The 576,716-nt window shown below is 41.5% G+C and overlaps 15 protein-coding genes, 1 long non-coding RNA gene and 1 other non-coding gene across 58 annotated transcripts in view; 9 read left to right on the forward strand and 8 right to left on the reverse strand.

The window, feature by feature from the left end:
* Nucleotides 1-999: 999 nt before the first annotated feature.
* xrcc2 (X-ray repair complementing defective repair in Chinese hamster cells 2) lies at nucleotides 1,000-7,147 on the reverse strand. Its single transcript, XM_010885818.4, has 3 exons — nucleotides 7,052-7,147; nucleotides 6,184-6,265; nucleotides 1,000-4,975 (listed from the first exon to the last, which is right to left on the reverse strand). The coding sequence occupies exons 1-3, from the start codon at nucleotides 7,115-7,117 to the stop codon at nucleotides 4,173-4,175; spliced, it is 951 nt and encodes a 316-aa protein (XP_010884120.2). The 5' UTR covers nucleotides 7,118-7,147; the 3' UTR covers nucleotides 1,000-4,172.
* Nucleotides 7,148-8,072: 925 nt separating this feature from the next.
* Nucleotides 8,073-18,156, forward strand: actr3b (actin related protein 3B). 2 transcript variants are annotated; one of them, XM_010885819.3, is made up of 12 exons: nucleotides 8,073-8,242; nucleotides 9,739-9,794; nucleotides 11,384-11,508; nucleotides 11,699-11,809; nucleotides 12,103-12,198; nucleotides 12,452-12,559; nucleotides 14,447-14,590; nucleotides 14,768-14,941; nucleotides 15,211-15,303; nucleotides 16,886-17,011; nucleotides 17,104-17,187; nucleotides 17,312-18,156. In XM_010885819.3, exons 1-12 carry the CDS (start codon nucleotides 8,199-8,201, stop codon nucleotides 17,405-17,407), a joined length of 1,257 nt encoding a protein of 418 aa, XP_010884121.1. In that variant the 5' UTR covers nucleotides 8,073-8,198; the 3' UTR covers nucleotides 17,408-18,156. The 2 variants fall into 2 exon arrangements, with proteins under 2 accessions (XP_010884121.1, XP_019897133.1); XM_020041574.2 differs by having other exon boundaries at nucleotides 12,452-12,556.
* A 67,616-nt stretch (nucleotides 18,157-85,772) lies between these two features.
* dpp6a lies at nucleotides 85,773-297,219 on the forward strand. Of its 6 annotated transcripts, XR_002195866.2 has the most exons (27): nucleotides 85,773-86,236; nucleotides 89,905-89,974; nucleotides 241,467-241,581; nucleotides 253,825-253,923; nucleotides 271,415-271,509; nucleotides 271,753-271,827; nucleotides 272,853-272,905; nucleotides 273,660-273,741; nucleotides 276,205-276,325; nucleotides 281,362-281,516; nucleotides 282,702-282,799; nucleotides 283,222-283,345; nucleotides 283,483-283,521; nucleotides 283,646-283,753; nucleotides 284,000-284,091; nucleotides 285,943-285,990; nucleotides 286,222-286,340; nucleotides 287,558-287,605; nucleotides 289,955-290,053; nucleotides 290,231-290,300; nucleotides 291,250-291,444; nucleotides 291,809-291,863; nucleotides 292,294-292,393; nucleotides 293,608-293,666; nucleotides 293,767-293,839; nucleotides 293,932-294,005; nucleotides 294,584-297,219. It is a non-coding gene; the product is annotated as a dipeptidyl-peptidase 6a (long non-coding RNA). The 6 variants fall into 6 exon arrangements; XR_002195869.2 differs by lacking the exons at nucleotides 85,773-86,236; nucleotides 89,905-89,974 and adding an exon at nucleotides 112,113-112,522; XR_002195868.3 differs by lacking the exons at nucleotides 85,773-86,236; nucleotides 89,905-89,974 and adding an exon at nucleotides 140,155-140,223.
* A 323-nt stretch (nucleotides 297,220-297,542) lies between these two features.
* Nucleotides 297,543-300,029, reverse strand: ggh (gamma-glutamyl hydrolase (conjugase, folylpolygammaglutamyl hydrolase)). Its single transcript, XM_010885823.5, has 9 exons — nucleotides 299,777-300,029; nucleotides 299,489-299,597; nucleotides 299,295-299,345; nucleotides 298,927-299,011; nucleotides 298,690-298,828; nucleotides 298,450-298,556; nucleotides 298,246-298,336; nucleotides 297,998-298,132; nucleotides 297,543-297,820 (listed from the first exon to the last, which is right to left on the reverse strand). The coding sequence occupies exons 1-9, from the start codon at nucleotides 299,862-299,864 to the stop codon at nucleotides 297,702-297,704; spliced, it is 924 nt and encodes a 307-aa protein (XP_010884125.2). The 5' UTR covers nucleotides 299,865-300,029; the 3' UTR covers nucleotides 297,543-297,701.
* Nucleotides 300,030-300,588: 559 nt separating this feature from the next.
* LOC105019601 (thioredoxin domain-containing protein 3 homolog) lies at nucleotides 300,589-312,388 on the reverse strand. Of its 2 annotated transcripts, XM_010885912.4 has the most exons (16): nucleotides 312,296-312,388; nucleotides 311,978-312,012; nucleotides 311,831-311,888; nucleotides 311,260-311,363; nucleotides 308,926-308,997; nucleotides 308,482-308,601; nucleotides 308,310-308,391; nucleotides 308,107-308,183; nucleotides 307,756-307,848; nucleotides 306,065-306,204; nucleotides 304,111-304,292; nucleotides 303,247-303,391; nucleotides 302,931-303,038; nucleotides 302,685-302,836; nucleotides 301,486-301,630; nucleotides 300,589-301,246 (listed from the first exon to the last, which is right to left on the reverse strand). In XM_010885912.4, the coding sequence occupies exons 2-16, from the start codon at nucleotides 312,005-312,007 to the stop codon at nucleotides 301,003-301,005; spliced, it is 1,752 nt and encodes a 583-aa protein (XP_010884214.3). In that variant the 5' UTR covers nucleotides 312,008-312,012; nucleotides 312,296-312,388; the 3' UTR covers nucleotides 300,589-301,002. The 2 variants fall into 2 exon arrangements, 1 of the variants encoding a protein (XP_010884214.3); XR_002195821.2 differs by lacking the exon at nucleotides 312,296-312,388 and having other exon boundaries at nucleotides 301,161-301,246; nucleotides 301,486-301,626; nucleotides 311,978-312,143.
* Nucleotides 312,389-313,894: 1,506 nt separating this feature from the next.
* rgs9bp (regulator of G protein signaling 9 binding protein) lies at nucleotides 313,895-319,245 on the forward strand. Its single transcript, XM_010885824.2, has 3 exons — nucleotides 313,895-314,367; nucleotides 317,608-317,914; nucleotides 318,086-319,245. The coding sequence occupies exons 1-3, from the start codon at nucleotides 314,272-314,274 to the stop codon at nucleotides 318,457-318,459; spliced, it is 777 nt and encodes a 258-aa protein (XP_010884126.1). The 5' UTR covers nucleotides 313,895-314,271; the 3' UTR covers nucleotides 318,460-319,245.
* Nucleotides 319,246-319,560: 315 nt separating this feature from the next.
* Nucleotides 319,561-323,581, forward strand: mcur1 (mitochondrial calcium uniporter regulator 1). Of its 3 annotated transcripts, none has more exons than XM_010885825.3 (9): nucleotides 319,578-320,149; nucleotides 320,688-320,804; nucleotides 320,898-321,001; nucleotides 321,407-321,508; nucleotides 321,806-321,847; nucleotides 321,964-322,035; nucleotides 322,200-322,253; nucleotides 322,599-322,713; nucleotides 322,902-323,581. In XM_010885825.3, the coding sequence occupies exons 1-9, from the start codon at nucleotides 319,849-319,851 to the stop codon at nucleotides 322,955-322,957; spliced, it is 963 nt and encodes a 320-aa protein (XP_010884127.2). In that variant the 5' UTR covers nucleotides 319,578-319,848; the 3' UTR covers nucleotides 322,958-323,581. The 3 variants fall into 3 exon arrangements, with proteins under 3 accessions (XP_019897507.2, XP_010884127.2, XP_019897508.1); XM_020041949.2 differs by lacking the exon at nucleotides 319,578-320,149 and adding an exon at nucleotides 320,182-320,308; XM_020041948.2 differs by lacking the exons at nucleotides 322,200-322,253; nucleotides 322,599-322,713; nucleotides 322,902-323,581 and having other exon boundaries at nucleotides 319,561-320,149; nucleotides 321,407-321,476; nucleotides 321,964-322,001.
* An 85-nt stretch (nucleotides 323,582-323,666) lies between these two features.
* Nucleotides 323,667-328,080, forward strand: dph2 (diphthamide biosynthesis 2). Of its 2 annotated transcripts, XM_010885826.4 has the most exons (7): nucleotides 323,667-324,825; nucleotides 325,114-325,275; nucleotides 325,365-325,477; nucleotides 325,655-325,875; nucleotides 326,090-326,779; nucleotides 326,964-327,152; nucleotides 327,602-328,080. In XM_010885826.4, the coding sequence occupies exons 2-7, from the start codon at nucleotides 325,126-325,128 to the stop codon at nucleotides 327,742-327,744; spliced, it is 1,506 nt and encodes a 501-aa protein (XP_010884128.2). In that variant the 5' UTR covers nucleotides 323,667-324,825; nucleotides 325,114-325,125; the 3' UTR covers nucleotides 327,745-328,080. The 2 variants fall into 2 exon arrangements, with proteins under 2 accessions (XP_010884128.2, XP_019897506.2); XM_020041947.3 differs by lacking the exon at nucleotides 323,667-324,825 and having other exon boundaries at nucleotides 324,857-325,275.
* Nucleotides 328,081-328,299: 219 nt separating this feature from the next.
* Nucleotides 328,300-334,298, reverse strand: ncf2 (neutrophil cytosolic factor 2). The gene is made up of 15 exons (XM_010885827.4): nucleotides 334,030-334,298; nucleotides 333,693-333,775; nucleotides 333,008-333,116; nucleotides 332,581-332,715; nucleotides 331,774-331,881; nucleotides 331,594-331,653; nucleotides 331,405-331,448; nucleotides 331,066-331,207; nucleotides 330,870-330,935; nucleotides 330,622-330,694; nucleotides 330,486-330,529; nucleotides 330,218-330,369; nucleotides 330,020-330,131; nucleotides 329,666-329,783; nucleotides 328,300-329,489 (listed from the first exon to the last, which is right to left on the reverse strand). Exons 1-15 carry the CDS (start codon nucleotides 334,201-334,203, stop codon nucleotides 329,398-329,400), a joined length of 1,512 nt encoding a protein of 503 aa, XP_010884129.2. The 5' UTR covers nucleotides 334,204-334,298; the 3' UTR covers nucleotides 328,300-329,397.
* A 2,162-nt stretch (nucleotides 334,299-336,460) lies between these two features.
* On the forward strand, nucleotides 336,461-344,298 carry garem (GRB2 associated, regulator of MAPK1). Of its 2 annotated transcripts, none has more exons than XM_010885829.4 (6): nucleotides 336,461-336,845; nucleotides 337,518-337,658; nucleotides 338,440-338,570; nucleotides 338,814-340,004; nucleotides 342,123-342,298; nucleotides 343,106-344,298. In XM_010885829.4, the coding sequence occupies exons 1-6, from the start codon at nucleotides 336,725-336,727 to the stop codon at nucleotides 343,992-343,994; spliced, it is 2,649 nt and encodes an 882-aa protein (XP_010884131.2). In that variant the 5' UTR covers nucleotides 336,461-336,724; the 3' UTR covers nucleotides 343,995-344,298. The 2 variants fall into 2 exon arrangements, with proteins under 2 accessions (XP_010884131.2, XP_010884130.2); XM_010885828.4 differs by having other exon boundaries at nucleotides 336,462-336,845; nucleotides 343,103-344,298.
* A 2,442-nt stretch (nucleotides 344,299-346,740) lies between these two features.
* prkdc (protein kinase, DNA-activated, catalytic subunit) lies at nucleotides 346,741-381,213 on the reverse strand. The gene is made up of 86 exons (XM_010885830.5): nucleotides 380,129-381,213; nucleotides 379,627-379,703; nucleotides 379,341-379,445; nucleotides 379,179-379,253; nucleotides 378,896-379,004; nucleotides 378,440-378,552; nucleotides 378,191-378,290; nucleotides 377,975-378,030; nucleotides 377,841-377,871; nucleotides 377,452-377,609; nucleotides 377,127-377,273; nucleotides 376,759-376,923; nucleotides 376,481-376,649; nucleotides 376,182-376,231; nucleotides 375,816-375,959; nucleotides 375,384-375,533; nucleotides 375,047-375,159; nucleotides 374,679-374,838; nucleotides 374,330-374,416; nucleotides 374,116-374,235; nucleotides 373,796-373,955; nucleotides 373,528-373,634; nucleotides 373,351-373,441; nucleotides 373,056-373,219; nucleotides 371,246-371,398; nucleotides 371,006-371,113; nucleotides 370,452-370,678; nucleotides 370,243-370,337; nucleotides 369,959-370,061; nucleotides 369,731-369,864; nucleotides 369,253-369,483; nucleotides 368,936-369,162; nucleotides 368,625-368,833; nucleotides 368,092-368,224; nucleotides 367,769-367,927; nucleotides 367,318-367,521; nucleotides 367,021-367,209; nucleotides 366,805-366,909; nucleotides 366,337-366,504; nucleotides 365,791-365,918; nucleotides 365,494-365,701; nucleotides 365,037-365,218; nucleotides 364,713-364,881; nucleotides 363,690-363,755; nucleotides 363,543-363,606; nucleotides 363,287-363,435; nucleotides 362,905-363,045; nucleotides 362,641-362,760; nucleotides 362,347-362,490; nucleotides 362,057-362,208; nucleotides 361,809-361,943; nucleotides 361,010-361,121; nucleotides 360,801-360,928; nucleotides 360,210-360,359; nucleotides 359,873-360,046; nucleotides 359,572-359,670; nucleotides 359,278-359,488; nucleotides 358,833-359,007; nucleotides 358,458-358,652; nucleotides 358,213-358,328; nucleotides 357,908-358,039; nucleotides 357,488-357,667; nucleotides 355,369-355,580; nucleotides 354,971-355,109; nucleotides 354,494-354,682; nucleotides 354,072-354,296; nucleotides 353,667-353,775; nucleotides 353,382-353,484; nucleotides 353,109-353,274; nucleotides 352,835-353,009; nucleotides 352,439-352,632; nucleotides 351,941-352,121; nucleotides 351,628-351,788; nucleotides 351,085-351,296; nucleotides 350,776-350,863; nucleotides 350,515-350,658; nucleotides 350,200-350,410; nucleotides 349,980-350,047; nucleotides 349,452-349,672; nucleotides 349,163-349,255; nucleotides 348,959-349,051; nucleotides 348,715-348,786; nucleotides 348,118-348,319; nucleotides 347,811-347,999; nucleotides 347,569-347,708; nucleotides 346,741-347,235 (listed from the first exon to the last, which is right to left on the reverse strand). The coding sequence occupies exons 1-86, from the start codon at nucleotides 380,295-380,297 to the stop codon at nucleotides 347,031-347,033; spliced, it is 12,387 nt and encodes a 4,128-aa protein (XP_010884132.4). The 5' UTR covers nucleotides 380,298-381,213; the 3' UTR covers nucleotides 346,741-347,030.
* A 1,565-nt stretch (nucleotides 381,214-382,778) lies between these two features.
* LOC105019561 (ankyrin repeat and SAM domain-containing protein 6) lies at nucleotides 382,779-390,857 on the reverse strand. 2 transcript variants are annotated; one of them, XM_010885831.4, is made up of 16 exons: nucleotides 390,259-390,857; nucleotides 389,209-389,753; nucleotides 387,999-388,043; nucleotides 387,420-387,624; nucleotides 387,175-387,281; nucleotides 386,872-387,023; nucleotides 386,159-386,393; nucleotides 385,811-385,860; nucleotides 385,288-385,491; nucleotides 384,828-384,999; nucleotides 384,461-384,660; nucleotides 384,154-384,340; nucleotides 383,992-384,059; nucleotides 383,767-383,883; nucleotides 383,508-383,604; nucleotides 382,780-383,432 (listed from the first exon to the last, which is right to left on the reverse strand). In XM_010885831.4, exons 1-16 carry the CDS (start codon nucleotides 390,585-390,587, stop codon nucleotides 383,383-383,385), a joined length of 2,763 nt encoding a protein of 920 aa, XP_010884133.2. In that variant the 5' UTR covers nucleotides 390,588-390,857; the 3' UTR covers nucleotides 382,780-383,382. The 2 variants fall into 2 exon arrangements, with proteins under 2 accessions (XP_019897157.2, XP_010884133.2); XM_020041598.3 differs by having other exon boundaries at nucleotides 382,779-383,432; nucleotides 384,154-384,660.
* A 77,046-nt stretch (nucleotides 390,858-467,903) lies between these two features.
* On the reverse strand, nucleotides 467,904-472,628 carry LOC117592762 (receptor activity-modifying protein 3-like). The gene is made up of 2 exons (XM_034289471.1): nucleotides 472,500-472,628; nucleotides 467,904-468,658 (listed from the first exon to the last, which is right to left on the reverse strand). The coding sequence occupies exons 1-2, from the start codon at nucleotides 472,580-472,582 to the stop codon at nucleotides 468,403-468,405; spliced, it is 339 nt and encodes a 112-aa protein (XP_034145362.1). The 5' UTR covers nucleotides 472,583-472,628; the 3' UTR covers nucleotides 467,904-468,402.
* On the reverse strand, nucleotides 472,625-485,335 carry LOC105019562. The gene is made up of 3 exons (XR_004575102.1): nucleotides 484,987-485,335; nucleotides 473,049-473,078; nucleotides 472,625-472,662 (listed from the first exon to the last, which is right to left on the reverse strand). It is a non-coding gene; the product is annotated as an uncharacterized LOC105019562 (transcript).
* Nucleotides 485,336-485,943: 608 nt separating this feature from the next.
* Nucleotides 485,944-491,472, forward strand: hus1 (HUS1 checkpoint clamp component). Of its 3 annotated transcripts, XM_020041725.3 has the most exons (9): nucleotides 485,946-486,119; nucleotides 486,408-486,583; nucleotides 486,692-486,819; nucleotides 487,151-487,327; nucleotides 487,662-487,769; nucleotides 487,948-488,022; nucleotides 489,605-489,704; nucleotides 489,925-490,053; nucleotides 490,673-491,472. In XM_020041725.3, exons 3-9 carry the CDS (start codon nucleotides 486,799-486,801, stop codon nucleotides 490,753-490,755), a joined length of 693 nt encoding a protein of 230 aa, XP_019897284.1. In that variant the 5' UTR covers nucleotides 485,946-486,119; nucleotides 486,408-486,583; nucleotides 486,692-486,798; the 3' UTR covers nucleotides 490,756-491,472. The 3 variants fall into 3 exon arrangements, with proteins under 3 accessions (XP_010884137.1, XP_010884138.1, XP_019897284.1); XM_010885835.4 differs by lacking the exon at nucleotides 486,408-486,583 and having other exon boundaries at nucleotides 485,944-486,119; XM_010885836.4 differs by lacking the exon at nucleotides 486,408-486,583 and having other exon boundaries at nucleotides 485,944-486,119; nucleotides 486,773-486,819.
* A 5,628-nt stretch (nucleotides 491,473-497,100) lies between these two features.
* On the forward strand, nucleotides 497,101-569,489 carry LOC105019564 (LIM zinc-binding domain-containing Nebulette). Of its 25 annotated transcripts, XM_034289249.1 has the most exons (80): nucleotides 529,655-530,485; nucleotides 530,618-530,692; nucleotides 532,212-532,280; nucleotides 532,588-532,689; nucleotides 533,372-533,482; nucleotides 533,804-533,914; nucleotides 534,094-534,204; nucleotides 534,422-534,532; nucleotides 535,721-535,828; nucleotides 535,921-536,031; nucleotides 537,083-537,193; nucleotides 537,707-537,814; nucleotides 538,074-538,184; nucleotides 538,278-538,388; nucleotides 538,598-538,708; nucleotides 538,861-538,971; nucleotides 539,109-539,219; nucleotides 539,340-539,450; nucleotides 539,721-539,828; nucleotides 540,040-540,150; nucleotides 540,504-540,608; nucleotides 540,976-541,086; nucleotides 541,296-541,406; nucleotides 541,568-541,678; nucleotides 541,856-541,966; nucleotides 542,314-542,421; nucleotides 542,598-542,708; nucleotides 543,988-544,092; nucleotides 544,371-544,481; nucleotides 544,573-544,683; nucleotides 544,839-544,949; nucleotides 545,059-545,169; nucleotides 545,492-545,599; nucleotides 545,817-545,927; nucleotides 546,301-546,405; nucleotides 546,850-546,960; nucleotides 547,136-547,243; nucleotides 547,337-547,447; nucleotides 547,634-547,744; nucleotides 548,523-548,630; nucleotides 549,270-549,380; nucleotides 549,553-549,663; nucleotides 549,751-549,861; nucleotides 550,392-550,502; nucleotides 550,667-550,777; nucleotides 550,882-550,992; nucleotides 551,317-551,424; nucleotides 551,777-551,887; nucleotides 552,033-552,143; nucleotides 552,318-552,428; nucleotides 552,649-552,759; nucleotides 552,888-553,001; nucleotides 553,117-553,227; nucleotides 553,530-553,637; nucleotides 554,353-554,463; nucleotides 554,555-554,665; nucleotides 556,255-556,365; nucleotides 556,901-557,002; nucleotides 557,517-557,615; nucleotides 558,370-558,483; nucleotides 559,172-559,276; nucleotides 559,405-559,509; nucleotides 560,629-560,736; nucleotides 560,837-560,947; nucleotides 561,103-561,216; nucleotides 561,349-561,459; nucleotides 562,161-562,265; nucleotides 562,359-562,457; nucleotides 562,577-562,681; nucleotides 562,791-562,883; nucleotides 563,374-563,478; nucleotides 563,588-563,680; nucleotides 564,208-564,297; nucleotides 564,648-564,752; nucleotides 565,226-565,403; nucleotides 565,615-565,656; nucleotides 565,770-565,862; nucleotides 566,332-566,481; nucleotides 567,228-567,346; nucleotides 567,579-569,489. In XM_034289249.1, exons 1-80 carry the CDS (start codon nucleotides 530,048-530,050, stop codon nucleotides 567,753-567,755), a joined length of 9,048 nt encoding a protein of 3,015 aa, XP_034145140.1. In that variant the 5' UTR covers nucleotides 529,655-530,047; the 3' UTR covers nucleotides 567,756-569,489. The 25 variants fall into 25 exon arrangements, with proteins under 25 accessions (XP_012995111.2, XP_034145159.1, XP_010884142.1 ...); XM_034289253.1 differs by lacking the exon at nucleotides 553,530-553,637 and having other exon boundaries at nucleotides 529,653-530,485; XM_034289251.1 differs by lacking the exon at nucleotides 565,615-565,656.
* A 6,988-nt stretch (nucleotides 569,490-576,477) lies between these two features.
* The window catches only part of ssr1 (signal sequence receptor, alpha), a 5,483-nt gene continuing 5,244 nt past the window's right edge, over nucleotides 576,478-576,716 (forward strand). For all 4 annotated transcript variants that reach the window (XM_010885842.4, XM_010885844.4, XM_010885843.4 and 1 more), the window contains exon 1: nucleotides 576,478-576,658. In XM_010885842.4, the coding sequence (XP_010884144.1) occupies nucleotides 576,592-576,658 (67 nt within the window). In that variant the 5' untranslated portion in view covers nucleotides 576,478-576,591. The remainder of the gene's footprint in view (nucleotides 576,659-576,716) is intronic.

Here is a 576,716-nt window from a genome sequence, read left to right on the forward strand (position 1 = left end):
TGAAGCTCTGGTGAATTTCATGCCCAAGAGGGTTGAGGCAGTGCTGGAAAATAATGGTGGCCACACAAAATATTAACACTTTGGCCCCAATTTGGAAATGTTCACTTAGGGGTGTACTCACTTTTGTTGCCTGCGGTTTAGACATTAATTGCTGTGTGTTTTGAGGGGACAGCAAATTTACAGTGTTATACAAGCTGTACACTCACTACTTTACATTGTACAAAAGTGTCATTTCTTCCATGTTGTCACATGAACAGATATAATCAAATATTTGCAAAAATGTGAGGGGTGCACTCACTTTTGTGAGATACTGTACATTTAAAACATCCTATAATGTATCTATTTCTCTTTAGTTGGCGGTAGGGAATCATAAACAACATGAAATCATCACGGATCCACCTGATTACACAAAAGGATCCTATTAATCTACCTCTGTCTGTCCATGATAGAGTTACTTTATCCACTGAGTTTGCTCAGACATTCCCATTAGATTTCTTTTTTCTCACTGATTACTGGGATGTTCTCTAAAGGTCAAGGAGGGGATGGAGGAAGTCCAGACTAGTCCAGGTGCAGGAGGAAATGAGCTTCATGGGTTTAAAGGGGCTCCACTGTCTAATCGGACAGTGCTTCACTGATTCGCTGAGTGCTCCGAACTCACTTATATCCTCCTCTTGTGTTCACAGTGGTGTGTGTGCGCGTTTGTGTCAATGAAAGTGTGCTTCTTCTCTGCCGTGAGAGCCTGGCTAAGTTTGTTGAGTGGGGGTAGGACTCAAATAAATATAGTCCACAGTGCTCACTTTGTTTCACCGCCCACCAGGAGTACACCACAGCCATCTCCGGGTGACAATCATTTTAGAAAAGTAAAATAAAATGAACTTCCTAAAAAAAACACGTCGACAGGCATATAATAAATTGCCTGTGCAAAACCGTGCTTTTGTCACACTTTTAAAGCCTGGATCAAACTGAAGGTTCATTGAAATGTCCCAAATAATTTTCTAATTAATTCCGGGAGGATTCATTTTGAATTGCTAATGCAGTGCTTTCGTCTTTCAAGCTCAATTGTATACACCACGATAGCAAGCTGCACCACTCCTGCCCCCTGTCATATCTCCCCATACAAACCAGTCCCTTTGAAAATTCAAAATAACAAAAAACATTCATCATTGAACATGAGTCAATCAATTGGTCTTAATTAGCCCTTCTTTGTGTTCAGTTTTCCAATTCTTTAATATTTGAGCGACTTAGGGGTAAAACATTTAGAAAGTCCCCCCAGAAGTGGATCTGGAGCTACCACTGGCTAAAACCTGCCAGATATCCAATTCATTACATGGCTAGTAGAGTATACAGATGTCTACCCTAAATCATCAGAACTTTCACTCTGATGCATGACTGCAGTGAGATTTTATATATGAGACATTATAACCACGGTAACTGGCTGTTGTTTTGTTAATTAAACCATTCATATAATGCCAGACTGATGGACTGTCAACCCGGGACACGTAAGGGAGACTCCTGAACACCAACAATGCATGGCTGAACAGATAACACAGGCTTCTCTGGTGCTACGCATGGGGCTGACATTTCAGTGCATTTTCAGCAAAAGGCTGATTGGTGCAGAGGTCAAAGTAGCAGTCCGCTTCCAAACTAGTACCTCTCCCTGGCCTCCCGCCAAAGAAACAATATCTGGTGTATTTGGCACACAACAGAGGACACGTCATTAACATCAGACCACCTGCCTCTTACTCATGACTGTTGGTGTATCTGTGCTGTCATTGATACCTCATCAGATAGAAAATAAAGTCATGTATAATTATGTGCAAGTCCTAATGTCAGCGGCAACCATTCACATGTCAATTACATAACATTTAACTGTGTGTAAAATACACACCTCCACATCACCTAATTGTCTTAAATCAAACACATTGCCAAATAACAAACTGAGGATCATTAGCCTCATATCTTGTAATTAGGAATATGTTGTTGAACACTTTGACATCTTCACCCGAGGCTTGGAATACGAAACGGTATAATTCAGAACCATAAGCTTTCCCCAGGCAACAAACCTTTTGCTTACTGCTGATGAACTCAAAAAATCAATAGCAACTAGATCAAAAAACATTAACAGAAGTACATCACCAGCACTCAACAACGGAGCAGTGGAAAATTATGGCTTGGTCAGACAACTTCCGACTTCAGGTTACTTGCGTGGCTTGCACCGTCCTCAGACCTCAGTCCAATGTATCATCTTTGGGATAAGAGAACAATCTGTTTGTAGGATGTTTGTATCACCACAGTTCAGTTTACACCAACAGTCTAATACCACTGCGTCGTACTCGACCAGCATCACTGTGGAAGCTGCCCTGGGGGCAAAGAGGTCTGACCCGTCACTATGGGTTGCTATATATAATATGTGAAACAGTCACTGATGTCCTTGGAGACTATTTGGTTAACCCCCTGAGGAGTGAGTCACATGAAAAAACAACGCAGGAAGGGTGGACGGCTAACTCCGCTTTGCCTAATCATTTCAATAGTGTTTGAATTTACACCGGCGTGTTTGAGACTTACCCCGCAGGACTGTGTCCGTCAGTCGCGGAAAGATCGGGCGACATGTACACGTACAGCACAGAAACTTGATACATTTCCGTCACAACTGTCTTAGCACTTGTGACGGAAGGGTATTGATCGATAATGTGGCGCACGCTACATTGGAAGGTGGCGTCTTGAGCCATCGACACTTGCAAGTTTACACGACAGAGTAATAATGTCTCGGATAATGTAGCGTAATGTAAAAAGCCTTAAGATAAGTCTATTTAGAATGTAATTATTTCTCTCATAATTTAAACAAGCCCTAAGTAATTTGTTGTGTATTTTCCACATATTGCTATGGGATGCTGACTGAGGGTAAAAAGTCAAAGGATAATTGGGTAGGGTAAGACTAGTCCCGCTCGAACCCATTTAAACCGCAGTGCCTCCTGGCTTGGCCAAGCACTGACATGTTAGCCCACAAGCTAGGCCTGTAAATTAATTATTGTTCAAAAATGGGGAACCAATGGCAAAACGTTAAATTATTCCCACTTTTAGAAGAACAGAGCTGTCTTAAAGCCACCCGAGTCTGGATAGCTGCGCTACAGAGGCCATTTGCTCCATTCTAGCCTTGATCTGTCTGTAAAATACGACATAGAAGCGACACAGAGACACAAACATATTTATCTACTGATGGCTTATTAAAAGAAGACTCGCTTGGTCTCTGGTTATCCCTGAAATTCTATAATTAAAAGGAGATTTCATACAACACTACATTAAATATTTCTGGTAATTAGGCTTTCATGACAATATTGCACCTACAACTAGTGTATCTCTACAGATTAATTGTACTTAGTGCTCTAATTAAAAAAGTCTTACTGCTCAATGAACAATGCATACATTTCTTAGAGACTGAAAATGTTACATCCTTAAAAAATAATATCCTAAAATGTATTTGGGAAGACATTAAAGACCTCCAGCGAATATGTATGAAACAGTGATATTATCTATCACCTCTTTACAGAAACATAACATAACCCCCTATCCCCAACTAATTAAAATAGCATGTTATTTGGGGGGGAACCAAGTTAAAAGCCTATACATATAAATGTTTCCTGTGTGTGTGTGCAGTAAATAGATTATTTGTATTGCTATTGCATGACTAATCTTATCCTAACTTTAGAATATCCATAAGCAAACTGAACACAATCCAGGGGATTGCAAACAGAACACAACCCAGGGGACGACAAACTGAACACAACCCAGGGGACGGCAAACAGAACACAACCCAGGGGACGGCAAACAGAACACAACCCAGGGGACGACAAACTGAACACAACCCAGGGGACGGCAAACTGAACACAACCCAGGGGACGGCAAACAGAACACAACCCAGGGGACGGCAAACAGAACACAACCCAGGGGACGGCAAACTGAACAGCAGGTGCTCATATTGGTGTGATTTCATTTCTTTGGAGATTTTAATAGTTGCCTTGTTTAACAAAAAAAATAAAAATAAAAAAATCCAACAAAACAAACAGCTATCCACAGCTGGTGTAACTAAATAATTTCAATATATGTAACAAAGCATCAACATGGTTAATCTGTCATACGTAGAACAGAATTCAATCGGGTGCTTGACAACATCTTCATAAAAACTGAACACCTCCTTCCATTACACAGAAGGAGGAGCATTTAGCTCCTACTGTCCTGGTGGTGGTGCATGCAGCGGAGAACAACTGCTTTTTGTCCTGCGTCACCTCTCCTTTGGAGAACAGCAACCTGTGGGTAACCAGCCTCTGCCAGGCTCTGCTGAGGTAGGGCCTGTCAAAATCTGAGGCATGGGTGGAGGACCACTGCCTCCACGAGGAGGAGGAGGACGTCTCGGCTGCTGCGGGTGTCAATGAGGCCGTAGACGCCTGACCCGAGTGTCTGTAGTTTCTCATGATTGCGTGTGTGGTGGCGAAAACCACTATGCGGCAGTCCCTCAGCAGTCGCTCCAGGAGCTCAGAACACCTCCTGAGGTTGGCCTCCTGCTTGGCTACGCTCTCCCCGCCCCCACTCCGGTCCACCCAATAGAAGGCCGAGATGCTGTCTATCACCAGTAGACACAGGGCCGGCCGGCTGCAGAAGGTGCTCTCCAAGTGGTGCAATGTGAGCAGCAGCTGGACTGAGGTGGAGCAGTGTACCACGTAGAGTCGGGCCAGACAGGCCCGCACTTGTACTTCGGACTCGGCCGCCGCAACGCCGTCCTCCTCCCTAGCCTCCTCCCCCAGGCGCCGCTCCAGTACTGTCACCAGCCGCAGCATGTCGAAGTGGTAGTCAGTGTCCACGAACATGACCTCCACCTCTAGGCCTCCACGGTCAACTGGCAGGATGCAGTGGCTCACCAGGTGGAAAAGGGTCTCTGTTTTCCCACTGCCCTCAGTGCCATGGAACTCCACCACGTCGCCTAGACCATTGAAAGTCAATAAAATACATTGTAAAAAAACTTAGATACATTTACACATATTCACCTTCAAAGTTCGCGGCACCCCTGATGAGCAAAAACAGGCCAAATGAACAACCTTGTCTTGCAAGGACAACAGCACTGAAGCTTTTGGCCTTAAGACTGGAGAGCATGTTAGAAGAGATGTAAGACCATCTCTTCATACAGAATCTTTCCAAATCCTTGGGATCATTCAGTCTCTGCCTCTTTAATTGAATCCATAGTTTTTCATAGGATTCAAAATATTGGTTAGTTAACCATGTCTGTGTGGATTTCAATGCATTCTTGGGGTCCTTAACCACTGGAAGATCTAATTGTGGCCAAGTTTCAGCCTCCTGGCAGAGGCAACCTGTTTTTTGGCTAATATTTCCTGGTGCCTTTGAGTAGAGTTCATAATAACCTATATAAGGCATTAATAACACCCATTTTACAGTAGCTATGACGTTATTTACTGCATACACATTCTTATTTTGACACCAAACCCCCAGCTGCTGTGCGTGACCACAGAGCTCTCTTTTCATCTCATCTGACCGTGGCACTATTCCAATCCACATGCCAATCCTGTTTAGCAAACTCCAGGTACTTAAATGTAGTTGTTGCTTTTATCTGTCAACCCTTCCAAGTGGCACTACTTTAATTTTGTTGCTATTTATTTGAACCCATTACTTCACTTATGAACAGCGACAATCATTGGTCTACTTGTTATTTCCCTGTGGTGATAGATGACAAATTAATTGTGCATGTAACTTCATTTTTCTACTCCAGTGAAACAGGTTGCCATGGAAGGCCACAGGTCCTTAAGACTGAGATGCATTTGAAAAAGTATATTCAGGTTGAATTTTGTGTTATTTTATTTATAAGAATCCTTATAAATTAAATAAGGTTGTCAATAATGTTGACACCTATCTTTTGGAGCAAAACACATATTTCTTAAATGTTTTCTCTGAGCATTACCACAAAATAATATTGTTTACTGCAATCTACGGCACCATACTACTACTACTACTGGTTACAGTAGTAACATACTGGTTACAGTGGTAACATACTGGTTACAGTAGTAACAAACTGGTTACTACTGTAACCATGTCTTTTCGGACTTATGATGATGCCATCAGTTATTTTCTACACTTGGCACTACCTATTTTGTACACATGGCACCGGCGCCAAACTACCTTGGACTGGTCCAGCACCGTCTGGAAAGATGTGAGGTTCAATGTCCTTCAATGACCGTCTCCCATCCAACCTAGCAAATAGCTGAAAAAACACAAACTCAGGTGGTTAATTGTTATTTAAGTATTGCATATATTCATGACCACCAGCCAAAACTGACGTCTGACTTTACTTTGATAAAGTGTATAACTGCTTGCTTCAAATTCCCTGTCAGTATTTATAGGCCTTCACAGTTGGTAAAATTGCTCATTAAAACAAGGGAACTGTAAACATTTCATTTTTAGTGGAGCTGCTACAGAATATGTTAAATAGCCAGTGAGCCCACTAAGCAGAGTTAAGGACTTCTGGTGAAGTTCCCGCATTGTTTCGCACCATGTTCAGCAGCTGATTTATTTCCTACCCGCCATCTGGCCAATCAGATACTCATAGAGACACAGTGCCCTCGGATATTTTTGTTAAGAAATCATGAAAAAAACATTTCAAAAGAAAAGTAAGTTTACAGCGATGTGTTTTCAGTTCGTACAGTCAAGGTAGTTCCTTACAGTGGTTAAGTATGTGATACATCATGGGAAACACATAGGGCCGATTTCGCGGACACAGATTAAGCCTAGTCTAGAACAAACAAAAAAAACAAGCTCAACTGAGGTTTCTATTGAACTTGTTATCTTTAGTTCTAGACTAGCTTTATCCCGTTTCTGCGAATCTGGCCCAATGTGTAACTTGGAAGGTGCGCGTTTAATGAGGCAATGGCGAAGAATATTTGTGCCCGGCGACCTACATAAAGTTGCTTTAAAATGTTATTTAACTGCTTAGCTAGTTACAGATATAACACGAGTTTACTTGTTACACTGATAGTAATTTGCAACGTACTTGTGCACCGTTCTCCATCATTTTGGCGATAGTTGTTGTCATCTCTGTTAAAAAAACAACGCGCATGATTTTCAAATAGACTTCCTGCTTCTGGTATTTATTTTACCGTAATAACTGACATCGACCAGCTACAGATATTGTTAACAGATCTACAGTTAATACGTTACACAGACGTAGTTTGAATCTATATATCAATTATGAAAATGTAATTGATCATTTTACAATACAATGTCATTTTATTTGGGTGCGCGATTTGATACTCGTCACCCAGCTTAATCATGATCAGATAGTGGGATTCACATGCCACCTTGCGTTGAGTGTCAATACCTGACTACGTTTCTGGTAGAGTGACTAATGTTAAAAAGGCAACATCGGCAAAATTGGACATTTGAGCTTTCCAATGGAATGCTATGGATGTGTTAATTTACATAGGCTTCTACTGTACCATCAACGGTCCTAGTTAATAAAAGTCACCCCGATCACGTAACCAATTAACATTTTATTCTGTAACACGATCTAACAATATTTATAATTGCACATAGAAATAGTGATTTTCAATATTTAGTATTGTTGGCTTTTTGCTGTAGTTATTTTAAATTATCATTTAATTAATGCCTTCAACCGTGTCATTTAGCGATACAAGTTTTTTTCTTTAAAAGCTGATATGGTGTCAGCAATCACTACAAAACTTGACATAACATTTTTGTTTGGAAAAATAACGCACACAGCCTTGCGTTTGACCGTGTGTGACTGCTATTTATAATGAAAAAGTTGGGATCGGAGCAAAGCGGGTCGTTCCTCTGCTTCGGTGTTTCTGACTGCTGACATGTTTTTATGGCATGGATGTGTATTTTACGCATCAACTTACCATCTGCAGAATGTCAGTCGATGATGTAGGTAATGACGCAGCACGAAACCATTGGTTGATGCATACGATGTCTCAGCAGGGGAATGGGACCATCATGTTTCTATTTTTTGCATCTTCCCTTTGACCCTGGAAGTACTCTCCCTGTCAAACTGACGTACTAGAAATAACGGTATACAGGCAAATAACAGCACTGTGCAGGGCAGTCAGCACAGGGCGTGCAATCATCCGACCTTCAATGATACAAACTGAGTTGTTGCAAATAATTTATGGTGTTCTAGAATGGCAACCCCTCTACCTCCTTGCGTGATAGATTGTGGGACTGGGTGAGTTTGTTTACACTAAACTGCTGAGCTTGCATTGAAAATAGGCTATTTGATCTGCCTCGAAAATTACATGTCTTAATGATATTATGTAAATAATGCGATCAGTCAAGTAAATATTTGCCATTCTCACTTGTTTAAGTTGAAAGCACCTTCTTAGTTTATAGTAATATTTTAATAAGATGAAATAACATAATATAACATTTTATAATTTATATAATAAAAAAATACTTATTTGTCATTCATTTATGTACCGTGTTAGTGCCAATATCTCCTTGTTCGCTGGGCTAATAATAGTAAACTCCCCTTAGTGATAGAAAAAGTTCCTCTGAAGTGTGTTATAAAGGTTTTATGGAGGATATTTTTCTCAAGGGTAGATTTGTCAAATATCCTGTATGTCACCTGCAAGATTAAAGGCCGCCATCAGAGATTAGTCAACTGTGGCTTTGCTACCACATATTGTTTGCTATATTCCCCAAATTATGTTTGGGTTAACTGTTTGTAATGCAAATTAATAAAAACATATATAAATCTACGGTATTCAGAGAGCCTGCAATAAACTACGGTACATTCAATCAAACACATAAAAAGTATCAAAAGTGACTGCTTTCTGAATTCAAAGGCTATGCCAGGCAGGTGCTGTCACAGGTGTGATTAAGCTGATGAATAGCTCAGCCTTTGGGCAGTAGCCTCCATTAGCCTCAGCCTCTATTAATAAAACCCTTGCATGTTTTGGCTACCAATATACATTTTAAATGTGATTACTTTCACCTCCATTATAAATTAGCGTGGTTATACAGGAGGCTTTATTTTAATAAAAAGAGCTGTTGTTGAGAGAGAATCTTGTTGTCAATTTATTATAAGGAGCTAATTGCTAGAGGTTTCAGGTGTTTCTGAAAAGTTAATTCCAAAATGATTGGGAGAGGAAATAATGTTAAGTGTATTCTGCTTACTTTGATGGTACAGAACAAGATGGTATACTTACAATATGGCACAAGCAAACGTTTTTAAAATGTGTATTTACACATTTGAAATGGTACAACATTGGCATCTAAAAGTTTAAATGAATTGCACAGCCAAATTATGTACCATTAACTTTATATGATCAAGTGAAGCATGGTTCATACCCAATAGAAAATTACGGTCACAGAGCAAGGATGACTGTGAGCTAGAGCCATTTGACAGTGCAACACCGGTGACTGTGATCTAGATCCATTTAGCAGTGCAACGTTGGAGACTGTGATCTAGAGCCATTAAACAGTGCAACGTTGGAGACTGTGATCTAGAGCCATTAAACAGTGCAACGTTGGAGACTGTGATCTAGAGCCATTAAACAGTGCAACGTTGGAGACTGTGATCTAGAGCCATTAAACAGTGCAACGTTGGAGACTGTGATCTAGAGCCATTAAACAGTGCAACATCAGAGTCTGTGATCTAGAGCCTTTTAACAGTGCAAAATTGGTGAGTGTCATGACTGTGTGGATTTTCTTTGAATGCAGATACACCAAGATTGGATATGCTGGAAACACGGAGCCGCAGTTTATCATGCCCTCCTGTAAGTGTACTGCGCAGTTTCACATTGCAACAATGCCAGACACTGTGTACTGAGCACAGACAGATTTTCAGAACCAAAACAAGGCACAAGCTGATGACGTAGTCCATGATTATTGCCTCCTGTTCTAAATACCAGACGTGACATTCCATTTATAAATGTAGGTCACTGTAATTATTGTGTTACATTTAGTGCAACGCCTAGGGGCAAGAGTGAATGCTAATACTTTTAAATAGACTGATGGTTTACATGGGCATTTTGGATGGGGATCCTGAATGGGCTTTTTATTGGTGCGTATTCTTGAATACAAAGGATGGGAATTTGAACCCATGAAGCGTTTCCCAGACTTTTTTGATTTGTGTATTTTCTTATCCTCTCCTAAACATTAGCTTATCAATCTTAATCCTAACCTTGGAGTTTGTAGTGTATCCTACATTTTGCGTATTCGTAACATACAATTTGTTTCGCAATTTGTTGTCAGATTTATAGATATTTTTTTAAGATGTGTTTTTTTTGGGGCAATTTAGGCATTTCCTTTGATATGGACAGTGGTAAAGGATAGAGTTTCTGTCAAAGTGTAGTGGGTTGGACACAAATCCATGCTGCAGCAGTATGTACACCAAAAGCACTGGGTTCGATCTCTTATCCCGTTCCCTAACTATATACAGTGTGTTTTGTTCAAACCATCAAAATAAACACAGAAGTAAAAAATTATATTAATTAGAATAAACCAAAAAGAGTGGATCTGACCATTATGAAAAGATAGCAACCATCACAATCCCAGTTTCTCTATGCCTCTCTGGCAGGCAAGGTAGAATGCCCACCCATTTACATCTAAGCCGGATATAAGATTGATCCTTAAGAATAGTTTGTTGTATTAGGAGAACAGATACTTAAAATGCGCTAGGACTTTGCCTCTTTTACATTGGCTGATCTAAACCCTTTGTGTTCCAAGAGGTAATAGTAAGTCCCGCCTCCCTCTTGTTTGTAGTTGTTAGAGGATCTTGCTTAATGTGTGTTCCAATAGAAAAGTGTGATTGCACCTAGCATAGTAGAGCTCCATGAGCTGTCCCCCCCTGCCCAAGCAGTGTCCGTCATACACTAATAATATATAAGCAATATTCCATTGGTAGCTAAATGAAATGCAACATCATTCTAAATGAAGTGTCTCAGAGATACGTACAGAATGTAACTAAATTCTGTGAGACCAAGTTGGAAAATGTTATAAACATTTATTTTACTCCAATTTTTGAGTTTTGAGTTTTTGGATGAGTATTTTAATCAAGGTCTGCCTTGGGGAAATACTAATTAAAAGCAGTGTAGCCTCCCATCTCATCACATGGCTCTGTAACCTTCTCCAAGCCACTGCACTTGAGCTGTAATTTCAGTCATTAACATCTATTTATTTCTCAGGGGAACAGGAAACAAAGTTTCAGACTATATTGTTTAGAACTTTGTAAACCACAGATATATGCTTGCTGGCTGTGTTAACTTACGAGCCTAGCTTTGCCACCTGTCCATGGGCTTGGTGGAAGGGAAGTCTACAGAGGAATATAACACCTTTTTATTATTCTTGTTTGCTTTTCTTTCAGGCATTGCTATACGGGAGTCAGCCGGCGTTGGAGACCAGGCACAGAGGCGACTCGTGAAGGGAGTGGATGACTTAGATTTCTTCATTGGAGATGAAGCTATTGATAAGCCCAACTATGCCACTAAGGTGAATGTGGCAACCAGTGTGTAAAAAGGCTAAGTTACTCCAACTAATATAAACTGTCTTTCATTGCTTTCTAATAGTGATTTCAACTGTTGGAAGATAAGGATGAAAGTCACCTCAGGGCAAATGGTAGTCCATAGTAAATACGGGTTCGGCTGGGGTTTTTAACCATGCGTTTTTTCTGTTTCCGAAGTGGCCTATCAGACATGGAATGGTAGAGGACTGGGATTTGATGGAGAAGTTCATGGAACAGATCATATTCAAGTATCTTCGGGCTGAGCCTGAAGATCACAGCTTCCTCATGGTGAGGCACCGTATGAAAATGTATGTCAGTGATGTTCTTTATATCATGGGGGTAACATTTATCTTTTGTTTCATTTTCTACAATTATGAGGTAATAGACAAGACGTAGAGATATTAGTATTTCTGTTCCATTTTAGGGGATTTCTTTCTTTTTTTGAAAGAAATACATACACTATGAAGTCAAAAAGATTGATCTCTTTTGTAAGCCTTAGTTTTCATTGCAAAGGTTTGCTGTCATTGCTTTTATATTGTGTCAGTTGGAATGTACAATACATTGTATGTTTGTTTCCCCAGACAGAGCCTCCGTTGAACTCCCCAGAGAATAGAGAGTATCTGGCTGAGATCATGTTTGAGACCTTCAACGTCCCTGGCCTGTACATCGCAGTTCAGGTACCACAAAGACGCGTTTCCATTCATTCCCACCAATAACCTGGGGTGGGGAATTACAAAGACCTGCTTAAACGCTTGATAGATCGGTGGTTGTACACAGATATTTACACGTGATTCATTAAGAACAAGAGTCGACTTGCAAATGAAATGCTTGCTTTCAGGTTTTTCAAGCCTTTCACTGTTCACCGTGAATGTGAAGACTGATCAGATTTACTGAAATCTGTCTCTCCGTGATCCTGTTGGTTCATTCCAGGCAGTTCTGGCCCTGGCAGCGTCATGGACATCCAGACAGGTGGGCGAGCGCACGCTGACAGGCATTGTGATCGACAGCGGAGATGGGGTTACCCATGCCATACCCGTGGTAATACATACGATGTACTGTACATGTAGATTTAGAAGTTTGGACACGCCTACACATTCCAGGGCATTTCTTTTGTTTAACCCTTGTCCACATTGTGCAATAATAGTGAAGACATCAAAACTATGAAATAAACACATGCAGAATCGTGTGGTAACCAAAAAGTGTTAAACAGGTATATGTATACAAAATACATTTTGTATTGTGTAATTCTTCAAGGTTGTTACTCTATGCCTTGATTAGGGCTTTTCACCCTCTTAGCATTCTCTCAACCAGCTTCATGAGGTAATCATCTGGAATGCATTTCCAAAAGTCTTGAAGTATTTCCCACATATGCAGAGCGCTTGTTAGTTGCTTTTCCTTCACTCTGCTGTCCTACTCATCCCAAACCATCTACATTTTGACTACATTTGTTACTATGATTCCATTCAGTATGTGTTATTTTAAAGTTTTGATGTCTTAACTATTGTTCTACAAAGTGGACAGTAGTACAACTAAAGAAATACCCTTGAATGTTGGTGTAATTGGTCAAGGACCATTATATCCACACTTAACCCATGGTTACAGATCGTTATAGATTAATGGCATCTAAGGTCATGTAGAACTGTTCTGAAACATGAAACCATCTAAGGTAATGTAGAACTTTTCTGAAACACGAAACCGTCTAAGGTAATGTAGAACTATTCTGAAACACGAAACCATGTAAAGTCATGTAGAACTGTTCTGAAACATGAAACCATGTAAAGTCATGTAGAACTGTTCTGAAACATGAAACCATGTAAAGTCATGTAGACCTGTTCTGAAACACGAAACCATCTGTCAACTTTGGGGTTGTCATAGTCCACAATGATATGAGTGTTGAAAGCAGTGCCCCTTTTTGTTGGCGTCTCTAAAGACATCTCGGCCACCTTGATTGCTTATGGTGGCTTGTATTGTTGGGGAAACAAACTGATCTAAAACTCCTTCAGTGATCTGTTTTGATTGTATGTCTGTCCAAATTCCAAGGTTTGTCAGTGTGTACAACCTAAAGCGTCCTGGGTTAATGAGAGGATCCAATGAGGAAAGACATGTAAGGGGATGTTTTATAACCAACCCTTCCCTAGTAGAAACAGCCCTATATCATGGGTAGGATTCCCACAGGACTTGCTTCAACTTCTCTTTTGTACTTTGTGAGTTAGACTCCTGTACTGTTTCGTAATAGTCCAAAGTTCCCTCCTTTTGGGCATTCACCATATTGTTCTTAGCTGTGTTCCTATGTTTGAGTCAGAGTTACTGGGAGAGAGAAAACAAGGAGAACAACACACTGTACAGTAGTGCCCGTGACATTCCTTGATACGACTCCCTCTCTGTAAACACAATGTGACATGAAGTTGTGTGTCTGTTCCTCATGATGAGTAGAATGTATGTGGGGTTTTGGATGTAGTTTAGTGTACATTAAAATGAAAAGAAATGACAAATGAATTTGACAGCTTAGAACACTACTGTGTATAGTGTGAAGCCTATGAAAAACCACTGGTGTTCCTATGTAGAGGTAAATAATGGAATTGTTGACGTAATAATCCCAGAACATACATCACACTCATGCATAAACACAACTGCTTTGTAAATGAACATGCCCACTTTGATTCTGTGGAATCCATAGCACTTTGTTTTATCCAATAATCACAGTAAGTGTATGGTGTTTGGTGTGCTACATGTATACAGGAAATGTTTGGGACATGTAGCCTGTGTGGTCCGGGGGTTACAGCCAATTGTCCCGACACAAAATCTAATCAGCATGGTTTGGCGTCTAGTAGATTTCCCTCTGACTTGCAACCCCCCCCCCCCCCCCCCCCCCAAGATTATGGTATTATTTCGTCCCACGTTTTGTAATGCTGTGTTCTGTACCAGGCTGAAGGCTATGTCATCGGGAGCTGTATAAAGCACATTCCCATAGCAGGTCGAGACATCACCTTGTTCATCCAGCAGCTCCTCAGAGAGCGAGAGGTGGGCATCCCTCCTGAGCAGTCCATGGAGACAGCCAAGGCCATCAAGGTAAAAAACTGGAAGGGAACAGGCTCGTTGCTGGACTGACAACCGCAGGCTCCTTGCTTTGAGTTATGGTCGGCGCTCCGCTACGAATTCACTGCATTTTGTACTTGTGTATCGGAAAGACCACGTTGGACCACGTTGAAATATGTTGATTCATTTCGGTGTGTTCTGTTTTCCCAGGAGAGATACTGCTACATTTGTCCAGATATCGTGAAGGAATTCACTAAATATGACACAGACCCTGGCAAATGGATCAAGCAGTACAAAGGCATCAATGGCATTAGCAAATCCGAATTTCAGATAGACGTTGGATATGAACGCTTCCTTGGTCCAGAAATATTTTTTCACCCAGAGGTATTTATTGATTAACGGAATAATGTCTTTTCTTTATGCTACACTATTCATAACATCTAAAAGGACATCAGTTGTTCACCGTAGCTGTTACTCAGTAATGTTTACATTTTTGTAATTGAAATAAGTATCTTCAAGTCCCCAGTGGTTGTCGAATAAGATATCAGTAAATAAGGTGAATATTCATTTTGTAGCATGAACATGCCAGTCAGGCTGTTCTTGTTTTGAACATTCCCTTTTAATATACAACAAATGTACCCTGTGTTTAACAGTTTGCCAACCCAGATTTCATGCAGCCCATTTCTGATATAGTGGATGAGGTAATAATGAACTGTCCAATAGATGTCAGAAGACCTCTATACAAGGTATGGCTTCAGTACACCAAATTCTACATTGAGTTGTTTGATGGGGGAAACCTTCAGTATAATTATGTGTTTAAGGGCCTTGGGGTTGAAATGAAATGGCTTTGGCAGACTCGCTAGCAATTGCTAAATTCTAATGACTATTCCAGTAAGTTAGCAGATACCGGTAAAGCTTATTACTGGCTAATACGCTGTTAGAACGGCAATACATAGCCGCTATTTGTGGGGGAGGTAAACACAGTAAGAAACTTTAGTCAGTTTAACTGTATCAATGTCATTCACGAATGGCCAGTTAACTATTAAAACGGCCAGTGTTGTAGTGGTTAACGACACAGCCTTTCACATGGTCGACCCGGGTTCAAAACCCGAGGTAGGAACATTTTCTATTGCCGGCTGAACTAGGCTTGCCTGCTTTCTTGTTAAAATGAGACTTGTAGAATCGTTTATCGTTTCTAATGTATTTTTTTATTTTGTCCACCAGGTGTCAGTGCTCACATTGTTAACATAACCAACAGATGCATATTGGCCATGTTGGCTCCTTCAGTGATCTGCTTTGATTGTATGTCTGTCCAAATTCAAAGGAATGTCTGTGGAAAACCTAAAGTGTCCTGGGTTAATGAGAGGATCCAATGAGGAATGACATGTAAGGGGACGTTTAACAACCAACCCTTCCCTAATCGAAATAGTTCTATATCAAAGATAGAATTCCCAAAAGACATGCTTCAACACTTAAAAAAGAAGTGTTTTCGCAAGTCACTGAACTTCTATTACTCAATGTCCCTTAAAGACTTTCCTCGTTCTTTTCATGAATGTATTAATGCAGCGACAGCCCTCACTGTCCCCACAATCAGCAGTCTTAACACCTTGAGGTGGACTATCAGCTCAAACCATCTCCTCCAGAAATTGAAAGGTAGTCATCTGCAGTAAAACAGTCTGCTGCTCTGCCTTCATCTCCTCTTGTGACACCGGTAATAAATGGATTCTGTGAAGAAAAAAAACAAGGATGGAAGGAAGGACGAAAAAGGGGGGGGATAAAATATTTATGAAAGAAGGTGCTTTTCAAAAAAAAAAAAATTCATTCCATTCTGGTCATGTTTCTTTCAAAAGCCTTTAAAGTGTGTTTACAGACGATTGATCCCCCTTTGACCTGTAATGACAATGGATCGCTGGCTGATCCCCTATTATCGCTAAACATCAATATTTAATTCCGGTTAAATAAGAGGCTCTGGTTTTTCCTCGGCCTTGTCTACTGCCGATGTTTGCATGCTCTCCCTCTTTCTCTCCCTCTCTTTCCATCTCACTCTCTTGGTTGTGATTTATAGCCATAGTTTAAGACTTGACCAACATAGCTTTTGCCTATTTCATATGGCATCAACAACCTCATGGTTCTCACAATGTGAAAATAATTGCCTAATGCTCTGACATTGAGTCCTGACTAGACAGAGAAAGGGGGTCCAGCTGAAAATAATACGCGCATCTCTTACTGTGTGCTTGTGTGGAGTCCCTGCTGAATGAAGACCCTACTGTTTGTTTCCATGGGTTAGGGAATCAGTTGCCTGATGTTAGTAATGTTGTCACACTGCAGAATATCGTCCTGTCTGGCGGTTCCACCATGTTCAGAGACTTTGGCAGGCGAATGCAGAGGGACCTGAAGCGTTCGGTAGACGCCCGGCTCAAACTGAGCGAGGAGCTCAGCGGGGGACGGATAAAGGTGTGTGTCTGTGTGTGTGTGTTTATCGCTGCCGGGAAGAATGAGTGTACAGTGGATGGATGGTGATCGGGCCGTCTTCCTCTTGTTCTCAGCCCAAGCCCATGGAGGTGCAGGTGGTGACACATCACATGCAGCGCTACGCCGTCTGGTTCGGGGGGTCCATGCTCGCCTCTACGGTGAGGTCGCACTCAGGCAAACGCACGCGTCTGCGCGTCACACCAATTTCTAGTCGGTCCGGCTGTTGCTGGCGGGGAGTGTCACGCGTTTCCACGGTAGTAATGTGTTTTTGTTTCTTTACAGCCTGAGTTCTTACAGGTTTGCCACTCGAAAAAAGACTACGATGAGTATGGACCCAGCATTTGCCGCCACAACCCAGTCTTTGGCATCATGTCCTAACCGGTACCTGCCGTGGTCCCTGGCCGGGAAATCAATGCGTCATTACCTTTGTTCTTTTAACCATAGCACTCTAACTGCAGTATATTGTACGATCAGTATAGGCTACTTAGAAGTAATGTGAAGAACCGAAGTAATTGAATTAGACACAGACTTGATATTGTGCACAAACGGGGATTGTTCTTTATTCTCATAGCGGCTTCATTACAGACAATTTTATAGAGTTAAACAACAACAAATATGAACAGCAATGCTTTTTGTTGAAGCCATGAACTGAAGACTGTTTAATTGCATCAGATTGATTTGTTTCACTGTAATGTATTGTAAGAAAGCACCCGCAGTAACTTCTGGAGCTGCCCAAATTCTCCAATACCCATTGAAAGACAGGAATACTTTGAAAATGTAAATACAATATATTGATATAAATATAATATTCAAAAGTGTGTATACATTTGTATTGAATATCGTTTATCAGAACAGGTGGTTATGGAACAGCTGTAGACAATGGGATGTACTACTGACTCGAAATAGAGTGACGTCAAAGAAGAGAGATTTAGTTTTATTAAATCCCAAATTATTTATTGAATTATTTTTCTCAGCTACAAAAAAATCTATCTAAAGTATATAATAAAACTATTTATCATTGTGTATTGGAAAGTTATTTCCATAGTGGACTTTGCTCTCTAAAAAAATACAACTGACAACTGCTGTTTGTGGCTAATGTGAATAAAATCACTTGTTGGCACCTTTAAGGCTTGTTGATTTATGTTTGATATCTAATATGACACTTTGTGTGACAGACATTTTTACTGGGAAACGCTTATTAACATGGTTTTAAGTTGTTTGTGTGCAATACTGTAAAGTGTATACAGTAGGTTTTATAGTTGTATACAGCCAATTACTGTGATTTGGGGCTGAGTCAAAGATCAGTCCCTTCATCCAATCTCTATGGCCAATGGCATACAGGCTAAAAAATATACATAATTCTATACAATGGAGAGTGTGTCATTGTTGTGCCGAAATATGAATCCTCACACCAGTCTGAGGTCCTGTGCTCTCTGGATCAGGTTTAATTCAAGGAACTCTATTATGCTCCATTCATCCTTTTCTCAGTCTTGAGCAGTCTGCCAGTTCCGCTGCTGAGAAATATCCCCACAGCATGATGCTCCCACCACCATGTATCATCGTAGTGATGGTATTAGCCAAATACAGACTTGTTGATAGAAATCTTCTCAATAATGTTATTACCACACAAGATAATCTGCTTTGTCACTAGCGCCCCCTTTAAAGCTCATCACTGTGACCGTTACCCTCTGATTAACATTGATAGATACAAAACACCAAACTCATGGCTGACAACTGTTTCCTCTGTTCTCTTCTAGGTAAATGCCTCCTCTAACTCAGCTCAATCCTTAATATCTGCTTCTTCAATAGTAGCCTGAGCTACGGGAAATATCTTCTTCTCATCACTTATAAAGCCTGCATATACATTAATCATCATGTGCCACTGCCAGTAATTGGAATTAATTGCAAAAGACCATTAAACCATTTGGTCACACCTCACCCTATCTGGACAATGCACCTTTCTTATAAAATGATTGCCTTTGGCCGGGTCATCATTGAAAGAGAGAATTGGTTCTACATTGTCCTGGTAAATAACAGTAAAATAAAATAGACATCATACACCATATTTTCCCTGCTAATGAAATCAGCATACCATAAAGATGTCCCTTTGTTCTTTAATGAACACTCACAAGACATTACAATGAAACTTTTTCCCAGTGAACTTGGCATACCCCCTCGGAGACAGACTGTAGCTTTGATCAAAACACAATCTGGGATTCACCCGTCGACCCTGCTCTCTGCAGCTTACCTGAGGAATAACCATGGGGGCCTTCTGACCTTCATCTTTGGATCTTATGTATGCTATTGTACGTCTCGTCAAGTTTCAACAAAAAATCTGAGGCAGGTTCCTTAAACCAAATTCCTGCTCACTGCAGCTCAGGCTCCACAGGCAAGGTTAATCAGACAATAAAACAATAATAAATATGAAAATGTGATTAAAAACATGAAGTATTTACCCCCTTTGCTACCAAACCTGAATGAGCTCAAAGTAACATAGTTAGTTGAATGGAGTCCACCCGTGTGCAGTTAAGGTGTTTGACAAATAGACCTGTCTCTGGGAGATGCCACAGTTGGTTAGTACAATTCCTATCAAAAATGACATCATGAAGAACTAGAAACGAGGAATGAGGAAAAGGTTTTTCAAAAACACCAATCAATGGTAGAATATAAGAAAATGTACAAGATATTTAATACTCCTGGAGCATAGTAAAGTATATTATTAATAAATAAATAGAAAAACTGTGAATTTGTCTAAAGCAGGTTATCCTCAAAAATATATCTAGGCAAGTTGGCCAGGGAGGCCAATAAGAGGCCCATGGAAACTAAAGGTCTTTAAACGTGTGATTACTGCAACAAAAGGCTGAGTGCTTCACAAAATTGGCCTGTATGGGAGAGTGGCAAAAAGAAAGCCATTGTTGAAAAAAGTTACATAAAATCTCAACTAGAGTTTGCCAGGAGGCATGTGGGAGACCAGGTGCAAAAATATTCTAAACACTAAGTGTTATGTTTGGCACAAGCCTAACATCACACATCATTCTGAGGACATCATCCCTACCGTGAAGCATGGTCGTGGCAGCATCATGCTATAGGGATTCTGCTCTGCATCACGGTTGTGAAGATAGAGGGCAAAATGTATGCAGCAAAGTACAGAGAAATACTGGGGCTAAAACCTGCTGAAGTCTGCAAGAGATCTCCCATGTCCTAAAGCAAAAAAGCAAAATAAAAGCACATGCAGCCAAAGCAAAATAAACGCATGAATACAAAAAGATCATTGTCCCAAAGTTTCCCAGTCAAACCTTAATCCAGTCGAGAAAATGTGGAAATAGTTGAATATTGCTGTTCACTGAAGGTCCCACCCAACATGACAAAGCTTCAGCAATTTTGCAAAGAACAATGGGAAAGATGTGCTGTGTTCAGATGCACCAAGCTGGTAGAGACTCATGGTTGCATTGAAGGTACAATCCTCATGAATACTAAACAAGCTAATAACCATAATATTGTTATTTCATCCATAATTTAAATGTATTGTCATTTAGTTAATTCGTTAATGTCAATAATTTAAATGTATTGTCATTTAGTCAATTTGTTGAAGTCCATAATTTAAATATATTGTCATTTCGTTTTGAGATTGTTGAAGAACAGTTTCCTTTTGTCATTTGTGATGAAAATGGGATGGTTTGCTTCCACTCTAGTCTGCGTGCGTCCATGCGGGGAGGTTTTTTGTGCAGTGTGTGCAACGATCAGTATGTCAAACCTTCTCACCTCTTACATCAATAAAGCTGGTTAATATGTTATGCTCAAATTCCCTCATATCAGCAGAAATGTGCTAGACTGGCAGTGGAGTGATTTCATGATCTGCTCTGTCCACAGGGAATCGTTAAATCAATGGGCCAAATATTTAAATTAAATGTTTGTGGAGAAGGGAAGTAGACTCTGTGAATTGATCAAAGTAACCAGAATGTTAAATGTTTTAAAACAGGCAGACTGTGGAAATTTAACCAACAGCTTTTCATGAATACATTTGATAATACCACATATACAAATATTGTTATTTTCCTTATTGAGTACATATGCAACTACTTAATTTTTTTTTTTTATTACTTGTTGAAATTGTTGTCTGAGAACCAGAGTGCTTTATACTGGAATAAGGGAACGTTGTGTCAGGATATATATATGCCATCTTTTTAAATTCCTCACTAATTGCCATGCAATTGGCACAGGGTTTATTTATCCTGCCTGGCTTGAGAAGTCACGTCGTAGTCACGAAACATGAAAAAGACAGAGTGAAATGGAGAAAACCACTGCCTTTGAAAATGAAAGAAAATGGAAATGGCTTTCTCCTCAGCGCTCAGCTGTCAATGGGCCAGACAGAAGGGGAATAACGCAGGTAGTGGGGCGGAGACTTTGTTTGGTTTTAAATGATAAAGCTACATTTGAATTGCAGATATGAAATGGGCATCAATCGCAGTGCAAGCCTATTTGATTACATGGCCGCACATTGTAGAGGTCTCTGGACTTGCTTACTGACACTGTGTCAATGTCTGTCTTATCAGATACTCATTATTAAAAGTGCAGTAAATTGCACTGTTGTAAACTGTCGTCTTAGACTCTTGGGTGAAGGATGGGCGTCCTATAATGAAGGGCAATGATAAGCACTTAAAGACTCTAATTGAGTTTCTAAACTCATCACCACAGGGTTTCTGAGGACTTCAGTGCATTGAAGTGCCTTGGTTTGTTTTTCTCATATCCATACTTTCTTTTTGTCAGTTTCGGGGTTCACGGATATCAAAGCAGTAAATTCACTGCCTTGCATTACAGGTGCGTCGTTGAGGCCAGGTGTTAAAGTCATGTAATACTAACTAACCACTTTGGGTGGGTGGGTGGGGTTGGTGCGGTGGGGTTGGACAAGGGTTGCTTTGTTATGTCTTGCTGTAGTGACTCCTTGTGGTATGTTGAGTGCCTGCAAGCTCATTCATGGGTGTTGGCTGGTTAATGCCTTATCTTTCAAGCTCAAATGCCTCCTGGTTGAGTAATCAGTGACAGCAGAGGCAGAACAGAAAACAAAACGTTTTCTTTTTTCCTGTGTTTAATTTTGCAAATCTAAAAAAACAATACCCAGGTTCAAATGCTTCAATACCTGGTTTAAACTCTCCATTGTCTATAAACCTCTAAACACTCCACTACCCAGGAAGATTAACTCTTAGCCACCGACTATTAAGCTTTCATCCAGATCTTGAGGCAGAAATAGCTTCAAAATCCATTAGAAAATGGAAATCTGAACTAAATACCCAGTATACATATACGCCGAACCAACAAGCCCCGAGGTGGTGGCAGCAAAACTAAATTCAACATATCAACATTCACTTCTCCTTCCTTCAACAGTACAAGTCCTCCAAATACATGCATTCCCTCTGGCATAAAACGGCCATTGTAATTTGATTGGCTTTGGCCTTCAGAAAAGAGAAAGAAAACAGGGTCATCATGCCACGATGGAGAAAACATAACCACAGCTTTTCTGAGACAGGTACACAAATGTGTTATCTGCTATTTCTCCAATGTAATTTTGATTCCTGTTCAGAATGAAGAGCCTACCTCCATCACCTCTTTGAAATGTAACACCCAAGACTTGGTTTCTGGTGTCCTGTAAGCCAACACATGCTTGTCTTCCTCTATCACCTGTATAGGAATGTGAGGATGAAGACAGGTGCTATATATGAAAGAGAAGTGATTGAAGACATTGATATTCCTCTCTGGCGAGCTTAGTGGCTAACAGAAAACACTCTTAATTTCACAGCTGGTCACATAGGATTGATCCTCAACAACCTAATAAATATATTTAGATGTAACTAACACCAATCCTAACACTATCAAAAAGGCTATGAGAGTGCTGTATCGTGTCATAGTAATATACATAAATTACTTACCATATTACAAAAGTTTTGCTTGACAATCTAACTTATACTGAAGATATTCCTGCAAACATATATGGAAATATCATGTCACTTTTTAATCTTTAAGAACTATGACGCACATAAAGTGTCAATTATAAGGATTCTGCCCATTTCTTGGACAGGCAATTATTCTATTGCTATTCAAATTCATAAAGGCTCCTATCACATCATATTTTTTATAATGACGTGTGATATTTCAGTGACAGTTTTGGTTACACCTTCTTTGCATTGTGATCCATGCGTTCCATTTTCAATTAAAACTCTCTGTAAGTCATTCCTTGTTTTTTCAGCAAGCCATGACACCCACAATCTCAGACTGTTCAAAAATATATTCCTAAATACAGAAGTTAAAATGATTGAATTCCTCACAAAGCGTTGTGGTCCATATCGTTTATTAGTTACTATATGTAATGGCACTATATTCCCCAATTTAGTCATATTATCACGGTACGCCATGGAGGCAGGACACCAGCGCAGAGGTTAACAAGGCAAATGTAATTTAATAACAGACTCAAAATAAACACAGCCGTCGACATGAAAAAAATGACCAACAGGGAGCAGAACAAACGACAGAACTAAATACAATGCCCAATGAGGGAACAGGACACAGGTGGGTGGAAAACACAGGTGAAACCAATGAACTAAGGGACGCTAAACTGAACATAGAAACAGATACACCAGAACAGAAACACACAGAACATAGAAATATAACGACCAGTGCGGCACAGGCCGTGACCGGCACTCAACATACCGCGACTATCAGACGCCATCTGCTCTGCTCTTCCGATTGACTCCACCCTCAAATCACCTGAAGAACAAGCTAAACATCTCAACACTGCTTTGTCTGTCACCTTCAACACTCTGGCACCACTAAAAACCAGACATGTTTCTTTCACCTCCTCATCCCCCTGGTTTACAGCTGAACTCCAAACCATGAAGCAAGTTGGTTGTCGTCCCTGAACGTCAGGTGAGAAAATCAGGGCTCACTGTCCACGCTGAAGCCTACCAACACCACCTTTCAGCTTACAGAGATGCCCTCAGTGCTGCTAGGTCCTCCTACATCTCAAACAAACACAACAACTCCCGGACCCTCTTCTCTAGTGTCAGCAAACTACTTCAGCCCTGCAATGACTCACTCTCTAGCCCCTCCACTAAACTTTTTTGCAGTTTTAAAAAAAATATAATAACAACAATAAACTCCTCACTATCTAATAAATCTACCACAGCCCCCACTACTGTTGACTACCATATTTGTCCGCCTGCTCCCCAGGAATCTCACTTCTCCTCATTCAGTCTGGTTGATTCCCCTTATATCACAAAACTAATAATGACATCCAAAAATACTACCTGCTCTCTCGATCCTCTTCCCATAGTCCTGCTTAAAGCCTCCATACCTGCACTCTGTCCACACATCACAAGCATAGTCAACCTCTCCTTCACCAACGGTATTGTCCCCTCCTTCTACAAAGCTGCTGCTGTCACCTCCATCCTAAAGAAACCTGGACTAGACAACACCATCCTTAATAATTTTCGCCCCATCTCCAACGTCCCCTTCCTGGCAAAAAATACTGAAAGAATTGTTGCCTCACAGCTCCAAGTCTACCTCCTAAAAAATAATCGATATGAGCCTCTTCAGTCTGGTTTCCGGCCAATCCATAGTACAGAAACTGCACTCCTCAAAGTCGTCAGTGACCTTCTCATCTCTGCTGATGCCAGTTTCCTCAACATCCTGATTCTCCTCGACCTGTGTGCTGCCTTTGACACCATTAACCACCAGATTCTGCTCACCAGGCTCAAGGGTCTGGGTGTTGAGGGAACTACACTTGCCTGGCTCAATTCCTATCTCACTTACCGAACCTGTTTCATCTCACTCAAAGGCCTAAACTCAGACTCAGCTACAGTCTCTCAAGGTGTCCCCCAGGGCTCAGTACTTGGTCCCCTACTCTTTATCATCTTCATCCTTCCCCTTGGTCAAATCCTCCGCCACTTCAACCTTAATTTCCACTGCTATGCTGAGGATACACAAATACATCTAGCCACCAAGTCTCTCACCAACCCACCTCTGACCCATATTGAATCCTGTCTGACTGCAATAAAATCATGGATGATTCCTCAAACTAACTCCTGCTCATTGGAACAAAATCCACCCTCACCAAAACTGGCACCTTCAATCTCAGCATCGATGACACCGTTGTTTCTCCATCCCCCCACGCACGTAAACTTGGCGTCATTCTGGACTCAACACTCAGCATGCCAAACTGACTGTAAAATCTCCATTCTTCCATCTTCGCAACATCACCAAACTCAGACCATCCCTCTCCCGTCCTGCTGCTGAAACCCTAATACATGCATTCATAACCTCCCGTCTGGACTACTGCAACACCCTACTCACCGGCAGGAAATCTACATCCCTCCATAAACTCCAAATGGTTCAAAACTCTGCTACCAGACTACTCACTCACACCAAGTCCCAGCAGCATATCAGCCCTATCCTCTGTGAGTTACACTGGCTCTCCCAACGCATCAATTACAAGATCCTCCTATTGACATATAAAGCCCTAAACACTATCGCCCCTGCCTACCTCTCTGACCTTCTTCTTTTATATCAACCAACACACACACTCCGTTCCAATATTCCAGGACACCTCATAATCCCCAAGTCCAAGCTCAAAGGCTTTGGTGACAGGGCATTCTCAAGGGTTGCTCCTCGTATCTGGAACTCTCTCCCCAAAACCATCCATGACTCTGAGACTATCCAATCAATCAATTAATCAAATGTATTTTTAAAGCCCTTTTTACATCAGCAGCAGTAACAAAGTGCTTTTACAAAACACCTGGCCTTAAACCCCAAGGAGCAAACAACAGTATTGTTGAATTTCAGTGGCTAGGAAAAACTCCCTAAGAAGGCTGAAATTTAGGAAGAAACCTAGAGAGGACCCAGGCTCAGAGGGGTGACCAGTCCTCTTCTGGCTGTGCCGGGTGAACATATTAATAGTAAAAATTTTAACAATTAATAAATGCATGTGGGTTGAGTCCAGAGTCTATTTAAACTTAGTCCAGGTCGGAAGCATGAAAAGATGGACAAGGACAGGGACAACACGGGGGAGGGGGAGGAGTCAGCACAGTGGCAGCTAAAATTGCCAGGTATCGTCTTGATCTGCAACACAACCAGGAGGACTTTGGACAGGGAGAGCAACGGGTCTTTCCAGCCACGTACTCCTCAGGTGTGGGCCAGGACCTCATGTCCTCCTAAGTTTAAAAAGGAAGGAGAAAGGGAAAATGTGGAAAATGCATTCCCTATATCTACAAGAATGTATAGTGAATTAGGAGAACTGACCCTACTCCCCCAGCACAATAATATAGCAGCGTAAGACCTTGGGCCTGAGACAGGGGGGTCCGGTGACACTGTGGCCCTATCCCGGGACAGGGCCCAACAGGCAGGAAATCAACCCACCCACATTGCCAAGCATCAACCAAAGGGACACCCACCAACTGCAACCACCCTGAATGAGGGCCGAGTATTGCCAGCAGAGTACAGCTCAATTGCACAAGTGCGCAACAGAGAGACAACAACAAGCCAGTGACTCCGAATTGGCATTGGAGGGAGGGCATCCCAGTGGCGATGAGAGCCCACCTGGCAAGACAGCAAGCTTGGAGAATAACAAGCCTTTCTGGTCACCTTCACGCCCCTGGGCTAGACTACACTTAATCATAGACCATGCTGTAGAGATGAGTCTTTAGTAGACACTTGAAAGTTTGCACTGAGTTTGCATTTCTAAACTTAATTGGCAAATAATTCCACTGTAGTGGAGCTCTATGAGAGAAAGCCTTGCCTCCGGCTGTTTGTTTAGAAATTCTAGGAACAATTAGAAGGTCTGCATCTTGAGATCTAAGGATATGTGTAGGTATGTATGGCTGGATCATTTCAGCGAGGTAAGTAGGAGCAAGTCCATGTATTGATTTATAGGTTAAACAATAAAACCTTAAAATCAGCCCAAACCCTAACAGGCAGCCAGTGTAAAGAGGCTAGTACTGGAGTAATGTGTTCACATTTCTTTGTTCTAGTTAGGATTCTAGCAGCTGTGTGGAGCACTAAGTTTATTTATTGATCTGTCAGGGTTACCGAAAAGAAGAGCATTGCAATATTCTTATCTAGAAGTTACAAAAGCATGGATTCATTTTTCTGCATCAGTTTTTGATAGAACGTTTATGATTTTTTCAATGTTTCGAAGATGAAAATAAGAAACTCTTGAGACATATTTCATATGTTCATCAAAAGAGATGTCAGGGTCAAGGGTAACGCTGAGGTTTCTTTCATTTTTTGGGATTCGACCATGCAGCTGTCTAGGTTCACAGGGAGATCTGCCAACAAAGCTCATTGTTTCTTGGGTCCTAAAATGAGCATTTCTATTTTACTTGAGTTTAAAAGCAAGAAGTTCTCTGTCATCCTCTTCCTAATATCTGAAATACATGCTTCCAAAGAAGCAAATTTTGGGGCTTCTCTTTGTTTCATTGAAATATATAACTGTGTATCATCAGCATAACAGTGAAAATTGACATTGTGATTCCGGATTACATCACCCAGAGGCAGCATATACAGTGGGGAGAACAAGTATTTGATACACTGCCGATTTTGCAGGTTTTCCCATTTACAAATTGTTTGCAATTACAAAGATCATATGTTTCCTTGAGTTCTTGACCAGGTTTGCACACACTGCAGTAGGGATTTTGGCCCACTCCATACAGACCTTCTCCAGATCCTTCAGGTTTCGGGGCTGTCGCTGGGCAATACAGACTTTCAGCTCCCTCCAAGGATTTTCTATTGGGTAAAAGTCTAGAGACTGGCTAGGCCACTCCAGGACCTTGCGATGCTTCTTACGGAGCCACTCCTTAGTTGCCCTGGCTGTGTGTTTCGGGTCGTTGTCATGCTGGAAGACCCAGCCACGACCCATCTTCAGTTCTCTTACTGAGGGAAGGAGGTTGTTGGCTAAGATCTCACGATACATGGCCCCACCCATCCTCCCCTCAACACGGTGCAGTCGTCCTGTCCCCTTTGCAGAAAAGCATCCCCAAAGAATGATGTTTCCACCTCCATGCTTCACGGTTGGGATGGTGTTCTTGGGGTTGTACACATCCTTCTTCTTCCTCCAAACACCGCGAAACACAAAGCTCTATTTTTGTCTCATCAGACCACATGACCTTGTCCCATTCCTCCTCTGGATCATCCAGATGGTCATTGGCAAACTTCAGACGGGCCTGGACATGCGCTGGCTTGAGCAGGGGGACCTTGCGTGCGCTGCAGGATTTTAATAAAGTGTGTTACTAATGGTTTTCTTTGAGACTGTGGTCCCAGCTCTCTTCAGGTTGTTGACCAGGTCCTGCCTTGTAGTTCTGGGCTGATCTCTCACCTTCCTCATGATTATTGATGCCCCACGAGGTGAGATCTTCCATGGAGCCCCAGACTGAGGGAGATTGACTGTCATCTTGAACTTCTTCCATTTTCTAATAATTGCGCCAACAGTTGTTGCTGTAGCCCATTCCAGCCTTGTGCAGGTCTACAATTTTATCCCTGATGTCTTTACACAGCTCTCTGGTCTTGGCCATTGTGGAGAGGTTGGAGTCTGTTTGATTGAAAGTGTGGACAGGTGTCTTTTATACAGGTAACGAGTTCAAACAGGTGCAGTTAATACAGGTAATGAGTGGAGAACAGGAGGGCTTCTTAAAGAAAAACTAACAGGTCATTGAGAGCCGGAATTCTTACTGGTTGGTAGGTGATCAAAAACTTATGTCATGCAATAAAATGCAAAATAATTATTTAAAAATCATACAATGTGATTTTCTGGATTTTTGTTTTAGATTCCTTCTCTCACAGTTGAAGTGTACCTATGATAGAAATTACAGACCTCTACATGCTTTGTAAGTAGGAAAACCTGCAAAATCGGCAGTGTATCAAATACTTGTTCTCCCCACTGTATAGCGAGAACAATAATGGGCCCAGAACCGAGCCTTGAGGAACACCTAAACATACCTTTGACTTGTCAGAGGATATGCAATCTACACATATGAACTGATATCTTTCAGATAAATAAGATTTAAACCAGGCTAGAACATGTCCACGTAGCCCATTATGGGTTTCCAGTCTCTCTAAGAGAAGGGAGTGTCAATAGTGTCAAAAGCAGCACTAAGATCAAGAAGCAACAGGACGGATGCGTATATCCCCATTTTCCAGCAACCCCTAAAGACTCATCTGTTCACAGCCTACCCATAGCCTTGCCAAATCCCACAATCTCAATCTTTGTTGTTTTCTCATAGTATTCATTTTTTTTCTGTTTGTTTTCTGTTCCATGTCACTTTTGTACAGCGTCTTTGGGTCCCTGAAAAGCGCTATATAAATATAATGTATTATTATTATTATTATTATATCTAATTGCATCCATAGCCCTGTTCTATCGCTAAACCCCCCGATGGATTCAGGAGTTTTTTTTGTTAGAATAGAAACATTACAGTTTGCATTTATGACAATGCCTCGTTACAACGACTGACAATGCCTTGTTACAAAGACTGACAATGCCTCGTTACAAAGACTGACAATGCCTCGTTACAATGACTGACAATGCCTCGTTACAATGACTGACAATGCCTTGTTACAAAGACTGACAATGCCTCGTTACAACGACTGACAATGCCTCGTTACAACGACTGACAATGCCTTGTTACAACGACTGACAATGCCTTGTTACAACGACTGACAATGCCTTGTTACAAGGACTCTCCCGCAGGGTTGGGATTGAGACGTGTCTGCTTCTTGTCACTCCTCCTGCTCAATAAGGAAGCATCAGTCAGCATGTATGCACCGGACGAAGAGCGCATTCCTCAGCCAACAACCACGATTGAGCTCACAGGTACCCAACATACCACATGGTGTAGCTAGAGCTCAATAAGTCAAGGCAAGACAAGCACCATCCCTGATAGATAAGACTCACAAGAACATGGTGTACTAAATCAGTCAAAAAATAACATTCTTGTTATTTTATAACATTTAATAACATTCTCAATACTGTACATTTACAAGTCAATGTGTGTCATAGCTCTTATAAACAGAGAAAACATTTATCTTTGACTACATCTTTTAAATACTTTACATTTTACAAGTCAGTACCCATTTTACATTTTCATGTAAGAAATGATAAGAACTGTTGTAGTGATTATCATAAATTAACATTTAATGACACTGGTTTTATTCAGGAAACTATATTGTCATGATAAATGAACACATATGAAACGCACAGAGATGAGATCACATTTTGCTGTCTCTATTACAGCAACATTCTTGGATTTGTTCATTTGGAAAAGTCAACATACAGTACATATGGTAATTTCCCATAAGGTAATGATCAGTGATGTGATGTCACACAATTAGAAACAGAAATGTATAAAATATATAAGTCTTGAATAAAATAGATTTTTTTAGCTTTTATTTGATGTGTATTGGCTCTTTAACACCACAACTTCCTACTCTTAAATCTCTCTGGATTATAGCATCTGCTAAATTACATACACATGTAAACCAATTGTAATGTCACAGTTAGTAACCAATCCAAAGCTTCAGACATTAAATCATATTGTTTTTGCTCTTTAATGCCCTTCTGTTCTCTGTCATATTATGTATAAATCAATGTAAGAGCCTTAATGAAAAGTGTATTGGAACATTCCCAGGGCTTTGCTTGAGGTACGTGTACATAAAATATAAATTCTTGCACCTAGAATACAAACTGAGGTGTGCAAAGCCTTGAGCAAAACATTAGTTTATTAGTTACAAGGGTATGTTGGTCACATGTTCAAGGTCAACAATCTGTAATGAAAACATCCATGACACACTAAATACATTTGAATCCACTGTCTGGGGATTAGTCATAACTTCCAATGCATCAAGATCGAGCTAGACATTATATTGCCATAAGTAAGAGCTCGCTGAAAGCCTCTGCAGAAATCCCTTCCACTGAATGCAGTGGCATTATCTCCTCTTTGAAAGCATTAACTTCAGGCAAAGCTTTTAAAATAGGTTTCTCCCATCTCTTGTATTTTCTTTTCAGACTAAAAATAAACATGCCTTTCTAAACCCCTCCAACTGCATTCAGCTAAGAAAGATGTTTACTTAGTGTGGAAGAAAGACTGGGAGGGAGGGAAGAAAGAAAAGAGCACGGAGGGAAAAAGAAAGAGGGGAGAGAGGAGGAAGAGAGACACAGAGACACAACGGCAGAAAGAGTTGGTTTGACTTAGTGGTCAATGACAGAGAATAGAGAGGAGAGAACGGTTAGTTATGGTTGAATGGGTTTTTAGTTAAGATATTCAAAATGGACAGCTTATGCCCTAAGCTTGACTTCCCAGGAAATGGTAAAAAAATTACTGTAATCTCTTAAATTGCCTGATATTCCATATTGAGTGAAAGCAATGCACTAGGTCCACCATACAACCTGCCCAAAGCAGGGACAGTTTCTGAAATCTTAACTGTACAAGTTTGTCACTCTAGTTTGCACAACAACAAGTGCTTGAGAATGTACTGAAAAATTAGAAGTAATCTACCATAAACAGACAATAATAAACATCAAGTGGGAAGATGGATCGCATTGTCTTTATTTCCCTTTCTTTCTATTTTTTCCATTACAACTGAAAGCATTTTTCTGGCTGGTCTTGATGTGTATACTTTAAGCTGCTGAACACAACCAGGTCCTCTCACAAAACTAGTCTACAAACAGTGAGTTGACTCCTCTGTTTGCAGAGAGGTCTGGAGTTGGGTTGAGCTACTATGCCCCTGGCATCAGGCCCTTAGAGCCTCATTAAAACTGGGGTTATGTCTTTCCAACATGCCAGAACCGCAGCTAACCCAGATGTTAGAAGAGGACTGCAGAGGTAGATAGAAAGAAGGTACAAAGGTGAAACAGCAAGTGGGAGAGGGAGAAAGGGCTCTGGTAAAACTCTCAGGCCCTACCCTGCAAATCTGCTCCCTGTAGGACAGGAAGCTTAAGCATAGGAATGGAAAAGAAGCGGAACCTGTTTCTGCCTCTGCATGTGTTTGTGAAGGATTACATTGTGCCAGAGTTCAGGGTATGGCAGAGTTTATTACCCTCCTGTTTCTGTCTTGGAGTAAACCAAGGTCATGTAATTGTTGTTGTGTGACACAAACTGTAGAGTTGACTGAAAGAGTTAGTTGGTTTTGAAAAGCATACTTTGTGATAGGGTGTGCTTGATAAACCACAGTGTTGATTCACCACAGGCAGAATGATATGAAATGCATATAGGACACCTGTAGTGTTCAGATAAGAAAAGCCCTTAAATTACGAAACTTATCCTTGGTTCCAATCTGGTAGCCTCAGTGCGAGAGCGCCCACGTGTTAAATGAGCCTTTATAGCGCCTTTACGATTTTTCGTCTTCCCTTGATGAAAATTAGGTCACGGACTGACAAATATAGAAGCAATTATCTCATCAATGCTTGATTATTACAAGTCTTATTTATTGTTCAGCTGTCAGAGTCTCTTTTTGGAGCTCTTTTACTGGCTTACTGGCTGCCCTAGTCCATGTTGTCCCTCAAGTGTGTGACAGTGAAATCACAAGAGTGTGTAGCTAGCAGCTTTTGACACATGACAGATCTGCCGTCCTCGAATTAAGGCAAAAGCCGAGATGGAACAGAAAACAACTATCCTATTTCTGCGTCATAGGCCTACCTGTTTTACATGTTTACTACAGCTAATAACTTGTCATATCCAGACATGATTCTTGTTTTTAGTATTGTAATTGCAACAGTCTTATCACTGTCCAGCTCTGGGCTTTTTATGGCTTAGCCTAATCAAAACTTGGGATGCTCTCCAGTGATACTTGTGACTCTTTTGAAGAAAGTTATATATTTTATATAGTTTATTTTCCAGTTATAGCAGCCACAGTCACACAAAGGTGATGGTATTATAGAGAATTATTTGGCAGTAAATATATTCAGTACTGCCACAGGCAATGTAAGATTTAGTTTGTAATTCATTTAATCAATTATCATAGACTATGCAGTGTGCAAAATTATATTAGCATTTGGGTCTTTCAGGAAAAAGACATGCCCATACTGATACGCTGAAGAAAAAACATCTTGGCATTGTAAAACTGCACTTCGCTTTCACAGACACATTCTTTGATTGGTGGCATTGGTGCAGTCAGGTGCTTTATCCAGAACAGTGTTCCATGGTTGTTAATGTGAATCTGTTCAATAGACATATTGCACCCTGTTTTGGTACTGCAAACTGACCAAGGCAAGAGACCGAGCAAAACATAATCTTAGAAAAGAAAAAAGCCCTTAAAGACCAGTAAACATTCATAAATGGGTAAAGTAGCTGAATTTGGGGCGACATTTTGCAGTCCCAGACTGTTTACAGCAATGTCACTGCACACAGGGAATCCAAACACAGTATTTTTGATTATTCTCTTGAGTGAGAGGACAGAGTTAAAACAAGACAGCTTACAGGTGATCTCCAGGACCAGCGTTCCTCGTAATGTAACAGTGGTTGATTGGAAAGAGCAGACACTCCCTGCTAGGCTCACATTCCTTTTCCCTATTGACCAATACCCAGGTCATATTAAATCCGCCAGTTCTGTCTCTACTGCAGTATACATGTTAGGATGACACAAGCCCTGTGGTTGTGTCCCACTGAGCTTGTCTGAAACGTCTTTAGCAGACGCTCAAAAAGAAAACACAATATAATATTTTAACTCTGGTGTTTTCAGAAGGCTGGTGGAATTATTGTCCTTGGTCTGTGCTCCCGACTAATGTTGTCATTCCTCCTAATGAGAAGTGTTTTACCCTGTGGCCGCAGAAAAACAGAGAGCACTACAGTCACACAATTTCATTAAGCAACAAACACAAGCCCTTTCAAGGTCCTTCTTTCATGATGAACGTCGGTGGAGGGCATATGTGTTGTTCAAGGTCATTGCACTGGTTCACTCTCGGCTCTGCTTCTACTTCAAAGTCTATTCGGCACAGGGTTACAAGACACTGGGAACTGTCTGGATAAAACCGATTAGGTCGCATTTTCAAGAGTCTCATCTAAAATGCAGCAACTCTTGTTCTTGGAACCTTCCATCTGAAACCAATGACAAATGAAAGGTGTCCTTTATATGAACCACACAGGGAATACAAGTCACGATTCACGGGATGAGATTTTCAATGAAGAGTGATGAGACTTCAGTGGTGAAATGTGAGTGGTTACGGTCTCACTGTCTGAGACTAGTCCATTTGTGTCAGCTCCATACCGTTAAATCATGTCATGTCAACTGAACACGACATCTGTGTGCATGTCCACTGTGGAGTCGTTAGTGGTCACAGGGCGTTAAATGCTAAATGTCACTCAGCGAGGAGTCCCTATGAAAGCGGTGCGTGAAAGCCACACACTGTGGGGTGTAAAGCATTCTACTGATGTGTCATTGTGACCTCTGACCCTCCCGATACCCCTATATGTCATGTCGTGTTCACTTTGACATGTTGGCAGAGCCTATTCTTATAGGAATTTACTTTGTGAGTGTGCTTGTGTCTCACCTTGTTGGTCTCTTTCTCTCTCCGTTTTGACTTGCACATGACATGGAAAGAAATGGAGAAAGAATGGACATTTGTTGTTGTGTGTTTGTATTAGTAGGCCTGAAGAACCTGAAGAAATTTACAAAACCCTGGTCCAAATCCTCAGTCCTCCCCTATGCAAATACTGTTCTTCGTTCATTTAGATGCATCCCATGGTTAGACGAGACTTCATAATGTATGGGCAGACAAAAAACTAATGTTTTTATTCGTTAATGCCTGCTGTCTCTACGTACCATGCTATATTAGTGTGGGAGGACAGAGATATGTTTTAAGACCCCCCTGGTAGAAACAAGCATGTTCACTTCCAAGGCCAGTCAACAATCCCCATCATCTGAAGAGTCTTATCAAGGTTAACATTCCTTGGGTTTTGAAATATGTGCAGCATCTAGCCATAAGCCAAAAGACCCTGGATTGTGATAATTGTTCATGTTCTATATGCCGAGGGAGAGATTCTGACTTTGGAGGCTTTGATCCACTTGATGGAATGGTGTGTGGGTATCGTTGTGATACCTCACACCCACATACCGTGCAAGATTAGGCAAACGATATGCATGTCATTAATGTTAGATTTAGTGATGCTTCAGATAAATGTTTTCATACCATTCCACCACTGATCAAACACAATCATATCAACAACAACAAAAGAAAACAGGGCCTACTCAAATATCTGAGTCATATAAGCAGTGGGTGTTGTGCATTTCAAAATCATTCCAGGAAACCATCTCCTACTGATGACAACTGTGCGTATGATTCCCAGGGAGCCTGATGCCACGGCTTTCGTTTCATCTCTGATAACACACGCTCCATACATGCTACATTAGAAGGAGCAATAGGGGACAGCAGAAAAGCATTTCCATAAATTGGTTGGGTTTTCATGGCAGGTTGTACCAGACCGCAACATTCAGAGACCGGGAAATATAGTAACAAAACCTGTACATTTGTGTTCTTTTAAATATGCAAGGCGAGTTCATTTGTATAGCACAAACAGGCATTGATATTCATCTACCTCTCAGCACAGAAAATCCTTTATAACAGAGGCATGGTAACACACAGGGACAGGGATATAGACTGGTAAATGCTAGGTAATGTGTTCTTCAATACAAGCATTGATATCTATACAACATTCAGGAGAAGCCCTGGTAACGGAAAGAAACATGGTAACAGAAGACTTATGGGTTCAGTCCATTGGGTAGGATACAACTTGGACAGATTGGAAAGACGGAGCATTTGAGTGGAATGACCCACTTGGATAATGACAAGGTAAACAGCGTTGCTCTGTTAGCTGAAGCATGGATCGACCCAAATGGTCAGCTTTTGTATTGTCATGGTAAAGCTAACTTGCTGTTTGTGTAAATGGCAACATACAAAAAGTGTAAAAAAAGAAAGAAAACAATGGTAATATTATTTAGTATGATTATTGTTTTTGGGAGTTTTCAAAATTTCAAATGAAGGACATGATTTTACACTTTCAAAATGTCAAAGTTAATGTGGTTGTGATTTAAGGCGGTTTTTCGATTTCTGTTTTCCCTATACATGCTGCAAAGCCCGTAAGAACCTCTTCATAATTGGGTGCTATTTTAATGTAGGTTTTTGATAACAAATACATTTGATATTTTGTGAAGTGTGATTCAATCAATAATGCATGCTGGTTGGTTTGTATACGAAGGCGGAGGAAAGCTCCTGCTACGTCAACCGTTGGAGGGCTGTGTTCGTCTCACTTCTGGAACTCACAACACATACGCTCAATCCAGCGCAGCATATGCGTTTGAAATGATTTATCTTAAACATCGGTCTGGAATTTTTTTTTACATTTAATTGAACAGAACCTACAACTTGACTTCAGAATGCATCACACTGTTACTATGAAGGGATAGTCAAATTAAATATCCATACCAGAACCTTGCATTTTACACAAAGAGATGAATTATGTAATAATTATGTAATAAATAAAAATAAAAAAACATGAAATAAAATTTAAAAACAAAAAAATGCAACAGCTCTGTTGCTACCTAAGGTCGCTGGAGTCAGGCAAGCAAAGGCAGAACCATCATTTAGAAGAGAAAGAGAGATACAAGAGAGAAAGAGAGAAAATGAGAAATATACAGTAAGACAGATAAGTAAAAGTGAAATGAGATGGACCAAGGACAGAGAGAAAGAGAGAAAGCCAACACATATTCCTCAAATATAAGTGTCTGTAAAAGCCAATAACCAGGTCATCAAGTCTCTGAGTCCCTCCAGGCACATGTTTTACATTTAAATTAAACACAGGGAAAGATGGAAAATCATTGGTGTTTCTGTTTCCCAGCATAATATTCTGTTGGCTATAGAATATAGCATTTTGTAACTTTGGCCCAGAGACACATTTTATATTCCTCCCCACATCCTCTCCTCTTCCTGCATGTCTATTCTGCCTTTTATCATCTAGCTTCACAAGGTTTTTTCCCCTGTCCTTTGAAATGGCTGGCTGTGTGTTGGATTGGCAGATACTGAACTCACCGTCTTCTTATCTTGTGTCAACGTAGGTGTGTTCTAAATAGTATCCTTCTATAGCTGCTGTCTCTTAATGCCTGGCAATAGAAAAGCATTTCCCTAAACCAGTATTGTGATTCTAGGAGAGAATAGACACTCGGTTTCATGCACTGCAATGGGTAAAGAAGTAGGCGGCAACATGAGTGGAGAACAATGAAGTGCCTGATATCTGTTAATAATGCTTCATTCTGTTCTGTCCAAGAACCACAACAAGTGTCGATTTTGTCAAATGAAGGATGACTGATATAAATTACTGGAGGAATGAATTGATAATTTAGAGAACGTGCAATCATAAATAAATAATAACATACTATACAACTGTAATTAATCACGCACTAATACATGTCAAACAACTGCTGCCACATTTTGGTGAAGTGAAGTGATTGTTGCCGAAAGAAAATATTTTATTTTGCTGTCAGAAACATAAAGAGGCATCATCTTCTTTATCTTGATGTGCTGCCTGCTGAACATTGTCTGGGGAATCATGAACATTAAACATTATTGAAAGACATAGGTAAAAGACATTGGGATAAAACACTGGTAAAGGACATTGGTAAAAAAAGGAGTATGCATGATCATTTTCAGCCCCAGAGAGAAATTAAGACTGATGTCCAATCGCAAACACATAAAATCAGTGATGAAGTCACACATCCATACAGTAGGCTGTGTTTTTCACAGACATCCAAATCCTCTGCAAATGTAGCCATAGACACACATTCATCCAGGGACACATCCACACCCACACTTACTCTTTCAGTTCGGTTTCCACGAAATCCGCGATCACTTCTGTATTTGTCGACTCAGCACATTTGAAATTCAATGGCAGGACAGGAGATTTCCAGAGATCGAACGGCATCGGAGTCTTTCATCACCAGTTGGAAGGCAACTATGTCCCTCATGAATAAAGAACGGTGTAATTCCCATTGAATCTCACAAAACAAGATTAAACAGCGGCCGTATTTCTGCGGTGCTCCCTGTGTGCTCGGAACAGATCCTTGTGGATAAATCTTGGCCCATTTCGTTGAGTGACAGTACACGGGCCCACAAACTATCCGTGGTGTTGAGCGTGGGTAATGGAATGTGAATTTGAAATTGAGAAAAATGGTTCTGGAAAGCTGTCAGCCAAGTCAGATGAAACACTTCCCTGGATGATTTATGATAGTGTTTATGAATGCTGTACATATTGTGATTATCACATCCTAATCCTGGTCATCTGTTATCAAAATAAGTTCTGATTGCCACATAAAGAACTGGTTGGTACAAACAGAAAGTAAGTCCTTAAAGGTTAATCCTGGTTATCATGGGATAATCTCTGGTACTGCACACTTTGCAATAATCCATTCATTAATGACCTGAAATGGAATGTTATTGCAATGAAAAGGTTGGTACATATAGCTACAACCCAACTTTCATCAACCCATAAACAATCAGAATCAGGTGCACCAGTAAATTATTATACGTTTTTGGGGAGGCTCCAGCCTTGCATTACGATTGGAAATGTAGCTGTGGTTCAGGGAACAAATTAAGCCAAAATAAATAAAGTCCTCCCCATGACTCTGGGAGGGGTTACTGAAACAATTCCAAGCTATGTATTTCCAGGTCTGCACTCCTCCCAGGGTGGGTCATCTACAAACGGGAAATGCTCTAAATGCAAAGAAAACACATTTTATGATTTTTAATGAGTCCAAAAAGCTGGTTGAAAATACACTTGCACTCACATGCTTAGATAGCTCTCGAAATAATCAAGTCTCTGCATTTAAATACTTAGGGATATGGCTGGATGATAAACTGTCTTTTAAAAAACACGATGAACACTGTAAAAGGCTAAAGGTCAACCTAGGCTTTCTCCACAAACAGAAAACAAATTGTGCAAGCTACTTTTATGATGGTTATAGACTATGGGGATAATATCTACATGCATGCTATCGCATCCACACTTAAACCACTGGATGTGCCCTTGTGTTTATTACCTTTGTGCACTTGTGTTTTAACTGGTGCTAGCTACAGAACTCACCACTTTAGTTTATATCAAAGTGTGGGTTGGACTTTGCTGTCCTTTAGCACTTCTAAATAAACAACTTTCTTCCAAACTTAAACTGGGGAGTCTTGTCCCTCTTGCCCATTCTAAACATTTATTGGAGGATTTGTGTTTCTGTGTTGCTTGTAACTGATTTGGGTAATGCAAGCTATGTGCCATCAGGGGAATAACCCCTGGGCAAATGCAACAATCTGCTGCTATATTTGTTTTAACTCTGATCGTTTTACCTTAACAGATTTCTATTTTTGTGTTTTACCTGAACTTATTTTCAATGCATGTTCTTGCGCTATCAGGGGAATAAACTCTGTGTAATGTAAAAATCAGCTGAACTGCTTCTGGAAATGCAAGTTTTTGTGCTATCAGGGGAATAACCTCTGTGTGGATGTAACAATATGCTGAGCTATCAGCTTAAGACATCGATGCAGGGCAATATTATCTCACCAAAGGACTGACGATTTTATCCACGGATTGAGATACCGATGTTACAATCTGCTGCTGTGTTTTATTTAGATACATCTTTCTATTTTCAATATTTCATTTTTTACTTGTTTTGTGCTATTTGTGATCATTCTGTTTTTTCTGTTTTATGTAATTTTTTCCTCATTGTATGTCTTGTTTTGTCTGTACTTTTTAATCATTGAACCTAAACTGTATATGTAAACACATATACGCAGGGCCCAGCTGTAAAAGTGACCTTGGTCTCAGTCTGTGTTCCTTGTTACGTAAAGGTTTAATAATAATTATCTCTTGCCATGATTAATGTTTAAAGGGAAAGCTAAACCCTCAAGATTTGGAAAAGACACAGGACTTCTGGAAGAAAGAAGCCTTTGTGGTAACACTTTACAATAAGGATACAGTAACAATCATTATTAAATGCATTAATTGACATGGATAGATGACTTATTAATGCATCTATGAAGTAATATGATTATGTGTGCATGTGTTAATAAACATATTAACCAATTATTAGTTAACTCTTGGAACACATATCAAGAAACATTAACTAATACATTAAAACATAGTGTAAACTAACAGTTAATTAATGCATCTACAAATAATGAACTGTGTGTGGTTGTGTCAATAAATATGTTACCAAATTAATAGGTAACTAATAAAGGACATGTTAAAAAACATCAATCAATACATTAATATATTGCGATCAAAATCTTAATAGATGCAAATTATCATTGGTGTGCATGTGTTAATAAACATGAATATGTCTTGTTAACTGTTGAATTCATACATTAATTGAAATGGTTTCATGATGACATAATGCAACTACAGATTCATGATTTGGTGTCTTTCATCATAGCAAAAACAATTAAATGTTTATTATTGAACATAATCAGTTCACATGAAGTCATTTCTTAGAAGGCAACATATAGAATAACCCTAATTCCTTTAACAAACAACACTTTTCCCCCAACTACTGTCATTTGTTGCTGAATACAGTCCAGTCACAGAAGCCAGGCTTTTGTCCTTCGTGAACATTACCTTACTTGTTACTTATAAAAAGCATCAGACATTTGGGTAATATTACTTTGGAGTTAATGAAATGCTGTTTTTTGTGAGAAAATTCAAGCATGTTTAACGTATATATATAACAGATTCTTGAAACAGCAGAATTATGTGATAATTAAGCAATACATTTGGAGTGTAACACATGAGTTCTTGAACATCATGACATATCAACAAGAAATAATACACAGGATTGACAACAGCTATTATTGTTCATGATGGACACAAGGAAAAGCAAGTAAGTAAGCAACAGGTCACTAAGTAACAAGTAAGGTAATGTTCACGAAGCCTGGCGTCTGTGACTGGACAGTATTCAGCAACAAACGACAGTAGTTGGGGGAAAGGTGTTGTTTGTTAAAGGAATTACCACACACAGTTCATTATTTGTAGATGCATTAATTAACTGTTAGTTTACACTATGTTGTAATGTATTAGTTAATGTTTCTTGATATGTCTTCCAAGAGTTAACTCACAATTAGTTAATATGTTTATTAACACAAGACTTTATAAATGCATTAATAAGTAATCTATCCATGTCAATTAATGCATTTAATAATGATTATTACTGTATCCTTATTGTAAAGTGTTACTGCCTTTGTATTTAAAGTACAATATAAATAAACATCAGGGTAAAAAACAAGACTGCTGGAATAATACATTCTAGACAGATGTGTTAAAGTCTGAGCTGTTTGACCAATTATATATCAATGGGTATTAGGGAAATATGTTATTTGAAATGGACTACAAACAGTTTATTTTTGTTGTTGTATGTACACTCAGCCGATTTTGTGTCACCTCAGTAATTTTCTAATGTGTATTTTGGTAGGCCTACAGCTGTTCACCATCACATTAAATGATTACAATTAAAATCATGTGCACCAAAACAGAGGCAAATTAGAATATCATTAGAGAATAACTTGAGTCCAGCCTTACACAAAGATTACAACCATAGTTCAGTCTAAACCATACGAGTGTGTGTTAATATATCATGTTGCAAATTGTTTGAGTTAATGTCTAATCATGTAAACTCTGAATTACTGATTATCTGAGATCTCAATGTGGACTGGCTAATGCAAGCATTGCTTACACTGAAAAACATTTGTAATCTACCTGTCCAAATTCAAAACATCCAGAAAAATCTAAAATTTATAGAGCTTATTCTTACAAATACACCTCATAAATATATAGATATAGGGTAAATTGTGAATGACATCAGTGACCCCTGTATCATTTTGAAGAGGAACTATAAACACTTCCCAGAGCAAGACTTTATCCATGACCTTGGACACTCAGAGCTTTTATCCACAAATTGCATAATGGACCCAGTGTTAGTGTTCACCAACTTCTCTTCAGTTCTTTAGCTCCATGGCTGATAAACACACCCCGCTAAAGAGACTTAGGATAAAAAATCTAACTAATCCTTGGTTCTCTGACTTGAAAAGGCTACAAAAGAATCAACAGTACAGCAACGCACATATTCAATCAAACACTAGTCGTAGGAAAGATTTCTGAAGCTTGGAAAACAGCTTTTGTTTTACCACTACACAAGGGAGTAGTGAAGTGGATCATTCCCAGCTCAACTCTAAACCTGCTGGTTTGGTAAAAATTCTAGACTAATTGGTGAATAAAGAAATAGAGTACATTTCAACGATTAACAACACTCTCACCTGCATTCTTTCTGGTTTCAGACCTAAACACAGTACCACTATGGCCACTGTTACGTCCACAGTAAGTGTTGTCAGTGATATTGCTAATGCCCTAGACAAGAATAAGTGCTGTGCCGCCATATAACGTTTCTTATTAAGTTTACCTCCACCACAAATAGCATCTATGAACTTTATGGCTTTTGCCAATGGCTGTTTTAACAGCTTATTATCCATTCGTGAATGACATTAATACAATAACTACTGTATCAATATAGGTGATGATATCGGACTTCTTCCTCAAGTGAAAAGACGAGATAATCTAATTAGCCATTTGTGAATGACATAGATACAGAATCTATCAATATAGGTGACGATAACTAGTGATGGCCATTCAAGGCTTCTTTAGCGTTATTTTAGCAGCAGGATATTATGCTGGCAGCACTTAGATATTCTTTATCATAATAAAAGCCATAACTGAAATGTATAAGGCAATATAGTTAACAATCTAGGCTGTGAAAAATAACTGACAAGAATAACATTGGAATGGACATTAAACATAAAATGTACAGACAAGATTGTTAACTATTAACTTATATAGTTCAATAATGGCATTTATTTTGAAAAAGAAAATCTGAGTTAACACTCCTAGAATAATATCCTGCTGCTAGAAGAACGGTAATAAAGCCTCGAATGCCCATCACCAACGATAACTGACTTTTTTGTCAAGTGAAAAGACGAGAGTTTCGTATAAGCAGTGAAGTTTGTCTTTCCTGAACAAATCCTAACATCCACCAGAACTGTTTTATTTTAGGCTTCCTATTCCGTAGCTATGTAAAGTTGTAGCCAGCGAAGTTTTTTCTGTCCTGAATCTCAGGCATAATGCATTTTGACTGTTATGGGAGTCGAACGCGGGACCTGTTGTTCCGGAGCCTGCGTCTCTAACCACTACGCTTTTTAACAATGGTTAGTCAGTCAGTAACTCCTGGTTGCCGACAGTCAGTCAGTAACCAGGAGTATGGCATGGAAAGGAAAGCTCCTCAGAAGGACTTTCTCTTTACAGGTTGCATTACAACTTACGTCATAGCACACTATGTCTTCATAGCGCACTATGTCTTCATAGCACGCTATGTCTACATACCCCAAAAGTATCCCTGGGTTTTAGTCTCTACTTCACTCTGCCTGCTCAATACAGAGCTTACAGAACATCTCACTTTCTACCCTGTTGACAGTTACATTAAATTAGACGTAGGCTTAAATATCTTTATGGTACTCACATTAATGAATCTTTATGACAGAGACATTGCCTGGCTTTTACCCATTAGTGTTTAATTGGTGCCTCTGTTCTGACAATCACCTGACAGCTGAGTGAACAGGATCTAAATCTTCTTGTAAAATGTGTAATGTACACAATAAAATGAAACACATTGAAATGTTCAGCTCTTTTGTAATCAAAACAACAATGGACATGCAACACAATACATTAATTCAGTTATTTCAAGTTCCTTCAGCTCAGCTCACATTTTCAGAGTCAGTGACCCCAGGTATTTACGGTGGAACGTCTCTCCCAAGGAGACAGTGTAAACCAGGCTGGAAGTTTACATTTGCAGAAATGTATATATAGAGTGCAATACTCATCTAATTGCAAATCAACATACAAGGATTGTTTACTTCAAATCGGTAATAAATACATTGCTGCTTCTTTCACAAGAATGTACACTCACCTAAAGGATTATTAGGAACACCGTACTAATACTGTGTTTGACCCCCTTTCGCTTTCAGAACTGCCTTAATTCTATGTGGCATTGATTCAACAAGGTGCTGAAAGCATTCTTTAGAAATGTTGATAGGATTGCATCTTGCAGTTGATGGAGATTTGTGGGATGCACATCCAGGGCACGAAGCTCCCGTTCCACCACATCCCAAAGATGCTCTATTGGGTTGAGATCTGGTGACTGGGGGGCCATTTCAGTACAGTGAACTCATTGTCATGTTCAAGAAACCAATTTGAAATGATTCGAGCTTTGTGACATGGTGCATTATCCTGCTGGAAGTAGCCATCAGAGGATGGGTACATGTTGGTCATAAAGGGATGGACATGGTCGGAAACAATGTTCAGGTAGGCTGTGGCATTTAAACGATGCCCAATTGGCACTAAGGGGCCTAAAGTGTGCCAAGAAAACATCCCCCACACCATTACACCACCACCAGCCTGCACAGTGGTAACAAGGCATGATTGATCCATGTTCTCGTTCTGTTTTCTCATTCGTGGGGTCTTCTGCTGTTGTAGCCCATCCGCCTCAAGGTTGTGCGTGTTGTGGCTTCACAAATGCTTTGCTGCATACCTCGGTTGTAACAAGTGGTTATTTCAGTCAAAGTTGCTCTTCTATCAGCTTGAATCATCCGGCCCATTCTCCTCTGACCTCTAGCATCAACAAGGCATTTTCGCCCACAGGACTGCCGCATACTGGATGTTTTTCCTTTTTCACACCATTCTTTGTAAACCCTAGAAATGGTTGTGCGTGAAAATCCCAGTAACTGAGCAGATTGTGAAATACTCAGACCTTCCCGTCTGGCACCAACAACCATGCCACGCTCAAAATTGCTTAAATCACCTTTCTTTCCCATTCTGACATTCAGTTTGGACTTCAGGAGATTGTCTTGACCAGGACCACACCCCTAAATGCATTGAAGCAACTGCCATGTGATTGGTTGATTAGATAATTGCATTAATGAGAAATTGAACAGGTGTTCCTAATAATCCTTTAGGTGAGTGTATATGTAGAGATAACACAACATTCAATTTGGCATCAAACCTTAATGGTTCAAACCAAAGATGTCTGACTGAGAACAAACTTGGACTTCAATGGCATTCATGTCTGACAATGATCAATTCAATGCTCTTCAGAAGGCCTCTAAGACTTCCCCAGAGTGCCCTTTGGACTTAGTACTGCAGCCAAAGACAGGTCATTCATCAAAAATGCTTTAAGCCCAACTGAGCTTCAATGCCTTATTATTCCTTCAACACAAACCAGCTGAAGCAAATAAACAAGTACTGTATGACTACAACAGTTGGGGCTGACCAGACATTCTTTCGGCTGTAGAGATGTGAAGAGAACAGCTGGCATACCCATGAGTACACATTCCATGGAGATCCCAGGATTTTTCATTTGACCAAATGAATTCCTTGGAGGACAATCAAATCCCACCTGAAATATTCAAGGCTTGCAAGGCCTGTTCCACAGCTGAGCCAGACAGCGTTGGCATGTATTTATTATGGTTTTATTCTAATACTTTTATGTTGCATTTGGTATGAACACAATCTTGGCTTCTAGCAACACAGTTGTATATTTTCAATGTTAAAGCAGTGAAAGGAGGGTTTAAGGAAAACGCCTGGATTATTGATTATTATTAAATCAAATAATTTGCACAATGTAGAGTAGTTGATGAGAGAGAGAGAGAGGGTACAAAAATGATTGTTCACCTATTATGACAGTCACTGTTGATCCCTCAAGCATAAATATTGGTGAGCTTCTCACCAACGAGAATTAGCAAGCATGATTAGTTTTACAAATGTTGTGAGAAACATCAATACTGATCCTTGCTAAAATACGTATTTTGCCCTAAAAGTAGACAAATTTAACGTTTATTGGATTGTGCCTCCTTTCCATGGTGAGAATTACTTTGACACTTCAGGCACGAAGCATCAAGCGTAAATGTAAGTCTGTTATCGCACCTTCCTTTTCGCATGCCCATTAAGATTATTCTCACTGGACTGTGTTAACCTTCAGGCTTCACATAGTACCAATTACTTTGACTGATCAGCAGCAGTACTGTTGATTTTAATTCAATCAAAATCACTTTCTGGAAAAAAGTCCCTACACAGCAAAACTACCTAATACTTCTAGCTGTGTTTCAAATGTTTCTGTGAAGCAACTGGAAGTATTGAAAAAGGACAGTGAAATCTACTAGAAAGGGAATATCCATCCATCCATTACACATATCATTGAAGTTAATAAATTTTTCTATAGGATACCACATAGTCATAAACATTCATTACATGTGACAGTGTGTGGAAGCCTTTGTATTTCATATGTGGGACCTGCTAAAACCATGCAAATGTATTTAAAAGTACGCAACTCAATGGCCCTGAATGGCGCGGCGGTCATGCCTTGTCGTTAGCTGCGAGGACAGGATAATCTGGTGCCTAAGGATTCTGGTGATACATCCTTGTTAAGCAAGCAGCGTGAAAAGAACCAGAATATCATTGGATGTGCTTTTGAAGACATATATCTCAACATCAACTGTCCGGAGTCTGCTGGGATTTGCTGCAGTGAAGCTGGGATGAGGAGAAAAACGTTCTGCTGTTAGAGCTCCCTGCTTGTTCCATGAAAACACTTCAGCTTCCCCAGAAGGCCGCAGCCCGCATGGTGTGCAAAAGCAAGTCATGTCAGAAGCTTGCATCCACCACAAGACCATACTGCTTGCTCCCTACCTTCTGGATATCCTTAAATTCTACCCAAGACCTTCATTCTGCCACCTCCGATCTTTTGACCATCCTTTCCCTGTGAGTGGGCAGGTCTCGCTCAGCCCAGTCAAACCTAATCATATGCGCCTGTCCAATAATGTCTACTTCAATGTCACGTTCATATCACGTGTAACCGCTGTAATCAGCAGGCCGCAACCCCTTTCAGCCATCTTTCGACTGCTTCTCTCTGTCCCCTCTCCTCCATCAGGTTTTAAAATAGTATTTACTTGTTACATCTGCACATTGTATACATTACAGCAATGCACAGATAGAGCAAAGCTGATATAATTTCAACGTCTGGAAAGCCTTCAACCAACAGGATGGGCCAATTGGAGTAGGCTTTTGCCAATCTGCTGTTACATTGCTTTTGGGTGCCAGCAAGGAAAAACAGAGCAAACATCTGTGAGAGGCAGGCGTGTAGTCTAACACCAAAGAAACATCTTGTCGCTAGCCTTTTTTCTTTATGATTGCACGATTCCATGCAATCCTTCTTCCAACACACAGTGGGATAAAACATTTATTAATCCCAGGTCACTGATACCAACAGATGTTGTTCAGTCATGTCAGCAAGCTAACAGCCTCCAAACACTACGTTGGGTCTGGTTAGGAAAAGAAAGATGACATGTGCACAAATAATAAGACTCATGGGCTTCCATAGAAAACTCTTCCAGACTCCTCCATAGAAAAGAAATCCAGTGTTCTTTTCAGTTTGGTGGGCAGAGTTATTCATGCTGAAGTTAGGATAATGTGATGGCACTTCCATCGATCAGAACTCTTGAAGGAGGAAGTACAGAGACAAAATTCTCTTGGCACAATTAACAGTTTATTTGCAAATAGAGAGACGCGTCAAATGCTTACAAAAATAATCATCCGAGGAGTCTCTAACTTTATACATGACAATCATCAGTACTTGCAGTGGAAAAAGGGGTTCAACATTTCTATAACAATAAACTGGATCAACATTAATGCTGATTGTTCCACTTATTGCCACAATGGCATGCAGATCATTCTTCCTTCCCCCGTTTCTCAAGGCAAGTATCAAAACTGGTATCATATCATTAGTGATACCACTCAGTATCGTAATACTTTACCTGGTATAGTATCGTTAGTGATACCACTGAGTATTGTAATACTTGACCTGGTATCGCATCGTTAGTGATACCACTCAGTATCCTAATACCTGACCAGGTATCGTATCATTAGTGAAAGCTGGTATTGTGACATCACACTAATGAGTATAATACTATTTATTTGTTTTTTAAAGTGTAGTTCACATGCGGGCATGCACCTTCACACAAACTGACAAACACTCACACAGATGAAAACAGAGACATGGGGGGGTTATCTTGGCGTTCTGAACACACACCATCATCCGTTAACCCATGGATGGTCTTCACAGAACATTTAAATACATTTGGCTTGTGTTCCCTCATTTCATTTCTTTGTATGTCTTTCCATGACTGACTCCAATCCACTTAGCTGCACATTGCAATTGTAATCTCACCTTCCAAAGCACTTCGGGAAATGTGTTGATACCCAAGAGAAACTTTGCAGACTTCATCACCGTGAGCAACAATTGTTGTTCTGTTAATGATTTTAATCTGTATTTGTTTTTAAATGATATGATATGGGGTTAGATCCACACTCTGAAATTGTAATGTTTGACAAATACTCTAACACAGATTTTAATGACTTACTACTCCTAGTGGATATGATCCCTACACCCTTAAAATTGAATAGTCAACATCCATCACTTTCACTCTCCCCAAGGATAGGTGCTCAAATTAGAATGTGAATTCATTGCAATAGATTTGTTTTGTAATGCAAATGTAATAAATTTGAAAGGAAAAGTGTTAATCATGCGTGTTACACTGTGTTTGTAGGGGTTATATCAGGTCAACAATCACACAGCCATTGGTGTGTAAGCCAATTAAGTTGCCAAAACCAGCATGAGTTTTGTTGCTTGTCTGTCATGTGGTGATGAGAGGCACATGTTGATTTTCATGATAATAAAATGCCACCGAAGAAGGGGTCGACAACCTGGGGCTCGTAAACCAATGGAATGGAAGGAGTTGAAAAGTTCATTGAGGAGTGGCAACAGGTGAGGAGAGACGGGGCATGGCCTGGGATAATCTGGAGCCATTTGAAGCCATTTGGACTGGCATATCCATGTATAACACTAGGCTAAATTCAATAAATGTTTGTGGCTGGTGAATGACGTCCTTACATGGCCTGGATAAGCTGTCCAAATGCAGCTAAAATGCTCTTGTATCTCAAAATACATAGTCAGAAGTAATAACAAGGTATAAACTCCAAATCAAACCAGATGGAAGTCTGTGTGATTGGAGTTTCATTAACAGCACTTTGTCTCATTAAATGCAATCAGTCTGTCAGATATCGAAGGAAACAAGAAGCTATTCATAATTGTCTGATTTAATTCTCTCTAACTTACATCACAATGGATGCAGATGATTTTATCTATAAATTCCTATACCTCTGATAGAAATGGGCAAAATCCAAAAGTAGCCATTTAATGGTAATCCATCTCATCACTACAGCCTGGCTAACAGTTGCGTTCCTTTTTTCTTCCTTCCATACCTTTTCCCAATGTGTTTTGCTTCAGGCAGCAGCTACCTTGCTTTTTACTGAACAAAACACAAGAGGGAAGGCATCAAACGACAACTCCATGACTTTGCACAACATTGTCGTTTTACTGTCATCCTGTTTCTTTTCACACATTGCCAGTTCACAAAGATGTGAATCATGTAATTGCTGTTTTTCTGTCTAGGGCTTCTGCCACAAACACAAAGTCTGTACTGATGAATCACATTTGCAATTCTGAGGTATGGATTAATATGATCAGGTCATGGTGTCTGTAGATAATTTTTTTTCCCAGTACATCAAGCTGAAAGCAATTTAATTAGTAGGAATGCAATTATCCTGTGTTTTCATTGAGTGCTCACTAGACATTTCGGTGTGTTAGTATGATGCCAAGGGCGACAATATAGGGAATGTGGTGCGAGAGCCTTTATGCCAGGTTTATGATGCATTCCGAGAGTCACATCACCGTAGCCAACGGTAGAAATACATATTTATTTTTCACAGAACACTGTTCTAGAGCCAACCTCAGGCGTACAACATGACAAGTCTTTTGTGACTTGAACAAGCTTGCAAAGAGCTAAATGTGTTCAAATGGTGGACACATACGGAATTGCTGAGGCACAATCTTTCTTTTGAGGGCTGTTTCTCGGTATGAAAAGCGAAGATGCACCCACGTGGGGTTCCTGATAAGAGTGTGGATGTGAATGAGATTCCATGTCTAACTGTTGTAGTATAAACCGCTAAATCTAACTGATCAAAAGAATCATGTCTATCAATCAAAACTGACACTTAGCATATTCACAAAACTACACAAATACAGGCAGGCATATTAAAGGCACTAAAATAATGTCTAAATGTAGACTGCTAATGTGTCAACTACCTGCATTAAAAGAGCACATTGAACACATTATTGTAAGCAACTACACACATTAGCAACTACATGCTTCAAAATAAAATACAGAAGAACAGTGGTTAAAGTAACAATGTGGCCAGCGAAAGAAAACTCCAGATGTTCTTTAAATGTTTGTGCCAGTTTGAGGCTCTCAAATGTTCCCTCATATGAAGAAGATTGGTAGGCCTCGATCTGTTGGAATGGATCTTTGGCAATTAAATAGTAAATTGGCAATCTGCACATAAAAAGATTTCCGACCCCTACAGCAGAGGCTTCCAGCCAAGACAAAAGTGAACTAAAGTGATCAAAGGGGCGGAAATATGGGTCATATTGAAATATTATACATATGCATACACATACACAAAAAGTATAATTTAAAATGAGATATGGTGTCAACAATGCCAAAGCTAAATAAGTTATGAACTTCCCCAAGCATCCATAGGAAGCTAGAGTTTTTACTGCTAATGGAGATAAAATAATTAATGGATCTGACCAAAATAACTACACTTTTTTTATGAGGAACCCTCTAGCTGTGGTGACAAAACACTTAAATGTTCATGTCCCAACTTAATGTGTATATCATTTGGTTTGAATCAAGGCTATATCCAACTGGGATTGGGCTAACTGAGTTTGAATGGGAGCAAATTGTTGCAAAACAGAAGAGGTACAGTTCAATGCCTCAAACGTCCCTCTGTGCAAGAACTGTCAAAACCAACAAATCTCAGGAAACATCCACGTATGAAGTCTCTCTTCCTGCAGGTGAGAAGTGCTTAAAGTGTGCTTTAAGGGTGTTATATGTCTGTACATGTCTGTTCATCGGGTCAATAACGGCCCACAAATACAACAGCCACAGGACATCAACACAGTGTGGTGGCCAGGTGGTGATGAGGGTTGTGCCAGCAAATGAAAGGACCAAGCCTGGTTTTCCCCAGGACATTGATGTAAATACGAATTTGTACTGAGCGTACCTGATAAAAGCAGAAACACTGTCTGAGGTTGTTTTTGTGTGTGTGGGTGTACCCACCAGGAGGCTTTGTGCCTGACAGTGAGAGCATTGCCGTTGCTCTGCTGCTGGATTAAAGATGATTCCACATCATTCTTCAGTGTTAGTCTTTATGGACTATTGTGATGTAAAGGCTGGTCCCCTGGATTGTTATGGCGTTTTGTTTAAAGGGGAAATGTACTTAATTTACATAATTTATATTTGGAGATATTATCATTCTTTCCTTATCAGTTATTTATATTTAGTTTATTTGTAGAGAAAATTGGTTGTCAGGTTTTGATTACTCATTACCTACTATTGACCACAATGTGTTATGACCACATGTCTAAGATTATTATAAAACATTCCAAACCAAGTCCTATTATACCAGAATCTTATTCTGTATAATGTCTCAGCACTGATTTTTTAAAAGTTATTCTCCACTGTTCCTTGAATGCATTTTTGCATATTTCTGTTTCTGGAATTAAGAACATTATGGCACAATGAAAGGAAATTGTTTTAATTCAGTGTAGATACTATAACAATAGATTAATGCATTCTCATGTGTAACTAGGTGCTTATTCAGAATCAATATATGCAGCAGTATTTTAAAAGATAATTGTATTACTGGTACAGTATATTTTTCTTTTCAGATTCTCAGATTAGCAGTAATCTTATATGAATAACTGAACCATTCCGAAATAAAACATGTGGCCGTATATAAGGAAAACCCCAAATACAGTACAGTACAGTTTACTGTAAATGGAAGCATGTTCAATTGTGCGTCTTTAAAGAGCACAGGTTTGATGGATGTTTTTGTAGGCCATAGGAGGATCCCTGACAAGTTCTACTTTGCTCCAACAACATAATGAAGGACATGGTGTCCACCACAATCCATCCAGTCAAAGAGTTCCATCTGACAAAAGCAGTAGCTCCACACAACGTGCAGTGTTACTACAATGTTGTAATGTATTGTTAACCGCCCAATGTGTTTGTTTCCAGGGATTTAGCTTAGGCTTCAAAACCTTGTGTCTTGGAGCAAATTTAACGAGATGCTTGAGGCTTTGCTTGAGGACATAATGGGAATGCTTTTGATGCTCAGTATGGTTGTGTGCTTGCTTGTTAGAACATTTTTGTTTGTGTTGGAGTGCATGCTTTTTGGTTTTCTTTCTAAACATGTTTAATGTATATAAGGCAGACAAAATAGGCTGTGTTTTTCCCTGACTAAATGGGAGACCAAAATAAATTGACAAAGAACACAGATATGCAGAGACATTACCAGAATTAGATTCTGATGTAAGATTCTGAGGTTCTCAGGTTGGTTAATGTGTAGAAATTGCTTGCTTTGTATTAGTTTAATATTTTTAAGTAGATAATGTGCTTGCTAGCAGGGAATATGGCTAAAACCTTTTTTTGTTGTTCAAGCAAGGTGAGCAGTTAGCTAGGTTGTTTGTTATCAATTTACAGTTAGGTAGTTAAGGATTTCTTTGAAAGGTGTGTCTTATTCACTGATGCTTTAAAACTGTACCTACACTGATTTTGACATTGGTGAGCTCAAATAGAATTGTATTACTGTAAATTCAGTTTTAATCTGAAAGCATACTGGGTTTTAAATGAAATTAGTATGCATTATGCTATTTTGCAAGCGTTATTTTGATAGAGATTGCCACATGTACCATACTTTTCATAACACTTTGGGGTCAATACTAAGTAATGACAACCGTTTTTGTTTTCTTTAACCAAACAACATTCTGTAGAAGAATACAATGTTATTTGAATGTGATTACATTGCTCCACCCTCATCATTCACCAGTTCCAAAACAAGCAGCTTGGCAACTGTGTTGTTATGGCTTGTAAAATCTCTGTCGCAGTAACATCAATTTATGATACAGTCTCAAAGTGCACCAAATTGCCTTTTGCTTACGATAACATGAACTTAGGAGCTGACTGGACTGTCACAAACAGGGAAAATGAAGACAAAATGGACAATGGTTTTAAGCAACTGATTTCCAGGTTTTATGCATTAAGCCTCAGATGAAGTTTTATGCATTAAGCCTCAGATCAGCAAGGAAAAGCATTGTTAGAATCGACCTAAGTAGCATGGTAAACACCACTGATGTATTATGGGATGTATCTGTTAAATCAGAGGTACGGTTTTATGGACCATTTCTCGCACTCAATATGTGTTCATTTCCGCTCCTTTGATAAATGAGAGGCCTTGGGTATAGGCAATGATTTTTATTGTAACTACTCTTCCATGTCAAATTAAGATAGAGGTAGTTAGATTTTTAACGCAAGGCAATTGATCATGCCAGATCATGTCATCAGGGTAACACACCCACCACCTACGGGTGGCAGATAGCTTAGCAGTTAGAGCTTTTGAACAACTACCAAAATGTTGTTAGTTCGAATCCCTGAGCCCAGCAAAGGTGATGAATCAGTTCCTGTCCCTGAGATTTTTTAAACCCACCTCTCTGACATTGAGCGACTGGTCAAATGTTGTTTCCAAATCTCAGTTGGATCTTGCATGTAAAATATTGCCTTTTCCTCCGTTAATAATGCTCAGAGCATAAACAGGACATATTTTAAATATTGAGCCACAGGGTTAGACTTCTCAACAGAATTATATTTCATCACAAAGACTAAATTGTTTGTGGATATGTTGAACACAAAGTAATTGGAGATTTATTGAAAGTGGTTCAAAACATCTGGTCACTGTTAAAGTAAATTTTTTATGTCTAATATGTAATTATTTGTTGATGACTACTTCATTTCAGGCCTTGACTCTGTATTTGTGCAAACTATATTATTGCTCTAATGAAAAGCAGTACTCATTCATAATGTAATTCCATTTTAACGAGTCACTGCTTAACAGAGGGTTAGGGTCAGTGTGTGGTGATGAAACCAACTCCATATTCGGTTTAATGCCATTGAATGAAAGTTCGAGAAAGTTAAATTATTTATTTCTTGGCATTGATTGGAATGTCGCCTCTTGTTTAACTCTCTTGTTAAATGGATTGTCTATACATTCACGTAGAATTTGTAAATCTCTACTCACTTTTCATGTAAAAGCAATACCAAGCATCAAAAAGTTGTCATGCATGGAAAACACAGCTTTTTATACTATTTACACTTTAGTTATAGCTACTATGCCTTTTCTCAGCTTTGAGTCCTATTTGGTGTGGGCTGAAATGGATATATATTAGGACAGCCATAATAACCAGACACATTTTTGCCTATTCACATCATACTCAGTCATCAAATAGATTGGAATAGATTTACTTCATGATCATGACACCACAGAGCAGAGCGTTCATTTTATGGATTTTAATTGTCAAGCTTAAATGCAATTAAGCATGAATGTGAGCAAAGGGAGCCTGAAAGATTTAAGTGTCAGTTTTTACAGCCTGAACTACCCAACACATGACTGTATGCCATTAGGGAGCTTATAAATAAAAGGTTAAGAAGTGTAATATTAAACGCACAAATCAATTTCCCAGGCGTAGGGCAGTTACAGAAACGCCACGGATACTTGTGTTCATTTTCAGAAGCACATAGAAGAGAGTTTGGGGCAGTCAGGTGATCAGTCAGGTGATCAGTTGCAGTAAACCAACAGGTATGGGTGTTCTACAGAGGGTGTGCCAATAGACTAGGCAACCACTGAAGTGGATAGGTACAGCAGGATGTTAGACATCTGTAGATGGTGAAGAACAGTGTAGTGTAGAATGGGGTAGAATCACCAACAGTGTTAAAAGTCCATTACAACTGGACCCTCTCCAGCGGCATGTGACAATTTGTGTCTATTTAAACAACAACAAAAATTGCTGTTTACTGTCAAGCCATGCAAAGTGGTATCCAGGCAACTACATTCAACTGAGATCTGGGAAATAGTTTGAGGGATGAGACTTTCAGTGCTGCTATTTGCTCTTCTTGCCCAACCACTTGCTCAGGCTATACAAAACATGGTGGCAGTACTAAATAATAAAACCAAAGTCACTCTAAATAAAACGTTTTGGCTCTGCAAGGCTCGCACATCACTAGTCCTACTTAGGATTGCCATCTCTGCCTGTTGGCACTGTAATGATGTACCGTGTCAGTCTGGAGAAATCACTTCATCATGATGAGTCAAGTTATACACAGGGCAGTCCATAACTGGAGACAAATGAAAGTCAACTTTGAGGAGAGATTGATCGGTTCTTTCCATGTTCAGCTTTTGTTCATCTATCCTTTTGTTGGTCCTCATTTTCCTTTCTTTTCTCCTCTGTTTTATCCTGTCAATGGAAAAACCACTAACTTTTTTGTCTTGTTTTGTGTGCTTGTGCATCCATTAAAACATATACAAAGCGAAATGTAAATGTAATGTAAATGAACTGTCGTCTCATCCAGGATCCCATTTCTGTTCCCTGAGGTATCATTAAGGAGCTAAGGGAGAGACAGTAGTGGAATGGAGCATGGCCATTACTCACCATGAAGATGGCAGCGCCAACTAATAAGCATAAATATTCAAATATTCAAATGAGACATGACGTGCTATAAATGAATTTCCACGTATGTCCAAGTGATGAGACTAGATTTTAAATATGATGAGACTAGATTTTTAAATATATCCGTCGGTATACAGTATACAGTATACATAATGACATTTACGAAATATGCCAGCGTTTTATTTTTTTTTACTGAAACCAGTTTCACTTTACAATTACATTGTGGAGTAGCAAGGTTTGCATTCTTTTTATTGCGTAAATCTGCTTGAAATCAGTACATTTCCAATGTTATCAATGCGTAAGCAGCCGGGTGAAGGGAACTGAGTGACTGGAGAGCCACTAATGATGTGCACCTCTAAGATATGGAACGCACATTGATCCATGGCACGTTCCTCGAAAACCTCACCCTCTGCACCGCCGCTCTTCATCAATGGTTTCCCCCTTTCAGTGACATCAGAGGTAGGGGTGATGGGTCTCATGAGGAACGTATAGCTTGGCTGAGAGCTGGCCTCCTGCATTTAGGCAAAACCACATAGTAGTAAAAAACTGCACACACAAGGTATTTTGAGCAACACCCCACAAACCCAAAGGCACTATAAAAAACACTTAATGAAGGAAGATAGCCGTGTGAGTGTGAGTGTGTGTGTGTGTTTTGGAAGTGAGGGAGCTTTCAAAACTATAAATGAGAGATAATATTACAAAAAAGTACATTAAGGATGGAGTGTACTTAGCAAGGTAAGGTTATAAGTTGCTGTGGATGCTTTTTAGCTAGTTAATGTTATAGCATGCCTATGTACACGGAAATGCACTGTTCGTGCTACTTGAATGTCACAGTGACATGATATTCGATGTCTAACAGTTCCCAGCAAGGCAATGATACTAGCTAAAGTTGTGGGGGCAATGGTTGTCGTTGGGCAATAAAATGCAAATTCATTATTTAAAAATTATACAATGTTTATGCTCTGGATTTTTGTTTTAGATTCCGTCTCTCACAGCTGAAGTGTACCTATGATAACAATTACAGACCTCTACATGCTTTGTAAGTAGGAAAACCTGCAAAATCGGCAGTGTATCAAATACTTGTTTGCCCCACTGTAGTTAAGATGCTACATGTGGGATTTGGGCAAATAGATCACATTCAGTCAATGAAAGATACTGTAAATAAGTCTGTGAAACACCATATTTATCTTATTACTGTAGATACAATACGATTCTATTTTTTTAAGTATAAATCTGTTGAACCTAAACTATAGTCCATTTGACGATTTTTAAGGTAGGTCAAATTATGTACACCGCTGTTACAGATAGGGATGGGCGGATTGATACCAAAGTATCGATACATTCGATCCTCACTTTTCTTTTTGAAAATCGATCTTTATATAAAAATATCGACACCAAGTGCTTTCTTTAACCAGTTATTATTATTATTCATTTTATCAACTCGATGTGTTTTCGGTGCTGAAATAAGTTGTTCATAGGAACTTGTTCTGCTGTCTCCTTCCGCTCCTAATATAACCTACACACAGGCGCGCTGTAACACTCAGTCACAGTTAAAGAACTAAGAGTTGTGAAGTCATCTCTACGTTCATGGCAAAACGGAAACGAAGCGTTGTTTGGGGTTATTTCACTCCAATAATCAAACGTGAAGCAACATGTGATCTTCATAAAAAGTCTGTACGATATTTTGGCAATACTACAAACTTGTTACAACACAAGAATCAACCACATAACATCATAGTGCACAATATTACAGTGGGTGCATTTACATGTAAACTCATATTCTGATACACCAACTAAGGTTAATATTCCCAACTATGTAAAAGTTTATCATATTTTCAAACAATATCTGAATTCATTATATCAGTTTAGAGGGAAAGCTAATATGTATTGCTCAGGATTTTTACAGCATAGAAAGTATCTCATAAAATGTTCTCAAAGTAAAGATCTCAACTCTTACGCCGGCCATTATTTTATCACAAAAGTGTCACTTATCAAATTGTGTAATGCATTTTGGAACTCTTAAACACTTTAATAATTGCATGTAGCTATTTAATCTAACCGTTTTAGGTTGTTATGTGAGTTTTACAGTCCAGAAAGACTTAAAAACTTTATATTTAGCTTGTAGAATTTTCTTCCATAGATGACCCTCAAAGAGCAGCAGAGATTACAAGAGACCTTGGAGAGATGAAGACGATTGTTGAAGACGGAGGTTTTGGCAGGGCGGCCCAACCCTTTTCCTGGAGATCTACTGTCCTGTAGGTTTTCCCTTCAAACCCGGTTAAGTTTTTCAACCAGGTAATTATTAGATGCAGGTTTGCTAAATTAGTTGGAGAGAAACCCTACAGGACAGTAGATCTCCAGGAACAGGATTGGACAGCCCTGTTTTAAGGTATTTGTAAAGTCCCTTGATTGGTACTGTAAAATCCCAAGCTGTAAAACTCATGATGGAGGGGACAATTGCAAACCTGTATAAAGACGGTCAAGACATAGTAATGGCAACTTTACAACATGCAGACAGTGCTGTTCTCACAACAGAAATTTGGATTTCCATATTTAATTGTCCTATCCTTTCATTACAGCTGGCAAATCCATACACAAGACTTTTAAAAATATCGGTATCTGTACTGGTATAGGGATACTAGCCTTGGTATTACTTAATTTCGGATCGAAAAGAAAATCAGTGGTTTCGCCCATCTCTAGTGACAGATGGACTGTCACGACTCTGTGAAGCTTCCTCCTCTCCTTATTCGGCCAGGTTTCGGCGTTTGTCGTCACCGGACGTTTAGCCACTACCAGTCCTCTTTTCATCATTCCATTAGTCTTGTCTGGTTTTCACAAACACCTGGTACATATCCTCTCATTAGTCTCTGTATATACCGGTGCTGGTCATAAAATTTGAATATCATAAAAAGTTGATTTATTTCAGTAATTCCATTCAAAAAGTGAAAGTGAAATATAATATTAATTCATTATACACAGACTGATATATTTCAAATGTTTATTTTTTTTAATTGTGATGATTATAACTGACAACTAATGAAAATTCAAAATTCAGTATCTCAGAAAATTAGAATATTACTTAAGACCATTACAAAAAAATATTTTTAGAAATGTCCAAGTGAAAAGGATGAGCATGAAAAGTATGAGCATGTACAGCACTCAATACGTAGTTGGGGCTTCTTTTGCCTGAATTACTGCAGCAATGCGGCGTGGCATGGAGTCGATCAGTCTGTGGCACTGCTCAGGTGTTATGAGAGCCCAGGTTGCTCTGATAGTGGCCTTCAGCTCTTCTGCATTGTTGGGTCTGGCTTATCGCATCTTCCTCTTCACAATACCCCATAGATTTTCTATAGGGTTAAGGTCAGGCGAGTTTGCTGGCCTATTATGTGTGCAGGTGCCAAGTCATGTTGGAAAATGAAATCTGCATCTGCATAAAGTTGGTCAGCAGCAGGAAGCATGAAGTGCTCTAAAACCTCCTGGTATACGGCTGCGTTGACCTTGGACCTCAGAAAACACAGTGGACCAACACCAGCAGATGACATGGCACCCCAAACCATCACTGACTGTGGAAACTTTACACTGGACTTCAAGCAACATGGATTCTGTGCCTCTCCTCTCTTCCTCCAGACTCTGGGACCTTGATTTCCAAAGGAAATGCAAAATTTACTTTCATCAGAAAACATAACTCAGCAGCAGTCCAGTCCTTTTTGTCTTTAGCCCAGACGAGACGCTTCTGACGGTGTGTTTTGGTTCAAGAGTGGCTTGACACAAGGAATGCGACAGCTGAAACCCATGTCTTGCATACGTCTGTGCGTGGTGGTTCATGAAGCACTGACTCCAGCTGCAGTCCACTCTTTGTGAATCTCCTCCACATTTTTGAATGGGTTTTGTTTCACAATCTTCTCTTGCGTGCAAGCATTATTATTATATTCTATCTCTGGGATATTTGCCCGTGTGTTTTTGTTTTCGATAGTAAGCCGAACTGTATTGGTTTATTGGCCAAATGAACCATTTCCTTTGATTCACATCATCCTTGCCTTGCCCCACGGGAAGTATACATCTGAATCATCACGTCGTAGTATACATCTGAATCATCATGTCGTAGTAGACATCTGAATCATCACGTCGTAGTAGACATCTGAATCATCACGTCGTAGTATACATCTGAATCATCACGTCGTAGTATACATCTGAATCATCACGTCGTAGTATACATCTGAATCATCACGTCGTAGTATACATCTGAATCATCACGTCGTAGTATACGTTTGAATCATCACTTCGTAATATACATCTGAATCATCACGTCGTAGTAGACATCTGAATCATCACGTCGTAGTATACATCTGAATCATCACGTCGTAGTATACATCTGAATCATCACGTCGTAGTATACATCTGAATCATCACGTCGTAGTATACATCTGAATCATCACGTCGTAGTATACATCTGAATCATCACGTCGTAGTATACATCTGAATCATCACGTCGTAGTATACATCTGAATCATCACGTCGTAGTATACATCTGAATCATCACGTCGTAGTATACATCTGAATCATCACGTCGTAGTATACATCTGAATCATCACGTCGTAGTAAACATCTGAATCATCACGTCGTAGTATACATCTGAATCATCACATCGTATTATACATCTGAATGTAATTTTACCTCCCAGATGAGGCCCTTCATTTCTTTTCTACTTATTTAATTGTCCAAGGTTTTGGTAACACTTTATTTTGAGACACTAACCATTAATCTAACCTTAACCCTAAACCTTCTTCGAAACCTAACCCTAAGCTTAGCATGCAATTGTTTATCTAGAGATAGTAATACTGTCAACAAACGTTCAACAAACTATCTATAAAGAACATTTACAGATGGAAATTGGGACTCTCAAAATAAAGTGCAATCAGGGTTACAAATGTTGGAGACATTGACTGGCTTGGTTTTGCTGCAGGTAACTGGTTGTTAGATATCATATAAGTGGTGGACCTCTCTGGACAGATGTTGGACTCCAGCTTTGTGATTGTTTAGCAACTGTTCAACTCTTGTCTTATTTTCCCATCCTTCTGTTTCATAACAGTATGTTTATGCTATGACCTAACAGCTAAACTACACTTTTGAAAGATATGTTCTTGAAAGTAATTATGAACTTTTAGTAAGTAGGAAAGACAAATTAGTTACTTTCTTTACACAAAAGTTTTAGCATTAGCAGTTTTTCAGTTTTTTTCAATTGGGATCAAATGATTTAAAATGTATTGATCATTGTCAAAATGAAAAATGTCCTCCATTAAAACCTCCTAAATGTACTGTTAACCTCAAACAATAGATAATTATTCAACTGATAAAATAATGTTTCCCTGCTGGATTAGTTAAGGCCCAATTGTTAAGAATCCCTGAATTCCAAAGGCCTGATATCTGCCATAACCTGACGGGAATAGACTGAGTCTTTCATCCTCCACACATAGGAAGCAGTGAGGAGCATCCTGGGGGGGCAGAATATATCAGGGCACATCAAAGGAGTTCAGGGAAGTGAGCACAGGACAGTTCTAAGGCCTCATGTTTAAATTCCGAGCGTTGCCGTGCGAGAGTTACTGAGAGTTAAAAATGGAAATAAACCCCCAGCTTCTATATTGAAATATGTGCCCTTTGTAAAAGCTTATATAGCTAAGGACTATATAAAGATTACTCTTACTGCTATTGTCAATGTACCTGTACGACAGGCCAGGCTGCCTCACAGGGCTTCACGTGTCAAGGGGCTGGGTAAAAACGGTGTCCATCTGAGGGTTCACACAAACCTAAGTGTACAATTCCAGCCAGTGTCCTACATCACTGAAGCTGCCATTAATCTAACTGCATGAGTGACAAACGGACATATTTAAAACATTTGAAGGAATGCCTTTGATTTGATTACCTGCAAATTCATTGTTTAGTGTTATATGACCATTAGGTTTGGACATCTTTTTGCACGTGTTCTTACCTTGTCCTAATGTAACCATGACATCGCCTGAAAGCGTGATTGTGGATCTCTACGGGGGAAGCACTTTTGGACTCAGTTAAGGCGTCAATATGTCTTATTCTGGACAGTCCCCATTTCTTATGAAACCTGTTCTTTGAATACACCTGTTAACAAGATAAGGAGGATTTTATATACATGAAAGATTTCAGGGGTTTATTTTCAATAACTTGGAAAAAATGCAATTTTTGCTGTATCAATCTATTCTTATGTATTAATGTAATGTAATTAATGTAATTAATTCTAAATGATGTCTATAACACAACAGATAAGCACACTGGGATTTATTACACAGTTTAAAAATACAATTAGATAGACTGCTTCAAATACTGTTATTTTGTACAGAGACAGTGGTGAAAGACAGCTTTTTTTGTGGGATACTTTGTCAATGCCAGATTATTACACACTTCAATTAATTGATCTATCACATGGTCTGCAGGCTGGGATGGTCTAGCAAATTATGTTACACATGTTCTGCTGTCTCTGGGACACCAGTGTGACTTTGATTCAGACCCAGTGCTGTTTTGGCAAATCTTGTCCCCACTCCATCCACTTTTCATTGAAGTTACTATTGAATTATATTTAAAAAGAAAAAGATTTAAAAAAAACGAATCCAATACAAGAGAGCAGAAGGCCAGAGGAAACATATGCATATTTTGGTTGACAATGCATATTTTGGTTGACAATGCATATTTTGGTTGACAATGCATATTTTGGTTGACAATGCATATTTTGGTTGGTTCACAAAGGCCACAATGTGATGTTATAGTTCCAATGCGGTGCATAAATGATCTAGAATAAATCCAATTCAATAGGTCTGGTAAGAACATTTCCTAGAGATTATACATATGCCTGTTTTACACTGCAGTAGATTTATTTTCGGTCTTTATCTTTTTGTTACCGATTGTCTCCCACCACAATTCCAAAATATAATGAATGAATCTTAGCTATGCATGTAGGTATGAACATTGTTCTCACTATGACGGTGCACTACATCGTTCTTGGTGTCATCTTCAAAAGCAGACTTCCTCACAGTTCCCTCATGCGGACCGATCTATACTTTAACAAGTACAAATGTGGCGGACTAATCCAATCCAGGACAGTCAAGGATTGGTGGTTTAGAGTTATGATCCAATCCAAAGTTGTGACAATGAACTAATGAATTGGCTCTTGTTTTTTTGTAAAAAGAACAGGTTTACTATGGAGATAATCTATTCTTTCAAATTGAAGTACTGAAACAAATTAGAATCCTGTGATTTGATCATAAAGATGTGATGTCCACACAAGAAAGTGGGCATTCTATTAACGGCAGCAGAAAAAAGGCAGGAAAAGGCAGGACCCAAGATGCAGAGCAGGAGTGGGAAGTCATTCCCTTTATTATTTCTTAACCCAAACAAAAACAACAAAAACAACAAAAGCCAACGTCCACCATGAATACTGAGGTACAAACAATAATCCACAACATAAATGACCAAAAGGGCAACTGTAAATGGGACCCCAATTAGAAGCAACACGGGGCAGCTGACTCTAATTGGTACCTAATTGGTCGCATAGAGATGCCTAGAGGCACAAACAGCATGGATTGCAAATATTGCAAGGAGGTTCAGTTTTTATTCAAGCCACAAAAAGACTCCAAGTTTGTAAAATCTGGCTGGGGTAAAAATATCTTTAGCTGAGTTGAAGATTGCCCTCTTGGCATGGAAGCAGATATAATCACCCAACTATTACCATTAAGTGCAAATATTGTAGGCGAATACCTTTGTTATTTTGCCCCTGGCTGCAAATATTAGAACCCTACTGAGATAAAAGCTGTCTGTCTCCCCCTACATTGCTTTTGCATGTACTTTATCACCCAGTTGGAAATATATATTTCTCTAACAGCAGCAACAAAATGATTTCACAAAGAATGTATGAGAGCCACCATATCTCATTTCCTCACCACTTTCAGTTATTGAAATATTCCTATTCATATTGCTATTTAATTAGCAGTTAACAGTTGTATCTTGATGTGGTCGGCTAAGTCCTGTCAGTCTTCATTTTGCAGACATTCATATGGATGGGCCACATGTGAATGTCACTTGTAAGGAACAGTTCACGTGTTGTTGATTTTTGTAATAATGTACCTTTACAGCTTGCCCTCTTGTAAAAGTGGGTGAGCAGGTTTGGATGAGCGATGGTCTTACCTGCATGCTTTCCAGCCCTGGATCCATGAAGAGTAGGTGGCCGCCTTTTTCTTCTGTGGACTGTACAAAAGGGTTGCTGATGGAAGAGGTGAGGACGGACTCCATGATTTTTATGTATGGCAGGTTCAGGATGGACTGTGAGCTTTTTTCGTTTTTCATTTGTCACAAGTGCATCCGCTGCTGTGATGTTGTCTCTCACCTGGAATTGTGAGATGCCGGACCCTGGGAATTTCAGTTCTGCAGGCATGAGAACTGGCACATTATTTTTGCATTGCAAACAGCCGAAATGAAACCACAACAACGATTTATTACTGTAAGAGAACCGGCCAAAATTAGGGTGTTTGTTTTATTTAATCATTGGTCATCGAAATAGGTCAGATTCCCAAATGATCAGTTCCAATCACCCATCACATGCACACATAACATCAGGTCTTACTGTTATGGTTGTTATTCAGCAGATAACAATGCCCTTCAGGCAACATTGATTTCTCCTCTGTGTGTAAAGCAGTCAAATGTTTGCCCACCATGGGAAACACATATCTCAGCACCTTGCCAGGGATAGATATCCAGGACCATTAATACATTTCATTTTATATTCCCTGGACAAGGCTATATGATCCTAAACATATTTGCTCCCAAACTGTGAATATAATACCGAACAAAGTATTGATGCAGAGTTTGTTTGCAGTGAGGTAGGGGAAGAGAATACCATTAAAACGTTGGATGAAATTGTACTCGTGTTTAAATGCTGGAGCGGCATTGAGTAGCTTTCTTGGCACAGTGAAACTAATGGAGTGGACACAATCCAATGCTCAGTGTTCGGATTTTGAAGGAGTTAGTACACAAACCCACGTCTGGAATCATTGGACGTTCTTCTAATTGACAAAATAAGGAGCAAACATTGAAGACTAAGAGAAACTGTTGTAAACAAAATGAACTAACCCAAACCTACCCCCTTCCCAGCTGAACTACTGCATCCAGACACGTTAACACCACCACACCACCACTCTTGCCCCCAACTCCTCTTAACCCTCATTTTGGGTTTCTCTAGAGTTGGAAAACAAGCATTCTCCTTATACAGAAAGTGAAAATGTCTTACCAGATTCCAATTAACTTTGCCTTACCTGAGTTTCTTTCAGGATGGTTGGAATACTTAGATTAGATTCAAATGTACTGTCACTGAACAAGTACAGTACAACGAAAACTATGAAGCAACGTTTTCAAATGACAAAGATGAGAGTGCCTTTGCATTGTCAATAGTTAAAAAGAAAAGGGTGATTTTGGATTTCAAATATTTCTGTCTCTGTGAGGAGCTGAGTGTTAGGCCTTCACGCTCTTGTCATTTTACTGAATCTCTCAGAGTCTCAGGGAGAAGTAAGTGGGCTGTGATCCGAAATCACAATGCCATTTCACCTAACATAATAGGAGTAGGGAACCGAGAAGAAAACAGTAATTTCACGTGAAAACATTATGGACATGACAGTGAAAGGATTTTCTTCTACGAGGGGTTAGAGAAATGGTATTCAGGAAGTCACTGGAGTTAGAGGTCGGAACGATTTGTGAAGTGGATCGATCTGAGCACTGGCAAAGTAAACCGCTTATCTCTCCTCCAATGACCAGACCACTCTCAGAAATATCTGGCATCAGGTCTCGAACCTGAACTGAGAAATGTGGTATTATCAATGTTTGGGCCATAGATTATAATTAGCGCACACAGGGCTGAGTGGATCTCTTCTATTAAAATTATAATGTAACTCATTTAGCACTCACTTATCCAGAGCAACAGTAGTGAGAGCATCCGTTTTTATGCTTTTTGTACTGCCTCATGTCGTGACATGGCATGGGTGGCAGAACACAGGCGCAGAGGACTCAAAAGCAATTTAATCATCATATGAACAACGTCCAACAGGGAGCTGAACAAACGACCGAACTACATACAATGCCCAATGAAGGAGCAGGACACAAGTGAGTGGAAAACGTAGGTGAAACCAATAAACCAAGGGACGCTAAACAGAACATAGAAACAGATACACCAGAACAGAAACGCCCAGAATTTAGAAATATAACGACCGACACGGCACAGGCTGTGACTGTCCGTAACACACCCGCTTCAGAATTAAACTCAAAACCCAGGTGTTGTAAGCCCCATGCCCTACCATCTGAACTAAAAGGGTTCACGCCACCAGTCTGCCATATATACATTTTTTATTTGCTGGAAGTGAATACCCTTCCATATCAGAATGGCCACACCTCTTGCCTTGGTGAAACAAGTAGAGTGATGGCCGACCAATCTACATTCAAGCAAGAAAGTTGTTCGGGTGGAATTCAGTATAATATCAGAGGATTTCAGATGCTGTGTGTTTCAGTAAATGTTGGCGAATGCGCCTAGCACAGGAAGGAGCTCCACTAGCAGCTCCTCCACCTGAATGAGCGAGTGCACGGAAAAAACCCCAGAAGGGCAGTGGACTAATGAATCACTTTTATAGATTCTGTGTGCTGTTCTTCCAAAAAGGGGTGGCACGCTACAATTTAGAACACACATTTAATGCAAGAGAACTGAGGAAAACAGCTCCATTGCAACCAACCTAGCAGGCCATGTACGAGAAGGGAATGTGACAAAATTGAAATTGACGCTAGTTCACAATTATCAGGCCACACTTTTACTCCCTGTTTGGATTATTGGTAAACAGTTTGCATAAATCACAATCAGGGTCAGAACCACCCACCAGAAGGATTATTTTCAGATTTCATGAAATGTAAACATTTGTCTCAATCCAACACCCACGCACTATGGCTCGCATGTTCCTTTTCTATGGATTTATCTTCCGTACGGAATTGATTTCTGCACTGTAATCCTATAGAAGGAAGTGGGGCAGTGTGCTTTCCGTGACAATGTTGTTAAGAGATGGGGACCAACGCTGTGATGCCTGTAGGGGCAGAAAGCATCACTAACATAGTTTCCTCTTTCCGTGTGAATACAACAGACATTGAATGATTTTTAAATGTTAGGAACAAAACCTGTATTCAGCATGACAGATGAATAAAGGTGAGTATTGTATTGTCAGGGTGACAGTTATGGGGCTGTTTGGTTGAGTTCAGGTCATGCTAACTGTGACCTGAGCTAGTTCTCTAGTTGTGGCTTACATTCGACATTCTGTTTTCATAAAGGTTTTACGATGAGGCATCAGGATCAGTCATAAGATTAGAAATGTCTATGTAGTGATGGTATTATTCACGTAGGGACGCTGCTGCAATCAATTTAACGGGCACAGTCAAACTATAAGAAACTGTGTGTATTGAAAAGAATGGTTATTTTAAGGAAGTGAAACATTCCAAGCTGTCCATCGTCTTCCTCTTTTTTCTTCCGCTTTCTTCTTATTTCTTGTTGTTCTTATTTCTTCTTCCTTATACATTTTCCTCTTCTTCCTCTCTTCCTCCTCCTCATCTTTAGGAGAAAAGGCCAATGTCTACTGTATTCTTAATCAAATGCTGAGAAAAAGTCACATGAAAGGCATGAGCTGCTCTCAGCTGGGACCAGAGAAGTTCCTCTGTACGTGGATGGGGTTTGCCTCAGCAAATTTTCTCATTTCCAATCCTAAACATGTTGGTGTCCTGTGTGGGTTCCCCTTAAATAGCCTCATAGATTGGCAGCTCTCTACACAATAAATTAGTCCCACTGTGGCCATGTTGAATGATGATGAATGTGTTGCCAAACTTCTGGTTCCTACCTACTGGTGGGTGAGGTTTGTGAGATAGCTCAAAGCTGATATCACACACGCTCTTGGGCAAAAAACTTACTTTTAAAGTAGCCAAGTCAGTCAAGAATGTAAAATGCACCAAAAAGAATTGTACATGACATGTTCCATGATAAGTTGTGATATTTGGGAAGTGTGGAAAGGAGTACAGAAATAAAGGAAGAGGTGCTCACTAAATAGTGTGACATCCTTTACACTCGCTCGTGTCTTCAAGAGTGTGTTTGTACATGCACAGGCAGTGGTGGACCATCCAGATGATGAGTGTGATGTGAATATGAAGTGATGACAGTGGGAATTGCGCTACAGGAACGACTGGCCTTGCTGGAGTAGCTATTTAATTTAACCCCTCTGATGCATTCCCCAGGCCACCCATCTGAGCTACAGTACCAATCACAGCACAATGTGCTTTTTCATCAATATCACAGGTGGGAACTGCAAAGCCCTTAAAACACTATGATAAGACCATGCGTCTGAGTGTGTGTAGTGGGTGAGAGCTGTCAGGGGGCCATCTTCATCATAATTTATAGGGAACTCTCCAAAACAGAGAGGTTTGGGATCAGAGGGTTTAATTCTGGAATTCAGCACAATTTTTTTTATTCCCATTGGTTATGAAATAGGAGTTTTAAAGGCAGTCCTCGTACTGTCTGTCACGTACAAGACACCGTCACACAATTATGTAAGCCTGCATGCACAGACCCAAAGGCTCACTCTATAACTGTTTTGAAGTCTTTCTTGGAGGTTGCTATTTATACTGAAATGTATTCAGGCAGTCTGAATGCTGAAGTCTAATCTTTGTAAAAATACAGACATAAGTATTTTATCAACGCAACAGAATGCTGTGTCAGTGTGTTACACTCACTTTTAAATATAGAAATGGGAAAACGAAAATGCGTCCACAGAATATGTCCATTGAAAGTTATACATTTTATGCAAAATAACAAGGCATGGATATGGCTTTTGGTTGCTTTTGAAAGTTAATAGATTATGCAGGCTAATGGTCAAGTTACTCTTGATTCTAAGGATATGTTTTAAGGTTAGATTTGATTAAAAGAATAAGGGTTAAGGTTGTGCTTGATTCTAAGGATAAAGGTTAAGGTTGTGCTTGATTCTAAAGATAAAGGTTAAGGTTGTGCTTGATTCTAAGGATAAAGGTTAAGGTTGTGCTTGATGCTAAGGATAAGGGTTAAGGTTAGTCTTGATTCTAAGGATGAGGGTTAAGGTTAAATTCTGACAGCCTAACTGTACAATAAATAAATACAAATCAGGAGGATGTTTATTGGTGGAAATAAAAGTGATACCAAAAAATCTCTGCTACCAAGAAGCAGTTGTTTGGACTAGATTATGTAACTATACGGCTTTAATGTTTTACCTTGAAACCCCAATTATCAACAGTCCAGAGGGAAAGGAATTGAATAACGAGACTGTGGCAATCAGAAAAGCAAGAACTATTCAGAAGTAGACATGGCCCATGTTTGTGTTCCCTTCCCCACTGATGGAGAGAGGGACTGCTGTTTCAGGTTTTTCCCAGTCTCAAAGGGAAGTGAGTATGGTGTGTTTTGACTGTTCGCCTGTAACCCCATCAAAAGGGTTGAAAAGGCTGGATGATTTTGGATAATAACTTCACATTGCCTCTGATGTCATATGGAAGCTTAGATTGATGGTCTCAATACATGCGTGTCACATTTGTATTAGAAAGGCAAATTGTGATCCTCAGCATAAACTTGCGGGCGATATCCATGTCTAAGTTAAGGACGAGGAAATAGTACAAAGCTGCATTTTAAATCCTGGATCCAAATCCGCTGGTGACATTGCAAGTCCAAAAGCCTACATTATGTTACTAGAGGTATAGTCACACGTCACAAGTCCAAAGGCCTACATTATGTTACTAGAGGTATAGTCACACATCACAAGTCCAAAGGTCTCCATTATGTTACTAAAGGTATAGTCACACGTCACAAGTCCAAAGGTCTACATTATGTTACTAGAGGTATAGTCACACGTCACAAGTCCAAAGGTCTACATTATGTTACTAGAGGTATAGTCACACGTCACAAGTCCAAAGGCCTACATTATGTTACTTACTAGAGGTATAGTCACACATCACAAGTCCAAAGGTCTACATTATGTTACTAGAGGTATAGTCACACATCACAAGTCCAAAGGTCTCCATTATGTTACTAAAGGTATAGTCACACATCACAAGTCCAAAGGCCTACATTATGTTACTAGAGGTATAGTCACACGTCACAAGTCCAAAGGCCTACATTATGTTACTAGAGGTATAGTCACACGTCATGCGTCCAAAGGTCTACATTATGTTGCTAGAGGTATAGTCACACATCACAAGTCCAAAGGCCTACATTATGTTACTAGAGGTATAGTCACACGTCACAAGTCCAAAGGTCTACATTATGTTACTAGAGGTATAGTCACACGTCACAAGTCCAAAGGCCTACATTATGTTACTTACTAGAGGTATAGTCACACATCACAAGTCCAAAGGTCTACATTATGTTACTAGAGGTATAGTCACACATCACAAGTCCAAAGGTCTCCATTATGTTACTAAAGGTATAGTCACACATCACAAGTCCAAAGGCCTACATTATGTTACTAGAGGTATAGTCACACGTCACAAGTCCAAAGGCCTACATTATGTTACTAGAGGTATAGTCACACGTCATGCGTCCAAAGGTCTACATTATGTTGCTAGAGGTATAGTCACACATCACAAGTCCAAAGGCCTACATTATGTTACTAGAGGTATAGTCACACATCACAAGTCCAAAGGCCTACATTATGTTACTAAAGGTATAGTCACACGTCACAAGTCCAAAGGTCTACATTATGTTACTAAATGTGTAGTCACATATCACAAGTCCAAAGGCCAACATTATGTTACTAAAGGTATTGTCACACGTCACAAGTACAAAGGTCTACATTAAGTTACTAAAGGTATAGTCACACATCACAAGTCCAAAGGTCTACATTATGTTACTAAAGGTATAGTCACACATCACAAGTCCAAAGGTCTACATTATGTTACTAAAGGTGTAGTCACATATCACAAGTCCAAAGGCCAACATTATGTTATTAAAGGTATTGTCACACGTCACAAGTACAAAGGTCTACATTAAGTTACTAAAGGTATAGTCACACATCACAAGTCCAAAGGTCTACATTATGTTACTAGAGGTATAGTCACATGTCACAAGTCCAAAGGTCTCCATTATATTACTAAAGGTATAGTCACACATCCCAGGTCCAAAGGTCTACATTATGTTACTAAAGGTATAGTCACACATCACAAGTCCAAAGGTCTACATTATGTTACTAAAGGTATAGTCACACATCACAAGTCCAAAGGTCTACATTAAGTTACTAAAGGTATAGTCACACATCACAAGTCAAAAGGCTTACATTATGTTACTAAAGGTATAGTCACACGTCACAAGTCCAAAGGCCTACATTATGTTACTAGAGGTATAGTCACACTTCACAAGTCCAAAGGCCTACATTATGTTACTAAAGATATAGTCACACGTCACATGCTTTGAGTGCCTAAATAACACTAAATGTGGTAAATAAAGCTAGGTAGGAAAGAATGGCTGTAATATACATTAATAATGAGGTGAATAAACTACAGTGTTAAGTGTAAAAAGTGTTAAAAAATGTCATTTTCAGCAGAAATAAATTAAAGCTGTGATTTCCCATGAGGGATTTAAGAGGGAAATATTATTAAATCAATGTCACAACCAGGAGACAACCTTTATTTGGGTTTACTGTTCAATAGATAATATGAAGACATCTACTTCAAAAGCCTGTTGTGGTAAATTAACCATAATGGATTACACATTTAAAACATGATTGAGTATGTTAATAATTGTGTTTCCAATTGCTGCTGCAGGTCTCAAATGGACTAAAAACAGCAATTACAGTGACTGACAAAATGTACTTCTCTACAAAGTTAGTTAAATAAAATTCTGGACAGTGTTGTCGTTCCCTCTGTTAGGGTATACAATATAACATAGTTTTTATTTGTATTTAGTTAATTGTATATTTGTGTAACTGTTCTTGTTTATCATTATATTAGTGTATTCTTGTTACTTGTCATGTTTTGGCTATAAACCAACAAGAATAGCACTTACTGGGGATCCAAATAAAGAAAGAATGTAAGGTGACATTTTGAGACCTAACAACCAATCTTGACCACCGTGCTGGTTCACACAATCTTGACCAACGTGCTGGTTCATACAACTTTGACCACTGTGCTGGTTCACACAACACTGACCACTGTTGTGGTTCACACAACCTTGACCACCGTCGTGGTTCACACAACATTGACCACTGTGCTGGTTCACACAACCTTGACCACCATGCTGGTTCACACAATCTTGACCACTGTCGTGGTTCACACAAACCTGACAACAATGCTGGTTCACACAACTTGGACCATCTTGCTGATTCACGCAACCTTGACCACCGTTGTGGTTCATAGAACATTGAACACTGTGCTGGTTCACACAACCTTGACCACCATGCTGGTTCACACAATCTTGACCACTGTCGTGGTTCACACAAACCTGACAACAATGCTGGTTCACACAACTTTGACCATCGTGCTGATTCACGCAACCTTGACCACCGTTGTGGTTCATAGAACATTGAACACTGTGCTGGTTCACACAACCTTGACCACCATGCTGGTTCACACAATCTTGACCACTGTCGTGGTTCACACAAACCTGACAACAATGCTGGTTCACACAACTTTGACCATCGTGCTGATTCACGCAACCTTGACCACCGTTGTGGTTCATAGAACATTGAACACTGTGCTGGTTCACACAACCTTGACCACCATGCTGGTTCACACAATCTTGACCACTGTCGTGGTTCACACAAACCTGACAAAAATGCTGGTTCACACAACTTTGACCATCGTGCTGATTCACGCAACCTTGACCACCGTTGTGGTTCATAGAACATTGAACACTGTGCTGGTTCACACAACCTTGACCATCGGGCTTGTTCACATAACCAGGATCCAACCAAGAGCCATCCAGGATGCCAAACCTTTTAGCTACCATTCCCCTCCCCACACTCCATGTGACGTGGCGATGACAAGCAGTGGAAAGGAGTGGAATGTTAGCCAAAGACACAGGTGCTCAGACTACAGCTTCCCCGGAGCAGTAAACTACACTGAAAATATAAGCGATGTATATGCGATGGATGTCATAGCAGAGCATTACTTGAGTCACTATGTCACAATAATTCACTTCTGAAGACTGACCCATTCATGGAAACTGAACGTGATTCAGCATCAAAACATTCTAATTTGTGGGAGCAATGTGTCATCGGAAAGTGATATGGTGGTGGACCAAAACACAATAAATATGTTTAAAGACCTACAAAGTCATTCGTAGTTGGACATGGTCTGCTTCAAAGTCTTGGTCACAGCTGTGGAAATTGTGGTGAAATAGCTTTGCACATGGAGAAGTGAACGGGATTCTTGCTCTCTTTGCATACCAGTCTCCTGATTGGAATAAGATCACACATCTAATTTCCATACATTATTTTGTTGGAGCCTGGGGGGTCAGAGCATCTCTATATCACTCCATTTCCAGACCACTATTCCCCAGCAGCAGATATGTTCTCCAATACTAATTTATGCCAATTTGATACTGACATAGATTACATTTCCACAGATTGGGAAAATGACAGAGAACGGATATGGGATTCTTTGGTTTCATAATCCAGGTACATTTTAATACTACCAATTGGAATCTTATTTTATTTAATGTTGAATTTTACATTATTTTCCTGCCAATTTAATTAAATTGCCACTATCCATGTAAAACAATCTGAAATAAAGTCTACTGTATTAATATGTAATATAAAATAAATGCTGAATCATTGAAATATAATTACAATCTCAAAGAACAAGATTCTATACTTGGAGAATTGATGAAGAATTCACATGCATGTAAAATGTAGCATTGTAGAGTACAGTATCTACAAAGTATGAACTTTGAGTTGTGATTGGTTAAAAATTTTACATTTGGAATTAAAACTTTAACGCCTGACAGAGATAATGAAATGTAACCACTTTGGCAGCCAACTCATCTTTTTAAGTATGAAATAGCTTTTTTTTTTTTCTTGCCTTTCAAGTTAGTCAGCGCTTGACAATGCTGCTTAATATTGACTAATCAATCACACTAATTCTATACATGTTTATTATGGGCAGATTGTTCATGATGAGTGTCTCCACAATATGATAGCACTTATAGTAGATACATTTACATATTTTGTCATGATATGTTTCGGCAACCAAAGCATCTGGGGACAAATAGCATTTATCCCAATGTATAATCTGAAGGTGTGTTTTTTATTTTGAATGACAAGTCTATTTCAAATGCTCAGTAGCAGAGGGAGGATTCTATAATACAAAGACTTAAAAACTCAGGGAAAGCAGAAGCCAGCCAATGACTGCTGTAATTGGGTCAGTGACAGAGCATCTCTGTGGAGAAAGAGGAGCCAGCCAGAAACAGCAAAGGTCTTTCCCCTTCACATACCTGGGACAGACTACACTTACAGGTACATTTAAACTCATTTTGCAGATCTTGTTTCCAACATGTAAGAATGTGAGAACAGCTTCCCAATGCAAACAACATGTGAACAATAATCAACAATTAAATCAGGAAAGAAATACAATGTTTGCAACCAGTATTAATAGCAGTATAAGCATTATCATTACATGTATACACAGTGTGTTAAAATAATTCCCTAACACACACAAACCTTTCATGAAACACTAAATTAACAAGCCACAGTTGAATTACTGCACAGTCACATGATTGGCATAAACCTTAAGAAAACTGTGGAAGATGCATAATTGTTTCTCACAGCGCCGTTTCCAAAAAAGTAGGGACGCTGCATAAAATGAAAACAGAATGCAATTATGTGCAAATCATTTATCCCTATATTTAATTGAAAATAGTGACATCATATTAAATGTTGAAACTGAGAAATGTTATTGTTTTTGGAAAAATACATGAGCATTTTGAATTTGATGCCAGCAACACGTTTCAAAAAAGTTGGGACAGGGGGATGTTTACCACTGTGTTGCATCACCTCTTCTTTAAACAATACTCTGTAAGGGTTTGGGAATTGAGGAGACCGATTGTTGTAGTTTTGAAATTGAAATGTTTTCTCATTCTTCAGAATTCAACTGCTCAACAGTTCTGAGTCTCCTTTGTCGTATTTTTTGTTTCATCATGTGCCAAATGTTTTCAATGGCTGACAGGTCTGGACTGCAGACAGGCGAGTTTAGCACCTGTAATCTTTTACTACTGAGCCATGCTGTTTTAATATGTGCAGAATGTGGTTTGGCAATGTCTTCCCTGAAAAAGACGTTAAAGTGTTACCAATTATTTTTGAAGGGGTGTGCATAAGAGTGACATGACATTGTCATGATACTGTCATAGCCATGACATGACATCAAGAGAGAATCATTATGAACGTTTATGAATGTTGTCATTAGGTGTCATTCAGTTGGTTATGTTGTTTTCTATGCAAGGTTGACATTGTTAGGGATGTCTTTGTTACGACAACTTGACATTAACTGATTCAACAAAACCTGTCAATGTCTTTGTTATGACAACTTGACATTAACTAAGACAAAATGTCCTGTCAATGTCTTTGTTATGACAACTTGACATTAACCATGACAACATTAGATTAGATTAAACTTTATTGGAATTGAACAAGTACAGTACAATGAAACTGATGGAGTAGGGTAGCATGTGCAACTGAAATGCAGGGATAGCAGCAATAAGGTTCCCGAGGTAGACATGTACCTGTAACAACTGAAATCTTCAGACTTTGCAAGGCAGTGTCAGAGTCGAGTAGTACAAAGGGTGGATATGGTTAGATGGGTCACAGAGTTCAGAAGGGTTACAGCAGATAGAAAGAACGTGTTCCTGAGCCTGCTTGTGTGGGAACAAAAAGAACTGATGGAAGGAGGGTAGTTTGTGGGATGGATGTGAAGGGCCCCTGATGATGCCACACACCCTGTGCAGACCCTGTGCTTGTGCTGGAGGTCTACGATGGAGGGGAGCTGGGTACCAGTGATGTGCTGGAGGTCTACGATGGCCGGGAGCTGGGTACCAGTGATGTGCTGGAGGTCTACAATGGAGGAGAGCTGGGTACCAGTGATGTGCTGGAGGTCTACGATGGCCGGGAGCTGGGTACCAGTGATGTGCTGGAGGTCTACGATGGCCGGGAGCTGGGTACCAGTGATGTGCTGGAGGTCTATGATGGAGGGGAGCTGGGTACCAGTGATGTGCTGGAGGTCTACGATGGCCGGGAGCTGGGTACCAGTGATGTGCTGGAGGTCTACGATGGCCGGGAGCTGGGTACCAGTGATGTGCTGGGTGGTTTCCACCACCCATTGCAGGGCCTTCCAGTTGGCTACGGAGGAAACGCCAAACCTTGCTGTGGCGCAGTTAGTCAGAAACATGTCATAGCAGGCCTGATTATCAAACTTGAAGAAACTATTTAGCTTTATGTGTTAGCATTAAATACAACTGTCATATGTGGTTGGTTTTGACATTGGTTTTCATGAGACCATTATAATTGGTTCATGAATATTTTTCTTGACCTCAAGTAAAGTGGCACAATTTGGACTTGTCATAAAGATGTCATGATGTGTTATAACACTGTCAAAGACTTTCATAACAGTGTCATGAATATTCTTCTTGACCTCAAGTACAGTGGTAAAATTTGGACCTTAACAAAAGCAATACATTTCCTTTATTGTTTTTGCACAACAGATGTTTTCTAAAAACAACAATCCTACTTTGGTAACACTTTCCGATAAGGGTACATGAACAACCATTAATAAATGCAGTAGGAATGCACCACTGTCCTGGCATTTTACATAGACATGGGTCTTTGTCATTGCTATACAATTACAACGCTTTTCCAACCCTCTACATACATTTTAACAGGCATGTTATCAAACTGTATTGAGAGGTCCAGTGTACTTTTGTACTTTACCGACCAGGAAAACAGGATAAATTATGAGAAAAACATGGCTTTCCTTGAAGAGTTAGGAGAACGCGCAGGTGTTTTGATCATTAACAGTCCCAACGCAACACGACCACGTCAGACTGCCCCCTATAGGCCACCCGTAGTAATATAAAAGTGTCCTTCAATATAAAAGTGTCCTTCAAAACTCCATATCAACCCCAAATGGCGACCATTCATTTTGTATGTGTCACACCTATTTGAAGACGCAAATAGCCAGTCTACCTTTTAATAATGGTTACCGCACTGTAATCACATGAACTAATTGGATTATGTATATTATCTCTTGAATAATGTATATTACTTAGCCTATTGTTCATGCAAACCACTAGTTACATGAATTGATGTCCTGCATCATCATTAACAAAATGACAGTATAAACTATGTTCCTGCAAAAAACATTGATATTAACTTGACTTGTTTTTTCACATCATGGAAAATTCTGCCCCAGACACCATTATAATGGCGTATGGCTAACCAGTGGTGCCACTATCATTTTGAGGTGAATCTTCAGTGACTCACGAGTGCGATTATCTTTATGACTCCATATTTCCAGTTTGTAATTCTGCCACGCATGCTCAATATGCTGAGTATGAGCACCAGTCTCAGGATCAGCAATGTTCCTTTTATGGCAGACAGAATACTGGCTAAATAGTTTCTTCAAGTTTGATAATTAGGCCCATGTTTATGACAGATTATGTTGTCTTGGTTACTGAAATGTTGTCATAAAAAAGACACCGACAGGTTATGTTGTCTCAGTTAATGTCAAGTTGTCATAACAAAGACATCCCAAACAATGTCAACCTTGCATAAAAAATGACACAATGAACCAGATGACACCTAATGACAACATTCATAAACCTTCAAAATGATTCCTTTATGTATCATGTCATGGTTATAACAGTTTCATGACAGTGTCATGTCACTCTTATGCACACCCCTTCAAATAAAGTGTTACCTGATTTTCTTTAGTGGTTGAAAGATTTCTGTACATATTACATAATATGTACATATTTTTCCGATCCTGTAATGCTAATCCTAACCGTAACCCTATCCCGTAATGCTAATCCTAACCCTAACCCTATCCTGTAATGCAAATCCTTCCCCTTCATAGTAAAACAAAGATCACAAACACATTTGTATTTCTATCCTTGTCGAGACCTGAGATCTAATACCGACAAAGATATCTATGTCCTCAATTCCATCACCCTAATGTTAACCTTATCCTAACCATAACCCCACTAATCTTACTTATACCCTAACTCTAACTGAAACTTAAACCAAAAAATCATCTCAGTTCTAATAATATTCCCAGTTGTAAGTTGTTCCAATAACTGTGAATCACATTTTCTATAATCGGACCTTCCGAAAATCTTCTGGGGATATTTCTGGGTACTTCAGGCCCACTTATTTACATATAGCCGTGAATCTCACATGCACACATATACATAAATACTGTACATATTATAGAACCAAAGTTTCAACTTACAGTTAATAAGTAATATGGATTCAAAGCCTGAAATTGCTTAAGTGGCTCAGGATTAATTAGTATCTTGTAGGTTGCTGCGCAACCAGAGGAAAGGGGACGCAGACAGCAACTCTGTGAATGGGGATTTTCCAAGCATCTGGTCCTAAATCCTGCAGTAAGTAGCGCATGTTAGAAGGATCACCTGCCATCTGTTCCGAATTAGAAGACACGCTCCTGCGTTGAAGATTCCAATGCAAACATGGAACCAGTCAAAATGTAAAGCTAGTCCCCAACAAGGAACTTCTTTTAAATGAACAGGGCCATCTTACTTTCTGCTCATTGTGTGAATGTGTGTGTGTGTGTGTGTGTGTGAGTTGTTATGGGCACTCCGGATAATTTGAGAACTGAAAGTATTTAATATATACAGCATGCTATCTATTGTCCTACCAAAACCTTGATTCACGGCATATATGGCCGAAGTGAGGATAACTGTTCTGAGTAGTACCTAGAACAAATTACCAATAAATATTACTCTATTTGTTGTCTACCATACAGATTCATATAAATCAGTCCAGGGTATTCGTATTATGTCAAAATATGGTGAACATCTTCCAAACACTGTAGTCAATATATGCAAGACCATTCACATCAACCACAAAGTGGTTCTATTATGGAAATATTAATATTTCTTGATGGATGAGATGTGGTACATGCCCATGGATATCAATTTAGTGACCTAATGCAATACTTCGATACTACTGCCACGATTTATACAAAACTTGAGTGAATAATGGGTCTTTTTACAGAGATCCAGCATTTACGCAAACATTAGTCGGGGACATTATGTTTTCTGTTGCCTTGGTGACATGTCAGTGCTGCACAAATAGGCTCTGTGCACAAGCGTACGGACGAACTTCCGCTTAAGCCAGATGTCGGCATATCAGTTTCCGGTTTACTTAAGGCGATCACCCGCGTTGCCCAAAATTTCTGTTTTTAGTAGATGTCTCCAAGACCTGCCTAAAATAAGCATTAGTGATGTCCATCAAATTGTTGATGCCTGGTCCCCTGCTCCAACAAGCAAGCGGAACAAGGGATTCAAACTCTACGTATGGAGTTATCTGCACAACTGCGAGGATAAGTAGTTTACTGTGGTGTGCCGGCCGGCTATCGGCTAAGCTAGTTAGCGACGTGTTCCTTTTTAGTGTAGTATTAGGCAGGACAATAGAACGCATACAAATTCACCCTGGCCTCAAAAACGGCAAAAGAACGCTGGCTGAGCTGGAACTCTAACGTGTCATAGCAAGTGAATTGAAACAAACCTTTGTTCAGCCTCTTCTAACCTGAATGAAGCTTAAAATTCCATAGCCTCAAAAAAGCACCAAAACAGGTTGTCTCTTTTATTTTACTACTGTAACCTCATTTCACAACGAAACTGAAAAATAACAACTGGCATAGGAAGTCAACATCTGGTCCTCTATGGCATTAATTGCGCTTAAACCTGCGTTACGTGGAAGTATATAAAAAATTGCTTTATCTGACTATTTCTAGTCTAGCGTTTGAAGTCATTGAATAGCGCAAGCCATATTTTATTAAAAATAGGACATTCTCCTGATTAAAATGATGCCCCACTTGTACCTTGAAACTTAAATGAGTCACGTACATTATATTTCTTTTTTCCCCCGTACAACAGCATCACTAATCTTGTTGTGAGTTTAGGTGTTTACTAATGCAGATGAGGACAGGAAGTAAACCGGAAACTGCAATGCCGACTTCTAGACAAAAGCGGAAGTTTGTCACTACGCTGGTGCACAGAGCCTATTGCACAATAACTTTTCTTAGTAATTAAGTTCAAATTTGGAGTAACAGAAAAAGTTCCTGAAATAACATCCTAATACTATCAGGGACAAGAACAGGCTCGAAAATGAGATTCTACCAAGCAAGCATTATTATACATAAATCATTATCGGGTAACAGCAACCAAGTGAACAAAGGTTTCCCATTAACACTGTTAGCATAGAAATTAGGAACTCAGACAGATATCTCCAAGAAACTGTTTACCTAAAGGTTAACAAATCAAGATAATCCCTGCTGTGCAGATACAGACTACTAGGAACTAGGCATCCTTGATGAAAACCTCCTAATGTTTATTAAATTTAACACACATTTTAGAACTTAGAAATTCCTTTTTATTTTGTACAATATTAGTACATTATTATTACATTTTGCCACATTTTGCCACAGTAGCCCTATAGTCAGATTTTTATAATATGATTTTAGTAAAGCAGTTCCCTGATAACAGAGGGAAACTGTGAATTTGGCCTGGAAGCAGGTTCTGACTGCTAGATCTGTGGCTGCTGTCCAAGATCCTGATTAAGAAGTTGAATCAATTCCAACTTGCAGAAATACATTTGCAGGAGGGAACATTTGTAGCCGTTGCCACTACAGAAAGTCAGCTAAGTTTTTCCTTACCTTTTCATCAAGTGTACATTTGTAAAGAAACTAAATCCTCTGCTTTGCAGTATGTGTCCATCAAATTAAATGAACATTTCAGAAGATGATAATGGGAAAAAGGGGATTACCTCTCCCTGAAAAGATCCTACAGAAAATCTGATAAGGTAGCAGGATGAAAAAAACGAATAACTTCATGGTAATTTGTCTGGTAATTTGGTAAACTATTAAACTTGTAGTTCTCAAACCAGTCTTAATGAACTCATTACAATTTCATATGTATTTGATCTATTCCAGAACCGGTACGCTTGGTTCAACTTGTTAACCAATCACCAGGCCCTTGTCTAGAGTAATCAGATGAGCAAGTTCAAAGTCACAAATATATGGAAACGTCTGGGGGTCCCCATGAGAGTTTTGATGGCCACTGATCTAAACTACATCATTTTGGGGGGGAAATATGACACTGGTTTATTTTGTCTTGGTTCTTTATTGTGTGTAAATCTTGTGGGTGTCATTTGTAACCCGACAGTCTTGTTTAATTAACTGTGGAAGTTAGCCAAAATGTGCAGTTGCTGTGATTTGGGAATAGTTTGTCCCTCTGGCCGTCTGATTAATTGGTTCCATGCTGAACATATTGATTTTACAGTGCATACTGTACACCAGAGAAAAATAATTTAATTATCAAAAGCTTTTTAGTGGTGAGTGTTTGACATGCTGTGGAGAAGTCTCATTTATGTAGGAGAAAAGAAAGGAAAAGAACGGCTGAAGGGTTTCATGCATGTCTCAATGTGTGTAAAATATGAGGAAAATGTGTGGGATCCTCTGATTCTCATGGTTGTCCCAAGTAATGACAGTAAGCCTTAAATAGATGGGCCTCTCCTATCCCAGAGAGCAAAATGTCACGTTAGACGTTTCCAATCCATTTAACATGTAAGTGATGCCAGTTGAAGATTGTGATTGTTATTGAAACTGTACTCAGTGATGTTGAAAGTACTTCAGTCTCCTATTGAACTAGTAATTATTTGTCCTGCCAGGAAATTGTATGCATTTTCTCTTGCTTGGAATTTATCACAATTGTGGTAGGGGGGAAATGCCCCTGGCTTATTTGAGCGATAAAGTAAGGATTTATACTATGCTACATTTTCCGAGAGATTTAGAAGAAGCTACATTATTTTGCTTTTTCTTCTGAGGCAATCTGCGCTACATTTTCGATCAAGGGCTCCCGGAGGTTTGCAATTGTGAAGACAATTTTGTCAAAACGGTATCAAGTTTCTGTGCAGTTCACACGCATACAGAATCACTCAATTTTTCCACGATTGACACTCACAATCCTGTGTAGTACATACCAGTGTACTCAATTTACCAGTGTCTCGAACATACCAGTGTATATTCAAATGCTATGGAAGTGATTATACCAACTAAAATAAGTCCATCTTGCATTTGATTCGCTCTCTCGTAATGTAAGTAAGCCCTATAGGAAGAAAAAGGTTAATAGTAAAGAGTAAATGCATCTTTTAAAATAATACAATAAAGTCCTGGAAGATTAGCCCCTGTCTCAGGGTTGTAACAGAGCTAGGGTTTGGGATGAGAAATACTGGTCTATACAGGCCATATATACACACATACATGGTGTACCCATGGTTAGAGCACAACTTACACCAATATCCTATAGTAAAATACCTGAGACTCTCCTCTGAGATCCTTTTCTCATCAGTGGTCGACAGATCATGCAGTTGTGAAATCCAGCACGATATATCCTTAACTTCTTTCATCTCTGTGTTTGTCAAATGTGAGTAACCTATAGTGATGGATGGGCACCGTAGGTTTTCTGAACCCTTTGAGACTTGTGTCATGTAATGGTTCATTCGTCAAAGCTTTTAACATTGTCTACAGTAGTGATGTCTGGTGGTCAGAAATTAATGTCAGCATGTTTGATGTTAAAATAGTGAAGACTGGTGCAATGGGTACCCGTAGGATTTGGTATTACACATTTTATTCGAATGTGGGGCTTTGCAACTCACCTTACCTCCTGGTAAATGTATTAATTTATTATATTTTTAACTGTGCATCCATGGTAATGTTAAGTATAATGAAGACAAGTGTTATAGTATTCAATAAATTAAACCAGTTACTTCAACTTCAATGGATAGTGTTTTATCAAATCATTAGTGCTGGAGCATATGATCAGCGCTTCTGTATGAATTGTGCCGTCAATAGTTTTATCCAAGTACATTTTGTTAATTGCTATGCATTTAGAGATGCAATTGTGTATTTAGTTGTGGAAATGTTTGGTGCAATCAATAAAAAAAAGCAAAAAAAAATGAAATGAGGCCGAATGTAAAATTCTGTTAACACACACATGCACACAACCATATATTTAAAACAATAAAACAAAAAGATCTTATAAAAAAGATCTTATAATATCAAAAGATCACAAATACTTTACTCAGCAAGGCTATAGGACTTTTAAGTGTAGGCAACACATCATAATTGCTATTTGTAGTGCGTCTTAAGTGGTGCTGAAGTGGCAGTGTATGTTTCGCACTTAACCCGAATAACACACTACCCAATGACTCCCTTTTTGAAGAATGCATCATGCACTAATTTTCATTTGTTCATATTCAGGAAATGTAATGGAGGTGAGTGACAGCTAGGTATCTTGGAAGGCGATAGGCTGCAGTGTTTTGTGTGATCTGGAAAGGTTTCCTTTCTCTGTGTTGATGCGGGTATCCAAGCCGGGGAGGTGTACTCAAAGACAGGCCTGATGTGCTAAAGCTCTAGTATACTTTCATCACTGTTGTTCTGGCAGCTCCAATACCTCTCCCACTCAGGGATTTCGGATGATTTATCATTTCTCTCCCAAATGTTGCCCTCTCTGATGTGAATCGTTTCATGTCGTGTTGATGTCCATCCCCAGGAATGTTGGTCCTTTTAATAATAGGGTGAGTGGTATCTTCTGTTTCTTGTTATTTGTTTGCTTTCTTGTATTCACTGGGTTTTAATTGGATATACTGAACACCAAAGTTACAAATGCCAAAGTTTTGACTTAATTCTATGGGAAAACATGAAAACTGCTGTTCAGCCATATTCAACACCGTTAAAGATCATTTGTTTCAGAGTAATGGACAAAATATTGCACTGTCCATGTGTTCATGGCAGCTTCTAGAAACAACCAAAAAGTCTCACAGATGATAGTGGGGAATACTTATCTAGTCAAGTTATTGAATGTTACTGTTCTTTTTCATTAATATTAAAAAATATTAAAACATCTTTAGACTTCAGACTGACTTAAAACATTTTAATGACACTTTCAAAGCCAAAACAAATATCCAAGGGGGTGAATAATTATTCAAACTACAGTATGTGTAAGGGATTTCATACATTCACTGGCAGCAGTGGGCATTAAACTATTAAAATGACCCCCTTGTCCTGACAACCAACACTACTGAGAAGATTCTTCTTTCAAGTAAGTTCTGGCAAAAATACCTACTGGCAAGGTGGCAAATTAACATCTTGATTTTGTCAACAAGGCAGCATCGTTCATTGCCCCAGCAAATGGGTATCTTTTCCAACAAATATATGTTTGAATTATCAAACTAGTTTTGAAGGCAATGTTTTTTTCTTTATCAAACTCAATCCAATACGTCCAACTCATTAGTTGTATATCCGTTTGCTGTTTTGAGCTTAATTCACCTGTGGGTTTCCAACAGGGGATGAGCTCATGTCTGGGATGCCGCCTGGTTTCAAAACAAATGCAGGGGTCATTAACCCTGAAAAACACCTAGGGTGCTTTGGTTGTGGTGCTGGAATATGTTGTTTGGAATTCAAGCCTCAGTTTGGCCGACTGTCTGTGAACTCGGTTTCCCTTTCCATTACCTGTCTTCCTAGGCTCGCTCCCTAGCAGCATGCAAGTGGTAAACGGAGATGAGAATTTGCCCACTGTTGGTTACAACACCAACTGCAGTCAACCAGGACGCTGGTGAGGGCGGCCTGCACACAGATGAGCTTCTTTGAGACCGTTTCTGACAGTTTGTGGAGGTATTCACAATGGCACAGTTTAGGGTGGCATTTTATTGTCCCCGGCATGAGGTGTGTTTGAAATGATCATTATGTTTGATCAGCTTCTATACCTGTTCAGTGGATGGACTATATTTGCAAAAAAGACATGAGCTCTTACTGGGATGTGAACCAATTTGTGCATGAATGAATGTGAGAAAACAATGATTATGTCTAGGATCTTTTAGTTCAGGTCATGAACCACTGAACCGTCACTTTAAATGTATATTCTTAAATATTTAGATTTTTGTTAAGTGTGAATATTTACTGAGCCAGAACAGCTTAGATTATGTTTCATTTTAAATATTTAGGCGTAAATATGGGAATGATGCTTCCAGAGATACTTTATTACAGGTCTGATACACTGTAGGTCATCATGTGTAGTCATCATGTGTGTGCTGATGGTCACATTTGATGTAGACTAGTCTTTCTCCAACATTCGTTCTAGCTCAGTATCACATCAAAATAACGGTTGTAATTGTCACACTTAAGCAATCAGGTATGACTTGTTCTTTCCCTTTGGAAATTTACACCATGCCAATCAGGAGATGAAAGGCGTTCTCTTATGGAATCCCATTCTAAATAAATTCATTGATTTGAACATTTCTACGACTGCTGGGATGTCAATCTTTAATATTAAACTTACAGTAGTCTTTACTTCAGATGTGAAGTTCATGTTAAAAATAAAATACATCTCACCTGTCTTAATGACTGCATGTTTTACCTCAAAAACTATACAGGTGCTACTTGAAAAATACCGTCGGTCTTGGATGATGCGCTCTCCCAATATTTATTGTTCGTTTAGTGCGGATACAGTATCTTCAGTCATTAATTCTGTAATCTTTTTTTGTTTTGTTACTTATTTGCAAATAATATTGTTGCAAATCAGCGAGCCAAACGGAAGGCTCGTTTCATCGACACAATTCGGTTCTCAAAAAGAAAACGTTTGTTCGCGGACAACCCACTTGTTTTTAGTTTCGTGTGCCACCTCTCGACAGGAAAGAAGCGACTAGAATAGGAAAGGAAAGACAGTAACACTTCCCAACCCATACATTACAAACCGGCTGCACGGACAGCGCAACGTCCATCTAATATTCTTCAACGATTACAGCGGTAAACCTGGTAACTGTTTTCAAATACTCCTGCAGGCAACTGAGCGTGATTTTCAGATGCAGGTGGCTTGTTCTGGTCTTCGAGGAATCTAAGTATTTTTGGGATCTAGATGCGTATTAACAAGGATACATTTAGTAAATGTTTCCTATAGGAACCTTTTTTTTAATGTATTTCTTGGTTTGATTATTGACGTTTCCAGTGACACGTCGAGGTAGCTTTTGCAGCAAAAAGTTTTTAAAACCAAGACCCCTGCTTATGGAGAGGAACTAAATCGGTTGAGAAGTTTATATCCAGGTAAGTTTGTCACTGAGTGGTCCACAGTCGTTCAGGCTACCGGTAATTGGTCCGTGTAACGGTAATCGATGAAATACAGTCCTTAAAATTTAAACAACTGAATATTAGTTTAAACGTTTCCATAGTAAAAGTTTTCTTATGCAGCAGTTCAAATGTAGTAGTTGAACATTGTGTTATTATTAATTAATTATTTTCAACACCTCTGACCCGAAGCATTATACCGTCCTTACAGCCATTATGCATTGTAATGTCGTACATTTAAGTTAATTCTCAAGAGGTGGAGCATGAGAAATGGATTACATGTGTCAGTCCCGGATTGGTCTTCTGCAAATTCGTTAAATGTTGTCCTCAGACGTACCTTGGAGTCTAACATGCTAGTAGCAACAATGTCCAGACGAAAGGTCAACTGAGGTCATTGCCTTGTGTTTTCCCTGAAATTGCTGTGCCTTCTATGTTAACCTATGGAGTTGATATGGAGTTTTAAGGTGCATATTCCATGTTATATGGAGTTTTAGGACCTATCTAAGTTTCCCCAAAAAAGTATATAATAGTATAATAGATTTTAATGATGTAGGTGTCAGTTATTGAACATAAAAGTGGATTTTACAAAACCAAGATGTGGAATAACAGTTCTTAGACACATTTTGCAGTGCTTATCTTGTATCCCCAATTTTTTTTAAATATGTTTTACCAAATATGTTACCCTCATGCTTATTTTACAATTACTGTGCCTGCCTTTCTGTTGATTGATAGTTCTGTGGAGTAAAACCCCATGAGACTATCCAAAGAGTAATTTCAAAATGTTTTTCATCAAACTGTTAATTTTTGAAGGATTTTAAATGTATTTAGTGCAATAACAAATAGACATGTTATTGCAAGCTGTAATGCTTACAAATGTTAAATGTTACAATTATTTGTAAGCATCACTTGTGTGCAAGAATATCCCTATTTTTTATAGTTATTTTCTCACACCCAGTCGTTCCACTACAGGTGTGTAATTAGTTATTTTTCTGAAATGTATTTAGTGAACGTTACAGGACAAAATGCTGATGACAAGCGTGTTCCCCATGCTTTTTACTTCACTTTAAATGACAGATTCTTTAATTACAGGGACATTTTTGTGATTGTCTCTTCTTATACCTTGGAAAAAATATGCAAAAGCACGGCATTCTGGCAGATGAATGGCTCATAGGCAAAAGTCTGACTGACACAGTAAAAGAAAGGTGGTGTTGCTGACAAAAACACACTGGGAATTATAAGGTAAAATAATGCGATGATGTCATGTTGTCTCGCCCGTGAGATCTGTCTTTAGGACCATGTTCCTTGCCATCTAAATGGTGCACCAGACGTGTCAGTGGATTATGGCACTTTCAACACTAGGGTTGAAGGTTCAAATCCCCCAGGGGGTCAGTATAGGAAACTATGAAAAAATATGCACTCACTGCTGCAGAATGACTGCTAAATGACCTTAATGTGAATGTGACCATGTAGAACTCAAATGATCTGGGCCCGGGGCATTTACCTCTCACCCTATGAGGTCCGGGGCCCGGTTCTTTTCTGTTCTACCTCATCATTCACTTCAAACGCCTGGTGTCCCAGGTCTAAATCACTCCCTGTTTAGAGGGTTGCAATGAAACAGTGGAGTGGAACTGGACTGGAGGTCCAGGGTTGAGTATGAGGTGTCTAGGCTCTCTATAGCGAACAAGTGGAACTCTAAATGAGCAGTATAGCTGAGACATATCCATAATCTGTAAGGGAGACGATGCCCATGTTTCAGTACAACCAATGCGTCCTTCATTCCTCCAAACCTGCACCGGGTAAGTTAAAGGGGCTAAAAAGACCCGGTCCTTGGCAGTCTTGTGGGTGATGAAAAGCTTAGTAATGAGAGTTTGACTGAGAATGGAAATACCTGCGCACACTAACAACGAGGCCATGCACAGCAGATAAAACCAAAGTACAATGGTGAAGTGCTTTATGGAGTCGGAAACACACAGCTCACGGGTCCTTGTCACGGATTGGCTGTTACAGCAAACTACCACACTGGCTTCCACTTTTATCAACCTAAAACAAAGAAGTATCTTCTTCCGTGGGCACTCATTATCCACAACAATACATCTTTACTTGAGTGGCCTGCACAGTCCTCAGACCCCGTAGTGCGTATTTGGGATAAGATGGATGGATGGAATGGGATGTTTTGGGCTTGAATCTATTGCCATCCAATCTGCAGACGCCGTGTGATGGCATTGCATCCGAATGGACCATGATTCCTGTGGAACATTTCCGACACCTGCATAGAATCCATACCCTGAAGAGATTGGTCTGTTCTGAATGCAAACGTATTGGGCATTCATGTTTTTCACTGGACCTGTTTGCAGAACTGCCAAGAGGCATTCATATGAGGCATTTCAAAGGGATCAAGAATGAAATCATTTGAATGCATTGCGATCAAACTCAAACATTGTTTGATGCTACTTTTATAAGTCTCAGTCACATGCCAGGTCCAGTAGGCTACTAGTGGTGAAAAAGAGGCTTGTACAGTCATGATTCTTCCTAGATTTTAGCTCATCGTTCTGGATGCGTTGGGCATTACCCATTTTTAAAATCATCCACAGTTTTTGAAAGTGTATTCTATTGACTGAACAAGCTAAAATGTCAGTCAGTATAACAGAACCGATAAACACAAAAACCTTTGTCTCTTGAATGGTGGTGAAACCAATTTGGCTGTTAAAATAGGCACAATATCGATGGCTGCTAAGCTTGATTTGAATGGATACTGCCATTTTGGAACCATCTAGCGTAGGGGTCTCCAAAACAACAGCCCTGAGATATTAATCGCTTGGCTTGCAAAAACAATTCTGACACTACATGCAGTTTTCCTGTCATACTGTATGAATGATCGTAATGCTTTTAGGACAGGAATAATTACTGGTCTGACATGATCTGGTTGCTAGTGTAATCTGACTTTTAATAATTTTAAGAATTTAGGATGCATAGGTTATGAACAGGTGTGTTGTCTCACTAATAGGCTATTATGTTTCTAGGCTCTGCTGCTTATTTAAGGTGTAAGTAGTTGACAGATGAAGGCAACAGTGGTTAGACCTGTTTTAAAGTTGCCGTACTGTGCCTATATGACAGGGCTTTGGGGGATGAGACAGGGGTACCCTGGGATGGCAGAGCCACCTGAAACCTTAGACTTACAAATCGGCAGGTTTTTGTAACTCCAATTTCATGTACAAACCAAAAATTGAAGAACAACTTTACATGGTGGAGACATTTAAATGGTAAACTTTTTTATTTATTTTTTATTAGATTAGATTCAACTTTATTTATAAGTACAGTACAACGAAATACAGTTAACATCTAACCAGAAGTGCAAATAGAGGAGGGCAGACAATTTACAAGTATTTACATTTATTAAATATATGTATATTGCCAGTGGAATGTGCAGATTTGGAATGAAAGCAACATTGCAGTACAAATGGCAATACTAAATGCAATAAGGCATTTAAATTTACATTTTCTGTGTGTTTTAAAAGAAAATAATATTCTGTTGTTCAGTTTGAACAAGGATTTTAGATAATTAGATTGATAAGCATTACGCAGACCTTGCTTTCCACCTGGCCCTGCCTGCAGCTACCAAGATTTACAGCTTCCATTTAATTTCACAGGCACTTGTCAACCATGAACCAAACCGCAGGGGTAACACAGACATACCGGAGGTGTTCTAGAGCAGGAAAGGTACGTTTCATAATTGTTTTTATTGTTTACATTTCTTTAAGTAACGGTCCAGTGCTTTCAGATTTCTATTTAATATGATCTAACAGTACAATTCCATTAGGATTTTCCCTGAACAGCTACTTTAAGAGCTGTTGTGTGGCAGGATAGGCAATCGTCTACCTTGGTCGACGATAGCCAGAACTGAGAATGTGACACGTTGCTTTCAATCAACCAAGTTTACTTGTAGCATTATTGTGGGTTTAACATTGCCCTAAATGCATATTTCACATACAGTGGGCTGAAGCGATAAAGCTTACTGCGTTTCAGGGATTACCTCCACATCAGTAGCTTACAGAAAACGTATTTTAAGTTCAGTAGAGACTACAGTAGTACTTGTTGTCTGAGAGGTCTGAAGTGCATTTGGTGAAAAGAGTGCACGTGACACCACTCCTGTCTTATGTCTCATTCTTAATGTATTATGGAGTTTATGTCTGATTATAATGAACAGAATTCCTGCTGTGGCTGTTTAACATGGAGATTGGATAGCAAGAGTCTAATTTAAAACAGTGATTGGATGGATTATTTTTTTTTTTTTTAGATATTTTGAAATTGATTTGTTATGGATTGCTGGAATGAATGCATGTTATTTATGGATTTTTTTTTTTTGACGGATGTTAAGATGCGAATCATGCGATCATGCAAGCTCTTTCTTCCCCTGTTTGCTGCAGTGAGCAATATGATTATTGATCTGATGTATTCATGCATAATATGTAATGCCTCAAAGTTCAGTGCCACAAAATTCTAACTGCTGGGTACAACGTGAGAAACATCCCAAGTAATGTTTATCTTGTTAATGATTATACTGTAATGGTCAGCTGTGCATCCATTATTCTGGTCAACATGAATACTAACTTATTAGTAAAGGACGAGAGTACTTTATTCATATTCAAGCTCTGCCCCTCGATGGTGTGAGAAATGAAATGTTGATTTATTTATCTCATAGACATTTTGAGAACATTGCCGGGTCACATGCTAACCATCGCTGAATAGGTAAAATATCTGGAATGACCGCTGGACTTCCCAAACCCCTGGCTTTGACTGAGAGGTGTAAGTGCATCACCGATAAATACACAATAAAACATGACAAGGGGCACACAAGCTGGCAGCAGCTCATTATTAATGAATAAATGTAAAAATAGTCACCCTGTCGCAAATACAAATCTTCAAAGCACTTCGTACTAGCTGTGCTGTCTACATACCGGCAGTCATTTGTGACATCACAACTATCATTTTCCATTTTCTTCCTACTTTTTGTTGGGTTACATTTGTTTTATGAAGCGGCTTGTTCCCAAAGCCTGTTGCCTAAAGTTTTAATGAGTTATTTCTCCACAGGTGCTGTTTTGATCTCGACATGATGGGAGTAGGGAACTGCCTCCACTAGGCATTGAGTTACAGGGGACAGTGGTAGGAGAGAAGGTTGGAATGGATAGGAAGAAGGATTGGAACCTTTAGGGGGGACAAGTGCTACAAAGAGATGACTTTCAGCAGAAGGAGAATTACACCTAACTAATTGTTTACCTTTAAGTAGTTAAGCAGACGCTCTTATCCAGAGCGACATACAAGGGCAATTAGAGTCCCTTGCTCAAGGGCACAACAACATATATTTCACATTGTTGGCTCAAGGATTTAAACCAGCAACCTATTGGTTATTGGCTCTATGCTTCAACCACTAGGCCAGTGTTCCTCAACCCTGCTCCTGTGCGCCCCCCCTGCCCTGCATGTTTTGGATCCCTCTCTGCTCTGTCACACCTGCTTCAAATGATCAGTCCTTCATGAGCTACATCAGGTATGTTACGCCAGGGAGCGATCTAAAACACGCAGGGCAGGGAGCAGGGTAGGGAAACACCTCACCAGGCTATCGATGACCGATGTCCACTTCCCAACCGTTTCCATCTTGGCCCACAATCATATACGAATGGTGTAGATGTTTTGACTCTTTGTTCTGCTTTCAGACGGACAGCCACAGGTGGACCTCAACCTAAATAGAAGATTCACTAACTACACTTCACTAAGGGAAAGCACCTCATCAGTTAGCTGTGTTCTGGAGGGTTGCCTTTTTTTTCCCATTGTGCTTTCATTGTGTTTACTTGCTCTCCAGCCTACCCCTGATCTCCTACCACAACATACTGCAGGGCCAAGAGGGACTAGTTTGCTCCTCACTGGTACTTGATTGATGAATTAAGGACACTTCTCCGTTAGGTTTTTCCATTTAAAGGAGTCCGACATCACAGAATAGATTTGCATTGGGAACTGTGACTGGGCCGGCAGAGACCTTTCAAGATGGATTCAGGCCGTGTTCGTTGCAGCCGTGCTGCGGTCGGAGCCAGTTAGACGGGACGGATGGAAGAAGAAGGGGCCGACTGTGATTTCCATGACCTTCGTTAAGACAGACGTGACATCTCCTCGGATCCACGGTGACATTTCAACCGGGGGGGTCCTGGCGTCTTGAGCTGGGCTTGACGTGACCTTTTGTGTCAGTCCGCATGACATCACCTCTGCACCCACCCAGCTGGATTCCTCAATCCCTCCATTATTTGTGCCTATCAAACAAGGGATATCAGTGCATCCCAATCAGTCTATTATCTGCCTGACCTTGGGTTTCTGCTTATCACTGACTGGACCAGTTTGTGTCCAATTGGTGCCGTTAACTGAGCCTTCGCTGAGCCACAAACGCCCAGCAGAGGTCGCCGTACCGATGTGTACAAGCAAGGCAGGCGGCTGTGAAATGACGAATGGCCATTATCGCTGTGCTCTGGAATTGTCTCCTTGCATTCTCCACCCGCTTGATTTCATTTCAATACGGAACCTCAGTTTTAAATGTCTATAGGTTAAAGCTGAATTTTTGTTTGCACAACATTGTTTTAGGCACATTGGCACAGTATATTTCTTTGACTAAAGAATAAAAGCCAATACTTTTGGGTAAACAGATACAAATTTGAAGTCTCATCATTACAGTACTGGGTTTCAGGCATTATCATCTTTTTGCATCAGACAGCCTGAAGTCCCATGTGAACTCCCAAAGTTGTAATTAGCTGACTCAGAGTAATTTTTGAGCTGTGCTAATCTCTCCGTCTTCAGAGATTTCAAAGCTCAGGGAAAGCCTTTTATTCTCTGTAATTACAATGTCATTATGAGACGATAATAAAAGTGTAATTTTGTCTCTCAGCTGGAACAGACCAAAAAAAAATGTAATAGCCTCCTGTAACGATTATGCATAAACTGCTGTTGTCCTAAAATAGATTGATCTGCAAGCAAAATCCGTCTACTGAAAGAAGATATTGAGCTTTCATCCATCACATAATTTGAAAGGTCCTTAGGCCCACTGTCATTCTTTTTACAGATGTAAAAAAAAATTATAATCTCCCCCAATACTATCATTATATCTGTCTTTACAGAAAGCCATTTGTTTCTCCAATTATTGGATTCAAATTAGACGCGCTGCTTTAGAATCCATTACGGGGAGTTATTTGTCATAAACAACCTTCTGAGGAGTGCAGAAGTGAAGCTGAAGAGGTTTTAGGGCTCAGAGTGTACCTCTTAATTACACTGGCGGTATTGGCCAGCAATGAGGCATAGTACCCGCTGAACTGCCGGATAATCTGTCCTGTTCTCACTAAGCAGCCGGCCTGTTGACATCGGTCCCAAGGCCCACATTGGAATCCATGGAAACCACTATTGATTTGTTGCTGGGAGACATGGATGGCAGGGTGGCGGGGGGGGGGGGGGTTCTCGTCTCCATCATCTTTCCTCTTCCTAATTGTTTCATTAGCCACGCTCCCGCTGTCATTAATCCTCACTGATCTGCTCCTGATGGGGGTCAGCGGGAGCCGTGTCATTGGTTTAATGGAGGTAGCGGTCAGGATGTACTAAGTTGTCTTTCGTGTCTTTGATTGTGATCCGCTAAATTCTATAATATAACACCACGTTTTTGGTGTAACTGTAATATGACCATGTTCTGATGGTTTTCCTTTCTGTGGCCTTTTATGGTTCTCCACCAAAACTCTCAGCGATAATTTCTTTGTGTGTGTGTGTGTGTGTGTGTGTCCTAAGGGCTTATATAGTATGTACTATAATATTCATATAGTTTTGTGTCAGTGCAAACACTGCGCTGATCCTCTTCATCATGAACCTATTGTGTGGTTGCTCACCACGACTGGCAGCCGTTCCCTTCAATCTCATGTGGAGTAGACGTCCCGTATCTCACCGCAGAGCAGCCTGCTAAATGTGCTGTAAACCTGCCCCGTACGCTTCGCGGCCACTGCCTTATTCACTTTGAGCTCCGACGCTTGTTACCACAACCTGTGCCGAGTGTGGTCTCTGTAGAAAACGGGCCACTATATTGTTGTGATTATGCTTTGACAAGCGCGCGCACACATTGAGCGGCCGCCAGAGTGGTTGTTTTAAGACCTTAGGTGTAAATCGGGCCCGCCCACTTACCTTACTTACTCGACACAAACGCCTACTGATGTTGTCCACATTCGCCAGAATGAACTGCCGTTCGCACGAGTTGTCTCTGTTTTGGTGTCACTTGGCGTCTCCCGTTTTCAATCTGGTTGATTGTCGTTACTGGGAGTGTAGTCATGTGAGTCACTGAGTCTCTGCTGGCCCTCTGAGTGAACGGTTGTCCGCGCAAAATGCTTGGGTCATGACGGACTGCCTGGTGGTGTGTTAGAACCAGTCAACGAGGCCCCGGAGGCATAAGTAGCCAGGGCAATAAACAATTGCAGTGGCGAGATAATTGACATGTAATTTACCAGAAAACCAGTCAGGTCCTCTTTATGTCTGAACTGAAAACCAGTCAGGTCCTCTATATGTCTGAACTGAAAACCAGTCAGGTCCTCTATATGTCTGAACTGAAAACCAGTCAGGTCCTCTATATGTCTGAACTCAAAACCAGTCAGGTCCTCTATATGTCTGAACTGAAAACCAGTCAGGGCCTCTATATGTCTGAACTCAAAACCAGTCAGGTCCTCTATATGTCTGAACTCAAAACCAGTCAGGGCCTCTATATGTCTGAACTCAAAACCAGTCAGGTCCTCTATATGTCTGAACTGAAAACCAGTCAGGTCCTCTATATGTCTGAACTCAAAACCAGTCAGGTCCTCTATATGTCTGAACTGAAAACCAGTCAGGGCCTCTATATGTCTGAACTCAAAACCAGTCAGGTCCTCTATATGTCTGAACTCAAAACCAGTCAGGGCCTCTATATGTCTGAACTCAAAACCAGTCAGGGCCTCTATATGTCTGAACTCAAAACCAGTCAGGTCCTCTATATGTCTGAACTCAAAACCAGTCAGGTCCTCTATATGTCTGAACTCAAAACCAGTCAGGGCCTCTATATGTCTGAACTCAAAACCAGTCAGGTCCTCTATATGTCTGAACTCAAAACCAGTCAGGTCCTCTATATGTCTGAACTCAAAACCAGTAGGGGCCTCTATATGTCTGAACTCAAAACCAGTAGGGGCCTCTATACGTCTGAAATCAAAACCAGTCAGATCCTCTATATATCTGAACTCAAAACCAGTCAGGTTCTCTACGTATTAATGCAAAACCAGTCGTGTTCTCCTGTCTTAACTCAAAATCAGTCAGGTTCTCTCTGTCTTAACTCAAAACCAGTCAGATCCTCCCTGTCTTAACTGAAGATCAGTCATGTTCTCTATGTCTCAGAACTCAATACCAGTAATAAAAGCAAAACCACCATGAACCCTGTAAAAAATACTTCCTCAAAAATAAGAAAGAAATACTTGCAAAGCAAATAAATCAGCCAGTGGGATCTTCCTTTTAACAAGACAGGAAACTCTGAAAACTAGCAAAATAGTCTAATCCAGGGGCAACTTTATGCTAAGTCTCAAATCAAGAATATTTGGCTTGTTTGTCATTGTCTTCTGAATTTTCTATATTGTTTACTGTGTTAGTACAAGCAACATTTTAGTTAATGTTCATTCTTCTTATGTTGTAATCATTACAGCAATTCGCAAAACCTGTTCATAAAACATTACCTATTTGTTTTTTGAGACTCTTACATTCAAAGCAGCTACACAGTCATGTAAAACTCTTCGTTCCCTTTCTAGTTCTACATTTTTAAACTTTTTTATGCTTTCAGATCTTCAACCATATACGTAATACTAATTCAAAAGAATTGAAAATGATACTTATTTAATTTATTTAGGATACAAAGTTCACAAAATAAAATTGTATTGGTGTAGCTGACTGGTTTACACACCCTTTCCCCCTTAAGATTAGTGGACTGTTAATTGTGTACTACGCTCAGAATCATGGATCACCTTGGATGGTCTGTATGCATCATCATTGTTCTCCACAGAAAACCCAGGTTCAGAAGATCTGGTGCTGCTTTGAGACTGAAGGACTCAGGTCAGAGTAAGCTTGCCCTCTGCTGGTTAACGAGACACTCAGCCGTAAAGACAAATGACCTCTTCCCTTGTTCTTGATCAAACATTTCTTGACTGTTGTTTCTGTTGAAATGCTGGAAAGTCGATCAACAAAAACTAATAATTTCTCTGTAACCCTAAATCAGTGTTATTTTAGACCATTTTATCATCCACATTTGTGAAGGGCTGTCTTTGTCTTTACAGTGATTGTTCAATATAATGCAATGTTATCTGTTAATAAAATAGTTTTCTAATTTGTCAATTATCTGTACAGTATTTAATCAGGTGTTTAAACATATTGACTGCATTGCAATAGTGATAATGTGTATTATATAATTTAGGAGAATTTCTTGCAAATCAATTGTTGAGGACAATCACCCAGTCGCAAGGTACCTTTAATAACTTAATAATATTTAATGCATTTGGTTGTTGTTTTCTTTTCTCAGGAAAGAGTAGCATAGATTTGGGATCTGCGTTGCAGCGTTCATTTTTGATCTTGGTATTGCGAGTCTTCATGGCCAACTTAATTAACCTGATTAAAAACACTAAGATACAACGAGGCAGTGTTTTTCTCTCTTTTTTTTTTTTGCTGAACAGCTTCCCCTGATGCCTCCGTAACATGAAGCGTAGGCCGGGACTGAAGCAAGCAAAGTGAACAACAGGCTTTAGTTTTGTATTGTGCATGTTAGAGCCAGCACAGAATCCCTGCTGACTGTGGGAGAATTCGGATCGTAGATGTATTCACTTACATACCCACTGTAATGTCTTTAAACTATTTGGCAAGGCTCCTCTTAATGGGAAAATAAACTTTGATGAAAATGTGCGTATGACATTCTCATTTACTAAGTTAATCAGTAGCCATACCCAAGTGTATAATCGCTTGCAATATGGCGGTCATTTCCCCACTTATGTTCAGAGATTAGCATGCCAGTCCATTGGGCATGACTCTATGTACTGCTTAATGGAGAGTTGTCCTCATTCAATTGAACTTGCAATCTGTAGCTTTAATTAAAATGCATAACATGCCCCCGCAGCGCACCCGTCTTCATACAAATGCAGGTGAGGATTTTATTGACTTATGGCAAAATTGCTGGTGTAACACCATGTGGTTAAGCTGGTCGCAGGCTCCTGCCTGTTGGAAGAGATGATTCGCGGCGTATTATCGCTGAACTCCACTTGTGTTCTGCGCAAACCCAAACCAGCTGCTGTTCCACCCAGCACTCAAACATAAACAAGGCTTTTATTGGCCTGGAGGCCATGTGCTCCCAATCAATACTTAATAAATAATCCGCGGGCATGCAAAAGCACACAAAGGCTGCACACAAAGTGAACACACAAAGTGAACTGATTGATCTGCAAACCTTTGTTAACTTTTTGTATGTAACGTTCCTGTAAGCAGACCTATGGGACCAAACTCAAATCAACATGTTATGAGGGAAGCCCCCTTATTTGCTCCTTCTGCCAACAATACTGAGGTACATTCATAGGAAACGAATTATACGTTAAAGGTGCACTGTGTAGATTCTGCTTCTAACATTTACAGGACTGAATATTAAACAATGACAACTTGTCTCCTGCTTCCCTTCCCTTATCGAACTGCACTGAAATAGTTTTAGCTCATTTAGGGTGGGAGAGAGAGTACTGCACGTATCTGAAGCAAGTACGAGAGGACTACAAGTCCAAACAAATCTCCAAGAACTAAAGAAAGACTTTAGGTAGATGTTCTTTTTTCGCATGTTATTTTACCAGGTCAGCATGCTTAATATAGATTTTTATTGATGCAGTAAGCTGGGAGCTGTCAGAGTTAGCTGTCTTGCTCAGGGACAAAACGCCAGGGGGTTTCCCCTTGTCCGTTTATGGATTTGAACCAGCAACATTTAGGTATTGGCCCAACACTCTTGAACATTATGCAACCATGCAGCCCCAAAATGTTATCTTCTTCACTGTTAAACCATTCAAGCTAATGTGGAGGGTTAATTCAGATGGAGTATCAACTTGAAAAGTAGAATTTCCATAAAATGTAAATTGTGTAATATTTTCACTTAAAACCGGATCTTGAGATGTGGTTCATAACAATTTCTAGGGGTGCAACTATTTATGACATTTCTTATTTAATAATTTGTTGATTAAATAATAAATCTTTCTTGGGGGGACATTAATATATATTTATACCACAATTGTGCTATTGTGGGCAAATATTCAAGGATCCATGACTATTTGGTATCATGCTGTCTGTTTCAAAATAACCTGGTTCCCTAATTCATATGTACGATCAAGGATCAAGGATACTTTATTGTCCCCGAGGGGCAATTATTTGTACAGCCAGCAGAAAAAAACACAAAAACACAACACACATACACCATAGATGTACCACCCAGGCCCAAATGCCAAGCTAATGTCCAAGGTTTAGCTCATTGAGTTAGCACAGCAGTAGGACATTAATTCCACCCAGGATAAAACTCTTGAACTCCATAGACTGTTTCTCAACCTGTTTTATTTGCATACAATTTGCACTCTGTACAGAGACATAGACTGTTTCTCAACCTGTTTTATTTGCATACAATTTGCACTCTGTACAGAGACATAGACTGTTTCTCAACCTGTTTTATTTGCATACAATTTGCACTCTGTACAGAGACATAGACTGTTTCTCAACCTGTTTTATTTGCATACAATTTGCACTCTGTACAGAGACATAGACTGTTTCTCAACCTGTTTTATTTGCATACAATTTGCACTCTGTACAGAGACATAGACTGTTTCTCAACCTGTTTTATTTGCATACAATTTGCACTCTGTACAGAGACATAGACTGTTTCTCAACCTGTTTTATTTGCATACAATTTGCACTCTGTACAGAGACATAGACTGTTTCTCAACCTGTTTTATTTGCATACAATTTGCACTCTGTACAGAGACATAGACTGTTTCTCAACCTGTTTTATTTGCATACAATTTGCACTCTGTACAGAGACATAGACTGTTTCTCAACCTGTTTTATTTGCATACAATTTGCACTCTGTACAGAGACATAGACTGTTTCTCAACCTGTTTTATTTGCATACAATTTGCACTCTGTACAGAGACATAGACTGTTTCTCAACCTGTTTTATTTGCATACAATTTGCACTCTGTACAGAGACATAGACTGTTTCTCAACCTGTTTTATTTGCATACAATTTGCACTCTGTACAGAGACATAGACTGTTTCTCAACCTGTTTTATTTGCATACAATTTGCACTCTGTACAGAGACATAGACTGTTTCTCAACCTGTTTTATTTGCATACAATTTGCACTCTGTACAGAGACATAGACTGTTTCTCAACCTGTTTTATTTGCATACAATTTGCACTCTGTACAGAGACATAGACTGTTTCTCAACCTGTTTTATTTGCATACAATTTGCACTCTGTACAGAGACATAGACTGTTTCTCAACCTGTTTTATTTGCATACAATTTGCACTCTGTACAGAGACATAGACTGTTTCTCAACCTGTTTTATTTGCATACAATTTGCACTCTGTACAGAGACATAGACTGTTTCTCAACCTGTTTTATTTGCATACAATTTGCACTCTGTACAGAGACATAGACTGTTTCTCAACCTGTTTTATTTGCATACAATTTGCACTCTGTACAGAGACATAGACTGTTTCTCAACCTGTTTTATTTGCATACAATTTGCACTCTGTACAGAGACATAGACTGTTTCTCAACCTGTTTTATTTGCATACAATTTGCACTCTGTACAGAGACATAGACTGTTTCTCAACCTGTTTTATTTGCATACAATTTGCACTCTGTACAGAGACATAGACTGTTTCTCAACCTGTTTTATTTGCATACAATTTGCACTCTGTACAGAGACATAGACTGTTTCTCAACCTGTTTTATTTGCATACAATTTGCACTCTGTACAGAGACATAGACTGTTTCTCAACCTGTTTTATTTGCATACAATTTGCACTCTGTACAGAGACATAGACTGTTTCTCAACCTGTTTTATTTGCATACAATTTGCACTCTGTACAGAGACATAGACTGTTTCTCAACCTGTTTTATTTGCATACAATTTGCACTCTGTACAGAGACATAGACTGTTTCTCAACCTGTTTTATTTGCATACAATTTGCACTCTGTACAGAGACATAGACTGTTTCTCAACCTGTTTTATTTGCATACAATTTGCACTCTGTACAGAGACATAGACTGTTTCTCAACCTGTTTTATTTGCATACAATTTGCACTCTGTACAGAGACATAGACTGTTTCTCAACCTGTTTTATTTGCATACAATTTGCACTCTGTACAGAGACATAGACTGTTTCTCAACCTGTTTTATTTGCATACAATTTGCACTCTGTACAGAGACATAGACTGTTTCTCAACCTGTTTTATTTGCATACAATTTGCACTCTGTACAGAGACATAGACTGTTTCTCAACCTGTTTTTATTTGCATACAATTTGCACTCTGTACAGAGACATAGACTGTTTCTCAACCTGTTTTATTTGCACACAATTTGCACTCTGTACAGAGACATAGACTGTTTCTCAACCTGTTTTATTTGCATACAATTTGCACTCTGTACAGAGACATAGACTGTTTCTCAACCTGTTTTATTTGCATACAATTTGCACTCTGTACAGAGACATAGACTGTTTCTCAACCTGTTTTATTTGCATACAATTTGCACTCTGTACAGAGACATAGACTGTTTCTCAACCTGTTTTATTTGCATACAATTTGCACTCTGTACAGAGACATAGACTGTTTCTCAACCTGTTTTATTTGCATACAATTTGCACTCTGTACAGAGACATAGACTGTTTCTCAACCTGTTTTATTTGCATACAATTTGCACTCTGTACAGAGACATAGACTGTTTCTCAACCTGTTTTATTTGCATACAATTTGCACTCTGTACAGAGACATAGACTGTTTCTCAACCTGTTTTATTTGCATACAATTTGCACTCTGTACAGAGACATAGACTGTTTCTCAACCTGTTTTATTTGCATACAATTTGCACTCTGTACAGAGACATAGACTGTTTCTCAACCTGTTTTATTTGCATACAATTTGCACTCTGTACAGAGACATAGACTGTTTCTCAACCTGTTTTATTTGCATACAATTTGCACTCTGTACAGAGACATAGACTGTTTCTCAACCTGTTTTATTTGCATACAATTTGCACTCTGTACAGAGACATAGACTGTTTCTCAACCTGTTTTATTTGCATACAATTTGCACTCTGTACAGAGACATAGACTGTTTCTCAACCTGTTTTATTTGCATACAATTTGCACTCTGTACAGAGACATAGACTGTTTCTCAACCTGTTTTATTTGCATACAATTTGCACTCTGTACAGAGACATAGACTGTTTCTCAACCTGTTTTATTTGCATACAATTTGCACTCTGTACAGAGACATAGACTGTTTCTCAACCTGTTTTATTTGCATACAATTTGCACTCTGTACAGAGACATAGACTGTTTCTCAACCTGTTTTATTTGCATACAATTTGCACTCTGTACAGAGACATAGACTGTTTCTCAACCTGTTTTATTTGCATACAATTTGCACTCTGTACAGAGACATAGACTGTGGATAACTTAGCATGAAAAAACGTAGCAGGCCATTTATTCCCTCAATTATCTTCACCTCCGTAGCTTTTGGACACTTCAACATTTTGAAAAGTTGCGAGATAGAAACGACTCAGTCTCCAACTCACTCAACTGTAAAAAGGATCATAGTCTTTTTATGGTTTGTGATTTTACCCCTACAACATTTTCTCCTTCCCTCCCAAATTGCATTGCAACTCCTTGTGTATTCAGAAGAGTTTACAGGGATGTGTCCTGTTAACCAATTCCTGCTAAGCATTCTTATCACACAGCTCATTCAGCCACAAGGTTTATGCCAACACCGTGGGGCCTGGAGTGCAGAGCGTTCTCCGTCCAATGGCCGCCGTTGATTTTCAGGTGCCCGACCCAAAACAAGTAGTCACCAGAGCGCATTGAAGTAAGACAGCCCTGTCCAACAACCTTATCATCCACTCAGGACGGTACTGCGCCAGTAGCCACACCCTCTTCTAGAGTTCCGGGCACACTCAGTACCATGTTCTTCAGATCACAGCTGTATGTTTGTTTAAAACTGCATTTAATCCCCATTATTTACCAACTGACAGAGACCTAAGGATGATCAATATCGTTATTTTCATTAACAAATTCTACACGCCGTGTTTACACGGCTGACCGGCGATGATGAGGCAAATTTACAAAGAGAATAAGATATTTATTTTTGTCTGGAGAAACTTAAAAGTGTCTGAGAAAATTGTCATCCATCCGTCTAGCCTTGACTTACTATGTGCTGCTGGCGAGAAGGCTGACGAGCTTAATGCCAGACGCTAGCCTCTGATCTACAGAGACGGTGTAAAACCTGTACCGCCATTGATTTAGATATGAAGCCCTGTTGTATACTGGCATGTTTGTTTACTGTACTGGATGCCGTGTTGTGATATCCTTGAGATGATTTTCACCAACTCAGGGCTTTACACATGCTCAAGTGTCCTTGCTTGCTAATTCAGTTTCGCCCGTACAACGGCCCGCCAGTAGTCTTTTAATTATTTACGAGACCTTTTGCAATAGGTGTGGAGTGTGCGAGAGCACGTGTTAAGGTGCCATTAATTTGTATGCTGAAAGCGATCGCTGCTGAGATTACTCCAGGCTGATTGATGGTCACTCTGTTGCCCCAGAAACCACCTTGGGGGATATGAGTTGTGGTCCTCTCCCAGTAACAGTCAGTAAAGCATATTTTTGTACTTAATCTTTACAAATGGGGTGTTCACACGTGATATCTGGCATCCGCAGGACCTGATAAGTATTAAAAGTGTGCAATTTTTAATGGCAAATCTGAATGCAGCCCATTCTAAATTAGCATAGGTTACATTTACTCTTGTGATTTTGAATGGTTTTGTGTCAGTCTGTCAGATATTTTTAGCTGAATACTACATCATTCGGTAGCTTAATGAACTAAAACCTTATCTTGGGGAGCTAATGCAAGTCTTGGTCCTTGTCAACCAAACTGATCATAATAACATGGTTCAGTAAACCACAACAGAAAGGCTCTTCCACCAAGGCATCTGCACAGGTTTACACTTAACACTTGTTACACGATGTGTGTGAGAATGTTCCCTGTCAGGAGGGAACCTGGTCCTGCAAGCAGAAACTACAAAATGAAGTCAGCTTTTTCTTTTGTTTTCATCAATACTCACTATGCCTCACAATACATTTACAAAAATCTCTATCAAAATTCACATTGCCCCCACATGAAGCAGAACAGTAATAACTGATAAACTGTTAGTGGAATTACCTTCCCCAATTGCAGATGTTTTATTTTATCAAACACTAGTGAATCAATAGATATTTCATCCAAGGACCTACAGCACACTGTACATATCACCCCTATGGCCACTTACACTTTCGTAGTAAATGAGGAGTGAATGACATACTGTAAGTGTCATAAATCAGATCATGTAGGGATTTATTTTGTGCTGTGGTCATTTCTGTCTAAGTCCTAGTCTATAACCTTCACACACACAAATCTACTCTTGAAGGGTGAAATGGGAAAGCAGCTGCTGTGCTCCAGAAGCTCATCACTTCTCCATGAGCAGAGCAGATCAGGTTAAAGAGATGATTCTGATCCTGACGGATGCCTGCTGTTCAAGGCAACTGTTCCATTAATATTCAGATGTGCTCAACAGATCCTTCAGGAGACAAAAAAAAGAAAGTGTGCCTCAGGAGATATTTAATTACCATAACTTTACCTACTCACACAAGCTAATGTTATGCTTTTAGTTCCAAGGAAAGTTTAAAATACAGTTTACCTGATGGTGTTATCAACCAAATTCCATCTTAAAGTCCAAATCTTTTTTTATTTTTACCACAGTACACTATTTTGAATTTGAAGAAGCCATCTCAGTGTGGATTGGCAGCACAATGACAGCACAAATAGCCAGACAATCCAATCCATGTATCTTTACCATTAGTCTGTAGTAACCTACTGCTATGTCAACCTCCAACCATCGCAATGGAGTCGAGTCCAGTGTTAAGATGAAGGATATTTTACAGCTCTTCCGTGTTAAGATGAAGGATGTTTTACAGCTCTTCCATGTTAAGATGAAGGATGTTTTATAGCTATTCCATGTTAAGATGAAGGATGTTTTACAGCTATTCCATGTTAAGATGAAGGATGTTTTACAGCTCTTCCATGTTAAGATGAAGGATGTTTTACAGCTATTCCATGTTAAGATTAAGGATGTTTTACAGCTATTTCGTGTTAAGATGAAGGATGTTTTACAGCTCTTCCGTGTTAAGATGAAGAATGCTTTACACCTCTTCAGTGTTAAGATGAAGGATGTTTTACAGCTCTCTGTGCCAATTACAATGTCTGCTGCGGAATTAATTAGCATAATAAGGATCTCTGTCTTGACAGAGCAGGGCAGGGAAGTAATGTAATGTCTTATCAAGATGATACCACTCTTACATTTCCCACTCTTTAACTGTGTGGCCTTGGGCTTCACAAAGGGGGGAAACCTCAATGAGCGGCTAATGAGGGAAACAATCTGCATCTCTCGAAATCTGCTTTTTTTTGTGGGTCAGCTGGGGCTTTGTTTGGGTGTATGCTGTAACCATCATAAACATATTAAGTGTAGACACTTGTAGATTCCATGTCATGCGTCTTTACAATAGGTTAAATACTTTGTATGCCTTTTGAATAATGAATCTGTAGGAATTTTAAATGGTCAGAGATTAGATGTTTTTAGAACAATTCAACCTAATCGTGCCAGACTGAGTCTACTGTCTACTACAGTCTACTTTTTAGATTATTGTCATGAACAGTCCTAAATTCACTTCAGGGGTTGAAACCGATTAAGGAATCAGAACCAAAACCCCAAAATATGATTCTGAGAGACAAAAACAGAACTTGGATCAAATGTTATGTAACTTTTCCTTTTAGTTACTTAACTTTAAATAATAGATTATAAGTGAAGCTTTAATGCTTGGAAGAACTTAAACAGATTCAACATGTGTTGATGTTCAGCTAATCAAGTCGGGCCTCCTTCATGTCTCTCATGCTTTCACCCTGAGTGAAATATCAGTTGCATTAGTGCCTTTACTGATCTGAGCAAACAGCCAGAATTTCCTAACCTTTTCAAACAAATCTCTTAAGGTGTGTGGGGGCAGAGAGTGTAAGAAAGACTGAGCCTTATAAGTAGTGGGAAATATTATTATATTGACTAATGCAGTTAATAAAGAAGCTATTGATTTCACTTTCGGCGGGTCCCGGTTGAGTTTATTGTTCTGGGTGGTTGCTGTCACATGAATTAACCTTGACTTGACTAATTCCACAAGGAATCTTGGCCGATCAATTCAGGATTTTCATAGACTTTTAATCACTTTTGCCCTTAAGGCTTCTCCTTTTTTGTGCCTTCATATATTGTCTTGAAATGGCCAAAGTGTCAATCTGCGCTCCTGCCTGGACTCTGACAGATGGAAATGGAGGACACACACACACACACACACACACACATACCATCTTTGGAGGTGTGGATTAGACATCAGTCAGTTCAGCAATCCTTTTGGTATTACCTTGGATTTGTACAAAGCCGTCATGTCAACACAGCCCCCTGTTTCATAATTACACAGCTGCACACACTCACATATGCCATGAGGAAGACCGGTGTGTTGGATTTGAATCCAGTATCCCAGTCAACAGTGCCTTATTGCAGCACTGAAACGAACGCGCACACGCATTTGCACGCAGGCACACACTCTCGGACAACATTTGGGTTCTCAAATTTGCACAAAGCAGCAGTGTCAACAGTATGCGTCACTGTGCCGATCTCCCGGCCTGGCCGCCGCATGCAGTCCTGCTAGCTGCTGTTGCTTCTTGTCCTCATCTTATTGGTCAGCCGCTTCCTCTAATGCAGGGATGGTGATGGGGTCCACAGAATTAATGTACTGGTCATCAGGGCCGCAGATTAACTTGGAACACACACACACGTCCATGTATTGTATGTAATTATTTAAAAAAAAACATTAATATATGACAAGGTGTGATGCTAGTTAACGTATATCTGGGCCGTTTTCCCACTCTGCTCATCTCCTCTGGGATTCAGCTCGTTCGCTGCAAAGTTATTAAACGCGTTAGCCAATTGAACACTATTTTGGCTTGTGTAGATACAGTGGGGAGAACAAGTATTTGATACACTGCCGATGTTGCAGGTTTTCCCACTTACAAAGTGGGAAGTCTGTAATTTTTATTATAGGTACTCTTCAACTGTGAGTGACGGAAACTAAAACAAAAATCCTGAAAATCACATTGTATGATTTTTAAATAATTAATTTGCATTTTATTGCATGACATAAGTATTTGATCACCTACCAATCAGTAAGAATTCCGGCTCTCAAAGACCTGTTCGTTTTTCTTTAAGAAGCCCTCCTGTTCTCCACTCTTTACCGGTATTAACTGCACCTGTTTGAACTCGTTAGCTGTATAAAAGACACCGGTCCACACACTCAATCAAACAGACTCCAACCTCTCCACAATGGCCAAGACCAGAGAGCTGTGAAAGGACATCAGGGATAAAATTGTAGACCTGCACTGGGATGTGCAGGTCTACTAGGCTGGGATGGGCTACAGGACAATAGGCAAGCAGCTTGGTGAGAAGGCAACAACTGTTGGCGCAATGATTAGAAAATGGAAGAAGTTCAAGATGACGGTCAATCTCCCTCGGTCTGGGGCTCCATGCAAGATCACAGTCTCAAAGAAAACCATTAGTAACACACTACGCCATCATGGATTAAAATCCTGCAGCGCACGCAACGTCCCCCTGCTCAAGCCAGCGCATGTCCAGGCCCGTCTGAAGGTTGCCAATGACCATCTGGATGATCCAGAGGAGGAATGGGAGAAGTTCATGTGGTCTGATGAGACAAAAATAGAGCTTTTTGGTCTAAACTCTTTTTGAGTACAACCCCAAGAACACCATCCCAACCGTGAAGCATGGAGGTGGAAACATCATTTTTGGGGATGCTTTTCTGCAAAGGGGACAGGACGACTGCACCATATTGAGGGGAGGATGGATGGGGCCATGCATCGCGAGATCTTGGCCATCAACCTCCTTCCCTCAGTAAGAGCATTGAAAATGGGTCTTGGCTGTGTCTTCCAGCATGACAACGACCCAAAACACACAGCCAGGGCAAGGAGAGGCTTCGTAAGAAGCATCTCAAGGTCCTGGAGTGGCCTAGCCAGTCTCCAGACCTGAACCAAATAGAAAATCTTTGGAGGGAGCGGAAAGTCCGTAATGCCCAGCGACAGCCCCGAAACCTGAAGGATCTGGAGAAGGTCTGTATGGAGGAGTGGGCCAAAATCCCTGCTGCAGTGTGTGCAAACCTGGTCAAGAACTATAGGAAACGTATGATCTCTGTAATTGCAAACAAAGGTTTCTGTACAAAATATTAAGTTCTGCTTTTCTGATGTATCAATTAGTTATTTCATGCAATAAAATGCTAATTAATTACTCTGTATTTTTGTTTTAGATTCCGTCACTCACAGTTGAAGAGGACCTATGATAAAAAATACAGACTTCTACATGCTTGTACGGCAGTGTATCAAATACTTGTTCTCCTCACTGTACTTAATTGGTATCATCAAGTGTGTTATGGCTCAGACATCAACGGTCAATGTGCTGAACCTGAAACAAAGGTCCTCCCCCGATTCGTGCTGCGGACGACGCCGTGCCCGTCAAAGCGAGTGAGCGATTGGCTTAACGCGGGGAGTGGAGCCATCAGAAGGCAATATGGGGAGGGGCACACAGGGTGTTTCCACAAGCCCTACCTGTTCATGTGCCTGCCTGCCAAAATGCCACTTATTGAATCTGACGGGGAATGGGCAGGACACCCCCCCCAGAGGTGTGTCTGCGCACGTGCATGGTCCCCATGCCATGTCGGCCATTTTCTCTGCCTGAATTTTAACAGCAGGCTGCTGCTGGGCTAGGTTTCTGTGCCCAAAACTGTTGCAACACATTTCTTCAACCTGAACCAAGGCCTATGTGTCTGACTTGGAAATGAGCAGAACTGTGAGCTTGAGTCAAGGCCATTATTATAAAATTGGAGCAGAGATTTGTTGTTACAGTTTTGGCTTCATGATCAGTTAAGTGTGTGTCCTGAAGTGAATGTTATGCATAAAGCAGTTCCATACACTGTGGTTTCCTCAAAAAAAAAAACATTAAACAGTGGCAAACCAGACAAGTATTAAATGGATTCTGAAAAGTACACTGTGGCATTAGATATCGTATACAATGATATTATACTTACGATATTAGCATAACTATCTGACTGCTCCCATGTTGATACAGTTGTCTTGCCAAATGGATTGTATATCAGTGAAAACATTATACTACCACGTTGACAAAACCAGACCACCTTACGAGGACCCCAGTCGACGGTCATTACGTTTATGCAAGGTTTACAAATGGGCATGCGGGCAGTGTAATCCTCTAATTTGTCTTCTAAGAGGTCACATGGAACTGATGGCTTGGCTAGCCATGAGAGACTGTTGATCATATTCTCTGGTGTATTGAACAGAGTGGATTTGAAGTCTGTTTTGTCTGTAATGTGCGGTTTTCTCCACGCAGCGGGTAGAACACTCTTTTGGCCCGCTCAATCTCACACCTTATAGAAGTGGGTTTGGTCAACATTGGGTTTTGGTCACACTAAGCAGTTTGCTTCGACTGTGATGTCAATGAGACATCTATCTATTTTATTCCAGTTGCTATTAGTATCCTACTGAGAATTGTTGTGTTGTTTTGCTGAAAAAAGCCTAGCAAACACACCTTATAGTTGTGCTGATTCATAACCCCTGTGAAAATCTCTCTTTGAGAATTCTATACACCATCCATTTGCAACAGTTGAAAACTCTTTGAGAAGTGCTTATTGTCTAATGGCAGATCAGCTGCTTCCGCTGTAAACCAAAATTACAGCTATCATGTTTGTCAAAGGACTGTCATTTTGAGAAAAGAAATAATACGTATTTTTTTATAAACCCCCCCCCCCCCACCCATTTTTTTTTTTTTACAGAGTTCATTTCAAGTCATCATGTGTCAGTCGGAGGTCAGGGAGAGTGTATTTTCCCCAGTGCTGTACAATTCTGTGAATAGAACGTTTGCCTCATACATTTTCATTTTCAAGCTGAACTGCTGAACTTTCGGTAAGCCTGGACCACTTTGTGTTGTGATGTGAAGGACAACTCTCTGTTGCAGACGGACCGTCTCTTGGAGAAGGCAACGGTAGGCATGAAAAGCTGTTTTTGAAATGCTGACGACCGTTGGAGAAGGCGTCATGCCAAGTGGCAGGGGAAGAGTGAGTGCACCTGGCACACTGACAGCCGTTGGCCATGAGGCAGAGCTTGGAGCGTCGGTTTGATGTCAACTTAAAAGTTCTGAAACTGGCTTGAGTCCATCATGATAATTGCACACTGATAAATATGATATTTCTCTTTGAAATATTTGTTATGGAGAGTTAGGCAACCCAACTAAGATTGCCTGATTAACTAGCCCTTGGTCGAAGTAATTCTAGATTATTGTATGACTGGTGGCCAAGAGGAGTTCCTCTGACTGATAGGGGCTCTGTGATCTTCAGTCCAATAGGGTGAGTGCCCCCAATTGCTAGTGTGCACTGGACACAGAAGCAAGATGGTTATTCAAGTGTTGAAGTGCAGGTCGCAGTGGGTGACCTTACTCAGATCATTATCAGATATTTGGGCATATGTTTGCCCGCCTAAGATCTGAACAGGTTTAAACTATGAAACAAGTCCTCACAGGTCAGAGGTTTTGCTTCTGTATCCACACTGTGGTATATTTGGAATGTAGGCTATAGATATTCTTACACCGGCATACCGGTCTACCAGCAGTGCACCTTACGTGTTGCTCCCTTCAAATTGTTTGTTCTCTCCAGTGGCCCATGAAGGCGTGTTATTAAACAAATATATCATAAACTCATTTATTGTGACAGGGGGCCAATGGTGTATTCTAATGTTAACGTCCGCCTCTCTCGGGAAATGAATGTGATTTATGTTAACCTCTTTTTTTTGTGTCCATGTCACATGGTGTTTACAGTAATGTTGTAGCCTACATCATGCTGAGAAAATGTGGACCAAGTTGGGGGGAAAAAATATTAGAACTAGAGAAGACATTAACAGAAGAAAATGTAGTGTGCTTGCCGTCTTATTTATGTTAAAAAGGTGTCCGAAGTTAGGATAGGCAATCCATGTGAAGCAAGGTGGGTTTGGTTTCTCTACCTGCAATGGTCTAAGAGGTACCATTAGAGAGTTCTTTTACACTAGTCATACAAAAATTGACTAAGTAATATAGTCACAGTCGGTACATGTTTAAAAATGTTGAAACAAAAGTTGAAACAGTTCAAGAGATAATGTTTTAGGGTTAGTTCATGCAAATTATGCAAATTATGCTAATTAACAAAGTCATAGTCAATAACCGTTTAAAAGAGGATTTCACCCTTGGGGACCCTTAATTGGTTTCCATCATGTTTAAGAGATTTTAGGTGAGTGAGGTTTGTTTCACACACAATTCGCCAGAAGGAGCAGGGTGAATAGGCTTTGTGCGCTGAATACACTCTTTTACATCAGAACGTGAACTGAACTGTGAGCAAGATCTTCAAAATAAATGTAGTTGTGTTGTTTAATTTATCAAAGCGTCAATGTTAGTAGGCCTAGTCGTTTTTATTATGATAGGGAGGCAGTATCTAAGTTTGCTATGAATTCTGGACTTTTATGAAAAGACCTCAGATGAAATCAACATTTCTGGATTCTACCTTATGATTTCAATTTGGTCTTTCTAGAATGTTTCATTTTTTTCGTGTGTTAATTAACACTATGAAATTACAGTTATTAAAATAGTGTATCATTCATAAACATTCAATAGAATGTTGGTATTGTAGCTTCATTGGCCTAAATAGAAGCATGAGCGTTTTGAATTGCTTCTGTATCCTTGGCTTCATTTTAACTCAAAATTGAAATTCCCCAAAGCATCTGCATTAAAGAAATTCTAGGTAGGATAGTTTGAACACATCAACATTGGTTTTGATTTGATCTCTTGAACTGTGTAAGAAAGAGCCTACATATAGGCTCGTTGGTTTGTTGATGGTGCAATAACGCAAAGTTGAGGTATAGGTTTAAGCCTATTTAAAGTAGGCTACACTCACAGGATTTTCAATCAAGCGAACATCCAATTATGAGCATCAACTGTGACAGACAGATATAATTACCAATACGATATGACAAGATTGGCTGACCATATCGTTTAGGCTCTAGAGCGAGTGGAAGAAATTGGAATAATAATAATTAGACTTCGAGAGACATATATGCTTTGCCTTTGGCAACTAATAAGACTGAAAGGAATGTAGAGTTGTGCTTCGGCAAGCATATTTAATAATAGGGCTATTAAAGAAATATCGAGTGTTTGCCTTTGTCAAGCACAGCTAATAATTAGCTCATTTTGGTTCGAAACTGAAAACTAAAGCGAACACAAGTTCGTGGGAAATGTTGCGGTTATCTTTATTCCGGTGGCTGCACGGAAAACACGCGCCGACTGTCAATTGGCGGAGCGATGCTGAGCTGAATCTTCTGTTTGGTTTAAAGTAATAGGTCCCGAAGCTGCGGTCTCGGGGGAGTGTGAGGCAAAGGTGGTGGTCTTCCACGTTATGGAAATACTATATAATGGCCTTCGTGAAAAACTCAAGTTCTTTTAATTTTTCACGGCTGTATATTTTACTGCATAGGAAAAGGCAAACACTCAGTTAGCAATCAACAGGATATTGAGGAAAAGGCAACGCAGGTGTCTGATCAGTACGTAAGCCCACCCGCTCGTAAACTAGCATCCAAACCAAGGATCTCGCTGGACTGGTTGAGACAGTGGCGGAAACGGTCCAAAAGTCAAACGAAGAAATTACCCTGCAATAACAGGATCATTTCTACATAGAAAATGAAGGAAAAGAATCTCATTGAGACTGCGAAAATGCAGGGGAACGTAATGGTAAGAGATGATGAGTCTTACGTTGATTTTAAATGTCAGATTGATACGATTCTCGCTTTTGAACAGTGTTTTCAAAGTGTTTGTGTCAGCGTGCGTTTTGAGTGTTTGAATAGAAGTGCGTAATAAACGGATTGGAAATGGCATCAACGACTTTGTACTGAAACGGGATTATACTCCTCTTTTGTTTACTGTCTGGCTATTCATTGTTGCCATGTTGTTGCTTGAGATGACAATTCTCTGACAGATCACACCCATGCAAGGTGGGCTGCAATTTAATATTCCTCCTCGCCCATCTCCCATGTAATGCATTGCTGCTGTGTAGCCCACAGCACATAGTACTGAGCGTAGTGTAATCTAACGGATTAGTCTACATTGTTAGTGAATGGAAAGTTTGAAAGTTTTCTAGTTCCCCTTTTCCGTCAAGCACTGATTGATATTAATCCTGGGTTAAATTGTAAGCCCTCTTTCCACTTATTATGTTATCTCTATTAAGCTTTGAGGGCAGACCTGACCTTTTGCTTCGTCCTCCTTAGCTCTTGGAATGGCTCATAAAATGTTAACCACACCTAAAGCTGTGAATCTCGGTATATTGCGATATATTACTGTCTCTGTCCGTGGGGATACGCAGGGTACCTCCTTTATGCATGAGGTTGCATTTTCAATCTCCAGGTGGAATGACTGGCTCCTTTTACTGAATACTCATTCATATAACGTGGGAGCCCTGTGTAATAGCCCTAGCGGGTGTCTGGATTGTGTGATTTGAGGTCGGCTTTAAAGTCGTTGAGGCGCGGTCTCTAGTAGTCTCCTTCTCACCTGTGGTTCGCAGGGTTACGTTTTTCATCTTGTTGGAGAGAAATCACTTGACTAAATGTATTTAATGAAATGCTAATCAACTGTTGTCTGCAAGGCAAGCCCTTGCCCAGAACCGTATCATTCCTCCTTCTGACACCTCAAAAGCTTCTGTAAAGCATGGTTCTGGCAACGTCATGGTTGTGGGTTTGATTCCCCCTGGAGCAACTTAAATGCACACAAATTCATGCATGTGCTACTGTAAGTGGCTTGGATGAAATGTTGTGCAAAATGGCATATGTTAGGGATTTATTAAGCTGTAATTATTATTCATATGTCTCATAACCAGGGGACCCCCGGAGCATATCCTTGTCATCTGAATACAAAATAATTGTACCTTGGGTGTTATTATGCTAACTGGCTTAGCAAATGGTGGCTTTATTCATATCCAATGTGCCCTACAGCTGTTTCCTACAAAACACTCAATGCTAGATCAAAAACACAGCTGTTGAATCAGTATTGAGTTAATGGTCCCTCTGTACAACCCTTTAAATCGTCATGAGGGACACTGTGTTTGGAAAGTGCCTTGTTTTCCCTCAGGTTAGTTTGTGTGGGTTGTGATTTAAATTTGTTCTTTCTTAAAAAAAGTACAAAATTGTGAAAGCTACTACTACTCACAGGTTAATCTGGTGTATTGTGAGAACTTTCTTCACTGCGGCCCTGTGGTTTTCATATTATACATTTTTATTCATATTAGGGAAATTGTATTTCCATAAAATCTGAATATTTAAAATGAGCAGACCAAATCGTTATGTTACTCTATCGTAATTAGTTGTCAGCCTACATTTTGTCATTCTTAGATCTGTTTCCAGGAACTAGTGTGATGGCTGATTTGAACTGTAATTTCCAGTCTGTCAGCAGTACATTTTCCCTGACAACCTGTCCTTTTCACATTCCCAGTAAACCCCCTTTTGACTGTCTGCATTTGGTGAGCCCCAACAGCTTATTATTTTGTTTTATGTTATCTTTATTTTTCCAGGTTTGTCCCATTTGGATATTAAATATAGATTTTCCAGGAGAGACCTGGCTAAGGTAGCACCACACTTAGTTTATTCATAAAAATGTAAAGCCCTAGATTTCATAAATATAACCATTTAAACATTAGTTTATTGGGAAGGGTTTGTCTCATTTTGGTTCAAAACCATCACAGCCCTCCACTTCATAGTTCAAAACCCATTAAGACAAACAAGCTCCTGCAATTTCATGCCCTTTTGCAGTTCGTTTCAAATGGAAGGGCCAGAGTACTGGAACACTTTAAATAGCCAATTCCAAACTTGCTTTAGGCAAAGTCAACCAAATACAGCCATTTGATCGTAGCCTACATTTGTCTGCTGGTCAATGTAGGCGTATGAATTACATGGTATCAGTCTCAGCTTGACCTTAAAGATGCGGACACACCCACTCAATGTCTGTCCTGAATTAATTGAATATTACATTATAATTTGCGAGGCCTATCATCTGGGATATCAATCTACGTTCCCATGGACGCATAGAGGGTATAGAGGGTATAGAGGGTATAGAGGGTATAGAGGTAAAAGTAATGGGTTTGAGTTTTGTAAAAGCAAAAAAAACATGTTCAAGTGGTGCTCGATGGTGTCGGTGGACTCTAGGCTATGGACAATGTGTCATTGTTGCAAAATAGCCTAAAAGTGAGCTCATTTGAAAAACAATGCTCGTTATAAAAACAATGCTTATGGAATGCTTCTCACGTTTCCAAAACAGGACTTATGGATTGGATTATCAATTTGCTTTGTTGATTATTTAATTGATTGATTTACAAAATGTATATATTCAGCTTTGAAATTGTTTGACCTCAAAGTACACTTTGTAGTAGGTACTGGCCAAATGGAAAGTGTGCCCTCAGAAGGGAAACATTATAAAACCTGTCAAGCCTGATAAATAAACATTTGCAGTTGTTATTCCTGAAAAAGCCTGGGAGAAAGCCAACTAGTGGTAAATAGCACTCATGCTGTATTTCTGTCTGTCATAACAGAAAACTTTGTATTTCACATGGATGATGGACAACCATGATGTTTACCTGGGATTCTGGCTGTAGTGAACATTTAAGAAGGGGCTGAAACATGTCTGTAAAATGACCAAATGGACAGGAGAAAGCTGATTTTTCAACGTGCACTAGGAGACCAGTCGGGGCGTGATGAAAGTGCAGTGTAGGTGCTGAGAATGCTACATACACGCATTCAAGGAGTTCCGTCAATAAAAATCAGCTTGTGAATGCAAAAATCAATCCACATTTTGTGAATACATTTAAAAAGGATTAATCATGTGTACATGTATGCAAGAACCAACAGTCACGACAGATGTTTTACAATCCGCCCCAGATACCACCAGAAGAAGATCTGTATTGTTGCTGACAATGGGAAGGCCTAGAGGTTTTAATTAAAGAAAGGGGGAAAATGTACAACTTTTAATTGAAGCGTTTTCTTCATTGGCTATTGAATAATTTAAATGAACAACAACAGAAAAGTTTCCTGTTTCCTCATTATTGTATATCGGCTGATGTACGCCGATCAGCCATAACATAACTGACAGGTGAAGTGAATAACACTGATAATCTCGTTATCATGGCACCTGTCAGTGGGTGGGATATATTAGGCAGCAAGTGAATATTCTGTCCTCAAAGTTGATGTGTTAGAAGCAGGAAAAATGGAAAAGCGTAAGGATCAGAGTGACTTTGACAAGGGCCAAATTGTTATGGCTAGACGACTGGGTCAGAGCATCTCCAAAACTGCAGGCCTTGTGGGGTGTTCCCGGTCTGTAATGGTCAGTACCTGTCAAAAGAGGTCCAAGGAAGGAAAAGTGATGAACCGGCGACTTTTCAGGGGGCCGTCAGGGCTGTTTTGGCGGCAAAAGGGGACCTACATAATATTAGGCAGGTGGTCATAATGTTATGGCTGATTGGGGTATTTTTCCACCATTTACATCCGGCTTCTGTGGCACTGAGCCAAGCATCAATGCAGAAATTGAAACCCAGATTATTTTTCCAGCTCAAAGCTGGAGAGAGACGACATTACGCCAGGAATGCAGCTCCATTCATTTAATACGAGACCGATTCTACTGCCTTCTCAACACTATCGCGTCACTGAACACTTGATCCCACAAGGTATCTATTCTATTAATTCTGCAAATCTAAATTTGCGAAACGGTTGGCCAAACAGAAGCAAGCAGAATAAAATTCAGGTTGAGGGACCAATCTGAATTTGGACACCGCAATCGGTGTGTTTGATTGGCTCTATTAGGTGAAATGCTTCAGTACGTATCGTTTTGTTTCGTGGATAGAATTCAGCCCATCCTACACTAAAGTGCCCTGATATCTACAGTACCTGTACAGAAGCTTATTGTCTCCTCAGTGTAATTGCAGTGCATGCCGATAAATATCCCCCCCCGCTGCCAATGTGTCTCCTAGACTGGTTACTCCAAGTGGAAATCGGTGGGATTGCGTCCGTTTCCAACCAGCTGGGTGGGTTATCCTCCAGCACTATTTTCCTTTTGTTTTCGTCCTGTCACCACAAACAGGCTTTCAAGGGCATAGTGGGCAGTGTTGCCGAACATTGAATGATTTTCTGCTGTTGGCCGGATGAAATCCATTTGTATCCGCAGCGTTGTCTCTGTAAAAAGCAGTGGCGACCGCTGAAACCACGAGTGGCTCTGTATTTTCTCCCCCAGACCTGTCAGTGGCAGGTCTTGTCTCAGTCTCCACTGGATGAAACCCCTAACAGCACCCACAGTGATGGTCTGTCTTGTTGCTTTCTAATGACTTTCAATGTTTTCGGTGGCGTTCTAGTGCCTGGGTTCCCTTGAACACGATATTCAATACAAACTCAATTCTTACCTCCTAGACATCTACCATACAATTAAATGCAGGTGTATTTTAGCACTGAAGAAAGCCTGGTTTCGACTTGGCAGAAAGCTGTTTTGTTTATCACACTCTGTGTTTTCCCTTTGGGCTGATGAGGAGGATCCTGACAGAGAACCACTTAGGTGCTTGACTAACCACTTAAAGGATTCATCTCTGATCTCATTCCAGTTCTGGGTGTGTCCGAACAGTCTGAAGTGGCTTCCATCCTTTTTTCTCCCATCTGCAAGGGATCTGAAAACACTGAAGAGGAGATAGCAACTTAAATGAACTCTTTAATCATTTTGGATAAATGACAGGACATAAGTTAAAGGAGGCAGGGGAAAGAAATCTTTGAACCGAAGAAACTTATCTCCAAGCTTTCAATAAAAGCCATTATAACAGGCTCCTCTCCAATAAATTGGACGGCCTCAATTCACGGCTGCTCTTGTTGTTTGTTCATTTCATTGGGGTCAGCCCTGTAAGATGTTGGAGGCGTTGGCCCAGGAACAAGGGCAATGATTTATAATGACCGTTTAAGTGGGCCACCATTCTTCACTGCGGTTATTGTGAGACTGCCGTTTCATTTGGTTCACTGGAATCCGTCATACTCCGTGTGGTTTCTCAGTGGCCATGCCTTTGCGCCGGAGAGAACCGAACCACGGTGGGACAAGCACAGAGTTTTCTGGCTGTCTGGCTGATTTGTTAGCACATCACATGAAATAAGATATCTGATCTGCAAGGATGGTTGGGGAATCTCTTTGGGGACATTTACATTTGAGCCAAAAACATTCCTGTGTATAGAAGAGAAAATCAGAAATGGGCAATGTATGCCAAAATATTGTAAAATTCTGGGCACTCCTCTCCAAGGAGTTCATTATAATTGTCATATTCTTGTGGCAGATTTTATCTCATCTGAAATTCCCTGTTTGCCTAGCATTTAGTTGAGAGGATGATCTTTGTGTGTTTGACTCTGCCAAGATTACTTCAAGAAATTGTGAGTGAGCCTTATACAGTCAGGATAATCTGTGATGGTTTCCGTAATTAAAACACTATGTCTTAAACGTTATCAGGTTGATCTTTGTTTCAAAACACATTCCCCCTGCTTTTAAGAAAATCAATCAAATTGAATGAATGTGAGATTCGGGGTTATTTCCCCCCCAAAAAATTGCCTGTCTACAAATACTAGAATGAAAACCTTTCTGCCCAGGTATCTGTGTTGTCAGTGAAATGCGCACTGCACAGTATTGTGCCGTGCCAGAACTTCACACTGACACACAATGTCAGTAGTTTCGGAGTTGATCCATTTCTTTTATCCACTCGGAGGAGTTCCAGCTTAGAAACAGAATTTCGAAATGCTGCTTGGGAACCCAATTCTGTGTGGTTGATGATAAATGCCTCACACCGTCTTTGCTGCCATGTAGTGGAATCTGTGCCCCACATAGAGCCTCAGACACACGCAAAAGCATTTCCCCACCTGCTCCAGTCCACACACACGCACACACACACGCGCACACACACTATAGCGTTTCTGTCTGTTGCACACACTCCTTAGTCCAAAGCAATCAATCACTGCTTAGCCAGGCAAGCCTGTGCTGGTTGCTCCCAGCAAAATAATGAGTTTACAATGGATGAATATTTCATAGTGTGTTTTTTTTTGCTGCCCTTCCTGCTCCCATGTTTTCAACTCATGATAGTGATTGGGAGAATGGCCATATATTCAGCTAATTGTTAAAATAATAGGAGAGCTTTGCTATGGATTTCAGTGCCTGCCCCAGACCAGGAGTGATCTGGCTTTTTAGAGTGGAGGGACCCCATATTATAGGAACACATCTAGAATGAGATGATAATAGCCTACCTGGAGTTGTACAGTACTATGACTTGCATGTCTGGATGAACACAGTCTTGGGGTCTGGATTTTAAAGGTAAATCTCAGAACTTTTTATGCAGTTTTCTGGCTAATAGACTCGCCATGAAATTCAATAATTTTTTAATAACTTCCCAATCCTCTGTCTGTAATGCCTTCAACATACAGGTTCCCTCCGTGAAGTTCCATCAAGCAGTGATTGTTTGAATGTTAACAATAACACATCAGGCATTGAGTATCTCTTAAAGCATGATGACATTCTGCGGATGATGGATTAAATCACCCAGACACATCAAAAATACAGTTGTTCTTATGCTTACCTGGTTATGTTAAGGTGACATTAAAACAAAACAATGAATGAAGCTGCAGTACAGAAAGGAAACTGCTCAGGGATGTCACCATAAGGCCATGTCGGAAAATATTGAGTTCCATGAATAGTAATATTGCTGTGAGCATCTTCGGCTCAGGTTTCCCAGGGTTTCTGAACATTTCAACAACTCACGCCAGACATGACTGTTCATTTCAATTCATGTTTTTGAGAAAATAACTCTATATAAGGCTTGACCCCGGGGTCAAGTGGGGCGCAGTATTATTATCATTTGGCCAGCATTATCCAGTGTTAGGGGTTTAGTAATTATATTGGGCTGCTCAAATTGGTCACACTCTAGCGACATGGCGGCTCGGGTGCCGGTGAGATCTATCAAGGAAGAAGTCCGGAGAGGGCAGTCCTCTGACGCCAATGGGCCTTTTTGTTGCTTGTTCGCAGGCCGCTTGTTGTCTGTCTCGTTCCACATCTCCCTTCAACCGCCCATTATTTTCCCACAGAACGTTGCCCCGTTGTCTTTAAACCCTAGTATGGTTTTGTACCTCAGATGAGTTCATTTGCCATCCACAAAAAACAGGTGCCATGCCCAAAAAACCTTTGAGAATCCCTGGATAACGTTGACGGTTGACGGCTGAAAAACGAGAATGCACCGCTGGTATGGTTGGTGAGTTCATGTGTTTTACCTTCAGTGTTATTCTGACCGGCGGCCTGTTGACTGACGATTGGGCACGCTCCCTGGTTCTCATTTTGCACGAGAACACATTTGACAGGGGTTTTAGGAAAATGATGTCCAGGTTACTCTCTGGGGGACTGGAGTTCACATAACAAATGGGAAGACATGTAATTAGAGGCTAATTTGGCAGTCTGTTTTAGGAAGCCAGGGAGGGAGTAGTGTAGACATACTCTGTATAGATGGCTGATGTAGTCTGCACACTGTCTGACTGAGAAGGAGAGGAACAAGGAGGCACGCTGTATTCTGAACACATCCACAGAAAACATGTTCAAGTTCAAAGTTCAACGGTTTTTTTATCAAATGCACCGAATAACACAGCATCATTCTGAACAATTCTTGTGACATCTACGTTGTAAGAATTAAGCAAAAAAAATGTAGCAATAATATACATAACAATGTAAACTAGCAGCAATTGTGAGTGTAGAATGAGGAATATATACAATATGGTTAGAAGCATTGAATATAATAAATATAATAGTATGTGTGATATGCCTATGAATGGTACATACAAAATAATATTCTAATATACATTGAATGTATATGTAAATGTATATGTATATGTATCAGAGCATTTGTAATGTTCATGTGTGATCAATATGATCATCTATGAACTGTTGAGTTTGTGTAAACTGTACATGCACATGTATGCGTGCACATACTGTTATTTCTGTGCATCTGTGTGTTGTTGCTCAGACAAAATTCTCTCATCGCATGGCTATGCAGTCATCGCACTTTGGGTTTTTATTCTTAAATTATCAACATGACCTGCAATTAGCATAGGAGGATTATATTGTCAAAAGAAGCCTAAAGTGGTTTTGTTAGCAGCGGAACCCTCCCTTCCCAGAAAAGAGCATCTTTTAGCTCTGCATTAATGTTGATTTCATTCAGCAACGCTCATTACGATCCGGCCATCAGGAGCTGGCCTCCGTCACTTACTCATACCATTTAATGTAATTGTGTTTCATAGCCCGGGCCTACTTGTGCACGGAATGAGCAAGCAGTGCGAGAAGGGGCATTGTGTCGAATCGTTCAGCTTAACCGAGGGATCTTGATTCCTGCAGGGTTTTGGGATCTGACTATAGATCACACGGGTCCCGATCCACAGATCACAATTCACCACTGCATGTAGAAAATGTTATTAGGCTAGAGCTGCATTTGGTTCCAAAGCCAGACCATGGTCAGGTCAGGTGGACTCGTTGTCCCTTACCAGGAGATGTGTTTTTGATTTTACAGACAAGGTGGAAGGTGGGATAAAATGTCTCATGTGAATGAGAGACTCAAAGCCACACAGCCTGAGGAATAAAGAAAGATAGTCAGAGAAGGAAACTTCACACACACCCTCCAAGATAGAGACAAAGTCATTCGAAAAAAGACAGAGACACTCCCTTAGCAGCAGATAGTGTGTCTCTCCCTTGCTGCGTACATCAGATTATACTCAGTAACAATAGAGACACCCAAGAAGAGACTCACAGAAACAACAATACAGGCACTCAAAGAGAGACTGAGAAAAAGAGACACATTAAGAAAAAAGGAAAAGGAGACAAACTCAGACTTAGATGTTGACAGAACTTTTCTTTAATAATGATTATGAGAATGTTTCAATTCATTTTTTTTTATTTAGTATTTATCCAGTTTAATCAAATCCAATTATATCTGTGGCCCTGTCTCATTGGAACATGACTCAGTGGATTCATGAGAACTGAAGATTGCTGCGAGCTTTACTCATAGGCACCTGCACAAAGCAATTCAGCTTTTCCCCAGCATCCTCTTCCAACCAGGAGGTCAGGTGTGTCTGTGTGTATAAGGGCATGCTCATTCACATGAGGGACTTACTGGATTTTGATGAGATCAGGAAATCCCTGCTCACAATGACACCCGGCTCCCTAGGTAATGGTGACACATTGGCATTGCCCATGCCGGCTTCCCAGCCCTTCGTCAGCTAGTGGCAGAGCCAGGGGTCAATGCTAGACCAGGGTGGTCAGTTTGGTGCTACAAAAGACTCTTTAGATCGCTGTGTCACCAGGGAGGCGAGAATATTCCAAAACCTTTATTATTCAAATCAATCTAGGATGATTTATTTTTTTTTTATCAGAGCTCTGTTCATTGAAATGAACTTGAGCAAATTGCTGACAAGGCATCTGTAGCACTTGACGTTTATGGCTTCTGCAAATCAGACCAATTTTTTATCGAATACACTCACAGATTGCTGCTTTGATCCAGAAAGCAGAAAAGTAGCAACAGTGTCTACAATAAAAATTTTATATAAATAAACAGCAATTCCAAAAGAAAAACAGTGTCATGGTAGCTAATGTTTTTTGGCTTTGTAGAAATATTTTACAGCCTAAGCAGGTGACATGACATTTATGCTCCAAAATGTTTTATGTATATTATTAATTTGTTTTAGTGTAAAGGTGTGCAAGGTTGATCAACAGGAGTTGCTTATGAAGTGATTGATAGGCTGTACAAGGGTTTTTTGTAGGATAAACCTTTCTTATTGGAGCATATTGGACGGTGTAATGGTTGGCTATGACCACTGACCACCTCCTATGTGTCCTGGCATAAAAGACTGTGTAAAATTCACAATTATGGAGAAAAAATTAAGAACTATGGAAGGTTAACATGGTAGCCTCGTGCTGAATAAAGATGGCTCTCCCCTGACCTCCGGTTGCATTCATTCATGGATCAATAATGGACAGAATCAAACAGCACAATGGATAAATGAATTGTGCAGATTTGAGCAAAAATGCTCAACTATGTGATATTGATCATGTATATTGGGACGTGAGATGACAGGGAATTTATTTTGGTTCACCAGGATATTTATTAATAACAGTAACTCTAAACAAAGAAAGCAGCTATTCTTAAACAGGGCAAACTAAGCCATGTGGCCCAGATGGTTTTAAACTCTTTATCCAGTAGGGGAAATGAAATCCATCTCCTTTACACTTGGTTGAAAGTAGATTATTCTTCCTGTTCTACCCTTGTGTAGAGTAGACTACATTGCCAAAACAGATTTGCTGTGGTGAACAAGGAAATTAAATGCTGATATTCTTGGATTTTTAAATCGATAGCAAGATTTTCCATGCCAAAATGTTGTACTGATTGATAATACCCGTCAGAGGGTGAAATTATCTTAAAACATTTTGGTTGTAACTGTGATTAAAACTCTTCAAGGAGTGGCTGAGGTTTGGTCTTCACTGAGATCAGCTGTGCTGGCTTATTTAACATCTCTTCACAGTGCTCCCAGGGATGAGCTGGTGTCATTCTAGTGGCCGTTCTTTGTTTCAAAAGACCCTTGATGACTCATTCAATGGCTCTGAAGTCGTTTACTGACAGCCCCCTTAAACTGGCTGATCAACTCAATGGTGAACTGAATGGTGTGTGTGTGTGTGTGTGTGTGTGTGTGTTTTTGTGTACATTGGGCAAGGTATTTATCATGTCAATGCAAGGCTTACATTCAAGGCTGTGTTCTTCCTTTTGCCGCCCGAGGCTCTGTGATTGATTCATACGTTACGTTTTATTCCTGGCTGCAGAAGTTGTGGAAGTGCATGGTGGAATTCTGGGTGGTACATAAGTCCCTTTAATAAGACTCTTGTTTTGTCTCTCCAGACTTCCTGTAGCCAGACATTGTGAATGGCTATATTCTGGAAATTCAATTAGACTTTTTTTAACAAACTCTCTGAGTCTCCTTCTGTGTGTGTGCACACGTGTGTGTGTGTGTGTGTGTGTGTGTGTGTGAGTGAGAGAGTGACTGAATGCCCTCTGTACCACTGGCTGTGATGTCACTGTGATTTAGTATAAAAGATAACTGAACCTTTGTTTTTTTTTTCAGTCGAGATTATACCTCTATCTGGCTAGCTGTTTTTTCATACTATATCTGCTGGTAATAGGCTGTTCTCTTTTAAGAGATAGCATTTTAATGAGATAATTATAGGGAGCCAGACAGAAAATTGAATAACACCTTTTAGAAAAGGAACCATATATTCCCCAGGCATTAGGAAGATATTAGTTCAGTAGAATGTTTTTCCACACCTAAATTAACTTTTCATGCGTAACAAGATCGAGTATAACATTTTCGGGTTGTCTGTCTAATGTAGTGATGCAGCCCCAAAAGACCAAGCAATGAATATGAAAGCCTTATGTTATATTGTCTCTGGCCCCTTAATAATTTATAAAGATGGATTTTACCATAGCCTGGTCCAAGATCGGTTCATACTGTGTAGAATGGTTGACGACCTGGAGTTGACTAGACAGCCCAAACAGATCTGGGATCAAGGGGAGCATACGCCTCTTGTTAGCCAGAACGTTGAACTGTAATATCAAATGTATTTATAAAGCCCTTTTTTCAACAGCAGATGTCACAAAGTGCTTTTACAGAGACACCCGGCCTTAAACCCCAAGGCGCAAACAACAGTAGTGTTGAATTTCAGTGGCTAGGAAAAACTCCCTAAGAAGGCCAAATTTTAGGAAGAAACCTAGAGAGGACCCAGGCTCTGAGGGGTGACCAGTCCTCTTCTGGCTGTGCCGGGTGAGATATTAAGAGTCCAATTGGAATAATGAATACATTTATCTGGGCTAAATCCAGAGTCTATTTATATTTAGACTAAGTCAGAAGAAGACTAGGTCAGACAAGGACAGGGACAGGGACTATGTGCTATTTACGTTTGTAATAGTGCTGACTGATAAATCATGGTGGGTTTATGTCCTGGTTATGGGATCAACCGGGTCCTTATGCTTGGTTCAGAACTGGGAACCTGGAATTACATCTGACATTCCTTCAAAACAAATCTGTGAAGTCTGGGGAAACTGGGAAAATTATTTAAGGTCACCTTAAGGAGTCATCCTAGAGTGCTGACTAAAATGATTATGGGCCAGAGTTTTGCAGTGGGCATCTGAGCCCTTCCTGGTTTTTCCAATACATATACCGATGAGCCAAAACTTCATGACCACTCACAGATGACACGAACAACGGCGATCATCTCCTAACAAGGGCACATGTCAAAGTCTGGGTAGATTAGATGGTAAGCGAGCAACCAGTTCTCGTAGTCAACGTGTTGGATGCGAGAGAAATAGGCAGGAGTAAAGACCTGAGCGACTTTGACAAGGACCGAATTGTCATTGCCAGACGACTGGGTCAGAGTATCTCTGAAACAGCAAGGCTTGTGGGGTGCTCCCGGTCAGCTTTGCTGAGTACATACCAACAGCATGTAAGTGTGTGCTGTTTACCTGGGGATGTGATGGCACTGGGATGCACTGTGGGAGGACGACAAGCCGCTGCAGGGAGTGTGATGCTCTGGGAAATTATATGCTGGGAAACCCTGGGTCCGGGCATTCATGTCGACGTCTGTTTGACACATGCCACCTACCTAAACGTCGTTGCAGACCAGGTACACCCCTTCATGGCAATGGTATTCCCTGATGCCAGTGGCCTCTTTCAGCAGGATAATGCGCTCTGCCACACTGCACACTACATTGTTCAGGAATGGTTTGAGGAACATGAGGACACGTTCAAGTTGTTCCCCACATCCCAATACAATTGTTTTAATGCGTTGTCAATTATTCACATAGTGCGGAGGTTGGGCTGAAGGTCAGGCTTGTCACTATGCATCTCCTGGTCTGTTTTGTGGGACATAATACAGGAATGGTGTGTGACCAGCAGGCAAGCCCAACAGGAAGTCTCCCAGGGAGGTCTTCCTGCCATACTACAGTGAGATGAAGAAGGCTGTGCTGCACGCTGAGATTGATATGGTAATAGAGGCATGTTATGTGATGCCATTTCTATGCTGGGTTATGCAAGTTACCCCAGTGGATAAAAGGCCTTATGTCACTCCTGTCCCTCACAGGCTGTGCAAGATCCTTAGATCAAGGCTACTTGTCAGCGGAAATGACAGGCTCATTTTGGTGAGGTTTTCACGGAGCACTTATGGCTGTTTTCCAGTCCAATTATGGAAAACGCAGCGTCACCGATCCGTACGCCGAGATTCGGGCCAAAAGAGAATGTTATTTCTTGCAGAACGTACTTGTTTTTTTCACAAACTTATCTGCTTGACTCAATCATGTCGTGATTACATTTTGGCCCACACCTGTCTAACCCCCTGACATGTGCCCGCTGTCATATTGTGGCATTAGATGCTGGCAGGGTGGCATCTGTTGTTCTGGTGCCTCGATGTGCCTCTTAGCAGAGGCAGTGAAGACTCACCTGTGTGATGAAAGTGGGGGACGACGAAGCAAGCACGTTCACATGAAACCAGGAAAGATTGACACTGACTTGACCTCTGCGTGTGTCTGTGTCTTTGCGCGAACCCGTGATCCTCACATCAGACTGAAACTTTCAGCCGTTCAGTTTTATCTAGACGTCCTCAGTGTGACCCATAGCTAGGAGTGGAGGATTAGACGATCTCCGCTGAGGTTTTTTTCAGGAGATTATGCCATTATTCTCTGTTTCCATACACTGTGATGAGTGACTGGCACGTGACGTTATCACATTTTTATTCATAGACCCCGTGTCTACCTAAATCTTCTTGTCTCATGTGACATGGTCTCATCAGGTTTTTTCCTATGCTGCCAACTTTTGATATAGTAGAGTAAAGCCACGACATAGTTAGAATCTACATAAATAAAATAAGACTCACTGACTCATCTGCTGCTATACTGTGAGAAAGGGCATTTGTAGATCTTGTAGTCTTGCCCAGGCTTATGTTGCCTTAAAATGTTACATAAAAAAGCCCTTCATTTGTTGTTTAGAGGATTTCATTTTCTATTCTGAAGTTCTACATGAGCAATGTTTTGCTACAGTGAAAGACAAATACAAACACTCTTGTCTGGTTGTGTTGATCTGTTAAACTTTTTTTAGGTACTATTTTAAGGCATCAAAATGTCAAGACTGTTGAAGGGATGTGTAGACCTCTAGGAACCGTATGTGACCTTTTCTTTCTTGCGTCTGTTAGTGGCATTAGAGTTACAGATGTTTTCGACATATAGTCAGAATGTGCGGAGTGCAAATATTTTAGGCATAAATCAGACTGGTCTACGCAACATGAACTTAACACACATTCAAACAAATATACTGGGAAATGTTTCGGTCACTTCTCCTGTCATAACATATTTTTGCCTGTCCATTTTCCACCAGATTTTGTCGTGTTTAAGAAATGCTTTAATTTGATTTCACCCACAAGGCATCATGACACTTTCCATTATTTTCAAATTGCAATATGCTATTTGCCCATAACTCAGTGTTTTCCTGATAAAGCTATTCCACCAAATCGTACCAACATTGTTGTTGATCAGCTAACAACATCATCCCATGTTATGTTGTGCTATTAATGGATTATCACCAAAGACCTGAATGACAGAGGTTTGTTGGCTTGGCCCTGATAGAAACGGGGATATGTCATTTGTTATAGTGACAGTGTGACTTCATTATATGGCCTATAGGGTGGCTGTTAACTGTATTGTGTGTGCCAGTGCAAGGTGACCAGAGCCCAGTGAGGCCGACTTAATGGAGGACTGTGGCGTCGCAGCCTGCTGTCACTACATCCCATCGTTTGGGCAGATGCTCCCTGGCAGACATCCATACTCATGCACAGAAACCTATTAATTAGTGCCGAACGGAACTGATTCTAGTCATAGTCCCAGAAAGGTGCTCCATGATAAAGGAATGATGCTATGGAAGTCTATGTACTACTGTATATACAGTATATGCTGTGTGTATTTATATATTTGTATATATATAAGAGCTATGTAAAGGTATTACAAATGGTACAGTAACATTTGGTTGCCTTTTGATATTTTATTTTAATCACTGAAACTCAAAATGTATTATTGTCAGATGACACTGGTTTTATGTGGGGAAAGATCTCTAAGAAAATGTCTCTGAAATACTGTATGTTGCTTGTACAAGTATTCCACCCCTGTGCTATAGAAGCTCCCAGTTTACATGGATGAAAAAAGTTGCCCTGAAGAGGACACAATTACCTTAATCTGTATGTATACAAGTGTATATCAAATATTTAGTTCAAATATTAAGGGATGACCAATTTGTGATTATGGCCACGCCTTGTCGAAGCAAGCTGCACTTTGGGTCAGTGCCTTAAATCACTGAGCCATTCTGGACCCCTGTACCGTTATGTTTGGCAAACACTGAAATGTTCTGACCGTTGTAATGACCATTTAAGATACTTAATGCATTGATATTTCTATTGGTAGAAATGTGTGCTGTTGGTTGAAACTCTAAACTGTGCTAAAGGAGCAGTACACCATAGGTAAGTCTGATATCTGTGATCTTTTCCTCAGAAGTCACTTGTGCCATCAGTTTAGCCTGGGGAATTCATGACTTTTTCTCTGCTTTAAAAAGCATCCGTATACTCTCGCTTCCAGCTTAGTCCTTGGTTTGCAATAACTGGTGTTTGTAAAAACATTGCTGTCTGCCTCTCCAATGTTAAAATCATCGTTTCAATTAAACATAGCAAGCTCTGTGGTATTGGACTATATATCAGGATAAGACAGTTTTTCTGATATTGGCAAAATCATCCATCAACATGCTGTTTATGTATACACACAAAGACATGTCAATATAATAACAGATGAAACTAAAAGCATGCCTCATTTTTCACTTTCCCCATTAATTGTAATACCCCAATCCCTAGTTCGGTATGTCCAGCCTGCTTCATGTGCTCTCCTGGTTGCCTCGCAGTGTTGCTATGGGTTTAAAAACTGTTTAATGTTCTTAATTAATTACAAAACATAATATTTGAAATTACTATTGTTGTGTTTTCCACAGCTCTGTATTGTAACAAGGGAGCATACACACACATTTACATTTGACTGACCTTAAAACAGATTTCTATTCCAAATGCCTTTTCCCCTAAACTTTAAACCATAACTGTTTACCTTCACCCAAAACCTCACTTTAACCCAAAACCTAACCCCTAATCCTGATTCTAACACAAGCCACCATCATAACTATTACCCTAAACCTACCCCATAAGCCAACCAAGCAAATGTAACATTTAAAGAATTAATAAAAACTGTAAAGAATTAATAAATAAACAAATACGGAACAGGATGGTAAAAACTGTACCCACACACTAGAGCTGCCAGATTAATTACATTCACATTAAAATGACAATATTGACATCAATATTCATTATGCAAGAGCACATCTCAGCTGCGTAGACAGTTTTCTCAGTTGTTTTGATCTCCTCTTCTGGCTGCTTCTTACACACACTGAGTCTTGCCCTTGTCAGAAACAGTGCAGTTCCTCCTCCTCACTGTTAGATTCACTCCGTCTTTGCCGGCTGTTCTTTTAGGTCAAATAACAGTCAACCGATTATTACAATCTGGAACTATGCTGCTTTTCCAGTAGTTATTCTGTGATTCCCACAGTTCAGTATTTTGATTTATATCTCATGAAGTATCACAACTGCGGTATGTTGGAGAAATGTAGCTATGTGCTGTTGTTGCTCATAACCTGCAGCCCTAACACACACACACACACACACACACACTTCCATTCGCACATTTCCCCAGACAACATTGAATCATCTCCTTCAAATAACAATGCCCTTCAGGTGTTAATGCAGATGTATCTGAAAAACATGGTCACTTAATTCTCCTCGAACACTGAGAGATTGAGAGACATTCCAAGCGTGGATTGATAGATTTGGGCCATAATGGAAAGAAGCTCGTGTGCTGTCAGGCTTCTCGGGTTAAGTTGTATCTCACTTGCCCCCTGGAGCCTACTAAAGGTCAACCTGTCAATGAATCAAAGTTCAGGTGGCCCAGCCCTGTTGTCAGCTGGACATGGCCTTCTCTACCCTGCAGAGCTTAAAGTTCAAACCCATCTGCTCACTGAAATGTAGCGTTTACCAAAAAAATTGCCACCCATTAAGCCCACATAAAGCTGTCATGAGGTTGATCTAATATCCATTAGAAGAGGTCAAGATAACGAACAGACCTTAAGCTGGAGACTTGGCCATATTATATGGGTTTTACCACAACCTACTAGAAATTTATGATCTGTCATGAATGACTTTATTATTTCTTAGATCTTAAATAAAAAAAACCTGTATCTATATGCAGGTTGATTTCAGCCATTAGCTGAAATGTCTTAGTTTGTCACCATGTGTGAAACCTTACAGGGATGCTTCTATTGGTAATATGTTAGCGTTCTCTAGTATCAAAGTTATCCTCAGTCTGGCTGTTGTGAATCCAGCACCATAAACATGTTAGATAAAAGGAAGACAAGCTAGCACTTAGACTGAGTATTGTTTTTAAAGGACTTCTACTTGCCTTGAGAAAGTGAATGGGCACTTCAAGTTCACAAAAACAAATTGCTTTCTGTTGTCTCCCTGTCAAGATGCACTCTCTTGCACAGTACTAAGAGTCCATGATATGTATATGCTCTTCTCAGCTGCATGTGAGTTACGCTAGTTCTGCTATTCCAAAAGTAATTACTGTGTGTTGGTTGTCACAGTGGACTTTGCAAAATTATTTTCCAAATCTGGGAGCCCAGTAATCTTTCAGTCCGGAGCAGAAGATATATATTAACATTAGAGCTAATCGAGTTTGATGTGGCCCATTTGCTTGCCTTAGGCCGTTGCATAGCACCACTATTTTCTGTTGCAAATTGGTTGTGAGGATTATCTTTCCTTAATGGTTGGTTCTAATGCAAAGCTAATGTACTGGTCATCAAAACCTGCCTCATGAATTTAAAGTAAGTGTGGTTGTGTGCGTGACCATGGACACGGGAGGAGTGAACAATGACACTTTCAGTGTCATTTGCGGATATTCAGTTTTGTTATTCCGCTTCGCAGCAGCTCCCAGAATGCTCGGGGAGTTGAGGATTTGGTCATGGCGTCCCCAGAAGATCATCCTACCAAGGTTTTCTGCTTCTTATCATACCGCTTGCTCAACCAGGAAGTAAGTCCTGTCCAATGGGCTTGAGCGTGAGCGCTCCTCCAGGCACTTCGGTTAATGTCCACAATTAGCTTGCAGGCGCCCGGCCCACCACACAGTTGCTAGAGCGAAACGGGACGAGACGTCCCTCCCGCCGATACCGTACGTTTGGTACACAGACACATTTGGCACGCTGCGATAAGAGCCCAGATCGCAATGAGGCAGTGCCTTAAACCGCTGCGCTATTTAGAAGCCCTCCCCAAACTCTGCTTTGACATTAGGTTTGTCCTTCAAGCAAAACAACTCGGCCCACTTTGGCAGCTGTCACCAGGTGCAAGAGTTCATTCTAATAGGATTATCTACATTACTGCAATTTGTGTTTGTCGTACACAGGACCACTAGAATACGTTGACTTGGGTGATGTTTCATTCATGAGAAGTCTGCGACAGTCACTGTGTGGCTGAACGTCACACTTTTCCCCTCGCTGTGAGTTTCAGACAGAACTGTGCCTGCAGGGACTGTGCCATCATGCCCAGCTGGGAGTAAGGCCAGAGCTGTCAAATGAGTTATTGCCAAGCCTCGCCCTATCCCTTTCTACTCATTCCTGGTGCCAAACTTTGCCCCTGTAGTTAGCTCTTTACACCCCCCCTATCTACCTTTCTTGGCCAATATGACTCTTGTGCCAGTGCTTGAATTATCTGAGCATAATGATATTGAGCATGGCCCACATTAATGGATGATTCGATAGAACCATCTGTTGGGTTGCTCGTCTTATACAGGCATTAAATGTGCCGTGTTTTTAGAAAGTAGCTTCTCCTTGTATTCCTGAATAGCAACGTACGAGATACTATTCCATAAATGAAATTTGTCAAATTATTTGGCACTGGATCTTGGGGGATATTTGCCAATTTTTTCGGTGTTAACTATTTGCCACTCTTTCTGTGCTTGAAGTTAGCTAAGGCAGCGCTAAATGAACCTCAGAAACTTCCTGCTGATTGGTGAAGAATTTGGTTGGCAGTGTTCAGCTATTGGTTTACATCTCTGCATCTAACACAAAACCTTTGGGATGGAAAAAAGTCCCCTCTGACTCCGTAGGGGCATCATTCAGGCTCAGGCCATTTGATTTTACCTCTGTGGTGGATGGAAAAGCAGTTTATCAAGTAAAAACTCTTCAGTCACTGAAATGGCGGTTGGTTGTTTCAAGTTTAATCGTATACATGGGAACAAGTGTCCTCAACGGTCTGCTCATAACCAGGACCAGCTGGGTTGCCAAGGTGACATGTTCGTTGTTTGCTTTCAAGGGGAATGGTTGACGCAACGATTGTAGCCCTGTTGTGGACAGGTCAGGACTGCTTATGTGTAGGACAGGTCCCTCTGGCAGAGAAACATGGAGTATACTCTACTTTATTCTACACATTTTAGTGTGGAACTCGGGGGTCAATATGTGCCCAGCCCCAGTAGAGGCCATTCAGTTCTACAAGGGTACATTTGGAAATGCCACCACCACCACCGCTACGTTTCTGTTCATTAAAACAAATAGAATTAGTGTTGGAATACTCAACAACCAATTACTATCGTCTTGATAGAAGAAACCTTATTAAAGGGACCCATGGATTGCTCTTTCCTCTATCCATCGGACCTCGTTTACAGATACTGGTTCCCTCTCAGTTAGAACATCACCCATTGAAGAATTTAATCTATTTGGGGATTGAATTTGCCAAGCAAAACGGCTCACTAGTTAAAGCATACTATTTCCTGCTGATGAAATGACTTGCTGCAGCAGGGAGGCCTAGTGGTCAAGAGCAATGGGCCATTAAATGAAAGGTCGCTGATTCTAATCCCCTAACAATTAACCCTGAGTGTTCCCAGGTTATGCCCTCATTGGATAAAATTGGATAAAACAGTAGAAAGAAAATAAAAGCAACTTGGTATGTCCAAATTGGAGGGAATGATGTAAAACATTGTGTAAAATTAGAGATTGAACATAACCAGAAAAAATGATTAAAAAGAAACTGAATTAAAGAAACCAGTGGAGGGATATGTAGTTGAGGGAACAGTGGTTGGCCAAATTCCAGGATGCCTTTTTTCTCTAATCATGGAAAAGCTACCTTTGCAAGAAAACAGCTACTCCATAAAAGATTGCTATTGAACATTAACTTGCTTTTCAATTTATGCTAGAAAGTCAGTGGTCCTGTTTACAAAGCACCCGGTAAATAATACACCCGCAACCTTTCACCGAAACCACAGTGGAGAAAAATTCAGCTCAGCCGTTGCATTCTCAGTTCAATGCTAAATTGCCCAAAATGTGTTTTCTGAAATTATTTGTTAAAAAAAGTGTGCTTCACCCCCCACAGGAAACATATTAGCATTTTTGTGGTGTAGCTACTAGCTTAAATGAGAATGTGGCTCTTAGCCACCACTCCCAGCATTGCTATGGCTCTCTTGTGGAATTCAGCCAAAGATAATGGCGTCTAGACAGATTTGTCATTGATGTTTTGCGTGACTCTCCCTTGCACAAACGAATACAAATGAATGTGTCTGTCTTGCAATGCTAGCTTTTCTGTCTTGATGAAAGGTAGCTACAGTAGATATTGTCATTTTGCTTTAGTTCTCCCTTTTCACCAATCGTGTGTGCCCTTTTTGTTGATTCTGTATATTCATTATGTGAACTATTCTACCAGTCACAGTGAGGAACAGTGTTTACACTCTGGAGAATTGTTCTAATTTGTGGAATAGTCTAGAGGGATTCTTTGAAATAGGCTGTTATATAGCAGCACTATCTGGCCAGGAAAGGTTCTGCTGTGAGATGACTTGGTGAACAGACGTGAAGACTAGAGTTCCTCCTTATTCTTCCTTAGCCATGTAGGTTATTATGAAAATATTATGTTTGCATTTAGCACATTACGATGTGAGAATAGTTAACCATATCATGGATAGCACCAGGGTCACACGGCTGCAAATTAAACACATTGTCACTGTGAAATGGAACACAGAGTAAAGCTAGAAAAGCACTCTAGGAAAATGGTATACTGGGGACTGAGATGTAGGAACAAATGTGTAAAACTTTGATGCTTATAGCAGGAAACACACAGGGCTGACTAGCACAGAGAGCAGAGCTGTAGTTTGGAGTGAGGTCACTGCAACGGTCTGAGGTCATTTGTGTGTCTACTGTAAACGTTAGCTACTGTAAACCTTAGCTACTGTAAACGCTAGCTCCTTGTCATCTTAGGTTTACATTCAACTTAAATGGCACTTTCATCCAGGGCCAGGATGACTGTCGCAGTATCTTCCCAGTGCTCGGGCGGTGTGAGCACAGGGGAAGACGTGACGGCAGTGGTTGAGTTGGCAGGATGGATGAGCGCCAGCTGCTTCCCCCCATGGTGGTTTAGTAAACCCTTGGGGGTTAGTAAGGCCTGGAGGATGCGATCAGGAGGACAAGGAAACATTAGGTGGTCATGTCTGCTGGGAGACAAAGGGATGGTTGAGTGGCACTAAATGCCCTCCCCCCAACACCTAGGCATTTACTCATCCGCTCCCTTGGCATTTACTCATCCGCTCCCAGGCGTTTACTCATCCGCTCCCTAGGCATTTACTCATCCACTCCCAGGCGAGTCTATTTGTTAGGGCTGTGGCTGTGGGTGAGACCTTCCCCAATCTTTGAAAGCAAATAATATCTGTTATTTTCCCCCTTTACATCCCTAGGATTTTGCAGTGATGGAACCCATATTTTGGCACAGTCCTTTTAATTGTAATGTATCTTTATTCAGAGTTTTTTGGCCCGAGTTTTTATGACAGTCGGAATACCTGCTAAGAGAGATGGATTTGTGTAGTAGATTGAGAAAAGGTACTTCATTCGGGTACTGATTTATAAATCGGTTTACAATTTGATAGAACCAAATTGCTAAAACCATCTCTGGGGAATAATAGGGTACAACAAACCAGCTTACAATTTCTACCAAACAAAGCCATTATCCGACTACAGGTTCAACCTGTTGACAGTCAACCCCTACTGATTCTGATCTATTTGGATGGCTGGTTTCTCAGAGAACTCATATTTATTAGGATTATACTCTGAGGAAAATCCACAAAGCCAAAGTCAAAATATTAAAAGGGAACTAACAGCAAATAGGATACTATTCCTTCTCTCTGTGGGTGGTGATCTAGATACAGTGAAGAGGAAGGTATGACCGCTTCCTTATTGCCGCCTGGTAGTGAAATAGTTACTTTTTGTGATTTTGCATCACAAAGCCACAATTGGTTATTGTAGTTTGCCACCTTAAGGCTTTGTGCCATTCTCAGGCCATCCTCAGCAGAGACTGGACATGAAATGTCAAGCATCTGCTGTAGGCATTTCTAAGCATTGTCTAACAAAAATAGTAGGGATCTACAGCTGTGAAAGATTGCCTATACAGTACAGGGTGTGTACAGGATCTCTCAAGCCCATGATGGAGAATCACTGATTTTAACTAATTAAATCGATGACCTCCGTCAGGGTCTTCTGATTTCTGGGAAGTATGAGTTAATAACTTGACATCCAGATTATATTCTATTTTGATAAGCGATGGGCAAAATGTCTTCATTCAATGAACTGCTCATGTCTGGATGATTCATTGAGTATTTAAAAAATAAAACAAATAATACTCAGCGGTTGGTTCCCTCAGGACCTTAATCAGGAGATGCCTCTGTAGAAGTAATTTCCTTTGGAAATGTTCCTTTCGTTCACCACATGTGTCGGTATGACACGTCTGTATATTATTAAACACACAGCACGTGGTCCTCCCCATCTGTCCCCATCTTAGCTCAGGCTTCTGTTATCTCCATATCAACTGATTGGCTGGCAGTGCTATCAATCATTCCTGGAGGAATCAAGCTTGCCATACTGATTAGTGCTGTGGGTTTGGAATGCCTCTGACCTTGATCCCGCCCACTTCTGTTTAAGCAGTTTTACAGATGGCCCGGAGAATAATTCAGCTGACTTAATAGATCCGTATTAATGAACGATGTAAAGCCCTTGATCTTAACCAGTTAGATTTTTTTCTGCAGATATAAAAGCATCCAGTTGACGAAGACTCATTAGTGACTTTCAGTGAGGTGTCACTTAGCACCTACTTATCATTAAAAAGTCTTCCAACGAAGGGCTTTGCACATCTACAGCTTGTTTCAGATGTACAGCTCGTACTGTTCTCGTTCAAACAGCCTCTCTGGTAATTGAAACGAGGCACCAGAGAAGTAAACCAGGAGTCAAGTCCAAACTTTCATACCTGTGGTCTGTGGTGATTCAGCAGTCTAATCTGCTGCCTGTGATGCACATGTACTGCAGCAGCACGGGTTCAAATCCTACACACCGCTATTTCAGAAGAAACTCTCTCTTCTGGCTTTCACTACCTTCCTGTCCCACAAAGTATAAAATGTCTTAAAACATCTTAGTAGTTTAATCTTCACAAGATGTGGAACGGATGCGGTTTTAGTCCTCTTTTATTTTAAAACCTTCACCTTTTCATCCTCGAAGTAAGGCTTTCTTTAGGGGCCACTATAGTATTCAGATGGTCCTATTAATAACAATTCTAAAATTAAACAGGATTGCAGACTCTATCAGACACCAGTTTTATTATGAGGAATGGAGCAAATTTCTGCACGAAAACCTTTTGGTGTTCAGAGAAGGCCCATCACTTATCTAAATAACATAGTTGCATGCTGAATGTCAAGTTATTAACCAAGGCCCCACTACAAATTCAATTCAGAGGCCTTATTAAATTCCAGAAATGTTGAAATGCTTGCTAATCAAAAAATGGAAAGCTATTTTAAAATGGATTTGTATTTTGTCATTATCATTTTTCATAGAGATTAGCTCTGTATTTCTCTGTTTTTTTCAGGTTTATTTTTTACAAACAAACAACCACTCATCCCCACAGACCCACAGAAACACATTCAAAATCTCTAGCCTTAACCGACACATTGTAAGGTTTACTATCCTGATGTGAACATAGTGATACAGTAAAAAACCCACACAGACACATTTCTGTTTTCATCTTCATTAATACGTAGTAATAATGTCACAATTATATTCACTTAACCTAGCAGTCTATGGAGTGGCCATTTGAGCTTCAGTGCCTCCTGCTTTAGACTTAACCCTGGTAGGCAATATCTTGGAATTGCTTTCTGTGCCTCTTTAAGCCTTAGGGGTTTTTCTCATTTTGTCTCCTCCACCCTGCCTCATGAACTGTGGGAATTGGGGAGTCTGTGGTGAATAATGAAAGAAATGGATCTAAAAGGGGGGATGGAGACCTATGAAGTGAGGGATTGTTCTCCAATTCAAACATTAGTTAACATCTGAGACGCCTCGGCTTTTATATCCCCATGCCTGCTTCTCCATTCACCCTGACCATGTACCGCGTGTGATCAGTTGTAGCCTAATTACCCAGCCCAAGTCATATTCGCACTCACGACCTTACATTATCACAGGCATCGCAGACAGGCTCAGGAGAGTTGAAGATGGAGACATGCCTTTTGAAACCCTCCTTTTCTCACTAAGGCAAACACGACCTTGGTTAAACTTGTGAATTAGGCGAGGAAACTCGACTAGGCTACCGCGACACAGCTGTACTCCAAGGCAGTGACTTTACCGCTGTGCCAACTGGGAGCCCCCATGGAGACTGTCTCATCCTTTGTAAGAACTGATGTTTAAATGATGTTGCTTTACGACCGGGAATCATTCAGTAGATAAAGATAATCATCCGGAGTCAGTTGGAACCATCCAACATTGCTGTAGACATAAATGCAAACTGGACAGAAGTTATTTCTCAATTCCGACAATTCCACTAATATTTGTATATATTAATATTTGTCATTTACGGAACATCGAGCTATTCATAAATATGATCCTGTCAGGAATCCCTCCAGGGCAGCTGATCCCTGTTACACCGGCTCTGGAGGTCTACGTCAACAGCCTTCTAGTTACCACGGTTCCCGGCTAATCACCTTCACCACGGACTGTCCCCATATTGTCACTAATGGCTTCCCATTCTCACTAATTATTATGCCTATATGTATGGCCCTGTTTCCCCAGCGCTGTGTTGGCTGTTATTCCCGTGCAGTGAGAACGACTATTCTATGCGTATGTGTATTGTATCGTTCCGGCTTCGTCCACGTGTTCTGTTTTGGAGGCTTTTCACCTCCCTTTACTTTGGCCTTGCCCAGTCAGTTTTTGACGTGCTTTGAGTTGGGTTATAGAAATCCTTACCACATTTCCTGCGTCTGTCTCCACTCCCTACAACACTGTGACAGTTCCTTTCATTCTTCTGGGCTAGTGCCTTTTCCTGCCCCAGCTATTGGCTCAGTGGACTTCCCGAAAGCAGACCTCCCACAGAAAAGTGCTGGGCTTGCACCTGTGTCAGTCTCCCAGATGGACCTGCTGAGATTGTGCCGCAGGATTTTCTCCCAATCTCTCAGAGATCCAAGGCCTCCGACTTAATACCCCAATATCCATAATTGATTTACTTTCCTGGGTAACGTTTTCTTTTGAAAAAGCTGTGGTTCAAAACACTGTTAATGGGCCACTTCCAATTGTTAGTAAGCCACTCCCAAAGTATTTTCAAAAGTCACATGTTCTACTCGGATTTTGCATATTGGACAGGATTAAATAAAACGAAAAAACTGTAAGCTAGAAATAGAATCCTATCCGATAGATGTTAACCATGTACTAAACATTGGAGAAATGTCCCTCGGTGTTATCTGCTTCTGGTGCTTTTCTAGTTAAGACACATCGCACAAGTTTATGGGTCACTAGCTCTAACCATTATGACGGTCCGTTACTTGAAGTTAACCACAGTCAATTCTTTTTACATCAGCCTGCTGCGGGCAACTTTATGGTTGCACCAGCAGTCTGTACGGCTATGTCTCTGTGCTGCGTGTTTCGAGTGAATTAATGAGACCGAGATTACTTGTTCAAAACCCACCTTCCTACTCCTTCTCATGCCCCTTTGTCCTGACCCCCCCCCCGCTCCCCCCCTCCCCCCCACGTGACCTCCGTTCAGTGGAACCACCCGCGCTGAAGGCACCCATCGTTCTGCGACCATAAATTGGTCGTATTTTTTGGCACTTAGGCTCGCCACTCTCAACGGCTACATAAATAAAACGGCTTCTCGTATTGCGTCAGCGACCCGTCCCCAGAGGAGGCCGGGTAATATACGCGCCTGTGTAAAATACGGGGCGCGATGCGGCGTGCATAAATATCCCTGGCACTGCACCTTTACACCGGGACGGATTTAAGTGATCCGTGGGCTGGCAGGCTGATGCAGATATGTGAATGGTAAGGCGGAAACAGACTGTGAGAGCACACACACACACACACAGAGAGAGACCTCTTCAGTCTAATACTATCTCTAGATATTACCCAACGCCTTTTGGTGACTGCCACTCACGCACATTTGACAGAGGGCACGTGGGAGTGTGGACAAAAGAAAAGCCCCGGTGCTATTTGGCTAACTGTAGAGATCTGTAATGCATTCCTGGCTCTGCGCTTTCATAGACACTCCTGCTCCAAAACTCTGAAATGTATCTCAGGTGCAGATAACCAACAACCAACATTTAGTGTCCTATGGGGAATCATTTAAAGTGAAGAGAGGGCGGTAGTTGGGAGCCTGAAGGACGGACCAGGAGAGACACTGACAGAGTAAGTGAGGTGGAGTCAATAACAAGACCACGATACTGGGGGGAGAGGGGAAAAATGACATAGTTAGAGAGGGAGATCGAAAGAATGATGCAGTTTGAGATAGAGGAAGAATGATATACTTAGTGAGGGAGAGAGAGAAAGGAAAGCAAGTAAGACGAGTGAGAGCCTGAGACACACACACACACACACCAAAACTGCCCTTCCTCGGGAACAGATCAGGCTACCTAAAAGACAGGAGCCTTGTCGCGGGGTGATTGATTTACTTTGGAACGTGCCAGCCAGCGAGGGGTTGTCCTGAGTGTGTGTGTGAGTGTGTGTGTGTGTGTGTGTGTGAGACGGAGTGAAAGAAAGCGCTAATCCTCACACTCTACCCTGAAGATTTTATTGACGACTTTCCCTGTTAAGGAGGGGTGGCAGAGGCGTGCGTTTTGAAAGCCTCGTGTCGATTCAGCCATGCTCATAGTCACCCAGATGCAACAGAATACCACCAGCTCCAAATCAGAGAAGGTAAGGGCTTGCCCTAACCGTCCGTTTCTAGCATTTCTCTTATGTTTTTGTGCTCTGTAAAGGTAGGATCAGAAGTTATTGCATATCGAAAAAAAAAATCTAATTCTAACTAGCTTTGCTGAAATTCACTGTCTTTGTTCTCTAATGATGACTACATTTAAAGGGTTTTGTACCGGACGCCTTTCTTTTTTAATCTTAAGTGGTACTTTTCCTTCTGAGTAGTTGCTGTATTTATTGTACATACATGCATTGCTGATCTCGGCTCTCCCAAGGGGCACTGGAGTTCACATGTGGAGATATTGCCCATTGACAGGAGAGAGACTATGCTTCAATAAGATAAGTTGCAATAAGAGTGTTGAACAATTTTGCGGGAAGGTTCTTATTATTAAATACTAAAATGTTTGTGTTCCATTATAATTGTCTTAAAGAAAGTTTATGAGGGTTACACCTTCTTGCAGTTGTGTTAACCATGAACCATAGTGCAATTCTGTATCATTTTAGGCACAGCCATTGCTGGTGGCTTGATGACGAGCACCCTGAGTGGTTTTCTAACTCTACTCCCTCCCTCGAAGCTCCTGAGAATTGCCTTGTTAAATCATCCAGCATTACATACATTTGGGCCCCTCTGTCCAGATATGTCACAATAAAGCGATGAGTCAGGAATCCCATGTGTCTGCCTTCTAACTGTGTGTGTCGGTGAGTCTCTAGCAGGTTGGGCTCTCGGCCCGTTTCTTGTTAGTGTGATTTAGCATGTCTGTATCATACGCGTTTCAGCACAACGGCAGCCCCCCCGCCATGTTGGTTCTAAGCCGAAGATTTGTATATTCGCACAGATGAATCCAGTGTATGGATGCCGAGACTATTAGCCCAAGTGAAATGACTGTTGTGAATCAGAATTTAACGGTGAATTCCGCAATGTGACGCAAAGTGCAAAAGTGTAAACAGCAAAGTTGCTCTATTTCCACCACAACCAGGAGCGTTGCCGTGAGTGTGATACCCCAGTATTCCATGGTTTTGGTCTGGCGGCTGTCAGTCCCTCTCCGGGCATCTCGCCCATCGCCTCAAGGTCTTTGGTGTGGCTCTGATACAACACTTAACCCTCCGTGGAATATTTCCACAGACGTTTCCGGTGCGTTTTTTTTCACACGGCGTGTTGCCATGAGACCACGACGGGTCTGGATTTGGCAGAGCTACCTCCACACCAGACCCCGGGAACAGACCCTGATGACATCCTGAGATGGGCCGAACCCTCCGGGGTCAGGACGGAAACTCTGCGTCAGCTCCCTAGCCTTTCCCCTTGGCCATGTTGCCTGGGTCGGGCCTTGTTAGGTTACTGGCTCGGTTGATAGGGCCTCTAGAAAACCTACGAAAAATGTAGGCATTCACTACTGTAGGTCCCTCTGGACGAGGGTGTTCGCTAAACGATTTTAAAGTCGATGTTTGAAGACCCCTTCTCTTGTTTATTGCCCTGGGTTGGTCGACCATGTGTTGTATGTTCCTCGTCATCTACTCCATGGGTTCTGTGGTGTTAAATTGGTCCCCTCAGTCCCCTTTATGGGTGACCTCAGCCAGGATCCATGACCCGGCCTCCCATGTGTCCTTGCCCCGAGGGTCACCACTTTAACACCACTGAGGTCAGGTGACTTGGAAACGGCAGCCTGATGTAATTCTGCCAGGCTTGTCGGTTATTGATGTGCCAGCGTTAATACAAAGCTTCACACTCCCCCCTGCCATCTCCCCGAGCGACTTACATCAGTCCCTTCCGTTAAGGCGTTTCATTTCCCAGCTAATGCGTCTAATTCCACTCGGTCTCTTTCACACTACAGCACTCCAAGCCCTTCGCTCCCGTGAAATATAGCTCTTTACCTCAGATAGAGATCTTTCTCTTTGAACAGTGATCATGCTTCAACTCTGAAGTGGGGAAATAAGTCCTGGATTTAGGGAAGTTTATGGTTTATCCGGGGGTGGAATGTGATGTATTCTAAGATGAAGAATTGTGGTTGTAATATAGTCGTTTAGATGTAGGTTTTTTTTGCCTGGATGGTGCATGGCTAGCTGTGGCTATGGTGGGCGACGTCGTTGGGCCATGACACTTTTTTACTTACCACTATGACCTATTCCAAAAGCGAGCGTATTTAGTTAAACTTGTTAACTCAGCAATAAAACTGTTCAGACCTGTATATTCCCCAGATATAGTCTGTATTGAGAGAAGGAAGTATTGATATTGTCCAGATAATGTCTAAATGGAGAGAAGGAAGTGTTGGTATCGTCCAGATAATGTCTAAATAGAGAGAAGGAAGTATTGATATCATCCAGATAATGTCTAAATAGAGAAAAGGAAGTGTTGATATCGTCCAGATAATGTCTAAATAGAGAAAAGGAAGTGTTGATATCGTCCAGATAATGTCTAAATAGAGAGAAGGAAGTATTGATATTGTCCAGATAATTTCTGAATAGAGAGACATATTGATAAAGCCCAGATATAGTCAGTATAGAATATGAATAGGTATTGTTATAATCCAGATATAGTCTGTATGGATAGGAGTAAGCATTGGTTTCATCCAGATAATGTCTGAATAGAGAGAAGTGAGTACTGATAGAGTACAGATATCGCCTGTATAGAGAAGAGTGAGCATTATTATAGTCCAGGAATAGTCAGTATAGAGAGCAGGTATAGTTATAGTCTGTATAAGGAGGAGTACACATTGATATAGTCCAGACATAGTCAGTATTGAGAGGAACAGGCATTGTTGAAGTCCAGGTATATTCTGTATTGATAGGAGTAAGTATTGGGAAGATAATTTACAAGAAGGGGAAATCACAAAACAAAGTAATTATAGATTTTTCTTCTTATTGTAAAGTGACAGATGGTGTTCAACAAATAAACAGATGGAATAAGAATACGCTTTTGTTCTCAGGGGACATATGTCTCGAGGACATTCCTCATGGCCTTTATAGTCATAATTCTCCACAAACAAATCAATAATGTCTTAAAGCCTGTTGGTTTTGTTGTCACTCACACAACCTTTTTGTTCTCCTTGGTCTGAATACCAAATGAAAAAGCAAGGCAGAGAAAATGAATAATGTGGAATTAAATGCATTGATTTTTCTGAAGTGAAGCATTGGCAAAGGTTTTAGGCCAACTGAAATGGCCTTGAGTAAAGAATTTGATGCAACTTGCTACCACAACAAATTAAAAAGCACTGAAATAATGGGGATGTATTTGGCTGTAATTACAAAGCTTTGCACAAGTAAAGATCATTAAGCTGTGGATAGCTGAGGGGTGTGTGTGTGTGTGTGTATATGTATATATATATATATGTATGTATATGTAAGTGTGTAACTGTATTATCTATGCATTAACAGGCTCCTAACTTCCCTACTAATTGTTCTCCCTCTCACAATATCCTCTACTTCTCGCTCTCTCCAATCTGTCATCTCACTCCCCAACCTCCATCCCTCCTTCCCCGTCTATACAGCGCCTTGTTCTGACTGCTAGTCTAAGGGCAGGCTTCCTGCGACATGGTACCCCAATGACTGAAAGGGGTAATTCGGATGCTAACAAACAAACCCAACTCCAGCCCATTGCCAGTGTCTCTAATGGACATTGGCAGTGTTGAAATATAATCCATTTCAATGATTGGCCCATCTGTAGAGTATTTCGAAGTATTTAAAAAAAAAAACATTTACTACACACCTACAGAATGATTACCACAGCCAGCTGAACAAATTTAAAACCTCTTGAAACATTTTACTGTGTTTATAGATGAGGGTGAGTGAACAAAAACATCGTTTTTGCCCATTGTTTTTCTTGGAAATGAACAACATCTCACTTTTGATTTCCAGTGTTTCAATCAACCCTGTACCTCCCTCTGTGCCTCCACATGACGTGTCTCTCCCCTCTGTCCCTGTGCATTTGCAACTGACTTTATCTTGCCCATTTCAAATAGGATCAAGATTGAATTTGCCATGCTTTCATGTCAGTATACTGGAGGGCTCCAAAGCTGAGTCCAACACATTATAAAACTGCATAGTTAGCGAAAACTGAACCGCTTTCCTCATTTGTCATTTTATAAGATTTAGTTTACTATATGATTGATGTGTAGTCTTTTTTTTTATCTGAGTGGTGGTATTGGACATGTTACATTTTGAATCAAAACGTGGTGTCCTGTGATTTGTGTGTAAGTGAGTGGGGGTTGTGGTGAAGCCAATGACAGGACATATTCATTTCAAAGTTTGGCCGACGATGTTAGGCTCCAGCACCTTTCAATCTCCGTCCGTCACTCACACTTGCTGCTGACGAGCACTCTGACAACACGAACGACGTAAGAAATTGACACGTTCATGTCTATGTCCTATGAAAATAAGTGTAGTTATAAACGTTTGAGAAACATTGCACATGCTAGGGGTTTGGCCATTCAATCCTTAAGGGATTCTGTTGGCTAATTCAGTTTCTACCTCTGACGCAGAGTGTACAGCAATCTTAGATAGTCTTGGTAATGGCAATATTGATCCTCAATATTTGAGTCTAAGGAATAAAGGTTGAGGAGTGGGACTGCATTCTGAGTGAGCGATGGGGGCACAGAGACAAATCTGACATGAGACGATAAATTCATGGTCTGTTCTCTGTCACTAGCTTCCTCACTCCCTATCTCCCCTGCTGAAAGAGTCTTTTCCATTCCGTTTCCAACTTAGTTATCCCCCCAGGCGACAAGGTCAAAACCCTTTAATACTTTCCCTTCTCTTAAGTCCCATCTTCCCTTAAACTTCCTGTTACCTAGTTTAACTTCTTTGACTTCTACCATGTTGCTGTTGATAATCTTTTTTGTTGCCTTCGTTGTTACTGCACGATAAAGGCTCACAGCATATAATGCTATTTCCCTTCCTGACGAAATATAAGGAGTCCAACACGGGTTACCATGGGGGACGTTATCCTCTGAGACTCACTCTTGGATGTGTGATAATATTTTGTTCCATCAATCGTCGAGTCAATATACCCAATAGAAGCCTTTAACAGCAATAATTGCTGCCATGAAAAATATGGATTTTTTTTTTTTCTCAAGATTTCCTTTAAATTCTGTGTAACCAAGCCCCTCTCCCCCTACCCACTGCTGAAATGTATCCTAGGAGAAACGCTGATACTTTTTGATTCTATACTGAACAAACTTATAAACACAACACTTTTGTTTTTGCCCCCATTTATCATAGCTGAACTATGTACAGAAAACGCCTATTTCTCTCAAATATTGTTCACAAATCTTTCAAACTCTGTGTTAGTGAGCACTTCTCCTTTGTCGAGATAATCAGTTCACCTCACAGGTGTGGCATATCAAGATGCTGATTAGACACCATGATTATTGCACAGGTGTGCCTTAGACTGGCCACAATAAAAGGCCACTTTAAAATTTGCAGTTTCACTGTATTGGGGGGGTCCAGGGGGTTCGAAAACCAGTCAGTATCTGGTGTGACCACCATTTGCCTCATGCAGTGCAACACATCTGCTTCTCATAGAGTTGATCAGGTTGTTGATTGAGGCCTGTGGAATGTTGGTCCACTCCTCTTCAATGGCTGTGCAAAGTTTCTGGATATTGGCAGGACCTGGAACACGCTGTCGTATACACCGATCCAGAGCATCCCAAACATGCTCAATGGGTGACATGTCCGGTGAGTATGCTGGCCATGCAAGAACTGGGATGTTTTCAGCTTCCTGGAATTGTGTACAGATCCTTGCAACATGGGGCCATGCATTATCATACTGCAACATGAGGTGATGGTCGTGGATGTATGGCACAACAATGGGCCTCAGGATCTCGTCACGGTATCTCTGTGCATTCAAAATGCCATCAATAAAATGCACCTGTGTTTGTTGTCCATAACACACGCTTGCCCATACCATAACCCCACCGCCACCATGGGCCACACAATCCACAACGTTGACATCAGCAAACCGCTCACCCACACTATGCCACCTGCCCTGTACAGTGAAAACCGGGATTCATCCGTGAAGAGAACGCCTCTCCAAAGTGCCAGACACCCTCGAATGTGAGCATTTGCCCAGTCAAGTCGGTTACAATGACAAACTGCAGTCAGATCGAGACCCCGATGAGGACGACGAGCTTGCAGATGAGCTTCCCTGAGACGGTTTCTGACAGTTTGTGCAGAAATTCTTTGGTTCTGCAAACCGATTCTTGCAGCAGGTGTCCGGGTGGCTGGTCTCAGACGATCTTGGAGGTGAAGATGCTGGATGTGGAGGTCCTGGGCTGGTGTGGTTTCACGTGGTCTGCGGTTGTGAGGCCGGTTGAATGTACTGCCAAATTCCCTGAAACGCCTTTGGAAATGGCTTATGGTAGAGAAATGAACATAAAATTCACGGGCAACAGCTCTGGTGGACATTCCTGCAGGCAGCATGCCAATTGTACGCTCCCTCAAAACTTGCGACATCTGTGGCATTGTGCTGTGTGATGGAACTGCGCATTTTAGAGTGGCCTTTTATTGTGGCCAGCCTAAGGCACACCTGTGCAATAATCATGCTGTCACCTGTGCACTTGTGCTTGCATCAGTCATTCATTATCTGTCAGAGAGCTGCCACGGCTGACTAGAACATAACGTTTTTTTTGGAGCACCATGCATGAGGGCCCCTGATATCTGCACCTCTTCCACAGGAGCCAAGGCCCTTATCCCGCCATATGCCCAGGTTTGGAGACATGGATCCCAAATCCGTATTGTCTGGAATAGCTGTGGGCCTTCGGGAGATGGCAGGCCTGACGTTTGTTGCTCACATAATGCTGTGCAGAATGAGAAAACATCCATCATACGGAACGGAGTGGTACAATGCCTTACTGTGCTCGAGTCTGCATGGATTGTCTTAGCTGGGAGGGAAATTCTGACTGGAGAGTCTGACAGGCGGAAAAGCATATGTTGGCAAGATTTGAGAGGTTGACTTTTATTGAGCTCATGAATTTCCCCCAATCTCTGTTTTTCTGTATATATTTATGTATCAGATTTACATGCAGTACAGTCAATGATGGATGATATATGGAGTAACAAATAATGAAAAACCATGGGTGGAATTGAGAGATTCAGTCACCTCCGCAATGATTGGCACCCTTAATAAAGATAAGCAAATGACCAGTATTTAAAAACAACAGCAGAGGTAAGAATATTTTTTTTTACACTAAGCAACATACATTTGTATTGAAAATAGTTTCATTTATGTTAATACAGTTCATCTGAGAAAACGTAGATTTTTACCAATAATCTTTTTACTTGAGCTGTGTCAACATTATTGGCAGCCCTAATTGATTCTTATAAGCAAAATCAAAGAAAGGAAATCTGCATTAACCTTCTACTTTTTTCAAGCACGTCTCCGTCTTTCTGTCTCGTGGCCTTGGGTGGTCGAGCGTCTGCTGGCTCCCTTCACTGTTGCAGCATGGATACCAATCTGGCCCCATTCACTTTTGCAGCATGGATACCAATCTGGCCCGGCACACTTTCGGCAAAAAGGCTCTCTGCAAAATGTATCTGTCATCCATCGCCATGGGGAAGTGCAGAAAAATGAATAAAAAATGAATGGACACATGGTTGTTGACCTTCATGACTCAGACAACGGGTACCAAAGAATTGCTAAATGAACCGCTTACGACAGTTAAGGAAATAATTAAGAAAGCAGTAGAGCAGTGGTCAACACGACTCGTAGTGGATGCACGGGCATCTTGCCACCACATGCAGTGAGATAGAGGAGGTAAAGATGAATACAACGGCCTCGAATTACAGAACTTGGGGTCTCCAGCGCCAGTAGCCCATTTGGATGGGTTGCCAGAAAAAAGCAATTGAGAACAATTAAGAAATGTATGTGTCTGGAGTTTGCTAAACAGAATTGGCACTCTGATTGGAACTGGGTGCTATGGTTGGATGAGATGAAATAGAGCACTTTGGCCACACATTGGCATTTGGTTTAACGTCAAATTAAGGGACGTTTCATAATTAGAGAAATGTTGGTTAATTTCCTTCAGTCATTACTGGAATATAATATATTCCACATGTGGAAAAATTACAATTTAGTTTTATTTATTTTCTACTGCCTTTTTTGCTCTTCTTTATCAAAGGTGCCAAAAATGTTGTGCCTGGTGACTGCACATAAAATAACCGGGAAAGACTAGAAGAAATGTGAATGCACATAGAAACATCAGGGCCATCAGTTGTCCACTAGGTGCCAGTGTTGGTTTAATTTTGGGTTAGTGCTTGACGCATTCTTTCTATTTGTCTATAATGAAGAAATGTGGGTGTGTGTCGTTGGACCAGGCATTGGACTATCAATCAATCAGTCAAATTTATTTTTCATAAAGCCCTTTTTACATCAGCTGTTGTCACAAAGTGCTTTTACAAACGTCCAGCCTGAAACCGTAAAGAGCTTGCAACAACAGGGATGATGCACAGTGACTGGGAATAACTCCCTAATTGGTTGGAAGTAGGACGAAACCTAGAGAGGAACCAAACTAGCGTGCATAGAATGGGTTGAGATATTTTCGGAGGAAACTACATCCCATAATAGGTATTCTACATTTCATCCATGTTTCTGGTTCAGCACCATAGACCACTACATCCATACAGCGTTATTAATTATAAAGCGCTTCCTTTGCTGTTACTAAAGCCAGCTGTTCCCAAATCACTGGGAAGCAATTGATAGTTATGGACCTTCTCGAACTCTGAATGCCGATTCGCTGAATGCCAACAGTTGCACACTGGACATACACAGTGCCACACCCCCTTGTGCCTTGTTGCTCGTGAATGTGATGTCACATACATTTTCATGAACACAGATAGAGGGAACAAGACATGTGGAACCCCATAGTTAATTTTAACTGGTGTCAGAGCAGAGAAATCCCTATGGTACTATGGTGAGAAAACACTGAGGCCTTGGCCCGTTCGGCTATTGAGAAGTGAGATGGGCTTTGATGCATTCCAGGCAAGCCAATCCCTTCTCATCTGACGAGCACCCTGCCTGGGATACAGCCATACCCTGTGTTAACTAAGCTGTACGGCTGGATCCATTCCCCACAATGCCGGGCTTCACGTCGGAGTGGGAGCCGGAGCCGCCCGTAGCTAATGTAGCCTACTGCGGGGGTCTGCTGTCCAAGTGTATAAACGTTAATTCACTGTGTAGCCAGGCCACGTCACCTGCCCTTGGGCTTTACAGGGTGAGTGGGTGATTGGCTGGGGAAGGCGAGGTGTGGAGGCAGGTGCGCCAGCAGGTTTTCTGTAGCAGGATGGGTCGTTTATGGACGTTTTACGTATGCAAATTAGCAAGCACCGAGCAGATGTCCTTATTTTAGTAATGTCGTCGCCCGGAGTGTTCCGCATGCAGTAAAGATATGGAGATGGTTCTGCTCTATCCCAGCTAGCCGCTGGAAAAGTAATCGTTGTAGCATGCAGATGGGAAAGACAGATGTGTTCTGTGTTATCAAATTAGTCTTTGAGGTACCAGCCTAAATCAGCTTTAAAAGCTGAGAATAGAGACCTTGCTATGGCAGCGTTAGACTGTTAGATGTCGATTATTTGCGCTATGATGTAATGTAAATGCCGCTGTTATTTATGAAGTGTGTTTGTCCAGCAGTCTGTGTAGTTTTACTGTTTAAATGTTTTAGAATAATTAATAATTTCACTATAGTAATATAACTTTACCTACCGACTGTAGTGGCATATTACCCCTCTGCAGTTTTTCCACACGGCGGCACTCTTGTACTATGGCACGTGCAGCGGTGGTAGAGGCTGAAGAATAAATCATAAACTCCGAATACAAATTCCATGTACTCACGCAGTCTGCAAAGCCGCGAAAGGCCTAATTCTTTGGCGCGGACACAGAACCGGCGTTTGTTTTTCACATGCTGGTGCTTGGAAACGTGGGAGAGTTAATGAGCGAAATGTTTTGAGATGAGTCTTTGAATAGTTTGCTATCAGCGTCTCTCCTATTCACTGGATGGGATCATTATAGCGGATCTTTTTTCAGGTTTGGATAACTATGCTACAATATACATGATACATTTTTAGTTCTTTCTTTCATTTTTTTTGCTGCCGATCGTCCATTTCGGTTCAAGTTTGGAGGGTGCAGAAATCAAGTATTGCTGCTGCATCGACTGGAATGGAAAGGACCCATATTCCCCGAACGGTTTGAAGGATGAAACTACGTGCTGTGATTTCAGAGTAAGACCTGAACTCATTTTGGGTCGTTTTTTTTTTTGGACCTTCGTGTTTTCTTTGGCTATGCTATAACCTGAAATGGGACAAAACTATATAGTCGAATAGCTATAGGCCTGCATTTTGTTTGCTCTACCAGGGCACGGACACCGAGTGTAAAAACGACTACCGGGACTATCCAAAATTATACCAACCCGATTAATTTAAAACTCATATTTTTCATAAAGAAATGCTGTAATTTTTTCACCATAAAGAATCATGGCTACGATGTATAAGAGGTTCACAGGCAAGATTAACACGAATAGGTCTTTTCCAAATCCACCTGAGGCAACGCATCTGCTCGGTGGTCAAACAGTTGAAGACGAGAATTCTGTGAAGACCCCTCGCCCAGGTCAAGAGTTACCGCCCGGTTTCCAAAACAAACTACCGAGGAGCCCATGCGATGACGAAGATGTAAGAAACAATTCGCACTTCTCCATCCTTTTTCCCCAATCTAAAACCAGGTTCCCGTCTGAGCGTCCAGGTGGCGTCAGGCATCTAATCTTGTTGAAACCATTTCTGTTATCAAATTATTGTTTCCGTGTGCATGAACTACTGCCTGTACAGTCATATAACGTTGATTCAGTGTTTTAACGTAACGGTATTATAGGCTGTCTAGGCCCACCCTATTGTTGAATTTACATACCTACTCAGTTTATTATATGACGGTTATATCACTTCAAGGAAACGTCCTTGTGGATAAGTTATTGTAATGGTGAGAGAATGAAATCCAACACTACTGTTGTTTGCTCCTTGGGGTTTAAGGCCGGGTGTCCTGTAAAGCACTTTGTGACAACTGCTGTTGTAAAAAGGGCTTTATAAATACATTTGATTGATTGAGAAGATAGCTTACTTTACGGTAATGTTTCTCGGTTAGCCTACGGACATGTTTGCGATTTGATAGTTACTTTGAACACTATTTAGTTACTGATTTTACATATTATTGTCCACTCTTTATTGAACTAGCACTCATCAATAATTAGTCAACTATTGGTGCTATTCAATTACTTATCACTGTCAGTCATAATGACCCACCATTGAGGAGCCCCCAAATCTCAACCCAGATGGTATTAAACTAGAGTAGCAGATTTTATTTGCGAATAGGCCAGCAAAGTATGATAAAAAAATTTGTTTAGATCCAAGCCGATTCTTGTCTTCTGCGTTTTCATCTCTAGATCCGTGTTAAGGATGTTTAGTGTTTTTAATTGCTGTCCTTGGAACAACAAACTTTATTCTGAAGAGCTCACTTCACTCTCAGTTGCTGTCCCTGGTACTGAAATGTTCTTAATGAAAACACTTGTTACGGTATAGTAGCTACATTCTGTACAGTGGTCACTTGACATTTTACTTAAGTGTTAAAATAGTTTATTAGTAGTCAGACATTGATATTAGAGTAAAATGCTCATTATTTTTTGTGTGTTGTATTAATTTATTATTAATAAGATATGAATACCTAGTCCCATGTGTCCATGTTATCACCGCATTGTGAGTATTTTTGTGAGTGTGTGTGTGTGGGGGGGGGGGGGGGGGGGGGGGGGGTTCTGATACATTTACACAATGCTTAATGGATTTTTGAGAATAATAATGATATTTCTAACGCAGCATTCTGTATTGCCACAGCTCCTCCTGTCGCTAGCGCTAGTGAAATTAGAGCTAAATAATGCACTGTAAATAATGCCTGCTATAGTGGGTATAAGAAGCAAATGAAAAATTGCTGTTAACTACTTACACAAAATAAGTGATTGATGAAGCCCGATACCGGATAAGCGGATGAAGATGAGATGAAGCCCTATCATTTAAATACACAGAACCCTATATTCCTATGTTGCCTAAAACACATATTACAGTTCATAAAACCTAAAAGCGTTAAGAGTTCTACACCGATCAGCCATAATATTGTGACCACCTGTCTAATATTGTGTGGGTCCCCCTTTTGCCGCCAAAACAGCCCTGACCCGTCAAGGCATGGACTCCGCTAGACCTCTGAAGGTGTTCTGTGGTATCTGGCACCAAGTACTGTAAGTTTGCGAGGTGGCGCCTCCATGGATCTGACCTTTTTGTCCAGCACATCCCACAGATGCTTGATTGGATTGAGATCTGGGGAATTTGGAGTTAACACCTTGAACTCGTTGTGTTCCTCAAACCATTCCTCAACGATTTTTGATTTGTGGCAGGGCGCATTTTACTGCTGAAAGAGGCCAATGCCATCTGGGAATTATGTTGCCATGAAAGGGTGCACATGGTCTGCAACAATGCTTCGGTAGGTGGTACATCCATATGAATGGCAGGACCCAAGGTTTCCCAGCAGAACATTTCCCAAAGCATCACACTGCCTCCGCCGGCTTGCCTTCTTCCCATAGTGCTTCCTGGTGCCATATCTTCTCCAGGTAAGCGACGCACATGCACCCAGCCATCCACATGATGTAAAAGGAAACATGATTAATCAGACCAGGCCACCTTCTTCCATTGCTCCGTGGTCCAGTTCTGATGCTCACGTGTCCATTGTAGGCGCTTTCAGCAATGGACAGGGGTCAGCATGGGCACCCTGACTGGTCTGCGGCTGCGCAGCCCCATACGCAACAAACTGCAACGCACTGTGTGTTCTGACACCTTTCTATCAGTACCAACATTAACTTTTTCAGCAATTTGAGCTACAGTAGCTCGTCTGTTGAATCGGACAACACAGGCCTTCGCTCCCCAAGTGCATCAATGAGCCTTGGCCACCCATGACCCTGTTGCTGGGTTCACTGCTTTTCCTTCCTTGGACCACTTTTGATTCTGACCACTGCAGACCGGGAACACCCCACAAGGGGTGCAGTTTTGGAGATGCCCAGTCGTCTAGCCTTCACAATTTGGCCATTATTAAAGTCGCTCATATCCTTACATTTGCTCATTTTTCCTGCTTCTAACACATCAACTTTGAGGATAGGATGGTCAGTTGCTGCCTGATATATCCCTCCCATTGACAGCGTGGGGATGTCACTTTGATGTGACTCTGAAATATATTTGAATTACTCAAAGTATTTATGGTATAATGGGTTTCCACAAAGATTTAGTTAGCTCAACTGATTACTTTTTCAGGTGTATATTCACCAAACTGCAATCCCAACAAATAAACAGTAGCTGCTCAGTCTACACACCACGTGAATAGTCTTACATTTTTTTGTAGAGATCAACACAGCCTACAGTACTGGTCATTTTCAAAGAAAAAGAAAAACTATATTAATGATAAATTATAATTTTTTCTGAAGTCATTACTTTGTTGCCGCAACTTTGATAGCTATAGCTATGAATCTTGTGGCTCTTTTGTCTTGTGATTAACCATGTATGCTGCTTTTTTGGCCATATCTTGAAAAATATATTCAAATCGTGATTTGAATAAAGGAACAAGTACAGAATAAAATAAAAAACTTTGCAACACTGCAACATGTCCATTGTTTATGTCAAAATTGCTCGTGCTCAGTTAATTCAGTTTGGAATCATTGATGGTCCTCAGTATTCATAAATGTACATGGGGATGTACATTATTTCACAAAAGTGAATACACCCCTCACATTTATGAAAATATTTGATTACATCTTTTCATGTGACAACACTGAAGAAATTACACTTTGCTACAATGTAAAGTAGGGAGTGTATAGCTTGTATAACAGTTTAAATTTGCTGTCCCCTCAAAATAACTCAACACACAGCCATTAGTGTCTAAACCGCTTGCAACAAAAGTGAGTACACCCTTAAGTGAAAATGTCCAAATTGGGCCCATTTAGCCATTTTCCCTCCACGGTGTCATGTGAGTGTTACAAGGTCTCAGGTGTTAATGGGAATTAGGTGTGTTAAATTAGGTGTTATCGCTCTCACACTCCCTCATACTGGTCTCTGGATGTTCAACATGGCACCTCTTGGCAAAGAACTCTCTGAGGATCTGAAAAAAATAATTGTTGCTACATAAAGATGGCGTAGGCTATAAGAAGATTGCCTAGACCCTGAAACTGAGCTGCAGCACGGTGGCCAAGACCATACAGCGGTTTAACAGGACAGGTTCCACTCTGAACAGGCCTCGCCATTGATCAACCAAGGAAGTTGAGTAAACATGCTCAGCGTCATATCCAGAGGTTGTCTTTGGGAAATAGATGTATGAGTGCTGCCAGTATTGCTCCAGAGGTTGGAAGGGGTGGGGGGTCAGCCTGTCAGTGCTCAGACCGTACGCCGCACACTGCATCAAATTGGTCTGCATGGCTGTCGTCCCAGAAGGAAGCCTCTTCTAAAGCCTCTTTACCTTCAGCTTCTTTAGCAAGGCAGTGGTCATCTTGGAGGTGTGTTTGGGGTCGTTATCATGTTGGAATACAGCCTTGCGGCCCAGTCTCCAAATGGAGGGGATCATGCTCTGCTTCAGTATGTCACAGTACATGTTGGCATTCATGGTTCCCTCAATGAACTGTAGCTCCCCAGTGCCGGCAGCACTCATGTAGCCCCAGACCATGACACTCCCACCACCATGCTTGACTGTTGGCCAGACACATTTGTCTTTGTACTCCTCACCTGGTTGACGCCACACACGCTTGACACCATCTGAACTAAATAAGTTAATCTTGGTCTCATAAGACCACAGTACATGGTTCCAGTAATCCATGTCCTTAGTCTGCTTGTCTTCAGCACGTGCACTCAACTTCTTTAGTCGACCATGGCAAGGCCTGTTCTGAGTGGAACCTGTCCTGTTAAATCGCTGTATGGTCTTGGCCACCGTGCTGCAGCTCAGTTTCAGGGTCTTGGTAATCTTCTTATAGCTTAGGCCATCTTTATATAGAGCAACAATTCTTTTTTTTCAGATCCTCAGAGAGTTCTTTGCCATGAGGTGCCATGTTGAACTTCCAGTGACCAGTATGAGGGAGTGTGAGAGCGATAACACCAAATTTAACACACCTGCTTCACACCTGGGACCACTAATAAGTCACATGACACCGGGGAGGGAAAATGTATAATTGGGCCCAATTTGGACAGTTTCACTTACTCACTTTTGTTGACAGCGGTTTAGACATTAATGGCTGTGTGTTGAGTTATTTTGAGGGGACAGCAAATTTACACTGTTATACAAGCTGTACACTCACTACTTTACGTTGTAGCAAAGTGACATTTCTTCCGTGTTATCACATGAAAAGACATTATCAAATATTTAGAATAATGTGAGTGGTGTACTCACTTTTGTGAGATACTGTACATTGGTGTACTGTATACTGACATAGAAAGTTGTTAAAATGTTATTCAAATGTTTTCAATGCTGTATTTGCTGCCAGTGGGTTTTAATATTAACTTTGTGTTGTAAAAACATGCATAATCAAGACATTCATGTTTTTGTTTTTATTAATTGGGAATGATATTACCAACTTTGATGTTGGTGATGTCATTGTACTTTTCTGCCTCCATAATTACAACAATTATTTAAACATGTTAACGCGAGACCAGTTGTGTTTCCCAGAATACTTCCACACTATATCCTGTAACCACAGCTGATGTTGTCAGTGATATTTTGTGCTGTATTATATTATTTTTAAGGGTACCATCAGTCTCCCTACATGAAACCATTAACTCAGACCAGTAGACTATGAGATCGTCTCAAAGGGGTTGAGCCTGTGATCACGTGCTTCACTGCCAAGGAGTTGTGTTTTCATTGAAATAATCACTATTTTCAGACAGTCGTTCAACATTTCTGTGTCACATTTGTGAACTAATTATACTAATGAGTGGAGTGTAAGACAGTTTAGGGTTAAGTAGGGAGTACTGCATGCAGTAAAACATGAATTAGGGTTAAGTAAGGTGTAATGTGGGCAGTAAAACATGGGCTAGGTTTATGTAAGGAGTACTACAGGCAGTAAAACATGGGTTAAGGATAAGTAAGGAATACTGTGGGCAGTAAAACGTGGGTTAAGGTTATGTAGGGAGTACTAAGGCCAGTAAAACATGGGTTAGGGATATGTAAGGAATAATGTGGGCAGTAAAACATGGGTTAGGATTTAGGGAGTACTACGGACAGTAAAACATGGGTAAGGGTTAAGCAGGGTGTACTACGGGCAGTAAAACATGGGTTAGGGTTAAGTATGGAGTAATGTGGGCAGTAAAACATGGGTTAAGGTTAAGTAAGGAATACTGTGGGCAGTAAAACATGGGTTAGGGTTATGCAGGGAGTAATGTGGGCAGTAAAACCTGGGTTAGGGTTATGCAGGGAGTAATGTGGGCAGTAAAACCTGAGTTAGGGTTATATAAGGAGTAATGTGGGCAGTAAAACATGGGTAAGGGTTAAGCAGAGTGTACTACGGACAGTAAAACATGGGTTAGGGTTATGCAGGGAGTAATGCGGGCAGTAAAACGTGGGTTAGGGTTATATAAGGAGTAATGTGGGCAGTAAAACGTAGGTTAGGGTTAAGTGGCGTGTAATGTACGCAGTAAAACCTGGGTTGAAGTTTACATAAATATTTAATGAGATTGATTAATTGACCAGACGTGGTCTCTTTGTGTTTGTTGACTCAGGTAGTTGTAGAGTTATCTGAATTCGACATATACAGTGATGAATGGTAGGCTATGAATTAAAGTGTTAAGAATGTGTGTGCAAGTGTGCTGACTTTAGTTCATGTATCTCCGACCAATAATGCACTTTCTAGGGAATCCTTTTGAAAGACACGCTAGATCAAGGTGGCTACAGCCAATCTCGTTTGAAAGCGTTGTCTGATAAGTGCATTTTGAAAAGAGAAATTTCTGAAAATGAAATGTGCTTCTGGAGCTGATCTATGGTCAGATTTGTGTATAACCTTAGTTCAGTGGCAGTAATGGAATGCCCAACAGCATTAGGCGTGAGGAAGACTAATGCATGTAGGATGAGAAGAGTATCGACTGGCCTTGCCTTTAGGCCACTGCCATCGACGGCCATTGAAGCATGCCCTGCCACTTCTCGTTTTCTTCATCTTCAGTAAGGCACACTGCAGCAGAACCTTTTGCAGTTGAACCAAAATATATCTAGGGCTTTCCAGGTGCAGTAAAGGTCTCTGTTGCTCTTTGACGAAAGCTGCCCATCCCTCTCTAGGTTTGAACGTTGACTGTGAACTTGGGATGAATCACTCGGCGTGTTAATAAAAATACAGAAAGAAAGTGGACAGGGAACTAGCCAATAACATACTTCGCGAAGTTGGCTTACTCGCAATGCTACTTTATGACCAAGCTTTTAGCCCACGCGAGAATGGCGAGATAGCGTAACTAGGGCGGGAGAAGTTGATGAAAGTTTGTATCGAGTGAATAAACCATCCCGCTTTTTGGGTGAAATTCCTGTTTTGAGGAATTTTTGTGGATAAGAACATCAAGCTAGTAGATGGATGCTCAGCTTACAATGAAGTCTGCGGGGTTTCTGCTGTCCCGCATCCCAACTGCAATGCCAATCCAGAAATCGACTCTACATAACTCTGTGATCCCCACTGCTCCTACCTGCCGGTCTGTATCCTAACATAATGTCATGTAACACATCTTACAAATTCAGCTGTGAAGACTGAAATTTTAATAACATACATATTCCCTTGAAACCAGCCTGAGAAGGCAGGTGTGGTCTATTTGACACTTTAGTGCATTATTATGCAATAGTATATGTATAAATATATAATATAATATATCAATACATAGTAGGGTTGTAACTGGATACGGTTTAGCTTAATCCTTAAATTTTTAAATTTGATTAATGCAGGAAAGTGAAGTCATGAATATATGTTCTTTATGCCTGGAGTCGTGAATGCATTGATGTTGTTTTGTGGGTAATGGTTCGTGACTCTCAGAACTAAATCTGTGTTGGCGTGTCTGGTGGCTCTTGGAGCCGATGAAGCCAACCCAGTCCAGTCCATCTCTGGCACAGACCCGTGCGGGACCCTAAGACAGGGCTGTGGATGCAGTTACATATGATGGAAGGGGTAAATGTATATTCGCACCCATATTGTTTTCAAAACCTGAACATGTTCACTTAGTTTTTCTCCTAATTGCTTGCTAGCCATGAAGCCACTAACTAGGGGCAGACGGGGACATAAATTCAGCCCTGGCAGTATATGGCCAATCCATCCATGACATAACAAGACAAAACACCAAGACATAACATTTCTTACATGCGGACATGTTTAATTTAATTCTGATGTGTGTGTATAGGGTTAATAGCCTTTATTAAACTATTAGATTTATGTTGTTGGCTGTTATTGCAGCTCATGCAGAGGACTCTGTCTATTAAAAAGGCCAATGCATACAATTAATTATGTTGTTATTAGTCTCCAGCTTATCCTCTGGTGAGAAAATCGTATTTTGTTGCTACATAATACTGCTTTCAGACTGTAATCCTCCCCTGATGCTGATCGTTCTGTGTGCTGAAAAGGCTAATTAGAATGTAATGGAATTCCTCTCTCTAATTCTGGACTTATCCTTTTGGATCTCTGGGGGGCGGGGGCGGGGGGCGGGGTCGAACGTGTTTGTACTTTACTACGGACATCAAACATTAGCTGGCAACGTGTCAGATAGTTGGATGATGAAACGCTGGGCCCTAATCATCGGATGAAGTCTTTGCAGAATGTAGAATGTCTGCAAACTGTGCTTTCCAGCATGCTGCTCCAACAGAGGACTAACACAGAGCAACGGAATCACACAGACACACACGCACGCTCTTAAAGGGACGGGAGATGTGTCGCCCAGTTTACGCATTATCACAGCTCACATCCATTTGCAAGCCTTCTTAAAAACACCAACTGAGAGATATTTCTCTTCAGGTTAAGACAAATATGCAAAATGGAAATACAAATGGTAAACAGCAAACGTATACAGGCAACACAAAATATTTCAGGAGTGACAGGTCCTGGCTTGGGGCCACTGGGCATCTCTATGCACCTGGGGGCCACAGTCAAGGCCTGACCACAAAGGTGCCTCTAGGAATCTCTGCGCTGCTGTTTTGGTTGTCCCCAATTAGAGGCAGCTGAGGCGCTGTTTAAGTTCAGCAGTTTCCACACCCACTGTGATCATTGTTTGTGTTGTGTGTGCACTCAGTTTGTGGTTTGCCTCTCCTTTTGTTATTTTTGTGTTATAAAGGATGTTTCCCTTTCCTCGCTCTGCGCCTCTTGTCCTGCCTACCCTTCACCGTGACAAATAAGGCTTGTTCCAATAAGGCTTGCTGTTTTGCCTAAAAAAGGGAACTGGAACACTGTTTTCCCTTCCGGCCGAAGTCTAGCACTGACCAGATGGTTGTAAAAAAGTGAAATGCTGAAATGCTACATCCGATGATGTGATTAGAATTTAGACCTGTTGCAACAAGCAAAAATGTGACTAGTCATAGCTACGAAATTCACATCTTTTCCATATTCTTAGTAATGACTTAAGAATCTATGTAACTTGTAGGCACTTGTTGTCCTATTGATATAAAACTAGCCAACCATACCAAGCCCCACTGCCCCCAAAGCCAAACGTAAATGGCCAGTTTCGCAGACACAGATTAAGCTTTGCCTAGGAGGAAAAAAATCTAGTTCAACAGAACTCCATTGAGCTTGTTGTCTTTGTCCTAAACTAGGCTTAATCTGTGTTTGTGAAACTGGCCCATAGTGTACAGGAGCTAATCTAGAACAGACCGCTGCGTGACCGGTAGCGGCGAAAATGAGCCAAAACGGCCTTATAAATAATTGTTGAGGTGATGACGGGACACACTGCTAGTTATCTAACTGAAACATTATGTTTTGATATGTTTTTGTGAGAGAACATTTCTGCAGTTGCCTTCATTCACTATTTACCATTTCACTGTCCGGCTGTCTCAGTGCTTGAGAAGGTGGTTCTACAGCCTAGCATACGGTGAATCACGGATCTTCTGTGGTATGAAGTTCCGGGTCTGTCTATTGTTTTGAAGGTATTACCAAGGTTAAAGGGGGCAAAAAAAGGGTGTTTTGCTATCAGGAGTGTCATGGTCTGAAGTTGAGATCTCTCATTTGCTTCCAGATGTGGAGACTGAGCTAACGATTTCTGTGTAATGGTCGAGCGCCTTTACCTTACCCATGCACAACACCATGAAACAGAAACAATTTAACACTCCTAGTGTCCGTCTATGGTGTTTGGAATCACAGAGTGGATGACCACCCATTCCATTTCTACTCTTTACTAATTACAGGTGGAGCCCATGTCCCAAGCTTGAAGACCATTCAGAAGCTTACCATGTGTGGCCCTTTTGGTCATGTCCCTCTGTGGTGAATTAGAGTTGGTTAGCTGCCGTGATGTCTCTGACGTATCACTCACTATCACGAGTCTGATATTCAACCGGCTGTTGTCAGAACATTTAACTGGCCCCAGGAATGGTGCAGCATCTGTCATATCTTCATGGGCTGTGTGTGTGTGTATGCCCGCGTGTATGAAGGAAATCTAGTGCAAAACAGCTGGCAGTAGCACACTGTGTTATCTACTGGACGAAAGCCATAGTGTATTAGCCTTTTGTGTCGTGGATGCTGATTGGCTGACATTTTGAGGCATAATTTAGGCAGCTCAGGGGTTTGTGGTATATGGCCAAAATGTCATTCGTTGGTAAAGCCTATATCCAGGCACGCCGCATTGCGTCATAAGAACTGCCCATGGCCGTGTTATATTTGCCATTTGCTACACCCACTAATGCCATATTGCCTAATTGCGTGTCGCTAGGGAACGGTAAACCTCGAAAGCTACACGTTTGTGTCCATTTATACAGACTTTTAGAATTGGATCTATGCAGAACACTCTGGCAACGTATATATTTACATTTACGCCATTAAACAGATGCTCTCATCCAGAGCAATTTACAGGAGCAGCTGTGGTTGAGTGCCTTGCTCAAGGGCACAACGGCAGACTCATCGGCTCACCACCCCCCCCCCCCCCTCCCCACCCACCCAGTTCTGTTTTGTGCAATTAACAACATAATATAATCTGGAGGGGAACTGGCCTCTGTATTTCGGTACCGTGCCGCACCAGGATGGCACCACTTTGTGCTGGTTGACAGACCGTATGCCGTCACTTGGTATAACAGGCCCAACATTATGACCGTACATTACGATCTGTCATACATCAGCAGACCCCTTCCTGGTAGGCTGTATAGTACAAGTATGCAGGGCCGTCACTGACGCTGGGCAGGGGGGATATGATTCACAGGGCGCAGGGCTTAGCGGGGGGCCCATTACTGTGTGGGTTTTCGCATGTCAGTAGTAATTATTTGTCAGTTGAATAATTATTTTAAACCAAAATAAGGCAGTTGATGATAAATATTGAATTCACTTTTCTCTGTAATGGTTAGATACCTCTCCGGGTCCCCTCCTGTAATTAATGGTCTGCTCCAAGTTTAGGTTCCCACCTGGAAATAAAGTATTGTACAGTATGACTCAGTCTGACTGGAGGACAGGATAGGTGGATTGAGTCAGCAACGGGAAGAGGGCAAAATGTCACACACTAATTGTATATCTGCTCCAAATAAAATAGTAAAAGGCTAGAGAAACCGACCAAATGTTGGTTAACTACGGTTAATGCGTTTTTCACCACTGAATCCAAGGAATTGAGAGGTGGGCAGCTACAGTACAGTACGGTAGCTATCATTATGTAGTGGCAGGCACGCTCGTTAGCAAGCACTACTAACGATAGCTGTAACTCATAGCTTAGTTACATGACATTGTCCGCACTGAAAACCAAGAACAAACCATATGTTGATACCTCCATTATAACAATTTTGAAGCTCCTAACCAACTCAGACAGTGGTGTCAAAATATGTTTGAGTGAATGTGATAAATTATGGTGGGGGAAGTTAAGTCATATATGATAGCTATCTGGCTGGTGGTTTACACGTCCCAGTCCCTGCCTTATTCAGACCCAGATCTTTCCAGAATCAGTGATGCCAGTGAAGCAGAAATTTGTGAAAAACTATATTTGCTCAACAATGTGGCAAGACAGATTAAACAGTCTTGCTCTTCTTTTTATTGAGAACCATTGAGTTGAAAAAAAAACCCACTTTAAAGACATTATCAATGACCTGTTAACATGTTAACAATAGGTATTGGCACTGGGCTCTTAGTGTGAAGTAACCTACCAAGGACACACTATGGAGATATTTTGATGTCATATAGTACACGGAGAACGACTTTGATCTTGGTTCAAACTAACATATTGAGTCTATTTTGTCATCTGTTTTATGCAGCATAACAAGCTAAAATGCTTAACCTTAAATTAGAATTTTTACAGAACAAGTCAATAGCTACTTATCAAAAGTATAAAACAAATCTTGTCATTTTTTGGTGCAGAATATTCAAATGATGTCCACATTATGTCCACAATATTTTGGTATTTGAAACATTGATTTATGGAATTGCATAAAATTATAATAGGTGTTTTAATGTTGCATTCTGTATATTTAATTTATTTTATTGGCAACCGACTGACATTTCCCCTAAATAAAACTGCAACAGGCAACAATTTGAATGCCTCTTCCTTAGTTACCATTCAGATTAGGACATTCTTGTTATGAAGTACTTTCACAGACCCTAATCTATACATTTCTTCTTACTGGGTATACTGATATACATTATGAATCAGGGGGCCTACACTGTACATATTGTTTTTATATATTTGTTCAGTATATCATTTTGACTGATTTCCATATATGAACTGTAACCCAGTAAAATCTTGGAAAAAGTTGTGTTTATATTTTTGTTCAGTATAGTTAGCATAGGTATTAAGAAACCGTTAGAGAGAGCTCTATAACACCATAGCACGCACAAATTAGCTCACTGATCATGGCAGACGATAACACTGCATCGTTCTGATGTCATACTAGTATGAATGTCGTCTATACGGGGCCCTGGCATATATTTTATGGGGGGCCCAGGATTCCGGGCAAAGGCCCTGTATACACACACTCAAAGACGTGCACACACACACATGCATGCACACACACACACACACACACACACACACACTGTGTTGTCTGAAGTGGATTATGCAGGCAGTGACTGAGGCGGGCAGCTGTTGTCTACTGTATTTATGAGTAGCTCCCTTTCCCTACAAATCTGGTGTCCAATCTACGCCCCCCCCCCCCCCCCCCCGTCAGGGAAACCTGGTCAGTTTTAAAACCAATTAAAGGGAGCCTGAGGAGGCCATGTGATCAACAATAACAGGCTAAATCATGTAAATGTTTTTCTTTTGTGTTTGGGATTTATTAATAACAGTTCTTATAGAAGGCAGAAATGTCAGAGGAAATTGTTTTTCATCCATCGCTCACACGGCGATATTGTCCGTACGTTCAGGTAGTCATTTATTTGTTATTTCATTTTGATCCATATCGCTTGCTGCCACAGCGGAAGCTGCTCTTGCCGGGGCCCACAGAAAGCACGAAACATAATCAACAAAACAAAGGTTGATAGACCAGAACAGTCTCACAGTCAGTCCTCTTCTCGACGAATACAGAACACTTTATCCATAGCAATGATTGCCGATTCATTGTACAGCTACTAATAGAGAAAGTGATTCATTATTGAACAGCAGCATGGTCGGCCATAGAAATATAATTCTGACAGTGAACTAAGTAGACTGTACAGCTTCTCTAGATGGGGATTTTACCTGGTCAGGTCACAGTGGGCCGAAGCGTCATCACCCCTCCTCGCTGCCGTCGTGTAGTCACTGCAGACCTGTCTCTTGGTTACCATAGTTTCAGAGTATGTCCTGTGGCTCTGCCTTTTCCAGAGCATCTGTCTCAAGTCACTGACACAGAATTGCTGTAGGGCAACATGGGTCCTTAGCGAGACACTGTCCCTGCACTTGATTTATTGGTTGTCATAGCTTTTAAGAGACATTTGTAGCCTAAATGCCGAATTCTGAATGGCAGAATATGGCTGAATGTTTAGCCTCTCTTATAGAAGCATGTCAAAGAGTTGGCCTAAAGCCTATGACCACATCCATCTATTAATTTTCTTTGTTGAACATTGCTATATATAATTATTCTGTAAGCTCCAGTTTTCAGTCACTGGTGAAGGTACATGAATATTGAGACCATGAACCTACCAAAGATGCCTCTATTTACTCATGTACTCTTTGTTATACATTGCTCCCTGTTGAGTTATTTTTCTATTGGCATTAGCGCAGTATAAATGATCACAATTCTGGCTACAAATGTAAATTATACATTTACATCAATTCTGGCTGGTTATTCAAGAAAAAGTAAATATTAATAATTTAATAGCATATACAGTGAGGGAAATAATTATTTGATCCCCTGCTGATTTTGTACGTTTGCCAACTGACAAAGAAATTATCAGTCTATAATTTTAATGGTAGGTTTATTTGAACAGTGAGAGAGAATAACAAAAATATCCAGAAAAACGCAGGTCAAAAATTTTATAAATTGATTTGCATTTTAATGCTAAGATTTGACGGTACATGGCCCAGTCAATCGTCCCTTTGATGCAATGAAGTTGGCCTGTCCCCTTAGCAGAAAAACGCCCCCAAAACATAACGTTTCCATTCCATTTTTGATGGTGGGGATGGTGTTCTTGGGGTTATAGGCAGCATTCCTCCTCCAAACATGGCGAGTTGAGTTGATGCCAAAGAGTTGAGTTGATGCCAAAGAGTTGAGTTGATGCCAAAGAGTTGAGTTGATGCCAAAGAGTTGAGTTGATGCCAAAGAGTTGAGTTGATGCCAAAGAGTTGAGTTGATGCCTATTCTAACCACAACACTTTCACCCAGTTCTCCTCTGAATCATACAGATGTTCATATTCATTGCAACTCCACGAGGTGAGATCTTGCACGGAGCCCCAGACTGAGGGAGATTGACAGTTCTTTTGTGTTTCTTCCATTTGCGAATAATCGCACAAACTATTGTCACCGTCTCATCAAGCTGCTTAGCGATGATCTTGTAGCCCATTCCAGCCTTGTGTAGGTCTACAATCTTGTTCCTGACATCTTTGGACAGCTCTTTGGTCTTGGCCATGGTGGATAGTTTGGAATCTGATTGTTTGATTGCTTCTGTGGACAGGTGTCTTTTATACAGTTAACAAACTAAGATTAGGAGCACTCCCTTTATGAGTGTACTCCTAATCTCAACTCGTTGCCTGTATAAAAGACACCTGCGAGCCAGAAATGTTTCTGATTTAGAGGGGATCAAATACTTATTTTGCTCATTAAAATGCAAATCAATTCATAAAATTATTGACATGCGTTTTTCTGGATTTATTTTGTTGTTATTCCGTCTCTCACTGTTCAAATAAACCTACCATAAAAATTATAGGCTGATCCTTTCCTTGTCAGTGGGCAATCGTACAATATCAGCAGGGGATCAAAGTATTTTTTCCCTCACTCTGTGAAGGCCAACATACTTTTTGCACCTATTGAAGGTGGATGATGGTTGCGGTAAATTCCAGCAAGTCTCCACAGAGAAATGAGAGTTCAGCACCCATTCTTGTGCAGTTATTTTGCTGAGTATTGCCGTCTGAAGTTCCCCAGGTTTCAGTTGGCAACTGTCTTGCTGGCCGTTGTCTGGCGGCAGGCGAAGATAACAGATGGCAGCCATTAATAACTCCATCTCTGCGTAAAATGAATTCACATCCGACCTCTTCACGAGCCATTTCCACCAGGGAGAATGGAGAGGGGGTGATGACCCAAAACCGGAAGACTGGGGAAATGACTCTCCTCTGCTGGGCTCGAAGAGCCTCGAACAGCCCCGGTTCATATCCGTGTCTAAGACTCATGCAAGCGTGCACACATGCACGCGATAACACATGTTGTCTTTGCACCCACACCACACACACACACGGACACAGCCAGTTGTGTTATTATACTTGTGAGGACCTTTTTATATACCAGGACAGATTCCCATTAAAAGTCGTGTTTTTCCATAAAACTAGCCTTCCACAAAATCTCTAAACCTAATCTTAACCCCTAAACCTAATCACTTTTTGGTTTTCTCAAGTATTGTGAGAAACCGTACCACCCACCCCTGCCACACACACACACGTGCACACACACACACGTGCACACAGGAATCATTGCAACACTTTAAGAGCTACGTGGGACACTTTGAAGGGTCAGGAGATTGGAGTGCTGATTTAGTCATTATTTATGACTGTACTAAAATGGGGGGGGGGCAACCAAGCGGATGCAAAAAAAATGAAAACGTTAACCACTCTTACCACATGAAGTTTCACACTGTCTGACACAGAGCTTTGATGGAGATGGCTTTAATGTGTTTCTGGATCACCCTGTTTGACCTATCAGATGGTCTCCTCCTTTTCTCCTCAGGCATGAATTCACCGCATGCAGCTTCCTGCCTAGGAGACTTTCTGAGGTATTTCTTTGCACTCTGAACTAGTCCGTCAGATTATTTACCACTTATTCTTCTTGACCTCTCCCGATATTTTAATGGTGTCCAATGACGTGTTCCTCACGCACGACTCCATGCAACAATATTACAGTGGCTTTGATCTGCTTGGAATTGTGTACTTTAATGAAAAACACTTATGTACAGTGAGTAGAATACTGCGCTAACAGTATTAACAGCACCCCATCATGTCTCAAACAATTGGTTTCTTGCATGAAAGCAAGCCTGGCCTTTTTTTTTACTAGTATGCTTGTAGTCATTTTCTCAAACCGTATATGACAGTTACATAAAAATGTGTCTAAGCACGCAATGAAATGTCTCCAAATCTATCCAAGTAACTGAAATGTAATCTCAGAACCTCATTTGTCTGAATAAAAAGAAAGTTAAATCCGTATTTGAATCTTTTTGTTGATTATTATTATTCAAACATGGATTAATGGCAAAGTATAAAACTGCCCCTTTCGATACGCAGTTTTCTTATGATCACTTGAACTATTCCTGACACCTGTAGTAGTCTGCCTGTAATAAAACTGCTAATCAATCCTCAGGTCTTTCCTTCACAGTGAATGTGAAAGGGTGGGCACACCTGCGATTCTGTCCTTGCTCCACTAGAGGCTGTTCTTGACGCGTGCCAGGGCAGAGCACATTTTGCACGGCCCAAGCATGAGCAACAGCAACGCGTGTATTTTGCGGCGTTCGTAGTTAAAAGATTAGAAGGGTAAGAATGGCCCAGGAGGAGGGATGCTGTGAATAGTGTGATGCGGTGAGACAGTTAGTGATGTATAAAAAGAAATAGTGAGAGACGGCACATGGTGAAGAACACGTCCAGAGAAATAATTCCTCTGTGATACACAGAGTCAGTAAGGACTCAACAGTTTTTTTAGTGAAAGATATACAGACTGAAAGTTGAAAGACAAAAAAAAAGTATGATGTAAAAAAGGCAGGGATTTGAGAGGCTCGAGGGTAAGTGAGAATCTCATCAGCTGCCTCCCGTGGTGGGTTTAGAGGGGTGGGTCAGGGACAGGGCACAGAAAGCCGACTCCCTTCCCTGAGGAGAACGTGGGGAGCAAACCAAAGTCCAGACTGTTATCCCGCCTTCAGCATCCAGAGCAACAACTGGTCTTAGTTCATCTGGCATCAAAGAGTATTGAATCAGGGACGAAGGACTGCCTCCCCCACTGAATAAAAATACTCAAAGATTCTGGGATGCCATTTGGGACTTGTGAAATATAACAAAAATGGCCAGATAGCTTTTTGATGCATGTTCTACTTTAATGTGTGACAGTTTTATGTTTCTGAAGCACATACATTTGTTTTGAAATATATTATTCTATAAAAAAAAAAAAAAAAGATTTTAGATCTTTTGGATTTTTCCCAACAATTTTCTTTTTGGAAATGGGCTGAACCGGTCCTACTGGACCTATTCTGTTTCAGTAGCCAGTGGGTCCAAAACGAACAGGGGCTTTCTCTCTCGAAGAAGAATCAAGCCATGCAAAACACCAAGAGCAAACATGAGTTATTTAGCAGAGTATTAACTAGTGCATCAAGACAATAAAAAACATCCATCATGTTGAAACTGAGAAATGAGATGGCTACTGTATTATGGATGAGCCACTGGTTCTAGAAATCCTATTAGTAAAATGGATTAAAGGCATGACCGCTGAGGAAGTACTTCAGAAGAAATGCCTGACTATGTAATTAATACAGTTATTTATTGGGAATGGGAACTTTAGGCTGTCTCAGTGTTGCATGAAACAGTATATAGTGGTCAGATTTCATTTTTTGGGGGGATACAACTGAACAGACGACAGTAGAAAACAATTGTTTTATGCAATAAAGCTACAGTAGATGTTTGTTTAGTTTGAAGGACTGCACAGGCTGATATTTACCATAATGCATTGCTAGTCCAACAACTGTCCTGATTTATATGATTTCTATATAAAACATAGGTTTTTGTGTTTTCTCATCTTCATGTTTTTTTTTCTCTCTAATCAAAATAGATACTGGCCTTGATTCTGTTGGTATTGGAGTTTGTTTAGGTTGGGATGGAAAAAGTGAAGGGTCTGATTGTCTTGGTACGGTAACTGGCCTGTCATGCCGAGCTGTAGTCAATTTGACAAGGAATTTGTCTGTAATGCCTGTTACTTTATTGCAGTTCACCTATTGCCCACACAAACACACACAGCAGAGCAGAACTGGAAGCGCTGTGCACCTTGATTGGATGAGGTCCTTAGGCCTGTTCTCTTGTTTCTAAGAGACATAATCAACCTGTCAGAACCACCTGCAGAAGCCTGTTAATTGGGCCTATAGAGCTGTCTCAAGCCTCTCTCAAGCTTCCCCCTTCTGAATTACATTTCAGGAAAAAAATGTAGGCTGCCTTTGATGGGAAAACATTGACATTTCACCACAGTCAGCTGATCTCGCAAGCTTATTTGTTTAAAATCACAGATTTGCAGCTTTGGTCTTAGAAGTAATATTTTTTGGGGGATTATTTTTAATATTAATATTATTTTCACCTGTAATAATGATATTTATTATCTTTTTATGCTGACAGTTTAAATCTACCTCCTTACTCTTTCTAAACTATATTCTTCACTGTCAGGCTCTCCCAACTCTCCCATTTTGTTCAGTCACAACAAAAACAAAATTTCACCACATCATATATTATTAGAGAGATTTCTCTCTCCCTAAATGTGTTTTGCTTTGATGTTTCTTTAAGATATCTAAATTGCTGCAATAGTAGAATGTGAATGGATCTGTTAAGTTTCACAGCTTGGATATCACATAATAACAGAGTCTGTTCAAATTTAAGTTACCGCCATGGTAGCACACCCACGTGATTAGAGTACTGCCCATCTATTACCAAAAATCATGCTGTATCTTGTTTCTGTCAGGAGCCATAATACCTCATGAAGGTCATAAGATAATATAGCCCCTTTCCTGATGAAAGACCAACCAGGATGGCCTCACAATTTAAATGTACAATTTTGTACCTAAATTAAATCACCAGCATTCATATAAAAATCTATGTTTGGAATAAAAAGAACCAAAGCAGTCTTGTCCATTTCTCGACAGTTAGTCACATTTTGACAGTAAGCACTTTTGCTAGGGGCAATAGTACACCCATGTAGCTTTAAATTAAGTAAAGTTTTGCTAGGGCATTGTGGTCGGGGAAGGCAGTTGGCCGTTGACACCACCAACACCAACACCAATCACAATTGTGATTACGATAGGTGTCGTTATATCTGTGCAGCACACTGGATTAAAATTCATGGTACTGGGATTAAAATTCATGGTACTGGGATTAAAATTCATGGTACTTAAATGCTTATCTCGTTATGTATAGTTAGTATCAAGTCCATTCTTGGTACAATGCCACAAAGGGTTAACCGAGATCTTCTGTTAAGTTCCATTATGCATGGCAACTGGCATGAAGTGTTGCCTACTTTCCCCCTCCAGATTCTTCTGCAGTAGGACTTTTAAGGCTATCACCTTAAAAATCAATGTCACTACTCTCAAGTTCTTTTCAAGAGATAATGCTTCCATATCTGCCGCAATTTCTGTTGTCTGACATTGACGGTGTGCAACTACGAAATGACATCCATCTCCTGGAGATTGTTCAATGATCCCCATTTTGAATTACACCCCCACTGGATTCCTCTTATTCTGTGACCTGTTGAACACTGTTGAGGGGCAGTACTGTTCCCCGTGGCCTTATTTTCTGTCTTTCCATCTCGACCTTGTCTTGGGAAATGGTGTTGGCTCACTGAAGCGGAACATTACACTGAGGCCCATGATCCCTTCCTGGTCACGGACACTGGGGCAGATCTGTAGCAACTGATAATGTAATAAACTGCCAATAATGTAATAAGGTAATGTCTTTCTTGTGAGGAGATGGACTTACTGTGTGTACCAAATATCATGACTTTTGATCAAACAGTTGTGGAAAGTGACCTTTCAAAGCCTTTTCAATCATTTGTCATAGCACTACCATCTGGCTATTCATCCAATTATTATTTAATTTTAAGCACATTTATAATGTAGTTATTGGCAAATGATTAATTATAATTGCATACTTATTATTTTATTATGTTTGACACCATTCTAACAAAATGCATTCAGTATTTATTACATTATCCTAATGTTGTACATGATTAGAGTTTATTACATAATAACTGCAAATCAGTTGCTACATCAGTTGGCTTTTTAAGAAGGGCTACCAGGTGAAACCGTTTTTAACAGTCTGTGGGTTTAACAGCTTGTGAGTGGGTTCTCTTAGTATTGCTTTTGTGCCAAAGTAGACTTTTCAAGTTATAATCTGTTTGAAACATCAGCATGGAATTCAAACGGATTGACTGTGCTTTCACACACACAAATGGAACGTTTCTATATTTACCAAACGGCCTTGGTCATAGATCAATGTCATATCACAGATATATTTTTTCTTTTTTTCTATCCCTCTCTCTTGTTTACACTTTCTAAAACAGGCGTTGAGTATGTTTTTCTATGTTATTTACAGTACATTCAAACAAGTGCATTATGGGTCTGGTCTTTTAACATGTTCATTGCTCTCTTTCTCTCCTTCCTCACTACCTTAACCTCCTGAACACTGAGGGTTTTTACACTATGATTTTAGTTACATGAACCCAACCTGATCTCAGATTTGTGTTGGAGATGAATGTTTTCATTGTGTGCCTAGAAAATTCGTTTTCAGACACAAACCCGAAAATACGAATGTTGCTTTGATTATGTTGCTTTATCTCCGGATATCATTTGAATACTGAACATGAATTTGACAGCCTTACTACACAGCTTAAATGATGGGGGCGTGGTTTGGCATGTGCAGGAACCAGCCAAAAGAGGAGCAAAATACTTCAAGTGAAGACTAAAACAAGATTCCTAAAACCTGAGTACGCCCCGCTGTTTCAGAATAGTGCATGGTGTTGCGACATTAGTGTTGCACATCAGTATTGTGATTTCAATATGAATGTAATTCACTGGGTGTCCCGTTAACACAGTCATTGGAGTACATAGGGTTCAGGTTTGAAAGTAAGTGTAGGTGGACGAGATGATCATTGAGAAGATTCTGAAGATGTGACTGAATGAATATCGCAAAAACTGTCAGCGGTTGTGTCGCCAAATGCCGTCATCTATATTAACTTTATAGAGGATGTTACAATACAAGAAGGAAAAATTAAACCCAGAAAGCCTTGGACCTAATATCTGATCCCTGGAAGTGGTGCAATGAGAGGTAGATTTATAATGAGATCAGCTGTCCTCCATTCTGTGTTGATTTGGGGCCCATTGGTGAATTCTGTAAAAGGTTGGCCATTTTGGTTTGTGTCAGCACAAACGACTGCCTCCCAGGTGATGTGTGCACGTGCGCACACGCGCACACACACACACACACACACACACTGCCCTTAGTTAGGCCTTGGGAATGCAGTTACCTTGTCACCTCAGATCTGACAGGAGAATAAATATGTTTAGACAGGGCATTCTAATGTCACCATTCCGGCCACAGTGCTGACTGCGGGATAAATGCATTATGCCTCTGAAACATATAGTGTTTTTGTCCATTGATCCCATTGCCCAAAAAAATCCAACTCCCTGTCTTTTTTTTCCTGTTTGTTGTAATTCAATGGGCTGTGCCACTGCAAAAAGCACAAGAGAAAGGATGTCGACACCCACCATCTCGGATTACCTCGGCATCGAAACCAATTTGGCCCATCCTTTTTCAGTACTACTGAAACGTTGCGTGGTTAAGCTAATTGTGACACCCTGTTTGTCTGTTTACGCATATACGATTCAGATTATATTCAATAAATAAACATAAATTCTACACCAGACATTGAAAAAATGCTACTTTATATGGGTTGATGGGGTGCGATTTATTCTGGGGTGTAGAGTCCGTGGAAGGCCTTTGTCCATTTTATCGGATTTCTCATCTTACACAGTTATCAAAATCAGATGCTGGTTACCATATTTATTCAATATGATGTTAAGCTTATGAATGGACAATGGGTGTAATCAATTTGTTTAATTAGTACACTATTTAGTAAAACATTTTCTTTCCAGGAATGCCATTCTCACCAGTTATTAACTACTCAAACCTTCTTGGAACAATCTGGGATGATGGCTTGCCGAAGAATCATGGAAAACCCCTCCTTTTTTCCACTTCTCTTTTGTCCTCTTCTTTCCTTCCCTCTTACCCTCGTGTCAATCTCTTCGACGAGCTTGTAGCATTCACTCTCCCTCTGTAGTTTCTCCTTCTGCTCCATCTGATCCATTAGCAGGGCATTTTAGGGGCTGTCGGGCACAGCAGACAGGCCGGCAGGAAGGCAGGCGGAGAACAGAGGCTTTATGCTTTATCTATAGCTGTTCATCACACCTGCAGTGAGCTCTGAAGCCTTGAGATGGATCAGCAGCTACACCGTTGCACAGTCTGAGTAATATACTGATCTCCTTAATGGCTATTCCTCCCATTCCGTGCTCTTTGGATACGTTAGGCCGGGCAATTGCAGTTACCACAGTTGCTAAGCCAACACAAATTGCTCAGGAACGAGGTACGGCGTGTCAAACATCTGGGGTCCACGTAGTGCTTACTCCCTGCTACATTTGCTCTTCAGCTTCTGAAGTGGGCCATTTAAGCTTTTTATGATAAAAGCCAGCGCGAGTGGGGGGGCGCGTGGGCGACTAATGTAAACGCTGGCCGGCTGAAGAGTGAATGTACGGCATTTCATCATTAGCTGTCATCAAAGCGGTTCCCAAGTAAGCATTTCATTGCACGTACATATGATCTCTTTCTCATCGCCTGACCTTGTTTCCGAATATTCAGGGAATCCCTGCTGAAATGTCACAGAGCCTGAACGTGGTCAGAGTGTTTGACTGGCAGTCGGAAGGTCGTGGAGTCTAATCCAAGCTAAAAAGTTTATTTTTTTTATATATATATATTGTGCTCTTAAACTAGGTCCCTACCCTTAATTGCTCCTATAATATGCCCTGCTTAAGAGCTTTTTATAAACTACTGAACTGTCAAGGTTACAGTTTTTTCCAATTGCTAAAACACAATTTTTCAAACTAGGGTGGTTTTATCAAAATACTTAACGCAAAACCACACACCCAAACTGCATAAGACCTCATACTATATGCTGCAAAATGAAGCATTGCAACCAAAACTACGTATAGCATTATCAAAATCAAACTTTTGCACGAAATGGCACATACTTCATTAATGTTACCAGATTTTTGTCTAACCAACAACACACTGTTGGGCATAATGAAAAGCACTCTCATCTTTTGTATGCTTTTGCGATAATACAATTTTTGTCCGTTGCTTGAACACGTTTTGTAAAAATTGGCTCATTGTGTCAAAACTATACACACAAGCAAATAACACACAACACTGGGAAATAAACCATTCACATCTATGTCAAATTGAAACTCTGCTATCAAAACCTAACAATCCTTTGTCAAAATGTCACACTGATGACAAAATTATACCCACTTGCATCATATGAATACACTTTCAGATCAGCAGCAACACACTAGTCTACTTAATATAAAATACTGCAGTCTTTTGTTTTCAATGTTTTTATTCAGTTCCACAGAGGGTATGATTTCACAACAACCAAAAAATTAAATACTGAATTCAAAATCATTACATTACAGTAGTATATTTTACAGTACAGTAAATTAAATTAAATAAAAAATAAAACAAAGAATACACTACTGTAAACACAGAAAAACACAATTGTGTATAAGTGGGCTTATGGATCCTGCCGTCTGTTAGAGTCTGGCCACAGGATCTCATCAACATCACAAGCAATGTCTTCTCTCGCTAAACATCTGGGAATATATCCCCTTGTGTGCCGAATCCATCCCTGGATTGACCTCACCTCAATGTCTCCGCAGGCCTGTTCCATTGCCTGCAGAAGGGGCATACGGGCATGTGGTTGGTGGTCATATACGTGCCATCTCCTCTATAGGATTTAGAAATGGCAATTAAGGGGGCAAGTACACAACTTCAAATTGATCATGGTTGGTGAACCAGTTCTGAACCAGAGCAGCCTGATGGAAACTAACATTATCCCAGACAACAACAAACCTGGGCTGCTCTGGTCCATCCTGTACAACTGCATCATGAAGTGCATAAAGACATTTTATTATGTGTTGCGCATTATAGGGACCCAGTTTGGCATGATGGTGCAGTAGCCCTCGAAGACTTATGGCAGCACACAATCTGATATTTCCCCCGCGCTGCCCTGGGACGTGCACAATTGCCCTTTGGCCAATTATATTACGTCCCCGTCATCTGTTTTTGCTAAGGTTGAATCCAGCCTCGTCAATGTAAATACATTCATGCGGCTGGGCAGCTCCATCCATGTCCAAGATTCTCTGTGACAAAAAATACATATTGTGGATGGCTTCACTCAAAGCACACACCTACACATACAGAACCGACCCACCCCACCACACCGGTACCTGTGTAGGTTTCTGAATGTATCTATGTGGTACTAATCCAGTGGTACACAGTCATCTGTTACTGGACTGCACCCATTCTTTATTGTAACTGTAAGGGACTGAAACACTTACCTGTACATATTCATGTCGAAGTTCTTTGACCCGGACACTGTTCCTCTCAAATGGGACCCTGGACAATTGCTTCATGCTCATGTTGTGCTTTACCAAGATGCGTCTGATAGTTGTAATGCTTACTCGATGCATGTTGTTGACTACTTTCCTATCTGCAAGTATTTGTTGCTGTAGCTGGTGGAGACGGATTGCATTGTTTGCTCTGACTAGGTTCGCTATGGCAAGTTGCTGCTGTTGGGTGAACAGGTGTTGGCGTCCACCCCCGGTAGGTCTTCTAGCCATTCTGTAGAAAAATGCAACCACAAATTGTTCTTGTTTGCTTCTTTTTTACAGTACTGTGTATACTGAACTTTACTGTATTTACCATACACAGTACTGAAACATCTCAACACGTTATCATGGTATGTTTCACAAAACTACCACTTGTAGTTGGAAAAGGAGCATTAGCCACCCTGGCATACAATTCATGTGATACAGTAACGTGATATGGTATAGTACTGTTAATACTCTAGATACAGTCTGAGTAGAGTAGAGAGTTGAAGACACAACTGTTTTCCAGTCGCAATGTCCTTGTAGTCCCTCATAGTCAGGCCATGGTTTATGACATGGTCCACTAAAGTTGTTCTTATGTCATCCAAAATAATGATCCTTGCGTGGCCTCTTTGACCACGTCCTCCTCTCTCTCTCTCTGTCTTCCTCTGCCTCTGCCTCTAGCTCTCCCTAACTCCATGCTTGCAAAGTTCTCAAAATGGCTTAACTGAGGCCTTTTTGTAGCTGGCTGATTGGTGTTCAGTTTTGTAAGTATTTTCAGGTGTGTGTCTACGTCTTTTCAATTAACCAATGTGTGTTGTATTTTGAATAGATGTGTTTTCCCAATGGTACCCTGAGATTTGATTTTTGAACTAAGTGTCTTATGTATGAAATAGTGTGTAGTGTCTAGGAGCAAGTGTGTTGCAGAAAGGAGCAAGGGTGTTACAGAATTGCAACTAAAGTGCAAAGCAGTGCTTTTGTTTAAGGTATGGTTACACTTTGTTTAAAGTTTATGTCCTTGAATGTGTGGAAATGCAATGTGTTTATGGTGTGTTGAATGTGTTCGATGCGTTGTCTTATTTGAGTGTGTCGGGTGTGTTCAGTGTTTGGTGTGTATGTTGTTAATATTGTGTGTGTTTGTTGGTTGTGTTGAGTGTTTGGTGTGTATGTATGTTGAGGTGGATTGGGTGTGTGAGGTGTGTTGAGTGTGCATGCTTTAAGTTGGTTGTGTTGGGTGTGTATGGGGTGTTGGATGTGTTTCTCTGTGTTTTTCCTTGATCTCTGTGTGTGTTAGAACTCCAGCACATCAGTATTGAAATTAAGAACAATTTGATTCATCTAACCACCAACGTTTCATCTTCAGTCGAGGTTCTTCAGGGTATTTTGGTCCGTGTACTAGAAAGACCAAACCATAATGGTCTATCTTATACACGGACCAAAATTCCCTGAAGTGGCTTGATTGAGGATAAAACTTTGGTGATTAGATGAATCAAATTGTTCTTAATATTAATAACTTTCTGATTTGGCCTCGTTTTAGGTTTGGCTCATCAACAAATGCTAGAGGCCACGATTAAATCAAACGTGAGTCGGTTTTTGGGGTGTTGCTTGACGTGGATAACTTTAGCGTGCGTGGATGTGTTTATACTTAGGATTTACACCCCAAATTATTTTACCAATTAGCTTTGGCCAGTGGGTATCTGGAGTCTGGCTGTGACAAAGTTGCTTAGGTTTTTCAATAGTTCCCATTTCCACAAGAAGTTAGGAACCATTAGTAAATAACCCAAAATAAATTAATATTTCTATGTTGCTCACTTTTAGTTCTCTCATTAATTGCTTTCAATGCAATTGCTATATTCATTTTTATATTGTGTACTGCAAATGAGGTTGCCATTGAATTTTTTTTTTAAAAAGCTATTTCATTTTTAAAAAATCTTCATGTGTGTTGCATGTGGGCACGATTGAAATAAACCTAATCCAAGAAATCATCTGAGACTTAATCACCAGAGATCTCTGTTTCGGATTGAAACTGACTTTTCCTACTATCCTTTAAAAAAGTAATTTTATAAAAGAAAATACAGTAAATCTTTCAGACTCCACGACGCCACATACTGTAGGTTGTTAGTGAATGGAGAAGTTGCTATTTTTGTTCAGTAAGTTAGTCATACACGCTTACTCTTTCAAATAGTCCATTCAGTGCCCGTTAGCCTTTGTGATCTCACAGCGTCCGGGCACTCACTATTGCGTCATTACAGCCCACAGAGCTGTGGCACTAATGGCTGAATAAACAGTTTAGTAGCAATTGCCCCCTCACTACAGAGCTCCAAGTCTCCAGTGTAGGTATAGAATTACCTGGGAACACTCTTTAACAGGCACCCGATCCATCAGATAGCCCTTGTGCTCTGAGCTTTATCTCTTCAGCCATTGCATTAGCACGCTGATCCCATTTGCCATGGTAAGATACGATGCGGCGCATTGGGCGATAATAACATAGGGCCTTTGTTGTTTTTCAGTAGGACTGCCTCTATTTCCTGCTTCCAACCTTCCAGCCTAACTCAGCCTTTTGGTCGATCAGTCGGGGTCTCAGGCCCGACAGTGAAAACCAGCCCAGACGGCATTGTCTCCTTCCTCCATTAGGTCTGGTTAATGTGTGGGCTGTAGATGTGGCCTGCAGACTGGGCTGTTTTTATGCTTTGGTTTTGAAGTGGTCGATGCTCGGTAATGTCTAGGGTGTGACGGCTGATGCTTCATGAAGTACTGGCCCTGCAGAGTGCTATTGCTTGGCTAGACCAGACTAACACTGGCATACTCCAGGATGCTCTTCGACCATGGACCAATTCTGCGGGGACTGCCCGGCAGGAAGCCGTCCAGGGTGGAGATTGCCAAGAAGTTGTTTAGGGTGAGTGGGATGTGCTCCGGGTGTTTTTGGGTCTGCCAGACCCGCCACATGCTCCATGCACATGAGTTTTTTTTTTGGTTGCCAGTGCTTTGCTTTGCGGGATGTTTGAATATGTGGAATTTTGAAAGATGTTCTTGTGTCAGTTCCACAAGGATCAGCGTTCGGTGGGTCTGGAAAGGGCTGCCCATCCCTGTTCCTGGAGAGTTCGCGTACAGTACATGTTTATCCTGCTTATCAGTAGAATCCGGTGGGCTGGTTCTAGGTTGGAAAGAAAACCGACAGGACGTTAGCTTTTCAGGAACAGGGATGGGTATCTCTATTTTTGCATATTTTAACGGCAGTGTTTCATCCTTATGTTCTGTAACTCTTTACGGTTGGCTTTAAGCCATTCCTTTCTCCCACAGAGGACTGTCCCATTTGTTTGATAAAGCTGTGCTTTTATGGCCGTGTCTGTGCAGTAAGTCAGCCCTAATTAGGCTGTAAAGGTTGGATAAAACAGGCTGGGACTTTGAAAGGTTCACTGTCTACAGGGAACTGTGCCAGTGTTATTAGTGAGGCACAAAGTTGGTCCACTTCGAAGATTTTTATGCCCAAAGGGGTGTCATCCAAATCTGGGGGCTGCACTGTAATCATTTGGCTTTATTTTTTAAATTTAAATAAACAATTCTATGGTGCAGACTCTGTGGTCGAGTGGTCACACTCCTGGCTTCAACATATAAACCCTCTCCCCTCCATGAATCTTCCCTCAAACATTTTAACCTGTGTGTTTTCCACTTCTCTGTATCCCTTCTTTCATTTCATAACTGTCTCAGTAAAGTGTGAAAATACTACAGAAAATTATCTTTTAATACATTTAAATACTCACCTTTTAGATAACATGAAATCTTCCAAAATTTGATTTTTTCGACAAGTAGCCTAGCCTGACAGCGCTAGCCAACATCTTTAGCCAATTAGCTTCCAGTGGCTAGAGTGTGACTGTGGCAAAGTTGGTTTGACTTCGGAAAGCCATCTCTGGGACTAGTTACGTACATTTGAGTAATTCTGGTGATATTTATGGGTCTGTCAGTAAATGTCAGTGTAAATGGGACATTTTACTGATGGATTGATGGTTTAAATGATGATGACTTAGCGTGTCAGGTTGATATAAACCCAATCCAACAACTGGGATGATATTCAGCTTTCTCTTAATGTTTCTTTTACATCGGTTGTTTGGACATGGATAACATATTATTCTGCTTACACTTTTTAGTCAATTTTGAAAGTTGAATAAATTTTTCTAGCTCATGTCAATGCCACATCGGCAAAGAGAAAAGTTGATCTTCTGATTCAGTTGGTCTTTTTAAGTACCTGCTGTGGCCAGTCAATATCAAATCGCCTAAAACATATCCTTAAAATAGTGAAGACAGGAGTTCGGAGAAATCACAGTGCGCTACACCGAGCATTGAATACAGATGTCTAATTGTGATTTCTGCTGGTCAACAAAGGTCTGTAGGAGATCAGGTTTTGTGTGAAATGAAGAAGGTATCCCATCCCTTGTTTGTCTTTTCCTCACCCACAGGCAGTAATAATTTTCTCATGGTCGAGAATCCACGGCTGCCCTCTTCAATCCCGTCCCAATCTCTCAATCTGCCCTCTTCAATCTGTGTCCAGTCCAAACACTCACGCCGAACTCTTTCTACTTCTCTCTGTCTACCTTTGAACTTTATTTGATCTGCAGTATGTACCACCCTCTTGACTCCCAGAGCTGTCCGCATCTGCTCAGGGAATAGAAAAAGCACACGTATCAATAAATGCAAATCCTTCTGTTGGGTTGAGAAGCAGAACCCAGCAACGTATTGATCTGTGCATCGGCCACCTCTGCCTTCTAAAAGGGCAATTCTTTCTGAAATCCAGTTGATGTGTGGGGGACGTGTGAAGTGTGAACTTTTCTCAGCTCGGTCTGTTGTCAAATTAAGTTAGACAAATCCTAATTACAATGGAGTATGCGTTTTCACCGATGCTGTACAGTAGTATTTTATTTCGATTGCACTTTTCAATGGAATTGACTCGAGCCAAACTAAGAGCATGCTGTCAATCCATTCACTAGATGAACTCACATCCACTTTTAGCTACCATAACGCTTCTACTTCAAATGCCACCAGGCCCAGTTTGTTCATTAAATTCAAAGCTGTAATTCCCTGTGGACAGTAGGAGGAAAACTTCTGTCTGATTGATTAAAATCGAATCAACATCTAATAGGGTTATTTGTTATGCGCTAATCGCGAAAATTGGCTTGGTTAATGCACAGCACAGTAAATGTGAATGAAAACATTAAAACATTTCTCTAATTATGTCAATGTTAACGGGCTGAAAACAAGGCTAGCCTTCTCTGAATTGAGTTAAATTCCCTTATACAGAGGCAAAGGCAGAAGGAAAAGCATCTGTCTGAGCCCAGCCATACCTGTCTCCCTTTCTGTTAATGGATGTTACTTGTCTTGTCCTCCCACCTCAGTAATTCACAACAGAGCTCCTTTGGTTGCTGTACTTGTGTCTGTTTCAATCTACCACAATACTGCTGTTTCTTTATGTTCTCTCTGCCATCCATTCCTCCCAGTGTCATGTCCTCCACCCACTGGCCTGCTCTTTAAATCCAAAGGCTAAATTAGGGGAGTGATTAGTGTCATTGCCTCCCTGCCAAGATCCTTTGCTCAGGGGTTTTTGTTGGGGTGAGGTTTCTTTGAGGCTAGAATGTGTTGGGCACAGTTTTGACCGGGATCTTTTGCTTAAAATACCGCATTGCTTATTGCCAAGATGTCGGACGGGAAGGATTAACGACTTTGACAAACCTGACATGATTGTCGACTTTACTCTTGAGTACTGTAACTTTGCCTGACTCGGTTTTGCCCTGTGTGTACAGTAAATCAATTGCAAAACACGCATAACTCGGGTGTGGTTCTTAGTTAGGCTTGGGAAACTTGCAGCGCCCAGATTTATAATTAAGGTCTACCACAGAGGCGAACACCAAACAGCATGGGACTGGAGTTGTGCCTCTGAATTGTTGAAAAACAACACCCCCGCTCAGATTACTGCCTGGAGGTGGTAGACTCCCAGCTCAAAACAGCCCAGATCTTCTGCATAACAGGTACGTGTCACCAAGGCCACCCAAGGCACCGGAGTCCTAGTCCCAGCAGAGGTGACATCCATCATGCTGTCGAGGCCCGGGGCTGTTGGCAGCACTCACAGGAGGGCCTGGTCCAGACCCCCAATCTCCTCTGTTTACCAAACTGCCATTCATCAAGAGAACAAACAGGAGCCAAAGTAAACGTGGTGGTTGGGGCCCGGCACAGATCATCTCCTCCCTGACACTCGGGTCTGGTTTTACCGCGCTACACAGCGAATCATAAACAGTTGTTTTCAAAAGGGAGGTGGATTAGGTGACCGTTTCAGATTGCTAGATACTTTAAATGTTAATTACTTCTTTTGTGATTTTATTGTCTAACTTAATTCATATTGGCATGCTACCTATGTGTTCCAATCCATACTACCATTGTAACAGTTTTATCTAGTTATGGCCATTCGAGGCTTCATTACCGTTCTTCTAGGAGCAGGATACTATGCTAACTCTGATTTTCTTTTTCAAAATAAAAGCCATCATTGAAATATATATGGTATGATAGTTCACAATCTAGTCTGTACATTTTATGTTTGATGTCCGTTCCAATGTTATTCTTGTCTGTTCTTTTTCACACACTAGATTGTTAACTATAATGCCTTATACATTTCAATGATGGCTTTTATTGTGTTGAAGAAAATCTGAGTGCTGCCAGCATAATTTCCTACTGCTAAAAGTACGCTAATGAAGCCTCGAATGGTCATCACTAGTTTTATCGGCATCCTGAGACATTATATGGTTCAATCCAATGGACCCACAATTTTTTATGTTGACATTTTGCACATTTCAGTCATTTTACAGACACTGATACAAATTGATTGATACACAGTTAGTCCTCTCACCTGGAGATCACTAGCTGGACCGAAATTGGAGCTCAGTAACCGTGAGTACGTTTTTAATCAGAAAAGTTGGCGGTGGGCAGTATTGTCCACAGCCATGCGCACTCAGCACACCTGGATGCAGGGGTAGAACACTCAGGTAAACTGCAACGGTATTTACAAATTCTGCTCCAATTACATGATATAATCCAGAGGCATTTATTTTGAAATCACTTTCAGCTCTTTCAGAAAAGCATCTGTTAAAATGCTGTCATTGGCTAAACTGTGTGATGTCTTTTCTGTTTTAGTCCTCCGAATAGAGAGCTTCTTTTGGGCTTGTTTTCTGTACACAACCTCGGTTGTACATTTAGAGAGCAGGCAACTTCTGCATCAGATACAAGAGCACAAAAACAGAACTGATTGTAATAGCATAGTATAATGCAGTTTTGCCTGTACTTTGACGCTGTCAAAAGAGTAGGGAATTCCATGTTGATTAATAAAAAACAGAAACTCGTCCTTCTGGTCTACCACTCTTTTTGGTTGATCTTCATTCCCCACCCTCCTCTCAGTCCTATAACTGTAATAATGTCTTTCATGCCTGGCTGCTCTCTGTAATTTGAAAGGTAATTCAACATACTCCGCCTCGCCCTTCATTTCTTCATCAACTTACAAGACAAGAATGGGCAACTCTTGTCAGGGTCTCTTCTGTCTTTCTATTGAGTCCCTCTGAACGCCTTCGGACAAAATCTCCTCCCCTCTGAGTGGATGATTATGATGGTATTGTGTTATGAATTGAGTGCATCCACAGAGAATCCCTTTTCATTTTGTCTGCTCGTCGGAATCATGGCCTGTAAAATTATTTCCTTTTGATGGAATTCAAAAAGAATATTGAGATGAATATGATCATAATCCAACATATTTTTGTTTAAGTCTGTCTGTTTTAAAGGTGGAATAAGTTTCTATCAACAAAATATTCCCAAATTTCCATCATATTTAAATAGTTTTATGATTGATGAATGTGACTGTATATTTATTTTGATAGGTACTTCTCGCTACTAGCTGAACTTATTTCTACAACAGCATTTTAGATGTCACGCTAGCTGTTTGGACCAAACCGATGAATAAAATAACGGGAATTAGTTTTGCACTCTGCTGACGTTGTCCCTCTCCGAAGGCACATGTTGCTAGGCAACCCTTCTGCAACTGTCTGGGCAGGCCTGCTCACACTGTGGCTGAAGCCAGTTTGGGAAACATGCTACCAAACGTCTGTGCTAGAAAACTGTGCTCTGACCCAGAAAACATCTTTGCTAATGTTGTCAGAAAAAACAACGAACGTAAATATAAAAGACGCAGTCTGGGACTTTCGGGATTGGCGGAATGTGAACGTGTTCTTTATGAGTCTAATCGATCAGTAGAATCAGCATTACAACTCAGTTAACCGTGAAATTCCAAGTTGGAAAGCAAGTCGTTTTAATGACATGGAACATAAAGGGGTACACACCGCATTATCGCTGACCCTGTTTTGGCTTGACAGGTCCACTTTCACAACCAGCGGCCAAGAATCACAGACTGCATCTTTAATATGTAAATTGTAGGGAGTTGCAGCTGTTGTTAGGTAATTAATCTCCTACCTTCTCATAATATTTACTTCACCTTTATATATAATGATAAAGCACTTGAAGAAAAAAACAAATTGAATGAGAGTTTTTTTCTAAACGTTTACATCGGCCTTAAAAACTGTTTTGAGTGTCCGTTTTCTACTCGGCTTTCCTTCGTATTTTAATGTGTATGTTTTGTAACCTCATTAAAGGAATAGTTTCTTCTGAATTCTGGTGATGATGACCTTTAATCTACCTCCCTAGAGTCCGACTGCTGGATGCAATACACACAAGAATGGCATTTCACAAGTTCAGACACAGGGAAGTACGAGCAGATAAAGGGTGTCAAAGACAATATCCTTATCCCTTTATGTTCTATTACAGTAATTAAAATGTGCTTTCAAAACGTTAGATCTTTCTCGTCCGCGATGACGTTGAGAGACCATTGACAGAGTTGACAACAGATACACAAAACAGACGTATCCATTTAATTCATTTAAATTGTGGCTGTGTTGATCCTGGGAAGGTCTTCGGGTCTTCAGACCAGATTCAGACACCTTGGGTTCTGAATTTAAAAAAAGAAGGCAAAGAGCCCTGGTGCATTATATATTGCTTTACTACAAAATAAAAAAAGAGATTTGTTGAGACTTACTGTTACATATTTGAATAATATAATGTTAGAATGACATTACATTAGAATTACACACTCCAGACCTAGAGGAGCCCCATAGTGGTACCGTGGTTTAGGTATGGCATCAATTCAGCAAACATTGACTTAGGACTGCTCCTCCTATGCATTTCCCAGCTTATACTTCTTGGTTGAGTGAGCAGCATGATAAGATGCAGAGCTTTTTGGCAAGATAGGCATTGGAGGACATGTTTCAAACTTTCCCAAAACAGTAGGCAATCATTTATACAGTAACGACATACAGTAGAATCCCTGGTTGGGCATGTTAAAATGAAATGCCTTTTATGGTGTCTAAAGGTATTACATACATTAAGTGGATATCTGTTTTCACACACTGTTTGTGTATGTGTGTATATGTGTGTGTGTGTGTGTGTATATGTAAATATAGAAACATATCGATAGATAGATACACAGACACTACTGTTCAAAAGTTTGGGTTTTTTCCATTAAAATAATATCAAATTGATCAGAAATAATGTAGACATTGCTAATGATGTAAATATCTGTTGTAGCTGTAAATTATGAAATATCTACATAGGTGTACAGAGGGCCATTATCAGCAACCACTCCTGTGTTCCAGTGGCACATTGTGTTTGTTAATCCAAGTTTATCATTTAAAAAGTCTAAGTGATCATTAGAAAACCCTTTGCGATTATGTTAGCACCACTGAAACAAGTCACGACACACTAACTAAAGTGATGACCTCAATTAGCTTTTGCAGGGGCATGTCCCAACTAAGGGAGTCAGTAGAGCGCGAGGATCGAAGGAAAACCCTACTGCCTGTGACACAACCTCGGGGAATGTTGAGTCAATATGCCTCGCCCCTGGCAGCTCCCAGTGTGGAACTACCAAATAGTTAAAAACCCATTGTTTAATTTGTGTTCTGCTACAGTACCATTAGTGTTTCGGACAATTTTATAATGTGTTTTCAACTGGGTTGCAATTAGTTTTCAATTCATTACTGTGCTAAACTTGTGCCATTATTGCCCTTACATTGGGTTTTATCTTTTATTTACTTTATTCTATTAACCTTTTAATGTATACTGAAATATTTGATTCACAAAGCGGTATTTATAGGTTTGGTTCTAAAAGCACCGCATCGCATCATCTTCCGCTTAATCCGGGGCCGGGTCGCGGGGGCAGCAGTCTAAGCAGGGATGGTTCTAAAAGCCTTGGTACTATAACTTTATTTGTTTAATTTTTATCAGCTAACGTAGACTTTTGAGTCTTTGCTGGAAAATTCTAAATTGGCTACACTGCCTTGATAGGTCTTACTAACCTCTAGTTTAAATATTGCTGATATTAAGCAGTCAAACAATCTCTATTTCTGTATGGGCTTGTTTAGCACTAACAATGACTACGTGCTTCAACTAGGTTCACACATTGATACAATTTTTAGCAGATTTAGCAATAACATTATGAATATTTCAATGAATGCCACAAAACTGTTTTCATTCATTTTATGGTAATTTAAAATGTTTTGACTCGTTGGACCATTACATACAAAAGAGCTCTTTTTATGCATGGCAAGGCTAATTTAACCGAGAAACCTTTTATGTCATAATAAAATATTTATGTTCTAATGGTTCGGATGACAGGAGCACTTTTTCTTTGTAGCTTAAAAAGTCCATTTCTATTTTCTTTGACCCGTACGAATGGAAATTAGACAAGCAATTCAGTGGCACAGGAACACCGTGTGAATCAGTACACCGACACACTAATGGATTAGTTTACACTGGCAGAATGCTGGCTGGATTTGAACAGTACTTCAGGGACTGAAGTGGACGCTGTAATTCCTGGTAGCATACTCTTTCCATCACAAACTGCCTTAAATAAACGTCCCAATTAGCTAGGGTGGAAGTCATTTTTTATACTCTCAGCTTGCTCTGGCTCTCAATGTATACACACAACCCGTTTCCACGTTTAGTACAGTCCAGTTCAGCTGTGCTTGTAATCTCACAGCTAATGATTTGGCACAGCCGCTAGCATTGTAGCCTTTGGCCGTTGAATACAAATGCCTACAGTACCAAGCAGTATCCAGCTAGTGTGGAAGGTGGCCCTGGCTGTTGTGAAGGTGTTCGGCCCTGCAGTTCATGGTTCCTTCTGTGCTAGCAGCCGCTTTAATTTGTTCTACTTCCACAATTAAAACATCCGCATTAGCTTGCAACCTAATTTCAGTGTGTAACTATGCCCATGTGAGCTAAACTGCCAAATAGGCACACGTCCAGTGTTAATTGCTTCTATTAAATCTTGATGGTGGAGAAACTGAGAATTTGAATGGTGGAGGCAGAAAATGAAACATTCTGATTCCATTGTCAGCACTTTCTCTGATCTCACTAATCATTACATACATTTCCCTCCTCCAAATGCATTTGCTTAATCTGGGCAAGGATTGTTTTGTTGATTGCAGCTCCGAAGCGGCCTAATTACTTTTTATGGTTGTTTGATTGATAACATGTCATTGTCTGAACATTGTGGAACATTCTCCTGGGCGCAGCGTTGGAAAACGAATGTTTAGAAAGCTTAGAAAGTTAAATCACTGTGATTTTAATGTAACATGTTTACTATGACTGTCATTTTCACCTGCATCCATCAAACCAAGCCAACATTCTGCCCTCATTTCAAATGTTCCGCTTATCTCTTCATAACACTTGTGTGAGATAAAAACAGACAGGCATTAATACAAACTGTGAAGTACCCATCCACACGCAGATGGTCACTGGTCATACAGAATACACACAAATAGGACAGATTTGCGCTCAACAGGGAACGGGGTCGCCCGTTAAGGTCCTCTTCAACCCTGCACACTGAGTCACGCCATCTAATCTCATCCCTTTGCTCCAAGTTCAGCTGCGGTAACAAGCTCCCTCTCACGACACACCCTGCTCTCTGAAGCAGTATACCTATCAATCCTCATGTGAACTAGGTCTTCATCTGTCAGCCGTCGAACCCAGGTTAGATGCCTATAGTGCTGTTCAAACAAGGTGCAAACAATGGCAAGTCTTGCATTCGGACTCGGTAGCATAATTGTAACACTGCGGCATGTTTAGGGAGCCTCATGTGGGGAAGGTTTTTGGAACTCGTTTTGGGATGTTACGATCCTGCATATCTGATATTCTTTTTTGCTTGTGAAAACAGGCTGTTTTCAGTGAAACCAAACCTTTTGTTTTGGTTACATCTTTTTCTTTATTGTAGTTATTTTAGCAGACTCTCCTATCCGGGGAGCTATTTTTCACTTCCAGGGATTTGACCCAACAACATGTTGTTACTTGTCAGGCGTTCTAACTGCTCGGCATCCTTCTGCCACTTTTTTTACTCCATTGTAGCGCACATGCTATTTAATGGTATTCAGCAGCTGTTAAACCGGGCCAAAGTGGCATTAATGACCTGTTACTCTGTAAAGAGAGATCCTATAGACACAGACACAGGAGATGGGATGTAGAGGAGTAAGATGAAGAGCCCCCACTAGAAATGTAACCTTCACACGTCACGCCACGTCTGCTACGGTAAATATTTGTCGCCTGGCGTATTTACTTGCAAATTTGCTTTGAATAAATGAGGCACGTGTGTACCCCGCCAATCGAAACGCCCCAGGATACATTGGAAGGTCAAGTCCTCCAAGCCAAAGCAATTGGGCATCTGGCCGCTTGCCTGGGTGAATTAGCCGGGAGACCCGTGTAGAGTTCACATGAAGACAGAGGGGCTGCTCAAGGCAATCAGGCCCCCTTTTTCTGTTAACACCTCCCTTCAGGTTCTCTCCCGCCAGGAAAAAGGCAGATTGTTTCCTACATCTTAAAGCAGGCCCGTTAAGTAGAGCAATTACCATTATAGAGAAAATGCACCTTTCCATTTAGGTGCACACAAAAGTATGCACACACATACACGTGCACACACACACACAAACACAGTATTTCTTGCCTTAGTTTCTTGGCCATAGTTACATAAGACTTCCTGTTTATCTTTTATGTTGGCACTGCGGCTCTCCTGGTGATGAGTTGATTGCTCAAGTTGGATGTTTTTGTTAGTCAGTGCACATTATTCACTGAAGTTGTCTCATCTGAAGTCAAAATGTCAGGCAGATCTGCAGGTTTTAGTCCTGTGTAAGCCTGATTCCATACATATAAGCACTTTCGAAGTTGATGGGAGTCAGAATGCCCTCCGGCAATACTGTCTTCGGTCCATCATTCCCTGGTTTGTCAGCTCTACAAAATTAATCTTTGGAATATTCTCATGCACAGTCTTTGACATTGAATCAGGAAGTTAGATTTATTGGTAACATTTTATAATATAGTAACATTTGTACTGGCATTCTAGGCAGTGTTTCAAAGAGAGACTGGTGTTTTCCGGGTACTATTTAATAAAGCTGATGACAAATACAATGATTTGTTTCTGGCCCTTTTGAGCCTGTAATTGAACGCAAAAAGGCAGATGCTGAAGATACTGAATTAGTCTAAAGAAGGCCAGTTTTGTTGCTTCTTAAATCAGCACAACAGTTTTCAGTGGTGCTAGCATAATCGCAAAAGGATTTTCTAATGATCACATACTGGTTGTGCCTTTTGAAATGGTGAACTTAGATTAGCAAAAACAATGTGCCATTGGAAAACAGGAGTGATAGTTGCTGATTATGGGCCTCTGTAAGCCTATGTAGATATTCCATTTAAAATCGGCTGTTTCCAGCTACAATAGTTTAGAAATAATTAGTAATGATTAGCCATTTACGGTACAGCTGGGATGCCTATGCAATACATATCGTGATTGGATGCTGTGATTTTATCGTATAAATAACGTTTAACAAATGCCTAAAATTTCATTGCAAATCCATTGACCATTAGCAATTACAATCATTTCTGACTGTTGATAACATAAGTTGGAATCTACTTCAAGAAAGAAATACAATCTCCTGAACATGCAGTACACACTAATATCACATGTATTTTCATGAAAGGTTACATTGGCAAAAATTAGAGTAGCAGTGAACCCCATCAGAATATACATTAAAACTGATTACTTAAAATACTGGCTCATGGTCTCCTTGAATTTGTTCATGGGTGTCTTCTTGAATAAGAATCGGTTTTAGACAAGGTGAATTTATGATAATTTAGCCATCATCATTATCATGATTTCTATAATTAGATTCATGCCTAGCTATATATGGTAGCCACTAATAGCTGGTAATGATAATAAAATGCTGACAGTACATGGTTCCATAAAGAATATAATCTAGTTAGCAAAGTATTTGAACCTGTTGAACCTGTCTGTGACAGCCAGTCAAGTTGTGCTACCAGTGTTATTAGTATTTTTTTAGGCATGGTGTTGAAATCTTCTACATGATTTTGATTTGCATTTAATTACATTCAAATGATTTGGACATTATGTTTTTGCAAAGCATGCTTACATTGGTGCCTGGACTTGGAGGAGATTTCTCACAGAAATGCTAAAACACTATAATTTGGAAGCAGTGCCTGGCAAACCAAGCACTGACTGCAGTCAATTGTTTTTACATAGACTGCTTGAATGGTAAGGAAACCAAAATGTAATTTAGGTGAACTATCCCTAAACTACATTTATGAGAAATTAGGGCATAAGAAACAGTGGAACTTTGTCTCCACTGCTTTGCCCTGTGCTTCAACCCCAATGACTCTTGGTCTAATATCTTTGCGGTCCTTTCAAACATACTTGCGAATCCACTTGACCCAGAGTTTTCTTCTAACCGAGGCAGAGTGGTAGCCACCAGACCCGAATCGCCCTCCAATGCTCTTATTTGTTGTGGAATGAGAGATGGGGGGCAAATATATAGACACCCTTGCAACTTTCTTAAAGGGCAGGGCTTCAGACTTACTGTGGGACGTAGTGGTGCACTCACTGACGAGGTTGCGAAAGGTGGCATTAAGCCTTGCTGCAGCTAGTTCCCCTGTAGTGTCCTCAGCACACCTCTCTGCCAGATTGGATGAATGTTACGTGCCTGGCCATTTACATTACGGTTAGACCAAATGATGAAACTTGGAGTAAATAAAAAAAAAATTAAAACGTAACTCGGAAAGCCACGGAAGAAGCAGTCTTCCTAGAGTAGTTTGACGGTCTGTCAGTGTACAGGTGCCTTCCCTGGAGTGTCATTTCTCAGAAACGACTGGAAAAACTCCCTGGAACAGTGAAAATGCAAACGTATAGCTTACAAGCCTCGTAATCTCTTAGTGAAGGCAGGTTGTTTTACCATGTCTGATAATTCCCTGTGGTTGTTCACACCATCGTGTCAGCTCGCACTTAAAAAGGTGGGTTAAGTACAATGTGAATTAACTAGACTGATGATGGACTACATATTTCAGTTTGTTCCCCCATTGTACTCTTCTACGTTTTCATGTAAGTAATTTAGCAGCGGCTGTTAACCAGAGCAACTTACACTAGGGGGTTCATAGTTTCCTGCTAGCCCCCGTGGGCATCGAACACACAACTCTTTCACTATTAATCACATTTCGGTCCAAGCATTTGTAAATGGTTAATATTTAAATATTGGCTCAATACTTGGCCAGCACCAGCCTGATATTTTTGCTAATAATTCTTGTGAAGTGTTACCAAATGATTTCAAAAAGCAGATTTCGATGACTTTCAGGGGTCTGAGTTATTTGGTTTGTCTTTCAGAATCCAGGCTCCCTATCACGTCTTCCGCTTATCTTCTGTCTTAGGAGACAAGGAGTTTTTAATGAGTTCTTTTATTGCCTGCTCTTCAGAGGTATCCCCCTGCCAGCAAACTCACCTTTAATATCTCTAATCGTCCTCGTCCTAAATAATACTGTACGTGGAAACAAGTCGCAGCTTATCTAGAATTCTGAAACATATAATCCAGGTGCGTTCCTTGGAAGTTCTTTTCAAAATGTTAGCACTTTGCTTAAGTCAGTAGATTTGGGATTTGTGTCAGGGGCCTATTGTGATGTTTTTTAGTTTTGTTTTTTAGTTTTAAAAAAATCGCCCCTTATTAGTGGTTGTAGTCATTGTCTTGTTTCATTGCAGTGACTGCCACTCAGGCATACCCAAGCATCTCTGCTTCTTTTCACACTACTTGTTCAACTAAGATTGCACATTACGTACCTTTAGTTGTGTGAAACGCTCTGAACTTCGCAGACAGAAGTAGAATAGAGCTCCCTCATATTCTATTTAACAAAACAAAGAATTGTTCAACACTACAAATTATTATGTAGTATATTGGTTCCTCCACGAACGGACCCTGGGGCAATTTTGTCCTTATAGTGGAAGTAAGGTCTTTGTACGCTCATTGCAGTTTTTCCTCAGAGGGTTCGGCACACAACTCTCACAACTCAGTGATGAGTCATCACCCTTTTAGTCAACCTTGTGCATCACCGTGACCCCAGCCGACCTGTCAAAAAAGAGCTTACTGCTATTCCATGTTGGCCTCTTTAATGTGCTCCCTCCTCTCTTCATCCCTTAATATCTCCTCGTCCTCCTCTCTTCGTCCCTTACCTTGAACACCTACTTCGTCTAGGGCGGATGAGGATGATCTGCCTCATACCTGCTCACAGTCGTTCACGTCTGGGTACAACAAAGCCTTTTTACAAATGTCTGAACACACGTCCAAGCTGAAAAGAGTCCTGGTGTTAAGGAGAAACGAGCACCCTCTATGAGCTATGCTGCCATACGAGATGTATCACAGCAGAGGAAGCCACACATGCTGCATGCCAGCCCTGCCGTAAAGACACTGATATGAATGGTTGCCCGTAAATGGGAGGTTCGCAACGTCCAATGCATTCACTTTCTTTGTATGCTTTTCGAGGCGGTGTTTTGTGGTCCTGATGCATGGGGAATTGGTTGCATACACACACACACACACATAATAACCCATAGACTTACACCTAAACCTAATTCTAATCCTTACACGCAGGGCGACAGGTAGCCAAGTGGTCAAGATGGAAGTAAACAAATTCTGGTTCTAATTCTCCAGCCTACAAGATGCTCTTTAGTATGGCGCGTAACCTTAATTGCTCCATTAAGTCACTCTGGAAAAGAGTCTGCTCAATGACTGCGGTGTAAATGTTTATAACCCTAACCATAGACCAAAAGCCTGGGCCTGAAGTTCAACTTTTTTCTCATGGGGCCTTGGTGAAATTTGCCAATGTGTCAAATCTTCTTTGCTTGATTATCCTTGCAGGGACTTCTGGTCCCCAAAAAGAAAATAAAAAGGCACATATTTGCTGTTTTGGGGAAGCTACACTAAAAACATAGTTTATCAAGTTACCAATTACTTCACACTGGAAGAAGTTAAGCTACAATTAAGCATTTGAGCAGAATTGTCCAGGAATTCATTTTTCTTCCTAGCTTTTTTTCATAATTTACTAGAGAAGCAGATGCTTATTACATACTTGAAAGCTTTAATATAATGGCCTCCTTAATAGAAGTTGTCACTAGCCTTTTCTTTGGCCACCCCTCCATTAACCTATCCATCTTCCTTTATCATCAGAACCATGTCAGTCTGGGTTCTGAAAAGGTTACAAACATGTTAGTGGGTCCAGCATTAGGGCAGGTGTTTTCTTGAGGCTCTCTGATATTACCAATGTCCATCGTGCAAGTCCCCCATTTCTAATGCCACAGACGCTGTGTTGCAAGGGGTCGCAGAGACCCAGCAGAGAGGCATTGTAACCTGGTTAAAATAGAGGACACTGGGAAACTCTGGATTGTGTGATGACAGTGGAACTGCATTAATTGCGGGTGCAGGTTTGACATTACATTGAGGTATGTCATACCTGGACATTTTCATATCTGGTGTATTGAGTCCTCAGGCCTCAGATCTATTTCACAAGCTGCGCTTCTAATTACGCTGAAATTAATATTGGTAGACATATTTTAGCTGATGCTCAAATGTGTTATGAATTTATGACTTAAGTAGAGCTGCATTGTACTGAATGCTGCAAAGTGCTGTGATTTTTCTTTTTACAAAACATGAAAGGTGCTTCTGAGAAAGGATTGTGGATATACTAATATGTCCTGTTGGTGCTACAAAGCAACACAATTAAAATATATGTAAAATGAGTAGCATCAAATGCTATGATACAGCTTATTACTGCATCAAGCTTGATATTTAGATGGAACTGCTGATTTCAAACACAATTTTATTGTAAATTGTAATTTTTTGAAAGCAAAGTATAAAAAATATAAAATGTTTAATTTGGCTTATTTTAAGGCGTATATTCTACATTCTATCAATGTTCAAGAGTGGGATATCTGCAAGTTTAAAAGTCATGGCCCATTTTATTTGGAGAAATTGGTGCAATTGGTATAACAGGCTAGGTAACCAATCATATCACATTTCCTACTAATAGCACACCCTGCAAATCATCAGGCAACCATCTTAAAGAGCAACTTGCAGGTTGGACACCCCTATACAGCATAGTGTATATTAGTGATAAACAACTAGATTTTCAAAAACTGGAGGAATATATAACCGCCATAAACAATATTTTGAGATAAAATTGTGATAAAATATCTTCTGCATCTATTTATCACTGACCGGGAAGTGATGTAACGCGAGGGAGTCTGGTCAAGTTCATGCTCAAATTACAATGGACCTGGATGGAGAAACTGAGCTCTCCAACTTCGGCGAGCACGCCTATGATGGCCCACAGGCCTATAATTATGAGCCTCCTAGGCCAGATAGAGGTCAGGGGGAGGAACAGTGGGCAGAGGAGAGAAGTAGAGTTGCGGTGTCAACAAAACCAGTGGCGAATAGGGCAAGTGACTTGGTTGAGTTACTGTGTAGCACGGTGGCTAACGCTGGTTCGTCTAGGCTAGTACATTGGTGTTATACAATAAATCTGCTTCAGCAAACATACTTTCGACCTTGTTTTATATTAAACATACATGTAGATTGTCTTAATTTAAGCCAGCAATGGGGGAAATGGGGTGTTTGGGCTAGCTGCCTGTCAACAGCTCATAGCTATAACTTTGTGCAAACTGCATTGATGTCAAGGCAGACAATTGCGAAAACCTGTTCTAAAGCTCAGTCTCTCCCTCTCTCTGTATACTGAAGCCCTGATGCTAGGAACTTGCAGTCAGCGCATTTTTAATCCAGATGAGGGAATGGTTTCAGAGACAATTTTAGCTACTCCTGTCATCAAATCAACAGCTACCAAATGTTTGCTAATGCAATAGCCAAGCTAACATGTAGCTATGTTACTAGTTAGATGGTGGATTGCCCAATACATACACGCTCAAATCACTTCTTTATTCTGAAATTATTAGACTAAAACATTACGAAATCAGCCAAATGAAGACTTCAAAGAATTAAAAGTAAGACTTACTCTGCTAAGAGCTCTTTTTTGGTGCATGGAATTTCTGCAAGTGCTAGCACTTGGTCCTCCAGTCCTGCCAGCACCAGGTACAGGTGAAAGCAGGTAATCAGCCTCACATGGTCCTTACTCCGAAATCCCATCCGCGACTCCAATAAATCTCCAGGTCAATAACTCTCCGGAGTGAAATGAGCGCCACAAACGACCGAGTGTGTGGTGACAGACGCGGCAGTGAAGTCTGCTCTCTTCACCTGCACAAAACGCACCCAAAAACAAATGCCCTTGCTTTTCCTAGAAGGAAAATTATGTACACGATTTCCAGACAGGTTGGAATTTGTGCAACCAGCACAAACACAATAATTTACCATTATGACTTGACTTCTCTAAAACTTTCTCTATATCTTGCTCTCTGTATTGTGAGGGGCCGAGCAGGAGCACAACCTATTGTTTGCCTCTGCCTACGTCATATGACGCGTTGCTAGCGGGAAAGGCGCATTTCAGAGCCTAGCTTCATCAAAGTTTCTGCTTTAGGGTTTGTGTATCATAGCAATTTCTACTAAAAGACCTATTCAGACAACATTAAGTATTAATTCAATTATGAATTCAACCTGCACGTTGCCCTTTAAATCCATTTTCAAATTTTTGGCTTGGTAATGTTTACAAATTGGATGTGTTTGTAGGGTCTGTTATGCTTAATTATATATTATTATCACAAGTAAATTAAAATGATCTATTTTCAGTATTGATGTTTGCTTTTATTTTACCATAAGGAAAAACAAAAATGGTTGGCATACACGTCAGCTGCCCCCGAAGAAGAGCTTGAACAATGCCTCACAGATCAACTCCACAAACCATCTTGTTGCATCTGCACTAAGTTGTCATGACAACAGTTCCTTTGGGAAAAAATAATGATGCCAATCCAATGCCTTTGAGAAAATGTTATTATCATTTCAAGCTCTCGGTGGAAAGCAGGATTTATAAACTAAATGTTGGAAAAGGGAGCCACCATTCTTTAATCTAGCAGGTAGTGTCTGTTACTAGACCGATTAGCATCTGACCTGTTCTCAACCAGTAGGGAAGATGAAGGGGCAGTGGACACTAATGACACTGAGCTAGCAAGCCACCATCAGTCACTAATAACCGCAGAAGTCTCCCCAGCCGGCCCGATGCTTCTCATGCAGACCATGGCCTCTGAGCGCTGCTCTGTTTGTGATTTCACGTGTGAGTGGTCAGAGAACCGATACGCATCTACATGCCCAGCATATGCTACTGTTCTCCCCAGGGGAGGGCATCCTCCCTGAGTCGCGGTGATGGGCCAGAAGAGCTCTGGTAATGTGGGGACCACTGTGAGAGGTTTTGTGTGCACATAGACACACAGGCACAGTTAGACTTCATTTTGTTTTTACTTGCACATTCGGACAATATACAGGCAATAATCGTGTTAGGCAAACACGTTTTCATTGGCATTCTTTTCTAAAATTTAGTTTGGACAAGACATTCATCATGATATCAGATGTGTGGGATGAAAAAAACAAACATTTATGGGACATATGGTGCTAGAAAACATGACCAGTGTTCAGGATGTCCAGGGATAAATTGAACACCCAACTCAGAGAATCTCAGCAAAGAATTTATGCTAGGTTTACATAGAGTCACATTATGATTGTGTTTATATTTGACTATTATGCCGATATTTCTGTGCTGTTACCATTCACTCCCAGTCACGCCAAAAACGGAAGCTGATCCCTTGCTAAATAGTTACGCAAAGACTTGGGGGATACTGGAAGTCCTCTTGTTCTTACCTTTAACCTGATATTGCAGCAGGACATTATCTGAACTTTCTAATTGGCTAATGAACACCAGGTCTCACCAGTTGGTCACCCGGACCTCCCGAAGTGTCTGGGAGTAACATGCAGTAACAACAGTTGGCATTCAAACCAACTCACCCTGATCCAGTGAGATAAAGGACGTTTTACACATCTGGTGGTCAGTCTCTTTTTGTATAGTAAGTATTCTTCTCACTTTGGGATGATCAGCAAACAAAAGCTGTAAAATTGTTTATATATATATATATATATATATATATATAATATTAATATATATTAACAATATTTCATTGTGAATTTGATGGCAGAAGGATTTCCTACACAATTCACTTATTTTTTCTAACGTGAATAGAAATTGATTGAACTGTGTAGAATTTTAGCAAACAGGAAATGACTGAGTGATTTTAGCTTGCTTCAGTCTGCTTTTGTTTGTCCATTGACTTGAAGAGGAAATTATCACTCTCAGTGGCAGGGGAGGGAGAGTGCAGTGTTTCACAATGCCAACAGAAACTGCTGTTATTGACCACTCAATTCTGCTTTTTTAGGTGTGCTATTCTACAACCTCAAAATAATCGCTGGTTAATAAATAATGTGAAACATTATCATTTAATAATGCAGATATATTAGGGACATTTTCTGACCCCCCCCCCAAAAAAAAAATTCTACAAGCCTTTCCCTTTTCGTGACTAGGGTGTGAGTTGAGGACCATTGAAATCAGACTACTTTACACAAATATTAGGCATGATCCTGGTGTGTTTGTGTGTTAAAAGCTAACATGCCCGTATGACCCATTTCATCTATAGGAGTGAAGGGAAATGTGCTGTGCGTTTATAAGAAGGCCTACAACAAAGCACATTTAACGACTGGCAATAAATGAGACGCTGTATTATAGCATATTGTGTTAAAACTGGCCACGTGACACATGCTTGCAAATTTGCTAGGCAGCTGGAGATTGCTTGGTGATTCCAGCTTGGTAAGCAGTGCGCTGCTATATTCTCCCTCATTTGGTTCAGCACCACTTTTGTTTACTCCCTGTGGTTTGGGTTTTCATTTAGTTTTTCATTTTCTGGGGCAAATTTCAGTCTTCTGATGACTCATGGTGTTTTTCCCCCCAACCCGTTTGTCATTAGAGTGATTCCTTTATTAGTTTTCTTTTAAAGTGACAATATTTTGGGGTTTGTTATTGGGGAACACCTGACCCATAAAACAATTTGTCATGAATTATGACAGGGTGTAATTAGACGGGAAAGGTTTCCAGCTTAGTATTTGGAAATTACTGAGGGGGAAAATAACCTTTGTGGTGATTTAATATCTCAAAGCTGACTCTTTATGGATTGTAAATAATTTTCATCTCAAGTAACCATAACATGCAGGTTTGACCTAGTAAAGATAGCAAATCTTTATGTCACAACCCATACATTGTAATGAACATGTGGGCAGGGGCCTGCCGCGGCTACAACTAATGTCTCCAAAGGCTGATCCTGGGATCATGTAAGTACAGAATAAAATAAATTGTGTAGAAGTCCAGACACAGGGATGTTAAGTCTGCCTGCTTCAATGTATTTTTGGTGATGAAGTCTTATTTCCATCAGGTAACTTCTAGAAAATAAGTTTTGCTCTTCAACAAACTTTCCAAAGAATGACAATATGCCTGGAAACTAGCTCAAATTTACCCAGAGGTTTGATAACTTAGCCTGGTGTTTCCCAATTGTGGTCTTAGGGACCCCAAGGAGGGCACGTTTTTGCTTTTGCTCTAGTACTCAATCACGTGATTCAAATTAAAGACTTGTTGATAGGTTGATTACATCATTCAAGTGTGTAAAGGCCACGGTAACATTTGAGTGCTAGGGCAAAAACATGTACCCCTTGTGGTCCCAGGACCAGGATTGGGAAACATTGACTTAGCCAGTCACCCTTAATATAAAACCGACTGTTGCCAACTAACCAGGTACCTTGTGTGACACACACACATGGTCTCATGGGTAGGCTATGCTATATTCTGGTGGTTTTCTATTTTTACGAGTTTGATGGAAGAGCTAATGTAATGCTGAGGGATGGTTTTGGCCATACATGTCGGCAAGGCACGTTCTGAGAGAATGGACCTGAATAGAATTCAGAAAGCCATTTTAGATTCGGTTTCCTCCAACAGATGGGTGTGCTGAGTCTTACAATTGTATAACACAGTCACAGTCACACACACACACACACACACTAAACTCCCTTTTATTGGAGGTTTAGATGTCATAGGTAAAGGATATCATCTTCAGATTTTCAGTCCTGTGGCTACAGTTATTTTAGCCTTTAGTGAGGCTCTCAAAATTACAGTGTTCCGTAAGACTGAGTCCCAATCAAGACAGCAGAAGTTTCCTGTATATAGAGGAAAAGCCCTATTTTACATGGTGGTGGGATTTTAAGCTTTAAGTCTTCCCAAAAAACTAAATTAAAATCCTAGCTAAGTCAGCCAGGAACATAATAGCATTTGAGTCACAGATGCAGAAGCCTGGCCATGTATGCCAACTTTTGATCCTGCTACGGATACTCAAACCCAAGAAAAAACACTGCTGGAAATTCTGTCTTTGCCTGTTCTTTGTTCTTTTGTGCATTCACCCAGTAGGTTTCTTCCTCTTTTTTAATGTTCCCTTAACAGAGATAATGATTGAATAATGCAGTATTATAATACACATTAAAACCTAGCGGTCAAACACGGAAATGGTTCCAATCATTGCGCCAGAATAAATTTTCCCCATAGGGGATTTCTTTTATCACTTTAAATAATGTCTGTGTTCCTTGAGAGTCTCTCTGGGGCAAGGTAGGTCTAAATTCAGTTGAAATATGTTCCTGCGTGGACCCTTTAACAATGAAATGCTTATTAGCAGCTAATGTGCTTCTCATACAGGTATCTAAATGGGCTGTGTTTCAAAGGGTTTCGTCACGGGTAAAACCTGTGAGAGCATACTGTTTTGTACCGGAGGATACAGAGCTGTTATATTTAAAATAATATGTTATATTTAAAATTACATGTTATATTTAAAATGTGTTGACAGGAAAATGCATCATCAACAGTGTGTCCTGTTCACGTGACAAATATACTTCAAACTTGTGTGGTTGTTGAATCCCTTATGGAAACAAATCTGTGTTTGAGTGCTCCATTGTGTGGATATGCAGTATGTTGCACTCTGATGAACCAAGGTGGACTCTATACAGGTGTGTTGTAATTGACTGGCTGCTTTTTCTTTGCCTCCGCTGAGATTTTTGGATCTACTAAAGTAGTAACAACATCTCCAGGTAATATTGTCCTCAGAGCCTTATAGGAGACTGGATGCACGGACCGACTTATCAGTCTCCTACAAAAACCCACAAGAGGCTTTTTCCATGTACAATATCAACATTGACAGGTGTTTCCAGTCATAATTACATGCTATGTTTGAACAATCCGTGAATCTTAGTCCACATAAACAATTGTCATCCTTGATGTGATGATTTCCAGTCATTACAAAGCTATTACCCATGCCAAAGCAATCAATCGACACAGTATTTGGAGGTTGAATTGGTATTGATTAGTAGGCAATGTCTCATCAGTCTTGAGCACTTCTTCCAGTTCATTAGGTTGGCAGCCATCTTGGCACCCGGGGTAAAATGATTAGAGCTTTCATTTGTTCCGGCAGGTTGGCTCGGCCACTCAATTAATCAATGACTTCCAAGGAATGTGTGTTTAAACTTAGTCAAAACCACAGACATCCATCATCCTCTCCCAAACTATTTGTCAACATCACAGGGGTTGAGGTTTGGGGGTTTGGATAATTAAGGCATTGGTGTACAGAGGAACAGGCTGGACACCAGGCAGGGTTAAACACCAGGCTGGGTTGAACTCTAGGCAGGGTTGGACACCGGGCTAGGTTGAACTGAAGGCAGGGTTGACTACCAGGCTGTGTGAGGAAAGACTTTTGAGTGTTTGATCCTGCAGGAGCTGACGTCACTGCTTTGATGTTCGCAGGGGAACCAGAGCTGTGTCCTGCAAGGTGTTTTAGCACTCTAGGAGGGGACACCATGGAGTTTTCAACCGTGATGGAGAGTTCTCTAAGAGGACAGGCCTTTCTTGTGTACTGCCCCCCCCCCCCCCCCCCCCCCCCCCCCCCCCATCGCAGCAAATTGCAATTTTTCATGTCTTGGCTACAGAGGGAATACAGCACTGTATCCATCATCAGCCAATCAGGATATGGTCCAGAGTGGACATCATTAGTTTAGATTTGATTGATTCACCAATCAGAAGCCCTTTCGCTTTCATACATCACACAGTTGATACAGTGAGAACTACAGAGAGGAGGTGGTTCTGTAGTTGGGAGTGTTTTTTGGTCATACTGTCTAGGACGTCAGTACACAGTACCTGTAGCCTCTGTGTGACAGTATGATTGGTTGTGACAGGTTGTCTCTGTGTGTAACAGTTTTTCTGTGTATAAGTTTCTCTGTGTAAGTTTGTCTCTGTGTGACAGTTTGACAGGTTGTCTCTGTGTCTGACAGGTTGTCTCTGTGTGTACGTTTGTCTCTGTGTGACAGTTTCTGTCTCTGTGTGACAGTTTGTCTCTGTCTGTAACAGTGTGTCACCATGTGTAACAGTTTGTCTTTGTGTGTAACAGCTTGACAGTTTGTCTCTCCCGTGTGTGACAGTTTGTCTCTGTGCGTGACTGTTTGTCTCTGGGTGACAGTTTGTCTCTGTGCGTGACTGTTTGTCTCTGGGTGACAGTTTGTCTCTGTGCGTGACTGTATGTCTCTGTGCGTGACTGTTTGTCTCTGTGCGTGACTGTTTGTCTCTGGGTGACTGTTTGTCTCTGTGCGTGACAGTTTGTCTCTGTGTGTGACTGTTTGTCTCTGGGTGACTGTTTGTCTCTGGGTGACAGTTTGTCTCTGTGTGTGACTGTTTGTCTCTGGGTGACAGTTTGTCTCTGTGCGTGACTGTATGTCTCTGTGCGTGACTGTTTGTCTCTGTGCGTGACTGTTTGTCTCTGGGTGACTGTTTGTCTCTGTGCGTGACAGTTTGTCTCTGTGTGTGACTGTTTGTCTCTGGGTGACAGTTTGTCTCTGTGCATGACAGTTTGTCTCTCCCATGTGTGACAGTTTGTCTCTGTGCGTGACTGTTTGTCTCTGGGTGACAGTTTGTCTCTGTGTGTGACTGTTTGTCTCTGTGCGTGACTGTTTGTCTCTGTGCGTGACTGTTTGTCTCTGTGTGTGACAGTTTGTCTCTCCCGTGTGTGACTGTTTGTCTCTGTGCGTGACTGTTTGTCTCTGTGGGTGACAGTTTGTGTCTGTGCCTGACAGTTTGTGTCTGTGCCAGAAAATGTGTCTCTGTGCCTGACAGTTTGTGTCTGTGGGTGACAGTTTGTAACAGTTTGTCTCTGTGTGTAAGTTTGTCTCTGTTTGTGACAGTTTGTCTCTGGGTGACAGTTTGACAGGTTGTCTCTGTGCCTGACAGTTTGTCACTGTGTGTAACAGTTTGTCTCTATTTTTAAGTTTGTGTCTCTGTGTGTGACAGTTTGTGTCTCTGTGTGGCAGTTTGTGTCTCTGTGTGGCAGTTTGTGTCTCTTTGTAACAGTTTGTCTCTGTGTGTAACAGTTTGTCTCTGTGTGTAACAGCTTGACAGGTTGTCTCTCTGTCTGACAGTTTGTCTCTGTGTGTAACAGTTTGTCTCTGTGTGTAACAGCTTGACAGGTTGTCTCTCTTTGTGACAGTTTGTCTCTCTGTGCGTGACAGTTTTTCTCTGTCGTGTGTGACAGTTTGTCTCTCTGTGTGTGACAGTTTAATGTCTGTGCCTGAAAATATTGTCTCTGTGCGTGACAGTTTGTGTCTGTGCCGAAAGTTTGTGTCTGTGCCTGAGAGTTTGTCTCTCTCGTATGTTACAGTTTGCCACTATCCGTGACAGTTTTGTCTCTGTGTTGTTTTCCTTAATGGGTACAGGGCTACTCTTTTTACAGCTCTGGGGTACGTTGACTTGGAAATTGCTTTGCAACTTTTTAAATAAGCAGGCGAACAGCCTAAAAGTAGGCCTTCTGAAGGACATGGCTTTCCTCCCACTGTGTAGCAGTGTGCTTGTCATGCCACCCACCTGGGATTCCAATGTAATTTATCTCAACAAAACACAGTGCCCACACTTAATTAACAAAGCAAGCTGTACATTAAAACACCTGCTATGATGTAGAGAGTGGAATAATATAACAGGCATAATTAACATTGAGAATGTCCCTGAGTATAAGTAACCAATTTATATACACTGTGTGGATATTGAATGCACTGGCACAGACGTTTTTAATTGAACACAGTGTTGCAATAAATAGCATTGGTTTTCATTTTAGACAGAAGCAAACATAGAGTGTGTGAACATCAGTGCTTTGAAATATTAAGAGCACTTTGTGTTAATATTTTAGCTTCATATGACATTTTGAGAGCAATTGTAGGTTCACTTCAAGGTATCTTTAGAAAAGGTATTTTCTCAGTGTAGTTTGTTTGTATTTGAGTTTCTAAATGTCTGAAGTTTACTTTTCTAGTAAGCTGAAGCCTAGATCCTTTTTAGTGTTTTTTTTTCATCAAAGGTATTTCCTCTGCTCTCATTATAATGAGACAACAGAACTTAAGTTATGACAGCTAATCACCACTGACATTCATACTGTAGGTTGTTAATTGCCTTGCACTTCTGTATTTCAGGCCCTTCAGTCAGATTTGAGGTTTCGTTTTAAAAACTGTGACTGAAAGACTTTAATGAAGAAAATGTTAGTCGTATACACCTGCTTCCCATGACACCAATTTAGATTTATTTGCTCGTGTTTTGTGTTATGGATGCTCTCTGCTACATACAGTACATTAGACAGACAGATGTAATAAAATCTACTTTTACAAGGATCAGGTGTCTGCTTTCTTTTTTAAGATATATTGTCTGGAATCTTTATGCTTTATTTGATAGAGACACTGGGAAAAGGTGAAGAGGGCGTTTTGACTGAAAGAGCCGAAGAACAGATTCAAACCAATTCTGGATTGGTACATTGGCTCCAGAAGCAGCCGTTCAGTCCACAGGACATCCCTAGGCCACAGGAATCTCTGTTCTAAATGAGCAATTTGAATGCCCCTTCTGAATCTTTAATTAGTTTAATTGCCAGTATTTTTGCCTATCTGTACTTCGAAGACATCTGGGATGCTTTAATTATGTCTAGCATTGGATGTTTTGCAGCCTCCACATTCTGTTGAATGACTCGGCTTCGAGTTTTAAAAAAGAATTCACTTTGAACTTTTTACGTTTTAGTGATCTTATCCAAAGCGTCTACCATGAGCAAGTGATTTGTTCAAGAATTGATTTTTCACCTTGTCCAGTCAGGGATTTGAACCTACAGCATTTCGGCTACTGGGCCAATAGGCCCAACTCTCCACAACATGCCACCCCTCTATATTACCTACAGTGTCACTATGAATCTGTGAAGAGGGCATGTGTTGGACAGCACTTGAGGTTCTGCATCGGTTTGAGGTCTTCATGGCAGCCAAGCCATCACGTTCCATTACCTCTACACATATTGGGGATCTAAGTCATTGAATACATTGAATGAACACTTTCAGTGACAGCTTGGATGTCATTGATTTTGTTTTTGCTATGTTGTTTTTTTAACAGTCCAATGCTTTATGGACCAGTTTACTTGTAATTATAGTGTATGAATTACCTCAAATTTTTTTATAACCTTGCATTGTGTGTGTGTGTGTGAGAGAGAGAGAGAGAGAGCGAGAGAGTGAGAGAGAGAGACGCGTGCGTGCGTGGGTGGGAGAAACGAGATCGGTAAGAAGGGGTGGGGGACAAGCAGCGCATTTTGCCTCCCCCATCTCAGTTGCCCGATGGTGGTTGCCAGGCATTTATCGAAGTGGGGCGGTCGGTGACAATTGCAGTAGCTGTCTTTGCCTCACCCTTATCTTTAACTCTCCCTCCCACTTCCATTCATTCACTAGGCTACCAGGCTATATCATCTGCTTTCTCAGATCAGATCTAAGACCTGCTTTTTGTCGGGATTTTCCCCCCGACACATTCTTGATACATCTCAAACTCTCTCTGTCATCCTCACGACAAAAATTGCATGTATTTTCTATTCGTGACACTTTTGCTGGCTCCGGTCACCTCTCAAAAGCACCTGTGATAGTGTTGTGGTGTGGCGGTTGCTTCATCTGGACTGTAGGGTATCATGACTACCGTGAAAGAGGCTAATGCACCGAAAACAGCTCAACAGCAAGAGCAGGTAGGCTAATGATGCACTATATTTCATTCAAACGATTTTATTACCCGTTATACATCCTATAGCCTACGCTGTTTTTTTAAAAGTGTGAAGCCTGCTATTTTTCACAGTAACGTCAGAAGTTTCTCCTGAAATCACAGTTTCGGTACAATTTATTTTTATATTTAATTTGGAAATGGTCATACCTATGCAGCGCGCGGCAAACCTTCTACTACATTAACGTCAGTCACCGTTCTGGGTAGTTCAAGGTGATTTATCCCGCCTTACTACACTCCACTGAGCCGCTTTCAAATAGATGATCGTCATCACGGACATGCATTAATTAGCAGTTACGGGTGATGAACATTATTTGCGGCGCTTTGCGGTGGTCAGCGAGGGATGGAGCTTTTTGCTTGCTGTGTTGAAAGATCAGCACCTGTTCTTGCCCAATTCACGCTACTTTTGTATTTCGACGGTATGACATTGAATACTCGGGAAAGCAGGCAAAGTTGTCCTTTCCATTCCTCTCAATTGAATCTCCCAATGAAACAATAAATACTGAAAATACAGTTTTATACAACACATTTTCCCTCCATCTACATATTTTTTGACGAGATTATTGTTGTTTATAGCAGTTACCCGCTCAAGTCTGGTGGATTAGTGATCGTGATGTTTAATTTGTCACCTATAACTCAAACAAGTAAATTATTTTCGGCTACTGTAATCTTTCCGAACATTCATTCGAATAAAGCTACAGGTGATTTAACATAGCCCGTGGAGATACTCTATGCATGTAAACGCCTTTTTGAGAAGCTGAAATGTGCCAGGGTCATATGTGTACAAACAATGCAGCACATTGAGACACTGAACGCAGTTTCCACTAAAAAGACAGCACCAATACCAATTTCCGCACCAGGAGAGGCACAGCCAGTGTAATAGATTTCAGCACCATTAAATGGACAGCTCCACCAGCTCTTGCAGTTGTTATCATAGTGCTGTCAAGCACGTCAGGGATCTGTTGCAATGTAAAGATCAGGACACGCCATTTGGTTGTAGAGGCCTGGGGAATGATACGATTTAATTAAAGCAGCGCCTGGATCAGAGCAGTGCTTTGGACGGCATCTGTCATTGTCTGGCGCCTAATGCAACCTTTAAAGAGGACAGAGACTGTTGGAGGGACACTCGGTCCACCTTCTGTGTGTCTCGCAGCTTCTCCCGTGTATCTTCTAAATGTCAAACATTCCTGGGCTAGGGAGGCGGGGAAAGACGCAGCGCACTCTGAACACACACCTGTCAAAGGTGTACACTTCATGCACATATTTTGCCGGCGCGTTTGACACAGAATTGCACATTTGACGAATACGTACTTGTGTCATGAATACCACACACACGCAGACAGTCTGTGTAAATTCCCAAGACAGACTCACACCACGCAAGCATTTTACATGTGTGTCAGAGATGGTTGTCATGTTAAAATCCTATGTTATGAAGCTTTAATGCGGTAATGATTCTAATGCTTCAATGTTGTAATGCTATTACTTGCATATTCTGTTGGATGCTCTTTGGTTTGTGTCATTCATTTATAAGGAGTCCTGTATGTGGATGGAAATGAGGTATGACTCTCAATTATGAAAGAGTTAAAAAAAATCACCTTAAAATGAATAAACAGAGAAAATATTGCATGCAATTTGTTGAGTTTTGGCATCAGAGCAGGTGTGTGTTTGCGCTCATGCCCAGTTGGGAACGTGTCTTCATTGGCTGACAGGGACATGGCGCTGGAATGGCACAGTGCAACGTTGTGGAAGTATTCTGAGTCATCCTGGCTGGAAGTAGTAGTTCCCTTTGATCCGTGACCGCAACGGTTGCTCTGCTTTGTGCTAACTTTTAATTTGGAACAACAATTTGCTGGTTCGCATCCAGTGAAGGACCTACTTTGCCACATACACACATTGGCTTTTTCTATCCTTATGGGGACATGCGTGGTCAGACCTAGGTCACACTCACATACCCACACACACACACACACACATACACACATTGGCTTTTTCTATCCTTATGGGGACATGCGTGGTCAGACCTAGGTCACACACACATACCCACACACGTTTGCTTTTTCTGTCTTGTGGGGACATGCTAGACCTAGATCACACACACACACACATACACACATTTGCTTTTTCTATCCTTGTGGGGACACGTGTTGTTAGACCTAGGTCACACACACACACACACTGTCATGACTGATCCAATTATCTGCGACAGTGTGGCCTTGCTCTCTGATTTATTGCCTCGTCGAGGTGCCCGTGGGCCAGCCAGAGAGAGGCCAGAGGCTTCTAACAGCAATGCCGTAACCGGCCCGGCATCATCTGTCACTGAGCAAGGACCTCAACTCCACGGGACCGTAACAGGCTCGGGGTTCAGTGTGTGTGGCGGGCTGGATGACAGCTCTAGAAGTGGGTGGAGTCAGTGTTTGTGGCGGGCTAGTGGACAGCTCTAGAAGTACGTGGATTCAGTGTTTGTGGCGGGCTGGTGGACAGCTCTAGAAGTGGGTGGAATCAGTGTTTGTGGCGGGCTGGATGACAGCTCTAGAAGTGGGTGGAGTCAGTGTTTGTGGCGGGCTGGATGACAGCTCTAGAAGTGGGTGGAGTCAGTGTTTGTGGCGGGCTGGATGACAGCTCTAGAAGTGGGTGGAATCTGTGTTTGTGGTGGGCTGGTGGACAGCTCTAGAAGTGGGTGGAGTCAGTGTTTGTGTCAGGCTGGTGGACAGCTCTAGAAGTGGGTGGAGTCAGTGTTTGTGTCAGGCTGGTGGACAGCTCTAGAACTGGGTGGAATCAGTGTTTGTGGCGGGCTGGTGGACAGCTCTAGAAGTGGGTGGAGTCAGTGTTTGTGGCGGGCTGGATGACAGCTCTAGAAGTGGGTGGAGTCAGTGTTTGTGGCGGGCTAGTGGACAGCTCTAGAAGTACGTGGATTCAGTGTTTGTGGCGGGCTGGTGGACAGCTCTAGAAGTGGGTGGAATCAGTGTTTGTGGCGGGCTGGATGACAGCTCTAGAAGTGGGTGGAGTCAGTGTTTGTGGCGGGCTGGATGACAGCTCTAGAAGTGGGTGGAGTCAGTGTTTGTGGCGGGCTGGATGACAGCTCTAGAAGTGGGTGGAATCTGTGTTTGTGGCGGGCTGGTGGACAGCTCTAGAAGTGGGTGGAGTCAGTGTTTGTGTCAGGCTGGTGGACAGCTCTAGAAGTGGGTGGAGTCAGTGTTTGTGTCAGGCTGGTGGACAGCTCTAGAACTGGGTGGAATCAGTGTTTGTGGCGGGCTGGTGGACAGCTCTAGAAGTGGGTGGAGTCAGTGTTTGTGGCGGGCTGGTGGACAGCTCTAGAAGTGGGTGGAATCAGTGTTTGTGGCGGGCTGGTGGACAGCTCTAGAAGTGGGTGGAGTCAGTGTTTGTGGCGGGCTGGTGGACAGCTCTAGAAGTGGGTGGAGTCAGTGTTTGTGGCGGGCTGGTGGACAGCTCTAGAAGTGGGTGGAGTCAGTGTTTGTGGCGGGCTGGTGGACAGCTCTAGAAGTGGGTGGAGTCAGTGTTTGTGGCGGGCTGGTGGACAGCTCTAGAAGTGGGTGGAGTCAGTGTTTGTGGCGGGCTGGTGGACAGCTCTAGAAGTGGGGTCAGCATGTGTGGTGGGCTGGTGGACACCTCCAGGGGCTTAGTTTATTTGATAAGCACATTAGCTTGAAGAATTAATTAAAGAAGACAAGCCTTTTTTGATCCCACTGCATTGTTCCCCAGAGAAAGATTAGACCACTGAATTCACGAGGCGTCCAAGAGGGTGCCACTCACTAACTCTGTCTGCTTAAATCGATGTTAACTGGAGCAGTGACTTTACTTTCATACATACATAAACACACTGTGGCGTGAAAAGCTTAGTGCCTGTAAAGACCTCTCCTGCTTCCTTTAAATGCTGATGTGGTGCATCTGCTTTGCTGGTGTTTTTTTCTTCCATAATTGCATATATAAATTAGGATTAACATAAAACAACCGGCTGTTTCATCTTTTAATCCAGTTGAATAACTTCACAGATAGGAGAAACCAGTTTTGGACAAGGTCCTGTGGAGGGGGCATTTTGGGGGAAAGGTTTAGCAATATGGTTGCCTTGCCTATTTGCACCCAAGTGACTCTTGGTGGAGGCTTGGGTGCCTGTGGGCTCAATATAGAAGGCCAGAGATTGCGTTTGTTTCATCGTGTCGAGATTCTGGTCTACATTTCCTGGTTGAGCGGTGCATTAAAATCCAGAAAGACATCAGATGTGCTTCAAAAGGCACAGGAACAAAATGATCGGCATACAAAGGATCTGACTGGTTATCCGGTAGAAGCTAGATTTTCCTCCAATTGTTCTGCATTTTCCTACACAATATGTTTCCACCAACCACACCTACTGTAATGCAGATGGAAAGCTCCGTGTGTTCACTAACTGTACATAAAAGCTATAATTTCGTTTAAGTTGTCACGTACCGCATAAAAATTAGACTTTCAATATGGTCCGAATTTCCAGTCTATCAATAGTTTGGTCACACATTGTTGCACAAAATAGCCAATGTTCCCATTGCATCTGCTCTCTACCCAAGACCTCACAAATACAGTGCAAATAGACAACCATTGTACTTTGATTATAATGGCAAACGGCACGATTTTTCCTCAAACGATAGCTACGTATCAGTCATCATGACACCTTTTATATTTATTGAAGGATGGATCATTGAGCTCCTTGTGCCTTTTTGACCACCGTGTGAAGTTTCACATTTATTGTATGAAAACAGGTAAGGATAGAGGCTTAAACCCTCCATGTTTTGACCAGAAACCCCAGGAGTAATTGACTTGGCCTCAACAGTATGCTGATGCTTGGATTCGATATCCACACTCGAGAGCCAGGGTCGCCATACAACTTCCTCCTTTTAGACATGCCCACTCGCTCTGGCCGAAGGCTTTTTGTGTCACAGGAACATACTCATCGACCATGCACACACACGTTCGTGGATGAGAGCAGTCCAATGTTTTCTGACATCGATGTAATGGACAAGGCAGGGAGCGTGGTTTGAACCCTCAACCTCTCGACCTGAAACCCAAGCTGTATTGATTGTGCCACTGAATTATGCTAATCAGCGGTGGATAACAACACTTATTAAACCAGGGCGTGCCAATGCTATTGCATGACTATTATCATCTTAGTTTTTTAAAACTAAGATGGTCAATATGATATATTGACCATCAATATATCATATTGAAAATGGTCAATATGATATAATATTTTCAAAAGGGATTTTCTCCACCTTCCCCCTCACAATACATTTTGCAGATGTAAGACCCTGTTGGAAAGTTAGCCTCCCCCCAAATGTTTTATTTTATATTATAGTTCTAATGTTTAATATTGGGCAAAATGTTTATCGGCATAAGTGGAATATTCACATACTCCAATGGAGAGGTATTCATGTGTACTAGGAGGGATATTGTCTGGCAATGTACAGGTAGCCCTGGGGTCTTATGGCAGGTGCACAATATGCATAATCAATGTATGTAATGAAATGTAGCTTATAAATTACATTAAAACGGTGATCCGATATTTATAAGTTATTACTTTCATGTGACTGTAAGGCGAAATAATGTGAAGAACTATATGTGAGCAAATTAGCTATTTCTCTTATTACATTGAATACAATGGGTGAATACTATGTGGACTTATGTATGTGTATGTATTAAGAATGATAACTTGTATATGAGACTTCATGTTAGAAGAACTAGTTTTATTGGTGTGCAATACATATGATCATTATACCATGAGCTAGCAATAAGGCGAGAGGATGCCAAACTCAGGTGCTCCTGTATGTTTGTTTTTGCAGAAATAAAGTAATCTGTTATAATTGTTCAAGTGTGCAGCACAGATTCAAATAGATCCACACTTTCAAATGTTATGTCAAAATGTTATGTCAAAATCCACTACCTGTTTCCTTACAACTTACTACTATATATGTTTGATCTTATTAACAGCCTGAACTATAATAAGATCAAAACTGTGCATGGAAACGTGGGTTTACAGCTTTAATTGGCCCATATATTTGTGTTGGATGAATGTCCTCCATGGTATTCTGTTGAAAATGTCATTCTGGGCATGACTGGGGACCTTGAGTAGTCTGCCACTGCATTCTCTGCTCCTAATTGGGCAAAATGCAGCAGGACGGTGGTTTAACATCCATTTGACAGGTGCTGGATTTGGGCCTCTAGGTTTGGGCTTCTAGGTTTGGGCCTCTAGGTTTGGGCCTCTAGATTTGGGCCTCTGGGTTTGGGCCTCTAGATTCAAACCCATAAGGATGAGCTTCTATAAAAGCCAATGGTTGCTCATAGTTTTGGACACTATTATGTACTTGTGCCTCTATTTAATACTAGTCTCTGTTTAGTCTTTAGTAATACTCGTTTATTAAGTTTCTATTCTATACTAGACTCTATTTAGTATTTACCAAATACAAATTTAAGTCTCTATTCTATACTAGTCTCTATTTAGTCTATACCTAATACTAGTTTATTCTCTATTCTATACTAGCCTCTATTAAGTCTATACCTAAAATTGTCCTATTTGGTCTAGATTTAATACTAATCTTTATTTAGTCTCTGTTTAAGATGCGAGTATCAATGCATCCTCTTGGAAATGTCTTATTCCACAATGCTTTGAAACTTTGTTGTTAATACAATGACTTAATATGTTTATTATCTGGCAAACCTCTCATGTTTAATCCCATATTTGTTGTAATGCAGTACCATGGCACTGAGCTGTCTTGTGTTATTGTGTGTCCTTTTCTTTTGTCTCTCATTGTACCTATTCATTAGACCAGCTTTCTTATGGGACTGATAAGCAGCACAGCTAAAGTGAGCATGTTCGCAATAGAACGAAGAAAAGATGTGAAAGCATCTGGAATAAATAAATATTCCTCCTTTCCAAATGCTCTCGGGCGATAAAAGGAAAGGGGTGATGGATCTTTGGAGGGAATTGGTTCCTTTATATGCCACACTGGTGTTTGTGCCATAGTTCATCGAAAGGGCAATTATGAACAATTGGGATGTGATGTAGGGATGTGTAGTGTAGATTAGATTAGACAATAGATTGGAATGGCGCCATCACAGCAGTGCATCATGATTGTTGTCGTAATGTAAACGCTGGTGGCTGGGGACGGCAGTTACTCGGTAGCTTCAAGGGGCACTTTAATGTAGATAAATATGAAATGTGTCAGGTCTCCTTCTGGTTCACCATCTTCGCAGATGAACTAAACCTAACAGCGAGCGGTCCTAATAGTTGTCACAGCCACGCGCTCACGTGTGTGTGTGTGTGTGTGTTGGGGGGGTTGATGTGCATGGCTGAGTTGGAGTGTTCTGAGTGTTTTCCATCTATCCGGCACCATCCTGCAGTACTGCATCTCTGGAGTGATACAGAGCTGGTGTAAAACTGCCTCAATGAAGAAAGGTCAGCATTTCCTGTCAGGTGTGAAGAAGTTGTTTTTCCTCCTCCTTTGTTATGTTGTAATTGTGTCTCTAGGCTACATGAAGCAGAATTGATATTGTATGCATATTGAGCCTATTGAACGTAATTCACTTCATTTATATCACCCTTGAAAGCATGTAACGTCATGGGATGGTTAATTTCATTGGGGAGAATCAGTCTTCAATTACAGATTTTCTTTCTATTTCAAAGATAAACATAAGCCAGGTGTACAAGTTAAGATCCCTTGTGTGAGGAGGCAACATGTTTCGTTTTACTAATAGCCCTAAATATTGAAATACATGGAGGTTGAAATAAGATTATAAACACAATCTGTCGGTTCGCTTTTGTATAATTTAGTAGACTGCGTTTTTTAAAGGTCGGACATTTTCAAGCTGCCAAGTTGGGAATTAAAAGTTTCAGCTTTTAACTTTTTCACAGTTAGTCCTGTCCAAGTGACACATCTACACTCGCACGCGTTTCACGTCTCAGTGCGTCTGAATGTCTATGAATGTATGTGGCTTTGGAAAAAAAGTGTCTGTTTATCTATGCCTGGCAGACCTCTTCTCAGTCTGGATGCTTTTGTCTGGGCTTATCGACCTCCTGCAACTAAAGCTCGGCGCTACAGAGAAGGGCGGTGGGAGGGGCCGCCATGTTCTACCCGACCTCTAATTGGAATGTTGAGCGTTTTGAGGTTAGCCACCGGCCCCCAGGGCTCCACCTGTCCCCTTCATACTGAGCTGGGAACACTGACGAACGGGGATACCAGTGAATGCTAGTCACTTCAGATAAGCAGGTAATTGTACAAGCAGATGCGAATCAGACACTGCTTTTCCTGTTCCGACTTTATGAAGACAGCTTTCCCGGGTTCCTGTTTCAGTCAGCACCTCGCTGTGACGCCCAAAGTCGATTTGGAGATCAAATCAAATATATATTGTCCCTGTTCTTTTAGTGCCACCCTTTAATATTGATTTCCATTATTTTTTTCGTTGGGAGATCAACTAGGGGTTTTGTTGCTGTATAGTCAACAACAACAGAATGTAAGAAATAGGGTCAAGAAATTGTCCCCCAAACTGTGACCTGCTTTTTGTTAGCTATATTTAGGTGTCATTTCATTGACTATAATAATTACTATAATACCTTTACCATCAAATAAAATGGCCAGAATTAGAATCAGGTTCATCAAAACCGGTGCAAATTATTAGAAAAATGTATAGTAATTTGGGAGGGTCAACGCATCCATAAAGCTTGGAAGCTTGGTCTGTCTCAATTGTATGGATGTGTGGTTACACATCACGCCAATATCAAAAGACCTTTCTGCAGCCCTCATAGGGACGGTTATTGTTGCCCATTAGTTTGGAGCAAATTGAGGTACATGATTCCACTCTCTGACAAATCATCTCAAAATGTTAAAAATACCACATCACTGACAGCCTGCATAGAACAGGTGGCCCTAATTCAATACAAGAGCTGACCAGAAGATGATCATAGAAGTATCTAAGAAGCCCAGGATAACATCAAGGGATCTACAGGCCTCTCTTTCTACAAGATGGCACTTAAGGGAAGGAAGAAGATTCTGCGCTCAAAAAGCATTTTTGAGATATGATGCCAGACAATACCTGGGTAAAGCTCACAGAAGAACGTCATACGAACGGCAAAGCCTAGAGATGGCAATTTGATTTGGGTGTGTTTTGCTGCTTCAGGGCCTGGCCAACTTGCCATCATTAGGTCAAAATGAATTCAGTATTACACCAGAGGAGAATATCTGCTGAAGAAGTTGAAGCGGAACCGAACATGGTTCTTGCATCAGGACAATGATCCAAAATACACAAGCAAATCTACAACAGAATTAATCAACAAGAAAAACAACAGAGGCAAAGTCTTAGCTCTCAATCATACAGTAACAAAATGCTGTGGGAGGACTTGAAGTGGGCCATACATCCAAGAAAGGCCTTAAACATGACACTGGTGAAGCAATACTGTCATGATTATTGGGCAAAAAATCATCCCAGTTGATGTAAGAGACTGATAGAAAGTTAAAATCAACTGTTTTTTGGATGAATAAATTATGAAAGTAAAATCTTTTAGGGTACTTTCTTAAATTTGTTTACCTTTATTTGTCAATAGTGTATAAGTGAAGGTTTATTTGTTGTATAGTGCATTTGGGGATGTCTGATAGTAAGCTAGTAATTATCCAAACTTCCCTCCAGAACTGCAGAGCTTCTGAAAAAAGAAATGTGTCACCTCAAAGAAAGTCAGCAGTGTTTTATATCCATTGAGATAGCAAATGACAACATTCAGATAAATCTTTTCAATTCCTTTACAGCAGTTCTTCTATATAAGCTTTTGAAAGCTTATCTCCAATGGAAACATAATAAAATTGGCTACCTGAACACTATTCCGTCGCATAATTGCTTTCCCAAGCCCATCATTGCAGAAAAACAGCCAATTGAAACAATGTTGTATTTGGCTTTGCAAGTTGACTGTAACTAGAGCTCCAGCTGAAGAAACACAGGCAAAGGGGAGAGATGAATGCTGAAAGAACCTGTAGTCAAACTACCGCAGTGGTGTAAAATACAATACTTCAAAATATAAGGTACCGTAGATATTATATCATCTGGATGTTTCGTCCGTATTTCACATTATCACATCGATTTGAGATCCGTGGCCATCGAGAGGATCTGAACCAGGGTGAACCATATAATGTTAGGATGCACCAGTACCCAGCCAGCAATCAGTATCAGACGATTATATAAAGAAAATGTAATTTTAATATCATATACTTTTATTATTGAAATGTATTATATGAAAAGATAACTTTTTAACAGATGCAAACTCAACAATTCAAATTAGAAGCATCATCCGAAGCAATTTTTATTTATTTATGCTTGGATATACAGGTACAGAAATGTCCAAACATCGTGTTTAATTAACATTGGCTATAATTGTCCTATCGTGGCATTCCTAACATAATGTCATATCCAGCTTAGTCAAATACTGGATCAGCTTTTGAGTAATGGGATTTGGGTATAGCTGAATACCTCACATTACAGATATATGGTAGTAATTAGTTAGTAGTCAATTCAAGTGTAAACAGTGTGAACATGAGAGTGAACAGAATATTCTCTACCTGTTGCATTAGATTGGTAGTACTTTATAATATATATTATTTTTTTAATTAGCAAACATTTATTTTATCATTTATTTATCATTATTCCATTTCAAAATATGTTTCATTAGGATCAATTAAGATAAACCATTTAAGTCTTGGTCTAGCACACAGTTAAGTCTAAACTAGTAAATTTAAGATATTTAAGATATCATTATTGTGGTCCTACACATTGGACAATCATACAAAGATAAAGTGAACCTCTCTGAATCCTTTCCTAATATCAAATAGCAAGAAATACGACTGCTGGCAGGGCAGTCAAAGTGGTAAAGCTTATTAAAAGCCAATTTTTAGGGAGAACTTGTGAATGGGATTCACTGTGATCCAGTTTGTTTTTATTGAAACATGGTCTGACTAATCCACTTACACTTTTTAATCTGAAATGATTAACTGGAATAATCAATAATAAAATAGAAATGCACTCCCATATGGCAGGGCTACAGAGTCCAAACTTGTACAAACCGAGGTCAACCCTGTGAGGTCTGTTGATTAATCATGTTGTTTTCACTTTGTCTATGTATAGGAAACCCTCTTTAGAAAGATAATTGCTATGAACAAGGTTGCTCCAGTTCGGACCGAATTTTGCAGGAGAAAGAAAATGGGCCACATTAAACCTGGATACAGCTTCTAAAGGCTTATCCAAATACAATCCATTGCATTACTCACATTAAATTGCATGCAGTAATTGAATTAATCTCAGTTTTGTCTGCATAGGATAGTGAAAAAAATGAAGCGGGAAATGATTACCCCTGGAAACATTGATGGGCAGTGAACGGATCATTAACACTCAACATTAAGACTCAACTCAAAATCATTTCAGGATCCCACAATCTTAATTACACCGTGGCTAAATTGTTTGATATAATTTAAGATGACATTTATTAATGGCATTTAAATGCATTTCAAAACAGGGTTACGAATGCCTTCCTTAAGCGGTCATTAGCATTACCTTGTCGGAAAACCGTAGAAAGGAACACTTCCGTTGAAGAATCTTGGCCAAGGCTCTTATCCAGAGTGGCCTACCGTTGTCAGGGCATCCATTTTCTTGTTCATTGTACTGGCTCCTGTGGGGATCGAACCCACGTCTGGCATTGTGTGCCCTGACTGCACATAACCTTTTTTCTCCAGCCTACTACTACATATGTTCAGGTTGTAGTCTTCCAGGCTTTGTATTTTTGTTGTTGTTGCTAAATGCATGACTTCCGGACCAACAGGATGCAACATGCCAAGAGGAGTGTACAAACCTGGGACATTTTATCCCTCAGCACTTGAGCACTGCAAAGAAAGCTTGCTCTCACCTCTCACAATGCACCTGTCGAGCTATTCAAGTTTGGGTACCACCACTCCGGTTGGCCTCGTCACTAATACTGCTGAGTCTGTGTAGCGTGGAGAGGCAGACTGGTTGGATACCTAGCGCAGTCAAAACGGCCTGAAACGTAAACCAGGGAAAACCGTGGAGATGGCGTTTGACGTCAGGAAAGGCCCGCATAGCCCTCTACCAGGAAATGAGAGCACAGCTGTTAGGACGTTTGAATCATTCAAATTCCCCTAAGGTCACCAAGAAGTCGCGCCAGTGGATGTGCCACTTGGGTGCTATAATAGAGAAGATGCACCTGATATAATAGAGAAGACACAATGATACACTCAAACCCTTACCATCTAACCCTTCCCATCAACCCTTCCCATCAGTCCCTTCCCATCTAACCCTTCCCATCAGTCCCTTCCCATCAGTCCCTTCCCATCAGACCCTTCCCATCTAACCCTTCCCATCAAACCCTTCCTTGTTAACTTACATTGTAACAAAAAAAATGCAGGATACATTGACCTGCTGGAGCCAGACATATTTTACTGTCCTTGGTTATATTGCAAGACCTACATCTGTCTTTTGCCTAAAATATAACAGATTACTTCTAGAAAGTGAGAGAAAGAGCAGCACAAGATTAATTAAGTACTAATGTAAGACAGTGACAGATCTGATTGTTACAAATGATTGTTTTCTCTAGATTCATGAGAATTATACATTTGTTTACCTTAGCAGATGATATACTCGCCTATTAAACACACGGTTATGAGTAATGACATTGCTAACCAGACTATAATTTGGCTAAATTAACCCAATTGGAAAGTTCATTAGGACGGTTAATGAATAAAGTTAGACCCTCGCATAGTTAGCTAGTTTTTACGTGCTGAAGCTAGGGGTTGAACACCTCCCCACTGGAATGGGAGACGTCATCTTCATAACCTGCAAATGTTACCAGATAGAGGTTTTTCCAGATCATCAGGTATGACGTGGAGAGTTCCCTGACATAACTTCCTCTTTTAAGATCACATTTGTTAATATCAATCAATCATAGATATATTGTTTATTCTTTTTCTTAATTTAACCTAGAAAAACCACTGAAGTCATTTTCAAAACAGCCTTTTACAAAAAGAACCACTTCCTTAAATAAGAATCAGATTCTCCTTGAAGCCAGATCAAAACCAGCGTTTTGGCAGACAGGGTTTGGCCAAGGCAGACCATCTCAAACTTTTTTGTTTCTTAGTCAAAAATATTGGTGGCCATTTTGTTTGCAGGCATGCTGACTTTCATGATAACATTGTCTGGGTTCGCTCCAAATCCCCAAGCAGCGTAGTTTCTATGGAGATGATGTAGCTCACAGTATGGCGTTGTGCACATGCACGCACACACACACACACACACACACACAGAGAAGAGAGAATAAATGCCATTGGCATTTAATTGAGACTTCTTTCTTTTTTTTTACTGGGTACCTCGTTAGCTGGCATCTCAAATTATAATCAACTGTTCGGCTAATGTACTGCTCATTGCAGCAAATGAACATTTAGCATTGTTCTAGCATCAAACGCTGTGAAAAGCTTGATTGGGTCTTTTGATTTAGCCGCTGTTGAACAGATATGGAAGTGTAATACAATATAGAAAACAGTGAAAATGGCTCAGCCTGCCAGGATGCTAATTACTTCCTGAAGTAATGTTCACATTTCTTGTTTTTTTACACCTTGTTTGTTTTAACCTACTTTGAGGTTCTCTCTACCGTCTTGAATATTATGAGAGCTGTGTTGCCCTGCTCATGCATATCTTAAGAGTGTGCAAAGGCTAGGAATGTGAAGGAAACAGAAATAACTCAAACGCAACATTGATAGAGAAGTACAGACCGTCTTCGTGAAAGATGTCGTGAATGTAGTTTGTAGTTGTGGTGGTTTGCATGTTATTTCTGAGGTAAAGATGCTGTATATTCCTTCTGAGATGTGACCTGGGGTATAAAGGGGTCTCTTGCATTTGGCCCTTACTTTGTCTTTTCCAGTGTCCACGTACAGCTGTATGCTGTTCAACAAGGCAGACGGTCTAAAAACGTTTTGCAAGTACAAATAGAACCAACCCATTTCATTTAAGAGGGTTTTCATCTATTCGATGCCTACTGCACATGGTTCTGCGTGTTGTACTTGCTGTTGGTAGGGAAGGCTTACCACATCCCATGCTCCATATTCACTAACGTCCTTGGTGGTGTAGTGACATACTTCTGAATGTCATTGGTCTTTCTGGCTGCTGGTAACTCTCATCTGAAAATGTGTATAACTATACCAACTCAAAAGTCATTTTTATTAACAGGATTCTTGGAATGAACTTACAAAGTTTAAGAATGCTCTAAATGAGTTGTCAGACAAAAATGACAGCTCTGCCTTCAAATGTCTTCTATCTATCTACTCTTCATGTGCACTTGTAGGAAGTTATTGGGGAAACCAGAGACACACACCTGTCAGTGGAAAGTTACTTATTTTTCATATTTTATTACAATAAAGTACAATAAAGGGATTAAATGTGTATCCCTGTGGATTTACTCGAAAGCAGTTAAAGTTAATTCTTACAAACCTTTGGCGCTAGAATCCCTGGCATGTGATTTGTAATTTTATATTCTGTTTACCTCCTAGCCAAAGCCCCTAAAAGAGGTGGAGAAGATTGATAGGTGTTTTGTCTTCATCTGAGCGTCCTCCTTTCCCTAGCAGGAAATTCAACCCAGGCTACCGTCTCAGCAGGGTGTGAAATTATGGGAGGCTTTAGATGAATTGAAGAAGCCCCACTCTTGGATGAGAGAAAACGACCGGCTGTAGGGTTTCGGCACCCCGTTGATATGATCCTGTCGATAGCAGATGGGAGAACATGAGCAGTAAATCCATAGCGTTTTTGATTGAGAACCTGAGTTCCAGGCCTTGTGATGGTAGGGTGCACCGACTAAACCCTATTAGAACATGAGTTTTATTGAACTGGAGCAATGTTCTTGTCTTCACGTGCGCCAGGTTTAACAAGAAATCAAATCTCGGCTTTAAGTATGGAGTAGAATCTCTGACAAGCGAGCCGTCTTATTTTAAGCACGACCGTGTGAGTGTGTGTGTACCTGTTTGTGTGTCACAGCTTTTTAAGTTGTAATTCCATCCCGGTTGTAGGGGGGATTTTGTAGCGTGAACCGTATGACAGCAGCGCGCAGGTGGAGCTTGACGTCTAGATCCGAGTGACAAATGTGCACCCTCCTACTTATCAGTCTGCCATGCCTCACTCGCTTGCCAGCCTTGGGAGCCATCGGTTTAGCCACACAGTGATCCAGTGATCTGACTCTGATTCCAGCAGGATATTCAAACGTCACCACCCGTTTCGCTTTCGTCGAGTCCCATCTGTGTGATGAACATGTCAGTAGCTTTGCCGCCTCGGCTCTTACTCGATAACACGCTGGCTCCATCTGCACGGCTCCATGTTTAAAAAAAACAATTTGCCTAGAACAAGATCTGAGTGGACGATCCGAACCAACTACTCACACCTTATATTCAACAACAGTTGCGCTTCCAGGTTTTGGAAACAGTTTTCCTCAGGGGCCCCCAAGTGGCGCTAGGTGCATATCAACCATGATCAGGAGTCAGGCAGAGGTCGGTCATTTTCTCAGAGCGATGTCTGAATGTGTGGGACCTTGCCAAAATGTCAGTTAGCTTTCCTGAGAGAGCACACAATCCATCGCTTTTAAGCAATTACAGGCCAGTCTCGCTGTCAACCCTGGCTAAAATACTTGAAACCCTTGTTAGTGAACAGCTATAGTGTTTTTTTATACACTAATTTTATTTAACCTATGTGAAACTGGGCTTCAGGAAGAAGCAAAGCACAATTACAGTAGCCATGAAAGTTTTTAATCATCTCATTAATGCTTTTGATTTATAAAAATCACAGTGTCTTTTTATTGATCTCCGGCTGTTCTAAGGCTCGACCATACAATACTGAAGCCAAGGTTGTCAAAAATATGTCTTTCTGAGCATTGTGTTGAATGGTCGCTATCTGTCTGATAGAACACTGTATACTCAATTTGATAGTCTTGCATCTGATAAATTGTCTGTTTTAAATGGTGAAACATCAGGGCTTTGTACTTGGGCCCAGCATATTCATTATTTTTATAAATACTCTAAACAAAAATGTGCAAAATGCCCCCATTTAAGCTGATGACCTTACTAACTGCTTTTAATGCTGCTCTTAACATCTTGTGTCAATTGAAGCTTACTCTTAATGCAGACCAAACCAAACTAATAGTGTTCTCCAAAGCAAGAAACAGACCTATAAACCGTCCTCTTATTACCACTTGTCAGGGCAATGAGATTGAGGCCATAATTTCAAATAAATATCTTTGAACTTAGTTGATGACCTCTCTTTTAAGTCACATATTCAGCAACTTCCAAAAAAAAACTGAAGCTGAAATTGGGATTTTATTTTAGGAATAAGGCTTGTTTTTCTTTGAAGCTAAAATGAAGGCCTGTGTCAGCTACTTTAATGCCTATACTGGATAATGGCGATATTCATATATTAATGCTTCCACTCAGTGTTTGAAATCAATTGACACCCTTTACCATGGAGCCTTGAGATCTATTTTAAAACTGCAAAGCACTTACACAGCACCGCACTTTATACGCTGGGCTAGGCTGGCCTTCCCTGGTCACCTGCAGGCTTAGTTTTATACTTTTATTTACAAAGCCATTCTGGGTTTGCTACCTTGTTATTTGTGCATTTCTATTCTGCAGAAAATGTGGTGGATACTCTCTTCGTTTTTACAGGACTTTATCGTGCTAACTGTCCCAAATTCCTGAACTGAATATGGAAAAAGGGCTTTTATGTACTCTGCCCCCACGGTTAGGAACACCTTACAAAATAGGTTTAGATTGAAAGAATGTGTATCCTTTGGTGTTTTTTCAAATCATTGATGAAGGACTTTGAGACCTGTCAATGTTTTAATTTGCTGATTTTATGATTGTGATTTCTATGTTTTTTTATTGAGTACTTATATTGGAGTATCTATAACACAAGTCTTGATCTCATGTGAGAATGCATGAATTTTATTAAAGACTGAATTATGTTCCAACTAGGGAACCTTTCTTTCATACAATTGTCTCCTTCACTTAAAACCTATAATATATTTTTGGGGACATGATTGTTTCTGCATTGTTAAGAACACAAAAATGCAGTTTTCTCAAACAACCGACTGAAGCACTCCAAGCAATATTTCCCACAGGAACGTTGATATTTATTTTAAAATGTGGGCACTAGACCCTTTTGTCTTGAGATGAGGCTTCATTTTGGATGTGCCGGTTATTGGGGAGAGGACAGAGAGATACGGACAGGTTCAAATAGAACGATTAAGAAGAAACTGAAGTAGAAGCATTTCTGAACTCTATTGTTAATTATTGTGTTCACTTAACATTCTCGATATTTCCTCCGGAAGTTCACGTGGTTCTTAACACTAAAAGCATCATGCTGGGACAAGCATTTGACACGCATTTGGCGCATGGCAGTTCTCTTCTTAGCTTTGACTGTCAAGCTCACACACCACATACGGATCACACTGGGGATGAACTTGGGTTTGAAAGGGCATTACTTTACAGGGAGAGTAGGCTGTTTTCTGTATGGTGTCAGTGCGGTGTCGTTACATGTAGGTTTCTAGTAAAGAGTCGGGTTTCATCTCAACAGAGATACGATTCTGCGGCTTTACCGAACTGACTCAGACGAGACGCATCTGCAGCTGCTGTTGTGATTTCAAGTACCCCTTTGTATGTTGGATTTGTGCCTCAGTACAATGCATTAAGTGCATTTCGAGGACAAACAAAGAACATCCGTTTCTAGAAATGAACACTCACTCTGCCGTGAACACCGCTATTACTGTATACGGTGATGTTCTGTGAAAACGGCAAAATGGCATTTCAGGATGTTAAGCCAATAACACCGTTGGTTGACTTACATTGTAGCGGAGAGGGACAATAAAATGCTGCGGGTCTCGCCATCCGAAACCACTGCTCCAACAGGCCTGATAACTACCTTACCTAGGTAAAAGCAGCTTACAATGGTAACACAGTGTTTATAACAGGACAACATTGTATGTATCGACAGTGACCTGTTAACGCGAAGTCAGCAGGTCAGAGATCAGCAGATCTGATCAGAAACACCTTGCTCTAAGTTGGCCTCTCCTCGTGTTGAAGTCACTAACACTTCTTTGTGACTTTTGCGTGGCAAAGAGTATAAAAAAAAAACTCTGAGTCATTTAGCAAATCCCCTTATCCAGATTGACTTGTAGTAAGGAATGCATACATTATCCTGGCCCATGTGGGAATCCAAGTCATACCCCTGGCTTTACCAGCTCCACGCTTTAGCAACGGGCAATGGGCCTACTGCATTGTGGCTCACAGGCCTTGTGTAGGATTCTGATTGGCTGGTAATGGTGTCTGAAATACCCAGCAGGTGCCTCAGTAAACCCTGTAATTGAGCAATTATTCTCAAGCAAAAGGTCACCTCGGGCGCAGCGATAGCCCCGGCAATCAATAAACCCCCCAATTATGATGGAAGCAGCGGAACTATATTTGGACTGAGCCACAAACCAAAGCAATGATACGTGGGTGGGATTGGATTTCAAGGGAAGCTCATCCTCTTAATGGGCCTCTAAGATTAGGTTACAAACATGCACTGAATAAATCTTTTCTTTGGCACCTTTAAATACGCATAAACAATTTTCATACATTTTAGGCATATCCAATTGTATCTACACAGCAACCCCACAGCTGGTGCAAGCGAGCAAAAGATCCTCCGAAGCGCATCTCGTCCAACCGTTGCGCATTAAACGCATGCTAGGGGTGAAAACATTTCCTAGCTAACAACCACGATTGAGCGCCAATGGTACCCAGCCTCACAATGAGTCGCTAACAAGCCCTATTTGATATCAGTTCATCCAACCCAGGCAGCACTGAGCCAGTTTGGGCCAAACATTGCTGGACCCATGGGATTCTGCTCGTTTTTTCCACCCTGAAAAAAACCAGTGGTCACTGGGATCAATGCATGTAAAGGAATCAGAGAGATTTGCAGGAATCTGAGGGATTCACCAGGGCACAGGAGACCACGAAATCCCTGCCGACGATGCCTCCCCATTCCCTGCGTGGTGCTGGCCAATTTGTGTCACCCACGAGGGCTTCACAAACACTTATCGGCTAGCGGCACGGGCGAAGCTTAAACATGGACTGGTTGTGTGTTTGCTGTTGGCTGTGCCGGTTGAAATTGGATAGATGGGCGTTGCAGCACACACCACATCAGTGTAGTGAAATATTCTTCCTGTATCTCCCATTTTGATAGAAGGTGCTTCACTGTGCAGTGCAACTGCTTGATGACCTGTCATGTCACTGAATGCACTCAAATGCACTGTGAATGTGGACCAGCCGACGCCTGTAATTGTTTCCGCAGAGAGTAAACAAGGCCTTTTAATCTAACCAGCCCTGTGATATCACCCAAGATGTAAACATTACATCATCCTGTCTGAGTGGAATCACTCTGTTCCTGGATTAATGTACTTGCGCACAACTATATCGAAATCGCCATTGCCAAGGCAACATTGACATCTGGGATATGTACACTCTTATGTTGCCTTGTTATATTGTTTTATTTTCTAGTGCAGGTGTTCCTTTTAAAGGCCTCCAAACATGCATGTACTGCTAGCATATTTTGCATGTCCTCTATGTGCTCAAGCATACACACGCACACTTGTACCCTCCTGTAGCTCATCCAACTGTCACGCACGCATGCTCGCACACACACACATACACACTACCACGCAGAATGTAGAATGTTTGCAGATTTGAATGTACAGTATCGTACAATAACCACATTCAGTTACATTATGATCTGAATCAAAGTCAATAATAATGACTCAAACATAAATAGAAGTAGGCAATGTCCATTTATTTGGTTGCATGGGAACAAGTCAGTCGCAACTTTTGGTCTTGCTTCTCAAGTATTTCTTGACATCCAGGAAAACAATGACCAACTATACAAAACAGTATATTCAGATTACAGCCTTAGTAATTTCAATCAATGTAGCCTAGGTTTGCACATATTCATTTCTTGCAGTTGATCTGGATAATGAATTAACAAAATAGGAAATAACTTCGAACAGGATACAGAACTATGTCTCTCTTAGTGCATTTATTGGACAGGACATGATGAAAACAATCAAGGTATACCACGTGAAATGACACACCACTTAATTACACTTTTGTAAGAATAAGGGGTTATTGGACACCGTAAAACCATGATCTTAACAATAACTACATTATTACTGTTCTCCATTCAATTTAAACGTTTTACGATTCAAAAATGTGCACCTAACATTCTCTAAATTCCATCACTTCAAGACTGGTGCACATTTCTTTCCCATCAATGGCACACATTAAGCTCCCAATCTTTGTCACATAAAAGTGTGAAGGAGGTATGGAGGTTTTGTTGTGACAGAGCTCGTATGCTATTTATATTCTGTTTGTCAGAACAAGCAAGTTAATTATCCAAATGTCCCATTGCTCACCATATTTCTCTTCAAATGCACAGTGCAGTGTTGAGAAACTATTCTCAGTCTCAGGGCATGGTTTTCCAGGTGTTCCTCCGTCATATCACCTGTCAGTTTTCAAACATCTACGCACTCAGACATACAATACGTGACAGTCAGTCTGGCCATAACACACTCTAATCATCACACTGTGTCAGCACGTCCGTCTTACCTGTTTGGTAAATGATGGCATTGTATTTGTCTAGCGCTGATTGTGTCATGTATCAAGTCAGATGGCCTTGGGTTTGGATGATCTTTTACAGACTTGGAATTTGCAGACACTTTGAGTGGTTGTTTTAGTGTGATGGGGCCATAACTTTACCTTTATTACATGACAGTTGTGATAATATAGCCCCAATAAGCTTAAACATAACAACTGTCCTGTTATAATGTGTTTTTGCCCCAATAAACAAAACTATAACATTTATAACATGACAGTTGTTTTGTTTAAGTTTATTGGGGCCATAACATCACCTTTATAACTTGACAGTTGTTATGTTTTAGTTTATTGGGGCCATATCATCTCCTTTAAAACATGAAAGGAACCTGCCTTCCTGGTGCTGTGATACACCTGCAGTGTCTGACCAAAGGTGAACATGGATTGCTGTTAGAAATAGTTAGGGGTGTCCTTGTTTCAATTCTACACTTCCCATCTGTCATTAGCCTGAGAGGTAGGGACAAGGAAGGGACAGGGCTGGACACTCATCCTATATTCTGCTGGCTGAGGGCCACAAACCAATTGTGTGTGTGTGTGTGTGTGTGTGTGTGTGTGAGACAGTTGGGTGAGCTACAGGAGGGTACGTTTCCAGCCATTGGAACGGTAATGAAATGTAAAATGGTCAGCAACACAGCTCACCCCACCCAACATGCCAATGCACGACTACTCTGCCCTGCACTGAACCAACGAAATGAAACCAATGACACACATCGTACGGCATCTGCAGTACGGCCATATAACAGCAATTCACCGCAGGCAGCCACCAGCCCACAGCTCTGCAGACCGACTCCATTCTCCGTAGAACGCTCGCATTGACTAATGCACAAAACCCATGAACCATAAACAAAACCTTGTTAACAGTTGATTATGCATGTTCATTGACTTCATTGGTACGCACACCATGGAGTGTGTTCTACACAGGCCCAGTAATTGGAAGCCTTGTGCAAAACCAGTCCTGGCTTTCTGTCAACTGTTTAAGCATGACACGGCCCCCCCTATTAACCTAGCCCCTCGTCAACCCATTACTAACCTCCTGTTAGTCTAGAAATGGGGGTGGGTGGGGGGGGTGCTGCCTTCATCCGTTTCATTGAGGGGTGTTTCACAGTTGGCAGAGGACCTGTAGGAACGGAAAGGGAAAGATTGGGGGTTTCGGTACCTAAATACCATCTTCCCTGTAATTTCTTTTTCTTTTTTCCCATTGGATAAGAAAAGTGCACACTGTTGTAATTGTCCTCGAAAAGTTTTTTATGTCGTTTTTTTTTTTGGATGATTGTCGCTGTACTTTTCATTTGTCCATTGTTGGGCTTTTGTCTTCCTTTTACTTTATATATTGATGTCTTTTCCCCCGCCCCCTGGCCTAGTTTAATGCACACACCATACAGTCTGATGAGCACACACACAGACTGAGACACTAATGCATACATTTCTTTTCTCACTCTCTCATGGGAAGCCCAGAAGCAACCTTTTTTCCATTGTATCTTTTTGACAGGAGTGCAAACTGCTTTGCTTCTGTTTTTGCCTCCCCACCTGTCACTTGTGAAAGCACTTTCTCTGGGCTATTTTCAGGAGGAGAAATATTGGGAGGAAGACAGAGAAGAAGCAGAATATGAGGACGAATGGGAGGAAAACAGAAAAGGAGATGATGACGACTTGGAGGAAAATGGAGAGGAAGATGATGAAGACTGGCAGGAAAATGTGTAGGAAGAGGATAGTAGAGTGAGGGAACAGAGTAGGTCCCTCACAGACCTTCTCCTAACAAATGACAAAAACACTGGTCCGTAAGCGTGAACAGTTTACATTTAACATAGGATTTATACTTGCAACTGACTCTCTGAATATTCGGCAGACATATTCACACCATTACCAGTTATACACCCATTAAACCCCATCACTGAGGCAGCTTGGCATCAGAAGATCACTGCGCATCCATTCAGTCTTCCTCGCTCTACCTCCCTCGCAGAGGTTTTGACGTGCCAGACACTGTATCATCGGTCGCTGTCTGGGCAGTTCCACCGCCTCAGAGCCCCAGTTCTGTGCACCCAGGATCGTTAGCTGTGCTCTGCAGCTGTGTCCGTCAAACCTGATTGGGTCCTCCACTGCTGGGATTATATATGCTGTTGAGCTTTAGGGCCAGGTCTACCTTCTGGTATGAACACGCCAGTTCTGTGGAGTGAAGAGGGATTATAAATGGGTTTTTTGTCGAGCTTAATGTTCATGTTGACATCTTACTATGATTGCCTTTCCAAGTGGCCAACTGTAAACCAGTGAAAACCTACAGTACTTCCTGTCTTTAAACCAGGTATATTTAAAACATTGTAATTAAAACAAATCTGTAATACAGATTTGGGCCTAGATCATATTTTACAGTGAGATGAAACCAGACCCAGTCTCAGACAAATAAGACTGATGGAACCCAACAGAGTATGACTAATTTACATTTAGCTGTATTTTAAATTTCAGTCATTTAGCAGACGCTGCTATGCAGAGTAATTTACAGGAGCAATAGAGATTAACTGTCTGGCTCCAGGACAGTACAACAGATTTCTTCCTTGCAGGCTCTGGAATTTCATTTAACCTTTTGGTTACTGATCAGATGTTCTGGATTTCCTTATTTCCCTATCCATTTTTTATAAGTAGCTTGCAAGGCTGAAAAGAATAGAAAGCCTGGCCCCTGTCTCTGATCTGCTGCTCAATACCCACTCTTTGATGTACAACGCTGCTACAGTACTTGTACATGAGACAAGCAGCGGAACATGCATTGTCTCTGTCTGTTTTAACTGTCATATTTTACGAATATAAAGTGCATTAATCTATCTGCAATTACATAGGATGAAACATTAACAAAAAAGCAATAAACAAACCGGCAGTAAATTCGTGACCTAATAACAGATAGACATTCTCTACGCCATCACTGGACACTGCACGATGCCCACATTAAAACACTTACTGTGGATAGTGAGATGATCATACTAGTTTAATATACATGATTCACAGAAACCTTTTATCTAATAATTCTGTTTACACACTGTTCATGAGGATATTGCAAGTGGTCAGTGGGTACATTTGTGATGGACCGATCTATGTGATCGTTAGTTATGAGGCAAGGTTATTTCTAGATCAGCCCGTCAGCGGTGGGTTGGATAGACTCACACCTGGTCGTGGACACCAACACATCTGACATCAGGCTGATGGGACTTGGGAGTGTCCCTTCTAACACATCTGACATCAGGCTGATGGGACTTGGGAGTGTCTCAACACATCTGACATCAGGCTGATGGGACTTGGGAGTGTCCCTTCTAACACATCTGACATCAGGCTGATGGGACTTGGGAGTGTCCCTTCTAACACATCTGACATCAGGCTGATGGGACTTGGGAGTGTCCCTTCTAACACATCTGACATCAGGCTGATGGGACTTGGGAGTGTCCCTTCTAACACATCTGACATCAGGCTGATGGGACTTGGGAGTGTCCCTTCTAACACATCTGGCATCAGGGTGATGGGACTTGGGAGTGTCCCTTCTAACACATCTGACATCAGGCTGATGGGACTTGGGAGTGTCCCTTCTAACACATCTGACATCAGGCTGATGGGACTTGGGAGTGTCCCTTCTAACACATCTGACATCAGGCTGATGGGACTTGGGAGTGTCCCTTCTAACACATCTGGCATCAGGGTGATGGGACTTGGGAGTGTCCCTTCTAACACATCTGACATCAGGCTGATGGGACTTGGGAGTGTCCCTTCTAACACATCTGACATCTGGCTGATGGGACTTGGGAGTGTCCCTTCCAATCGCTGCAGGTTTTTATGTAAGCTGTTTAGGAATACGGGCGTGCCACGTGTTCATGCCAATCAGATTGTTTGAGAGTTCGGGAAGAGGGTGAGGTAAAGAGAAAGACTGGGATTGTGTGTTTGTAATAAGAAATGCAGGGAACGCAATCTGAATTTCAAGCTCTGTATCTCAAGCCTTCCTTGTTGTGCTGTTATTATTTGTGCCTCTTCAGTCTGACATGTGATATGTCCCTCCTAATGAAAAAGGGGCGTGGGGGTAGCTTGAGTCGTCGGTGAGGGAGGTAGGATGTGCCTTGTATGACTGACATACTGTATGTGTCTGACACGTTGTCCCTCTGTGATATACATGCTTATTTCTGACCGAGTGCCTATTCATTTCGTTGTCTTCGTTCATACTTCTCCAAAACATAAATGGAGGTGTTTAGGATAATGCAGCATTGACTGATCCTCAGACATCCAACATATGATATTTGTCCGTGGCTTTGGGACGTGAAGAGTGTGAATACATCAACAACAGGAGACAAGATAGAAATCCTGTGTCAAACACATTTTGGCTTCACCAGGGTTGCCATGAGAACATATCAAACAGACTGACAAATCGAAAGTAATTCAATTCTGACTGAGCAATAAGATGTCAGTGGCCACCCGCTGTACTCTTCAGGCACAAAGCTCTTTCATAAACCAGTGTGTATATTGTGTACATATTTATATATTCCAGACAAAAACTATGGGATTTCCATTGAATATATAAATATGTGACAGCGGTATCAGACAACCTGGCTTAAAGTTACTTTGCATATTGCCTCTTTCCAATTTTGTCCAATTTTCTTTTCCCTATTTGTTAGGCTTGTGTTGATACGTCCTGAAAAGAAAATGATAAGGGGAGAAATGGAGATGAGCGTATGCACTGGCTTGAGCTAAAAGCCCAGATCATTGATATTCAAGACCATTGTAATATTTTGTGGATTTCTACCATCTTGGAAACAATGATGTGTTGTGATAAACTAAAGGAAACTGTAGTCTGTTTATGAACTATTGTTAATGTCTCGACATTCAGTTCTGGCTGTTAAGAAATGCAAAAATATTTAAAGTTCGTCTCTCTTAGCAAAGTAAAGAAAAACACAGGCATCCATTATACATGAAGAGTGTTAAACAGTGACTCATCTGCACAAAATCTGTGTCTACTACTCGTGCACCCAGCAGATAAACATTGCCGAAGATTTTACCGTTTATATCCTCATTATTAAAACTCTGTTGCCATGGTGATGTAGACATTGAACTCCTTGGGTATGTAGTAATGGCGTCAGGCAATAGTACACACCGCTTAACATTTCTATTATGCACCTAAACCTAGAAAGTCTCCTGGTGCCCCCACATCAGAGTTCAAACAGGTTCAAATCTGTGGTATTGATGGTTAGTTGATCACTGCCACCTTCGTAGGCTTCAGAAGTGTCTTACACTGTTTTCCCGACTGATCAGCTTCCGGTTCAGGGGGTAACGGCTTTAATGACCATCCAGCTGAGGCCCAGCTATGACTGATTGTATAACCATAACCACCCTGGCTATGCGTCAGAACCCACTTTGTGCCATTTCATGTTGATTTGATTTACTCTGGATCCAAACAGCAAGGGGTCAGATGGCTGGCGCACCTTTAGAGCCTCTCTCTAATAGACTGGAAATCAAACATTTCGGGCAGATATAAATATTATGAGGCTGAGGATTATTTCACTCCTGTGAGCAGCTAGTAGCTGCAGACAGTGTTTATTAGCTTTGGTTTTACAGAAGGGGTTTTAACCCTTTGTCAATGTATACACTGGTCTGCCCGAGAGGTCCAAACAAAAAGGATTGAATTAATATTGTATTTTTGGGAAATTATGTCTGAGAAGGCTGCCATAATAAGTATGACTAGTTGGGTGACCCGCACATAAAAACAAACAGGACAATAAAAACAAGACCCACAAAGAAATCCGTTGCCTCTTTTCATTTGCTTAAATAATGTTGTATTTCTCCTCCAATAAAAAAAATTCTTTTCAAATCCCAAGGGCAGTCTCTTGATAATGCCAACTCAGGAAGACGGGGAATGACAGACCATTGCTGTCCATAGCCCAAACTCACAGGTAACACTGTAAACTGGAGCATCATGCCTCAGAGTAAAATGCCCTTTTTCTTTCCCTGTAAACGGCTACACCAAGCAGAGGAGTATTCTTGTAAAGCTGAGGAGGAGCTTACGTACAAGGAGCCCCGCGGCGTGACTAAGCGCAGTGATCCATACGAACAACGGGGTTCCTATTGCCATAACACCTAATCACTGTATCACTCGTAAGCGGCGGTGTCCAACCGGCTGTACCGATGTGCGTTTCTTCCCTTCCCACTGGAAACCCTTGCTGACAGGGGCAAACGGCACTTAACCTCTCTGGTCCCCCCAGCTCCTTATCCGACCCATTCTCCTCAAAAGCCCAGCCTGGTTTCTTCGGCAGACAAACATGAGCAATTAGTAACCACGGGTGCAATCAATTGTTCCCCGTCCGTGCTCACCAGCCAGGCCGGGGTTGCCCGCGGGATCCTTAGGCCGCCAGGTAACCCGAACGTTCACAGAAGCCAACCCACTCCCAGTGTATTTGAGGATTACTTCCCGTGCCTGGACTGTGAAGCACAGAGATGCAGGTAGACTCTCAGTCTCAGGCCCAGCGAAGCCTGAATGTTGCCATGGACAAAGTCCTGGGGGGGGGGCATTTTGAGGTCTACACAACAAACCTCTCGTGGTACTGCATAGCCACAACTATCCCTGCACTGGTCTGTTTTTCCCAAATACAAAAAAGCCTTTTCGTCACGTTATCTAATGAAAGATGGCATCAGTCCTTCAGGGATAATTCTCCATCTTCTGCGGCGCTGGTCGAACCGCCGATGTCAGTGCGTGTGGAATAGCGGCCCCTGAAGTGAGACAGTGCTTCCTTATAATAATGTGAACGATTCCTGATACCCAATGACCTCTCACCTGCCCCTCCTAGCCACCGCACTTAACCTGTTAAAAATCCTTGCGCACCAACTTACCTGACCTCTTCTTTGGTCCGGAACTTTTGTTCTCTGCTGCCTCTCGTATGGCAGCATGACTGCAGGTCGTTTTATTGTTATTGGCCCTTTGCCCCCAGCGCCTGCCAGCGGTATCACGCAACATTAAATTAGGCTGGCGGCAGCACGAGAAGCAGAAGCTGACTCCACACTGCTGCAGCCGCTGCCACCGACATCACTACTGACTCCCATGAAAGAACCCATCCGCTGCCATTACCTCCCAGCTGAGTCACCCGCTGTGATGCCTGACCTTAAAGACGGGAGGCGGGTCGAGGTTCATCGAACCAATGGGTACGTTTCCAACAGTAGATGTCATGAAAGTTATTCGCCGGGCTTATCTGCGCTAATGGCAAACCTTTCTGATGACAACCTGGGCTTGCTTAACCCACTTGGTTCCAGTCCTTTTAAGGCAGCCTGACACCTGTGTCAATGCTGTCCACTCTTTCCTCCAGGTCACCCTAATCCTTTGCCCACGTGGGCCTTTTGGGTTCCTGCAAAATTACACATGGTCTTGGGTAGCTTTGGCGCCTGTTCTCCTTTTGTCACCCATAGATCTATTCATTCATTGTCTATCTCAATAGGGATGCTGTAATATCTATATTCATAGATAGTTTCTCACTAGGGTTGTTGTAAGATCTACTCATAGAAGGTGTATCTCAATAGGTTGCTGTAGTCTTCCTCCCCACTACAGTTTTTTGACTCCCACCAGCCAGAGATGATCTACACATAACGGCTATTTACTTTTTTGCTTCATGAGCGTAATTAATAGTTTCTTTATTATTGCTTCTGTGAATTAAAATGCGTGCCGTAAGATAATTTGGTGTTCCTGGTGTTCAGAGAGTATTTCCATGTAATCACGCAGAGGAGAGCAAACACACATACACACTGAGTTCTGGGTCTTTGTAGAGCCTCAGATAAAATGTGAACATAGATTGAAAGAACCCAAGTCCTACATTGTTAATGTTGCCTTTTGGGAGGTTCATCAAGCCCGGAGTTCAGATCCTGTTCTACTGACTGGTTTGTCTGAATTTTCTTTTTTCTACCATTACGGTTAAGGTTAACCCAAGGCCTGAGCTCATTTGAATAAAGGTCACCTTCTGTTGAGAATAAAACCACTCACTGCTTAAGAAGTTTATCAACTTTTTTTTTTTTTTTTTTTTACTTCTCAACTAAACAAGATAGTTGCCTTTGTGTTTTCTGCTTTGTGAGGCGTGTAACAAGGATGCGCCCTGATGCCCTTTTAAAAGATAGTCTGCTGTATTTAGCATGTTTTCTATGAAGTCACAGTCACCTCACACTCACACGCCTCCTCTAATAACCTCTTCATTAAGAGGTAAAAACGGGTGACCAGATAATGGTGCTAATCATAATCATAATTACAAATCAGAGAGGCACGGTCTGGAAAGTTCGGTGCTCAGGGAGCTCACAAGGTCTCGGGCACTGGAGATGTAATTGCCTTCTACACCTTTCTAGAGATTGAGTAATTGGCTGAACTGTCTCAAGAGTTCTATCTGTTTCAGAGGTGGGTGAAAAGGTGAGGTAACCAGTGGGAGAAAAAATGGACACTGTATTGATCACCAAGAGAGTGTTCCTGAGATGGATATGGCTGGTCCAGGCTCAATAGTCTTTGTGCTTGCTGCACGCAGCTAATGAGCCACATTTATGGATCGTTACATTCAGAGAAATCGAAAGCAAAGGCCCCATTTATTGGCCTCGAAGGGGACCGGGTTCTTTTGTGATAAATACAATGGTGGGCCAGTTCAGGTAGCACCTACTGAAATCAGATAGTACTTTATAGATATTCTAGCAATAGGAATCTTTATATCCTGGAAATTGCAGGACTGTATTCCATAGACCTACCTGTAAAAGTATAGTTTTGATGGACTTCTGAGTTTCACTTGTACAGTTGACAGATTATTTTTTGACATAAATCAACACACAATACCCCATAAAACAGTAGTCATGGTATTTTCTCACACATTTTTTTTGTCCTAGATATTCAAGTTGTTGGTACTGAAATAGGAAAATTGGCACTTAGTTTTTAGGCACCACACTAATGGAATGATTTTCAGAAATCTGTTAGAATTCGTACTCTACATTAGTTCCACTAGATAATTTTAAGCGTGTTAAGGGATATGCTGTTGGAATGTTTATTCTTTATTTTATCTATTTATACTTATATATTTATTATATATTGTGTTTATAGGGCTTTCTTCCAAACTAAGTATGCAGGTAAGATGTCCTTTGGTCAGTGTGGTGTCCAAGGACCCAGTAGCCACTCTAGCAGAGCTTCAGAGTTTCTCTGCAGAAATGTCAGAAGGACAACCATCCCTGCACACTTCATTACTCAGGCATTTCAATAGAGCGGCTAGATGCCAATAGAAGCTACTACTGAGTAAAAGGCATACGACATGCCACCTGAAGGGCGTAAAGAAAAAGACATTCGGGTCTGATGAACTCTTAGGCCTTAATGCTATATGGAGAATCTGCATTATGCTCCCGCCACCACGGTTCACAGTAGGAATGGTGTTGTGTACAGTATCTCACAAAAGTGAGTACACCCCTCACATTTTTGTCAATATTTGATTATATCGTTTCATGTGACGACACTGAAGAAATGACACTTTGCTACAATGTAGAGTAGTGAGTGTACAGCTTGTATAACAGTGTAAATTTGCTGTCCCCTCAAAATAACTCAACCCACAGCCATTAGTGTCTAAACTGCTGGCAACAAAAGTGAGTACACCCCTATGTGAAAATGTCAAAATTGGGCCCAAAGTCTCAATATTTTGTGTTGCTGTCATTATTTTCCAGCACTGCCTTAACCCTCTTGGGCATGGAGTTCACCAGAGCTTCACAGGTTGCCACTGGAATCCTCTTCCACTCCTCCATGACGACATCACAGAGCTGGTGGATGTTAGAGACCTTGCGCTACTCCACCTTCCGTTTGAGGATGCCCCACAGATGCTCAATAGGGTTTAGGTCTGAAGACATGCTTGGCCAGTCCATCACGTTTAACTTCAGCTTCTTTAGCAAGGCAGTGGTCGTCCTGGAGATGTGTTTGGGGTCGTTATCATGTTGGAATCCTGCCCTGTGGCCCAGTCTCCGAAGGGAGGGATCATGCTCTGCTTTTGTGCAAGACTGCACACTGCTGAAATATTGTTTTTCACATTGAACAAATAACTTGTTTTATCATAGTTGTTATAGAATAAAATCCACTTGATCAGCTGGATAGTTCTTGTGCTTAGGAGTTAATAGTGTTAGTTGGGACTGTTGTTTCCAGGCAGAACAAGTGGTTTGTTTGTTGTTCCCCAGTTTGCAGTAGTGATGCTTGTTTTTTTTCCAACACATACTTAGCTTGATATAGTTTTATGAACTCCTACCAAGTTTAGATGGGCTACCATATGAAGAGCCTATTTTGACCACAGTACTTGTCCTACAACACTTGAAATAAAATTGACATGATGTAAATAAAACGTAACGATACACTCCCGCTTTGCTAGACATACACGGTAATGCTCAACGCGTGCCTGCAGTGCTTTGGCTCGACCCCTGACCCGGAAGGCAAATAAACCCAATGACTATATGGTTTACCCGGTAACTTAAATGGCAACTCTCAGTCAAAAAAGTGCTGCTGCTGCTGATAATAGATGTTCCTCATATGCCATTGTGAGGTGTTTGTAATGTAGCTGCCAACTAAAAAAACTATTCTGATTCTGTTTATATATAGAGCCAGAAGGATTTCAGAAACATACTTCCTAAATCACTGCTCATTCCTTGAAACTTTCATGTCCTTCTGTCACACAGGTTTGTTTATCCAATCATGTGTAACACTGCAGTTTACCTTCATTCACAGTCGCCGCCTCAGGATTTATGATGTCCTACTATCAGAGGAAGACAGATAATGTAAGTCCAGTCCCCTATCCGGAGGAGGAGGATTTCAATGTATTCATGTTGCACATTTCCTGTGTCTGAAAACCATGTTAAAAGGGTCCACCAGGCAGGTCTCAAATGCTTGGCAATTCACTGTGGAGGAGGCAGGGAGGGCCGAAGGAAATGATTTAGTAAGGATAAGCTGTTCCACCCATCTCAACATGGCAATTTTCAATTTAGCTGGAAAATAAGATGTGTTCCATGGCTGGTATTGAAAACTGCAAAAACAAATCAAAATTGCAGTCGTTTCAAGTCTGTCTTTAAGTCACATCCCAGAGTAGAACCTCATTCTGTCAATTTGCGTGATCCCTTTATTCCTCCGTTCATCGTGTTAGCATGTGGACTTCATAAGAGCGCTCCCTTGAATAGAAACATTATCCTGAACCTTTTTGAAATCTTTGAAAGGTTGTCCTTTGTACTAGCTGCACCACAGAAAAGGAATGCTGGTCTAAGAACTAGCAGAGAAAATGTAATACTTCTAAGGCTTTGTTTAGATATTGGACATAAATCACTTCAAAAAAATATTGGTTTCGTGCTTCTTATTATTAGTCATCAAAGTATTTTCAACATGATCCTTTTCTATGGAATCCCATTTCTTTTGTTTTTGAATGGCTTCCAATGTGATGTTGAAAAAAACAACATTAACATACATGGGCTTCAGAAAGTATTCTGGCCCCATCACATTCTCCACGTTTTGTTTATCATTGATAACAGATTATAATTTTTTTTTGCTATAAATCTACACACAATATCCCATAATGACCAAATGAAAACAAGTTAAGAAATCTGTGCCAGTTTTAGCCAACCCCCACGAAATATTTCTTATTCTGACTTAATTCACTTGCATTTGACAGCAATCATAGAGTCTTTTTGCATACGACTACCAGATTTGCACATCTGGATTTGGGCAGTTTCTCACAATCTTCCTTGTAGAATCTCTCAAGCTCTGTCAGATTGGATGGGTTGATGAACTGCAATCTTCAGGTCTACCCACAAATGTTCAATGGCATTCAAGTCCTGGCTTTGACGGGGAGACATTCAAAGATTTGTGCATACTCTGGATCAGGTTTTCTTTGAGGACCTCTCTTTAATTTGCTCTGTTCATCCTTCCCTTAATCCTGACCAATATCTCAGTCTCTGCCACTGTGGAGCATCCCCATGGCATGATGTTCCCGCCACCACGGTTCACCGTAGAGATGGTGTTATGTTCAGTATCTCACAAAAGTGAGTACACCCCTCACATTTTTGTCAATATTTGATTATATCTTTTCATGTGACAACACTGAAGAAATGACACTTTGCTACAATGTAAAGTAGTGAATGTACAGCTTGTATAACAGTGTAAAATTGCTGTGCACTCAAAATAACTCAACACACAGCCATTAATTTCTAAACGGCTGGCAACAAAAGTGAGCACACCCCTGAGTGGTTTTGTGCACTGATGCAGCCCCAGTCTTCCAGTCTTCCTATGATGGAGTTGAATTTTAAAAGCAAAAGCAAATTCCATTCTAGTGTATAAATCTTATTTCACAACAATTGATTTTTACATGGAGCCTGGTCTATATAGAGGTGTTGCCATACCACATATGGGCAAAATAGGATATGACTTGTTAAAATAATTGTAATTCAAGCCCAATATGTATTTCAGGGACTTCTTGTGAAGTGTTGTTTTTTTCACAGTATGGGTATCTGAATGCAGGAGACCCTTCCTCTTGATCAGATAGGCCTCGTATTACGCACGCACCACCTCTCCCTTATCTCATACAGCACCATGTAAAACAGTGATAGGCAGCGCTTCTGTGTCACTGACTCCCATTCCAAAAACAGTATTGTCCATTGATTACTGAAACCCCCCTACTGTGACAAGGACAGGAACTTAAATTATCTACAGGCTGGAACCCATTCAAGCGGCTTTTCACCATTTCCACTTTCCTCAGAATTCCAAACCTAACGCACCTTTATCAAACCAGTCGCGTATTGACATCAAGGATGTCCCTTGATCATAGTACTTCTTGACGGGATGTTGATGAAATATAGTATGTATACCACTTTTTTTCTTGGATTTTTATTAGATGTGATGAATGGTGTGGACATGATTACAAACTGGATGGTTTGAATGCTGAACACTGATTGGCTGCGAGCCGTTGTATATGAGACCATATGCCGTGGTTATGACATCACATCCCATTTTACTGCTCCAGTTGTATTGAATCTAGTTTATACTGTAATAGCAATCAGGCCTGTCGGGGGTTTGTGGTATATAATATCTGAGTGCTGTTTCCAGGCACAGCGATTTGTTGTGACTATGAACTACATTGGCCATATTCTACACACTGTCGTGCCTTATTGCTTAAATATATTACAAAGCAGTAGCTAATGATCAGTTATGAATATGATAATACATTACTTCTTTCAGATAACCTTGTTGACCCAATATCTTGGAGCAATTAAAAATGTCTGTCTGTGTTGGTTCTGTTATCACTTGGCACTGAGACTCAATTCAAGCTAATGACATTGATGTTGACTCAAGCACACCAAACCGATGCGCTTGACAAATGTATTTGCAAGTTTAATCAGGTTATACCAATCAACAACGGATTTCAATATTTTTGCTTCAAAACACAACATTCTGTTTTCACAAGCGCAAATCCATGGAAACATTTTAGGTTTGCTGCGCAGTCGTGTGCATGATGCAGAGAAACAAAGCATTTGCTCCAGCGCAAGGTCGCGTCCCAGTCAGCATTCTGTATATTGACGCGTTTGGTTAGTCAGCTGTGACCACCCGCAGGCTGTTTGCAATACAACACTCATGCTTTGTCGCACCAGGAGCTCTGCATTTATCGCTGGTTTGATGCAAACCCTGTGGACTCCCATGGTATCCCGGGTTAAGCCTCGACAGATAAGCTAGGCCGAGACCCGAATGCAGCTGCACCTCCATCTCTTAATCTTACACCTCTGTTGTCTTCAGAAGCTCAGACGTGAACACCTCAAGTAGATCTTTCCTCTGAGGAATATCTCTAAATCTGTAGTCTGTCACCATGTCGCCCTCTATTTATTCAGGTCTCGTATGAATTGTGTGTGTGTGTGTGTGTGATAGCTGTGTACAGTTTGTTATGTGACTGTAGGTCTGTTTTTTTATAGGTGTTATGTAAAATCTCTAAACGGTTGAGGACACTCCAAAAGAGTGATGTTCATCCTCTCATACAGGCCCTGCTCGTCCTCGGGGGTCCTCACATTGTATGAAGTGGGCGAGTTTATTATCGAAAAGTGCCCCTTTAAAAGTTTTTTTGTGTTCAACTAGCATGCCGTTGACACCCAACATCTGTGACTGTAGCAGATGATAAGTGTTATTTTGCCATGCAAATTATTCCCCTTGAAGGTTACACATTTGATATCAGTTGTTGTTGATTAAACAGGGAGGGATCAGGTTAGCTGCCATCCTATCTACAGCCAGAGGTAGTCTACACCCAGAACTAGTCTACACACAGAACTAGTCTACACACAGAACTAGTCTACACCCAGAACTAGTCTACACCCAGAACTAGTCTACATCCAGAACTAGACTATATCCAGAACTAGTCTACACCCAGAACTAGTCTACACCCAGAACTAGTCTACATCCAGAACTAGTCTACATCCAGAACTAGTCTACACCCAGAACTAGTCTACACCCAGAACTAGTCTTCTTTGGATCGTCGACACTGAAACAGTCTGGCTCAAATAGTACGCAAGTGTTGGTTCTGTGCAATTTCTGTTGTTGTTAATGCACCCAGTCCACTAACTGCCTTTGGCCAGATGAGCCCTTGGCACCGACCCGAGCAAAAGGGCCCCTGTTCCGCAGGAGCAATGCCAGACGTTGCAGGGAAACAGGTTGCTGGTTTTAATGAGTGTGTGTATAATGGCTGGTGTGGTAAATAGCTCTTCTTATCTCTAAGCTAATGATGTCTGCCGTTTCATTCAATTAGGAAGGAAGAAGGTCACTAAAAGACTCTACCTCATAGACCAGACCACTCTACTCCATTAGTGTGTTTGTGTGTGTTTGTCTACGTTTGTCTACGTTTGTGTATGTTTGTAATTTCATTAATTAAGAACTTAGAGGTCCTCTACACCCAAGGTTCATATTGTTGTTGCTCTTGCTTCCACTGTTAATCGGCATAATCCTTCTGGCAGAATACATGTCTTCAGAATGGTCAGTACAGTCTGTTGGGGCACTAATGTAAAGTATGAAAACACTTTCTCTAATGGGGATCAGCTGTATTGACACTTTCCGTTTTCATTTTGCGCATAAAACAGTTTCAAACATGTAATATAACATATTTTGTTTTTAGTTCTCCTAAAACACACCTCAAGGTGGTTCAATAATTTTTCAATTGTTTTCTAAGAAAAATGCCTCTTGGCGGCATTGACCCAACCAAAGTCACCAGTGATCCAGAAGCTCCGTTTTTATCCGTCACATTTGTTTGCGGGTGATAGCCGCTGACGCTCTGCCTCATTGACAGTCCCCCCCCCTCCTCCACTCTCCCGGCTCTTATGTTACACTCATGGCAGTTCTCCTTGAGAACCTGTTGTGTTTCTCTAGTTCCAACTTGTCCTTGACTGACCCGTCCATTTGAGTTCTCCACCTCCCTCTCGCCTCACCACCACCGCCGTCTCTGAGTCATTATTTTAATCGCTCTTCCCCACTATCGCTCCTCGTCCTGCTGCCCGTACTTCTTCAGGCTCCAGGTTCCATTATACTCTCCCCTTCGCCCCTGCCTTCCCCAGCCCTAACATCTTCCTGTCCTTACTGGTTCTCCATCCTATGACTAAAAACGTCCCCCCCTATGCCGGCCGCCTTTAGAAATGTCTTCTCTTCACTCTTGTCTTCCCCTTTCTCCCTCTTTCTTCTCTGACCGTGTTTCCCTCCCTGTTTTAATCTGCACAGGAGCTGGTGGGGAGTAACCCTCCGCAGAGGAACTGGAAGGGAATTGCGATCGCCCTGCTTGTCATTCTGGTCATCTGCTCCATGATCGTCACCTCTGTCATTCTGCTGACACCAGGTACGTGTGGCCGGGAGAACAAGAGGGTCCATGTCTTGTGCCAGACGCGCAGACTGGCCTTACATGTGTCGTGCGTCGCAGTGTTTTACAAGTTTACTTGGGCGCCACATTCAGAGGTGTTCTCGTTCGCTTGTAATCCGCCCACAAACACGATTTGCAGTGTCGGGCGCAGCGCCAATATGTGTCTTTACCTGTCCTGAATGTCACATACACGCTGGCTTACATTCACACGCAGATCCTCTTCTGTAAATGATCGCATTCGCAGAAGGTCACATTCCCACTGTGCGTTTACACAACCAAATGCTTTTACTAACACACACGTGCACACACACACACACACATACCCAATGTTTTTTTCTTTTCCCCAGACCTTGAAACTGCTGTTTTCTCTGAAACCACTCTAAGCTTCTATAACAATCAGAATGGCCTTAAACAAAATTACTGTGAAGAATGTTTGCCTTGAAGTCAATGAAAGATTATTTTTGACATTCAACTATATACTCAGTAAGTTTTTTTTCCCGTCTTGTGAAGAAAATGGAAGAATTTAATCCATTACCTGCACTTTTTCATCTTTATTATAAATGTGCATAATCAAAACCCTCTGCTGAAAATTCAGTGTCTAGGATCTGTCACTTTTCTGCCCTGTCAAATTTGTTATGGATGAGAAATCCCATTTGCAATTCACAGTTTCTGTCTTTAAAACACGCATGACAATATGTGCTCGCTGTGTCTTTGTATTACTGTGGCTCTTACAACCAAACTGTCTTTACACTCAGAAGACCAGCAGGCTCCGGACCTCATAGGGGAAGAGTGCAATGTTTTGAAAGGGACAGATTTTTTTTGTTCACTGGTACCTTATCCTGAATTCGGTGTTGGGAGTTGGCAGCACTAACTATGACGTTGACCCAAACTGCTTCAGTCGACTCTTCTGTTCTCAGACCCCCCTCCCCCACCCTCTGTTTATTTGGGTTGCCAGTTCTGGCATGCCTTCTGCGGGGGAGATTGACAGTGGGAGTCAGAGGGAGCTATGGAGACTGGACAGGTGGCATCTCCAGCTTGCAACCCACCCTAAATCACCTCCTGCCTCCCTCTCAACTGCCGAGTGCCCAAGCAGAACTCCTGTCTACGGTCCAGGTTTTTGCACAAATGGTATCCCACTGGACTCACAGACTAGCCATTACTGGGAGATTTGAGGGTTTTTGATGAATTGGTATAACAAATAATTCCCATGGTCAATAAATACAGGCTTTAGGAGACTTAGTGGATTAATTAGCGATCCACAACAACACAAAACAACTACAGCGGATGACATGGCTCAGTGATTTCTCCACTTTTTGTAATCTTCTTCTAGCTCTCGCCACCTCTTTTAAGTGATTCCAGGAAGACCAATACATCTGGGGTTGCTTTGACTGAGTACAGTGTATTTTTAAAGCATTAGTTGGTTCCAGTAGATTGTATTCCACTACCTCCACCTCATATCCCGACCCTGCTATTCTAACACTGTTTTTACTGTGCAAGGAGGTGAGTAGTGTTTTAAACAAGACGTCCGTCTCTACACAAAATCTACACTGTACGAGCTATAAACACTGTTTGGAATTGAGATGAAGTAGCAGGGTCGTCCTTTGCTCACTAACAGATGTTTGTTGATGAATACTACTGGGCCAAACATCAGGGCAAATACTCTCGCTCCTGACAAGCACTTTGGTTTCACAGCCTCAAAGTCTGTCTTTACTCACAATGACAGGCTGTTCTTTCACAGTCACAGATAGGGCTTTACTGCCGAGATGGTAGTTGTTCTCTACATCAATACATCAAGTGAGAGCTTATCAATACCCTTGTAAAGTATACTGTAATATGATTTCTCATTAGGTATGTGGCATTTCGTTTTATTGTTATACTTGATTTTTTGCCTTTTATACTCATGGGTATTGGCTTACTTACTACTGTATGTACAGTGAGGGAAACAAATATTTGATCCCCTGCTGATATTGTACATTTGCCCACTGACAAAGAAATTATCAGTTTATAATTGTTATGGTAGGTTTATTTGAACAGTGAGAGACAGAATAACAACAAAAAAATCCAGAAAAACCCATGTCAAAAATGTTATAAATTGATTTGCATTTTAATGAGCGGAATAAGTATTTGATCCACTTTCAATCAGAAAGATTTCTGGCTCCCAGGTTTCTTTTATAGAGGCAACAAGCTGAGATTAGGAGTACACTCTTAAAGGGAGTGCTCCTAATCTCAGTTTGTTACCTGTATAAAAGACACCTGTCCACAGAAGCAATCTATCAATCAGATTCCAAACACTCCACCATGGCCAAGACCAAAGAGCTGTCCAAGGATGTCAGGGACAAGATTGTAGACCTACACAAGGCTGGAATGGGCTACAAGACTATCGCCAAGCAGCTTGGTGAGAAGGTGACAACACAAAAGAACTGTCAATCTCTCTCAGTCTGGGGCTCCATGCAAGATCTCACCTTGTAGAGTTGCAATGATCATGAGAACGGTGAGGAATCAGCCCAGAACTACACGGGAGGATCTTGTCAATGATCTCAAGGCAGCTGGGACCATAGTCCCCAAGAAAACAATTGGTAACACACTACGCTGTGAAGGACTGAAATCCTGCAGCGCCCGCAAGGTCTCCCTGCTCAAGAAAGCACATGTACAGACCCGTCTGAAGATCGCCAATGAACATCTGAATGATTCAGAGGAGAACTGGGTGAAAGTGTTGTGGTCAGATGAGACCAAATCTCAAATCGCATCAACTCAACTCGCCGTGTTTGGAGGAGGAAGAATGCTGCTTATGACCCCAATAATACCATCCCCACCGTCAAACATGGAGGTGGAAACGTTATGTTTTGGGGGCGTTTTTCTGCCAAGGGGACAGGACAACTTCACCGCATCAAAGGGACGATGGACTGGGCCATGTACCGTCAAATATTGGGTGAGAACCTTCTTCCCTCAGCCAGGGCATTGAAAATGGGTCGTGGACGTGTATTCCAGCATGACAATGACCCAAAACACACGGCCAAGGCAACAAAGGAGTGGCTCAAGAAGAAGCACATTAAGGTCCTTGATTCAAGGTGACCTAAATCCCAATATAAATCCCAGTCAGAGGTTCAGGTGTGCGGCATATTGTTTGGTGAGGGGAGCGCGCTGCTCTATGTAACAACGGGATAGAATAATACCCTCTTATTTCTAAAACCATTTATTTGTTTCCAAGGTGGAACTTTGGAGATGGATATTTGAGAGGGACCATCATGCGACTGGAGTGTCTCTTTAACAAACAAAAAAAAACATTTGAGGGTTGTTATACCTCGCTGTTTTAATTCATGTTATGTGGAAGACTTACCACTTCATTCCTGCTGGCATTGATGCAGCCTTGATTTAGTTGGGTGTAGACCATCCCCCAGCATTGGAGCAGAGACAGTGCGTCCAGTGTGTTGAAACCTTTGACTGCTACTGCATGTGTAGAAGCCTCTAAAAACGATTGGTTCGGTGGACTAAAGATCCGGAAGAACTCCACTGTGATTGCCGCTGCCTATTTTAGATGAGGTCTTCATCCACATCTGTCAATTACAAGGAAATACAGTAGCTGTGCTAGCCATACTTGTCATACAGTATCATTCTGAAATCACTATTTAGCTGCAGGTTTTATGTTTTAATAGAAAGCAGAATTTTTATCTAACCCTTGGAATGCGATTAACAGCCGAAAACCCAATAGACCTCCAGTCTGAGTAGTTAACACACACACACAAACAATTTATGTACACATTGACAAACATCCAATCCATGTAGATTCTGCCTCAGATGCAGTATGATTGGATTACAAGGAGCACATTGTGTTTGTGTCAGTGTGACTGCTTGTTAGTGTGTGTGTGTGTGTGTGTTAATGAGGCAATTTGCTTGTCAAAGCCCCGGAGAGAGAGCATGTGTGGCGCGGAGTGTTGTGTTTAGGTTGGGCGCGTCAGGCAGACACGGCACATTGGCTGTCGCGTCTCCACGGAAAACAATAACTGTTTGCATGGTCATCATGTTAAGGATTCCTGTGTGTTGGGTCAGAGCCCTGTTCAGCTGCAGAAATACACATAATTTATTTCTTGTTGGATCTGTGGACATACAGTATCTTTACAGTATCTTTCAAATCACTAAAAGCTCTGTTCTTACTTCAGTAATTGGAGGTTTGAACTTTTCTACCAGGGCCATTCAAGCAATCAATTTCTTTTTTACATTTTAAATACTTTGGGCTTTAATAAGGAGGATGTTTCCATACATTTTTGTATAAACAAAAAATATATATTTTTTTAATTCTGCTGTCTCCAAAAGGCTGAACTAAAACAGATGAAGGATGCCTTATTTCAAATGTCTGATGACAAGTGAACAAATGAATATAGTTACCTGAAACCAAATCATTATTATTGTGATGTAGAAGAATGAGACAAAGATAAATCATGTCAGAACTTTTTCCTCCTTTAATGTGACCTATAACGTGAACATTTCAATTGAAAAACAAACTGAAATCTTTGAGGGGTTAAAATAAAAAACTCACAATAACCTGGTTGCACACCCTTAAACTAATACTTTGTTGAAGCACCTTTGGATTTTATTACAGCACTCAGTCTTTTTGGGTAAGAGTCTATTAGCATGGCACATCTTGATGTAGCAATATTTGCCCACTCTTCTTTGCAAAAGCGCTCCAACTCTGTCAGATTGCGAGGACATCTCCTCTTCAGATCACCCCACAGATGTTCAATTGGATTCAGGTCTGAGCTCTGGCTGGGCCATTCCAAAACGCTAATCTTCTTCTGGTGAAGCCATGTTTTTTTGGATTTGGATTTGTGCTTTGGGTCATTGTCGTGCTGAAAGGTGAACTTCATCCTCAGCTTTCTAACGGACGCCTGAAGGTTTTGTCCCCAAAATTGCCTGGTATTTGGAACTGTTCAGAATTCCCTCCACCCTGACTAAGGCCCCAGGTCCAGCTGAAGAAAAACAGCCCCAAAGCATGCTGCCACCACCATGCTTCACTGTGGGTATGGTGTTCTTTGTTTTTGCGCCAAACATACCTTTTGGAATTATGGTCAAAAAGTTCAACCTTGGTTTCATCAGACCATAAAACATTTCCCACAATCTTTTGGGGGACTTAAGTTTTTGCAAACTTCAGCCGGGCTTAGATGTTTTTCTTTGTGAGAAATCCTTCTGTCTTGCCACCCTACCCCATAGCCCATTCATATGAAGAATTCGAGAGATTCTTGTCACATGTAGCACACAGTCAGTACTTGCCAGAAGTTCCTGCAGTTCCTTTAATGTTGCTGTAGGCCTCTTGGAAGCCTCCCTGACCAGTTTTCTTCTCGTCTTTTCATCAATTTTGGAGAGATGTCCAGTTCTTGGTAATGTCTCTGTTGTGCCATATTTTCTCCACTTGTTGATTTCTGTCTTCACTGTGTTTCATGGTATATCTAATGCTTTGGATTTTTTTTTTACCTTTATCCTGTCTGATATCTTTCAACAATGAGATTCCTCTGATGCTTTGGAAGCTCTCTGCGGACCATGGCTTTTGCTCCGAGATGCAACTAAGAAAATGTCATGAAAATCCTACTAGAGCAGCTGAACTTTGTTTGTGATTAATCAGAGTCATTTTAAATGATGGCAGGTATGTAATTACTTCTATTTTACATGAGTTTGAATGTGATTGGTTAATTCTGAACACATCCCCAGTTATGAGAGGGAGTGCACACTTATACAACCAGGTCATTGTAAGGTTTTTATTTTTCATTTCTCCCCGTCGAAGATTTCAGTTTGTTTTTCAATTGAATTGTTCACATTATAGGTCACATTAAAAGTGGACAAAGTTCTGACATGATTTATCTTTATCTCATTCTTTTACGTCACAAAAACCTTGCATTTTAACAGGGGTGTGTAGACTTTTTATATCCACTGTAGGTACTGTATAGCTTTTAGCTCGCCATCTACAGTAATCGTTTAAAATTTATCATGATAAAGCTACATTGTAATGCACAAATGGCATTCCATACACTAGGTTTCAGATTAGCACATTAACAGAGTATTGGCCACGACTCACAATAAAGCTGGCATTGGCCCATAAATAGCTGCTTCTCAAACTCCCTCCCTTGTTCACCACAATCACGTCCACTCAAGGCCCTGCTTAACTAGGCTTGCCAAGTTTTTCTGTCTTGTTCTCTTCAGTGTTGTTGGATTCTGTTCACTTTTGATCCATGAACAAAATCATAAAACCGGAAGTCAGGGGAGAGCTATCTTTATTAGCACAAGTCTAAGATATTGATCTTTTTTGGTCTCCAATAATTACAAAGTTAACACAGTCTTTTATGCCATGTGAGGCGGTCAGTGATCATAGCTAACCATTACACAGACTATTATAAGAAAGGTTTATCCTACTTAATACTCTTGTATGGTTCCAACCTCCCCTATGGTCCATGGGTCTGTTCAGATTGTCCTATGACAGTCACATACGTACACAGTTCCTTGCAGGTGGTATGGACAGGGTGTATGAACAGGGTGTGTGTACAGGGTGTATGAACAGGGTGAAAGAGATCACCTCAACTTTTTATTTTCCAAAAAAGTTGAAAAGGAACAGAAGCGTTCAATTTGCAGTGGTCTCTTAAGAAAGAATGGGAGAAACTGCCCAAATGCAGGTGTGCAAAGCTGGTAGAGGCATTCCCAAGAACACTTGAAGTGTTGATGGCTACCAAAGAATTTTCTTTGTTATATTTTTCACATTGTCTTTAAGAGTAGATTGACGGCAAAAACAGAAATAATAATAATAAATTAAGTCTACAACATAACTAAATGTGGAGAAAATGAAAGGGTCTGAATACTTTCCCAAGGCACAATGGTAATGAATGGAATTCTCAAACACACATCCCCGGTATTGCTGTTATTTGCGGTCATGTTAAAGCAGGAGCAACACAGCAATATGACCTGTCAATGACAACGGCTGTGCCGTTATACATAACAAACCAGGAGTGTTTCTAATATATAATCAGAGATGCATTGAGGTATTAGTATGGATAGATTATAAAATGGAAATGGAAACTACAACATTTATTTAATAAATCCATGGCCCTTCTCGGAAAGACCCATCAAACTGTCCCAATTCCCACACTGATTAATTCTGATAATTTTCTTTCTTCTCTGTGTGCCTTTTCCACCTCGAACACGCCATCCTCAAAAAATCCTGTGTACACTGACAGCTGACAACTGGCACCACCCCATCACCATTACTATTCCAAATGTCTTTATTGGCTATTAACCTCCAGCAGGCTTATGAATTTAAATGCAGAACATATGAATATTTATCTGTACGCAGGTATCGGGTGGATGGTGGATGAAGGATACGATCAAACCGGACAAGAGCAAAAAAAAAATATTCTATGAACTATTTCTTACAGGTCAGTTGAGGTTAGCCCCATCTCATTTCCTGTTTCGTGCACAGCACGGCACGCCAACTTGGCAGGTTAATGTGGGTTAAAATGCACTAAGTCACTCTTGGCTGTGTTTAATGTTGAATGCTGTTACCTTAAAAACCCAGGAGGGCAGCTTATTGGGACTTTCCATTTTATCTTCAAATTCACTGTTCTCTGACTTTGCCATTCAACACACTAAAAAGTTAAAATTTCTGTGTCTGAACTAAAAATCCTTTCTGTTCTGTGTCATCGCATGGCAGAAATGTTGCTTATGGTATTCATACCTGTCAGAGACCATGAAGTTAATGTGTTATCAAATATCAGAAATATGATTTTGCCTCTGACTTCTTTTAAAACAAGTGTGTCACTTGATGAAGGCAGTATTGGTGTGACTGTTCATACATGCACCTCTGCCTATCAACAGAAGAGGCACAACTTTTGAAAATATCCCATTAAATGTTTCGTTGTGCTTCCCTCTGTTATAAAAACTGTATTTTACTGCACTCATAATGTCTAGGCCTAGCTATATGTGTAGCTATAGCTATATGTGTATTAATGACCTGTGAATCTCTGAGAAATCAGCAAATGCATCCAGTTCTAGACTACTGTATGATTGTGATTGGACCTAGGCCTTCTGAGACAGAAAATATTTGTATTGTAAATATTTGTATAAGCTTTGTATTGAATAATCCAGAAAAAACTCCCAATCCCTCATTTACATTAGGCGCCAAACATGTAATCTAGGGCTAATTCATGAGACAATGTATTTTGATGACATCCAAAATGAATCAAACAGGCCGGGTCCAAAACAGGCCGAGTACCAAAACAGCAGAGATTACCACCTCCTGCTGAGATGCTGAATTGTTGTTCAAGACCTCACATCGGAGGAAAACGGCACTCTGACTAAACAGAGTGGTGGTGAAGACGTGGTGTTTGTTAAATCATGTTGTTTTATGTAGAGAGCAAAGTTGGAGTGAACATGGAAAGATTTTTAGCTGAGCCAGGACATGAAAGTTGCACACCCTGAGAGGAATGCTCAGTGAATTGGGAGTACAGCCTGTTTAACTCCGCTCACACAGCCTTCTCTGGCCTGGGCATTCGGCAGCCAGACAATAGTATCCCGCCAGCTCAGAATAATGTGACACTGATGAGGCACACGGACCCAGGTGTGGATGGTACAGTACACCAGAATTAACATACCACAACAGTGATGGAGAAATCGGATCTAATGGTTAACTAAAGTAACAGGAGCGACGTAGGCCAGGCACATTACATAAAACAGACTTACCAGGCCTGTAGATTTGATTTTTTACAGAAACTGGAAAAAAAAAAAAGGCATTCCGTTCTATTCACTGAAAGTAATAAGTTAGCAAGCCCCGAACATGACCGTGCAAAACACATCTCCAAATTGAAATGCATGACTATTGCCTCCAAACACCTTATATCAAGTAATGTCTGTCATATACAGACCTGTACAGTAGACCAGCCAAGCTCTGATGTAGCACACTGACCAGCAGAATAAGTTACTAATACCAAATGGAGAAGGCCAAACCACACACCTACTAGATTGGAAGTGAATTGGAGTATAATAATGTAGAAATAAAAGTGTACACATTTATCCCTCCTTATGCTTTCTCAGAACACAGTGTTTCCTCCCCTGACTGTATGTAACCAGGAGGAAGCAACATACCTTCCACGCGGCTTAGTAAATTCAGATGGTGACAAAATGAAGACGTGCAGAAACTTAGTGATGGGAAACTGAAGACCGGCGCTCCAGTACTGCATTCCCTTAACCTCACCTCTTTGACCCGTTGCACAAGCCCATCCGTTAAGACCGCCAAACAAATCTCCTAATCATTCATTATTAAGTCACTTCTCCTTTGGTATTCATTCACCTAATTATCTGACTGGTATTAATATTAATACTGTTAATTAGCACTCTTCCTACGGGCCGTGCTCAAACCTCAGAGCTCCGCTTAAATGTCCCACCACCTCCAGCTCCAACCTCAACAAGACATGCTCTCTCTATGGGAACTGTCCACAAGGATTTACTCCTGTAGGTTCAAGCTCTACAGCATTTATATGTTACAAACGTACCTCACACAGGACTTACCTCACACAGACACGTCACAGGTCCCAATCCAGGCCATTATAGTTTTCCTTCTCGATTACGGGAATACACTCTAGACTGTGCCTTTAAACCCCTAAAACGTATCTGGAACTTTCCAGCATGTCTGTTGTTTAACCTTCCAAAGTTCTCCCATCACCCGCTCCTGTGCACTCTCTAAATAATTCACATGCTCATATTGTCAGAGCTCACACCTTTCCACTGAGCCACAAACTCCTGACTGATGACTATAGGGGAATATCAGAATGAAACATATTTCTTAGTGATCTCGGATGCCCATCACTTAAAAAAAGGAAAACGTAAAAATGAAAACTACAGAAGGTATGGTCAAAATAATTATGAAAACATTAACAAAAGGCCCCATGGCCACTAAGCAAACCAGTGGCCTCTCTGCTCTCCAAGCTGGCACCGATTAACAGTTATGCTAACTGTCTGTACCTGATGTGCGTTTCATGGTTTGGCAGCACAGCTGTCACAGACTCGGGTTGGGAGGTAGTGTTTCCTTAAACGTGTCGTTTAATGCCCTCAGACATCATAAATCTTCCCACCATCAAAAAAGAAAAAGGTAAAGCTACTCCACCATCCACATACATCGTTAGACATTTTCCAAACTTGTATGCCTTTTTTCATATTCATTTTCCAAAACGATTCCTGAACTGAAGAGGCAGAATATGCCCCTAGACCACGCATGAAGAGGCAGAATATGCCCCTAGACCACGCATGAAGAGGCAGAATATGCCCCTAGACCACGCACCAACCTGGGGCATGGAGTGTGGACGTGCTTACCTGATGGTGTTGTCTGCGTGCTACATTAGACTGCCCTCATATATCATTACACGACCCTCTGTAGTTGCAGCACCACATTCTCTGCAAATGACCGAACATGTTCAGAAACTAGAGAAAACAAATTGCGTTTGTGTTTATTTCTCCCCCATTCTTACCGTTATGTGAATGTCTGTCAGATCTGATGGTTTTAGTAACAAAGAAAGTAATCGGTGGTCTAAATACACCTGCCAGATATTAATGATCATATACTCTACTGTCCTGAACCAGATCTCAGAGGGATTCATCACATGCTTGAGTTTTACCACTGTACATTATGCGTGATTTGCATTTTCCATCCCGTTCTCCAGTGCAGCCATGCTGCTCAGTCCTTGAGAAGTACACTCCTTCCTGTTGACAGAACCATGAAAGAAGTCGTAAACATAATTATGTAATTGACTACCACTACGCGTTGACAATATAAAAGTGTTTTGTCAGGGTTGCCTCTTGGATTCGTTTGCTCTTCTAAGGATATTTTCACTAAAATATTTTCTTCTTAAATATTATTCACAACTCCCCACAAGTGCCGGCAGAAGTCGAATTAAGTCAGAGGTGCTTTATAGGAAACTGCAGCACTCAGTGGTACTTCATGTTCTCCACTGTACAGTTATAAACACTAGAGGAAAGATTGGTTGTACCCCACTCTAGTTTGAATAATTCTGTTCTCCACACAGTCATCTGGGGGAGATAATGAGCTTGCTTGGCTTGAGGCCTGACAGTAAAGCCGTATGTTTGGAGAAAATAGTTGTTTATGGCCTCAAGCTGAGCACCAGTTCCATCAAGAAATCTTAGAAGACAAAAAGGGTTTCGCTAAGATTCTTCGGCTGTGCCCATAGGTTCATTATTTTGGTTTCCAATTAGAACCATTTTTGCTTCCGGGTAGAAACTTTTTGTGTTCTTTTAAGAATCCTCTGTACAGCAGTTGGGTCACTTGCTCGCGGTCGGCTGCAAGATAGGGAGAATTCAGTTGAATGCTGATTCCAGATCAGCCCAGAAGTCTGGCGGAGGGCAGTGCAATTGGCCAGAACCGTCTGGGCTTGGCAGGTTAGCAAAATAATTTGTCTGCCATGCTTCTTCGCTCTCTTGCAACTCCTTGTGGTGTCTTGGGCGCCTGTGAGGTCAATCAAGGTAGATGGCCGTGTTCCTTCCGGTGTGTAAGGATTACAGTCTAGACTTCCTGGTTAATCAAGCATTGTGATAGGTTCCAAAACGGTGTTGGATGTCCCATGTATCTCAACACTGACTGTCCGGAGTCCACTGGGAGATGCTGCGATGAAGCAATTTTTTCCAGAGCTGTATATATATATATATATATATATATATATATATATATATATACAGCTCTGGAAAAAATTAAGAGACCACTGCACCTTTTTCTTTCCTTTCCAAAAAAGTTGAAAAGGAAAGTTTTGAGTGATGAACAGAAGCGTTACATTTGCAGTGGTCTCTTAATTTTAACCCTTCTGTTCCTCACTCAAAACCTTCCATTTCAACTTTTTTGGAAAGGAAATAAAAAGGTGCAGTGGTCTCATAATTTTTTCCGGAGCTGTATATAATAACAATCCTCTATGGAAAGGGGCCTGCAAAAACTCAGAATGGTTCTACCTGAGACTAAAAACATTCTACCTGAAATCAAAAGGATTCTTAATCAACACTGTCAACAACATGCTGACTTTACCCTGAATGGCCGCTTAAATCGTGTTTGGTGTTTCTGTAATAATTAAAGCAAATACATTGTGGACTGAACCGCTTACAGTGCTGTGGTTCAGTTCTAGTCGATAGTGCTCAAAATTGTCAGTAGATTTAAAATGGGATTAATATGTGTTTGCACTTGTTCCCTTGCAGGCGAGGATGACAGCTTGGCCCTGAGGGAAAAACTGACTGTGGCTGACATCTTTAGGAAGGAGTTCAAGGTTCACAACCCTGAGGCAAAGTGGATCAGCAGTGAGTACGCTACTGATGTTTCGTCGGGGTACATTTTGGGGGTGGGAGCTCCATAACACGTAGCGCACTGATGTTTCACAGGGGTACGTTTTCAGGATGGGACCTCCATAACACATAGCATACTCACCATGGACAAAACAACATTTGACACAGAACTGAAGACAGAGTTTGAGGAGACAAGCCAGCTCAAAGTGCTCAGATGTCACTACGCAGTATAGTAGGACTTTTTTATTTTCTTCGGTTAGTGGAACTGTAGGTTGAATTTGAAGGGAAGTGTCAGCACTGTTTTCTGTTGAACTGAATGGAGCCTTTCCACTTCCCGTCCAGCTACAGTAGCATGAATTTGGAATGATTATGTAGTGTGTGAAGAACATTGATTGAGCCCTTTGTTCTGCTTGCAACACTTTCCGCACTGCTGAACTCTTTGGCCGTCTGTGAATCAGCTCATCAGTAGATGCTGGCAAACGCAGTGTAAAGAGTGTGTGTCTGATCGGTTTCGGGCAAAACAGTGTGCGTGTCCTGCCATATAGCCCGATAGTCATCTTTAAAACCAGTTGTTGCCCGGCCTGTAGGGGCTTATATGACACAAAGTCAATGTGCCCAAAACACTAAACATATATTTGAAATAAACAGATTAAATGCATTTGACGCCTTTCAGCTATTTAAAAAGCAGTACAAGCTGCACCTTGTGTTGGTAAACAACAAATAGACAGCTTATTTAGGCTCTGTAAATGAAATGTGTGATGGCAAAAAAGAATTTTCTGAAAAAATAAACTCAAACCTCTGTATTCTGTGACATCCTTGTGAGAGGAACTGCATCAGATCTTTGTGTTTCTACTGCTGCAGCCACCATCAGTCATAACGATTCGCCTCAATGGCCCAGCTTATACAAAGCTGTTTTGGACTGTACATTCACATTCCAGAGAAGACTAGAATCATTGCAAAGAACAAGAGTAATACGTATTTATATTATTTGTATCAGACCAACAGGTAAAGGGAACGGACTCTCTCAATTCTGTCCTCTAGTGAAAGGTTGCTGTTAAAGCAGCTGCACTGTGAACTTTGTTTGATTTTATTTCCTGTGCAACATGATATATGGGTATCTAATTTGGCTTCCAGGCCAGACACATTATATTATTTTACTGTTAGATTAAATACAATGATCTGAGCCTGACTCACCAAGGCACTTTACGACCAAAGGATTAAAGAAACAGCTTTCATTTAACTGATGTCCAAAATAAAACGTCTCCTATTATCAGTCACTAGACTCTCCTGGAGAGGGTTCAGATGGGAGAGAATATCCCGAATACTTCTACATCTATTCAAGCACTATAGAAAGTTGACTTCCTTCTGTGCCCTCCTTGATATAATCAGTGAGCAGACTAATTAAGATGGTTGAACGATACCTCTAAACAAGCTGCTTTCACGAGTTCAGTCGTTTCCGATCAGTAGTGACTGTCCTATTTCCATTCGTTCTTCTGACCCACAAAATGGGGTCATGAGAAATGTGGTTAACCAATCTGTGACGGTGAATGAGTCACAGACGGTAACCTGCTCAGGACTGTGGACTGCTTGAGTGCAAACAATCATGGACTAGCAAGCAATTAATGCTTCAGAATGTTCTGGTTTAAATAGAAGTTCTGTCACTTTGATCAGCTGATTAACAGTTGCATTCAAACAACATCCTCTACTGTATGCAGCAACCATGAAATTAAAGTTGTCATCTTAAAGTCTCGCCTGTCTACTGTAGCCGTCCCTGGTTGACAGACGGTAGCCCTGCCAGCAGGGAAAGTCTTCTTTGGGAGCCCGGAGATGAAAATGCTAAAGACTGGAGGTCCGTTATTGACTGATTATAATGATCTTTACTAGCATGTCACATTCATTTAGCCCTTGTGATATGCAGAATGGCAAGCATTCATTATTGGCTTCCGAGAATAGGGCTGAAATGGAATTTTTTTGCAAACCCAATTTAGTCTGGAATTATACTGTATACATTTTTGCCATCCCTGGTTTTTGTAGAGCCAACAATTGATTTCCTGGGAGACTTGCTGAGCCGGACCACCACATTTGGGGCCCACCAACATCCAGAAGCCATCTGTTTTAAAGTGTTTTTGTGTAGTTATTGTCATGAGGCTACAAGAAACTATTGCTGTTTTAAGCAAATTTCCTGCAATTGTACACTTTTTGTGCAGAGAGACAGATGTACTGTATTATAGCTCATGAAAGGCTGTTGTTCACCCTTTGACATGAAATTGAAAGAAAAGATTGCAGTATCAAGCAAAATGTCCTGCTGTTCTTCTGTCCACATTTCTCTAGGATTATTTCCTATAATTCAACACATCCTGCTATCATACGCATCTCTTTTCTGGCTTTGGGACCCTGGAGTTTTGGGGGCCCCCTGGGCATTTGGGATTTTCACCTCTAGAATTCTTTATGAATCAAAAGTTTTTTTGCTGATGAGTCTAAATCCTTTTTTTGCTCTTCGGTGGCAATTAATGTTCATTATTAATTCATACAACACAAGTTATTCACTTGAATAGCCCTTCAGTCTTGTTTTATCACAGCCTAGCCCTGTAACCTTGTAGCACTGCTGAAATCTCCAACATTAGCCTCTGATCTGTTTGTGTGGTTTTGCCAACTCCTACAGTCATTGTCGTTTCATAGTAACACCATAGAAGTTGGCAGCAGCAGAAAGAGATCTGGCATCAGCCTGCTTATGCACATAGTTTGTTTCTAAATATCCATCATCAACATTCTAAGCAAATGCAGCCAACATCATTGGTTTTTGTCTGCTACATAAATGCCCAATTCCCAGCTCCTATAAATCAGTGTTTTCACAGCCACAGGGCCCCAGACCAGTACTGTGCCAAGGATATTTTGTAACTAGGCTGCCGGGCCTTTACTTAAGAAATGTATTTTTCCTTAGTAGCGAGCAGGATGGGTAATCAGTTGACACGGCACAGCCCAGTTTGTGAGCCAGAAGTGAATATTTGACTGAACAAAAAGACACACTTACCGCCCTACAGAATGAATGGCATCCTAGGAAAATAATAATAAAAAAGTCTAGAAAAAGGGGTAATTGTCTATCAGCTTGAACTTACACTAAATAAATGATCTGACCCTAACCTTTAATTGAGTGAAAATGTTTAAACTAAAATGTTTTAAAAAACGTCACAATTATTGGGTGCATTAGAAAATCTATAAAATTCAGTTGATTACATACTACACAATTATGTTAATATGACGCAGTTACAACTACAAAATTATATGTAAATCCTTGACATCCTGTTTCACTGGGATATACATATGTGGTGACACACAGGGTAAACTCCCTTAGTTATCCATCAACATGGGGAAGGCTTACAAATCAGGCCTGAAAATACTCATATCCACTGTTAGGACAGTAATTAAGAAATGTAAAAACACTGGAGCTGTGATGAACTTGCCTGGAAGAAGACACGTGAATTTTTCCCCCAAGCACAGTGAGAAGGTTGATTCAAGTGACGTAAATAGAATCAAGCTTCTGCAATGGCCATAACTGTCCCCTGACTAAAATCCAATTGAAAACCTGTGGGGTGAGCTGACGAGGAGTGTCTACAAGCGAGGACCTCAATTAATGGATGTATGGAGGAGTGGTCTCAAATCCATTCATACGTGTTCTTCCACCTCATCAAACATCATAGGAGATGACTCGGAGCCTATTTGAAAAGTGAATGTTTAAAACAATGGCAAAGTGAAGTGAATGATTTTGTTAATAGCCTATTGTTTGGGCCAATGTAGTGAACAATGCCAGATGCATCAGAAACTTGTTAAACCCTAGCTGTTAATGGATTTCCATCTGAGCTAATGACCATTTTCCATCCTGTCAGACAGTATACATTTGGGAGCCAATCTCATGTTATCAATGTAGGCTGTTATTGCCGGGTCATGTTGAGTACTGTATGTTCACGCTCCAGTTGTTCATCATAAAAGTTGATTTATGCATTTAGAAACAATTATCATGTGAGTAGTTTGGAAAGAATATATTGTGTATGAATTGTCTTATAAATAATTGCATAACGTGATGTTCTCTTGTAAAACTAGTACTGTAGAAATAGGGTTGGAAGCAAAGATTGAAAACTACAAAGTTAAAGTACTTGGCTATGTTCATGAGGTGAGGGAAGTTCCTAATTAGGACCTAAATTACCAGGTGAAGGAAGTTAATTTAGGTCTTGATTAGAACATTCCCTCACCTGGTGAACACAGCGAACTGGGGAAGTACTTTAACATTGTACTTTTTATATGTCTGGTAGCAAGCCTACATATAGAAGGTATCATTCATTTGCAGTATTAACATTTTAATACGAACTAACCAAGATTTGCATGAGAAGTTGATTTGCATGAGAAACAAAACCTCTTTGTTTCTTTAACCAGCTAACACAAGGATCCAAGAATAATTGCTTGAAATAGATTTAAAATTTTTCCCAAGTACATTTTGCTTGCTGGCATCTAGGACGTTGCTTTGCAGGCTTAATGAAATGAAGCTGCAATATATGTAGTTCCTCTGGTCTGTAATATCAAAAGATATTTCTTTGTGTGCTCCAGTCAAAAGTGACTTTTTTTTAGATCCCCTTTTTATTCATGACGCTGATGAATGCATCATCATCTGGAAGCACCGTCACCATCTGTGCCCATTCATGATTGTAGTACTTCCAAAAAAAATGATATTGCTTGAATAGTCACAAAGATTATATTTGGATATGGTCTTGGCCAAAAACCTATTTGGGATGCCACAGTTGATATCTAACGATCATTGACATAGGCTGTTGCAAACAGTGGCCAAAGACACATTTCAGTGGTTGTAATTTCACTGGTTAAAGTTATGCGGTATATTCGTGATTCGTAACAATCATTTCTACAAGCCTTCAAATTCAATTATAATCCACACGTGCAGTGATATGCACTTACAACAATCTGGTAAATGGAGGCTTGTTTTTGGTCTTTGCTCGGTGTGAAATCCCTCATGTACCTCCTGAAAGGTCACTGCGTTGCCCCTTGTTCAATATTTTCGGCAAGAAAGGGGTATATGTCATGCCAATTTCTAGCATAAAATCACAACGCAAGTGCTTGCACCGACAATAAGACCGTGTTCTCCAGGAAGGACAAATGAAACCAGGTACATAGTTATTTCAGTGCGTTCAGCTGCTTTCCAGATCAACTAGCCAGCTCTTCCTGTCCTTGTGCGCTACGCAAATCCTGCACACTGGCTGACACACATACGCTCACACATCAACCCCTGGCTGACGCTAAAAATGGAGGGGGTGGAGATGTGCTGAACTCCGTCAAGCGTTCACCACCTAATTAGTTGTCTTTTAACCTTGATCCAAACGTGTTTCCTAGAAGAACAGGACAGTCCTGGTGTACACCGCTGACCCAGAGATACGTTTGTTATACCTTACCCCGGGGTGGGGTGGAGGCCTGGCAGTGGGGGTGCTTTACTCCATTGCACTGACTCTGCCAGCGACAACCCGGTCAAGAATGTCTATCCACTATTATTTCAAAGTTTTTTTGTTACGGACATTCAAAAGGGGGGAGATTGATTCATATAAATCAGCAGGGGAGATTTATAGTGCTACTGGTACCTCTAAACAGCTGCAGCTCATTCAGAACGCTGCTGCTAGAATGTTAACCAGGACAGAGAGAACAGAGTACATCACTCCGGTTCTTAAATCTTTGCACTGGCTTCCAGTCAGTTACGGAATAGATTTTAGAGTGGTGCTTTTAGTCTATAAATCACTGAATGGTTTAGTCCCTGAATACATTTCTAATATGTTTAAAACCTATAAACCAAGTAGGACTCTTAGATCTATGAAGGTCAGCTAGTAGAGCCCAGAGTCGAAACTAAACACGGCAAAGCTGCATTTTGCAGTTATGCTGGATATAACTGGAATAAACTACCAGATCTTAGATGTGCCTCAAATGTATACATTGTCAAATTCAGGTTAAAAACACTTCTCTTTTCGCGTGCCTATGTCTGAGCGCTTAAACTTAACCACACTATTTACCTTAAGGCTTTTATGGTTACATAGCTTCCTCACAGAATATACTACAGAATCTACCGGTTTAGTATATATTTCTATTCATTTTTATTTTTATTATGTTTCTATTTTCTATTCTATTCTAGGTAAAGCACATTGAATTGCCTATTTTATGTATGTTATTATTCTAGTATTTGTTTTTATTCTATTGTACTTTTTTCTTTTTCTTTGTAAAGCACATTGGCTTGCTTCTATATATGAGTTGTGCTATATAGATAAATTGCTTGCTTACCAGCTTTAAATACCGGAAATTTGAAAGTAGTGTTCATTTTTAAGAACCCCAAAATATTACACTCTTTACCAGAGCAACCTATATAAATGACTGATTTCATACATTTAGCACTTTACGGTTATTTTATTTTTGTTAAGGGTGGAGATGGGATGAATGAGCCGCTTGCAAGCGGGGGACGATTCGGTGGCCATAACTGGCATGACTGGAAACTGGAAACACCCTACCCTCACGATAAGTGTTGTGGGTACTCAAGTGACCACTCGGTTAGGACACCCGTTTATGTCCCTGTTGAATGATGGCACTCTGCACTGGGCCCTTTAACAGCCTGGAGTGTCGGATTTGACCTTTAGACCAGTGTGAAGAGCGCCTCCTACTGGCCTTCCGACTCCACTTGGTCTCCCATCCAGATGCCTGCTTTCACTTCAGAGGCCAGCTGGCTGTGGGGCTGCAGTCTGCTATGCTGACGATACTGTACGTGTGGGGTATTAATGCACACCATGTAACCGCATTATATTTTTGGTCTTTAACGTGTTTATGTAATTTACAGAAGGCTGCCCTATGTCAATGCTAGTATATAGACGTGCTTGTTGCATTGAGCCGTGTGCTGTGGCTCCGTTGAGGTCGAAATCCCCCTCTTTGTTTTCGAGACATAATAAAGAGGTTTAATGTTACCATTAAAGGGCTACTTTTGACACTGGCCAGTTTGCTCAAGTACTAGGACTCAGGCAATTGGCCGACATTGAAAAATGAGTCTTATAGGCGGCGTTGATCAGTGTCACTGATGAACATAAATCAGCGTAAAAACTCCCATCCAACACATTGGTCATGAGACGTCAGCACTGAATCATACTTATGCTTTGGGGAAGGGGTTCAGGTGATATAGAGATATAGCCTGGGTCTCTGTTGTGTAATGTATTGGTGTAGGAGGTAGGCTTGACTGGCCTTCCTCAGAGATAAGATTGTCTGATTCAGTGGTAAACAAATTGTGGGTTGAGGTATGGAGCGCTGGTTGTCAGACCCCTCCAGGGGACCGCAAGCCATTCCGTGTATGAGACGTATCCCAGAGCTAGCAGAGCTGAATCAACTTGTCAACTAATTATCTGGCCCCTGACTGCTTTATTCATGTGAGCTCGTTCACAGCTGAATCAAAACTGTGAGACAGCTGGAGGTCCCTAGGAGAGGACTGAGAAACACCCTGTTGGTATAAAGAAAATGTGTAGTTACAGTACAGTATATGTACAGTATCTGATTTATTCTACAGAATACTTCGAAAACTAGAAAGCCTTCCCTCCATGTATGCAGAACAAAGACAGGCATAGGAATTATCCAGAAACAGACCTCCTCCCTAAAACATGATACATTACCTCACAGGGGGAGGTTTGAGGTGTTGTCTAAAATTAAGCTAACATTTAACATGAGGCTGTGCATAGTCTTTTTTTTATGAAGGGACAAACAAGATCACATCCATTTCTGACACACACCATGCTTCACACACAGCTAGTAGTCCCCACTCTTTGACACATAACATTATGGTTGATTTGCTGGGGAAAGAAGAAATCGTAGCAGATTTTTAATTATGGACATGATAAAGAAATTTATGAACTCATTCCTTTTTATAGCCCACCTGAACAAAAGTCAGCTGAGATTTAAGGCTGTATTACGGTGGGGGGAGACACCCTTTTATTTTGCCACAGAAATGCCACTATAACTCTACTGTATCAGTGTCTTGTATCATTTTTTATCAGCCTATTAAACCGTAATCCTCTCAGCCGTCAGGACGACAAATGACCTGGAACAGCAAATAAAAATCTATTTCATTCAAACCCGGCTTTACCTTTTGTACCTCGGCTCACCAGTTTTTAATAATATTACCCGGTTTGGTTTGTAAACTGGTTGTAATGACGTCATTCACTAGGAAACATTCACTAAGAAACACATCATTATTATGTTCCAAAACACTCTTTTTTTGTTTTAAGACATAGATATATTGCATGGTAATTTGACATAGAAATACATCCAAAACACTATACATTATTTGCCTCATAATTAATTAAATAAGAATCCTGGATTTTAATACTAGATTTGAATGTCAAATGTAATAGATAACAAAAGAAACTGAATGAACTGTACAAGTGATACATTAGTTACATTAATAAATAATAATAATAATGTTTTTACTTCAGTAATACCAAAAACAAGAAAAAATACAGTTCAAAAAAAGGATCACATGACCAAACATCCTAATGCAAAAAAGATCAACAGTGGACACAATCTTCAGCCTCAAAATCAAGCTCATAGTACACATAATATGGATTAATCTGATATATAGTATCAAATCCTGTAACTGTTAGACCAACCCAGCGCTGTCTGTACCACATGCAAACAGATTTGCACAGCACACAGGTTGACCTAGTTGCTCGATCAGGGGTTTCCGATCAGGGGTTCCGATCAGGGGTTCCGATCAGGGGTTCCGATCAGGGGTTCCGATCAGGGGTTCCAACTGTTTTTCTTGGGTCCTCCCTCCTTAAAGGACAATGTGGGGACCTGACTTATAAAACTTGGATCTCCAAAACAATGCACACTTGAGGAACTGTCTTTTTCAGCCTTCTGTTTCCTGTGTTTCGCGGGATTCAAAATCCACTAGTCACTGGTGATTCTTTCATATACTTGCTTGACATTTGCTTTCTCCCGTTATCGTTACAACAGCGGAAACGGCAGTAAACGGCCTGTGAAACACACTGGTAATGGCCGAAATGGGCTCAGCGGAAAACATTGGTTGCTTTCGACCGTTGAGTCAATGTCGGCGAGGCACATTTGAACTAACAGCAAGTCAGAGAACATCTGCTGTTTTCTTGGAAATGTGAGAATGGCAGACATGGCATTCAGCTTTGTCAATGCCCAGGAAGAGGATGCTCTGAAAATTCAGCTTCCACTGAATTACATAATTGAATGAGTATTCTGATAAGTAAATGATTACATACCAGTCTAAGTCTTATCTAACTCTGAGGATTGTTTCATTATTTCGTGATGGGTTTTTCTAATCTTGTTATAACCAGGGGAGAGTGCATACGACGATGAGAACATTTCTGTGTTAGCAGTATATGAGATATGATCTGTTGTTTGCCATTACTTCATGCCTTTGTGATAACCATCCTGATGATTATCTGTGATGGGCATCATCAAATTTTAATAAATGTGATTGAATGGAGCACACTCAAATATTTTTATTGTGTGGTTATTAATTGCCAAATGCCAAAAAGCTTGCTTAAGAATTATAGCATAAAAAGATAAAGTAAATCCTGTCTCTTTTTTTGACAGTGTACATGCTTGTCAATTCAGATAAGTTACTGGGACATTGTATGCCAAGGTGTACCATAGGCCCAGCGATCCAGTACACATGGTATTGACCCCATGACTGATGTCAAGGTTATTTGCTCATTAAGAGTCGTTTTCTCTGACACAGATAAAGGTTTGTACTGGACCTTAAAGCCAACGTAATGGGAGTTCTACATTACATTGACATTTTAGTCATTTATACAGGGCAACTCACAGTTAGTGCATTTATCTTCAGATACAGTGACCAGGTGGGATAACAGCACAGCCCAGTAGTATTAAGTACAATTAATGAAGTAGCTATTAGCAAAGTTGGTGCTGGAAGAATAAAAAAAAGAATTATAAAAATTGTAATACATAGAACATGCTTGATGCAATCCTTTCAAGTGAGATGACTGATTAAAAGGACATTTAATTTTTTTATTAAACATAAGATTTTTCTACATAAATGTCTTTAAATTGCTAGTATTGAAATGTCCCATGTGGAGCCTATGCGTTCGGTATTAATGTTGCACTTAACAATCAAAACATGTGACAACAATATTGATTGAAGCATGTTGAATTAGATTATCCCTACCAACACATACTGTGAGCCAATAATACCTTTGTAGTAGATGCTAAAGAAACGCTTACAACTAGATCCCCCACCTACAGTGGGGGATCACACTGTAAGTGTTAACATGCCAGGTTTTTGTGATGTGAAAGAATGAGACAAAGATAAATAATGTCAGAACTTTTTCCACTTTTAATGTGACCTATAATGTGAACAATTCAATTGACAAACAAATCTTCGAGGGGGAAAAATGAAAAATAAAAACCTTACCATAACCTGGTTGCATAAGAGTGCATACCCTCTTATAACTGGGGATGTGGCTGTGTTCATAATTAACCAATCAAATTCAAACTCATGTTAAATAGAAGTCATTACATACCTGCCACCATTTAAAGTAACTCTGATTTAATCACAAATAAAGTTCAGCTGTTCTAGTAGGATTTTCATGACATTTTCTTAGTTGCATCTCAGAGAAAAAGTAATGGTCCGCAGAGAGCTTCCAAACCATCAGAGGAATCTCACTGTTGAAAGATATCAGTCAGGAGAAGGGTACAAAAGAATTTCCCAAGCATTAGATATACCATGGAATACAGTGAAGACAGTCATCATCAAGTGGAGAAACACAGGTCAGGGAGGCTTCCAAGAGGCCTACAGCAACATTAAAGGAACTGCAGGATCATGTGACAACAATCTCCCATATTCTTCATTTGACTGGGCTATGGGGTAGGGTGGCAAGATGAAAGCCTTTTCTTACAAAGAAAAACATCCAAGCCAGGCTGAAGTTTGCAAAAACAAACACTAAGTCCCCCAAAAGATTGTGGGAAATGTTTTATGGTCTGATGAAATCAAGGTTGAACTTTTTGGCCATAATTCCAAAAGGTATTTTTGGCACAAAAATAACACTGCACATAACCCAAAGAACACCATATCCACAGCGAAGCATGGTGGTGGCAGCATCATGCTTTGGGGCTGTTTTTCTTCAGCTGGAACCTGGGCCTTAGTCAGGGTTGAGGGAATTATGAATAGTTCCAAATACCAGGCAATTTTGGCACAAAACCTTAAGGCGTCCATTAGAAAGTTGAAGATGAAGAGAAAGTTCACCTTTCAGCATGACAACGAACCAAAGCACACATCCAAATCTACAAAAGCATGGCTTCACCAGAAGAAGATTAAAATTTTGGAATGGCCCAGCCAGACCCCAGACCTGAATCCAATTGAACATCTGTGGGGTGATCTGAACAGGGCTGTGTACAGGAGATGTCTTCACAATCAAACAGATTTGGAGCGCTTTTGCAAAGAAGAGTGGGCAAATATTGCCACGTCTGTAATAAAATCAAAAGGTGCCTCAACAAAGTATTAGTTTAAGGGAGTGCACACTTGTGCAACCAGGTTATTGTGAGTTTTTAATTTTAAATTTTTCCCCCTCAAAGATTTCAGTTTGTTTTTCAATTGAATTGTTCACATTATAGGTGGAAAAGGCTCTGATATGATTTATTTTTGTCAAATCTTTTTACATCACAAGAACCTGGCATTTTAACAGGTGTGTGTAGACTTTCTGTATCCACTGTACTGGTCATGGCAGAGGTTAGGAGCTCGTCTTTAGCGCTGTTAATCCAATCCAGTAAATGTGAATTAAGATGTTCTTGCGTCACATCTTTTCCATACGTTCTCTTGAAAACCAGAACTTCCACTTGCTGGAACTAGGGGCCTGTTGCTAGCTGGTTGGGTCTGCAGCCAGGCAGGTCAGCTGTATAGTGTTACAGATCGACAAACAAGGCAAAAAATTTTATGCTGGCTAAATAAATCTGGGTTATGAACTTAATTAGATGGTTATTAAAACAAATGCCTGATTTAAAAATATTTAAACTTGTCTGAGGTCTTCAGGTTGCCTTGAGAGTTGTCACATTCACAATGCTTATCAGCTAGTGTTCACAGTACCTCAGCAGTATAATCACTCACTTTCTGCCATACAGTTCGTTCTGACAGACCTGGTTATTTCAAACCTAGTCGTCAATGGCAACAAGCTGACTCAGGTCTTTGAATAGCAAAACGTTGGTATGCTTTTTTTGTTTTGCGGCATTTTTGGATTTATGCTGGTGCTGAGTGACACTGCTCCTGCTTTGAATCAAAATGAATGACTAAATGTTACTTATTTTAGTTAGGCTAGCTATCTTTAAAAGAAACTGAAATGCGAAGAAATTGTTGTCTCATCAATATTATGTGGTATTTGAGTTTAACAATTTCCTGTCTTTTGTCACATAGTAGCTCAGGATGCTTGCATGCATGCAGTTGTTTTTGTGTCTACAGCTTATTTCCATGTAATTATATAGAAGTTAACATTTTCAGCAGCCAATTTCATCGTATCTCCCCTGCTGTTAATAAATGCCCCCAATTTCCTTTTTTATGCCTAGCTCTTCAGGGGTTCCAAAACATTCTGCCTTGTTGCTCAATCCCTTGATTTCAGACATAGAATTGCTGAGTAGAATGTGCCCCGAACAGATTCTGACAGTGTATGGGTGGTGAATAGCATTGTGTGGGGGTGTGTTCAGCGTTGGCACTCTGAGCAAACAGCAGCACATGAACTGGTCTCTGTGCTTGTGCCAGAACTCAGGAGCTACAAAGGAAAGATTGAGAGGGAGACGCACTCTCTCCCTCCGCGTCAGAACAGCCTGGATCGAATGAATGAGCTGCTGTAGCTCCCTCCTGCAGAAGAATGGAGGAAAAAGATTGAGAGAGAAATGTAAAAGGGAGAGTGCATAAAGTCATCGTGCTTGGTATAGGGATGTATTTTGCAAGACACACAATATATAGGCCTGGAGTATATAGACCTGCTTCAGAAGCTGATGCCATCAAAACAATGTTTGGATGGATTTGCATATTTACTGTATTTGCAGCAAGTGCAAAACCAAATATGCTTTGTTTTTTTCCTAAAGGAAATAAAAACTGGAGAACAAAACAGCACGTCTTAAATAAGGGTGACTTCATGGTATAATTTAAGTAAATATTTAGATGTTTGGTTTTTCTTTGGTGTTTTACCAGTTGCTATAACATAAAATGCATTGCAAACCCATTTTGCTAATGTTTAAATAATTAGACTTGGATTTTTTTTTTTTATTGCAATAAAGCAGTCATCTTCAGTTAGAGAAGGGAATGACTTGCCTGAAGCATTGATGAAGCACACTCTGGTATGAGTGTGCACAGTCAAATTAAAGCCATAGGGTTCTGAGTAGAGGCTGGTATAGTATTAGTCTGAGATAATAACAGGCATAAAAGTGGGATTATTGCAAATGTACATTAATACGTGGAACATCTATGGTACTCATAGCTAATATTGTACATGGATTCTATCTTTTTGCATGCACGCACACACAAACACATACACACACACACACAAAGACCTGTCCTGCTGTGATCTGTTGTGAGTGAGGGATGTTGCCTCCCTTGAGCGAAAGACTGAATGAATAAGACATGTTGAAGGAGTAGAGGTGTAGATTATAGGGGTTAGTGCAGACCCAGTGAAGGGAGTCCTGATAGAGAGTAGTCAAGTGCGAAGGGGAACGAGATGGAGCGGGAGAGAGAGTCTTGGGTGCTGTGAAACAGGGATGGATAGATGGCATGGTTCAGTTAAAGGGAATAAACCCTGGGGTGTTTTGGGATGAAAGCTAATCACGGCAGGTATGTTGAGGTCTGTGGAAGTCTGGTAGAATGATGATGGAGGAGACTATGGAGAAGGCATTAGGACATGTTTGGAAATCATGTCATGTTTGAGTGGACAGTGAATACACTGAAGGCAGCGAATTATCAAAATAGAAAGATAGAAGGACCCGTCCCGATTCTGAGGGTGCTCACTGGAAAAGGGCAGGATGGAAATGGACTTTGAGGGAATAGTTTGATAGGATTATCAAACCTGGTTCATTGACTGGGTTGCCACTTCAGTGAGATGGAGATTTTTTTTTAAACAAATGCAGAATCAGAATAGGTTTTTTTTTCTTACAGGAAACTAGGGTGACATTTTTCCAAACTATCTCAATTGTACTTTTTCACGAGTACTGCTATGTCCTGATGCTTAATCATGATTGTCCATTATATATTTGGTAATTTAAGGTTCAGACGGTAGATCTATTATCTTTCCCTCATGCTTTTTAATTGGTTTTGGTCACTTAAGTTGACGCTGTGTTTTCACTTCACAAAAGATGTTGCACAAAATATATGAATAATTGCAATCCCTGGTCCAGTTTGGGAACCTCAGCACTGACCAATTTTTTTATTATGTCAATTAAGAGGTGACGGTTGTCAGAAATACAGTTATTGGTCCTTAATAATTTTGCAGACTCATTCCAAATAATTATTTGTTTTTAAGAAGTAATTTAGCTGCTAATTGGCGTGACTAACAGCAGTCAGTGCATGCATTTCCATACCTTATCGTATTGGGCCCCATTGGGAATCAAACCCTGAATTTTGAATCCCCACGATGGTGGAAAATAAACTACACTTCGGAACTGGAACTTCTTCTGTTCTGTTTGCAACAAGTCACTAGGGAATGCTACCAGGGTTTGGTGTCATGGTGTCATAGTCTCAAGGATCCAGAGTGCCGGTGTTTGGCAAGCTGATGGCTTGTGATAGAAACTCTGAGCCTCTTTGTATGAGACACTATCCTCCGACACAGTTCCTGCCTGAACGCTGGTAGGAATGAACAGGAAGTGGTTGGGGTGAGAATTATCTTGTATGACATGGCACAGTGAAACCCCCTGCATGTTCCACAACTGTGGAGTAACCGTGATGTAGTGGGTATGCTTGTCATCCGCAGGGACTTGTGAGTCTGTCAGGATCAAAAGTAAACAAATTTTAAGTGGCACAGGAGAACACATGAAAACCCACCCCAGTCTTTCTGAAAACCTAACCTTAGCATATAGATGTATTTCATCCCAAACACACACCCGGATGGCTTTTAGGAGGTGGAGAGAGTGTTGGTGATTTTCCTGCTCTGACTTGACTTAAATGTGCTTGAAAATAAGAGACACAAGTTATTTCTAGCTGTCTGTTAATGTGTCTTGATCCAGCTTGTGCAATCTTGACAAAAACAATTGACATATGATGCCTACAAATTGGGCAAAGTTTTTGAAATGGTAATAAAAGCCTGGCAAATTTGCTTCCACTGAGATTCAACTCACTGTTGAAAAGACATACACAATCAAGAAATATGAATATGTTTTATTGACACATTGAATTTTTGAACTTTAAATGTTTCCGTCGGTTGTGCAGGGAGAGCAAACGTTGAAGACTATACAAAAGGTGTGCGCACTGTTTCCATTTGGACATAATTCACATGGACATATCTCTATATCATAAACTGTATTGTCATTGTACCCTTATTTTACCAGGTGAGTTCAATGAGAACAGTATGGAAGTCTGATAATTGTGTGGTCCTGATGGCACGAGGACACATGGTTGCCAATGGCCAGTCTGTGCCCATCCCTGGTACAGGTTGAAGGACAGGAAGAGAAACCCAGACTGTCCTAGAGAGAATGAGTGATTACAGAAGTGTGGAACAAACAGAGATGACAGATGATGGTGCAGGAGTGACTCCAGCGGAGGGAGTGAATCAGATGAGATTCTGGTCTGAAATCCCGGGTAGGGGACAACAGGCGTCTGGTGCCACTGAGACAGACTTTGGAAAATAAATCTTCCAAATGCTGGTGTGTGTTGTCAGTTTACCAGTCAGTGAACACAGAAGGTCATTTTAACTGAAACAATGAACATCAAATGAATATGTAAAAAGTGCAAATAGGATCATTTATATGTGTGCCAAACAAGGTCAAAGGAATATTAGAAAGCACAGGGAATCAGCTTAGCATAACAGCTTGTAGTTGCTATTTAAAAACAAGCCACTGCAATGCAGTATTTATTTAAATGTTTAATCTTGTTACGATACTGTTGTATTGATATTCCAGTTGCAGAGAGAGCGGTTGATTACATTTACTCAAAACAACTTCTTGAATGAAAGTCATTGTGACCGTAGCCATTTTGTAACCTCTTAAGGACAATTAGTTATGCTAGCAGATAATGCTCCGCCCACAACAATCTGTAGCAACCGATTAACACACTAATCCAGAGCTGTTGACTCGACTCTTGTGGCTCTTGACTGTAACTATATTCAGAACCTGTTTTTTATCGTCCTTGTCTGGTAAAGGGCAAAGCCATTGTGAAGACAGGAAAACAAAATTAACTTTTATCTCTTTATTTCTGTTGTCAGCTCTCTCTGGAGAGGCTCTTTGTGACTACAGGCGTCTTGGGAAAGTGTTAGAAAGTTTGATTAGTTTCTGTGTGTATATATTGAAGGGCATTGAAAGGAGTGTTTGTTGGATTGTGTCAAAGTGCTACCTCACAGCTCATACACAGTGCCTCTGCAGGTCCAGAGCATTCTTCACCCTGCAAACCCACACATCTAACACTACAGTACATGATTTCTTTTTATGTCCCATGATTTCTTTTTTTGTTTTTAGTTCCAAATGTTTTCATGTTTTGAGAAAATTACCTAATAAACACCATTCTAACTGAATAGAGTTGTGTATCCCTTTTAAAATAACCCAAATAAAATGCAAAAGAAATAATAAAAAAGTAAGATAAAGACCCCACATCCCTCTATAGCCTTCCTAACCACAACCACACCTGCCATGATAACCACACCTGCCATGATAACCACACCTGCCATGATAACCACACCTGCCATGATAACTACAACTACCATGACAACCACAAATGCCATGATAATCACAACCACACCTGCCATGATAACCACAACCACACCTGCATTCCTAACCATAACCACACCTGCCATGATAACCACATTCACACCTGCCATGATAACCACATTCACACCTGCCATGATAACCACATTCACACCTGCCATGATAACCACACCTGCCATGATAGCAACAGCCACACCTGCCATGATTGCAACAGCCACATCTGCCATGATAACAGCCACACCTGCCATGATAACCACAACCCCACCTACCATGATAGTCTCCCATTTGCTTTTGGAAAATACTCTGTTAGCACTATTCAGTCCCACTTCAGTAGAGAGCTCAGACGACCAACTGTCAATGCATCTGGTTCCAAAGAAGGACCATTAATTCATCAACTGTCTTTTCTGGATCCAAACACTTTGCTCTCTGATAATTAGTTTTTGCCAGTCTATTCTAGATCTAAAAGATTGGAAAGATATTGAACAGGGGACTTTGGCCAGACATGTTGTGACCCGTATGTGACTCCTGCTCTCCTTCTGTTGTACAGGTAACGAGCTCCTGTATCGGACACGTGACGGCGACGTGGTCAGGGTCAACATGGAGACATACCACAGGACGGTGTTGGTGCACAACAAAAAGTTTGTGAGTCTCTCCGACATTATGTTTTTTTTCTGTTGTGGGTGCGTCTCAAAGGTTTAGGTGGCGACTCGTGACAATATGTCCGCCCTTCTGAAATCAGAAAGAGCGGTGGCAAGATAAATGCATCTCTCATCTGTATGCAGAACGCCGTCATCGAAAGGATTATGTTGATGAAAAAGAAAACGACACATTGTTAGAGGTCTCATCTTTCAGTCTTTTCCTCTTGTCATCCTGCCCGCTCTTCAGGAAATGTACAAAGCCAGCCAGTATGAGGTGTCCCCCGACATGAAGCATGTGCTTCTAGCCTACAACGTGGCGCCGGTGAGCTCCTTCATTTGTTTGCTTGTTTTTTGAATTAGCGGTATGACAGGCGGATATGTTAACGGGCTCTGAGGGGAAACGTGCTGAGGAGGTGGGGGGGGGGGAGTAATCATGGCGTCCAAGGCAGAGGCCTGTCGCACACCATCGCCTTTCAGCCGCAGCAGAGAGAGAACAACCTGAGTGAACTTGTACTCTTCAGAGAGGGTCCAAAACACACACAAACCCTGCCACACAACCAGGAGAGGCGGATGAGGCCGATGAAGTGGGGGGATGAAGGGAATTGAAAAGAACAGGGCAAAGAGGAGAGAGCAGAGCAGACAAGAGTCCTGGGCTGGCAGACGTCTGCCACAGCAGGAGGGAAAATAAGAAAGATGGTAGACCACGACTTCGTAATGGCTCAGGTAGCTAACTCCACTCAGTTATATATTTTAGGTGATAGAAGCCCACTTAGCCAGAGGGACATAAAACAAAGTTGACCCGGGCTAACCTCTCCAAATATATCAGGAACAACAAAAGAGGTTGCAAGACTGTGTGATAGACAGTGCATTTGTTATTCCATAACCGTCCCTACATAGCTTATAGCTCCGTCCCCCAGCTGTCATTGCACAGGAACACACTCTCACTATACGTCATGCTGCTGCATGCCCTTCACAGAGGTGCCACCCCCTTCCCTCCTCTCTCTCCCCCTCCTTCCTTCCCTCTCTCTCTCTCCCCCTCCTTCCCTCTCTCTCTCTCTCCCCCTCCTCTCTCTCTCTCCCCCCCCTCTCTCTCTCTCTCCCCCTCCTCTCTGTCTCTCTCTCATGTTTCATTTCCTCTCTTCTACAGTATGTCATTCCCTCCTCGCTATTATTCTTCCTGTGTTTCTCTTCTTTCCTGCCTTGTCTCTCTTCTTTCGTTTTCTCTCTCTTCTGTGTCATTTCCTCATTCCCTCTCTCTTTTTATCTCTCTCTCTCTCTTTCTCTCCCTCTCTTCATTCCCTCTCTTTCTGTGCCAAGTTCCTCATACTTCTACCAATCTCCTTCCAGGTGTACCAGTACTCGTTCACTGCCTTCTACATCATCTGCAGCCTGGAGACTCCGTAAGTAGCTACCCCCCCCCCCAACCCCCCACCCCCCAGTCAGTCTTTGTGCTGCCACCCTGAGGAAACAAGGTGTACTACAGTCTGGTGGACTTCATGACCTCATCCATCGTCACCCCCAGACAAAGACATAGGGCCTGTGACACCTCTAATTCTCTGTCCTGCAGCACACAGCACTTTTCTAAATGAACAGAAAGTGGCAGCCATATATAAAGCACCAGTGTTTATAGGCAATCCTGAAGTCTTTAAACTGCCATGTACTGCAGTGGTACATCTGGGTAGGTGTTGGCACAGTGGATTCTTTTAAATGAATGTGTGTCTTGTTGATTGTCAACAAAGTAAGAGGTTTTTTAGCAGATTCTCTGTCACTTAGTGGAAGTGTGTGTGTGCGTGTGCGTGTGTGCGCACGTGCATTCATAAACACACACACACACACACACTGTGAGGGTGTGTTTATTTATATTAACCAGGTTGGGACTGAAAATCCCCACCAGAATGGTAAAACAAGGTCAGTTTGAACTTTCACCAGTTCCCACTAGGCAAACATGGCAACTCCGGCTTAGGTTAGTGAAAGTTCCAACTGGTGATGCTGTTAGGATTAGGGTACGATTTAGAAGCTAGGTTTAGATTTATGGTTATGCTTAGTTTTTGGGAAATATGACTATGAATGGGAATAACATCTAATGTCCCCACATGTATAGAGATTCCTAAAATGTTTGTGTGTATTCTGATTGTGGGCACCTCGTGGCTTCAGAGAAACGTGGAACTTGAACCCTCCGGAGGTGCGGAACGCCCAGCTGCAGTACGCAGGCTGGGGACCCAAGGGCCAACAGCTGGTAAGAAACACAAGTACCAGCACAGCACCCTCCCTTACACACACACTTTTCATTTTACCAATACACCATCTCTACAGGTGGCTCTTGGCTAGACCAAAACATCTATTGACTTCATAATAGAAACAAACTGCGTCTTCACACGTACATCGTCAGTCCATCAAGGCCCTGAAACTCATCCAGAATCCTACAGTCCTCCTGGTGTTCTGGCTTCCCAGCTTCTTCCGTGTTACCCCTCGGTTCTGCTCAGTCCACCGGCTTCCAGTAGGAGCTCAGTCCCGCCGGAGGGCCATGGTGTTCGTCCTACGCAACCACCCTCCCCACCAGGAGCCAATCCAAGCGCTTCGTTCTACCACTCCAGGTCTCTTGGGCGTCCCTCCCCCAATCAGCCAAGGCATACAGTAGCTATGCTCTTCAATGGTACTCCCTTGGTGGAACCAGCTTCCCACTGAAGCTAGTACAGGAGTCCCGTTCCCGTCGTGTGTAAATGTTTTAAGGAGTACTGTGAGCATTTCCGTGGCATCACCGGCGCTCCTCAGAGCAGAGAGACTGTGTGGTTACACCATGCAGCTCGGTGCAATTCATTACCCGTAATCTCTTCAGGTGGATTAATTACAGAAGTCACCGGACTGATATCACAGCCTCTGTCCCAACGTTGCTTGTCAAACGGCCCTAATTTCAACAGTCACTTTTGTTTAAAGGGGCTCCCCTCCAAGCAACAGACACTGGCCCTCTGAACTGCTCGCTGTACGGTGCAATGCATGTGTAACAGAGGAATCTGTCTGCCAATGGGAGTTCACATATACTTGTGGGAGTGCACAAACAAACATAAACCCCCCACACACACTAATGTCCATCAAACAGTTATCCGACTTTCAAATCTGTTCTTTACACACACACACAAACACACACATACCCGCATAGACACACACACACACACACACACACAGCTGTTGAAAAGCAGTGGAACTGGGTTAAATACACTGTCCTTCGATGCACCAGAGGATTGGCAGCTGTGTCTGTTTCGATGAATACTGTTTATATAACTCCAGCTTCAGCACTAAATGTCTCTCTTAAAAGGTGTTTTTCTCCTCTTCCTCTAAATCAGGAAGAACCATCCTCTCCCTCCCGGTCTCCCTCCCGGTCTCCCTCCCGGTCTCCCTCCCGGTCTCCCTCGCTCTTTCTCTCCTTCCACTTCTCTCTCTCTCTGCGGGGCTAACCTTCAGGGTCTGAAACGGCAGACAAATCTCCCCTGCGTTTTTCAGCCGACCCAAAATACGCACAATCCTAAGAATATTGGCGCTTGTATAAAGGGAGTAACTTGGACAGAGATTCTTCCTGCTTCAGAATCGTGTCAAGGTCGCTGTATTTCTCTGCTGTGACCTAGATCCTGTTTCGTAAAATGCGGGCCTTTATAGCGACACAACAAATGATACTGCCGTGTTTACTTTGTATGAAAAGGGCACAGGGTCAAAACAGAGAACACTGTTATCCAGTTATCCATTCGTCCCATCTCTGAGGAGAGGTCAGTTATTGTGGAATTATTTCTTTGTTTCAACTTGAACATCTTTCAGGCTGTACGTCCTAAAGAACCCTGCGTGGTTCTGCTTTATGTAATAGTGGGTTCTCTTGTGAACCTACTAAAATTACAAAACAAGCTCAAGGTGAATTGTTCAAGTTATTGAACTGTCTGTATTGGCCTTGGACTGGTTTCTGAGTAAACCCTACAAGCAGAGCAGCTAAAATTAACCCACAAGGACCCTCAACCATGAGCATCACATCCAAGGTAATCGGAATTGATTTGATATGGGAGACCAAGAGATTCTGAAATGTGAAACATGTGAAACACAGATTCTGAAATTTAATAATGTATGCTACAGCTAACATGAAGGAGGGGTGATGTTGTAGTTCATTGAATTGTACAGATTTATAATATTTGCTGGCTTTATCAGTCAGACACCCTTCAGACTGACCGTTACTGAGAAATGTTGGCAATTAAAGTTATGCGGTGACTACCGCAGGTATATAAAAGGAGGCAAGTCACGTGCAAGGTGCTTATATTTTAGATTTTTTTTAATTTACAGCTACAAAACTGAAATAGCATTTCCCATGCAAGGTCTCACATGATTTGAAAATGGGGTTTAGAGAGTAGTTGGAGAAAAATGTTTCCCAAGGTTACATTAGTATTTAATGTGTTTGAGTTTTCTCAAACCTTCCATGTAGCCACAGCCTCTATGTTTTTCTGAACTTCCCAACCATTAATTTCAGAACACACTTTCTTTATTTAGCTACTAGAAATAAGTCTACAATGATTGTTTACAACTGTACAACGGTAAACAACTGTCAAAAGTTTAAACCACCTTGTTTTTGCATGGTGGGTTGGGCTAAAGATGTTTTTCACATGATTACTTTTAATTTTATTGATCACCTGGGTGTTTCGTCACTTGTTCTCTCCTTTGCCCTTAGATTTTTATTTTTGAGAACAATATCTACTATCGCTCAACCGTGGAGAGTCGATCGATCCGCTTGGTTTCCACCGGAAAGGAGGGAGTCATCTTCAACGGGCTGAGCGATTGGTTATACGAAGGTAAGGCCACTTCGATTCACTGACAAATATTGGTGCTGATTTAATGGCCTGTCTGTCAGGGGTCAGATCAGCTCAGGGGTTGCACATTTTCTCCAGTAGAACCGTAGGGCAGGGGTATTCAAATCTTACCCTACGAGGCCCGGAGCCTGCTGGTTTTCTGTTCTACCTCATCATTAACTGGACCCACCTGGTGTCTTAAGTCTGAATAAGTCAATAAGATCAGAGGGTTGCAATTAACAAATGGAGTGGAACTGGCTTCGAGGGCCAGATTTGAATATCCCTGCAGTAGGGTATGCAGGACCTGGATCAACCTGAAAGACCAGCTGTGTTGAATTTATTCAGTCCCTGTTAACTAAATTTGCCAGTTCAAGTACTGTCTACATTCAACGCACCCGGTCTTCCAGTTTGACTAAGTCAATACACACCCTGTAACACTCCAGGAACCAGGTTGCCCAACCCAGGTCTAGATGCGTTGTCATCCATAGAGAGTGACAGTCAAGTAGACATTATTCCTGACACATACATGATAGAGCTGTTATTTATGCTATGCTAACGGGTGCATTTATATTCATACTAAATCTACTTAGTAAAAGGAAAAGCTCCCTGTTCCGGTGTGGTGAGGTTCTCCCCACCCACCTGAGTTATTTAGGATTAACTGAACAGAAAACCTCTTGGGCATCTGTTGATACTGAACATACAGGTGTCCGGTTTTGTGTCGTTCGTCCGCTCTGACTCGACTGATCAAAACCCCCCAGGGGCACCCCGGTGCCTCCACCTTTTCCGCTGAGTAGCAGATGGCCCCTTTGGGTTCAACTCCAGTAATGAATCCTTGTCTACTGCTCTTGTGTGTCTCGCCCTGCTCTTCCCAATTGACATTTCAGAAACACCTAGGTTGACAGAAGAACCGAGTTGAGAATCAGGGACAGCTTAGGTGACAACAGCTGTCATTTATTTTGGCCTTGGGGTATTGCTGAGTGAATGGTTTCTGCGACAGCCAGATATGTCTCTCTGGATTCCACGAGTCCAAAGACTTTTCACTGGCAAACCAAATTACCAATGTTGCTGGATGAACGTGAATGGTTAGGTGGGGTCAGTCAGAGTCTACGTTGTTGTCTGTGTGTTGTTGACCTAAGACATCTGTCACCCCAACCCCCCAGGTGCGTTTGTCTGAGACGGCAGTAGCATTAGTCAAAGTCTGTTTAAACTTTAATCAGGTGAATATTGCACCGTCCGAACCTTGACATATTTCGAAAATGTACACTCATCATTTATTAAGGGATATGACTCGGGGGGGGGGGGGTGTTTGACCTGCCACATAATGTCTGCTGGTGCAACCGCGGAAACAGAAATGGTACCATTGATCATGAAACAGCAGTACCAGTGACAGGAGGAGCAGCACGGGTTCTGCTGCATTGTTCAACCCATGATTTTGCAGATGTTAGCGTCTTTCGAATTTCGGAAACAGGGAGGGGATATGTCTGGCCCACGATTTTCAAAGATGGAGGAATGGAGCCCTTCAATCTGGTTCCAATCTCCTTTCTTAACGCATACAGTGTGTACTCACAAATGTTTAGAAAAGCTCACCCTGGAGTGGACAGCGCCATGTTTGCCATATCGTTTTCTTAAACTCAGCTGTGCTGATCACTGTGCGTGGGGTTTGTACCTATTCCTCCCAGCTTGCCTGGGTGGGACATTGACAGTTTGTGTAAGGTTAGTTAGACAGATACCCGCAGCAATTATAGAATGCTTTGTTGTCTGTGGCCTTTCAGATTAACTGAGGTTCTGAAGCCGACAACATCCTGGAATGCGATTTGGCCCAGGGATTGAATTAGAGCAGAGTCTGGCACTGCACGATAATACTCAGTCACACTGGGAATACAAGCAGTGTGGGCACGCCCCGTGGAGTTTGGGGATTGTACTTTTTCCCCCCGCAACCAGAGTTTGTCGATTGGCTTGTGTTTGTTTCAACGGTGCATTTTAAGGGGGGTGTTGTTTATTGGTGCTTCAGCTGAATATGTATGCCTCTTTACAAGCTAACAAATACCCCAACCAGTTTCATGTTGGTTGTTTTCAGGTATATCTGAATGTCTGTGTTTATGCTCAGTACATGTACCGTCATGTAACAAAGGAAGGAACAAGTCTCTGCTCTCATAAACAAATATGAAGACAAAAATTTAGTTTGCCAGACAACACCTGAGTAAAGAACAAAACTACTGGAACAATGTGCTCTGGAACAATGAAGTGAAAGTGGAGTTGTTTGGCCACAATACCAGTTGTCATTTTTGGCCAAAACTAAACACTGCTTTTGAACAGAAACGTGAAGCATGGAGGCGGTGGCATTTGGTTTTGGGGCTGGTTTGCTGTCTCAAGTTCTGGCCAACGTGCTATCATTGAGTCAACCATTAATTTTATAGTACCAGAACATTTCTATTGTCATTTTTATATGTGAGTTGAAGCAGAACCAAACATGGATCTTGCTACAGGACAATGATCCATAACACACAACCAAAGCTAAAACAGAATGAATCAAAAAAAGAAATGGAGGCTTATGGAAAGTCAAAGCCCAGATATCAATCCTATCAAAATGCTCTGGGGGGCTGTGCATGCAACAAAAACCTTTCAACATGACACAGTACTATAAACAAACGTAGGCCAAAACTCCTCCCAGTCAATGTAAGAGACTGACATTATATTTATTTTTGTTAAATTAGGTGAACTTAATCTGTCAAGAGTGCTGAAATATGTGATATCTTTATGTCCAAATATGTTAAAAAAGAAAAAATAAGAACTTTCTAAGGAGGTATATTTCTTTTTCACATGACTGCATACTATAAATGAATAAGGCCCTGGGGTATCTGGTACAAAGCCAATATACCACGGCAAAGTGTAGTTATTCGGTGCAACGCAATGCCTCGATACATGAACCCCAAACCCTTTAGGCCTTAATGCCATTATGAACTTGCAACCAGCATGTACAGGACAATATATTTGTTTGGCATACCTCTGGCAACTAAGACCTTTATGGCAGGCTGTGAAAGGCTCTGAAATTATGAATGATCATAATAAAAGGTGCGTGGTCATTCAAACCTGTATCACTACTGCCACCCACTGGACTGGACTCATCTTGCAACTTCTGCACACCTGCACATGCTTTCCCCTTACATATATAATATTTTTTAAGGCTTTGTTTGGCAGTAGAAATCGTAGGGAGACAGTGGGTGAGGAGGGAGACATATTGGTGAAGGGTGAAGACAGGAATTGAACCCAAGCCTCTGGCGTGGAGCTTCATGAGCACTGAGCTTGGAGTGATACACTGAACCATGGCTCTAATTAGTTAAATTTATTAAAACAATTGTAATTGTTTTTCACTCCCACTCTTCAAAAGGACATTGCAACACATCAAGCATGACCAGAACATGTTCTCTGTCACTTAATCCTTCTTGAATTGGCCAAAGCATTCGGAGAAACTGACCAATAAGATATAAAGGTTCGTAGATCAAATTCCTGTGACAGCGGGGGTAAGAAACGGATCTGTCCTTGAGCATGTCAGTTTACCCTACATGTTGAGAGAGAGAGTGGCAGCCCCATGCATTTATACAATTTTTGGGTGGAATTAAGAGTCAAAGTTGAACTTTGTTTTTAATTGACAGCTAAATTTATTACTTTAACGTAAAAACTGTGCGCTCGTACGGGCGTGGAGAAAAAATATGTGAAAATAATATTTATACAGTAATTGTCATTAGTTTGGGACTGTCTGATTCTATGGTATTAGATTCATCAGCTTCTACTGCCCACCTGCCTCAGTAACAGGCTCGCTCATGCATAACTCATGTGAGTGTTAAGCTGTGAATAATTTAGAACAGGGCTTAGCGAGCATCTGAACCAGGCAGGACAGACTAGTCTGTTAAGCCTGGTTCATCTACCCCAGGTGGGCTGTCTCACTTCTCTGTTGTCTGTTAACTGGGGACAACAGAGGGGTGAGACAGCCCACCTGGGTCCTCATGGCTGTGGATATGGGCACACTTCAAAGGACATTAAAAAAAAAAGGCAGGTTCATACACACGTACACACATACACACACATCGATTTTCCCATTGTGCTTGTCCAGGATGACTAGACACACACACACACACACACCAAGCAGTAGATAGAGCAGCATTTGACATGGCATTGCTTCTACGGGAAGTGTAGCGTTATCAAATAGAGCAGTAATGTTGGTCCTACTGCTAAATATAATTAATATACGCGCACACACACACACGTGCACGCGCACACACACAGACGCGCACACACACACACACACAGACGCACACACACACACACACACACACAGACGCGCACACACACACGCAGCACTCGGCTGGGACTGGACGCATCAGGAACGGCCTTGCTCTGTGTCTCCTCTGGGAAAAGATAAGCCACTGTTAATCTGCGCGTGTGCGCGTGTGCGCGTGTGTGCGTTTCCCTCTCTGTACTGCGTATCGGTGGAGCCTCCTGCAGGGTGTGTGTGTCACCCGTCCTCATCAGCCCGCATCCCTTTAAACACACACGTGGGCCATCGGGAAGCACAGAGGTCACAGGTTTTTGATGAAGTGAGCTGAGCCAGACTGAGCGGCGTGTTCTTGTTCTCCCGGGCATCGCCGTGGCGCAGACGGGTCAGAAACAGACAGTCCAATTTCCCTGCACACCGTACAGAAGCATTCGGCAGCGTACACACAGTTGTTCCTGGGAAATGGCCTTTTATGTTCCTTTCCCAGGCTCTCAACTGGTTCGATGTTGCTGCTCCCTTGTGAGATTTAAAAGCGGTGGGGGGGGGGGGGGGGGGGGTTTGATTTATGACCACATTTTAAGGACATTTTTATGAATTTGATGTGCGCGTTTGGGCAAAATTGACGGTTGACATTTGGGTCAGTCTTTTATATAACGGACGTTTTGGACGCGGGTCAGCACTGGGTGTTGTAATGTGGTCCATTTGAAAACACATAGTTTGTCATCTTCACTTAACTAAAGGACACTTCCCTCCTGTACTTTCGCAGAGGAGATCTTCCAGAACCACATTGCGCACTGGTGGTCTCCGGATGGGGCCCGGCTGGCATATGCCACCATCAACGACACCATGGTGCCCAAGATGGAGATCCCCTTGTTCACAGGGACTAGTTATCCTACTGGAAGGGAGTACCACTACCCCAAGGTTTTCTTTTTTTTTATATTCTATTTAATCAATTTTATCATTATTATCGCCATCCATAAAATGGAACCCTAAGGGTTGAACAGTATGATCAATAAGGTACTGACCACTACAGACTTGGTTTGAGCATTGAGTGACTGGGAAGCACAGTGGGCAATGCACATTGCGCAAAGAAAAGCAAGAATCCTCAGGAGGGACTTTCAGGTCCCATCCCACTCTAGCGACTCCCTAGGGCTCTTTGGACGCTTGCAAACCTGAGTGTGGTTAGATGAGCATTGTGGGAAAAAGCAGAATGGCTTTGATCTTCAGAATCTTTTGGGAGTGTTTGGTATCATACAGAAAAGTAAATACTAGATGCAACCAAAATTGGGGATTTTAGTAAAAAAAAAAAGGAGTTCAATATTCTAGTTAGGAAAAAGTGTATGATGGTTAACCTAGTACTGACTTAAATGTATACTCTACTACAACACTACACCCCAGTATATTAAAGTACAACCCTATATCCAGTAAACTACACTACACTCCTACACCTACAATACTCTTCTACAAACCTACATCCAGTATACTCTAACTATCTCACAAATAGTATACTCTACTTCACCACTACACCTCAGTATACTCTACTACAGCATTATACAGTATACTACAACAATAAACCACAACATCCTCTACCACCCCAATATATTATGCTACAACACTACATCCCAGTATATTATACTACACAATTACATCCCAATATATTATGCTACAACAGTTCACCCTGGTGTATTATACACGCCAGTATATTATCCTATGAGACTACACTCCAGTATATTATACTACAACACTAAACCCCAGTACTTTCTTTACATTTTCAATGGTATCCGGAAACACAAATAAGGTTAAAATATACTAGGAAGGATTTTTCCTCCCCAATTTCCATGACATGAAAATTGTGACTAAGGCCCTCTGTTCATATAAGTAACTCCCAGTAGACGCAGGACACTCGATGTCAAGACACTGTGTCTTTCCAAGCCCATCCAATGCCATTCATCCAGTCAGCTCATCCAGTCAGTCTACGTCCTGGAATCATTATGCGCCAGAAGGAACACACACCACGGCCTTCCGCCTCGACCGAACTCACAGGTGCCCAGTGAATGCCAAGAGGATGATGCTCATAGTCATCCGTCCTCCCTGTCTTCCACACAGGCTGGGGAGGAGAACCCTGTCATCTCCCTGTATGTAGTCAACCTGAACGGGCCCCTGCACACCATTGAGATGCGGAGACCTGAGGACCAGAGGATAGGGTACACTACCATACCACACTTACCAGTCACCTCCTGAGACCACACAGCTGATATAGCAGCATGGTTATAGACTAAAGCAAAACTGTGGGTGTGGTATATTGCTAATATAGCACAAGTATATGGCCAATAGACCACAGCTAATGGCTGTATCTGCATTGCATTGTGCCTAAGAACAGCCCTTAGCTGTGTTCTATTGACTATATACTCCGAAGCCCCAAGCTAACCTATTTGCTGTTATAGACCAGTTACCAATGCAATTAGAACAATATTATTTTTTTGGTCATATTTTCCACGGTTTTTGCAGATCTACATTCAGGGTTTGAACCACCTGGCTATGTGCTTTTATGGGTTTTAAAGCTATGAACACATTCAGATGTAACCTATATGTGATTTATTTACACGAATGCACACTGTTTCGACAGAGAGTTCTATGTCACCATGGTGAAATGGGCGACTACCACCAAACTGGCAGTGAACTGGTTAAACAGAGCCCAGAACATCTCCATGCTCACGCTGTGTGAAGCCACCACCGGGGTCTGCTCCAAAGTATGTGCGTGTGCTCCTCGGGTCCTATTTAGCTACGCAGATTAGAATTTTTTCATCCACCTGTTTAAATGATCATAACTCCTGGAGACGGATGTGTCGCACACAACATTTCTCTTCCAATGTGTGCATTCCTGTAGAAACACGAGGACGAGAGTGAGGGTTGGCTGCACAGACAGGTGAGATGTGAACACGTGTCTCTCGGGTATCCTTTTAATGCTCTTGATCACATACCCACAGATCGGAATGCCATTTGCCAATGATCATTTACCAACACGTTTCCATGTGGTGTTCCCGTGACAGAACGAAGAGCCGCTGTTCTCAAAAGACGGTCTGAAGTTGTTCTTCACCCGGGCCATACCACAGGGAGGCAGGGGCAAGTTCTTCCATATCTCCATGTCCATCACTCAGGTACCGTACACTTTCCTTCCACTCCCTTCCCGTGTCCTTCAGGTGGGCTTCCATATCTTAGAACTGGCTACAGTACTATGAGGCACAGAATAGATTGAACAGGATACCCGCTCTTTCGTAATGTCTCCTGTCAAAAGCAGCACAGTATTCAGACGTTTGGTTCAGCTAAGAGGTACCAAGGCAACGTTGAGGTGACATGACTTTTTTAACGCGCAGTCCTATTTGTGTCCGTTTCTCCCTCTGCAGGCAAACACCAGTACAGACACACTGCAGTCGATCACGTCTGGGGACTGGGATGTCACCCAGGTCTTAGCCTACAACGAGGACAGCCAGCTAATGTGAGCTCCCAGACACAGCTTGGCCACACACACACACACACAAACACACACAGAGTGAGATACACCTGTATTTGTTAAGTACATTTACACGTACATGTACTCAGACCTGTAGTTAATGTAACGGTTGCTGCTAGTGTAGGACTGAAGTATGCACACACATCAAATATATTACACAGTGGGGAGAACAAGTATTTGATACACTGCCGATTTTGCAGGTTTTCCCACTTACAAAGCATGTATTTTTATCATAGGTACTCTTCAACTGTGAGTGACAGCATCTAAAACAAAAATCCAGTAATTTTTTGTATTTTATTGCAAGTATTTGATACATCAGAAAAGCAGAACTTAATATTAGGTACAGAAATCTTTGTTTGCAATTACAGAGATCATACGTTTCCTGTAGTTCTTGACCAGGTTTGCACACACTGCATTTTGGCCCACTCCTCCATACAGACCTTCTCCAGATCCTTCAGGTTTCCTCCAAAGATTTTCAAATGGGTTCAGGTCTGGAGGCTGGCTAGGCCACTCCAGGACCTTGTGATGCTTCTTATGGAGCCACTCCTTAGTTTCCCTGGTTGTGTGTTTCGGGTCGTTGTCATGCTGGAAGACCCAGCCACGACCCATCTTCAATGCTCTTACTGAGGGAAGGAGGTTGATGGCCAAGATCTCACGACACATGGCCCCATCCATCCTCCCCTCAATACGGTGCAGTCGTCCTGTCCCCTTTGCAGAAAAGCATCCCCAAAGAATGATGTTTCCACCTCCATACTTCACGGTTGGGATGGTGTTCTTGGGCAAAGGCTAAGACCTTTGAGACTGTGGTCCCAGCTCTCTTCAGGTCATTGACCAGGCCGTGCCATGTAGTTGAACTTCTTCCATTTTCTAATAATTGCGCCAACAGTTGTTGCCTTCTCACCAACCTGCTTGCCTATTGTCCTGTAGCCCATCCCAGCCTTGTGCAGGTCTACAATTTTATCCCTGATGTTCTTACACAGCTGTCTGGTCTTGTCCATTGTGGAGAGGTTGGAGTCTGTTTGATTGAGTGTGTGGATAGGTGTCTTTTATACAGGTAACAAGTTCAAACAGGTGCAGTTAATACAGGTAATGAGTGGAGAACAGGAGGGCTTCTTATAGAAAAACTAACAGGTCTGTGAGAGACGGAATTCTTACTGGTTGGTAGGTGATCAAATACTTATGTCATGCAATAAAATGCAAATTAATTATTTTAAAATCATACAATGGGATTTTCTGGATTTTGGTTTTAGATTCCGTCTCTCACAGTTGAAGTGTACCTATAATAAAAAGATTACAGACCTCTACATGCTTTGTAAGTAGGAAAACCTGCAAAATTGGCAGTGTATCAAATACTTGTCCTCCCCACTGTATACACACATGCTGTGATTATGACACAAACACCCACCCACAAAACTATAACGAACGCTTCAACGAACCCCACCGCCTTCAACCCCCTCCTCCCCACGCACCACCTGCCATCTCTTCCTCCGTCTCTCTTCCAACCAACCTTGAGGAGTGAATTTGCTCCTGTCAGAATCGTTCCTGGCCTCCTTTAGGTTTCTGAAATGACCCGGCATGCTCTTCCCTGACATCGTTTCAATGGTTGCATCCCTTCCCGCTAACCACACTGTGCACTTCGTTCCAGCTGCTCGTAGCTCTTGTGAGCCCCACATGTTTCCTTTAAGCCGTATCACTGAAATCCAGGACGCTTCACCCACGCACATTCGATGTCACTTCATACTTACATTATTGACTAGTACAGGGCTTGGTTTATGCTGCATGCGCCCCTGAGCTTGTGGTGAAAACGTCAAATGTTAATTATTATGTATTTTGCAGATATTTCTTGAGCACTGAGGATGATCCGAAGCGAAGGCACCTCTACAGGTAAAAACACACTGACCCCTGGACAACTGTCGGTTAGGCTGCGCTCCGGCACTGTGCCTCGCTCTGTCGCCCCTCACCCAAGAGGTCAGGTTATTTTTTTTGGTAGTTTCGATTGGTCACAATGCAGCTGCGAGTTGGGTGACACGCTTTGACGGGGCCTTTTCCTCTCGGTCTGGAAGAACAACTGAGGAGAGTAACAGAGCTGTGTTTCCCCCTTTGTTCTGTCTGTAGCGCGGACACGGTCGGGCCCTTCAACAGACGCTGTCTCTCCTGTGACTTCTACGAAGGCTGCGGTTACGTCGGCGGCTCCTTCAGCCACAACATGAGTCTCTTTCTCCTCAGCTGTAAAGGTGGGTGTCGGTCTTTCACGTCCGTCCCCACGTCAAGCCATTTCCTCTCTTTTCAGTTGTATGAACCGTCGGTCTGTCGCTCCTCAAGAGACGCTCCTCATAGACACTAATTGAATTCGGAGTTGGCCGCAAACATGGTAATTGGTGCCGTATTTCATCCGAGGCCTTCTGAAAAACGACTTTGACGGTGGCGGGGGGGGGCCTAATAGCGGCAGCCCACAGATTTTTGTCCTCTCACTGAACTCCGCGGCACGACATGACAGCTGAATCCACCCGTTTACTGAATACGCCCGTACCTCATACACTTTTAATCCCCCTGTCCCCTCTCGCCCCGTTTTCATTTATTTGACGGGATTGTGATATCATTACAGCGTTGAGAGAGATTGCCTGGCTTGCTACTGAGACACAAATGTTTGTTTCTAGCGTGTTCCCAATCTGCTAAGTGCATCGATCATTTCATTGTGCTTCCCTTCCAAGTGCAAGGCTATGGTTCACAAGACGGAGCAAGTGAGTGTGCTTTTACGGGGGGCTTGTTCGTTTAGAAGGCAGTAGCTATTTCTTTTGCGTAACTAATTGAATAAATAAACAATAGCCACCCTAAAAATAGCAAGGTCTGGGGTGCTTCTTTTGTGTAGAAAAAAAAGTCAAGTTAACTTTCTTTGTATATGCTTGATCTGTCCTCTGCAAGCTGACGTCAGACTTTCAGACCTTCGATCGATTATGTTTTAATGTTGATTCTAAACTTTTTCAGGGGCTTTAAACCGTGGATGTTGAGTTTGGAAATACATGTTAAAACCTCGGAGACTTGACTATTTTATGTCTGTCTTCTATTGACAAGATGTAATGATTCTAAAGCGTAGTATATTTCATTAAATTTAGTTTCATCTTGCATCTTTAAATGGTAATAGATAATGAAATAACCTTTCCTATCTTCTCTGTCCTTGTAAGGACAGTGGTGTAAACACTGATTTCAAGGGCTGCATGTATTTTATCACTAGTAGATTTTCAGGTAAGTTCAGAAAATATCTGATGCGAGTTATTAAAAGCCAATTTCAGGGAAAAATCTGAATCGGACTGCCTGTCTAATCAGTCAGGAAGCCACAGCACGAACCCATGAAGCTAGACAGTTCCTCACACAAACTAAGGGCCACACATCAGGCAAATGCCTAACATTTGTCTCATTTAGTCATCTTTGTTCCCGTTTCGGTGTTTCTCAGGGCCAGGAGTTCCGTTTGAAGCAGTGTACAACACACAGGACCGACTGAGTGAGTATTCTACTTCAGATTGTGTTTAATGAAAACTCCATGTGGCATAAAATGTGTTGTTTCCCTCAACAACAACAAACTAAATCCTACAGACTGTTTTATGTCTTTAACATCCCCACTGGCTTCAAATCCACAACAGCTCCATTGTACTTCCATCGACTTAATGACCTGTCATGTGACAGTTTGTGTCAGGAAAAAGATGATACAAGGGACACCACACACACACACAAACAACATCCACTCCTCTCCCGGAATAAAGCTGCGACCCCAGATGGACAACTCTTGTATGTCATTGTACCTATCTCTGTTTTTACAGAGTAAAAAGATTAAAGAATAAAAGCCTTACTTTGCATCCCTGATTCACAAAATACACCCCCCCCCCAACCCCCCACCCAGCAGCAGGACCTTGCCAGATGGGGTCAGCATACTATGACCATTGACAGCGCAACAAGTCCAACTGTGCTCAGGCTTTCTGCTGAGTCACTGTTGTTACCTCAGTCCTGTCTGTTGGCAGCCATACTGATTAAATTAGCTAGCATAGCACGATAGATGTCCTCGTAAAGACATGACCTTTCCACTATAATGAAAAACCTTCACTGTCATTTGTTAACTGTTGATTGTAGCGTGTACGGCTGGTTATCGGATAATCCATAACAATCTGTTCAAAGTTTACAAAGTTGCCTACTGTGCACCATTTCTACATACTGTTATTTTAACACAGATGTTAACAGGAACTGGAACTCATAAGGGAAACCAACAACATTCTGAAAATGTTTTGAAAACAGTGTAACCCATTTGGCGTCAGAGAGGTTGAGAAACCCCCTGGACTTACAGCCTGTTTTGGTGGTATAGTACTTTTGGCCAACTACATGATGAAAGGCTGATTTGATTAGTGACCAATGACTCTTCAGCTGTGGGTGGTCTCCAGCCAATCAGGATATTTTAAAGTTGGTTTCCTAATGCCCAGGCACACAGTAACACCCCAGCTGTGTTTTCTGTGTTATTTATTTTTTTACAGTCCTTCACGGGAACATTACCATTCAAATTCTGTTTTCCCTAAACCAAACCCTAATACCAATTGTAACCTCTACCCTAAACCTAACCCCCAAAACTGAAAATATTTTGGTAAATTGGGGATTGCAGAAAATGTCCAGGACAAGATCACATATTTCCATGCAGTGATTTTTGGACCCCACCAGGATGGTAACGCACTCATATGAAAGGTCAACAAGATATGCCTCTTCCTCGCAGTCGCCACGGAGTCTTCTTTCCAAAAATGAAAACATCCTGCTCTTCCTAGTCCAGTTTCAGAATGCCGGATTGAACAGACCGCTCTCAGTACCTACAAACCCGATTCCAAAAAAGTTGGGACACTGTACAATTGTGAATAAAAACAGAATGCAATGATGTGGAAGTTTCAAATTTCAATATTTTATTCAGAATACAACATAGATGACATATCAAATGTTTAAACTGAGAAAATTGATCACTTTAAGGGAAAAATAAGTTGATTTTAAATTTCATGGCATCAACACATCTCAAAAAAGTTGGGACAAGGCCATGTTTACCACTGTGTGGCATCCCCTATTCTTTTTTTATAACAGACTGCAAATGTCTGGGGACTGAGGAGACAAGTTGCTCAAGTTCATGAGTAGGAATGTTGTCCCATTCTTGTCTAATACAGGCTTCTAGTTGGTCAACTGTCTTAGGTCTTCTTTGTCACACCTTCCTCTTTATGATGCGCCAAATGTTTTCTATGGGTGAAACATCTGGACTGCAGGCTGGCCATTTCAGTACCCGGATCCTTGTTCTATGCAGCCATGACATTGTAATTGATGCAGTATGTGGTCTGGCGTTGTCATGTTGGAAAATGCAAGGTCTTCCCTGAAAGAGACGATGTCTGGATGGGAGCATATGTTGTTCTATAACTTGGATATAACTGTCAGCATTGATGGTGCCTTTCCAGATGTGTAGGCTGCCCATGCCACACACACTCATGCAACCCCATTCCATTCCTTTTTTACTCACAATTTGTACAGTGTCCCAACTTTTTTGGAATCGGGTTTGTATATTTTGAAGACCCAATTGAACCGTACAGCTGCGTGTGTGTGTCTGCACATTGCTGTTCTGTCTTCATCACAGTGTGTCGAGGGAGTGAGGCCCTGCATTCTGTTGATTTCCCTCTGTTCTCTTCGGTTCTCCGTTGTCATTAGCATGATTTCAACTGCCAACTTCAACATTTCCGCAGACCCCCAACAGTATGTATTCTGACCACCTAGCATGCATGCCCTGGGACCCCGGTCAGCCATATCAAACTCAGACATGACAACATTTCATTTGTCACTGCAGAGGTTTTCGACCTGGAGACCAACGAGGACCTGAGGACGAGGCTGGACTCCATACAGATGCCCAGAGAGGAATACAAGGAGATCACCATTGAGGATTACAGTACGTTGTGCTCCACTCTAACACATAGGAAGTCGGTTTCTAAAGGTGATGATGGCGTCCTCCGGGTTCTACATTTTCTTCACGTGCCTTTCAGATGAGTAGCTAATGGAGCTGATGATGAGTGTCTAGTGCCTCTGTACAGTGTGAATACTGACAAGTCTCTTGCTGTCTGTGCAGCATTAACGATGCAGATCCTCAAACCTGCCAGCTTTGTCGACTCATCACACTATCCCCTGCTCCTCCTCGTGTGAGTACGCAAACACTTAACACACACACACTCACAAGCAGCTGCTCTAGCATACACCTTAGCCGTCCATCTGCCGAGTTTCTTATCGGCTGTTGACACAGAGAGGACTTCACTACCTCCATGCCATGTGCGAGCCTCATCATCACTGACGTCACACCTCCCAGGTGGGGGTGGGGCATTAGTCAGGGCCTCCTGAGGCACAGAAGTGCCAGCTCTCTGTCACTACCAGTAATCACTCTGAAAAATGAGGTCCCTTTACTTCAAAGGGTCCCTTTACTTAAACTTCCCATCTCCTCTGTATTACACCATCTCCTCAGTATTACACCATCTCCACAGTGTAAAACCATCTCCTCAGTATTACACCATCTCCACAGTATTACACCATCTCCTCAGTATTACACCATCTCCACAGTGTAAAACCATCTCCTCAGTATTGCACCATCTCCACAGTATTACACCATCTCCTCAGTATTACACCATCTCCTGTGTCACACCATCTCCACAGTGTCACACCATCTCCACAGTGTCACACCATCTCCACAGTGTCACACCATCTCCACAGTATTACACCATCTCCACAGTATTACACCATCTCCACAGTATTACACCATCTCCACAGTATTACACCATCTCCACAGTGTCACACCATCTCCACAGTGTCACACCATCTCCACAGTGTCACACCATCTCCACAGTATTACACCATCTCCACAGTATTACACCATCTCTACAGTGTCAAACCATCCTCACAGTGTTAAACCATCTTCACAGTGTCACACCATCTCCACAGTGTCACCACCATCTCCCAATGTCCTCAAACCTGTCCATTGTTCCTTCCACCTGGCTCACCTGTGTTCTTTATGAGGAAACCCACGAATGTGCACATTTAAGCGGGAGAGGTAATAAGGACAAGGGTTTACCACAGAAAGACATGCCCTCTTATCTCCAGTGACAGCACCCCCGGTGGTCAGTCGGTGTCCGAGCAGTTCCACATAGATTGGGCCACAGTGCTGGTGAGCAGTTTCGGGGCCATAGTGGTGCGTTTCGACGGGCGGGGAAGTGGCTTCCAGGGGACGAACCTCCTGCATCGTGTGCAGAGGAAGTTGGGCGTGTTCGAGGAGCGAGACCAACTGGCAGCCCTCAGGTAGGGACCGTCCAGTTGGGCTGAGGCCCGAGAATCGGGGTGCAGCCTAGGACTTTAGAGCTGCCGTGAGGCAGCGGTTTGGTTTGATATGGCAGGAAGGAAGTTGATCATCACTCAACTTTACAGCTTTAATTTTATGAATTATTATCATTTAAGCAGGTGTACTGAGGCTTCATTCTTTTGTAAGTGTTTTGTCCCACTAGCCTGCACCTTGCCTTATCAGAAGTGTTTTTCTCATTTCTGCTAATAAGATAATTATATTTTATTCCAGACATGTGCTTAAAGAGTGCTAGCTACATAACTTGGCAGAAATGCTCTTTATTCTGGCATGATTTAATAAACATTTTGTTGGCCTACATTTCAGTATTCTATCAAAAGAGCCTTACATTGACAAGACCAGAATTGGAGCTTATGGCAAGGTAAGATGCATTTTTTTCATGAAGATTAGGTTAACTGGTTACATTTTGTATCTGAATTGGAGAGTGCTCCCTTGGGCGCATCATGTTGATCAGTGTCTATCTGTAAACCCTGATTTGATGTGCTAATCCCACTTGTAAAATAGAAATCACCAAAGAGAGTCTGAATTTCTGCCTACTTAAAAATACTTATTGAATGTTGTTTGCTGTACTGTGGTAATCTTATAGGGGAGTACAAGACTGGAATCTCAAATAGACACATCATATCAGCACAAACCGATCTGAGACCAAGCCAATAATCTATTTTCTCTTCAAGCATCATTTTCCCAAATGAATTTAAAATGAACCCATATGGTGTCTCCCCACGCATTATGCAGAATCGCCCGATGTTGATGTAGGCCCTCCGCTTACTACTTGCCTGTCTCTCTGTCAGGTGTACGGAGGCTACGTGACCAGTTTGCTACTCAGCGCTGAGGATTCCCTGGTGAAATGTGGTGCAGTCCTCTCACCCATCACAGAGTTCGATCTCTACGGTAAAGTGCGTGCGCGTGCCACCTGTCGGCATTGTGGTACAGACAGCCCGGCCGCCCTAACTGTGTGGCGCCACACAGATGCTCTGTCGGTATCACACTGCTATCCTTCCTTGGTATCGGCGTCAACTCGGATAACGTGCGCGCGACATGTGTCCACATGAGAGTGTGTTTGTGTGATGTCTTTTGTGTTTGAGGGAGAGCCGAAAAACAAGCCCAACACGCGCTGTCCGCTGAAATGTACCTTGGGCTCCGTCGATCTTTGACCACTTCGATACAGGAACCGACGGCGAAAGGCAGCCTACGATGTGTTTCAGTGCGCACCTGTCAAAGAGGAATATGTAGAAAACGTAGAGCTCGGAGGACGCCATCATCGTAATTTTATAGCCTCTTATGTTTTTATTTGTTTTATTATTTCTATTCTCTTATTCTATGCTTTATTATTATGCTGTATTTTATATTTCTCTTTTTGATTTATTTTGTTAATTAAATGTATATTTTGCTATCTTCTACCCATCATAATGCAAGTTCTGGTGCTATCAGAGGAATAACCTCTGTGTAAATGTTCCAATATGCGGATGACGGATAATGCAGGTTCTTGTGCTGCTGTTTAGACATCGATGCAGGGTATTATCTCACAGAAGGACTGACGAGTTTATCCAAGCGCTGGAGTGCGTGTATTGAGATACCGGGGTGTTGAAGTTCATGCAGTCCCCCTGGAGTCAGTCCTTTTGTGAGATAATACCCTGCATCGATGTCTAAACAGCAGCACAAGAACTTGCATTATCCATCATCAGCAGAGTGTTACATTTACACAGAGGTTATTCCTCTGATAGCACCAGAACTTGCATTATGATGGGTAGAAGACAGCAAAATCAAAAAGAGAGCAGTGTGGTTAAGTTTAAGAGCTCAGTTATAGGCACATGAAAAGAGAAGTGTTTTTAACCTGGATTTAAAAATGGGTACGTTTGGGGCACGTCTAAGATCTTCTGGTAGTTTATTCCAGTTGTGTACAGCATAACTGCTAAACGCAGCTTCTCCATGTTTAGTTTGGACTCTGGGCTCTACTAGCTGACCTGTGTTCATGGATCTAAGAGCCCTGCTCGGTTTATATTCTTCAAACATATCAGAATTGTATTCGGGTCCAAAACCATTCAGAGATTTAAAAACTAAAAGCACCACTTTTAGGAGGGTTACAACTCCTTCCTCTCTTCCAGCTTCAGCGTTTTCAGAGAGATACCTGGGAATGCCCAAGCCTGACCCAAGAGCATATGCGGTATGTCTTTGTGTTTCAGCCTTCACTTAGATGGTCAGTGTTATGGGCTCTCGATTTTCCTATTGGGTAGTTACATGATATCAACGTCATGTGTCCGCAGATGGCAAATCTAGCACACAGGGCGTCTCAATTCCTAGATAAGAAGTTTCTGATTGTTCATCCGACAGCAGATGGTAAGACAGTATTAAAATCAAACCTTTCTACTCCAATAAAATCCTTTGTTTTGAAAAATAAGATGGCCTGTGTTGTTATTTCCCCTCACTAGAAAAAGTTCATTTCCAGCACACAGCAAAGTTCATCGCCCAGCTGATCAATGAAAAGGCAAACTACACTCTCCAGGTGAGGGCACTCCCACGAATGACACACAGAAACTGGATGCATGCCTGCAGAAACAAGTTTTGAGCTCACTTAATCCCAAACTGCTTATATTTGGCCTATCCAGACATTCATGGGCAGGTTTGGCAGACACAGAATTAACCTAGTCTAGCACAAAAAAAACAATGTTTCAAAGTTTCAAATTGATACTAGATTTTTTTGTCCAAGACTACAGTAGGCTTAATTCATGTCTGCGAAACCAGCCCATAATGTATATAATTTGGGCTGGCGCTTTTGTACAGAGATGGAGCAGTTCTGTGAATCCCAAATATCTGCTCCCCTCTCACTTAATAAGATTATATTCCTCTCCTGCTTTAATATGGACAACCCCATTATGATATGGAGCCTTTACAGGTCAGGGTTTAGCTAATCACTGCCCCCGTAGTCCCCTTGTATATTTTCAGTGTTACCTGAGTAGGTCTTATCAGGAAGTCTATCACTGGCAATTAAGGGGCTTGATTGACCGTAATAACATGTATATTATAGAGTCTATGTAAACCTGCATTTATATGATGAGGTAAAATGACCTGTTCCCCCATCAGATCTACCCAGACGAGGGCCATTTCATCCATAGTGAGGCCACGCGGCAGCACCTCAGTCAATCGTTGGTCAACTTCTTTGAGGAGTGCTTCCGGCTACCGGACAAGGTGTTCGAGGAGAGGCTGGAGGAGGAGATCGAGGAGGAGGGTTAGCAAACTCTGTCAGCCCTTAACCAGAGGTCCAGTCCACACTGAAGCACAATGCCAGCCCCCATACCCGGTTTCCACAGTCCACATGATATGCAGCCTACTTCTGGTTCAAACCCTCTTTGGCCCTTTTTCTTGTTTTCACCGTGCGGAATTCCCGGCGTTTCAGCATGATCCACCTCGAGCCTACCGTGTTAACCTTCGTCCTCCTCTTCCTCCGCAACTTTCACTGCAAGGGTATCGGCAGCCATTTTGCTGATATCGGTACAATGAACACAACATTACCGTGAAGGGCAATGGAGGGGACCACTAGCTGACAACATATCTGGAGAGCGTTGAAAAAAGCGGTTGGCTCAGGAATAGGTCATCTCTGGTCAGTTTACGTTTAAAAAGACAAGCTCCTCGGATTCCCAAACGTCTGGTCGGTGGGAGGGAACGTAAAAAGTTTACTAGTCAGTGAGGAGAGGGAGACTTTATAGCACAAACTTTGGGGTCCGATGTAGGCTCCTTACTGGATCTGACGGGTCAGACTTGATCCTGCACAGTGTCCGGGGGTGGGGGTGGGGGGGTCTCTGTGGAGAAGAGAATGTACCTATTTTTTAAATTGTGAAAAGACCTTTTCATGTCAGACTGTGCTTGTGTTTGTTGTTCCCGCTGTAAAGTAAAAAAACAAACAAAACAAAAAAATTGTCACTCCAGGGGGGCTCAGACACTTTGTTTTTTAGTGTTGAAGTTTGTCCTGATCTTTGGAACCTATTGTAGCCTCAAGTATGTATTTAAATGGCGTAGACTCCATTTTTCATTGTCATGAAAAGATGGGCCTGATGAATGATGTGAACAGAATAGTTATGTTCTTGGTTCACTTTCAGTCTCGGTTTTGTTGCTTATTGTTCTTCCTGTCTTTTGCTTACTGTATGATACTCCCTCAGTCCTTTGAAAACTGAAGCATATGTATATTTCTGTCACTGTGCCTTACTTTTGGGAGAAAGAGTCCTTTTTATGAACTCCTGTTATGAAAACAAAACGGCTCATTGTGAAGACATTTTCTGTTGACAACGGCTTGGTATACTGACAGTTCAACCGTCACTCAGAGCACTGTAATGTTTTCAAAGAGCGAGTAGTACAGCATTCTATCAACAGTCAAGTAAGAAATGGTCTTCTCCAGGTCAAGACATAACCAATTGCCAAAACGGTTGTAAACAGTAGCCAAATGTGTCATTATTGCATTATTTTACAGATGTTCATAAATAGCAATTCAATGGTGTCAGGTCACAAATTTCATTTTTATGTAAGGTTGGAATGCTAAGCAAAAGGCATTCAGCCTCCCGATTCGTGCAGGGCTAATAAACCCTGGGTTCATTCCTAGAGTCCCACCCTGTCGTAAAGGTCACTCTAATGGGCCCGTGCACGACTGGTCTTGCATTGTGCTCAAAATGCACTTGTTTGAAATGAGGGTCCTTCTCAACTCGCGGCGCCATCAAGCATATGACGTTTACAGGGGTGGATCTAAAAATAAATGTGAAAAGTAATAAAAAAACAATAAAGGCAGTTGTGCAAGTCATTTTATAGATAGAAACAATATGCTATTTATTGTTTTAAATGTGTGCATGCTTTTTTCAGAAAAACCAAAGGGTGTGTGGCAGATTTCAAAACTCTTCCACCGCAGGACACACAAGTATCCTTTGTGAAAGTCAAGGAGGGGAGAGCAACTTGCCTACTAATTAATTTACATCACCACTTATCGGTCTCCATGTCATGTGGGAGATCCCTTGTTTCATCATGCTGTAGTGCTAATTGTGGCGGTCAGGGTTCTGTTAGCTGAGTGAGGCTACGTCTACAGCACTTTTCACCGTGTTGGTTAGGCAGACTTCCTGGTTAAGTGAGCAGTGAGATCAGCAATACAGCTTAGTGGGCATGTAATGGCGAGAAGATGACCTGATCTACAAAATTGGATAAGGTGAAATTGGGTAAACAAATTTTACAAAAACATGGGTTCTTAAGTTTAGGCACAAGTTTGTATTTTTTCTGAATGCTCATTCCTGTTAGTTTGTCAGTGCATGTAACCAAGTTATTAGCAACTCAATACTATCTTTGATGGGTCAGTTTCAAAATAGTATTTTTGACATTTTGAATGTTCCGTACTGGATTGCATTACATTTACAGTAGTATCGTGATTGAGATCCCAGTCTCGTCAGCTTGATGTATAAATGTTACTCAAATATCATTTTAGTCTCTTAAAATCTGAGTGTTATTTGTGCATAAATGCATTTTGAATATACATTTTTGGTCTCCAGTTTTGGTCCTTGGGTTGAGTTTAAAGTGGACTGCAATCATCAGCAGCAATGGTGAACTTTCTGAAAAGGTGCGATTGAAAATGAAGATGGACTTTTGTCAAGAAGCTCTCAACTCAACGGTACAGGAAACTACTGTGGCAAATAACCAGAATGTGGCATGGGGGTAATTGTTAGAATAAAAACTATTTTATCATCATAGTCTCTGTAGTTAATCTATTTTGGTTGTTATTGGACAATGTTCTCTAGGAATGTTCTCTCTGCTTTGAATTGTGCTTGCTTTTTATTAATTTAAGAGCTTTTAGTAAAAACATCCTACAGTTTTTAAATCAACCAATTTTCTTTCCAGAATGACATTCCAATTAGGAGATTTGAAATCAGGATGCCAAAACAAAGCGTGTGGGTTCAATTCCTACTGTAAGCAAGCTCCTAGTGAAAATGTTGGTGAACACAGGTTCACATTATCTTGCCAGCCTAGATGGTTGTGGATTTGTTTAAAAAAAACAGACATTTATTATAATCATTCCAGCAACTATAGTCCTCAGTTTAATATATTTGTAAAAAAGTTCATCAAAAGACACCAAACAACATTTAAATACATTTACAAAAATAGGTATTGTGGACAAAATACCATTACACTTATTGAATTGAACTTTATGAAGACAACTCACTCTATATAAAAATCAAAAGAAATATAATTGTTCAAAGGCAGACTTGATTCCAGTGTAAACAGGATTGTAGTTGTATATCAATGACCTCTTCTCTGCCTCTTCATCATCAAATTTGTGAAGGTTTTTTCTAGCTGTTAATGAAAAGAACAGTGGCATAAGTGGTTAAAAGTGGAATTTGAACCTAACCGCACTGTCTCCTCAGCCAAGGGAGTGGCATTCATTAAACCGACTTAATACAATAACATAACGCTACATATTGAGAATTACAGATGCAGTGAAATTTTGCCACCCATTTCTGAAATAGCTACCTTCATTTACAAAGAATTCGCCCATGAAGAAAGTGGTTCTCACGGCCGATGGGGAGTGTGGAATGTATGGCCTAGTCCATTCATATGCATTCTTTTCTGGGTGCCACTGTGTTCCATAAATGGGGAAATCATATGCTACAAGGAATACAGTAAACCCGTCAATATATTTATCCTTATACAACCAGATGTGCAAGTTGTTGTGTATTCACGCTACTGTTTGCTATGCTGTAATTATGGATATGCTTTACCTTCCATAGTTGACACAAACTCAGTTTTTCCATCACTGTTTGTGGTTAGAACTTTGTAGAACTTCCTAAGGTCTTTATTGCGGTTATATCTCTGGAATTGAATGTTGCATGGATAGTTCACTTTTAATTGGAGATTACACAAAAGCCTACTTGGGGCATATGGTTATTGTACAAAGACACATTGCCCAGATGCTATTGTCATACCTTCAGTGTAAGACTGAAATTATGGGAGTTTTCAGTGATTGGCTCAGAGGCCAAGGCATTCAGGACATCAGCTGGGAATTCCTTGAACAACCTACTCTCTCTGGATTCTGAAAGAGTAATCATTAAGTAAGCATTTGGTTATAAGTATTTGTATCATTTAGGACACGTGATAATCGAACAACCTTACGAGTGATTTCGTCAAGGCATTTGAACGCCGTGTTAAACACAGGTACCGCGTACCGTTAGTGAAAACGAGTGGTAAGGCAACCCCGCTGGTGTTTGTGCGCGACAGAAGCATTTCCCCACTGGTCAGGTACGTCAGCTCCTCAAATCCAAGACAGGTGCCCCATACTGGGAAATAGTCACCCCTTGAAGTGGCCTAAAAATGCAATATATTTTTTACATATTTTATTTAAAAGGAAACATATGAAGCCCCAAAGGCAATATGTTTTAAGTATATAGATTAGCATGTCATACCTCTATAGCAAGCTTGTAAAAAATCCTTGCAACGTTAGCATACCCAGAAGAGACAATGCTAACTCCGCCACCAGGGTACAGAATTCTGCAGAGGGAAAACAAGTATATATATATATATATATATATATATTTGTTGTCTGTCTATATAGGGTTGATCAGCAAAAGACTGAGCAAGCTGGGTCAAAACAGCACATACAAATATTCTGTCTTTCTTCCCCTTTGTACATTTACTGGGTCAGTAAAATGTATAACTAATCAGGTCACAACCTCTCGATAATTTGCTAATATTCTTAAGCCACTCACACGAAAGGCTTGGTCAAGGATTCTGTAAATAGGGATATAGCACGGCAACATTCATTTCGACTTACCCATTGATGGAGTTAAATAGCTTTTTGTACTCCTCCAGTGTCTGATTAATCCTGTAGAATTAATTGAAAGGTTTATCAAGGGTTTCTTAGTAATGTAATCGAAATCAAAGTATGCAGACAGAATGTACTAATTTCGATGCAGTGTTTTAATGCAAACCATATCTGAAAAGCTTCTAAATGTTTAGTTAAATTACATCACAGGGACAACCCTCGCGCCAGCAGCCTCCAGGAACTTGACATACGATGCGGCAATATAAGAGGCCTTCTGCGGTTGAGGGGTGCGTACCTCTTGAGCCAAGACACCTTGCGACAAACATACAGTTTAGGTAATCAGTTAGATTTCTAAGTATTTCAATACATGTATATACTCTTAACAAACAATATTCCAAAGCAGGCTAGAAGGCGCTTTATTTCCACACTTTAGAAAGTTTGATTTTCGTTAATAGAATTTCTATCCACAGAAATCGTGTGAAAAGACTCACCAATAATTGGCTTTTCGTTCCTCTTCAACGCAGTACACGAAGCCAAACTTGAAAAGGCAAAACAAACCAATAAAACACAGGTGTTCATTTTCTTACCGTGTTTAAAACAATGCGCGTATCAAATATGTACTCTTAAAATTGCTACTGTTTCCATTTAAAGAGGTATCGATAATGACTGTGCAAGTTACGACATTATTATTTAATGGTTGTCTTTTGTTTTTACAACTGACAGACTTGACACAGCTTGACAGTGATCTCAATTTCCGGGTTTATGAATTTCAAAATAAAAGTAAGGAAAACAGATAACAACTCTAGCAGTTTTTATCTTTAATCGCCCAGAGACTCGAAAATTGTCATTGTATAAATTTAAATCAAATTTAACACCAAAAAAGGAACTGCATGTTTCTTAACACATTTTAAAATGTATGTAATGATTAACCAGATCATATATGTGTATTTGAGTAACAACGTTATATAGGCCTACGCTATATATTGTAACATTGTCATGGGGTGAAAAATTGCATGCTCAAAATATTCAGACCAAAAAAATAATACAGCTTTTCATTGCTTCCCTCTTGGCCTGACAAGAGGGAAGAAATGGCCTCTTGGCCATAACACTTGAAAATGATAATGCAAAAAATCCAATTACAAAATTATTCAATAAAAAACAGACTTTCCTAGTTTTAAGCTATTCAGGCTTTTTGATAATGAATTGACCAGGTGGTGTAAATAAAGTACTGGAGAATTAATTTAGAAGTCATCGAAACGGGGCTATAACGTTTCTTTAAAAACTGACTGGAAGGTGTTGCATTAATAGGACACATGCCCACAGACAACTCAATTTTGCTAAACACAGGTTAAAAGTTGGTTTTAATAACAATCCACAATAGGTTAAAGTCATTAAACTACAGCCATATATGTTCTTCTGTTTATGATGAATTACTGTTTTTTCACAATTTATTGTATACAGCCAGCATTGTTTACACTCTTTTTTTCTATTGTCTACTCTAACCTGTTTTTTTTTTTTACATTTCCCTGTACTGTTTACATCTTCTTTATTGTATGCATGTAACAAATAAACTTTGATTTGAGGTTCACGGTTTATTTTATTATTGGAAAAATCTCACACAATAGTGTACCTCTAAAGTAGATGCCGTCCAACCATCCATACAGACCAATTTGTAGGTCTACTCACACGCAGGCACTATAAAGCCATAGTAAGACTATCATTTTTCCTTTTTCAACAGTGTTTGTTTGGGTATATCCCCAAAAATTAACATGATATTGTCCATGGCGTGCTGGACATTGGACGAGCCATGCACTACATTCTCCAAGATGCTCTTGGCAAACTGTGCACGTAGACAGTTTGGGCTGCCTTGCTTTGCCTGTTCAGGATCAGTAGGCCCCATCATCTCTCTCCATTCTGTGATAGCATTTTCTTTGCTCAGGATCATCATGACGGATGGTCCTCTATAAAGGACACATTAAGTCAGATGTTAAACCTGAAGCTTCATCAAGGCCAGGGTTGGATTCAGAATTTTATAATCAAAATTCTGATTGAAATTATATTGATTGAAATTAAAATGAACTTAATTCATTTAATCAAATTTAATAGTTCCAAAACATAGACAAGACTAGACAGTTTAAGTCCTACAAACAGCATACAGTACATTACAGTTATTGAATGTGTTAAAGCCCTGTCAACCCACCTTGACATGTAGTCAACCAAGTGATTGTAGAAGTATTTTCCAACGTGGTCTTTGTAGAACTCTTCTGCCATGTCTCGTGTTAGTTTTTTTTCTGTGACTTGGGAAATGCTGAACCCAGCCTCTTTAATTCGATTGATAATGCTATCTGAAATAAAGATCAACAACATTCAGGACTCTGCATTCGCCATCACAACTGTGCAACGCACAATTAACAGCAATCTGTTTCACCAGGATTGGTAATTGGTAATCTTATATGTGCTTCCTCGCACCAAAGTGGAGGGGTTGGAAGTGGTTGTATGTCTGAGGTGTGGTCTTAGCAGCGTTTGGTTGTGTTATGGATTATGGGCAGTCAAGGCTCATGCATGCAATTCAATGTAGGATAGTATTTCCAGCCACATACAGTTGCTAGGTTTGTAAACACTGTTAAATGATCTGCTTACATTTCGTCTGATCTTGATCTGAGTCATCCCTCTAGATAAACAAAGTGTGACTTAAAGAATACAAAAAAGTGTACTTTTACCCAGTGTGACTTTATTAATACACCAAAAATTACACACCTGTTAGAAAATGCAAGAAATGCCTGCTGATGTTTTGCTGTTACCTTTCTTTGTCTGTTATACTCTGACTTGGCTCCATTTGTCTGGCAGTAGGCTGATTGGGGCCAAGGTTTTTGGAAATGGGTGTGTAGCCATTTGAAGCCTTATGAGCCTTAATAACTATTCTTATTAAGGTTCATAAGGCTATAATTAACTACCATTCTCCTGAAATATATTTCAAACGGGCGACTTGATCTCTGTTTTTAGGGGGCAGACTTTACCGTTAACCAAACTTTGTGGGTTTTTTCCCCACATGGCACCACTAACAATTACCCATTTGAATTAGGTCTTTATTCTAGAGGTACTTTTCCAGCCTATGCTGTTCATGTACGACCAATATTCTCAATGGCACAGTGTAAAGGATCATATTTTGTGTGTTCTAATGACTTAGAGGACGACCAGACTGTATTTCAGGAGCCATTGCTGCAGGTACACAAGTAATTCAGAAGGTTCACAAACCTTTTTCTCACAACTGTTTTTACTGTAGCTGAGGAGCATATTTGGACTACAACATGTTTATTCAAAACCAAACCATTTTGCACCCTGGCCCATGTAAACGGTACAATAGCTGAAATATTTCAGACAGAGACGTAAGCACTGTACCTCTGAGTTCTTGTGTATAGTCAGGTTTGATCACGGCCAGAGTGTGCTCTGTCGGAAAAAATTTGTTAAGATCTCTCTGAGCCTCCTCTGGAGTGGAGCTGCCATGAAGCTGGTTGATGGCAACGTTGTCGATGGCAAACTGGGCTCGGAGACTAGTAATTAAGTACAAAACAGTGGTGGGAGGAGAGTTAACTGAACCCATGTAAATGACCATGTGAAACTAACTAGGACTATCCAAGTTGCTACCTTTCAGGGGATTTTTCTTTGGCCTCATCAACAACTTTTGGACCGAGTAAACCTCTCCAGTGTAGGACAGCATCCTCTCGTGTCAAGGCCAAAGCCAAAAGGGGACCACTGTAATGCAACCAGGGAAACAAAACAGTCATGTAAGAGTCTGTAAGAAAGATCAAGCTGTCGATTCAACACAATCAATAGCCACCTGCTTCCTGTATATCTGCTATATCCTGTATAGTGCATATTTTATCATTTATTAATCCAAAAATTGTGTTAATCCAAAGCACATCACATCACTACTGAGCAAATTATGGTAGGAGTGTGTCACCTAGTCATTTGGTTTATAAGGCCTGGGAAATAGTCAGTGCCATCATGGTCCTTGTAAAACTCTTTGGCCTGTTCGTCAGTGAGGGTTATCTCTCTCTGCATTGCTATCTGGAATCCAAAGTCATGGATTGTCTTCAAGATCTCATCTGGTCATGTTGAAAGAAATAGAGAAATTGAGACATTGATGCAAAGATTATCTCACAAAGGGACTGACGGGTTCATTCTTGCGCTGGAATGCAAGCATTGAGATACAGGGGAGTTGAAGTTCATGCAGTCCCCCTGGAGACAGCTGAGTTAGAGAATTGTAACAATCTGACTGTTTTAATTCTATTGCATTTTTTATTTATATTTTTCACTGTAAAGCACATTGAATTGCATCTATGTATGAACTGTGCTATATAAATAAACTTGCTTGCTATTCATGTTGATGCAAAAAATAATTCATTTGGGTTTGTGTAGGGATGTAATAGTATGAATACATGTACCATTACATCCCTACAAGACACATTTGTTGCCTGATGTCTCAAATGGAATCCTTACGTTGCGTTATCCTCTCTACGTACTTCAGTCTGAGACTCTTTCTGCTGCAGTCGTTTAGGAGTGGTCAAAGTGAGGGGTTTCGTATAAACAAAGTAATCAAATTAGATTATCAAAACAAATGTTTTATTACAAAAATTCTGTTTTACAAACATGGGTTCAGGCTCTAGCCATTGGTTTCTGGGTTTCTTTGTTTTGGCCAGCTAGGTTTTGTCGCTTGGGCAAGCTTGGCAAACTTTGCATGACAAGAGATATTTATCAAATAAAATAAATGCATATTTATGTTCATGTTTACTGAAATAATTTAAAACATTGAAGTGGAGGGTACCTTTTCTCTTTCTAAGAAGACTTGGACGAATAAGAGCAAGGGTCTTTTGAATCTCTGAAATGGATCCAGCTTGTGTGTCTGAAGTTACATTTAGGGTAGGAAAGAAGAAAGCCAGTTGCCTGCTGTCCATCTCAATGCTGCAGTCTGACAGGCCCATATCCACCTCCTGGACATAATTTGACCTAAGAGAGATCACCCAAAACAAACATCCTTACTACATGTAGTTAGCTGAAAAACCAATCTGAAAGATGTAACAAACACATACTTTATTTGGATGGTTGTGAAAGGAGATACTATCAACCAACTATTTACTGATAAGTAACTGCTTGCTGAGGAACGTTTGCAATTCGCGAAACAAGCCAGTGAAAAAGACAGCCATGGAAAAACCCAAGCATGACCGGTTTTGTTCAAGATAGAAAACAGATTATGGCAGATAGATTGGCAACTTAAACTGAAGCATAAACTCCAACCTTGTACCCTGGAATGAAAAGAAGCTTTGGTCGCGATTTGCTGCTGTTCAGTTGAAGGATGCTTTGCATTATTAACTCTTTAATGCAGGTGTTCATATGGTTATACACATCAGAGGGCCTCAAGGTTATATGGCATTGGAATGACACTCCATTTTGGCTGATGACATGGCCAAGAAGGACCATGTACAAGCATGTCCTGCATCAGTGTTAGGCCAACGCCACAGGGAGAATCACTGGTTTTTAAATGTTTTGCTTGAGTTTACAATATGTCACTGAATGACGCAATGCTGGGATGTTTCAGTGCTGTGAGCCAACAGAAAACCATAACGAAACTTCTCAAAAGGTTGTTTGATTGAAATGGTCTTGTTGCAATACAGCAGCCACTTTTTCCAGGAAGAAGGATGTATACTAGCATTTCTGGGTCCAGAATGGGCTTCCTCAGAATGAAGCTGATGACAGCGGTCTCACAGCTGTTTCAAGCCAGGACATTTCTAGATTTGAGGGAGTGGTTAAAAATGATGGTTTGGTTTGATTTGAACAAAGCTGTTCAGCTCGCTAAGTTCAAAACAGGGCTAGATTTTATACATTCCTGTTTGAGTTACAAGGAAGCAGGAGAAATGCTGAGGTGGAGTTGGTGGGGTGTCAAGTACTAGAGCTGGAGATGAGAGATCTTATTACCCTTTTTTAAAGTAAAAAAAGCGATTACACTGCTTTTCCTTTGTTTTGATGATGGAACTAGGCTTCATAAGTTAGTTTATGTTGGAAAACAGGTGCTTTGAGTTTCCTTGATTTTGAAGTTGGAATAGAATATAGACTGTGTCACTTCCAGGACTTTGGTGATCCTGAAAGGCCAGTTTGTAGATGGTGAGGCATGAGTTTCAGCTCCAGGAGGCCTCCAGTGGATATTGTTTCTCATTTCTAGAGTGAACTATGGATGTGAGCAAAAGAGTGTGTTGTCCCATGTTTTTATAGGGGCATGGTGGTGGAACACTCTACTCAGGGACTGGTTGTAGAACTCCAGTTTAATCCAGTGACAACTCTGGCAGAGTAAAGCATGGAGTCTTTCCCAAGTAAAGGATACCCAAGTATCAAGGAGCAGGGCTCAAACTGGGTGATGCCATCACATCCTCTACCCGTTGACCACATGGGTTTTGTGGCTACAGTTGAATTAGAAAAAATCCCGGCGCTTAGACTCAGAGATAATTCAGCTTAATCAGTAGACTTCAGGTCCAACCTTGGGGTGATCAGCGGGACACCGTCCTGGGCCTAGTCAGCAGCCTATCTGTTAGGATTATTAGACCATTCGTTTAAATATGACTGATAACCTGATGATTGTCTGTAGAGCATTTGCAGATGGACCATGCAAAAAAATAAATAAAAGCTTTTATCACAAACTTTAGGTACTGACAAACTAGTTAACATTCAGAGGTGCATAAGATTTATCATGTTTAATTAACTGAGCAAACTGAACTGTGAAGCCAAACCTTTTCTTTGGCTGGATGAGCTCTGCAAGTTCAAGATCTGTAATGGCTGTCAATGGAGACTCTTCCTCTCTCACTTTATCTCTCTTGGACAGAATCAACGTGTGGACAGGCCCACTGGACATTGACTTTACAAACTCTGGCTGGAAAATGTAAAGTAACTATTCAGATTGTGAAAATGTTCCACTGGATATACAGAAGAATGCTTTTGTTTATTTTCAAACTGCAACAAAAATCCTAGTTTAAAAAGCAATATAAAGGTGAAACAGAATTGTGCATGCAGTTGTGAGTAAAAGTTTTTAAACCCTCTGAATTACCTGCATAAATGGCCCCAAAAACTACAGTCCTGGTCTTCATCTAACTCATAACATTAGATAAACCCAGTGTAATTTAACAATGAACACAAACAAATGTGTACTTTTACACACTTTCATTGAACACATTAGTCAAAGTAAGCAATTTAAATCAGGAGTTCCAATCAACGAAATTACATTCAGTTATGGGCTAGAGATGTTTTGTCATATAAAAAAAGTTGAAGTTTGGTTGCCAACTAAGTCTGAACCTCAAAATAGAGATCCGTGGAAGTGGATAAGGACCCGGTCAAAAGTTACAATAGAACACCTCAATAGAAGAGTTGTTGCAGCCAACAAGGCTAAAAAAGGCAAAAGGCATTTTGAAATATTTGGACACATCAGATAATGGTCAGGGAGGTGACAAAGAACTCAGAGGTAACCACCACGGATCTCTTGGCATCTCTTGCATTTTCTAACATCTGTCTCCATGAGTCCACAATAAGGAACACACAAAACAGGAGTGGATTTCATCTGAGGACCCCATGGAGGACACCACTGCTTTCCCCAAAAAAACATTGCAGCCAGACTTAGGTTTTCCAAAAAACACCTGGATGTACCCGAACACTACTGGGACAGGGTTCTATGGATTATTATTAATTTTTATTAGTTTGTGATTGAAGTGCTATAACAACACCAAAAACCAAAAACTCAAAAAACTCAGCCTGATTGTGAATCATGATGGAGAGAGCATCATGGTTTGGGGCTACTTTGCTACCTCCAGGCCTGGACAGCTTGTAATTATTGAGGGAACAATTAATTCAAGTGTGAACTTTCCCCCAACTAAAATAAATCTATGGTCAACAAAAGTTGTATTTGGCAAAGGATTTCTTGGCTTGCAATGTCTCTCAACTTCATTAAAGCAGAAACTATCATCAATTAATAGACAAGGATATTTGGTACACTACATTCGGTACACAAAAGAAAAGCAAGTTAGCAAGTGCACCAGAGTGAGGGAATTAGGGTCTAAACCATGCACATATAATAAGGTAATATGTATGTGGCAATGTTTCCTGCAAAATTAGCCAAACATTTTCTTCTCTAGTTGTATGTAAATTACACAACTTCCCCTGACCTTTGTAACCTATTACTAATTTTGGCTCCAACACGCAGAAGAAAATGTTTTTTGATAACTGCATAGTCATCACTGGGATTAACATTTTGAGAGAAAAATAAATGATCTTTTTAAACATGAATGATTCATTTTAGTTTTTATGTTTATTTCTTTCTAAAGGTTATGCTCAAGGGAATCTGGGTATAATTGGGTAATACAATTGTTAGCAGAATGTTCATTCCTATCACGTGCAGCAAAGTAATTAGCATGTTAGTCTTGCTTTCACCCACCTGTTCTGCTTTCTCCTCATAAAGAGTATGAATCAGGTCTTTATCCAAAACCCTCTCCTCCTCTGCTACAATTGAATAACCAGCATCTAAAGCCTAAGCATAAACAAGACATTTGTAAAGCAAATGTAACAATTATATCATAATTTGAGTAAAATGTAATAACATGAACAAAGACCGATTGTAAGAGATGACTAGTTCAATGTGTCTGAGCTGATAGACCATGGTACTTGCAACGCCATTATACAAAAAAGTATGAAAACATTTGCACTGACCACTTTATTCTGGAAGAGCATTTGATAAATGACTAAAATATCCAGTGTACTGTGTAAGGATCCAATGTGAAGCACTTACTTTTTTTCTGATTGCTTCCACTTGACCTCCTGCTACAGCATCTGGTTTTATGATGACCACACAATATGTACCATGATCTAATCACACACAAAATATACTTCCTTAAGTCACCTCCACTTTTATCACCCAAATCGTTTGATATCATGAAATGCTAAAAAAATATCAAATTTTACAGAACGCTTAAAGTGAAATTGGTTACATACCATCAATATCTATGTCGACATTTTGACTGGATGGAGATTTGATTCCTTCTTGATGATTGTCGTCTAAAAAGAGTTCCTGGACCTATTTGACAGATTCATGATGGGTACAAAATACAAATCGGCAAAACTGACAGCCGATCCTTTACAACTGTATTTGTCTGGAAGCACTTACCTCAGGTACATATTTGGAGCCCAGTTGTTGTTTCTTTTTCTCCACATCCACCAGTTCCAGTATAGTTTTTTGTAGCAGAGGTCCATTTACTCCTCTTACTATAGACAACAATTTACCACCCTGAAACAGCCGAGCAGGCCACAATGTCTTCTCAAAATTACATTGTTTTTGTTACATAGTTATGACACGGTTTGTAAGTGGCTGGTTTCCTGAAACATACTAGGCGAGTAAGTGGATGCTATATTTTATTATTTTCCTTGCATTGTCTGAAAATAATAATGAATTAATAGGTTTATTAAATAAGTAAGATTTGGTACTACTTATCAAACTGTTCTGATGCAAGAATATTGACACAGTTCAGAAACTTGGTATTGACAGATATAAGGTAATGAAGACAATATCATATTACAATATTATAATGCTGTCATTCAGCTCAGTACTTACAGAGTAAAAAAGACAGACTGGTAGACATTTCCCTTTAAGTGAACTTAACTCAAGTATATCGTCAGCCTCTGCCTGAAAACAAGTTAAACATGAAAAATTACTATTTAATGCAATTTCTTTTTAAAACTGATATTGATCTCCAAAAGACCCATGCTAAATTTGCGTTCATTGCACATTTAAAAAAGTAAAAAACAGACTGAAAACAAAATATCCTGTTGTTGCAAAACTTTCTGAAATGTTTACTGTTGCATTCCTTAATGAACTTTTTAATGCACATCTCCAGTATTACCCCTGTGAATTGATTTTCCAGTATTACTCCAAGTATACCATCTCTAACAGGAAATACTAATCTGAGTACTGGAATTTTTTCTCTGCCTGTTTTCTTCAAAGTTGATGCAAATTGTTGATCTTGGATCCTGGTCCCACTGTTTTCTTCCAACCCTGTTGTTATGGTATGTACTGGACTGGAAGAATCCTGAATCTATGCAATCTATGTTGATAGGGACTGACTGAATCGTGCAAAATGTGCTATGGTTTTCTCCCAGATTATTCATTGTTTTAGCTAAGTTGATTATTTTGTATTGCTAACATTGTTGCTGAAATAAAGTCATAAAATGCTTATAATATGCACAGGTTAATTCCTAGTTGCATATTATTAAGATCATCTTCTGTGAATGTGTACATGGAAGATCATTGCTGATCCCTACCACCTCAGTCACCTGAGCAAGGCTGTTATCTCTACTTGCTCTCAGCTTGTAGCTGAAATTGAGGACATATTCTCAGTCAGAGAAAAGGAGGTTATTTTAAAAAATAGAACTTTAAAAACAAATTGTAACTTCCACTTGACTGTGATGTGTACGTCAGGTAGACATGACATTTGACACGATGTGTGGATATTACAAGAGAAATGTTACTCTCCAGTTTGAACTGTGATGAAACGCAAACATGCTGTTTGTGGTTGAATAAATGAATGTATACCGCCACTGTGTGACGAGTTTTGGAACTGTTTCTGAGAGACAATGTATACATTGGTTCACACAGTGGGTGCCATACAGCCCACCTAATGGATTTACAATGGGTTATAAACCAAGCTCTTTTCCTGGCTTTGCATCCTCTAGATTTGTATCCCGGTAGCTTCACTGGAAAGGAATTATGGACAAATATGCTCTTCGAACATTACCCAATAAGACACATCTCTAATGGCTACCTAACATATTTCAAAGATGTACTGATTTAGGGAGGTGAATAGAGGCATGTTCAAGGGTTAGAATGCCTGGAAAGCCTGAACTGTTATTCTCGGATACGAAATGTCTTTGACACTTTTTCTTATTTTGCACACAGAAACTAGAGGCCATGAGTAGGTCTGTGTGTCACTAGCGCACCCACTATTGATTCACAGAGTGGGCACCACCTAGAAAGGAGCTGGGCAGAGCAAAGCACAAGCTATCAAGATCCTACTGGGCAATATAGGCATGTTGTAGTTGTATTTTTCTATTAAGATACTCAAACTTTGTCTTAATATAAAGTGCGCATGTATGGAAGCTTACTGAGATCAGATGTTTAAGAAATGTATTATCAGAATGTTGGTCGAGCACCTACACACTACACAGGCTTCCAGTGAATATCCACTGGTCTTTCTCTCCCCCTGAGGAATGGAAAAGGCATCCGATAGGATATCTGACTCCATGTCTGTCTGTATAGTAATGATACTCTAATGCATCAGATTTGTTAAGCATAAAACCTGTTTTTTAAAACATATCTTTTGTTAATGGTTGAGGCAGCTTGTTGGCCATTAATAAATCCTTGTCTTTCAGCTATTTCAAAGAATGTGAATCCATCCAATTGATATGACTTTAAAAAGGCTAACTTCCCATCTGCCACTTGATTTTTAATATAGCATAACGTTTAAGAGGATTGGAACTATTTTTAATGGATGTAAACGTAGAAGACATTTCTGGCAGATATTCAAATACACACTGGAAGTTCTAAATATTTTTTGCAGTTGTTGCTGCATTTAAATTTGGGCACAATGTAGCCTACATTTTACGGTGTTTATTATTTGTTTTCTTTTTCATTCATTAAAAAATTTATATTAGAGTATTTTGTGTATTTCGTTCACCAAATTGTCCAAAATGTATCCAATTTAATGCTACTTTGAGACAACCAAATGAAAAGAAATGCAAGGAGGTGAATTGCCCATCCAAGGTGCCTTTTGCAAGCTAGCCCTGCAACTTAAAATGACACAAAAAAACATGGGAAACAAGATGTCAAAGGTCACCAAAAGTGTATCCGGATCCGACATAGACAACTAAAGCTGAAAACCATGTTACTCACCACAGCAAAGCGCAACAGGTCATCTCCGTATTCAGTTTTACATTTTCTAAAAATGTTCTGCACAGCCTTGCATGGGCCGCACCATCTCTGGTAGACATCTACAACTATAAACATTGGTATTAACATCATAATCCTTATATTTCAAAGTTAGTAACTACAAAACTATCTACAGCAGTCTGACAGTTTCCTGGGTCACTGTCTGACAGTCATGACCACTCAACTAGAAACATTTTGTTGTTTTGAAGTTCCTCTCCTGCAATTGCACATATTTGCTATGCAATACTATTATAATAACAACAATAACCAAACATATTTACAAATAAATAATCCTGCTGCCAAATAGGTTTGGTTATAATTTATATGAAACCTCAATTGAATTAGTCTCTTTTGCATAGAGATTAGACAAATTGATGGTGACAGTCACACATGGTATAAAATGTGTCTGCAAAAATGCATCTGACTCTTCAACTTTGACTTAACCACAATTAAATAGTGGGCAAGCCCCCTAGCTTGGGCACCCCTGAATTACATTGAACACGTTAGTCATAATTTAAGCTTAAAAGCTGCCTACCAAGAAGTCCTGGGGCCAACAATGCCTCTTTCCATTGTTCTTCGTTAGAGACTTCAATCTGTAATTTGTAAATAAACGTATAGTAGCTATATAATTACAGTGTACAACGGTTTTGATAACTTACCTGTATAGCTAGTCTAAATTTACCTGAATTTGTACTTCCTTTTTCCTTGACATCCTAGCTGTGAAAACATTACAATAAGTATGAATTGGTTCATATTGCCGTTTTCTTCATAGTACGGTTTTAGCCGTATTAGTGGAATAGTGCGGAATAGTGAGTCTGTTTGCCAGCTACCTAGCTACTGGTCAGCCAAACCTGTCAACGTAGACAGTTGGCTAAATAGCTGGCAAAAACATTGCCAACGGATTTAACAGTGTTCCTTGTATTGAAAGTACGGCCGGCACTAATATGACGAGTTAAACAATAAACTAGCTACAGTACTTATAGTATTTCGTCAACAATACCTTTTCTTTGATAAATTCAAATGTAGCATCCTATATGGTTAATTTTGCAAGAAGGCTGTTGGACTATAGTTTGAAACAAAATATGCCTTCTAAATTCCAAGCACTTCATACTGTTGTTTGTTCAGTACTAAATCTCGCACGCTAAATTTGATCAAAATTTCTTGTGACATAATTTAGAAATTGCAGTTAAAATTTAAATAGATTTAAAGAAAAAAAATGTTAAGTTGTGTTACACTCTAATTAATGTATTTATTCAATCATGCATTGTTATTTTTTCCTATTAAAAATACTGCATATTTTTGTTTGTTTTTGACATACTTTGGACACGTGTCTTTGTCAATCATAGTTATTCATACATTATAAAGAACATGCATGGCATGTATTTTCTATTTTCACTGGAAGAATGTTGCCTGGTCTGATGAGTCTCGATTTCTGTTGAGACATTCAGATGGTAGAGTCAGAATTTGGCGTAAACAGAATGAGAACATGGATCCATCATGCCTTGTTACCACTGTGCAGGCTGGTGGTGGTGATGTAATGGTGTGGGGGATGTTTTCTTGGCACACTTTAGGCCCCTTAGTGCCAATTGGGCATCGTTTAAATGCCACGGCCTACCTGAGCATTGTTTCTGACCATGTCCATCCCTTTATGACCACCATGTACCCATCCTCTGATGGCTACTTCCAGCAGGATAATGCACAATGTCACAAAGCTCGAATCATTTCAAATTGGTTTCTTGAACATGACAATGGGTTCACTGTACTGAAATGGCCCCCACAGTCACCAGATCTCAACCCAATAGAGCATCTTTGGGATGTGGTGGAACGGGAACTTCGTGCCCTGGATGTGCATCCCACAAATCTCCATCAACTGCAAGATGCTATCCTATCAATATGGGCCAACATTTCTAAAGAATGCTTTCAGCACCTTGTTGAATCAATGCCACGTAGAATTAAAGCAGTTCTGAAGGCGAAAGGGGGTCACAGTATTAGTATGGTGTTCCTAATAATCCTTTAGGTGAGTGTATATATATATATATATATATATATATGACATTTTACTCATAACATGGCCAACGCTTTTATTAAGCTTATTTGGTCCAAACTGGTGATCCACGATCTGCTTTATTTCACTAGAAAAAATTTTTTAACAGCATTTGCACATATTGGGAAATATTTCAGGTGTGTGTAGACAGTGAATAAAATGATGTAACAGTTTTAGAACTCACTATAATATCAAAGTATTCATGAAAAGTCACAAAAAACACTCCATTGTACATTGTTTGCAACAGTACATCCTGTCTTCGTTTGTTGGGAAATGTTGGACCGATGTCTAATAGAAATACTCCATGCTTGCCCCACACTGTAGCATACATTAATTGACAGATCTGTAGACCATGGGTACTGTAGACCAGTGGACCACAGCCAAGAGAAACAAAAACCCTTTCCCTTCTTTAGCCTCCTATATGTTGGTGAAAAGAATGTCTCTGAAGAGGGCATCCATGCAGGTCCTGCACAATACCATCATCATGCCTTAGGGTGATGTATAATGAGATTAGTCACTGGGGCCAATCCGGCTTCAGTCCAAACAGGTCAATCGCCGGATTATTAATACTCTTGTGTAGGACTTGCACGCGCTATCCAACAAATTAAATATTTGTTTTTTTAAATTGCCTTTTTGAACCTTCCATTTTTTTGTGGGGATGGTTGGGGATTTGTTTGTTGGATTGTGCAAGGGGAAAGAGTGAGACACCCCGTGCTTGCCTTTTCTCGATCCTGCAAAGTCCTGGAAGGAGAAGGATGGTGCACAACATTGTAACCCGCACGGCCATGGAATTCTGCCTGCCTCAGGTGCCGAGGGTTATGTGAGGGTCCTGGCCAGGGAGCGGGTGCAGGGGTAACAGGCGTCTCGAAGGACGGGTGGGCTTTGAGCTCCTCTGCTGTGACGGGGTCTACCGATTTTAACCAGCATTCCTCATGCCACTCATCATCAACAAAGTTTGCGACGATGGCACTACCAGCTCACCAATTACCATGGAAGAGGGGAAGGCTCTCATCGAGTCACTTATAAAGGTGAGATGTTCAGGTTGGCTGATAGGATCGTATAGGTTTTACTTTATAGGTTTTTTCTGAAGGGGTTATTTGGTTTAAGAAATCAAAACATGAGATTGGGTTTTGTCTGTAAAGAACCTGTACCTGTCCCTTTTGTTTTAAAGACATGAGAGATTTATCTGCTGAGTAATTTAAGATAATAGATTAAACTTATGGAAACTTTAGAGCATAACAGGAATGCCTTCGCATAACAAATATGTACAACACATGTATAATATGAATCTATTCTACTTTACTATGACACATCCTTATAATTATTTTAAAATGTCAAATGATGAGATCATATAAAGATGCATAAACAGAACATATGCATCGATATCCATGCATAGCCCCAATGCTATACCGGGCAACCTATTGTACATCTCATGTAAAGAAGTCAGGCACTTACTGAGAAATATGTGCAAGAAAAAAAAAAGTGCTTTCACCCTGTGGGTAAAAAAGCACTCTCCATAAAAAGATGAGGCTTCTGGTTCAGTGCATTACCAGGTCTGTTAAAACAGAGTGTTTGGGAAATGGGGCATACAGAACTGAAGAATTCTTGTTTTTATTAAATTGATCAAAAGATAATTGCAGACTGTTTCAATTAATATTTTTTTGTTGTAACTACTAGACCCCTTAATGAAGTATGTGATTTAACCCAAAAAATTTAATACTGTACGATCGCTAATTTTAATGTATTGTGAGTATGTTTCTTCCAATAGTCTGGGGGTGGAAATTTGTATCAAGTTCTTCCCACATTCTACTGACATGTCACTATACAAAGCCTCAACCACAAATGTTTTGCCAGAAGTAATTTAAAGAGGAAATAGACATCCTTCCATTCTGATTAACTGTCTGACACTTGTGTATCCCAGCACCCCATCACATATAAACTAGAAAAATACATGTACATATTCATAAAAAAACAGGTACATCCATGTGCATACCCATAAAAACCAGTAACATCCATGTGCATACTCATATTAACCAGGAACATTTTTGGTACACTCATTTAAACCAGGTACATTTATTGGTACACTCGTATGTGCCAAGTACATTTATTGGTACACTCATATAAACCAGGTACGTTTATTGGTACAACCAGGTCTAGAATTCATACTAGGTCGTTATATGTCACTCTAGTCCCTCTACTAAATGACTGAAATGTTAAATGTAACAGGGATATAACTAATCCAAAATTTGTTTGTGGAAAATAGGTCTACTCTTTCAACTAAACATTCCCTTTTCAGCTTTAATGTATTCACATCAGCAGGTGTACAGAATGTGTTGGCAACAGAAATGCATGAGAATTGCAGCGAGGACAGACATACTGTAGGTAAATACGTAGTGCAGTAAAATGTCAGATTGATGCACACCTACAACTTATACCCCAATCACTGCCTGTACATTTTCAAGGGGCCCCACTACATGTTAGGGGCCCTATATAATTAGTACCCCTTATCCCCCCGGTCCAACGCCTACAGGTACCTATGATAACTGAACTAGGCCCCGATATAGTGTCGAGGAAAAGTATTTGCGCCAATTGATTTTTGTTGACACTGAATTATAGGATTTTTTTAAATCTAACATCAAGCAAAAGGCATGCTACAACACCGTTTCCAAAAAAGTGGGGAAGCTGCATAAAATTTAAATAAAAACCAAATGCAATATTGTGCAAATTGTTGAAACCCTATATTCAATAGAAAATAGTACAAACACAACATATCAAATGTTGAAACTGAGAAATGTTATTGTATCTTGAAAAATATAGAGCCACTTTGAATGTGATGCCAACAACACATTCCAAAAGAGTTGGGACAGAGTTAACAAAAGACTGTAAAAGTTGTGTAATACAAAAAAACTAAGATTGCTGGAATATCACAGAATTAATTAGGTCAATTCCAAAGAGAATGGGTCTGTCAGAAGTGAGGATGGGGAGGGCTTCACCACTCTGTGAAAGACTGCACAGGCAAATAGCGTAAGAATCTGCATTAATAACAGACACAATTCCCTAGCTGATATGAGTTTTAACTTGCATTTGGGGATGCAGCAACATACTGTGTTCACAGAAAATGTTTTTTCTGTGAACACAGTATGTTCCTGAGCCCATTAATGTATGGGCTCAGGAACCTTTCCAAAAACACTTCAGAAAACCATACATGTATACTGACCGAGCATTTGAAAGTCAAAACAAGCCTTGTGGAAACATTTTAAGCCATTTTTGTGAAAATACAAATAAAAAGAAAGATGAAATTAGACTCTTCAATACCTTTTAGCAGCAACTTTATATGCAGTCTGCAACCAAACACTTCCTGCTGGAAAGAGTAGACCAAAAAACTTTTCCACAGCACTGTATAAGCTTATCCTAAAATAGATCTATGGTAATCAGCTTGTAAGTCATAGTTGTCATGTAACTATACACAATAATCTGTCAGACAAAGCTCCCAGGGCCTTATAAAACCACTCTTGATTTCATTCAAAGAAACTGTCATATGTTTCTAACCTTGTCTCTGGCTCAGAGCGAGTTGGGATATTTAGACTCTTACCATTAGGTTACTTATACTTTAAAATTCTAATTACAATTTTACCCAAGCAGCCTTTGACAACTTCAATAATCAGTAATTTGATGGACAAATTATGAAATTACAGTACTCACTGACTGAGCAAGAAAAGATTAACAGTTGATCCACAAATGATTATTAAAAAGTCCTCTCAAATATACCAAAATACCAGAATGTTAAGTGGAGGAGGATATCGAATGAACTGTGAGAGCCACAATCCTTCTTTTCTGGTTGTAAACTGAAACCCTCTATCCTCAATTCATGTTACCATTTTTCAGTTCTAATCTGTCCCATAGGATGCAGTTATGTAAATGTAAAAAAATGCAGGTGTGGAATTAGCATCCATCATGCTTAGGGTTTCTTAAACATACTGGCATTGAAAGAGGGGGAGTGAGGCTCCCAGATGGCACAGTGGTATCAGAAACTGATTCACAGTGCGGTTGGGCCAGGGTACCTCAGGATAATATCCTGGTCGCAGAGTTACGACCAAACTAGAGTACCATAAAGGGAGGTCCAAACTTTCTTATTTTCTGAAAATGTATAGACCCACATAATGTTTTGGAACCGAATTCCATGGATAGCGTACTGCACAGTAACTTTTTTGACCTCTCTGCCCCATGGGTGACCCCCGTTCGATTTCTTTTCCACCGCTATCCAACAGGTGGTGGCATGTTATCGTCACCTGGCCTCATGCGTTGGTGGGTGCACAGACAACCTACACCTTCGCTGTGAGCTGCAGCAAACCCGGGAGAGGGCCCATAAGTTAGCAGTAGCCTGCCGTCACCACCTCACGGCAAGGCTACGGGATAAGACGCTTCCCCCAGAGGAGAGGCAGGAGATGGAACGACTCTGGGTGGCCTTCACCTCCAGCCTGGAACTCCTGCACGTGGACATGTGCAAAGTCTTGAACATGGGTTCCAACTTCTCCCTAGTCAACACTAGTGCACTGGTGAAGACGGGCATACAAGGTGAGAAAGCCACAGCCACAAATTCCATCCAATGCTGGTAATAATAATAAAAAACACCAGCTGACTTTAGTTTCTTTAGTATACAGTCCTTTGTACTGGACATCCACATTCTGAGGTAATGCGGTGATTCACGATTGTCCCTCCTTACTTCCACCTAATCCTACTGTCCAGGTGAAACCAGAGAGGTGGCAGCGCGAGCTCTCAGCTTGGCAGACCTGAACCGCGCAGAGGATCCGGTTCCCGGCAGTTTGGAGGACCTGGAGCAAGGGCAGCTGAAAGAAGAGATTGTTCGCGTGGACCAAATGCTGGAGGATATGGAGGAGAAAGTCAATGTCCCGCGCTGGATGGTGGAAGCCCGCGGGCCCCAGTATGCCGACCCGGCCAGCATGGACAGCACCTCGCTGGGCCTCTATTCAATGGACGAGGAGGCCAGTGTCCAACACGAGCAGCGCTGTGAGCGCAGCCAGGTGTTTGTTATACTGGCACTGTGTGGTGTGATACTGGTGGCGGCTGTGCTGTCAGTCTGCGTGATCTATTTCTCGTGAGGAGGATTGCCTCAGTGGATTTTACCCAGATTTAATTTTTTGAAACAACATCTGGTTTTCAGTGTTATAGTGATTAGGCAGGACCTTCTATTGGAGAATTGATCTACTACAGCTATGTTGTCCCATCCTGGGTTTTGACCGATTGTTAGTCTGTGGAGACTCTGTAACTACATCACTTGCACTATGTATTTCTAATGTTATTACAACTGCAACCCATCTATGGTTGTGCGTTGAAGTGTGATAACACATTAACTTGTTGTTTAATACAACTAAGTGGACATCGTATTCCCATTTGAACGTTATTGTCCTTTTCAAGGCCTGAAGTCACAGCAATCACATGGTGGGATTCTGGCTGTCTTTGTAGTGGGTGAAAAATGTATTCTGCCTAAATATCCATGTAGAAGTGATCGGTGTGGCCGGTGGGATTTCCCCTTAAGGCATGGAAGGGCTTTTTCTCATACAAATAAGTGAATAGAAATAAAATAAATGTACTGTTAAGAGTTAGAATTGTAGAATACACAATGTGCAATATTCAAATGTGGTTGAGCAGTATTTTTCAGAGACCTTCAATGAGCCAGTTTTAGCAACAAAACATTTTTTGTCGTAAACTAGTCTAGTAATCAACTATGTAAAATGCACAGATATAACATATTTATACATATTAGAGCATACAACTTCTGATGGACTGCTAAATTTGTCAGACTTTGTCTGCTTGTATAAAACTAAATGATTTAATACTGTATGGAAGTATTATAGCTGATGTAATAAAGGATATGTACATGTTTATTCATGTTTGAAGAAGTGTTTATTGTGTTCGGACTACAGACTGTTTATTGACAATGTAAATGTAAATACAACAACATGGTCAGATTTTAGACTACTCTGCAATAGTATTTTTGAATAAAAATCTCAAAAAAATACTAAGACTCTTGATTCAATTGACCTACCTGCTCTTTTGCTAAAAGAACTGATGTGCAATGACTTCTAAAACCTCACTTGAAATAACAGTAATGTTGTAAGAAAGTGTTGAAATCGGTTGAACTTGGAGCGCTCATGGACGAATGTCTGACGTAATATGGAAGAAGTACGGCAGATTGCCTAGTGGCGCCGCTAACCAAAAGGTTGCTAGTTTGAGCCCACTAGATAACACGGTGAACAAAAATAATCCTGTATTCTTGAGTAAAGCACTTAGCCCTGTGTCAGCCTTTTTAAGAGATATTCCCCGGATATTCCCCGGACATATGATTGACTACACACTCCAGTACAGTAGATGGCGGCCTGCAGCTCTAACCTTTGTTTGGGTACCGCCAGTATAACACAGAAATAGATAGTGTCTGTAGTCAACATAAGTACGTTAAAGGTGAGGTGAACTGGACTGGACCATTGACAATGTCATTGAAACCAAAACTTGCCTTTCACTCGCAGTTTAACAAATGTATTTTAAATTATGGGTTTTGGACAAGTAGGCGAGAACAGATAATACGTTGGCATAGAGCTCGTTTCACTACTATTGCGCTGCTACCAAACATTTCTTCGTTGAAGACAACTTCGACAGGGAGAATCATATCGCGCTGTCAACAATACCACACTGATGTTGGCTCTTGCAACCTTGACACACTAAGGAGAATAAGACTGTTTACAGGAGTCAATGCCAATTGGGGGTTTAAGCGAGACACTTTATGTGTCAGAGGTATGTATATCGTGCCAGAGGGGGACCAACTTGTGGAAGACATTTGTTTTATAACGAAAAAAGATGGACCATAACCCGTCACTTCCAAGTATGGGCTAGTGAAGAAGTGTGTAGAAATAACGTATTTACGCCTGTACTCCATATAAAAACTTTCTACGGGTACATTTTTTTTTAAATTATATCTAACTGTTATCAATATTCTACTTTTCGTAAGAGAGAACATGTACAAAGATGTTTAGTCGATCTCACTTCCATGACCAAATGAATACATGTGGTGGGCTATCTGTCTGTCAATGTGATACGAGGTGGTAGGAGAATCTCATAGTTTTGATGATATAGTAGTCGATGATAACGCAATGAACACTGGATTTACTTTTAAAATACAGTCCATATTGTTATCAATTCATATCACAGTCATCAAATTATTATACATTTGAATGTGTTCTTAAATTATAAATGAATAAATGTGATATAGGATTTCATGGTTATAAAGTGTATTTCGTTTGTACTTCTAACTTTTTTTTCATGTGGATTTCAGAGCTTAGCAGCAGCACCTCCATAAATCAGTATGAATTGAATACAGATATGACCAAGTCTGGAAACCGGAAGATGTATTTTGATACCCATGCGTTGGTTCGAATTCTTGAAGAAAACGGTTAGGCTTTTTTTTTTCCGTTATTTGAAGTGAACTCAACAGACATATAAGCATCTGTTCAAACAGTTTAACTTTTCAGATTTTCTTAAACAGGTTTTACCACTCAGCAATCTGAGGTGGTTGTCGGGGTGATGGTCCGGACAACAAACTCCAACATGGATCTAATCTACAATGACATGGTAACCAAAGTGCAGCAGGTAAGGTTTTCAACACAGAATATAGACAAATAGAATATGTAAATACAGTAACAACTATTGAGACTCAAGCCGCGTTTCCTGAGTCCCAGGAACTGCTATTCAAGGAACTAAATGGTTCCTTCAGCCCATTGTTGTGTGTGTTTCCACCGCGGCCTAAAGACCTACGAAAGATGAGGCAAATTAGTCCGCATAAATAATAAAGATGACGTATGTTCTTAATCTGACGTATGCACAATACGCCATACAAAACAACGAACAGACGTCTTTATTATTTATGCGACGCTGCAACCATGGAGGAGATTCAGGTTGTGTTGCTGCTGATCAGGATTTATTGGTTTGCTAATGTATTGAGTCAATGGTGGAAAAGAGACGAGCAGTAGAAGACATTGCCCCCTTTCATTGCAGGAGATCATGTTGCAGAGGGTGTTTTCCCAAATTGCGTCATTGAAAAAGGACATGATTATCCTTGAAAAAAGTGAGTTCTCTCTCTTGCTGGCAGAGAATGAGGTGCGTATTGCTTTCTTGTAGTTCTCTATTCCTATCCCCACTTAAGACATATCACAGAGTCCTTTATGGTTACTCCTCCATCAGCTGTGATATCAGGGCCCTGCAAGGTGACACACAAAAGTCAAAGCTACACTGTATCAATTTCTTATTTAATTTTTTTATGTTTTTCCAATGGTTAACAGTTTTCTTATTTGTCCTTTTGAACTGTGAAAACAGGATTTCTCCTTTTGGTGACATTACCAATTCTTTCAGGTAATTCAGGGTTATCAATGCGTTTTCTTTTCTCTTTTGTTGCAGAAAATCAAGGTAGAGCTTTTGCAGCTGAAGGTGGAACTGGCTGTAAGTTTAGTCCGTCCTTTCACAATAGTTAAACTCAGTAGTTGAAGTGCCTTCACATTTTCATACACGGCCTGTAGTGGTTTGTGATCATAGTGATATTTTCTCTCATGCTGCAGGATGTGATGAATAAAGTGCGCTTTGACAATATCTTGGATATGAATTTTGAGAAAAGCAGAGTGAAAGAAATGGTAATTTGTTTAATTCATTCCAATGTCCTGTATACACTGATGTTTTTTACATTACTGTTTTCGGGATTTAGAGCATAAGATCAAGCTTTGTTTATTTTACATATCGTGTTCTTATCACTATTTAATACATTTTACAGCATAGTTTCTGTTTATTTGACTTTCAGAAAGTTGAACATGACAAGAGACTTTTGGAAAATCGGACAGAGATCATGGAAATGGTCTGTATATTCACCAAGCATGGGTTGCTTTCATTTGAATGATGTATTTTCACAATGTATTTGTTACATATACGTTGAGAAATGTCCTTGTTTTTGAAAGAAAAGCAAAAAAAAATTGTCCATTTTAATAACATAAAATTTATCAGAAATACTATGTAAACATTGTTAATGTTGTAAATGACTATTTTAGCTGGAAATGGCTGATTTTCAATCAATTTGATGTTTTTCAATGAACAAATACATTTGCTTTTCTTTAGACAACAAGGACATTTCTAAGTGACCCCATTTTGATGAGGAAATGGTCTGAGGTTTGCGTGACTAATCGCCCGTTTTAATCTGTTGCAGAATGCTGAGCAAGATCGTCATTTAACTCAAAACAATATGAAAATCGACACTGAAGTGGCAGGACTGAAAACCATGTTGGAATCTCACAAACTTGACAGTATCAAATACCTAGCAGGTGAGTAGTTAAGCGTGTTGTGTGTCAGCTATATACAAGGATTGTCTTCTCATTTATTAATTAATAAAAGTGCAATTCTATCATTTATGGATAAAAATAGGATATCAGCTATAACTAGTCATACCAATTTTATATCTTTGATTTTGGGCAACTGAACGTTTGGGCAACTGAACTCCCATGTCTTTCAGGTTCAGTCTTCACTTGTCTCACTGTGGTTCTTGGGTTCTACCGCATCTGGATGTGACACCGATGAGTGCAAGATGAGTTACCTTTGATGTTTATTGACAGGGAGTTCGTTTTCCATAGACCACTACCCAACTGGGCAGGCATTTCACGGAGGACCAATATTGTATGGTTTTAAAGACAAATCCAAGATGAAGCAAAAAGTTGTCTTTTACACACACATGAGACTCGAGGTCCCATCCCAACCAGAGAGCAAACGGCCAGTGAGATGTCTAGGGTGTCAACTACTTCACTCCCGTAACTGACTCCTCCAAAACTCTGGATGAGCCCCCAACTCAACGTCTTTTCCAATTCCTGTGGATGCCAAGTGAATTTCTCGCCGCTATGCCCTCCATCCATGCTTTTTCCCTCTTGTAGAGTCTGTATGGTTGGAGTCTGTCATTGACCATAGTTCACATCAGGTGTTCATTTAAACGAGGCCCAATCTCCCACACGTGTTAGTCTGTAAATCAACCATTCCCCCCAAACATGCTTATTTTATTTCAGGAGAACTCTATTTTTGTACATTGTTTCTGCTATCATTTCATATGACCTAGAAAGGTCAACTCTGGTCACATGATCAAATCATTGAAACTGCCAAACTTCCAAAAACGCACAGTTAAAAAAAATAAAGTATTCTACAATACATTCTTGGAAAAGTAAGCATTTGACCATTACAATGTGTAATCTAAGTTTTGAATTTGGGAATATATAGCTGGGTGATCCAATGTCACAGTTTTATGAATTACCTTTTACTTACTGTTTAAATGTCATGTGTCTGCAAGCTCACAATCAGAGAGGCTTGATAAACATTTCCTGGAAAATGAAACTATTTTACTCATTCTAAGTAACAAATATTTCATTTAAATCTGGAAACGGTTACATTAAAGTTGAAATGTGCGATGGGCACGGCAACACAATTGGCCTCCTCATGCTCAAATTGTATTGAGGAAACAAGCACCCAGCATCATCGTTAATAGTTTGAGGGGAGAAAACACTGAAGTGCACTTTTTCCTGTATTATCAGACATTTATAATGTCTAATGAAAAACTTCAATCTATGTAAATACATTCCTATCATGCACAGCAACAAACAGTATTTTGTAAAGTGTGCCAAAGTGTGTATGTCTAACAATGTTGCAACAGTAAAGACTTACTATGATGCATTTCCATATTCAAACTGTTTTAGAAGGGCTGCAGGCAGATAATGTAAGACAATACTTTTCAGGTAGTCTAATCAGTGTTTTTCTAAAAAGGCTGAGTGTAGTGAAATGTGATTTTCCCATTTTCATTTGAAGATATTTCTGCGTTATGAAGCTAAATAATACACATTTTGAACTATAATTTGCCTTTGTAAGATCTGTTCAGAAAGTTTTTTTTATAGCTATGGGCATTGTTCTTTTTACCTACTTAAAGTAGGGAATGTCTAACTTGTTGTAAATAGCTTATGTTTGCATGATTAGTTACAACATGGAGAGAACTGTGTGGAAGTTGAACGGTCTTGGTCTTTCGTGTAAAAGTGGCAGGTGGTGTAGAATAGCAGGATTACCACTGCTAGTCATTGCAAAGCTTGTGGGTATCCCAGAGCAAGTCACTCTGATTTTTTGTTTCTGGTCAAGGTGAGGGAAATTCTCAGAGCAGAGTTCTGTTCCACTTGCCACAGACACCCTGTCCAGAAAAAAGAAATCTAAATTTGATCCTTGTGCAAAAAATATAATAATAGGGACGGCGTGCAGTGCGATACGCAGGACAGCAAAGCAAAATTTAGTTCGTGATACAGTAACCGACGAAGACCAGATGAAAAATGTACTTTGCACCGTGGACTTTTATTGTTAAATGAATAACCCGGAAGTTAATTTGCCGTGGTCCTGCAACACATGGGTTTACATTGGTAAGCGTCACTATCCAACATTTCACTTTATCATAGTTACTCTAAATGACGAATACTTAATTCTGGAGATCATATGTTAATGACGAACTAACATATATTATTGTCTATGCGTTCGTGACCTAAAATGTTTTAACATAAGTTCATACGAACTATTTAGCTAGCCCGACCTAGCTTGAAAGCTAGTTCAACTTCAAGCGTTAACAGTCATTGTGCGATCGATTGCTGCATCGAGTTACTGAGTTAATTTGGTTGAGATGCTAAAGCCACCTATTTTCTATTACTGCCTAGCTGGGGTTTGCAATGAGTGATGCATTCAGCACTAACAGTGAGCTGGTTATTAAGCGCGTGCTGGACGTGACAGCAGATAAGAATGTCCACTCTGGAGATCTGGAGGAGCTCTATCAGATCAAGGACACATGCCACTTCATTAATTCCCATCAGTTTAAAAAGGTACGGGAATCCTGATCCATCAACTAAAATGTTTATATTAATGAACAGTGTGTGTAGCCTACAATCTCTATTAATTATTTGTGCTTCAGGTTGCCTTGCAATTCCCAGACGAGTTGCTGGTTGATTCAGTAGCAGTTGCTGCCGAGACAGAGAAGCGAACCAAAGCTAAACTATTCATCCTGGGAGACACATCCTATGGCAGGTAGGAAATAGTTTTATTGTTATTATCGAAACATTTTTTTACAGTTAGAATGATTTGTCTTTATATTGACCTAGTGCATTTGTAAACATTAGTTTGCCAAATTACTGTTCTCGTTATTTGTTTGAAGAGATCTACCACTACAACCTTAGTGCTTAAACTCTTATTCTATATCTCCAGTTGCTGTGTGGATGAAGTTGCAGCGGAACATGTGGGCGCGGACTGCATCGTGCACTATGGGAGGGCTTGCCTTAGCCCATCGGGAAGGCTTCCTCTGATGTACGTGTTTGAGCGGAGACCAGTGGACCTAGAGACGTGTGCCGCCTCCTTCAGACAGCTCTACCCCGACAGACAGACTCACGTCATCCTCTTGTACGATGTCAACTATGCTCATATTATTGGTAAGCCTCTTGACTTCACACAGTTAGTTATGGCCCAATTGTATAAACACTTCTTGAGCCTTAGAGGCTGTTTGTCTCCAAGGAAATGTTTGGAGTAGAATAGTTTGAACAGTTTCTCAGGTTCCATCATTGCAGCAATGTTTTAAATAACATAGATGTTTGCATCTTCATCAATTAATTTACTGTTTTCATGCATGATAATGTATCTCCTCAGATGATCTTTTGCTGTCGCTGATCCCGGAGTATCCAAACATTGCTTCCTCAACCCTTAATGTGGATGGAGAACTTTGTTACAGTCATGGGCAGACGCATGAACAGCACAAGGACAGCGGCTCTCAGTGTCAAAACGGGAATCGAATCATTCACCAGTTTGGCAGGAAGTTTGTCTTGAGAAGTGGACTGAGCATTGAGGACCACAGTGTGTTCTTCATTGGCCGCGAGGGTGCCGCCTTGACGAATTTCATGATGACTTGGAACCGCTGCTCTTTCTGCTCTTTTGACCCGGCAACAACTACAGGGCGTGCCGAATCGATCAGTATCAACAAAGCTTTAATGAAGCGATATTATGCCATAGAGAGGGCAAAGGATGCCAGTGTTGTAGGCATTCTTGTGGGAACGCTGGGTGTGGCAAACTACCTCAGTATCATCGAGCAACTGAAAGAAACCATCCACAGAGCTGGAAAAAAGAGCTACATGTTTTCAATGGGAAAACTGAATGTGGCCAAACTGGCTAACTTTCCTGAGATAGACATTTTTGTGCTGATCGCTTGTCCTGAGAACTCGCTCTTAGACTCCAGCGAGTTCTACAAACCGGTCGTGACCCCCTTTGAAATGGAAGTGGCCTGCAACAAGAACAGGGAATGGTCGGGGGAGTATGTAACAGACTTCCGTGATCTGCTTCCAGGTAGGATTGGATTGACAGTGATTTGTTTCCGAAATTAAAATACCTTACATGTTGTGAACAAGAATGGTCTTGTGCTGTACTGTAGTACTGCACATTCGCTAGCTTTGCCCCAGATCTTTTTGTGCAGTCTTGCAAGACCAGGCGGTGGGTATCATGGCTAATGGTGTGACCTGATATACTGTAGGTGGATCCAAGCATGTGGCTTTGGCGAATCCTGAAGACCTCAAGGACGGAGATGAGACGGATGTCTCCCTCATCACCGGAGCTCTCCGAATCACCAGCCTCTCATCCAGTGAGCCGGTGACTTCCTCATGCGACTCCTCGCTCGTCTTACGGAACCAGACATTCACAGTGGCCAACCCTAACACGGCAGGTACGATATGTGGGAACAGACTTTATAATAACTCCTCACAAGGACTTTGCTGTTATTACAAATAGGCCTAATAGTTAATTTGCTAAATACAAGCTACTTTTTAGGGGGTGGATCAGCTTGCAGTTATGGATTATCATATGACATCGCTTGCATTATGTCCCCCCCCCCCTTCACTCTTCAATGATTCAAGCTGTTTCTTTATGACCGATTTAATCCTTAAACCTCTGAACTCCCGTCATGTAGTCGATTAACTACTTACCCCATGGTCTCCAAACTGACCTGATCCAAATTCTTTCTTATTAACAGCCAATCTTTATAAGAATATGACAGGCTTGGGGTTATATATCTAAACTATGAGACTGCATGACTGTTGATGCTGTTCATGACAAAAAACACCTTAAGTTGTATCTTTTCTTGAGGTACATCTTCATAACTCTCGTCTGTTTCAGCCACATTTCTGTCAGGTCGTAGTTGGCAGGGATTAGAGCAGAAGCTGGGAGAAACGCCTGTGGTGAAAGCTGTAAAGGGAAGGAAAGGCATTGCCATTGCCTACGAAGAGGAGCCGGCGACTGACCGGGACCAATCATCCTGAAGGCATTAAATCCAGCTCATTACTCCTCATTGCTATTCTTAACGCATAATATAATTTAAATTATATTATATTGCTTCATAGTTCAACAGATCTCAATTTGAGCAATCAGTCTTTTGGGCTCATTAAAGAGCTTAGCAGGGTTATTGCATAACTAGGCTATATCTGATACATTAGCATAGCATTCATGACTAATACAAGCACAACCTTTGTTAACAGCTACACAGATGGAGACAATTGAGAAGAACAAACAATATTTTCCTTTCAGATATGAGCACCTCAAGGACCTGGATTTTAATGTAAAAATCCATCGAGTGGTCACTCAGCATATATATTTTTTTTATTTATTTTTACTGTATGTATAGTAAATCACAGTTGACATATACAAGAGAAATGCATATTTGCTATTATTTTCTATATTTTAATCAAAATGACTGTTTGGACCGTTGCTGTTGCGTCATTGTTCTTTGGAGTTTGTGCATTAGTTGCTGACCATCAAATGTGCTCTGAAATTAAACACTCATGCCAAACGTGTGAACTGGAATGTAGAATAGTAGATGACTATGCCACACCAAATGTTTTATTTGTAACAAAAAGACATGCAGAACAGATTTTTTTTTCAAGCAGATACAAATAATTTTAAACTTACTACTGCATTACACTAAGATTTTTTTAAAATAAAGTAATACATTTGGTCAATACTTTTAATAATAATATTACATTAGTACAGTTCATGAGTGTAAAGCAATCCTGACTTACAGTAGGTACATCTTTTAAAAATCTGAATGTATGTGCACTGTCCCACTGCATATAGGCAATATTTCTGACAAAATACCTACAGAGAAGTGTAAGGCTATTACCCCAAATTTCAAGTGTACTGGTCTGCAAATTGCTCTGCATTTCCTTATTTTACGGTTTGTATATTCAAAATGATGGCTAACTGAAACAAACCTCAGATGCTGTACTTCTCCCTGGTTAGGATGAACTTTGTGTTCAGCTAATCGATAAATATTGTGAATCACGACAACAGTTTGAAAATGTGAACAAGTCGATACAAACCTAAAGACCAATATGTAGACTGTTACTACTGTGGAAATATTCACTTCTTATCGAACAAGGTCAAATAGAACTGACAAATGGTAAGGTACATATAAATATTATTAAATTAAACATTTTGGCATGTAGAGACAATTACTTATTTTTGGCATGTTTCAGCCTGGTTATCCATTCGGTAAAAATGGTACTGATCTGATGTTAGGCTATGGCTTACTGATATTTTTGACCTAATTCTTTCCTTCAACATAAATATACAGGTACATCTGAATTTATTCCCAATCTGTACATAATTCATGTCACGGATCACTGAAGCTGTCCCGGCGGCTCTTGTGGTGTTTCTTTTATTTGGATGGTTACCGGTATATCTGACTGCACAAACAGTTTTTGTACATTTTATTATGGTTGGTGGTACCTATTGGCCAGGATATAGTCACACTTGGTCCACGTATGTAGTTGAGATAATGTATGCAGCTTGAAATGTGGGCTCGATAAATATTGGAGCATTTCCTTTAAAAATTGCGATTAGATTGAGCCACAGCCATACTGCTAAAATTGGAAGTCTCCATAGTACTTGTTTTATAGCATTTCCAGGGAATCACATTATATTTCTTTCATCTGAACTTCTTCCACAAAGGATGCTGGGAATATGCCAATTTTTTGATTGCACTCTCCCTCAAACCAGTCTTCATTGACTAAAAACAAAAAAAATTAAAAAATCACTTTTGGTACACAACATCAGATATCATAAAACTACAGGAGATGATACGCCCTCTACAGCCATTAGAGATATTGTAGTCTCTTGACTAAAGTTATTTTTGCACTAACACTGTCAAAATGGTGCTCCGTATTAGAGAAACGAATGACTCACCTTTGGAGAGAAGTAGGATGGTATCTCCTTGATTGAACTCAAGGTCCTCAGGGTTTGAAGAGGCATATGAATGAAGAGCAACCAAGTAAGTCTGGATATGCAGCTGCTCACTTGAGTCCTGTGAAGTAAATTACATGAAATTAGGAACATAAACCTACCTGTAATAACTTTTTTAGTGACACTAAGTTTTGTCTATGACAGTGGACAGCATTATATCCCATAGCCTACCTACTGTACCTAATTTAGGCATTGGTGATTACATTTTGAAGTAGAGTATGCTCATTTGTATGTGCTGATCTGTGTGTATATAAATAATGTGTATATGTGTGTGAGAATATTGTAGAATCATATTACCGGTTTCATATCACACCACAGTGTAAGACGACCATTGCGGACACAGCTCCAAACGTCCTCCATCCTAGTGTCCTTATCAATTATAATTTTACCAGAATCCTTTGGGGAATAGCTTGAACAAAATAAGTCATACAAATTATGAGCATGGGTTTTGTACCAGTAATGAATGCTGTGCTTAATGTTGAAACACTTCCATACCTCAAGGTGATTGATGTAGCCGGGACACCTAGTTTGTTACTGATTGTCTTAAGAGTGGTAATGTAGGCAAGTCCAGGAGTCATGGAGATTGCTATGGTGTATTTAAAATGCACTTTCACTATACACTTTGAAGAGTCCCCTGATTCATCGATCTAGCAAGGCCAGGGGATGAAAGATGTGCAATAACAATTTATTTAGTAAAACTAACAAACAATTGACAATCTGTTGTACTAGTTGACAATACTTGTACTTCATATAATTATGATACCTCATTTGCTGTGTCCTTGGTTTTCAGATTTTCAGGAACAAAAGCTGTTACAAAAATAACACCCAAAAGGAGTCTTGTTATTTGAATTAGGTTGTTGCATTTATTTGGTTAATCTATTTCCATAACAGAACTTTACCAGATTTTCTTTGAGGTCTGTTTGGTGGCTCTCGGCGAGGTGGTGCTGGGATGTCATCTTTGTTTGTCTCATCCTACAAAAAAGCAATTAACCCACATAGAAGGTAACAACAAATGATTGGTACTGTAGGCTTTTTAATAGCATTTTTTTAAATTGCTAATTTAAACACTTCACTTTTTGCATACCTAAGCATTAGCACATGTTAACTAATGACATTTGTTAAGAGAAATCAGTGTATATTGATGTACCTTATCTTGCTTGGATGATAAGGTTATTTCCAAGCGCTCCAGGTAATTATAAGGAACAAGGCCCCTCTAAAAATGAAAAGTTGAATAATAAGAAAGGAATGCCTATAACAAATGTCTTTGAGTACAAAGAATACATTAGATTAAAAAAAAAATTAAAATCATTTTTTGGGGTGGTGTTCATTGTTTGTAATCATACTCGCTCATTGAAAATGACTGATGCCCAGTTGTCTGCTCCTTTTTGCAGCACAAAGACGATGTTGCCAGGCACCACGGCTAACTCGTCACTTGTCTCAGGGACAAACTCGAAGAGGACGGTATGAGGCTCACCCTCCAGAGCCCTGTGGTGAGAGACAGACGTATAAGCCACACCCACAGTCACATACGTATAAACCACACCCACAGTCACACACGTATAAACCACACAAACACAGTCACACACGTATAAACCACACACCCACAGTCACACACGTATAAACCACACAAACACAGTCACGCCTACAATTACCTTAACATTAACATCACATCATCTTTTTACCTCATAACCTCTGGAACCTTTGGTGTGGCAGGGACCTCATCAACCTGTTCTTGCCATGAAAAAGATCACATCCCGTTACACAACATGTTCCCTGCGAATTTATTTTATTGCAATTGTTTATTATAACTGTTGATCCATCGTTTCTAACTATTATGTTATTAAGAGAAATTTAAACATCTGATGACTAACCTGTGGCTGTAAAGGAGCAAAGCCGGAGAACTCATCCTTGTCAATGATGGATGCAACAACCTGAGGATAGAGAATAAAACAGTTTAATTAAACATAAAAAGATACTTGATGAGATGTTACTAATTGCCCCAAATAAATATGCGAAAGCATAGTCTACTTTCAGAGGGATTAAAGGGATACCTTGGCCTTTCCCAGGTAGTCTTTCTTTTCTAGTTCGGCCACATAGTTTTTGTTTGGCTTGAACAGCACTTTCTGAGACATCTCCACTGGCTGAAACAGCTTCTGCTTCTATAGGAGTAACAAAGGATTCATATCAATGACTTTGTTCAACACAAGGATACAGTGAAAATGCACAAACTCCAAGCACATGCCAGGACCTGATGTACTGTACATTTCAGTGGAAAAGCATCTGGTTCTTTACAGATCAGAAGAAAAAGTGTTTATAAAATATATTTCATTAAAACCATGACCTTCCATTTCTGTCTGTATTCTATAGTAAAGTATTTTTGTCATCTTCCATACATCTGTTGATAAATATGTTTCATGTAGGTAGCAAAAAAACGAACATTCTATTTACAGTCAGTAGACGCATTCACACAAAACAAAAGGTGGGCGACAAAAGTCTGTAGGGTCTAATAAGTTTGATAAAACCATTGAAATATTGTGAGAGATTGTTTGGAAAGCTAAGACTCAAATGGTTTATGATGCTCACAGGCCACACTGGAGTAGTTAGAATATATGTTTTTCTATAATAGAAAACCCAGGGTCTAGTGCTTATAATACTGTGTCAAGCTCACATAGCTGCTGTCACAAACTCCAAAACTCAACACTATTGTCACTAATTATTCTTAAATTGGACTTTGGGGATTAATACACAAAAACAAATGTTTGATATAAGTTTGTGTACGTGGTATGGTTACTCATCCAGCATATATTTGTGTGGGAAAGAACAAATAAAAGAATGTATCCAAGGTGTGGGCCACTTACCAGGAGGCACTCCAGGGCTTTGTCAATTAGGCTGAGCTTGGCCTCTGTCTTGAGGTTCAGGGCGGTTAAAAGGTGCTCCTTGGCTTTCTCCCACAGACCCAGCTGAGCATTTACCAGAGCCATATTGTGAAGTACCTGTGGAAGTGATACAATTTAGAAGAAATTACTGTTTGTAACATTATAACTAAACACTACTTTCTCCAAAGCCTGACTACACTACTCCGGCCAACTGATTTTCTTTTCCACTACAATGAGCCTGGATTTGCCTCCCTTTCTGATGATTTCTAGAAAGAGAAGACAGTCTAATGGTTTGGATTGGTCCAGAGCCAGGGCTACGCGATGATATCAACTTTGATACTCTGGTAAATATGTAAAATATTCAGAATCCATTCACTGTTACACTTTCATTATCCCTATCTGGACTTACCTCACAAGCATATAATTTGTATCTCAGACCAAGAGGTTTGTAGTCAATCAGCTGGTTCCCTCTCAACTCCCTAAAGGCATTTTGAAAATCTGCAAAAGACTCCTCAAACCTGCAACCAAAGTGATGAGTTATCCAAGTAATTACCTTTCCTGCTATGCTGTAGGTCTTGCACATAGTACAGTATGTTGTATGTTGAAATTGATTATTATAAATTTAAAGGGACCAATATAAATTCTCCGCTTTACATTCCTCATCTCGAGGCCCACCCCAATATCAAAATGGAAATGGTGGTCTCCTAAAAACGTTTGGAATTGTTGCCATGTGACAAAGCAGTAGATAAATATATTAAATTTTTAAAAGTTTGTTTCTGGAATATATCATTAGGAACACTTAAAATAATCTGGTGAATATCCTGTAATATTAACCCCCAGTGAGCAGGAATTATGGAACTTTGGCCTACACATAGTTTAACAATCACATGATACACACCAGATGTGTGTGCCATTTTACTGCAAAACTGAAAAGTACCTTTTTCCCATTTGTTGGGGTGGTGCTGGAGAAGATATATAACAAAAACATTGAACATTTTAAAATTGCTCTTTAGCCCATGATTAGAAAGTATGGTCTACAGTAGTAATTGAAATGCATCCAATCATCTATCCCCAATATGACAGATTTGTCTTGCCTCTCTTTTTTGTAGAATGTCAGTCCCCTTTGAAAGAATGCAACTGCCAAGTGTTGATCTTTTCCGATGCTGCCGTCGAAAGCCTGCATAACATATTTAGAATAAAGCTCTGTGACTTCCCCATGAATGAAATAAAACCACAAGCACTGCATACTGTAAGGGCTACTTCCCCTTTTTTGTGACTTGCATTTTTGAAGTGGATAAAAAAGAACGTCATTAAGCAATCAGACGGAAACTATAAACTTCAAATTCAGTCTGATTTATCTAGGAATATAGGAAAAGGAGGATTAACTCTCAAGAAGAAAGAAAACATTTGGTGACAACTGCCACACAATACCTTCTCAGCTTCATCTAGGTCCTTGTTGATCAAATGAATGCAGCCAATGTTGAAAAATATTTTGGAGTTCTTTTCCTGGATGTCAATAAATGTTTCAAGGGCAGCTGTAGAGTCTCCCCGTTCAAAACAGGCCACCGACTCATCCCACTGTTTAAGAGTGTTCACAAATGACATGGTTCCAAATAAGAGAGAACGCACTGAGCTTCACTGATGTGGAGAGGTCAGTGATGCCACTCTTTTTAAACTGTCACATTTCCCCAACGGAGGTAGGGAGGAAGTGTGATGATGACACAGCTATGCCTGTGAGAACGGCAGTGAGGTTTTTTTGTAGTTTATATGGTATTGGCTACAACATTGACTGTGGAGAGTTTTATGTATTGAAAGAAAAGTACAAAACAGTTCAACTGCCTTTTGAAAGACACACTTAAAAGTTCAAATGCTTTTAACCCGTGCCCAAATAATGTTGTTGTTTTCTATGATTGTAATTCATGGGTAAAGAATGAACTCATGAAAAAGTCATACTTACAAACGTCCACCTCAGACTTCTGCAATATGATGTATAGTGCATTCAGAAAGTATTCAGACCCCTTCACTTTTTCCACGTAACGTTACACCCTTGTTCTAAAATGGATTACATGTATTTTCTTTGCTCATCCAGCCTGACACAATAATGAAAATGACAAAGCAAAAAAAAAAAAATTGGCATAATTACGTATTTAAACAAAAAAAGGAACCAAGCAAGCCTAGTTCAGCAAGCCTGCGATTAAAAGTGCTGATTGTTGTTGCCCTCATTGGATTCAAACCTGGGTTTCTCACATGAGGGGTTGTGTCTTTAACCACTACGCCACAGAACCATACATTTACTGAATGTCGGTATAGCGTCCCGACTGTAGATCATTGTGTCAAGCAACATCACGCCAAATTGGAATATTTCGCTAGACACCATTAAGCATTGTTAAACTGACAAAGTTTACCTCCACCACAAATAGCATCTATGAACTGTACGGCTTTTGCCACTGGCTGTTTTAACAGCTTATTAGCCAGTAATAGGCCTACTAATGTCTACTAAGTTACTAATTGGATCAGTCATAAGAACTGAGCAATTGCTAGCGAGACTGAAGAAGACCTTTACACTGTTAAATCTATTTCATTTCACGCCACAACTACGTTTATTTTTCTTTAATTCGTGAATGACATTGATACAATAACTATCAATATAGGTGACGATATTACTGACTTTTTCGTCAAGTGAAAAGACGAGAGAATCGTGGAAACCCCAACTCTTTCACTGCCCAAGGATGCGTACTACGAAAATGCACCAGAAATCGTTGCAATATAACAGTAAACAGTTTAATTTTAGGCTTACTATAACGTAGCTACTGGAGGTTGTAGCCAGAGGAGTTTATGACTGTCCTGAACAACTCCAAATGAATAATTTGTTTTGACTGAGACAAGGCTCGAACACAGGACCCCTGGTTTGCAAGTCCATGTCTTTAACCACTATGCTAGAAAGGAGGGGGAGGGAGAGAGGGAGGTTAAATGGTCTGGCAAAAAACTTTATTCACCTTGAAATAAATACTTTCTATTCACCTCCTATATATTTTTCAGTCCCGAGCGTCATAGACATTTGGTTTGACATTTGAAATCCATCACTGATCATCCTTGACATATATACCTTTATTGCAGTCCACAGCGGGTCAATTCAATTGATTGAACATGATTTGGAAAGGCACACACCTGTCTATATAAGGTTCCATAGTTAAGTGTATGTCAGATCAAAACCAAGACCCATGTATACATGACAGACTTATAAGTGCCTTTTGCAAACTCCAAGAAGGGCATGCTGACCATAGATAAATCAGTAAAAACGTCAAAATAAGGAATACTCCCTACCCCAGTAAAACCACAGTCTGAGTCCTTAGAGCCATCCAAATCCCTAAATCCTATTAATTTTGTAAATTCTGGTACCTGTTGGCTTGGCTGAGCTTAATTGCTTGTAGTCATTCTACACATAGAAGAGAAGTGCTGAAAATACAGGTTTCTTGGATTTCAGTTGAGCAGATGAGACGTACCCCACTTCCCTACCTCCAACACTTCAATTATAATGACCTATTATCTGACTTCAGTTTGCACGTTTGTCAGACTAGTTATTGTAATGTAGGACACTAAATTAGATAAAACCTTGAATTAACACTTGAATTAGCAGTTTATTAGAATTGCCGCAGCATACATGAAAGGTTTATGATAGGTTAAAGAAAATAGTTAGCTACGGTTAGGTAGGGTAAAATAGATACATTCAAAACGAATCGACCTTGAATGTATATTGTAACATTGTAGTCTTGACCACTCGGCCTCTGCAGAGAACTGCACCTTTGGGAAGTAGACGTCTGGCAGTCAGATATCTATGGTTTGAACACATGGTATTTCCTGTCAGTGTCAAGCTGGGGGGGGGGGGGGGAAGAGAGAGACTAGAAAGGAAGAGTACCTCTGGCATCTAGCATACTGCCAGCCAGCAAGTAGCTAACATGGCTGCGCGAGTATTTAGAATACGTGGCTAGCTAGCTAAACCAGTCAAACTAATAAGAACAGAACACAAGTAAGGAAGCTAACTTCGCTATATGGAACAATGCATAGCTAGCAGCAACGGGAAGTGGTGCGTTCACGCTAATGTGTGTCGTGTGTTCACAAGCTAAACATGGACCTTGGATCAATGCTGTACAACAATTTGAAAGATGTATCATGGAGCACAACGTCCTTACCCCTAGATCGACTTGTCAGTGTTTATAGATTACCGCAAATTGTCAAGTTGGATAGTGGTAAGTTAGCTTTTGGAGCAGTTCAATTAAATGGATATTCTAGTAAGATAATCTAGCCTAATTTCACCTAAGTTAACTAACTAGCTAAGTTGTATAGCTAGTTAGCTAAGTTTGCTAGTAGCTAGTTAGCAAAAAAAGCTACCGTTAACGTTAGCTCTGTCAATGTTGACATTAGCTAGCTACCATTAGCTAGCAATCGTATGTCAACAAAATATTACAAAATATTAACTAGTTAGCCTTTTAATTACATATGCCAAAATACAATTAATGCAAACGTGTGATATATTGCTTATTAGCTGTCGTAACTGTATTGGCTATATTCTTATCAAGTTAGAGCTAAACAGTTAAAGTTCAATTTGAATGCAAAGGAATGCATTGTTGCGCACCAGCCAGTTTGCCTGGTAAAATGCATGCATACAGAAAAATGTACTACACTCACTGTAATATATACTGTAGTCAACCAAGTGGTCTACCAATTAAACCGTTTCTAAACAATAGAACAAATACAGAAATGTTCACATGCAAATGGGATTTGGTATAGGCCAACACACTGACAGCCACATCCCATGAGAGCAGTATCTTTGGCTAGCTATATTATTAAAAGCCTTAGCGACTGTGGTTTACAAAGTCTACATCTGAAACTTTAAACTGATTTGACATGCATCTCTCCAGGTGAGTTAGTGGACGGCTTACGAGACAATGACTACCTCTTGATTCATTCCTGTCGGCAATGGACTACTATCACTGCACACAGCCTGGAGGAGGGACACTACGTAATTGGGCCCAAAATAGAGATCCCGGTACATTATGAAGGTAAGTCAAATCCCAACGAGTTTTACAAAACCGTATCATGCTGTTCCCTTTTTAAATCTGTTTTTTCACTGGGTACTATGTACCTTACAAGTAACCTTAATCAGTGAACTACTGCCCCCATAACCATTGACTGACCCTGGCTGGCCACAGTCTTGCATATAATTAAGCCAGCTTATTACACCCACAAGAATTTGAGGACTCTTGCATGAACGCTCACTTGATGTAGATTTATTACTAACAGATTTCTACAGTTTATTTTCTGGTGTCAATAAGCTTCACAATGCCATTGAGATGAATAACGAAAAATGTACGTTGATCTGTAAAACGGGTGCTTTATAAATCCTATGCTAGTATAAACGTATATGCCTCATGCAAACACACACATTGCACTGTTTGCTCAGAGGAATTGGTTTAGAACAGCCGCAGTCCTGTTTGACTGACCTTGAAAGCCTCTCTGGCTCAAATCAATGATTGCAGATATGTGCCCGTTTTCCATCAGTGAATCTCTGCTGCGCAGTTCCAACTGGTCTGGGTGATGGCACCTCGCTTACTGATATATGATCAATGGGGAAGTGAGCGTAGTCAATGGCACCAAAATGAACAACCGATTCACGGAAAACACTGTTCGTGTCTCCGGGAAGGGTGTATCATCAGTTAAACTTGGCCTGGTTCCGACTGAGGCAGGGAACCAAAGATGGCGATATAGCGAAGCTATCGAGGGCTGTCCGGTAACATGCAACACGGTTGCTCCTGTCTGATTGTCTCCACCCCCTTCGTGCAGGTCAGTTTAAGCTCCTGGAGCAGGACAGAGATGTCAAGGAGCCGGTGCAGTACTTCAACAGCGTGGAGGAGGTGGCCAAGGCATTTCCCGAAAGGGTTTATGTCATGGAGGAAATTACGTTTAATGTGAAGGTTGGTTGCTATTGATTGATCCTTAATAATGGTTTTGCAGGACTCAGTAACTGTGTGGACAGACCGGGTAGGGGGGTATGTTTTCTTACTACGTCATAAAACATTGTCAGATCTCTTCAAACATGTATCAACTATTACTGTCAGTCTGATTGTAATAATCTGTCAAAGCCTAAGCACAATAGACAGAGTAAACCTTAGCTGTGGACTACATACTCATACAGGCTTGTGATCTTTACCTGACAGATGGCCTCGGGCGAATGCAACGAGGACACCGAGGTGTACAACATTACCCTGACCACCGGCGACGAGCTCACCCTCATGGGCCAGGCTGAGATCCTCTATGCCAAGACGTCCAAGGAGAAGTCACGCTTCAACACCATCTTCAAGAGGATCGGCAAGCTCAACTCCATCAGCAAGATGGCGAGCCGCGGCAAGATGCCCTGCCTCATCTGCATGAACCACCGGACCAACGAGAGCATCAGCCTGCCCTTCCAGTGCAAGGGCCGCTTCAGCACCTGCAGCCCGCTGGAGCTCCAGATGCAGGAGGGCGAGCACACCATCCGCGACATCGTGGAGAAGACCCGGCTGCCGGTCAACGTCACCGTGCCCGGCAGCCCGCCGCGCAACCCGCACGACCTGCACTTGATCCGCGAAGGCCACCGCTACAAGTTCGTCAACGTCCAGACGAAGACGGTGGTGGTGGGCTGTGTGCTGCGCTGCGACAAGATCGTCCCCGTCCACTTCCCGCTGCACATGGCCTCCATGCCCAGGTTCATCATCCCCGAGGGGCTGCTGCAGAGTGAGCTCTGGCTGGACACCATGGTGCACCGCTGGTTCACCTTCTGCCAGGAGCAGTTTGACATTGACGACTACTCCCGGGCCGTGCGCGATGTCAGGACTGACTGGAATGACGGCGACAGCAAAAGCCCCAAGAAAAGTGGCGGTGGCGGCGGCAGTAATGGCTGTCCCTCCCACATGCACGTGCCCAGCTCTCTGACGTACGCCCGCGACGAGCTCACCCAGTCATTCCACCGGCTCTCGGTGTGCGTGTACGGCAACAACCTGCACAGCAACAGCGAGGTCAACCTGCAGGGCTGCATGACTCTGTGCGGAGACTGGGCCCTCCTGCCACCCGAGGGCGCTCCGGCCGACACGGCGGACACCGATTACCTCTTCCCCGAGCTGCTGGAGAACATGAGCCCGTCCGGCCTCCTGAAGTCTGACGTGCCCTATGAGGAGCTGTGGCTGGACCACTTGAGAACCAGTCGCGCAGGGGGACACAGCGTCGGCGGCGAGGACCCGAGAGGTCACAGCAGTACCGTCAGCACCTCCATGGCGGTCCTGTCATACCCTGTCTCCTCCAGCCATGTGGGCCCAGTAATTAGCTCTGAAATCTCCATACCTCCGCCCCCAGTCCCTCCCAAGTCTGAAGCTGTGAGTATACATGAATTGACACCCAATAGGCCAGCTAACATTCCAGTGTCACATGGGGTCTAGTACAAAAGATATGTTGTACACTACTTGAATGCTGTTTTTAGTTATTTAGTGGATATGTTTAAATGTAGTTCTTTAGTTAGAGTAGCATTATCAGTACCTGGCTCTGGATAAGACTAAATGAATAATATATTACTTTAATATTCCAGTATTGCTATCAAGCATTTTGTGGAAAATGCTGATATTGCTTGTGTAGTTTGATGTCATGTTTCGCTATTTTAAACATAGTTGATTGATTTAATTTGTTATTGATATAGTGTAATGCATTCTTCGAATGCCTTGGCACTTTGGCTTGGAAGACTCACATTTGATGTAGAAAAACAGATAAACATTTACAGTGTATTTATATTCATACGTTTATACAGAAACTGAAGAAGAAAGGTCAAATTACTCAGTCTTCTGAGCTATGGAGGAACAAAATATGAGTTCTTATGTATTTCCTGAACAGCAATCCAGGTTTTGCCTAATCACTAAAGAGGAACACATTTTGCCACAATGTTTTTGAAACAGTTTAACTGTAAATACTTTTGAAATACAACAAAAATGGGCAGTATGTTTTAAACACCCTAAATCTTACTGGATATATCCTTAAGTTAAGGTACCTACTTTGATGACCAGGTGCACACTCCTGTGTCTCAACTGGGAACACAGAAACCATTGGTATCTGCTTAGTTGACAAATAAAATAGGGTTGTTTGTTCATGTTTATAATGCATCATAACTGGTTTCCAAATGTATGTGGTAAATCTGCTGTAAACCCACTGCTCTCACCCCACTAAAGAATTTGATAGAACTTAGTGAAATAACTATTATGTATATAAAAAAGTGATGTCCTGTTACAATGGAAACACAGTTGGGAAATACCAATGGATTATGGTACAGGTTTTATACATTTTCCATCTTGGGTAACAAGCCATCTTCCCTTATTCTTTATTATGTTGTTTTGAAGTTTATTTGTCCAGAAATGATAGATATGTTTAATTCAATTATTAATTGTTAAATATGGACATTGACTTGGCCTGTCAAGAACGTATGCCTGGTAATGTCTTCCTTGGCTTTCATTGACACCTTTGGTTGACTGACGCACATAGCCACACTCCAAAGGTAGACACAAAGCCTAGAATTAAGACATCGACAGCTATCACGTATCGGCACAAAACACATCTAACTTACCCAGGAATCACCTGTCCAGACACTTTTCCAATACTTTTGGTGCGCTTAAGAAGCGAAAATTGTTAAACCAATATCTACAGAAATACACTCAGAAATGTTTAAATCTTTACTAAAATGTTTGAGTATTAACTAAATAAATATACGTAATATACATACCTTTTTTCATACATTTTTGGAAAAGATAAAGAAACAAGTGTAATACTGTGCCGAAACTGTCATCAAAGGGTATAGTTGAAGCATCTAAGATCAGTTATTTATTTTAAATATAGCTCTTTTTTTAAATATAGCTTTTTTTTAAATATAGCTCTATCCATTCTGGATAGGAGTGTCTACTAAGTGACTAAAATGCAGCATGGTCCAATTAGTAATAATGTTGTGGATCATGTTTAAAACCATCCAGACACAAAGATAGATGTCCTTCTGAACTGGGCTTCAGGACTGAAAGGAAACTGAATGGATTAACCACATTGCAGGGCCTCGACACTAATGACCTAAATACTAGTGAAAATATTACAAACATACAAAATACAAATATTCCAAAACATGTATCCTATTTACAACACAGGAATAATTTAATACTGAAAACCGTGTCAAAGGAATACACTCAGACACATCCACAACAACAAATTACTGAGTAACTCCATTGATACTTTCAAACATGCTTGGGGCTGCATCATGGTATGGATCCGTTGTGCATCATCAGAGCCTGTGGAGTTCAAATGAAGAGGAACAGCCAGAAGAGGACTGGCCACCCCTCAGAGCCTGGTTCCTCTCTAGGTTTCTTCCTAAATTTCAGCCCCTTAAGAAAACACCCTGTACATTGCAGCATTTTTGTTGACATACTCATTTTCACGGACTCTTTTGGGATGTCATTTTTTTTTTCCAGGTGAAGGAAGAATGCCGTCTATTGAATGCACCTCCTATTCCCCCCCGAAGTTCCAAACAGATGATGCCCCCCTCTGTGATATCCACCACAACGGCAGGTGTAGCTAAGGCGCGGCAGACCGAAACACGCTCTCCAAGCCCTACCCTCTCCTATTACTCCTCAGGACTGCACAGCATGTAAGAACGATAAGGCCAATTTCCCCCCTCTTAATTGTTTTTGGCACTAAGCAAATTTCAGCTCTACCGGGTGCAAACCTGAACATTGCCGAACATTGACCCACCATCAAAAGCACTTGGGAAAAATGTATCCGGTATCATTTCACCATAGCACAGCTATTTAAATTGAAACGTATCTAACGTAGACAATGTGTGCTTTTCAATGTAGGCTTTTTCTATGAAACTTTTGAAAACATGCAGGCTTGTCAGTAACCTTATTTGTTTACATATCCATCAAACAAGGTGACTGATCAATGTACGATTATTACTCCTGTACTATTATTGCTGCTATATTCACAACTACTTGTGATGCCTGTCAGTAGAATGAAAATCTCACAGTATTTATGCTGCAACGGTAGATTTATTTGGTTATGTTGCATTGAAGGGAACCAATTAACGAACAGGCAAAACTCCACTGAAGATGAGCTGGAGGTTTAGTCTTGTGTGTCTGCAGTCCTGAGGAAGGCTTACATCAGTGTGTCTCATCCATTGTGCACAGTTTGTATTGATTCAATGCATGATTTACTCTTGTATACCTCACATGTCACTCACAATTTTGTATTTGGTACTCAATGTACATATTTTAATCAGTTATCATAAATGTACTGTGTACTCACTTCCTTCCATTACTGACTTGTCGATAGCTTGTGTTTACGTTCCAGTGGTCACTGCATTGCTACTCTAATCAATACTGTTTAGCAGTGTTTAACCTCAACTTGCACCTGGTCATAGGAACTCCGTTTTGGTATTTTGCTTTGCTTTCAGCAGCGGAGGTGGAGGAGGAGAGAATGAAGCAACGGAGGAGCAGAACCATGTGTGCTACCCCTGCAATTGGGTCGAGGCCGACGAGGAGAGCCCGACCACGTCCCACGTGAGCCCATCGTTCCAAGGCGTGCCCTCCGGCCCTTCTAGACTGTCTTGGCCGAACGACTTCAGCGGAGGGGATTCTCAGGGCACGGAGGAGTTCCAGCCCGTCCACTGTCGAAGTTACTACAGCTATCCCCGGAAAAGACAGACGGGCACGCCCAAGTCGCCCTGCACCTCAAGCCTTTGTGACTTTGGCGGAAAAGAGCAGGCGACGGAGGGCGAGGGCGCCATCCACTTCAAATCCCACAAAGCCTCGTACACTAATCAGTTTTGCACCAAGTCGTCGAGCTACACTATGGAAATGTACAGAGACAATACTATGGAAGAGTGTAACACTAAACAAAGCCTGTCATGCCCCATCTTGCCACCTAGGACACCCAAATCAAACGAGCTAAGTCAGTGTTCAGGTACAGACGCGTCGGCAGTTGAAAGCGCTGAGCGGGATGCTAAGTACCCGGTCGGTCAACAACACGATCAGGTCACGATGACGGACATATTCTCCATCTCCTATCCCCCGCTCCCCCCACCGACAGCGTCCGCCCCTCCCGCCCCCGGGGGATCGTGGCGTCCGCCCGCCAACCTCTCGGGCCTCTCCATCGAAGAGGTGTCGAAATCGTTGCAGTTCATCGGCCTTTCGGGGGACATTGTGTCTTTGTTTGTCAAAGAGAAAATTGACGGGAATCTACTCCTGCAGCTCACGGAGGAGATTCTGTCAGAGGACTTCAAGTTGAGCAAACTGCAAGTGAAGAAACTCATGCAGTTTATCCATGGTTGGAGGCCTAAAATATAGCCTAACCCTTTAATAAGAACACTGACCTAAGCAAAAAAAAGAACATGCAATGTGCTACAGTGGATGTAACCTTTTGCCTTCTGCTTTAAGCGGTTTTGTAATACAATGCTATGCACATTGAGTTTTCCTGGGGGTTCCTGCATCCAGCATGACTCTTTTCTTAGATATTCTCACACTCTGCACATTGTACTTCTTAAGAAACATAACACTACAATTGGTCTTGGTATATACATCGATCAGCCATAACATTATGACCACCAGCCTAATTTTGTGTAGGTCCCCCTTTTGCAGCCAAAACAGCCCTGACCCGTTGAGGCATGGACTCCACTAGACCTCTGAAGGTGTGCTGTGGCATCTGGCACCAAGACGTTAGCAACAGATCCTTTAAGTCCATTAAGTTGCGAGGTGGGGCCTCCATGGATCGGACCTGTTTGTCCAGCACAACCTACAGATGCTTGATTGGATTGAGATCTGGGGAATTTAGAGGCCAAGTCAACACCTTGAGCTCATGTTCCTCAAACCATTTTTGCTTTGTGGCAGGGCGCCTTATCCTGCTGAAAGAGCCCAAAGCCATCAGGGCATACTGTTGCAGTAAAAGGGTGCACATGGTAGGTTGTATGTGTCAAAGTAACATCCACATGAATGGCAGGACCCAAGGTATCCCAGCAGAACATTGCCCAAAGCATCACACTGCCTCTGGTGGCTTGCCTTCTTCCCATAGTGCATCCTGGTGCCATGTGTTCTCCAGGTAAGCGACGCACATGCAACCACTCATCCACCTGATGTAAAAGAAAACGTGATTCATCAGACCAGGCCGCCTTCTTCCATTGCCCTGTGGTCCAGTTCTGATGCTCACGTGCCCATTGTAGGTGCTTTCGGCAGTGGACGGGTCAGCATGGCTTTCCTGACTATTCTGTGGCTACCCAGCCCCATATGCAACAAACTTCTGATTGTTCTGACGTTCTATCAGTATCAGCATTAACTTTTTCAGCAATTTGAGCTACAGTAGCTCGTCTGTTGCATCGGACCACACGGGACAGCCTTCGCTCCCCACGTGCATCAATGAGCCTTGGCCGCCCATGACCCTGTTGTCAGTTCACCGCTTTTCCTTCCTTGGACCACTTTTGATAGGTACTGACCACTGCAGACTGGGAACACCCCACAAGGGATGCAGTTTTGGACGTGCTCTGACCCAGTCGTCTAGCCATCACAAGTTGGCCCTTGTCAAAGTTGCTCAAATCCTTAAGCTTGTCCATTTTTCCTGCACATCAACTTTGAGGACAAATTGTTCACTTGTTGCCTAATATATCCCACCCACTGACAGGTGCCATGATAACGAGTTTATCAGTGTTATTCACTTCACCTGTAAGTGGTCATAATGTTATGGCTGATCGGTGTAACTTCCCTACATACTCTCAATGACCCACACGCAACTGTAAGTTTCCTTGTTCAGCTCGTAAACAATGTCCTCTTGAGATGCCTGTGATCTTGACAGCTGGATCAACAAGTTAGGCAGCCAAAGTTCAACCCTGGAAATCTGATGCATAGTTCTGAACTATGTAACAGGGATGTGTTGTGTATTAACTCCTGTCAGGTTGTGAATTTCTGTTGTATTCTCTTTGTCCTCTAACAACTGTTACAACCTGCTTGAACCCAAAGCCTTTCTACAAATGTAGTTTGAGGTTATTCATGAACACACTATAGCAGACACAGCTGTTAAATCCAAGCAATGGGATTTGAAACTAATTTATAACAGTATGTGCTTCTTGTTGCCTTATAATGCTGAATTAATATGCAAGTAACAGAGGATACAGACAATTAACTTTAGATTCTTCGCTGGGCTAAAATGTCTGTACACATAACCAATGCTGAATTTATGCGTAATAGTCAAAGAAGGGGAAGTATTGTGGATCAACAAACAAGTACTGATATGTACCTTTTCTTAAAAAAAAAAAAAAAAGGGTATTTGATAAATGAAATAGGGAACACTTGATATATAGATATACAATAGTCGCTAAGGACATGTTACATGAGTACATCACCCAAATGGGGTTATGATTAATTTGATATAAACTAACAGTTTCTTTTAATGTGCACATTCAGAAAAACAGATTTTATCAGACTGGAGACCAGACTAATCTGCCTTAATTTAACCCGCCACTGACCTTTAAACTCTACGACATTTAGCCGGGGCCCATTCAGCAGGGTAACAGAACGTTCAGATAGATGTGTATTGGGTAGGACCAGTTCTGATTAGTTATGGAAAAGGGAATCAGTTTGACTGTATCCATTACATTTCTATTCTGCAACATTCTAAACGTTTCACCTCAGTGAATATGCCTCAGGTTTCATTTTTTTTCCATTGTGTTTTTGTATTTTGAATTACTGTAATTTCATGCAAGCGATAAAAGGGAGAGGAAATGCAAAATGACAAGTAACACAGAACTATGAACTACAAACTGCAGAACTATGAACTACAAACTGGTCATTGACAAACTTGTCATGGGAAAACTGACAATAACTTTTATGAACAACCTCTGTTGTAATTGTAAACTATATGCCTAATTTCTAGGATTGTGTATGGTCAATAAAAAGACACACTTATTAATCTTGTTGTTTGGCTGAGTACAATGTCTGGACCTAAGATCTTTCACAGAAATGCAGATTTCTGAAACGTTGCTTAGGTACGAGTCATGCAGTGCTTTCCAAAGAAACTGAAAATAATGTAATAATGACAAAATAGAAGTAGCTGTTTGATTTACTTTATCGGAGAAACAATCAAAAGTCTGACAAGACAACGTTTTATGTACTACATTTGTAATCTTTAAGGAACATCACTACTGTGGAAAACCATTGGCCATGTTGGAACACTAGAGGAATGCATGCTTTGTTTCTTTGGGAATGTGTTCATTGTTCAATCCTTGATCTTGAACCTTCTTATGCCACTTGGAGGTTAGTTTTGAAACCGGTTGTCTCTGAAGGGCCTTGTGAGGTGTGTGATTCAGACCCCCCCCCCCCACCAGCACATCTCCAGATTCAGATCCACGGCTCCCAGCCTGCCCAGACCCTCCCCAGGATATTGGGATCCATGGCCTGGTCCAGCAGACACTCCACCTGGCTCTCCACCGACAGGCCCATGGGCCCCAGGCGGGCGCGGACGTTGTGCTCCTCACATCCCAGTGCCACAGCCTGCATGCCCTTGAAGGCAGGGGTCTTCTCAAAGCCCAGCTTCAGCTCCTCACTGAAATGAACGGGATAGGGATACAATACAGGATTTAAACACCAAAACAAATTAATTGAAAGGTGACTTCTGCTTCAGTTATTCATGGAGTTCACACCAAATTGGTCTCAGGAAACTGGGGAACTGCCTCAGAAATGAAACCTTTGTGAACATGCTTTAGTTTGAGACCAGGTCAAATGTTTTCATTGACTTTATAGTTCAACTGCCCCTGCACTTTTTCAGTTTGAAATTCTGCAATGTTACATTGAAATGAGCCTGTACACGTTAACCCTGTAGACACAGGATAAATGCATATTTTCCCCTTTCCAGTGGAAGGAAATCTTTACAGCCTACCTGGTTATGGTGGCAGGATTAGCTCCTTCTAGTTTTCTTCGGGCAAAGTCGACTTTCTGTCGAGGGTACCAGTTGATCTCTTTGGTGTCGACGCTCTCTGTCCACGTGCCTCCTTTCTTCATCTGTTTCAGCTCAAAGTTCTGAGGGTGAGTAAAAGCCTGTTAGTGACACAGTCGTCCCGCGCGCATACTAGAGCGTCCCGAAAGCATCCCTAGGTGCAGAGGCCCGGATGAGGCTTTTACCTTCCAGTCCAGAGAGGGCTCCTTGACGAAAACGTCCATGGTGTTGAGCAGCAGGTCCGGGTCAGCCCGGTAGGCTCGCAGGGAGCGCACCATCACACTCTGGATCAGGCCTGACTCTTTCATGGGCTGCATCAGATTGACAAACTGTCTCGTCAGGCGGAATGGCATGAGCTCTGGTATGGGGAGGAACTGTGGAAGAAAAAAAAACAGATCTCACACCCCACCCAAAAGATTTTCATTAGGGAGTATTCGGGGCGACGGGCGTTTGCCATTGTCTCCAGTATTCAGTCAAAACCAAGGACGCCACCTGTGTCGCGGAACCAAAGGCGTGGCCAAAGTCGATGCCGATCATGCCGCCGGTCTCCGTGCTGACCATGAAGTTGGAGAGGTGGCGATCGCCGATGCCCAGGATCCAGTGGCTGACGCACAGCAGGGCGTGGGAGCTGGTAAAGTGAGAGCGCAGTGACAGGAAGGCCTCAGGGGTGGTGCTCATCCTGACAAACGCCCTCCTGGAAAGAAAATTTAAATTAAATTAGGCTATTTAATGTGATATACTGATCACTGACAGAATCCCAGCCTCGTGCTCGGTTTGCGAACACACTTTCTCACTGATTGAACACAAATTGCTAGGTTTAAGCGTTGGCTCTATAGTATATTTAAGCAATAAGGTACGGTGGGGGGGGTGATACTGTACGTGGCAATTATAAACCAGTCACCAACGCAATTCAAGCAGTAAAAAGTGACATCATACCCCCGGTATACAGTCTCATACACCACCTCTATCTGCCCATCGGCAGTCATCAGTTGAGCCATGTCAGAACAGGGACTTAATGAAGTGAGATACAAGGACTTCTTTAGGTTTGTAACGGCTTGATACATGTTTTCTCCTTATACAGAAACCCACCTCAGCAGATCGCCCGGAACAAGCTGTTCCACCCTCACGAAGTTATTAATGGTCTCATTGCGGTTTGCCCTCCTGTAACAGATGGTATATCAATGACGTATCAATGGAAATGTATCTGGCATGGTGGTCATAAACCATTAAGGTAAAATAACATTAATTTGCAGCATAACACCCAGGTGAAATAGTGACTATTTACTTCACAACAGCTATTACGTCTTAATCAACCGTGGCTCCGTTAACATACTTATAAGCCTCGGCGTATCGTCCGTTTGCTGTTACTCCTTTCCCGGCTTGTTTGGTTACTTTGGTGAGCCAACTATCATACTCTTCATTCGGTCTAGAGTAGAGAGACAAAAAGAAAAACAGAAATTGACCATAAGTTGTCTGAATACACACTGCACTTCCTTCACTGCCGCTGGCATATCTTTGAGGATGAACGCTCCTGTACCTCAGAGCGTCTCTCTGCTCCTCCTCTGTCCGTGCGTTGAAAAGCAGCTCTTTCAGCGTGCAGGTGTGCTCCATCCACTCAATCAGACCGATCCTGCAGGGACAGATCAAACTGGTACTGAACAGCACAGGAGCTCTCCGCTTGGTAAACTACACAAGACAAGCCATTCATTCAAACAAGATGATTATTTGGACGACCAGTAGCCGTGAATCTTTCGGATAAAGTGTCTCGGTCCCCATGGACTTGTTCTAATGAAGCCCTGTGAGAGGACGAGTGGCTCAGTAGATACCTAGTGGTGATCGGCACCACCTGGTAGGTGCGGAGCTGCATGCTGCCATGGGCACAGGGGGCGTCCTGGGCCAGCAGGATGTTCATGACGGAGAAGAGCTGCTCGATGCGCTGATCCTGACGGAGGTCCTCTCCGCCCTTCACCAGGAACGGGTACTCCCGCTCATCGTCACCGCGGACGATGAGGCGCTTGGGCTTTCGGATGGAGGACATCACCTTCACCTATGGAGCACAGGGAAAATAAACACGAACACACACACACACCTGATTTCACTGTTGGCCATCCGTTCGCTTATAAGACTAAAGTTGACAGAAATACGGCATTTAAAAGATCCACACAGGCTTTTATTTTCAACAAATTCTGACGTAGTTGTTAAAACGGCACTCATGAACCAAAACATTTTCCTGCGTTTGTTGTTTACCAATCAACCAATTTCATATGATGTGTAAAAATGATGATGAATCCAAATCATAAAACATTCACGTTCAGTGCGTTTTAGTTTCCTGGAATGCCAGTAATCACACAAACCCTTTCATCAAATCCGCTAATTTTCGCATGATACTCTGGCAATGGTTTGGATCTGCCATCATACTGCCCTAAAAGATAGGAGAGAAATAGGTCAGCTGTAGTGCAAACTAGTCACAGCAGCAGTGCCTAGCGGGAACCACACTTCTCAGAAGCTAATTTCCTAAATGCCCACGCCAAGTATGCAATTTAATAATTCCTGGGACTTTTCACCGCTACAGACCTGGTACTTCCAGCTCGTTGTGGAGTGTGTCGGCTTTGAAGCTGCTCAACCAGGGGGAGTACTCCTTCAGGTTCCCTGGCTTCTGCTGGAACTCCATCATAGACTTGATTAAACCGTTCTCCACCTGCTGCAGGAAGTTCTTGTCTCTCCGCTTCTTGAACAGATTCTCACCATCAGGGCCCAGGACCTGCTCCACGTCCTTGGCAAATCTCTTGGGTGCACCAAAATATGCAGGTAACATCATGGTAGTATAAAATCTTATGACCGCAAAATACAATTCCTACTATATTCATGAATACGGGTTCACATTCAGACCTTTATAAACTTATTGCGGAAGGCTCCATTGCCTTCTGACTTCAGGTTGCAGAGGGAAGAATGTATTTCTTTATACATGTTTCCCATCCTATTCTTGTCAAAGCTCGCTTTCTCACATTGATTTTTGAAATCATCCCACCAGTCCTGATAGTGAAACGACAAGAGAATGACATTAACTGGGACAAATCAATAATCACTGACGACAGTAAAGGGAAAACGCTTCACTTGTGAAACTGTTTTAATATTCAATCCTAATCTTACCTTGAAAAGCATCTCAGGGTTTGTTAGTTGTTGGAGGGCACCGACAAAGACCAGCACAGAACCATCCTTATCCAGTAGGGACTTAAGCCTGGCCAAAACACATCATCCACAGCATTTGTTAAACCAGGCTAGTACTTGAAACCAATGATTCATGCTTGTGCTTGTTTCAATGAATGGCCCAGATTTAATTTTACTCCATTTTCTTTTCCTCTCCAATCTATCTTCAGAATCACAATGTGACATACTACATATTTCACTATTCAGTGTCAGTGATCTTTCGGTTGGCAGAGTAGAGGGTGGAAGAAGCACCTGTCAACAAACGCCCGGTGTTTGTGTCCGATGGCCGATTCCTCAAAGTGGTAGCTCTCGCTGCTGATCATGTAGGGGTAGACCAGTGCCTGGGGGTAGCACTCTGCAATCTGACCAATCAGCTGTTGTACTGCCACCGCCTCAGGCTTGTCCAACAGGGCCATCATCTGACTGATCCAGCCAATCAGCAGCCAGCAGGGAACTGTTGCTATCTGTCAACCACAACATTCCCATTGTGAGGCCTAGTTAGACAACGTGTTGACATTGTTATGTAGTACTGTACTTTTTTAAACTGTGTAGAGATGTTAATGGACGTACACATTTGTTTTACGGTGTCTAAATCACTACTATTAACTAATCATAGGATCATTTCTTTGGCACTTCTGGTGTTATGTCCTCCCAACACAGAATTATTACTTGGTTAAAGCATTTGGCAGCAATTATAGCTGTGAATCATTTTGAATACAATTCTTCCAAACAAATCTTAGTGCAGGATATCTACTGTCCACTGTTAACAGACTCCAAACACGGATTGCACCATACCTCCTTGGCCATGAGGTCTAGCGTCTCAGCAGGGTAGAGCTCGATGATCTGTAGGAGACGGGGGAACTTGAGCCGGGCCTCTTCCGAGTTCAGCTTCAGGGCTTTGAGCACGCTCTCCACCACGTGAACAGGCAGGGCGGCCAACTCAGGGAACTCGCTGACTATAAGATGACATTCAGACAGAACTGTTAGCAGTTGGAGCTTAAACAGGGTCATCAACATAGACAGCAGTCAGGTGACATTACTTTGACAGCCGTTACTCTGTGGTGATAAGAAAAAAACAACCCTGGCATAAAGTGCTGAAGAGACTCACTGTTACTGCTCTGCTCCTCTTCACGCAGTTTTTGATCACAGAAATTGGCCAGGGCCATATAGGCGGCGACAATGCCGCTGGTGTCTAAACACTCCCGAGTGTAGGACTGGACCTCCTCATCCGCCCGCGTCACAGCACCGCAGAACATCTCCAGAGCCCGCTGTTGCAGACCCACCTCCACCTGCATAAGAGCTTGAAGTGGTTTCTGTTTTGTTTTTCTCCATCCATATATACAGCTCCGGAAAAAATGAAGAGACCACTGCAAACTGAACACTTCTGTTCTTCACTCAAAACTTTCCTTTTCAACCTAAAAAAAAATCTGTTTATTAAGAAGAGTGGACAGTCACTCTCCAGTATTTTTCCACTGGTGAAGGGAAGACAGTTGGAAGGGAGCCCAAAGGGAATCCTGCTCTCCGGCTGCGAACCACGTATGTGACTAGAGCACGTTTTCATTGCATATATGTACCATGTAACAAACAAAGCCATGTAATAAAATACCTTCTGCGGACCAGCCGTAGCGGAACACCCAGCCAGCTGCAAAACTCTGTCGGCCTTCTCTTTCCCCACGGCCTCTAGAACCGAGGGGTTCCGGCTCACGGCCGAGGCCATGATGCGGTGGGACGTTCCCAACAGGATCTTCTGGTCTCTGAAAACATGGCCGCCGGCACGCACACACTCCGCCTGAAGGTCATCTACAGAGGATAACGCTGACCTTAAAAAGGGCTACACAACCCGACAGGGCACCCATTTTCCAACGTCGACTTGCTTAACCAATAAAATGTATATTTAACATTAACAGCAACACATAATTAAAGCTTAATTCAACTTGGGCAAGTGGTTTGTAGACACTTGGGGTCCAATCAGTAACAGACTCCCAAGCATCCAGGATGTTACCCAGCAGAGGAATGGCTTTCAGCATGGCCCCAATCTGCTCCACAGGCCCCTGGGCCAGGCTGCGCTTGTGGCTGAAGCGGCTGAAGCTGTGGACCCAGCGGAGCAGCCAGCCTCTCTCGGTCTTGGCCTCCCGGTGTAGCTCCTTCAGCAGCTTGGTGGCCACAGGGAAGTTGCTCTGAAATGACAAGTCAACGTTATAATGTGCCACCTGATCCCCTGTGGCCACGAAAAGAACGCTCAGGCCGGTGGGATGGCGTTTTCCGAAGGACCCGACCTGTTTCGATGCACTGTCGGCCATGCACAGCTTCATGGTGAATTTGCTGGCCCTCACGACAGTGTTAAGGTCCTGGCCTTGGTCCTGCTCCTCCCCATCCACCTCCATACTGTCACTAGGGGACTGGCTGCTGAGTTTCTCGCAGACTTTATCCAGGAAGAAACATCTGGACCGCAGGCAAACAAAGGTGCATTTCGACAGGGCAAAGAACAGTAAGAAATTGCCGCACACAGACCGAACCACAGGAATCAAAGCAAAATGAAAACCTGTTACCGAGATGTAACAATGTCGTCCCACACGTTCATGGGGTCCATTTTCACATCGGGGTAACGGTCGATCCATCGCCTAATGAGGTTCTTTAGGGAGTTCACAGAAACTGAAATAGAAAGACAGATGAAGACTCATTTACCACCACTTCCGGACATTATAGTGTCCCCCCCCAAAGAAGCTAGGGGCCTAAAGGCTGTAGCCCAGCTGGCTAGCACAGGAGACCCAGGTTTCAAACCTCAGATGGTCACGAAAGCGTAATAGCTAGATGGGGGGAGGGGGGTCACTCACCCTCTCCAGTGATGAAATGAAGGAAGTCCAGGATCTCTGTCAATGCCTGCACAGACTGCAGGATGGAGAGACGACTGCGGTTCAGCAGAGTGTCCACGCTAGAGTAGTTCTTCACCGAGCCGAGAGGGACGAGACATGGATGGATGAGTGATGAGCCTCATTCATATTTAAATGAGAACTACTTCTTTGAAATCAAGCGAATCTTCCTTAATCCTTTCCTAACGTATATCAAACTGCTGACCCAGTGCCCTTCTGACCACTCATTGGCAGTGAAATACCTGTGTGTGTGTGTGTGTGTGTGTGTGTTATGTGCAGTAAAACAAAATGCATTATGGTTTACAAGAAGAAGAGAGACACTAGTATCTTAAAGAAGTATCCCCTTTTCCTCCTCGTGAGGCCACTGACCTGCATGAAGATGTGCATACAGTTGTTGGCGTAGTACTTGGCGCGGTCGTAGTCCTCTTGTAAGATGTAGAGCAGGCTGAGATCCTGGCTGTAGTGGCTCTCCAGCAGGACCTTGCGCTCCTCCACCTTCATGGCGCTGTCCACGAAGCTGAGAAGAGTCTGGTCCCTTGCCCCCAGCTGCAGCTGCTTCAACATGCTACGCATCATATACGGCAGGTAGGTTTCCTGTCAAAACACATGCAAAGACAATCCATTGAAAAGGTGTATCTGCCCATCTGAATAACATTCAGTGAACTGGGCAGGACGTGGGCTCCGTTTGGGTGGAAAGTGGGCTCCGTATGGACAAGACATGGGCCCCATTTGGACAGGACATGGGCTCCGTTTGGGTGTGGGGGAGCCAATCTGGCACCCGCTGTGGTTACCTGGTAAAAGGCCTGGTCCCACATCTTGTCCAGGTCAGGCGGCTGATTCTCGTCGATGTTGACAGTGGAGCAGTACTGCAGGGACTTCCACTCCGTCAGGTTGCTGTAGGCCTCTAGGGCGGCCATCTCCCAGAAGTCCTTCTCCGTGTCCGAGGGGTTGCCGTCCTCCCATTGCTCGGTGTTGAGAGCCTGCCACAATAAAGAGCGTCCGTGTCAGAAGGCGTTACACTTGGAAACGCACTTTATAAACCACCTGTGTGCGTCGCGGTAGAAATGCTGCACATGCAGCCTTTACGACAAAGTTATGACAGTTGTAATAAGGAGCATTGAGCTCTTAGGGTACGTCTTATTGTACGGTATTGGGCGACATAACTTCAACCCCTGAACCAGACAGCTGAATACAGTGAGGGTATGTGACTGAAGACATTTAATCACATTTCAATGATGCAATTGATCACATTTCTCTTAAAGGATTACCTCATTGTAGAGCTTCACGGCCTCGGCGTAGTCGCTGCTGGATTCTGCTTGCAGAGCTTGGCATGTGATGGACTTGGTCCCGATCTTACCACCAAAGATGCCCCGGACAACATCATAATCCCCTAAAGACCTATAAAGTCTGGAAGAAAAAAAGAGGAGCCCACACGTTGCCAATCATTCAAGAAGAAATTATCTGCTGCCAATCAATCAATAACACATTTGAATCCAAATGTATATTAAATACTGTATTTGTAAATGGATGAAGTAGTCCTGCCAACACTTACAATGTAAACACATTTTATCACTTGAATGTGCTGCATATAAATCAATCATTTAAATCAATCAAATAAATAAATAAAGTACGATGTTTTTGTTTAGATTAGGCTGCCATTTCATACTTGGCCAGGTGGATCCATTTCTCCGTGTCTGGGGGCACTTCTTTTCGCGCGCCACGGGCCCGTTTGGCAGGGGGTTCCCGGGGGCTGCAGTCCTGGAGCAAGCCCTCCTCCAGCAGCAGGATGCCGGTGGGTTGCTGTAGGCTTGCCAGGCTGCTGGAGCTCACCGCTGCTGGCTGGACCCGGAGCAGCTCCTTGTGATGGCAGCTCATGTCCTGCGAACACACACAAGACCTCGCTTACTGGGTATTTCTGGGAATCTGTTATCGCAAGAGTGAAATAAATAACATTATTACATATACATACATACAGCCCTGGAAAAAATTAAGAGACCACTCCTAATTTTTCCTAAATCAGCATCTCTACATGTATGGCAGCCATCTGTTAAATTCCAACACAGGCACACCTCATTTTACGTAATGAGGTACTGTTTAGGTGATTATCTGAATCAAATCTAATTTAATTACAAGAGTTGAAAAGAAAAGCTTTGAGTGAGGAAAATAAGGGTTAAATTCTGGCTTTACTGGCAGAGGGATACAGTGAGCATCAGGTTGCTTCCAGACTGAACATTTCAAAGATGGCGGTTCATAAGAACAAGGTCAAGCAACAGACATTGGGGAACACAAACCGTCCACTGACTGAGATGACCGTCAACTAATTTGAAGGTCACTCAACAACCGTGGGGATGACATCAACTGACCAACAAAAAGAATGGCAAACAGCAGCTGGGGTGAAGTGCACAGCAAGGACGGTTCAAAACCGGCTCCTAGGGGCAGGGCTGAAGTCGTGCAAAGCTAGAAAAAAGCCTTTCATCAATGAGAAGCAAAGAAGAGCCAGGCTGAAGTTTGCAAAAGACCATAAGGATTAGACTGTAGAGGAATGGAGTAAGGTCATCTTCTCTGACGAGCCAAATTTTCAGATGGTCGTTTAATGGTTAGACGGAGACCTGGAGAGGCCTGTCTCACACCCACTGTGAAATTTGGTGGAGGATCATTGATGATCTGGGGATGCTTCAGCAAGGAATCAGGCAGATTTGTCTTTGTGAAGGACGCATGAATCAAGCTAAGTACTTCCAGCAGGACAATACTCCATTCAACACAGCCAGGTCAATCATGAGAATCTCAATCTCCAGACCTGAACCCCATTGAAAACCTCTGGAATTTGATGAAGAGGAAGTTGGATTGTCACAAGCCATCAAACAAAGCCGAGCTACTTGAATTTGTGTGCCAAGAGTGGCATAAAGTCACCCAAAAGCAATGTGACAGACTGGTGGAGAGCATCCCAAGACGCATGAAAGCTGTAATTAAAAATCAGGGTAATTCCACCAAATATTGAACTCTTACTACGTTAAAATAATAGTATTTTCATCATCTCATCTTCATACGCTTATCCGGTATCGGGTCACGGGGGCAGCAGCTCCAACAGGGAACCCAAACTTCCCTTTCCCAAGCCACATTTGCCAACTCTGACTGGGGGATCCCGAGGCGCTCCCAGGCCATTGTCAAAATATAATCTCTCCACCTAATCCTGGGCCTACCCCGAGGTCTCCTCCCAGCTGGATGTGCCTGGAACACCTCGCTAGAGAGACGTCCTGGGGGCATCCTTACCAGATGCCCGAACCACCTCAAAATACAATAGTATTTTGTTGTTGAAAAATGAATATGAATTTGTTTTCTTTGCTACTACTCATAAGTGCTACAAATGCATCTTTTATTGGTTATTTTGAACAGTTGTTGTTGTTTTCTAAAAATAAATACTCTAAATGACTTATTTGGAATTTGGGTGTAATGTTTATAGAATAAAACAAACTTCAATTTTACTCAAACACATACCTATCATTTTTCTCTAGTAAAACCAGAGAAACTGATAATTTTGCAGTGGTCTCTTAATTTTTTCTAGAGCCACACACACACACACACACACACACACACACACACACACACACACACACACACACACACACACACACACACACACACACACACACACACACACACACACACTTCATTCCAATTGTACTACAACTTACATGCAGGCCTGCAATATATATTATGCATCAAGATCAGCCACATTTGACAAAACTGAACCATCACTTATATCTAGTAAATGAAAAGCTTCCAACCTGTACACACGCAACAAATGGAGGGAAGTAAAGGGTACTGCGGCTCAGAAACATGTTCATATCCCCTAGCAGCTCCTCGTGGATCTTCTTCCTCTCCTCGATCGACTTGTGGCCCTGCATCTCTTGCAGGACACCAGCAAACAGAGAGCTGAACAACTGCTTGGCCAGAGTGGGATCTCTCTAGGGAAAATAGAATAAAAAGCTATTATTGGAAATCATATCATGTGAGCTGATTTCTCACACTGAAGTTGCTGACATCAAAAAAATATTACAGCTGTAATAATAATAAATATAATCCAAAGCACAGAACGTTGTAAGCAGACGACCCAAACTGACATGCATTTCCTCCCACAACACAAAACATTGAGGAAAAAAAGTATAAGCCCGGCTGGGATTGTGGCATCCAGAGGCGGGACACACCTGGGCCAGAGCCTGCAGGGGGGCGATGAGGCTGCTGTACTGGATCTGGATGTCAGGCAGGTCTCCAGATCGGTAGCTGCGGTACAGAGTCACCTGAGACTCTTTTCTCAGCCTTTGGTCCGCCATCTGGTCCTAGGTTGACGAATAAGCAGGCCAGTATAGGGTAAGTGGAAGCCAAAATACCAACATGACACAAATGTTGAAAAAACTATCAAAGAAAGAGCTATAAAGCACCCTGCAAACACATTTGATTAATAACCATTTCACTTCAAGAAATGACAAGATGGGATTTTTTTGGCACTTGCCTTCTGCTCTCTCTGGTGACGGATTTCTTTCTTGGCGAAGCCCAGGCTGACTTTCTCTTGGTCCTTTAGGAAGCGTCGCTTCAGTCTCAGGATATCGGCGCGTTGCTCGCTCTGAGCTGTTAAAGAAAAAACTGATATCTGACACTGAAAGGCAAAGGCGTCGTTGTGTGCATCGCGATCTGACACATTTCAGGGACCCACGGTTAAAGTAAAGGAGTAACATGACAGGTTCATTGGTAACTGGCCTTTGCTACGGCTGTCACCCTCATCCGTAGGTGCTGCGAGGCGTCTGGTGCCAAAACCTTCCCCGGTGGCCCTCCAGGCAGCCGGCTTCTTCTTGTCAAAAACCAGTAAAGACGACATGGAGTCAGAGGACGGAGAGTACTCAGCCAGGGTGTCCACACTGCTGCCGGTCAACCAGTTATAAGCCGAGCGGCGCCCTGAATTATGGGTAAATTCACCGAACCAACACAGGAAAATAAATAATTTAGTAGATAGACACTAAATGCTATTAAAGAGTCAATGCACATTTCATGGCTAGTTATGAATATTTTGTTATAGTCAACTCACATCGATTTCAACCCAACTACATGTCTGAGATTCAAAGGCTTTTTAAGTACCTGCAGGTTGAGTCTGGCTGAATTCCAGTGAACCTTGAGTTGCTCGAAGCTGGTTCCTAACAGACCCAGGCTGAGATGTTGAGCTCTCTGGGACCTGTGTGGGACCTTGAGTCTCCACAAACATCGGAGTCAGGACTGTACTCCTCAGACGCCAGTTCGAATCAATCACATAGTCCTTCAATAAAGAGTCAGAGAGTAATCAAAAAAACTTTCCGGTCATGTTATAGATTTCTCCTCAGTAGTAGATGCTTCTAAATATAGGTAAAGTTTATTGTGGTCAACTGATATTCCATCAGTTCTTTCTGTAGTCTTTGTGTGGCACTGAAATCCTTATCTAAAACGTTGTTTAGCTAAGGTACATTAACACAAACAAGCATTTTAATGTTTAATACATAGAATAATCTGGAAAGAAGGCTCTCGATATAACAATCTCCTTTCCGCTGACCTGGAATATGCACTCGGACAGCGGGTACTCAAACATGTTACGTGTGTAGTCAGGACTCTGGCTGGTCATCTCCAGCAGCAGGTTGGTGGCCAGACTGAGGAAGTGTTCCTCAATGCGGCTCGAGTACAGAGAGCGTAGCAGCACCCGCAGGCGGTCCAGAGTGGCTTTGGGCAGGCGTTTCTCGTGGCTCCAGAAGTTACACACATACAGCCTGTAAACCAAAAAAACAGATACAAGGCTACAGACAGACCTTTACCAACAAATAAGTTGTAGGCACATGAGACCAGTACTTACTGCAGCCCAGGGTTTCTATCTGTGAGCCCCTGGAGGAGTGTGTCCTTTGCAGTGTCGAACACCTCCACGGAGACGCTGTCGGTCTGACTCTCTGCATCGCTGAAAACAAGTTATTTCGTTATACGTTCAAAACCATCCCGTCCATACTCTCCAGAGCATCAACATTAAGAAATGATGTGAGGGGATAACTGAGAGGGATCAAATGGAAGCTGTAGGAGTAACTAATAGGAGTTAACATTCAATGCAGAGCGAGGTGTGAGCCATAAGTCCTAGAAGATCCTACAGTGAGCACTGTACCAACCCGTAGTTATCCTGAATCCACATCAGGATGTCGTACATCCTTTCTCTGCAGACCGGGGACGGATTGGTAATAAAGGCTGTGACAGCTCCCAGGAGCTCCTGGAGCTCCACTGGCTTCAGCTTGGCTAGGATCTTGTGGAGGATGTCCAGGCACACTCTCTGTCTCGCCTCATCTCTAGGTGAGGACCAACAATGTCACATCGTTTCAACCAGAGGAAATGGGACACAGATTAAGCCTGGTTCAGGATCTCTGAAGATTCTCATGCTTCTTACTGTGTTTGTGTGTGTGTGTGTGTGTGTGTGTGTGTGTGCGCGTGTCTGGAGGAGGGCTTGCCAACCTGTGGGCCATGATCTGGGTGAATCCTTTGGTCTGAAGCTGCAGGTAGATGTCTGGGATGACCTCAGCTCGGCTGAACACACACTCCAGACAGTGGGTCTTCAACTGGCCATGCAACTTTGGCAGCAGGTAGAACACTGCGTTCACAAACCTAATAGACACACAGGCGTATTTACACAAAGCACACACAAGCATGCACACAGACACAGACACACAGCAGGTTTGTGCTGGTATTTTTTATATATATATAGCTGGATAACTCCATTTGGCAATTGTCCACAGATTTGATTACAGCTGACAGGCCATGAAGGCTTCCTTCAGAAACTCTTTATTCAAATGCCTTACTGATGGGTGACCTGATGTTTATCACCAAATATTTTACATTTCCAACCCAATACATTACAAAGTGAATTGAAAACTAATGAATGACTGTAGCTTCACAAAAATCCAAGTTAAATCTCTATCTAGAAAATTGGCTAATTATTCAATTCCGTTTTTCAGTCTGTGATGGACTTCGGGTTAGATTAGCTGATTGGATTCACCCTAACGTTGCCTAGTCATGGAGTTACATAGGAGATAAGAAAACTCTCACCGGTCCATAAAGGGAGGAAAGTGTTTGGAAACTTTGCTCAAGCAGATAATGAATTTGTCATCCAGGTTTTTTTTCTTCAGATCTGTCAATTTATTTACAGTAAGACTGAGGAGCGATGCATCTGGTTGCTGAAAGAAATAAGGCAAAATCATAAAAAAGGACACCCCAAAAATTACGGAAAACATGATCAAACTGCAAAGATGACGTACACTATCCTTTTCAGTCATATTCTTCAAGATAATGCCAATGATCTCAGCAGCTGCAGCGTAAACCTCTTTATATCTGGTGAAGGTCAGGTTGTTGGTGAGGGAATGGATGTACCTGGAACACATTTCACACAGATAACCCTTATTTCACTGCCTCTCAACAATTTGACCAGTTAAAACAGATTAAAAGTTAGGTTAATAACATGAGAAATCTGTAGGGAACATTGGGCAGAGTTCAGCATTCACCCAGTACTGCACCACTTCTGTGTTGAGAGACAGATGCACCCTACTGTATATCCATAGATGCAACAAATGATGCTTGGATGGTTTTTCACAGTCCAATAGTGCCCCCATGCAGACAAAGTTTTCACACAATCCAAAATGGCAGAAAATCCATATGGAACCCCAAAGGAAATATTTCTCACAGAGGGGGCTCTATGTATTATTTCTAAGACTCTGGGTATCTTTGTGTTAGGATGGTGGCTGGTAAAACCTCAAACTTCAGATGCCTTTTAGGGTTTTGGCATGGCACTCCATGAGACGGCATGGCCTCCAGCTTTTACTATCATGCAAGTTTGGGGACATTTCCAGGGAATTTTTTTTCCTCACAGGAATGATCAGAAGGCACAGAAAAATGCCCAGAAACAATAATCAATGGCAACAAATATAACAGGCTGTCCTCATGTTTCACCGAAGCCCTAATAATACCAGGACATCGCTACTAATAATACAGCAGATCATCATCATCATCGTCGTCATCGTCTTTCACTTTGGTGACACATGCATACCTGCCGGACATTACCTGTCATACTCTACGTCACATGACCCGGAGTCATGGGCAGGGAGGCTATTGGCCAGAACGATGCCTAGCAGCTGCAGGCCCACAGAGTTGTCTTTACTGTTGGGATCTGTGCCGCAGAACCTTTCGTAGATTAACCTGAGCAGCGGAGGACAAAGGAAGATTGATATTAAAAGAGAGAGTTTACTCTGCCTGAAGCTCAGGAAGACGGGGAGCGTGAGGCTGAACGTTGGTGTTCGGTTCAGGCTTACTTGTACGGCACGTGCAGACAGTCCTTCCAGCACTCCACCACCGTGCGAATTATCTCCAAGTTATGTCGGAAGACGGGTCTCTTGGGGTGGAAGCTGTTCTTCATCAGGAACTCCAACAGGCGATTGGCCAGAACTTCGTCTCTGGTGTTGCCCTGGGAAATATAATTTTTTGTGACTGTCTAACGACGGACAAATTCTGAGTCGGGAAGGATGATCTCGGGAGACCGCACTGCTTAAATCACAGAAAATAACTGAAAAACGAGGAGCGATGATAGTAAATGTTTAAGAACCTTTGGGGTGGCCAGGCCTGTCCAGGAGAGCACTGTGACCACTATGTCCACTACCATGAAGTGGATCCCTTCACCCCCGTTGTTCCCAGAGACCACCAGCTGCAGGAGGGGTCCCAGCCACAACCTGGCATACGGACGGAAGACCTGCCGAACAACAGCAACAGCATAGGCAGCGTTGACAACATTACAATGCTAGAAGACACTTTAAGCTTGTTATCTTCTCCAACCACATCTACGGGGAGAAATGGGGCAAAAACGTATTGCCGGCAGACTTGGTTGGATGACGGATCTAACCTCCTCTGTGGTGATTATCAGCTTGGCTATGAAAAGCCTGATGTTTAATGGCGTTGCTGGATTTCCTAGCTTTCCTTGGAGGAACTTCATCCAAGGTGGGAGTTCACTGGGTATGCTTCCCTACACCATAAAGAAAACAAGACAATTTGGAGAGGGTCCCAGTCATTAAAATCTATTATCAACTTTCAACAAATTTGATTGCCTCTTAGCCGTGTTGGGGCTAAGAGGTCACTGAAATAAAAATTCCAGTGGAATGGAGCAGACCTCTTCAACTGTGGGAGTGATGTTGTTCCTCTTCATGTGGCCCACCAAGGACGTCATGGCCGCCATGCACTCGTGTTGGTTTAGTTCATCCATCTCCAGGTCCACCGACTCCTGCTGAGCCACAATGGTGTCTGCCTGCTCCTGAGGTAATTCCAGAAACAGTCAAACTTATTCAAAGAATTATACACTGATGCACATAAGAGGCTTAAGGCTTTCTGGTACTCTTGCAGAAGTGGGTTTCCAAATGTTAACCCGGCTAAATAACTACAATTGTAAAGACAGGTTAAAAAATGTATCCTGTTTGGGCACTGGAAAATAATGCTTCCCAAAGTACAATCTAAATGAACACCGGTGCATGAAGACAGAGAGTGGTTGGACTGACCCTCTTCCTGACAGTACGACTTTGCCCCAAAGGATTTTGGGAGTTGTAGGAGAAGCTCTGGACTCCTGTTGAGAAGTCAAACTGACTCATCTCCTCACTTAAACTGCTGTCAGCCATGTAGGACTGTGAGGAGAGGTAGACTGGCTCCTCTGATTAAATAAAACCACAAATAATACAATTAAATAATGTACGCATAGCTTGTTTTCAGGAAACTCCAACAATGTTAAATGCAAATAGAGATGTAGATTAATCTGACCTCCGCTCTCCTCGTTCGCTTCTCTCCGAATCATGAGGTATTTCTTCTTCTTCTCCATAGGAACCTAAAGAGAGAATAAGGTCCTTCTCAGATTATTCATATTACTCACCGATATAATCAGTCAAAAAATAAAAGAAAACAATATACCTCGATTTCAATGGGGAACCTGTATGTCCTCTGGGTATCAATGAGATTCTCTAAAATTAATTGATTCTAGGGAAAAAGAACAAATAAGCATAGAATTAAAACATCTTGAAATTGACAATGAGATTGATGCTCATATCATCTAGCAATTTAACCTTACAAAAAATATATATCCATGTGCAAAAGTACATCCCCTGCATTGTTGTCTCTTTTTCCTTTTACATATTTTGACATATGGATGTGATCTTCACATCAAGCGTATAAACAGGAAAAGTAACCTAATTTAACAAATAACATTATTTAATTTTGTTACGTGGGAAAAATAACACCTTATGGATGAAATTACTTCACGTACCAGTTTTTTGTAACTGTTTATAGTCTTACATCGACTGGGTGGAATTTCTTTACTGTACTGCTTTACCTGTGTCATGTTGAACAGCTTCCTTGCATGCATGGCCTGTTTCAGGCACTCCCACAGCAACTGGATAGGTTTGAGGTGAATCGGCTATTCCATAACCCTTAATTTCTTGTTTTTGAGCCATTTGGTTGTAGCTTTGCTAGTGTGTTTTAGATCATTAACCTGTTGCAAGATCCATGTTTGGTTCAGCTTCAGCGTTTTACCAAATGGCTTCAGATTCACCTAGAGTTCTTATACAATATGGGATTCATGGTTGACTTAATGATGGCAAGTTGGTTAGGCCCTGATGTAGCAAAGCAGCCCCAAACCATAATACCACTGCCTCCATGCTTTACAGTTGGTATGAGGTTCTTCTGTTCAAAGGCAGTGGTTCGTCTTCATTAAACATGGCATCTGGCATTCTGTAATATCTTTTTCGTTTCAGTTATTAGTTAAACTGGGTTAATTTTATCAACCAATGTGGTTGGACTTTAGCTCAAATATGTAAAAACAGTTGTCCAAATATGTTAAAAGAAAAACATTTTTTTAAGAGGATGTTACTTTTTCACATGACCTTAATAAATAATAATAACAACAACATATAAAGAATAGATCTTGGAGCAAGTAACCTTCTCAGGTTTCTCTGTGAACAGGAAGCCCTGGTAGAATTTAGTCTCGTTGAAGCTACAGCTGATGACTGCGATGGCACAGTTATATGCTGCACAGTGGTACTGTCTTCTGGTCTCCAGTAGCTGAGTCTCTCCCGCCATGTTCTCAGTGAAGGCTTCAAAGCACGACCTAGATTTTTTTTGTTGATTTAATCACATGATTTTTCAAAAAATAACGTGATACAATGGGTAACAATTTTCTCTCACAGAGTACTAAATATTCAATGGCTATTAGGATGCCAATATTATGGATGTCACGTTTGAGGAGAGTGTGAGTGAACATACTTGATGAGAGTCTTTGACAGCTCATTGCCTTCAGTTATAACTGTTAGGCCACAGTAGGCCTGGTTGATCTGGGATTCCTTTGAGTAAACCTCCTCTTTAGGCAGACGAGAATAGAGCAACTCCATTAGTTTGTAGCAGCCGTTCTTATTGATCAACTGGGCCTTGAATGCGGCTTCGTTGGACTAAAAAGAAAAAATACATATTATTGTTATAACTGTAAAAGTTGTGGTTTTCATTTCAATTTATACTTAAGTCAAAGAACCCATCACGCCTTACATATGACTTCGGTTCAAAAACATAACACAAAGTTCTCCATGCAACGCACCTACACGGAGAACCGCACACCGCCATAACACATCAAAGCCGTGAGGCCCAAAAAAAAGCAGACGCTAAATTCCACCGGGTGAAACAAAGCAGAAAATATAAAACAGACATGACAAGGTGGCCAAAGTCAAACCTTGGTGAAGCGAGCGAGCAGCGCTGCCATGACGTCGGAGATGTTGGCGACAAAGAACCGGGTCAGAGCCTTGGTGCTGCAGTGCGAGGCCAAGGGCAGTAGCACCCTCTCCAGCATGGCCTGGAGCATGGACGGGACGGGCACCTCCCCCTGCCGAATGATCCGGAACACAGCACAGAGCAGCTCCACCTGCCGCTCCCCATCAGACCTGCGCATACGCAAAACGCTTTTAAAACCACCTCGCCTAGGAGCCGACCCTGGTCCAAACGCAAGGGGTTGTGGTGGTGGGCAACCTGCCTTTTGGCAATCCTTTGGAAACACGTCTGGAACAGATCCTCCACAATGTGCTTCGTGTCGCGGCACAGAATCCTGGCCATCAAGGTCAGCAGGAGAGGACTTTGGGACAGTTCCAGGGCATCCAAAAACTGAAATAGAGTGACATGGCCCGGGCATGTGTGAACTTCTCTTTCAGGCTTTGTGTGAATTTCAGTGTTTCTGACTTGAAGGTTGAAAGAAAATTCTGAAATGGTGACAATTATAATTATGCCTTTTTTGTATAAGAGCTGTTTGCAAAATAGATCTCAGCCTGTTGGGGATGGTCATTTTGGCCAACATGCTCTCACAAGGCTAGTTCGATTATAATAGGCCAGTGACTTGACTATCAGCTATCAGATTTTTATTTCAAACACCCAAAAAATCTGACTGAATATGTGGAGGACCCTTTCAGGCATAGGGGAATACAAGGTATAATCAAAAATGATATATGATAAATCAGTTTAAGAGGTCCTTTTAAAATACCAGTAAATTAAAGCAGCACGGCGGACTATAAAGTTGACAGTGCACCTTTTGAAGACAGTCCATGTAGTTGTTGCGGTGCAAGGAACCGCTGGGGAACTCGTCTGACTGCATGGGGAAGTGGGAGGCCACCAGGGCCTCCAGAGCAGTCTGCAGCTGACCCAGGGGCTCCTCCGGCAGGGTGGTGAAGAATGGCAGCATGATCAGGGCCTGGCTCTGAAGAGGGTTCAAGGGTTAACCGGGTTGACTGTTCAAACTTAATACTAATGAACATAATTTACTTAACACGGTTTTCCATGCCTATGTGTTAAGCCTGTGGCACTTGAAGAGAAGAGGATAAGGACATCCATATCTAAGCTGACCATCCATTCAAGCACAGCCAGCTAATTATTCTCGGGACGATGAATGTGCATTATTTTCACTCACCCTACATTTTAATTTGGGGATTAAGAAAGCATTTTAGAAACAAACTAATCAGGAGGAGGAATTGGTTAAAGTAACCTCTTAATGCTTTACCTTGAGATTCAACGGCAGGGCCATGTCGACGATGAGAGTAGTGAATGTGGTGAAGACCAGTTGAAACGCTTGGTGGCTCGCATTGGAGCATACAGACGAATCAATCTGCAGAAAGAATGGACCTGGCTGAAACCTGTGTGCTCACGCGACAAATGCAACGTTACAAAGATTATTATTATTTTTTAAAACAACCCTATATCTGGGACCATGCCACACCTGTAGAACCTTGGAGAGCAGTGTCAGGGTGGAGGTTTTACTCTCGGAGGTGGAGGTGTTGGTGCCCCACCACGGCTTCAACAGCTCCCACCTCTGCAGCACACGCTCCACAAGCCGGCTTCCCTGGGTCTTCCTCACCGCCCGCTCGCGGAAACTGTGGTCCAGCATACCGTTCAGCAGGACGCTCACCTACAGCGAAGGGCACCACACTCAGCTAAATTCCCGGACATGCCTGGTCCTCATGCTTACGAAGGGATCGTACGCTTTCTCCGTACGGATTGGACCACTGCTACTGACCATGCTGGGATTTTGGGTGGCCGCGGTCATGAGCAGCGGTACGGCGGCGTCCAGGTTCCTGAGCAGCTCGGCGTTGAGGGTCATCTGGAAGAGGCTGTAGAAGTACTCTCCGTGGGAGAAGCTGAGGAAGTTCTGCTTGCGGCCGCCCGCCAGAGGCACGGACAGCATGATGGTGTTCAGGAGCAGCTCCACCAGCTGCTCGCACTGACAACAGATGGCGGCCAGGTTAGTGCGGTCGAAACAGAAATGTGCTTGATGAGTGAAGACACAATGTTGACACAAAGATTGATTTTGTACACATGCTTTGAAGATGGTGTTGTTAAATATTAAAAAGACAAAAAAAAGTCTAAGATGCAGGCTGTTGTTTAGATGCCTGTGGCTCTGGTAGCCTTGGAAGACTTTCTGGTAACTAATCTAAGGGAGGGACTGGGGCAGGCTAGGTGGTACCAACCTGTGCCCCCAGGGAGAAGGCCAGCTGCAACAATCCATCGGCAAGCCTCCGACTGCTCACGTCCATGGAAGGAAGGGCTTTCCTCTCTTCTCCCGGGGCGATGCCTTTGTATACCGCCAGGAGGAGTTTGGACCCCAAAGACCGTGCGTAGCTGGAATCCTTAAACCCACAGTGGAGAGCATAGTCACATATCAAAGAGATTTGAAGAAGAGGGAAGTTGGACACCTAAACACACATGCATGTCACATTGGACAAAGTAAAGCCGGACGTAATTATCAGCAGCATTCGGGTTTATCTGTAAGATGGAGGTGGAAGAAGAGTACCTGGCTATGCAGAATGGAGCTGAGGAAGCCAGCTTTGTGAATCTGTTTGCAAGCGGACAGAAGCATCTCCATCTTGGCATGGCTTGTACGAGTGTCTGGATGGTAAAGGTCCACTTTACACAAGTCCTCCACACTAACATCAACATAAACCTAGAATGAATCAATAGCTCCTACACTCATGAATGACTGAGTGCTCTGAACAACATTTGGTCTCTAACTCCTGTGAAGTTGTCAACCTAACGCTTTTTAAGGAGCTTCTTGGACAATGAGGTAGGAGTATGTTCGGGACTGAAGTCACCCTTAGCCACACAGGGGTTTTAGCCAGACATGGACTGAACCCAGATCTGCCCCGAAGGCAGAAAGAGATATGATTGGTTGACAAAATGGAGAGATTGGAGACAGCATTTAAACTGCTGCTTTCAATATAAACTTTAATTGAGTTATGTGGGATCTGGGAGTCAACCAATCACATACATGTTTAACCCTCAACACTGAGCCTTACTTAAACAGAACCAAATCAACAGCATATATACCTCTGCTGCGACACCCTCTTCCTGAGGCTGTCCTCCAACTCGTCTCTGTAGGGAGAGGCCAGCAGGGCCTTCAGCAGGGGAACACACACCTCCGGTAGGTGCTTCATTACCTCCAAGTCGGCCATGTTGAAGCCAATGGACGAGGGCTCACACACAGTCAGAGCTACCAGCTCTAGAAAGGCCGAATCAAACAGGTCCTTTTCCAGAAGCTACAGACAGAGTTAAAACAGGCAGTTGTCAAAATTAGGTCTCAATAAATACATACAAAGGCACAAACACACCGATAAACCGTACATAATGCAACCCTTCACCTTCCAGAAGTCCTGTTGGCACTTGACCAGCACCGCCGCGGCAAACTCCATGAGTCGTACGATGATGGTGCACTTGCTGTAATTGTACTGGTCTCTCTCTCTGGGACTGAAGAGGGCGTTTCTCTGCCCAACACTGAAACAGCCTTCCGCCGCCTCCAGCTCCCGGGTGGCGAGCTCAGCGAGGAAGAAGCTCAAGGCACTCAGAAAACTAGACTTCTCATCAGAGCCTTTGAATTAAATACAAATAATTCTGTCACCCAAAAGCAATTAAATCCCAATGTATGCACTGCATTACTTTCAAATACAAGTGAACTGACCCAGTATCTGCTGGGGCTTGATGATGTGGAGGCCGATAAAGGTGTTGTAGCAGTCCAAGACAGCCAGAAGCAGGTCCATCCACTGCAGCGTGGCCCTGACGGTGAAGGGGCCGGCCAGGTCGCTGAGTGTGGGCTGGGTGAGGAGCCCTCCACCCTCCAGCCTGGAAATCAGGAAGCCCACACCGTGCTTCTGCAACAGCTCGTCCAGCCACTGAGACGGAGACCTCTTCCCTACAGGTTAGGTGGCGTTAAAATAGGAATAACATTGGTGCAAATGTCAAGTACTCCGTTTCAGGTCACCTTGTTGTGAAGCCAAGATTTAATGATGTAGGAATTGTACCTTTAAATATTTCACAATTTTCCCTTTAAATATTAGTATTATTATAAGTAAATAAAAAAATTAAAACATAGATATTTTTAAACTACAGTTAATGTGTGTAATTGTCACATTGGATTGGTTATTTCCAGGACGGTTCACCTGGTAGCAAGGGAACCAGCTCATAGAAGAGCTCCATGCACTTGTGACGACATTCCGCTTGCGGTCGCCCACACTGCTCCAGAAGCCACATGACCACATCGGACAAACACACCTCTTTATCAGGGGGAAAGCCCCTGAAAGAAAAAGAAGATGATAATGTCAACGTTTTAAATCAAATGTTCTTTATTGAAGTTGCTGGCTAAAAAACAACAGTAGTTTAGCGCCAACCGTGGAGTACGCCTCTTAGTGTTGTGCTGATTGAGATTGGCAGCTTTGTATTTGATGATCCTCTTCAGGTGGTCTATGGCACTTCCGCACTGCTGCAAGGTCCCTAAGGAGAGAGAAGCATTGCATTCACCTTTACGGAAATATGGATACGTTTGCATATTGCTGGATTTCGGGAATTCAGGTTTAGGTTTTGTGCACTATTGATCATGGCTGGACCATTAAGACCAAATTACTGCATCAAAAGGCTACTCAACAAAGGGACACAGGAATTCAAAAAGTCATACCCAACGACCTCTCATCTGAATGGGCCAACGCAAGGCTTTCCACGAACACAACCAGCGCTTCAAACACAAACTGCTCCACCAGGGAATTCTCTTCCCTGCACAGACAGAGAATCAAGCAACAGGTTGCAGTGTTGGCGATCCATCCACGCTACTCTGTGCGGAGTCAGGCGTGGAGGTCCTGTTTCGTGAACAATAACAGAAGACCTCACCTGAATTGTCGATAGATACTGTTGAAAGCCAACGCCGCACCAAGCCTCTTGAAGCCATTGGGATGCAAGGCCAGGCTGTAGATACGCTTGAACAGAGACTTGATGTTCGCCGGGCTCTTCTCTTGCTGCTTGGGGGTGGTCTGCTTAATGGACCACGTGACGAACTCTTGAATGCAGCGGCCACAGAAGTCTCGGAGTGTGCTATCCACGGGGTCTATAACCCCCTCCTGAATCAAAACAATACTGTCAGAAAGCGTTGCCGTAAAGTACGATGTTTTGGCTTTACGCGTCTGGTCTATTTCGTCATCAAAGTTCTAATGAAGGCCTTGTGGCCGTTACATGACCTTTAATAAATGATCAACAGTGATACAAGCAAAAACAGTGGGCTGGTTTCTCTTTTCTTCAGTCTCTGTCTCTAGTCGACAATCATTTGTGACACACTGAGGCATCATGGGATGAAAAGGCTTTGGGACTTTGACTCACAACAACTACTTCTCTCACACACATCCTATTCACAATTAAGAGTATGTAAAATACATAAGGGGAAGAAATACCATAACTGCCTCCAAAACGGCAACTGTGTCCTGACTTTCAAATTTCTTGTTGTTGGTGAACCAGTGGATAAGCTGCATCACCAGTGGTTCGAAAAGCTGCCTTGTCACCTAAAAAACGAAAAAGGTTTAGGGTTGAAATGCATGACATCCCGATTGCATAAGTCTTGCGAAGTGGTCATAAAGGCTACGTTAATGATGTTGTGTTTGAAGGAAAACAGATCTGGTTCTAACTAGTCCTACCTGGTCCACGTCACAGGCGAGCCGAAGTAGCACTGGAAACAGACGTTTGTGGAGGTTGTACATGGGAGGGGTGCAGTTCTCCCCTTCCACCATCTGAGAGCCCTTACCCACCATGTAGACGACCAAGCTATGGAGCAACTCACAGGCTGCCACCTAAACACAGGAAGTGGACAAACCCTCTGTATCATATTGTGGATTACTAGTCAAATACAGGGAAGTGCTCACTGGATAAGCTCTTCTTTTTCTCTACTTTTTCCATGGACTTTCTCAATAGTCCTACACTGTTGGATCTATAAACTACTCTTTTTAAATAATTGTGCTCATCTACAAAGCTTGAAGAGAGACAACAACTCCTATAGCCTCAACATGAGATAGGGTGCAGGTGAGGCGGCAGGCTGTTAGCCAGCCTGCTAACATAGTGGAGTCTGTCGACAGCATAGCCAGAGTAGTTAGTACAGTTTTACCTATTGGCACTGTGACTCGTTCCAGGCTGAGAAAAGTTAAACAAGGTAGTGCTAAAAATAGCAACCTTATTAAGATAAAGCCTTCCTCCACCTCGGTCACAAATAAAAATGACTGTATCACCTCGCATCTCAAAATGGGACTCCTAAATGTTAGATCCCTTGATCCAAAAGCAGTTGCATTAAATTAATGAATCTCTGATCATAAACTAGGTGTTATTGGCTTGTGTGAAACGTGCCTAAAGCCTGAGGAATTCACTGCCCTAAATGAGGCCTCTCCTCCCACGTATACTAGTCATCAAATACCCCATGCATCCCGAAAAGGAGGGGGTGTTGCTAATATTTATGACAGTAAACATAAATGTACACATCACTGGTTTTCATTCTTTTGAAGTTTTACTCATGAAAGTTAACCAGGCTGATAAATCGTTTTACATTGCAACTATTTATAGGCCCCCCGGGCTATACACAGTGTTCCTCAATGAGTTTACAGAATTCTTGTCTAACCTTGTAGTCATGGCAGATAGTATTCAAATTTTTGGCGATTTCAATATTCATATGGAAAAGTCCAATGATCCTCTTCAAAAAGCCTTTCAAGCCATAATTGACTCAATGGGTTTTATCCAACATGTCTCAGGTCCAACGCACTGCCACAATCATACCTTAGATTTAGTCCTGTCACGAGAAATAGATATTGTAGATCTAATAATTTCCCCCAAATATCCTGGAATATCGGATCACTGTCTTATTACATTTACCGTTAAAACAAGAAATCCACTATCTCCGCAAACAATGAGTTTCAAAAGCCGTACTATAAATTCTCTGATTACAAAGAGATTTCTTGATATTCTTCCAAGCTCGCTCATCAACGACAGAGTAAATAAATCCGCAAACGATCAAACTCAAAACTGCGAAATACTTTAGGTACGGTTGCACCACTAAAAACTAAAGAAATACGCAACAAGAAACTTGCTCCCTGGTACACAGACAATAATAGAGCACTCAAGCAAGCCTCCAGAAAATCGGAGCGAATGTGGTGCTCCACCAAGTTGGAAGTATTCCGACTAGCCTGGATAGACAGCACACTACAATACCGAAAATCACTCACGTCTGCTCGATCAGCTTATTTCTCCAACCTGATTGAGTTGAATCTTCGATACAGTTGCAAAAGTTAACAAAAAAGCCACATTCAATCAATGAGTGAAGTGGGGTCTTCACTTTAGCTGTGATGAATACATGAACTACTTTGATGAAAAGACCACCACTGATTTGTAAAAGCACTTTGTGACAACGGCTGATGTAAGAAGGGCTTTCTGAATACATTGGATTGATTGATCGAAGAGCCATACTTTAGTTTGCCTGTCACTTGTGGACAGTGCCAGCTCAGTTATGCGAGGCAGGAAGGGATCGAGGTAGATCACAGGCTTCATGTCCGCAAAAGGCACAGCAAAGCTCAGCCTCTTCTCAGAATCCCAGGCCACAAACTTCTTCATCATCTCCTCAGCCGAGGTCGCTGGGTGAAAGACAGAATAAAACTGGAGTATAGAAAAATGTCTGGTGATAACTGACATAGACAAACACTTCTGAATACCTCAGTACACATGCACGCACGCACGTTATGGTGTTATTCATCTAGATCCTCACCTGTCACCAGATTCCTGTTCAGCTGCCCTCCTAGGTGCCCCAGCAACTGTACCACCCTTTTCCTCACCATGGCAACAGGAGAAGCTTCCTCCTGAAAAAGAAAAAACCCCCGGCTCCATTCAACACACAAATGCTTCGGTTCCTGAAAGCCACAAAGACAACTCTACAAGTCACTACCATGGCAAGACGCCTGGATTTCTTCAGGAGCCTGGTCATCAATTTACTGTATCCTTTCTCTTTCCCCGACGACAGGGACGTCAGTTCCCAGTCGCTCTCGTCTTTCTCTGAAATCAAGATGACAATGGAGTCATGGCACAACGTACCTACAAGGACGTGAGGTCAGAGACACCCGGGGGAAGAAAAACGACAAAACATATGGCAATTTCCTTTCTGGGTTCAACACAAATGTGGATGGACGGAGTGAGGGAGCGGGAGCTTGACACACCATCAGAGGTGGACGTTTTCAGGTATCCATCCAGGTGGGGCAGGATCTCCCTGTAGTAGGGCTGCATGATGTCCTGGGGGATACGTGAAGACCAGGTCTCCAGAGCGTCCAAAGCTGTGTTGGCCAGAGGTGCGTGACTCAGGCCCAGCTTCAGAGCAGCCTGAGGCGTACCAATAAAACGAAGCGGTTATGTCTTCGTCAACCAACAATTACCACGTTTTAATTGTGGTTCACACACAGCTGTTTACATCACATATATCCGGTTGAAATCTTTGAGGTGAACCAGAATGAGACAGTCAAGAGAGGCTCCCATTACCCACCTGAAGGGCAGGGACGTAAGCCTTGATGTCCAGGGCAATGATGTCGTGGTGAAGTGAGAGGACAAAGGTCAAGCAAGAGGCCAGGAGCTCATCTTTGTACTGCTTCATCCGCACAGCCACCTAGGGAGAGCGCACAGGGTAAACGGTTCCTCACTCTGACCAAACACCACTCGACTCTGGAAGGGGTTTAAAAAGCAGTCTTGCAGCACCGTACCTCTTTTCCAAACTTTGAGAAGAGCGCAAAGCAGGCGCCCCTAAGATGGTCTGTGTCTTTGCTTTCCAGGCTTTTAGGTCCCACATCCTAGTAGAGAGAGTACACCATGCATTAGCCATCAAGCAATGGAACAAGTCTAAAGCATTGTACCCAATATTAAACCCTGTTCTTTAGTGAACTTTTATCCAAAGTGATTTACAGTACAGTGAGAAAACACACAACTTTTATCAACATAACAAGATGTTATTACATTTTACTGTCTCTATATACTGAAAGACATATTACATTAATGAAATGTAAGGAACAGCAATGGCACAGCAGTGGGATGAAATGGATAACCATGCTTTACCTGAAAGTACTTGATTCTCTTGGCTACTTCCATGGAGACCGAGAGTAGCTTGTAGAAGCCACTGACCAGCGGGGCTCTGATTGACTGGAGGATCAGCTCATGGCTCAGGGGGTAAACCCACTGCCCAAAATACTCCTGACGTTTCTTCAGGAGTAACTCACTACAAGGACAGACAGTTACAGGGTCTCATTTTCCTACATGTACGCCACAGGTGTCAATATGGCATCAAAACACATTATATATAAATACTCAGCCTGAAAGCTTTGGGATGATTTAGGCTGGATTGCACAGTTGCCACAGAAGGACCATTCATTCACTGAATGAGATGCCTGGTCTCAGTTCTTTGCAGTGTCGGCTTGGCGCTGTACCTGCAGAAGTCGACCAGGTTGATGAAGGCAGTGAAGTCCTTGGGTTTGTTGGGCAGGAGGTGGGCTGTCGGGTCGGAGGAGGGAAGGACCATCCTGCTGCCAAGCTGTTCATCCTGAACGTAAGACGAAACACAAGCATCCGTGTGAGAGATTAACAGCTGTATTTATTCACATGGGAATGCCTGAAGTTACAGCATGTGATTTTAACGCTCTGCAATCTTTCTGACCTCTGCTAAGCCTGTAACGCCTCACCGATTAGCGTTGTTCTTATTATTATTCCAGTCCATGTATGATGTCCACATGGGTCAATTAAAGTCATTATCACAAGAATTCTCACCTCGTCGTCCATGTTAATTTTCTGTACAGAGAGGTCCAACTTCTCCACAATCCTCAGGATCGATTTCACCAGTTCATCGTAAAGCAGGTGACTCAGGGACCTTAAGGTAGCATTCTGGGTTTCAAACCCCCCATCAAGAAACCCGGTGTCCTGCAGGCCATTTTGAGTCATTGACGGCAACAAAACAAACATAATCAACAAACAATGTAGATGGAAGAAGAACTACTGTAGGCTGACAGAAGCAACCTCAACGAGAACGATTAAGATCTTTAATCTTTCCCTTTAAAAACAGGCCTGCATTCAAACTGTATCATTTATGTTCGGGGGGGGGGGGGCAGATTAAAGATCTCCCTTCCTGCCAGACCAAGCTCAATCAGTACCTGCTTTGAAGAGAGTTCTAAATGGTTAGATCAAACTCAAAGAAGAGGATACCTTTAGATGGTCACAGTCCAAAAGGCCCCTGAAAAGATCAAGGTAGTCGGAACAAGAGGGAACCCTCCATTTCCCAGTCTGCATTTGATAGGACTTGGCAGACTCCTCAACAGTCCTGGGGCCACTTTGAGTCTTCTCATAACCCTAACAGAATAAGTACCAACATTAACACGTTGCTACTGAGTAAAACATCATGCTACACAGAAAGTACCCCATCTCACCAACTGACTACCCATCACGATCACAGTTCAAGACAGCTTCAAATAACACAAAACTAAGCAATTACTGATCATAGCCCATGTGTAAAGAATCGAGACAGAGCGCAAAAACAGTCTGGCAAATAATTCAGTATCAAAATACCCTCACCTCTATGAAGACAACCGGTTTTGAACAGACGCGAATCAAGCCCTGGTGCACTGAAAGGGCAAAAAGGAAAACAATTTAGTCATACTGAATATTTCCTTAAATCTAGCACTTTAAGCAGACATGGTATTCCATACCCACCATTACCTAGGATGGCACTATACATAACAGCGACTTAAATTATCTTCATAAGGAAATTGATGTTCTTATAAAGGGTCTCTATGAAGGCTTCAAAAAAACTTTACAGCACAAAATGGCGCTAACACTTAGGAAGTTACGTCACCAGTATTTCTTCAACTCACCGACAGAACTGATGAAGCTCCAGAACACGGGACCCTTGGACGCCATGACGACAAGCACCTTGACAATGGCACGAGTGCAGGTGGGCTGCATTCTCACACTGTACTGAGGGAAGCTGTCGATCTGCACCACCAGGAGGCGCTCCAGCACAGGGGTGTACACTTCAGGGACCTGCAGGTGCACAAAAAAGACAGTGACACGCCAACGGCAAACTCACGGAGGAAGACATTTTACAAGCGCAGGTCAGGGAGAGGTTCATTCTGACCAGGATCTGAGCTACCTTGTCTAGGTGGATGAGGACACTGGCGATGGAGTCCAAGAAGCTGGGGAGCTGGTAAACCTTGTCCTCCTCGCCATCGGACTCTGTGAGGTACATCTGTTTGCAGCGCTGGATCAGCTCTGTGTACATCAGGTCCACATCTCCTGGACAAACCACTTTACATGGCTGCGCAGAAAGCCACATTGACAAGAGCGTTCATTCAGTAGTGACAAAACAAATGTGCACTGCGCAAAACAGCCTCGCCAGGAACTAATAAGGCACAAACATGTACACATCAGTGACTAACCACGGTATCCTACACCACAAAAACGAACAACCATCATTTCCAGCACGAGAAGCCACCAATGAAGAGAACAAAAGAAACACACCGCTGCAAAGAATCCATAGCCTCGGATGGCAATGGAGAGCTCTTTGTGAGTGGAATCCATGGTCTTGATTATGGCACAGAACTTCTGCATGAAGAACTTGAGTTTGCCTTTGTGCTCCTCCACGTTCTCTGCCACCAGGAAAGCAACCTGAAGTGACCATCCAGCAGTTATGCAACTCAGGGGTGAAAAACACACACAAAACAGACTACGCTTTGAAAAATCTCTTCAAACCAAAGATGCAATGGATTTTCATGTAAAGCAGATTCTAACAGACAACAGATTGCTTCTGACCACAAACTGTCTTTCAGGAACTTCTTAGGCCCACCTGTTTGAGGAAGGACTCCAGAGCGTAGTAACTGGTCTTCTTCATCTCCTGGTTTATATGTCCGCACAGCTTGGACATGGCATCAAACAAGGCTCTGTAGTGGTCTATTAGCAAGTGGCTGAATTGAGATGAATGTTTTGCAAACAATCTTAGTCCAGCTGCAAAAGAAAAAAAGAACGAAAAATGTTCTTATAATTTAGCTTTACATAGGTTTTCTTACTCGCAAAACAAAATACATTTTAAATGCGCTTGATTGAGCTTGCGTGGTTGAAATTAAAAAGAAGAAAAAAAGACTCTCGAAAGTGTAAATAGTTCAACACATAATCTGACACCCAGATTATGCAGGCGCTGGCCAAATGCACAACAAAATGAGGTCGAAAATGTCTTACCAAAGGTGACAGCATAACGACTCATCTCCATCTGCCCAAAAGAGAGGACATGAAACAGGCAACGGATCAATGTACCATCCCATTATTCACATTGGATAATCTGTGAGCTTCCGCCTAGAAATGATGTTACCAACCTGAGGAGTGATTGTCTTCAGAGTATACTCAAATATTTCCTTGGATGTACCTGGGTCTGTCAGAGGCGGGAAATGTAAAATATATATTTTTGAATACAAACTTGAAGATAACAATTTTTAAAACTGGAAATAAACTTTTCATACAGGAACGATAATGACAGTTAAATGAAGCAGATGATCAAAGTAAAATTCAATCAGGAAGAAATACAAACTGACCTTCTTCCACTGACTTGGTGAAATTAACCATTAGTGATGTAATCCCTCTCAAACATCCAGCCACAACAGTCAGCTTTGGCTCCTTTGTCGATGAAGTCATCTGAAACGATTTTAATGTTTTAATCAAGATTACTAAAATGTGGATACAAATGATGTGTAAACAGTTGAAATTGGAATTCTGCTGTAGACCTAATATGGCACTGGTGAACATGAATGAAATACCACACAGCTGTAAAAACGGAAGCATACCTGATGCTTCAGCTCTCCTAGATAGGCCCTGTACAGTTTATCCGAGTGGTTCACCATTTCACTAGGATGCACCTCACCCAAAACTCCCAAGAGCTCATAGAGTTTACCAAGAACTAATTTGAAAACAGAAGAGGGGAAACAAACACAGTTAAACAAAAATCTGTTACAAAGCAGGCACGCCAGTGTAGTTACACTGTATATATTTATGCAGAAACTGCGTTTCGTTGTACTGTACTTGTACCATTCAATGACAATAAAGTAATTGAATCTAATCTGTATTTATGCAGAAAACAGAAAGATATCTGTGCCACTGGAAACTGTAAGACTTCAATTACCAAGGAACACAACTAGCAGGACTGTACGGTGAAATATGTGGGTCCCATTTGAAGTGCTATCTGGTGACACCTATTTAGAGGTGCCTGCTTTATCACACTGCCAAAGATAAAACTCACTCACCTGTATCTGGCAATTTGTTTTTGTAGGAGAGCTCGCCGTAGAACTTTTTGAATATATCATTGACTTTTAAGTCCTGAGAAATACTGGTGTCTTTTGTTAAATAGAGAACCTACAGAAGAATTATAAATCACATTATCCTGCTGAATCAATAAGATTCAAAATTCCATCATACACCCAGTTCCTGCATTATAAATTGCTGAGTTATGACAGTTACATAAAACCTTGTCTCGTTTAACCTGGTTTGATGAAAACATAATCACTGTAATATATTTCAATGATTTACCTTGATCAGAAGATCCAAAGCCGCTGCCTTGCATTTTGCAGCTTTCTCCTTTGTGTACACTACCAAGCACACATCCTATGGCCAGAAGCAATGGGATGGAATTAATGCTGGGCTGTGTAACTTCCAAACAAATCAAATGTCCAGATTAAATTGACAACATACCTTGATGTCAACGGCGTACATCTTCTCCCAACCCTTGAAGCTTGCAGATATCCTTTGCAAGAAGTTGTCCAATAGACTGAGGATCTCCACTCTTGTATCCCGGAGCTGGATATTAATACAAATCAGTCATTACGGGAAGAAAACATATGAACAGGCATGCCCTTACAGGAAGTCACTTTGGATCAGTGTCCCCTAAAATACCTCATGTAATATGACAACAAACGAAATGGTACTTGACTGTAAATAGTAGCAATGACTTGCATTGATCTCAATGATTAGCACTAACCTCTTCGCATGCCAGGGATTTCCGAAGAAATTTCAGTAACCCATCTTCTTTGGAAAACAACAAGGATGTCTGTAAAGCTTAAAGGGAAACAAACTAATAAATAACTTGTCACTTACTTAGCACTCCAAAAATTCGCTTCAAACCACTATTACTTATGTAGGTAATGCATTCATCTCAAATTAATGGGAAAGTTAAACATTTTCTGTCTGGATGAAATGGGCACGTGTAACAGTAACACAAAAATCATCCCTTTGGGCCAGTGTCACAAGTTTCTTCAGGGAATCAGTTTATACATAAGTTCGTAACAAATCAGAATTAATGAACATATCCCACAGCAGATCCCACGTACATAATGTGTCCTGGAATAATGTAGTCTTACGACTTCATGTTATGCCAAGGGGTAAAGCGCGCTCACTAAACGTTGCTTTGCCATCTACCTAAATGGCGGATAGGGTATGAAATTATACAGCCTCAATCATACAGAACCTGCAGTTAACCTTACCCAGCTCGTTCTCCCTGTTCGTCTGCATGCATTCTTGCCCCAAGTCACCGACAATATCATGACATCTTATAGCGGCATCTCTGTTGTCACCCTCTGAGAGAGATGCATGTAGTTTCAGAAGAAGTCCTTGAATCCCTCCAACAGCCTTAGATTTGTCGTCGGAGGACATGTTAAAAGTCTTTAGTGTCTTCAATAATACAATACCCTTACGCGCGCGATCAGACCTCCATCTGAAAAGTTATTGTTGACACTCCCACTGGAGGCATATTCAAGATCATACGGCTGCATTAACCTTACAAATCCTCGAAGTGTAAACTGTCAGACTAAACTGAGTGAATTTGACCCATTTCTATAAAACGGAAATCCTATTTCAATACGTTTCGAATTATTAATCAACTTTTTAATTGGAGGGCAAGTGTCAACCAACAAGGTACTTTATCACCGCTATCAAATGTATAAGCAACGATAAGAAACACGTATCTTGAATACACCCCATTAGACCAAAACAAATTCAAGTATTAACAGCGATCTCTAGCGGCATGGAGTCTTAATACTTTTCTTAGATGGAAATACGTAGGCTACTGTATAATATGGGACTTTTATCTAAACCGAAAAAAATAATAATAATGGCATATGGTGGTCGAAGATCCCTACAAAGTGTAAGTACGATAGTTTTGCTCATAAAGTACTATCGTCCAGATTCTGTGATGGATATTGTCACAGGTTTAGTCATACCCAATCCTGGGAGTACTGAAGTCAACTGAAGCTGGTAGCTGAATCTGCTTACGCCTTGCGGCCTCTTTTATCTCGTAACTCCACAAAACCTCAGACTTTCTCATCTCTAGAAGAGAATACTCATCTTCACTGTAGTTTAGAAAAACATAGCCAAATGCTGCTGTAGTTAATCCATCCTTATGTCAACAATGATAAACTATTTTGAAGATTACATGAACTAACATAATGGGCTTTATTTTAAATAATTAGAGTACTTATATTTTCTTCAAGCATTGACCGTGCCATTAGCAGACAAGTGGCTGGGAGGCCACACATCAATGCAAATTGCCCAGTTTTGGCTGAGAGACTTCCTGGTTGGACGAGCTGTGTGCAAACTCAGCAGCATGCTGGGATACCTCTGAGAAATTTCTTAAGTAATTCATAAACTCTCCAGATTCTCTCCAATATCTGAAGAATAATTCATAGATATGTACAGATCCTCACACATGTAATCCAAAAAAAAATATCTTAAAAAATGAGAATGACCCTCATCGAGTAAACAATTAATTATCTTAAGAGCTCTTAAAAGACTGCAGAGGACTACATGTACGTTCACAGCTGAAAAAGAAAATACTCTGTCCATCATTTTGAGGTTTTATTATTACATTCAGATCAGACTCGGCCCTACCTTGTTTACATACATGAACAGCAAAAGAAAACAGATAAATTATGCAAGTAACAGCCATACACTCACCTAAAGGATTATTAGGAACACCTGTTCAATTTCTCATTAATGCAATTATCTAATCAACCAATCACATGGCAGTTGCTTAAATGCATTTAGGGGTGTGGTCCTGGTCAAGACAATCTCCTGAACTCCAAACTGAATGTCAGAATGGGAAAGAAAGGTGATTTATGCAATTTTGAGCGTGGCATGGTTGTTGGTGCCAGACGGGCCGGTCTGAGTATTTCACAATCTGCTCAGTTACTGGGATTTTCACGCACAACCATTTCTAGGGGTTTACAAAGAATGGTGTGAAAAGGGAAAAACATCCAGTATGCGGCAGTCCTGTGGGCGAAAATGCCTTGTTGATGCTAGAGGTCAGAGGAGAATGGGCCGACTGATTCAAGCTGATAGAAGAGCAACTTTGACTGAAATAACCACTCGTTACAACCGAGGTATGCAGCAAAGCATTTGTGAAGCCACAACACGCACAACCTTGAGGCAGATGGGCTACAACAGCAGAAGACCCCACCAGGTATCACTCATCTCCATTACAAATAGGAAAAAGAGGCTACAATTTGCACAAGCTCACCAAAATTGGACAGTTGAAGACTGGAAGAATGTTGCCTGGTCTTATGAGTCTCGATTTCTGTTGAGACATTCAGATGGTAGAGTCAGAATTTGGAGTAAACAGAATGAGAACATGGATCCATCATGTCTTGTTACCACTGTGCAGGCTGGTGGTGGTGGTGGTGTAATGGTGTGGGGGATGTTTTCTTGGCACACTGTAGGCCCCTTAGTGCCAAATGGGCATCGTTTAAATGCAACTGCCTACCTGAGCATTGTTTCTGACCATGTCCATCCCTTTATGACCACCATGTACTCATCCTTTGATGGCTACTTCCAGCAGGATAATGCACCATGTCACAAAGCTCGAATCATTTCAAATTGGTTTCTTGAACATGACAATGAGTTCACTGTACTGAAATGGCCCCCACAGTCACCAGATCTCAACCCAATAGAGCATCTTTGGGATGTGGTGGAACGGGGGCTTCGTGCCCTGGATGTGCATCCCACAAATCTCCATCAACTGCAAGATGCTATCCTATCAATATGGGCCAACATTTCTAAGGAATGCTTTTAGCACCTTGTTGAATCAATGCCACGTAGAATTAAGGCAGTTCTGAAGGCGAAAGGGGGTCAAACACAGTATTAGTATGGTGTTCCTAATAATCCTTTAGGTGAGTGTATATTAGAGAAAAACCATATTATAAAAACATAAAAGAGAAATTGTCAAAATTCTACAAAAAAAAGCTCCCTCATCATTCCAATAAACCAAATCAGTGCATAACAATCTTGACACAAACCTATTGGATGTACTTCTAGGTGCCAGACTAGACTTAATGTGTGTATTGCGTATCAGTCTCCATCTCAGCGAGAAGGCTTCCATCCTTTCCTCTCCCACATCCATTCATTCCTGACTAGGTATTTTATCTCTCAGAATCCATCCACTCCCTCTACTGCAAGTCGCCTCTGTCAGCAGTTGCAATGACAGCATTGCCATGGCGATAAAGCATGCTGCACGTCACGTGCTCTGTCGTTAAGCTGCAAGGGGGGGCAGAGCACACCCAGGCCCCAGAACTTCGGTTGCGGCGGCACCTGGGGGGTCCCTCCGGGGTGTCTGTGCTGCTGCGTCCTCCCACACTGGCCTGTGCTCTGGAACGCTGGCATCCAGCAGAGTCTCCTCACACCTGGGTTGTAGGTTCAACTTCAACCTTCTGCTTTGTTTCAGTTCTCCAGGGAAGAGCGGGGCCTGTTACCTCTTGTTGGGGGTGCGGATCTGGTGTCGGGCCCAGCCTGTAGGGGCTACAGAACAAAAGGATTACTATCCAGGCCTATGCATCAGACTATTTCCGGTTGTGTGATGCCAGTACCACTTACAGCGTGGATGACCTGGTGGTCTCGGGTTACTGGCACTGCTGCCGAAGGACGACTGGAAGTTGTGGATGGTCTCCTGCAAAATCTGCCTCTCTCTCCCCTGCAGCAAACATTCAGGTTTACAGTAACAATAACACAATTAAGTCATGTTAGATGTTGGATTTATCAAGGAGTGAACCCTCTTTAGTAACCAAACATACCTTAAACAAAAAGATTGGCACAAAACACAAAGACACAGGTTAAAACAACACTGAAAACACACCTTCCCAGCATTGAGTTCAGAAATGGCTGCCAGAATTTGTTGTCTCGGCCCATCTGTCTTGATCCCAAGTTCCTTTAAATCTCGGTCAGTCAGAGTAAGAAAGGCCTCCATATCCACCTATTGGAGACATACACTAACTGAGCGAGTGGCTGAAAGGAGCCATTCAGCTATGAACACTTCTCGAACCGCAAATGCACATGGGTGTATGTTGGGGAAAAGGCATACCTCTTGCTCTTCGAATATGGGCTGGTATTTCTCCAACGAGAGTTTCTTCAGGATGCTGGAGAGCTCATCTGTACGCAGTGGGAGATGAGAGGAGGTGAGTGCTGATGTCGCTAACTTCCCGGCACCTTCACAAGGTAATTAGTTAAACAGGACCTGGCTCACCCTCGTCTGTGATGGTGCCGCTGCTGGAGCCGCCGCTGCTCTTGGATCGTGGATGGGAGGAGGCCGAGGACAGGGAATCCCCAGGGGGAGGCTTGGGGGTGGGGGACGGAGACGGTGTCAGGGTGGGGGAGGTGCTTTTGGAGGTGGACGAGTTCCCGGACTGGGGTCTCTTCTTCAGGTCCATTTTCTGCAGGGAAAATAGATTGCGTTCTGGGTTAACAACACAGACAAAGTCACAAGTGTGCGTGTGCCCGCAACGAAGCTTGCAACATGTTGTGTTTTTGCATTTATCTATATTACGGCTGACCCGTCTGGAATGCACGTCGCTCGCCACCAGACTGGGGGTGCTGTGGATGTCTGGGAGGCTGATGTCGGGCACGGCGGGGGCGGGAAGAGACGCAGCAGTGGGGATCGGCGCCTCCGCTGTTTGGACCTTGGGATCCAGCAGACCCGCAGCTCTTTTCCTCTGGGCAGCTATTTGAGACAGGACGCTGTCGGCACTGCCCCCTGTTGTGGGGTCGGGGGAGAGAGAGAGGACATTTGGCCCTCGAGTAGATCCTGAGTAGAACTACATGTGCCTGTTCCAATCTGGAGTTTAAATAAAACAGACAGTCTGTCTCGTTTATATTTCTGTAAATGATCATGCGCATCAGTGGATGTACATCTGCCTTCACCTGAGCGGTTTTGCGAGTCTGGCCCGTGGCGGTTGAGCCCCGCCACCCCATTGGATCCCCCGGAGGAGTGGGGAGAGTGGTAGTTGCCGGAGTTAGAGGGGGAGGTGGACGAGGGGCCCTTGGGGAGGCTAGAAAACTTGATGGACCGGCTCACCACTCGGCTGATAGAGGTCTGTGATACAGCAACAAAATTCATCAATATTTACTCTGCCCAAAAATCCCCCCCTGAACTGAATTCCTATGCCACTGACAGAGTGTAAGGGAATGTACAATATATGTATTATGTATGTGGCCCGTGTCTGGCTGCGTTCACAGCAGCAATCTACTCTAATCTAATGTAGTGTGTCAAGGATATGTTGTCGATACTATATGTAATGACATCCTATTCTGTAATCAGTGTTGGTTTGTTTTTATTTCACACCGCTGACGGTTTTCTAAAAGTCAACAGCTTGTAACTCACAATGTCAGAGTTGCCACTGCTGTTGAAGCTGGGCTTGCCGTGCCTCTGTGGCATGGGGAGACGGGGCGCTTCGATCTTCCCCTCCTTGATGACCCGCGAGCGGTCCGAGTTCCACGGCTCAAAGTTGGATGGGGGCAGAAAGGGGGGGATCACCGCCTTCAGCTTGTCAATGGGCAGACGGGTCAGGGGCGCCCCGTTTCTCAGCTGTGCGTGTGTGTGTGTGGGGGGTGGGGGTGTGGGGTGGTAACTGAAGTTTAGCAGCGGTTCAATTCAGTCAGGCCATCGGTATAGCACTTAGGCAGTTGCATTGGCAGTGGATAGATGCGAACAGAGCTGCCTGAGAAGTTTCTCACCATAACATCCATATTCCTGAGCAATCTGACCACAGGCCTCACACTGTTGTTCAGCCAGACTGAGCCTCTGGATGTTTGCCAAAGAGTGAAACTGAAGCTGAAGCAACACATAAGCTGCATGGCTATTGCTTAAGAGATGCCATGTTATAACACAAACACAATATTCCTACCATTGTGGCTATCAGGAATTCATCCTTCTCCGTGCCCGCTCTGCCGAGACCTATGAAACCAATACAAATGAACTTTCAAAGAGGTCACAAGTAGCAAATCTACTAAAGCCATTGACATTTACTAATTTGCTGTTTTTAATGCCTAAACTGTTTTAACCACTGACCACCAAACTAGATGGCATCTCAGTATCTCAAGAAAAAAAGTAGCATCCCAAGTCTCAACTGAAGAATGACAACTTCACATCAGGAAATCAAGTAGACTTCCCGGGAAACGCCACTCAAGATCCGTATACAATCAGTAAAAACCCATTTGTATCTGGTATTTCCCATTCTCCCTCCATGTCTCACCACCGTCTTTGCTCTTGGCAGTCCAGGCCGTGCTGATGTCCATATTCCCCGGGGCTGCAGTTGGCGTCACGGTCCCACTGGGGGGGGCGCTCTTCCTCTCGGCCTTCATGGTGGCGTCGAGAGAGGCCTCTGGGTCGGTAGGAAACGGGGCCAGGCGATTGGAGGAGAGTCCATGCCGCAGAGTGTGAGTCAGCTTAAGCCTTCGGAACCGGTTGGACATCCTGTTCCACCAGGACTGGACAGGAAGGAGACGAAGACTATAATACCAGAGGACTGAGATTCACCAAGGATGAATATAAAACGCATGTACAGGCAAGAGAATTATCATGACATGGTATGAATGTCCCCCTGGGCAACAGCTGGGTAAGATATCAATGCAAAGATGATCTCATGAAGGGACTGACGGGTTTATCTAAGCGAAAGCCAGAATCTCACCGCAGCTACCTACAAGGGCACCTCTGTTTGCTAAGTGTAAGAAGTGGATTATCTATTTCTCAACAAACATCCACTTCACTGACCGTTTAGAAAACGGACAATATTAACAGTATTACCTACACAAACCGACTTACCTCCGGCACCTTACCATTGGTTAAATAAATAGTGTGAAAGGATGTCTCAAAACCATGGCGGGTAGTTATAAGAGGTTAGTCTGTATTTTAGATTTTTAACCGTTAATACATTTCGATCGCAGTCGCAACTAAATAGTGCCTAACCTTCAGTCCTCCTTTGTCATCGGGAGGCACAGGGACATTGTTCAGAGACTGTCTGCTCTTGGAGCGGGTGAGGGGAATCCTCCCCCGGTGTTTGCCCTTGTCTTTGTCCACCTGCATACAGACAGACGCCAGCAGCCTCACCAGTTCAGTGTCTGTGGGGAAAGGAACGGCCGAGCGTGATCAGGCTGCCATGGCTGTGACCGGGTCAAAGGTCACATTACAGAGTGAACGCATCGTAATAGACGTCCTGTCTGCACCGCTGGAGTCTGAAACGGAGCTAGGGCTTGCGTTGTGTGATTTCACCTGGGTCATTCAGCAGCATGACCAGGTCAAAGGCGGTGTATCCATTCTTGGCTCGGAGGTTGACGTCGGCACCCTGACTGAGCAGATACTTAACCACCTCTTTATTCCTATCAGCAAGTGTGAGAAAGAACAGCAGCCACGGTCAAAAGGCAATTTTAAAAAGAGCTTGCTGTTAAAAATGTAATGCGTGTTTTAATTTGAGGAATGCGTGACCGAAATATCGGTCACACGTCACATATCTTTACCCATGGTAGGTGGCCTGCATGAGGGCCGTCCAGCCGTGTACTCCATCTTGTTTGTCCACGTCGGCACTCTTCTCCACTAACAGCTGCACCACCTCCAGCTGCCCACTGACGGCTGCTATCATCAGGGGAGACGCTCCGTCCGGGTTGGCCATGTTCACCTGGGATGGGTCCACCTCCAGGATCTCATTCACCAGCTGGGAGTTCCCTGGGACGCAGAGACCCCCAAAAAAAATATAACACACAGTCACGCACACGTAAAAACACCCAAAATAAATACTTACCCAGGATTACCATGGACCAATTACAGCTGCAGACAAAACTTAAACAAAAATCTCTGGTCACATTTCAGATGTTTTCAGCCCTTGCATACTCCACACAATCATCCCTCCCAGGGTTTGCACATGTGCCAGATTGCATTGAGCAACCACCTAAGACTGCAGAACCCACGTAGGATTCTGATGAAAATAACAGACAGCCTCCTTCTGGGTGGTTTGACATTCACTCTTTTATCTCCTGCAAGCATTGCTGGTTCACTTGAATCAAGGTTGGTTAGAAGGTCTCTGCTTCCACTAAACGTACCTAATTTCAAGGCACTGAAGACATCAGGTCTCCTCTTCTCATCATCTACAAGGGGGTATAAAAGGACACAAGGTTAATGTACAAAGAACTGAAAACCATTCAGTGGTGGTGTAGATATATTCCTACATGGTCAAAATGAGCTATGTTACCCACCGTCTCCTCGGGTAAATGAAGAAGACAGGAAACCCCGAGTGGGGGAATATAGTGGAGTTGGACAGGCCAAAGTCAACACAGCTCAGTCCAAAACCCTGAGTGTGGACCACAACCACAGGATAGCTGGCCAGGGCGACAGATGAGGAACTCAAGATTGTAGTTAAGGTTATTGAACATAGTTACAGGGGTGAAAGTAATCCAGTATGGTAACGCCCCGGCAAAATAAACACGGGTCATCTGGATGAAAATTTGCCAATTGACAAGAGACTTGACAAATGCCTCCTCCATTAAGAACGTTTTGGAAGTCGTAATTATATTGAGAAAGGTAAAACGTGGGCGGGTAACAAAGAAGGCAGCTTGTGGTCTCAGACATTTTCAAAGGCAGGTTTCAGATCTGAGTTCCCTCCAGTGTTCGTCTTGTCCAAACACAACACATCGGAGAGAACCGGTGTTTGAAAGGGGACTGTGGACACCCAAGGTGACAACTGCTTTATCTTCACCTGGGTGTCAATTGCAGCGTGACAATAAACCAGTTACAGAGCTTGGAGTGGATTGCCACCAGGGACGGCAGATAGCCTAGTGGCCCAATGGCCCCTGTAAGTCACTGTGGATAGGAGCATCATCCGCTAAATGATTGGAGTGTAAACCGATTTCAGGAAAAGACCTGCTAAACATGTTTTGTGAACATTTCCTCTATGAAAGTTTACCCTATTGCAAATGCACCGGTGTGTTGACCAAAGATGACAAGGCTGACAGAAGAAAATCAGCTTTGTGCCATGTTTATTCCAGTGTTTTCATCTAAACGTTTCCTCAACCGGACACCAGATTTTCAATCAGAATCCCAAACTATTAAAACCCTGCCGAAAATATCTGGGAGCTAAACTGGGGGAGGGGCCCCTTTGCAGGCTACCTAATCCCACATGTCACAAGAATGACTGTTGGCCTGTCAAGCTGAAGCCAAGACATGACCTTAGGAGGCAAGCTAAGGCGCGTTTTTTGCGCGTCACGTGAATGCGGTTGTAAGCGCCACCTCTCCAACACCTGAGACCTGATGTACCTGGCTGTGGACGCACGGTGGTGATGGAGTCCAGGTACGACTTCACATCCCGCTGCCTGAGCTGCAGCGACAGCTCGAAGGCCGTCTTGGCCAGCACGTTGACGTGGTCCGGGTCCGCCCCACGCTCCACCAGCTGCTGGACGACGGCCACCTTCCCGGTCAGCGTGGCCAGCATGAGGGCACCCCAGCCCGTGGTCTTCTGTGAAAAATTCACCTCCGCTCCCCACTCCAGGAGAAGGCGAACAGCCGCCTCGTGGCCGTGCTGGGCGGCGGCGAGGAGCGCCGTGATGTCCATGAACTCCCTTCCGACCTCACCGCCGCCTAAGCCGGCAGCGCTGTTGTTATTGTTGCCATTGGCAACGCCCTCTGCCAGCGCCAGGTGGTCATAGTCGTCGACAAAGGCGCCGCTCTCCAGGAGGAGCTTAGCCACGTGGGTGTGGCCACCCCTGGCAGCCATGGTCAAAACGCTGGCCCCCATCCGGTTCCTGCCATTGATTTCGGCCCCGTTCTCCAGCAGAATATGGGCCACATTTAGGTGGCCAAACCTGGTGGACAGCAAGACAACGACATAGTATCTGTCCACTGTTTCTCAGAAACATTATCTAACCCTATCAGCTTTTCTTTTCAGTGGTTGGCAGGCAGTGCAATAGACACAGTAATCATTTTATTGACTGGGGGTCCCTGGTCTCATGGTGTGACCTGGGTCATGTTCAGTACAACACGTTTCCAAACGATACAGATAGAAATATGACAAATGGACAAATTTCTTATTCTGCATTTCAGAAATATATGCTGTTCCACATGACATTTTTCTGAAGGTTCAAAAAACGTACATACTGTTGAAATCACGGGAAAGACAATTGCTAACATACGGTTCTTACCAGGTAAGCCTTTCAAGGCGGTGAGAAACATCCCTGGCAATTTTTTTGTGTTTAATTTATTCACGCAATACCACAAGTATACTACTGTGATTACAACAGCGGAATTGGAAACACGTCCACTTATAATCTTGTATACGCTCTTGACCAAATAAACACATAACTACCATACCTTGTAGCCTGCATGAGAGGCGTCCAGCCATAGTTGTTACGGCTGTCAACCGAAGCCCCCTTTCGCAGTAGAAACCGGACCAGGTTCTCATGTCCACTCGCAGAGGCGAACTGTAACGCCGTGTTGCCCTCTTCGTCTGTACAATCCACGGGCACCAACGAGAGCCCCCGGGTGATGTCCCCTACATGGCATTCCGACCCCGCTTCTGACCGCAGTCTACTTTGCCTCCCGGACTCCTTGGTCCCAGGATCAAGAATCCCTCGAGCAGTTTCGTAGTCTCCTTCGTCGCAAGCTCGAAACAAGGCACTTGCTGGAACACCTAAATTCATCTCTGGGTTTAGTTTAAGCTCCAGTTGTGATGTTCTAAAACTTTTGTCCTCTTACGTATAGCGATTTCAATGTTTAGCGCCGGGCCAGGTTTGAAAAGCATGACGCAGCAATACTAGAGTAAAGTTTTCTTATCCAGTATTACGGCGTTGTTTTATCTAGTCTACTATAACGAATGCTTGCAAAAATGCAAAACGCTTTTATTTCTATAAAGATATCATTTAGTCAACAGCTGGTTGCTGTGCCGCCTCAACCTCTGGAAATCGCTGTGCCCAGTTGCCATTGTGCGCGTGCGCAAAATGAAGTAGACGTAGGAGCGTTATTTTTCGGACCTCCTCTTTTATTTAGTGGACAAAAGTTATTGGAAACCTGAAGGACATAATACCCGTAGAGGAACTTCATCAACGTAGTAATTCCGTCGTGAGTAATCTAAACATATCTTGGTTTAGTGAAACAGACCATGACCATGAATCATTCACATTATACATTCTCATGGATCATATTAATTAGTTGCAGCTAATTTCATAAGGCTTGATGAAGGTCGTACATTGCTTCTGATCTCTAAAGAGAACACGGACACTTTTCTAGTAAGAAAAGTAAACTTCTGTTTTGTTTTTCTTGTTTTAGTGGTTGCAAACTGTATTGGGAAATGAGTCATCTGCCTAATATTATGACGCATTATAAACATTCCTGTTTATAATGGACTCATTGTACAACTATGAGCTGTTAGCCCTGACTACTGCAATGGTATCGGTACAGTCCACGATTTCTGGTTACTGGTTGTGGTGTCGCGCCAAAAAGGGACCCTAAAAATTGTGTTCTTTGTCATTTATCCACAGATGCCACACCTGCTTTAAAACATATAATTACTGTCTAACTCATGTATGCTAATGATTCTACTTATAGATTATGCACATGTAAACAGCATATTACACATTCACCCCAAAATCTGAAGTAAAAAAAAAAAAAAGTGTTAATCGTCCAAGACATGAGTCTCTCTTCCAGACTGAGTCTCTCTTCCAGACTGAGTCTCTCTTCCAGACTGTCTCTCTTCCAGACTGAGTCTCTCTTCCAGACTGAGTCTCCCTTCCAGACTGAGTCTCGCTTCCAGACTGTCTCTCTTCCAGACTGAGTCTCTCTTCCAGACTGCATCTCCCTTCCAGACTGTCTCTCTTCTAGACTGAATCTCCCTTCCAGACTGCATTTCTCTTCCAGATTGCATGACCACAAAGAGGTCACCTGTTTAATGTCCCAATGTAAAAGTCAGTAACTGCACAGCACTATGTTTTACTGCCCTGGGACATTTGCATTTGGTCTTTAGAGCATAGCAGAGTTATTAAAAAGAAATAGACAGACACCCAGGTGTGCCATGTATTTATACTAGTCCAGAGCAAACGCAACAGATATGTTAAACATCAAGCCCTTGATTAGGGAATCAGGTGTGCCTGTTCAGGGCTATAATTGTGAAATGTCTGGGAGTCCCTGCAGATGAAGGTTAAATACCAAGGGACCAGAGAGAAGAGAGATCCCTACTGATCTTCCAACTTCCAGCAGCTGGAGTCTTAGACAGGGACCAACCAGGACTGAGACGTGATAGATGAGGGGTGCAGGATGCACTGATGAACGCTCAGTGCTGATGCCTGGAGATATTTATATAATACACAAATCCACTGTTTTAAAATATATTTACATTTTAGGTAATTTAGCAGCTGTTCTTTTCCAGAGCAACACACAGTAGTGAGTTTTCCATTTCTTTGTCATCCATAAACTATGGGGGCATGAATGGGAATGAAAGAGGATTGAACAATGTGTGTCCAATGTATGTTTAGCAATACCCACAGACAACAGGTGGAGGTGTTCTACTGTCAAATGTAGTGTGTAGTAGAATGTGAATGATTTGAGGCTCACTTTCTCCTTTCAACTACTCAAAACTGTCTATTAGCTGAACTGTAAGGATCCTTGCAAATAAGGTTTTGTTCTTTCCAACCAGTGGAAACTGGCCAAGTACAATTGTACTGTGAAAGATTTATATAGATCTTGATGTTGTCAAGCACTAAATAAGAGTTCCCAAGAGAATACATGACAAACAAACATGATCAGTTATAAATAAAAATATACAAAAGGTCTGTAGTTGTCTGTCCAAACTACCACAGGCATACATGGAGCATTAGGACATAGACATTAAGTGTCTAGTTTCTTCAACAACAAAATAATCTGTGTTGTTACCTTAAAGTGACATAACTGCTTCTAGACTTCAGTTTTCTAATAAATCTTTGTAATTCTAAATATATTCTAGTCAGTTATTTTGTGAGTCCCCATGGGGGAATCTTTTGTGCTGCTAGGATTCTAAAATGCCCCCCGTATAAACTAATACCTGGAACCCTATTTTTGTAGAATATGTTTTGAAAAGAGAAGGGTCAGCACATTCATTCCACCCCTATACCTTTGACCTTTGACTGTGGGTGTTAGCAGGCTCTTTCTGAGTCAGGATTTTCTTGAATGTTATTCACAAACTGATGGATACAACAGGGCTTGAGGTATCCAAATGCCACCCTGGCTCATACAGTGATCTCTGTATAAGCTATCCATGCGCAAGGTGCTCGAAATGCATTTAACAACAGTAACAACATGTTTGGAATGCATTTAGAAAAACCACTGACATCCCCAAAGCTATTCAGTGTAACTGGTCCATGTACATTTAGTGTCATTCTCTGAGCATCCTCGGCTACATTCACAATGTGGGAAATGTCATCGCAGACTTATCTGTATAATTGAATTTACTGTGACGAGAACGGTCATCAGCAATTTATTTGTGGCATCAACGTCTCTGTCGTCCTCTCTCTCTCTCTCACTCTCTCCATTGAAGGAAATACCACTGAAATAGTTCATATGCCGTCAAGAAAATATAATTATAATCTAGTCTCTTCAGCTGCAGTTATCGTCTGACAGGTAACATTACGCTGTCTTTCTGATAAGCTGGTTAAGGGTATCATGCGGTAATGTTATGTGTTAAACAACATCACTATAAGGTTTGTATAATAATTCCTATACCTTTCATCTTAAAATGATATGTAGTGTTGTATTTAGCTATACTATATAGATAAATGATTGAGGGAAAAGCAGCGAACAGCTGTTTTTTATTGGTAATTTCCCAATTTAGAGTTTAATTCACTAAAGAAATTTCTGAATTTATGCAAAATGGTATATCACTGCACAACTTGTTTGGAGAGGGTAAATTTATGTATATTTGTATTTAGAGTGCTTACTTATTCGATTCCCTGCATGTTGATTCTTTGATTCCTTGTGAGAAAAAGCAGCCATGTATTATATGTTGTTGGTCAGGGCTACAAAACTGTTTATAATGAGTATTATTTACAAACCAAACCTAACTAACTAATTTCATGGCCTGTGTTAAAATATTAAATGTTATAATATCTGTGAGGAGGTTTTCTAGTAATTTTTAGACTGATTTGAACAGAATACGACTGTTATACCAATCTTTAATAGTGTGCACATCTGACAGAGTGTGGCTTTAGCCCAGAAGTTGATTCAGCATCTTGCTGACTCTGTATCAACAGACCTGGAACAGGCAACGAGCAGCCATTTCAAATCAGTGTGTCATGGACAACAGTGCCCTTGAACAACTGACACTGCAACTTGTTATTGAAAGAATAGGTTTTGAGAGAAAGAGACGCTGCTCTGAACTGGCTCTGTGAACTGACCCTGAAATATGGTCAGGCAGACACATATCTCATATTGACTGTATTGTTTCATTATAAACTGTGGTTCGAATTTTGAATGTAAATCGGTTAAAAACCGTGGCAGGTAAAACCATAAACTACGAGTATGACATCACATCATTTTTGTATTGTTTTAATTAAGGTAACATGTTTATAATAACAGTAAGGAATCCCGTGGTTTTATGGTATATTGGCAGTATACCTCAGCTCAGTGCTGTATCCAGCCACCTTGCAATGTGAGGTGCCTATGAAAATCACAATAGTATATTGGCCATACACCAAACCCCCTCGTGACTCATTGCTTAGTCAGAAAATCGTGGACAAAAACTAAAATCACAATTCCCTGATGACGGCCATAAAACCAATGAGTGATTCTTTGCAGGCACAGTGAGTGAGGGCTTTATACCAAGCTATGGAACTGATGGAGAAATGGTAATTCATGCTGCAATCACTTTCTCAGTGACAGATGATATACATAACTCCATATTCCTTGAAGATGCAAGGTAAAGCAGGAAATCTGTTACTGATTCACCATCGCCCACATTTGACACCTGTCTATATCATACCAGCTACACCCAGCACTGCTGCAGGCAAAGGTCATTTCTTGGATTGTAGAGAAATAGTTTTCGCACAGTTGAAGATGACTTCTCTCCATGAACAGATACGGATACCTTCCTTTATATCTTATCTAAACCTTTATCTAGAAGACTCGTGTAATTACACACCCTGTGGCGCTAGCCAATATCGCTCATCTCACTTTCATCTCAGTCGGTTTGCATTTCCATAAAAATATTGGGATAAATGGCTTGGCTTGATAAGGGATTGGGCAACAGCTTTGTGAACCTCAATATTTATCTTTTGTGTCTGTTTATTTTTCAGTACAGATATTATTGGGTTATTTCCCTCAACATCTGGACAACATTTTTATAGAAGTGGACACTGTTTGTACACACTGCAGCCTAAAGAGGAAGGCTGTGTGAAATCTGTTATATTTTAACATAAAGGCTTTAACAGTAGCAGATTTTCCCACTTTTTCCATTTTACAAAAATATTTCTGCTGTTTTGAATGGTTGACCAGGCTCTGCTGGTCTCACTACACACTGATAACTTCACACAACGAAAAGCAGAGGGCAGTATAGTACTTAGATGTTCCCTGCTTTTACAGCAAGTCAATGGCTGTTGCTACTGATGTGTATGTAACTGATTCAGGTATACAGGCTTTTAAAGCGCACAAACGCCAATCTACATAGTAATTCACCTTTCATATCATATGAAATTATCCACTGACTATCAAAGATACAGTATATTGACTTAACACTGTTGTTAATCTTTTTTTTTACTGTCTCTAATGTCTGGACAGACTAAAATGAACAGGGTAACAGTGATAGTCAGGAAACCCTTCAAAATACAATCTGTATGGCCTTTTTCATGATCAGACCTGTTGTTTACAATGTCATTTTTGGAATGCATTTGTAGCAAAATATAAATTTGTTTCTTGCAAACTATTTCACATTTGGGCCCCTGGGCACACATTACCAAGGCCAAACACTATTATGAAAACTCAGAGGCTCATTCATCTTTAATTTCCTTCTGACGTGAGACCTTCTTCAAGATATGCTCTGAATTGTAAGAACGCTACCGAATTAACTCACCATCCTACTGAACTTCAAAGTCACGTATTTCAACAGCCTAACAACATTGTTACAACATTGTTGCTGTTATGCAACTGGAAAAACATAAAGAGTAAGATTTACATTTGACAGTAGATTGCTAGCCATGGATCTCAGTAGTTATTTACCACATGCCGGGTTTTCAGTAAGTAAAACTCAAATCAAAAGCTGTTTTAACAACAGTAGCATCTGAAAAGAGTAGTCTGCTTTAATACTGTTAATTCCTACAGCCACTCTTTGTTTAACAAAATCAGTAGAATTCAATTATTTGTCGTCTAGGTCCTGACAAAACATGTGGTCCAACTGTGATTAGTAAATACCTTCAATCCATATTGGAACGCGTTTCATCTGGATATTGGCCGAAGAAAGCTGTTATAGTTATACTATACTATACAGTTTATCAGGATGATTTCAAAACCTGTTGAGGGGAGGGACTTCACCAAAGCAGGAAGTACAACCCCACCAGAGTTGTAGTCTTCTAGAAAGAGAAAAATGACACCTTCAATAACAGATCTTTGCGAATGGCATCATGGAGACTTTGCAAAATGAAAGAAACCTTGACTACATCCAAGGTCTTGGTCACCCGTTGATTTTAGCGAGTTTAGCAAGCAAAGGCAATTTCCGCGCTCCTTCTGATCAATATGTGTATAGCACATCTCACTGCCCCAGAAATCACTTAAACATGATATAAACCAACGGAGGTTCTCCCAGAGAGAAAGGCCCCCTTTACGACCTCGGGCCACATCTTCGAGAAGTCGCTGAAGTGCCATTCACAGCCATCTGGCACTACAGGCAGAGACTAAACCCAATACTTCGGAGAAAATAAATAAGATTTGAACCCAGACGGGTCTGATCTAAACATGGAATTATCAACATTAATCTTTAAGACTAGTTGGAGGTGAGTTGGGTAATTGGGTGGATTATCTTGAATGTTGATGAGAGCAGTAAACATACTGTTCTTGTCAGATTGTTCTTGTCAGATTGGGCATGGATCATTTGTTTCCTCCACTGTTCTCTGAATGTAAATGATGTGGTTTTGGTCACAATGCAACCATCACAACACTTGGAAATGCAGTCAGCAGGCCAGCCTTAGTGGCTATACGTCATAATAACAAGATTTGACCCAGCTATACTGCACTCTTTTACCCCCTCGCATTTTGATTTTCTTATCAGTTGGCCAGATAAGAAAAGCCATTGTGTTGTGCAAATTCACTTACAAGCTGAAGAACAACAATCGCTAGCTCAGTAAACATACCTCACTCTAATACAAACACTGTGTTGACGTAAAGGGGAGTTCATAACAGAGCTCATCCTTTCTGGGCTAGAGAGGATGAGCTCTGGCATTTGAAAGTCATGGTGGGCTAGTAATGGTGCTATTCATCACATTCCATTGACAAAGGTTTCCTGTAATGAAACCGTCGCAATGTGCAGGGTATAGTGCTTTAACTCGAATCGTTTGTCACTGCCCCACACCTTTCTTTTCATATATAAATTTTTTTAAACAACCCCATTATATGCCCGCTGGTCCACTTTTAACTCTCTCCTGAACATATAAGGTGTTTCTTGAAGTTGTAGATCAAAGTTCTGTAGTCTTAAAGGGACATTAAAAAACCTAAATTTTTCAGATGATATGCCAAACGCCTCTACAGACCTCCCAGACCATCTATTTTGTAGATTCAGCCACAAGAGAAAACACGTGTAAAAGAAGAGAACCATATCATTTTTGGGTGACCTACAAAAGCGGAGTGAGAATCTATCTTATATTTATTAATGTGTTTTTGCTGTATTAATGTCAACTTGACTATCATTTCCTACGGAAGGTATTCTATTTCCTTAGGTAGAGAACATTTCTACATCAGCTATAAATCTACCTTATTCTTTGCCTACTTTCTTTGATGGATTTGTAAACACCATACCCAGAATCCAGATGCTGTATGACAGCCAATGCTTTGGCTTCCTCATCTCATTGTCACACTCATTGTCAGCATATGATTATGGTCTGCTATTTCATGTCATGACAGCGATCAGGGTTATTTCAGAAGGGTAAGTATTTCTGGCCGCTCTAAGATCAAAAGAAAGTGTTCTGTCCCTTTCATGTTGAGCACAGCCATGAGAACAGAGAAATGCTGGATCGCAAACAGGCCCCTAGCCTACACGTGTAATTCAAACATAGTGTTAGTTCACCTGTCAGCAATGTTGTCAGTTCTACTGAGAATCTAAGTACCGTCCCGTCTAATTTCAGGTCATGTTGAAGACTCAACTAATGGAGATTTAACTTTCTGCCTGAGTGAACCATTGAGTTCTTCCAACTGCCTTTATTGTGGTTACCTTATCAGTTTCAACAAAGCTGACAAGATTGGACATTTGGAGAGGAAAGGAGAAGAATCACAAAACACAATCTGGAGCTCAGTCTGCCAACTCTGCCACAATCTGTTCTGTTGTTGGTTGCAAACCCTCATAGTGGACAAGTGCCATGAATAACAAAAGTTAAACATTTTCTCCAGTCCATCAATCATTTCATTTAGTTTCCTAACATATGACCAACACTACTAGAATTCTCAATGAGTGAGTTCAACTCACTATCTCTTCTGAATGCTGCCAAAATACTTAGTTATAATAACACGCTGTTGCATTGAATTCAAATTTTTTGTTCAAAGTGCTTGAACAGACATCTACCCTAACCACCCAAAGCAAGCGTCACAACTCTCCTCTTCCCCTGAATTTTGAACTGTCTCAAAAGACACTCAGAAGTCCTTCTCCCGTTAATGTCCCAGATGGTTTACTCTGTCTCCTGTATGTACCTCACCCACTCCTATCATCTGCCATTTTCTCTCTAAATTCCTGCACACCTGTGTATTGTTAGCCATTAAGATGTCTGTGTATTTTTACCCCTGATCTCCGTGTATCCAATCTGAAGTCTTGTTATCTGTTCTGAGAAGCTTTTCTGAGTATTTTACATATTTTGAGGATTTCACTGGTTTGAATGATCACTTGCCTGCCTTTTGGATTACGATTCTTGGATTTTCACTGACAGCACTTGCCCGTTTGACCTGTTTCTGGAGTTCTGGTTTCTGGAAAATAAACTTCAAATAGGTCTTATTCTGACTCTGGTCTATTCTGTGTTGCAAACAGTTAAGAGTTAAGATAATAAAACACAGTGGCAACCATTTAAACCAGCTGGAAAATTGGAAGAAACCAGAAGAAGAGTCAGACTCATAGGGATGTTCAGTTCAGTTCTATTCTGGCTGTGATTAGTTGAAGGATACATTACCTGTTGAGGCCACATTTGTCATTCATATATTCACATGATCAGATGACCAGCAGGACGTTCAGGTGGGAACAGGTGGGCTGAGGCCAGAGTGGTCCGCTAGACACACCCAGGTAGACTCTGTGAAGGGACAGCAGGGATTCATCTGCCCAGGTAACCTCAGGTCCTCCTCACCAGGGCAGTGGAGGTGGAGCCCTGTTTTGGATTCAGCAGAATATGGACAAGACGGGACACACCAACATTAGCCCGTAACAAAAGACCAACATGGGAAGGTCCAGGGACACTGTGGACCATCTAAAGATAACCCTGAAACGGGCCTGTAGGCCTGAAAAGGGCCCGTAGAAAATAATTGCATCCACTTTGCCAAGCACAGCACAAGACCAGCAGACACCAACAGACCACCTACCACCCTGAGAAAACGTCTTAAAAAGAGGGACCAGCACCCTGGTCTGCCATCCCAGAGGCACTTTCCCTGACCGCCACGCGATGTTGCACAGGCGTGTCAACCAAGACAGCCCCACAACATCCAGAGATTTGAGGTACTCAGGCCGGATCTCATCCATCCCCGGTGCCTTGCCACAGAGGAGTTTCTTGACTACCTCTGTGACTTCAGCCCGGGTGATGGACAAGTCCACCTCTGAGCCCTCATCCTCTGCTTCCTCAATGGAAGACGTGACGGCGGGATTGAGGAGATCCTCGAAGTACTCCTTCCACCGCCCGACGACATCCCCAGTTGAGGTCAACAGCCGCCCACCTCTACTGTAAACAGTGTTGGTAGGGCACTGTTTCCCTCTCCTGAGGCGCCGGACGGTTTGCCAGAATCTCTTCGAGGCCAGCCGATAGTCCTTCTCCATGGCCTCACCGAACTCCTCCCAGTTCCGAGTTTTTGCCTCCACAACCACCCGGGCTGCAGTCCGCTTAGCCTGCCGGTACCCGTAAGCTGCCTCAGGAGTCCCACAAGCCAACCAGGCCTGATAGGACTCCTTCTTCAGCTTGACGGCATCCCTTACGGCATTGCCGCCTCGACAGGCACCGGAGACCTTACGGCCACAGCTCCGAGCGGCCGCTTCGACAATGGCGGTGGAGAACATGGTCCACTCGGACTCAATACACTCAGGGCCGGAGTACACTCAGTCAAAAGCCTTCGCTAAGGACTTAAAGGTTTAGACTGTGTAAGTGTCACTCATGTGGATCTACGGACACAGTGCTCTGTGCTCATAGATGCACTCCTGGGAAAATAGTACATCATTTACTCAACTAAACACTGACATAGGCAGACATATCAGAATGTTTCAAAGCTGTGCGGTGGCAAATGGCAGTAATAATAATGTCATTTTCCAACGATTATCTCCCAAAATCACAATAAGAAATGCTTTTCGCTGGATGAGACCAAACACTATGTTCTTTTCTCATGATCTAGGCAATTTAAACTGCAGAAAATTGCTTCCCACACAAAACAATCATTTTTCTGCGTCCTCACAAAACACTTCTGAAAAGGCCGATTGTACATTTTACATACTGACAGGATACTTTTCATGGTCTAATTCATCCTTAACTCTAATTTTACAACTATTACAGTTTGTCACCTGCACCATTCTCCACAATCCGTCACTTTCCTGCCAAAACACAAAGTCATTGTAATGGCAACATCATGAATTGACTATCAGCATACATTGTGTTCATAAATGTCTGCTAAGTATAGTTCTTATGAAAGTGTTTCTATGTGCAAAATCTGTCCACAGCAATATTGATAAATAATAAAAATAGAATTTTGTAAATTGAGGACCTTAAGTGATATTAATTTTCCATTGTGAAATTGTATGGGAAATTTGCTTGTAAAGTTAGTGTATAATGCCTCTCTGAAGGAAATCATGTTGAATCACACAAACAGACCTAGCTGAAGAAAATAGAAAACATATACTGTGTTTGGCCTCATTTTCAATATCTCTTTGCACCTTGAGTGAAAATTGTATGTGATACATTTTTATAATTTTTTTCAGAAAAGAAAAGGGTGCAGCTCTTTAGCGATGCCACCGTGTCCAGGCACATCTTCCCCTGTTGCTCAAAATACATCAAGATCTGGACTGACCTCACACCAGTCAGATGAAATGTGGTGAAATGTGGACTAGACACTCGACATGTCTCCCCATGTCCCCCCAGGGAGCCAAGCTGTCAGAATCGCAACAATGATGTCCATCTATAACGAGCTGCGGCAGACAATCTTTCCCCCCTCTACAGCCTCTCAGCCGACTATATATTCAGGCAGACAGAAAACTCTAAGTGTTTGGTGGAACAGTCTGTATTGTTAGTGTGCTCATATTTGGTGAACTAAAACCCATAGCAAATTTTTATTAGAAACACATCCTAGCTGGCATGCTCAACTTTGCCAAAAATAATTCAGTTTTGACTCAAATAGTATGAGTCATAATTCCCCATAAAACCTAGTGACTACTTGAAAAGCATTTCTTTTTTAATTACACCAATCTTTTTCGATTTTTTGATTCACTTCAAGTAATTCACTTCACACCACCTCGTGTCGGCTCACACCGCCTCAGCATTTTATTAACTGGGTAAATATCTACGGGACAAGGTGACTTTTATCAGTACCTTTGGCCTGTTGCATGAATTGATGCAAATATGTTGACAAATGTCACCTTATCTAGTGAAAGTTTTCAATGCTACTCGAAACCTGCATATATTGTTTAAAGGAACCTACACTACCAAAAGTGGTTATTTTAGGGCTGGCTCTTACAACAAGGGCTATGTTTCATGTTGTGCGGCAGGTCTGCTAGTTTAGCATGGACAATTTTCTTGCAGGCCTTTTGATGCCCATGGTGTGGCTTGCCGGTCACCTGTCTCCACAACCCAGACAGGCCAATTTGCACCACCCGTGTGGCACTCCCGACCACGGCCGGTGTGGCATGAAACATTGTGAAACTGTATCGTGGTGATGCACGTAGCCTGATGGTTAGCGAGTTTTGTCAGCAACTGAAAGGTCATTGGTTTGAATTCCTGTGCCAATAATCTCTCGTTGTGACCCTGAGCAAAGCACTTAATTAATCCTTACTGCGCCTTTGAGTTGCTCTGACTAAGAATGTCTGCCAAATGACTGAAATGCAAAGTGTTGATGGAAGCCTACAGGAAAAGGCCAATTGCTAAGGTGGCACACCTGTTACTTGGTGTGGTTACAGATGGCTGAAACATGGTCCTAATGACGGTCATTGAATGTTATTATACTTTTTTGTCTCTTCGCATCCGTCAAATTGCGGGTGTATAGTGCACTTTTTGGATGCTGAATTATTCTGAGTGGAGTGTCCGTGGGTAGCCAACAGGAGTACCTTCTGAAGTGACTGTCTGACAATCACATGGGGGGAAAAAATCTGATTTTGTTAACACCACAAAGGTAATACAGTATCAATCTTGAATGACAAATAGGTCCGAACCCCATATATTCCATATCTCATGGGCTTCCTAATGAAAAGGAATAGGGATGTCATTCTATGGTCATATGTTTTAGCAAAATGTCGTGCATACACAGAAAGTCTTGTGCAACCATGAGAAGTGTTCATCAAAGACAATTCTGAGGTTTCAGCGCTCTCACAATCTGGACTTTACCCTTGAATGGAAGTGTTTTCTTATAAATACTGCATACTTCCAATTCAAGAACAATAAAAACCAACAGGCCATTGAAAAGAGTGGAGGCAGATTGTAATCGAAGAGGAAATTATGTTGCAAAAACATTGTGATTCATCCGAACTGTTTGTCCCAGAGATATATTTCAAGAAATTGTGAAAGGTCTCATACAGTAGGAGCTGCCTGCTGTTCATAGACAGCAACAACTCAACGATCAGCTGTTTGATATTTCCTGCATCTGTTGCTTTGTTGCTTGATTACGGGCTTCCAAACTGTAGGCCAAATGCATTTGTGATGTGACAAAACATAATCCAAAGCATGTTTCTTTAAAGAAGCCTTTGAATTTCTCTGGCTAAATAATGATTGATTTTCATTTATTTCTTTACAGACAGGAGTAATTATACAATTACACAGGCTATTGAAATTGTATTTATTATACAAAACTCACACAGCATCCACACTACATAAATCATGCTAACAGTAATACTTTGATAGATAAGATTCAACTTTATTGTCATTGAACAGTGCAAGTACAGTTCTACGAAATGCAGTTAGCATCCAGCCAGAAGTGCAAATAGAGGAGGGCAGAAAATATTCAAGTATTTACAAGTATAACTTATATGTATGTTACAAGTGGAATGTGCAGATGTGCAATGATGGCAAATGCAGTGCCAATGGCATCACTAAATGCACAATTAAGGCAAATAGAGGAGGGCAGAAAGTTTACAGGTATTAGTTATAGTGTATGTTATAAGTGGGATAGTAATTTTTCGGGTACAAATGGCAATTTCTAAATGGCAATACTCACCTCAACTTAACTAACATTAACCAGAATAGCCACAGTTAAGTCCCCTGCCTATCTATCACTGCCATTAAGATACTGTGCAGCACAGTCGTCAAGGGAATTCAAGATTGCTATTTCTGAGTTAGCTTAGCCAGTGTGAGGAGAGTCACCTTTGACTTCACTATTCCTGTAGTTGCAGGCCTGATGCAATAGCTTTTACCACAGCATCAGTTGTCTCCGTGCACTCTGTATTCATTCTGTTTCCTATCTGGTGAGCTAGACTGGAGAAAATGAGCCTGTCTTTTCAGCCTTGTTCACCTATTTCACCAAATATCTTGAATTATTGGCAACATGTTCTGGCAGGTCTATGCTTTTGTGGGTGATTTCTTTGTGTCAGTTTAAAACAATTCTAAAATATTCAAGCTCTTATACATGAGCAAAAATCTTTTCACAGTTCTATGTATTATGTTAGCCACAATGTAATTTTACAATTACGGTGTCTCATTACAATTCTGCATTGATGTGTGAAATGTGTGATGTTGTAATACGATCCCTTATGTTCTGAATCATTCTTTCAGTGGGGTCTTTCACTGACACAGAATTAGCATTATATACAAAATGTCTGATTTTTTTTACCTAATACATCCCAAAATAAGCATAGAATTCTGTTGACCATGTTTCAGGTTCCTAATAGCAAATGTTATTCCAGTTCATGTCATTATTTTATGTCCTCTGGATTTGAAAAGAAGGTCCGTGAGGTCAATGGTAAAGTGAGCCTGTCCAGTATTGTAATCTGTCAGAGTCATGCTGTAAGCCATTCAGCTAAGCAGGAGCGTTGCTATGGAGTTACATTATCGTTGCCATTGGTGAGAAGAATGTATATGCTATTAATATTAAGACTAATGGGCTCTAGGTTACTTCATACAGTATAACTTTGGGAAGCCTTTTGCTTATTTTCAACCCCTTAACAGTGGATATCAGAAGTCATGGGAATGCATATTAGCCCTAGCCACATAATAGTAGCGCTTGATTCTGGTCTTGAGACAAAAGGTTTTTTTCATCAGAATGAAGACAAAAGGCTTTTCATAATTACATTTTAAAATAGAGCAAAATCATTCAAAACGATTTTGTACATCTCACAAGTGTTGATGTGTAAATATAAATGTATCTGTTGTAATGTTGATTGGACTCAGTTTTGAATCAATTTATTTTATTCCAGAGTGACATCTTCATGCAAGAATCTGAATCTGTTTGTGTTTGTATTCTATTCTCATGTGCACAAGGCCATTGATGACTGTGGTGAATTATAATTACCACAGATCAGCCTGCAGAACAAAAAATCGACATGATTGTTCCTCAGCTATTGGGTGTAATATTTCTTATTATGAATTTGATTTGGAACACCATACAACCCCTCCAGGCAGAATTGCAATTTAAGCTATTATTGCATGTGAGGTTTCCTTGATCGTTTCCTTGATTGATTAATATTTTATAATCAATACCTGCTTGAGCTACTGGTAATCACTGCAGCTGCTACAATCCGGATATGGTGTACAGCATTGGGACAGAAATGTCTACGAAGATGAACACAAATCTGACTGCAGACACTCCGTCAGACAGCCAAAAATTATTCTCCATGCTTGGCCTGGCTCTTTCAGTATCTCCACAGATAGACAGAAAGAAGCCAGATAGCCCACAGAATGTTCAAATATGAAACATCAGCTGGTCATTTTCACTCCCCATGGGGAGAGGAAGCCCTGTGGCGTGTAGACTATGGAGCTAGAAGGAAGTGGGCTGACACTAAGAGATTTGTCATCATGTCGTGTGTATCTCATAGAGGTTTTCTGTTTCTCAATGTTTGAATGTTACAAGCAGTAGCCATATTAAAAAGTTGGGTAATTTTGCTGTTGTACAGATGCACTTCAAAGAGAAGGCCTTTCCTTACAGAAACTACAACATTGTGCAAAGTTTATATTGATCGTGATGATTTCTTTTCATTTACATTTTGATCCGGGGAGGTGCTTGTAATGCAAATTTCCATCCATAATATATTAAAGACAAATCTGTTTGCCTTAAAATAAAATAAAAACTTGCATGGATGTAACAGGCAGATATATTGGTAGAGATGTTAAAAGTCATTTTCTCTTTTTGATGGAAGAGAGCTTAGCGGGCCGGCTCCAGGAATAAGCGACTTAACCAACTGCTAGGGAGCCCCCGACCAATAGGGGAGAGGGGGCCCCAAATCCAATTAATGGACCCCCTAAAGGCTATTATTAGGTGTGCCAGCACTGTTAGTAGGTATTCTTACTTAATAGTTCAAGTGTGGAAGCTGCTTCTTGCATGTATAGAAATCAATCCCTTTTCTACTATCAACAGACAGGTAGCTTGTATTCAGAATTTAGTCAGTTGGTCCCTAGCTGAAAAATCCCCACCTTTTTTGGTCTTTTCAGGGCATGTTTTTTGAGGTCATCAAATACACAGAACATAGGCGAAGCTACTTGAATCCTGAACTGAAGCTGTGCCGCAAATGTTGGATTAGTTGAGTCAAAAAAATAGTTTCTCGTCTGTATCACCCCAAAATCCAACTTCCAAAAAGAATCTATTAAAGATTTGGAAATATGTTACATTGCATGGACATACTGTGTTAAAGAGAGACAGACAGAATAATGGAGAAGATGGTAAGTGAGAAGAGAGGAAGACAGAAAAAGATTAAGTGAGAAGGAGAGTGAGAGAAGAGGAGAAAGCAGAGGATAATAAGAGAGAAAGAAGGTTGGGAAAAGGGGAAGGATGTGGGGGAGATGAAGAGAATACAAATTCAAAGATAATTCAGCATTTGAAAAAACTTAGAATTGAATGAATTTGTCCTCCACCAACTCAGGAGCAAGCCACTTATTTCCTGGTCTTAACATTAACCTCCTAATGTTTTTCCCGAAAACATAAATGTGTATTTTCTTTTTTTCTATAACATTTTAAATCATTGTGTTACACTGAATTGATTGAAATTGATATGTCCTTTTATGGAATGTTTAGCATTTTGTGGCTTTTGACAGTCACTTATTGAGGTGACATAACGGCCATGAAATAACACAAAACATGTCACAAAAGGCCTAAATAATGTCAGTGTGACTACAATAGTCTGGTGCTCTAATGTGAGGTGAGGCAGCTAGGATGTGAACAGGTACTGGGCTGCAGTCTCATCAGGGAGTCATTACCAATGCAGGAGCCCAGCTCAGGAAATGCACCGACGAAACAGAATATGCCTGTGATATTTGGTGACATACATCCCTCCAAAGAAAAGGTCTGGTCCGCAAAGAACAAACTGGGATATGACTGCCAGTTCCCTTTTAAAATATAAATTGGTTGCCATGGTGAATAATCCAAAAATAATTGGCAGAAGACATAAAAGGAACTCTACAAACAGAGTTTACTGAAATCTATAAATCAAACATCTTGTACCATCTTATTACATTTTGCTGGGTTTAAATTAAATCAAACAAGTTTTATTCCAGTAAAAAAAGTTATGTCAGCTTTTATGCTATTATTGAGTAAATTATTTAAGAACATGTCAAGGGCTTCAGTATATTCTCAAGCAATGTTGAAATTTTGTAAATAATATAGTGAGCACCTTTTGAAGGTATTCCCAAGCAAGACACTTCATTGGGTTGGTGTTTTGCAAGGTTTCACTCATTTACACTGAGATTTAAGAGGCTAAATTAGAACCAGACCAAATGTTACTGATGGGTACATTATAAAAAATACATTCCCTTCCATTTTACTGTGATGACCTACAAACACATGTACTGAATTAATGCAAAGAAAAAAAAGTGGATTCAAACTCGACTAAAGGACCTCTTTGAATGGGCCCATAGTGTCTCCGGACCCAAAATGGCTCTGGGCTTCTGGGAGGAATAGCCGCCACGAACCCACACAAAATGATACAAAAAAGGCTTTTAAAAACACACATGAGGGGAAAGCAATGTTGAGACCTCTCAGAGTCATCTCCTCTTCTTTTTCTTTCAGGCTGTCTCCATTACCCAGTTTCATCATATTCGTTTGTGTTTAGGCCCTGTCTCGTTGCAAACCCCAACAGACTGGGGAGATTAGGCATTCGTACCAAGCTGTCCTGTTTTTTTCCAAATCAAACTAAATTGGTTGCCATTCCTTTATTTTAGGGCTGGTAATTGCTTCCTTTTCAAATGCACCAAAGGCAGTACAGAAATGCCACAAGCCTCTGAAGAGGTTGATACCACGTCCTGTCATTCACTCTCCAGTCCAGGCCAACGCTGCACGTCTGTCAGTGTCAATCAATGATTTCCTTAATGTTCCAGCCCTTGGTGCAGACTTGTTCTCTCTGACTGTCGTGTATTCTGAACGGTTAGCGGTGATGTATGTTCTGTATTTTTGGTAAATGTATCTTCGTTTGAAATTGACTTCCATTTTATGTTTTGCGCATGAGGAGCAGTGTGGATATTCTTTCTCTGGGCTATTTTATGGATTTACTCTTGAGGGAATACACTGAAATTATGTTTTCGCCTGACAGAGTGCTCCCACATCGCATGCATTCATTCTCTATTGTGCCAGTGGTGTAGAGAGAATCCTGGACAATCATCCTCTTCATTCTGGATTATACAGTATTCGTCGCTCTGTTGGCTTGTCAACTATCATCCCTCCCTTTGAGTTGGTGCAATACAACCTTTCTTTTCAGATCGTGTCTCCTGTTCATTTCTCAAATGTCTACCTTTGAAAATGTGTAAAGGACATTGTCAATCCATTGAACATGGTACGGGCAAATGACGACATTAAGGAAGTAATTGAAAGAAGTGCATTGCTTTGTTCATAATGTCATCTCTTCTAGGAGGTTTATTCATGGTTATGTGGGTTCATTGAGATTGCTGTTGTATGGACTGTGAACTCAATTTAATTTATTTCTCTGGTACACCTGGGGAGTTTTCATTCCCGGAATAATGCCAGGGTAAAATATAAATGCATTCAGTCTCATCTAAAAGGTATGGGTGGGCTGTCTACCAAGACCTGTGATTAATGTTTTTTAGTAGAAGGATGTAGACATACAGCCTACTATTCTTATCCTTCACTTACCAGCAGTTCTGTCAAGATATGTTAGCAGAAAGCTGAATATATTTCACAAAGGCTGCATAGCTACTGCTGAAATTCAGGATAAGATTGCATTAAACACATTTACCCAAAATATATAAGAATGTTTATTGATCCCTTATCACCATAAAACACAAACTAGGCTACTCTGTTGGTTATTTATTTCCTCAATACCACTTAATGAAAAGACTTGATTACATTACCATGTATTTTCAGTTCTCTCTTTGGTCTTGGACCCATGTCATTGAGACAGGCTATGGACTTAGCTAGTCTTGTCCAAACAAGCCATGTAGAATACATATGTATATCTTGCCACAGCTTCAAAGTACGTTTAGACAAACTTAAGCAATCCATGTAGAAGATCTGTTTTCCCACATTGAGCTGATGTGTCAACTAAATAATAAAATTTAAATCAGAAGTGGCTCAACAGTAGCCCTACCTAGACCGCAAGGAACAACAATAATTTAAGGTTCCACAAGTGGCGCAAAGGTCACGAACCGGCACAAACCAGCCTCGCAGGTACATACAGTACGTCATTTCTGCCCAGACCTTAAAGGTTGAGCCCGGTCAAACTTGTGGCATGCTGACAGTGCACAGGGGTCCAGCAGAGGGAAATGCAAATTGGCTTAGCGGTGCTTGATAGGAGGATGTCGAACAGGGCCAACTTGTGGTAACTTGTGGTAGGCCGTACGCCAGCAAGCTGAAATGTCAATGCTTTGAACCCCTCACTTGAAGTAAGCATTCATCGTAAAACAAAACTATGAGTGATGGGAGGTGCTTTAAGACATAATTGTGCACCACAACAGTATTTTTTTTCAAATGTACGCTGGGCAAACATCAACCAATGATGCCACTGGTTGACCGAGTCTGCTGTCTGATCTCAAAATGTTCTGTTTTGCGATGATTATTGTGGTTCATAGGAGTGAAGACGGCCTCCTGACCACAGCTGAAGGGAGTGGCGTGTCCATCCCGCTGGAGTGGTGAGGCGTGCTTTCCTGCCACGTCTGGCGGACGGGGCAACGTGGGGTTGGTGACTCACCACTGCGGGCGGCTCCGACTTCCACGGCGATGCAGGAAGGGATGGGCGAGACCCATCGAGGATCCGGAGGCAAGGGCGGGCTGGGTCCGCCGAGACAAATCCAGATGGTCTCCTTCAGGCAAAGGCCAAAGGTTATATCCTGTACAGAAGGGGTGCAGCCTCCATCCGAACTGGACCGTCAGGCACCCTGGTGAGCAAACCTCGTTTCTCCCGGGTGGGTGGGCCAGGTTAGAGAACCCAGGACCTAACAAGGCAGGGGACTTGGCCAGTGGAAGTAAGGAAGGTGGCTGATCTACGGAGGCTAGCGGCTGCTGACCAAACCCTGAAGGCTGGATGGAGCAGCCCTGGTTGGCCACATTTAAAAACACAGTGTACCAAATTCTACGACAGTGTGAGAATTATAACACGCACAATGGTTCACGTTCTCCTGCTGCGTGGAACTGGGTCAAATCAAGCAACGACATCTGTTCATCTATTAGTTGTTCTGGTGCGTACATGTTTGGACGTGGGCTACATTGAGTTTCAGCCATGGATTCAACACTCTAAAACTGGAAGCCCTTAATTCCGTTAATGAATTCCAAGGTAGGCCCCGCTAATTGTGTGTGATAAGTAGGACCGCGGTGAGAAGAGACATCTTGCTGGACATCATGTTTCACCAACAGATTGTCAGTGGAGGCTGAGTAGGTTTTAAATGAGGGGGCATTGGACAGCTATTGTAATTAGCACTCAGAAAGTCAATGACGGTGGTCTGGGGCGATATCAGATGGAAAACCTTTTTCCAGGACAGAATTGTCATTGGGAGGTTTTCCTTTTTTCAGACGATGCCAAAAGGCAAAGTCATCCTTACAGAGGTGGAACGCATGTTTATTTATTTCTTCTAAAGAGTACAAGAAATGAATAATGAAATTGAATAATGAAATTATTCAGAAGAAACTAAATCATTCAAAATATGTGATAATATAAATAACCCATATCCAATTACACAGGAACACTAAATTGCAATTAGTGTAGCGTTTTGTATTAACTGACCTTGGCAGAACACTCATAATCATGACATGCTGTCTTACTTCTGCTTTGACAGACGAACCGAAAGACTTGTGTACATAGGTTATTGTATTAACTAAGTATTTTCTTTTCTCCAACACGATGCACAACATTTGCTTCTAAAATGTTTTCTGCTGCTAAAATGTCTAGTTGTGAGGTTCTGATAGCACAGCCAGTCATGACAATGTGCATTTACACAATGCGCAGTGAATGTTGGAAATGAGTACATTTGTCCCTTTCTAAAGACTGAATGCAAAGAAGACCAAGGCCATGACATGTTGAAATGATCTAGCAAAGGATGAGTCATTCTGATTGAAAGGGTGGATTCAGTACAAAGATTACAGTTATTTACAATTGTTTTTACCCGAACAAGTCGAAACAAGACTTAGATTATTTTAACAATGATAAATCTTAGATGATGGTTAAAATGTAAATGGCCTTGACAGGCAAATTATAATATAAACTCATTCAATATTAATTTGAAGCTAATGAAACAGCCACCCATTTCAAAGTAGCTGCAGTCAGTGCTTTTAGCAGATCTGAAAGTTGATCACTGCTACATCTACATCCAGATGTGTGATTCACTATGCCCCCAGGACATAGCTTTCTACTGCAACCTCACTGTCGTGGTGAACTTCTACACATTTCTGTAAAAATACAATGAAAGATCCTGGAAGTAAAATGGTTCTGCATTATATGACAGCCTGAATGGCCTTTTAATATTATGCAGTGTTATGAGGGTCATAAAATATCCTCACGGTTCAGGAAGTCGGGACGTGCTCACCGCCATTAGTCGCTGATCATGTCACTCAGGAGCAGGCCGACCACTCCATTTTGTATGCTAGTCAGTCTGCTTCCTCTGGCTCCGGCCCTCTGATAGAGAGGGCAGTTTCTCCCTGAAGGGCGAATGAAGTCTGACATGTTCACCGTGGTTCCTGTCCCATCCTAATGCCTGCGCAATATTCAAAGCCATGAGCTTTGTTGCCAGGGTCAGAACAACCATAGGACACGTTGTCATGCGGCTCTGTTCTTTAGAAAAATAATTTTTTGTTGGTATTCTTCTGACCTGATATGTTCTCGCTTGAAACACCGTAACTGGGGTAATCCCATGCAATTGAACAGAGCATTGATTTATTCCCCTAACTTAGTTTTGGCAACTTTTTGATTTGAAAGTACTCAAATGCTGTGTCTCAAATGACGGCTTGCTGTAAACCTGGCTTGTCTCTATTATCGACTTTTGAATCGTGAGTCCACTTAGAAGTCCTCTGGCATCCTGCTGAGGCCTAACATATTTCCTTTAAACAGCTTCTTCCTTCTATATGCTCAATAAGTGTCTGGCCACATTAGCTATCGACCAGAAAGGGACTAATGCTGTAAGAAAACCACACTCCTCCTGATAAGCATGAAAACAATTAGACACTGGGGCAGAATCTGTGCAAACTTCCATTCATTACAATGCTGTCAAATTGACTGCAAGAATTTTACTCATCCAACAGAGCTACTGAAAACGGGTGAGAATCAGAAGTGCATGTAAGTTCTGTTTGTTCCCAATAGAACTGGGGCAGGGCTCACCAGTAATCCATCCCCAGTGACAGGGAACTCAATGTGCTCACATTCGTTAAGAACTTAACAGGCAATGATTCCAGAAAGCAATTATCTGGTCTAATTTAGGTGGCTTTACATCTAGCAGTGCCGGCCTGGGTCTAAGCAGTGTGTTTAGCCCTGATGTTCAGCCGTGGGCTAAACAGCCCTGATGGCCGCGGTGGCCCTTTATCACCCCCGACCCCACATCAGAAAGGCGATAACCCAGGCATGATGGCACTCAGATGGGGCAAAAAACAGGAAGGCAGCCCCTTCCAGTGAAGGAGGCAGAGACATTTGTACTGGCCGACAAAGGTGAGCGTGGTGAATGAGGAGGTCAGAGGTTAGGTAAGTAAGGTCTGGCAAGCAGGGGAGCAGAAGCAAGGCAATGAATAAAAAAATATATAAATGGAGATTCTTTGCTAGACTTACAGCATTTGTAATAAAATAAAACTATGGGGAATGCCCTGTTCAAATTACAACCCCGTTTTATTGCTATTGTGAACATACTTGTGAGCCCCGCGGCGTATGTAAATATTCTGTGATGGTTGTGTTGTGAAAAACAACTCATTGCTACCTGGCAGATGATTAATATTTTATTAGTAGACTAGACAGTGTCAGAGATTTGCAAATACGCATAGTTTCATCCCAGTGAAAACACAGCTTGCTTTCCATGGGACTTTGGGAACTATGGTAACAACATTGTTTCCCTGTGGAGTGAATCGAAGGTCTTATCTACACAACAGGCGAGAGAACCCACCTTTGTCCTTCAGAGTCCAGCCATCAATCTCTATTTTAGGATTTGATTGCTTGGCACAAATTACCCACAGCAAACGAACACAACCAAAGTCTGGCTCCCTTTTTATAAATTGCCTACTATGTATGTAGGAGGACTGAAAGTTTGAGGTTATGGGCTCATTAGAGCACTAATTAGAACCTAAATTACAGTTCATTAGTCACTGATTAATTTTCAACCACCACGTTTCAATGTTGGGAAATGATCACTCCTACAGTGTCAAATGAGCTACCGGCAAAGTTTTTGCCACTTGCAGTTAATTAGTCACTTTCATCTTCTCTAACTGATGGCAAGAGTTCAACAACAGCGGTTCTAAATCTTTTTGCCTCCAAGGCCCCACAGGGTCCAGCAAAATATTGAAGGATCCCCTTCCATGAGACATAACATCTTCCCTGTTTTCTTTTTGCTAAAAGTATCACAAAAGGTTACGTTTTCATTGTGTTTTAAAAAAAGATGTTTTAATTGATTAGCTAGTTGCCTACATTGCGTGCAATAACTGATTAAACATTTCTCTCTCTCTCTCTCTCTCTCTCCCTCCCTCTCTCTCTCTGTCTCTCTCTCTCTCCCGTTTAGTGTGAGGATTGCAGTAGATTTCTCGCTGTATCATTCCACCCAGACACTTCCAAGGAAATACTGTCCCTAAAAATCCAGCACTAAAACACTTTTATTGTCTTTTATTTAGTCATTACGGCATTCAATGACACACCAAGTTTGTGTCAGGTTAGACAAAAAAAAAGGAGGTGCTGTTAAAAAAAAAAAGAACTGTGTGGAGGTGCGGAGCTTTATGTCATCTTTAAACACCTGACTGACGTATCAATGATGGTCTTCTGTTCCTGTCGGTGCAGTGTGTGTCTGTGAAGAGTATTAGAGATCAAGCGGGTGTACAGTGGGTTTCAGAAGTCAACACCCCTTCCACAATGTTCACTGTTTGTTGCCTCAAAAAAAAACACAGTGAAAAAAATGTATTTATAAACAAAGGCTCTCATTCTTAAACTAGGCCGTTGATGTGGGGAAACAGAGGACTATGAATGTCTGAACATATCGTTTTCATATCGTTTTACAGTAAGAAAGGCTGAATGGATCTCTGCTACTACTATCAGATACTGACCAACTCTGTCATCAGTGGTGGTTCGGTGTCACAAGAGAATTTCTTTCCTCACCGGAATTGCTGTAAATCTTGCCTTGTCTGAGAGAGGCATACACCTGGCACCCCCATTTACACCTACTGTGGTAAAAATGTAACGTCAGAGGACTGTGAATTCAGGTGGACTATAACCTCGCCTCTCTTGATTGGTTTGTTCAAACAGGACTTAATTTAATTTCTTTCTTCGTTCCGTGCGTAACGAAGTTACAGTGGCGAGGCCTACTGCAGCAACCTTATCATTTGGATGTTAACCAACTTTGAAAAGCTTTATGAGCTGCTGTTAAACGAACTCGGTGCTGCTTTTAGTAAAAGGGAAAGTCTACTAGCCTCTACATTATTTGGAATGTCTGCAATCTGTAACTCTATGAGGAAAGGGATCGCACTCAATTAGGTTTTGAGAAGACTAGCAATCTAGGCTTACAATAGAATGTAATTTATGAAACATAACTTTACAGTAATGTTATTCAAGGAGTATTATTGTTGTTGTCCCCCAGATGAGACAAATGAATTAACTGTGAAATAGTATCTGTATCCAAAGATAAGACAACAATGGAATATGAAAGCAAGCAATATCAATCAATGAGTTTATAGCAAGAATGAGTCTGAGATTTTAATCATAGGCAAACAGATGTCCTTCACGTCGTGAAATTACATTATAGCAGGCATATGTACAACTTAAAATACAAGATTTTAATGGCATTAACAAAGCCTTTTCCTAGGCATTTATGGAGAGTAGTAGAGAGAGAGAAATTATAGCCTGAAAGGCCAATTCCCATAGCTATTACAGAGACAAAAAAAAAAGACATGACCAGCAAATTGCAGGAATTACAGGTTATTAGAAAGGACCCCTAATCAGTTGGGTAACAAAGAAAGCACTTTATGATTTCAATCACAGTAACAGATCAAAAATATAAACTTGTTGACATAGCTTGGTTCCTTCTTTATTTTAATCAAGAGAGACACAAAACATTTACTGCAGTAGATGTAGGCTATAAAGCCATTCTTGTAAATGTGCGTTTACTTAAAAATGAATGAATCAATCAAATGTTTTTTATAAAGCCCTTTTTACATCAGCAGTTGAAACCCCAAAGAGCAAGCAATAACTGGATTGATTGCACAGTGTCTAGGAAAAACTCCCTCATAGGGTTGAAACTTAGGAAGAAACCTAGAGAGGAATCAGGGTCTAAGTACCATGTGTACGAACATTGCTTCATCTGACTATTTCAGGACTGCTTCAAATGGATGAGAGTAACACTTCCGCATTTGGGATGGGGGTGTTTTCATGCAGAGCAGAAGGGTGCACAACTGCACAGACGACACTGTGGAGACGTCAACTGGGGAAGTATACTGGGGAAGTCAACTGGGGAAGTCAAATGTGGATGTCAACTGTTTTAGTCAACTGTGGAAGTTAAATGTGGGAGTCAAGTGGGGAAGTTAAATGTGGGAGTCAAGTGGGGAAGTTAAATGTGGGAGTCAAGTGGGGAAGTTAAATGTGGGAGTCAAGTGGGGAAGTTAAATGTGGGAGTCAAGTGGGGAAGTTAAATGTGGGAGTCAAGTGGGGAAGTTAAATGTGGGAGTCAAGTGGGGAAGTTAAATGTGGGAGTCAAGTGGGGAAGTTAAATGTCGGAGTCAAGTGTCGAAGTCAAATGAAGGAGTCAACTGTGGAAGTCAAATGTGGATGTCAACTGTGGAAGTCAAATGTGGATGTCAAATTTGGAAGTCAACTGGGGAAGTTTAATGTGGGAGTCAAGTGTGGAAGTCAATTGTGGAAGTCAAATGTGGATGTCAACTGTAGAAGTCAACTGTAGAAGTCAACTGTAGAAGTCAAATGTGGAAGTCAACTGTGGAGGTTGCTGCATAGTCGCAGCAACCTCCACAATGAAGGCAAATGAAGGCAAATGAAGGCAGATGTGTCCTGCCTTTCAGCTGCCATGTTAAAATGTGTATTTCCTCTCAACAACACCACGTTTGATGTGATAAATATCAGATTTTATTTTTTTCTTTAACCCAAATGTAACAAAATATTCCAGACATGAGCTGACTTGTGTGGAAGGTGACCCGGTCCACAGTCGACACATAGCTAAACAGTCTACAAGAGCAGCTGTTTCGAGAGAAAGGTCAAAAGTCAAGATATTTATTGTTTTCCGACAGCAGGGACTTCCTGTCCCCCGGAATCAACATGATATGCTTGTGGCTGGTGCCTGAAAGCTGTCATTTAGAAAAGGAAGTGCTAAAAAGGAGCATAGACATCCTGCTAACGTCAAACATTAAGACACTCATTCACCTGATGGTGCATACGTTCCAGTGCATTCTTATTGTAAATAAAAGCAGCATTCTTATTGTTAATAGAAACTGCATTATAATTGTTAATATAATATGCATTCTTATTGTTAATATAACCTGTATTCTTATTGTTAATAGAACCTGCAATCTAATTGTTAATAGAACCTGCACTCGTATTGTTAATAGAAACGGCATTATAATTGTTAATATAATATGCATTCTTATTGTTAATACCTGCATTCCTATTGTTAATAGAACCTGCAATATTCCAGTTAATTGAACCTGCATTCTTATTGTTAATATAATATGCATTCCTATTGTTAATAGAACCTGCAATCTTATAGTTAATTTAACCTGCATTCTTAGTGTTAATAGAACCTGCATTCTTATTGTTAATAGAACCTGCATTTATATTGTAAATAAAAGCAGCATTCTTATTGTTAAGAGAACCTGAATTCTTATTGTTAATAGAACCTGCATTATTTTGTTTATACACCAAGTGAAAGGGAGAGAGATTGCCAGTCTGCAAAGAACTGGATTCAAAGCACCTGTTCTGGCCAGTGTCTGTGAGGTGGGGAGAGAGCAAATAGTACATAGAATGTCCATGAACTTGAGGACTTGACAGGGGCCTCTCATTTCACTGTCTTTTACTTTATCATATTTAATACGTAGTCATTACTAGTGCATTCCAAAACCGTATCATTTAGGCTGAACCTGCAAACACGCTGGAACTCTGTAGGGATGCATCCTGGTCAGCATTCCCAATGGGCAAAAGGGAAAGTATTCCTCATGTAAAATGTAAGAACTGCTCTGACATTATGTGAATTCCAATTATTCTTTATGATCTTTTAAAGCATTTCTGGCACACAAACATTCAAACATAAACAGGATTCTTTCCCCCATGCATATTTCCTGCCGACTGCATTTCTAACATCCACGGAGAAGACAAGCTAGGTAAGCTACCTACGGCCCAGAGAGGATGTCTCTGGGGGTCCTAATTGTCCACACCTTCCCCCCTGAGGCCTATAACTCCACTTGCCTGGCCATTGAGGAAATAGGATCCATTGCGGAAGAAGACACAGAAATTCAAGTGTTCCCTCTCCTCTGACATTTTCCTCTGAGGAGATTTGAGGAGAATGCGAGGTGAGAGGATACAAATGGGAACAGGTCGCGCTGCCAAGCAGGAGCATTCTGGGACAGTGAATAACAAACAGAAAGGACAATGAGAATAAGAACAATCGATCAATTCAGATTTTCCAGCAGCCTTGTATAACAAAGGAAGCCTGGTTCAAATCTCCTGGCAAGGCTGGTGATGTGAGTAATGAGGCACACGAGAAATTGTAAATTATTTTATTTATTTTTTCATAATGTTAAGACAGAAGACATTCTCACTACAGTACTAAACACAAGTTGGCATAAATATTAATGTTCACTCAGAATTGAAAATTCAGGAGATCCTGAGAAAGGGATGTGGGCAGGGAAACATTCATATAAATAAGATTATACAGATTTGATTATAACATCATAGTCTATGTCAAAGTCCACACAGCAAGCAAGAACATTAACATTTCTCATTGAGACCTGCTGGGGAATGAGTGCCCCATCAGTATTTAATGCACACTGAGAGAGGGCCTAGCGCCGAAACGCTCATGCGGTCATTAAAATATATCAATTTAAATCCGTTTAGCGGTGAGTTATCCGATTTGTGTTCATTGGGTTGTATCTGAAAAATTCCACACCCAGTCTTTTCTGTTGGTCTAAGAGAGAGTCAAGCACTTTTTCTTTTTTACTGCCAATTGATTACAGTATGCTCAGCTCTCCCCGGCTTATTAGCCAAAAATGCTATTGGGTCCTCATCTTATCTCCCTAATATAGTGGTGAAATGTAGGTATTTTGAGTGTTGGCAGCAGAAACCACCTAGGCATCGTTAAAGTCGCTGTATCTCTCCCATGTGTAGATAAGTGTGTACAGGAATGAGAGGAAGTGAGGAGAGTAAAGCAATTGGATCCCTCATCAACTCGTCTGACACGAACAGTGAATTTATTGCTCAATCACAACATAAGCAGATAAGAAGCCCCTGGTCTTATGTCCTCTGGAGAACTGAAGCTCTCTTTATTACTGTAACAGAATACGGATGCCATCGGGGCATACTGTTGTCGTGAAAGGGTGCACACGGTCTGTAACAATGCTCAGGTAGGTGGTACGTGCCAAAGTAACATCCACATGAATGGCAGGACCCAAGATTTCCCAGCAGAACATTTCCCAAAGCATCACACTGCCTCCGTCGGCTTGCCTTCTTCCGATAGTGCACCCTGGTGCCATGTGTTCTCCAGGTAAGCGACGCACATGCACCCAGCCATCCACATGATGTAAAAGGAAACATGATTAATCAGACCAGGCCACCTTCTTCCATTGCTCCGTGGTCCAGTTCTGATGCTCACATGCCCATTGTAGGTGCTTTCGTCAGTGGACAGGGGTCAGCATGGGCACCCTGGCTGGTCCGCGACTACGCAGCCCGATACAGTACAAACTGTGATGCATTGTGTATTCTGATACCTTTCTATCATTACCAGCATTAACATTTTCAGCAATTTGAGCTATAATAGCTTGTCTGTTGGATTGGACCACACAGGACTGCCTTTGCTCACCCCGTGCATCAGTGAGCTTTGGCTACCCATGAACCTGTCGCCGGTTCAACGCTTTTCCTTCCTCTGACCACTTTTGATGGGTACTGACCACTGCAGTCCGGGAACACCCCACAAGGCCTGCAGTTTTGGAGATGTTCTGACCCAGTCGTCTAGCCATCACATGTTGGCCCTTGTCCAAGTCCTTCAGATCCATACGCTTGCCCATTTTCCCTGCTTCAAACACATCAACTTTGAGGAAAGAATGTTCACTTGCTGCCTAATATATCCCACCCACTGACAGGTGCCATGATAAATAAATGATCAATGTTATACACTTCACCTGTCAGTGGTCATAATGTTATGGCTGATTGGTGTAAATGCCACATTCGCACATTCTTTAAAGCAGAAATATGCCAGTCTAGATGACTATGTTACTCAGACAAATTGGGGTCAGCTTAGAGGTGTCACGATTTAGGTAAGCAGTACGCCAGGCACAGAGTTAACGGACAACAATAATAGGGCAGGCGAGAAAGCAACAAAGTGACAGGAATAAGGCAGGCAGGCAGGCAAAAGGACATGGCACAACACGACACAATGATTCAGCAAAGGCTGAACAGAACTGGACAGGCTAAATAAGGAGATAATGAGACATGGGAAAGCAATAATGACAGAAGGTCAAGCTACATTCAAGAACAAAGGACAAAAACCAAACAGAATAGACTACATTCAAGGGCAACAGCAAAAACGGAAACAAGACTGAACCTCACAAGTGGTCATTATGTTCAATGCGCAGGTTTTGCAAAATTTTTAGAACAAGACCTTGAGTTTGAGGCATATGAAGTGCAGTAATTGCATGTGCCTTTGTTTTCATTACAGGTGAGCTATAAATTATTGAACGCATATGAAATATTGTTAAGGATATACATACGAGTGATAAATGTATCAATAATTAGCAGTAAAGAATGTTTAAGTAATTATTATCTGTAAGTTTCACCGTAATATCTTGCTACTAAGCTATGTAGAAGTTGGCATCAAACCTGGAATATGAGCTGTGTGGTTGTGTAGTGAATGTCTATGAATGCATGTACTGAGAATTAGTTAAAGTATTGCAACATTTAGAATGGGAATTTGAGTTTGAGACTTGATGTGGAGTTATAGCATGTGCGTTTGTTTTCATTACAGTAAAAATAAAATAATGTAATTATTAAAAGATAAGATTAAGATGGGCATAAGAACACAGAGAGAGAGAGAGAAAGTACTGCCTAGAAGGCCAGCATCCCGCGGTCCCTTCTTCACTGTTGACTTGTGCCCTCATCCACTGGAGCACTGACTGTTCCCTCTCCATGCACTGCGAATGGTCCTGTGAATGTTCTTGAAATTCTGTATGAACAGTCAAGTTATCGGCATAACAATAAAAAAAACACTATGTACCAACACAATTGAGCACGTACAGCAATAAATGGGAATATCTCAAATGTATTGCCGTCAATTTTAGTAAAATGGTTTGACAACATAAAAGACAGTAAGAATTTGATTTTGTTAATGAGATTTATACACTACGCAACAAGTCATATTTGTTCAGTGAAACTATTCTTAAAATTTCCAATCTCAAATGACTACAGTACCTATTTAAGGAAAACATTTATAGAGTAAGAGAAAATGGTTCAGGAAAGTGTTAATATTCCTTGAATGTTAATAGAACTGAAAGAACAGAATCAGAATCAAATATTGCTACAGAAATTTTTTATGTATATAATGATTTATGTTATTCATCTTAATCCCCCAATAACTGCAATTAAGAATTAGTTTCAGAAAATGAAAAGCCATATTCCCACAATAGATACTTCATTAAGGCTGTGAGTTTCAAATAAAGCAATTATACATAGCTGGAAAGAAACAACCTTTAAATATGTTTGCCATGTGATTCTGGGACATTCTAAGAGATTTACACTTTGACGCATTCATTGAATGAATTGTGAATAAAACTCTCATGGCCACTTTGAAACAAGGTATAAACATATCACAAACCTGATATCACAAACCTGATCAATTATTTTAGTTTTTTCTACCACAACACCCTTCTCTTTTCCCACAACAACACAAACAACCCCACCAACAATAGACAATAATAATAAATAAATGCAAACTATGCTTACTGAGCAGTGGAGTAGTGGGCCTCAAATGTACATTTTGACATGTTTCATGTGAAGGAGAGGTATCTGGGAACATTGTGTAGTTTTGTTTTGGATTAGTGTTATTTGGGGGAAAAACTCAGACTTCGTTAATTTCTTTATACCTTTAAGTCACAGGAAATAAATGTACTAGTTTCAGCAGGGGAGAAACAGAGAATCAAAGAAAAGTTTTTTTTTTCTCTACCTCCCAAAATATCCCCTTTGATTGACTGGGGGAGTCTAATGGCTTTGGCTAGTTGTTCTAGTGCTATAATAAATGAGAGAGGGAGTCACAGTGTTTTATGCATTGCCCTGAAGTAAATATAGATGACCTTAAACCATTAGAGAGCACTATGGATTTGAAATTGTAGATAAATTCTACCCTATTTTGAAAACCTTTTATAAATGCAAATATATTGAATGTAACACAAAAGTACCGAGCACATCAAAAACTTTCCCTGTGTTTAGGGATAAGACAACCACTGAAGCATCCAAATCTTTTGCCTTCCAGATTGCATTTAATATAAGTCTAAGATTAGCAGATTATGTTTTGCCTTTCACAAATCCCACCCGGTCTATTTTCTTAATAATATGATTGATCCTCCAAGCCAGGGGTTTTGTAGTTTTATCTTTAACTAAAGGGGCTCTGCTCTGCTAAATGGTGATAATTGTGGCAGCTTCAGAATGTATTCAGACCCTTTCACTTTCCCCACATTCTTGTGTATTGAATTACATTTCAATATTTTTTGCCATCAATCATCAGGGGGGTTAGTGGTAGGGGATTAGTTGACGATGGAAGTGAGAAATGGGAGGTCTCCAGAGATGGTATGTTCTTCACATACAGTGGGGAGAGCAAGTATTTGATACACTGCCCGATTTTGCAGGTTTTCCCACTTACAAAGCATGTAGAAGTCTGTAATTTTTATCATAGGTACTCTTCAACTGTGAGTGACGGAATCTAAAACAGAAATCCAGAAAATTACATTGTATGATTTTTCAGTAATTAATTTGCATTTTATTGCATGACATAAGTATTTGATACATCAGAAAAGCAGAACTTAATATTTGGTACAGAAACCTTTGTTTGCAATTACAGGGATCATACGCTTCCTTTAGTTCTTGACCAGGATTGCACACACTGCAGCAGGGATTTTGGCCCACTCCTCCATACAGACCTTCTCCAGATCCTTCAGGTTTCGGGGCTGTCGCTGGGCAATACGGACTATCAGCTCCCTACAAAGATTTTCTATTGGGTTCAGGTCTGGAGACTGGCTAGGCCACTCCAGGACCTTGAGATGCTTGATACATGACCCCATCCATCCTCCCCTCAATACAGTGCAGTCATCCTGTGCCCTTTGCAGAAAAGCATCCCCAAAGAATGATGTTTCCACCTCCATGCTTCACGGTTGGGATGGTGTTCTTGGGGTTGTACTCATCCATCTTCTTCCTCCAAACACGGCGAGTGGAGCTTTATTTTTGTCTCATCAGACCACATGACCTTCTCCCATTCCTCCTCTGGATCATCCAGATGGTCATTGGGGAACTTCAGACGGGCCTGGACATGCGCTGGCTTGAGCAGGGGGACCTTGCGTGCGCTGCAGGATTTTAATCCATGACGGCGTAGTGTGTTACTAATGGTTTTCTTTGAGACTGTGGTTCCAGCTCTCTTCAGGTCATTGACCAGGTCCTGCCGTGTAGTTCTGGGCTGATCCCTCACCTTCCTCATGATCATTGATGCCCCACAAGGTGAGATCTTGCATGGAGCCCCAGACTGAGGGAGATTGACCGTCATCTTGAACTTCTTCCATTTTCTAATAATTGCGCCAACAGTTGTTGCCTTCTCACCAAGCTGCTTGCCTATTATCCTGTAGCCCATCCCAGCCTTGTGCAGGTCTATAATGTTATCCCTGATGTCCTTACACAGCTCTCTGGTCTTGGCCATTGTGGAGAGGTTGGAGTCTGTTTGATTGAGTGTGTGGACAAGTGTCTTTTATACAGGTAATAAGTTCAAACAGTTTCAGTTAATACAGGTAATGAGTGGAAAACAGGAGGGCTTCTTAAAGAAAAACTAACAGGTCTGTGAGAGCCGGGATTCTTACTATTCAATAGGTGATCAAATACTTATGTCATGCAATAAAATGCTAATTAGATTTTTAAAAATCATACAATGTGATTTTCTGGATTTTTGTTTTAGGTTCTGTCACTCACAGTTGAAGAGTACCTATGATAACAATTACAGACCTCTACATGCTTTGTAAATGGGAAAACCTGCAAAATCGGCAGTGTATCAAATACTTGTTCTCCCCACTGTAGTTATTTAAAATGTCCTCTAACAAATTTCCTCAAAGTACTTATCCAAAAACCTTTTGTTTTTACATGGTAACCTGTTGGGATGATGGAAAGCACATCTAGATAACAACAGAATTTGACAAAAATATACTTCAATATGGCCAGAGTCAGTCCCCTTCTAAGAAGTCAACACTTGACCTCACTGACGTCAAAAACTCCCATCTGTTTTTATTTTTCAAAACACTTGAACGTTCTGTCCATAGACCTTAGGACACTGCTTTATCTCTATGGTCTCTCTTATCTCTCTCAGAACAACCTGTGACCCTAACCAGTCAGAATGTTATTTTGAGATATATTGTTCCAGGGCTGTTTTATGCTTTATTACACAGGAAAGTTGGGAAATATATATTTGTTTTCTTAAGGTATTTGCTGAAAGAGCAGTGGGCCAGATTCAAATCCATGATGCTGCAATACGTGTGTGCCAGAGGCCTTCAATATTTTAAATTGGCTCTCAAAAGTGCCCACCCTCCTTAGACTTTTACGTATTTTATTGTTTTACTAAAGGAAATCAAATTTTTTTTTTGCCACTGATCAGAATTGCTGCAATTTGCAAAGGACATTTACACACACTAAAGAAATGCCTGGTCTGAAAGTACTGCTAGTTGTACAATACATAGGGATACAATCAATAAAAGACACAAATATTACTTTATCTACAAAAAACATTAAATCAACATGATACAATGAGTGGTGAGCATATGAGATAAACAACGACAAAATGAACTGGTCGTTTCGTCATTAGATCAGTTGGAAATACAGACATGGGTAACACTTTATTTTGAGTGGTAGTTCATGATTGTGCAGGTAATAGCATTTGCTTTTCGCCCGGAGTGAAACTAGAAATGTGCGAAAAGGGCTTAACTTCAGCAATAACTAACAGGTTTACAGACAGACAGGAATGACAGACAGCACATCATATGCGGCTGAACAAACACTGCTGCATCTAGTGGGCCTGTTTAAGAAAACAGAGGATCATGTAACCACATTTCACTCAGCTACCGACACTACTGCTGAGCACTCAACAGAGAGCAGTCAGCCAAATGTATTCAAGTAATTAATAAAATAATTAAATGCTGAATTTAGTCTGACATGTCCACAACCCATAGTTTATGAACGGCTAATCTAAGCCACGCGCACAAACTGCTTTTGAACACTCTATGCCATGCACTCATGGGAATGTGTTGCATGGTTAATCAGGACACTTCCAATGGTTTGTCTCCACCAGCAGTCCCAGTAAACCATATCGATAACACTTTTTTTGAAGGGGTGTGCATAGGAGTGACATTACACTGTCAGGATACTGTCATAACCATGAAGGAATCATTTTGAACGTTTATGAATGTTGTCATTAGGTGTCATCCGGTTGATCATGTCATTTTTTTTATGCAAGGTTGACATTGTTTGGGATGTCTTTGTTATGACAAACTGACATTAACTGAGATAACATAACCTGGCATAAACATGGGCCTAATTATCAAACTATTTAGCCAGTATTCTGTCTGCCATAAAAGGAACTTTGTTGATCCTGAGACTGGTGCTCATACTCAGCATATTGAGCATGCATGGCAGAAATAAAAATTAGAAATATGGATTCATAAAGGTAATCGCACTCCTGAGTCACTGAAGATTCACCTCAAAATGATAGTGGCCCCACTGGTTAGCCAATACGCCATTATAATGGTGTCTTGGGCAGACTTTTCTATGATGTGAAAAAAAAAAGTCAAGTTAATATCAAAGTTTTTTGCAGGAACATAGTTTTACTGTAATTTTGTTAATGTTGATGCAGGGCATCCATTCATGTAACTAGTGGTTTGCATGAACAATAGGCTAAGTAATATACATTATTCAAGAGATAATATACTGTACTGTAGTGAAAGGTTTTTTCCCGAAAACAACACTCCTGACAATATCCCTAGGATTAATATAATTGCATTTTGTAACTGTATTGTTTAGGAACTTTGCGATTGTTGCACTGTAAGGATAAGCGATTAGCTAGTTCCTTGTTCCTTGTTGTTAGCTGGCTTTGGTTGGTTATTAGCTGGCTCCAGTTAGCTGTATGCTAGCTCCAGTCAGTGTTTGTCAGTTCCGGGTAGCACTTTGCTAACTTGCTCAGCCATGTTCTATTTGTTTTAACATGAAGGTAATTTGTTAAACTATCTAGCCTACTTTATAAATAATGTTTTCAATGTGATTATATTATGAATAGTTTATAATAATTAGGCTATTGTTCATGCAAAGAACTAGGTACTGTAAATGAATGGATGTCCTGCTGTATCAACCTTAACAAATTACAGTACTAACTGTGTTCTTGCAAAAAATGACATGAGTGTCAACATGAACAAATGACACTACACTCTGTTTGTTAATGCATTTGTAAACCTTGAATAAATTAAGGGTTATCATTGTTAACCGTTTGTTTCATGACACTGTTATGAAAGGCTTTGACAGTGTTACAACATGTCATGACAACTTTATGACAAGTCCATATTGTACCACTGTACTTGAGGTCAAGAAAAAATATTCATGACACTGTTATGAAAGGCTTTGACAGTGTTAAAACATGTCATGACAACTTTATGACAAGTCCAAATTGTACCACTGTACTTGAGGTCAAGAAAAAATATTCATGACACTGTTATGAAAGGCTTTGACAGTGTTAAAACATGTCATGACAACTTTATGACAAGTCCAAATTGTACCACTTTACTTGAGGTCAAGAAAAATCGTAGACCTCCAGCACATCACTGGTACCCAGCTCCCGACCATCATAGACCTTCAGCACATCACTGGTACCCAGCTCCCGACCATCGTAGACCTCCAGCACATCACTGGTACCCAGCTCCCGACCATCGTAGACCTCCAGCACATCACTGGTACCCAGCTCCCGACCATCATAGACCTTCAGCACATCACTGGTACCCAGCTCCCGACCATCATAGACCTCCAGCACATCACTGGTACCCAGCTCCCGACCATCATAGACCTTCAGCACATCACTGGTACCCAGCTCCCGACCATCGTAGACCTTCAGCACATCACTGGTACCCAGCTCCCGACCATCATAGACCTTCAGCACATCACTGGTACCCAGCTCCCGACCATCGTAGACCTCCAGCACATCACTGGTACCCAGCTCCCGGCCATCGTAGACCTCCAGCACATCACTGGTACCCAGCTCCCGACCATCATAGACCTTCAGCACATCACTGGTACCCAGCTCCCGACCATCATAGACCTCCAGCACATCACTGGTACCCTGCTCCCGACCATCATAGACCTCCAGCACATCACTGGTACCCTGCTCCCGGCCATCATAGACCTCCAGCACATCACTGGTACCCAGCTCCCAGCCATCATAGACCTCCTGCGCAAGCGGTGTCTGCACAGGATGTATGGCATCATCAGGGACCCTTCACATCCATCCCACAAACTGCCCTCCTTCCATAAGGCAGGTGGTACAAGTCTCTTCATTCCTGCACCAGCAGACTCAGGAACACTTTCATTCCATCTGCTGTAACCCTTCTGAACTCTGTGACCCATCACTAACCATATCCACCCTTTGTACTGCTGGACTCTGACACTGCCTTGCACTGCCTTGAAAATTTCAGTTGTTACAGGTACATGTCTACCTCGGGAACCTCATTGTTGCTATCCCTGCATTTCAGTTGCATATGCTACCCTACTCATTCAATTTCATTGTACTGTACTTGAATCTAATCTAATGTTGTCGTGGTTAATGTCAAGTTGTCATAACAAAGACATTGACAGGTTGTGCTGACTCAGTTAATGTCAAGTGGTTATAACAAAGACATCCCAAACAATGTCAACCTTGCATAAACAAATGACATAATCAACCGAATGAAACCTAATGACAACATTCATACATTTTCATAATGATTCTTACATGTGTCATGTCACGGCTATGACAGTATCATGACAATGTCATGTCACTCTTATGCACACCCCTTCAAATAAAGTGTTACCACCGTATCTTCCAGACTCTTAATCTATTTTATCTGTACCGTTAGCTACATTGCATTATGCATGATTCAAGACAGAAGTGGATGTTACACAGTAGCTAACTGGAACGTATTTATGTAGAATGTCCATTATTGTTTATGACAGGTTTCACGTACTGTTACTTCGGGAGCAAGAGCATTCGCTGATCTGATCTCAGTGCATCGATAGCAACAGCTGGGTTATAACACTGTGTGGTTGGATGTTAACATTTACCAAATACTTAGTTATAATAGTCCCAATTCTTCACTGGGTGCCACTTGTAGCAGCCATTACAAGGACAGACATTTCTATTATTCACTTCAGACATGACTTGGTAAATTCATAACGCTTACCTTTTCAAATACTCCATGATCAGAGTGTATATATATATATATATATATATATATATATATATATATATATATATATATATAAAAAGCAATGACTCTACCCAAATAAATCTGGAGGTTTGCCGTACCTAGCTTTTGAACTACAGAATGCCCTGGAAAACTACATTCACGATCTTCCAAGTTGGAAACATAATCTACAGTTTTTATTTGTTTTGAAGTTGTGCTTTAAATTAGAAGCCCTGGTACATGCCTTATAAGGCAGTTCAAATGGCTGATGAATTACCATTTTACAGAACATTTTTGCTGTTGGCTTCTCATAAGTATGTATCGTTTCGTTGTCTGCGTATTTGGTTTATGTTTTTATTGCTGTAATTCAGGATTCAGTTTAATTCCCCAATATAAATAAAGGTAAAACCTCATGGCCCATGGAAACAGCTGTAATTAACTGCCCATTTTACAGGCTTGATCCGGAAATGTCCAATGTCTGCTGAATGTGCCCTCCTCTCCAAGAATTGATTTGGTTCATGTGCAGGGTGACTGTGTGCGTTTCAGGGAAAGAGAGTGGGACTAACTGAGACTTCCTCTACTCTGCCTCCAAGGAAAACTTTGTATAAAGTCAGTTAACAGACACGACCCCTGGCTGCCTGGTTAGCATGTCTGGGCAGAGGTCATGACAAAACAACATTTGACAGAGGCTAATTCCCATCCAGACTGCGTTGGTCTGTTACTCTGCCAAGTGGGCAAGCGCAAATGTATCCACAAATTCTGCACTAATAGTCATGAAGGGAAAGGGCGTCCATGGGCCATTCATTAGGATGAATGGAGTTGTGGATTCAAGCCCAAACCTTACCGTGTACGCCCTATCTAGGTCAAGTGAGGGCACAGGCCTCTGGCAGTCCAGCATCATTGATTTTACATTCATCTGCAATCCTCTGACGTGAGAAACAAAGAAAGGATATCCCATACCCAATGCATCGAATGCAGCCCTAGCCTTCCAAAATCTTAGAACAAGATGAAGAAAGCTTTGTGGATTACATTTCTACAGGAATCTCATTTCGAGATGGGACTGAACAAAAGGGAATGCCATGTGAAAGAGTGGTGCATTCCTGAATTGATGTTGAACCGCAAAGAGGTAAGAAAAGCTTGAACACACCGAAAGAAAGAGCAAAGCTGAAGTGGTTGTCAATTAATCACTCACTCGACCCCATTGCAGTCATAATCATAGCATGCCGGTATATACAATCCCCTTTCTGGCTGGTAGCTCAGCTGAATCCGGCCCAACCTTTAAGCTGTTCTTTGTAAACGAGTTAAGAGTGTACTGCGAACTCTCTATACATTTAGTTGGAAATGTCGCGGAGAGGGCCATTCAAATGGGTATGTTTCTGATGATATAGCCGTAGGATCATCACCAAGGAGGAGATTTAAGTGTGTCGCGAAGCAGGCCGCCACCGGTCCGACTCGGGAGTGGCGTAGTCGAAAAGTCGAGGAAGAGGTATGTGTGTAGCAGTGTGACGTACTTTTAACGTACCCCAATAAAACCCTTGGGATAGAATCCCAGAAAGGCACACCGAAGGATCATAAGGTTGATCAAAAACTTGACTACAGCTTTGATTCTTTTTTGGTGTGCCTCCACCAGCTTTGCCAACCTGGATTTGGGCAGTGTTACGTACCCCTTGCAGTTCTGCCTGTGTGTCTGTGTGTGTTTGCCTACAGGTGCAGCAGGGTGAATGGACGCCAGTTTTCCCGTCTGTCGACTCGTTACTGTTCTGGTCCAGGCCAGTCAGATGTCGTCAGCTGATTTGTTAGAGCTATCATTTGGTTTCTCTCAAGTGTCATTTTGTTTCTTTGCTCTGTGGGAAGCAGTTGCATATTGTTGTGTAGTATTTTTTACTACAAATTGCCCATTCCTCTCTGTTTTCATGCGTCCACAGAGTTGGGTGCAGCAGGGTAAATAGTGTTAGGTGAGAGCCCCATGGGTATACATACCCATTATGTAGCAACACATAATATATACTTTGTATAGTCACACAAGATGAATAGCTTACGGGTGGTTGTTATACTTTCTTGATACTTCCTAGTAATTGTTAGGTTTTAGAGAGGTTAGGTAGTGTAGTTAGGTAGGTCCACTAATTTATATAAGTTAGGGAAGTGTTCTTTTGTTTAAAGGATAGGGGTGTATTTTACTTTACATTGCTAGGTGGCGCCACCCAGGTTTTTCCCTGCTGCATGTTCTTATTGTATTCAATGCGCCATTTTCATTGTGGATTAAATCTATTGATTGCTATGCAGTTCTGTGGTTTGTAGTTGTTATTCTGTTGTTTGTCTTTATCTTGGCATTAGTTGTTGGGGTATTGGTGCTACGTCCTTACATTCCCCTTGGCTTATTGGTTGGGTTGAGTAATAGGAAGTTTCTACAATTCTGCAGGTACTTTCAAAGTTTATCAGATTAGATGGGGAGCATTGGTGAACTGTGAAGGTCTCCCCACATTTTGTGGCTATTTGACGGTGCCACTCAAGGACATTCACAGACATATCTTATGCGCATAAGCTAGCTCCGTTTTTTTATTTTGGTAAATTGGCACATACAGTGGCACATACAGCGGGGAGAACAAGTATTTGATACACTGCCGACTTTGCAGGTTTTATTACTTACAAAGCATGTAGAGGTCTGTCATTTTTATCATAGATACAACTTCAACAAAAATCCTGAAAATCCCATTGTATGATAATTAAAATAATTAATTAGCATTTTATTGCATGACATAAGTATTTGATCACCTACCAACCAGTAAGAATTACGTCTCTCGCAGGCCTGTTAGTTTTTCTTTAAGAAGCCCTCCTGTTCTCCACTCATTACCTGTATTAACTGCACCTGTTTGAACTCGTTACATATATAAAAGACACTTGTCCACACACTCAATCAAACAGACTCTGACCTCTCCACAATGGCCAAGACCAGAGAGCTGTGTAAGGACATCAGGGATAACATTGTAGACCTGCACAAGGCTGGGATGGGCTACAGGACAATAGGCAAGTAGCTTGGTGAGAAGGCAACAACTGTTGGTGCGATTATTAGAAAATGGAAGAAGTTCAAGATCAATCTCCCTCGGTCTGGGGCCCCATGCAAGATCTCACCTTGTAGGGCATTGAACATCTGTGGGGTGATCTGAACAGGGCTGTGCACAGGAGATGTCCTCACAATCTAACAGATCAAGATGTTCCACACCAAGATGTGCCATGCCAATAGACTCCTACCCAAAAAGACTGAGTGCTGTAATAAAATCAAAAGGTGCTTCAACAAAGTATTAGTTTAAGGGTGTGCACACTTTTATTTGTGCACAGTTTATTATTTAAAAAAATTCCCCCTCAAAGATTTCATTTTGTTTTTCAATTGTGTTGTTCATGTTATAGGTCACATTAAAGGTGGAAAAAGTTCTGACATGATATATCTTTGTCTCATTCTTTTACATCACAAGAACCTGGCATTTTAACAGTGGTGTGTAGACTTTTTATATCCACTGTAGATTGATATCAATTTGTATTTAATCTTTTATCATTTTATTCTATAACACAACCCAATATGGAGAAAGTGAGGTGGTCTGAATACTTTCCAGTGGCCTTGTGAAACTGAGGGACGTCTTACATTAACAGGAGCCTCGGAGGACCACGAGATGTGCAGGCAAAGCTGACAGTTGAGCTCTGAGTGTCTTCATTGGCTGAGTTTCTCTGAATGCCAAGGTGTCAATTTCAGGATTTCAGTGGATTTTGAGAAACGTTTTCTTTCACATAATGTCGCTGAAGACCCACTCATGCTGTTTAAATTTGATAATCGACCCGAGTCTTTGAAATCGAGAGGGGGAGCATGATGTGAGGCCCACTGAATCCCCAGGCTGGCTGATGTAGACAGTTTAGGTTAGAGGTGGCGCAGGTGTTTGGGGAAAGACTGTGACACATTATTGACTAAATGTCCTCATTAAATTGGCAAACACTTCAAGTTCTTGGAGGTCTTTTAAATATTAGAACCACTGTTGGGCTGTTGAATTTATGTTTCTGCCTCTATGCAATCTTTGCAATTCTACTTCTGAACCTTAACTATAATTTTTGTATATCACTAGATTTTATTGAATAATTTCCTAGAATTTCATTTCACTGTTGAAAGGCCCAGTCTGATTGTGTGTGTTAGGAAAAAGCTATTTACATACACAGCCCTGACTGTCTGATAAAAAGGTTCTTGAGGATCACCTTGTCCCCAAAATGATGCTTTTGTAAAGCAATTTGTGTTATATAAGAATAATCCCAAGACCTGTTTTCTTTGTAAAAGAAAATAATATTTAAAAATATGATTATTTGATTGTAATATCTTGAATTGAACTGCGGTACCAAACTCACCTCTGTTGCAGGAAAGGGGCCCTGTACAGTCACGAAGAAGAGAAGTGTGTTTACCCTTTATTTCCCTTTCTCTTGGACTGATTGATACCCAGATGCCCCTTGGGACAGACTTTAATCCAATTATCCAACGCCATATGTTGCTGTCTTCGGAGACTCAAAATGGAAAAAAGCAATTCAACACTTTACAGTAATAGGATCAGAAAGATATGTTAACTCTGAGTAATTTGCGAAGCTACGCCAACTATTAGCAAAGCTGAAAGAGACGGCACAAACTTGGCCTGTGTGCCGTGTTAGGAAGGAAGACGCTCCAGACAACACCTGGGTAAGGACAAACACTACTGAAACAATGTGCTCTAGAGAGATGAGTGAAAGGTGGAGTTGTTTGGCTATAATGCCAATCCTTTTGAACAAAATAACCTTTTATCAACTGTTAAGCATGGATCTGTGGCATTATGGTTCCCTGATCTCCGTCCTAATCGCTGTGAGGGGATCTTGAAGCAAGCCATGTACGCAAGAAAGACCTTCCCAGTCAGTGTCAGAGACAAACAGTTACCAGAATAGCTAGATTAAGTTATTTCAGCAAAAAACCGGGCCGCAGCTGTTAAAGCTAGGGATGTTCTTATATGCACTATAATAGTACATTTTGGTTGATTTTAATTGTGTAATTGGTTTGAATGTTTATTTTTGTGCGATTTGTTAAATTGGGTTATGAAGGTGGTTGGAATTGAGTTCAGATTTTAAAAATGACTCCACAATATATTTACTCCAAAGATGTGAATACCTGCCACGACATCCGTCTCTGTAGCACTCCATTAATCAGGCTTTTTTTGTTGAGTGGCAGGACCTCGATTTCGACCAAAAGCCCTGAGTCAAGATATTGCTGGAATGGCTTTGGGACAAGTCTGTGAAAGTCCTTGAGTGGTCCAGTCAAGCAAAGCCTGGACTTGAACCCCACTGAACATCTGTGGGGAAACCTGAAGTTCACAGTTCACCCATGCTCCCCATCCAATCTGATAGACCTTGAGAGAATCTAAAAGAAAGAATGGGAGAAAATGCCCTGAACCCTGGTGAGCAAATCTAATAAAGACATCCCCAAAGAGACTCAAAGCTATAATCACTTCCAAAGTGCTGAATGATGGGTCTGAATACTTATATTTATATTTCCGTTGTTTATTTTCAATTAATCTGCAAAACTTTCTAGAACTGTGTTTTTTGCTTTGAAACTATGGTTTACTGTTTGTAGATTAATGGCAAGAAAACATATATACATTTTAAATTAAGTGTAAAACACAACAAAATGTGGAGAAAATGAAGGGGTCTGAATACTATCCAAAGGCACGCCTTCTCATTAAAGAAAGCAAAACGTGTAACGGCTGGATACAGAAAAAACCCTTCTTAAACAATACACTTGAATCGTAATGAGATCAGCTGAGTGGAATATGTATTGAATTCTTTCATGTCTTATTTAAATAAGGTCTGTGTGAGTCATGATCAAATCCAGGCCAAGAGAAATAGAGGCCGCTGTCCTGTCACAGCTGGAGACGAGGCGCTTTGTTAGCATGTCAGGTCTGAAGACATCACCAGTTAGTACAGGGGTAACTGAAGAGACAGCTGCACAGGGACATCTTGGGACGAGTTTATCTGTGACGGGTGTATTGCAGCCATACATGCATGGGTGCATTGTTTATGTGACCCAGTCAGCTGAGAAACTCAATCAATTGGGACAGCAATCTGTCTTGCTAAAGTTACACTGATCTGGGAATGTGACATATCATTCTTCATGTGGATGCACACATTTCTGCCGGCGGTGGATAATTCTTGAATAATATGCGCGTTAGAGAAACTTTATGAGGTGTTGAAGGGATGAATCTTCAGAAGGTTTGCCCAAAGCCTTTTTCCGTATAACGGCGTCTCTCGCCCACTTTCCTGCCATCCGAGGCAAATATTGAAGAAAGAAGCATATTAAGTCTTCATCCCCCTGAGAGCCTTCGCCCCTTCGCTGCTAGTTGCTTAGATATTTGATATTTTGTTCCAAGGGGAAATAACACTGGATGAATGTGAGCTTGCAGAAAATACTATTCTGAGGGAGCTCATATAACAATCAGCGTAAGACAGTCCCCATATTCAAATTCAATGACTTCACCCCCGCACTCTTCACACACTGTCATGGACTCTCGAATGCGTAATAATGGTTGTCTCAAGAGCTCTTTGTATGACGATACAAGAAAGGTTTGATGAATTTTCTGATTTATTAGTATCTGCCTAACCTCAACCGACTGTATCAGCAGAAACAACGTTTGTGAAGAACATTATGCAGAGGAGGCATTTGGCCATGCACAGCCTTGGCAGGCTTTTTAGAACTGGGGTTTGGAATTGCATTCTGTCCCAAGGATGAATACATCATGAATCTAGTTGCATATGATATTAGGCTCTTGCTTCAGTCTGTGTATGTTAATTTATTATGGATCACACAGTGCATGTCGGATGCAATTCAACAGTGCATTGCTATGTAGACTCCCCTATGCTTATGACTATTTCCTGACATTTTCTGAATTCTCCCTCCATTTGTGTTCATAAATACAACGTTCATGACAAAAAACATTGAATCCGGGTTCTTCTTAATGTCAAGGAACGTGAAGAGGAAACGCATTCGCCCACATACACACACCAAGACGCAACCACACACACACACACACACACACTCACACAAACAGCCTTCCCACAAAGGTCACTCGTTTCACAGTAAGGGGGAGTGGGAAATTAAACCCAGGGTAAACTCAGACTCATTACTGTGCCTTCACATCATGTACTGGGTGACTGCTGCTGAATGGCCGGTTGGCGCACCACTGAGAGCAACACTCTTCACAGTTACATTCAAGGATAACAGGGTCCTGGCCTATTGGCTGATGATCGGCCATGTGCATCGTCTCTGGTGTCGGTTCTTCTCGCGTCGCTTCTCTGGTTTGGCGCTCGTCCAGTTCCGCTAATCATGTTGTTGTTCTGGTGAGCTTCATGTTCAGGTTGGGTGTCAGAAAGGATTTCATGGAATGGTAGGCTGATATACTGTAGTTGAATGCTTTTTTTGCGAAACAGTGCTGTAAACCTTGGACAAAAACTGAATATTATTGCCATATTATCTCTGGACATACAGTGGATATAAAAAGTCTACACACCCTTGTGAAAATGCCAGGTTTTTGGGATGTAAAAGAAAAAAACAAAGATAAATCATGTCAGAACTTTTTCCACTTTTAATGTGACCTATAATGTGAACAATTCAATTGAAAAACAATCTGAAATCTTAACAAGAACCTGGCATTTTAACAGGGGTGTGTACACTTTTTATATCCACTCTATGTCATTTTACAAAAACATCCACAAAAGGGGTAGAAACAGTACAGCATCTAGAATACAGAAAGTGGCTGACCATATATGTTCACCTAAATAAAAATATTTCACATTAGCAAAATTATCCAAAACAGGAAAGAGCTCATTACGATCAACTAGGCTACATCATGGGGAAGCAGTGACATGTATTCAGAGATTTAGCCAGGTGCTAAACTCTTCCACTAGCTTGTTCAACGCCATTGATAGCAGATGAACAAACTACTTTGTGTAGCAGCTGTGGTTTGCTGCACATTTGCCTCAACAAGTCCCCGGGAGCCTGCCATCTCCAAGGGAGCCAGGATACCTCAACCCCAATCAAAGCCAAAGCTTTCAGCTGAAATTTACAGTGACTGAAAGAAAAATACTTAAAAGAAAAATAAATTACATATTAAAATACAGCTGCAGCAGTAAACATTTTGTAAAACAGCATGTCACAATGCTTTGAATAACTTAGTAAATGACTTTTGTTGGACTGGATGAGAAACAGGATGGGGCTTAGCTCCCTCAACCTTAAGAAAGTTGCATTCAGTCTCGGGGGTGTAAAAGCCTACAGTAGTATTGAAATTTCAGTATAGAATCAATCAGCCCCAGCACAGATGGCTAGTTTTTTTGCAACCTATTAGATATTTAATTATTTACACAAACAGAATGAAAACTGCGTTAACAAAGCTTAAATATAATATGTCTGCATGTTCCTGTGGATAAGGAATGTATATCCGGCTCACATTTGTATTCAGAAAATATATTAAATTCACAAAACCTAATTTAGCATTCACAATATTGTAATACAATAGAAAGCGTGAAGAGCTATTTTAAAGGATTTTTCTATGTTACAAAATGGAATAGAAATTAATTAAATTGGGATTCTCTTACTCAAAAAAATACACAACATATTGGGATTCTCTAACTCAAAACAATATGCAACATACTGAACATACAAAATATTGTTTTAATGTGAAATAAAAGATAAGTAGATATAAAAAAAAATAGAAAATAGAATATTGGTTCTGAATCGTATCACAATGCAGAATCAGAACAGATTGTCGAGTTGTGCTGGAAGGAAGTGTGTCATCTGTCAATGTCTTGAGATTAAAGGGTCGGTCTCTAAATAACATTTTATTTTCACATCAGGTCAACACCCAAGACTGCTGGGTGAAAGTTTTCTCACTTTGCTTTTATAATTACATTTAAATGAACAATTGGGGGTGGGGGTGGGTAATGATAACCTCTTCTAATCAGTGGAAATGTACATTGTTTTAAACAGTCATCATTGGAGCTCTTTTAGCTGCTGTTGTAAAAAGGGCTTTATAAATAAATTTGATTGATTGATTGATTTTAACGTTCAGAGCAGGTTTCACAAACATAGATTAAGCCTTGTCTAGGACAAAGAAACACTCAATCTGTCTCTGCAAAATTTAGGAAAATGTTATCTTCATTTAGAAAATATTAGGACACATTCATTGGTTTCAAACACAATGGGTTCACGGTCACAAGCCTAGTCCTGGTCTCAAAATCAGGATCAATGGAGAATCTCAACCTGTTTATAAATCCTGGTTGTGAGCAACAAACTTGCATTTGAGGTACATCTTTAAGCAAACAAGGATTTTTATTGCACAGTATCTACTGTTATTCACTTCCTTAGTCCTTTCAGCTAACAATAGCCAATCAAAATCTGCTTTGGACCCCCAAAAGGTATTGAAGCAATTCTGGGCACGAGGCCAAACTGATCAGGGGAGAGTGGAGACTATTATTTTTGGCTTGTGCATGGGTCACTTTTCTAATTGGTCAACATTTCAGTTGACTCCCATAGGATAAATGTTTTTGCCAGGGGAAAAAACGAATAAAATCAATAATCTTCAGGATTGTTCTCTGCGTCATCCTCACTGTCCGTCACTGTTGGTGTGCCATTCAGAAAGCATTGGAAATCTAGGACGTGAGTGTGTATTCCCCCCCTATTGTCACCTAAGTCAGTGGTCCGGGTTATGAAATGCCTTTGTGAGAGCAAGATGTCCTCTGGGATAGTGGAAACGCCACTACACCATGGACACGGCTGTCTGGAGCCTGGATAAATGATGGTGACGTTCGACACAGCTGACAAACGCTTACAAAACACTTGTGCACCGAGCCATGTTGAACCTGAGCAGGAATGAATGGCAAGGCATTCTCAACAGATAATAAATGTAAGCAGATATTTTTACTGGCCTGTTAAAGGATAGAATGGAAAAAGGTTCACTGCCCTCAACAAAATCAAAGTATGTTCTGCATGTTGCTTTTAATTAGCTTCAAATAGAGTTAAAGTGCTTGGTGGCCAAATCCACCAAAGGAGCTTACAATTAGATTTGTGTTAATAAATGATGGATGAGGACAATTAGGCAAATTCCCGTTTGATGATTTGCACTTAAATTAGGCTGTTGTTTAATTATTACCGGGAGTAACATAGGACACAAATAAAGATGTGAATTTTATTATTACCAATATACTGTATAGATGAATGGGACAAGATGGATGGGATGGATGGGATTGGATCGGATCGGACAGGATGGGATAGAATGGATGGATGGGATGATGGGATAGGATAGATAGGATGGGAGGGATGAGATGGATAGGATGGAATGGATGGATTGAATGAGATCGGACAGGATGGGATGGACGGAATGGATAGGGTGGGATGGATGGGATCAGATGGATAGGATGGGATCAGATGGATAGGATGGGATCAGATGGATAGGATGGGATGGATGGGATCAGATGGATAGGATGGGATCAGATGGATAGGATGGGATGGATGGGATCAGATGGATAGGATGGGATGGATGGGATCAGATGGATAGGATGGGATGGATGGGATCAGATGGATAGGATGGGATGGATGGGATCAGATGGATAGGATGGGATGGATGGGATCAGATGGATAGGATGGGATGGATGGGATCAGATGGATAGGATGGGATGGATGGGATCAGATGGATAGGATGGGATCAGATGGATAGGATGGGATGGATGGGATCAGATGGATAGGATGGGATCAGATGGATAGGATGGGATGGATGGGATCAGATGGATAGGATGGGATGGATGGGAACAGATGGATAGGATGGGATGGATGGGATCAGATGGATAGGATGGGATGGATGGGATCAGATGGATAGGATGGAATGGATGGGATCAGATGGATAGGATGGGATGGATGGGATCAGATGGATAGGGTGGGATGGATGGGATCAGATGGATAGGATGGGATGGATGGGATCAGATGGATAGGATGGGATGGATGGGATCAGATGGATAGGATGGGATGGATGGGATCAGATGGATAGGATGGGATGGATGGGATCAGATGGATAGGATGGGATGAGATTGTTTGGATGGGATTGAATGGATTGAATGGATTGGATGGCAATGACAGGGTGGGATGGTTAGGATGGGATTGGATGGAGAGGATGGGATAGATGGGATACATTTAAATACTTTTCAATTAATTTTATCTATTAACAATCACCAATGCTCCCACTAAAATCTATTTGCCGTGTGTATCAAAGTCCCAGCCCCATCCTGTTGCTCAGCAATGGCAGAAGTCTCTCCACAGGATCCATCCACAGGCTTTTCAATTCAACAGATCGATTAAATTAAAAGCATGTTTTTGTGTCTTTCCCTGCTTGATGCTTTTACTCTTGTGACGCTACAAAGGAAATTGCAGTCATTTGTTTTGTTTGTGTGCGTCTCCAGAGGTTACGATGTCAAAATCCCAAGAAATAACTTTTTAGAAAAGAGCCTGTGGACATGCATCAGTTTTTATTTCCCCGCCATTAAGAAGCATTCATTGTATTGTTTAGAGATCACATCTTAGTCACTCATTTATTTGACAGATTCTCCCCAGTGGAATTTTATGTTGCTTTCCTCCCGGACCAAACACCCACACATCATCACCGACAAGGGAGAAAGAAATTCAGTGTCTTTGGACGAGGCTTCGTGTTACATCATTTCACACACCGACATGAAGGCCGGGCTCTAACCTGTCACCTCTGTATCACGAATAGCTCTGAAACACAAAGGACTTTCAGGGCTGGTTAGCTCCCCTGGGCTATGAGGACAAAAATAATCTCACTCCATTTTGTGTTTGAAAAACTGTATTGTATTGTTGGTCTTTTTCTTAAACATGTTCCCTGATGTGAACTTAAATGCTATACAAATATATTGCATGAGGAGCTATGATCTCTGTGGTCATTTTTACTAATCTACAGAATTTTGGTTGATCTTCTACGTACTTTCTGTTATGATCAGTCCACAAATCAGTGCATCACACAGAAGCTGTAAAGGTTTAATATGATCTGTTGTTTTGGCTGCATGTTTCAGGGGGTTGAAAATGCAAAATGTTCTTTGCAACATTATCCTGGGGAGATGTGGAAGAGAGAAGCAGAGACTGTCATACGGAAAAGGTAAATACATTTATTTAATAATTCATGGTTCTGACATCACACGGCCAGCAAAAACTCCCAACATTCTTTCTCAATTAATGTCAATGAAAACTGGTGCATGTTACGCTATTTTACGTCAACGATGCAAATTAAAACCCACACCAACTGTAGATAAAAACCAGAGGAAACCCAAAAGCACACAGGAGGCGACGTGGTCCGGGAGGCAGACTTTAAACCAGCCTTTCCAGGTTCCTTCTCTGCTGCGTGCCCCCATTCAAACAATGTTTGGTAAAGCTTTGTTCATTCCTTTTCAAATTTGGCTCACAACCGATACAACCTGTATATTATCTACATTTCACATATGGAAACTCATTATACTACACACATCCCCTGGGAAACAGTCAGAGAGCTGAGTCCTGACCTTCGTAGATAGAGTTCGGCCGGGCCCCCTCCTCCTCTTCCCATAACAATACTTGCCACTCTCAGCGACCAAGTTCTAGAAAAAAGGAGGTACAAAGAGCTGCTAAAATTAGTCCCCCCCCCTTCCCTCTTGAACATGAACCATTGCAGTCGTTTATAGTTTGGAAAGAAGTGGAAACAGCCAGGAACACAGACAGGAAGCTGCCCAAAGTTCATCCCGTGAGGGAGCTGTGATGCAGTGGACTGGGCGTATTCCTCCATGTTGTGTTACTAGACTGGACTGATTGCTCCAGTGGTTCTCCGTTGCTGCACCCAAGGTGAAGACTTGTGTCTTGACTGAATAGTATCCACCTCTCTTGGTTATGCTGATGACGATAATGGTGATTGTCCACATGGACATGGTACAAAATTCCAGGACCTCTTGGTAAATTCTCTGGTTTTCCAGAGATTCTGGAAACCTGCTTATTCCCTTCTTTCTGGGAATCTTCTTTGCAGGATTTCAGGGAAACCAATTAAATGATATTATACATTTATGTGGTCTGATATTATACAAACTCACACACATATAACCACACCTTCCTCAGTTGTCTAAATGGGGACATCAGATTGAACACTCTTTAAAGACTAACCCTAAACCCAAAACCCTTACTTTCTCCCTAGCTTTTAATCTAATCCTAACCACAGTTGTAACATTTACCCTAAACCTAAAACTTTAGCCCAGAAATTGCCTTTTTCATAAAATGTCCCAATATGTCCCAATCTGCTTGATTCCCCAAAATTTGGAGACATTTCCCCCATTTTTATTATAAAACATGTCTTAACACACACACCCCAAACACACACACAAAAAAAAAACACATCTTCAGTGTGTCTCCATGGGAACCCCAGCTGGTAACTGCCAGACGGGCTTCCTGTTTCCCAAGAGATGATGTAATTTAATCATCTGCAGGACAGTGCTCTTTCTTCTCATAGCATTGGAGGTTACAGGGGTCTTATTTACTTTACAAGCCGAGCGAAAAGCATGATTTGTTATGCAGGCTGGAGGACAGGGTTGATGGGAGTGCTGGCAGGAGATAGCCTAGTGGTAAGAGCACTGGGTCAATAACCACAGGGTCGCTACTTTACAGTTTTTCACAATCGCTAACACACTGGTTCTAATAAGTGCTATTTACCTATTTTCGCACAAACCTCTATTTCATTTACACTTTTTTGCAGAAATGCTTCACAGGACACTGTTTGTAAAACACAATTGTCAACATGTTGTCATGTCAACGACACTGCCATTCAATGACAAAACTCTAATCACCGCGACACATAGCTGTCAAGGAGTGAACACTAACGAGCATAATGACTCATGATTTGTTTGGTCAGCACTGTGTGAATTTCAAGAAGTGTGTTTATGATTTGGAGAAAATACAGCACACATTAAGTGAATGTGTGTTCGCCATTGTGAACATTTTTATTAGGATCGTTATGTCAGACCAGCATCCCTGTCTCCCAGGAAACGTATGATAGAAGGGAATCAGAATAGAAGAATGGAGTCTATACCACAACAAAATGTGGAAAAAGTGAAGGTGTCGGAATGCTTTCCAAATACATTCAGGTGTACAGTTGGCAGTAATCCGACACCAGCTCAAACAATTGTTTTGAAGGTGTAAGAAGAGATGACAGAGTTATTTTCTGCGTTGTCAGTCATTGGTGAGTTGGCAGCCACAGGTAGTACATTTTAGTTGGCAAAAATATGCCTTTGCTTTCCTAATTGCCTGAGCGCAGTAGTTTCTAATTTCCCTAAAGATCCGAGAAGAGATAGAAAACAGGAGAGAGACACGTGTCTGTACAGCCAGGGTGTCTTACATCCTTTTTTTCATTAAACCCCCCAAATGAAGGCACAACGATATGCTGCTCTGAAGCAAATACTTTGAGAATGGCGTGTGCTGCGCCATCATTATACAGGTCCAGTTCACAGAGAACCACTTCTGCTGTGACGATGCAACCGTGTCAAAGTGACCTGCCAAGGGGGGTTTTCACTCACAAGTGTTTACTTATGTGAAGTGCTGAACACTTGGCTCAAGAAACCCCCAGTGTGATTTATGGATCTTGAACATTTTGTATTTAGTTGCATTGTCCTTGGTGTCGTGTCTTAAACAATTTATTTCACACTGTTTGGTTTCTATTTATGGTCTATGAATTTCATTTCTCTGATATCTGAAGAACGTTTCCTAGATTTTCTTTACAGAAAAATACATTTTACAAACATGGCTCCTCCTGAAGAAGAGTCTAGTTCAATTCACATGTAAGCTATCTGTTGAGCCATCCCATCATAGACATGTCCCTACTTACAGTGATTGGTGATAAAACACAAGCCTTTCCCTTTTTAGTTACTTCTGTGCTCTTTTCAGTTACTACTGTTGGTATAACAATAAAACATTGCTCTTAATGGCGCAAAATCGGTGAAACAGCTGCAGTGGTTTCTATGGGAGTCCACACATTTCCCAAAGCAACAGTAATTATTCAGGACAACAATGACCCTTACGTCTTCAGTACAATCAGACCTTAAGATTTAAGACACATGGATCACCCTTCATGTGTTAGAGAGCCCTGACGGGGAGAGCCGCTGAGAGGCCGATGGAAACTCTGATCTCCCAAGAGAGAGGCCCAAGTCAGGAAAAGAGAAGCCTGTGAGACATAACATGTGTGGCGTTGTAACTCGTGTGGCACACGATAAAGTTGTTTTGACACAGTGGAAATGTCGAGAACACGGTTTGACAACCTGCTTGTAGAAGCCATCCCGAATTGTTGGTTCTAGGTCTGATGCTCCTATCCCAGATTGTTGGTTCTAGGTCTGATGCTCCTATCCCAGATTGTTGGTTCTAGATCTGACGCTCCTATCCCAGATTGTTGGTTCTAGATCTGACGCTCCTATACCAGATTGTTGGTGATGTGAACATTGGCTAATTAGCTACTATTCGGACTTCCCTGATAATTATTAGCTATCCAGTCACCGTTATACTGCAACGTGAAATCAAGTTGGTAAAATTAGAATGACAAAAAAAGTTGTAGCTACTAAATACTTGCTTATTGTATTCAATTGGACATCGGACCCAAACAATACAGGCATTGGAATGTAGTCCTAATCCTCTCATGCATTTAAACCCATTTTTGTTTGCTTTTGGTGGTATGCTTTGAATTGAAATGTACTTTTGGCTCTAACATATGATTTACTAACTCTTTCAACTGTAGTTGTGATAGAAAAACAGCCGATTAGAATATGTGACCTGTCTGTTTGTGGAGTTTTCTATTGCACTTGATTGTTTCAGTCCTAGACTAGGCTTAATCCATGTCTGTGAAACCAGACAATATTTAATTCAATTACTGCAGTTTAATTAAATCTTGTTGAATTTGTGAAGGTCCCATTGAATTGAAAGTCTCACAGTCAAGGCTACTGCGCTTCACCTCAGTGTTTCACCTCAAAAAACACACTTAATGGGTGAAGACCTTGAATTCTGTGCCTTGAGACAGGCTGTGTATCAATACATTACAGGCTGTGTATCAATACATTACAGGCTGTGTATCAATACATTACAGGCTGTGTATCAATACATTACAGGCTGTGTATCAATACATTATAGGCTGTGTATCAATACATTACAGGCTGTGTATCAATACATTACAGGCTGTGCATTAATACATTACAGGCTGTGCATAATGACATTAGATTACTTGTTATGACAAGTCTTGAGACATCTCAACAGTACGCTTCATGAAATCTCAAGATGTCAGAAGATACTTTTGAAAATACACAGGGCATTTAAAACTTAGGACATATTTGCAATCATTGCACATATTCCTCAATGTTCCACAATGATCTACTCTAGCAATGCAACAAAGTCCCGTGACAAAACTGCTAAGAAAACATTCAAAAAGGCTTCCAGTGACATGGAATGCTAGATGAGACCATAGCTCCAGAATTCGTAGTAAATATTTGTTTTTAAGTCACATGATTTTGAATTTCAACAACACCCAGTCAGTTTAATTGATCAATATATGACTAAATAAGTTTATTTCTTTGTTTTAATATTACTGGCATTGAAGTTGGGAAGCAAGATTGATAAGCTTGTCTCTGCAAAGCAAAAGCAGATGAGTCACCCCAGAAGTAATGCAGTGTCTCAGTTCAGAAAGCCCCTGAGAGAATAACGCATAGCTTCCTTTGGGCAAGATGATTAGTTAGTGCTCCTAGAAAGGAAATAAACGTAACTATTCAACTAATGTAATGTTCAGAATGCCATTTTAAGATTTAGAAGATCATCGCAAAGCTGTTGGACACATTTATTTTCCAGAGGAGAAAGAAGCCTCTCACCAATGGATTAATAAGCCCTTAACTGGGAACACTGAGGCAAAGCTTCACGCCTCTACCTCATCCAAACTCTTGGATTAATTTTTTCTTTAAAAAGCCATTTCATTTAACTGTATCAATATCATTCACAAATGGCCAATTAGCTGTTAAAATGGCCAGTGGCAAAAGAGGATTTGTTCAGGATAGACACAATATAGAGGGTTGTCAGTATAGGGGCTATACTGACACCCCTCGAACGTAAAGCTCTGTGGTGTAGTGGTTAGCAACACAGCCTTTCACATGGGCAACCCGGGTTTTAGTCTCAAGAGGTCAACACTTTCTATTGTGGTCCAGCTGAACTCGGCTTGCCTGGTTTCTTGTTTAGAACAGCATTTAAGCAGAGAAGTTGTAATAGCTTCATTGAGCACAGTTCTTCCAAAACAGAATCCAATTATTTCTCAATCTTCGCTTTTTTTCTGATATATTGCAACCTAGGTAGGAACTTAAAACCTTCAGGAAATGTGTTATATCCAGTTGGAAGAAATAATGAAACCACACTAAGTAACTTTTTTTAATAGATACTCTCTAAGGAGGTCAGACGAGATTGGAGGTGTGGCCTCGCGAGACTAGTGTTAGGATAAAGGTTAATATTGGGGAAGTATTTGGGTAAGTAGATGGTTAGTTAAAATCTTACTGACAGTCAGTCGATAATCGATAGAGCATCTACAGAAACACTTTTTGTGTTACCCAAGTATTTTATTTTAATTTGCCAAAAAAATGTGCAGTTCTGTAATAATGTTAGCAAAAAAGACGACAGGTAAGATTTCATAGCTCTCAGGGGGGCCTGAAATATTTTCATATGCCAACAGAAAAGTGCCTTGAAGGCAAAAAGGTTGAGAAACACTGCTCTAAATAGCCTGCATAGGCTGAGCTGTATTCTTACTGGTGCTTTCATCTATTTATACCTCTAGTTCCTACGATTGAACTCTCCAGTGCTCCCCAGTGTTTTATTGAGACGTACACAAGTCATTGTTTGAACTGGATTATAATAAGATCCTAAGCTTTTGACCAACATTTTTTTGCATATTTCTTTCCCGAATTATACATTTAATTTAGTGTCAGGAAGGTGTCAGGAAGTGCAAAGGAAACGTAACCTAAGCATGCACTGGTATCATAGTGTATCTCACAGACAATGTAGACTGCTTAAGGGTGAGTAACCAATGGGTGATATTGTAATCTGTGTGACTATCGCTTATAAGACATTTGATATAGTATAACTCTAAGAATAGGCCTTTCACTGTCACTGATCAAACGTAATAAAAATTGGAAGTGTAATATATTTTATATAAAAGAAATTCTCCACAAATCACGGCCCCTGAAGAGCCTTTTACTTCAATTTGTTGGTCACCGGAAATAGGAACCTTTCCCTCAGATCAGCTGCAGTCCTCCGCGTCTTTTGTTCTGACAGGCATTGCAGTTGGACAAATTAAAAGTATAAACATGATCAGTAGATCCTTTTTATGTACATTTGTTGGCCTTTAAGAACACAGACAAGCATTTTAGCCCAGACTGAAAATGTACATTCCAAAAAGTTCATGGTCACTTCCTGGGATTGCAACCCCCTCTGTGCTATTGAAATGTGTTTTAAACAAAGGAATGTGCAATGCGCTCTGTGGTGAAAATATCAATAGGCATATCAAGCTGAGAAAATAACATGGAGGCTACCCCCAAGGTCGCTTATTGCAGCCGAGCATAGATCTAGGCTACCATTATTTGTGTGGTTAAGTTACAGCTGTCAAAACAGAGAAAATCATCACTCCAAGACACGGATGGGAGTTAAGCTACAGTACGTGCCTTTTGTTTATTTATGTTCTTGTCTACTGTACTATTTCCGAAGCACAGAAATTCCACAAATCCCAAATAAAGTTGCATGTCCCTTGGCAATTTTCCATTTGCTTGTCTCAAATAATTGTGGTGTTATTGATGTACAGCACAAACAAAAGTTTTGAGAGTAGTCGCTAGGTCATACCACAAAACTAGTACAATTGTATTTTGCATCCCACAACATGAAGGACATACAGTGGGGAGAAAAAACTATTTGATACACCGCCAATTTTGCAAGTTTTCCCATTTACAAAGCATGTAGAAGTCTGTAATTTTTATCATAGGTACTCTTCAACTGTGAGTGACGGAATCTAAAACAAAAATACAGAAAATTACATTGCTTGATTTTTAAGTAATGAATTAGCATTTTATTGCATGACATAAGTATTTGATACATCAGAAAAGCAGAACTTAATATTTGGTACAGAAACCTTTGTTTGCAATTACAGAGATTATACGTTTCCTGTAGTTCTTGACCAGGTTTGCACACACTGCAGCAGGGATTTTGGCCAACTCCTCCATACAGACCTTCTCCAGATCCTTCAGGTTTCGGGGCTGTCGCTGGGCAATACAAACTTTCAGCTCCCTCCAAAGATTTTCTATTGGGTTCAGGTCTGGAGACTGGCTAGGCCACTCCAGGACCTTGAGATGCTTCTTACGGAGCCACTCCTTAGTTGCCCTGGCTGTGTGTTTCGGGTTGTTGTCATGCTGGAAGACCCAGCCACGACCCATCTTCAATGCTCTTACTGAGGGAAGGAGGTTGTTGGTCAAGATCTCGCGATACATGGCCCCATCCATCCTCCTCTCAATACGGTACAGTCGTCCTGTCCCCTTTGCCGAAAAGCATTCCCAAAGAATGATGTTTCCACCTCCATGCTTCACTGTTGGGATGGTGTTCTTGGGGTTGTACTCATCCTTCTTCTTCCTCCAAACACGGCGAGTGGAGTTTAGACCAAAAAGCTTTATTTTTGTCTCATCAGACCACATGACCTCCTCCCATTCCTCCTCATGATCATTCAGATGGTCATTGGGAAACTTCAGACGGGCCTGGACATGCGCTGGCTTGAGCAGGGGAACCTTGCGTGCGCTGCAGGATGTTAATCCATGACAGCGTAGTGTGCTACTAATGGTTTTCTTTGAGACTGTGGTCCCAGCTCTCTTCAGGTCATTGACCAGGTCCTGCCGTGTAGTTCTGGGCTGATCCCTCACCTTCCACTTGATCTTTGATGCCCCACGAAGTGAGATCTTGTATGGAGACCCAGACCGTGGGAGATTGACCGTCATCTTGAACTTCCATTTTCTAATAATTGCGCCAACAGTTGTTGCCTTCTCACCAAGCTGCTTGCCTATTATCCTGTAGCCCATCCCAGCCTTGTACAGGTCTACAATTTTATGTTGTCCCTACACAGCTCTCTGGTCTTGGCCATTGTGGAGAGGTTGGAGTCTGTTTGATTGAGTGTGTGGACAGGTGTCTTTTATACAGGTAACGAGTTCAAACAGGTGCAGTTAATACAGGTAATGAGTGGAGAACAGGAGGGCTTAAAGAAAAACTAACAAGTCTTTGAGAGCCGGAATTCTTACTGGTTGGTTGGTGATCAAATACTTATGTCATGCAATAAAATGCAAATTAATTATTTAAAAATCATACAATGTGATTTTCTGGGTGTTTTTATCGATTCCGTCTCTCACAGTTGAAGAGTACCTATGATAAAAATTATAGACCTCTACATGCTTTGTAAGTATGAAAACCTGCAAAATCGGCAGTGTATCAAATACTTGTTCTCCCCACTCTATATACCCACCGCTCAAAAAAATCCAATATCTTGTATCAATTAGTATCTACCATTTTCTTCTACATGGACACAGTATGCTGTCAATCCAATCACAGACACTGTGATTTTGTATACAAATTATTCCAAAAGATAACTATTGTAAAATGTAAATTTCCCTCATACATTAATCGTACTTCCCAAAAACTGACTACAAACTAATTACAAATCCAATGCATATAAAATCTCGTACTTTTCTACAATTATGGCGGAATGGACACTTGTATCTCTTTCAGATAAGAATTGTAGGATTGTTTCTCTATTGTTTACAAAAATTATTTAATTATTTGGTGTTGTCCTAAAAAGTCTTGGTGTATTTCTTTATTTGATGTTGTCCTAAAAGTAATGGAGTATATATTTACAGTACGTACATCAGATTTATTTACATCACTTTATTTTCAAAAAATTAGCAAAAAAAAGAAAGCACTTTGTCATTGTGGGGCTTTGTGTGTGATGGCAAAATAAGTATTAATCAATTATAAATAAAGTCTATGTGAAGAACTTTTCTGGTCCCAGTCACATTTTTTCTGACTTTCATAAACTGAGGCAGAGACTATGATTAGAAAACAGGGTATTGGTAGATTCAAAATTGATTAATTACCTTTCAAATCTGTTCAATGCATATTACTAAGCTTGTCACCTGCAATTTGTTCATGACAGATATTCCTAATGCAACTCAATAGTTTTTCCAAATTAGATTCTGGAGCAGATATTTTATTCTTTAAAAAGAGGGTGAGTGGAAATGATCTCATGGAATTGTTTATAATTTCCACAAAATGTTCAAGGTACATTATGCTCTGGCTAGTTTTGTCTGGAATTAATTGTTCAGTCTGAAATAAATTGTTACTACGTTTCTGATAACTTTTCTTTTTGCAAATAACTTATGTCTTCTACTGCTGCCCTCTTACCCAAGACTGGTATAACCAGCCAATTTACTGGCTGAAAAACACACATTGCAAATGAATTAAAATAAAAGGGAAAGAAAAAACGGCACAGCTAAAATCTAAATATTTAACTTAATAACAATTAAAACAGGTGCCTGACGTTTTCAGCAAATGTGTATGTGTGCAATCAAAAGGAAATGGCCAGATAGGACTTGATGTGTTGTGTACGTGTGGGAGTTGACAATTTATTTGGCTTGATTGGTGTGAAAGGAAGGGAGCCATTTCCCACTGATTCACATTGACTCATGAATCTCACTAAGCACTTCCTCATAGACCTTTCTAAAGACTGTGTAATGGGCGGTTCGTTGGCTGTGTTCTGGCACTATTTCTACAGAACAACAAAAGTACCAACACTATTTGTACTTTCCACAAAATGTTTTTCCCATGAAAAGTCACAAGTTTAATGCACTTGGAGATGTTTCAGACAATTCGTTATTTTCGAGCCATTAACATTCAACCAATTACCTCACTGGTGGGATGAACTTGCTGTTTGATTAGAAAAATATAGTCACATTAAGCAAAAATGACAGTGTGTGATTTACAGATTGCACAATCTAGATATGCTTGTCTGGTTTCGATAGAGCCAACAACAATGTTGCAATCGACTGCGACATTGCAAGATCTGGGACAATTGTCACTTGCACTAGGCCTGTTTTAAAAACTATTTCTATACAGTCCTTAATAAATGTGCCCCATTGAATAAAGTCAGTAGCAAACACCGCTACAGAACCAGGTTTAGCCGATTCATCATCAGCTCTGTTGTTTTGGCCTCCTAAAGCCCCCCTGGTACGTAACTCCTAAAGCCCCCCTGGTGCGTAACTCCTAAAGCCCCCCTGGTGCGTAACTCCTAAAGCCCTCCTGGTGCGTAACTCCTAAAGCCCCCCTGGTGCGTAACTCCTAAAGCCCCCCTGGTGCGTAACTCCTAAAGCCCCCCTGGTACGTAACTCCTAAAGCCCCCCTGGTGCGTAACTCCTAAAGCCCCCCTGGTGCGTAACTCCTAAAGCCCCCCTGGTGCGTAACTCTTCAGGGGAAAAAGTTAATCAGTTCTCTCAGGCAATCAGAAAAGCAAAGTTAGGATTTTACAAAAAAACAATTTACTGACAGTGGTTCTTACCTTAACAAAATGTCCTGAAAAACAAAATTGGCGGGGGAGAACAAGAAAATACTCTCAGTTGCCTAAAGCACACATTTTAGAACATTGTATCCAATGACACATTTCCCATTTTATTCAGCATTGCTGCCCCCAACCCCTGTCGAGTTTACCCTCAGAGCATCTGGACTTACAAATCAGCTGAATTTGATCATCTGGACCCTTTTTCTAGACGTTCAGCCTCTATTATCTCACCCTCCATCGCCTGCCAGTTAAACCTCTCATTATACACATCTAAAATCACGGCAAATTGCAAAGATGCTGACATCATCAAAGGGGGTGACAAACTAGATCCCAACCGTTATGAGTCGGCCTCTCAAAAGTTTTTAAATGTCGGGTCAATGAGCAGTTAACCATTTTGAGTCCCATTCTGAGTATTCTCACAGCGGTGTAGTCGGACTTCGGAGCTGCCCGTGGGTATTCCTCAGCAACACTGAACGTCTGGAATGACGCCTGCTTTAAACAAAAATGTGTGTTATGCAGCTGTTTTTTATGATTGGGCTAAAGCCTTTCACCCAGGCAGCCATCTTTTCCTAAATGATGGAGTCAGCAAGCTAGGGTTCTCAGAGGATTGTCTAGACCCCTTCAAACTCAAGCAAATTCCACAGTTTTTTTTTTGTCATTGCAACCCTCTAATCAGGGACTTATTTAGACCTGGGACACCAGGTGGGTGCCATTAATGAGCAGGTACAACTGAAAACCACATGGCTCCTGGGGCCGTATTCACAAAAGATCTTAAGCCTAAAAGTAGCTAACTTACTGATTTAGGAGTACATCTTTAAAAAAATGGGCGTGTGAGTCCTAACTTTAGAAATCCTAAATATGTTGTCTAAGAGTATTTCAAAAAGCGTTTTAGTGCAAAAACCAGCTCTTAAATCTGGGGAAAAGTTGGGGGTAAAGAAAACTCACAAACAATCCTAAATAGATGTCTGCCTGCAATCTGTCTCGTGATCAGGTCAACGTTTTAGAAACATTTATTCATACTGAGCTTTTAACAAGGTATCGCCTTAATCACAAGGGTATTATGATCATAGCAGAGCTAGTCAGGGATGCAGTCGCTTCACTAACAAACAGAAACAATCCTACTTGGCCACAAGGAAAAGGCAGCTATGCAGCACAGACAAACTACATATTTCAGTCATCAGTCGATGGAATATTATACCAAGCAATAAATGTCCTCTCTAGACTCCATATCATGCGACAAATCATTTGGCTTCCTCATGATGTCCGTCAACTACAAAGAAACAAAGCCGACTTCATGGCCGTAGCACCACCACCCAGTGTAGTTGGTGGTGGGACACATCATTTCATGAACTATTGCACCATCAAAAGATGAATGCGCATTTCTTTACGAGCTGCCAGGCATGTAAGGGGCTGACAATTAGCCAAACATATCTTGACTAGTCAGTATATCATTCTTGGTTTCATGTTTAATCAGTGACACTTGTTTCAATTTGGCAACATGACACATTCTTCTACAGTATTGCTATGATGAATTCAACGACAGAGACTCCTCCCCTATCAGCCAATTCTCTGGCTGGGTCAAGTATGCTGTCCAAACCTTGGGCTGTAACATTTGGAGTTACTCAAGGTTGGAGTCTTGGGCCGACTCCGTTCTCTGTGTATGTAAAAAAATTTGCTCATGTTGCTGGTAACTCCTTCATTCAACTTTATTATGTGGACACCATCCTATAGACTGTACAGCTGCTCCATTGTACAACTCACATCTTACTTAACACCGGGCTACAGCGTCGTTTTGGTAGCTTCCCTATAACACCTAAAAATTATTATCAAAAACATTTATGCTCTTTAATTAGAGCCTAGCTCAGCCTTGCCCTGAACAGGTCTGTTAGAGTATGTTGACACCTACAAATATCTCTTTGAATGGTTGTACTGCTGTCATACCCACATGAAACTTCTTAACATTGTAGGATTTGTTATATAATTAAATGACTCATTGGTGCTCAAGGTGATGCAGACTACAGGTTTGCCACTAAAAGCTCCTCAATGCGTTTTATGTAAATTTGATGTGCAGGTGTTGTACAAGTGTATTGGCGTGAATTCATATTGTGTTTTTTGTCCATCCCAATGCCACCTGAGGTTAGGCACAAAGCCGTTTAGCTTATAGTATTTCTAAAAATCTTTCACTGCTGTGTACACCAATATGTTATGACATCAGAAGAAATTGTATCCCCAAATTTAATTCAGGGAGACAATGTAAAATAATTTTCAATCACCTATTTATTTTTACTCAGAAGGCTGACTATGCCACTCATTCTTCTGATGATACTTCCTGATACTGTCAGTATCAACACCCCAAGTAGCACAACAGGGGGCGGGGGGCTCGAAGGCATACTTTGTGGCCTGCTTCGTGGGGGGCGGGCCCCTGGAGGTTTCTTTTGGCCGGGCAGCCAGCTCAACCCTGTCTCCCATTGCAGAGGCTGGTCCCTGGGCGAAGCGTGGGCTGTGCCTGCTCACGCAAACAATAACGCATCACACACAAACACATATGGTTGCGCACAAAAAATGTTATATGACTAATCTGGACTGACACACATACACATACACATACGCGTGTACGTCTCCCTAGGGCTGCCATGGTAGAGGAACATAAACGGAGGTCAGGGGAAAAATGCAGTACATTTTCCGACATCCTTAAAGAGACATGCTTGTCATTTAGTGTAGGTCTCTTCCTCTCATGTCTTGCCTCTGGCACTGGACAGGAATATAGACATAGATGGTATTAATTACACAAACCAACCACTCTCTGACCAACCTGATGTCTAACCTGACAGACACCACACTTCCATTTTGATGGAATCCTCATGTTAGTTTTGAACACCGGGCACATTTTGAAGCCAAGATAAGTCCTGATGAGTTAGCCATGTAAAAAACCCTGGGCCAGATAAACAATTATATAACCCTATTTGGATCAATATAGAACCACTTATCACAGAGGATTCTACATGGAACCCAAAAGTGTTCTACTTGGAACCAGACATTGTAACTCTAAGTGTATACTTGAGAATGCTAGCTGCGTGTTGGCGACCCTCTAGGCCAGCTGCGGGGCTATTGTGTTTTATTGCACACCAACGCAACAGAAGCAGGAAGGGGGTCAGTGGTCAACCAAAACAGCTTTATCTTTCTGTTTACAGAGCAAATCTCAACAGGCCAAAAGCCCAAACAGTAGATAAGAGCAGCACATCCTTTCCAGGGCCTACTAGCAGACAACATGTGTACAAGGAGTTAAATAAAGCACCATTGTGTTATACGCAGCCGGGCAGACACTTTCTCTGTTTGTCCAAGCCGTAAAACAAAACTATTTTCCCCAATAAAGAATAAGGAACCAAATAAATCTGCAGTTGTGATCCACTTGGCAGAAGTGCATGGGGTCAGGTGTCTGGTGAGATTGATGCCATGGACAGATGGTCTGGGGACAGTGTTAAGGTGAATGCTGTAGGACACTGTTTTCCATTCTAAGGTACATGCCACTTCCTCCACAGTGTGCCACTTCCTCCACAGTGTGCCACTTCCTCCACAGTGGCTCTGGACCAAGAGTGTGTGGGTGACAGGAACAAATCAAACGACCTGGAAGTTTACAAGTCTCAAAGTGCTGCTTAACTTCTTTCTGTCAAAATGTATGAGTGACTCTGATAAGCTTAATGTTGGAAACACCTTCCTCTATAGTACACACTCCAAATTGCTATTAATTAGAGATAAATCGTATTGATCTCTTGAGGCTCACAACCTAACAGCTTCTGTTGTTCCTAATTATTCTCCTTATGTGACCCTGAACCCTGAGCCTTTAAAAACATTTTAGTTTTACCCAATGCTCAGTCTAGTGAAACCATTCCAATTAGAGCCCAGATTGATAAGCTATTACTAAAACCCAGCAATGATTTCTAATGAAATGTCAACTGAGATATGAAGATTCAGACAAGGAAAATTACATTTAAACAATGTTAAAAAAGGGGTAATATTATAACTCTCCTGGGTTGCGTGATTTATATGTGGAGATATGTTTCATTGTGTGTTAATTCTGGGATAATTAACTTGTTTGATATAATACATCTGAAATCTGTAAACCAACAAAATACAATCTGCTTACACAATGATAGTTCCCATTGTGTATTATTTCTAGACAATATTACATTCCCACCAATGTAGCTTTTTACACTTATTAAATACACTGCTCTAAAACATTTAGGAGCACGTAATCATCACAGTATAACACCAAGTCAATTAAACTTCAATATCAATTGGTGCAGGACAATGCCCGGCCTCATGTGGCCAGACTGTGCAGGCAGTTCCTGGATGACGAAGGCATTGATGCCATTGACTGGCCCTCACGTTCCCCAGACCCGAATCCAATCGAGAACCTCTAGGATGTTATGTATCAGTGCATCTGACACCGCCAAGTAGCGCCACAGGTTGTCCAATGAGCTCACAGATGCCCTGATCCAGGTCTGGGAGGAGATCCTCCAGGACACCATCCGCCCAGATGTTGTCGAGAGTGCATACAGGCACGTGGGGGCCATACACACTACTGAGTCACACTATGAGTTGCCGTGATGAAATTCACGCAAGATGTAACAGCCTGTGATTTCAAAACGTGTTTTCTTTGATTTTCGGTGTGAGTTTGAATGCAGCTTTGAGTTGGATGATTTTGGTTACCGTTAACCGTTCTTACTGTACGTCATTTTTTTCTCAGCAAATTACACAATGTATAGTAAAGATTTTGATCTTTAATATTATTCCTTCATCAATACCCGATGTGCAATTTAAGTGTTCCTTTCGAGAACCGTGTGAAAATATTAAAAGGCTAAGAGAACAATTCACCTTAGTCATTGGTTTTACTAGGGCTATGCTTTACAGAATGTCTGTGAAAGTCAGCCAGAAAATTTTAGAATCGGGTTGATATTTACAGCAAGACATTTGTCCCAAACATCAAGCCAAATGGGTCTCCCAAGGAGTGCCTGGTTCTGTGAAGATGCATCGCTACAATCTGGGCTCATTCAGTGTTGGCGCCATACTGACCGTGGCCAGGAAACCCAGAAAGGGGGCTTCGTAGCTAAATTGGCCAAGCATCATCGAGTGAATTTCGCCTGGAGTTGCCTTGTTTCGCCTGGAGTTGCCTTGTTTCGCCTGGAGTTGCCTTGTTTCGCCTGGAGTTGCCTTGTTTCGCCTGGAGTTGCCTTGTTTCGCCTGGAGTTGCCTTGTTTCGCCTGGAGTTGCCTTGTTTCGCCTGGAGTTGCCTTGTTTCGCCTGGAGTTGCCCACGTCTCCAGCCTCGACTTTTGGCGGGAACTTCCTCCGAGGGCTATGGTTCCACAATGTAAAACAGGAGTTGGATTGGGTTTTTTGTATGGTCCTCATAGTCCGAGATCAGATTAAATTGATATGCCGTAGACCATGTACAGTAGGCCTATTTACAGACGCCCTTATCTGAAAGAATGCAATGCAGCATCTGTCTTGAGTTCCATGAGCTCGACTAAAAATTTCATAACAGTGGAAAATGGAATTGGAACAGTCAAAGGACAGAGCGTTGTCAGCTTGCCCAAGCAGATTAATCTCTTTGTCGAGACGCAGATGGTGTCTCAAGCGTAACATTGTGAAACTTTCTATATCGTTTAGCATTTTCATCTCTTGTTTGATTGAGAATATCTGCATGAATGTTCAATACCAGTTTTGGCAGGGGCGCCTGTGTGTACCAGTTGAGCAGAGTTGTATCCAAGCGGCATAAGAATTCTGAGGAAAATGTAGAATTAGTCAGCCAGTTGAGACTCATAGAAGGGAAGATCAGAGATTTGTGTCCTTCTTTCAACTCCTGGAGAGAGGACAAACTGCACCCTTTCCTTTAACAAAAAAGAACATTACAACAGCTAAATACTGATAACCCGAATTACGGAATTACAGACATTTCAGTGTAGCCGAGCCTGATGCGGGAGCTGGCGATGCACTCAGCTGTCATAGATGATTGAATGGTCGGGCAGCATGTTCCCTTGTATCAAATGGCGAATGGTGTCTGGGCCATAGTGGGAAACACACTGTAACACATTTTTGGGATATGAGAGGTGACAGGTGACTTCTGTGCCGTCAGGGACGGGATTCAATCTGCACCTTTGTCCAAAAAGATGGAGGGAGACAGGGATCTGCCCTAAACCACCTTGGCACCAAATGGAAATATTTTTTTTTTATGCATAGCATGACCTACTACAGTGATTTATTACGCAGTTTTATTACGTCATTATATACTCCTGTCAGGTTGAGTTATGTCATACAAAAGTGATTACACAATGTTATGAAGTGAAGACATGTTATGTTGCTCCATCAAAGTTGCTTTAATTAATACATTTTTCTGCTTAATTAATAACACTTCCATTATGTTCCTAGCTACAATTAAACATTTATTGAACACGCACACATATTAATTCAAACCTAAGGCTGTTAGAGATATGTTAAATAATTTACCAAGTCCACACAAAAGGACTATGGCCAGAAATGATTGCTCCCTGCAAACACACGATTTCCTGAACATGCTAGACTGACAAGCTTTTCTTAAAAAAACAATTAATCTGTTCTTTGAATATCCTCCAAGTCTTTGAAGCTGTTTTCTATTATGGCAAAGCTTTATTTTGCTATACCACCCACAGCATGACTGTAGGGACACACTTTGATTGTAATAAACAAATGTGGGAAGATATAATAATTCAATGTTCATCGTTTTTAGAGAAATTACATTTCTATGGGGATTACGTGCTGGGAGTCCTAAATGGAATTAATGTCAAAGATGAAATTGCTGCCTTTTCCTTTCTGAAGAGGGTAGGGAAATGCTGTCAATTTTCTAACATATTCTCAAGAAACACCTACAGTAAATGTTTATTTGTATTGCTTATTCACACTTATTTAAATTCAGTTTTTCACATAAAGATGATAGCAGTGATATGAATTTAGCAATTACCTTTGACAAGTGGATGCAAATCTAATCACGGTCCATCCAAACACAACTGAAACGAGAGATTCATCCCCCCAGCAGGCAATTTGAGACAGCACCCTAGTTTTGTGAACAGAAGGGCCTGTTTATGTCAACCCCAGGGAGAATGACTGAAACTTTGGTTAAAAGACAGCGTTAATCAAGATTACTTAACGCGGGGACATTTTGATCATTGTGTGAAGCTGTTAGTGTGCCAGATCTCCCTCTGTCTAAGTGCAGAGATTCTGAGTAATGACTGCAACTGCGAAGGAGGTTCATTGTTGTAGGTGCAGTCTGGACGTACCGCTATGGATGAATTTCATGTGCTCACACATGACTGATGTAACTCAGGTGTTCTACATGAATGCGCACATATTCCTCAAACTACCGCCATGATGCCTACTTGAATATAATCAGAATGTTGGGTGTTTTCTCTGATTCCACCAACCCACCCTCCCACTATCTCCATCTCTTCATCTCCCCCTTTGCCTCTCTCTCCGTCTTTCTCTCTCCCTTCCACCCCCCCCCTTCAACTTCTCGTTTCTCCTTTTCCTATCCCCTCTCCCTTCCCTGGTCCACCATCTTCCTTCATGACTGTCAGACTGACAGGGTTTAGCCACGGTGGCCGTGAAGCTAAGGTTCGTTTTAGGATAGGGAATTAAGACAGAAGTGGGATATAAGCTTTCAGCAATAAGTTAGCAAAACATCCTTTCAAATGACCCATTGTGGAATCTATCTATCTGTTGATGTGCTGTAGATAATTATATTATGAATAAACTTTGGACAAATGTTCTGCTGATAAGCAACTGCTTGCTGAGGTAATGGTCAAGAGTAAGTTTAGAATAAGGTTTAGGGTAAGGGTTAATGTTAGGGTAAGCATTAGGATAAAGGTTAAGGTTAGGGTAAGCATTAGGATAAAGGTTAAGGTTAGGGTAAGCATTAGGATAAAGGTTAAAGTTAGGGTAAGCATTGGGATAAAGGTTAAGGTTAGGGTAAGGGTAAGCATTAGGATAAAGGTTAAGGTTAGGGTAAGCATTAGGATAAAGGTTAAGGTTAGGGTAAGCATTAGGATAAAGGTTAAGGTTAGGGTAAGCATTAGGATAAAGGTTAAGGTTAGGGTAAGCATTAGGATAAAGGTTAAGGTTAGGGTAAGCATTAGGATAAACGTTAAGGTTAGGGTAAGCATTAGGGTTAGTAGGAAATTAAAATGTCACTGATTGTCAGTAAATAATCTGTAGATCATCAAGATACACTTTTGGGACTCAAATAAAGTGTTACGTTTTTATAATTATTTATATTATATGTAATTGCTGATAGTGTTTTATATTTCATCTATTTTTTTAGCATTACCGAGTAAAAATTCACTCTGTATCCATGAAAACTTAGTGCTCGATGTATGAGATCCATGCAATTACAGATCCTCATTAACAGTGTGTGAAACATTTAACATTTTACAACATGGCGGTATTGGCCGGTTAATAGATTGCACACAAGGTACAAAGACAGACCATGGAATAGAATATTGCTGTCGGGGACATTACTTTCTCAAGCACACCAGAAACATCTGTCAGCTGAAGCAAGCGGTGACAGTTTCTCTATACACCATTGTTTGGAGAGAGACTTGGTGGAATTGCTGTTGATACAATATACAGTATGTTGCAAAAGTGAGTACACCCCTCACATTTTTGCAAATATTTGATTATATCTTTTAATGTGACAACACTGAAGAAATGACACTTTGCTACAATGAGTGTACAGCTTGTGTAACAGTGTAAATTGGCTGTCCCCTCAAAATAACTCAACACACAGTCTAACATCTGTCAATATTTTGGGTGGCCACCATTATTTTCCAGCACTGCCTTAACCCTCTTGGGCATGGAGTTCACCAGAGCTTCACAGGTTGCCACCGGAGTCCTCTTCCACTCCTCCATGACGACATCACGGAGCTGGTGGATGTTAGAGACCTTGCGCTCCTCCACCTTCCGTTTGAGGATGCCCCACAGATGCTCAATGGGGTTTAGGTCTGAAGACATGCTTGGCCAGTCCATCACCTTTACCCTCAGCTTCTTTAGCAAGGCAGTGGCCGTCTTGGAGGTGTGTTTGGGGTCGTTATCATGTTGGAATCCTGCCCTGCGGCCCAGTCTCTGAAGGGGGGGGTCATGCTCTGCTTCAGTATGTCACAGTACATGTTGGCATTCATGGTTCCCTCAATGAACTGTAGCTCCCCAGTTCCGGCAGCACTCATGCAGTCCCAGACCATGACACTCCCACCACCATGCTTGACTGTAGGCAAGACGCACTTGTCTTTGTACTCCTCACCTGGCTGCCGCCACACACGATTGACACCATCTGAACCAAATGAGTTTATCTTGGTCTCATCAGACCACAGGACATGGTTCCAGCTTGTCTTCAGCAAATGTTCTGCAGGCTTTCTTGTGCATCATCTTCAGAAGAGGCTTCCTTCTGGGACGACAGCCATGCAGACCAATTTCATGCAGTGTGCAGCATATGGTCCGAGCATTGACAGGCTGACCCCTCCACCCCTTCAACCTCTGCAGCAATGCTGGCAGCACTCATACGTCTATTTCCCAAAGACAACCTCTGGATATGACGCTGAGCATGTGCACTCAAGTTTTGCTGGCCCATTTTTTATTTGTGGCCAGCAACACATTCAAAAAAAGTTGGGACCGGGGTATGTTTACCACAATGTTACATCACCTCTTCTTGGAACAACACTGTTTGGGGACTGAGAACAATTGTAGTTTTAAAAGATAAATGTATTCTTCCTTGACATTGGGCTCCAGCTGCTCAACAGTTCAGGTTCTCCTTTGTCGTATTTTTGTTTGATAATGCGCAAAATGTTTTTAATGGGTGAAACAGGGTCTGGACTGCAGGCAGGCCCATTGAGCACCCAGACTCCTTTACTGCGGAGCCATGCTGTTTTAATACGTGCAGAAGGTGGTTTGGCATCGTCCTGCTGAATTAAGCGAGGATTTCCCTGAAAAAAAAGTATTTTGGATGGGAGCATATTTTGCTCCAAGACCTATATATATTGTTCAGCATTAATGGTGCTTTCACAGAAGTGCAAGTCACCCATGCCATGTGCATTAATGCACCCCCATACCATCACAGCTTATGAACTGTGCACTGATTACAAGATGGATGGTCCCTCTCCTCTTCATTCCGGAGGACGTGGTGTCCATGATTCCCAAAAATAATTTAGATTTGTCAGACCACGGAACAGTTTTCCACTTCGCCTCATTCCATCTTAAATTAGCTCGGGCCCAGAGAAGGTGGCATCGTTTCTGGATCTTGTTTATATGTGGTTTCCTCTTTGCATGGTAGAGTTTTAACATGCATTTGTGGATGCAGTGACATACTGTGTTCCCAGACAATGATTTTGTCTGTGTTCACCGACATTGTTCCTGAGCCCATGCAGTGATGTCCATTACAGAATTGTGTCGGTTTTTGATGCCGTGCCGCCTGAGGTTCCAAAGATCACGGCCATTCAATATTGGTTTTCAGCCTTGTTCCTTGTGTACAGAGATTTCACTGGATTCCCTGAATCTTTTAATTATATTATTTACTGTAGATGATGACATCCCCAAACTCTTTGTAATTTTATATAGATAAATGTTGTTCTTAAATTGTTGCACTGTTTGCCTGCGCAATCTTTCACAGAATGGTTCACCCCTCCCCATCTTTACTTCTGAAAGACTCCCCCTCTCTGGGATGCTCTTTTTATATCATGTTACTCACCTGTTGCCAATTAACCTAATTAGTTATAAGACATTCCGGCAGTTTTCTTTTAGGATTACACCACCAGCTTTTTTTTTTAAACGCATAGCTGGCATCAAATTCGAAGTGGGCATATATTTTTCAAGAAACAATAACATTTCTGTCACGGTACGGTGATGACCAGCGCCACTCCACTAACTCACCCCGGACTCATTCATTGTCCTGTCTCCCATAATCCCGCACACCAGGTCCAAATCTACCCATCAATATGTGTTTAAATGTTTCTCCTCTGCTCCCTTCACTTGTCGGTTATTGTTGATAACATCACATGCACGTGGGGAGTTTTTCGGTTTGCTGTTACTACTTCAGCCCCTTTGCGTTCATTCAGTTTGTCCTTTGCGTTCCTTGTCTGTTGTCATTGAAATCATTCATTTGAATGCAAGAAAGCCTGCGTCTGGTTCCACCTACACTCCACCGCGGTACAATTTCTCAATTTCAATATTTTATATGTTGTTCTTGTACTATTTTCTATTCAATTTAGGGCTTAAATGATTTGCACATCATTGCATTCTGTTTCTATTTACATTTTACACAGCGTCCCAACTTTTTTGGAAACAGGGTTGTAGAACAACATATAATAATCTAACTTTGGTAGTGTTTTCTGCATCGGCTCTGAATAATTACAGGCTTTGTGCTGTGCTCTGGCTCTAAGCTATCACAATACCAAACCAGTCCAAAATCATGTGTAAGCTTTCTGTTCAGAGAATAGAATGGTACCAGACAGACCTTGAATAAAGTGGTTGTGGAGTGAGGACACAGGTAGGAAGTGGTTACAGTAATTGACCAATAAGCTGATTATATGTGACTTGTAGTTTCTGGTACAGGGAGTGTCATTAGTAGTGTCATGCAAAACTGCAGCAAAATACTCTGGATATCTTGCATTAGGAGAAGTGGGTCAGTGAAACATCCAGATCTCTGCATGTGTTATTTGGGACCAGCTCCAAGCCATGCTGCCCTGAATTAAGTGAAGGGGCCTCTCTGGAAAACCGTCCCAAACATTAAACCAGTCCTCTAAATCATTTACTGGTATTTACCAAACAGGGTTGAAGCTGGACTTATAAAAGTAATTGTTGTGGTACAGTACAGTCAGTCTTTTCATAAAGAATCTGCTTAGTTCAAAACAAAAGCATAATTTATTCAGTTTAAAACAAAAGCATAATGAGTGATGACTGTCATGGTCAACTGCTCCTCTAGCTAAGCCATTGAGCTTTTATGAAAATCCAGGCTATTACATTGTGTTTGTTAACCAAATGCGTGGGAAATGGCCTGTTATAGGTTTGTTGTCTTTATTAACACATGGGATGAATTCACTTCTACATAGTAAAGGGCCAGAAAACCAGGCTGTGGTCGATATGAATTAGAGCCGAGTTTAGTCACATTGAGACAAGGTGAGATCAAAGTGTGTTTTTAAGAACAGTGTGTTTTTGCAGTACCTTGGTGATTTAAAGCAAGGGGGATATTGAAGCCGTTGTTAATGTTTAACAGACTGGTGTTTTGACAGGGCATTGTGGACATGGTTGATGAATGGGTAGTCAGTATAAAGGTTGCGTTTAAGTCCATGAAGAAACGTACAAAATAGTGAACCCCTCCCCATCTCTAGTTCTGAAAGACTCCTCTTTGGGATTGCTCTTTTTATACCCAATCATGTCACTGACTTGTTGCCAATTTCCACTTTTCTTTTTTTTTTTAGCATTACACAACTTTTCCAGTCTTTTGTTGCCCCTGTCCCAGATAATTTGATTTGTGTTGCTGGCATAAAATTCAAAATGGGCATTTATTTTCCCCCAAAAAAAAACATTTTCCTATTTCAACATTTTACATATTCTCTTGGTGCTATTTCAATGAAATATAGGGACGAATTATTTGCACATCATTGCATTTTGTTTTTTAATTTTACACAGTGTCCCAACTTTTTTTAGAAACAGGGTTGTATTTTTATTCTAGTATATGTGTTGCCACCCTCCAGTATTTTTGTTATAAATATTTCTCAGTATTGATTTTTGATTGATGTTTAGACTTACCACTTGGAATGAATGCCTAACCGCAACCCTAACCCTAATGTTAACACCTAACACTATTCCTAACCCTTAACCTTAATACGTAATCCTTTTTGCTTTCATTTCACCTTTTGTATTTTTCTTTAACCTCACCTACAGAGGTTTGAGTTTTAACTTTTAACACCAAGTAGAATAGCTGTCATAATGGCCTTAAACTTTACTCCACAGTCACATGATTTCTTGGAAACAGACTTTGATAAGCTTAGGACCCAAAGGCCTAGAGTAGTGTGGCTACCAAATATAAATATGCAGTGAAGTCAAATACTTTAGGTCTTAGTGTCTTGATTCTACTACATTTTTTGCTTTGGCAGAGATGGTTGAGTGATTTTGCTTGTTCCATTTAAGTACACCAATGTATAATATGAGAGTCATTTTTATGGTATGTTTTCCATGCATGAATAAATCAGACAATAGGTGTTTCAGGCGGGCCTGACATTTGCCATGTTTTATTGTATGGTTCAGACTTTTCACATTCCAGGAAGAACATCCAAAAGTAGTTTTAATTGATTTGTTTGTAAAAAAAATAAAAATTGATAAGCCTTTCTTACATGTTAACAGTATATTGTAGCATTTTTACTTTTTTTCAATAATGTTTTATTCTCACTTGACAGCATTTGAAAATAGCAGGAACCTGTCAACAATTAATCTCACTGAGGAAAATTCGGGACATTTCCAATGGCTGTGTGATTCAAGTGAAGTTTCATGACATTTTTGGTACAATAAAAAATGATTGCATCAGACCACTAGTGTCTGTTGCAGCCTTGGCCACACTCAAAAGAAACTCTATCAAATGTCCCTTTTGCACACATACCGTTATTCACATGATTACAAACAGCATCTGACATAACGACATTTGAATACGAGCTACTCTACTGCAACACCAAATTAATTCAATATGAAATGTGTTCTTCAAGGAAAAGCTGTTGTCTTGGTGTCCATGCAAATACAAATATGCATGAGTTTCTGTGAACTGACCTGCAGCTGTGTGGTATACACTGTAAACAGGAAGGTTGCGGTGAAAAGTCCCATGACTGAGAAACGTTGTATACTGCAACAATAGCTCACGTGCTGCAAAACATTGGCCTTCATGGGAGTTGCAAAAAACAGCTATTTTGCAAAGACTAATGGCCAAAAAATTGGTGGGTCCATATGTGGAAAACTGTTGATTTATCCAGATAGACGCATTATAAAATCATGGCATGAAGGCTAATTTATGTAAAGCTTGATGTAGAGCTTGATAATGATCAATCAAGAGACTACAAATCAGTATTGTTGACATTAATTACATGGATCATTGGGAGACCTTTGCAAAAGGAGATTAATACAATCAATAAATTATGTAAATACTATCACAATACTACACTGCTCTGTTTGTGTGTGTGTGTGTAGGTTTGTGTGTGTGTTTTTCTGACTGGACGAAATGATGCAGTGGGGGAAAGAAATCCCAAAACTTTGTAAAATCAGAAAAAGGTGACTTATAGGATCATTGTAAATGCCCAAACTTGGAAAAAGGCAATTTTCGGGTTTAAGGGCTAAGGGAGAAACATAATTAGACATAGTGTTCAGGCATTACCAGTTAGGTTTGAAATCAGACTTAGGCCTAGGTTAAGTCTAGGCTTAAACCGTAATGAGATTCATTTTATGGCTAAGGATTAGGGAACCTGGATTTCTGGGTCAAGGTTAGTTCTCAGATCCCCACAAGGATAGAAATACAACCATGTTTGTGTGTGTGTCCGTCTGTCGTGTGTGTACTTATGGGTGCGTGGGTGGGTGTACGTGTGTGGCGTCCATGTTATTTAATCCTCCAGAGAGGAGTTAAAGCCCTGTAACTGGAATGTCACTCAACACCAACTCTTGGGGGGAGGAAGCCTGCTGGGATAACTATTGCTGACAAACTCGAGAAATTAAATGCAGTCGTGAAATTACGCAAGGGATTTCAAAATCAACTTATGCTTCGGGTGCCAAGGGGAGCGGGCACTGGCGGCGAAACCCGCAGCCCGAAAGGAAGAGTAGTGAGTTTCATCCTGAACGGACGATGACTCCCCGTGGACTGGCCGCCACTGTGGTGATCGGCCGCCTTGTCAGCCGTGTTAGTGTGGCCTGCTTATCAGTGATTGATGAAATGCTACGGTTCACGCTGGTGCTGCTGCTGGGGAGCGGAGGGGGAGGGCGTGAGAGGGGATGTCCTGTTTGGTCATGTGCACTTGGACCATGGTAGTGTGGGAAAGCGGAGAGCTCAGTTGTTTGGGGTGAAGGGAGAGGGAATCAGTGTCGCACTGTTGCAATTGAGTTGGATGACTAAAGGAGTCCTGCATGTTGTGGGGGACTCTGTGGGAATAGGGAGCTTACACACCATACATACACACACACGCATTTATACACACACACACACATTGTGTGTCCATTCCCAGAGTGGGTTGTGTTTGTTACTCCCTCCGGTTGCTCTCTCGTTATGAAAAGACATGCGTGGTTTGATGTTTTCATGAATAATGAAACCGTAACCTTCATAGTAATTTATATTCCCCACACTGTAAACAGGACTGGCGTGTTGGTTGGGAGTGGTTGGTCTAGTGGGTCGGGTGGGTGGGGGTACAGAGGCGCTCGGAGCCAAACTGCGCTGTTGGCCATCTCAGTCATAACAATGCATGTATGGGGAAGTATGGCGCTCTTCGTAGTTCCTGTAGCTCTTTTGGTTAAAATCCTAGCCTGCCCATTTCCTTTAATTCTTTGCCTGCTCTGGGAAAGAATTTTATATCCTTCCTGCAGACCGACTTTTATGCGGCGGAGGCACTGGGAAGTCATCTTTGGGGGGCATGAGGCAAGACGTCTCCTCGGTAAGATCTGATGTATTTCTGCTTGCGTCTTAAACCCGTGGACGATGCCAGGCTGTTTCTTGCCTGTTGTCTTGTTTGCTCATCCCAAAGCAATGCTGATAATAATCAGCCCTCCCCCTCAATTCTGGGGATCAAAGCTTCACCATACTTCATTTATTTTTCTTGATGTCACCCATCAAAAAGGGACTTCATTTTGTCTGAATCGGAATATGAACATCTGCCATGCCTCCAGGTTTTTATCTACAATGTTATTTCTGGGTCCTGTCTATGGGCATGCCCCTAACCATCTCTATGTTGGTCTGGGGGTGATAGTCAAAACCTGACTATGCCTTGAGACATCTCTGGTCATCCTCCAGGTGCACCTGCTCCCCTGACCTGCCCCCTTGTTGCCGCGCCCTGTGACGAGCCCCTGCAGCATGGGGACCAGGGGACGGTGGAGGAGGTGGTTTCCCGCCGGGCCGCAGCCCTTATACCTCCAGTGCCATTGCCCCCGCGACATTTATGGGTAGCATCGCTCGTACAGGAATGTTTCATACAGGAATGTTGCCTTAATATTAACCTGCTGTAAATGTCAAATGTTTGGGGACGTTCCCCATGTTTAACCTCCTGGAATGCCCATAGAGTTTTACGTTCTGTCCTCTGATTAACCTCACTAAGGATTTTCTAGTGTTAAATTAGCATTCTGCTTCCAACCAGCACAGAGGTGCATCAAGATGGATCTAGTCTGAAGGAAAGGTAGCAATGGTCATGAACATGACATGGCACCATGGAGATAAATGATACATTGGTAGTTGATAAATAATCCAAGCAGCGACAAATTCCAAGTCATTTAATTAAAACATTAAATAGCAGTACAATCATGGCTTCCCAATACCAAAAGTTGGCACAACCAAATGATTTAGAAAGACCCTACAGCTGTGAAAGTGATTTATGTTATTAACTAACGCACCTCCTCTGAATGATTAAAACAGTAGGATTAAATTACAATTAGCGTGAGCAGAATTCCTGCTTCGGTTTCACCACAGAAGCTGTGCAATCAGTGATAAGATTCGGGGCATCGTAACATTAACCCAAAGACAATACATATGAAGACAAATTTAGCTGTGCACAAACAACTGTTTTTCTGTAAGGAACAAACCAAGTACTAGTCTAAGGTACACCTGGGGCTGGTGCTCACTAAATTGCCAAGCCGTAATGCAACTACTTTTATGAACTTTTGCTTAATTTAAGTTGAAGTTAAACCAGGGTTCACATGAAAAAATTTACATTTATTGTTGTACCTGCCTTTAGAACTTGACCCAATGATGACAACACATGCCTAAGATGAGAATTTAATTTCTTTACAGTAGACAGCACTGGTACAGAAAGGTACAGTACATGTTAAGGTCTTAATTTATTCACCAACAGCAAATTAATCCAAAAGCTTGAACAGTGTCTGACAGGTTATGATAATGAGGCAATCCTCTGTCCCCTTTCACACCACAGATCAACCATCCCAAATGTCTTGTAACTATGTGCCTTCCGTCCTTGGGAACAGTATATCCATCACAGGTGATTGGCCAATGCCAAGATAGACATTAATTAAGGATGCATCCCTAACAAAGTAGAGGATTTTTGTTGTCACTTTAATCCAGCATAATCCTACAATGGCACAGTGATCAAAAACAAATGCTTTGTCCAAATGTTCCGTCTTTCCAGAGTACTTGTGTTCCCTTCCTCATTATATTGCCCCTCTGGGGATCAATAAGGTTTATTCATTCCAAGAGTTTCATGGGTCTCTGGACAGCCGCACTGGACAGTCACATGGGAACCAACAACCTAAGCCAGGACGTCGCTTCGTTTGCTGCACCACACCACAAGGGCAATCATGGCCAGGGTGAGGAAGATGGGGATGAGGATGATGATGGTGAGCGTGTCGTCTGGTGGGTCCACCCAGATCACCCTCTTCAGGGTGCAGTTGGAGAAGAAGTGCTTGTGGATGTGGATCATGTAGTTCTCCACCAGCGTGTTAGGCCAGAAACAACTGTTGATTGTGCTTTGGATCTCCGAACAGTTCGAGAACGCGTTGTACTGACTGTGGAGAGAATAGAGGGGCAACTGTGTTATTTTTGGAGATATGTTATTGATACGACAGTGCTACTGTAAGCAAGCCTAAACAGTGTGAAGCGATTTCCAACCAAATGGCTAGCTAGTTAATCCAGCTGGCTAGATGTTTGGACGAAACAATTCTTTGCGATATAATACAATGTGTATGTAGCACTGTGGAAACCAAAGTTGCCTAGGAAACTAACGTTAATGTCACCTGCCCACTGGACCTAGGACTTATCAAGTTCACGTCATTAGCTAAGACTCGGACACAGGCTGTCTCATTAGGGTCCATTGGTGTGTGTACTTAACCTTACAATGTGCACTAAAAAGCAACCCATTAAAATCTGAATGTTTTTTGTTCAGTTTTGTTTTGATGAATGATCTACAGCTCCCAGGTTTAGTACACAAGTAGAAGGTGAATGGACGATTACAGACACTATAACAGCAGTGGCGGTTTTAGAGATTTGGGGGCCCTAGGCAGAGACTGGTTGAGGCCCCAATATCATGTATTTTTACCTTATTGTCTTTATCAAAGCCACACCGGCAACATATTGTCACACCTTCTTTCCTTATTGTTGAATGGAATTGCCACTTCCACAGACAATTGCATTGCTGCTCCTTTCAGTAGAGTAAATCAATTAGATTAAAAAAATATTAACAGATATTTAGCTATAATATTGAGATATTTAGATAAATTAACTTATTTTCTGTCCCGCTCACATGCCAGAGTTTCATATTTTAAAAACGTTGCTGTCCATCGCTCGTGTGGTGTAGCAGGCTCAGGCTGACTGAGCAAGCTACCTAACGTCTTTCGGGCGGCTAGCGTGAGAATCAATATGGCACAGGCCATTTGAGTAAAAGAAGGGGGCTCTAAAACATAAATCATTTAATTTGAGCATCATTTTGGAGTAACACAATCAGATCTGAAGACAAAAAATTATTTAAAAAAACCAATGTATCACATATTTTTTTCAGTTTGTATTTTCACGGGGCCCCAGGCCTTCTGGGGACATAGGCGGCTGCCTACTGTATCTTGCTTAACGGTAGTGACCACCACTGGATAACAGCCCACTGGGTGACACGGGTTTCCAGTCGTGCCACTAGCCAAACAGTTCCTACTTGTGCCCATTAAGCAAAAGTAGTCAAGCCTAAAGAGGTCAGTTGTATATTTAACATCAGTTACGCACCGATGCTTTTCACACTTGTGTCGCGGTTTGACGTCAGCCATTCCCATTCAGTGCCTAAAAATCGAAAGAGCATCAGCGGAGCATTTTTATCCTGTAGACTGTATCTCTGTGTGGATGTAAGCAGCCTGATTGTCAAGGAGATAATGAGCGGTTTGGTCAAGGTCAGTCTAAACGTTAAGAAAAATCCTTTTATGATGCTATTCATGCTTTATAAGTTCCATAAAGGTACTTCAGAAACGGATAAAGTCCCTCCTGAGTGATGAGCTGTCTGAAACACTACTGCGCAGGTGCGTCACTGCAAACCAGTTTTGATCCACCAGCAGGGAGCAATGCATTCTGGCCGTTTTAAAGTAACCAAAAAAATAAAAGCTCAGTCATAACTGGGGAAGGAGGGGCCAGAGTCTTTGAGGCCTGGTATTGAGTCTTCAAACTATGGTGAATGTATTTAACGTCCGACTATTCTGCCTGCCTGTCCGCTATATGACCAACTTAATTAACATGTTTTCTCATTTGACTAAATCACTCTGATAATAGATCGTCGTGGCGTTTACAGATGGCTGCTGAGACAACCTTTGGGGCCACTCTAGCATGCACCAAGGGACCTCGGAGGAGCATCTGTTGTGTGGAAGGCAAACCGAGCCTGCTGATGACGACGATGTCCCTGTTATTCATTCGGGCTGTGTCTGGCATTCAGTCTGTGTGGTTGGTCTGCAGTCACTCCAGGCTTGCAAAGCTTTCCCATTTGCTTGACTGTGGACCCAATGTTCAGGTTGCACCTTGGTCATTTGAGAGAACGTACTGTGGCTCACAATACATGTTGGAGGGTTCTCAGCCGTCGTCAGTCAGAGCATAACATATGGACCACTGTCTATATAGAGCCCCTTCACTTTCCTTTTATTTCTGTCCCTCTTTATCTCCCTCTTCCAGCTCTTCTTCTCCTTTCTTATAATCTTCCTTTCTCTGTTTCTCTTATTGGAGCACCACAGTGATCTGAGAAAAGCTGAAAATCAATCACTTAATTGTTTGGTTTCAAATTCAAACATTTGAAGTGTGGAGACCAATGTCAAAGGCATTCCTGTCCCAATAATTACAAAGGGACCTCTAGAAGTTCCTCATATCCAATACCTGCAAATAGTACCCCGAAGAGAGAACTGCTGTGCAGAAAAATAAAAAGGTTGTATTCCTGGAAATATTTAAAAAAAGAAAGTGACAGTTGCAGAGATGTTTATCGGAGGATCTTCAAGACTCCCGAAACCCATTGGAGAAAAGATGTCATAATGGTGTATTGGGCATCACAAAATTGGGAGGACAGAAAAGTTTATAAAATATGTTTAATTAAAATAATAGCAATTGCCATCGTAATGTACTATATGCATTAAATGTAAGCAATCAATAACGTTTGTAAATCGGTCTGGATAACAGAGTCGGCTAAATTTTAAAACCTTCAAATATTACACATAATTTACAACTGGGTAAAATAAAATTTCATTTGATGGTACATGGCTCAATTATTTCTCAAATGTAGCCATCTGAAGTTGCAACACACTTTCAAAAGACCTCACTGTTTCACTAATATGACTACACTGCTATGCCAAGACAGACCTATTTCAGATTATGGTGTATTAAGTGCAGGGAGAGTAACCAAAAGGTGGTTAAAATCCCAGAGCTGAAAAGGTAAATTAAAACTGTTGTGGCCTTAAGCATTTAATATGAATTTCTCCTGTAAATTGCTAAATAATGTGCATTTGTTATATAATGGGATCCAATGCTAACTTGTAGGCCTGAAACCTCATTGTGAAGCTCAAGCTACTTCTATAACCCCCTGATTGACTAACTGTTACATTGTCTGCCTTTTATGTAGAGCTCCAGTCAAGTCGCAGGGCAGAAATCAATACCAGGCCTCAATTACTCAGGCACAGGTAAACATTTATAAGACGGACAGTTTTCTAGTGTTGGTTTAGAATATTATTTGTGTATTTGGTGTGCGTATGCGAGTGTGTCTGTTAGAATTGTTGAAGGATGCTAGAGAAACATGCTGTGTCAGCCAGCAGACACAGGTGCTGTAGTCAGGGGGGAATTGACACTTATCAGACTCAGCCAGGTGCAGACTCATGGGCAATTTCTATAGCCTTATTAGCCTACCTAAACTGCAATAGAATATTCTTTGATTCTTCCTACAATAGATCTTAAAAAGTCAAGCCTTAAAGTATAACTTTTTCTCTGAGCTGCCACGAGAACTGTATTTGTTTGTTTTGGGGACACTTTGGGACACGTTTTATTTTGACTACAAGCTCCAAATTTTAGACTGCCTTAATAAAAAGTGTACCGGTGGGTGGCACGAAGCTACAAAATGGTTCTTCGGTTGTCTCTGCCGGGTTAACATGATTCTTTGGTACCAGGTAGAACATGGGTCATCTTACCGATACAGGAAAATAACCTATTTGGTTTCTCTTTAGTTTTTTTTTGTCAGAGAGTGTTCTCAGGTTTCACCCACCTTTACGGTCCTACAAGGATTGATGCTTACTTTACATGGAGTGCCTTTAACATCCAGGGCACCAACCTGATAAATGGACTCCCTGGACTGACAGAATCAACAGAGATGACTAGAAGACAAGTTAAATGTCAAGAGTGTGGAGTTACCCGATGAAGTGGGTTAAGTTGCACCAGTTCTTGGGATCCACGGAGGCCATTTCCCTCTTGAACTTCTCCCCACACGCCTCCATATCCCACAGCAGCTGGGTCTCGTTGCACCCAGTTTTAACTGCCTTTGGAGTTCCAGATTCACCGGTGATATTTTTGGTGGCTGCAGCACATAGAGTGGTAATAAAAGGGAGAGTGAAACGTTACTTCAGGTGGCCTATAGTAACATTGGGTTTGTGTTCATTAAGGCGAGCAACAGATAAAGTTGTGAAACTGAAAACAAAGATTAGTTTCTTAATGAAGTGTGTAATGGAAACAACCCAGTAATGGATGTATTGTAATGACAAATAATGGCTGTTGCATGACAGGGTAAGTCAGAAGAAGGTACATTTAGTTCATTTTGTGAAACTACTGTCACATAGCGAAAATTTCCAAATATTGTAATGAGGTTAAAATAGCACCTTACAAAAATTGCAAAGCAACAAAGGCGCTGGATTTATAAATTGTGCTACATTGTTTAATGTCTTAAGAAGACGAAACCTTGCTTACCTGTAAATCCTCCTGCCATCCAAGAGTTCACTGTCAAAGAGAAAATGAAACAGTCATTAGGCTTGAAAACAGTGAAGCTTCAATACATCTGTGACTTTAATTAAACTTTGTTCACCAAACAAAACTGAAACCTATAATCTTGAACAGTAATCAATGTTGACCATGTGGTCAATATCTTTTCCATTCTGAGTACATCCTGACTAACAAACTAATGAAAGAAACATGAATCCCCAGTTCATAAAACTGTGCTTTGAGCATTGTTGAGTAGCCTTAATCATGCCCAGAGTTTCCTGGCACAATTCCAAACTGCCTGATATTGGTTGTAAAATGAAGGGTTGAGAGAGTGTTATTATAATTTTAATTGGACAAGAAGGATTTAGCTATTTTCACACCTAAACCAAACAATGTTGGCAAGTGTATTCACTTTTCACATGTACCTTTTCAGCAGAATTCCAGCAGCAACTAAAGTTGATGCACCAGAGCTCCATACATTTCACTTACAGATGCAACTAAATATTTGGCTATTCGACCTGAAATGTAAAAAATTAAGCATCCCAGCTTTAAAATTTAAAATATTTGTTGACTGTGCCCCTACATTTCTGTACTGCTTTCTAAAATCTAAACTTGCACACGCTCCTTGTAAGGAAATAAACAAATTAAATCAGCATCAAGCCCAGTGATTAACCAGGACAGCTTGGTGAAGGCCTCTATGTGCTGCAGTGGTTCTCTACAGCAGAAACTCCAACTGAGTTGGGTGACAGAGGAAAGATAAGGAAACCATGACAGGCACTGCTCAAGGCTCTTGTCAGTCTCTAAGGACATCTGTGGTCCTCTTCGCTGAACCTGTGCCCTCACCTCGGGGAGGCTCTCTCTTATGAATTTTTACTCTGTCTTCCACCACTCCCTCGAATACTAATGCACCAGGTCGCATCTCAGCATGTCAGGAGAATAGAACAGGAGGTGGCGCATAGCATCTCTAAGCGCTTCTTGGCGATCCCCCGGATGTTTGGCAATTTTGCTGTAGCCTTGAACAACCACACCTGACTGGTGTACCTGGTTGGTGTAAAAAAAAACCTGTGCACAGAAACACAACATACTGCAGAAGCGGCTTCTGGTTTCTTGGCATTGTTAAATCTAGGGCTCAGAAAAGCAATGGCCATTCTCTGCACTTGCCATGGGATTAGATGAAACACTGTAGGGGATCCCAACGCTGGGGCCATCTGTGTACACAGTAACCCCCTGCAGGCAGAAAAAAGAGATTGGGGAGAGGCAATTTGGCGCAGTGTGAAACCCGCTATTTGATTCAATAATGTTCTGTTGTTTGGTGCTGCCACTGCCAAGAATGGGACACATCGTCTCTCATCTCTGTTCCTTCTACCTTAACCTACTGATTGTCCTATCTCTCCAAAACCAAAGCGCTACAAAGGGGCTAACAGAGAAGACACGTACACACACACATACGCACAAAACACGGGTTTACAAACCCACATACCTTCTCTCACTCATTTAGTATTTGCCTCAGTCCATTCTCACTCTCCCACCTTGTTCTCACTCTACAGAAACTACATTAACTCAATGACACCAGGCAGAAAAATACTTCTTCAAATGCTAGTCTTACAGGCCGCAATCACATTCAACCAATCACAGATAAAGTTGGTTTGCACCACAGGTTCACTCAGAATGTCTGCCAGGTATCCAAGGGGATGAACAGACTACCATGAATAATTTAATTATTTTAAATAAAACACCTCATTGCTAAAAATAGACTTGTAAGCATTCTGAATGAACCTGCAGATTACAAAAACCATAGGTTCAGTCATTATGTTCATTACCATATAACTGTATTGACCACAGTTACATCAAACAACGATAATTTGTCTTCTGCTCTCCTCATATCTCTGCCCCCTAAACGCATGATACAGACACGGTTGAGAAGAGCATCCCCAGGGGATAAATGATGTTGAGCAGTCATGCTAAATTTAGAGATTTCCTCCTGCAGGATATGTGTTGAAAGCAGGAGGGGTTTGTGATTGGTACGTACGATAAGTTCAGACGGGTTCATGACGCGAACACAGTGTTGTCACATTGAGTGTTGTTGCAAATTGTCCCCCAGCCAACCACTTGGCGCTACGGCATGGCCGTCTCGACGGCATTCCTCATTCACGTGTCACCCCTACAAATGTACAGATCTCCTTGTCTTTCTTCCCACGCTGATGAGTGTGAATCCTATAGGTTTCACTTGACCATTTTGGCTCCCATCCGGTCAAGATAATCGCTGTGGGGTGCTTTCGCACCTTGCACAGAAAGTCAGGAACACCGGTTGACTCAGTGTGTCATGGAAATCCGTAAACTGTAGAGATTAAGAAATACACAGCACACCAAATTGTTAGGGTATTTTAGTATTTCCCACCAGCGTAATATTCCAGTGATGGATTTTATTTTCAAACATATTCCAGAACCAAAATAACACCCAGCTGTCAATCACGAGGGACCTATAAGCACACACCATAAAAATGAAATCTCTCTCTGATAAACCTAGCAGGCCAGTGGATAGGGAGCCTCCAAGCTGCCTGCGACTACATTAGAACGTGTCAGGGGTACACAGCTTTCCCTGAGGTGTGAAGAAGAGGCTGTGGAATGTCAATGTCCCCACAGTGACAGATCAGTTTCAACACAGCTTAAACTGTCACAGTGCCCACACTGTGGAGCTGACTGCTGTTGTAGAAAGTAGAAAAACAAGTTTTCTGAAAACTATTTTCAATATATATATATATATATATATATATATATATTATTATTCTAGCATAATTGCAAGATCTATTGGCAATATAGTAAAAGATAAAGTTTTCTGGATATCGTCGTCTCCATAAATGTGCAGTCTGGTTAAATTTGGGTCCCAAGGCAAAGCATTTGAGAACCATTCACTTAAATCATTTGAAAAGATATCATGGTCAATTGACTAGAATATTGGGCAAAAAAGAGAATATATTTCAAAATAGCAGTAACTCTATCACATTGTCTCACTCACCTGTGGACTAACATAATATTTAACAGTCATTTATTGATTTATTTACCACCGGATAATGATGCAATGTTATGATTTTATTGAAAGTGATTATTTGAATCCTCAGTATAGCCTGCCTTTTCCATCGTCTCAAAACATGTCTGATTGCATTGATCATTGTTTGCCTAATTGGTGGGTTTTGCTAAATTATTACTAATTGTTTGGTTTCCTTGAAAAGCTGTGTTTTTGAGGAGAGTCATACATCAGATTTTTTAATTTTAGGCATACCATGTCACTTTAAACATTGCCAGCATGTCAGTCTGGGCTTGTTATGCTATTTTAATGCTAATATACATTCTTTAATTCCCCAAAATGTTGCTGAATCCCATTGATTTTACCCAAAGAAATGAAATTTGCAACCCAAAAGTAAAGTGTTATTGTGTTTTTTGGTGGGCCGAAATAAATCACATATGGGCCAGACTTGGCTTGTACGCCGTTCAGAATTATAGATTATAGATTAATAGATCAGGGGCAATTTCTTTATTTATAATTCTTTGTTCCGTTTGAGATCCGGGGCTATTCATAAAAGATCCTGGGCAATAGCCCCTGACGCCCAGGCCTAACGACGCCACTGCTAATGCCTACAGAACACCCTACCCCAGGGGCCAACGAATGTTCATCATCATAATGTCGTTTACGTGTCTTTTCTACTTAAGTAAACACGTTTTACTCTGATCACATGTTTATCATTACAATCAAAAATCAAATACTCAATGAATTACTGTAGGCTGACATTTTTCTGTGAGAAGCTGCAACTAAAGCCGAAGTCTCACATTACTAATGTGAGCCGAAGTCTCACATTACTCACATTACGTCTCCTGAGTAATATTCCTGGATAACATCCATTCCTCATTGGAGACATTCAAGAATTCCTCTAGCACACCTTGTCCATCTCCCTGGCACGCAAGGATATAATTGAGGTAGCTGAGAATATTTATTTGCAGTGCACCCTGCCTCTTTAAAACATGCACTCTTCTGCAACCTAAAAACAAAAACTAAGAAAAGCTCTAAAAGAAGATACTGTTTTCTTCTTGGGTGGACTTAATCATAATTAGTTGCTTCCTAGCAACTGCATTATCCATTTAGCAACGGTCTATAAAGCTTTGTTTACAGAGTCACAAACCCAAAATAGGTTCCCAATATCCAATATTTTTCTGGATGTCCAAGCTCAGTTTCACATCTCATACCAGACATTTGCATTGCTGTTTACAAATCAGGGGAAATATCAGACAGGCCTAAAGCTTTTCAAGTGACTGGCAAAAAAAATCTGTTAAGGCGTCTGTGTAAACACAAGCAGAACCCTTCAATAATGCCTAGAACGTCAAATAGGTTGACCTAATAAAAATACAACTGAACCATTGTGGCATGTGCTTCGCCCTCAAGCACAACACTTCCCATTATGATGCATTTTCACATAGGGGACAATGCTGTCAGTGTGAGGTCTGGTGAACACCTACCTCCACGCCCCCACCTCAGTCCTTCATATTCCCAACAGAGGATGGAGATAATTAGGGGGAGAGTTTTTTTTCTCTGTTTTTTTTTCGACGAGAGTGTGAGATACAGAAGATACACAAAGACTCCATTTGCATCCGTTGTTAGAACGTTCCAGAACCACCTACGTGTCTGGTGTATGAGTATTCATACTCGGTGTGCAAACATTAACGTTAGGCTAACTGTGTTAACGGTGTTGCCATATCCGTGGTTTTCATGCGAAATTGGGCTACTTTTCAAACAATTGAACGGGTGAAAATGTATTGGTCGCGGATGGCGGTTTCTGGACTCCTTCTGAATTTCACCGCGGCCGCGCCATTTCTGTCTTTATATGCTATGTTGTGTGTTTCGATGCTGTTATCGCAGTCAGGCTGGTTTTCAGACATTTTGGGCTGTTTTTTTAGCAGTTGTCGTGCTACAAATGTTTTGCTTAACCTGGGAACACTGACTGTGTACTAGCATATCCTGAATGTAAACTGTGATTTTATAAAGTGAGTCATGCCATATAGGAGGAAATAAGAAAGCTCCGCTCATTGCAGCAACAAAAGGGGGATGTAGTTGTAATATTTACTTTAAGTGGCTAAGGACATTCTACTATCAGAAGCTTGGCTGAGTTTGGAAAGGCAACACAAATGTTCTTATCTCCTCAGAGCTTTTCACATATTTTTCAAAGCTTACTGATCCAAAGACTAATAAGTGAACCAGAATCTGTCTGGTTATGTAAGTGTCATTCTCAATCCTGATACATTTTCAATCCATTGTGAGTGACCACAATGTGTATGCTCAGATTGGATTTAAAGTTTATTTTTAAATTTTTTGCACATGACCTTTCATTACTTCGACAATCACCAAAACTTTACAACATTAAATGAAATAAATTAAGTGAAATTAAATTACCATTTTATCTGTGTGCTATATCAGAGGCTAAATCGATTTAAATCTGATATAGGTCGAGGTCATAACAAGAAAACAAAATAACCGTAAACAGTTTTATTTCAGGCTTACAATAACCTAGCTACTGAGGGTTGTAGCTAGCAAAGTTTTTGCCTATCCTGAAGAAATTTTAATGTTCTGTCGGAGGCAAGGATCAAACACTGGTTGCCCACATGGCAGTCCGCATCTCTAACCACTATATTATTTAACAACAGTCAGTCAGGCAGGCAGGCAGGCAGTAAGAGACATTCGCTCTTCTTGGCCGGCTCTGCTTACGCGGTCCAGCCATTGAAGGAGTACTATTCTGTGTCTGAAGTCACGTACTTTATCAAATTATATCTTTTTCATTGCAACATTATGACATATAGAGCATTAATGGGGGAGTATGAAAGAATGCTAATCGACCAGTGGGGCAGGCATGTTCCCAGGCCTGTCTTATTTATTGAGTTGCCCTGGGGAGAACACAAGATCGCATCATTTCTTTCTGTCATGAAAACTTTAAATTGGCCTTTGCCATGATTTGAAAGGGTTATTTACTATATAACCAGATTACAAAAAATTATGCTGCAAGCACAATGTGAAAAATGTTTTTGTAGACATCAATATGTTACTAAAAGTACTCCATTTATTGGTTGTTATTCTCACAGCACCAATATATAAAGTCTTAAGGACATAACTGAAATAGTTCTGCCAGCAGATCAGCTTAAAGACCCACTGCTTCAAAGGAGTACATAACTAATTCAAGGTGACCAGCAAAACATCTCCATCATCAATGTTACGATCATCTTCTCAGATAATCTACATCTAAAATAGCTTAATCTTTTCTTTTATCAACACCCTTGGATTTCTTTTCTCACCCACAACCAATTCCTTGGATGACATATTTTACATTTCAGTCAGGCCTCTACGGCCGGAGGTAGATTAAAATCAAATGGAAAATGTACCCCTGAGCGTGGTATTTTGATCTCTGAAGTCAACTTTATCAACATAACTGAAATTAAATTGTGCAGACTGGTACGTGATCATTTTGATTTATCAAATGGCCTTAAAGGGCCTAATGATTGGCCAAAAAGCCAGTCCCACAAAATGTTGGGTGAAAGTACATTTTATACAATTATTGTTAATTATCATTAATATATGCATTCCATTCAGCAAAGAGATGAGAAAGAATTAGTCTATATTAACCTGCATTATGCCTGACTTATTCTTAGACTGAAGAATTAGTCACTAAATGGACAAGGGGAGAATGGCTCAATATACAGTTGTGCTCATAAGTTTGCGTACCCCGGCAGAAATTGTGAGATTTCGGCATTGATTTTGAAAATATGACTCATCATGTCTCAATTAGTGTCTATGTATAAATAGTCAATGAGTTTGTTTGCTCTCACATGGATGCACTGAGCAGGCTAGATACTGAGCCATGGGGAGCAGAAAAATTGTCAAAAGACTGCATGGTTCAGTTGCCAGAAGGAATCCTTTACTGCGCTAATGCCACATAAAAGCCGGGTTACAATATGCCCTACAACACCTTGACACGCCTCACAACTTCTTGCACATTGTAATTTGGAGTGACGCAACTAAAATAGGGCTTTATGGTCAAAACCATAAGCGCTATGTTTGGAGAGGGGTCAACAAGGCCTATAGTGAACAGAATACCATCCCCACTGTGACGCATGTTGGTGGCTCACTGATGTTTTGGGGGGGGGTGAGCTCTAAAGGCACGGGGAATCTTGTGAAAATTAATGGCAAGATGAATGCAGCATGTTATCACAATATACTGGCAGACCGTTTGCTTTCTTCTGCACAAAAGCTGCACATGGGATGCCCTTGGACTTTCCAGCACAACAATGACCCTAAGCACAAGGCCAAGTTGACCCTCCAGCGGTTACAACAGAAAAAGGTGAAGGTTCTGGAGGGGCCATCACAGTCTCCTGACCTTAATATCATCGAGCCACTCTGGAGAGATCTTGCAAGACAACCAAAGACTTTGCATGACCTGGAGGCATTTTGCCAAGATGAATAGGCAGCTATACCACCTGCAAAGATTTGGGGCCTCATAGACAACTATTACAAAAGACTGCACGCTGTCATTGATGCTAAAGGGGGCAGTACACAGTATTAAAAACTAAGGGTATGCAGACTTTTGAACAGGGGTCAGTTCATTTGTTTCTTTGTTGCCATGTTTTGTCTTATGATTGTGCCATTCTGTTATGGCCTACATTTGAATGTGAATCCCATAGGAAATAAAAGACGTGTTTTCACTCATGTGTTCTTTACAAATGGTACAAATGTTACCAATTCTCCAAGGGTATGCAAACTTTTGAGCACAACTGTAACTTGGATGTCTAGATAGACATAGCAGCCTCAGCTAAAGATCTGAGGGGGAAGGTTCCATGTGAGACTGCAGAACTGGCCCAGGGGATTGGATGAGAAAGAGAAGCGGAAAAGGCGACGGAAGAGTGAGACGGATGTTGCAGACAGAAAGAGGCTCTCTGCACTTAGCAAACAAAAGCAGGAAGGGGTCATCGTGGATGGCCATGATGAAGAGAGACCAAAATAAACACTGCACAGCCTGGGGAAAGAGAAAACCCAAATGAAATGGTGAGGGATGGTCACTGTGCGAGGGACTTTCCAAGGAGGCCAGAGCATTAACACGTTCCAAGAGGAAATGCACAGTAGGGGAGTACTGGTCAATAGAACCCAGATCTGAAACTGGACAGATATCTCAGGTGTGCGTTTTGAGATATTCAAGGATCTTCTGGGGTCCTCAGTCACCTGGGCTATGGGCTGCTTATTCTGTCACCATCTAGCAGATAGAGACTATCTACTGTTCCATATACCTTGTTTACACAGGTCATTGTAATTGTACTTGTGGATTTCCTATTGTTTTGGTCTCACATTGGTTATTTTCCCAACTGCATTGTTTTAGGCTCAGAGTCACAATTTTCTACACCAGTGACAACATGTGATATAAAGAGTATGCCACCAATAAAAAGGTTACATTTTGAAAAAAATAATTTCCTTCAACATTTCCTCTACTTCTTTAATGTGAGAGAGTCACAAGAAGGTTCCATTTGTAGAGTTTTTTGTTGTTCCACACATACATTGTTGAAAACTTTGCTGAGTTAATGGAGAGTATTATTTCATTTGCAGACAATGCAGTAACAATAATTCTCAAACATCCATGATGATGCTGCTTGAATGTGGTGAGCATGTTTCTAGAACTTTAACATATCGGATAATAATTGTTCTGATAATCTTCAGACAGCATTACATTTTAAAGGCCATCCCACAACCAAATGGAAACCTTATTTGGATTTGCAAATATGATGCTCTGGAGCCCACCCCCCTAACCCAGTTGAAGAGTGACTGGTCAACCGAATTATCATCAACCAAGACTTGTAGCATAATTCAGTGGGCCAAAACTACCATCCCACTCAAACCCACTGATATTCCTGGCATTTTATTTATGGAGTGTGATTTCAACCTTAAACCATGTAAACCAAGTTTTTTTTGTGTAGTAGACCTTTTAGCTGACAACACAGTGAATTAACAGTATTGGAACCCTCTGAGACACTCAGAAAAACCTTTGAAATGTAAACTCATTCCAGTACTGAGGAAAGAAAAAACAAGCAGAAAACAGTGGGCAAAAGTCACTGAGGCATTTAGTTAATTGTCCCTGCGGTTAACATCTTCAAGCCAAATAAATGTTTTTCTGGCTCCTCCTGCCTTCAGGTATTTACAAGAACCAGATATAATATTTATGGAAAATATTTAAAAAAACAACACATGTATTGCAATTCATCAGCACAAGAAAAAGCCCAGGAAGAAAAATACCAATGGCATTCTAGTAGTTGCATGGCGACAACATAATGACAGTGCTCTAAATCCAGCCACTGTGTTGAAGTACACCGCCCCAAAAAGTCAAAAGAATGTAATTTAAGGAGAAGTCAAACAATTGTCTATGGTTTCCATGAGAACCAGCATCAATATATGTCCCCATTTTATGAGGTCACAAACAAACTCGGTTTGCAAAACAGCACTGAACACCAGATTTACATTACTTTGATTTATTCCAGAGTAATTTTCTCTTTTGCAATAATTGTGTACTAAACGTAGACTCAGCTACGTTGCTTGGACCTCTTGTCAGGGTGCTATTAAATTAAAGATGCATTTCAGAGATTTTGTATAATTTTAGCCAATAGTTTTAAAGAGGTTCATACAAGTTACGGTTTTCTTACGGTTTCGTGTGCATTTTTTCCATATTATTATTTTTAAAACATAATACTCCATACAAAGCATGGCTTGTCCTTCCTGAACAGACCTGATCTGTTTTTGGAAAACTGGCTCAAGAGATAACTAATGGAAAGTCACCCTTTCTGCCTCCACTACAAAATGTATCTCAATGCCAATGACTCTTGCCATGCAGGAGTCATAGCGGCTCCGCAAACCTGCTGGTTGAGAGAGGAAGAGTGAAGAAATGTGTTTTGGAGTGTGTGTGTAGGTCTGTGTGAGTGTGTGAGTGAGTGTGTGAGTGTTTGAGAGAGAGAGTTTGAAAGGCGGGCAGGTAGGCAGGCAGGAATAACACTCCAACACACACACACACATAGACATACACACTCTGCATTCTAGACACTCTTTGACTGATTCACAATACTGCTCTAACTCTGCCCTCTTGCTGTGACAGTGAGAAGCCAAGCTAGAGTCGGCGGTTCCCACTGGACACCTCAGAGATGAGAAAGAATTAGTCTATATTAACCTGCATTATGCCTGACTTATTCTTAGACTGAAGAATTAGTCACTAAATGGACAAGGGGAGAATGGCACAACTGTCACTTGTCTGCATTACACTGTCATTACAATGCTGCTACATTATCATTACATTAATGTACATTACCACTGCATTATCCAAGGTGGTGACCCAGAGCAGTACTATTCATTGGTTTTTTTGTAGAAGAAACTGCTCATACAAATGACAGGAGCCATTTAAAACAAGGAAAACCTAAATGACAGAGATTTGGACAGAGACACGGAAACACTGACCATTTAAGCACTTTGCATCAGGACAGGAACGACTACTAGTCCTGCCCAGAAGGGGACGTCAGGGTACTTTTGTTTTGCAGGGGTCAATGTTCATAATCCCATTGAGTGCATTAACATTGAACAGGGCCACTGAAAAATCTGCTTCATACACGATTTTCACCACTGTGGAGGGGGCAGATATAAGATGCCTACTTATAAAATCCCATAAGTAAACTGACAAACATTATTGAAGCATTGTCCACATCTAGCAACTATGGAGACTTTTTCAAGCATGCAATTCATTCTTTATACAGCACTACACTGGGAGCAGCTGTGGCCATGGGGTTTAAGGCATTTTCCTTGGTAATGGAATTTCGAAGCCCTCCTATAGCCTAACCATTATTATCTTCTAATTTGATAATGCATACCTTCCTCAGTGGAGCACTAATGTTTACATAATCTTTCTAGAATGCATTTGTAATGATATAAACCATTGCCTCGCTGTGCCCCAGACAGTCACACGCATATTCTGAGCACAACAATCATGGGTGCATGTAAGAGGTTCCATTTGGGTTGTAAATCTCAAAACTTGCCATTGCGTTTTCCACTGGCCGTATATTATTCGGCTTCACTTAGCCTACATGGCTTGTACCCAGGAGAATCCCGGACTGTTTCGGGGTTTTTTGTATATCCCTGACTCAATGAATGGGCCTCGTCTATGTACCATCTCTTGGGTTGGAGATTCCTATCCAAGTGTCCTGCTGATCGAACCAGAATAAAATATATTCTTCAAAGACGAAATATTTTGCAGTAGCAGAACAAAGATTTGTCAACGTAAAAAGACCCGTGAATTTGGAGTATGAATACACAAAATATATGAATCCACAAAATGTATCTTACATTTTGATGACTGCTCATCTTCATACTATCAAAAGGATTCGTAAACCCTTTCAATTGCCATCTAATGTCGTCGTATTATAAAATCACCTGAATATCATACTGGTATGGCTTTTCACAGGTTTATACATTTGTATTGTACCAGTTTTTAAATGTCTACCTTGGGGGTTGAGAGACACGTGGTGTTGGGTTGGTTATCAGCTGTATCTGGTTAAACGATGAAATCGTATACAATTCAGGAAATCATATCATCTTCATTCAATATTTACTGAGAAACTTCCTTAAACAAAACTCTATTTTCAACTTAAATGTTTTGTTGGCTAGAATTAATCAGTTTCAACAAAAGGACCTGTGAAATAATACGATGCTTTTAATTTTAATATGAGTGGTATTCATATTATTAACAGCTATTTGTCAATTTCAAACAGACATTTGACGCAGTATTGGCTAAAAAATTATGTAAACATTTTGAACAATGTAGATACCGAGCACAGACTACAAACTATGAAAATTAAATACTAGAATACTCACCCAATATTCCAACCACTAAAAGTTTATACACAGCGAACGCATTTGTATCCATCACGTTACAAATAACGATCCCACGATTCAGATGCTTTCAATGAAATCTCAGTTGGGGAATAAATGTCTGTGGCAAATCATAATTATCCAAATTCACAAGAAGTAGGGGCGCGAAAGTTCTCTCATAATCTTGTGTCTTTAGTCACCCAAATTAGTCACCAGTATTTGAAACTTCGAACTCCGCAATACCTCCTAGAATCTGACCATTCCGAACAAACCTCCACTTGAGATGCGCGTCCTCGGTCCTCCTGCCTCACAGTACTTCAGTACTAAGACTTCTGTGCGCCCTTGCATCCTTTCGGCGGGAGGGAGGGAGAAAAAAAGGGAGAGTAGCAAAGAGGACGCTCAATATCCATATGGAGGAAACCATTATGAAACTAAGCATTTGACATGTAGGATAATTATTTTATTCTATGGAACATTCACATTAAAATAACCTATATAACAAGTATTAGCTATATCTGTATAAAGTACATTTTGAACAACCTATAGGTCTTCTATAAATGCGTTATTATTAGTTTTTCTTATGATATCAATTTATTGTTCCTGGCGCTTAGGGGTTTAAGGCTGGGTATATGTAAATCCATCCTAAAAACTGCAAACTGTGTTTAAAAGAGTATTTTATTAAATACATTTGATTGATTGACTGATCCAATCATTAATTCATTATGCAATTTGGGAATTTAGGCCCACCAATATTTCAGTTTACATAGGCCATCATTTAAAGATTGTCATTAAAACACATTTATGCAATATGAAATCAGTAACATTACTATAAGGAGTTCGTTTTCATGCAGATGCTTTTAGTCTGACTGCTTTCGAGAAGAAACGCAAACTGAGCGCTATCTTCAGGATTTCTGGAGAAACGTACCAAGATTTATTTAAGTGGAACAGAAATCGCAAGATACCTACTTCTCAGGGGAAGTATTAGGAGGACGGTTCGACCCGCGCGGCGGGCCAAAATGAACGTAACAGTAATACTTTTCTCTCAAGTTTCTGTGTCATTCTTCTATTGAAAATAAAATTCGCAATGAAGTTCCGAGCAAAGATTATTGATGTTGGTTGCCTTAATCATTTCACGCGTGAGTAGCAAGCTAACTCTGGAATGTTGCTCTTATGTTTGTTCTAGTTAACCTAAGTTACCATTGGCTAGCTAGCGTATAAACTTACTGTATAAACGTTTTCGATAAATAGCTACCCCAGCAGTGCGTCATCTTTTTCTGCAAGTACCTACGTTAGATAGTAACTTTAGCTGTAGGTGTACAATGTCATGTAACTGGGGTACTTGCTAGCGAACACTTAAGCAACGTGTCTCATTTTAGGGGCATTCTAGATTCACTTCACCAGCTGAACTACAGTTACTGTTATAGCTTGGTGTTTGTGTTACGGGTGCTGCCAGTGGTCTTGAGGAACCATAGACGTTGCCTGTTTACAATCCAACGAAGAAATAACCGGCTGAAATAACCGACTGGTCATCGACTTAGGCTCAAAAAGACCAGACATGGATGGTGAATACAGGTCATTTGAACCCTGGACCAACCAAAAGGTAAAATGGGCAACTTCTATGCTTGACCTTAAGAACCACAGACAGCACTCTTCATGAACGGTCGAGCATGAAACCCCATCAGCATTGCCTTTCATTTCTCGCCATCAGGTGTGGTGAATACCATCTCTAAACTAACGAAGACATGTATCCTGCGTTTAACCCCAGGCAACCTATATTTTGTACTATCAGGTAAAATAGCCAGCGGTGGAGTCAGCATGTGGTGTGAATTATCTCAGGTACATGCCCATGCAATAACATTTATATATTTTTACCAATAATTTGTGCTTTATTAGCTCACAAAATGATGTAGGCAATTCACTCAGCTGTTACATAAATGTCTATGTATTATAAAATAGTCAGGCACTGTCATCTCCTAAAAATAATTTGCTGTGTAAATGGAGAACAGAAACTCGGTTGTTAGTGGAAGCCAGGCTCATCTATTGTAAATAACCTAACCACTGAAGTCAGTCCTGCATTGCTATTGGTTGCTTTTTGTTGGCAGAGTAAGTGGTCTGAGCTTTATATTCATCAAAAAAGCCTCTCTCTATTTGCACTCAATTTGTTCAGGCCAACTTCTTTGACGAGTATCAGCTAGAAGGTGTGGCCCCTGAAGCTAATGAGATTTGCCTAGAGGTGACCCCTGAAAACTTGTCCAGGGCTTTGAGAACTGCTCAGAATGCCAAGTGTGTGAAGATCAAGCTGACCAAGAAGCACTGTCCTTGTCTGACCTTTGCTGCAGAACTGGTAAGAGCGACACCAACCAGATCCAATGTGTCTTCCTCCAGAGGAATCTCTCAACACTTACTGAGCCGTGTTGATCTCATGTGTAACAATGTCGCATATTTGACATGTTGTCAATCAGTCAGTCAAATATAGACAGAAGTCAGTGTAACCCTTTCCCCCCCAGCCATGCCTTTTGTGTCAAAGAATAACATTCCAAGTAAGAAACAAATCTCAAGTAGAAACAGCCTTTATCGAGGCAACTCCTCCTTTAGCTGGATGGAACAGCCAAATGGTTAAGCTTGATTTCCGGTGACTTCTTCATATCTTTTTACTGCCACTTTCTTCACTGGTTTAGCCAACACTTTCCAGCGTCAGTCGAGTTGTCACCCATGACATCCCAGTGGACGTAATACCCAGAAGGCTTTGGCATGACTTCAAAGAGCCCAGCGTGCCAGACTTTGATGTGAGTACTGGTGCCTCTCTAGCCTGGGGTCCCGGTCTCTTTCTGCCTTAGCCAATTCTAAAGCAGAACTAGACTGGCATCCAGGCGTCTGAAGTTATGCCAGATTAGCACATCAGGTATGCTGTTGTTTATTCTGTTATAATGAGGCCTTAAGCTTATGTATCTGAATGCTTTGCAGGTGAGCATATATTTGCCCCCCCTGAAGACAATGAAAAATGTTGTGGATCGAATGAAGAACCTCTCTAACTTTTTGGTATGTGGCTTCTTAACAGAAACTCAGATAATTCAACATTTGCCCCAAACGTGCTTAGACCCTTAATTGTTATAGTGTCTCCAGTGTCGTTTTGATATAAAATTTAAGTGTTTGAGGGGAAAACATTTAAAATACAAAACTCACAATAACCTGGTTGCATAAGTGTGCACACCATTAAACTAATACTTTGTTGAAGCACCTTTTGATTTTATTACAGCACTCAGTCTTTTTGGGTAGGAGTCTATTAACATGGCACATCTTAACGTGGCAATATTTGCCCACTCTTCTTTGCAAAAGTGCTCCAAATCCGTCAGATTGCGAGGATATCTCCTATGCACAGCCCTCTTCAGATCATCCCACAGATTTTCAATTGGATTCAGGTCTGGGCTCTGGCTGAGCCATTCCAAAATCTTAATCTTCTTCTGGTGAAGCCATGCTTTTGTGGATTTGGATGTGTGCTTTGGGTCGCTGTCATGCTGAAAGGTGAACTTCATCTTCAGCTTTCTAACAGATGCCTGAAGGTTTTGTGCCAAAATGGCCTGGTATTTGGAACTGTTCATATTTCCCCCCACCCTGACTAAGGCCCTGGTTCCAGCTGAAGAAAAACAGCCCCAAAGCATGATGCTGCCACCACCATGCTTCACTGTGGGTATGGTTTTCTTTGGGTGATGTGCAGTGTTGTTTTTGCACCAAACATACCTTTTGGAATTATGGCCAATAAGTTCAACCTTGGTTTCATCAGACCATAACACATTTTCCCACATGATTTTGGGAGACTTGGTGTTTGTTTTTACAAACTTCAGCCAGGCTTGTATTTTTTCTTTGTAAGAAAAGGCTTCCATCTGGCCACCCTACCCCATAGCCCATTCATATGAAGAATACGGGAGATTGTTGTCACGTGTAGCACACAGCCAGTACTTGCCAGAAATTCCTGCAGTTCCTTTAATGGAGGGACATCCAGTTCTTGGTAATGTCTCTGTTGTGCCATATTTTCTCCACTTGATTATGACTGTCTTCACTGTGTTCTATGGTATATCTAATGCTTTGGAAAAAAAATTGTACCCTTCTCCTGACTGATATCTTTCAACAATGAGATCCCTCTGATGCTTTAAAAGCTCTCTGCGGACCATGGATTTTGCTCTGAGATGCAACTAAGAAAATGTCATGAAAAACCTACTAGAACAGCTTATTTGTTTTAATCACTTTAAATGATGGCAGGTATGTAATTACTTCTATTTAACATGAATTTGAATGTGATTGGTTAATTCTGAACACAGCCACATCCTCAGTTATAAGAGGGTATGCACACTTATGCAACCAGATTATTGTAAGGTTTTTATTTTTCCCCCTTGAAGGTTTCAGTTTGTTTTTCAATTGAATTGTTCACTTTATAGGTCACACAAAAGTGGAAAACGTTCTGACATGATTTCGTTGTCTCATTCTTTTACATCACAATAACCTGGCATTTTAACAGGGGTGTGTAGACTTTTTATATCCACTGTAAATACTCACATATAGTAACATAACACAGCTGTGTAAATTGGGTAATCGGATTTAAGTACAAAGCCAACTCTTGTGCTAGGTGATCGAGGCCAACCTGAACGGAGAGATGAACTTGAAGATTGAAACCGATTTAGTGTCTGTAACCACCCACTTCAAGGACCTTGGAAACCCTCCCTGGGGTAAGTGCATAATCTTCATATGGGTTGTGTTCCATAACGCATAACAAAAAAAGAGCATTTACAAAAAAAAATTGTTACCAATCAGACCAGCTCTGAAAAAATGTGAAGAGTAAAAAAAAAAATTCAAACATGTAATACAATATCCAAAATGGTCTACCTTTTGTAAACACAGCTAATCTGGGAGCAATATCTGTGCTTTTATTCACTCTCTTGGCCTCAGGTGATGATGGTTCCCAGGGCCGTAGTCACAGCAGAGACCCCGAACTCATGGCTCAAACCCGGGTAGATATCCGTAAGCTGCAGCAGTTCCTCATGGGCCAGCAGGTCAACCCCAGCAAGGCCATGTGCAGTGAGTCAGCTTCCATTTACCATGTTGGAAAAGTAATTAACTTTCACTAAATGTAATTGTTACCAAACCTGGTCCCAGAGGACCACTGTGTTCTGCAGACTTTAATCCAGCCCAGCCATAAAATAACCGCACAAAGCCTGGATCCCATGTGGTTCTCTAGGACTGTGGTTGGTGAAGACTAGATTATTGAGTCCCTGGGTTGACATGCTTAGGTGTGGGTCTGCGGTTGTGAAGCCAGTTGAGTGTACTGTCTCAAAGTCTATTAACTATTGTTAACTACCTCTCTGGCATTGTGTTGTGTGAAAAAACTGCACATTTTGACCATGCACAAGGTGTACCTGCGTAATGGTTGTTCTGTTTAATCAGCTTCTTAATTAGCCACACCTGTCAGGTGATTGGATTATCTTGGAGAAAAAAATAATAATAATAAAAACCCATCCATGCACATAGTGTGTCAAATAAGCTTTCTATATGCATGAACAATTACACAGATCTTTTATTTCACCTCATGAAATGTGGGAAAAACGTGTGATATTATATGGTTAGACTGGCCTGAGAAATAATCACTGTATTCTCGATGATTGCAGATCACTGATCAAAATGTCATTATACCCACCAGATATTGTTCACAAAAGGATCATTCATTTGATTCTGCTTCATGAAGATGTGTCCCTGCAGTACTTCATCCCAGCGGTGGCGTAACAGGAAAATATTGTCAATCACAGATATCGGCCAAGATGGTGGAGCTTGTTTTCTTCAGGATCAAATGATGGCCATTGTGTTGGCCGGTCTTAACTTCACACTCAAACTCACATTTTACTGTAACACGTCATTCAGCTAATCAAGGTTCTTATGAGCAGTATAATTTGTCTGCTAGTTGGAATTTATTTCTTACTTGCAATCTGCCTTGATATTTTGTTCTTTAGTACACAGATGCTACAATCTTCAAAAAGTGCAGACGTGAAGTTTTGAAGATGGAGAACTTTCAGTACAGTGGAAAAAAAATGCAGAATGCTTTTCAGGAATGTTGAATTCAGACTTTGGGGATTGTATAATCAGACCAATGAACAAAATACTAAAATGTTTTTGTGTAAGCTGCCTTTATGGGTTGGAAAGTAATCTTGCTCCCAAGGATGGGGGATGGGATGTTTGGTGGAGAAATAGATTAAAAGGTTTTGAAGAACTCAAAAATCATCACTGCACTTGCTAAATAATCACTTAGTTTTTTATTTTCTCAGTGGAAGCCCATTGCTTTCACCCTCAAAGGTTTAATAGTTTTGCTCTCAGACCCGGAACAACTTCTATTGTATATTGTAGCTTAGTCAGACACGCAAAACAAGGTCTTAAATTATTTGTCTGTGTATGTTGTTACTGTTTTGCCATTTATTTTGTCCAAATAAATATTAATGTTGATTAATAGTTCATTTGTGTTATCTTTTTCTGTCATAGTAAATGTTGCTTAAGGTATAGTTTTGTGGTTGTCATAGACGGACAAGTTTGCGAGTATTAAAAAGTAATTTTCAATGTAATTGATTACATTGCAAATTACATTGCGTTTTTGGCATCAGTAAATTAGATTATGGATATGGTCTGTTTTAAGTGCCCACAGGTGGTGATGATGCAAGAAAATACATGCAAGACCTGCATAAAGAGATTACATATTGAGCAGAGATACGATTGGACGGTAAACATAACGTGAAAATTGTTTTTAAATGCTTTTACTTATATTCAGGTATAAATGATCGCGGAGCAAAAGGCTGGTCAAAGTCTACAGTGGGAGGGGGCAGAGAAGAAACAAGGATTTCTGTAACTGACTGAAGCAATCAAGTGTAATTCCCACCGCTTTCGGACCAACCGGTAGAATCGCTTTGCAATAAAGTATTTACACCGTTCTACCATCTCAGGGTTTTGGGTTCTGGTAGCTGCACATCTATTTTTTCACAGATTTTGTAAAATGTAATACAGTCAATAAATATTCCTAAGCTTTGGGAATATGTATGCATAAAACCGCAGGCAACCGAGGAGTTTGCAATCACAATCATAGCACCGTGGTGCATGCTGGGAATTATTTAGAATATGCATGAGCACCAATAAAATGCAAGAACTTTCATTGGACAAGAAGATAATAATGAAATCCAAGTGTTTCGTTGTTAGTGGAGATGGTTAATGACATGATGCCTACGTTTTTGGGTCTATTAATACTTTGTTGAAATAAGCAGGCGAAGATTTTATAATTTTTTTACTGGTAAATTGACATTTTAAAACACCCGTTCACAACTTCGAGGGAGAAAAGACTAGTCAAATTGTGTAGTGAGCGGGTTGGGGTCACAAACAAGGACTCTACATAACTGACTCTGGATATATCAATCGTATGGACCCACTACAATCGGACCAGTCAAAGAGCGCTATTACCGATGTAATTATTTGTATAGACATACATGCGCATTATTTTTACTCATGGTTGGTGACAATCCTTATGTACCGGGCATATTTGTACCTTCATTATATTATGTATAATGCTCGCTAAAATCGATAAAAGACGTCAGAGAAATATTTTTATTATCGCCTGTATTCTTTCTAGAAGTTCCCATTGCATTATGGGATATCGCAATTAGCCTAAACGTCCAAAACGTCTTGAATCTGCTACGGAAAAGCGCACAATAAACTAACCACCACAATAAATGTATTGCTTTTAAAGACAACATTTCGAAAAAATAATTATAAGAATATGCTTTGATTGTAGATCATTTTACAGATGGACATGGAGTATGCCATGAAAGTGTTATCATGCACAATCATTTTACCACGAATAGCCACTCGGGAGCGCACCAAGTCAATGTTATTTCAGACAACTCTGATTTCAACCGTTTCACCCAGTCTGAGCTGATGTTCGATAATGATTCAAACTACTAATTAAAGACTTAGATAAGGCTTAAAGTAAATTGAAACAATTTTTGCTTGGCTTTAACATTTAATAGGTTATAATAACAAATCTAAGTAGACAGTCTATTTGCCATCATGTTTCTGACCTTTTTGTTTGCCTTGGAAGCCCGTCAATTATTTGTCTATCTACACTAAACAGAATATAAACGCAACATTAACTATGAAAAATATTTTCTTACGTGCATGTATTATTTTTGCAAGTGAGAAATGCTCACTACAGGGATTTAGACAAATTTGTTAACAATATTTGAGAGAATTACACTTTTTATGCATTTTGTGCATAGGCCTGAGGAGATCTCTAGCTAGGATCTTTAATTTCAGCTAATGAAACATGGGACCAACACTGTATGTTGCGTTTATATTTTTCTTTATTATATGTTTCTACAACGAAGTCTACATGGTTTAATTGATTGTCTGCAGCTGTTATGTTCTAATATTTTAAAATTAAGCGGGTTGGAGAGACTGTATTTCTAAAAACCAACGCATATAATTTTGTTTTGCGGTGCTGAAGATGTCAGCCACAATTTCTAGGCGGTGTCGTCATATAATTAGATGTTAAAACTAACATTAACCAAACTGTTATTCCCATATCATCCCATGCCCAACCATCAAAGAGGTGAAAACATACACTGAACAAAATTATAAATGCAACACTTTGGTTTTTGGCTCCATTTATCATAAGCTGAACTCAAAGATCTAAGACTTTCTCTATGTACACAAAAGGCCTGTTTCTCTCAAATATTGTTCACAAATCTGTCAAAATCTGTGTTAGTGAGCACTTCTTCTTTGCCGAGATAATCCATCCACCTCACAGGTGTGGCATATCAAGATGCTGATTAGACAGCATGATTATTGCACAGGTGTGCCTTAGGCTGGCCACAAATACTAAGTGTTTTTCCACTTAGTAGCCACATGTTTTCCTCGTCACATTTTAGATATGAAAATATTTTTTTATTTCACCATGTAAATGATTTACTCAACTACGAAATGTTGCCTATCAAAACATTTTTGATTTGTGTTTAGATTGTAGACTGATGTTTAAACAATTAGTGAATTACACCCATTAGTATGAACAAATCCAAAACCGATTGATTCATTATGACCGCATAGCATCTAGAAGAGGTTACTCATGTAACCTTGGGGGTCAGGGTTTCTGTCTGCTTTTGATGAAAGTTAAAAAGAAAGAGAATAAAATTAAAAAGAAAAGAGACATTAATGCTAAAGAATATGAAAATTATATTATTTTATACTAATTCAATTGCTCAGGCATTTTTTCTTTAGCTGGTTTCATTTCTCTCAAAAAGATACGGGTCAGAATGATTATCATCCCTAAAGATTATTTTAATTCGATTTATTATCTGCACTAATATTTCACTTTTTAAAGTACAGTGATGTGACCTATCATGACTTCTTGTTTCACTCTGGTACGAAGGATGTAATATTCATGTATACATTTACATTTTTAGAGATGTAGATGACGCCCTTATACAGGGCAGCATAACAGTACTGAGTGGATATACACTCACCTAAAGGATTATTAGGAACACCATACTAATACTGTGTTTGACCCCCTTTCGCCTTCAGAACTGCCTTAATTCTACGTGGTATTGATTCAACAAGGTGCTGAAAGCATTCTTTAGAAATGTTGGCCCATATTGATAGGATAGCATCTTGCAGTTGATGGAGATTTGTGGGATGCACATCCAGGGCACGAAGCTCCCGTTCCACCACATCCCAAAGATGCTCTATTGGATTGAGATCTGGTGACTGTGGGGGCCATTTCAGTACAGTGAACTCATTGTCATGTTCAAGAAACCAATTTGAAATTATTCGAGCTTTGTGACATGGTGCATTATCCTGCTGGAAGTAGCCATCAGAGGATGGGTACATGGTGGTCATAAAGGGATGGACATGGTCCGAAACAATGCTCAGGTAGGCCGTGGCATTTAAAAAATGCCCAATTGGCACTAAGGGGCCTAAAGTGTGCCAAGAAAACATCCCCCACACCATTACACCACCAGCCTGCACAGTGGTAACAAGGCATGATGGATCCATGTTCTCATTCTGTTTACACCAAATTCTGACTCTACCATCTGAATGTCTCAACAGAAATCGAGACTCATCAGACCAGGCAACATTCTTCCAGTCTTCAACTGTCCAATTTTGGTGAGCTCGTGCAAATTGTAGCCTCTTTTTCCTATTTGTAGTGGAGATGAGTGGTACCCGGTGGGGTCTTTTGCTGTTGTAGCCCATCCGCCTCAAGGTTGTGCGGGTTGTGGCTTCACAAATGCTTTGCTGCATACCTCGGTTGTAACCAGTAACTGAGCAGATTGTGAAATACTCAGACCGGCCCGTCTGGCACCAACAACCATGCCACGCTCAAAATTGCTTAAATCACCTTTCTTTCCCATTCTGACATTCAGTTTGAAGTTCAGGAGATTGTCTTGATCAGGACCACACCCCTAAATGCATTGAAGCAACTGCCATGTGATTGGTTGATTAGATAATTGCATTCATGAGAAATTGAACAGGTGTTCCTAATAATCCTTTAGGTGAGTGTATTTCCAACCTGGTCCCTGGTGGGAATGGTGGTTGACCTTCATCAATTAGACAGTGGCTAAGTGCGTCCTATCCTGAAGCGCAGTAAGGGAGATGTTTTGAGAGGAAAGGAGAATCTAATGCTACAGTTGATACAGGACTTGCTTACATTTTGGATTGACCAAATATACAATTTGGTTGCTTTCATCAATGAAAACAGCATCCAGCAAAAGTACGTGTCTGAGTTTTTATATGGCATTGTCACTTGGATTGGAACATGTAAACAGAATTTAGACCTCTGGTCCTGCACAGCATGCACAGCAAAGATGTGGATACCTACAGTCTCATTTGGTGGAGGATCTTTCATGTTACGGGCGGTATTGCTTCCACTTGTCCTGGGGCCCTTGTGAATGTCAGCATCATTATTACCACTACCAGGTGACAGGAGTTTTAGCCCCAAATCTGGATTCCAAACCTCGAGAGCAAGCAGATCCTCTGGGATGATCGCGATCCCAAGCAAACATCAAAATCCTCAAAGAAATTGTTATGTGACCACTAAATCAACATTATGCAGTGGACATCTCAGTCTTCAGACTTTAAAACCATTGAAAACCTGTGGTCTGACTTGAAGAGGGCAGTCCATTAGCGCAGATCAAATTATCTCAGGTATCTGAAATGATTCTATATGGAGGAATGGTCTAAGATTCCTTCTAGTGTGTTCTCCAATACAATAAAAAATTATATGAAAAGACTTGGCCTTTATCCTTAGAAAGAGTGGGTGCAAAGTATTTAAAGGCTAATACTATTTTGACAGTAAAGTTTTTGCTGTAATACATATATAATTTGAGAAATGTGTAATTTATCATTCTAAATGTTGGAAAATTACACCATAGCTCATTAACTGGGTTGTTTATTTTATGCAGCCTCTATGCTCATTTTTATAGTGTGTCAGTCATTTTGGAGATGACTATATTATTGCAAATGATGCCAAATGAACTCAGAGATGGATATACTAATCTTCCCTTGTGGTTGTTGTGATTGGTATTTCTGGAGCTGTTCTTGTGTAGGCTATATGTGTTGTATGCTGTCTTTCATGACTTGCATTCATAGAACAAAAGCCCCAGGATGCGATCCTTTGATCTGGTTTCCACTGAATGTGTTACGTAACATCGCCAGTCTATTTCTCTTCACACAGATTACCATAGATGTTCTGCTCACGTTTAAATTATTAAATTTTTCTGAATGTGAATGAGGAGACCTTAAATGAAAACGCTGCAAAGAAAAAGTTTTTGAAATTGTACGTTGTGGAAATAACGTCATGCTTTTTTTTAAAAAAACAACATTCACAACGGGGCTATCTGCGTTTGACCTGACAAAACTTAGTTATTTTTCGTGGTCTTAGACAACAGTTGTACCCAATCCATCAGCTTCCGACGTCGTAAGTAAACGTCTGCGCTGTTAAATTGAATTTGCTTAGTTTGGTCTCTCGCTTCCCATCACTCTCTCCGTGTCCTCCCCCCCTCCCCTCTCTCTCTCTCTCCCTCCATCTCTCTAACAGCTTGGATCGTGGTACTATAGGTGCTGTGTCACACAAGCAGCCTCAGCTTACGTCGGTGCAATTTTAATGCGGCAGCCACTCAGGACAGGAAAGATAGTGAATGTGAGACTGCGAACGCACTTGCGAGATTCACGACTCGAGAAACGCGCTGCTTTCTTATTTTTTTTTACGGACTTGACCTCGGGATGTGAGACTGAGGTATTATCTGGTTTCGAACAACTCGTGCGCACTAATACATTGGATTTATTGTGGTGGGAAATAAAGAAAAATAATTAGAAAATGAATCCGCCATGCGCGCGCTGTGGGAAAATTGTCTATCCGACAGAGAAAGTAAACTGTCTTGATAAGGTGAGAACGATTTCAGTAAATGTTGCTGTGTTATCAGGATTTACTGCACTTAATTTCATTAGTGTGTGGTTGCGTATTTTAAAACTTTTATTTAAACTTCACACAAGCCTTATGTCAACAAACATGAATTGCAGTGCTAAACACAAAACCATAAAACATATATTTTTTTAAATGTACTGTATATCTGCAGAAAGTTTTTGACTGGTTTTCTTTAGCTTCCAACTGCAGCTTTGAACCTACAGTAAAAGTGAACTCCTGCCAACTGTGATATTTGGCAAACAATAATTGCAGATGAACAGCGATGTACTGCAGAAAAACTGCAGTATATTGCCAATGGAACTGTATTTACGCTGGAAAATACCCGAGGCAAATGTACATTTAGAAACGGATTGTTACTTTTCTAATTACGCAGATTTATAATTGCTATATGGCATCACATGGGTTTGGTGTATATTGCACTTATACCACAGTTAAGTACTGAATCCTTGGACTCTGCTGTGTACCTAAGAATAGCCCTCAGCCATGGTATATTGGCCGTATACCACATCCCCTTATTCCTTATTGCTTAAATGTACTGCACTTTTGTTGTCATGATTTACCAGTTAAAAAGCCTATCTTCCTATTTTAGCATACCCTTAGCATTTTAAGGACATGACAGGGGACGGAAGCCTACAAGTTTAGCTTTTATTCCCAAAAGTAAATGTTATAATTAAATAATGATATGCATATTTTTGTATGTGATCTGTTGTTATTACCAGTTCTCATTTTCTGCAAAAGAGGAAACATATGAAGCCTCATTTATGGTGGAATGTGAGATCACTTCTAGTGATATATTGATAAACAACCACTTATAACGTACAATACCATTCAAAAGTTTGGGGTCACTTAGAAATGTCCTTGTTTTCCATGAAAATATACATGAAATAAGTTTGAATAGGAAATACAACAAAATGAATAGGAAATATAATAATTGACAAGGTTAGAAATAATTATTTCTCATTGAATTAATTGTCCTTCAGATTTTGCTTTCATCAAATAAACCTCCATTTGGAGCAATTACAGCCTTGCAGACCTTTGGCATTCTAGTTGTGCATTTGTTGAGGTAATCTGAAGAGATTTCACCCCATGCTTCCTGAAGCACCTCCCACAAATTGGATTTGCTTGATGGGCACTTCATACATATCGTACAGTCAAGCTGGTCCCACAACAGCTCAAAAGGATTGACATCCGGTAACTGTGCTGGCCACTCCATTATTGACAGAATACCAGCTGACTGCTTCTTCCCTACAGTTGTGCTCAAAAGTTTGCATAACAAGTTTGACAAAACGTTGCAACAAATAAAAAAATGAACTGACCTCTGTTCAAAATTCTGCATACCCTTAGTTCTTAATACTGTGTATTGCCCCTTTTAGCATCAATGATGCAAAAAGGGGCAATACACAAGTTGGAGATCTCCCCAGAGTGACTCAGTGATATCAAGGTCAGGAGACTGTGATGGCCATTCCAGAACCTTCACCTTTTTCTGCTGTAATCACTGGAGGGTCAACTTGGTCTTGTGCTTAGGGTCATTGTCATGCTAGAAATCAAAGAACGTCCCATGAGCAGCTTTCGTACAGAAGAATGCAAATTGTCTGCCAGTAATTTCTGATGACATGCTGCATTCATCATGCCATCAATTTTAACAAGATTCCCCATGCCTTTAGAGCTCACACACCCCCAAAACATCAGTGAGCCACCACCATGCTTCACAGTGGGGATGGTATTCTGTTCACTATAGGCCTTTTTGACCCCTCCCCAAACATAGTGCTAATGGTTGTGACCACAACCAGATGTTCCAGATGCTGTGAGGTGTGTCAAGGTGTTGTCGGGCATATTGTAACCAGGCTTTTTTGTGGCATTGGCGCAGTAAAGGCTTCTTTCTGGCTACTCGACCATGCAGGTCATTTATCGTTGTATGGTGCTCCTTGAAACACACCGTCTTTTTACAGAGCAGCCTGTATTTACCTGTGGTTACCTGTGTGTTTTTCTTTGTATCCCGAACAATTCTTCTGGCAGTTCTGGCTGAAATCTTTCTTGGTCTACCTGACCTTGGCTTGGTATCAAGAGATCCCTGAATTTTCCACTTCTTCATAAGTGATTGAACAGGACTGACTGGCATTTGCAAGGCTTTTGGATTGTTTTATATCCTTTTTCATTTTTATAAAGTTCCATTACCTTGTTACGCAGGTCTTTTGACAGTTATTTATTGTAAACATTTGATCAGGACCATTTGGGTGATTTCTGTTTTCATTATGATTTAAAAAGGAGCCAAATAACTATGTGATGATAAATTACTTCATGTGATCACTATCCTTAAAAAAAAGTCATATTTTCAAAATCATTCCAAAATTTCTGCCAGGGTACGCAAACTTTTGAGGACAACTGTAAATAGTTTTGGAGCTGTGCTTTGGGTCATTGTCCTGTTTTAGGAAGAAATTGGCTCCATTCGAGTGCTGTCCACAGGGTATGGCAATGCCAAAAGAAGTGATGGCCTTCCTTCTTCAAGTTCCCTTTTATCCCACCACCAAAGCACCTGCAAACCATCATGTTGCCTTCATGTTTGACAGACGATGCCAAGCACTCCTCCAACACCTCAAACTTAGATTAGTCTGTCCGTAACACTTTTTTTCTCCAAGCTTCCTCTGTCCAGTGTCTGTGTTCTTTTGCCCATCTTAATCTTTTCATTGGCCAGTCTGATATATGTTTTTTTCTTTACAACTTTGCCTAAAAGGCCAGCATCCAGGAGTCACCTCTTCACTGTTTACATTGAGACTGGTGTTTTACAGGTAATATTTAATGAAGCTGCCAGTTGAGGACCTGTGAGGCTTCTGTTTCTCAAACTAGACACTCTAATTTATTTGTCCTCTTGCTCAGTTGTGCACCGGGGCCTCCCACTCCTCTTTCTATTCTGGTTAGAGACAGTTTACGCTGTTCTATGAAGAGAGTAGTACACAGCCTAAAGATCTTCAGTTTCTTGGCAGTTTCTCTCTTGGAATCACCTTAATTTCTCATAACAATAATTTACTGACGAGTTTCAAAAGAAAGTTCTTTGTTTCTGGCCATTTTGATAATTGAACCCACAATTGCTGATGCATCAGATACTGAACTAGTCTGAAGAAGGCCAGTTTTGCTTCTTTAATCGGCACAAACGTTTGCAGATGTGCTTACATAATTGCAAAAGGGTTTTGGAAATGATCAATGATAAACCTGTGTTAGCAAACACAATGGGCCATTGAAACACAGGACTGATGGTTGCTGATAATGTGCCTATGTAGATATTCTATTACACAATCGGCCGTTTCCTGCTACAGTAGCTATTTACAACATTATCAATGTCTACACTTTATTTCTGATCAATTTTATGTTATTTTAATGGGAAAAATTTGCTTTTCTTTGGAAAATTGTATACATTTATAAAAGACTCCAAACTTTTGAACTGTGGTGTATGCCTAGATCAGGCTTAGGTCATTACTAGCCTACTTATAGGCTGTGTAACGCAAGGTCTGTTGTATAGCTCTGAAACCTCACATCACACATTAGACCTTCTAATACTGTAGATGTCATCTTTAATATGGAAACCTATGTATCATAGATAATCATAGATAATTTTGTTTTTATTTGATTATTATAAGTTATTCTGAACAACAGCAGATATGCTACAACTATACTAAAAGCTAAACTGGTTGATTTTGTTCAGAATAAATTATTGTAATCAAATAAAAACCGTTCAAAATTATCAGATTTTCACACAACAAAGCCAAACAGACTGGAAATATGATTCATGTTTTCTTTTTCAGAACTGGCATAAAGGATGCTTCCACTGTGAGGTGTGCAAAATGACCCTCAACATGAAGAATTACAAAGGCTATGATAAAAAGCCCTTCTGCAATGCGTGAGTTGCTTTGTTAATTTGCTTTGGTTTCAAGGCTCTTAAGTCAGGGGTAATGAACGACTTAAGTCATTTTCATTGGTTTTCATGGCACTTAAGTCAGGGGCATGAACGACTTCAGTCATTTGCTTTGGTTTACGTGGCTCTTAAGTCAGGGGTATGAACGACTTCAATCACTTGCTTTGGTTTTTATGGCTCTCATTAAGTCAGGGGTATGAAAGAGTTGTGTCAATAAAGTGACAGAAGTAGAGTACGGACCCATCTTGTGATGAGACTTGGTCACCCTCAGCCTTTTATAATGTCCGCTAGTTCTAATAGTTAAAAGACTGGGAGCTTGGGAGGTTGAAACCCAGACGTTGTTACCAACAGCAAGACAGGAATATAACAACTCAGATCCGTGAGGATAGTTCATGCATGGGAGAGAGGGGCCATAAGGTGCATGTCCTGTTTGAGTGATATACCCTTAATCTTGGGCTTGTCATGAAACACACCTGACCTCCAGATTTCTCTGGTTTTCCCTAAGGGCAGTGCTCTTGGTTCAGAACTCACAGAACAACGACATGGCAAGTAGGCCCTTCTATCAGAGAAATCAACACCTTATCTAATCCTGCAGCATAGAAGTAGGCACTTTTGGCCATGTTTTCTGTGGTTCGTGCATTGATGGATGGATAGCAAGATGCAGATCAATGGATGGTTGATTTAATATAAAGCACAGGCCATAATGTTTTTCTACCTCTATGTGGTTACCCCTGTTGAGCGCTTGTTCACATCTCCAGTGAAGGGAGTATGTACGCCCACCTACCTAAATGAATGTGGGTAAGGTCAAGGTTCAGATTCTGAAGCTAGTGTGGAAATAGTTTAGTGCACACAAGAGGAACTCCTCCAGCATTTCAACACCACCATTTTGAAGGGAATTTATTACACTGTTTATATAATATAATTAATTATATGGTTGTTGTTTTTTTTAAGGTAGGCTATGCTTGAGCAGTGTACCGTATATATTGCATCCCAGGGTATTTGGAATAACCTACTGGATGGTTTTCCATACCTTTAAAAGTTTTTATTCATTTTACCGTTTTAATATTTGTCGCTTCTTTTTCTGTAAAAAAAACAGGCTGTAAAGTTGTCCGATGTTACAAGATAAAGCAGATCACATTCTTCAATTCCCAGTGACATTCTTTTTTATTATGAAGCTTAGTTATGCAGTAGTTACTCCAGAACGACTGAGCCGTTCATTTCTTTGAAAAATGCTCAGTAGGAGAAAGCGGGAGCTTGTGAGTCATTTGAACTTGCTAGCAAATTCGCTAAGTTGGCGAAGTTGATGAATTAATAAAGAGAAGGGACTTCATAGTGTTAGCCTTCTGTGCTTGTCTGGAAAGTCAAAGAGTTTTGATATGTTTTCTGTACAGCTGCCACTGACTGCAAACACTGCTGTTCCCTGCATTTCTGCCTCATGTCTTCTCCAACTTTGCTCCAGTGATATACAATTCACTAATGATTCATTTAATTTCAGTTATTTTTACAGACTCAGGAGTCATGATTCAAACTGCAGGAAAAATAGATCAAACTGCAGGCACATCTGAGAAGAAATGGACATGTTTAGAACTGATGATTGGACGCATGGTGCTAGAATGAAAGCAATTAATTGGTTATTGTGGTAGGGGTTTTATAGACACAGCAATGTAGACAGCACATGAGCCTCTACTCAATAAACTCCCGAATGAATCATGTGGAGCTGCTGCACTTTGTGGAACAACATGCACTTATCACCCTGGCAGCAGCCAAGCAAAAGCAGTTCCAGTCTGAACCGGTTGCAGCTGCGTACAAGACCTTGTTTGAAATGTTCAGCGCGCTCTCTTTACTTGTATGCCTGGCAGGCACAAATGGACATTGTTTAAAGCTCGCTTCTCGGTCCCAAATGGCGACGGTCGTTGCTGAGTAAGGTTCGAATGAAAGGCTAATCATGACCCTTTTCCCGAGTTTTGAGTTCATCGTTCATCGGCATGTCACATGTGCTCCGGGTGTCCACGTTGCTCTGTTCTGGCTCAGTGCCTCTCGTGCGGTTTCACTTGTGAGGTCCACACCCGCACCTTTATGAGCTGTATTGCCTGTCCGTGCGATTCATTTACCTTTGCCCGATTGTCTTGGTTATCATTATGAGCCAACATTGTCATGTCCCTACCACTTTTTCTACCATCATTTTGTTATCAATGGATAGCAATAGTCATTCATTCAAGTTTTGGGAATGGTTTTCGGTGGTGCGTGCTGTTAGTTTCCCGCTTGTGCTATACCCACTCTTGTCAGTGGACAGATTCAATGGAGTCTTCGTTTGAACATCCAGGAGAAACTCTGGTTAGTTTTCATTAAATGTATTGTATGTCCATCACATGCTGTTTCAACACATTTGTGCAGAGAAATCCCCCCAAAAAGACTGCGTTTCACTACGTCCATACCGGAGTTTACCGAAACAGAACGGCTGCAAACAGAACAGGCTTTGTCCGAACTTCTTCACTTGCCCTATAGCATTGACTTCATGGCTACTTCGGGTGAAACTTACCTCTGACCTTTTTGGCTGTAAAGCCGTTTCCTCTCCCAGTGGTGGAGATTCACAGAATGGACTCTTTGTTTCAACCAGGCTCACCTATTTCATTATGACACTACACCTCCCCAAGTGTTCCCCATGTGGAATGTCCCACAAGGTTATTACAAAGTCATAATTTAAATTGCCAATAGTAGAAAAAAACATAGGAATGGATTTTAAACTGTGTTTGAAAGAAAACAAAGAACATGCATTTTTGCTTGACGGTCGCTGCTCGAAACTGGCACAAACTTTGTCCCGGTGAAATTTACTATCACTGCTCACTAAATTCACAGTTCACTATCATGTCCAATGCGATGGGATGGTGCCCCGACTGGTTTCTTCAGACACACTCTCTCTCTTCCTTTCTTTCTTTCTCTCTCTGTATACCATGCTCCTCACTGCCCGGCCCTTTAACAGGGCAGAGATGAAAGGGAAAATTGAGGAAGGATTAGAAAAGCACATAGAGTAGGGCAGAGTGTCAGCCTTTTTCCTGCCAACAGCATGATGCTCACCATTCTTAGGATGTTTGGGGTTATTTGGTTCAAGACTTTGTCAGCCCCTGTATTACCACCATTTAGATGTGGGTGTAGGAGACATCCCCCAGCCCCTGTATTACCACCATTTAGATGTGGGTGTTGGATACATCCCCCAGTCCCTGTATTACCACCATTTAGATGTGGGTGTAGGAGACATCCCCCAGCCCCTGTATTACCACCATTTAGATGTGGGTGTAGGAGACATCCCCCAGCCCCTGTATTACCACCATTTAGATGTGGGTGTAGGAGACATCCCCCAGCCCCTGTATTACCACCATTTAGATGTGGGTGTAGGAGACATCCCCCAGCCCCTGTATTACCACCATTTAGATGTGGGTGTAGGAGACATCCCCCAGCCCCTGTATTACCACCATTTAGATGTGGGTGTAGGAGACATCCCCCAGTCCCTGTATTACCACCATTTAGATGTGGGTGTAGGATACATCCCCCAGTCCCTGTATTACCACCATTTAGATGTGGGTGTAGGATACATCCCCCTCTTCTTCCTTTTCTCTCACACACTCTGCTCACTCATCTTGTGTTTCTAACTGTCACACATTGACTTTTTCTGGCACTCGCACACTCTTTTTCTCTCACTAGCTCCCTCTCTCCCTCTCTCTCATTCTCTCCCTCACACTGTTTCTCTCTAACATTTGGGGAAAAGTAATTCTACTTAGCTTTCCTTGACCCTTTTGGTAAATCCTCCCTTCCAGGGTCTTGGGACAGGATCCTACTGAGTTTGCAATCAATGGTACATTTCCAAATGATTTCCTCCGGGTTTTTAGTATCGTACAAGGGAGCAGGGAGACTTAACAACGATATGGTCCGAAACGAGGGAGACCCATGGATCACTTGCTTTGTCATTTACCCTCAGCTTAATAGACAATGCACTGATCGTCATGGAAGTCATGGGAGACCGCGAGGTCTAATCCATGTCAGGGGATGGGAAAAGTATAATACTGGAGTGAGTGACACACTTGCCCTGTTCATCTCTCTTGCCTCGTTGTACTGCAATGGATGTTTTGTCAGGCCAATTACGTCTTGTAAAGGCACGTCGCGTCACTGTAAATGACCGATTTTTAGTCAACAAATTAATTTGTTTTCAAATGTTTGACCTGGCAAATGTTATTTTCAAAACCTGGAGGACAAGGTGAAGTGTTTCGTTTGTGTTACCCGTTAATTGTCAAATATATGTAATTTATTAATTCACTAAAAGCAATTTTCTGGCCAAATCCTTGACATTGTGTCATTGAAGTCAGTAATGGGTGGGCACCAACTGAAGTGCAGTATGATACTGAAATTAGATGAATAAAGTGAGGATGCCATTTACTTTTTGCAATTTTTTTGTCTTTTGTGCTTTATGTATTTGCACCTACAGCCATCAAGGGTATGATAAATGTTCTAAAGATGTGTTAACTATGGTCTTAATATGTTTGTGTGTCTGGGAGCCTCAGAGACAACGTCCTATGCCATGCATACAAGATAGATATGAGGGAAACTTATATAACTCTCTGACTAATCTTTAATGAGAAGACCCAGAACTGAAGAGCTTTGGAAAGGCAGAGATCTGAAGCAGAGTGTATTTCATGGAGGATATGTTGTGTTTCAGAATGTTACGCATGAATAGTTGAACAAACGAAACCAAAACTGGTTATGCGTTGCGTCACTTAATTAGTTTGTTGATCAATCAGACACCGTTGGCTCCTCACAGTAATTTATGTCATCGCCCATCCTCTATCACAAATGGTTTCCTGTTTTCTTAACACATGCCCTGCATATCAACAGTCTGAAGCAGGACACTTTCACGTCCTCCCCCTACCTCTTCTACAATAACAGAAAAAACAGCACAGGTGAAAGAGACTTTCAGGTTGCTCGGCTCCAGTGTACTCTGTGGGGCTTTTCACCTAAACTGTCTTTTTCGGATTGACAAAGATCAAGTAAAAGGTGATAAAGGGGGGGGGAGCCACTTCAGTCAATTCAGATCCACCTGGGAATGTAAAGACGTTACCGTGAAGTGGCTCACTTGATAGCTGAGCTCAGTGATCAAAGCTTCTGTATAATAGACTGTGCTGTATTATGCTCATTTGGATTACTGAGGCCTGAGCTCATTAAAAGCAGCAGCTAACGCGAAACCACCCAACAGCCGTGAGAACAGCCGAGATGCAGCCTCTGAGCTCTACGGTCTTTGTGAAATGTGAGAAAAGAGGGATGACGGGCGTGTGATTGAAGAGCACGGAAGAGGGAGGAATTGAAATAGCGCGCTTTGCTGCAAGGGCTTGAAAACGACCAGGCTTCTGATGGAACTGTAGCTTCGACATGATTGGATTTAACACAGCAACACGTTTCTTTTTGAAATGCAGTGTTCAGTGTCAGCATCCGCTGACCACAGGCCTGAGTGTGTAGGTTAATGTTTCTATGAGAAAGAACTGTATGTCAGACATGCAGGTAAATGATTCATGCTGGGGAGGGAGTGCAGAGCTCAAGATAAGATTTCGTCCAGAATGTCCAAACTGATGTCAAGTCAGGTCATCGCTTGATCGGTCACCCCAGTAGACTTAGTGGGGTCATATATAATAAGATGACTCAGGTAACCCTATTTTCTTTAATAGCTAAAATGCTTCTGTGTGGCATTTCGAAGGGGAACAGTGGTGGCCATGTAAACATCTGGAGCGTTAAAGCCCATTAAAATGGAAAGAATATACGTATGATTCTTGTGTGAAATTGCACAGTTGTTCAAGTCAACAATATCAGTGAACAGTATTAGCTGAGGTGTGCTAATTAGTATTTTTTATGATCATTATCTGTGAATGGCCTACTCATTTACTTTGACCTTTGCATAATGCTTATAAGGCTTAAAAGAGATTACTTAAATAATTCCAATCAGTGTAATTGCTAAGTGATAAGAACTACCTGTCTCTGTCTTTGTCTCTCTCTGTCCTCTCATTTTTTCTGTCTGCCTGTCTCTCTCTCTTTCTGTCTGTCTCTTTCTCTCTTAGCTGAGGCAGCATTGTGGTTGGGTGTGTAAAGGAAAGGAATGATGTACTCAGTCGGCACAAAGAGCAAGATGGATTATTCACTGGATGCTTTAACCTCTTATCATGAAGTAAATCAGCCCAAAACAGCTTTTAATCACATTGACATCAATGTACAGAACAATCGATTTTTTTGTTTTTCAAAACCTCTGCCATAAAGCTGTCCTATCTGGCCTGCGGCTTTGAGTAATACACAAAACTCAATATAATGTTTAATGACTAAGACCCAAACTATATTACGCATTAAGGTAAATGTAGACCTACATTAGTAGAATACTAAAAATCACCCAAACAATGGATAGTGAACTGTTTATATAAATAGGAAATTTAACACATTTTCAGTATTTCTTCTGGACTTTTTTAATGCACAGATGTGGCTTCTTGGGCAAAACAGGTTTAACAGCCCTTTGTTAATTTATTCCCTTAACATGCTATTCCACCCGGGTTAGCCCCAAAAATAGTGAAAATATTTGATCTGGATAGCCTGTTCCCGAAAAATGTAAGGACATTTTTTTACATGTTTGGCACCCTATCAAAATGAAGAGTGTGTTTGTCAAGCCCTTTACTCTATTGCCCCATTGGCAATAGAGATTAAAGTTTAGAGATAGTCCCAGCATCAATAAATGTTGTTGCCACCAGTTTGAGTGGCATGGCTCCATTTTAATTTCTTCACCAATTCATAACATGTTGTGCTAGTTCACAGGAAAGCCGTTAATAAGCTGTTTCTGAGCCATTTTAGTGTTGCTACTCTCATCCTCGCAGGGCCTTTCAAAGTATTTCTGCCTCTCCCAAACACGTCTTTAATTAATATCCTGAGTGGCTGGGAGTTTGGCCTCTGAGATGCCCTGGGTTCTCCACACCTGGGTTCTCCACACCTGGGTTCTCCACACCAGGGCTGTCTACACCTGGGTTCTCCACACCTGGGTTCTTCACATCACCATCTACAGAGCCTTGCAGTCCAGGGCTCAGCAGTGACTCAGACAAATTAATGTGCGGCTTGATTGCAATGGAATCATTGATCATTGTGTCTGCAAAGTAACTTGCCAATCACATTCATTGTGGGATCGCAGTCACATTGATTTATTGCTGTTCTTTTCACAAGCAAAGCATTTCGAGCTACAGTGAGATCAATGTGTGAAAAGCCTTGCATGAGGTTGCAGCTACAGTGAGATCACCGTGTGAAAAGCCTTGCGTGAGGTTGCAGCTACAGTGAGATCACTGTGTGAAATGCCTTGCATGAGGTTGCAGCTACAGTGAGATTACCGTGTGAAAAGCCTTGCGTGAGGTTGCAGCTACAGTGAGATCACTGTATGAAAAGCCTTGCATGAGGTTGCAGCTACAGTGAGATCACTGTATGAAAAGCCTTGCATGAGGTTGCAGCTACAGTGAGATCACTGTATGAAAAGCCTTGCGTGAGGTTGCAGCTACAGTGAGATCACTGTGTGAAAAGCCTTGCATGAGGTTGTAGCTACAGTGAGATTACCATGTGAAAAGCCTTGCGTGAGGTTGCAGCTACAGTGAGATCACTGTATGAAAAGCCTTGCATGAGGTTGCAGCTACAGTGAGATCACTGTATGAAAAGCCTTGCATGAGGTTGCAGCTACAGTGAGATCACTGTATGAAAAGCCTTGCGTGAGGTTGCAGCTACAGTGAGATTACCGTGTGAAAAGCCTTGCGTGAGGTTGCAGCTGGACTGACGATGGTAGAGGGAACACACCCTCATAGCTTGACTGTATAGTTGATGTCTCCGTGCCCCTGTATGTGTTTGTTTGTTTGTTTGTTTGTGGGTGGTGGATGTGTTTGTGTGTGGGTGGGTGGTGGATGTGTGTGTGTGTGTGGGTGGGTGGTGGATGTGTGTGTGTGTGGGTGGGTGGTGGATGTGTGTGTGTGTGTGTGTGTGTGTGTGGGTGGTGGATGTGTTTGTGTGTGGGTGGGTGGTGGGTGTGTGGGTGGGTGGTGGATGTGTGTGTGTGTGTGTGTGTGGGTGGGTGGTGGATGTGTGTGGGTGGGTGGTGGATGTGTGTGGGTGGTGGATGTGTTTGTTTGTGTGTGGGTGGGTGGTGGACGTGTGTGTGTGAGTGGTGGATGTGTTTGTGTGTTTGTGGATGTGTGTGTGTGTGTGTGTGTGTGTGTGTGTGGTGGATGTGTGTGTGTGTGTGTGTGTGTGTGTGTGTGGGTGGTGGATGTGTTTGTGTCCGTGTTTATATAAGGGAGTGGGCGGAGGGTATTTCACACGACTGGATCAACTTCATTACCAGTTAACCTCGATAAAACTTCAGATGGAATTAGGGATTTATTTTTCTTTGGTCCACAATGGTGTTTATTTTTAAGTTAACCTGCACATCTGCTTTGTAAAATGCCTCTCAGACAGGAAGACATGGCATGAAAAATGCTCAGTTATGTCAGTTCACACGACAGAATCAGGAGTGATACACGTTACCAGCCAGGTAACATGTTAGCAGTTTGAAAGAAGTGAGTGGTAAACTGTCATGCCACGGCACAAGTGAAGCATCCCTTGGGCTGATTAGAGACAATTATTCAAATGTATGTTTTGTGTATTAAGGAAAGAGAGAAGAAACCATTTAAATTTCAAATGTATGCAAATTTGTATATTACCTTATGAGGTACTTGTTGCTCAAGGTAAGAATTAGTATCAGGTTATGAATTGGGATATTTTTTGGGGACCCCACACAAATAGTAAACTAAACATATGTGTGTTTGCCTGAATACGTGCAGTGTGTTTATGTGTGTTTGAAAAAAGTGTGTAGGTCCCTCTGTTATCTCCCAGCAGGCCAAGGGAACAGGAAATGGAACCGCCACTCCCGGACATCAAAACAACCACTCTTACCCAGAAGCAAGAATAAAAGCCCAGAATAAAAGCAGCATGGTGTTACTGCAGACTAGGAGTGCCACCCACAGAGGATATTATAATGCCACGCTAACAATGTCCTTCAAATTAGTACTCACGATATGCCAGGCATTGTAAATAGTTTTTTGGGGGTTTTGTTTTACAAATCATTGTGAAGCTGTTTCAGCTGAATGATAAGCAAAATGTGAACGTGAACAGGATGTCTCGGAGTGTATTATAGGAAGCTGTGTGTGCAAGGACACAAGGGGTTATATTTAGGCCCTGGGCTAATGTGATGATAAAACGCTTCAGTGTGAATCAAGCACTGGGAATGTAGAACCATTTAGTGTTCTTGATTAATCTGTGCTGTTTTCATTTATTTCTTTATTTATCAGAGATTATGACCTCACACTCACGTAAAGCTTTGAATTGAAAATGTATAATGTTAACCCGACTAAAGCAGTGTGTTTTGCGTGTGTATTTTGCTGGATCAAACCTAGAGTGCCAGTTAGATACCGACTGGGCCTGTCGGACTGGGTTATGTTCAGCAGCAGTTTTCACTGACAGTATGAACGGTTAGATACTGACGGTTTTTGATTACTGCTGGCCTGGAACATGCGCCCCCACACACATGCACAGAAACCGAGAGAGAGTGTGGAAAAAGGAGGGGCGTTACCCTGAGTTACGCTGATAGACAGGAGAGTGAAAGATGGTGAGAGAGAAACTCTGAAGTGGGTGACAGCCCAGTCAACAACCAGCACTCCAGATTGACCAAGACCTCTCCAATGACACACACAACACAAACCATTTGCTTTTGCTTTGTTAAGGAATAGCAGTAACATCCAGACTCTGCAATGAGATTACCATTTGTTATGTGAAAGAAAGTCAGCTAGTTATAATACCTAACTACATGGTTATATAGGAAGATATGCATGCCTGCACCCAAGCTCGCTTAGATAGTGTTTTGCGGTGTCTGAAATGACTTTCGCTCTGTTTCCTGGGGCAATTGAGAAACCCTCCCCTTATAAACAGTAACAGAATAAGTTGTCATATCCCTTTCTCATTTGCTATGCTGTTTATCAATAGCTTTCCTCCCTTTGCAGTTCATCTTATTTTACACAGTGTGTGGAGAAACCCTCCGCTTAAAAATCTCACAATCTTTAAAAAAAGAGAGAGTGGAGGGTTGGAATGCACCAACTGAAAGATTGTGTTCCAAGGTGTTCCAAGTTGTTCTGGGGCGTTCCAGGTTGTTCCGAGGTGTTCCAAGTTGTTCCAAGGTGTTCACTGGAAGGGCCTGAGATCCTGTAGTGTTTCCCAAAACTCTTGAGTGTTTCCAGTTGCTACACTTATTTAATATATTCCAGCACTGACACACCTGATTTCACTGTTCATTACCCCCTGATCGTCACTCAGTCCCTGCAACTTACAGAATTGGAACGTCCCCGAACAAGGAATGAATCATAAAATGTTTTAATTGTGGCCACGCAACAGATGATAAAGGCTACACCTGGCTATGAAGGGAAGTTTTACAAATTTTTTGTACAGGGGTTTTTACTACAGTAGGTTTTCTGTGGAACAGGAAATGTTTTGATCTTTGACTGTTAGGTGTTTTGCATGGACAGATATGGTGATGTCTTTGATTTATCATACCATCTTAGATGTTTCTGAAGCTAAAACATTATTACCATGCAAATGGATGTTTTTCATGCCCCTTTATATGTCCATCTGTATTTACCCCAATTTGGTCCTTACACTGAGGTTACTTTTGCCTAGCTACGATGCCTTCTCACTCCCACCATTTTATGGCAAGACGTATTACTTTGAAGGTCAAACTGTCTCTATTCCAGTCTAAAAAACAAACGTTGCTGGCGGATGGAAGAAAACAGACACAGTGTTATTTGCGAAGTAAATAAAACACAAACTTGACTGCATTCATAAAGAAAAACTAAAGGTTTCACATACCTTGAGATTTCACACAGTTCTCAAACATGTTATTTATTTGTGCTGTAGTCCAGTGATAAACAGCCTATTGTGCTTCTTAGTTTTGTTCTGGCCAAGGAAGAGGTACCTTGGCTGGTGAGCGAGTGTGTGACATCCCACAGAGGAGGCTTTTGTTTCAGGGGACTGGGTTGCACTGCCCGAACAAAGTGTTCAGGGTTACCATTGGAGACTGGGGCCACCGAAGTGTAACTCTAGGATTATAGAGGAGGCAGCAAGAGGCAGCCAAACAGAAGACCTGTAGAGGACAAAACTCACACACACACACAACACACATACCACACACATGCCCACTGTCCCCCTGTATTTCTGGCCTGGGGCAGGAATATTGAAGGGCCAAACACTTCGGATTTTCATCCTCTACTTTCAAATAAGGTACTGATTCATCAAGACTATGAATTTGTTGAGCAATTCAGACCTGGGACACATGATGGTTGAAAGAGGAACCAGCAGTACCTCTAGTTCTGGAGCTAAATATGCCCTATAAGGGTTCACTTCCTGGCTGTAATCTGCTGCATGGTAACCAAGGGGAACATTAGTGACTCCTCATCTGTGATACCAGTGGGGTAAAAAGCTGGCAAAATAACAGTTTGAGAATCAGTTTTTTTTCCCAGGAGCAACGTAGGGGAAGTGCCTTGCCCACGGACACAAAGACAATTGGCCCAGTCGGGAGTCAACTCAGGAGTCAACTCAGGAGTCAACTCAGGAACCTTCCATTTAAAAGCCTGACTCCCTAACCACTGAGCCACTGACCCACTGACCCCCACCCGAACATCAAAAGCGCCTCCCCCACACGAGTCCACAGATGACTCTAGACCATTTACAGGAAGGAGCTGCTGGGTGGGTGAGGAGGCTCAATGCTGCCTTGACTTTACTGGTGTGGCCAGTTAACAATTAAATTGTCAAAGCCTTTCCCACAACATCAGGCTGAAAATAAATATTAGGAGTATGAACAGCGGGGTCTTTTTATCTGGTAGCTGTCTTGTTTTGACGTGTCTGTGGTTAACTGTGCGACCGCACGGCTCTGCCTGGCTACCCAGTGAGGATCCAATATTGTCCGTAATGTCTGAGTAACTTTTGGTCATCTGTATTGCAGTAAATCTCATTATGACGTTGTTGTTCAGGGACTAGTGTGAGTCAGGGAGATTTGAATACATTTTCTTGCCCCGAGGAACTTATAGTGCCATGTGGCTCATATTGTTTTATGTACAACCCACTGAGCAATCCTAATCTACTACCTATCATGAGGGACTTGATACCGGCGGTAAAGTGGCGGAATCATCAATTAATCAAATCAAACCAGAAACGGTTGCTTCGGCAAAGTCATCATTGACGCACATCCTTTTAGTTTCCCGTCCGATAGTTGCTTTTCTGCCTTGCACTGTGGAGACCTTATGAACAGTAGTGGCAAAGTTCCAAAGGAGTGTTTCATCAAAACACCGGAGAGCTCCTGCTGAGTGGGCCTTCTGCACATATGTGGGGATTAGATCATGTGATTAGATCATGTGATCACAAGGTTCCAGTAGCGAGGCCAATAACAGGACAACATTTACATGTTCAGGACAACATTTACAAGTGTCATAGAGGAGCTTCTGCCATGTACACCGTGAATACGGAAAACACAAAAAGACCTCTAGGTACGTGTTGTGTTTTGGTGATAGAGGGTGGGGCGGAACACCCCTTAAAAAGGGCCGATTCTGCGGGTTAGTGGACTGGTCAAACTGAGCAGCTGAATGTCCTCTCAGCAGGGTCTTGGCGACGATGACTCACACCGCACTGGGGAGCTATTTTGAAGGAGAGCTCGCCAGCTTTTTATTTTCAAGAAGTGAAATATGCGCTTAGCGATGGGAAAGTGGAGTAGAGAGGAGGAACAGAGAGAGTAGGCAGTGGGTCAGGTTGGAACCCACGCCAGCAACTCTGTGTACCTCACTGACAGTGGGGGGGGGGGGCTGATCGCTAGACCAACGACACAACACCTACTGTTTAAGACCTGGGAGACCCTAATGAACGCATGAGCCCTTCTTAATCCCCATTAACTCTGTTTACCTCAACATTTTAATGAATGCTCAAGTTTTAATACTAACAACTGGGTTTTAAATGATCAAACAAGACAAATGAAGTGTGTTGACTTGAGAGTCAGAGGCAGGACGTTGTAGCTTTGAACGGCCTTTTCGTTGACCAGCGTGCATCCAGTTCACCAGCTTCCTGGTGCTCTGAGGAGGGTTTGAGGGACCGCTGTGCTGCTACTCCCCGGGCTTAGTCACATCTTTTCCTCCCTGTGCCTCTCCTTTTCTCCCTCCTACTCCCTATATCTCTCTCAATCTGTCCTTGCCTCTTGCGTCACCTTTTCCACATTAATCAGTAGACGGACCATAGGGGCCAAGTCGTTTCTTGAGATAATGTCACTAGGAATGGTGGAAACGATAATCTGGGTTTGTGTAAACCCAGACCCCAGGGTATGGGTTAATGATTGACAAGCTTTTGTTGTTCAGTTCACCTACCACATAACACACTTTAAGGAAGATGTTTTATTTGTGGAAATGGCAACACCAGCTGAGATGTGCAGAAAATAACATGATTATTCATATTCCCGCCAAGAAGTGAATAAACATGTACATACTACTATGTGCATACTACTAAAGGCTTTTGATATATACGTTTGCCAGCAAAGTCACAATAGTGAGAAAATGGTGTGAAAATGCTACTGGACTACTTTTTATGCTTTTATAAAAAATGACGTCTGCTGCTACAATCTTAGATGGAGACTGTATGTTAACAGTGAACATCATGATAACCTTAACCCTGTTTTGTAAGACTTTTGGTGTTCAGTAGGAAATTTGGGCTCGTCTCTCTCTCTGTCCGTCTGTCACTTTCTCACACACGCGCCATCATCCGATCTTTCCATCAGCTAAACCACGCCACCCTCGCCCTTGATTCTTGGTCTTGGTCTTAGTGCTCTGTCCAGCGCCATCTTTCTCCATCTCCTTGTCCTCCACCTGCTTTTGATTTAATCTCTAAAGACTGATGTGGGCCAACATGCAACATCCCTGCTGCACTTCATACCCCTCCAGCTGCTTTTCCAACCCAGACAAATACTCTGCTACTCCCTTACTGGACACTGGGCAAATGGAGAGTTTTAAGTGTGATTTCCATTAACCCGATTCAACTGAAGACTTACACTTGACATTTTTATTTGAAAATAATTTTAAAAGCTTGTTGTTGGACTAATTAGCATATATTTCTACTTTAATAATTTCATGACACAAACTTGCAATCTTGAAGTGCAAGAAGTATTTTGGTTTGAATAGTCTCATTCCATGGTTCATATTGCAAGCCTGTGGACGGAGCCCAGTGTCTCCCACGTAAAAATAATACATTATTCATCTTTGGTCAGTTATTTTGATGCCTTTGTCAATGTGGTATGTTTCATGGGATAAATGTCATGAGGTCATTGCTGAACTTTTCAGATGTTTTGTTTTGGAACTTTCAATGGTCAATTGTTCTCAGAAGTTGAGCCTGTGTATAAAACGTCACACATTCAATTCTAAACAGAGAGAACTTGGCCATGTTTACAATTATAGAGGATGTTCCCCTTGGAACATTTGATTCATAGATCGTTTAAAAAAGAAATTGGCCAAATTTCAACAAAGACAATTTTTTTTGGCCTTGCAAGCCACACATCCTTATTGTGAATAACCGAAAGTGCAGAGGTGATGTTAAGTCTTCCCGTTTCGGTAGTCTGACATTCAAAAACATTCCATGACGTTGATTGAATCATCTGATCCCCCCCCCACCCGTTTTACAGGCATTACCCGAAGCAGTCCTTCACCATTGTGACTGACACCCCTGAGAACCTGAGGCTGAGACAGCAGAGTGAATTGCAGAGCCAGGTGAGTTGCCCACCCTCTTGGAAAAGCACACGAATGGCTGGTGAGGAAAGATTTTGGAATAATCGAGGAACTAGAGAAGGTTTCAGTCACGAGTCTTTCCTTGGTCGAAAAGGTTAGAAATAGTATTGTAATTTATCGCTGTGGCAACAAAACCCCACCTCGCAAAACTTGCAATGCCAACTGCAGAGATGCAGTCGAGTCACTAACACTTGAGTCTGGGTCAAGTCCCATGTCCCCTGTTCTTGAGTCACAAGCCCCTATTGCTAAATCTGAGTCAGAGTCCCAACAACAAATGGTCTCAAATCAGAGTCATTAAGTCGAGTCCCGAATCTCTACGGCTAGTCGCTCTGAGTCTGAGTTCTGGTGCCCGAGTGCTGGTCCTATTGTCAAAGTCTGAGTTAGGACTGTCACGATTGACATTTTAGTTGAATATTAATTGTCACACAAATAACTATGATTAATAATTTTATTATCTATACTATTCATTTTGTGCCACTATTATATTGTAAGCATAATAAAATACACTTGGTGGATCCGGAGATGGTTCTTCTTATAATGCTGTTGGCGCTTTTGAGCGCCACCTTTCTGGAGCAAATCCGACAATTAACTCCCTCCAAACTATTGGGCTCACCTCTTTCATTTGGTTTAAAACCAAAATGCACCCAGAGCGGTGTAGTTGTGTTTGGCTTTGGAACTATCACTAAATCAATGTTGTTAATGATTGCTCTCCACAAAATGGAACTCCAAAGCAATGGCAATTACATTTTCCTGTGGCAAATATCATAGTCTAGTTATTTGAAATAGCTTATTTTAAAACTATTACATATGCCTTATAATGTACCAAAACGTGTTTCAACACTCAGCTGATTGATTCAGTAAAAAATGTACAAGGACAATTCATTTTATTTTCAAACGTCATTACCAATGTAATGACAGATATTTCTATCCATGCATTTTTATGTGCATTATCTACATTACGGACAGAAATTAAAAAATGTGACTTGCAATATCAGTAAAAATATTTTATACACGTATGTTGTTCTTTTGTTGATCAGAGTTGATGTGACTGAAACGCCTTTGTCTATTAAATAATAATGGTGCGAAATTACATAACTCAAATTACATAACTCAAATTACATAACTCAAAACGTTCTTCTGCACCCCTGGACTAGACATCCTAACCGATGGAAACTGACATAATTTGCATGGTATTTGTTGAGACGTTTCTTACATTGACGTAAAAACCCATTATGCAGATTGGAAATGTGATGTTGGAAATCAAGTATTGTGCAAAATGATCGTCGTAAAAATAATTGTGATCTGTCTCAAATTATTGCGATCGAGACTCCTAGTCTTGAGTCACTGGCTCCACGTGAATGAAATATATAATCTCTTTACCAAGTCAAATATTTTATGTTGCAACAACTACAGGAATTAATTAATTAATTTGTTATTAAAAAAAAATGCCACCAAATGTCTCTGTATAATAGTTTGTAGCGTTGGTTAATTTACCAGGGGTGTATTCATTTCACCAAACAAAACATTTTAGTTGAAACATATTTCTTCAAATTGGAAGGCAGCTGAAACATTTTGCTTAGCAGAATGAATGCATGAATTCCTAGCATTTATAGCAATTCCCACAGCCAGTGTTTGTTTAGTAAAAGCAAGGCACAAATTAATAGAATGAACTTACTTATTTGCCATTTTGGTCCTGATAAACTGTTGTGATTCAAATGCAATTAGTAAATACATTCTTCAATACATATTTCAATCCGTATTTCCTTCAAATCATGGTGACAAGTCATTGTGTTGTTTAATGACAAGTTATATAGTTAGCTTTTAAATCCCTCCAAGGGGAGGGATTCAAGCTAACATCCCACCAGAGTTGTTGTTTTTTAGAAAGAGGAAACATTTTGACACCTTGTACATTTATCAAGTTATCTGCTGATAGGAACATCACCGGGGGCCTCCCCCGGGTAGGGCCACAGTGTCGCCGGACCCCCCCGTCTCAGTTCCAAGGTCTTACGCTGCTATACTATTGTGCTGGGGGATTGGGTCAGTTCTCCTTCCCCACAAAGTTCTCCTTCTCCACTATAAATCGTTGTTGATATGATGAATGCATTTTCAGAATTTTCCCAGTCTTCTCCCGTTTTAAATTTTAGGAGGACATGAGGTCCTGGTCCACACCTGCGGAGTACCTGGTTTGGGGGGCCCGTTGCTGTTCCTGTCCTTGTCCATCTGGTCATACTTCTGACCTTGTCTAATTTTAAATAGACTCTGGATTTGCCCAGATAAATGTATTAATTATTCCAATTGGACTCTTAATCTCTCACCCGGCACAGCCAGAAGAGGACTGGTCACCCCACTGAGCCTGGGTCCTCTCTAGGTTTCCTCCGAAAAGTCGGCCTTCTTAGGGAGTTTTTCCTAGCCACTGAAATTCAACACTACTGTTGTTTGTTCCTTGGGGTTTAAGGCCGGGTGTCTCTGTAATAGCACTTTGTGACAACTGCTGTTGTAAAAAGGGCTTTATAAATACATTTAATTTGATTGAATGAAGGACTTCCAATCCAAATGTGATCAGTATAACAGGGTATTTGTGAATTGGACCAAGACATGACAACAGGAATTTTTCAGATTCGCTCACTTTTCAGTACATGTGCTGACATACTGGAGTGTGCTGCCTGGCACGCAAATCCCATTCCCGCGCTCCTTTTGGGAAGTTATGTATAAAACAAATCTCAGTGACTTAGAAATCTATCAAACAGGATAAAAAACACCTAAGTGCCCCCAGTTTGAAATGCCATTTTAAACTCATGTCAACGCTATTGTTTTAAAGGGGAATGAAAACTAAAATGTAAGATTTCTTTACGTTCATAAATCGCTTTAAGTAATTCATCAGCTGGTGATATTGCTCTCCCCCCACTTACAGGCTTATATTGAACTTTGTGCAGTAACAATTATCTACATGACAAAAACACAAAACTGGGGTACGTTAATCCATTTACATTTAATTTGATAAATGTCAGTCGCAGATTAACCAGGTGGTGCTGCACTCAAACGAGCTCAAAACTGAGTGAGACCGTTGTGTGCATAGAGACAGTTACTCCAAGCGAATTTATGAAATTAGACAAATCAAAGATATTTGTCACTATTCCCCTTTTATTTCACAGATCAGTTTTATTCCCCCCATAATCCATGAACTAGGAATCTGCTACTGGCAATGTGGAAGTGTGACCAGAACTGTGACACGTAACACCTCACCCATGTTCACCAACACCGCTCTCCTCCTTTATTCTCTGCTTTTGACCGTCAGAGCCCTCACCCGGCTATACTGGGACCCATGGCCTGGGCCCATCTGTCAGAAACACAGAGGGTTCACATGCTGCTCCTTTGGCTCAGCACACGGCCCAGATGAAGGGACCAGAATGGAAGAAAGGCACCCGACATCGATATTCAGCTTTACTTGACTTATGCCTACTACTACTTTCCGCCGCCGGGTCTCTAGCAGATCCCCAGACATGATGTGCTTCAGGCGGTCACATTAATCACGGCTGTTTTAATCCTCATACATATTCCGGGATTAAATAACTTTTATTTAATGACGTCGTCAGTGGCTTTTGCTCCTCCACTCTAATTAGGCTTGTGTATCCAGAGTCACTGATCAAATGGTGAAGTCTATGCTGACATCGTTCAATTGCTAGTTACCAATGTATACCATTTATTCGGAGGCTTTTACCCAATGTGTCTCACAATAGTGAATGCATACATTCTCTTGTTTGTGGCCCCAGTTGGAGTTGAAGTCACAATCGCCATGAACCCCAGCCACTCACAGTCACTATGTCGAAGTTGGTCCCATTTTGCCAGCGGATCAGGTTTTTTTAGGATACAATGAACACAAACACACACACACACCAGTGGATGGGAAAACACCATCTTGTCCCTGCTTCACTCATAACCAATTCATTCTTTGGCCTGTTTTTTGGAGCGCGTTCTGAAAGCCGGCGGCGCGTCAGTAATGGGGTTATTTAAGCTCGAGGTGACTAATCTGAGGTGCTGATAGGACTCTGGCTCTGCTAGAGATTCCTCACCGATGGTTCTGTTTACTTGGAAAAGTGGAAAGAGATAAGGGCTGTGCGATTCTGAGAACTTTCAAGAAATTCCCTGGTTTTCGCAAAATCCCAGTTGCATGATTGCTGGAAAGAATAAGAAGGAAATCTAGAATCCTCCAAATAGTATTTCTGGAAAACTAATTTAGTTGACATTCCTGGAATTTTGATACCCTAAAAGTTATTTTCGGTCAATGCATTTGTTTTCTAAAAGAACAACAATATTTGAACACATCCACAATGCTTGATCTTGCCTCTTACAGATACAGTAGGATCCACTTTCCTACCGTAGAAGAAAAATGTATGCAATAGGTATCTATTTTGTTTCGTCTCTTATTTTCATTTCATTTATTCGTTTGTTTCTTCAATTTTTAAATGTGACTTTTTTTGATAGCATTCCATGCGACGAAAAGCACTTTACAAAATGGCAAAGAAGTATTATTTATTATTAATATTCAGGGATTCGAGGAGGAGATGCTGTAGTGTTGGATAATGTCATAACAAATTCTGTTGTGAGCTCCTCTGTCAGGGGAACAGTCATCCGGCAATCATTCCCTCTGAGCCAGCCTCTCTCCTGGTATGACTGTCAGCTTTTAGCCTGGAACGGGCTCACATCTGGGTCAGAGATGCAGCTTGTCAGTTCCCACAGCCCTTCTGGTGGATCTCCAATGCCCTGGAGGAGTCGGTCAACAGCGTCCCACTTTCCTTATGGGGACTTTCGAGCTCGCTTTATCTTTTTATATTGTTTGAGTATAATAACAAACATATGACTGATAAATGAGTAATTAGCAATAATGCAGGCACAAAATCTAACACTACTTAAACTGATCATTCACTTACTGTAACTCAGCATTGCATGAAGGTGCCATGTGAAATGGAAATTGTATTTTACTAACAGCGTGTCTTCTGGTAAAATTGACACATTATTGTATGAGTGTACTGAGTGTGTGTGTGTGTGTTGTGTGTGTTTGTCGGGTGAATGTCTGCGTAGCAGATTGTTGGTTTACAGTAGGGGAGGTGAGGGACAGCTGTCAACTCAGTGGTCTGCAGAAGGAGTCAGGATATGCCACAAGCCAGGAAGAGGAGCATCTCACCCACACACACACACACACACACACACATGAACAAGTGCATGCACACAAAGCCCTTTCACCCCACCCTCCCCCCCCCAAAAAAATGCCTGTGTTTTCGTCCGCCGTTTGTATCCAGTCCTTTGAGTGTGTCTATTGAAAATGCTTTTGTTTCACTCCCGATGTGAGGAGACACTGTCCCGTCATCTGTCCTGTCACTGGTGCGTTCATGCCTGATGTACTTTCAGGCTTTTGTCTGTTAACTGACCGGGGACAACACTCCGCGCTCTGTCCCTTCAGACTGTCAGTCCTAGCTGGGGGAGTGACCCTGACACGGTCACCGAGCTCTTTCGGGTCCTTGGTTCGTATTGTCTGACAGCCAAGCACCCCCACACACAATAGCGGTGGAGACACCTCGTCCGTGACCAGGCGCGCCGAGACGCGCCGTGCGCCGGCTGTCCTCAAACCCAATTGGGGCCTCCGTGGCGGAGCGGGCTGCAGCGACGTCGGTGTTCGTTACTGCTCGCTTGGCATTGGACGTATCCATTATTACCACACAGTCATTTACCAGGCCAGGGTTACTAACATTTTACCCTGCCCCCTGTGTCTCTCTCTCTCACCCTCTCTCCGGCTCTCCCTCTTAATCGCTGTTGTTGTCTCTCCATCTCTCTCTCTTTCTTGCTCTGTATTTCTCCTGAGCTTTCTCTCGCCTGCTCCATCTCTGTTTCCTACTCTCTCGTTCTCTGTGTGAGCGAGTGCCCGTGATTATCATCTGTCGGAGGGAGGTAAAGCCATGCCTTTCTCACCCCATCTTTCTAATCTTGTACCACATGCAGCAGCTGATCTGGAGATGCAAACATTAAACCAACTGAGATGCCTTGTTACGTAAACCGATGGGCCTATTTCTGTCAAAGGTGTGCAATACTGGCCATATTGACCCCTGAGGTCAGTTATTGTTATAATTAACTGGTTATTGATTTAAATAGAACAGTAGAAATTAATTTTGTATCACACCGTGGTATATGCGAGTTTGAACCACCCACTTTATAATACGTAATAAAACCTCAAATCTGACAGTTTAAAGCCAGAATCTGTAAGTCTTCACTTTAAAATACCTCTATTCCTGCATTAAAACCTGACAATAAATTTAACAAAAGTGTGGCCAAACCTAGCTCCTAGTGAGGCACTAGAGTTTGATAATATGCAGGCAGGCTCTGGCTCCAGCTCTGTTACGCGTAAAAAGCCTTTTTCCCAGAAGGTCCCCTGTGTTGTCTATGAACCTCTGTCGTCCCCAGTTTGATCCCTCTTGTTAAAGAAACATGAAGTTCGGGCGTATTCATCAGCCTGTGTTTTTCACTGTATAATTTGACAGTCTAATGAGATGAGTCATGTATCATGTGTTAAGCCTTACATAACAGCAGCTTAGTCCTGGGATAATATGTCATGAATGCTGAAGTATACAATATTATCAACGATAGGCTACTTTTTTGTGAAAATCTGCTGTGATGGTGACAATAAAGTGTAAGGTTTACACATTTCAATATGGTAGGCCTCGGTAGTTCCTATTATTTAATTGTGCTGCTTGATTATCTCTTTTGATCTACTCCGTCCATTTTTGTTCATGATGTGTAATGTGCTGCAATCAAATTGCCCCTCTGGGATAATAATGTTCTATTGAATCAAGTTGAGGCTCCACTCTACAAAGCATTTGCTTCAGCAATTAGTAGTTTCCTGACGAACCTCTCTGGCATTGTTCTGATGAGCGATCTGTTGTAGATGTGCCCATGACAAAGTACAGTTTTTCTGCACAATAGGATAACAGATAATCAAGTCACCAACCAGCTGTCAGACTGTTGTGCCACAGCTTATGCCACATTCATGTGGTTGAGGGAAACGGGGGAACAACTTGGCTGAATAAGAGGGAGCTCAGAAGGAACACAAGAACGTCATGACACCGGACCTTATTGAGATAGAGCCTAGCCAGATAAGCTACAGAGTACATGCAGCGAACGTTATCCAATGTCTGTGGTAAAATAAATACATTTTAAAAGGTGTCAGGACAGTGTCTCCGACACCACCTTTTCGTACAAATAAACGGCATTAAGGGTAGACAATTATCGCTAACAAATTCTAGAGTTCAGTTAATTCATTTGTTAAACTGCCGATTCAGTGATGCGTGGCGCCGGTGTTCAGCCATTTAGATAGATTGGTTTCATGAGTAGGATGACTATGTTTTTTTGTTTTTTTTTTACTTCTCATGAAGAGTTGCAAGGATATTTACCCTCATTTATTATTTCATTTTGAGCTGCCTTTGAAATCTCATCCGTGTTTCCGGTTTCAGGTGAAGTACAAGAAGGACTTTGAGGACAGCAAAGGAAAAGGCTTCAGCATTGTGTCGGACACCCCAGAGCTGCAGAGACTGAGGAAGACACAGGAGCAGATCAGTAATGTACGCTTCCGCAAGGTCACTTCCTCTGATCCCCTTGGTCACCATGGTTACCCCTCCTTCTTCTTCCTGTCCTTGTGTTGCCTGGTCACGCCCTTGGCCTTCGCTGGATGTGTGGGTGTCTTGTTTGTACTGCTGTGGGGAGACTGTCGATGTTGCGTAATGTGGAAAAATGGAGGGGTTTATGTTTGTGTGTATGTTTGTGTGTGTGAGAGAGAGAGCGAGACATTGGGAGAGAGAGGGAGAAAGAGTGGGAGAGAGAGGGAAAAAGGGTAGTACGAATTGGAAGACTACTAGGAAGTGGAGCGTGAAAGCTAGACGAGTGTTTGAATTGGAGGTGCATTTTGGTCACTGGGCAAACTCATGAGTTCACACAACACACACACACACACAACCCAGTCTCCTGGGTGTATTTCTTTTGTTACACACAAATCATGCCTCTGTATCACCGACAATGTTGAGATAATACAGAAGGGCTCTGCACCGACCCTTTCAGGAGACACACACACATACACACACACACACATACACATACACACACACACACACACACACACATACATACACACACACACACACACACACATACACACACACTATAGTTCAGGTAAGAGCTCAAGAGGCCTTCACGCTGGCTGCCTCAATTTATGTTGACGCCAGTGAACAACCCCATCGTATCCGTCCAATCAAGATTGTGCAGAGGACAAATGAGTTCAACTCTGCTATCAGGTAAGAAATCTCAAGTGCTTCAGTCACCTTGCCCGCATCTCTGTAATCTAATGTGGCTTCCTTTTATCGTCTCCTATCCTTCATCTGCAATCCGATCTGTTACGTAAGATTGTGTGGGTGAAGCCAAATGATGGATTCCTTCCAGAGAGCGCCTTTCTGCTGTCAAGCATTCTCACATCGTCGCAAAGGAAAGCAGACGAGGAGAGGACGGCACTTTAGAACGGCGTTCCACTGTAAGTACAGCCCACTGTGACTCCTGTCAGCGCTGCATGTGCCGTCACCTGTACATGGTCGTCTCTGGTCATGCAGGGGGATGGACACGGTTCTGTGCGCCGTCCCGGACGTGACCCCGCATCTGATCCATTTAGGCGAGTCCACTCCAGTGCCCTTCCCCCTCCCGGGGGTCCAACTCGCCTGACTGTGAACTGGCATTATTCCACTGTGTAAACACACCGGGGAAACCAGTACGGTAGCTGCGTGTACCTCTAACGGACACATGGGATTGTGCCGTGTGGGGGTCGTTTCAAGATGGACGCCTGGTTCTGTTGTTGACTGCGGAGACCGGAGGAGACCGGAGGAGAGGGAGGAGACCGGAGGAGAGGGAGGAGAGGGAGTAGAGGATGGGAGAGGCACGGAATGTCAGTGCTCATGTGTGGACGTGCAGTATACTAATTACTCAAACTTTCTCAAAACAAACCTTAAATTTAAATATACTTCATGTAAAAAAAAAAAAATATGTTTATTGTTATCTTAATGTGTTACGTTTGAAGCTGTTTCTGGTTTGATTTAATTGTACTCTTCAGGTATAGGTTTTTAATAGCAAATCCCCATCACAAGGCTATTGGGAGTTTGCATAGTTTTTCAACGAGCACATATCTAGAAATCTACCCCCTTCAATATCCACCAGATCCTCTTGTGTCATCGTTGCACTATTGGCAGGTTTAGTCTGACAGGAGGAGTAAATGAAATCTGCAGGAGAATGAGACATCTCTGTCTATGATAATACTAGGTAGCTGCTAATGCTAGTTTAGCCTCAAGCTTAGCTGCTAATGCTAGTTTAGCCTCAAGCTTAGCTGCTAAAGCTAGTTTATTGATCTACAATAACACTGAACAAAAGAATAGTGTCCTGTTTGACTTGTAACTGAATTGCATGGAACCCGAGACCAAATCCCTTTTTCTGCATCACAGCTAATCTAAATCTAAGAATACACTGCCGCGGTCCCCCTAAAATATACATTCAGCCCCCACCCATACCGTGCCAGCCCAAATGCTCTTGTGTGGCTTTTAACCACATCAGGGTCATCACAGACTCTGTTTAGCAGCACCATGCCTACCAGCTTTGCCCTGTTATCAAACCTACATCACGTGCAACAACATGCACAGAGCTATTCATAATACCGGCCCTCCCTCCCGCACGCGACGTAAACGCTATCATACATACACACATGTGATGGTTGTTGCGGCGCTATCCCTTGGAGGGGAGCTAGTCTCATGCTGAAAGCTGCGTGTTTCCGGTGTACCCCAGTGTACCTCGGCTGTCACTCCGAACACTCCCTGGCCTTTACTCTCCTGTCGCCCTCAGCAACTGTTTTGCGTTGTGGCATTAAGGACAAGATTTTGAAAGGAGAAAGTAAGTCCCTTATAGGGTCACCCATGAGAATTTGGGATGGATCAATTGTGAATAAATGCATATTTGCTGTCGTTAGTGTCAAGACAGAAACCCTGTTCGCTCACTGTGAATCGGAGATTGAACTTCTCACACCCCCTTGTCAGTGGACGGCCAATAGCAAGGCAGCATATTCTTCCTGGTGCTGATGGATTTACAGCACAGGCAGGCCAGATGAAGTACAGCCTTGACCGTGTAATTGGACCTCGCTGATATATGTTTTTAATTTCTCTCAGAGGTTGACAGATTTTCAGAGGGGACATAATGATGGGTCAAAACTTTTGATCCCTGGGGTTTTGGCTGTTTGAATGTCTCCCCTCTGAAAGGGTTGAGCCAATGCAGCAGCCAGATGGCTGCCCTATTTAGCCAGCATCTGACGCCCCTCTAAACAGCTAACCCCAACCCGTTTAGCTCATCCTACTCCGTGGACCCAAACCCTCTCACTCCACAACGTACAATCAAGACCAGCCTGTTCAAATAGTACCGCTTTCCTCCAAACACTTGGAGCATTTGATTGAGCTGGCCTGCAGATGCGTGTGGTTTGTACTATTTCGCGGGTTCAACTGGGCTGGGAAAGCTTGTTCCGGCTCAGCTAAAGTGTTCATAGTAAACACTGATTGAACACTGATTGAAGCTCTTGTGCACTTATGACGACTGCGTATACTACAACATTACAGAAACCATGTTACCTCAAATGTATAATCCGCAGTGTTTTGGAAAGGAAAAGCATTCCCGATTGACTGTCGGTGTGGTCCTCATCTATCTTTGGAATAAGATGTGTTGCAGGATAATCCCGATAAAGGCCTTCTACTGCCCAAACCTAGAGAGCTGCTAAAATACCTTCTCCTTCATAGGACTACAACTCAACTGATTCATGGTCACATTGCCATTGTCTTTACTGGACAGAGACAGGCTTAGTTCACAGCACACTCAACTGCAAATTAATATTGATGGATTGGCAATATCGTCCCAGATGACCTTTTCAGAGAGCCGTGGCAGGGTTCTGAAAGGCTGTTGCTGTTACACTGGCCAATGGTAACACATGTCAGTGATTATATTTTGTCCACAGGAACAACCTTGCCTGTGTCAAGTGTAAAATCAAACTTTATTTACTGTGTACATTTCTTACAACAAATTTAGGTGCTTTGAAAACCAAAATAAATTCCAAAAAACCTTCGCTCTGATTGCAGAGTAAATGGGAATGTGCTGATTGCAGAGTAGCAGTTGTGGCGAGGTGGTTGGAGATGAGGGGCAGATGGGGGTGACTGATGGTGATTTCAGGCAGAAAAACATAACCCTGTACTTAGTTATTCTGTCTGCGTATGAGTTCAATCAAAGAAATTTGAAACAAGAAAAACGCCTTTATATATTGCCTTTGCATCACATGACGAACAACATTGCATTTCTTTTCAGTCTTTCTGTGATTTAACAGACTACTATCCAGTGTGAGTGATCAGGGTGAACTGCCATGATAGTGGACAGTATGGCAGATTTTTCACCTGGTTTGCCCTGGGATTCTGGGATTCTTTCCAGCATCCTTTTACTGATCAGATGCTCTAACTATAAACTATAATCCGCATATAAACTACCACCCTGTTTCTTTTTTCTAAATCTCTTAACGCCTAACTTACATAAAATGTCACATTTGGTTCATTCTCAGTTCCTTTCAGCTGAACCAGCTAAACCCTGATGTTCAGCTGCACAATAAAACAAGAACTGTGCAACAGTTGCCACGGTCCTCGCATAAAAACTCTGTACTTCTGACAAAAGTCGGTTACGCCCCAATCACATGATTTCACTTGACCAAATCACTGCACACGAACAAAGCACCAATGGCAGCCTATTCCTGGCAGCCTGTGATCGTGGCGACGGAGAGACAGGAGTTCAATAATAAGCCGACGGTACAAGCCAAGACAATGTCAGTTGAAGGGGCATTCAGAGTGTAGCGCTGAGTGTCCCTTTTCTCCGCTGTTCTGACTGAACTTATTATTCTGGGCTTATTAAAAGAAGCCTATTAAGTTAACACAGTATTAATGGCCGGGTGCTCTTTCACTCTCCCCTCAAGCTATATTTACAGTGAGGGCTCTATTGTGTTGAGGCAGATAAAAGGTGAGGGCTCTGCTAGCGCAGCTTGGCTCGGCACCTTCGAGATAAGAGCCGAAGCACATGACTGCATGTAGTAAGAATAGGGTCTTTATCTTACTTCCCTTTGCCTTTCCCTCTGCCAGTGGGGACCGCGTACATTGTGCTAGAGCTTTAGACTGGCAAAAGGCCCTGTCGAGGCACGTCATCTACTATTCAAACACGGACATTCTTCACATTATAGTGTTCATGTGTTGTGCATTTGGTCACAGTGTCTCTGACTCTTATGCTCTGGTACGTTTCCCGTCCGACCCAATAGCAGGACGTCAGTGATGTGCAGTTCCCAAACCAGTTCCAGTTCCAGTACCACTTCCTGTACCAATTCCAGTACCAGTTCCCATACCAGTTCCTGTACCAGTACCAGTTCCCATACCAGTTCCTGTACCAGTACCAGTTCCCATACCAGTTCCTGTACCAGTACCTGTTCCCATACCAGTTCCCATACCAGTTCCTGTACCAGTTCCCGTGCTAGGCCGTGATGCCATTCAGGATGCTCTTGATGGTGCAGCAGATGTTTTTTGACTAAACCCGGGGTGGCATTCCACATATCTCCAGTCACCTTTAGGAGTGAAGTTAATGTTGCACCCTCTTGACAACACGGGCAGCACTGATGGTCCATGACAAATCCTCGGGTTATGTGGACCCTGCTGACTCTCTGTTGCAGCACTGTTGATGTGCATTATGCCCGGTTCCCTGTGTTGCTTGACACTGACAATCATCTAATTTGTTTTGCTGATCTTACGGTGGATGATGTTGTCAGCCTCGACTCGAGTGTAGAATGTGTTGAGCTTGTCTGGCAAGGAGGAGTCAGTAAGCATCATACGTCTAATTCTGCCTCTAATGTGGTCTGTAATGGGCCGCATGAGTTGTTGAACAATACAGTAGATTTAACCTTACATAATAACATACCTCTTACTACTTGAGTCACTAGGATGTAAAGCTTTCTGTTATTCTTGCCTCACAAGTGTTGAAAACTCACCCGGAATGAGTCAATCCTCAAGTTGAATAGTCCATCCTCAAGTTGAATAGTCCATCCTCAAGCTGAAACTGTACAGCTTTCTTTGTGCCATACCAACACTAGATATAATAAGCACAGAAAACACCCCTCTACATTCAGGGCAACATTTTGGTAATAGCACTTTTTAAATTAGGGAGATTGAATGAATTCTGTCTCAAGTTCAACAACCAGCTGTTTGGGCACAGCATGGGAGGATGGGAGCTTTATTGTCTTAAAGTCAGGCCAGTGAGGTTTTTTGTGAGACCACATCAAAGCTTAAGGAGTATGTTGACTTTTTGGACTTGTGCTTGTTATCTCAACAAATAGATTTCGGATGGGGACATTCTTTCCAGTGTGCGACACCTTTTCTGAAACTCCTCGCCTGCCCATCTCTGGCCCTCTGAATCACATACATGGCATCACCAACGATAACACGGCAAGTGGGGTCTATATTTGGAAAGCGGGACAGATAAGGGGTACCGAGTATAGGCATCAGGAAGAGTTGAGCCAGAAAACAAAAGGCATCCAGAACAGGGTTTCAACACTCTTAGGCTGGTCATATTCCATTACCATGCAAAACATATCTTTTACGTGTTTTACTTTACTTGCCTGACTGGAAAGTCACATACCTGGACAAAATGTCAATGGAAATGGTCACCTCGATGGAAGAAATATCAACGGAAAGGGTCTCCTTGATGGAAGAAACATCAGAGAGAACAGTCACCTCGATGGAAGAAACGTCTGAGAAAACTGCCTCTACGACAGAAGAAACATCTGAGAAAATGGTCACCTCGATGGAAGAAATATCGACGGAAAGGGTCACCTTGATGGATGGAACATTGGAAAAAACAGTCTCCTTGATGGAAGAAACGTCTGAGAAAATGGTCAACTTGATGGGAGAAGCGTCAGAGAGAACAGTTAGCCCGACAGAAGTGGTGTCAGGCAAAATGCATTCTGGGGAAACCGAGGCGGTCGAACGTAGCACAGGAAGAGTCACTTGGATGGAAGGAACGTCGGAGGAACCGGTACCTGGAGAAGCAACCGTCACCAACTGTGGCACAGGAGGAGAAACCGAGGTGAGAATGCCGGCTGGCACAGCCCCGGCATGGGTGTCTTTCCCATGACCTTGGCACATGACTGGCACGTTTCTCTAAAGCTGTGGGGGGATTTATAAAAAATTTAGCTGTGTGCTTTGTTCTTTCTGTCAGGAGTCGGCTGCTGAGCTGAATTCGCACATACCCAGTTTGGAAGTTGCCAGGAGGTGCAGTGTTCTGGCGAGCGACGTAAGTAGGATTCATCCTGTGTGTTCTCTAATACAGCCCGTTGTTGTAGCAGGAGGTTATGGCAGGATTCACTGCAGTGTCCAGTAATTGGTTGCAGCCACCTGTAAAGGATTTGGAGGAAAGCCCTTTGGGGGATTTGGACATGCCGACACCACAGCACCACAGATGAAGAGGCTTGTTGCCCAATCTGGGGATAATTAATCTGAAATGAAAGGGTGGAGCATTTTCTGTGCTCAACACTCCTAGGTTAGAGAGATTACTACAGAAGAAGCCAAGCTCAAAAACAGGTGAGCCTAGAGGTGTCCTAATGTACATCGCACGCCATACTGTACATGGGCCGTTATCAAAAGAGACCAAAAGCACATGAGAACCAAACTAGCGCATCGTCAAGATTAGAGCATAATTTTTTGGACAGTCCTCTCTGTACTACTGCTCAGAATCAGTAACCATGGTGATATGATTCTTTTAATGAAATTAGTTCTTTATGGCTGACAGAGTGAAGGAAGGACATTTTGGGCTACCCGCCAATTAGACAAGAAGACAGAGATGTACTGAAGCGGGCAGCTATTTTGGACTTCCGCTGCTTATCATTCAGAAATCTCCATCCCCTCATTTGTACTCTGGTCATTACGGAGAACAGATGTGAGGATGGAAAGACCGGTGAGAGAGGTTTGCAACTTTTAGTATGAAGGTTTCCTCGTTATCTCTCAACATAATAAGCCCTTGTTTTTTGGCACCATGAATGTGCAGTGTTGCTAAGGATCCTTTTGTGTTGCAGAACAGTTGTCCTAAAGTGCTCTCTCATTATGTCAACCCACTGCTACATTGAGATGTGTAACCTTTAAGAACTGGTGGCCATGTTGTTTAACAGAAGAGGAGAGGTTCAATCTGGCTATTTGAATGCTTTTGGCAGGAAGAAAGACATTGTAGGACATTATTGCTGGATGATAAGAATTAACATTCAGACACTGCAGTATATTGCTTCAGCATTACTATATTCTATTTCATGTTCATTGAGAGTGTACATTCCTCTCTTGTCAGCTCCTGAGTCCCCAGATTTTATAAAATGAGAAAACCTATTGGACAAGTTTCAGAGGATTTTTTAATGCCATCTAGCAATGTCCTAACGGAAAATCATTGATATGCTGAATCTCCCTGATTAACAGTTGGCTGGCTGAGTTTTTGTTCCCTACATTCTCATTCTAACCTTGAAAACAAAAAAACGTGAATAACTAGGACGTCCCCCAGAACGTCAGGGGGTCAGGTTGTGGTCCTCCGGGTGTCCTGAGAATGTCCCCTGTTTGCTGGGAATACATAATGTAGTGATCGGTTCAGTCTGACAACGAGCCAAGATGACCCCTACACTGCAGTTATCTCATTAATTAATAATGAAATCTTAGTGCATCTATGCAAAGCACCTAATTAGCGTGTGATGATGTTATCTAGGACTATTATGAGGCCCAACATGTCACTGGACCACCTTCAAATTGTATCCCTGTGTACTCTGTTCCCCTGTCAGGCGTCTGCTGCTAAGCCTGTTCTCCCGGAACCCGGCTTCGCCAGGAGGTGCAGCGTTCTGGCAAGCAACGTAAGTAGGATTCATCTGGTCTGTTCTCTAACACCGCCTGTTGTTGTTTGTGGGAGGTTGTGGAAGGATTCACTGCACTCCCCAGCAATAGATTGTAACCACCTGTGAATGGCTTGGACTGGAGAGATGTACCCATCCTCTCCTTTTTTCTTTCTGTGTAGCAGAGACGCTGAAAGGATGTGCCTTGATGGCATGACACCATGTTATTGAAATAACAGCGTCCATTGAGTTAGGTGGGCAGTGGTGGCCCTAAAATATACAAAAGAGCAAAACACCACGCTTATTTTCTTCCTGCTATATCCTGCAGGTGAAGTACAAGGAGGACTATGAGAAATCCAAAGCTCACAACCTCTATGTTCCTGATGCTGATTTTCAACATGCTAAAAACGTCAGCTCCTTCATTTCAGAGGTCGGTTGTGTGTTCATGTCAGTCTCTTCTACGTATCTCAGTTGGGTACATAGTATAGCTGTAGACACAACACATTCCTCAGCACTTGGCTTTGGAGTGGTGTGTTCTTGTTGCTCTGCTCGTGGGTCGACCATCGTTTAGATTGCCCTCCGAGCCTAATGACACTAGTTCCACTCCTGTCAAGACACAGATATACAGTGACTCGCTGATATACTAATGCATTATGCACATAAGCAGACACACACACACACATACACACACACACAGGTTATAACATCCTAACTCAGGAGGGAGATGCATGCAGGATGCTGCAGAATAGTTAACTGTGCATCAGTCTTCAACACTGATGCATTCCCCTAAACCTCTCACATGCTTAGCAGATTCAGACAGTTACAGGGTTTACTTTGAAAAAAACATGTAAGGGTCTTTTAAAGATGGACTGTTGAAAAAAGCAAGGTTTTTATTTCATTTGTACCAATGGCCGGGAATTATAAATACAGTAATCTGATTTGTTGCCTATTTGTTAAATTTTTTACACCTGACGATTGGTGGATTTAGTCATTGAACACAATGCTTATAAACTATGAAACACTGGTATATTCGCTGTAGGGGGTGGACATTTTTCTTATCGTAGATGCTAGACGATTACCTTTACCTTCATTATGTCCCTGTCATGTTTTAGACAAAGTACAAGGAGGAGGGGAAGTTGGAAACGTCCATGTCTCTTCACTCAGTGCTTCCAGAAACAATGGCCACCCAGCATGCCAGAGAAGCCTCTGAGCTACAGAGTGAGGTAGTGAGATCACACCAAATGTTTTTTCTGACTCATACACTCAAAGAGCCCCTAAACAGTGTAAATGCTCGGCCACATAGCATTATCAACTCGATTCTAAATTCACCTTTCACAGTCACTGTAAAGCAGGATGTTCTACATAATAGTTTTACACTAAAGGACTTACCTGGCTTGCATTTCTTTGAATAGTTTAAGTGGATAAATGATTAATTCCACCACAGAAATCTGCCTCAAAAATTTAGATGAATAACATTATAACACATATTAGTACAATAAGGTTATAGTACATATTAGTACAATACCAACAATGTCTTTGTTCAGGTCAGGTATCGAGAGAATGCAAAGGCAGAGAGATCCACTTCCTTCTACTCACTGCTCCCAGAGACCCTAGAGACTCAGTTGGCGAAAGAGCATACAGATATGCTGAGTGAGGTGAGAGCTTTTTCCAATCTGACGCCATTTGGCAATGTTGAGGATGAGTCGCATCCAAATGTGATATCATCCATTCTGGTGGCAAGCACATCAACCATAATACCACAGAGAATAATTCTCTTGGCACTGGTCTCATAATGTGCACCTGAAAAACGACCGATAACTTGTTTCTATTCTAGAGAATGTACAGGGAGGAGGGGAAAAGGGAGATTTCCAACAGCCTGTATTCGTCAATTCAAGACACCCCTGAGATGCAGCTCTCTAAAACAGTCAAGGAGTTCCAGAGTGAGGTATGACACTCCTTCCACTTCCTCCTCCTCTTGGGGTCATTCTGTCATGGCTGACAGACGCAAGTCCCAGGGTGCCCTGCTTCCCATGTGTGATGGCCACAGACCTGTTAGTTAGTTGAATACCAGCCAGTATGCAGCTCGAACCCTGTGGGGGTCCCGGAGCACAGTGACAGTCAGGCTGTAGGAACCGACGGTTGCCATTTGTCTTGTGTTGCAGACCAAGTACCGTGAGGCTGGGAAGAGGAGGCTCTCTACCTCTGCGTACTGCCTGCTCCCGGAGACCATAGAGATTCAGCATGCTAAAGAGGCCTCCCAGCTACAGAGTGAGGTATACCGACCTCACTCCACTGGACTCATTTACTAAACAGGAAGAGACAACACTGACAAAGGGAGACAAGGCGTATTATGATGAAAGATAAGGCCTAGTGCAGCCTGACCGAGCAGTGGGAAGAAAGCTGTCTACTCTTCAAACGGGCATGGTTAGTGTGATCCCTGCCTAAAACCAGAGAAAGAATAACACTGATAGTCTCGTTATCATGGCACCTGTCCGTGGGTGGGATATATTAGGCAGCAAGTGAACATGCTGTCCTCAGAGTTGATCTGTCAGAAGCAGGAATAATGGGCAAGCGTAAGGATCTGAGCACCTTTGACAAGAGCCAAATTGTGATGGCTAGATGACTGGGTCATGGGCAGCCAATATTGATTGATGCACATGGGGAGCGAAGGCTGGCCCATGTGGTCCGATACAACAGATGAGCCACTGTAAATCAAATTGCTTAATAAGTGAATACTGGTACGATAGAAAGGTGTCAGAACACCTTGTTGCCTATTGGGCTGCGTAGCCACAGACCAGTCAGGGTGCCCATGCTGACCCCTGTCCACTGCCGAAAACGCCTACAATGGGCACGTGCGCATCAGAACTGGACCCCGGGGCAATGGAAGAAGGTGGCCTGGTCTGATGAATCACGTGGATGGCACCAGGATGCACTATGGGAAGAAGGCAAGCCGGCGGAGGCAGTGCGATTCTTTGGCAATGTTTTTTGGGCCATTCCTGTGGATGTTTCTTTGACATGTGCACCCTTTCATGGCAACGGTATTCCCTAATGGCTTTGGCCTCAGCAGGGTAATGTGTCCTGCCACAAAGCAAAATTCAAGGTGTTGACTTGGCCTCCAAATTGCCCAGATCTCAATTCAATCAAGCATCTGTGGTATGTCCAGGACAAACAAGTCCGATCTATAGAGGCCCCACCTCGCCACTTACAGGACTTAAAGGATCTGCTGCTAAAGTCTTGGTGCCAGATACCACAGCACACCATCAGAGATCTAGTGGCCATGCCTCGACGGGTCAGGGCTGTTTTGGGAGAAAAAGGGGGACCTACACAATATTAGAATGGTGGTCATAATGTTACGGCTGATCGATGTGTGTAGTGAAACATTGAACATGAATTTATTGGAATATGGAATTGTATTGGAATGTTGTAATTATTTGTTTGTTTTATTTTATCTCCCTTGTCAGATAAAATACAAAGAAGAAAGCAAAGGTCCTCAGTCATCACTCTACTCCCAACTTACATGGACCCCAGAGATGCAGTTTGCCAAAAACACGAGTGAAATGCTGAGCGAGGTACAGGATGTATTCACTGGTAAAATTGGGGAAGCCTGCTTATTGTCTTGGTCCAGGTTTCATTGGTGGAATTTTTCTCTGTCATCCCCCAGAACAAATACAAGGATAGTGGCAGAAGGGACACCTCCAGTTCCATTTATTCTCATCTCCAGGAGACCAGTGAAACCCAGTTCGCTAAAGCCATGTCAGAACTTCAGAGTGAGGTACAGACATCAACTACACAGTGACGTTTTTGTTAATGCTTTACTTGACAGTTGTTACCTGGTTATAAACTGAATGGTTTGAATCCAGAATGGCTGTGGTATATGGCTGTAGTATATTGACTGATAACCGTGGTATATGGCTGATAGCCGTGGTATATGACTGATAGCCGTGGTATATTGACTGATAGCCATAGTATATTGACTGATAGCCGTGGTATATGACTGATAGCCGTGGTATATGACTGATAGCCATGCTATATTGACTGATAGCCGTGGTATATTGACTGATAGCCGTGGTATATTGACTGATAGCCATGCTATATTGACTGATAGCCGTGGTATATTGACTGATAGCCGTGGTATATGACTGAAAGCCGTGGTATATTGACGGATAGAAATGGCATATGACTGATTGCCATGGTATATTGACTGTTAGCTATGGTATATGATTAAAAGCTGTGGTATATGACTGATGGCCATGGTATATGACTGATGGCTGTGGTATATGACTGAAAGCCGTGGTATATGACTGATAGTCGTGGTATATTTGACTGATAGCTGTGGTATATGACCGATAGCCGTGGTGTATGACCGATAGCCGTGGTGTATGACCGATAGCCGTGGTATATGACCGATAGCCGTGGTATATGACCGATAGCCGTGGTATATGACCGATAGCCGTGGTGTATGACCGATAGCCGTGCTATATGACCGATAGCCGTGGTATATGACTGATAGCTGTGGTATTATGACTGATAGCTTTGGTACTCTGCAAGGTGTCGTGCCTAAGAACAGCTCTTAACCGTGTTATATTGGCCATTTTGCGTACATAACCCATGCATACAGCATTCATAAGTTGTGACATAAGCATTTCATACATTTATAAATGAGAGCATTATCAAACTACTGTTGTTTTTATTTGTCTTATAATAGCACTATTGTGTAGTTCTTACATAGGTACCTTTAAATGTCTGATCTCTGAAATGTACCCTTGACTTCTATTTCAACGTCTTTTTCAATGTGCTCTGTGTATTTTTATTGTTTTGGTCAGACGAAGTACAAAGAAGCGGGAAAGAAGGGAGCCTCTAGTTCTCTCTATTCCACCTTACCAGAGACTTTGGACACAGTTCATGCCAAAGACGTTGCCCAGATCCTTAGCGAGGTACTTAATTTTTTTGTTTGTAGGGCATTTTAGCAACATCTTTTCCCTGATAATACAGGAAAAATTTGTCAACCGAGCATTACAACAAAAAACAGAAGGATTTGTTTTTTTATTGAATGTCTTGATGAGTGCCCCGATATCCATAGATGCTTTGCAGAATATACAGTCACCCAGTCATTAAGTCATAAATTCAACAAACTATCTGGTTACGGTTAGAATAAAGGTTAATGTTCGGATAAGGGTTAAGATTAGGATTGGGGTTAAGGTTAGGATTGGGGTTAAGGTTAGGATTGGGGTTAAGGTTAGGATTGGGGTTAAGGTTAGGATTGGGGTTAAGGTTAGGATTGGGGTTAAGGTTAGGATTGGGGTTAAGGTTAAGGTTTGTAGATAGATACAAATGTGACTGACAGTCTGTGAATCTACACATGGACACCGAGACTCTCCAAATAAAGTGTCGAAAATTAATCTTTATCCTTGTAGATTATTCAAGAAATGTATTTAAATATTTTGTAGATAAAGTATAAAGAAGATCGGAAAGAGAACTCCTCCAGCCTTTATTCTCTGCTCCCGGAGACGCCAGAGACTCAGTTTGCAAAAGAGGTCTCAGATTTCCAGAGTGAGGTAACTTCAAAGCTTATTAGACCTGTGACTCATAGAAATGAGTCACTCTCAGATATGACTCACTGATTAAAACAGTTTTTTGTAACCCTTCGCAATACAGTACATTTTTATTATGAATATACAGTTTGAATATGCTCATACATTCTACATTATAAGTCATACATGTTTAGAAAATATTAAATTGTTTATGAAGTGTTACAGAATTTATTCATCAACGCTGTCACATAGAAAATACATATTTCCTTGTCTCCACGTTTAGCACAAGTATAAAGAAGAGGGAAAGCAGACAATTTCGAAAAGCCTCTACTCTCTGCTACCTGAGACCACAGATATCCAGTTGGCCAAGCAGATGTCTGAAATACTGAGCGAGGTGAGCATTCATGTAAAACCAAATCAGCATTTTTTTTGTTAAAAAATTTGACCATAAAGAATATGAGTTCATAATGTTCTTGTGGTATTGCAGACCAAGTACAAGGAAGCAGGCAAAAAGCAGGTGTCTACATCATTGTACTCTTTGCTACCAGAGACCAAGGACATCCAGCATGCCAAGGAAGCATCACAGTTACAGAGTGAGGTATGTTGCATGTTCATGGCATTTTTTACCATAGTTCATTTGGCCTTACCAGTCCATGACTCTCATGTAAAGGTAGCAGAAAGACAAGTGGTTAGAGCATCCGACCAGTAACTGAAAGGTTGCCGGATCAAATCCCAAAGTCAGCAAGGTACAAAGTGTTGTTCTTTTCTTGAGTAAGACAATTTATTCTGTGACTGGTATGTTTTCAGATCAAATACAAGGAGTGTGGAAAGAAGGACATTTCAGCATCCCTGTACTCTGTACTCCCAGAAACCACAGACATCCAGTTTGCCAGAGAAATGACGGAAATGCAGAGCGAGGTGCCTGGACATTTAGTTGAACATTCTGTGTTTGGCTACAATAGTGTATTTATTGAGAATCACTACCATTTATCAGCATCAATTGAAGTCTGTAGTTTAAAGAAACCAAGCAGCCAGACACATTATACATCGTAATCCTTTCTTTTTTCCAGAATAAATACAAAGAAGAAGGAAAAAGGCGTATCTCCACGTGTGTTTACTCTCAGCTACCAGAAACCCCCGAGACTCAGTTTGTCAAAGCCGTATCTGAACTCCAGAGTGAGGTGAGTATTTGGGATTCCTATCACGAAATGTTCCATGTGTCTGTCCCGTTTGCCCATCAAAACTATTTGGATCCTTAAGGAAAGTCATTGTAATTAAATACTAAATGACATGCTGAATCTGTTTGCTCGCAATTCAGATGAAATACAAAGAAAGTGGAAAGAAGCAAGTATCCAGCTCTCTCTACTCCACTTTACCAGAAACACTGGAGACCCAGCATGCCAAAGAGGCATCTCTGCTTCAGAGTGAGGTGGAGAATATAACTGTTCTTTCCAGCTCTTAGCATTATTTACTATTGAGCGTGTACAAAGAAAAGGTACAATGGTGTTTGTTGAACAAATATTTGCATTTGATGTTTCTGTCATTCCAGCTGAAGTACAAGGAAGGACTGAAAAAGAACTTGTCCTCCAGTGTTTATTCTACTCTGCCCGAAACTATTGATACTCTTTTTGCAAAACGACAGTCAGCTATGCGGAGCCAGGTAAAGGGAACTGTTAGAAAAGACTTCTCAACATGAACATTGTATATTCTTACCGAATGACTACAAAAAAATGCAATTAATGATTTTTTAAAAATCTGAGTATGATATCTGGTATATAATAATAATAAGCATTGAGGCTACTGTATTGCCAAATATTTTCACATTCATCCAAACAACAACAATTAATCTTTCTGGTGAGCATACCAATTAGTGGTATTTGGTAATCATTTAATAGATACAAATCTCTGATACAAGTCTCTTCATTTCTAGGTCAAGTATAAAGAAGATACTAAGGAGAACTCCTTCAACCTCTACTCTTTACTGCCTGAGACAACAGAAACACAGTTTGCAAAGCAGATGTCAGACATGCAGAGTGAGGTAAAAAAATTATGTTTTCCCTTACCTTACCTTTGGCTGAATACTTACCTTACAGTACAGTCTAATATAATTCTGTAAAATAAAATGCTAAATTACTTCAAATAGTAAAATTGCACGTGGACTATTGTCAAATCTGAAGACACAGAGTGATAAACATGCATTTTATCCATTTAGCTTTTCCAGTATTCATGTTAAAAAAAAAATTTTCCAGACAAAATACAAGGAATCAGGCAAAAAAGAGATATCTACATCTCTCTACTCCACCTTACCAGAGACTTTGGAGACCCAACACGCCAAAGAGGCTTCGCAGCTACAGAGTGAGGTAGGAAAATGGGCTGCCAATCGGATATCTGCAGATGACAAATCAAATTAAGAGGAAACCCATCCAGTTACTGACAAACACATCCATTATTTCAGTCTCACCTGTCAGTTTACATGTCCATCCATTGCTATGCAACCTGAGTGTTCTAAACTGAAGCTGATCTGCCTGTTTTTAATTGGTCCAGTTCCTTTTAGTATAAATTAGTCCACTATTGGAAGTTTTTCTTGGGTTTCTTGGGTAATCCATATTTTTGGATTCCAGTTTGTGCTGTTGTACAGCACCCTTTTGACTTCCATTGGTTTCCTTAAGCCCAAAGGCCCACCTTAACTCACATGCATCACTCTGTTGTCCAGCTCAAGTACAAAGATGAGAAAGTCTCCTCTGGTTCAGCCTACTCTCAGCTTCCTGAGACGATGGAGACAGTGAGAGCTCGGGAGCTCACGGAGTTGCAGAGCGAGGTAAACACCAAAGCTTGTAGCATTAACTATTGTGTTATGTTCATTCTGAAAGCATGGGCGGCTACAGGCATAAGCGACATAAATGGTTGCTTAGGGCCCCTGACCGCTATGGGGCCTCATACTGCTAGGGAGCCCTCGACTGACAGGGGAGAGGGGGCCCCAAATGAAATTTTGCATAGGGATCCCAAAAGGCTAGAGTCGGCACTGTCTGCAAGGCACTTCCATTGCCACTTCAGATGTCTTCAGAGATAAGATGGGTTCAGAGACAATCCTAGGGACTTTATTTAGATCAAAGGTCTTTGTAGAGGTACTTATTATCAATATACAAAACACTAACTTTAATACTCATCTCCCTCTATGTTTTCAGATCAAATATAAAGAGAGGGACAAAAAGAACATCTCAACATCCCTGTACTCCTTACTCCCAGAGACCACAGAGATCCACTTGGCTAGAGAAATGACAGAGCTACAGAGCAAGGTGTCTGAACATTAACTTGTACTTCCTGTTTTGACTACATTAGCGTGATGATTGTGAATCTACACCTAAAAATGGGTCAAAAGATTCTAACTTCGAAATCATAATCAGCATCAAATGAATAATAAGAAAATGTGTGTCCTAAATATCGTTTTTGAAACCAGGCAGCCATATACAGTATACTGTACATCCTATTTCTTTCCTTTTTCCAGAATAAATACAAAGAAGAAGGAAAAAGGGGTATCTCCACATGTGTCTACTCTCAGCTATCAGAAACCCCTGAGACTCAGTTTGTGAAAGCCGTATCTGAACTCCAGAGTGAGGTGAGCGTCTGGGATTCCTCACTTTTGGAAAATGTTCTTGCGTGCTTTGTTTCTGTTTGGAGCCTTTTTAGGTGATGCCATTATATGTACAGTATCTTTTGAGTACATTTTTAAATCTAGAATTTTTTGTGAAATGCTGAATCTCACTTTCCTCCATTCAGTTAAAGTACAAAGGTGCCGGGAAGAAAGAACGTTCCACTTCTCTCTACGCCACCTTACCAGAGACACTGGAGACCCAACACGCCAAGGAGGCTTCCCAGCTACAGAGTGAGGTACATGGTATAGCTATACTGGAGTCACACGATTTTCATAAGAGCTCACACATACTGTACAGTGTATATCACACTTTTAAACCGTCTCAGTGTTATTTACTATGTAGCATGGCCAAAGGAAAGGTACAGGGGTGTGTATTTAACTACAGGTTGGGTTTTATGTTTCTTTCCTTCCAGCTGAAGTACAAGGCAGGACTGAAAAAGAGCTTGTCTTCCAATGTTTATTCTACGCTGCACGAAACTATTGATACTCATTTTGCAAAACAACAGTCAGCTATGCAGAGCGAGGTAAAGGGAACTGTTTGTGGATATGAATTAGAAAAGGCTACTCGACAAGAACAATGTGCATTCTTGACGAATTGCTACAACAGCAAAAAACATAAAATTATTACAATTATTTTTATAGTTTTAAGTACTATCTCTGAAAAAAAACATGAATAATTGGCCTGAAGGCTTCTGCATTATCAGATATTTTGGGTTTGTGGTTTGGGTCAAGTGCTAGAAAATGTTTAATGTTGCCTCTATCATCTTTTGAGGGAAAACATTTTTTTTTTCTGGTGTTTGATGATACTATTGTCGGCGTAGTCACTAGGATCTCTGGTTCATAATTTGTCTCTCCATTTCTACTTTGTCAGAACAAGTATAAAGAAGATACTAAGGAGAACTCCTTCAACCTCTACTCTCTACTGCCAGAGACAGCAGAAACACAGTTTGCAAAGCAGATGTCAGACATGCAGAGTGAGGTCTGTTTACAAAATTTGATCCAGCCTTTTGTCATTACTGAATTCAGAGAGTGATAGACATTTTATCCATTTCGTTTTTTTAAATCTCCATGTACTAAAACAACTCTTATCAGAAAATACCTGTAGGTTTTTATAATACCAAAGTACCATGTGTCTTTGTTGTTGTTGTTTTACAGGCAAAATACAAAATATCAGGCAAAAAAGAGGCCTCTACATCTCTCTACTCCACCTTACCAGAGACACTGGAGACCCAGCACGCCAAAGAGGCTTCCCAGCTACAGAGTGAGGTGAGAATACAGTATACAATAACACAATATACAAGACAGTTTTTATAAAATAAAATAGACAGGGAACCCATCCAGTTTCTGACAAACACATCCATTATTTCAGTGTCACCTGTTAGTTTACATGCCCATCCAATGCTATGCAGCCTGAGTGTTCTAAGCTGAAGCAGATCTGCCTGTTTTTAATTGGTCCAGTGCCTTTTAGTATAAATTAGTCCACTATTGGACGTTTTTGCTAGACCGTGTAAGCGGAGCCGGCTAAGAAGAGCGAATGTCTCTTACTGTCTGACTGTGTGACTGAGTGACTGATTGACTACCCCTTGTAAAATAGCATAGTGGTTAGAGAAGCGGACTATATGTCCCGAGTTCGTATCTCCTCGCAGGCGAAGCGAAGTACGCATTGTGAATTATTCCGTATTGACGATAACTTACTGGCTAAAACCGAAACCTGAAATTGTATATGGTTATATTGCGATTGTTTCTGGCATGGAAAAGTTCAACTTCAGTCTTGCTAGCAATTGCTCAATTCTTATGATTATTCCTAACAAGTTAGTAGATACCAGTAAGCCTTTTACTGGCTTATAAGCTGTTCAAACGGCCAGTGGCAAAAGTTAACAGTTCATAGACACTATTTGTGGTGGAGGTAAACTTAATAAGAAACGTTAGTCAGTTGAACACAATGCTCAATAGTGTTTAGCGACTGGTGAAATGCGTAATGCCGTGGCGTTATGGTTAAAGACAGTGCCTCTCACGTGGAAGGCTCAAGTTCAAATCTATTTTGAACAACATTTATTTTATTTCCACAATTCTCTTGTCGTTTCACTTGATGAAAAAGTTAGTTATCATCACCTTTCTTGATAGTTATTGTATCAATAACATTCACGAATGGGAAAAAAAAGTCCCTTGTTATGCCATAAAAGAAAAAAATACATTCTTATGCCATGAAATGAAATAGCTTAGGCAGACTCGCTAGCAATGGCTCAATTACTATGACTATTCCAGTAAGTTAGTAGATACCGGTAAAGCCTATTACTGGCTAATAAGCTGTTCAAACGGCCAGTGGCAAAAGCTAACAGTTCATAGACGCTATTTTTGGTGGAGGTAAACTAGGCTTGAACTAGGCTGAACTTTAGTCCGGCTGAACTAGGCTTGCCTGGTTTCTTGTTCTTTGGTTTCTTGGGTAATCCATATTTTTTCTGTTGTACAGCACCCTTTTGACTTCCATTTGTTTCCTTAAGCCCAGAGGCCCACCTTAACTCATATACATCCCTCTGTTGTCCAGCTCAAGTACAAAGATGAGAAAGTCTCCTCTGGTTCAGCCTACTCACAGCTTCCTGAGACGATGGAGACAGTGAGAGCTCGGGAGCTCACGGAGTTGCAGAGCGAGGTAAACACCAATGCTTGTAGCATTAACTATTGTGTTATGTTCATTCTGCAAGCCACTTCCAGTGCCACTCAGGATGTATTTAGAGATAAGATTGGTTCAGAAACAATCCATGAGAAAGTAAATCTAAAGTTATTGGATTGGTATCATATATGATATGAAATCCACTCTCTGGCTGATTTTCTTTTACAATATTTATTTTGACCTGTCCTATATTTTCAGTATACTCAAGTACCTAGCAAAACACTAACTTTAATATTCATCTCCCTTTATGTTTTTAGATCAAATACAAAGAGAGGGGCAAGAAGGACATCTCAGCATCCCTGTACACCTTACTCCCAGAGACCAGAGAGATCCAGTTTGCCAGAGAAATGTCAGAGCTACAGAGCCAGGTGTCTTAACTGCTTTTTTTCTGGATAGTGATTGAGAATCACCTAAAAAGTTACATTTATTTATATCACAGTACTGTATTCATACTTCCAGAATAAATACAAAAAAGAAGGAAAAAGGGGTATCTCGACGTGTGTTTACTCTCAGCTACCCGAAACCCCAGAGACTCAGTTTGTGAAAGCCGTATCTGAACTCCAGAGTGAGGTGAGCATCTGGGATTCCTATCAGGAAGTGTTCCCACGTGTCTGTCCCAATTGGAATGATGGCAACGCCCATTAAAAATGCATGGATCCAGGAGTAAATATGTTGGAAATGAACAAAGAATGAAGTGTTCTGTCTGTTTTCCCTCATAATTTCAGACGAAGTACAAAGAAACAGGGAAAAAAGAACTGTCCACTTCTCTCTACTCCACCTTACCAGAGACTATGGAGACACAACACGCCAAAGAGGCTTCCCAGGTGCAGAGTGAGGTACGCACTGTGCTAAAACCTTACCGTGAAACCGGGAGTTTTGTTATTTGCTATTAATGTGCCATGTAGTGTGTCTCAAATGTTTTATGTGGCATTTACTTCATTCCAGTTGATGTACAAGAAAGGCCTGAAAATGGACACCTCCCTCAGTCTCTATTCTACCCTGCCAGAAACAATTGAAACTAATTTTGCGAAACGACAGTCAGCGATGCAGAGCGAGGTAAAGAGTAAGTCGGTGTGGATATGCTGCTTCAGTATCCGTTATGTAAACTGTGAATTTTCACAGACTGAGGACGAGGCAAATTCATTACTTGCATTTTCTCTGAGTAAAATCTCATGAATAATTTGCATTCAGGCTATTGTATATATTGGTTTGTGCATCAGGGCTTTATTATCCAGTTAATCCTAACAAGTTAATCTTCTCAGGAAGCTTTTGTGTGCAAAACTAACACATACCATTATTTTCTTACTGGTGTTTGGTAATCGTTTTGTATGCTAAGTCACAACTATCTTTGAATCATCAGCTGTCTCTTCATTTCTAGAACAAGTATAAAGAAGATACTAAGGAGAACTCCTTCAACCTCTACTCTCTACTGCCAGAAACAACAGAAACACAGTTTGCAAAGCAAATGTCTGAACTGCAGAGTGAGGTAAATACAGGATCTATTTAAATCACCAAACTTCAGCATATCCCCTTGAAATCAATTAATTGGTTATCCTTTTTTTATATATATATAAGATGTGACCTTTTGTCAGTGTTTGAAACCAAAGAATGAGAAATTCCCTTTCCGGCAAGTACAAGAAATGACTTGTAGTTAGCGAATACCAGTATGTTCCTATTGTCTTTTGTTGCTCTTTCTTTTCTAGACAAAGTACAAAGAAGCAGGGAAGAAAGAGAATTCTACATCTCTCTATGCCACCTTACCAGAAACACTGGAGACCCAGCACGCCAAGGAGGCTTCCCAGCTACAGAGTGAGGTATTCAGCTGTATATATTGTACTCACGCATACCAGCGCATGATCTGCCTGTTACAAGGGCCTGTGTGTAGAACTCCTATCTGGCACGGCTTCTGTAAAATTACATTTATTTCTCTGTAAAACACCTTACGTGCCGTGCCTGGAATGATAGGCGTCAGTGGTTGTTGGACGTTTAACACGTGCTGGAGATGCTGCAACGTCAGATGAAGCAAATGACTGCCTGTGTTGTTTTGGGTGCCTCAGTGCCTCCTACCATGGATGGAGCCTCTAATGGGCTCCTGTGTTTGCTGCTGGGCAACTCTTTACTATTTCAATTTGTTTTCCAAAGCACAGAGGCCTGCCTTAACACATGGTACATTACTTTGTTTCCCAGCTCAAGTACAAAGATGAGAAAGTGTCCTCTGGTTCGGCTTACTCTCACCTCCCTGAGACGATGGAGATAGCTAGAGCTCGGGAGCTCACGGAGTTGCAGAGCGAGGTGAGCATAATTTCTCCTCAGAGACATTAAATGCCTGCAGGAATATTGCCAGGTGTTATGACTTCCTAGACGTCTTTATGAATGCAGCTCCCAGGAACCACAGCAGACCCAAGATAATTATCGTATATTTAGTTAGATTTCTAATGCACTTTTCATTATAAATGTCAAAGTTGCCTTAAAACAAAACAAATCTAGGTGCCTGTCAGTTCCTGGGAAGTTTCTTCCACAGTTTCAGGAAGCAACTTACCGAATACAGGGCCCGAGAGTGGTGCAGTGCTCCTGGGGTCAGGCATGAGCAATATTAACCTGGGCTTCCTCAAGGCTCCATGGCAACCCATATTAGTGATTGTTGTCCCAATGAACCATCCACAACCGGGTAGCCTGAGGCACCGTGTTTTATATTATCTTAATGTCAATATCTACGTATATTCTTTACATTTCTAGCTCAAGTACAAAGAGAGCGGGAAGAAGAGTATCTCCCAAAGTGTATATTCTGTGCTAGCAGATACCATGGAGACCCAATTTGTCAAAAATGTGTCTGAACTGCAAAGTCAGGTAAGAAGAGAAGCCAAAATTCTTATAGACTTTCATAATTCATATGTTTGCAAGCGATGCAGCCTACAGCTATTATGTTTTTTAGCATATTTAGACTTTGGAAATGGAGTCAATTACGGTGAATATCATCAGCCCTAGTATGAATTTCTGCATTCCTTCAATAATTGTTTTTCAGACGAAGTACAAAAAGGCCGGAAAGAATAATGCAAAGACTCTCTACTCTGTGATGCCAGAGACTCTGGAGACCCAGCATGCCAAGCAAGTCTCCCAGCTCCAGAGCCAGGTACAGTTCAGAGCACTAACCAGTAAAGCTGTTTCATCAGGAGCACTGCAGACTTTTGGAATCCCAGCTCTGATTTTGCCTCTTCTTTTTCAGCTCAAATATAAGGAAGATGGGAGAAAGGAGATGTCCAGTTCTCTTTACTCTGTCCTCCCAGAGACAGTAGAGTCTCAGTTAGCTAAAGAGAACTCTGAGATGCTGAGTGAGGTACACTATAGTCTTGTAATGCCAACCAAAAACATAGAATCCAAGAGATTGATTGATTCATTAGAGATTGATTGTATTTACTGTATAGCTCTTTTCTGGATAATCAAAAATTAAAGGGAAAGGCAGAATATTGTGTATATTGATCTAGTGACCTAAAACAGGCATTACGACTTATTTCCATTTAAGAGGAGGTATAAAAAGGGCTGCAAAAACGAGATATCCTCAAGCCTCTACTCGCTGCTCCCGGAAACAGCCGACACTCAGTTTGCTAAACAGATGTCGGAACTCCAGAGTGAGGTAAGTCAACAACATTGTATTTAGTATAAGATACGCTCCTAACGCTCACATCCCTTCATCTCACAAGCTCCCCAGTTAGTATGTCGTCTTTTAGTGCTGTAGAACTTGTCTGCCATTAGCAGATCCATTACACCAGGTTGAATTCTGGGTATTGTTAGATGTATTTAACGTGTGTAGCTGTGTTCCCATGGTAACACTTCCGTCTCCATGCACACTTTTGGCTCCCAACCGGAGACCAGGGTTCCGTGCCAGTCTCCTCCCTTACCCACTGTCTCCTCTTTCTGCAACTCCTCCCTTACCCACTGTCTCCTCTTTCTGCATCTCCTCCCTTACCCACTGTCTCCTCTTTCTGCATCTCCTCCCTTACCCACTGTCTCCTCTTTCTACATCTCCTCCCTTACCCACTGTCTCCTCTTTCTGCATCTCCTCCCTTACCCACTGTCTCCTCTTTCTGCATCTCCTCCCTTACCCACTGTCTCCTCTTTCTGCATCTCCTCCCTTACCCACTGTCTCCTCTTTCTGCATCTCCTCCCTTACCCACTGTCTCCTCTTTCTACATCTCCTCCCTTACCCACTGTCTCCTCTTTCTGCATCTCCTCCCTTACCCACTAACTCCTCTTTCTGCATCTCCTCCCTTACCCACTGTCTCCTCTTTCTACATCTCCTCCCTTACCCACTATCTCCTCTTTCTGCATCTCCTCCCTTACCCACTGTCTCCTCTTTCTGCATCTCCTGCCTTACCCAGTGTCACCCATCTTCTTGTGATTCCTTTTGCCAGGTAAATTACAAAAAAGACACACAAGAACTGCGGGATACTTTTTATGCACAATTGCCTGAAACCATGGAGACCTTGTTTGCAAAGGAAATGTCGCAAGAAATATCTCAGGTGAGCATCACAGTGTTGTTCTGAATACATATTTTCTCACACAGACTATGCTTTTGTTTTCAAGTGTTGATTACGTAAAACAGTAAAATGTTGCTTAATCTTTCTTCAAAAACGAGACATCATTAAGACTCAGAGATTGGATAGCTAGCAACAAGCTAGCACATTTTGCTTCTGATTATAGCCAATTCAAAACCATTGCATCCAACTGAAGGGACTCTCCAGAGCCTTTGTCTATTTTCAGACAGTACTTTTTAAAATGGCGCTCAGTCCTGAAAAGCCATAAATGGAGACCATTCAGTGCTTTGACTTCAACCAAAAACCAAGGGGTTGAGCATTTGCTCAGACTATGGGGGGGTCAGCTGAAAGACAAGCAGGTCGAAAGATAAGAAGAGCCACATAGTGGCAGGGTTGCGTGGACGTCCATTGGTAAGAAACTGATACCAACCGCTAATGACGGTGAATGTCAGCGGTGCCGACAGTAACGCTTCAGCTTTTACACACTGAGTTGAGGATCACTAAATCAGTTCACAAATGAGACTATAGGATGTTTGCCTTACTTCTAGAAGAGAGTATTGATTTTTCTCTCTCTCTCCCTTTTGTGTGTGTGTGTGTGTGTGTGTATGTGTGTGGGGGTGGCAGGCCAAGTACAAGGAGGCAGGAAAGCAACAGTTCACCAGTTCTCTCTACTCCAAGCTACCAGAGACTTTGGAGACCCAGCACGCAAAAGAGGCTTCTCAGCTACAGAGCGAGGTGAGTCACACTCACACACACCTACGCACACACATTCACACACACACACACAGGATTTATCAGGTCTGTTTTTAAGTGCTTTACTTGGCACCAAGGGCCTTTTGCACCACTTCATAATTGTGCTTAATGTGTTCTTTAACAACAATTCACTTCGGCTTCGGTCTGTTTTCAGAATAAGTATAAAGAAGGATGGAAGAAGGACATTTCAACCTCCTTGTATTCTCAACTTCCTGACACAAAAGAGATCCAGTTTGCCAGAGCGCTTACAGAGCTCCAGAGTGAGGTAGCAAACTGGAACTGATCTGTCTACTTTTCTTATTTGCACCAATGTAATCCATGTTATCTTATAATTATGTTTTATGTCCATTAGAACAAGTACAAAGAAGACAGTAAAAAGACCCTTTCAACAAGTGTTTATTCTCAACTAGTAGAGACCAAGGAAATAGAGTTTGTGAAAGCTGTTTCTGAACTCCAGAGTGAGGTAAGCTGTTCATAACATAATTTGAAGCCTCCGTCGTGTGCAGTATTTTGTAAACCAACAGATTATGTATAAACTCGTAACTGCTAGTGTTGACTTTAAGACTGACTTTTTTTTAAACATATTTTGATGGGTGTACTAACTTTTTCTGAATGAGGAAATTTTATTTCTGTTTATTTTATTTGAATGAACGGTTCAATTTCTGGGGTGTGATTTGTTAAATCAGTACATTTGTTTGGAATTTAGTTCAAATGTCCAGTGTCCAAAGATGGGGGGTTAAAAAGACAGCTTTCCTAGGGGGTGTACTTACTTTATCACATGACTGTGACTAATGTCTTGCGTAATGACTGTGTCAGGTGTATTTTCATGAGCTTAGACCATCTGTCATGGCTGTTCATGACATCTTTTATGGCAATATTACGCAATCCATGGCACATTTTCTGTAACCAAGATTTGAATGGGGCACTTTTAGCAGAGTATCAAGATGACGCCGGCCGTTTAAACAAAATCATAAACATTACTTTTCATCTCAGAACAAGTATAAGGAGGAAGGAAAAAAGCAAGTATTCAGCTCACTGTACGCCACCTTGCCAGAGACTATGGAGACCCAACATGCCAAAGAGGCTTCTCAGCTACAGAGTGAGGTGCAGTAGGATTGTTTATCATCATACATTAAAAAATCAGCTTGCAAATTATCAGTATTCTGTAGAATCCCTCCCAACAAATTGTTCTGCCAGTTAAATATGGTGCAGCTTCCTGCTTGTTTGAAGACGTAATCATCAGTATCAACAAGGCTTTTCTTCTCTAGCATAAATATAAGGAAGGTGGCAAGAAGGACATGTCCGGTTCTCTGTATTCCCTGCTTCCGGAAACGACAGAGACCCGGCTAGCCAAAGAGCATTGTGATATTTATAGCCAGGTGAGGCATCAGGAAAAACACATGCCACCAAATCTTAAAAAACAAACATTTCAAAGACCTTGTCTGGATCCACAGAATAATCTAAGACGTTTTTTTGTTTTAAGGTGAAATACAAAGAGGATGCTGTAAAGGAGCATTGCACAAATCTTTATTCCTTGCTGCCAGAAACAACTGATACAGAATTTGCCAAACGGCAATCAGAGTTCCTAAGTGAGGTAAATAATATATTTACATTTATGAACTAACGGTTTGTCTTTGATCATGTAGCATGGGGGTGTATCTGTTCTATAGTAGTGAACAGTTAACCTCAATATTTCTGTGTGTGAGTATGTATGTGTGTGTGCGTCCGCCAGCTAAATGACTTGTGTTTGTGTGGGTGTGTGTTTGTGTATCTGTCTCTGAGCAGAAAGAAGTTGCCATAACCATTTTTGTTTACCTGTTTGAATTCACTCATTCCCGACTTGTTTCACATCTTGACAAAATACATGAGTTTATTATAAAATCTTTAGTCAAAACCTTCTGTGTTTTTTTTTTTTCAGCAAAATTACAAAAGTGACACTCAGGACCTTTCCGGTTGCTTGTACGCCCTGCTGCCTGAAACCATGGAAACTAAGTTTGCTAAAGAGATGTCTCTAGAAATATCTCAGGTGTGGCTCACTGGGCTGTTCTCATGACGACAGGCCAGTAGCTTGACTAACACTCCTCCTGCATCGTGTCACAGCGGAGACTTTGACAGCCACCTCTATCTCATTGCATAAATAGACATAGACAGACAGCCTTGTTGATATGCATGGCTTCCACATTCTAGTCAGCCTTAAGTGGGGAGCAGAGATGATGATTAGATACATGAAGAATGTTATTTGCGTGACGTGCACTCAGCACGTTGCTGACTAACTTTGGAAGGTTAATTTTATTGAGCACATAAGTAGTGACTCTATACGTTGACACGAGGAATTATTGGTTGCCTGTAACATGATACTGTCATTTTGTTTCTCCAAGTCTAAATACAAGGAGGCTGGGAAAAAAGAGGCCTCTACATCTCTCTACTCCACCTTACCAGAGACACTGGAGACACAGCACGCCAAGGAGGCTTCCCAGCTACAGAGTGAGGTAATGGGCACGTACTTAGTAGTATATTCTACTTTTTCAAACCATACTAATTGTGAAAAATAAATGCTCTGTTCTTAGTACTGTATTTGAAGTGCAAATATAATCCCAAGGGCTTATTGAGGTTTTCCGTTTGTTGTCTTTCTAGACCAAGTACAAGGAGAGTGGAAAAGTGATCCAGTCCACCAGTTTGTACTCCCAGCTCCCACAGACTGCAGAGATCCAGTTCGCAGCCAAAGTCTCTGACCTTCAAAGCGAGGTGAGGAACTTGCACTTGATAGCACTAGGGACAGTGGAATATATTATTATTGAAGGTATTAATGATTGTTTCTAAGGCACCCATAATACAACTTTTCTAACAACCTTCTTTACAACTCCTCTTTTCTTAAGTACAATAATGTGGCCAATACACATTTTCCCACTGGTGTTTTAGAACAAGTACAAAAAGGATGGTAAGAAGAGGATATCTACTTGCCTGTACTCTCAACTACCAGAAACCAATGAGACCCAGTTTGTGAAGGCTGTGTCAGAGCTCCAGAGTGAGGTTAGAATTGGATGCGTGTTTGTATATTTGATACTTTTTAACTCATTTGCTTTCTCAAGTAAATGGAACAATGACAACAGTTACACTTTTTTTATTTGTATTTACAATGACTTTGCTACCTGTTATATGATCAATTATTATGATATAATCTATTTTCGATTAAACTGATGACGTACTGAAGTGAAAATCTGAAAATGAAATGGTTCTCATTGTGTTACAGACCAAATATAAAAAAGCAGGGAGAAAAGAGGCCTCTAGTTGCCTCTATGCCCTGCTACCAGAGACTATGGAGACACAGCACGCCAAAGAGGCTTCTCAGCTGCAAAGTGAGGTATACAACTCAACCATGTTATCAATCTCAGATGTCCTCCACTATGACAAAGTAACATTCGCATCAAAAACAACAGCTCTTAATTATGTTTTATTGCAATTGAACCATGCACACACACTTTTCTCCAGAATAAGTACAAAGGAGGTGTGAAGAAAAAGGAAAATGCGACATGCCTGTACTCACAACTGCCAGAGACCACAGAGATTGAGTTTGCTAAAACAATGACAGAACGTCAGAGTGAGGTGGGTGTGTTGGTGGACATTACCAGTTTATAAGCTATGATAACCTGCCTGCCCAAAATCAAAATGACAGTCCTGCGCTTCACGGCTGCCATTGTGCCTCTTGTTGTGTTTTCAGAATAAGTACAAACAGAAAAGTAAACAGGAGGTATCCAGTAGCATTTTCTCCCAGCTTCCGGAGACAAAGGAAATAGAGTTTGCCAAACAGATTTCAGAAATGCAGAGTGAGGTAAATGTTGCATTTGCGTGTGTGTGATGAGTATGCAAAATATAGGGTGTTGTATATGGAATATAAAATCATATGCTCTGTACATTTCTTTTTACATGCAGTATATATTTTCCAAAAATTTTTGTTAAGGAAATATATTATATAGAGTTATATACTGTATATACATTTTCAGTTCATATGTACTGTATAGTTTCCTATAGTTTTTTCTTTGAAATATACATATTTACTGTACGTAGAATTGTGTGCACACACCCGTCAAACATTCTTTTTAGTTTTCTGGGGGTCTCATTTATGCTTTTCAGCAAAAGTACAAAAAAGACACCCAGGAACATTCCAGTTGCTTTTATGCCCAACTGCCTGAAACCATGGAGACCCAGTTTGCTAAAGAACTGTCTCAAACTCTGAGTGAGGTGGGTCTCACACGGTGGTTCTACTAACTGTGTGTTAGCAATCCAGCTGCTTCACTCACACTCCTGTGGCATCACTGTGTCATCTACCTGTGCCACATTCAAACCATGTCAGAGTGATCGACAAAACGATTAATTTACTTCAGAAGAACAATTTGGAGTGATCATGTGCTTGAAGCTCGGAAAGGAGCACAAGTGCCTTTTCTCCCCGTTGCTTGCTCCCATTTGTATTGCCGATTGATGTCAGAGTTCAGCATGTGGATAACACTGGCGTCCAGAAATCATATCTGTTTCTGAATCGTAGTACCAAGTTGAATGGACGTTCACATGCATTTCCTCTAGTAGGAGGGTCATATTTGCGAGCTTTTGACAAGACGTGAAGGCAGCATTAACAGAAAGGCTGTGGCCAAGTTAACTATTGCACCATGCCTCAAATAGGGAAACATGGTTTACTTGGTGAATGAACCATGAATTCGTTTTTCCCCCCAAGTGATTGATTACAGATTCAGTTTATGGGGGCTGGGATGGAAAACATTTAGCCTTTTACTATTCTGTTTGCCCTGGTAACCTGTTTCTAACAGCTCCTAACTCTTGTATGTTGGGCTTAAACCACACCCCCTCATGCCTTATTGCTTAAGTATACTATAGTTATTTTCTCTTAAGGGATGATTAGCTTACCTGAGCACAACAGGGATTCACAATGTTGTTTGTTTTTCAGAATAAGTACAAAGAAGCTGGAAGAAAGGAGATGGCCAACTCTCTCTACTCTCTTATGCCTCAGACCAGTGAGATACAGCATGCGAAAGAGCTCTCCCATCTCTACAGCGAGGTATGATCTGTTCGTGTATGGGTGTGTGTGTTGTGTGTTAAAATAGGCATTTACGAACAGTTTGTGCAGTGTAGTTCCCTTCTCATTTCAGAAAAGCTACAAGGAAGAGGTCAGGAAGGATTCAGGCCATAGTCTGTACTCCCAGATGCCCCAGACCATCGAGACTGCATTTGCAAAGGAAGTGGCCAGACACCAGAGTGATGTAAGCGTGCCAGTATCTTGTCTCCAGCTCTGGGGACCCTCATGTGTGTCCAGCTTTGTTTCTGTAATGTTTATATGCAGGAGGCTTGATGCTGTGTGATACAGCTACCTGAGTATCATCATGTCTGTGACACCTGCTGAGTGAGGATGGTATTTATACTTCATGGATCAGCGCTCCTACAGCGGTCCAGGTGGAATGTCTGTAATTTGAGTGGTGCACACACACACACACACACACAAACAGTGCTAATGGATTGGACGGGGGGTATCAGGGTTCCCAGTGAAGCGTGAGGCACAGGGGAACAGCTGTGATGCTCTACTGCCCCCCAGGCCCAGACACTGACCCAGAATCAGACACTGACCCAGTCACAAATACTGACCCAGTCACAAACACTGACCCAGGCACAGACACTGACCCAGAATCAGACACTGACCCAGGCACAAACACTGACCAAGCCACAGACCCAGAATCAGACACTGACCCAGAATCAGACACTGACCCAGGCCCAGACACTGACCAAGCCACAGACCCAGAATCAGACACTGACCCAGAATCAGACACTGACCCAGGCCCAGACACTGACCCAGGCACAGATACTGACCCAGAATCAGACACTGACCCAGAATCAGACACTGACCCAGGCCCAGACACTGACCCAGGCACAGATACTGACCCAGAATCAGACACTGACCCAGGCACAGACCCAGAATCAGACACTGACCCAGAATCAGACACTGACCCAGGCACAGATACTGACCCAGAATCAGACACTGACCCAGGCACAGATACTGACCCAGAATCAGACACTGACCCAGGCACAGACCCAGAATCAGACACTGACCCAGAATCAGACACTGACCCAGGCACAGATACTGACCCAGAATCAGACACTGACCCAGGCACAGATACTGACCCAGAATCAGACACTGACCCAGGCACAGACCCAGAATCAGACACTGACCCAGAATCAGACAATAACCCAGGCACAGACATTGACCCAGGCACAGACCCAGAATCAGACACTGACCCAGTATCAGATACGGCCTCCCTTTGTTTTTTTTTCGCTGAATTAATCTGGCGTGGGTGTGTGTGTGGCGTGTGTGTGGGGTGCGGGTGTGTGTGTGGGGTGCAGGTGGGTGTGTGGCGTGCTGGTGGGTGTGTGTGGTGTGCTCACCAACAATTATGTGTATGTGGCAATTTGTTGTCAGTAGCATGTTGTCTCCCTGGTGCCACTTGGAGGTCTGAGGTGATGAAACTATTGCTTTGTGTTCTATGCAAATGTTCATCTCTTCACATCTCAACTGATGATTTCCTTGCTTGCATATTCTTAGTATATGTTCCAGTATACCATCACCTATCATCTTATATCTGTCCCAGTATACACCTCTGAATGCCCTGTGATTGTTTCATACCAAAGGAATTATATCTTGGTAATAAACAGCTTCTTGTTTCAGACATGTTCTCTCTCCTGCTAAATGATTCACACACAGACAGGAGTCCCATCTATTGTGTATGCTGTATCAGCTCCAGGGTCTTGTGTGATTTAGCTGTTGAATATGGTTTTATTTTTTCTCTCTCATCCTCTCCAGAAACTGTATAAAGAGAAGTACAACGCAGAGAAGGGCAAGTCAAGTTACATCACCATGGAGACCTTACCGGAAGTCTCCCACGCTATGGATATAAACAAACAGCAGAGTGAAGTAATTACCCACAATGCATTTTTCCCTGACACAACATGTAAAAAAAATCAGTTTTGTCATGTTTTGAATGTAGAAATCGTGAATAAAAGAGGGAGGAAAGTAAGAAGGGAGTTTGTTAGGACGGGAACTGGATTCTGACCTGACGCATTAAAGATTTTTGTTAGGTTTTTGTAAATATGAATGACATTATAAAGACCCATTACAAGACTAATGCTGTTTTCCACAGGCTGCTCATATGTCTGAAGCTTGGTTGAGGTCAGAGATTTATGTGCCAATATCCACTGATGGATTCCAGAGGCCCTGTGGCCACATTTGATCATTTCAGAAATGTCAGTGTGCATCAACATCACCCAGGGAGAAGTGGGCCAAATGAGGTCACTGATCGCTCCCATTGAAGACCCTCATGTTTTGGTTGACGTCCCTGTTAGACAAATGGCAGGAAAGAGTAGAGAGAAAAGGTTATGTGAAGAAAAATGTATTCCCTCACAAATAACGCAAACCTTTAATCTCCCCGCCCCATGCCTCGCGGCTTCAGGTAAACTACCGGACAGGTAGGAAGGACCTCCACAGTTTCACCACGTTGGCCGACAGACCTGACATCCTGAAAGCCAAACAGGCCACTGAACTGGCTAGCGATGTGAGTGAAAAAATTCAATTAAACTTTATGTGCATTTACAGGCAAAACTAAACAATATCATTGATTTGGACACAGTGTTCATTCCACTCACAACCTAAAGTTTACTTTCGACCAGCCTTTATGTATATCACAAAGTTTTCTTGTAAATAATTCTCATAGCATTTATATTGGCCTTTTGAAAGTTTTTTTATTTTTTAAATAGATAGTTGTTTACAGTGGGACCAGGAACTTAGATTTAGCTGTGTAGGCGGGATGTGTGACCGTACTGGTGCTCATAAAACATTCAACACCACCAACACAGTGAAACTACAGAAACAGTCGTAGAATCCCAGTCCCCATCTGGGACTCTCACACACACACACACACACACACAACACAATGGGAATAATTTAATGTGAAAATCATGAATATAGTGAAATTTTATTTCATTGTTTGTGGACTGTGTGTGTGTGTACATCTGTGCGTGCGTGCGTGTTTGTGTGTCTCTGCTTGTCTTTGTCTCTTCTGCTCCCAGGTGGCCTATCGAAGGAAAACTAAGCCTGAAATCTATGTCGACGTCCTGGGAAGGTCTGATATCGAGCACGCCAAAGTGGCCTCCAAACTTGCCAGTCAGGTAAAATGTTCACCACTCTTGTCATTTTACAACCAGGTATTGTCGTGCAGTTTACTGGACGGCTGACGTGTGTTAAACTATGACGGACACGGGACGGAGAAAGTAGACATTTGGATATGAATCCACGTTGACACCATTTTAAAATGCCCTTCTGAAATGTTGAGGGAGGGAGTGAGGGAGGGAGGGAGTGAGTGAGTAAGGGAGGGAGTAAGGAAGGAAGGAAGGAAGGAAGGAAGGGAGGAAGGAAGGAAGGAAGGAAGGAAGGAAGGAAGGAAGGAAGGAAGGAAGGGAGGGAGGGAGGGAGGGAGGGAGGGAGGGAGGGAGGGAGGGAGGGAGGGAAGGAAGGGAGGAAGGAGGGAGCTACTTCACTGGGGCAGAATGCAGTCATTAGTACTCTGTCCTCTGGTCACTGTTTAATGAATGGACATTAATGCCTGGCCTTCTCCCAGACCTGGGGAGCACCACAGAACTGCTTTGTCATGACTGCTGGATGGAGAGATGAAAGCATGGGGGGGCAGAAAGGGGGACAGAGGAGGGGGCTCTTGACTTTACCATGTGTGGGGATTTGGCTGGTCATTCCTGCTGATCCTGTGTGTGTTCACCTTATCTCTGCCTCACTCTCAAACACAGAAATGTGTGCACACACACACACGCCCACAGACACACACGCCCACAGACACACACGCCCACAGACACAGACCACCTTTTATTTTGGTGACATTCTGTCGGTCTGTCTCACACATACACGATGCAGGTGCAGTACAAGGAGAAGTTTGAGAAGGAGTTCAAAGGTCAGAAGCCCCAGTACAACCCCAGCGAGTGTGTGTCCTTCAAACACACGCAGGCCGCCAATACCCTCGCCAGCCAGGTGGGTCTCTCCGATGCGCCCCACCCATCCTCTCCAGGACCCTTTCGTCCTGGAGGGTCCACTGAAACACGCCATGTCGAACAATCCTGCCTCTGACGTTAAGAGGACAGAATCACAGCCTCTCAAAACCATGTGGCATTTGTAACGAGACGACATTCAGTGTTTCTCTATCCACTGTGGCCAATCGTTGCCCTGCTGGGCTCAGCAGCAGGGTCTTACAGCGTCAGTAAATCCTCTAGTATCCCTGAAAAACAGCCAGTAAACACTACCTCAGTGAGACACCCCCCCCCCCCCCCCAGCTCCCCTCCTAGGTTCGCTCTATTCAGGTTCCTCTGTTTTATTGCTCTTAACGTGCACTTAGCAAAAATTCTGGCTGCCGCGTTAGCAGTTACCATGGGAACCTTTTAAAGGCAAATTGAGGATTTGATGGGCGACGAAAGAGAGGAAGCGGCGCCCCTTTGGAGGAGAAGTTGTTGCCTACGCTGTGGGGATGACAGTTCCTACGTCAGATGTCCTAGGACTGGGGAACAGATTGCTTGTGTATTCACCACGGTTGGTCGCCATGTCCGTTCAGGAGGTGGGCTGACACTGAATTCATGTGTTGACAAAAGGCCTTTGACAGGGTTCCTGACAGGTGCAACTAAAAGGAAAACACATCTTTCCGTCTGGGTTTGTTGCTTTTCTGCAGGTGAAGTATAAGACCAACCAGAACCAAGTGACAGAGGGATCCCCAGATCTGCCCAACCTGCTTCACCTCGAGCACGTCCTACACGCCAGCAAGCTGCAGAGCAACGTAACTATTTCCAGTCACAACTGTGTATGACATGGGTCAACCAGCTCTCCTCCACAGGGTTGGAATAGGTGTGCGCTGTGCTTTAGTTACAGCCCTGCTCTAACACAGACCTGTCTTTGTATCTTCAGGTGGAGTACAAGAAGAAGTATGAGCTGTCTAAAGGACACTACCATGATGCCCTGGACACAGCGGAACAGCTCCACCACAGGCAAAATGCAGTACTGCACAGTCAGGTCAGAATTCTACATTTTTGTTGCGTTTTATGTATGGACATTTGTAGGTGTTGGTGTGGGTGTGCCGTTAGGCTTCTTTTTCGTGTGAGTGTGCAAAAGATCTCTAACATGCAGATCAGAAATCAGGGCAGAAAAGTTGATGGCTTTTAAACTACAGTTACAAATGTGCACATGTTTTTAGAGTCACTGCATGGAAAACATCCATAAAACATGTCTTGATAAACCCGGTGACAGATTCTGTGAAAATATTGGTGTTCTCCCAGGGTACCTCCCTAAAAAAGTTCCCAGTCCGCCTGGTCAAAAGAGTTTTGATTACAGAGACTAGCACTGTACATTTCATATCATTGGCGCTTCTTGCTTTAGTTTTTCAATTAGGCTGGATGCTTCATCTGACTTGCAGAAAGGGGGCGGTGGTGGGACCTGTGGAATTTCTGAAAGGGAATATAGCAGTGAGCTAGAATATAGCAGTGAGCTAGAATATAGCAGTGAGCTAGAATATAGCAGTGAGCTAGAATATAGCAGTGAGCTAGAATATAGCAGTGAGCTAGAATATAGCAGTGAGCTAGAATATAGCAGTGAGCTAGAATATAGCATTGAGCTTGTGAAGCAGCTTCCTCAAAACCTTGTCTCGGGACAAAAAAAAGGCCTTAAAGTGCATAGTTTCTAGGTCTGTGTCATTTCTCAAGTGGCAGCTTGGTATCAGCTTGGGGAGCGATGTACACAACAGAAAGAATCACTGGTGAGAACTCCTGTTGGATGTTATAGGATCTACACTTGATTATTGGGTATTCTATGGACCAAACCGGGCCCCTTCTGTTTGGCATCCTGTCATGTCGATAGGCAGACAGTGGGGGAAGACTGGGGTCAGAGAGCTCAGAGGGGGAGACCCCAAACACACATCACTGGGTCCTTTGGTTTACTGAAACAATGCTTCAAAACATGTCAGGGAAACATGGTGTGCGGGACCTTTTTGTAACTTTTTCCTTTCATCTCCGGAGTCCACCTAAAGAACCGGGATGCTTTGAGTGGCTCGGTGCCAGTCCAGATCTCCTGCACGCCGAGTCAGTTTCTGCGGCTGCCGTCTATGTCCCGGTTAACAGGTTGTGCTTTCCCTCCCAGGTGAAATACAAGGAGGAGTACGAGAGGAACAAAGGCAGGTCGCAGATGGAGTTTGTGGACACACAGTCTTACAGGGTATCCAAAGAGGCTCAGAAAATACAAAGCGAGGTGGGTGATGCAAGTGTAATGATGCAACATGTGGAAATCTGTGCGTGTCTGCGTGGCACCAGCTGAAGAGTTTTGACATGTCACTTTCCTCTGACCTCAGAGAGAGTACAGGAAGGAGTATGATGAACACATAAGGGGCAAAGCCTTAGTGGACGCTGACCTGACCCCTGGCTACCTGACTGCCCGCCACGCCAGCAATGTCCTGAGTGAGGTCTGTGCCAATATAGCCCTGTAGTGCGAACACACGGCGACAGCATAGCCCTGTGAGGGGAGCGATAGTTCGCCAATAGTCCATCTATTACAAAACGTGGACTTGATTGTGAATACCCATTCTAGTAAATGTGTTTCTATGGTTGCTGCCTACAGAAGGAGTACAGGAGGGAGGGACTGGAAGTGAAGGAGCGAGGGCTTTCGGGGCTGGGATTGGAGGACACACCGGACCTCATCCGGGCTAAAAACGCCAGTCATATCCTCAGTGAGGTACAACCTGTTCTGCCGAGCACTCACCTTGTACAGCAGTGGCAGTGACATATGGCTTTGCAATACACGACGACCTTTACACGACGACCTTTGTCATATGTCATTTAAGCGTTGTCTGATTTATTTCTGTAGAAAGAGTACCGCAAGGACCTGGAGAATGAGATCGTGGGCAAAGGCATGGAGATCAGTGGCGACGTGCTGGAAATGCAGAGAGCCAAGAAAGCCACCGAGCTAACCAGCCAAGTAAGGTCCTAACCCCTCATGTTTGCTCCTCAGCTCCATTTCCGTCCGTCTGCTTAGAATTTCAACCTCCAAAGGCAGATGAAAGCGTTACGGTGGAGCGTCCAGTTAGTCTCACTGAAGTCCCGCTGGGAGACTGATATTGCTTAGTGTCCAACGCCTTCAGAATGTGTCTGGACTGGCGCCACCAAATGGGTGAGACTGCCGAGGTTCATCCAGTCACATTTATCACATTGGATGCGCTCAATGCTTCAAATGTGACTAAGTTCTGGAGTATCACATCTACTTCGGGGAGTTTGTTTCTTTCTGAGTACACCTGAACAGTTTTGGAAATCCACCTACATTAATACTAATTAGCCCACTCAGTCATTATGTTTAGGCACAATAACTGGCAGCAGATGGACAGTGAGAACCACAGACCGCTAGCATATGGTCCTCATCATTTATAGATGGGCCCAAACGTCCCCTGAATGCATTGTTCCCTTATGAAACCATCTCATTAAACATTCAGTTTGGAGCCTGAATCGTATCGGACCGTTTACTGACTCATTTCACACCTTGGTTGTGTGCTTTGTAACAAACTAGAAAAACCTTAGCAACTGGGAACGGGAACGAGTGTTTGTCACAATGGTTGTGATTTGCTTTTGTTGCTTAATGTCACCCGAGTTTTTGAGTTCACGCCTCACTCTGTCTGGCTGTTCCAGGCCTCCTACAAGCAGACGGCCCAGCTGAGGGAGCATTCGTATGGTGCTGTGACGGACACACCAGAACTGCTGCACGCGGCCTACCTGAAGGACGTGTACAGCCAGGTAGGGATATCTCTTGGCGTTGTACACCACCACTCAGTGTGGCGGCGATGATGGGGTACGTGCCTGAAACGGTGTTTCAATCTCTCAATGCAGAAGAAGTACAAGGATGAAGCAGAGAAGATGAGGGGTTCGTATGGGTTCGACGGCACCGAGATGGAGAGAGTGAAGAACAACCAGAGAAACATCAGCTCAGTGAGGGACACAATGCGCGTGCGCGCACACACACACACACACACACACACACACAGTGTGTTATCTATCAGAACAGTAGAATGTGTCTTCTGAGGTGCCCTTTTGCTCTGAACCTGTAGTGTCGCTACACATGGGACTCAAAGCTACACAGAAGCCTGGTGTCTTCTGTCACCGACACTCCGGAAATCATCCTCGCTCGGGAGAACACAAAGAAAATCAGCGATGTAATCATTATTATCAGACAGTCATACTGTACAATATTATTATTCTGCCCTTTAAGGAACATGTCTGTTTTGTTCAAATATTTGGATGTTGACTCTGTTCCTTGTCCAGGTGAAGTACAGAGAGGGGGTGGGGAGTGGGACGCCAGTCATGGAGACCCTTGACATGGAGAGGGTCCGTAGGAACCAAGAGAACATCAGTTCGGTGAGAGGTTGAACCTTGTCCGACCTTTGACCACAAACCTTCAGACAAAATGACTCACATACTTTGGGGATAACACATCAGAGACATTCAGTCAAATAAATCTTGGGTTGTTCATGGTACTATTCAGCATTTAAATTTTTTCCATTCAGTAGGTACACACAGATACACAATCTACCTAAACTCAACCATAACCCCAAAAACTTACCTTTAACCCTAAAACTAAACCTAACCATAACTCCTAACTCCTAAACCTCAATGTAATCTTTAATACATAACCCTAATTCTAACCTTAAGACCAACTGTAACTTTTGGCCTAAAACTATAAAGCCCAAAATTCCCACAGTTTAGAGATATTTTGGTTCTGTTTAAATAGCAAATCCTAGTTATATCAATACATGCTCAGAAACACACACACACACACACACAGTGTGTTATCTATCAGAACAGTCGAATGTGTCTTCTGAGTTGCCCTTTTGCTCTGAACCTGTAGTGTCGCTACACATGGGACTCAAAGCTACACAGAAGCCTGATGTCTTCTGTCACAGACACTCCGGAAATCATCCTCGCTCGGGAGAACACAAAGAAAATCAGCGATGTAATCATTATTATCAGACAGTCATACTGTACAATATTATTATTCTGCCCTTTAAGGAACATGTCTGTTTTGTTCAAATATTTGGATGTTGACTCTGTTCCTTGTCCAGGTGAAGTACAGAGAGGGGGTGGGGAGTGGGACGCCAGTCATGGAGACCCTTGACATGGAGAGGGTCCGTAGGAACCAAGAGAACATCAGTTCGGTGAGAGGTTGAACCTTGTCTGACCTTGAGACACAATGAGTGTAAATTCCAGTCAGAAACATTCAGTTAAATCTTGGGTTGTTCATTTTAAACTTTAATCTGCTACATTCCATGTAAAATCCCTCAAGAATACAAGTTTGCAATGTTTGCACTCCCATGCCAAATTTGTTCATGCCAGGTTTGTTCATGAAAACTAATCTGGCATGAAACTATGTTCGGTAGTCTGACACTGGCGACCATTTACGCGGGCCCTAGACAAGTCGAAGTCATTAACACCATTAGTGGACCCCGCTGAACAATTCCCCATTCAGAGAGCAGAGCAGACTGACAGGACACGGGGGGGGAACCCAGGACCTCTGGCGCCATGGTGACTCAACAAGCTGCCAATCTCTAATGATACCCAGCGGCCGGAATCTGGCATGGGATGTCCCAACGGCACCCTTTTCTGTTAGCACACTGCTTGTGGAGATGCTGGATACACAGTAAACACACTACAACCAAATAACTTAATGCTATTGTGTCCGCAGGTGAAGTATAAAAAGCCTCTCCAGTCGTCCAGTGTGGGAGTAACGCCAGAGTTAGAGAGAGTCCGTCAGAATCAGGACAACGTCAGCTCGGCAAGTCACAGGGGCCCTCTCTCAAACCCCTAAGTCCTACACCCTATGCACCTGTGGAGGCCTCAGAGGGTTTGACAGAGGGAAGCAGCCTGCTTATAGCTTCACGTTGCCTTGGGATAAAGCAAAGTGTTCAGGTTAATTATATAACTTACACCAACAAAATCGTCTCCGATCTCCACAGGTGCATAGGCTGTAGGGCTTAGGGTTCTTGGGCCATAGACTATATTCCGACCGGACAGGTTTTATGTTGGCCTAAGTTACCGAAATTAACACTCTGTATTCTCTCTATATCCCGACCCAGACGGGAGTGTGCCAGTTAGCATGACCCGGCGTGTCTCTGTGCGTTGCAGGTAAAGTACCAGCGCGGGTTGAAGGAGCTCCAGGGGAGGTCCTGCACCGAATTGGACACGCCCGAAATGAGGCGTGTCAGGAAGTCCCAGAACGATATCTCCATGGTAGCACAGTGGTGGCGCAGACCACGGAGCGAGTTAACCCGACTGAAACGCACGCCGGGTGGGACTGCGGCACATTAACCCACGCAGTGAAACAGTTACCAGCGCAGCTTTTCCCTTTCCAAGTGGGAGCCATAACAGACGTGTGTGTGTGTGTGTGTGTGTACACTTACAAGCTGACAAGCGAGCGTGTGTTTTGCCAATAAAGTCATTTATACATTGGTTTCTTGTGTTTTTTTTAAAACCACTGACCAAAACTCACCCTCTGCCCTCTGACCAAAATGCACACTGGTTGTGTTCCCTTGTGTGTTTCTGTGTGTGTTGAAATGTGTTGGTGTGCATTTGTTCAGGCACACGTGCAGACGCACGTAACAACTGAATTAACTAGTGACATGAATGTCTTCCTCCCATTAAAGTGCCACAAAACACGCTCACCCCGACGCTGAAAACATGCCCTCCGTGTTTGCTTCCGACAGGCAAAATACCATGAGGATTTTGAGCGGACAAGGGGCCGGGGCTGCGGCCCTCTTATGGAGGACCCGAACATGGAGAGAATGCGCCACCGGAACCACCAGACGATAAGCGAGGCAGCCTACAGGGGAGTTCATCCACAGGTGGTGGAGATGGACAGGAGACCTGGGGGCATCATTGTAGGTGAGTGGAGCTGAAGAAAGGCCATGAATGAACAAACAGTTATTTGGTGTCAGGGACCACAAGGACACAGGTCCACCAGGCCCGGTTTTCCCAAAGGCTTTTTGAGGTGGGGAGCTGAGCCGTGAGATGCCGTTGGGGGACCGGGCACCCCATGTGTCCATGTTACATTAGTGGAGAAGAGCTTGATTGTGATAGATTTCTCATCCTCCAGATGGCAGCTCCATATTGAACTCCACTCACCTGGCCCAAGACTGTACGTTTCCCCTCTGTGATCTGAGTTCAGATGTTTATTTTTATTTGTATTCTTGTTTTCCTTCCTGTTTTTTCTGTCTAAATGAACTGCCCCTCCCATTTGTCCTGTCCAAGACCTTAAGGTGTGGCGGACTGACCCGGGCTCCATCTTTGACTTTGACCCTGTGGAGGATAACATTCAGTCTAAAAGTCTTCACAGGCTGTCTGGTACTTCAAACCCTTCAACATGCTGTACAACATGTCTCCACACTCTGGTCATCCTACAACAACATGTCTCCACACTCTGCTCATCCTACAACAACATGTCTCCACACTCTGCTCATCCTACAACAACATGTCTCCACACTCTGCTCATCCTACAACAACATGTCTCCACACTCTGCTCATCCTACAACAACATGTCTCCACACTCTGCTCATCCTATGTCTCCACACTCTGTTCATCCTACAACATCTCCCCACTCTGTTCATCCTACAACATCCCCCTGCACAATGTTAATTCTAAAAGTGAATTCTCCCGAACCAAATCCTTATTTCTCTATCTGGGTACTCCACTCGTCTCTCGTGCATTTAACTATACTTCAACTTCCTAATTTTCTATATTTTCAGCTGTCTCTCATTTCCTGACTTTTGTTTTTCCACTTTGTCTCTGTCGCCCTCTTGTGGCGGTGCACCAGAGCGCGTGAGCCACCTCCCTCGGCAGCGGTCTCAGCAGTCGTTGCCCTCACAGGCCCAGTCAGTGTGCTCACTGGCTTCAGCCTCTGACCTCTGGGATAAAAGCCTGTCTGACTTCAGTAGCGGCTCCGCACTGCCGCCCCAGGACAGAGGTAGCTAGCTCAGTCAACAGAGGAAGAAAAAAAAACATTTACTCACCTTCAGAAAATTGATTTCTGTGGTGGGATCCACAATAGAACAACACAAGGTCCAAATTGTTCATTTATTAATTGATCCATTTATCTGTTGATTGTGAATGAATCGATTAATACATTTATTAAACGGGTAATAACTTAATGAATGGGGTCCTTTTACCTCAACCCCACTCCAGCATGTGCCTGACCAACAGAGTGCCTGCTTCTTTCTCCCTTCTCTTTATACAAGCTGACCAACAGAGTGCCTGCTTCTTTCTCCCTTCTCTTTATACAAGCTGACCAACAGAGTGCCACCTTCTCCCTTCTCTTTATACAAGCTGACCAACAGAGTGCCTGCTTCTTTCTCCCTTCTCTTTATACAAGCTGACCAACAGAGTGCCACCTTCTCCCTTCTCTCTTTACAAGCTCACACAGTCTACTAATATGAGCTCCACTGTTTGGGTAATGTTGTGTTCTGTTCCACTCAGTAAATTTTTTCTTTCCACGCACAGAAACACCTAAACCTCAGTGACTTCATCATTTCTAGGTCACCTGAGAAAGGCACGGGTCCATTTTGATTTCTTTGTGATGTGATGTTCTAACAATTCACCTAGCCTGCGGTAAGGCTCAGAGGAGATGATATCCCCCCCGGTTGTTTTTTGATCACAAGTTAAAATCTCTCTCTGTTGTCTGTGTCTTTGTGTCCGCTTGTCTTTGCCTACCAGCTCCTGTGCTACCTGGGGCGTACCATCAGAATCCCCAGCAGCAGCAGGGGTACGGCTACATGCACCAGACCAGCATGTCCTCTGTGAGGTCCGTCCAGTCCCCCCCATCCGTCACCATGGTATGTTCCAACGGAAGCATTCTATTTTAGATATTCTGACTTTACACAGGATTTGTATCTGCACGCCACGGCCAGCACAATGACGAAATTACCCTTTATATAATAAATACCTCTAACACATTTTCTTTGTGACTTCACACAGTGAACTACTTATGTGGACACGTGCTGTGACGTTTGTGTTGTGTGGTCGCCGTAGAAACCTTAATGCTGTTTTCGTTACCGCCCCATTCAGAAGGTGTACCGGGCTCTCTACGACTACGCAGCCCAGGACCATGACGAGGTGTCCTTCCGCGATGGTGACATCATCGTCAACGCTCAGCCCATTGACGAGGGCTGGATGTATGGCACTGTGCAGAGGACGGGGAAATCGGGCATGCTCCCCGCCAACTACGTGGAGTGCTTCAACTAGGGGGCCGCATCTCAATAGTCTCAAAATGGTTTCATTTCCTCTGCCATCTCCTCCGTCTTCACCGACCTGAGGAAAACAAACGATTGGATAGGTGGAAGGAACTGGATGGAATGAATGCCTACGGGGGAAATAGGACTTCCACCTGTCCAGTTTATTTTCATGTCGGTACAGTTAAAGGAGAGGAGAAAAGGAGACCACTGTAGATTATTGAGATGGACCCGAGGGCAGGCCTTTATGGTACAGTAGGGTCCTCTCCCCAAGTATCTGTCTTAGACCTCGTCCTGGGAGGCTACAATTATTTGGGTGGAGCTGTTCAGATTACTCTGTCTTACCCATAGGCGCAAACTATCTTTGCCGCAAAACCTGCTGGAAATTATAATGTAAAAAGTAATCATGTAATAAGTTTTGCTTTTGTTTTGATTTAAAGTATTGGTGGCATGTACCACATGATCAGAGTCAATAAAAAAATCGATACAGTAATTCAATCAGCGAATTATTATTCTCAAACACATTTAGCAGATTATAATGGACCCATTCAGTGAATACAGTAACCACTTTCCATAAAACAAACAATGATTCGCACACTAGAAACCACATTTTAATTTGTTTTTAAAACATTATTTTAAAACATTATTGTGTTTACAAACGTGTTCTTTTGGCAGAATATTATATATTTTAAATATCTTGGTCAAACATTAAATTAGGTGGATAGGTGACTTTTGAAATGTATTATGTTACTAGTTACCTGCGTTTAATCAGTAATTTAACTCTTGGATTACCCAAAGTCAGTAATGTAATCTGACAATTGATTACTTTCCACAATAAAGAGATTACATGAAAACAAAGATGAGACATTCAATGTATTTGATGTGTCATCTGATTTGTAGTCACACTTGCTAATGTGGAACCAACTTAAACAATTTGAATGTTGAATTGAATGTCATTGAGGGAACAGATTGATTTTCTCCACAAAAATAGGTCATGAATTAAAAAGTAACCCAAAAAGTAATTTTTTAAAAGTATCCGTTATCTTTTTCTTGGTATTTTTTTAATAGGATTAAATGTTACTGATTACGTGTAATGACATACTCCACACCCCTATTAGTGGGTTTGGGTGAATAGCACCCAACTTAGTTTTTTTGTATTACTATCTTTTCAGTAGACATCGACACATAACCTTATTTTATGTAAAAAGGAGCGAAGTGAGTCAGCTTCATCTCATTAGTTCTATTTACCTCAGTGATTAACACAACGTTTCATACTGTTCCTGTTGGATGACATAAGGGTTTGGTTTAAACTATCTCCATAAGTAAATATCATTGATGCCAACTGTAGTCAGTGAGTCCCACCATCTCACCTCTTACTGTTGGTTCTGTGGTACACCAGTGTAACCTCAGACAGGCTTTGATTAGATTATCTCCACAAAACCTCCCCATAAAATCTGTTTGAAATGTGTTGCCAAGTAAACAGTTCCAAGTAACACCCAGGAAGTGTATGATGATGGAAAGCTATTGTGAGATTTCTCAACCAATGCGAACACACTGTGTTGCTCATACAATTAAAAAAACCTGTTTGTCCAGAGGTTTTTGCTTCTAGTAGTTCGGTTTTTAAATGTTTATTCAGTTTGACTGCCATTATCGAGTTTTATTGAGGTGTCACTGTTTTCTCTGTTAACCAATTTTTTTGTCATTAATTGCATTGTCACGTGTGAAAAATAAAGACGCTTTGTCAACAGTGCTGTTGTATTTGGCTCATTCAAACACCTTTGGAAACATTTTCATTATTAAATAGATAATTAGTACAAAGACCGCAGAATAACATTAACATTCACATATACAAACTTTTACTTGGTGCAATATCACTGCTAGTGGTAAATAACATATAGGGACGAAATACACAAAAGATGCAAAGGGAACATTTACAATACAGTATATTCAATGGGTGGCAAACATAAGGAGGTATGAGCAGTGAATATATCCTGTACATTAATTTATAGATTTGATTACATTTAAGTCATTGAAATTACCTAGTAATTGAGGGGCAGTAAGGTTTGGGTCAGTTGAAGAAAGAAGAAAGATAAAAACACAGTTATTATATTTGTAATCAATGTATTGTAGTTTTTAGGTACTTACTTTTATCGGAAATGATCAGGTTAGGTAGTAGCAGTTGTGTGGTGGTCGCACTGGCTCTGGGAGCAATGCAAATTCCTGCAAGAATGACAGCAGAATTTGAGGGGGTAAATAATGAAGTTTTCAGCAGGTGCTCCGAGAAACATACAGACGGTTCTCAGAATGTTATTTTCTACCTTGGTTTTGCCAGGACACTGCAAATGTCACAGCAGGCACTGATGATGCGTCATAATGACATCCAGTGACATCATCATTTATAGACCACACAAGCTCAGATTTATTTCACAATTTCTTCTCACAAATAATCAACAGGTAGGAAATGTCAATTATGATGATATTAAGTCCAACGGTTGTCTGGAATTTGTAGTTTTCATGACCTGTTTGAATTAAATTATCCATATTTCTTTTCTAGAAATTTACATTCACTCACCTGCCCCATTTGACCATCCCAGAACTGATCCACAAGTTGACCTATTTTTGCAATCAATATAAAGGCTACAATCTTCATCATTCTATAAGAACGTCATGTGAAAATAGTGCCCATATCCAAACTACTGAGTGTCCTCAGGTCATGATGCCCACTGTGTAACCTGGTCCCACTGGTAGTAATTGTATGATGTAACATATAGGACCTAAACCAATCAGAGCCTGGGAGAATCTAGGCCAACACCGATCATCCTCAACAGCACCGGCAAATGTCCGGGGGCCACTACGCATCTGTCCATTGGGGGCAGGACATTTGAATAAACTGTAATCCTGCTGTAACGTCCCCAGTAAATCTATAACATTACGTAAGTCAAGTTGGGGGACAGTACTTGACTGAAACAGGCGCTGGTCACTCATTGCAGGTCACCAACATGGCAGTTCTTGGAGTCCAGTAATATTAGCTGTACCAGACGCTCACGGCGGAAGGTTTTGCTCGTCCCCCACAACGCACCGACACAAGTTCCACTACGCCGACGATACACAGCTCACAGCCAAATCTGTGCAGTCAATACCAATATCTCAGCGTTCATTAATAATATTTTATTATATTTGTTAAACCCTGTTTAAACGTATTCCATGAATCCCTTGGCCAAGATGCATTTAAACTGTTGTTGTTGTTCTTGTAACTGGTAATACTAAAAACAATATATATATATATATATGGCATAAAATCGTCTTACAGACAGAAAAAATCCTATCATCATGTGAAACTCTGTCCACAGGTGCCAACCACGCATCTGTCAGGTGCAGTGACCAATCCAAACACAGCGTTCAGCATGTCCTGTGGCATGAGCTGCTGTATGTCAGATGAGATGCACCACCTGCGACAGGTGAGACGTTTGCCTGGCCAAGTATGAACAGATGCGGAGTCGGCTGGAGCTAGAAAACCCGCCCAGCTGAGGAAGGGGGAGTCAGACCTTTTGGCGAGGACCAAGGTCACAGAGAAAGGCCTCAGGCTGACAAGGAGACGCAGGATAGCGTGACAACCACATTCAGTCTTCACATCTTTCTTGAAGGGACTGGAGGGGATCCTTGCTGTGACAACACAGCTTCCTGCTAGTTCAAAGGGTGCTTGTTACTAAGACAACTAAGGATCGAGGTCCACCGAGGTCCACAGTCCTGATGCAAGAAGAAACCAGGCCATCTGGAAATGTGTACCAGCCTGGGGAAAATGGCAAAAACATTAAGAAGAGGAGTGGTAGAAGATGAAGGGGAATATGGGATTGAGTTTGATCGCAAAGGGGCTACGTGCACAAAGTACAGTGTGGAGGAAGCGGAAGGAGAAATTGAGGAAGCTGCTTTCAGTGGAGAGGGCATTATTGTGGTCTTGTTTCATACCGTGCATCTACTCTATATCCATTCACATTTGAGCAAATTAACAATCTCTGACTGCATCCTTTTTCTCAATCAATCAATGAAATGTATTTATAAAGCTCTTTTTACAAACCCGATTCCAAAAAAGTTGGGACACTGTACAATTGTGAATAAAAACAGAATGCAATGATGTAGAAGTTTCAAATTTCACTTTAAGGGAAAAATAAGTTGATTTTAAACTTCATGGCATCAACACATCTCAAAAAAGTTGGGACAAGGCCATGTTTACCACTGTGTGGCATCCCCTCTTCTTTTTATAACAGATTGCAAACGTCTGGGGACTAAGGAGACAAGTTGCTCAAGTTTATGAATAGGAATGTTGTCCCATTCTTGTCTAATACAGGCTTCTAATTGCTCAACTGTCTTAGGTCTTCTTTGTCGCACCTTCCTCTTTATGATGCGCCAAATGTTTTCTATGGGTGAAAGATCTGGACTGCAGGCTGGCCATTTCAGTACCCGGATCCTTCTTCTATGCAGCCATGACATTGTAATTGATGCAGTATGTGGTCTGGCATTGTCATGTTGGAAAATGCAAGGTCTTCTGGATGGGAGCATATGTTGTTCTAGAACTTGGATATAACTGTCAGCATTGATGGTGCCTTTCCAGATGTATCGGCTGCCAATGCCACACGCACTCATGCAACCCCATACCATCAGAGATGCAGGCTTCTGAACTGAGCGCTGATAACAACTTGGGTTGTCCTTGTCCTCTTTAGTCCGGATGACATGGCGTCCCAGTTTTCCAAAATGAACTTCAAATTTTGATTCGTCTGACCACAGAACACTTTTTCCACTTTGGCACAGTCCATTTTAAATTATCCTTGGCCCAGAGAAATGCCTGCGCTTCTGGATCCTGTTTAGATACAGCTTATTTTTTTACCTAGAGTTTTAGCCGGCCACGGTGAATGGCACGGTGGATTGTGTTCACCGACATTGTTTTCTGGAAGTATTCCTGAGCCCATGTTGTGATTTCCATTACAGTATCATTCCTGTATGTGATGCAGTGCCGTCTGAGGGCCCGAAGATCATGGGCATCCAGTATGGTTTTCCGGTCTTGACCCTTACGCACAGAGATTGTTCCAGATTCTCTGAATCTTTGGAAGATATTATGCACTGTAGATGATGATAACTTCAAACTCTTTGCAATTTTTCTCTGAGAAACTCCTTTCTGATATTGCTCCACTATTTTTCGCCGCAGCATTGGGGGAATTGGTGATCCTCTGTCCATCTTGACTTCTGAGAGACACTGCCACTCTGAGAGGCTCTTTTTATACCCAATCATGTTGCCATTTGACATAATAAGTTGCAAATTGGTCCTCCAGCTGTTCCTTATCTGTACATTTAACCTTTCCGTCCTATTATTGTTACCTGTCCCAACTTTTTTGGAATGTGTAGCTCTCATGAAATCCAAAATGAGCCAATATTTGGCATGACATTACAAAATGTCTCTCTTTCAACATTCGATATGTTGCCTATATTCAATTGTGAATTAAATATAAGTTAATGAGATTTGTAAATTATTCCATTCCTTTTTTACTGACAATTTGTACAGTGTCCCAACTTTTTTGGAATCGGGTTTGTACATCAGCAGTTGTCACAAAGTGCTTTTACAAAACACCTGGCCTTAAACCCCAAGGAGCAAACAACAGTTGTGTTGAATTTCAATGGCTAGGAAAAACTCCCTAAGAATGCCAAAATGTAGGAAGAAACCTAGAGAGGACCCAGGCTCAGAAGGGTGACCAGTCCCCTTCTGGCTGTGCTGGGTGAACATATTAAGATTACAATTGTAATAATTAATAAATGCATGTGGGCTGAGTCTAGAGTCTATTCAAACTTAGTCCAGGTCGGAAGCATGACCAGATGGACAAGGAAAGGGACAACACGGGGGAGGGGGAGGTGTCAGCACAGTGGCAGCTGAAACCGTCTTGATCTGCAACACAACCAGGAAGACAGCAACGGGTCTTTCAAGGCAGGTACTCCGCAAGTGTGGGCTGGGACCTCATGTCTTCCTAAGATCAAAACCTGAGGAGACATGCATTCCTCATATCAACAAGGATTTATAGTGGAGAAGGAGAACTTAGTGGAGAAGGAGAACTGACCTTACTCCCCCAGCACAATAATATAGCAGCGTAAGACCTGGGGGTCCGACGACAGGGGGGTCCGACGACACTGTGGCCCTATCTGGGGGAGGGCCTGGACAGGGCTCAACAGGCAGGAAATCAATCCACCCACATTGCCAAGCATCAACCAAAGGGACACCCAGGGTGTTGACATTGCTGACAGCGGTGACACTCTGTGACTGCAGGAAGAACTGAACTGATTTAGAAGAGATGCAGAGAAAGATGTCTACTTGAATAATTTGTTTTACATCGAGCGCACTTCCCTTCCCATTTTCATATAACATGCAGTGCTTTAAAGTCTGAGTCACAAATCTAAATGTCTAAGTGTAAATTTTTTATATAGGACACGTAATATATACCTTTATAAATAAGAAATGTAAGATCAAAAACTAAATCCAACCAACACGTTCTCCTTCAGAAATAGGGAAAAGAAAAGGAAGGGTAAAAGCTGAATATTTAGACATTTAAGGAAATTATAACAACCACTAACACAGCACATATGTAATGTAACCCTGATATACTAATTTAATTCCTATTTATAAGGTATTTCCGAACCACACTATTGGACCAGCATGTCCTGTTCAGGACCACTCACAGGTTGGTGTGGCGTTTAACTGTCAGGGCGGCACTTGATCCCTCTCACAGCTGACCGGGGGGGGGGGGGCTAGTCAGGCTACACCCCTCGATAGGCTACTAGACAACGTTTTTCAAAAGCTCTAGCCACAGGGCCGTTCATTCTGGATTTAACAGTGTGACTGCTGCAACTGCAGCATCCCCTGGCAGTGTGGCTGGCATTTGGTTTTGCTTCCCCTGGCAGTGTGGCTGGCATTTGGTTTTGCTTCCCCTGGCAGTGTGGCTGGCATTTGGTTTTGCTTCCCCTGGCAGTGTGGCTGGCATTTGGTTTTGCTTCCCCTGGCAGTGTGGCTGGCATTTGGTTTTGCTTCCAGACAGCCTCCTGCCTTAAGTTACATCTTTTCTCCACAGGACTCATAGCTTCAGAGCTATTTCCATTTTTGCCGGCCAAGGTTAGCCTTAGCACTCCACTAGGGGTGTGGCGACATCCTGGCCACTGTTCCAACTGTTGACAGACATGTTTTCTGGGTCAAGCTGAGCATCTCCTCACACTTTTGAAATGTTCTACGGACTCGATGTCGCGGCTCACTGGCTAGGGCACAGTGTCGGCTGGAGCAGGAGTGGGTGAACAGGTAGCCTGCGTATTCTATGTTACCTTAAGGGTTCGTCCAGATGCTTCCTCTTGACAGGCCTTGGGTCACCGTATCTCAGGGACTCTATGTGGCGTGGGACAGACATAGATACTACAAGTTGTCAAAATGTCCTCTTAAGCTTGTACCAATCATTGTGCTATTTAATGTAATATTTGAAAATATTAAGGTGGACGTTGTTTTGACTTCTGTGATGGCAATTTCATCAATCAGAACTTTTAAAAGAGTAAGGACAGAGACAAAATGCTCTTGCACAATTACGTTTATTTGCAAATAGAGAGACGCGTCAAACGCTTACAAACATAATCATCTCAGGAGTCTCTGACTTAATACATGAACAGTCATCAATACTTATAGTGGAAAAAAGGGGTGTAGTAAGTTGCTGCCCATCTGTCTTGTCAATAAAACACATTCCCCTTGTTCCATCTCATATCCTGGACTTCACACTAGGGACAGGCTGTCCTCCCCCACATGGGTAACCTTCTCAACTTTTGAGGAGTCACAATGTCTGGACAAACAACAGATAGACACTAAAGGGTTATACAGATTTACCGATTTATGAGTAACCCTCTAATCCGCTGGTGCCGGTCAAGGATGCCTCCTAGGCAAACACCAGATCCCTCTCTAACAAATTCCTTTTCTTATCCAAACATGGGGACTCAGTCCTTTAACTAGTAACCCATTTATAAATGTATAGGACCAAGTATACATCAGTTCAAGAATTTCCACAACACTTCCTTTGCATATATAGCAGTCCTACAGTTTCTCTTTTGTTTATTCTCATTCGCCTTAAGCTTTACTACATCATCATAGGAGGAGGGTAAAATAAGCATAACATTGGTAGAGGTTCTCTGCTACTGTAAGATAACATATCGCTTTGTAGATGTGTAACATATACAGTAACGATCAGACAGCTAAATTGACAATGGAGGATATTTAAAATGTTTGCCTGTTTTATCACTAAATTCCAAAAAACGTCCACATTGTGGGTGGATGATTGATAAAGTCCATTGAACTGGGAAGATCTAAAAACTCAGTAGCGAAGGTATTGGCCTGGTAATCTATATATCTAAATTAATATAACCTGAATACAGAACACTGTCATAGTTCATATGAATAATGGATATATTCAGAGAAAACAAATAAGTGGGGGCATTGCATTAGCGGTTAGAACAAGCACAGAAGTCTCATATGTTAACAATACAGTAATTTAGCAAAATGTATGTCTATCACATGTTGGGGCATGTTAACTGTATACCTACAAAAATCCAGGCACTGTATATATTTCAGGTGTCGCCGAAGATCTGACAAGAGGAACCGATGCTGTTTAACCGGAGGAACGCACTTCTATGTTTTGTTGAATTTAGCTTCTTACCCGGATGTGAGCATGCGCATTTCAATTTACATGTAGGACTGTTCTGAACATAGCAAGCTAGCTAGCAGGCTTTAGGGAAGCGCGGCGTATCATCGGGAAGGAGGATTCGTATAGATATTGTTCTTCAAAATGAGAATTCTACCGAAACTGCTTTTGCTAGTATTACTAGCTTTCCCGGTAACAATTTTCATGAAAGGTGAGTCTAATGAACTGCATTCAGATTGACTAGCTAACTAAACCGAGTCAGTGTAGCC

This window comes from Esox lucius, chromosome 21 (genome assembly GCF_011004845.1).
Source record: "Esox lucius isolate fEsoLuc1 chromosome 21, fEsoLuc1.pri, whole genome shotgun sequence".
NCBI lineage: Eukaryota > Metazoa > Chordata > Actinopteri > Esociformes > Esocidae > Esox > Esox lucius.

What these genes read in the sequence shown, in the direction of transcription:
- xrcc2 (XM_010885818.4), bottom strand. Translation starts at nt 7,117, where the DNA reads ATGCGCGTTGTTTTTTTAACAGAGATGACAACAACTATCGCCAAAATG. An exon ending in TGATGGAGAACGGTGCACAA is followed by an intron (nt 6,266 to 7,051) that starts GTACGTTGCAAA and finishes GTGTTTTTTCAG; the next exon opens with CTATTTGCTAGGTTGGATGG. An exon ending in CGGTGCTGGACCAGTCCAAG is followed by an intron (nt 4,976 to 6,183) that starts GTAGTTTGGCGC and finishes TCAATGGTCTAG; the next exon opens with GCGACGTGGTGGAGTTCCAT.
- actr3b (XM_010885819.3), top strand. Translation starts at nt 8,199, where the DNA reads ATGGCAACCCCTCTACCTCCTTGCGTGATAGATTGTGGGACTGG. An exon ending in AAATATTTTTTCACCCAGAG is followed by an intron (nt 14,942 to 15,210) that starts GTATTTATTGAT and finishes TGTGTTTAACAG; the next exon opens with TTTGCCAACCCAGATTTCAT. An exon ending in TCAGAAGACCTCTATACAAG is followed by an intron (nt 15,304 to 16,885) that starts GTATGGCTTCAG and finishes GTCACACTGCAG; the next exon opens with AATATCGTCCTGTCTGGCGG.
- ggh (XM_010885823.5), bottom strand. Translation starts at nt 299,864, where the DNA reads ATGAACACCTGTGTTTTATTGGTTTGTTTTGCCTTTTCAAGTTTGGCT. An exon ending in TTTACAAGCTTGCTATAGAG is followed by an intron (nt 298,829 to 298,926) that starts GTATGACATGCT and finishes TTGCATTTTTAG; the next exon opens with GCCACTTCAAGGGGTGACTA. An exon ending in ACCACTCGTTTTCACTAACG is followed by an intron (nt 298,557 to 298,689) that starts GTACGCGGTACC and finishes TTACTCTTTCAG; the next exon opens with AATCCAGAGAGAGTAGGTTG.
- LOC105019601 (XM_010885912.4), bottom strand. Translation starts at nt 312,007, where the DNA reads ATGTCAAGGAAAAAGGAAGTACAAATTCAG. An exon ending in ACCTGTTGCGCTTTGCTGTG is followed by an intron (nt 308,998 to 311,259) that starts GTGAGTAACATG and finishes ACTTGTTTTCAG; the next exon opens with GCAGAGGCTGACGATATACT. An exon ending in CTATACACAAGAACTCAGAG is followed by an intron (nt 301,631 to 302,684) that starts GTACAGTGCTTA and finishes TCTTTATTTCAG; the next exon opens with ATAGCATTATCAATCGAATT.
- rgs9bp (XM_010885824.2), top strand. Translation starts at nt 314,272, where the DNA reads ATGCCACTCATCATCAACAAAGTTTGCGACGATGGCACTACCAGCTCA. An exon ending in TCATCGAGTCACTTATAAAG is followed by an intron (nt 314,368 to 317,607) that starts GTGAGATGTTCA and finishes GCTATCCAACAG; the next exon opens with GTGGTGGCATGTTATCGTCA. An exon ending in GGTGAAGACGGGCATACAAG is followed by an intron (nt 317,915 to 318,085) that starts GTGAGAAAGCCA and finishes CCTACTGTCCAG; the next exon opens with GTGAAACCAGAGAGGTGGCA.
- mcur1 (XM_010885825.3), top strand. Translation starts at nt 319,849, where the DNA reads ATGTCATTGAAACCAAAACTTGCCTTTCACTCGCAGTTTAACAAATGT. An exon ending in AGACACTTTATGTGTCAGAG is followed by an intron (nt 320,150 to 320,687) that starts GTATGTATATCG and finishes TGTGGATTTCAG; the next exon opens with AGCTTAGCAGCAGCACCTCC. An exon ending in TCGAATTCTTGAAGAAAACG is followed by an intron (nt 320,805 to 320,897) that starts GTTAGGCTTTTT and finishes TTTCTTAAACAG; the next exon opens with GTTTTACCACTCAGCAATCT.
- dph2 (XM_010885826.4), top strand. Translation starts at nt 325,126, where the DNA reads ATGAGTGATGCATTCAGCACTAACAGTGAGCTGGTTATTAAGCGCGTG. An exon ending in CTTCCGTGATCTGCTTCCAG is followed by an intron (nt 326,780 to 326,963) that starts GTAGGATTGGAT and finishes GATATACTGTAG; the next exon opens with GTGGATCCAAGCATGTGGCT. An exon ending in GGCCAACCCTAACACGGCAG is followed by an intron (nt 327,153 to 327,601) that starts GTACGATATGTG and finishes CGTCTGTTTCAG; the next exon opens with CCACATTTCTGTCAGGTCGT.
- ncf2 (XM_010885827.4), bottom strand. Translation starts at nt 334,203, where the DNA reads ATGTCATTTGTGAACACTCTTAAACAGTGGGATGAGTCGGTGGCCTGT. An exon ending in TATCATCCAAGCAAGATAAG is followed by an intron (nt 330,695 to 330,869) that starts GTACATCAATAT and finishes GCTTTTTTGTAG; the next exon opens with GATGAGACAAACAAAGATGA. An exon ending in GCTACATCAATCACCTTGAG is followed by an intron (nt 330,132 to 330,217) that starts GTATGGAAGTGT and finishes ATTTTGTTCAAG; the next exon opens with CTATTCCCCAAAGGATTCTG.
- garem (XM_010885828.4), top strand. Translation starts at nt 336,725, where the DNA reads ATGGACCTTGGATCAATGCTGTACAACAATTTGAAAGATGTATCATGG. An exon ending in TCCCTCCCAAGTCTGAAGCT is followed by an intron (nt 340,005 to 342,122) that starts GTGAGTATACAT and finishes TTTTTTTTCCAG; the next exon opens with GTGAAGGAAGAATGCCGTCT. An exon ending in TCCTCAGGACTGCACAGCAT is followed by an intron (nt 342,299 to 343,102) that starts GTAAGAACGATA and finishes CTTTGCTTTCAG; the next exon opens with CAGCGGAGGTGGAGGAGGAG.
- prkdc (XM_010885830.5), bottom strand. Translation starts at nt 380,297, where the DNA reads ATGTCCTCCGACGACAAATCTAAGGCTGTTGGAGGGATTCAAGGACTT. An exon ending in GCTATGGATTCTTTGCAGCG is followed by an intron (nt 376,924 to 377,126) that starts GTGTGTTTCTTT and finishes CTTTCTGCGCAG; the next exon opens with CCATGTAAAGTGGTTTGTCC. An exon ending in AAATGGATCCACCTGGCCAA is followed by an intron (nt 355,110 to 355,368) that starts GTATGAAATGGC and finishes TTTTTCTTCCAG; the next exon opens with ACTTTATAGGTCTTTAGGGG.
- LOC105019561 (XM_020041598.3), bottom strand. Translation starts at nt 390,587, where the DNA reads ATGAATTTAGGTGTTCCAGCAAGTGCCTTGTTTCGAGCTTGCGACGAA. An exon ending in ATGACAAAGGAGGACTGAAG is followed by an intron (nt 386,394 to 386,871) that starts GTTAGGCACTAT and finishes CTTCCTGTCCAG; the next exon opens with TCCTGGTGGAACAGGATGTC. An exon ending in CGGCACCATCACAGACGAGG is followed by an intron (nt 384,060 to 384,153) that starts GTGAGCCAGGTC and finishes CACTGCGTACAG; the next exon opens with ATGAGCTCTCCAGCATCCTG.
- LOC117592762 (XM_034289471.1), bottom strand. Translation starts at nt 472,582, where the DNA reads ATGGAGGCGTGTGGGGAGAAGTTCAAGAGGGAAATGGCCTCCGTGGAT. An exon ending in AACTTAACCCACTTCATCGG is followed by an intron (nt 468,659 to 472,499) that starts GTAACTCCACAC and finishes TTCTCTCCACAG; the next exon opens with TCAGTACAACGCGTTCTCGA.
- hus1 (XM_010885835.4), top strand. Translation starts at nt 486,068, where the DNA reads ATGAAGTTCCGAGCAAAGATTATTGATGTTGGTTGCCTTAATCATTTC. An exon ending in TTGCCTTAATCATTTCACGC is followed by an intron (nt 486,120 to 486,691) that starts GTGAGTAGCAAG and finishes TCTCGCCATCAG; the next exon opens with GTGTGGTGAATACCATCTCT. An exon ending in TGTGGTGTGAATTATCTCAG is followed by an intron (nt 486,820 to 487,150) that starts GTACATGCCCAT and finishes CAATTTGTTCAG; the next exon opens with GCCAACTTCTTTGACGAGTA.
- LOC105019564 (XM_034289249.1), top strand. Translation starts at nt 530,048, where the DNA reads ATGTCAATGGAAATGGTCACCTCGATGGAAGAAATATCAACGGAAAGG. An exon ending in TGTCAGACATGCAGAGTGAG is followed by an intron (nt 542,422 to 542,597) that starts GTCTGTTTACAA and finishes GTTGTTTTACAG; the next exon opens with GCAAAATACAAAATATCAGG. An exon ending in CTCAGAAAATACAAAGCGAG is followed by an intron (nt 560,737 to 560,836) that starts GTGGGTGATGCA and finishes CTCTGACCTCAG; the next exon opens with AGAGAGTACAGGAAGGAGTA.